Raw genomic sequence first — 568,585 nt, 5'->3', positions numbered from 1 at the left:
GGGCCGGGGGCAGTCAGAGCAGGAGATCTCGGGCTGGGCACCTGCCTTCTCCTTTTGCAGCTGGGCAGCCTGGGACTGGCCAAGAGAACGACCCTGATCCCAGCTCAGCCCGAGCCCGGAGCAGCCCGGTAGCAGCGGGAGGCAGGGCCGTGCCTGGCCTCACCCAGACAGAGGCTGGCTGACGTGCCGGGGGAGGGGGGGAGGTACAGCCAGACCCCCACCCAGGACAGATGCTCCCTGCTCAGGGCTGCTCGTCAGAGAACGCCCTAGTAAGTCGGTGCAGCGCTGTCCTCGTCCGTCACCCCTGCTGCAATCACAGCAGGCTCTACGCTGGGGCAGCTTCCTCTGTCCTGCCTCCTCCAGGACTGCCACTATGCGTGCTCCCAAACACGGACTAGCCCCCTCCCTCCCCACCGTGCGAGATGCGGTGCAAACACCAAGCACAACGGCGGCGATCCCTGCCCCAGGACGGGCAATCTGAGTCTAATCCGAAAAGCAACAACCTGGCCAGGACAGCAGCAGGAGCGAGAGAGACCAAACCAGTCAGACTGTAAAGCCGGTGTGCACGCAAGACCTCTGAAATGCAGCCACTTCTGGGGTGGGGACAACTGGCATAGCCCAGCCATGTGGGGGAAGGGGCCGATGGCCGAGGGCAATGGGGTATTTCAAAGAGCGCAGCAGCAGGGCTCATCGGAAAGACCCACGGTGCGTGGAGCACACAGCTGGGCAAGCCGCCGGTCCGGTTTCAAAGCGGACTGTCCCTGTTGGGTGGGTTGGTCCCCAGCCAGGTATGGAGACCCAGCCGAGCGTGGCTTTGTCTGGTGCGGGACGGGGGATCCCGGCGTGACGCGCAGGCTGCAGTGCCGCCAGGCGTGTCGAGCCGGGGCGCTCATCCACACGGTATCCTCTACCGTGTGGCCTCCCGGGCAAGCAAGGTCCTGCCAGCCGGCGAGGGCCCATGCTCCGGAAGCAGCAGAACGTCGGGGACTCTGGCAAGGGGTGAGGGCCTCCCAGCCCGGCACACCCACTCCTGCAGGGGGAAGGGCTGAGTCAGCCCCGGTGTGATTCAGGGAAGTCTCAGCCACGCCTGAGCTTGGCCTGCCAGGCAGGGGCCAATTAAGGGTGAGCCCCACCATGATCTCATCCATCCGCAGGTGTAGGAGGCGCCTGTCCCATCACTCACAAGGGCGGGGGGTGAAAAGCAGGTGAGCGTGCGGGAAGGGCAGCGGGGAAAGAGACCTACATGGAGACAGCCATAAGCACCTGGGCTTTAGAAATGGGAGAACCCTACAGGCCACATTCACGCCTGAGCCCGTCCGTTACTCCAGGGGGGGACTCCCTCCTGGCGGTGTGGGGCTGCCCCTTACGCTAGGGATGAGCTAGAGCTTTGTACAACCAACCCACGCCCCCGCTTGGAGGGCCTGCTTTCCCCGGCGGCCCAGGGAGACAGCCGAGATTGCGCTTTTACCCGCTGGGTCCTGCGAGAGGCACAGCTCTGCCTGCAGGGAGACGTTGCCAGAGAGCTGGTTCGGCTTGGGGGCGCTCCCGGGGGGCAGGATGTGAATCCCAGGGCGTTGTAGCTTTCCCTTACACACAGGTTTCTGCTCTTCGCCAAGGACGACTCCCTTCTGGAAATGACAGAAACGAGAGTGAGGCTCGGTAGCCTAGCCGGGGTCCCTGACCTTTTGGCGGCCAGAATTGCAGCGGGCGCGCCTCCGGGCCCACGTTTCCCTGCCAGCTCGTGGCAAAGAAGACGGCCTTAAGACGCCACAGGAAAGAGCAGGCCCTCTCCCCCCCACTCTCCCTGGGATTACACCCTGTCCGTCCAACCGCCTCCCCACTGCCTGGCACACGCAGGACCCATCGCTCCCTAGGCCCTCCCGTGGCAAACATGGCGACTAACTTTAAGAGCAAGCTCACACACCGCAAACCCAGCGGAGAACGCTACCTTCTCGGGGGCTTGCCTGGGCTATGCGCGAAGCTGCTCTCCTTGGTGAGCTGCCAGGTGGAGGCAGGGTCTGGGATGCGGTCGATAGTTATAACAGGCACCTAGGAAGAAAGGAGAGCGGCTCGTCCCCAGTCACTGCGGCGCCGGCGACCCAAACCGCCGGCCCCTCCGGCGCTGCGCCCCGGCGCCCGCTGTCTGTACGCCACTCGCAGCCGCGGCCACTGACGCCTCGCAAGCCCCCCCGCGGGGCCTACGAATGGCTCGGGCGCGCGGGGGCTGGCCAGCGAGCAGGCTGTTTGGGGTACGGCAGGTTCTGCCCCCGGCTTGCATCAGGCAGCACTGGGCTGCCCGGCGGTTCTCCCAGGCCTGCCGAATCGGGGAACGCAGCTCCCCCAGCCCAGGGCTGCTGAGACGGAAGGGACCGGGCTGGGGGGGGGCTGGGCTGCAAGGGGCTGGGGGGGCTCCAAGGGGGTGGGGGGGCTCCAAGGAGGTGGGGGGGGCTGGGCTGCAAGGGGCTGGGGGAGGCTGGGGGGCCTCGCGGGAACCAACTGCCCAGCGGCCCAGGGGCTCTGCCAGCTGCTGGGGGCACGTGGGCCCAGGCCCCGCCCCTCGCCCCGCCCACTCCCCAAGCCCCGCCCCGGCTCTGACGTGCCCGACCCCGCCCCCGGCCCGAGCAGCGCGCGGCGGCCGCCGCCAGGGGGAGCCCGGAGCCGCCGGCGCGGGGGCCGCGAGACGCTGCAGCCGCCTGGCCGGGCCCAGGTACCGGGGGGAGGGGGGGCTGGAACCCAGATCTCCCCCCCCCCCGGCCTGCCCCCCCCCCGAACCGGCCGCGATCCGTGCACCCCCCCGGGCTCCGGCCAGAGCCCCCGCCTCGCCCGCGGGTCACGGGGCGGAGAAGGAAATGGGGGGGCGGGGCTCGAACCCCCCCGGGGTCCCATCGGCCCGGTGCAGGCGCAGCAGGACCCGCCGCCCCCTCGCCCCGGGGGGGGGGGGCTCGGCTCCTCGGGCCCCGCTGCCCCCTCTCCCCGGGGGGGGGGGGCTCGGCTCCTCGGGCCCCGCTGCCCCCTCTCCCCGGGGGGGGGGGGCTCGGCTCCTCGGGCCCCGCTGCCCCCTCTTCCCGGGGGGGGGGGGCTCGGCTCCTCGGGCCCCGCTGCCCCCTCGCCCCGGGGGGGGGGGGGCTCGGCTCCTCGGGCCCCGCTGCCCCCTCGCCCCGGGGGGGGGGGGCTCGGCTCCTCGGGCCCCGCTGCCCCCTCGCCCCGGGGGGGGGGGGGCTCGGCTCCTCGGGCCCCGCTGCCCCCTCGCCCCGGGGGGGGGGGCTAGGCTCCTCGGGCCCCGCTGCCCCCTCGCCCCGGGGGGGGGGGGCTCTGCTCCTCGGGCCCCGCTGCCCCCTCTCCCCGGGCAGTGCGGCAGAGTCCCCGAGCCCAGCCCCGGTGCTCTGCCCGCGCTGAGGGGGCTGCGCTGTGCTTGCTTTCCAGGAGCCGGCGGGGCTGTGCCCGAGCGAAGCGGCGCCCTGGTGCCCCCCTCGGCCCAGGGGACCCCCGGCAGCCTGCGGCTTCGCGCTCCTGGAGGACAAGCTGTGCCCATTCCGGCTCCGCGGCCAGCAGCATGGTCTGTGCGCAGGTAGAAGCCAGCCCGGGGCGGTGCTGGCAGAAGGTGCTGTACGAGAGGCAGCCCTTCCCCGATAACTACGTGGACCACCGCTTCCTGGAGGAGCTGCGGAAGAACATCCACGCCCGCCGCTACCAGTACGGGGCGGTGGTGTTTGAGACGGGGGGCGTGATCCAGCAGCTGTGCAGCGTCTGCGTCTTCGTCGTCATCTGGTGGTACATGGACGACGGGCTGCTGCCCCCACAGTGGCTGTTCAGGGCGGGGCTGGCCTCTTCCCTCGTTGGCTACGTCCTGTTTGATGTCATAGACTTGGGGGCAGGCAGGCGGGCGAGTGGACGGACCCGCTGGGCGGACCTGAGGAGCACCCTGGTGTTCATAGCTTTCACCTACGGCTTCTCCCCGCTGCTGAAGACCCTGACGGAGTCGGTCAGCACGGACACCATTTACGCCATGTCGGTCTTCATGCTCCTGGGGCACCTCATCTTCTTCGACTACGGGGCCAACGCCGCTATCGTCTCCAGCACGCTGTCCCTCAACATGGCCATCTTCGCCTCCGTGTGCCTGGCCTCCCGGCTGCCCCGTGCCCTGCACACCTTCGCCACGGTCACCTTCGCCATCCAGATCTTCGCCCTGTGGCCCATGCTGCAGAAGAAACTCAAAGCGCGGACGCCCTGCTGCTACGTGGGGGTGACCCTGCTCTTCGCCCTGGCCGCGCTGGCCGGGCTGCTGACCCTTTCTGGCGTCGCTGCCCTTCTCTTCTCCCTGCTGCTGGTCTCCATTTCCTTCCTGTGCCCTTACTGCCTCCTTCGGCTGCAGCTGCACAAAGACAACATCCACGGGCCGTGGGACGAAGCCGAAATCAAGGATGACCTCTCCAAGTTCCTCATGTAGATGCGTCCAGGCCACCCAGCGGGCAAGCAGGCCACCACCATCGCTGTTACCGGTGTAAAAGGCTTTGCCATGTGGCCAACACGCCACGGACGGAATCACAGAGACGGTTCCAGGGGTGTAACTAAACCTCTGCTCCCAGGCTGACACCAAGGGCTTGGTTCTTACTAGGAGCTTTGCTCCCTCAGGTACGTGTGTGTCGCTCGGTGCCAGGCGTGGAGGTCACCATTCAGTCAGATGTCACCATTTTATCCACCGCCTCCCCTGTTCAGGACTCCATGGCTGTTGATACCAGCTGTAGGCCACGAGCATCTTCTCCCCACTGGTGCTGCTGCTGGGGGAGCTGAAATACTGGTAGTAACCGTAGGGAGTGGTGTAGCCAACGTCCGCTGGTGGCGGTGAGGCCCACCGGAGTTGCTGGGTATGTGGAAAGCAGCCTTGGAAATCTCCTTGGCCAGCTGGACGTCCTGGAGATTAAAAACACCCAATCCCTCACCCCGCCTGCCTTTGTCTGTCTGTCTTCTGTGGAGCGGGTGGGGGTGGCTCATGGAGCAAGGGGTCTGGGGCAGAGCTGTTGTTTCCTAGTGCTCCCAGGTGCTAGCGCAGAAGTGGGTGTGGGGGGAGGGAATGCAGGATACCCGATGGCGCACTGTGTGCGCTCCCATTCCAGTGCTGCGTGGGATTTCTGTGTGTCACTGTATCAACCAGTGAGACACTCAAGTAGAGCGCCCTGGCTCTGCCTCCCTGCAGCCTCAAAGCCGGGGGGTCCAACGTCTGTCCAGAAACACCCCCAGGTTTCTATGGCAACAGCATCGTCCCATCTCAGGCTGATGTGGTGCTGAAAATTTCCCCCCACAGGCAGAGGAAGGGGGTCGTTTGCCGAAGGAACACGGGATAACGGACGTGCACTCCCCTTTGAGTCAGTCCATCAGCGGCTGACTCAGCTCCTTCCCCCAAGAGCAAGGCCTCTCCCATAGCGCCTCCATGCTGCCTCCGCTCTGCAGGCCTGTCTGTTCCCAACACGCGCCAGCAGGGACCGCTCGCGCCCCGGGTCAGACCCAGGGCTGGGGTCTGGGCCCGCGCGAACGGGCTTCCGTGGCTCCATGCAGGGACGGGCTTAGTTTCACTGGTGGTGGTGAGCGCAACCCCTGGCACCGCAGCTGGGCTTGCTTTGTGCTCTTTGGGGCCCGGGCCGTGCACTGACGTGGGAGGTGCCTCGCCCGGATCCCTGGCAGGGCGCACAGTGCTGCTCCTCCCAGGCTGCTGGTGACTTGAGAGACTAGGACGGCAGGGTGGGCGCGCAGAGCAGCTGGAGAGGATCAGCCGCACAGGTAACCTCCAGCCTCGACATGCAAGGTCTCCTCCTGGACCCTCGCAGCACTACGGGAACAGCTGCTACAAAGAGCCCATTGTGCCGTTGTACGTGCACAGCCCGACAGGCGCTGCCCGAAGAGCGCCCGACCCAAGGGGGGTAATACGTCCAGAACGGAGCCACGCGGGTCTTGCCCAACGGTCACGGAGGGAGGGAGTGAATCCAACACTCTTGTCTCAGCCTGGGGCCAGCCATCCTCTCTCAGAACAGCCGGCTAGTTCTGGGCCAGCGGCTGCCCGGTGCACATTGGGGCTGTCTGCTCTGTAACCCGGGGTCCCCCTGCGCTGCGATGTGTGATCTCCACTGACTCACCCACATGTGGATTGGCCCAGACACCTAGGCCCAGCCTGAGCAGAGAACAAGGCTCTTCCCAGGGGACAGACAAAGGGAGGGAGGGGGAGACGCCACCTGGCTGGGGGCAGGGCTGGGAGCTGGGCAGTCTTGTCTGGAAAGACATGGAGAGAAAAAGCTGAGTACTGGAGGTTGGGGGGGGGCTGGACCCTACCCCAAGGGGTCTGAGGCTGCCTGGCCCTGACTCCGGTAACCACATCCCCTCTGTGCTGTGCTGTCCTGGAGCAGCACTAACCCCTCTCAGTTCTACTGGCTGGCGGAGTCTCATCTTGCTGCTACGAGGGTGCAGGGTGTGGGGGGGGGTCCCCGACACGCTGTCTCACACATGCAGACCCCGTGGCGGCAGCTAACTTAGAGCCCAGCTCCACGGGCTGTTGAATGGGCAGGAGGCAGGGCCCGTGGAAGGCAGGGAAGTGCATGGGCCGGGGGCAGCGCGGGTGAAGGGCAAGGCCGGGCGCTGCCCACGACGCTCCCAGGTGATCTTGCTGAGCTCTGGCTGCAATAGGAGCAATGCAGAGAGGAGGGGTGGGAGGGGGGCATGCAAAGGAAACCAGCTCATCTGCCACGTGACCATTGCTGGAGCGCCGGCTGCAGAGAGCCAAGGCAACCGACGGGCGGCCAGCAGATGGTGCTCCGAGTCCTTGCCCATGGCTCCTGCCCCCGGCCGCGCTGAGGGACTGCGCTGCTGCTCCCCGCTGCTAGTTGCTGCCGTGCGGCCGCTCAGCACCAGCTGCAAGAGCTCAGCTTTCGGGGCAAGGGGCCGTCTGGCTCAGCCCTCAGGAGCAAACGCCTCGTTTTCAGGGGTCGTCCCTGGCAAGGTAGGTGCCTAAGCCATGGATGTGCGACGGCCCAGCTGCCTGGAACCACAGCGGCTAATCCCAGCAGGGCGACTGCAACGTGGGCCCTGGGCCACGCGCTGGTGTGAACAAGGGGAGATGGTGGCGTCGCTAATGTGGACTTTGCTGACTCAGCCAGAGGTTACGGGCCTGGGACAGGAGTGGGGGAGGTTCTGGGGACACGCTGATTGGAGCAGGAGCCCATGCTGGTCCCAGCTGGCCCTACAGTATGTGGGTCTGGCCCCACTGCAGGCCCGAGTCCCACTCCCCACAGCCCAGGCTTCCACACACCTTCCCAAAACGCGGCCCCCACCCGCTGGTGGTGCAGTGCGGAGTGTCCACCCAGCTACGGGGCCAGAGGACAGTCAGCTCATGGGATACTTCGAGCAGGCTCCCAGCACACGCCCGGAGGCTGCGTCCACACAGCAGAGCAATTGGGCTTGAGCCCTGGGTCCCACCCTCCCCCGGACAGAACGAACTGCATGGGGACAGGCTAGGCTTGAGCCCTGGCTTACTCTGCGGTGTAGACAATCTTGGAGCCAAGGGCTCCCAACTTTCAAAGACACCCCTCCCCCCGCAGACCCACCCATGCCCCTCTCTTTTCCCTGGCCACGCCCACCCTTTGCTCCCCCCTCTGCCGCTCACATGGCCGTTCAGCGGGTGGGTGCAGACTCTGGAGTGGGACTGGGTGTGAGAGTGCAGGAGACGGCTCCGGGGTGGGGCACGGGCTCCGGGAGGAAGGGGACTCTGGGCTGGGATCAGGAGTAGGTGCTGGCTCCCAGGAAATGGGTGCAAGGTCCCGGCCGCCCTAGGGAGGGCTTACAAGGGAGGCTCCGTGCCCTGCTCTCGTGCCTGCAGTTCCCATTGGTCGTGGCTGCAGAGCAGAGCCGATACTCGGGTGGGGACAGCGCATGGAGCCGCCCTGAGCCTAGGGACCTAGTGGCCACGTCTGGGAGCCGCGCAGAGCCAAGGCAGGGAACCTGCTCAGGCCCAGGCCCCCGCTGCGGTGCCAAGTGGACTTTTAACGGCCCTGTGGGTGGTGCCGGCCGGCGCTGCTGGGTGCGTTTTCGACTGGGCGTTCCAGTCAGCCCCCAGCCCCCATCACCTTTGCGTCTGCCAGCTACACAACTGTTTGCACAACAGTGCCCAGGTGCTACAGGGAGAAGCGCATCATACATGGTTAGACAGGCTGGATGGTTCTCCCAGGCACTTTACTGGGGCATGCAGGGCCTGGGCCGACGTCTTTACTTCGCATAAATCGATTCAACTAGTGCCATCAGTTATAGCTTGTGCTGAGTACAGCAGACAAGCTGGGAGCAGTACGCCAGGTTGGCCAATCCCTCTAACTCAATTGCAATACATGTCGGGAATTTTCCCCCGCAAACTTGGGGTTGGGACCCGTCCAGTTAGAAAAATCTTGAGTCTCAAATGCACTGGCGTGATCACAGGTGGGAAGTATCTATGGATGGCTGTGCCAGAACAGTGCTCTCAAAACCAACGTGCATACAGGCAACCATTGTGCTGTTGGCAGGACAAGCAACGCAAGACGGCAGCGCACAGCAGCCAACTCACTTCCCCGCCGTGTGTATGCACAGCCAAGGGCGTGGGGAAGGGACGGCCGAAGATATGGGGCAATGAGTGGCAGAAAGGTTTCTTACCTTCATTGGTGTTTTCCGCATCGCGTGGGTCGATAGTTCACGCTGTTCAGACTGTCCGGTGCACAGTCCTACCTCCGGAGAGTCTAGGTGCTTTCTACAATGGGGTTTCCACTCACCGGATTAATGGCATCTCAAACAGTTGGGTTTTTCCACTCAGCCGTGTGCTCTTTTGGGACACTTTGTTACGTGCCAGAATAAAATCATGGCTCACGAGTGGCTGAAAATAGTCAGGTGATGCGTCAGTAAGTTTCAATTGTTGACCTCCTTAGACAACAATCTGAGCTCCAGAACACTGTTAACCAATTGGATTTCATATGCAAATATCTGCCTACTGATTGGCTCAGCTGTCAATAAGTTTTCCTTTAGCTCCTCTTATAGCTACAATTGTGGTTCATAACCGGAATGCCAGATTGGTGCTTTCACTACGGATTCCCCTTCCCGCTGAATGACCCATTATAGAACCCGTTCCACTTAAACACGTGTTCCAAATGGAAAGCTTTCCAAATGTGTCCGAGAGGCGATGCCAAACACGGTATGCAACGTAGTGTCGACTTAGTGAACATGCTAACTGGGTGGAGTTCTCTGGCCTCTGATGCAGGAGGAGGTAATCAAAACTCTGTGGGAGAACTGATGCAGGGGCAGGTTAAGTGACTGGCTAGAGGCCATACCAGGAGCTGGGCTAGCCAGGCATCCTGTCACCGGCTCCCGTGCCCTGGCGTATCAATACCAGTTCATGGGCATGGTGAGTGCATCAGAACAAAGACCGTGGTGGATCGAACCGGAAGCCCATTGTGCCCTCCCCAGTAGTAGCTAGTACCAGATTCCCCGGAAGCAGGTGTCACGTACACCAGAGCCCGGCTCACGGTCCGCAGAATTCGTGCGTTTTGTTCCCAGCGAGCTCCACAGCCAGGCAGCCCCCTGTCAAGGACCTGCAGCATCTGTGGGGAGTGGTGGTGGGGAGGAACAGCAGGGAGAGGGGCCCAAAGGAAGCCCCCAGCTGTGGGTGGGGAAAACAGAAACCGTCTTGCTCATTGCTGTGTCTTGTCTTGCTCATCCCAGATGGCTCTGGCTGGCGGGGGGAGAGGTTCTCTCAGGGCAGAGCCTGGAGGACAAGCAGCCTTCATGAGGCTCTGCCGGCTCGTATTTGTACTTTATACAGGGTGTGGAGGATACAGAGCAAGCAGCAGCAGAACCTTTTGCCACGTGGTGAGAAGCCCAAGACGAGGCTGCTAGAGCCAGGCCTTTAACTGCCTGCACCTTTCTTGAATCCCACTAAGCTCCCCGCCTTAATATCCTGTGGCGGTGAGTTCCACAGCTGAGAGTTTTGACAAGGTGGCCGATGTAGAATTCCCCTTCCTCTTCCTACCCTATTGTCTGTGCCTACTCTCCAGATAATAGAGCTGCCTGGTCGGGAAGGGAGTTTGTGCCACTCTCCGCTGGGGACTGAAGAAGGGAGAGCACCCTCATCCTGGACGCTGGAGGGACAGTCGTCTTTCACTACACTTTTCAGCCCTCACTATCTCCTGGTCAGTCTGAGTGGGATACAGGGCAAGCAGGAGTGACAGCGGGGTGTGTGTGTTTTCTCTCTCCTACGCATTGCTGCCTTTGTTTTCTTCGCTCTTACTTAGGACACAAGACTTTCCTCTTGGCCCTGACTTGCTCCCTTGCCCACTACCACCAGGGCCAGTTTGTTTAAGGAGAAGCAAGAACCTGCACCCGTTCTGCAGGGACTGTCCCAACCCCACACGGCTGGCCAGCGAGAGCCGGCTGGAGCTAAGTGAGGACCAGGAGGACAGTGAGCGGTTCTGAGGAAGAAAGAGGCCTGCAGAGCTGAGGCAGGCCTGGCCCAGGCCCGGCAGAGCCTGCACGGGGTAAGGCCCCATCTAGACTAGACCGTGGAACCCAACAAGTTATGAGCTCCAGTCCCCTCACAGCGGTTCTTCAGACAGCTAGCGCAGGCAGGACGGAGCCGTGTTCGGCGCTTTCTTCGGGCACACTTTACACGCTTGTTCACGCAAGCCGTTACCGCTGGCTCCTGCCCTAGTGCAGAGGTGAGAACCCGGCTGGGACCGCAGCAGTAGCTCCGTGCAGAGGGTTCAGCCGACATTACCCGGCGGTACTGAGACTGGCACAGCCCCGCTGGAGGCAGCCGTGGTGGGAGGCCTGGATGAGGCTCCCTCAGCAACCAGGGTCTAACCTGCTCTCAGGTAGGGATGCCCAGAGCAGGCCTGAATGTCAGACACAGGGCTGGATCAGGGCTTTTGCTTAGAAAAATGACTGGGAAAGCCCATTGCCCTGATCACTGTGGGAGCGATTACAGTATTAGTCACGCTCTCCGACGGGCCTCTTTTATAATGGCTACAACAGGACATTCATCTTCTCTCTGCGTTCCTGTGCCACCAGGAACTCTTCCGCGCCACGATCTCGTGGCCTGGGAGATTTCCTGGCAGCCAGGGTGGAATCCTAGCAGCCCATCCCACATCCACCGTCTCCCATTTCTGATCAGAAAGGACGCCAAGTGCTTCCGTAGACTTAATGGAGGTATTTAAGAGCCACTGGCTCAGTCTCTTCACGAGAAAAACTGCACCCCCTGACATAGCCAGCAGGTTGGTTTATTCTTGACGTCTGAAAATAAAATCTCTCATGGAAAACCTACCGCAAATGAAAAGGCATTTGGTCAAAGCGCTCGCAGATCGTGTTTACTAGAAAGGAGATGAAATGTTTGTGTTAAGGGGATCTTCCAGGGACCGCTGCAGGAAGCCGCCTAAATTAAAGACAAAGAAAAGAACCCCAAATTCATTCGATGGGGGCAAAGGGAGAAGGATTTATAAAAAGGTTAAGATACGAGAAATGGCACATGCACAAACCTGCCCGCAGAAAGCTGGTTAAGAAAAAAAAGCTCCCAAGATGCACTGTGAGGGGGAAAGCCAGACTAAGAACCATGATGTTAGCATTAGCTTACTTGCCTGTCCAGCCTGTCAACAAAACGATACCTGCGTCTACACTACCGCCACGTTCTGTCGACATAACGTTGACAGAACTCGGCAGTTTTGTCGATGGCGGCAAACCTCATTCTACGAGGAATAACGCCTTTTATTGACAGAGTTCTGGATGTAGTCTAGACGCTCTTTGTCGACAAAAGCCTGTAGTCTAGACGTACCCTAACTTAGAACATGAGAACATAAGAACGGCCGTACTGGGTCAGACCAAAGGTCCATCTAGCCCAGTATCCTGTCTACCGACAGTGGGCAATGCCAGGTGCCCCAGAGGGAGTGAACACAACAGGGAATCACAGTGATCCCTTTCCTGTTGCCCATTCCCAGCCTCTGGCAAACAGAGGCTAGGGACACTATCCCTGCCCATCCTGGCTAATAGCCATTGATGGATCTAACCTCCATGAATTTATCTAGCTCTTTTTTGAACCCCATGGTAGTCTTGGCCTCCACCATATCCTCCGGCAAGGAGTTCCACAGGTTGACATTGTTTTGTGTGACAAAATACTTCCTTTTGTTAATTTTAAACTTACTATCTATTAATTTCATTTGGTGGCCCCTAGTTCTTGTGTTATGGGAGCAAGTAAATAACTTTTCCATATTTACTTTCTCCACACCAGTCATGATTTTATAGACCTCAATCATATCCCCCTTTCGTCGTCTCTTTTTCTCGCTGAAAAGTCCCAGTTTTGTTCATTTCTCTTCATACAGAAGTTGTTCCGCACCTGAATCATTTTTGTTGCCCTTTTCTGAAACTTTCCCAATTCCAGTATATCTTTTTTGAGGTGGGGTAACTGATCCCTGATCTAAGGCGCTGTCATGCTTTTACTATTTGTTTTGTTGTAAAGACCATTTCTCCTCCGAGCACGAGTAGCTGGACATTACTAAACTGGAGGGGGAACCTAGATGTTCTGACGTATCTGAAACCACAGACTCGCTCCTTTTGGGTGACATTTCCCCCTGTCGCACACCATTCCAGTCCCACGCAAGCCCATGAGCGGTCCTGCAGCTTGGCGATGAATTTCACTCAATGTGTAATTTCAGTTTTTATTAAACAAATGGGCCAATGCTGCTTGAAAGGCGCTTGCCGGGTTTCTAGCAGCACAACCCTGCAGTGCTCTCATCACCCCACAACTATGGCAGACTCGGTTAATATTGGAATCTCCCTTTCTCCCTTCCCCCTTTTCAGGAAGCAGCATGTCCAGAGCTACCACTCCGGATCAAAACTCCCACACTGGCTCCTTGGTAAATCCCTGGAAGGAACGCCAATGGGTGAGCCGTTCGACAGACGAGGAGAGGGTAAATGTGGACAGACAGGCGAGGCTCTGGAGCGCATCCGGAAAGTAACGACAAACAGCTAGTCAGCATTTACCTTTATTTCAGGTTCAGAAATGCGCAACGTTTTTACAGCAGGCGTCTGAAACGTTTCAGTAACGACCGAGGATTCAGAGATCTGGTGACAGTGCAAACACCTGTGCCAGTAATCATTGACATAACGCAAAGCCAACGGCCAGTGTTCTGGATCATATGAGCTAGGCCATTAACATACAAAGCAAAATTCAGAGAGAACCCGAGCACTCACTCCTCACAAAACGACCACGCTGGGTACATCATTCTGGAAAAGTAGAGGGGGTAACACACAAACTGGGAACAAACCAAACAGCTGACAACATGGAACAAGTCACATATCAAGCAAGTGCGTTGGACTGTCTGGACGGGAGAAGCCATCTGCATCCACTCGCCTGGAGACAAAGCAAGAGGAGAGAGAGCCAGAGTGATATTCATTTACAGAACGAAGCTGTTCGACAGTTCTTACATGCAGAGCACAGCAGAGGGTTCAAAGACAAAAGCAGGATGTGGGCCTTGCGTAAGACCAACGCCAAGGGTGAAACACCTCTCCAATGCCATCAGTGCAAAACAGGTCTGCTTTCAGTTGCGCGGTTTTCTGTTAGGACAACTAGACAGACCTATCCGATAATCTCTCTGTTGCGTGCACATCCTTTTAAGCGGAGGCTTGCAATATAGACTATCATATTTTCTATGTTCTATTATAACACAAGACGGCATCATGCACAAAACCCACACATCCCCCTTAATAGAATGAAAGTCCCTTTTATGAGAAGCTTATTCAGAAAGTGCAGCAAGGCAGGCAATGAACTAAATAGCTATTTACTATAGCTAAGCCTTCCTTGTCATTTAACAGACTCTCCTTGTCTTTGGAAGGTGGAGCAGGGTTACAGACCGCCAGCTACTTCTGACACAAGCAGGCACATTGCACCTCCACAGCCGAGAGGCCAACCTTGCAATCTCATTACTGAGAGCTAGGCTTCGCAAACCAATGGAGGCCCATCAGCCTGGAGCCAAACTAGAAGCGGTCATCCAACCGCGCGGCCACTGTTCGGAACGGAGATCCCTGAAATAAGTCGGCCCTGGCCTCTCTCTCTCCACACACAGCCGGACCAACTTCCCCAGCCCCCGTTCCTTCTGAGTTAACTGCGGGAAGAGACGCAGCCTCTCTGGTCATGCTGCTGAGCTTTTCTAGAGCCAGACTCATGACGCAAGAGCAGTCTCTATGCTGCGTCTGGACACAGGCTCTAGGGCTTAAGCACCTTTGTAGAGGTGCCTTCAGTTTGCGGAGAGGGAAAGGCTACCTGTCTTAGGCAGCCACTCCCTCACCAGCAGATCCAGGCAGAAATACTTGCGAGCAGCCCAGGGACCCTTCCAGCTGCATCTTGGAATGTTTTGGGTGAACACATCAGTGGGGCGGAGCGAGGAGGAATGAAGAGTCCAGTTGCACACACAGCCACGCTTACAAACATGGACTAGAAGATGAATTTGTATCAGCTGCCATTAGACTTTTTTGATCAAGTATTTAGAATTGCTGTGTCATGAGAAATGGAGAATATTCTGATAAATGCATCACTGTCAACGTCAGGGTAAAATTATCCGAGACTGTGGATTAGCACTGATCAAGGCACATGGATGTAAATGCCACACTTCCTTCCAGAAGAGTTTTTGTATTGTTTATATTTTGAGATTACACGTGAAAGAATGCGCTTTGTTTCGGGGCAGAGTTAAGGCTGCTGCACTACCATCCAATCCACATTTCTTGGTGACTGATAAAAAGGAGCCCAATTCTCTTCAACTTTTGTAGCCATTCACTTCAGTACAAAGTGAGGACAAACTGTATGTCAGATGCCATCCCATTCTGATTCCTTTGTACATACTTTGCATTGAAGTAGATAGTTACAAAGTGTAGGGTAGTTGAGAATTAGGCCCATGATGTTATGGACTTGATTTCTGATCTTCGTTATGCAGAATTTACTCTGCCAGTAGCGTCAGTAGAGTTATTCTAGATTCACAGCAGCATACATGAACTTGGAATCAGGCAATGTGTGAGCATAGCCACAACAAAAACTATTAAGAACTTAGCTTAAACTTTAGTCTATTGTCTTCAAAATGCAGCTGTCCCAAGCAGATTTAACTAGACACCTCTTCCTGCGCTTTTTGAAAAACTATTGCAATTTTTTTTTTTTTTGCTAAATCAGTTTCCAATATCAAAGTTAAGAGTGCTAAAATAGGGCTTTATAATAGAAGCTGGCTGTAAATTAAAATTTGGAAGGGTTATTGATCATAAATACAGAAGTTTTGCTTGTAAAGCATACACCTATGAGTACCGGACCATCTAAATATATATAATAAATAACACGTTGCATATTAAAGTACAGAATGTGGTGCAGTGGAGGAAATAGAAACATCACAAATGAAATCTTTTACTTTCCTATAGTTCAAAACAGCACAAACGAATTTAGAAGGTGCCATTTCTTTTTAAAGAGGATTTGATAGGTTCATTGTTCAGTATTTTAGCATGTGCTCCAAATTGCCATTGGCCATTTCAGCAATTCACTCTGATCACCAGGGTGCCAAAGTCCATCTTGGCAGTGCTTAAAACACTGACCTCTAGACTCTCTACAGGTGCGTGGTCTGAGGATACGGTTGACAGGAAATTAAAGTGAAGCCAATATACAAATCATGCAGCTTTCCCAAGTTCAACCCTCTTATGTTGCGGAAACACAATTTGCTTCAGTCGTGGATGCAGTTATTAATCAGTCAGCAGTCTGGGGATATTTAACAGGTGAAACTGACACTGTGGTTCTGACAGGACCCCTGCCAACCACTGAAACACTGTGTATCAGCACTCTCTACAGTCTCAATACAGCAATGTATTAAACGGATTAGTTACAGTGATGCCCTTCATAATCACCAACTGCCTTCCCTTCAGAACTGTAACTAGAAGAAAACTACTACTACTTTCGGAAGACATCAGGCCAAATTCATCTCTAGCTTACCACTTCATTGGTCTCACACGTGGGAGGGAAACGTCCTGATCTATTTAAAAGGGCACGTGAACTCACTAAGATAAAGCTTTGTAAACAACAACAAAGAATAAGGCCCTTGAAAAAGAGCAGCTGTTATAATACACCACCTCTGGGAAACACAGTGGAGCGCTTCTCACTTATTTTCGTTGGAGAAAGGGGCTCTTGCACCAAGGAACGGGATTTCAATGAATGAAAATGCAAAATCTTTACACAGTGTAACTTTGTCTCAGGGTTCCAATAACGGTCGAAAAGAGAGATCAGCTTTCACCAAAATCCGGGATCCACAATGCACTCCCTGCCTAGAAAGCTCAGATCCAAACTCAGATCTCAGCTCTGTGACTGGGGTCCAAATTGCATCCAAATAGCGGGTCAGCAATGGGCGGCTTGGTTACAGATATTCTATCCCATCTGTTCCAGTATCTCACACTGAAATGCCAGATAAATCACCCACTTAATCCAGACTTGGACACCCTTACTCGTGGCATGTTCCATGAACACACGCGCTCCCATTGAGTTCAGTGGGAATGCTAATGTGAGGAGTACGACTCACTGTGAGCAAGAAGCTCAGAATCTGGCCCTTGCCAATTACTAAAAAAACCCTCCAACTCCGTCTCCCTTGGTCTGTGAAGAGGGACACGATGAGAGCAGCTGATCACACTATAAGTGGCCTTGTTTTCCTTAGCAATGTTCTTCTGTGACTAACGGCTTCTGATGTTGAGAAATTCTAGTGACAGTGACCATCCAGCAGGCTTGTGACACGAGGACACATGTAATTATGGGGCGTGCAGGAGGTTTGAATTACAGACAACACTGTTTCTCCCAGCCCAGTTGGCATTTAAGGAAGGAAACGTGTACAAGTATAATCCCAACTTATAGAAAGCCTTTCTTTAAGCAATTTGATGGAAAAACCTGGAAGCTACTTATAAAACCAAGATGTCCCTTTGAAATGGGAAAGAGGTGAAATCTAAGCACTTAGTCAACACACACACAGTACAGGCAGCCCTCGTCTGATTGTACAGAACTGGGAACACGCAAGGGCCTGAGTTAATACACGTCAGTACGCTAGCTGTTTGCAAGAAGGAAAGTCAAGGCGTCATAGACCTTCCTATGACATTTCAGATCTCATAAGCAATGCGAATGGACAGAGTATATTAGTAAAGTCAGTTACTTGCCTACAGATGTCCAGACATGCGACTATGCATTGGTTATTGCAACAGTTATCAAGCAAGTTGCTTCCGTACATTTTGGTTAGCAATTAACGGCATGCCAGAAACGTCGCTTAATCTAACAGGGATGAGTCTAATGGCCGAATTACAGTGGGCCGAGTGGGCGAAGGGGGTGGTCTTCGGCTAGAGAGAGAGAGAGAGAGAAAACAAGTAGAAACACTGAGTATGAATCTGTGACCGTCTCACTGTTGCATTTTTTATGGTTACCACATCATCATGCACATGCAGCTCAATGGAACATTTCTACTGCCCATCACAGTGAAGCAGGACAGCCCATAAGCATCCGCAATAGGTCAGAAAGTAAAAGGTTCCCTGAACAGCTCCTCTGTCATTGTACGTGCAGTACGGATCCCCGCTCTGGAATGGCCAACCAAGGGTCAGAGGTCGATCGGTCAGATGGTCCCGCCCAGCTTAGAAAGGCCCAGGATGGAACCAGGGTCAAGTTTCCATAATGGGCTGTGGATTGCGATGCCCAATTTGTGGCATCTTGCGCCCAAAATGCCCATTGGCCTGAGCGAGCGCTTCCATGCACGTTTTGCAGAGAGGCCTTTGCAAGGAGGGTTGGTAGCGTGTTGGCTCCCAGTGCTGCGGCTGCAGCAAGGCCAGGATGGCGAGCTGGTTGACGACTGGGCTCAATTCCACAGGGCCCAGCAAGGCCAAGACCTGTTCTTAAGAAGTCGAGGTGAGACGTGCAAGTCTGAGACACTGTGAACACTGATCTCTCGCCGGCCGAAGCCTCATGAGGAGAGCCTGGGCCTTCACTCCAGGGGACGACGACTTCTTTTCCTGCCGTGGCGCTATGGGCATGTCTCTGAGCGGCTCGCTCGGAGGGCTAGTTCTGACACAGGATCATGTCTCTCTGACTTCAACTTGATGGGGGCACTCGTGTGAAGGCTTGGGGCCAATCTAGGAGACATTTGGGGCTGGCTAGCTGGCTGCAGAGTTCAGAGGTTTCCTCTGCCCTTCTCACAGGGGTTTTGGAAGATTTTGTTCCTTCTTGTGGAGGCAAGTGAATGTAGTGCAAGGACAAACCCAGAGGCATCATCTCCAGGCCAGGTATAACCATGCCAGAGCTCTGTTCCTGGCACTGGTTAGTGGTGTCCGTGTGTGTGGATGGAACAACATGGCTCTAGAGCAGCCACGGGGATCACAGGACAAAAATACAGCTGTCACGTGATCCCCACAATGGGCCTATTTGCATTGTTCCATCAGCACCAGAAACAGAAAACAGCTGGCAAATGCACACCCCCAACTCCCCCCCCCCCCCCCGGCTACCCCTCTGATACTGTGGACAGAGGAGCAGATGTTCATTGGGTGTAAGCTGCCATGGCTCCATTGACTGAGGCGCAGCTACAAAGATTTGCCTCAGTTGCAGAGGAGAAAGTGAAAAGGGCGGGCCAGGAAACTGCCAATCAGGCCTGGAAGGGTCCGATTTTTAACCAGGAAATGCTGGGAAACATCGATATCCCCAGACACACAAAAAGCAAAGCAAAATTTTTCCCCCAATCATACTGGACATTTCCCGATGGGCAAAGTAAGGAAAATGCTGCTTGAGAACGTCCGAGCTTGAGTTCAGGATGTTCCCTTTCTACATGGTAACATCCCACGCTGCCATTTCTGTTGAACCGCACCTTGACCATCTTTGAATAATCACCCTCCCATCGTTTCCCACAGCTGTAGCCATTTACATATGTACAAAAGCTTTAAAATAGAGATATATATAATCCATCAACATTATAAAAACCACCACCAAACACAGATGCCCTTGGCTGGGCCATACGGGCGTAGGCCCACTTTCTAGCGTTCAGTAGCTTTCACCATCTTAGTTTGAAGGCTCTGGATGGCGAGCATGCGCCTGCAACGCAGCCCTTCTTTCCACTTCCCACCCTTTAGGCCTGGAGCTGCCAATAGAAGGAACTTCCACAGGGGCTGCGGATGTGATCCTAGTCCAATCGGTTACAGAAACATAGAATCATAGGACTGGAAGGGACCTCGAGAGGTCATCGAGTCCAGCCCTCCGCCCTCAAGGCAGGACCAAGCTCTGTCTACACCATCCCTGACAGATGTCTATCTAACCTGTTCTTAAATATCTCCAGAGAGGGAGATTCCACCACCTCCCTCGGCAATTTATTCCAGTATTTGACCACCCTGACAGTTAGGAATTTTTTCCTCATGTCCAATCTAAACCTCCCCTGCTGCACTTTAAGCCCATTACTCCTTGTCCTGTCCTCAGAAACCAAGAGGAACAAATTTTCTCCTTCCTCCTTGTGACACCCTTTTAGATATTTAAAACCGCTATCATGTCCCCCCTTAATCTTCTTTTTTCCAAACTAAACAAGCCCAGTTCATGAAGCCTGGCTCCATAGGTCATGTTCTCTAGACCTTTAATCATTCTTGTCGCTCTTCTCTGTACCCTTCCCAATTTCTCCACATCTTTCTTGAAATGTGGTGCCCAGAAATGAATCTAAATATCGTACTTCCAATTCAAAACCAAGGGAAGAGAGCCAGGTCCTGGACTTTTCCCGGTAAATGCAGCGGGCCGAGCCTGAAGGATCTCCTCTTTGTTTTGGTCAGACTAAAGCGGCTGAGAACCAGAGGCGTGAGGAAACAATGGGGTTGAGCCTGTAAAAGTGCCAGGAGTGAGTAAACCTTCCACAAACCTTCCCCGCACCAGGTCCTTACAACGACCTTGCTCTAGAGGCTGCAACTGGCAGCAGGGGGAGCTGTTACCGCTCATCCTGATCAAAAGAAAAACAAAACCCAAAGGCTCGAGTGCTGTGCTCGCTGCCATATCAATGAGTAAATAGGTGACTAAGCTCAATTCAATGTTTAGTCTGAAGCCAAGAGTTGAGATGGGTAGAGAATGCAGAACCTACAGTTTTTCTGCTTCCATCAGACTCTCATATTCTGGGACTGGCTCCACCGCGTTAGCTGCTCACAGGGTGCAAACGGCGGATGTCTGGGCAGGTTCTGAATCAGACAGTCCTTTTCCATACAAATGCCATTTCCTCAGTGGTTCCTAGCTGGCTCTGGCCTCATATCTTTTCAGTGAATTTTTAGCTGTCAGGGCAGAGCCCCCGGAATCCGGCCCCCTTTCGCGAGTGGCTTGCTGGGTCCGTTTTTTGACAGGGCAATGCGTTGTTTGTAAACGGGTGTGCTAACGGAGAGGAAGGGGATCATAGATTCTGAGGGCTGAGTAAACGAGTCCACAGAAAGAAACAGAGCTTCTAACTAGCATACGTTAAGCAAAGCAGAAAGAATTCACCAATTAAATGCTATTTAATAACTGCCTTGTGTGGCTGGAGTGACTCCTCCTTTGAAGAGTTCAGTGAGATTTTGGAGGAGGTTTTATATAACTTCTGCTTCCACCCAAACATTAAAAAGGGTTATTTTATTTTTAACTGAAAAGCGCACACTCCATTTTTTCCAGTTTTCAGAGAGCTACAAATAGCTCGAGCTAGACAAATGCAGAGCAAAAGTCACCAAATAACGCAAGTCTAGACTTAAAACTCGATCAGAACCATATGGAAGCTCTCTGAGCATCTGCCTTTTCAGAACTGCTATCCTTCTAGAGACGTAGTCCGCAAAACGTGCTTTCAATGAAGCATAGTTGTAATTACAGTGGGAGGCCCTGCTTTAAGATCAGCGCTGGATAGAGAAGAAAAGCCAATGTAGTTCTAAATACAAGGCTTTCGCTTCCATTTTCATCTGACATCCCGTCTGTCCATGACCATGGCAGAGCACTTACGAAAGTGGGTGCATTTTACAGGCCAGTCCTATTGGTCTGGAGGTGTAAATAACTTTGCATTTACTTGTTTCTACAAAATTGACACGTGATCATTCTATTCCCGGCCTCTTGGATTCAGACTACACTGAGGTTGGAAACTGGGTTTGCACCTCTTTTGGAAAGGAAATATTGAACCAATTCTTCAGCCGGGTTTCACGTCTCTTTGCGGGCCAGGCTCGTTTTAGATTGGAAAGTAGAAAAAGATGAGATGGACGATTGGTTTTCTTGAGGTGGAAACAAGTCACGTCTTCCGTAGGCCACTAACTCCAGGCTGTTAGGGGACCTGAAACCCATTTGCCCAGGCTTGTCCCAACGGAGAGACAGCCCTGGTGCCCCAGCCTGTTTTATTGGAGAGGACTTTCTCAAACCCCAGGATGTCTCCTCAGCCAGAGGCTCCCCGCCTGCCTCCTCTTCCCCAGTTCACACTTCAACATCTCTGCCTCTCAAATTCTCCCTCCGGGCCCCTGCCAAAGCTGCAGAAAGGAGCAGCAACAGTGGTACTTTGGGACCTTCAGTCGGAGCAAAAGGCACTTTGGGGGCAGGGGAGAAAGAAGAGGCAGGCTGTGGGGGAAAGAGTACAAGAGACCAGGAAGGAGGATGCAGATGAACAGAGCAAAGACAGGAGCGGCCGGCAACTGACGCCCTAGGCAAAACACGCGATCGGCGCCCCCGCCTCCAAAGCCCTGAACGGCCATTTATCTCGGTGCCCTAGGCGACTGCCTAGGTCGCCTGTATTGATGGGCTGCCACTGAGCAAAGATGAGGGCAGGAGAAACCCAGGAAGAGGAGAGCAGTGACAACACCGGGAGTGGGGGGGGAAGGAGACTGTAATGGGCAGGGCTCGACGATAGCAGCGAAAACCACTCACTAGCCCTGCACTGCACATGAGCGAACTGCTGGTGAACAGGGCGACAGGCTGAAATCTACTCACCACGGGCGAGTAGATAAGTGGACTTGTCGAGCCCTGGTAACGGGCACATGCTGGATTAGCACAGTTAGGGCTAGACTGTCCCTAATCCCAAGGCCACCACCCCAGGCAGAGGATTCCCCACTGCCTGGCACAGCCATGCGAGGCTGGTCTGGCGAGCGCCGCGCATGCCTGGGCTGAGCCTGCAAGCACGCGAGATCTTTGGAACCTCAGCTGCAAGGAAGGAAATGCAGTTACCCCATCTCTCTGCCGGCTCTCTCCCTACTGCAGCCACTGAGCCAGCCCTCTGAGCCGTAGCTAATGCTGGCAGCGTTTCAAGCCGGAAGGGACCATCCAGTCCTCGCGTCTGAGCCCCCGCATAACACATTTCTCCCAGGCAGCTCTCCGTGGAGCCCAGGAGTTTCCACGAGGCTACTGCCTTTCGGAAGCATCCGCTGTCATGTGCCACAGCAGGAGGCCCAAGTGCCACCTGCACGTGGGCCTCTGCGACGGCAGGGAATTAATTACGTGAGACACTGAGATGAGATTCATTGGGGACAGACCATTTCCTGCCCATTGGGTCCGGCTGTCTGCAGACTCAGGAAGGCAACGCTGCATCGTCTCCCTTCGATTCACCGTCAGCAGGTTTTCCTTGCGCCCATGAATACTAGAACTGTGCTATTGTTACAAAACAAAACCGGATCCTGCACAAGAGAATGTGGCCTGCTGGTCACACCTCCCCGGACAGCGGCCTGGATCTCACATTGGACACCCCAGCTCTAGGCATGGGGGTCTTCATGACACATGCTACGCTATTAGTTGAATACAGAAGACAACACACCCCTTTGGCTTCCCAGGTTCTCCTCGGCCTCTGAGGATAGGACAAGAAGCAATGGGCTTAAATTGCAGCAAGGGAGGTTGAGGTTGGACTTTAGGAAAAACTTCCTGCTTGTCAAGGGGGGTGAAACACTGGAATAAATTGCCCGGGGAGGTTGTGGAATCCCCATCTCTGGAGATGTTTAAGAGTGGGTTAGCCAGATACCTGTCAGGGATGGTGTAGATGGTGCTTGGTCCTGCCGGGAGGGCAGGGGACTGCACTCGATGACTGTCAAGGTCCCTTCCCGTTCTAGGATCCTATGATGTGCGTTCTGGCAAACTATTCGTTATTGTTTGCCTTCACTTTCCTTTTTAAAGTGGAGTGTTGCTAAAAATAAAAACCACTTCCTGCTACTAATCAGTACATTTTAAAAAAAGCTAACGAGGCAAAAAGGCTCTTGCTGAAAATGTGCAACATAAACCAAGTCAGTCCCGTTCCCAGTTGCTGTCGACTTACAGGACCAGCGGAGGTCACCGCAGCGTTTGAGGGCAACTATCCAATTCGTACCTTTAGTCTCTCACTTATCACCAGATCTGCCTCTCCATATGGAGCTCTCCCTGGCTCCTTTCTTCTTTCCTCTCCCTTCACACCCCTTCTCTCTTCCTATGTCCCCCCTCCCGCCCCCATTCCCCCCATAGAGGGATTTTCTAATCCGTTTTGAAACTGGTTCAGCTTCACTGATTTTCAAGTCGCTTAGAGCACTGGGGTAGAGTGGAGGCAGTTTCTGGCAGCCTGCCCTGCTTTTATCAAATCTCAAGAGGGCCTTGCAACTCGTGGGGGGAGAGTAGGAGGGTTCATTCAAACCTCTCTGCACTGTGCCTCTAACTGGTTTCGCAGAACCGTTTTAAAGCCAGCTTGAAAAGTACCCCAGTGTAGACACACCGGTATGCCCTCTCCCCTACCCTTAAACACATCTGGAAAAGGAAGGAAACTTCATGGGGCAGATGAAAGGAGGGGGTGGGAGGCTGTGCGCACACAGAGGGAGCACGTGAAAGAAGGAAGATGGCCGGGCTTGGCAGACTGTTTACGTGGGAGCGGGGATGGAGGCAAGGAACGGCAGTCCCCCTGCCAGGAGCGTTACGGGAAGGTCAGCGGAATTCCTTCCCTGAGCAGCGAGCTCAGAATTCGAACGGGAAATGTTCCTCTTCTGCTGGGAGGAAGTGACTTCCCCCAGAGGCTCAAATAAGAAGCCAGACAAGGAATAAAGCCTGATTTCGGAATACTTGGGACTCGCGGTCCTGGATTTACGCTGGATTCCTTCTTCCCCTTTCAAACCAGGAAATTACCATTTTAAAATCCTTCCACGAATGGAACGTTCACGTTAACGTGCCCCCAGGCACCTCTGGGGTCTATTCTGGATCGTGGATTATGCTTTTAAATAGCACCTTAAAAACTTTCCCCATCTGGGCCGGCGAGAGCCCAGGGCCTTGTGCCTTTGGGCTGGCTCTGATTTAGAACGCCAGCTCTTTTGCAGCAGCGTCTGCACAGAACAGAGCCTTCCCCAACACTGCTCAGCTACCCACCCACCACTATGTGATGATAATTTTATATTTCAGGCAAAGCATCCCAGGATCAGAGCGTTCAAGCGCTGAAAGGGCTCCCCCGTTCGGATATGCCAGAAGGCAGGGAATCTGCCCCCTCACTCCCTTTGTAGGCAGACACTGGGATACAGCTTTTAATCAGATGATCCCACACTGTTTTTTCCGCAGGACCCTGGCCTTTGTCAGTGCACAGGATAAAACTTGCCAAACCCCCTCCGCGTCAGGCAGACACTCCGCATGGAGAATTTCAGCCTCAATCGTCCACGTCTGGCAACGTTAAAAGTGACGATTGACAGAGAGACTTCTAATAGGAAGTGTCAGGCAAGCTTCGCTATCAGTGACGTGACCAGCTCTGCCTATAATGGCAGAAGCACTCAGAGGCCCCGGGCAGAAACAGGGATCCCATATGTAGTGAAGAACTAGGGCCACATAGATAGGCCCAGGCTACACAGGGAAGAAAGTCGACCTAACATAGGCAGCTCCGTGTCGTTTAGGGGGAATTTCCACGGCATTCCCATTGCAGGAGGTCGATAGGAGAAACCCTCCCGTTGGCTTCCCTTACCTCTCCTGGCACAGGAGGGGACTGGAGTTGATGGGGGTGCTATCAGCAGTCAATTTAGCAGGTCCTTACTAGACCCGCTAAATCATAGAATCCCAGGGCTGGAAGAGACCTCAGGAGTCATCGAGTCCAGCCCCCTTGCCAAGGCAGAACCAATCCCAACTCAAACATCCCAGCCAGGGCTTTGTCAAGCCGGGACTTAAACACCTCTAGGGATGGAGATTCCACCCCCTCCCTAGGGAACCCAGCCCAGGGCTTCCCACCCGCCTAGGGAAATAGTTTTTCCTAATCTCCAACCTAGACCACCCCCACCACAACTTGAGCCCATGCAGGTACTCCAGCCTCGTATCCTCCCCATGAAGTTGGCTTCCCACTGTGGAAGGCATGGGGAGGATCCCCAAGCTTCACGGGCTGGATCCAGCATGTGAGGGGGAGGAAACGGCTCTGTGCACTGCTGCTTCCTCACTCACATGGAGGCTCTCCCCACTGCTCCCATTGGCCAGAATCCCGGACAGACCCCCCCCCCGCCCTCAGCCCGCTCCAGACCTCCCCGCCAGACCCCCTGCCCTCAGCCCGCTCCCGACCTCCCCGCCAGACCCCTCCACCCTCAGCCCGCTCCCGACCTCCCCGCCAGACCCCCTGCCCTCAGCCCGCTCCCGACCTCCCCACCAGACCCCTCCACCCTCAGCCCGCTCCCGACCTCCCCGCCAGACCCCTCCACTCTCAGCCTGCTCCCGACCTCCCCGCCAGACCCCCCTGACCTCAGCCCGCTCCCGCTCCCGACCCTCCCCGCCAGACCCCCCAACCTCAGCCCGCTCCCGCTCCCGACCCTCCCCGCCAGACCCCTCCACCCTCAGCCCGCTCCCGCTCCCGACCTCCCCACCAGACCCCCCACCCTCAGCCCGCTCCCGACCTCCCCACCAGACCCCCCACCCTCAGCCCGCTCCCGACCTCCCCACCAGACCCCCCCCGCCCTCAGCCCGCTCCCGACCTCCCCACCAGACCCCCCCCACCCTCAGCCCGCTCCCGACCTCCCCACCAGACCCCCCCCCGCCCTCAGCCCGCTCCCGACCTCCCCGCCAGACCCCTCCACCCTCAGCCTGCTCCCGACCTCCCCGCCAGACGCCCCCCCCCCCGCCCTCAGCCCGCTCCCGACCTCTGCGCCAGACCCCTCCTGACCTCAGCCCGCTCCCGCTCCCACCTCCCCGTCAGACCCCCCCACCCTCAGCCTGCTCCCGACCTCCCCGCCAGACCCCCCTGACCTCAGCCCGCTCCCGCTCCCGACCTCCCCGTCAGACCCCCCACCCTCAGCCCGCTCCCGACCTCCCCGCCAGACTCCCCCCGCCCTCAGCCCGCTCCCGACCTCCCCTTCAGACCCCCCCCCCCCCCCCGCCCTCAGCCCGCTCCCGACCTCCCCGCCAGACCCCCCGCCCTCAGCCCGCTCCCATGCCCAACCTTCCTGCCAGACCCCCCAGCCTCAGCCCGCTCCCATGCCCAACTTCCCCTCCAGATTCCCCACCCTCAGCCCGCTTCCAACCTCCCCGCTAGACCGCCCACCCTCAGCCCCCCTCCTGCACCCATCATGGGTGCTTGGCCGGTGGTCTGTGGAAGGGTTTGCCTTGAGCAGAATGGGCTGTGGGCCACAAAGTTTGAGAAGCTCCGCTCTAGGGCATGTGCAGAGCCAGGAGCTGAGCTTGCACAGTATTGGGGGGTAGTATGGATCCCATGGCAAGTGCATGAAGGCCTTTGAATCTTCCTGGAGTGGAGGCTCCCTGCACCCTCCTGTCAGCTGCAGTCCCGCTGCAGAGCAGGGAAATCGGGAAGGGACAGAGAGCATCCTCGCAGGCCCACCCGCTGATTCCGGAGGATTTAGAGCCAGGAAAAACACATCCCGATTCCTTCGCTTCCTTTGTGGCCGAGCTGCGCACCACTCCGCGAGAGCGACTACCCAAAGAAATGGGGTGAAGTGTTCGTGCGAGAGCGGGCTCGCTGCACCGAGAAACACACACGCAGGCTGGAAATGAGCGTGACGCTAGTGCAAGCGGAAGGCCGTCTCACTGAAGCGCGTGCACAGCTGCCTTTTCTTTTCCAATATTGCTGCAGCCTTTCGAGAGAAGGGAGAGGGGGAAGAATAGGATTTCTGGCAGCTGGGGGTGTTTCGCAAATCAGAGCTACTTTGGCACCACGCCAGTAACAAAGGCCGGGGCCTTTACTCACAAGCTTTGGTGCTGGGAGGGATCCACCCATCTCAAGTGGGATTAATTAAAAGAGGCATGCATCATGCAAAGGGTCTGTTTCCTCGCAGAGAGTCTCAGGACACGTAACCCAAACCAGCTTGACAATCAGGGAGAAATAAGGAAGAAAATTATTTCCCCCTTTTCCCTGCCCCTTTCCTTTCTCCGTATGCTAAATGAGGAGCAATAAAAAACCGCAGAAAGCTCATGGTTTCTGTAAGATTGCAGCTGCTTTGATTAAACACTAATAACAGGGAATAAAATTAGATTTTTTTTAAAAGGCAAGGGTCATATCTTGCTAATGAGGTGTCAAACTCGCCAGTCCAACTGTACGTACAGCCCTACACCGAACAAAATGGCTTGACTCTTGCCCTTCACAACATTTCTGCTGATTGCTTTTTTTATCCGAAAGCTCAGCAGGAAAGAGTAAAATGATTGTGTTGTCTTGTTGTGTTACTCGTTTCTGCTCCTAACTCAAGGGAGTGGGCGAGCAGAGGGAAGGCTTCTCCGGAGAGCCAAGAAGAACTTTAAAAATGTGTCTTTCTTCTCAGGACGCTATGCTACTTTCCTGGCTATGACGGGTCCTGACAATTTCAGGAATGACAGGAGAAAACGGTGGCAAAGCAGGAGAGAGACTAGATATCTAAAGATGGAAAAGCTCAAGCTGCATGAAGAGCTCTTCCTTGAGTCTTTTCCTCCCATTACCTCAGACCCCTTTTCTGAGTCAATTTACTACAACGCTGCTCAGGCTTTTATTAAAAACAGACCATGCATAGCAGAAATTCCAAGTCAAACTGTACTTTTAATAGGCACAGGAGTCAGATGCATTGTCCCTCTCAGGTGACTTCACCCCCTCCAGCCCCGGCTCAGAAATTTCCTCTTGTGGAGTTTAGTCCGGAGGATAAACTTGACGTTTCAGCACAAACGTGACCTCTTCCACTACATTCTTCAGCGGGTGTTTTCTCACCTCCGGGGGCTGGCGGCTGGAGAGACGGGGAACCATGACTCAGTCTAGAAGAAGTGCTGCAGAGTGTGTGTAACACAAATGCTGTGGAGTCTCCCATCCAGGGCTATGCACCGCAAAGGTGCGCAGGGTACACTGGCTCCTTCACCAGTGTTTGTTTCCCAGGCCAGCCAACGCATCCAGGACCGGATGGGCTATTGAAATGAGGCCTCCTCACGCTCTTCTGTGAGGCAAGGGCTCCGCCCAGCCTCCCGTGTCGTGCTCAAACCACGACTGCAGCTGTCTGTGGAAAGCAGCATCCATGCAAAGCACAGCCAGGCAGGAAGGAGGAGGCATGCTCATTCCCAAGGCCAGGCAAGCAACAATTGCCAGGCAGCTCTGGGTCCCCCCGGTAGCACAACTGACAACATACTGGATTGTGACTCTGCGGCTACCCCTCCCTGATGGCTCAGCGGAGACCCAGGCAGAGGAGTCTCCGGCATCGGTTTGACACTCCACGCTGGGGAATTCACAGACGTTCTGGCCTCAAGTTTTAACACCCAAGGAAGCAGTTGTGTGTTTCTCCCCAGTGGTCTAATATTGACCAATAACACAAGTGTTCCAGGACCTACTGAAACGCACAAGTGCATTCCCTGTGTGCCCACTGGCATTTTGCCCTTTTAATGGTAAAACACACACAAATGGGCCTGATTTGTTTGCTTGTTTTTTTGACAGGACAATCCAACTGGAAAGTATCCCATCCACCAGACTTACTGCTCCTGACGCTCATTACAGGGCTGGCGGTTTCAAGTGGGCGCATTTAATTAGCTTGTTCATCTCCAGAAGGGAATTTTTTTTTCTTTAAAAAAAATGGAAAACTTGTGACTGTTCCGTTTACCTTTTTATTTATAATCACCTCACGCAGTCTCGTTTTTAATAAGATTTTAAAATTAGTCAGCCATGTCTTACCAGAGGGTCCAGTCTGCCTCAATGTTAGAGCATAAGACATAATTGGAACCGCTTGACGGAACAACACCATTTATAGTCAAGCATGAGGAGGGATTTTAGGATGGCTTTGTGAAATTGTAACATCTTACTGGGGTACAATTTGGATTAGTAGTAAAAATGTTATACCAGTGGCTTCCAATCAGTTCTCTCCATGTTATACATATCTAAAGCCATTGGAAAGTGTCTAAATGCTACAAAATAAAAGGAAACATGGTCTGAAGGCAAGGCTTTGGTTCCTTAACTTACCACGTTATTGCCATGTGACATTATCTAAGCTACCTGCAGTAATGTCAAATGAACTGTGGTGAGGTGAGGTGAGGAGAGATTTTCAACCACAGTTTTAAGCTCCCTTTGTGGGTTCAAGTCCATCTTTTACCAGAATGGATAATGCAAAGCACTATGCTCAAACCACTTCTCCATGGGCCAAGTTACAATTCTTGCGTCAACATCTCTCTTTCAACAGCCTTCGGCTGCATCCACCATGAGCATGGAGTTCAGTCAGACAAGGGAGCACTTCTTAGGACCAATTCATTGTGCACTGGTCTTTACTCGGAGGTGAAAAGTCTCATTTCTGAGAACTAAGCTTTGGGAGAAGGACGGACACATCTCACCCTGACTTTGCCGGCCTGCACAGAAAGCGCTGTTTTGGTTGGTGAATTTTAGCCATAAGAAATGTATGTTTCAATTCTTTACCCAATATGAAATGTCTGTTGTTCTGTCGGGAGAGAACCACACCCAGCACTGAGGTTAGTTCAACGTCTTACCTTGGAACACTGGGAGGAGCCCGCGTGGGCCGAGATGGAACCTGAGGAGGTGCCCCGAGACCTTCACTGTTGCTAGGAAACGGAGGTAGCATTCCTGGACGGAAAGGGACTGGTGGAGCCCCAGACAGAGGGCCTGGCGATGGGGTTGCTGGAGCAGGTCCTCGGCCAGCTATAGGCCTGGTTGGGGGGTTATTTAACGTAGGCCTTTTCTGAATTGAAGGACTTGGAGGGGGTGATCTAGGGAAAAAATCAGAGATTAATGAAAACCTATATGCAATTTAAAAGTGGAAGTCAGCTAACTTTCTGAAATCCGTAACAATTTGCTGAGCATTTTCTTTGCTCTCGTATTATCTTGGTCCTGAAGAGTATATTTTAGATAATCTGGTATCTCACAGTATCATATATTCCTACAATGAGAAGTCTCATTTTAATTTGTTCAGGATGGTCCCTTTCATTCCAAACAATTGCTCAGAGATGCTTCCAAATCTCCCCCCTCCCCCGCCCCGCACTCAGCCACAAAACAAAGACATGTCCACTCTGCCAGACACAATCACCCCATCCGTAGCAAGTAGGCAGTATGTAAAAATCACAGAGATAAATAGAATGGGTTTAGTATGATCACGATAACCTCACCAATTTGTGAGGTGGATTTATGATGAAATCCACTCTAAGTAAATCCTGAGCAAGGCACAGTGAAATCTGACGGTAGATTGAAAGAATCAACAAGTGGACAAAGTTTGACTTGGTTTCACTGGAAGACAGGCTTCCTGAGGTGGGGAAGGGAAGAGTTAAGAAATTCTAAAGAAATGGATATGTTGTAGGGTGGGAGCAGAAAGGGTTATATTGTTTGCTATTAATTGGGTCACAAATGGCATACTAGACGGCAGAAAAGCACCTTTCTTGCTACATACACTTCTTCCATTTAGCCACGCACTACGAACGTGGGGGGAATTTGTAAAAAGCTTGGATGATATATAGGCTGGATATCTTTTGGGGCAGGAAACAGCTATTACAGTAGTTCCATGGGAGCCAATTCTAGATGCTGTATCCCAAAACTGCTGTAGGAGAAGACGAAATTCTCGACACAGCTGAGAAGGCATTGCCAGGTCCAACAGATCTGTATATGAGAGCCTTCTACCCAAGAGGTTTATAAGCATGCTTTTCTCCATGCCCTGTCTAGAACAAAACAGGACAAGACACGTTTGGAGGGAAGGCCGGTGGCTTGATGCTAGGACCTTTCACCGGGCAGAGATGAATGCCGAGCGTTCGGCTGTTTCTGTTCGGCTCACTTGAGAGCGCTGTGGCAGTACAAGAATTCCACCTACATGCGCCCCCGTCCCTCAACAAGCGTTTTCTGAGTCAAGAATTTCATGGAAGACATGGAGGAAAGCTTGCTAGAGAGGGTGGCGCTGAAGATCTAGCTCTGTCTTAATTTCCAGTGCAAAACTGATCTGAAGAGGCTTACCTGCGGGACTGCTGCAGCCAGGAATCGTCAACTGGAGGCGGGGCCGGAATAGATACCGTGCTAGTGTTAATATCGCCAATGATTGCCAGTGCTTCTTTTAGGGCCTGGTACATTCGCAGCCCCTCATCTCGCCTCTGGGCCTGTTCTGCGGATTCTTCCATCAAGGTGTTTTGGTCCTCAGAGGAATACAAGTGAGCCAGGAGCTCGGCATTGATGAATTCCTTTACCTAGAAAATCAGACACAAGAGGCCCCTGCGGCCAGGCTGCAAATGGCAAGATCTTGCAGAAACTCCGCAGAGACCTTTAAAACAGCAGACAGGCGCTTCAGTAAGAATACACCAGCCCAGTGCTCCCTGCAAGCGGTGCACTTGGGCAGCCACCCACCAGAGATTTGGTTTTGACTGGTGGTGCACATCCGCACATGCCTGGGGGCACATAACATTTATTCTGCACATGGATGGAAAAAATTAGAGGGAACATTGCACCAGTTACACGGAGAAGAAGAGAGATCAAGAGGAACGATGCCAGAAAGCGCACTGGGAACTGGAGTCCACAATTCCACCCGTAAACTTTGGACTCGGGGTGGCATGCTACCCTACCAGATGACTCTTCTCGGCTCTTGGAGATAATTCGGTCCAGTGACCCAGCCACTCTGCACACAATGAGAGTTGTGAACATGGCTTCAGTAGTTCATGCTAGTCTCTCATCACTGGGCCCAAGGAAGAGGGGAGCCCCCAGAAGTGCACCCCTACTGGCTAAACCAATGGTCACATTCTGAGGCCGCAGGGATGGTGGCCAAGAGGACAGGTAGCCGAGCTTGTGAGAAGGGAGGAAACTTGTACAGTTCTGCCCAACAAACCTGAGAAAGTGTCTTGAGGCAGAGAGAAGAAAAGTGTTTGGTAATTATTGTCAGGGTCTCCCCTGGTCTGAGACTATCCCTGGTACACCACAGCAAGAGATCTTCATGGTGGGACACCGCACAGTGCATTGGGGGAGGGGTTCTTTTGTCCTCCTCCGAGGCATATGGGCATTGGACACCGTAGGCTCAAGTGCTGATCTAAGCCTGTGAGGGGTTTCCTATTTCTAGCGGTCGGCTGCTGAACGGCTGTCCAGTGCTGAGAGCATTTCTGGCCCAATTCTGAACAGCTGACTAGAGGCTAAAGAGCAGCCCATCACCAAGCCCGTACGCCATCTAGCTCCCTGGGAATGGGATTTTCCAGGCATTACAAAATGCCCTTCAGAATTATTTTCTTAATACAAATGTCACTGACTGCATATCAAGGCTTCCATCTTGGACAGCTCTGTGGGCCCCCGTGTATATACACATCTTCTACACCGAAGAGAGATTTCCCAATCTAATCTAATTTAATAGTCTGGCCCCCTGCTATGCCTGCTCTGATTATAGAGACCCGGGGCACATTCAGACAGACCCAGATCTCAAGGTATTTAATAATTGTGTGGTAAGGACATTCGGAGGCCAGTTGCTGACCTAGTCAATCCTTGCATTGGAGGATTTTTTTTAAACGCTTCTGATCTGTTTTTCAGATATTTTTCACTCAGTGAAGCTTATTTGGACTTGAGATGCTAACAGCAAACCATTCCTGAACATCTGATTTCATAAGCACACACTCCATGTGCTCTCTGGGGTTTCCATTAATTTAATTACGTCGTTCCAAAAACTAACGATCTTTATACTGGGGCAAGTTGAACCGGGGTTGGGCTCTTCATTCCCTAGGGCACAGTAGGGTGGCCTTCCAGAGAAACAGGCACATGAGTCCCTGGAAGGGACAGTCATTTCCCGTTCATGCCCAAGAAGAGCTGCACGAATTCTTAGCAATGTCTGCAGTTGCTCCCCATGAATCTCGTGCTATCTCTCAGCAGATAGCACTGGTCAAGCGCCAGAATACCCTATTTTCCTTGCGATTGCCAGAAGCGCCTCCTTAAAAACAGATATCATAGTTAAACAGCATCAAATTATACTCGACAAAATGAAAATGTAAATGGCATCCCTCTCAAAAATTCTGAACTCAGATGAAGGGCAGAGCTGACCGTAAAGGAATTCCTCAACCACAAATAGCTGTTTGAACAGCATCAGCCTGCAACTATAAGCACGGCAGATCCCTGTCAACTGCTAGCACGGGCCTCTGAGCATGCTCGCTGAGCCCAGGTGGAAGGCCAGCACTGCCAGCCAATCTCCACACTGGGTGCATCTGACTGCAGACCAGTTCTCTACAGAGCAGATGGGTCCTCCATCTCTGCGGCTTTCTCTGGCGAGGGGGAAGCCAGACCTTAGTCAGCCAGGACACACATGACACGGACAGGTTCAGAAATGCCCCCACCCCAATCTCCAACTTGCAGTGTTCGGAATCACCGCAGGAATTCGAATGCCCGATATCCCAGAGCCTGCCGCGTCAAGGACCTTATGGGAAGGGGCAAGAGTTCGGAGTGGAGTTCTGTCTTGGGGTCTGGGAGGGCCAGCCCCAGGCAGCCTGGAGAGCAGCCCGAAGTGTCGCTCTGCCAGCTGGGGCTATGGAGCATGCATGGATCTCGCCGCTAGCAGCAGGCAGGGCTACGGCTGCCATGCGATCTCGTGTGCAAGCAGGCAGTCATTGCCACAGCATCCCAGTAGAAGGTGGAGTCAATGCAGCCTCTCTCTTCCAGGGTCACTCACACTTTGCATCCTCCTCTCTCAGCACCAAGAGGTGTATTAGCAGGGCCCTGCGAGGACACAACACTTGTATCTGCGCATGGAAAGCAGACATGCAGGGCTCTGAACTCGTAACATTTCCACATTGAGAGTTCTGAACGTGTGTTTCGTTCGGGGCGTCGGACTCTTTCGTGCTAACTCGAGGCCCGTTGTGTGGCAAATTTCCTTTGCTTTTAAAGTACCCCAGAGTCACCCTAATTAGCAGTGGATTTGGAAGGTAACGACATACGCACGCCCCGCAGTAGGATGGCATTCATTCGCTCCCTCCACAATACATCGGACCCCAGTACGTCACTCTGAATTGTGAGCACCATTTCAAAACCCCACCAACTGCAGAGGAAGTTCTACAAGTATTCGGGAGGTTGTGGTTGCCATGGAAACCACTTCCTCGTGCTCAACTGGTTTCTAGAGTTATGGAGGCAGTGCTCTCTAAACATGAATAATTAAGTGGCGTTTCATTTCACTTCTCTCTCAGAGGATGGGCTGGGATTCTAAGGGTCTCCAGGCAACACAATCTGCCAAAAAGGACTCCGTTCCCAAAACAGCTTCCCTACTTCCCATTGCCTTGCATGCCATTTCGGCCTGCTCAGCCAAAGGACTGAAGGACTCTGTTTGTATGGGTTTTTTTGTTTTTTTTTTTTTTAAAGTATCTGCTCCACTAATTTTTCAACAGTTTTCAATTCAAACCTCACGGAATCAACAATGAATTAACATTTCGTTCTTCAGTCTTTTCACTTCCCTTGGAAAAGCTTTGATTCTTTGGCGTAACTTAAGTTGTAAGATCGGATTCTGGTGGGTGCGCACTGTGACCGAGAGGTTAGTTTAGTGCTAGATGGTGTCATATCGGCTGTTTCTTTGTCCATGATCACCTGGCATGTGTTAGGAAGAAGACAGCCGCACAGTCCCAATGTACACAGCCTTCCAGTACTGTACTTCTGAGCGTTTCAGCTTAAACAATTCCATATGGGGACGCGAGTGGCAGAAAACAGAATGTAAACTTTCCAAAGGAACCGCTCCCTACATTCTGCACCTTCTGAAAGGGAGCTTGAGAAACACACCTTTCAAAAGGCAAGTTAGTTCCCCTAAAGTCTTAGCAAAGTCCCAGCTGTGCTGTGGCAGGAGCAGAGCGAGCGTCTGCACTCACACACGTCCTCGAGTCAAGATTCAGTTAATTATGGAACAATGTGGAAATTCCATCTGGTTTCACATGCTTTCGTAAGGGCCTCAGTGGATCTTCCCTTCCAGGATTCTATCCCACTTCCAAGATTGGCTTCGCTAGCCCAAGAGAAGGGAAGGGAAGCTTGGCCTTCCCCTCTGTGCGAAGATCTTGTGGACCTCAGTCAAGCTGCTATGTCTACCTGCCAGGTCATAGGCGCAGTGTAATTCCCACAGACCTCCTGGGATACATCAGCCTTGTGAAATAAAAGACGGGCTTTGCTTTTTAGCATATTCTATTGGTTACAGCTGATTTTTGACGACTTAAAAGCTCCTAAAGGTGCTATCAGTGTCTGAAAGGAAGTGCCATTTCCAATAGTGGGTTAACACAAACACAGCAGTTGTGGTTGTAGTACAAAGGGTAGCACAGATGGGATCCAACCCAGACTATCAGGATGTGAAGGTCTTCTAAGTCCTCAAGCAATGGGCTAGCAACACTAATGAAAGTTACTTTTAAATCCAATGATTTAAACATCTAGGGGGTAGGCAGATATACACATTTCCTGTGAGTCTCAAAGCCAATGGTTCTCAAGCTTATCTAAGCCGGCTGCCCTTTTGTGTGTTTGTAGTCATTTATAGCCCCTCCAAGTATATATACCACCACCCAGCCCTGAAGGCAGAGCGGAGAGCAGCAGTGACCGCCGGCTGGACACCCAGCCCTGAAGGCAGAGCGGAGAGCAGCAGTGACCGCCGGCTGGACACCCAGCCCTGAAGGCAGAGCGGAGAGCAGCAGTGGCTGCCGGCCAGATGCCCAGCCTTGAAAGCAGGGCGGAGAGCAGCAGTGGCCACCGGCCGGGAGCCCAGCTCTGAAGGCAGCTCTGAGCCGGCTGCAGCACAGGAATAAGAGTGGCAATATGGTAAGTGATATTTGTCAATATCACTTCACAGCCAACTTAGCACTCCATTGCTGCTCTTCTCCATTGCTGTTGCCACGTGAGGATTTGTGGGGAGGAGAGCCTGAGCCCAAGTGGCAGGGCTCCAGTTATTCCCTTTCTTCCTGTTTTTTGGACGTGCACAGCCATCCTGCATGAGGCCCAGCCACCATGGGCGGACAGCCAGAGTCAAAGAAAAAAAAAAAAGCGCACACAACTTCTGTGACACATTCCCATGCTTCCCTAGGGAGGTCTGCCCCATCGTTAGAGAACCGCTGCTCTAAGCAAAGTGTCCAGAGAACCCCTGGAATTTATTTTTGAAAGCTGATCTGCAAATGTAAGAAACAGACAAAAAATACTAGCATAATATGAACTGCTACTCCCCGAAAGAAACATGCAACAAGGCCATTCAAGGCCTTTCCTTATTTAAAAACTGCAGGTCCACTCCACTTTCTTAATGGCTGTCTAGGTGGAATTCCCAGCTTGCACTCTGCAGGAGGTGGGACAGCACTGAAGGACAAGTACGAATTGAGCATGCTTTTAAATGATACCGTTAATGCCAACTAGGACTCAGCCTCCCCCTGAAAATACTATAGTATTCTACAGGTAGCACGCGCCGCACTGCAGCTGCATGCTAATTAACTTTTAGCTGCATAAGACTGCAGTGTTTGGTTTTAATCTGGTAAGAACTATTGGCTCGTGTTTGCAATGTGTGATATTCTATACACTTGTCATCGTCTCTTCACCGTACAACAGCGCTGCCCTCTTTTAAACAAAATATGGTTCTGTATGAGCTGAAGACCCAACCAAACATTTGAAAATGATTGAAAAGGAGAGGCTGTTACTCACGTTGTTGATCATAAGGTGCATGATTGTTTTTGGTATCAGATCACGAATACACTTATTGATAATAGACATGTAGGAGTCCACCAGATTCCGAATCGTTTCCACCTGCCTCTCCAGCTGGGGGTCCATGGAGAAATTGTCTGCTTGGCTGGTCTCATCGTTTTCAGTCTACACAGAAGCAGAAGAGAATATAAGCGGGTTTCCTTGCTATTTAGCCATTACAGCTGGAACAGGAGGGCCAATAAAGCCGCGTTTACAGCAACATATTTGTCTGGTACCAGCATGTTTGATGCTCTAACCATTAGGCATCAAGCTCGTTTACGTTAGTGCTTAGCACTAGGAAATCTGAATTTTTGGCAATGGCGTTAACGGAAGATCCAGCAGGAGCCCAATTTTAGAGGACATGTTATGTTTACACACACACACACACACACACACACACACACACACACACACACACTTTTTAGATCAAAGCTAGTTTCAAAACAGTAAAGAACTAAGGAGGTGAACGTAACCCTGAGAAATTCCCTCGACTTGTTGCAACACTTGCTGTCAGAATGGGTAACAATTGTCAGCCTGCCAATTAATTCTTGACTCCCTCATGAAAGCAGCACCACAAACCGATTTTGTAACCTCCGCTGCTGTCAGTAAGCGCTAGCCTTGCTCCTGAGAACTGACTCAGTCATGACAAATTCACCAACTCAGCCACAGATGCATTAGAGGGGCTGTAGCACATTGGTCAACAAATGACTTCAGGATGACACCAGCTCTGGTTTGAGTGCTCCAAAGCTTTGCAGGTGAGGCCTTTCTTCCACTGGACTGGAGTGGCTTCTTTGTAGGTAAACAGTGGACCTGAAATAGCAGATTTTTGTTTACCATTGAAATTAACGGGAAGCTAATAGTATGCACTTCATGTCCGCTTGGACTGCTTCAGAACAGGAAATTACTGTACATTGAGCCTGTAGGCTAAACACAAACTGCTTCCGCTGGCTTAAATAAGCTAAAAATGAACTTCAAGCAGGAAAGTGAGGGAATAATGTCTCCTTTTCCACCCAAACACTCAACAAAAACTAAAATCTGGTCCATCAGCAGCTTACACGAAAGAAAACGGACGTTACACGACCAGGGTGAATTCAGAATAAAAGCTAGTTGAGGTTCTGTAGCTACCTACCAGCCACACTGATCAGCATCAGCCACTACTACGCCATGAATATATTATTATGCTAAAATTTTCACATCACTAGTGACTTCCAGTGCCCGACCTGAGACCCTCTCTAAGGGCCTGATTCTCAGAAGGAGGATGCTCAACAACAACAACAACAACAAAAAATAAATAAATCACAGATCATGTGAGATACCTCCTAACAGATGCTAAAAATCCCTAGCCACTTTGGAGACTCCTGGCCTTCGCTTTGCATTTTCCCACCTCCTTGAGCCAAGCAATATCGAAAAGCAACCAGGAGTGGTTTGAACTTCTGGTAACTGAGCCAAGGAACAAGGTCTAATACATCATTTAAAAGCGAAATGGCAAATGAAATTCAAAATGGCAAATGAAATTTAATGTGGATAAGTGTAAAGTAATGCACGTCGGAAAAAAATAACCCCAACTATACGTACAGTATGATGGGGGCTAATTTGGCTACGACAAATCAGGAAAGAGATCTTGGAGTTATCGTGGACAGTTCTCTGAAAACTTCCACACAGTGTGCAGCGGCGGTCAAAAAGGCAAATAGGATGCTAGGAATTATTAGGAAAGGGATAGAAAATAAGACCCAGAATATCTTACTGCCCCTGTATAAAACTATGGTACGCCCACATCTTGAATACTGTGTACAGATGTGGTCTCCTCACCTCAAAAAAGATATTTTGGCGTTGGAAAGGGTTCAGAAAAGGGCAACTAAAATGATCAGGGGTTTGGAACGGGTCCCATATGAGGAGAGGTTAAAGCGACTGGGACTTTTCAGTTTAGAAAAGAGGAGAGTGAGGGGGGATATGATAGAGGTCTATAAAATCATGAGTGGTGTGGAGAGGGCCGATAAAGAAAAGTTATTTATTAGTTCCCTAAATAGAAGAACTAGAGGACACCAAATGAAATTAATGGGTAGCAGGTTCAAAACTAATAAAAGAAAGTTCTTCTTCACACAGCGTGTAGTCAACCTGTGGAACTCCTTGCCAGAGGAGGCTGTGAATGCTAGGACTATAATAGAGTTTAAAGAGAAGCTAAATAATTTCATGGAGGTTAGGTCCATAAAAGGCTATTAGCCAGGGGATAAAATGGTGTCCTTGGCCTCTGTTTGTCAGAGGCTGGAGAGGGATGGCAGGAGACAAATCGCTTGATCATTGTCTTTGGTCCACCCTCTCCGGGGCACCTGGTGCGGGCTGCTGTCGGTAGACAGGATACCGGGCTAGATGGACCTTTGGTCTGACCCAGTACGGCCGTTCTTATGTTCTTATGAAATACTCAACGAATGTCATTGTCCTTAACCTGGCAGATTACAACAGGTTAGATATTTTTAATTAGAGCAAAACTAATACAAAAAGCAATGAATCTAATGCCTTTAAAAATAATTGGCAAAGTTTCCTAAACATTTGGAGAGGGAGGATAGGACTCAAGTACCATAACTGATGAAACCCAAGCTGAAGTTCTGTTTTGGATTCTGTAACACCAGTAGAGACACTAACTTGCAAACCTTAATCATTCCACTAATAGACTACATATGGTGGAGAGTCACAGATTCAGATAGAATATTTCTTTTTTTCTTTTCCTCCCTGGGTTTGGAAAGAAACAAGCAGTAATTTCCCCTTCTAAAATGCCCAAGATAAATGGAAAAGCATACATCTATGGAATTTTTCTTTGAGCAAAATAATTGCAGACATAAAATGCCCTTTTCCCAGTACCCCCAGATTTAGCTGGAATTTTCTATCACCCCCTCCATGCTGTCTATATAACAGAGTGCATGTCTATGTATTTTTTTCCTGTTTAAATTACAGGATTGCAATAAAGATTCTTTGCTGGCTAAGCAGCAAAGTGACAGATGTTTATCATTATCCTCATCAAGGGAATGTAAAATATAAATAGTAATTTGTCTCTGATCTTTAAGGCGAAGGGTAAAAGTCTGCAAACATTTAACCTTTTATGTGCAGGTTCAGTGGTGATGTTTACAGAATGTGGATAATACCGCAGGAATCAATAGCCTTCCCGAAAAGGTAACCGACTGGATTTCATGCTGCCCGAAGGTTTAGGTCTATTTGTGTACTTTTATTAAAAAACAGTGTCCGTTAATAATATTCTCAACAATCTATTGTCTCCGACTTTAAACCTGCACGATGATTGTAATCTGGTTAGGGGCAGGGACCTTTTTTGGTTCTGTGTTTGTCCAGCACCGAGCACAGTGGGCCTTGGTTTGTAACTCATGCTCCTGGGCACTCACGCAATACAAACAAACAACAATGATTATTCTTGAAAAGCTCTCACAATTATGAGGCTTTCCCTCTGTCGACTGACTAACTGTCTCATGCCCAAATTACCCCGGAAGAACGAGGCTGCTTGGTGAAAGGGGGATTTATAACAAAGCTAGACGTTTGTTATCCTGCTGGTGGGTCACCGTTACATCTCATGGTCTGAAAGCTGCAGGCCATCCCAGCGAGCCTCCACTGCAATCCCAGTATCCCATGAACGCACCGAAGCTCAGCAGTGGCCCAGCACACCTCGTACGTGGGAACAGGCCAACGCTGGGCATTCCAAGCCGTGGTCCGCCTTTCAAACAGGCCGCGGAGTTGTGCTTGCCTTTCACCTGCTACGAATGCTCTCTGCCTTGTCAGGGAAGAGATCACGTGCAACAGGCATCTGGATAGTCCTGGACCAAGAGCTTTGTTATAACTCAAAGGACTAAATCAGCGGCCGAAGAGAACGCAGGAGCGGTTTTGCATGGCGAGTGGGAAAGGTTTGACGGCGTCTCAGAGCCCTACTGCAGAATTCTTTCCAAATGACCTGGAACGCAGGACTGAAAGCAGCCGGTATGCCAGAAATACAGAGCCATGATCATCCACCCTTGCAAATTTCCATTGGCGTATTCACCTGGCGCGTATAAATGGTTCAGCTGGCGGGGCGCCCTGACTCTGGCAGGCATATGGGCGCTGCTCCCTCGTGGAGCTGCCTGGGAGCCGCACCTTGGATCAACTTTCCTCTGACCGTTTTATCCCATCATGCAGAGGAAAGAATGTGAGACGGTGTCAGGCCAACAAAGCTGCTGAAGAATAAAATCTCCCCTGTAGTCCTGGGAAGAGGAAAAATCCTAGAATCCCGGGGCTGGCAGGGACCTCAGGAGTCATTGAGTCCAGCCCCCTGCCAAAGCAGGACCAACCCAACTCAATCAGCCCAGCCAGGGCTTTGTCAAGCCGGGACTTAAATACCTCTGGGGATGGAGACTCCACCCCCTCCCTAGGGAACCCAGCCCAGTGCTTCACCACACTCCTCGGGAAATCATTTCTCCTAATCTCCAACCTAGACCACCCCCACTGCAACTTGAGCCCATTGCTCCTTATTCTGCATCTGTCACCACTGAGAACAGCCTCTCTCCAGCCTCTTTGGAACCCCCTTCAGGAAGTTGCAGGCTGCTCTCAAATTCCCTGGTGCTCTTCTCTTCTGCAGACTAAATAAGCCCAAATCCCTCAGCCTCTCCTCATAGGTCATGTGCCTTAGCCCCCTAATCATTTTGGTCGCCCTCCGCTGGACCCTCTCCAATGCGTCCACATCCTTTGTGTAGTGGGGGGCCCAGAACTGGACACACTACTCCAGATGTGGCCTCACCAGAGCCGAATAAAGGGAAATAACCACTTCTCTAGATCTGCTGGCAATGCTCCTCCTAATGCAACCTAATATGCCATTCGCCTTCTAGGCTACAAGGGCGCAATGTTGACTCATCTCCAGCTTCTCATCCACTGTAACCCCCAGGTCCTTTTCTGCAGAACTGCTACCAAGCCAGTTGGTCCCCAGCCTGTACCAATGCTCGGGATTCTTCCGTCCCAAGGGCAGGACTCTGCACTTGTCCTAGTTGAAACTCATCAGATTTCTTGTGGCCCAATCCTCTAATCTGCTTAGTGATACTGATGCAACCATACTCTCCAATTTGTCCCAGTCACTCTGGACCCTATCCCTGCCCTCCAGCGTATCTACCTCTCCCTCTAGCTCAGTGTCATCCGCAAATGTGTTCTGGGTGCAATGACCTGGACCCTCTTCCAGGTCATTAAGAAAGATGCTGAACAAAACCAGCCCCAGAACTGATCTTTCAGTGCCTCTAACTCCCCTCGCCAGCAACCCCAGCAGCTCATTCCCCCTCCCATCCCAGAGGAACCCTAGATGTTGTACTCTCCCTTCACCTACTACAGGACAGGCCCCACAAAGCAAGCAACAGAACGCCACCGGTCATTACCTATAGCCCCTAGCTAACACCTCTCCAGCACAGCTTCGAGGGGCTAACCCAGACCCTATCCTAGATGACGATCCCTCACTCTCAGGGTGTGTGTATTCAGCATGGCTTACCTCGAAATAAGCTATGCAAATTGAGCTACATCAATTACGTAGCTTATATTGAAATTGGGAGGATCTAGGAGCATTGCCAGCAGATCCAGAGATGTCATTATTCCCCTTTATTCGGCTTTGGTGAGGCCACATCTGGAGTAGTGTGTCCAGTTCTGGGCCCCCCACTACAAAAAGGATGTGGATGCAGTGGAGAGGGTCCAGTAGAGGGCAACCAAAATGATTAGGGGGCTGGAGTATATGACCTATGAGGAGAGGCTGAGGGAGTTGGGTCTGTTTAATCTGCAGAAGAGAAGAGTGAGGGGGGATTTGAGAGCAGCCTTCAACTTCCTGAAGGGAGGTTCCAGAGAGGCTGGAGAGAGGCTGTTCTCAGTAGTGACAGATGGCAGAACAACGAGCAATGGTCTCAAGTTGGTGGGAGAGGTCCAGGTTGGATATTAGGAAAAACTATTTCACTAGGAGGGTGGTGAAGCACTGGAGTGGGTTCCCTAGGGAAGTAGTGGAGTCTCCATCCCTAGAGGTTTTTAAGTCTCGGCTTAACAAAGCTCTGGCCAGGTTGATTTAGTGGGGACTTGTCCTGCCTAGGGCAGGGGGCTGGACTTGATGACCTTCTGAGGTCTCTTCCAGCTCTGCGGTTCTATGATTCTATGATGCACTGCACTTCTTTCGAAATAGAGCACTCTTCCTCTGACTTCCCTTGCTCCTCCTACAATGAGAGTTACAGGAATTGGAGGAACAAGTCCTTCAGCTTGACTGTATTTTGACATTGTGTTGAAATAACTGCCTGCTGTATAGCTGTGGACTAAGGTATTTCAAAATAATGTTGCTGTATAGACATACCCCAAGACTTTGGGAAGCAGAGCAGCCCTTGCATACAGACTGCCCCCCAACCTGAGAGACATACTCACCACCAACCACACACCCCACAACAGAAACATCTAACCCAGGAACCAGACCTGGTGCCAATTCTGTCCACACAGCTACCCTGGTGGCACCATCCTAAGAGCTCACCCCAACAAAGGCTCCTTCGCCTGCTGTACCTTCACTACATGGGTATGTCTAGACTACATGGCTGTCGCCAGAGCCTTGTAGATTAGTTTACTACACATACCCAAATGAAATGGTGATTTAAATAATCGCCGCTTCATTTAAATTAAAATGGCTGCCACGGTGAGCCGATCAGCTGTTTGTCGGCTCAGCTCGCTAGTCTAGATGCTCCGCAGTCGACGTCAAAGGCATTTGTCGACCGCCCCGGTAAACCTCATGCCACAAGGCATAACGGGGCGGTTGACAAGCGTCTTTGATGTCGACCGCGGAGCGTCCAGACTAGCACGCTGAGTCGACAAACAGCTGATCGGCTCAGCGCGGCAGCCATTTTAATTTAAATGAAGCGTTGCTTATTTAAATCGCCGCTTCATTTGGGTATGTCTAGTAAACTAATCTACCAGGCTCTGGCGACAGAGCCATGTAGTCTAGACATACCCCATGTGATAAATGCCATCGTGTGCCGGCAACACTCCTCTGCCATGTGCACAAACTGGCCTGTTTCTACGCAACAGACTAAATGGACACAAATCAGTCATCAAGAAAAAAAACTAGGGGGAGAACATTTTAACCTCTCTGGACACACAATTACACACTTGAAAGTTGCCATCCTCAAGCAAAACCACCCGCCGCCTCCCATCAAAAACAGACTGCAAGCTGTTGAGCTGGAATTCATGTGCAAATCTGACAGCATCAGGCTGGGTCTGCATAGAGGCTGGGAATGGCTCTCTCATTCCAATAAGTAATTTCCACTGTTTAGCTGTTCTCACCTTCTTATCACTGTTGGAAGTGGGCCCAGCCACCAGATTGAATTAGCATTGATGGAACAACTCGCCTCTCCATATCCTTGCCACCTGATTCTTTCCCTTCCTGCATCAGACAGAGCTGCAACTCAGGGAAGCCAATGCCCTAATAAAACAGACACCTTGTTGAAAGTGCTGGAAGATGCCTGGTAGAAAGCTGCTAATGACACTGAACATTTGAATTAGTGATACTGATACAGCCATACTTGAAATAGTGAGTTCAGAATCCTCTGTATCAGAAAGTGCAGGAAGTGCAGAGAAAAGCAGCTAAAAGGATTCAGGCTGATAAAGTGTCAAGCGACAGAAAAATAAAAACTAAAGGTGAAGTCCTGGCCCCCAGGGAATCAGTGCTACTGATTTCAGTGGGGACTCAGACTTCATCCCATAGGTGTCCGTCTAGATGTCAGCTCAGGAGAGGAGACATCTGTCTTCTGGAAGGTTGGAACCACTTTGGGGGAAGAGGAATGACTCCACATGGTACACAATGGAATACAGTTCAGGAAAGGAAGCGTTCAGCTGAACATCCAAACACTCTTCCTGACAGTGTCAGTGAGATTGATAAGGCTGTCAACTAGCTTCCCATTACAAAGTTCTATCACTTCGAATATTTGCAGCAAATCTGGACAAAGTACTGAAAAATACACTGTTGAGAACAACCCTGCATTGACCGCACAGGGTGAACAATATCTCCTCTAATTACCGTGATTTTATTACATGTCAGGCAGCTGGAAACAGGCATAAAAATGTCTCCTGTACCATTTCAGTTCCCAAAAGGGAGAAATTGTCTAGTTATTCAATTAGAAGAGTTTCTCAAACAAAGTCCTTTCTGATACCCAACAGAGCATCCTATTACACAGGATGGCAGGAGGCAAAATGGAAGCACTTGGATTGTGGGGGAAAATAGCCGGATCTAATTAAACGAGAGCAAAGCAATACTTGGCAATATTACAACACACAACCATGGCTGGGGTAGAGCTCACTACTAAGTTACTGGAGGAGAATTACGAAGGCACAGTTTCTATATTTTGGTCAGAAAATAGGCATCTGACTAGACATCTGATTTCTTTTGTTTGCAAATGAAAATCCCCACTGAAAAATGTGGAAGTGAAACATTCCATCAAGCAAGCAGCTCTTTCCATTGTGCAAATACACCAACAGGAGACGTTGGCTAGGACTAACTAACAGTGCTCGCCAATGCTGGATAAGCAGAGAGCATGGATTGGCTGGGGCCACAGCAGTGACCCAGAACAGAAGGATCGTCTTGAGGGACATATTCTAAGATATCAAGCCTGATGTAGCAGGGCTAGCAAGCTCGTGGTGAAATATAGCAGCAGATCCATCCCAAGTAAGAGACTGTGAGTTTTAAGACTCCCATCATGGAGGCTGGGCGACGGACCCGGAATTAAATTCAAACCAGAAATAAAGGATTCGTTTGGATGAGGTATTGTCCCTGCTTCACCATACTTCACCAGACTGCAGGAACAGGAGTCCCTGATGGCGGCTCTGTCACCTCAGGCACGACACTTATTCCTCCGTATATGTTTCTCCCGTGCACTGCATTCCGCACAAGCAGAACGCAATCGAAAAGGTAATCACGGCAATTATTTCCAGTTGCTGCTCTTATGTGCACACCACCGAGAGCCATTCGTCTGCTTCGGTGCAGGTCAGCCATGCAGTCCTGACCTCTTCCCACTGGGCGACACCTAATCCCGCCCTGCGTATGTGCAAATGCGTAACTCTGCTAAAAGCACGCCTCTCTCTATCCCAAGCACGGTGCTGACCTACATTTTGGTCAGATCAATTCATATGTAAGCCAGGAGGGCCGAATGCTTTGCTGGCTCACTCCAGGGTAGTCAAAGAATTTGGCCCACATCGTCAGGAGAAGATTCAAATATAAATTAAGACAATGACTGTTTTGGCAGTGCATGCCAAAGGCAAGTGCGCACAGAAAATAGCCAGTATAAAAAACAGGGAGCGCCTGGCTCGGTAGGAGCATCAGAACTGGAGGGACAAAAGGCCAGCACTTTTTACCAGCCAGAAGGCTGAGGGATGGAGGGAAGCACGGCAGAAGCCCCCCGAAAGCCTCCTCTTTTAGGAGGCTGCTGTTGCTCCTGATACGGGGGGACCCAGTATGAACACCTCCCTAAATCTCGACCGCGGCAGCACGTCGCAGGGCCGGTATGCGGAGCAGTGTTTATACAAAGGCCAGTGACAACACACTGGGTGATGTTTTAATCTAGGGCTGAAATCAGAATCTGTCTGTCTGCTTTGGGTTCAGCCGGAGTTTTCCTTGGACAGGCAGCTGCCGTGTGCTGTGTGGGTGTGAGTCCCCTGCCTCTCGTAAAAGCCTTCACTCTCGCCTCGCTTCTTGGAACCCTTCCTCACGACAGTTGTGGGCTGTAGGCAGAACCGGGCTAATATATTCTTAAAGGGGCAGGGCTGTGTAGTGAGGCGGAGTGGCCGCACACTGACCCGGAGGTGGAGGAACCCTGGTTGGGGAAGCCAAACCGGCTACACCCTGCGACGGAGTCTCACGGCGAGATTGGGTCACTGGACTCAGTGACAACACACGATGGTTCTTGTACAGCCAAGGAGCCAAGCACAAAGGAGCATCTCCGCCCCCACAACTGGCTCACTAGGAAACTCACCCTGTCCTCTTGGGTGAAGGTTCTGCCACTTGGCAATTGATCAGCACTCACTCCATTGACCCATCTGCGCCCTGCACAGCTTCCACTCCCACGCTCTAGTGCAGGCCCCGCAATTCTAGTTGGCCCTTGCCCCGCTTGTCTCCTTTGTGCACTGCCTAGGCGCGCAAGGGCCAGCCATGATCTAACCCCGAGGTTTCACCAGTCGTAGTCTGACTCGACCTGGCTTCGTCTCTCCGCTTACAGACACGACAGTGAGGATCGTTGCCCAAGGTTTGCCCAGCACACGAAACCTGACCCAGGTTCTCTGTGCAGCATTGCAAAGGCCAAACGTTCACAACGAATGCACTAGGCCCCACAAAGTCCTGGGACGGCCTTAATCACGAGACTTTTAATAAAGAGTAAATTTGGTACTCTGGTTCTGGTGTTTGAGCCTTTAAGGGTGAAGTCAGTACATATTTTCAAGCTTTTTTTCCACAGTCGTGAGGGCTATAAATTTAGCTTTCATTAAAGAGAGAGAGAGAGAGAGAGACACTTATGTAATTCCCCTGAATCCAGGAGCAGGGCCTTTGAGTCAAATAACAAACGTGAGATGTGAAAAAGTTGTGAGAGCTACCCACGCCGGGAGTAGAATCCAACTGTGCATATTTTTCAGACTCACAACACCACCACGGTCACATGGTTTTTCTTCTACCAAAAGTCCGGTCGAGAATGAAATTGGGGAAAGGGTAACATCAATAGGACACTCCCGTGAGGAGCAAGCTCCCTTGTCACAAGAAGCTTGTGCAGCCTTTTCCCTGGCCACTACTACTTCTAAAACGTCCGCACAAGAAGGATTGTTACGTACCCTGCAATGTGAATTTTTGAGTCTGGGCCAACAGCTACTTCATGCTTACAAAACAGATTGCTGGACAAGCAAAAGCAAAGAGCCTGGCATGAAGGCAGCAGGACAGTCACTGAGTAAACAAATGTGTTTTGGAATTTCAAAAACTTTTCAGTCACTGCATGGTGTGCCCCTAATGTTTAGGCACAGACAGGAAAGCTTGCTAGGGTGCTGGATGGTATGAGCGCAGCATTTATTAACTTCAGAGAGGAGTGCAGGACAATCTCAGGCTGTTTTCAACAGGGATGTGACATTAACGAATACTCGTGAAGCCCACGAGGATTTGAAGACGAGGCGAGTAGCCTGTAAGGCGTTTAGACAGAATGTCACTATGCAATGGCTGGCTAGCGGATGGAAAAAATTGCCAAAGACAACAGAAGTAAATAGTGGAAATTATTTATAGAGGGAGTAAGAAGTCCAGCTATTTTACGGTTCAATGCTTGATATGTTGTGCATTTCCCTCCAAGAAGAAAAAGAGCAAGTCTCGAGGTTTATGCAGGAAATCGAAGAAAATGGAAGAAAGGGGGAGGCTCAAGCAGTCATCGGTAATGCAGGTTGTGGACCATATGGATTGGATTAACACCTGGCCATTAATCCCTCCTCTCGGTTGTCCAATTTCATTGGTCTCTGAACATCAGAATGGACAGACTGGGTCAGACCAAAGGTCCATACAGCCCAGTGTCCTGTCTGCCGACAGTGGCCAATGCCAGGTGCCCAGAGCGATTGAACATCCATTCCCAGCCTTTGACGGAGGCCAGGGACACCATTCCTACCCATCTAGCTCTTTCTTGAACCCTGTTGAAGTCCTGGCCTTCACCACATCCTCTGGCGAGGAGTTCCACAGGTTGATTATGTGCTGAGTGAAGAAAAACTTCCTTTTGTTTGTTTTAAACCTGCTACCTATTAATTTCATTTGGTGACCCCTAGTCCTTATGGTGTGGGAACAAGCAAATAACTTTTCCTTAGTCACTTTTTCCACACCAGTCTGGCAGCTTGTGGTTCTTAAAAGCGTGTCCTTTCTTAAAAAAACCAAAACACTCCATTGAGTGAATGCAGGGCTGGTGAAAGGTGCCAAATATAAAAGCCCCCCATTCAAGTCCCCCAAGACACAACCCAGGCAGTGGCTGGCAAAAGTTACCTCACACTGCTCAAACTCCTCAGCCCTGCCCTGAAGGGACTGCTCATGGATTCCAAGGCCAGAACGGACCGCTGTGATCCTCTCGTCAGACATCCTGCATAACCCAGGCCAGAGACCGGTCCCAGCTCCCTGCAATAATCCGTAGAGCGGATCTGGTAGCTAAACACACCCGCTCTTGTGTTAAATATTGTCAGCGATGGAGACTCCGCTACGATCCCAGGTAAATGGCTCCAACGGTGAACTGCTCTCTCTCTGAAGGTACGGGGACGGGTCTGCTGACTGGGTCTCTTGGCGGAAACCCCTGGGGAGTGGACAATCATCACTGCTAAGAGTTTCAGAAATGATCTGGGATTGTAACACCTCACAGGAGGCAGACTGCCAGAGAAGGAGCCCTTCCAAAAAATCAGGCCCTTTTAAGGACTCGAGGCATGCGCCCAAGAATTCAGGAACCCGAAGTCGGGATCCGCGCTCCAGCCCTCTAGTTCCCTGCACAGCCTCCGAGGAGGAGATTAGAACTCTCAGCTCCTGCCAGCCGGGGGGAGACCCGAACAGCTGGAGTTCACATTTGGGGTCACATTTGGGGGCCCGCTGTGCCTCAGTGTTGTACAGGAGGAGGCAGGGAAAGAAGACTCAGAGTTGGTCTCCTTGCCTGTGGTGGTTCCCCCAGGTCAATATTGTCTAGCAGCTTTACCAACACTGCCCCTCTTTACTGGGCTCTGAGAAGACATTTAGCAGTAAGTGAGAGCTAAACAACAGCACAGAACACCGAGCCAGGGCTGGTAGCGGTAAACAAACTTTATGGGACTGCAGGAAACGTGGTCGCACCCATGAAAAACGGACATCCAGCTAACTCGCATCATGCTGGACAATGGAAGTTTCTGGACCAGGGTGTTCTGGACTAGAGAGGTTCAACCTGTAGTTGATCTCATGTAACATGCCACTACAAGCGCGTGCTGTGTCTTTAGAATTAATTACATCTCAACAAGCTGCCTCAAGTTTTCCTCTGACAACCACTGAGGCAACCTTGACGTTTCCTCTACAAGAAGCAGAGCAGGAATTCAGCTGCCAGAACAAGGCAGGGGTCTTTCATTTAGCTTCAACTCCCCATGGTGACAAGTACCAGGTCTCCATACTCACTGCCAGGCTGGGCCCAGCAGCGCAAATCATCTCCAGGGTAATCGGTGGAAATACAAGATGTCGGCAGCGCTTCCAATTCCTCACTCAATCTTATTGCCAGTTGTATAGTCTGGATAATCAGTAAATAAACCCGCCGAAGTCCTATGGGGCGGAACATAAAGAAAGCACTTTCTCATTTCTCCTGCTCTAAACAGAGCAATTTCCGATTTCTCAGAGAGTCTGATTTTTCCCCTGGCCTCTGTGCAGCACAGCTCGCTCACTTACGTTTTTGTTTTCAGCTGGCATTGTTCTTCTAGGCACATGTGTTCTTGCTGGAACAGCACAAATCAGCAGGACTGAAAACCTCCCATTCTCAAGTCTAGAGCCCCTAAAGGGAAACTGTGGCGGTGATGCCAAGGAACACAGTCATACGTTATTGTACATTTTACACTGTCAGGCTGACGGCAGATGGGGGAGGGAGCAGGCGAGGGAGATGGCATTTTAATAGCACCCGCCACTCATCCCACACTGGGTGGCTGAGCAGCACGATTTCCTCTGCTCTGCATTTGGCTTTCGACAGCAAGGCAGGGATGTCAGAGTGCAGTGGATTAACCGCGTAACCGACAAGCAAAAGCGTATAGGTTAATGCTATAGACTACACAAGGGCCACTCAGCCCGCAGCCTGTTTGTGGCCCACGGGGCGGATTAGGTTTACGCGAGGCTCAACACGCAGCCCGCAGGTGGGATCTTTTGAATGTGGCCTCCACTGGGAACATGCTCCACAACAGCGAGGCGTCTCCCAGGCGGGGTGAGCACTGACAGACGCAAGCGGATGGGCTGGCTGGAACAGACGGGTACAGGGTGTCGGCAATTCTAGCCCCCAGGCAGGAGGTGCTGGGAGCATCAGGGAATTGTGGGAAATGCTTTGTATTCATGCCCATGAGTGTGAAAGAAGCCATTTGCATATATTTGCACATATATTTGCATGCATATGCAATGACACTTAGGTTGTGGCCCTCGGCATGTGCTGGGAGTACCATTGTGGCCCCCAGGGCTTCCAAAATTGAGTATCCCTGGACTACACGCATTCCCCCCCACCTTTGCCAGTATACTTTTTAGCAGGCTGGCCAGCAGCCTGGCTGTCTTGGCTTGCACCAGGTCTGGGACCAACCTCTGCTGCGGCTCTGCATTTAAAGTGTATCAGGAGCCAGGCAGACAAGCAGCCCAGCTCAGTTTCAGCTTGCACCGGGTCCAGGAGCCCACGCTGCCTCCCCAGACAGGGGCTGCTGCCACCCTGTGCTACCCTCGTGGACTGGCTCCCGCCTGGCACCTCTCGCTGCTGCCTCTAATACAGAGGCAGCAGTGCAGGGTGGCAGGGGACTCCCAGGGAGTGGAGCCAGAGCACACTGGCTGCCACCCCCACCCATGCCCCGCCCCCACCACCACCCCCAGAACTATAGAATAGATAATGGCGTGGCTGATATGGGACTCGATTAATAAAAATTAACACAATTTGTAAATAATGCAAATCATGTTTGTTTATGGAAAACAGATTCTGCCAAGCTAAGGATATCTCTTCTGATGAGATTACAAGTTTGGCTGATCGAAGGTGATTCTTGCGGACGTTATTTACTTGCACTTTGGTAAGGTATTTGAGTTGGTGCCACACAATATTTTGATTAAAAAAATACTAGCCGGATATAAAATGAAGGCGGCACATGTTAAATGTACCACAGAGCTTGGCTGTTGGCTCTATGCTATTTAACATTTTATCAATGGCCTGGAAGAAAACATAAAAATCAGTGAATTTGCAGACACAAAAATGCACAAGGGGTAAATAACGATTCAGAGCCAGCTGGATCGTTTAGGAAACTGGGTGCAAGCAAACTGAGTTTTTTAACGTGGCTAAATGTAAATGTTCACACTGGAAATGAAGACCGAAGACCAGACTTTCAGGATTCTAAGGGGCTCTATTCTGGGAAGCAGTGACTCTGAAGAAGATTTGGGAGGGGGGGCAATGGAAAATCAGCTGAACATGCGCACTCAGTGTGACGCTGTGGCCAAAACAGCCACTGTAACCTGGAATGCACAAACCGGGGAATCCCCATTTAGGGGTAGAGCGACATTAGTTTACCTCTATATTTGGCACTGATGGGACCGCTTCTAGAATACCATGTCCAAGTCTGGTGTCCGCAATTCAAGAAGGAACTTGATGCACTGGAGAGGGTTCAGAGAAAAGCCACGAGAACGATTAAAGGATCAGAAAAAAATGCCTTGTGGTGAAAGAGTTAAAGAGCTCAGTCTATTTAACGTAACAAAAAGCAAGCAAAGGGGTGACTCGATTACAGTCTACACGCATCTACCTGGAGAACAAACATTATGAGCGGGCTCTTCAGCCTAGCAGAGAACTGTGTAACACAATTCAGTGGCTGGAAGTTGAACCTAGACAAATTCAGACAGGAAACCAGGAGTCAATGTTTAACAGGGCGCATAATAAACCATTGAAACACTATCCCCAGGGTCACGGCCGATTCTCCATCACTGACAATTTGAAAGTCAAGGTTGGATGTTGTGTTAAATGAATCAAGTTCTCTCGTCTTTTAGGCAAATGCCCTAACCCCTCGGGGTCTGCTGTCTGTGGTGCCATTTTCCACATCAGCATCCAGATAGAACAGGGTGGGTCATACTGGGAGGCGTTTTCCCGTCCAGTACAAAACAGAAAAAAAGACTGCTGGTTTCAAAGCAAAATGTAAGCAAGTTGTGTTTGAGAGGCAGCAGGAGACTCGTCAGTTCCCAGGCCTGTGCGTGTGCAAAACTCTTACAGGCACCATTTGAAAGAGGCACAAAGTTGACCATGACACTCAAGATCCCGATTTCCACACATCTGGGAGGAGCATAGCGACTCAGCCCCAATCTAGCCCTTTGGGAGCCAGGACTGGTTTCCACAGTAGCTTTGTTAATGGCCTGTGACTTACAATGTCAGTTTCACATGTTGATAACTCTTCCCTTCCATTACCCGGCAGTAGCAAAGCGGCGATAAGAAGAGATTCACTGGACTTTATAGTCTCCTCCTGCAGCACTTGCCCAGCGTTGTACAGACAAGGAGTTCAGGGCTGGCAGCGCAACCACTGCCCAGACAAACTCCCTCTATACACAGAGCAACCGTGGGGATCAGGACGTAAGTCACCAAGAGGGAAAGTCGGCCAGTGCATGAGGGTTATCGCCCACTCTGTTCAGAGTTAATGGTCACATGGGCAAGCATTAGCGATGGGCAGCCCAGCCATGTGTTTCCCGTTTCATCCACACGACTGACTGTCTAAACAGCGCAGCCCTGGGCATGTGGCCACGTCTGGACACAGAACCAGAGCCCCCTGCCTCTTGGCCGAGAGGTGAGAGTATTTCTCGCCGAGCCAGACTGACATGTGCAGAACAAGCTTTCCGGGTTTTCAGAGAGTGAGACCCGTTAGGTCTTTGCGGTAGAACGCTCAGTGGGGAAAGGCGGGGCTTCCTTCTTTATTGCTCATTCTAGCCAATGAATTAGCCCCTACAAAATCCATAAAGCCGGAGTCTGAAGGGACCAGCGTTTCCAAACGGAGCCTGGATTCCGCACTCCCTTGTCAAACGGGACAGGACGAGGCGCGAAGGCCACGCCGCAAGACAGGCTGTGACACAGTGAGGATGGGGTGGCTGTTTTTAAACTCTCAACTACTTAGCAGTCGAAATCTCTGAATTTACTGAGACCTGCCTGCGGGCAGTCACAGATCTGTACCTTGGAGACAGTCTCTGGCGTCAGCGCGCGCTTGCTTAGTGTGTCTGCCAACCAGGGCCCAGTTCTTCAGGGAAGCCTCAAAATTAGTCCGAGGCAGGCTCATTTTTTGAGGAGTAATGTCAGTTCAAATCAAACCCCTTGGTTCGAACTAACACGGCCCGGAGCGCGCTTCCTGGTCCGAATCAGCTGGCGATCGGACTAGCGCGTGGCCGAGATTATGCTAATGAAGCACGGGATATTTAAATCTCCGCTTCATTAGCAATTTCAGTTAGCTACATTTGCATCCCTATGTCGAGATAGGGAGCAAGTGTAGACGTATCCCACGTTCTGCTATCTTAAAAGTCTCTGGTGTACATCCTATGTCAGGGTGGGTCGACAAGCCTTCCCGGCTCGCTGTTCCTCCCAAGGCTGCATCTGGGATCAGGAACAGAATTGAAGATACGATGGAATCTGCCGCATGGTATTTTATATCCATCCCTGGTACCTCCCATGCTGGAGCGGGTCACATGGCCAAGTGACCAATCCCTGTGTCCCATGCCAGCAGCCATTAGATACTGACTGGTTTGCAGGTTTCCAGATGCATTCCTCAGGCGTGTATGGGCCACCTTGAGAGCCATTGTCTTTGGGGCCCTGCTAATTAGCATAGTCACTGACTGGACAATTGTTCTTTACAACAGGCAGTCCAGGCTCTTTGCACCGTCTCAGGCAGAGAACGTTCACAGCACGTGCACAGAGCCCATATTCATAACTCCACATACAGAGATCACACAAGTACCTGAGTAGCATATATAGAACCAGCAGAGCATACGCTTTCATTTGACACCTCACATGGCCCACTTTGTACAGACTTTGGGGCAAACACTCCCCCAGCCGTGGGTGCAGCAGTGAGCTGGCTGCCCCCCTTAAAATCCAATAATGTAACAGTCTACACACACCTTATTTCAAAATAGCTCTTTCAGAAGAGGCATTATTCCTCATAGAATGAGGTTTCGGAATAAGCCCTCCATTTCAAAATCATACCCACACGGAATGGCTGTGTAGACGCTCGCAGTGTCATTTCGGAATAACGGTGCAGTGTAGCCGCACCTTCATTTCCTAACTCACAGAAATGTATTTTCTTCAGGTATGGAAAGCAGTCAGCAGGTACTAACGCTCGGTCTGATGTGGCGACCTGGCTGTGGAATTTACTCCCCCGAGAGATCGGCACAATGAAGTTGTGTGTTTAAAAGTAAATTGAAAACACTCCCGTCCCCCCAGACTTCTGGCTATTAGTTTTCATTTCTGCACGGTGCTATACAATGTCTGGCATCAAAGGCATTTCGTCCATTGGACTCAATTTTTACTGGACACCGGCAGTGGACCATAAATCCTGATGAACAAAGGGATTTTATGCAAGCACTGCAAGAGTTATGGATTTTTCACATTTAACATAGGCAAGGAAAGGTTTAATGGACCCTTTGCTGGGTACTACTCGTGTTCTGATGAGGGAGGGACTGGCAAAGCATCAAATGGGAAGCAGTTTTTCCAATCAGTAATTTAATATTTCACCTCACACAAAAGCCATTGGTGCCTCTACCCAATACACACTGGGATCAGACACACAAATTCCCTCCCATTACACATTCGCTGACAAAGCTGGACTTCCGTTTGCAGACACATGGGCTAAACAGCTGTCAGGGCTAGGGCAGCTAGACCTAGTAGTTAGAGCCAGAGTCTGCAGACATAAGACAGCTGGGGCAGGATACGGTGGGGTGAGGGAGGAGGCCAAGGCAGGAAACCAACAGAACTGCAAGGACACACACACAGTCCAAAGCAAGATGGAGCTTGGTAGTTCCCACAGCTTCCTGTTCCGGCTGCTGGCTGAAGCAGGGTCAATGGGCCGACCAGCCGCTCAAGGACTTCACTGATCGGATCTCAGGGGCGGAGCCTCCCACTGGGGCTGGGTTCCAGGTAAAGGGCTGGAGCGTGATGGCGCTCATGAACCCTGCAGACGTGGGTTTGAGACCCAAGGGTCCTGACAACATCTTCTAGAGGGGCCGAGGCCCCTTTCGTGGCTGGCGCGACGCCTGGTGGGCACTGCCAGGTCTCAGAGCCCGATTAGGGCAGGCTAGACAATCGATGCCTTGGAGCAGGCAAATGTTGTCCCAAACCTCCTTCAGCATCCTCAGTGCACAGAGGGATCAGCTTCCAGACAGGCTTATTGTTCTAGGGGACGGGGGCTCTGGCCGGCCTCCGGGAGATGCAGCCCTGGAGGCAGCGAGCCCCCGAGAGCTGGGACGGTACACACTTACAACATTAGTAGACGGCCCTTTTCTCTGCTCCTGCCCAGGGCTCAGGGCCCTCGTCTGCACCCCAACACACACTCCCTTGCCTCGGGGCCTGAGGCTGTATTGGGGGGGCGAGGGGAAGCTGTTGAGCGGGTGTGCACAGCGAGCCCCCTCCCATGCTGCTGAACTCCCACGCGACTGGTGTCTGTTCAGCCTAGGGGACGAGGAAGGGAGAAGGCAAGGGCCCAGCTTTGGCAGGACAGGGCCCGTTGGCACGGAAACGCCCGCTGCCCAGCTGCCCCAGGGCGAGATGGAGAAACTTGTGCACAGAGGCTCAACTGATGGGCCAGATGAAATCAGGGTAGAGCTGTGGCTTGGCAGGCCACTTACGGGGCTTCCCCTATTTCAGGGCCTCAGCGTCTGCACTTCACTATTGACGCTCCAGAGGCTGGGTGTTACTCCCAGGTCCCCTGTGAAGGCTGATGAGAGAGGGGCAAATGCTGTCGGAATAGCTGGATGCCCACATCTTCTCGCAGCCTATTGCCTCGCGCTTCTCAGGAAAGCAATGGGGGAGGCAGAACCCCATTTTCAGGTTCCTGGAACCCCAAAAGGCAACACTGAAGCCAACAAGCTTCAGAAGCTGAAGGAAACCAAACTTAACCCTAAATACAAAGGTGTACAGCCGAGAAAATCTCTACCTGAGCAACCAATAGGTGTTAAACAGCAGGAGAAATCTGAGTTGCATCTCCTCGACGCTCTTTTACCAGATGACACCCATCAGCATTTCTGGCTAAGCTGCCACATTTGTCTAGTAGGCGGTCTGGGTTCCCTCTTGGAAACACATTCATTTTTTCCTGATTATCTGGCTTTTCCCCCCCGGTTCCAGGCATGCAGACAAGCTCTTTCAAGCCACCCTACCTGTTTTTGATTAATAGCACAATTATTTTAACATGAAAAATGGGAACGGATTCGATTTAAGCTTGCCTGTTGCTAATGATGCAGCAGAATGAACATTTTCAGTCCAACGAAACCTTTCCTGTTCCTGTAAAAATAAAGAAACCCCGTCTAGGATTATGAGAGAGACCCAATGAACTGTGCATGGTTATTGGTTTAAACCAGACTAGGCATTTTAGGAACTATGTACACAGAGCACACTTTCCTTACACAGATGTGCGCACACAGAGCAGAGAGCTCCAAAGCGAACACTAGGCGTGGAAAAGACGGTAGGCCATAACTTAGCAAGTCAACCCCCCCCCGGGAACACACCATCACCCACCACTCCTGTCTTGGGCTAAAACGCATTGTTAAATATAATCAGAAAATCACCAGGCAGAAGTGCAACCCGATCCACAGACTCCACCTGGCAACATGGCTTGCTGTGCGGGGGGCTCGCCTGCAGATCTTACTGTGGTTTCAACCCCTGGCGCCATCAGTCGGGTTTCAAATCAAAAGCAGCGAAAGGAGATAATTAAAAGTGACTCCATGCTACTCAGCTGGCAACGGGAGGACTCAACTGTAGCCACTTCAAGTGGGTGGGAAAGGATTCAGCGATATTTAAGAGAACACATTTGTCTCTTCGGCATTCGTCATTTCCATTACGGAAACACTGCACTTTATCAGGAACCTGTATGCCAGGAGACGATCGTACATGGCTGCAGCTACGTTTTTTAATGTCAAGCTGCTGAAGTGCTGGATGGGGTGATCCTGCTGCCTTCCTAAGTAGACCTCGAGGTAATGGACATTCTGCGTAGCCGACAGGAGGATGCAGAACTGAAAGAGTACTGCGATCCCACAGCTCTGAGCATGGCATTACGCACAAATGCTGTATAATGTGATGGACAACTGCTGGCTACGCTCTTCATTTTCTAAACTTTATAGCCAGAAGTGGGGGGAAACCAGCCTGCTTGGTTGATGGAATAATCGTTTAAAGGAAGAAAGGAAAAACTTAGCCCCTGAAGGAGCCGGCGCTGAGAAGCCGCCGTTCCAATTCTAACCAGCTGAAGAAAAGTTTATATAAAAACAAATCAGTTGGTTACTGACTCACAGGGAAAGAATTCTAAAGCTTTCTTCAGGGAAACCCCAGTAAATAACGTGTATCAAAAACACAGGGATGGTGTTGTTTTGTGTTGTGATACTCGGGCCACATAATAAACCTTTTGGCAACCGAGTGACATGCCGACCACGGTTCTCTTTGGGAAACCCAAGGACAACAGAAACGGCTGTGGCTTCCTGAAAACGCTGCCCAGTGTTTTGTACTACCACTGTGCCAGGGAAATGCAAAGTGGGAAGACATGTGGGGAAAGGGCTGCTTTTTGTTACAGCTTTGGAGACTATTTTTCTGCAAGCTGCATCCGTGATTCACACCGTGCTTTCTGAGAATAGCTGCTCGAACTTCACTGTGTTCTGCGACGTGTTGTCTTTTTAAAGGGCTGACTAATTCAAATAGCCCACAATACCACTTGCAAGAGAGGCCAAATGAACTGCTCTTTGCACACACAGCTTCTCTGGAATATGTTGTGAAGCACATAGTAGACTGTGAAAGAAATCTTGGTTTCCATTCCTAAAAAAGGTTGGATTTATCCAATGTCTGTTTTGGCTCCGATTCTTAGTTAGCGCAACGGTTTGGAAGTGTATTGTACTCATCATTTCAAACACATCTTTGCAGTGCAGAGGCTTTGAACTCAGTAAAATATAAAAACAACAAACCGTCTGGTAGCACTTTAAAGACTAACAAAACATGTAGATGGCATCATGAGGTTTTGTGGGCACAGCCCACTTCTTCAGATGACTGGAGTGTTGGCTGTCCAGAACCAAAAATAAAGAGGGAAGAAGGGAGGTGGAGAAGGGGGAGGGAAAAAAAAGGGGAAAATATGTTCACAAACACCAGAGATTACACCAGTTACAAAACAAACAACCAGATGTGAACACACTGGAGTTTGAAACAGGACCGGAAGACAATGTTACAGCTCGAGACCCTAGACTGGAACGTAAGTGAAGCCGTGTTTTCTGGGTCAAGCCGGACTCGAATTCTGTAGCAACCCCCGGAACCTCCACCCGGAGATTTGTGGAAATCCCATGGGGCAAACTGAAAATGCTGTAGTAGCTTTGAGTAAAGTTAAGTGTCTTCCAAGAGCCCAGTATGCTGGGGAAGTGCTGGCAATGTTGCGATACAATACTGACCTCAAAAGGCTGAGAGCCACTGATCTAGATCAATGGTTCCCAACCTTTCCGGGCATACAGACCCCTTTTCAATCTATTAAAATGTCACTGCCCCCCCCCCCCCACAATCCATTTTTGTGAGTGGTCCAACTAACCCCTTCCCAACGCTCTAATAGCTTTTGAATGGTTGAGCAGGGTGAAGTATTCAAAAGAGAGAAACAAATGGTAAGAAGTGACTGACTTGTTTATAAGCCAACTCCAGAGGGCAGGTGCAGCTCTTTGCACTACTATCCACGGCTATTTTGGCTCTCGGTCTCTAACTGGTTGGCCACCCCTGCCCTATGACCTTAGGCTCACTTGCACTTCCACCCACAGGTACTCCAAAATGCTCAGGGGAATGAGAAAGTGATTCTGATTTGACAAATGTACTTCCATGTCCTTGGAACAGAGAGCAAGCAAGCAAGGGTCTGAAAACCGGCCTGCCATTTCCTTCCCTCCCTGGGCATTGGCCTGCTTTTGACCTAGGTCTCACTTTCCATCCCACTGAGACTCCACTGTAAAAGTCAATTCATCTGTCTGAAAAGACGCCAGAAACGCAGCATATACAATGATGGCGCTTTTCCAGTTTAAAAGCCATTTCAACATTTCTTCATTTAAAAATGAGTTTAATGTCACTAGCATGAAACTATTTATTTTTGAAGGTTCCCCCCCTCCCTAGAATTCAGTGCCTTCTATTTCCAAAATTATACATTTGGAATTAAAAGCTCTTTAAAATACGAAATTCATTCAAACATCTTACATTTTCATCAGGACTATTTTATGCTCTAATAAATCAGCATGGATGGTTCTTCAACTTCTCTGCAAAGAAAAATGATTCTTTGTTTATCACAATTTTATTGATCTAACCAAGATATTGACCAAAAAACACCCTAACAGGAAGGGCAGAGTAATTTGTTTTCTGTTTGCATCTAGCAATCATATTTTCAAAACACACCTGATAAGCAGCTAAGCTAGAGTCTAGTTCTAGCTGCTGGATAAACACTCCTCTTCAGAAATGTGGTTGTGTTTAGAAAAGTTTGCGTGTCACTCAAAGATGTACATAATTTCTGAATGACTCTTCCATTTATATGCTCGACTTCCGGTAAGCACGAGATTCATGGATTGAGCTAGAGTAAGCGTCTTAAAAAGAACATCTCCCATGTACAAAGTCCAAGTTCTCATTTCTGACTGGCTCAGACCAACCAGGACCTCTGGTTCTTTTAATAAAGTAGCTGAACTGGACTCGGAGTTGGTCAAAATATTTTTAGGGATTTTTTTTAGAAGTATTGAATCTAAGCAATGAAGAGCCATGAGCGAAAGAATGCACGTGACGGGCCAGTCTTGGCTTGCAAAGAACAATCCCCAAATATGATCCAAGGGGACTGTGAGCTTGTTATAGGGAACTACATCGTCACATGGCTATGTCCAAGATGAATAAAACTTAGAGAACTCTAAGGATGGCCTAAAGCCCTATTTGCAAGGGGACTGAGGCCATGTCAGACCCGGGTCCTAGGTTATTAGAGGGACATGGTGGGTGAGGCAATATCTTGTATTGGACCAACTCCAGAAGAACTATGTAGCTCCAAAGTGCGTCTCTTTCACTGACAGAAGTCGGTCCAATACAAGAGATTGCCTCGCCCACCTTCTCTCTCCAAGATCTGGTCAGCTGCGCATCAGAGGAAGTGCAGGCCCTTTCTAAGGGGATTTCCTGTGGCACAATGTTCCCCACAGCTCCACTGGAGAGGGTGCAGTTCACCAATGCCCAATAGAGACCTGATCTAGCGGTGCCATCTGGCTCTCTGCACAGAGGCCACAGAGATTATGCTTGCTCACGTTTCTTCCTCTAAAGGAACCTCTTATGTTGGTTACAGCTGTTGGTTATAAGGGAATGGTAATTCCCGTGTAGTCCCATTGCTATTACAGTGCTGGGGCTGTCACCAACAGGGCTTTGGGCGTCGTAGGTGAACAGTGACCTTGGCACCCCCATTTCCCCACATTCAATAGAGCACAAAATAAGTAGTCTAGAATGGCACTCCAAGTGTTAATTATCAAAAACAAATTTAAGCAACTGTTTCAATGACATCATCAACATAGATAACGGTAGGAAAGCAGGATGCTATTTACATTAAACTAAAAGGTAAGTGTATCAAAAGGATTGTCAAGAATGATCAACTGTGGAGTAAATAACACATGGGAAGAGAAGTGATCAATCTGCAAAGCCCCGGGACAGCAAAGCAGGCAGCTCTCTACCTCTAGAAACCTTTGCAGGGGAGTTCCTGTGTAGGCAATGCCATCATAATAACGTCAATCTGGCACATTTTAATTTATTGTGCCACTTCAATGGTCACTGAAAAGTAGTTAAAATATTAAGCAGAAGGCCAGAATTTCTAGTATTATTACTGCAACTAACCCAGGGTATGTCTACACTACCCCGCTAGTTCGAACTAGCGGGGTAATGTATGCATACCGCACTTGCTAATGAAGCCCGGGATTTGAATTTCCCGGGCTTCATTAGCATAAGCGGGGAGCCGCCATTTTTAAATCCCTGCTGCTTCGAACCCCGTGTAGCGCGGCTACACGGGGCTCGAACTAGGTAGTTCGGACTAGGGTCCTATTCCGAACTACCGTTACTCCTCGTGAAACGAGGTGTACCGGTAGTTCGGAGTAGGCACCCTAGTCCGAACTACCTAGTTCGAGCCCCGTGTAGCCGCGCTACACGGGGTTCGAAGCAGCGGGGATTTAAAAATGGCGGCTCCCCGCTTATGCTAATGAAGCCCGGGAAATTCAAATCCCGGGCTTCATTAGCAAGTGCGGTATGCATACATTACCCTCCTAGTTCGAACTAGGAGGGTAGTGTAGACATACCCCCAGAAAGGAATGAGTCGGTTAAGCGGTACATATTAACATTACCTGTCAGGTGTTCCAAAACCAAGGCAGTAACAGTCTATGGTAAAAAACGAGTCTTAATCTTACACATACTTCTTCAGAATTAACCAGGCTCAGCCAGTATAGGGTAATGCATCAGCCTACCACGAGCATCTAGGTCTTGCTTGCAGCTGGCAGGAAAGGTCCCTAGTTAGTAACCCTCTCTAAGCGCCTAAGATTCCCTGCTATATGGCACCTGCCTGCTGTCCTCGCTCGAGATGAGATGCCACCTGCCAAAGTGCCCCTCACTGCAAGATGAGGAGTTGCCATGTGGTCACCACCAGACCACGCTCCTCTTAACCCCCTGGTGCCCTATTCTGCCACATTCCCCCGGTTGGTTAGCCCCAATCTAAACGTGTGTCCCCCAGCCCGGCTCCACCATTGTGGGGGCAGTGAAGTGTCAAGGCAGCGCAAGGTCAATTGAGACAGAGTTGAACCATTACCCCTATCAACTCAAACCCAGGTCTGCATCTCAACCCCCTCCCACACCACCCACCACTGTGTCCCTGAAAACCCTGGGAGATGCTTCAGCAAGGCCAACCAAACAGACCAAGCGGGGGCTTGCTAAGCCCGGCTGCACTGGAGATGTGTGGAATCAGACGGATGGGAAAGGGAAGGATGGGTGCTCTCGCCAGTTGCAGCATTAAACACCCTTTTGCTGGTCTTTCATCCACCTCCCAGAACAGCTCTCCCCCAGCATGAGATGCAGCAGGCAACATGGTAGGTGCTGAACGCTAGTTTCAGCCATCACTACGGTGAAGCCACTGCTGGTCCATAACGGTCCTTCCGAAGCAGCAGAACCTTCTCTCCCCTAAGGAAGCAATCCTGACACACACGCTTCTTTTTGCTTTCGGAGTCCCCACTGCCCTACAGCCCAGGGTGTGAGCGCATAGGAGCAGTCACTGTGGTACAACAAGTCTTAAAAATGTAGGAAGCCCAGGATCTGCTGGACTGTTAGTGCATCAGATCCACATTCGCCAAACTGTATGTGCAGCTTAGTTTCACAAACCCTACCATGCATATTTCAATTCTCTCTCCCACACCCTTCTGCTGCCGGCCAGCTGGAATACATCAGGGGTCTGGAAGCCAAGTCAAATGTTGACCCCACCCTCCTCCCTCCATTTTAAAGGCACCTTCAAAGCCAGTACACGGATCTAGTTCAGCTTAGCCCACAACGCCAGAAAATCTGTTATTGAAGACTTCAGCGCTGGATTTTTATAACTGCCCCATTAATTCAAGCTTTGATGTATGGTCAAAAAAATCCAGCCATAATGAGTTTCATCAGACTGTAGCAACCTCTCCTCAAAAGGGTCTTTATTTCGATACCTACATAATCTTTATGCCTCCACCTTTTTATTTCTCTATATTATCGCTCTGAACTGCCTTATAAACCAGCCCTGCACACCACAAAACACTTCTCCTTCCCAAAAGCTGAAACAGAAGGACCATTATAGCTCTAGCAAATATCACTTTTTGCATCAGAGCTTGCAACATTATTTTGTTCAAAACTGCCTAGGTTTGCAAGGGATAATAATTGCACAAACCAGGACAGGACCAAGTTCTTCTGATATAACACCTGTAGAAGGGAAGAAAGGGAGTTTACGACAGGACCAAGAACTTACTCTGTTGTTCCCCTTTGCAGGAAGCAGCATGGAAAAAAAAGGAATATGTTCCATTAGAGACATGTATTCCAAGTGCATGCAGTGCGCTGGGTGTCATTTGGGAGGTGCACAAACTGAATGAGGAACTGAATGAAAGCGTATTCACTAAGTCCTGCTGCTGAGAAAACTGCCAGGGAAGCATAAGTCCACCAAGGGCCTGAAATGGTCAGTCAAGTTGTAAACTCACAGCAGCAGATGGTAACTGCAACTTTTCAAAGTCTCTTTTGCTTCTTCCAAGCGTAAACCAGGAGCAGAGCCACTGAAGTCAATGGAGTTGCACTGGCGTCAGTGACAGAGAAAAGAGGCCTGAAATGTTCTGGGGATGAGGCTAGCTAGCTGGACTTTCTTGCACTGGGAAATTGAACTTGTAGCATGCACGGCAATCCACCAAGCAGGCCTGCTTGGCATTTCATGGCAGCCCCTCTCCACAACATGCCTGGGAATGGAAAGTTTCACCACCCAATTAAAAAACAAAAAAGCAAATATGGTATTTGTAAGCTGGCAATATGAAAGGGGGGAGGGTGCTGGGGAGGTAGAGTAAGCAGCACAACTTACGGTGAACATCTGTGCTAGGTTTTTTTAAATTATGAGTTTTGCCATGGGCTGGCATGAACCGTATACATTATAGAGTGGGAAACCGGCCAAAGTAAATGCTAGACTACGGTTGAGAAATGCTGTCTGGAAAGGTTAGTCACAAACTCATAGTCTTTTTAAAAGATGGGTGTTTGGATACGCCAAAATAGAAAGCAGCAGCAAAGTCAGCTAGTAAACGGATCTCTCCTTTCAAAGGGAGCTAGCAAAGCTGTGATTTATAGCCAAGGAGCTGACTCACAGATGGGTTGAAAAAATAAAAATCCTGATTCATGGCTATCGGGGTGGCTCTCCGAGCCCCGGTCCGGAGGAAAGCTAATCCTGGGGGAGGGAGGGGTCGTGGCAAGCTGGAAAAGAAGCTGGAGGCCTGCAGAGCATTTGATTGGGGTAAAAGAGAGAGGCCGAGTGGGCATGCCCAGGCACAGCGACCAAGGGAAAGACGGAAGGAAGAGGTGGGACTGGAGGGCCAGGCCGATATTTGGACCCATTTTGAATGCGCTAGGGACATTTGTTCAGACACAGCTTGGCTCCCAGATGCCAGGCTGAGTGTGTAGCGTGGGGCGTTTGGGGACCCAGGCCCGATTCACCACCACACTGCTGCCGCTATTACTCAACTTCCACTGGCCAATTAGCAGCACCAGTGCCAGACGTAGCCATTCGGCAACAGCTGTCACTTGCCCATGCAGAGGACTGAGCAATTGGCCTGCAAAGGGACCGGGCGGCTTGTTTGCATTGCTGCACCTTGGAACTGCTGAAAAGGAAGTGTCGAAACGAGTGCAAATTGTGTCCAGCCAGAGGGGCTCTGCACCTCGAATTGCGTCCAGCCAGAGGGGCCCCTCACGTGTCCAGCCAGGGGGGCTCTGCACCCCGAAAGGAGAATGAGCAGAGATTGGCGGAGCCTCCAAAGCCATTTCCCAGTTCCAGAGGAAGGCTTGAACGTGCTGAGAAAACTCTGCTGATGATACATTTCAACACAACTCAGAACTTAGTGACCTTCCCAGCACGGTCCCTGTAAGGTCCACTTCTCCACGGGCAAGAGCAACCCCAACTATCTCTTTCTGCAGAGCTTGGTAATCCTTTACAAGGGGAGCCTGGGAGCACTGAAGTTCCGTAGCCCTCGAGACAGTATTTGTAAGAGCCCGCACACTGCTCCGGCGGTGCAGAATTCCATCCCCAGCTCACAGCACAAGCAGCGTCCAAGGGATTCAGTTTCCCTCGTTCCTCCTCTCTCTGTACCTCTGTGTGGATTTCAATAGAGTTTCTTCCTCTGTGTCCAGGTGCTCGTTGGCCACAGACATGTTAACAAGAACGCTTCTCAGAATTCATTTTGGCCACAAAGCATTTCCCAAAGAGCAACGAAAAAATGTGACAGCTCCACCACTCTGATTTGTTCAAAGGGAGAAAGATAAAAGATGTGGCGTTTACCACTGGAAACCAGAAATAGTTTTGAGGGCTACACATATACCAGACAGAGGCAAAGAAAAGCAGGCTCTGAAACACCCTTTCCTAAAGGCAGTAACAACACTTGTTCTCTGGATAGTAACATGGATTTGTACGTGTGCGCCACAAAATGTGAAATCACACACAATTTGTCCTTCCCACAAGGGCAGGCCTGGGGCCTGTGATGCTGCAGTATTGTGGGTTTCTCTGCAAAGAGTTGGTTCATAGTGGAAGTGTGCCCTTTGGGATCACACCCCTGACAGTGAAAGACAGGAAAGGGTTTGGTGGCTATTCCTTAAACCTATTGAGTAATCCTTCCAGGGGCTGGTTAGGCTTTTACTGTTGGTTTAGCATAGCAAAGCTGTACTACACATGAAACAGTGCCGCATTTATCTACTTGATACACACAAACGCAGCAGCAGCTACTCAAATCCATGTACTCCAGGAAATCTCTCCAAAGGGCTCCACCTCGGCTTAGCTACACTCCCACTGAAGTCAGCGGTAAAGCTCCCAGTGTTGACAAGAGCAAAGTTAGGCCTTTAGAAAATCCCTCCCCCAAGCCACTCATAGGTGGATACTGTCAGTATGTTAGAAAAGGCCTGGCCAAACCTCCAGATCAGGGTGGAGGGGCCCCGAGAGCAGCGCCCCGGCCTGCGTCCCTGCCCAGCGCAGCTGAAGGGTCTAAGACAACAAGCAAATGAAGGGCAAGGCTGGGGAATGAAGATACAATTTATAAGTAATTGCCCCCTTACCTAGCCCTTACCAGTTGTCCGTTTCCTGTAGCTACCACAGTTGCCTAGATCTTGGAGGAGGATTTGAAGGGGGAGAGTATTATGAACCAAGGGGCATTAAGTTAGTGATCTAAGGACTTCTGTAAGGCAGGCAGCCCATTCCTAAAGGCTGGCCTAGACAGAATGAAGAAGGAAATAGCTAAGTTGTGACTAAGACAGACATGTTTTCAAATAAAGTATGAACAGCAAGACCACAGCTACTGCTTTGATACCATTCTAAGGGATTGTAGCCAATGGACTATCTGGATTCATGAATGAAATCTGAAAACATCTCACAAAATAGTCTTGCAAAGTTCACTTTGATTGGCTGTGACACGAGTCGAGTCGAGTTGAGGACGGACAACTGAAGGACCATGAAAAAGGAAACAATGGATTCGCTGGTTGCCCGGTATCCAGTGAGCTGCCCATGGATTGGTATTCGACCCGTTTTTATTTAGTTACTTATGTCTGAAAGAGTTTGTTTAAAATCTTCCTTAAGAACCTGGCTGGGCGTTGGAGGGGTGTGGGACGACATGAACTCAGGGTAGTTGGGTTGGAGCAGCCTGCAGAGAAAGCTACAAGCTGCCTGCATTTGTAGGTGGGGGCGGGAGGTAGAACTGAAGGTGTGAGATGGAGAGGGTAGCTGGAGAAAGCAGGAGCAGTGCGGGAGGTGCGCGAAGATGATGTTATGAGAAGCCAAAGCAGTGGAGCTGGACAACAGTACTTGTGGAAGAGAAGGAGGGGAAGCTGCGGGGGAGCAAATTATTTCAGACTGGGTGCACTCACAGCCAACCTGATGTGAAAGCCTTGGATGGGAGATGGATGCATTCCAACTACTACAGGCTGAACCTCTCCAGTCCAGAACTCTCTAGTCCAGCAACATCCGTCATCTGGAACTATTCTAGCTAGCTGGGTGTCCTCTTTTCATGGGTGTGGCCAAGTTTCCTGTGGTCCCATAAAGTTTGTTACAGACACCAGTCCTGGCTCTCAGTGTTCTGTGCTGCTATTTAGTAAACATCTACTAAGAACCAGGAAATAGGGGAAGTGTTGATAATGCTTCCAGACAATATTGACCTCCCGTGGTCCGGGAAATTCTCCGGTTCGGAACCGGTCAGGTCCCAAGGGCACCGGACAAGAGAGGTTCAACCTGTACAGTGATGTACCAGCGCAAATGAAGAAGTGGTAAACTACACATTCAGGGATGATCTTCAAAGGCACAAAGGCAGTTGAGCCTCCCAAGTCAAATTCTCCTTTGTGTCTTTAGAAATCTGCCCTATCTACCGACGACACTCCACTGGAGAAGGTGCTGCAAATCCCAGAGAAGACAGAAAAATAACCCCCAAAAGTTTTTCCACATGCTCAAACTGCCCACGTGTCACATAAGAAAATTTGAGCACTGACCCAGTCGCCCGGAGCTCCAGCATGACGAGGGAAATGTAATTACTATAGATCTGTCAAAATGGACTATCCATAGACCTGACCCAGGCCCTTCATCACCACTGGCACCCTGCATTAGGATTCTGCCTGGCCCTGGAATCCATGCTAGCTCGGCCCTTAGCTACACTGAAACCAGAAGCCCAGACAGACTTAAGTAGTGAGGTCACTTTGGAAACGGGACCAAAACCCCTAGCACTGTGTATAAATAACAACATGACACAGACTGACAAAGGCCATACAAATATGAAAGGGCAGTCTGGCAAAGTCATTTCCTGGCTTGCTGCATTGTGTGTCCAACTGTTACAGTTATTTTTTCCTACTCCATTTTCCTCATATTCCACTTAATTGGGTAAATGTGTATTTGGAAAGGCTTAGCATTTGCCTCACAACTGCACCAAGCAGTAGAGGAGTAAAAGAAATTTACATGACAGGCTAGAATACTGCCTTCGGTTCCAAACTACGGGGCTTGCAGGAAGATTGTAGCATTCTGCAACATATCCCTTAAAAAACACAAACAGATCGAGTGAAGATAAAGAAAACCCCTAAAAGGGATCAGTATTTTCATTCTTTGGACTTCAACGATTGAATGAATTACTTGTAAATGTATCTCTGTTCTACCGAAGGGCTTGGTATGTATCACACCAGAATGTAATTTTACTGTTGAATTGTGAACCTTTAAAAACAGCCACAGGTATTAGCTGCAAGTACAACAAAGCAAAATATGTAAGCTCCCCAGACATTTGTAGACAGAGGTGAAAAAAGTATCTTCCCAGCGTTTTTCTGACTCTTAACCAGTGCAGCTACTGAAAAACTAGCGACGTGTTTAACTTACGGAGGACTTATCGGGATAGACACCGGCACGCAGCAGGGATGCCTTCCAGCTATCCACTTCCTCCTGCGCATCACAGGCCAGCTCGAGGAAGCGATAATCCTTGTAAACATTCCTAGAACACAGAACATTACACTGTAAAATTGGATCTTTGCTACTCTATACCATGGACACAAGGTATTTCAAATTAAAAAACCCCTTCAGAAGCGATGATTGTTTGATAGCTCTTTGAAAGGGGAGGCAAGGGATGATCTGATAATCACACAAAGAATCGAAACATGTCAATTTAAAATAACGGTCTGGATGCACTGTTGTGTCAGAAGTTTCAGACCTATTCTAAAAATCAGGCTTTCTGCACTAAGGCAGATTTAGAGGCAAAATGCTGCTAGAAGGCAGTGGACAGAGACAGTAGTGGAAGGATTGCCAACAAAGTTATACGACCTCTGACTGGCAGCTGCAGTAGCGGCACGTCAAATGGGCAGCGCACGCGATTAATAGCGATTCATTTTTTAATCGCTTGACAGCCCTATTAATTACCTAATTCAACATCTACATACAGACTAGATTGCCATAAATTGGTTAACTCATCTTCTCAGGAAAGGCTAGAAGCTTAGTCAGGCGAAATTGTGAGCCCTATGTTGCTAGATCTTCATAGAGATGCCAGAATCCATTTCTAGTTACAAGACCACTTTCCCTAGCAGCAATGGAGCACTACCTGGGGGGGAGAGAGTAGCCAATGCCAGGCACCCCAGAGGGAGTGAACGGGACAGGGACTCCTCAATTGATCCCTCTCTTATCTAGCTATATTATATTAGCACTGTCTCTAGCAACATATCTTAGAGCGGGAGCCGGGTTGGTCTGACAAACCAGCAGCTTAAGAAATCTGGGTTGTCTTAACCATGTGACAGATATAGCTGAACCTCATTTAATCTACAGCCCTTGGGGATTTGGAATCCATATGCATAAAGCAAAGCCAATTAAATGATATGGTGACAAGGGAAAGAGACGCTAAACAAGGCAGCTGAATTGAACTTGCTCTGATTTGCTGTCTGGAAACATTTTGGCTTTAACTATTTTAGGTAACTAAATTAAATTGCTACAGCGATGGAAAAAATATCAGCTAACAAGTGCGGAGGCACAAAATAAAAGCCATAAAACATGGAGTTCAAAGAGTCAGAGCAGAAGGGACCTTCGTGTTCATATAGTCTGACCTCCCATATGACTTCAGTGTACAACTGTCTGCAAAATAATTCCTAGAGCAGATCTTTTAGAAAATAGCCAACTGTCAGTGACCCCTGGTTATTTGTCCCAATGCTTAATTACCCTCACCATTAAAAAGGTACACCCTATTTCCAGTCTGAAATTGTCTGACTTCGACTTCCAGCCATGGGATCACATGAAACACCTCTCTGCTAGACTGACGAGCCCATCATTAAACATTTGCTCTCCAAGTAGATACTTAAAAAGTCACCCCTTTTTGTTAGGCTTAACAGATAGTGCTAGATTCAAACGAACTCCATCAGGCAAGTTTTCTAACGGTTCTGCTCTGAACTTTCTCCAATTTAGCAACACCTATCCTGAACTGTAGGCACCAAAACTGGACAGGAGATAGCAAAGATCAAAATATATTTCATCAGAACAGCAAATAGACAAAACACAAAACGACGCCAGTAGCGAGTGAAAAATCTTTCAGGGCTAGAATGCCAGATAGTTATTTTCCTGTGCTGAAAATTATGAGTTTCAACATCAAATGTCGCTGCATTGTAAGCAGTGAATGAGAAGGGAGGGAGTCCTGAATTGATCCCGGGTATGTACATTACCGAGGGCCTCACAGTCTTCTATTTCTAGGATTCCATTTATGTGCCTCGCCATCCCTGAGCTATGGAAACACTAGTATCCCCATTTTACTGAGACCTTGCCCAAGAGCACACAGAAAGTTTGGGAGGGCAGGGAACAGAGCCCAGGTTTCAAGGTCCATTTTAGCACATTCCCCATTGGACGCTCCTAACCCTGCTCGTCAAACTGGGACACGAGCAGAGTCATCCAACAGCAAGGAAAAAAGAACCTCTAAAGAACTTTGCGTGTTTTTCTATAAGTTACAGACTCTTACAAGTAACATGTTTTACTCATTAAAGATCCACTGCTGTCCCATGGGGGACAAACAGTTTTTTTCCTTCCATTTTTTAGATTTACGAAGAGGATTTGCCCAGAAACAAGATATTCTCTAAGCATCAACTGTTTATTTCACAGGGGATGCAATAATTTGGACATATCACTAGCATCTCAATAGCAACTATAAGTGATGTCATAAACCAAAGTTAATGACATCAGACTAGGGAGGAGGAAGCACAAGGTAGCAAACTTTTAAGCCACACAAGTCTTGTTGATATGAAACATTTATAACTGAAGAATGGGAAAGAAACACAGAGCACATCCATGGAACTGACAATAAGTAATTGTTTCTCCTAAGTTTTTCAAGATCAGTTATTTAAATACTTTTCAAATAGTAACACAGGAAAAGTACGTAAACCCACCCACATACATACCCCATGACCGTTTACACTATTTTCTCTCGTAGAGTATCATTTTAATGTACTAGCCTACATATTTAACAAAGAAATGTTTCCCTAACCACGTTACTGAAAATTAATATAAATATTTCATGTTGAAGACAAAAGATTAATATTGTCTAGTTACAAACTATATGAAACCATGCACATATGATTGTTTTCCTGCAAATGACAACATAATTGGATGTTTTGAGATTAATTATATCTGACAGAGAACTCATTTCTACTTCCAGGAAAAGTTACGAACCATTTTTTTCTTTCTTTTTTTTTTCTTGCCACGCCCCCATCCCTCCAATCACACGTTCCTGGAAAGAGTATGTGCCAAGACTCCTGCTTAATGGACAACAACTTACAACTTGCTTGCTTTTCTGTAACCTCTCAGCTATGAATCGTTCTTGGGAACTCCCAGCCATTGGTTGTTAATTGTAAGTCCCCTGACCCAGCTACCCCCTGGATAATCCCTTCACAGCAGGGTTTGGACCGCTCGAGTTCTCCATTACGTAGGCTGCCTGAAATGCCCCACCAGATACAGCTCTCATATGAACACTTGCTTGCCACTAACCTTGCTACCACTGTAGTAAAATGAGGTATGAATTAATTTTCTTTCTTGCCCTTGTGACAAAATTCCTCCTTCACCTTGGTGGGTCCTGAGCTTTCAGGGGGATTACCTGCCTCAGATGCTCCCAGCAACCCTTAATTTAGACACAGCTGGCTGTTTGTTGAGCTAATCTCCTCCTAAGCCAGTCTGGGGAAAAGAGGGGAAACCAAACTTCATAATCTCAGTGGCTCCTCCAAGTGATGCAGAGCAGGACAAACCCTTTACCAAAACCAAGCTGAAATGGGAAGTTGATTGGGAGAGTGAGAGGGGAGGTTCCAGCCCAGGGACACTGTGATAACAGCTGTCTGAAATGGCTCTGGTAACAGCTGCGTGCCAGCTACAAAACCCTGGGCCACTTCCCCACAGCCTTCCCCAGCATCTTCCTTACCGCAGGTTTTTCCTCCTGGTACCTGCTTGCACCTTCTACTCCCAGACTCTCCACCACACTTTTTCTCATCTGCTCCTTCCTCACACACTGAGCAAACAAAAGAAGGGAAGCCTTTTAAAAATCAGCCTCAACTAGCTCTTAATTGGCCCCCAGGTATTCTGATTAATCCGGCTCCCTTGAGTCTGGAAGCCCTCCTAATTGATTCCAGGTCTCTTAATTGGCCTTACTGCTCTGACTAGTTCTAGCTGGCTCCTGTTGGTTCTGGATCAGCTCCTGTTAGTCTACCCAGGGAATAGAGACCTATTTAATCTGGTGCTAATATATTTCTCCTCCACCACTCTCCTGTAGCCTTCTGGTCTGGCTTTGTCACGCCCTACATAGTAAAACAAAGTGAGTCAAAGCATAGAGGTGTGTAGAGATCAATGGACACACAACAGAACTACCGACTTACGTTCCTTGTGAGACTGCCTTTCCAAAGATGATGTATTGCATGGGCGTCTCGCTCCTGCCCTCTATTCCCCCCCATGAGACAATTAAAACACTCCAAGATTATTCTCTCCCTACCACTAGAGGTCATTTCCCACCCAAAGTGCTGCTCTTTTCACCTTCAAATCAGGCCCCTATTTAGTGGGAAATGATAATAAAGTAAAGTAAAAAAATAAGCCAATCCCAACAAAGAAGTGGTCAAAAAGCCCGTGTCTCGGTAGGCAGAACAATGATGTAAAGAGCAGCACTACCTCAGACAGAATCTTCTCCAGCCTCTGAGGAGGTATGGGAGGTGAGTACTGGAGAATCTTGCAAATCGATCACTTCAGAGAAGCAGAATTACAAGGCAAGTAAAAAAACATCTCTGTGGATTCTATTCACATTCTATTAAATATTACTAGCAAAAAAAGTGTAGATAATGTGTCCAGCTCTGTATGGTAGAAAGCCAACCCTTACTGAACAAGACAGATGAAATTCTTTCACCCCAAGACTTTTTCTTCGTTACGGAGTGTTTCATGGGAGAATGGCCTAATCTATGGAGTCACTGGAAGTTATATAGTAGTTTTCTGAAGTTCTGTGATTGACCTATGGGAAGCCCTGCTGAGCTTAGACTTAGGGTATTTGGCAATAACAATGATTTCTAGATACTCAGTTTCTGAGTCTGAGGAATACTTACTTCATTCACCTCATATGGTTTTTCCTGCTAAAGAAACCGAGTGAACATGCTTAATAAACTCAGCCCAGTTTTACAGCACTTTTAGCAATGTTCTCCCAACACTCCACATATGTGGAATTAGGAATATTGATAGTAGCAGTATAAGAGCAGGTTGGAAAATGAGGGGAGGGTTTTCCTACAGAAAATGTCAACTTTTCATTGAAAAACTGAACATTTCATATATTTATTATTGTTATTTATTCCAAAAGTTTCCGTTTCCAACCAAAAACTGGGTTTTCATTCTTCTATGAATATTCAATTTTCTGACCACCCCCCCACCCTCCACTTATTTCATAAATAAAATTATGTTTAGCTGAAAACCCAACTTTCTATAGAAAACCACGTTCAGTGGCCCAACCACTCCACAACTGGAATGTGAATTTCAAGTCTGTCCACTGTGTGTGTCAATATATTGTGGTAGGTACATTCTGCTCTTGTTATGTGTAATCCGAGAGTGGTTTTAGCCCACATTACTACAAATGGTTTGCTGGCTTGCCAGTTCTCACTATTTTATCATGAGTCTTGTGATATTTGGTGTTTTTCCTTTATGCCTCCGAATTCCTGGAATCCTGTGGTTTTGTAAGAATCTCAGTTTCCATTAAAAAACAAAGAAAAAACAAAAGCTTCTAGCCCTCATGGATGAAGCAATGTGAAGGGCCTAGCTGGTTCCCTTGTTCCTGTCCAAGCTGTAATTTATTATACACCCTATCATTCTGATTCTGTGCACTTGATGGCTATGCAGGTCCACGCTCACACAGTTCATTGGATAGGATGGAGTTCGGATTCCTTTCAAACAGTTCCAGTCCAGATCTGCAACAATTTACTTAGTAATGTAACAGTTCCTTGACCTTATCAACACCGTGAGATGTTCCAGCAGCTTTTTACCTCAGAGTTTGACCAAAACCTCCAAGGGCTCGAGTGAGAGAATTGTATTTAGTATTATTCTGGCAGAGTTCTTAGTCAGATCTGTCACAAAGCCACATTTTGGGTTACTTTAAATACATGTACATCTGCCTATAGAATCCAGGGTTGGATGGGACTTTGAGAGGTCACCTAGTGCAGCCCTTTGCATTCATGGCAGGAGCAAGTGTAGGCTATGTTGAAATTAACCGTGTTTTTCCACCCCTGAACCATTTCAAAAGTCTCTGATGATTTCTATGCAAAGACCTAGCCCTGACACTAGTACAGAGAGGCACACAAAAATCCTTTCAAACAAGGTTTTCCATCCCAGTGGGAAGAAGCTCAGGGAAGCCGGCAGCTTCGCTGGGCCCCCTAGCAAGGTGGGGGGAGGGCCAGCTCTCCACTCCTGGACAGGGTGGGACATCAGGCAGAAAGGGCGGGGTTTGGGGCAGCCAGCCCTCAGCGCTGCCCAGACCGCCGTAACCCCTGAGAGCTGCCAGGAGTGCACTGTGCCGTGCTCCAGTGGCTAGGAGTCCTGGGGCAACTGTCCCTTTTGGCCCCCCATCGGCAAACAGATCTAACCAATGTGAAATGAAGAAGCTGACCCAAGTACCACAGAACCAATCTCGGACGTGTGAATGGAATGTCCTCCCAGCCTGGCAGAGCTGTACTTCGAAATGCCGTCGCTACAGCACTAAGCACATTGCGGCAACGTGACCCCAGTTACCCACAGGTCAGCCACACAGAGACCCTCGGCAAAACGATGGAAGAGACCGCTCCCGTGCGATCGTGCGCCTACCTGTCTGTGAGGGTGGGCACCATGTGTGTGGAGGGACCATCGATGTAGCACAGCAGACGGTACCCCAAGAGAGAACCTGTGTTTAACATAACGTGCCCGTGTCTGCAATTGTAACGGTAAATCCTTCTCTCGCACATGCTCAGTGAGTTAGCCACCGTTCCTGTGCAGCTCGCCCCCACATCCTTACATTCACTTCAGTCATGGTTGGAGATGCCCCTCTCCTGATCAGTCTCCATTCAGGGCAGGAGACGTCCCAAGCCATGGAGTTGCAGGAGTTCACCTTTTGACTTTTTAACAGTTCCCTGTAGACAGAAGCAACATAGCAGCTCGTCTGAATACCTTCTGCCACTACCTTCTCAACGGAAGATTTAAGTACCCATGGGGACTTCAATACGGTGGGAGCAGGATATAAGGTATTTGAAGGCATAGGAGAGGAGACAGGAATTGTGCAAGATCGGGGCTTCTGCATCTGTAGGATCCTGTCACACTCGCTCCAAATGTCAGTGCCACAGAACAGTCCAGCAAGTGACCTTCCATCTAAGAAAGCAGAGTTAATGAGGCCTCAGTCTGTTTAATCATCATCTAAAAAAAAGGGTACTGAAAACTACAAGGAAAAATCTTCCAGTTGCCAGTGAGGTAGATTTCATTGTTCTGTGGTCACCTTTACCAATTGCTGATTATCGTTGTCAACTATATTGCTTGCTGCCAGTATTTGCAGTTTCTCTAGCACTTCCTTCATTCCTACGTAACCATACCTACATATCTAAGGCAAAAGTCGCAAGTATTTAAGGGCAATTACTATATAATTTCCATTTTAAGCCTTCTGTGTGCGTGTCAACATATTCATTTTGTGCACAGACATCTGCTGAGATATAATAATGAGGGGACTGCTATACTTTGATAAGCAGATGCACTGTAAGTGGCATGTAATTATTAGAGACAGAATGCTAGGAAGCAAAAACATTAAGGTAGACTATAAGAATGGATTTATCCACATTCATAATTCTGCACACAGGGTGTGACACATACAACAAGAAATTACAGAGCAGGAATGTCTGTGAAATATGCAGTACTGCGTTCATAAACCACTAAGGCCCTGATTTGGGGGGAAAAAACCCAGCCAAACACAAAAATCCCACTAGTCCTGTATCCTACTAATCTGAACAATCCCACTGAAGTCAAACTACTCTCAGACAACTCCATGTGATCGAGGATTGGGTCCTAAAACAAGAATGTTTGCCCTCTGAAATTATTTTGTGACTTTTTGAGTCTTTTTCTATTAATTGAAACTGAATAGAATTAATCTTAAAAGTTGAATGTGGACGGATCCAAATTTTTGTGAAGTTGAAAAACTAAAACGTTGCATATATTATGTATTTTCAATTTGGTTGAAAATTACCACAAAATGCATACATAACATGAGTTTAATATACTGCCATGTAAAAATAACAGGGGTCTAAACATTCGAAAAATGTACACATTCAGGACTAGTATTTTAGATATTAACTCAACTCTAAGGAAGCTAGATACAATACACTAATTTTGGAGTGTGCTTTGGCATACTGTTATACACACCTGAAATGCCATGACAACCGCTCTTTTAAACAAAGGCAGCCAATTTTTTATTTTAAAGCAAAGAAATAATAAACGTGATGAAGTTAGGGCTCTGCAAATATTTTCTTTATGAAGCCATCCATCTGCTGTGCGTTAGCAGCAATGCGTGACTAACATTTTCAGCCAAGGCGTGCCATTTCAGTTCACTCCCGTGTGTGTGTGTTAATTAAAATTAATGACACATGCCTCTGAAAAGTTTTCCTTTTCCTTTTTTCCAGAAGAACCAAACAGAACATCTCTGAGACAATGCTAGGAAAGAAATGTGATTAAGAGCTTCACTCTACAAATCAAACTCACGTGAGTTGACCCATTGAAGTCTATTAATCTTTTTAATTAATGAATCTATTATCCTAATGGGAAAATGAGCAGAGAGAAAGTATACTATTCAGATTAATATTCTAAAATATTAGTAGAGCATTAGATATAACATCAGCCTTTAAGAGTCTACTGTTTCTGGACAGGAAGTTATAAGCACACGTGTCGGAAGAGTAATACTAATAATTAACAGAAAACAACATGATCCACCTAATAGCACTGTGCTTAGTATAATGGTGGGTACAATCAAACTGGAGTACATTTAGTTATTTCCTAGGTACCATCCCAAGAGAGGGGCGTGGCAGAATTTCGTAAATAATTTAGGTAGATAATACTAATGTTTAGGATTTTTGTCAATGTTTATCAATTGTAAAATGTTCAGTTGTGCAGAATAATGGGGTTTAAGCATTTTTTTTACTTTGATTTACTTAAACTCTCATAGTTGTGGGAAAATGGAGGGGTGGGCGGTGAAGGGAGAAAAATCTTAATGCCAGTAGATGTTGAGATTTAAATTCTTTAAGCTTTCTAACTGGTAAAACAGAAATCTTAACAGCACATGTGGAAATACACAACATAAATAGCTTGAACTCAAAGCTCTTGTATGTTTTCAAGCAGCATTTTTCTTCTCTTGCCTCTCTGTGAATTTTGATTATTGACGGGAGTATTTTTTTCATTGGTTTGGGTGTAAACAGGACAATTGACACTTACCAGTAAAACCCAGCCGGGCCCAGTCTGCCTTTATAGCTCTTTTTAAAGAAATACTGAATAAATCAACAACTGTCAATTGCTGCACCTACCTCCAATAGGTCAGAGAACCTTTTTCCCCAGCACACAGCTTAGTTCACTGACTCAGCAATATTTTGCAAACTAAGCAAAAACACTTGGTTGCTCCATATAAACCACTAAAAGATCTTACTTTTTTGGTAAGAGTCCACAATTTGGGAGGGAACAAACGCTTCCTTGCAGCTACACACAGGAAATATTGATGATGATGAACGAAATGTTGCTGCTTCTTCCTCTGAAAAGCTTTGTTTGCTCTGTGTTGCCAGACCTAAGACCTCTGTGTCCCTTACCTGCAAAAGCTGCGTTCTACTATTTCCCCTGCATGGTGGTATCAATGGAAGGACACATAAGGCAGAGCTCTAAGTTACTCAACGGCAATCGGGGCTTACGCTCAGCAGATCAATTGGATTTCTTCCTCACTGCACTGAACGGACTCTGGAAGTTCGCTGTCGTTTACAGACCTCTAAGAACTGGTTTCTGGATAAAATTCCTCTGGAAGTTTTGAATGCACTCACTCCCTCGTGGGGTGATGGCGGCTCGCCCCTCACGCTGCCCGGGGTTTCGCTTTTTTGGCAAATCAAAAGCAGTACCGTACACCTCAGCTGAGGCTTGTTCCCGGAGCTTGACTTCCACCCAACACCTCCTTTGTCCGAGCTCCCTTTTGGGTGCTCTCTCAATAATCCCCTTTCCGGTTCGGGGGGTGGCAGACAGAAGAAAGGCAAGAACTTGGTTCAAGGTTCCCATCCCTACTAGCGGGGCAGGGCTCACCAGAGACGTGCCACCTGGTATCTTGCTTCCCTCCAGGAACAGCTACTCTAGGCTTCCTTCGCAACCCACAGAGGACCAGGCCCGCCAACAGGGAGCGGGGGGCAAAGGGGCCCGACAACTCAAAGGAGTGTGGGGGCTCCTGATGCAACACTGCCACTGTGCTGTAGTCTGGGCAGCGCTGAGAGCTGGCTGTCCTGGCCACGCCCCTTCTGGGGGGCAGGGAGCTGCCCCCTCACATTGCCCAGGGGCCCAGGGGCCCAAAGGCCACGACTCCCCAAGTCACACGTTGCCTCCAGAAGACCCAGCCTGTGGCACTTTCTGAGCCATGGTCCTGAATGATGTTCATGGCCCCCAGGGTCTGGGAAACGTTCCCTCTGTCTCCTGAAGAGAACTTCCCAGATGACGAGTGAGGACGGCCCCCTCCCCAGAGCCAGTCTACCTGCACCTACGCCGCGGGGAAGGACGGCTGAGGAGGACGCAGAACAAGCTCTGCCATCTGCCCTTGTCCATCTCCGAACAAGCCCCCCCTCCCACCAGTGTGGGGCCATGGCGACACGGCCTCTTCTTGCTCCGCCGTCACGTGGCACGCCCACGGGCCTCTCAGGCCACGTCGCTTCGGCTGGCCCACGTAATGCCCCATGGCCACAATGCACATGGCTCTGCCCATCCCCTGGGCGAAGCATCACTTCGGTTTTCCTTTCGGCGGCGCCAAGACTGTCTCCACGACGGCTCCTCGCCACGCCTCAGACCGAAGTGCCCGCCTCCCCCACAGGCTGGCAGTCGCTCCATCAGACCCTCCTTTACCTGGGCCCTGTGGGTGGGTCTGCCCAGCGGCCCTTGTGCTCCAGACTCTCCTCTCCACCCACACAACCCCACCACAGCCAGCCACGAGGGGGGAGGCAGCTGAAAAATCGTCCCGTTTCTACCGGAGGGTTGGTACGGGAGGGCAGGCAGGAGTCTCCATTTTCCCCTGGAGGGCAGGGAGAGATGGAGGGAGCCTCCTGGGCAGGGAGAGGGACTCAAACAGGAGCACAGAGCTTGCTATGGGAAAGAGGACACAGATAAGGGACTCCCCACCAGACAATTCTTCTCCCCATCCGGTGCTGAGGCTGCTCCCTCTACTGGCAGGGAAAGACAGGAGCCATCAACACCTCTCCAGCCAGCCGGTCACAGAGCCTCCTCCGGCTCCATAGCTCCACGTTCTCCCTTTATCAGCAGGCAAAGCAGAGGCAGCTGATGGCCCCTGAATGCAGGGGAAGGCACGGAGGGGAACGCGCCTGCTTACAGCAGAAGAGAGGTGGCAGCATTCCTTACACTCCTCCGTGTTCAAAGCCCTGCTGAGCTCCTCGGAGGCGTTCGAAAAAACTGCTCCTGCCACAAGGAGTCAGCAGAAATTGCAGCTGCTTAATACAGGGTTGGAATACCTGCCAATAGAGTGAGTCAACCATCACGCTCTGCCTCTCTCTTACAAGGCCCAAAGGGTTACGTTAAGGTGGCACAGACACAAATTAAGTGCCATAGCACCAGCGTGCAATTTGTAATGAGAGAGGTGTAGGGGCTCAAGCAAGTAAGTGCAATTTTTTTTTTTTGCTTTCATAACTGACGTGGCAAACCCAGAGGTACCAAGACTGTGAACCACCAATCCCAGAGGTGCAGAGTCTTAGCCCCGGCACAGAATAAGCACTGAATTGCACCAACTGGAATTCCACAAAAACAACAAGGAGCCCGGTGATACCTTAGAGACTAACATATTCATTAGGGCATAAGCTTCCGTGGCTGAAACCCATTTCATCGGATGAATCGGCATGGGGTTTACCAAGGCGGGGTGTGTGTGTGTACATGTACGTACACACACACACACACACACACACACACACACACACACACAGCAGGGTCGAAGTGCTGCTGTACAGTTCCTAAAAGGAGGCACATTTGCGTCCACAATGCTTATCCCTGGCTAACGTACTTGCCCGCAAGAAAAAAATATCAATCAGCAAATAGCTTTTACGGGAAATAGGTGGGGAGGGGGCAAAGCATTTGTGCTGAAATCCTAGAAGAAAAGTAAACTTTCTGGGAAAGACAGAATTATTATTTTTTGTTTGTTCTTGAACTTTGCCCAGGAGCCTCAGGCTGAGTCATCAGTGCAGCCGTTGGATGTGGACCTCCTGTTTCTGAGCCTACGATTGGACAGAAAATCCTGGCCTTGGCTTTAGTACCTCTGCTGGTGACAGGATGCCAATCGGCCATTGTGGAAATGAGAGAGCGAGTCGAATGGCAGTTTCTCTAATACAATTTGCTCCAGCCCCAAACCCTTCTACTGAGGTAAATCCAAAGAGAGCACCTGCAGGGATATGCCCTGACATGCGGGATTTAGTACCGGTAGCATGTAGGTTTAAAATACACAGTATCTCCCTACAGCTTCTAACAACTATTTGGTTTGCTGGAATACAGCCCCAGTTTCTTTCTCCTTCTGTTTCAGCAACGTTACTCAGATAAGCAAAGCCTGGCGCTCCTATTCCATTTCAGCAGTTTCATTTGAATTTAGAAAGCAATCCAAAAGGAATTGAAATACATGATTTTACAGCACAGGCTCGTCGTGCACACACCATTATGTTTCAATTCATGAGAATGTATCTTCTCCGTGAAATCAATTGCCATAGTCTTCGTTCATTACCCAATCACATCTGATGTCTGTCAGAGAGCTGCTGACCGCTACAGTAAATCAGAGGGGCAGAAATCCTTCGTTTCTTTACTCATCTCTCGACAGCCTCCTCATGCAAGCATGGCTATCCTTTGCAGCAAAACCAGGATTTCCCTCTGTAACTGCATTTCACAACTGGGGAGGTTTTCATAAATGGAAAAAATGCAGTATGCATAATCCAGGAAGCTATTGAAACGCACAGTATCAGAAACATATGGCTACAGGAAATACCTTGGCAGCGAGAGGCTGGGAAGGGGAGAACCCGCTGCAAGAAAACGCTCTTGACTAAAGGGAGGCTTTGCTTAACATTTCAAATAGTTTGAAATGCACACAGAGAAAACGTGCAGAAGCGAGGCACAAAACCGGAACGCTGCTTGAGATTAAGGAGGAAAGCAGGGCCTAGAATGACCCACATGCCATTTTGGGATGTTCCATAGATGACTTTACTCTTCTTCTTCAAGTTACCTGCATCTTAAATGCAGGGATCCTTGGGAGGCACAGAAACCCTCTGCAGGAAAAACATCGGACTTCTCTCTCAGTTGGTAGCATATGAGTGGCGTGATGAGAAATGGAGTTTCTTTTATACTAATAAAAAAGCGAAGCATGCCGACACTCACGGCTAACATTGCTCCCAAACAGAACACACATATGAATGTTTCACAATCGAGGCATTTTAAAATAAAATGAGATCCGTCGCACCTGTGGGTCTACTCTACACCCTTCCATGCAAGACTTCCCACCCGGGACAGGTGTGGACACCGCCCCACTACATGCTCATGACCCCCAAGCTGAAAACTCCTACACTAGATCACTTCATCAAAACCTCAGCCCTCCCCCCCACCTCCCACTGCAGGGTGCAGGTCCTAGGAGGAGGCAGAATTAGGTATTAAACCAACACAACACTTCATTTGATCTTTCTAGAAATCTCCCTTGTTGGCTCAAAGGCAAATCAGCTGCATCGTGGTAGCAAAGAAACTGCCACTTTAAATAGAGTTTGCTAAACGGATTCCCTTTCCTCCCTGTCGGAGAATTCTGTTTACAAACTGCATTTACTTAGACGACATTATTCTAGCATCTTCTTCCTGCATTGTCATGCCCATATATATCCCAGGATGTTTTTAAGCTAATTGTAACAATGCAGGGGGCCCAGCCAAAAGCTCAGGGTGCCGACAGATTTTAGAGACTCAAATCTGAAACCCTCGCTCCACCGTCTGTCTCCACGACGATACAGGAGCAGGCACACACGTGAAAAAGCAATCCGCCCCCGGTCTGTGAACTGGAGATGGGAAATGGATTTGAGTTTTCTGGTTTCTCTCAGCCAATCACCCATGAATATTGAGAAAGCACAAAATATTCATGAGAAAGGCGAATTGTCCCAAGCTACCTGAGTCCTGCCTTCCCAAGGCTGATTGTTATGCCTGCCTGAAAAATATATTCCAATATTCTGCCCAGAATCCGTGCGCTTGACAAGGAGCGGTCACCAAAAAGTTATTGACAAATGACCAAGCTGTGTGTAAACAGTTAAAGTCCATTTCAGCTTCCACACAGCATTTCCCTTGTATTTCAGAACAACCAGCTTTCTCCGGGGCCTAGAAATGCACACGGTCAAGTGTCTGAGCTAACACTCCTAGCGATTATTTGAGACTCATTGTTTGAAAAGACTCCGAACAGGCGAGCCAGCCCAACTGCTTACCAGCTGGAGACAAGACTTTACAGGGCATTCAAGCGTGAGACTCTCCAGCTTAGTTTCTCACTCCTGAGACCAGCAGCTGGGAGTGGTTCAGAGATAGCCAGCACAGCCCTAGAGGGAGAGAATGCCTCATTTTGCTCTCCCATGATCACTTCTAGCCAGCTCAAGAGCAATAACAACTGATTCCACAGAGTGTTCTTAGCTGGAAGGACATTTCAGCACCTCACAAAGCTTTGGAGGATGGGGTGAGGTGAAGACGTTCAGATTCAATATTACAGGTACTACTTAAACGGATTTTTTGAAAATAGGAATCCTGGCAAAAGCAGCTTATCTATAGAATCATAGAATACTAGGACTGGAAGGGACCTCGAGAGGTCATCGAGTCCAGTCCCCTGCCCTCACGGCAGGAACAAATAATGTCTAGACCATCCCTGATGGATATTTATCTAACCTACTCTTAAATATCTCCGGAGATGGAGATTCCACAACCTCCCTGGGCAATTTATTCCAGTGTCTGACCATCCTGACAGTTAGGAACTTTTTTCTAATGTCCAACCTAAACCTCCCTTGCTGCAGTTTAAGCCCATTGCTTCTTGTTCTATCCTCAAAGGCCAAGATGAACAAATTTTCTCCCTCCTCCTTATGACACCCTTTTAGATACCTGAAAACTGCTATCATGTCCCCCCTCAATCTTCTCTTTTCTAAACTCAACAAACCCAATTCTTTCAGCCTCTCCAATTTCTCCACATCTTTCTTGAAATGCGGTGCCCAGAATTGGACACAATACTCCAACTGAGGCCTAACCAGCGCAGAGTAGAGCAGAAGAATGACTTTTCGTGTCTTGCTCACAACACTCCTGGTAATATAGAAAGCTAGAGCTCCACTGAACCCACTGCAAACACAACTCCTCCCTTTAGAAAGGCCACACCGTTTGCTTTTGTGTATGTGTTGTAGTGTTCACCTTACAAATGTCCTAACTGTCAGGATGGTTAAACACTGGAATAAATTGCCCAGGGAGGTTGTGGAATCTCCATCACTGGAGATATTTAAGGGCAGGTTGGACAGACACCTGTCAGGGATGATCTAGACAGTGCTTGGTCCTGCCGTGAGGGCAGGAGACTGGACTTGACCTCTGGAGGTCCCTTCCAGCTCTCGTGTTCTGTGAGTCTATGTTCCTTTCTGTTTGTACGCACTCATCACAATGTCCTGCTTTCCAGAAGCATATCTCCATATACTCTTTACTCAGAAGCTGCAGACTGGCCAGGAAAGTGGCTATCGAATTAAGGTTTGAATGAATCAGGAAGACAGAGCTCTCTCATTCTTTCATTTCTCGCCTGTTTTGCAAAACACGCCTATCGTGACTGAGGATATATTGGTGCTGTAGAACCGAGGGACCAATCCTTAGCTGGTGTAGGTAAGTGTGGCTCCACTAAAGCCTATGGAGCTTGCCAATTTCAGCCAGGATCTGGCCTATAAAGGACAAAAGTCACAGATGTTCGCTGGAGGAATTGTCTCCAGTAAACCTTGGAGAAGGTCCAGAAACACATACCAATAGGATAGGGAGGGAATCAAACACTCATCCTAAGGAACAAAATTACTCAGCACAGGTTTGGTCCACACCACGATCCGTGAGAAGGATGTAAGGGGCCATGACCCAGCATTAAAGCAATCGCACAGAAAGAAATGAGCTGAAAGCATGTAAGATGGTTAAAGTCTCATGTTATGGGAGCCCCAATGTGGCAGCCATTGTCATGAACTTGTACATCTTCTCAGCTCTGTCGGCCATGCACTGGTTGATGCCTTCTCTTACCTTTGCTCCGTGTTAAACAAGGCAAAAATATGCTTGCTAGACATGAAGCTCTTCTCAACATCCCGCACTTTCAGGTTGTCCAGGGGAAGCATGTACTTCTTTTCCTTTTCCTGTCCAAACACATACAAGCACAAACACCGTCATAAGTTTCAGAGAAAGCTGATACCGGCATGCTCTCGCTTCATTAGCAACTATTCTGCTAATTACCTTGACAAGGACTAAAGGAATACTTGCCCGTGGTTGGATGAGCATGTATAAAAAATGGCACAGATCTCTGTACTTTTCTTTTGGTTAGCTGCTAGAGGACAGCATGCTGGGAGACCCGATTCTATACGAATCATCAAACATTATTTCAGTCATTTGTGTTCGGTTTCAGTAAATGTCAATCAGAGCTGATTGACGGCATATGAGTATGTAAGAAAACTAATGCTACTGCAAGAGGAATGGCTCTAAAGCCTGTGTTTCAAGCACGGGACAAGAGTGATGTAAATAAAGAGAATGTTGACTATTGGCGTCTACTCTGCACTTGACATTTCATTGAAAAGCTGGGGGATTTCAAGGAATTGTGCTAGCAACCACTGTGTGCCAAAAGGGTCTACTGTGTATTAGTGCATCCAGACACTACTGCTATTGTAGGCCTGGTCTCCACTGGAGGGGAAGGTTGACCAAAGATACACAACTCCAGCTATGTTAATTGTTTAGCTGGAGTTGAGGCACCTGAAATCCCCGACCATACTCCGAGAGGCCGACGGGAGCGCACACTCGCATTGGCTTCCCTTCCTCCTCGCAGATTGAGGAGTATTGGACACCAGCAGGGGCTGCCCTCAGCATTCGATTTAGGGTGTACACTAGACCCGCTAAATCCAACACTAGAAGATCAACCTCTGGAGCCTCGATCTTCTCTGTAGCGTTCATGTGCCGTCAGAGCACGCAGGTGATCTCTTCTAGCCCAAGTCTATTGACTCAGCTGGGTGGCCTGCTCCAAAACGCTGTGGAGACATACCAGAAGTGCTTTTCCAAAGGCGACTAAATGCCATTATCCTCTTTTACAGATGGGGAAAGACACCAAGAAGTGACGGGATTCACCCAGGAGCTGGGATCAGAATGTTTCCCGACTCTCAGTTTGGTACCCTATTGGCTAGATCCCGACACATTAGATAATTCTGACCAATGAAGAGCAAGATGTAATACAGATTCAGAGCAATCTTGCTAATCAGCTGTCACGTGTGTCAATTTTTCTCTAGCCCTTCCTGTATTCAAACATCTAGCATTTGACAAGGGACCTGCAAAATCCATTTCAAGTTGAAATGTTGAGACAGAGAGAGGTTATGCCCAAATACAAAAAACACAGCTGCCACACAAGGACATTAAAACACAAGCAACAGAATCCTGCAATACGTAGCAACAGAAATTCTGACGCTCCCGTTGTCTAATAAGCCCCAAGCTGCAATCCTTCTGTACATAGTCCCAGCAATGTGAATGGATAACTCATGCAAAGAGGTTGCAGAAACAGCTCCCCTTTCCTTAGGGACCTGAATCTATTCCTCTCGTATGCTTGTTTTCCAGAATTGCTTTTGGATTTCCCTTTTTGAACTTCACATTTTGGAGTCAACAGACACATTAATTACTAAAACAGACGAACACACTTAATTAAGGAAACATTTAGAAGCATTTTTATGTATCACGATGATGAACAGAGTTTTCCCTTCTAGTTAGAGCCTTACCAAGTTCACGGCTGGGAAAAAATGCATCAGGAACCATGAAATCTGGCCTCCCCAGGAAATCTGGCTGTTTGGGAGGGGGGGGGGGGAATTGTGGTACCACCACCCTAACTTCTGTGCTGCCTTCAGAATGGGACCGTGGCCGCTGGGCAGGCACTCACAAGAAGGGCGCACTGCTGCCATGCTTACTTCTGCACTGCTAGGCGCTTTGTCATCCTTATTTTCATGCTGCTGGTGGTGGTGCTTTTACCATCGGGCATCTTGTGTTCTATCTGGGCACATGGCAACAGGAACATCACCTATTGGCACATCCGCTGTGGTATTCTTGTAACCTACCTGGGCACTCAATCATGGATTTAAAACGCAGCCATTCTTATACAAAGGAATTTTACCATCCAATTACAGAGGGAGACTGCAGAAATGGACAAATCTGCCACTGTCAACTTGGGCATGAGTCAAGCCATTAACTGGCTAAAACAGTACAAAGCCAATTTCTCTGCCTTTGACATTCGCATTTTCACATCAAAAGCTAGGAATGGGACACATCCAGCCTACTTAATTAGCTTCACTAACATGGGTCCTACAATTGACTGGTAACCGCTTCTGCTGTTATATACACACACCTTGGATTCTGTTATTTCCACTCCAACTCATCTGAGGAAGTGGGTTTTACCCACAAAAGCTCAAGATCCTATATATTTGTTAGAGACTAAGGTGCTACAGGACTGCTCATTGCTTTTAAAGTTCCGGACTAACACAGCTCTCCTTCTGAGACATTTTACAGACCTACAGTCATTCCTGTGTCACCCATTCATGACACCCCCGGAAGACCAAGACCTCATTTAACTATGCTGAAACCTCACAGGCTTCAGCATGGACCCTTCCATTTAGGCCTTACTTTACTTATGGGCTGAATACACACTTACCGTTGCTAAATATTTATCGTCTGGTACTCCTAGAACCCTATCCTATAGCCATAGAGCTAGTCATCACACCCTGATTACGTACAAAGCTACATGGGAGTTACCAAGACAACAGAGAACACAGTCGTTGGCTACAATGCACAATGCTCCAGGAAGTCCCTACATGGCTAGTGCTGTCCTGTGTTAGCTGAGCGGATAACAAGGGGTAGGTCTACACTGCAATTAAAAACCTGCTCCTGACCTGCGGCTGCTAAGGCAGGCTCGCAGGTCTCAGGCTCAGAGGCTGTTTAGCTGCAGTGCAGGCGTTCCAGCATGGGCTGGTGTCTGAGCTGTGGGACCCTCCCACCTCAGATTCCTCGAGGCCAGATCTCCAGGCCGAGTCTGAACATCAACACAGCAACTAAACAGCCCCATGACCTGAGCCTTGTAGCCCGTATCAGCCGGCATGGGCCAGCCATTGGCTTTGAGCTGCCATGCAGACATATGGCAATTGACCAGCCAGCTGCCAAGAAGCGACAGGAGGATGGAAATACGCTGCACTGCAACATCCAACGGCTCTGGCATGTTTCAGTTCCATACCCTCAAAAGAAACACAGGTGAAGGCCAAGTGTCACGGGGGGCGGGGCAGGAAAGTACAGCGCAAAGCTCCCCCGCAGCACTTTCAAGTCTGTTGAGCTGATGAGTTCGGATGAGTTTTCCCACTAGAGGCAGGAGAGGGATTTTAATCAAGTCTTTTCCCACCTTTTGACAACCTGCAGACAGCCTTAGGCAAGTGGAAAAAAGACCCTTGGTTTGCAGCTGGTGGGGGCTGAAGGAAGAATATTCCCATTCTGCAGCTTTTGGCACAAAGAAAAGGGATTATTAATTGCTTCCTGTATTGTTCCTTTGAGCTGTCTTCAAGAAGGGGTCTCGTTGCTGGCTCGTGAGCTCAGCTCTTCTCTTTCCGGTCCCGCTGCGCCCACTCTTCGGTCTGAGGGCTCTAGCTTACTGGGCATCCTCCAACAAGGAGGCATTAGGGCAGTTCCAGCCAGCTTCTTCGGTGGGAAGTCAGGGTTCCGAAATCAAGACCACTCGCGTATTGTGCGATGACACAGAACGGCTGGGCCACTGGGCGGGGGAGGTGCAGCTCCACGTACTCAGAAGGGGCGGGGCTTGGGCAGAAGGGACGGGCTGGTGCTAACACACCGCCCAGCACTCCGGCCCCAGCCCCTTTGAGTAGCGGGGCCCCAGGGCAGATGCCCCCACCATTGGCAGGCCTGGACACAGGACAATCACTACTCTCTAGTTTATGCCCGGAGGAACATAAGAGACATGACTGGAGTGCAGCAGGGCATGCTCAAGGCATGCTCCTCAGACTCCGAAGGGCTGGATTTAGCAAAGCACTTGCATTGGTCTAACTCTGTTCCTATGGAGACCCCCAGGAAGCCCCAGCTTTTCGAGCTAGAGAGTTTGTGTGAAGCAAATCACAACACAAGGATGTGACAGCACTGGGATCGCCAAATGGGGCACGGAGGCCAACCCCCTCTCTCAGTCAGGCAGCAAACCAGGGGTGGGGGAGGAGATGTTCCTGGGGCTTCTGACCCTTGGGCTCAGATGACATGAAAAGAGGAAGAGAAAACGAGCGGGTAAAACAAGAAACACCTGCTCTGTGGCCGTACTTACACCTGAGAACGCAGAGGGCTTTTTAGATGGACCTGTTCATACCACGGAGCTACTCTCGTTGTCTGTATGGAACAGCCCACACGGTAACAAAGACATTACAGCACTGCACGCCGGTGTCATTCCTCCGGTCACATCTCTCAGAGCCTTTCCACTAACATCCATTATCTGGACTGCAAGCTAACTCTCAAACGTATCCCAGAGAGTTTCCAGATGGCTCGACAGTCGTCTCCAGAGTCTACATTTATTTTTATCTTGCTACACAAAAATCAGCATAGCACCTCCACAGTGGTCTTTGCTTCACCACGCCTGCCGGTACAGCTTTCGCTGCACAGACAGATTTTAAGTTTGTTACATAAGGCACTTTCATTTGTTGTAGAAAAACACAGCAAGCAAGCTGGTGAAGGCCACTCAGCTATAGAGACCCGATGTTGCCCCTGGATACAGCTGGAGAAAATATAACTGAGCTAGCTAGAAAATGATCTAGAGGCCAACATTAAAAAGAAAACATTGCAGACATGACAAATTTAACACTTTTATGAAAAAAATGTGGCAAAACTAGAAAGCTTAATAGGTTGCAGATCCCAGGATCAAATTTCTTCCACCTATGCACCTCGCCTGCCTCCTCCCACCTGAGTTATACAAATGGCATCAACTGTTGAAAGCGTAAAGCCAAGATGCCAAACTTGTTTCTAAAGTTGCTTTGACAACGCAAAACTGATAGATGAGCAGCTCCTTTTACCCAAGACAGAAGCGCGCCGTTGAGAGATTATATCCCAAGGAGAAGGCCCGTGTCTCGTTATTCTAAGATTTAATTTAAGAAACTGCCAGTTGCAATTGCTGGAACAGTCTGTCACCACCACACTGGTTCTCTATCAAACTCAGCCAGGTGGGTGAAATCTTCAGAAGCAAGGCCTATGACCTCCTGGCTGTTCTTGCCAAGTGTTTGGTCCGTAGGAAATCCATTGGTAATGTTCTAGGATCAATTTTAGTGGAACTGGTGGGGCACGGTTAGAAGAAAATTTGTGGTGCAAATGAAAAAAATCTGCTGAAATTTATCTGAGAGAATTTTGAGTTTTCAGCCAAAGTTTTCAGACCAAATCTTTTTGCCTCCGTGCCTAATGAGAACTGCAGTTTGAGTGCTCCATGCCCCATAATGCAGTGACCTCTGCTCTTCCGGACCTGCCAAAATGCACCATAAAATAAATAAAAATACATTAATGGAGATAGGCAATCTCCTAGAACTGGAAGGGACCTTGAAAGGTCATTGAGTCCAGTCCCCTGCCTTCACAGCAGGACCAAGTACCATCCCTGACAAATTTTTGTCCCAAATCCCTAAATGGCCTCCACAAGGATTGAACTCACAACCCTGGGTTTAGCAGGCCAATGCTCAAAACACTGAGCTATCCCTCCCCCATCAACACCCCCTAGCTGAAGTGTGTCAGCACAGATGTAGTCTGGCTGGGCAGCACTATTACTACTTATATTTTGCAATGACAGCCAGGTCTGGTAAATTAGAGAAGAAATGGATTTTTTTCCCCATCCTGTACATCTTTGTGACAGTAGTACTGAACAACAACTGTGCAATATAAGAAGTGAATCTTAAAAAAATTCCCGACAATTAAAATAGTTCCATAAAGAATATAATGAACAAACAATATAAAAATGTGGCTCTGGCTCCAGAGGGACAGCCAGAATGTTAGAAGAAAGCAACAGAGGATGTGGAGTGTTAGCACCAAATCTCTCGTATCCTTAGTGCACAAATCCCTTAACGCCTTCCGCATCTAAGATAATCAGCTCTATGAACCAAGCCCAGAAGACATGCCAAATCCAAAATTTCAGCCAACGGAGGAAGTTTTAAAGGCTAAATCACATTTGATAGGCATGCTCCACGTTGGGGAATCTGCATTCTCATTTTCAAGATCTTCCCAAACTATAGATTATAGCTTCAGATGAAAGGTGACAGCTTTTTGGTTCCTAGATGTAGCCTACACTTTTCTTGCACATTTAATTTCCCCCCCAACGGCTGCTGCTTTTGTTAAACATTTCCTCTCTCTGGTGCTGCTGCAGAATTCAAGGATGTCATTGCATCTGGTCCCATGGTAAATCACTCTTCAATCCAATCTTGTAATTTATTTCACAGTAAGATCCTCATTTCCCAAGGAATTCTTCTCCTTCCCCAGAACTCTTCTCTTTGTTTTCTATCACCTCCCTTGTGCCCCAAACGTCTTCATGAGCACAGAAACAAGAGCCTTTGCATTTTAGCAATGCCCACATCCTTTCAATATATGGACTACTGCCACCTCTTTCAATAGGACCGATTTTTTCCACTTACCACCCTATGACCCCTCAAATATTTGAGCAGATTTATCTTTACCTTCTTGTACAATATTGCTTTTCATCTGGACTTCTGTTTTTATTTTACTCCCCTCTCCCTTTCCTCTCAGCAGTCCTGGGCAGCTTCTTGCATTAAAGTCCGAGGCATCACGTAGGAGCATGCCTAGGGTAGATCTGTTCTGTATTTAACTTGAGAACTTCGGCCCCTATGTAATTCTATCTGGGATCCCTGTGGTCCACTGGGGTCATTAAATCATCTACTCAAAGCAACCTACGTTTGGCTCTTTCCATTTCCCCATCTTGGGTGTGCAGGTTTTGTGATTATTCTCCTGGGAGGCCCATGTCAAGGAGATGAATCTTGCCTACAGTCTTGCAGTCATGACGGGTCACCATTGGCCTGCCTACTTATGGAGAAGAGCTCCAAAGCCAAGAAACAGGCGTTCCGATTCTTCCATCTCCTGTTCAAGTGAGAGTTATGGCTCAGGATGATGTGCAGTTCTCAAGTAAGGCAGTTGGTGCTGGAAGAAGAAATCCCTAATTTGACTAAGGCTTAGATACAGACATTTTTGAAGACAAGGCCCCTGACTGAACCAGTGCTCAATGGGCAGCCAGCCCAGCCTTCCGAACCCCGGACAGTATGTGTGCCCGTGAACCGTTGTTATTCCCAGGTCCAGAGCGCTGGGGCAGCCCAGCTTGTTGGCCACCAGGGTATCGATCCCTGTGGACAAGATGGAATATGGCATGAAGAGGAGTGAGGAGTCCAGGAACAGATGGATGAACACACGTCCAGCAGCTGTAGGCAGCTGGCAGTTCAGCAGTGGTGAAAAGCACTGGACGACCAAATGTGATAGCTTAACCTGCTGAGCTCAGGTCACAGCCCCTTGACTGACGCAGAGGTTAAAATTTTGCCTAATTTTCAAAGCATTTCTCTCTCCCTTCCAACATCACTTCCATCCAGGCCTGCCGATGGGGCATGGAGCAAAGGGATCAGTTGAAAGAGGCCCAGGGTTTCTGGTGCCCTTTAAATCACCCCCAGCACACTGCAGCTCTGAGGGGACACGCCACACTTCTTGTCCTATCCTCAGAGGCTAAGGAAAACCATTTTGTCCCTCTTCCTTGTGACAGCCTTTTAGATACCTGAAAACTGCTCTCATGTCCTCTCTCTGTCTTCTCCTTTCCAAACTAAACAAGCCCAATTCCTTCAGTTTTCTTTCATAGCTCACTCAGGAGCTGCCTGAGGCTGGCTCTGGCAGCTGGTGCCCCAGGCGGAAGGCACGATCGGTGCCCCTGCCTGCATGGCCATCAATGGCCGTGACGTAATCATCGGTCGCCCCAGGGCAGTGGCACCCTAGGCGACCACTGAGTCTGCCTAGGCTCACGGGCTGCCCCTGAACTCACGTTTTCTAAATCTTGAATCACTTTTGTTACTCTTCTCTGGACCTTCTCCAATGATTAAATGCCATCGATACAACTTCACTTGCCTTTCCCACTTCTCTTCTGGAAGGCTATTTTGTCCAAAATTCTTTTAATCTGTGAATGTATTTCACTTTCTGCGAAAGGAAACCTAGAAAAGCTCAGGTTAAAGGAGCCAGCCTGAACTTTCCTTTTGTAGCCATTGATGTATTCCAAGAGAGGTCATGCTTACGGATTTGCTTCTCTGTGTGTGGAAACAAATCCTGGGTATTGAAAACAAACAACATATAAATATGCAATGATGTAATTTTGCATAGTAATGTTTGAGTAGGGTTTTCCCAAGTTAACACTACTGACCACATGAGAGTCCTGAAGGTACAACTTAATGAGTAAAAAAATTCGGTTTATGGCATGAATGGTGCCATACTTGCTTATCATGTAAAGCTTTCAGGCAGCCATCAATTTCACTGTGGTGGAGGTTACTGCAAAATGCATTAAGAAGTTCACGCCTGTGGCAATGGTCACTGAAAATATTTTGGAAAGCATCCCAGAACTATAAGACTTTTTCCAGACATCCAAGAGAAACTCTGGTATGACTGAGCTTCTGGTCTCAGCTTCATTTTTTTTTTTTAATATAGCAGCAAGATATTTTTGAAAGGTATATTTCAGCAGTTTTGTCTTAAACAGCCAAGGTCCCTGGGACGGGGAAAACATTAACTACTGAGAGACAAGTGTGGAAGAGATCTTCCTTCTTGTCCTCATAAAAAACCCAAAACAGGGCCAGTGGTTTAGAATATTCATTTTGGTTTTCAGCTGACAATTTCAGATTACTGCCTATAAATACATCCTGATTTCCACACTTCAAAAGAAAAACGACTGAGTGATATGAGAAGAGACACGACTTGCTTCCATCGCCACTACGGGAATCAATATCCTGCAAAATAAGTAGCCTGAAGGATGTCCCCGTATAAAACTAGAAAGCATTGGAATAGGCCAATGAGTCAATTCTGTTTCTTTTACATGAGGATGAAAAAACACTACCTTTGAACTACAAATGGCACAAGCCATCAAATCTCCAGGGATGAGTCTTCCTGAAAACGTTTCACGAATGGGTCAATTAAGCAAGAGAGACGTCCTGAAAGAAAAACTGGGCAGGAAAGCTGGAGCCCTCTAACTTGAGAGACAGGTTTTGCAGGACAGACAGCCTTCCTTGCAGCTGAATGGTTCTTTTGTCAATACATACAGGATGGACTCATGGGATTGCCTTGCAAACGTCTCAGAATGAAACGCTCCTCAAAGTCAAACACTCAGAAGTGAAGTGACTATGCAGTAGCAACGTGACCTGAACCATAAATGATGCAGTAATTTAAACATGATCTTCTTCATGACAGTGTCAGTCAAGGTATGGATGTCAAGCCTTTCAATCAAGACCTTTAAACCTTACACTTTCACAGACTACCGGCTCTCCAGTGTACAGACTATTTAAATACAGTGCAAGCAAGACATTACAAAACGTGTACTAAAAATGTAAAAATGAAACAAGCCCATAGGAGCAAACAAATTGTAGCAGACACAAACACACTGTGCATAAGGCTGGCAGCACATAAAATTCATTGTAAAAAAGAGGCACATCGGGAAATGTTGCACCCCAGAGAAAAAAAGATTTTCACCAATCCAGGCTCAACATGTGGTAGGATATAAATATTTTGTGCTCCACTTGCAGGAGAGCACTATAATGTATTTGTATAGCACTGCCCAGGGTATGTACACTAATTCAACAATACACTAGTATAGAATGTAAAATTCCCAGACAGTCAGTCAAAGTTCTGGGCAGGATACCAAATTCCATTATTTTTTTAAACTTTGTGTCAAAACTTTCCTATTGCTAACTTCTTGTGCTATAAAAATACCCCATTACACCTTAAAGACTCTAGGTTTTATAGATCTAGCAATGACAAGGAAATTTACCGGGAAATTAAGACTGTAAAACTTCCATAAGAAAGAACAGGATAGTAAGTTTCTTTCATAATAAAAGAGCTGACACACAAACGCAAGTTAGAAAATGGCCACCAATCTATTGGTAATTCTTCAGCTTTGAATTTGATAGGGAATTTGCAATATTTCTTTCAAGCAATGAAACTGATAATTTTGTGGCTTTGTACAAATTTACTAATTTAGGATGGATTTCATAAGCTTTATGAATAATCTGCACTTGTGTAGTTAATCCAATTCACTTCAATAAGATAAATGAACATAATGATTTCTCAAATGAACAGGAAGACCTTGTCTATGCTAGACAGGGCTTGCCAGGAGAGCTTTACCAGCAAAACCTCTCTGTGGAGAGACAGTTTATACCCACAAAAACAATCTTTTGATGGTACAGTTTATATGAGTTCCCAAATAAAATATGCTATCCCCACCAAAAGGGCCTTTTTTTAAAAAATTGCTGGTATAAGTGTCTACAGTAAGGGGTTTTACAACACAGCTACATTGGTCTGAAGTGTGATTTTTTTCCCCCTCACATTCCTAATTGAAAAACCTGTGCCAGAAAAAAAATGTAAGTGCCAATTAGGTCTAAGAGTTGGGGGAACCACTCACTAATGTATGGAAAAAACAGGTTACTATGTGTTATACATTATGAAGCTACTGATAGCAAAAAATAGGAAAATTCTTCCTGCTCATTTCCTCTGACTGCCTCATTTTAACGATATTTTGTAGACAGACAGATATAAGTACAAAACAGGGTCTAGTGCTGATCAGGGAAAAAAATTAAAAGAGAAAAATTTAAAATACAACTTGTCGTTGAAGAAAAGGACATTTTTGGATTTTTGTAGACAAACTAAACAAAATTTCATTTAGGCCAAAATCTGAATATTTTCTTTGAAAATGGATTTTTTTGGTGCAAAAATTTTCATTTTGTCAAAGTACTTTTCAGTGAGTTTTACTAGGCAACAAGATTGTTTCTGTGTGTCCATATTTTAAATTCACTATTCATCATTTGTTTTAATTTTCATAATGCTTTAGCTTTTATTGCATTAAAGGAACCTAGAGGAAACAATCTCAAATTATCTAAAATTTTTACCAAAGGCTATATAGCCTAGTAGCTAAAGTATCTGCTTATCAGTAGTTATATTGAACTACTGTTGAAGTTGTGTTTTTATTTAAATTTCTAATACTAATTGATGTGACTGCAGATTATTCCAAGACCAAATATACATTACAAAGGAGTTAGGGTTGACTAAACACATCAGTTAGAGTATATTCCCTTATAGGGATGTTACGATTAAAAACAAAACAAGCATTATAAATACACAGTTAAAATTAAACTCAAAAGTAATCCAAAATTATTTCGTTATACAGTTTGAACCTCTCTAGTCCGGCACTCTCTGGTCTGGCAACATCCATGATCCGGCACGATTTCAGTTAGCCGGTTGTCCACTTATCACAGGTGTGGCCAAATTTCCCACGGTCCCATAAAGTTTGTTTACAGCCACCAGGCCTGGCTCTCAGTGTTCTGTGCTGTTGTTTAGCTCTAATTTACCCCTAAATGTCTTCTTGGAGCCCAGGAAGCAGCAGAAGAGTTAGCAATGCTGCTAGACAATATTGACCTCCTGTGGTTTGGCAAATACTCTGGTTCGGCACCGGTTAGGTCCCGAGGGTGCTGGACTAGAGAGTTCCGCCTATAGAATTATAATTAGAACCCCGCTTAACTCGGTCTTGTTATGGCACTCTGGGAATGGAGAGTTAAAGAAAAAACATATATTTAAAATCAGTTTAATGTAATCTTGAATCACAAAAAACAAAGTGCCTTAATTGGCATGTGGCTATTGCAGTAATACTCCCCACTTCTTTTACCTCTGTACATGCCCCCGCCCATCGCCTCCCACAAATGCCATCACTCCCAGCCTTGAGTCGATCTGCTGCAATGCATGACTTTGAAAAGGAAATATTTGGAAATAAAGCTCATTTGTCTTTATTCGTCATAGCCAGAAGTTTATCTGTCAGCAGTGGCTGGTGCATGGAAGAACGTTATGCTTTCCTCTCTGCTGAAGGAAAAACTTTTAGTTATGAAAATAGGAAATAACATTAATAATAAATAAGTGTAGCCTCCAGACTAGGTTTCAAGGAGTTTAGAGTATGTGGTCAAGTATCAGAGGGGTAGCCGTGTTAGTCTGAATCTGCAAAAGCGACGAGGAGTCCTGTGGCACCTTATAGACTAACTGAAGTGTAGGAGCATAAGCTTTCGTGGGCAAAGACCCACTTCGTCAGATGCATGTGGGAATTTTGAAATGTCCATTATTCTATCATCATTTAGGAGGGGAGAGAAAAGTCTCATTCCAAGCGGTAAATTTCTTAAAGAGACCTGGTTTATATTAATTTGAATTCAAACTAATTAACAGATGCACCTATAAATTCTCAGAAAACACATTCTGCACTCAAAAAGTATACATTTGGGGAGGATTCATTGTTTTTCATGCACAACAAATAAACCTTTTAAAGGAAAAATCTCAGGTCAGGCTTTGCTATGGGGCTGCAACTCTTGCCTCCACGATGTATCAGTTTTCTCAAGCACAAAATGAGTTTGCTATGGGAATAGAAGTGCTGCTGTTTTAGTACAAAATGTACACACTGCAGATGCAACCTGGTACCCATCACCTGGATGGTTACCGTAAGTTCAACTATGCGGGGCTCAGAGGAAGTGAAAAATTACAACCAATAATGGAAACCACTTTTCAAAGAGACCAGAAAGAGATGTGCTAGCCAGTGTGAAGGGCAGAGAGCCATAGAACTAGCCCGCGGTCACGCTTGCTCCGTGATTTACAGGGCGATCAGTACAGTATCTTTATAGTACACAAAAATAAAGGGTGAGATTGTGGCCCTACAAGAGAATCTCTGAGGTGCTCAGGCAGCAGGAGCTCCAGACAAGCAGGGTAAATCTGTGGCTTTTTCTTTCTTCCGTGCAGTGATGGAATCAGACTGGTTCTATCGCCTGGTACCAAGTGCCATGCCAGCAATTTCAATGACGGTGCTGCGGCATGTACACACACCACCAGAGAGAAAGTCCTTACGCAGATACAGGATTCTAACTCCTCAGGTGACTTGTGCCTCCGAACTGCTAGTTGGACAGTCCCCAGAATTTAAGCAGTTAGTTATAATGACCTTTACGTGAGAAACTAGTCAGCAAGCAGAGAAACACCTGTGCACGCCTCCGCTCCTTACTTATGGACCGCAGATGCCTGCAGTTCCCACATACCGGGACACCCTCTCACCTAGCACTGGCGAGATCATCAGAGGCTATGTTAATGGCCTATTAAAATGTCGTTACTTCCCGTTAGAACCTTAGTTATTAAAACCGCAGGTCACTGGCCATAGTAGCTCTGTTGAGTACCACATTGGCAGTAATATTTTAATGTAGAGGGGATTTATTGTGTGTGGCTACCAATTATCAATTTTACTTTAATTTCTACAGCTGTTAATATGGCTAAGATGCAAATACTCATCCTCTTTATGTTAGGACACAATCTTAAGAGTGGGGAAAAAAAAAGAGAAAACATTATTTCCATTAGGTTTGCTGCTAGATTATGAAAGCAATTAAACTTTCCAGTCAACCTCTGTCTGTATCAACTTATTTCCAGCTGCAAAATCAAACGTAAAGTCATCTTTCTACATTTTAATTTGATTATTTTCACTGGGGGTTGAGTAAATGGAAACAGATAATTTGGCAACTGGCTGCTAACTGACATCTGAGCTGTTCTTATGAAACTTTTCCAATGGTACCTAAGAAAAGGTGAGTAGCTGAAAAGGTTTTAAATGGTCGTGTACAACTGGAGTCGGGAGCACTTAGCATCTTCTGTACAGGTTAGGTTTAAAATAGTCCCTGATACACCACCACTCCTGTGGATTCCCTTCCCGCCTAGCTTCTAACTCAGCCTTTTTCATCCCCAGCACACTGCACAGAATTAGTTAAGTCAGCCTGATCCAAAAAAAAAAAAAAGCTGCACTCCACCCATTAGAGTTTCTACTGTTCCAAAAAAAGTTGATAGTACTTAAACCCGCTGGTAGCACTGACATTTAACCATCACGCCAGGCACCACTTTCAATTCACACATCTATAGCACCTTCCAGCCAAACTGCCCTCTGCAAACGTTACTGAGCGAGACAATACCCGTGTGCGAGAGACATTAACTCGGTGTCACAGCTGAGGGAAACTGAGGCAAAGGCTGATGAAAAGGGGCCCCATTTATCTGATAGTGCGGAGCTTTTACAAGACGAGCTCAAGCTGCAGGTGCTGTTCCCTTCTCTGGAACGCCTCCACGTCCATGGCTTTACGTTCATGTTTGCCTCCTTCGGCGAGTATTTTCTTTCCAGCACAAACACACGGGGAGACTGATTAGGTGACTGGTGATAGGGGGGAAATGCTGAAAGTGACTAGCTAAGCCCAAGAAAAGGAAATACCGTTACACACAATGCATCTTTATGCTGTGGAACGTATTGGCACCAGACATCTTTCAGGCTCTCTTAGTAGGATTCCAGAAAGGATTAGCCATTTGTGTGAGTAAGAAAATCCAGGGTTCTATTAGAAAGGATTGCATGCACGATATACACCCTCATAATCCAGGACACGAACCAAGCACTAGCCAAATGCTCCTATATGGGCAGGTAACTCCAGATTTGTTCTCTATTGGGTTTACACACCTCTCTAAAGCAGCTGGATTAGCACTCTCAGATACTGTTACTCCACTAGACAGAACATAGATCTTATTCACGACGGCAATTCCTATGTTCCAATAACTACATTCAAGCTACTAAGAAATGCACCAGTGAACAAGCTGAACTGAGAAAAGCGTTTTCCTTCAGTTGTTCTGTCAGAATAAAGTTTGGCTTACAGAGAGCAGTGGCAGATCGCAACAAGGCAGATACAAGGCCGAGTTTTAAGTTGTGCCCCGTGAAGCGACTGACTGAGGAGATCAGCAGACCAGTGAAGGAAATGAGAACAGAGTCCCAGGCTCAACTCAAAACTCAACTCTGTCGTAACCGCAAGATCACCCTTCTCCTTGTACAATTTTAAACTCATTGTCCTGCCTTCATTTCCCACTTGCTACTTTCCTGTTCGGTAATAAAATTAGAATGGCAGGGTCTGAACACAAAACCCAAAACCAAACCTCTTACGCGCACGGTTTTAGTGCTTGGGCCATGTCTCATGAGAGGTGAGGGCTCTAGTAAAATTATTCCCATTTGGTAAAAGCAGTTTGGATGGAGAACTGGGGATTTTTTTTAAAGAAATATTAATATTGGGCCCAACCCTGCAAACACTAGCCCGTGTGGTGCTTACGACGATAAACAGTCTCAAACCAACGGGAGTGCCGCCCCATTTGGCACTGCCTTCTCCTCGGAGTCTGCATTGTGGAGCCACGTCATTCCACAGAACAGTGACGTGGACTGGGCCATCTCTCACTATTTAAGATGACCAGAAATTCGGGGTTTTACCTGATCACACACGTGCACCACCTCATACAGCTTGAACCTCTCTAGTCCGGCACTCTTTGGTCTGGCAACATCCCTGGTCCGACATGATCTGAGTTAGCCAGGTGTCCACTTATCATGGGTGTGGCCAAGTTTCCTGCAGTCCCGTTGAATTTATTTACAACCACCATAGGCCTCTGTGTTCTGTGCTGTTATTTAGCTCTACTTTACCCCTCAGTGTCTTCTCAGAGCTCAGTAAGTAGTGGAGGTGCTGGTGATGCTGCTAGTAGCGATCTCCCATAGTGTGGCAAATTCTCGGGTTCAACCCCGGTCAGGTCCCGAGGGTGCCAGACTAGAGACGTTCATCCTGTATTTAAATTGCGTCCCCATCAATGCCAGATTTAAGTGAATGCTGTTCTTCACCACCATGCTATTGCCTGGAGCAATTGATACAGTATGGTTACCCTTTCCAGCTGCCAAACACTGCCTTCAGTGCTGGAGGTACAAGCCTTTAAAAATGTTTTCTTCATCTCTGATCGGATGTGCCCGATCGACACTGCAGCAGGGGTGAGAGCCTCAACTCACCCAGCAATGGTTGGTACGGTGGGCCAGGGTTTCCCTTTCCTGGAGGAAGAACGTCCGGATGGTGAGGCCCGTAGACATGGCTATACAGAGGCTGACAGGGGGGACCCAGAGACAGGAAAGTTGGTCCAGTAGTTAGGGCACTTTCCAAGACCACTGAGGATGGGGGGTGATTAATGCTGAGGGAGGGTCTGAACAGTGGCTCTGCTAGAGGAACCTGCCTCAGACAAGCAAGCAGAAGAGTGTTTTTAGGTCCAGAGGTACGGGCTTTTAGACGGAAGAACATTTGATGCACCTCTTGATCCAGAGGCAGAGGGTCTGTTTGCCAACACCTCCCCCTCTCGACAATGAGGAACCCATTAGATTTTTGGACAGGATCAGTTCGGTCCAGGCTTGCGCAAGGCCCTTTTCACAGCCAACGAACCCAAGCAGGATCGCCCCAGGGGAGCGTGGAGCCTCGGGCTGAAGTCAGGGAGGGAGATGGGCTGCGAGAGAAGAGTGAGACCCCCGGCAGCAGAGAGCAAGGCCGAGTCTCAGAGGCAGCGTGGCATTCCGTACAACCGCGGAGGAGGGCGACTGCTCCCTTCTCCCGGACGGGTGCCCTCGCACAAGCTGCAGGAGGCTCGGCGCCGAAGGAAGCATGGGGCTCCTGACGGCCCGGTGCTGGAGATGAGGCTGGTGCCGGGGATGCTGTCTGCTCTACGCACTCGCCTCTGGTGCTGGCAGGGGCATCAGTGCCGAGATTCTCACTGCTGCAAAGTAGGTGCCACAGGCCCGCCGACAGTGGGAGGGTGGGGTGGCAAAAGGGCCCAGGGCCAGGCAGTTCTAAAGGGCGGGGGGCTCCCAGCTGCTACTGCAGCAGTGGTGGCGGCTGGAGCCCTGGGCCCTTTAGAGTCGCCCCCGGAGCACTGCTCAGCGTGCTCCAGCCAGCTCGAGGGCCGGCGGGGGGTGGTGTGGGGCGCGAAGGCCATCTGGGCAGAGGCTCCTCCCCTTCCAGGAGCAGGGAGCCAGCCCACCCAAGACTGCCCAGGGGCCCAGCGATTCTGTCGCTTCCCCTGGTAGCGACGAGCCAAGCTCCATTCGACAACTCAGTGCAGGGCCATAGTAATAACTGACAGGGCCTTCCAGGATGGTGGCGCTTCGAGGGCCATCATGAGGCTTGCGGCGCAGAGCGTGGCGTGTTCCCAGGCGCACGGCGTGTTCCCAGGAGCACCTGTGCTCTTCCGGGGTGTTCCCGACCAACACGGGTGGCGAATACGGCAGCACAGACGCAGCCGCTGGCCTCGACAGACTCCCAGTCGTGAAGGGAACAGGCGGCGGTGTAGGCTTGCACAGTGGTGAGCTGTCTGCACACAGCACTGGAGCATCACCGGAGGTGGACTGTGTGCCAGGGGCAAGGTCAGACTGGTAAAGAGTCCAGAAAGGTCAGGCATCATGGGATGAGGAGATTTCTCCTTTGCCTTGGACCCCTTATGGAACAGAATGCTTCCCCGTCCCTTCACTCTTCCCCGCATGAATGGGGAGATCCGGAAGGCTGACTCACGCAAAATGTTAGCTGGTGCCAATGCTACAAACACCAAGTAAGCCTCGGGTGCCAAGACAGACCGCAGCGGCGGAGCAGTCTGCTTTGATGGAGCCTGCAGACAGTGGACTCACGGTCGTCTATGGCTGTAAGATGATAAATGACCGGCTTACGGATATGAAGAGAGGTCGCTCCATTCACGGCTCTAGGATGAAGGTGGGGGTAGGGTGGGGGTTCTACTTGCGTATGCAGACAGAGCCGATACGGTCATCTCAGCACAACAACACTACAGTGGACATGGCTCTGGGTCCTCCCATGACAGGTTAAAAGAGAGGAAACAAAGGGTAGAAATAAATGGTCAGTTTTCTCAATGCGGGAACCAAATAGCTGAGTCCAAAGACATGGACTGGAGCCAGTGCTGTTCAACATGCCCATACAGGACATCACAAAGGGATCTCGCTGACTGGGTGACCGGACAAGACACGGGCAGATGAAATTCAGTGTGGAGAAAGGCCAAGTAACACACGCTGGAAAACAACCACAATGATACAGACAAATTGCTGGGGCTAGATTAACGGTTACCTCTCAGGAACACTCGTGGAGTCTTTGTAGACTGTCCATTGAGAAGATCAGCTGATTACGCAATGGCTGTCAAAAATAAGAAAAGCAAACAAAATGGTAGAAACTATTAGGGAAGGAAAAAATATCTTGATGCCTCTATACGAAGCGACAGGAGAGTGTATTTGAACTGGAAAGAGTACAAAGACGAGCAGCAGAAACACCTAAGAGCAAGGAACAGTTGGCATCTGAGGCAAGATTGAAAGGATTGGGACGGTTCTGCTTGGAACAGACACGACAAAGGGGGGATTGGAGAGTAACCACTCACATGGTGAAGGAGGTGGGGAAAGCGAGTAAGGAAGGGTTATTTATCCCATCCCACAACACAAGACCAGTGGTTGTCGGATGAAATGAATAGCCAGCAGGTTTAACACAAACAGAAGGAAGTCTCTTCACACAAGGCACAGCCAACCCATGGAACTCCTTGCCGGGGTGTTGGGAAGGCCAAAAGGATCACCGAGCTCAAAGAAGAATTAGATGGAGGCTCACAAATGGCTATTAGCCAAGATGGTCAGGCATGCAGCCATGTGCTGCGGGGTCCCTATCCATCTGTCTGCAAGAAGTTGGGACTGGACAACGCGCTTCCCTGTTCTGTTCATGCTCCCGGCAGCATCTTGCCCTGGCCACTGTCAGAAGACAGGACACTGGGCCCGACAGTCCATTGGTCTGACCCAGCGCGGCGTTCTTATGCCCGCTGTACAGTCGCACAGCTCGGGATTAGAGGCACCAAGTCCCGTAAGCGGGAATGCAGAAGAACGCAACTGAGACATACCGCAGGGATTATTCAGCAGAGTCCCTCTAGGAGCGTCTTCAGGCAGCTGGCACTAGCAAATGGAGGCCCAAGAAGAGAACCCCTTTGTAAACAGGAAGAGGAGCGCTCGCCCAACCCTCTCTAGCTGCTTCCTGAAGCAACTCACCTGCTGGCAGTAGCGGTTCTCTCACCTTCTGCATCCAGGGATTCGCATACGAGCATTCCCCTGCTGGCTCTTGTTCCCTGCTGCACTGAACTGTGTGGAAGAAAACTGCTTTCACAACTGTAACCTGGGAGAAAATCTTGGCAGGAAAAAGAAGCTGCAAGGTCTGTGCTCAGAAGAGGGGGCGCCTGCCCTCCACATTCCTAAAATCCATTTGAAAGGCAGGAAGCATCACCCTCATGCAATTGAGAACGAAAAGGGCAGTAGAGGTTAAGTGACTTGCCTGAGGCAACACAGAAAGAAGGTAGCAGAGACAGGACCAGCACTCATTAGCTGCTGCCTCCCCCTAGCCTTGTGCTCGGGGTTTTGCACAGCACCAGCCTAAGACAAAATGCATTTTCACTTGGAACAGTGTCATTTCAACTCAAATCTTCAGCCAGTCACCCAACGCCCTCTCCGAACACTGCAACCCTTCCAGCATTTGGAGAGGTGTGTGTGTGTGTATGTGTGCGCGCGCGCCCCCTCTCCAAACACTGCAACCCTTCCAGCATTTGGAGGTGTGTGTGTGTCCTCTCCGAACACTGCAACCATTCCAGCATTTGGAGGGGTGTCTGTGTATAGAGAGAGATTGAGATTTTTGGACATTACAACCAAAATCATTCTTCTGTGGGTTACATGGGACAGACTACTCTAGACACGCAGTTATAGTTTGCAAGACTTCCTTAATACTGTCCCCTCAGCCTCTCTCTGTTTTTTGGTGGGTCTGTTTTTTCTTTTTCATTAATTAGGTTCAGACCCGGTATGTTGTTTCAAGTTTAAAAAAATTAACCAAAACCATGTCCATCCAGGATTCTCTAGTCCTCAGTAGTGCAAAAGGTGCACGAAGAATGGTGGTGCGAGGTGAAAACGGTACACAGCTCACTAATTCACTTTAGCCGCCGCACATGTGCCTAGCAGCTCAGGGCAGCTGGAAAAGACCCTGTTCGTTTTGTAGTGGCTGCTGGACTGTTGAATAATCCGGTGGCTGCTGCTGCGTTAGAGGCCCCTCACCGGACTGTGTACTGTACATGCCGGGACATCCAGCTAGATGGCCCATGCAGAATCCCCCTCCCCCAAACTAGAATTGTGCCTGATTCTGCCAACCTACGAGCTGTGAACAGCACACCGGGTTGAGACCAAGGTACGATCGCTTTTGCTTTTACCTTCCCATTTCCCTGAGCAGGGGCAGTGCCCAAGTGCCACCCCAGACAGAAAACCCGCTCTCTACCCGGCTGGAGGACTTGGCTCAAGTGTGAAGTTTGCAATGAAACCTTCAACCTGGCCCGTTTCAGTTCGTTTGGGCTTTTGTTGGGAAATGCTCACAAGCCTTTCTAAGCCTCCATCACACCCCCTGGACCCACAGAAGGGGGCCATCAAAGAGAGCTAATACTGAGCAGACCCTCTCCTAGACGATCAGATGAAAATGGGAGAGGCGTCTAGTAGTAGAGGTAGGAACTCGACACAGGAGCATGGCAGGAAGCAATAGTGATGTTTACCTCAGGGGATCCTCACCTAACTCTGAAGAGCAGACTAATTTATCTTACATGGCTACGAAAGGCACGGAGTAATACTGAACTAGTGACTCCCGCCTTTCCCAGGCTGGACCCCTTTCAGGAGCCTGACTTCTCTCACGGACCGCATGTTCCACCTCGCTTTAAAACCACTCACTTACAAAATCAGACACAGAGTCCGGCTTGTGGTTTTCTCTGGGCTGCTCCACCCCTGCTCAGTCCCATGCCACCGCTTCCCCCATCACCCCATGCCCACCCCCATGCGGGCTCTGTCCTAGCACCTTCTGCACACCAGTATCCATGGGGGAGGGAGGCCCTGGAAGGGAGGGGAAGATTTGTCTGGGGGGCCATTAGCAGGCAGAAGGTGGTGGTGGGGGAAGCTGGCTGCCAGCGGGTGCTAAGCACCCACTAATTTTTTCCTGTGGGTGCTCCACAGTGAAGTGTCACCGCACCCTAGCACTTCCTTTCTCCTTTTTACCATATCAAGTGTTACATCTCAACTGGAATATAACTAGTGCACAAAGCAGTATCAGCACGTCATTGTCAGTATGAAATCTGAGGCCATGTGACTGTCGATCTTCCGGCATTCAATTTAGCAGGTCTAGTAAAGACCCACTAAATCGAACGCCGAGGGCACCCCGTCCACTGCGATACTGCCCACAACCACAAGCAGTAAGGGAGGTCAACGGGAGCCGCTCTTCTGTCGGCCTCCCACCGTGAGGACGGTGCTGAAACTTGGCTTAAGGCACTCCGGCTATGTTATTTACATAGCTGAAGTTGCATACCTTACGCCGACCTCCCGGCTTTAGCCTCAACAAGTCCTTGTACTGACTTTGCTGGTGCTTTTTGTGCCGCCTGCTATAAAACCAGGCAAGCCTCTAGCTGAGCTGATGCATCCCCAGAGGGAGACGCATCCTTGGGTGAGAACCCCTGCTCCAAGCTATTTTCTGTTCTGAAAAGCTAAGCTGGGCAAAGGGGCAACCACAAGGTTGAAATGTCTGAGGCGTATCAGAAGGAAAATTGAATCAAGCTTTCAAAAGCTGCCTCTCACCTCCTCAGTTTGACAGCGGGGCCATTAGTCAGGATGTGCTGTTGCCGAGGCAACATCGCCTCCCTTCAGCGGCAGCTGTAACCTCAATGTATCAACCTGAGGCGCTGTGGCAACTTTTTCTCAAGTCTTTCCAAGTTCAAAAGATGAACGTCTGGGGCCCTTTTCCCAAAGAATACGGGCACTTGTCTGAAACGGCGCTGCCTATTCTGATGGAAACACTGACTCCGAATTCTGAAAGACAGGCCGCTTCCCTCGGCCACATGGCTGGCAAGGCTATCCGTAGTGTAAACGCAGCCTTGTGCTCACCCAGTTCTCAAACAGCCAGGCTCTGACCATCTCTGTACCCTTGTCCCATTCGCAAGATCTCACTGCTTAGAGACAAGTCCTAACCTGCCCCTTCAACAGAACCCGAAACGGCAGAATTTTTTTGCAACTGAAGTTTAAACAACACTAAGATGAGATGAGAGATGAAATTCAAGCCCCGGGCTCTTAAAACATAAGGTCAGCACAGCAGAGTAGTCGCCAGTAAGCGCCTTTTGGGGAGGGTGGCAGCTCGAATGAGTAATTGCTCTTAGTGCAGGCCAAATCCCGAAGACCGCACTTAGTTATTTTCAGTGAGATTTGCGCCTGGGCAAGGCCTCGGAACAGAGCAAAGACTTTGGGAAATCTCTCTGCAGTGTAGTGATTCCAGTTTCTAAGATGTTTCAGTGCCATTTCTTTTCTGCTTTCATCCCATTTGGGGATAGACCCAAAGTAAACAGGAGCGAGTAGAAAAAGCTTGTGAGGGTGTTTTTGTGAAACTCAGCCAAGGTGCCTGCTATTTTAATTTAGGGAGAAATAAAGTGTTGCAAAATGTCTAGGAAAAGAGTCTGTGCTGAGAAAGCAACTAAGTATTTAAAGATGGGCTAGATGATTTACTAAACACAAGGAATACAAACAGCACGTCAAAAATCACTGGGGAAAAAAGAGAGATTTATTGAAATAAAAACAGGGTGGCTTCTCCCAGTCTAGCCTTCCCCCTCCTGCCCCTTTGCTGCTCATTCCCATCCCCCTTTTAAACACAGATCTCTGTCAGAAGATCTGCAAAGGCAGCTGCTAAGAGAGACCCCCAGCCCTCGCTGCACACACCGCAACTGGCCTGTCATGAACACAGAGTTAAGTAAGGACTTTTTGCGACCTCCATTTTTATCCAGAGAGAGCATAAGGAATGCCCCTTTCCTCTCACTTCAATCAATAAGGTCGATCCATACATTCTCTCCAATTTCCCTTTACCCCTCCCCAGCCTTCGCAACCGGAATATTCTATTTTAACTTAATGGAGCCCGCTGCTACTCACACACGTTACAGCGTCTCTCAGAAAACTTCATACGATCTTCTGCAATTTCCCCCTACCATGTCCTTGAAATATATTGCGCAAAGGTCATGACACCTGGCACAGAAAATGGAAGCAAAGCTGTTAAATTCAACGATATCGAATGAGTTAAAAATAGAGAAGAAAGAAGGCACTTAATTACCACTAACTCTGCCTGGCCTATTAGGTTTCAGTCAGACACCGTATCTTTTTTCAAGTAACCCCAGTTTATTTTTGAAAAAAATTCCTTTCTTCAGACAGGATATGGGGGAGGAGTCAGGGGGTGATGTTTTACACATGCACATCTGGATACAGTCCAGTTAGTCCCCTTATACATTCCTCCAGTTGTTTTCATTTTACTCCATGCTTTGGCATTCATACATTTGTGAGATTAATTGTGTGCGAGCATTTGCAGTCTTGGAACGGGGCACAGGGTTAGCAACAAAGCTAAGAGTCAAGGTTAGAGAAACGACAGTAAAACTTTTAATTTACATGTATACCCAGAGGATGGCAGAGGGAGGGCGGAAGCTAGCATTATTCTTAGGACATGCACCAAACTGGCAAGAAGAATTCAATGCCAACCTAATCAAATTAGTGCAGTGAAAATGAGTCTGACGCACAGTCATATAGTTTGTAGGGAAAGGTGAGTGCACTCTTTTTAGGCCTGCTCTGATTTGCTGGAGGAGTGATAATGAGAAAGAGAAGAGCAATAAAAGACACATAGGGCTAGCTAATATTATGGTCCATTTATCCCCCAGTGCTGGAGAAAAGGGCCATAAAGTTGGGAACACCCTGATGTAGGAATTTCCCAGGCGGCTGATATAACCACCATGGTACAACATCCCTTGAAGCACAGCATCTATGGGGCATTATCAGGGTATGGCTGGACCTCAGCTATTCTCTGCTGTCAGGGCTTTTCTACAGGGAACATTAGCTAGCATGCTGTAGATTCACAGCCTGGCTTGGTGCACTTCCATGTAGACAAGCCGTTAGAGCACCACAACAGGGAAGGTGAAAAGGTATCAAGAAGCTGTTTTTGCTGCTCTCCCATCCTTGGCCCACAGGCGTCCATGAACCGATGTTCCTTATTTTAGAAGAAATTTACTAATCAAAAGCACCCGCTTCCTTAGGCACTTTACAAGTTACAGTATGGCAAAAATCAGCTTTACATTTCAGTTACGGTCAGCGTGCAGTTACACACGATGCCAACAAAGTTTATGTGATGCATTAAGATATATCAGGTCAAAGCCCTTGCCTCTTTAACCACTTCATTGCAAGTCGTCTGTGCCAAACGCCATGCTGCAGTAACGTTCCACTTGCATTCCAACATCACCCTGAGATCTCACATCCGGACCTACCCTTTACAAAAGGGCAGCAGAGGGGGTGAATTGTGCCCAGCCCCCATGGCATGTTAGGCAGCAAAACGGTTTATGACCCAAGAGCTGTAGCTCTGGGCCACATGTGAATTTCTTGATGCGATACGGCTTTTACGAGATTCATTTCATTTTTGAACAACTGCCGGATACATTTCATGGGGTTTTCCTGCACAGATACGGAGTCAAAACCTCTCAACCAGTTGGTGCTTGATAATACCCGTTTCATCCTGTAAACGCAAGGCATAACATTTTAATTATAGGGGGAACTGACAGCAACCCCAAATATTTAGGTTGCCTAACACTTTCTAGGATTCTCGTGACTTTTTCTTTAAGAAATCCTCACACCTCCATTATTTGCAGCAGGCCTCTGCGATTCAGAGCCATGGCTCCTCAGGCAGCCGAGCATTTTCTCGAGCCTAAGAAATTCCATTCAGCTTCTCTCTTTCTCTAGAAAGAGACTCCCTGGGAGCCAGCACCTGGGCCTAGCGATTAATTCCCCCCCTCGGGATAATAGCTTTCTCCTGCTGCCAGCTAACGGAGTTAGTTCTATAGTTCACTTGGCAGCAGACTGAGCTGCAATGCTGAAAGTTCAGGGTTCACAATCTGCTGATGAGCCATGGGAGGAGGGAGTGTTACAATTATACACAGAAGAATTTGTTTTACATTGTTCCTTTAAAACATTAGGAAAATACATATGAATGTCGACACAACTTAATATAAGTTGCAAAGTCAAGCGCTTGAAAGAAAGTACAAGCCAGATTTCCAGTTCATTATGTAACTGTAAAATGAACAGTTTTCCTATGCATTCGGATACAGTCTTTACTCACAGTCACACGCTGTTTTCACACCGAACCCATGTCTCTCTCATTCAGTGCACAAGATGGACACAGTAGGGGACAGAAATAAGGTCACACAAATGACCATAAATCTAGCATTTCCTGACTTTTGACATTGTTTTAATGTAATATTTACATACAGCACATCCTTTAGAAACTGCTATCAATTACATTATAGTATCCCCTTAGAACCTACAACCAGCTGTCAAACTCCCCCCCAACATTTTATGGCTGAAAACATTTCAGAAAGTCTGGTTTGTGGTTGCAATGTCACTGCTCTAAAATCCAGCGTTCCAAACAAATAGCAATATAAAAAAATCAAAACAAGCTGCATGCTGATTGGCCCGATTCTCTCTGATGTTACAGCTCTACCTCCGAACAACGAACAGGCCTCTCCGTTAACAAATACTGACGATTTACTTGTAGCCTATTGCAAACAATAAATTGTTAAACTGTTGCGATGAAATGTAGAAAAAGCCCCCATAAAATGGAGAATCCACTTGAACGTCCCTTCCTGCGTTATGAAATGTTTACATTATACACATGCATTTAAATGTGAAGCAGCATCCTTCACTTGTAACAAAAACTAGATAGGGCACAGATCACACACAGTAGCTTTTAATAGAAAAATGTAAACATGCCTCGCCCCACACACATTTCCACAGCCAGACTCTCACTCATTTGATTGATGGCTTTGTCACCCGAAAGCTACATCACTTTGCTTCTTTAATGCCATCCAATCAGAAATGGCAACTAGCGCTAAAGGCGGTTGCCTTGTCCGTAAACGACGCTCTGCACAAACAGCCATTGCCTCTCTGCTCTGTCATCTGCATTGGCTCCAGGTTGGTTTCCAGGTGAAGCTTACGTTGTTGGTTTTGATCGCTACCGTACAGCTCTGGAAAATGGCTACAAAAGGATATAGTGGGGTTCCCAAAGGATATAGGAGGGTTCCCAAAGAATATAGTGGAATTCCCATGGACATACTCTCATTGATTCCAGAGCAAGTGGGCGCTCAGCCTGCAAGTATTAAAAAAAATTCTACCTTCCTGTGCTGCAGCTCGATCTGGGACTTGACAGGCAAGCTGATTCCACCCCGCCCCCATCTCCTCTGACTACCAGTCATACAGATCTTGAAGGCCAAGACATGCGCTCAATGTCAGTTATGCAACCCTGTTCGCTTTTGATGTGTTTGCACAGGGGTAACCAGCTTCGCAAGCTGTTTTGTTTTAAAAAGAAGGAGTAGGCTCCAGCTTATTCCCTCGGAGATGTGTTGGCTCCGCGAGACAAACGGGAGGAAGCAATAGTAAAGCAACATAAACCTTAACCAAAAAAAAAAAAAAAAAAAAAAAAAATGGGATTCAGAGTCAAGTCAGCACCAAAGCAGAGAAAATGAACCACTATGCTACACACTGTATTCCCCTGCATGGATCTTTTCTCCTCAGTTTGCGTCCTGTGTTACAGACTTTGCAGGATGGTAGGAGATCTTGAATTTTCCTTGAGAGTTTGGAGTAGAGACATGATAGAGCCAAGCGTGAAACGCCCCTTTAAGAATTCAAACTTCATTCAACAGGCTACATTTCAGCTAAGTGAGAGTTGGCCCTCCCAGTGGAAACACGTGCATAGAAGTGTGTTCTGCATATATGATCTTAAGTGGTGTGGTTGACACGGCAATGCAGGCTGGTTTTACACGTTCTAACAGCAGAAATTTACAATGATTTTTCTCAGAGAGGGAACCCAGAGTTGAGCGTTTTCATTGGAGGGGTATGTGCAGCATTAAGCAGCAGTAGGTTTCTGTGTCACACTGCTGCTTCCCTGCAAGGCCCGCCCCGGCTCGCTCTGTGTCTAGCCCTGGTGGGACAGCTTGCTCCTGCAGGTGTGGACACTAGGGGACCGGGGATTGATCCTGGCCAATGCAGAGCAACATTTTTGTATCTGCACAGGGCTCTAGCTAGGCCTAGCCTTCGTGATTTAAAGTGTTGGGGTTTGGACGCCAGAAATAGGGTTAAACCTTGTCACTAGTCAGCGCCATTTTCTGGCTGTGGGCGAGCTCTGCTAGGCCGATCCCCTTCCTGCATTGCACGGTTTGTGCCTTGAACTTCTGGTACTCAACTAACTCCAGCTTCATGGCTTAGCCTTCCAGCCACACCACTGTCATTCCTCCTTCTGGGGTGCTCGGAGCCCACTGCCCCCCGAGTGTCACTAGTGTGCGTCCGTCTACCCATTCCGGGAAGACGTAGCCTGAAAAACAGGTTCACTTTGGCAAGACAGAAAAAAAAATGGTAAGCCGCCTCGAATATTTTAAATAGAAGTGGGGTAAAAATATATTAAAGAAAGGAAGAGGAAGAGGAAAAAAGGAAAAAAGAGAAAGACAGGCCAAGATAGCAGATGGCAGAAATAATCAAAGGTGAGCTTCATCTGCCTACAAAGAGCTGTTAAAGATACAAAAGGCGACAGAAGAGGTGGAGAAAAAATAGAAGATCAAGAGTGGATTCTCTGGGGGAAGCCTACAGAGAAGGGACTAGCAGAAGAGAAAGCACAGTGAGGATCAGGAGGGAAGCAGAGATGCCTTGACAAAGCTATGAAGAGGGTATGGAGAAATAGCATGATCCGATATTCAGTCCTGGCTCCCCTCAAGGCCGGCAGACCGCTGACAGCATCCGCCGTAATTTGACATTGTTTTGCTTCCCAAGACCTTAAGGCGCCAAAAACCAGCCTGAGTTTCTGGTTTCCTGGCTCTGGGGCAGGCAGGTTCATTGTTGAGTAGGAGGTATTTCTTTTCTGACATCATTACATGCAGCAGCTTTATACAAAAGGAATTGAAGCTTTAGTTGCTCGGTTTTATTTATTTTATTTAAAAGATACCAAAGATCTATGAAGGCAGCAAGTATAAATGCAGCCAACACATGGAACGATTCCTCATGAGATTAGACAACAGCTGCATTTGGTGAACAAAAGAGACATGGTTTCCTCAGCTTCTCTCCCTTGCAGGTGTCTTGTCCAAGCAGGGTCCAGGCCCAGCCTTTTTTATAATGGAGATTGTCTATCTCCTAGAACTGGAAGGGACCTTGAAAGGTCATCGAGTCCAGTCCCCTGCCTTCACAGCAGGACCAAGTACCATCCCTAATGAATTTTTGCCGCAAATCCCTAAATGGCCTCCACAAGAATTGAACTCACAATCCCGGGTTTAGCAGGCCAATGCTCAAACCACTGAGCTATCCCTCCCCCTTGTGTGGCTTGGCAAAAGCACAAACCAAGTGAGCTTTCGCTGTTCTAGTCAGTTACGTCCAGAGAAGCAAGAAGCAGAGACAGAATCAAAACCAGGTCTCCAACCTAACCCTGTAGAGCATCACAACTGTACATCAAAACCAAGCACACTTTTCCAAGAAAAAGCCTTGGTTAAAACAACACAATGGCAAAGCTGAAAGTACGGAAACCAATCCTAGAGGTTACCTCTGAAATCCCAGCCACCACAAACTCCAGACCAGGCAGAAGAGGCCACCCAAGAATGCTTAAGACTGTAAGTCTTAAAGGCAACTGAACTGGAATTGTGAACTGGGCCTGCTCTAGGCATGGATTTCAACGGGTATTATATCCGAACCTACAGGCCGACAAGGTAAACCCTGCTCAAACTGACAGATTCGCTTCGAAGTCGAGAGGCTGTGACTCGAGAGGACAGTTATACAAGCACTATCGTCGTTATGTGCACTAAGACTGTGCATAGAGGGAAGGGAGCCCCCAGGAACCGCACCTTATGAGCACTGTTCAAGGACTAGGCACGCAAGTTCCTTGGTTCTCATTCTCAACAGTCTTGCATGTGAACGTGGAGAAGTGGAACAGAAATAGATTAGCCTTAGACATGGAATCAGAGACGCTAGAGATGGAGCCGACCCATTAAACAACTAGCTTACATGCCTGCCACCTCCCCTGACACATGGAAGCACTTTTTCCAGGCTAATTTTAAGCATCTTGTGCTAACTTTCGCTATTATTTGTTTTGCCAAATCATCAAGAGGCCTCAGCCAATATCGAGGTTCCACTGCACTAGGCATTATACAAACACCTTGCAAGGATGAGTCCCAAAGATTAAACAGACAGGACAAAAAGTGGGAAGGGAAACAGAGGCAGGGGGGAAAAAAAAAACTTGCCCAAGGTCATCCAGTAGGTCAGTGGCAGAGCTGAGAATAAAGCCTGTCTCCAATTCCACAGCCAGTGGGCCCTAACAGCCTGTGTCCGCCTAGCAGCTCACACTGTATTTGCGGACTGGTCACACTATTGGATCCACATTGGTGAATTCTGCCACCGCATCTTTACTTGGATTTACAATTTTACAGCCATCTCCTTTCTGGAGCTAGTCACCCCCAATCCCGTACTGCAGTAGATCCAAGCAGCTAATGAGCTATGCAGGCTAGCAGCTTTGTGCAGAAAGCAGCAGGCTTTGGTTGCAGGGAAGCACACCAGATTTCATGAGGCAAGTCATTCTTTTAGAAGAGCTTCCCAGGTTGATGTTTTGCAGATGTTTTGTAACAGGAGAGGAATGAGCTCCGGGCCTCATCCCAGCTATGGAACAAGCTTTCATCAGCACCTTTGTGGTAATGGAGTGTCTTGAGCCACCTGCTTCATGGACCTTCAGCCCTCTGGTGCCTTCTGACATAGATCACAGGGACTCATGGTGGGGTGTGCGGGTAAGATGGGGGAAGGGAGGATTTTGGGACGACGTTACAGGTGAGTAGCTGATGTTAGGATGTTGTAGAGTCTGAGTAAAAAAAATGCTCACAAGCATTTGCAACAACCCTGTATAAAGTAACAAAACTTTAGACACCATTATACAATGGTAGAAAAGCGGAGGGTTAATGTTGCAATGAACAGATAGCAAGCACTAGCAGCTGGAGGAAAATCTCCCAACTCTTCAGAGGTTTATATCCACTTTCTGTGGTGATCTAGGAACTTTCTATCAGTCCTTTACTGAATACAAAGACTTATTCAAAATCCCAGTGATTATTGGAATGCCTGCATAATATTTTAAAAGTAGGGGTAGTCCCTTAAAGAGCCATCAGTAAGAAATTTCAGATAATTATCAGAATGGCACATCATTTTGAAATTAAACAGCTAATGGTGGCTATTTTAAAAAAAGCTTAAGTTTGAGTTTTCTCCTAGCAAAGGCAGTAGTCCTCAGTCGACACCTCACAGCACAAGCCAAGCATGAAGTCTCAAAAGTGTTTTTTGAAATTACAAGCCAGAGCAAATAAATAAAATCCCAGAACTGTTTAAAAAGTGAAAAATCATCATCATTATCTTCTCCCCCACATTTTCAGATCCCTCAAAAAAGTCCAGATAACGCCGAAATTTCCACACTCAAAAACATTTGGCTAAGAGCAACTATGAGCAATTTCAGAGCAGGTGTTCGGGTTGGATAAAATCACAATCCTGTCAACTGGAAAATTCCCCCTTCCCCAAAAAGTGAAGGTACCCAGCGGAAAACTTAAAAAAAAAAAAGTTTTGATAAGACCATAAACACATGCCGTTAGTTGCAGTAAATATTTCTATTGTGGTATCATCCAATAGCTCTCATTGGGGTCAGACTCCATGGAGCTGAGGGCTGTATAGACCCCGATGAAGAAATGCGTACAGTCTTCAAGACACAAAGGCTGTGGGGATAGGGATACAACACAAGCCAGTCACTGTGGTGAAGAACTGTCCCAAACTCTGGTTGTGTGGTTGGTTTGTTTCTTAAAGGGTCTTTGGAAGCACATTTTGTGCCTCAAACATGAAATTAAAATGGCCATATGTGGCTCCAAATAGAAAGCATGGATTCTAGTAAATACATCACCCAGATATGGTCATTACGTCCCAAGCTAATTTATTCATCAAGCCAATCTCCCTTTCTGCACTAGCCCTTACATATCAACACGCTCTTACAAGGCTATTCGCTTTCCCAGCCCCTTCCTATTATGAAGTTTCAAGCACACCAGCTCCAAAAGGATAGCCCATACTCTACGGCTGGCTCTTTACAAGAGAGCTGACCAAACTTGAAGTCAACCGTCCTGTCTCTCAGGATTTTACTTCCACAATTTTAATGCAATAAAATGGAACAAGCGCTCCTTTTTTAAGAAGATGTGTGTAGCTGTTTTGATCTTTAATTTTAAATGCTAGAGAAGGTAGGAACTCCAGATTATGTTCCATCAGCAACATTTCAAGTCTCTCCTTGTTCTGCACTCATCTTCTGTGACTTTGTATTTGGGATCAGTCACACTGGCTAAATTCAATAGTGTCTTCCAGTTTTGAGCTCAAACCGGCTTTCCACTAAAACTGTGACAAGATCAGCAGCAGCATGCAATCTGCCAAGTCCCTCTGAAACCCACTGGAATGCTTTTGCAAGTTTAGTGCCTCTCTGAGAATTCATCTGTGGGGTAAAATATGCACTGTGATTTTGTCAGAAAGTCCTTCTCGGGCTCAGTGCAAATTTCAATATACTGATGATAGTTGCATGCAAAGGTTGAGAAGTTCTCGGAGGGTCCTAGCCACTGCTGCTGAGAATCAACTCATCATGAGGTAGCTGGTGACCGCAGAAGAATTTTTGAATGCCCACAGTGCGCTTTGGATTGCTACACTGTTTCCTCAGTGAGACAGATGAACCTCAGAAATTCAGGAGGATTGAGCCTAAGTTCTCCAGTTTTCACTTAATTTGAATTGTCTGAGCACATTCAAAGAGACGTCCTTGTCACGCTTGTGATGGCGCTTTGGAGAATATCTTCAACAGCCTGACACAAGAGATAAAGTTCAGCTTTTAAGTCTGTCCAGGCACTGCTGAGCACACCCCCAAAAGTGCCCAGTAAAGAGGTCTATTTTATACAGTTTCTGAGAAAGCCTCACAGGAAAAAAAAAAAAAACCTTAAAGAAAACAAAACGAAAAATACAACAAAATGTTTTCATCCCTTCCCTGTAACTTTAAGCAAGCCACGTTTTCATTCAAAGATTGAAATTAGGAGCGCAACGTGTCCTGTATACAAACCTTTCCAAAAATTCCTGCACATTCTTACTTTTATATTATTATCGTTTGTCTCGCAGTAGCGCGAAGGAGCCCAGGTCACAGACCCCGTCTCTGTTGTCTTGGACACTGGACACAAACAGAACAAAGAGGGAGCGTCCGTCCCCAAAAGAGCGTTAGAGCGACATATGAGCTTAGTCACTGGAAAACCCGAGTAAACCTGCTGGACTGTTTTCTGAAGAAAGCAAAGTTTTCCGTCACTCCAGCAGAAAACGTGGGGTAGTATGTATTGTTGGCTTTTTGTTTTATTTGTTTAATTAAAGAGAAGCTTAAATAAATATGTGGGTCCTGCAGAGAAGCATTATCTCAATTTTTACATGAATGTCACTACTAGAATTGACTGATTATATTACACATGACGTCAAGAGAAGTGAAAGCTTACGGTTATCAATCTAGCCAACAAAGATTTTAAACAGTGGCTCTCTCAGGTTACAGAGACATTTTTACAAAATACTGTATAAAAGCATCTTAATACTCGAATACCAGGGCTCTTTTAGCATAAAATACACTGCCTTTTATCTCAAATTCCTAAACCAGCCATTTAACGGTTTGTCTCTTTCCTACTAGTTGAAAATATCATGCAGGAAAAGGCTTAAACGAAAACCAGATTTCTTTGTGTAGTGAAATGCATGTGGTTTCCATTTTCTTTCATGCAATGTTTCATACACAATCCACTGACAAGTCCCTCCCACAAACCTGGATTCTAAATAGGACTGTACTTTGAAGACTCTTCAGCGCAAGAAGGAGAGAACGAGTTGTGAATGGAGACACTACCACTCTTGTGTGCAAGCCTGAAATACATCAAACCTGGGCATATGCAAATGATTTTAAATTCTAACTGTATTTACACACACACACACACACACACACACACACACACCCCCCAAGAAAATACAACCCACAAAATCTCAAACTACCCACCCACATCAAGCACAAAGCTGAGTGACTAAGGAATGTAACCTGAGAATTAACACACAGAGGTTTTTTTTCAAGGCAATAAGAGAAGCCTCTCTCTCTCTCACACACACACACACACACACACACACACACACACACACACACACACACTCCCTCCCCACCCCCACACACACACGAAGAGAGGTGAATTCTTACCTTACATTAGCTAACAGTCATCAAAATGAGAAAATTCCAGTGAAAACGTGGTAGCTGGCTTAACACAAGAGATGTGACTTTTTGCAGGTGATTAGTTTATTCACTGAAAAACGCAGTTTTGGTTGACCCAAAATCATCAGTTTCAGCCATTTCCCCACTTCTCCCCGAACTTAAATGCCATTCACAAAGTAGGTTGGGGGAGGGGAAGGAATGTTGCTCTCCTTACAACTTTTAGCCCAGCGGTTAAGGCATTCACCCGGTTGTGGGGAAACCCAGGTTCAATCCCCCCCCCCCCCAGCAGGAGAAAATGGATTTGCTGTTGGGTCTCTTGCAGTGCAGGAGAGAGCGCTACCCCCTAGTCTGTGGGCAGTGGCAGATTAACAGATGGCCAGGGGGCTGGGCCCAGGGGCTCCAGCCGATTTGGAGGCCTGTGCTAGAATCTGGGTAGAAGTGGAGGGGACACTGGAAATGTGGCTCTACTTCCTGTTCCTTCTTCACCCTGTAGCCCTGCTCCTTGGCCAGGCTGGAAGCTGGAGCCGGGCTGTGACAAGAACTGCCCTGGGAGCCAGTTAGGGTTGCCAGATGGTTGAAAAAAGAATACCAAAACACCACCCCCCAAAAAAACAACCCAGGAAAAAATTCTGTTGAACGGGGAAAAAAAGGGGGGGGGGGGAGGACCAAAGTTGTTGAGCAACTTGTTGACTTAAGCCAAAAAAAAAAAAATTAAAATAAAACAGCATTAAAACAGCATGTCCCCTTTAAGAGTGAGTGCAGGGAACAGGGTAGAAGTTGAGCACTAAGACCCAGGGGAAGCATTGCTTCCCCTAGGTCTTTCGGCCGGCAGCTATTTTGTGCCAGCAGCCCTACGGAACCAGGTAAGCATGGGGGTTGGGGTCGGGGAGCTGGGAGTGTTGGGGCCTGGGAGGGGGAGAGGAGGAGGCCGGGTGCTGAGTGTTTGTAGGGTTGCCAGGTGCCCGGCATTTTCGCCTCCTGGCTGGGGAAAAGTTCAGGAAATACCGGACATCTCAGGCGTCCGGTATTCTCTGAATTGTTTTACTGGACAGGAGACGAAAATACCGGAATGTCCGGTTGGATACCGGACACCTGGCAACTCTAGAGCCAGGCCACTGTGGAGAGCCCCAAGCCCTCCACCTGCCCTGGCCAGAGTGCTGGGGTGCCTAACTCCCCTAGTTTCAGTGTCCCTCAAGTGTAGGGGGCCTACATGTTTTGGGCTCAGGGCCCCCAAAAATCTTACCCCACTTCTGGCTGTGGGGCATTCCACTGTGAGGATGGGAGGACCCGGGGTGTCTCATCTCCCCCACTGAAGCTGCTTCAGTCTGTATAAAAATGCAATAGTTATTGCAGGGGGGACCTGGCCTTAGGGGCGCCCCCTCCCTCCCAGACTGCAGAGTCACTCTCAGTGCCTTCCCCCTGCCCAGTCACTCATGCGGACACTGATATTTCTCACTCGCCGACAGCCACAGCCCAAGCCGGCCCCGGCACAACGCACGAGAACACCCGTGTGGGAAAGCAGGCAAAACGCTGCTAAATACTTACAGGACCGCAGCCCCTCGAGGCCCTCCTCCGGGACGGAGCCTGCCTGGGCCAAGCATGCCCCAAGCGATGGCAGAGCCCGCCACGGGAGAGCGGGAGCAACACACAAAAGCGGGAGGGAAGGAGATTATCAAAAGTTACCTGCAGAATCCCACTGGTTCCCTTTGCGTTTATCACACACGTCCAGGTGCCCTAAGCAGGCATGCCCTGGTTGTGGGTCTTGGGGCATCTGGGGGCAGGGGAGAGTGGCGCGCAGTCAAGCAATGCCATGGGAGCAAGGGGAAGGTGTTTGTGGCAGGGCAGACATGGAAGCAACAGTGGCCGGTATCCATGACAGGGAGGGTCTGGGCATTGCAGGTAAGAGGGAGCAGAGCCAGCTCCTGAGGGTGCTGAGGGACAAGAGAAACCCACTTGAAACAGAGAAGGGCTTCGTGGTTCAGTCCAGAGTGAGAAGCAAGATTTTCTTGGCAAATGCGTTTGCTTTGGCTTGAAGGCTTATGGGGCGGAGGCAAAGGACGGCAGTGCGGGAAGGGAGGTTCCTCTACACACGATGGTTTGGGTCAAGGTCATTTCAACTAGCCTGACAACAGGAAGAAAAGGTCACGGTTTCAAAGGGCTCTAGAGGGAGGGATCAAAGGTCATTGCAGGCTACTGGACCGATTGGTGAAAATGCCACTTGGTCAGTAACAGAGGATGAGGAGACTGGGATGGGATGGAAGATCCGAAATTCAGCAGCTTTTCACACTGCATACAAAGAGGGACAAGAGGCAGACAGCAGCCTTCCTACTGATCGCAGCAGAGGTACCCGCATTACTGGACTAGCCTGGGACACCGCATGGAGTTTCGGCAGGCAGAATGTAAACTGCTCCACCTGTGCAAACATGAGCCCGGCTGTGCAAGGACCTCCTGAGACTCCATCACTAAATATTAAAGCAGGCTCACTCCTGCCCGCTTCAGAGCGCTCAGAGATGATAACCCACGGGGCTGAGGGGCAAGCTGGGGGAGGAGGGCAGCGTCGTACATGGCACTGGAGACCAGGGGAACGCGAGGCGTGTGGCAATGCGGGCAGGAGGAGGGAGGCTGACATGCAGCAAAAGCAGCTTAAAGAAGTGTGCTGCTGGTTTTCTGATTTCCTCTACACGTGCAAGACTGTGCCATAACTAGCTTCGCCAATGCCTGGGCTGTCTTGCACACGATTTCGGTGGAGGGACAGGATTTGTATTCACTTTTTCCAGACAAGATTTCTTTAAGCTTTTGGGGCCTAGAGGTAAGTTCTCTGTGGTCCATTTCAGCAACAATTAAAAAAACCACCCAGCCTTTTAACCTTTGGTGAGACAGGGAAGATGCCAAAGGCACCTGAACTAAGTCAGTCAGAGGTGGAGGGGTCAGCCGCAGTCAGTAAGGAGCATGGGGAAGGGGAAGAACGAGGGAGCTGCAAAAAGCAGGCCATGAAAAGGTTTATTTACGGCCTTTCATAACGTCTCCTCTGATGCAGTTCCATTTCTCAGACTGCCAAAACCGGTAGGGAGCTTTGCTTGAGATTGACAGAATTGATCTGAAAAGGCTTTCTATTGGGATTCAGGCACAAGCTAGAAAGCTCTGCTGACCAATGCAATAGACCTTAACAGAGAGAACACCCAGAGGTGTGTTGATGGAAACGGCCTTCAGCCACCATAAGCATACCACAGACGTGCACTGGGATTGCTCAGTGTTATTAAGACCATCACTAGAAAGCGTGGGTTCGTTGCAGGTTAAGTGAGGTGCATTACTGAACCCATGGAGGGAAATGCATTTTTGTTGGGTTTGTGTTAGCATATGCACGGCATGGCACAACCAAGATTCCAGTGCATGGTCAGATCCCTCAATACAAAATGTGCTTCAAACACCCCAGCTGCTTCACATCTCTAGCAATCACAGCATTTATTTAGGGCTTTATATGATGAACTTCAGACACTCAAGTTTGAAATTTTCATCCTGATTCACCCAAAGTCATACCCGGTGTCAATGGAAGGCCCAACAACAGAATTCAACTCTTCCGATTCCCAGCCCAGTCTGTAAATCACATGACCATGCTAGATACCAAGATTCAAAAATCACAGCTCAAGTGCTAAACTTGTAGGCAGAGCAACACAGTACGGTGGTCATTTCCTCTCCTCAAATACACATCTCTTTGTAGTACAGGCTCAGGTAAGGAAGGGCTGACTGCTCCCACATTTCAGAACCTAATTCACTCACGTTCGTATCGAAAGGTAAGAATGAAAACCGATGGTATGAGCAGCAGTTTTGAGGAGTGCGGGCATTTCAGATACAACAGCACTGCCAAAGGCAACAGACAGAAGAATAAATGGATTTCAGGATTCTGGTGGTTTAAAGCAATATTGCGTAACCTCGACCCGATGGCTCCTAGAGCAGCATTCGCTTGGAAAAAACTTGAAAATACTGAAGAGTGGGGATGGTCGGCGTGAAAAGTCTCCGAGGGGTAGTCCAGTGAACCTGCATCTGCAAAAACAACAAGGAGTCCTGGGGCACCTTTTAGACTAACAGATTTATTAGGGCAAATGATTGCATCAGCTGATTGCCTTCTTGAATGGATATTAGAGTGTTCATATCAGCTTGCTACCAGCCCCTTCCAGTCCTGTCCCCCCCTTTCAGAGATCTTCAGGCAATAGTACTGAAAATGTGCCACTTAACAAACCATGCATTTGCTCTCACGTGACTAGTATTCTCTAGAGCCAAAGATCTCCAAGAACTTCCCCCCAGAGCGTATTATGTTACTGAAACACAGAAATAGCGGCAATGCACAATTTTGCCAGACAAAACCAAAAGCAACAACAACCTCTCTCCAGCTGGGCAGAGGAAAGAATGTTCAAAGAGATGGTTCTGAGGGGTTTGATTTCTAATTAGACAAAGCCAGCAGTGTAAACCCAAATAAAGAATAAATATTTCTCCCCAGATTCTTAACGAGAAACTGCAATGAACTATACTGGGCAGCAAGAACAGTGTAAATTCTACTTTTAACGAGCTTCTAGAAAGGAATGAAAAACACATACTAGGGGTTTCTCCGTTATTTAAGTTTGCTGCGGCTAGCAGACAGACGTCATCCCAGTACATTCACTGAAATGGTCCATTTCCTTTTACTGGTGGCTTGGTTTGCCTTACTGAATACTACACTCACTTGTGAGGCAGGGGTGACATCTTCTATTAGAGAAACAATGATCTTTCCGAGATGTGGTAAGTGGAGTGAATCATCGGAGTCTCAGAAGGGGAGGGGAATGCTCCATTCAGTTGCACAACATCTGGGTTTTATAAAGAACTCTGAAGTTTAACACTAACTCATTTTAGGGCTAAACCAAAGACTGGGGCAGTCCTAAGCACACAAAATGACAAACACTGGGCCAGGTCATGCAATGCTCTACTGCAGTACTCGGAAAATTCACTTCGGTCAGCTACTTTGCATCTCGGCTAATTGGGCACTGGGTCTGAGTAAGCAATGACTAAGGAAATGTCAGAGCTACTCCATATCCTGCTTTTGACTGCAGGGTGATGTGACAGACAACTTGACAGGAAGCCTCCAGCTGATTAGGCCACAACAAAACCAAGTAAACAAGGTCTATCTGAACAGCGACACAGTAAGCCTGACAAACTACACGCTCCATTCAATTATGGCAAGCGTGTTTCCAAAGTGCAATAAACAAGGCGCAGGGAGTGAACTGGGCTAGGCAACTGATAGCTCTGCACAAAGATTTAGAATTGAAAGTCAGCACACCAGGTTTGCAGAGTTAGGTATACGCAGAGTTACGCACAGCAGCTGGCACCAAATTTAGCTTTGCAAATACGCAGTGAGCACAAGGCCAGGTGGCACTCTAACTTTCTATGCATGCATGCAAATTCTTGATGTGTGCGTGCACAGTGGCTATAGGCATACATTGCACAGGTATTCACAAATGTGCCTTTGTACAGCCTAACAAGCTGCTACAAAGAGAACAGAAGATCAAGCAATCCAGGACACACAACGATGCCTGGTCACTCGGGTCAGAAGGCTTAAAGGAACAGGTTTGGCAGCTCCTGGGGATTTCTATAAATAAGGCAGTGAGGATAAATCTCTCCACTGAGCTCTGCAACATCCCCATGCCCCCGGCCCTCCCCCCCCCATGCTCCTTTTGGCACGCTGAAGGGGACCCCAGATCAGCCCACATCCCCACAGTGAGTGGAAGGAAGGAGAGGGATAGGGAGATCGGAGCAAACGCAGGCTCTCCATGATCACTTTTCCTCTCTCCGTGAGTACGCATCTCTCACCTGCACACACGGAAAGGGGGAGGGGAAGAATATGAGGAACAGGGAACAGAAGAGTGGGGTGGGGGAGAGGAAAGGTGGGGAGTGAAGGAATGAGCAGGGCCCTACCCAATTCAGTCCATTTTGGTCAATTTCATGGTCAACCCCATGGGATTTTAAAAATCATAAACGTCAAGATTTCGGCTATTTAAAACTGAAATGTCATGGTGTTGTCATTGTAGGGGTCCTGACCCAAAAACAAGTCTACACTGCTACCCTTACTTCTGTCGTGCGGCAGGCAGGGACACTGCCTTCCGAGCTGGGCAGCTGGACAGCAGCGGCTGCTGGCTGGGATCCCAGCTCTGAAGGCAGAGCCACCACCAGCAGTGGCACAGAAGCAAGAATGGCCTGGTATGGAATTGCCACTCTTACTGCTGCTCTGCAGCTGGCGGGGTGCTGCCTGCAGATCCGGGTGCCTGGCCAGCAGTCGCTGCTCTTCAGCTGCCCAGATCCGAAGGCAGAACAAGGGTAAAGGTAGCAATACCCCCAACCCTCTAGAAAGCTTGGGACCCCCTCCTGCAACTCCTTTTTGGGACAGAATCCCCAGTTTGAGAAACGCTGATCTCCCGCTGTGAAATCTGTTCAGTATAGGGTCAACGCACACAAAAGACCAAATTTCATAGCGGGAAGCCACATTCCACAGTCTGTGATGTGTTTTTTCACAGCTGTGAATTTGGTAGGTACCTAGAATAATGAACGTCAGCTATATCATGAAGGAGAACGGAGAGAGTGTCCGAGGGAACGAGTCAGCAGAGGGGCAGAGGCAGAGGGATGGAGGGAAGGAATGGGAGGAGAAGGTATAGTAGTGAAAGGTTATTAACTGGCCTGCCACCAGTCACATGTGCTGCTCACAGGAATAAAACAATAGAGGGGAAATTATCTGCAAAATAATTCAGAAGGCATGAAGTGGTGTGAAAGGCACCAAGTCTTGTTAACAACTGACACATGCAATACTCTCAGGACTGGATTGTACCAACATGCTAGTGCTTCATTTCTCCACTTTAAGGTTGCATCCCGGTTACATTTTTTTAATTTCCAATTTTGTTTTAAAGAAAACATGTAGGGGTGTTCAGCCACACACCCTCAACACAGAAGTCCTTAATGGAGGTGATTCGTAACTCAACGCTCCGCACGACAAAGGCAAACCGTATTGCCAAGTCTCTCAATGTTTGGTGATGTCAAGGACTAGGTCTAGACTGCATTCCTCTCTCAAAAGGAATCTCGCGCTTCATTTGCATAATCGTGTGAGCGCTTTTTTGAAAAAAAAACGCAGTCTAGACAGGGTTCTTTCAGAAAAAACCCTTTTTCAAAAGAACCCATACGCCTCATTTTTTCAGGAGTACAGGTTCTTTCGAAAAACGGTGTTTTTTTCCCTCCAAAACAACCCTGTCTAGACTGCGGGGGGGGGAGAGGGGGTTCGAAAAAGCACACATGCAATTATGCAAATGAAGTGCAAGATTTGCAAATCCATGCTTCATTTGAATTTTTGATCTGCTTCATCTGCATTCCTCTTTCGAGAGAGGAATGCATTCTAGACAAGCCCATCTAGGTGTCTATTTCCTACGCCTCAAGAGTGGAAACAAATAGAAGCCTTCACAAAGCACTCTCATAATAAAGGACCCAAATGACTCAAAATTTTGGATTTCCCATAAAATGCAGCAGCCAGACAGCAAGAAAGGGGCCAGGGTGTTTGGGCTCATATTTCCACTTTTGGCAGCTCAGAGTGAAGCTAGAATCCTAGGAACACAGGAATTTCCAGACTGGGCCTGGATCATGGTGCAAATAATCCAATATTTGGTCTCTGCCACTGACCGGCCCCAGCTGCTTCTCTGAAAGATGAGAGAAACCCCTCGGGAAGCAGATACAAATAACGCTCCTCTGAAGCATGATGGTGACCACTCCTTCCCACAGCTTTCAGGAGGAAGGTGAACCAATGACTTCGAATGACGCTCGGGTCCTTTTCTGAATTGGCGCTTATTTAGAACTCGATACTTCTGAGTTGTTTCATTTCCCCCTCTAACGTGTAATACTTTCCACATGTATACACAAACACTGCTCATTGCCATCATGTGGCCCATTTACTTAGCTTCAATAGGACCCTCTAAAGTTCTTCACCATCCGGGCATGGCTAACCTAAGCAACTTCGTGTCATCTGTAAATGTTGCTGCCTTGCTACTCCTCTGCTTTTCCAGAGCATGAACATATTAAAATCCGATCTCAGTACAGAACCTCGAGGCATTCTGCTATTTACCTTTTAAGAACATGCACAACAGAAGTTGACCATTTGCTCCTACTCCATTCCTAGTTTCTTCAGCTAGCTTTTGAGCCATTCAAGTATTTTGCCTCTCACCCCATGATTACTCCATGTCATTAGCAGCCACAAGACCTTTTAGAAGGCCTTTGGAAAGTCTAAATACTTGGCCGACAAAATGTATCTCCAAGTATCACTACTCTGATACATTAAGAGAACACTAATAGATTAGTGTGACATGATTTTCCTTTGAAGAAATCTGGTCAGACCTTATCGACATCATGATCTTCCATGCGTTTTATTCATCTATTTTTAACCATCTTCACAACTGGTTTACCAAGTCCATATAGTTGAGACTTATTGATCTGTAATATCTTAGATCATCATCCATAGGGGCTTTTAAAAATAGATTCAATATTTGTTACCCTCCAGCGCTCCAATTCAGAGGCTATTTTTAGGGAGAATGCACTTTATAGCTAGCTGGTGAGTCACGTCATTAAGCCATATTGTTTCTGCGAGGCTGAGTGACCCTAAAGGAGGGACGTGGTACTACTAGAATGTTTGAAAAATGTACTACAAGCGGACTCATTCTACGGGCCACGGAGAAACTGACCTTCCAGCTAAAAACCAAAAGCACATCAAGTAACTCAAAGGGGAGTGAAGAGCTTTATCAGGAACATAGTAAAAAGCCACGGCACAGAAGAGGTTTAAAATGTGGAATTTAAAATGCCTCTAGCACCATGGAAATCTGAGGAGGATGCAAACAGCAGTTCGCCTTTGACTGGCACACGGAAGGCCAAAATAGGCACATGGATGGAATTGGCCTGAAGATCAGACAACCTGAAAGGCCTGCTCAGAGGCCAGGGGCCTGGCGTTCTGCTCTGCTAGAGGGTTCCCGGGCTTGGATGCACAAGATGCTGCGGTTCCATTTATGGCAAGGCTCTGTTGGATGGAACCGGTCCCGTCAGCAAGTGCCTCAGATCCACCCCTGCCCGAGCCAGGATGGGGCCACTGGACTCTTCAAGCTGTTGCCTTTTGTCGTTGTTCACGCCCTTGCTTACCAGAGAGGCAGGAGCCTCTTTTACTCACTGTCTGACTGGCACCGTTTACAGAAGCGTGTCCTGGTGACTTGTGAAACAATCCATCTCCGTTGTTTCCCCACTGGAGACAGATCCGATCCGCCGTGCCCACATCTAGAGCCCCAACTGTGGAATCAGTCACTGGCTCAGCCTATCTGCAATTGTCTTTTTCTGCTCAGAACCGGCAACCAGGAACAACATATCCACTAAGTTTTTCCAGCCACACGTGGAATAAATTTTGTCATGCACACCAAGGCAGGTGTGGATGTGCACCACCAGGAGAAACACCAGCTGCTGGCTGTGGGCGCTCTGCTAATCAGCGGGGCAGCATTTGAATTTTTCCTGCGTGGCTGCCCAAGTGCTGAGCTTACAGGGAACACTGTGTAGCGTCTCCATCTACCTACCTTAGGTATTTATCATGCACAGGATGAATCCATCTGAGGGAAGCAACATTTGCATGCATGAAACCTGGGAGTCCACGCTCACCTGGCAGGAGGGCTGACGGGCTCCTGGGTAAAGTGTGTAGGGGGACAGCTCCCTGCTTCTGGAAGGGGTGGGGCCTAGGGCAGAAGTCATTCGTCACATCTTTCTTTTTTTTGGCCTAGGACTCTGATCCCACGAAAGCCCCCCCCCCCCACTGCCCTGCCTTCCACAGTTACGTGCCACTCTTTGAAACAGGATCTCCGGTACCAGTTCCATCCCACCCTGGGACACCTTTAGCTATCATGCTAGCAATCCACGCCACTTGTACTAAAGAGACAGCGATCATCCGGGAAGCGCTTTGTGATATTTTGCTGTAAAAGTCACTCTAGGAAAGCATACGTCACTGGGCACAGCAGTTATTCAATCCAACAAATGCTCAAATTCACGTGGTATGTATTTAGATTTACCAGCCAATATCTTCCAAACGCTATTTAGGAAGTTAGTGAAAATGTACCTTTCAATATTGACTTAATATTAACCCATCTCAACAAGGTATCTATACAGAAAGAGAGTTAGGGGCATTGATTAGGTAGGTTGCCTTTAAAACCTCCTTTGCAATCTCCCCAATGTTTGACTTAAGAAGAGCTCACAAGCCGAATTTACGGAGAAATTGTAATTTTGTCCGACAATCGCCTTGACCTACAACAAAGGAAGCCCAACGCTTGGAATCAACAGGCAAGAATAACAAAGCGAGCCAGCAGGAGAACAAGGGTAGATCATTGCAGGGGGGCAGGGGGGAGGGAAATCTGAAAATCTACGGTAAAGTCATACTTGGCAAAACTCAATAGATCTGGTAAACATCAAAGATAAATTTTAGCAGGATAATTCCACCAAGTCCCATTAAAAGAAAAAAATGGGACCAGCAGGGTTTCCAGTGAAAAACAATGCCAGGCCAAATAGCACCGATCTACCAGAAGCAATTTATTATGACACCAGAAATAGCTATTTTCACAGCGAATGCTTGAAATGAAAACTTTAAAGCTTCTTTAAGTCTTGAGCTATAGCGAAGTATTTAGCCAGCCAGCCAAAATAGCTGAAGGGAAATAGGAAGGCCACATGTGGAACTAATTACTCATGTAGAGGCTCTGACAAAGAACATTTCTCCAGACTTTTCATGAGGGCTTCGCTTTCAGGAAGTAGCTATAATTACTGTTCAAGTCTAGCGCAGCTTGCATGCCAGTGACAGTTCCAAGAAGGGGGGGGGGGAGGGAGAACGGGACCCTGTTTGCCCTTTTCTTAGTCAAACACCAAAATATAAAGCACAACTGGCAGCATTAAAGGGAACCCAGGCGAGCACCGGCGTGCTGCATTAGTCCTCGAAAAGAATGCATCCCCCCAGTTCGATTTCGCAGCCTCTCCAGAGCAGCAACGTTTGTTTCTCCATGAACTCGCTCTCCGTTGGCTGGAGGGAAACTGTACATCTTGACTTTTTACAGCTTTTCCATAGTGGGGCCCACTTCCTGCCCAGTTGAGGAAAAAAATCTGGCCTGAAGATGAAATGACTGCTTAACATTACACTAAAACATCTGGTACCATTTTATACACAGACCCATGTCTGAGAGCAGGCAATTCTAGCGGTCTCACCAGCGGCACAGTGCATACCCAAACCTCCCTAGGGTGACATCATCCCATATATGGACTCTCAGGCCCAGCCCTCCCCCTTTTCCTGGTCCTAAATTCATTGCCAGATCCCCCGTCTGCTGCAAATGTGCCACGTCAAGACTGGACTCCGAGCACTGCCGTGTGGCTCAGGGCATGCTGCAGAGCTGGAGGGGAAGCTGAGCCGAGCCCCGGTGCAGGAAGGCAGTTTTTCCCAAAGACTAAAAGAGGATTTAAAATAAACAAATAGAAGCGTCCGGAGATCCTGCTCCGTCGCCCCAGTGTTCAGACTACCTGTTCAGGACAATGCTGTTGTACAGTAGTCTGCACATTGGTTAGACTGGGCAAGGGAAAGCAACGCTGTGGACTGTGGGGACGCCAGTGGCTCTGGCCACGGAGAAGACCGTTCTTGCTCCTTTCAGATCTCATATGCAGTATTTTTCTTCGCAGGTTTGACACACTAGGGAATAAGAAACGCTAAGGGACACTGTGAGAAAGGAGGACTGCAGAATAATACGGGGAAGACTTTCTGGTAAGGCCTACTCTGGAAGAACACCTGGCCTATGACCTGGCAAACCTAGGTGATTTCCCCCTCCCCCATTCTTCCAGTCATCACCGCAAGACAGATGGAGCTCGGGTGATTTACTAAAACGTACGCAAGAGAAAGAGAGGTATATCTATATCTATTACATGGAGAGGTGCACAGGACAGAATTTCAGCTCAGGCATTTCCATGGGTTTACTTAAAAATAAAGCTGACTTGTCCCCCAACTAGAAAGGTAAATTGAAGTTTTGCAGATGTTAGCAATTGCTGTGAATATGTATGGTGTAGCGCAATTGAAAATACAAAAAATTGGAGGAAAAAAATAGGAATTCTGAAAAGCCTTTTATGAGCTCTATCATTTGTGACAATTAAAAAAATACTTCTGCATTAAAGGGGTTAAAAAATTGGCAAAGAATGCTTGACCATTAATAGTACATGTTCTTAAATATTTAGTTATAAAAAGGTCCCTCGTGACAAAACAAAGCTGAAGCTTCATTAGATATTTTAAAATATGTGCAATGTATGCTAATGAAAACAAAAGTAACAGCTAAACATAGCAAGAAGCTTTGCCAGGCTTTTGCCAGCTAGAAAACCGAAATGCTGGACTGGCAAGGAAAATCTTTCCCTCGGAGAACAGAGTGCCATAGCAAAGCAATAAATGAAAAAGTAAACCCAATAACGTCTAATGTCCCAATACGTGTCTGCTCATTCCTTACAGGAGCCCGGCACAAAACAATGGCTACAGCTTCCTTGTCTATACTTTGCATTGCTGATCTTTCTTCTTGCATTCAGGATGATTCCTTACTTTGTCTCAATTCCCACTGATAAAAATGGAATTTGTAAACGAATGCAGAAGTTTTCTTTGGTGAGTTTCCAGCTGTTCTGGTAGGGGGGAAAAGCCCTCAGGCTGAATGAAATCCCCATGGAGAGAATAATACAGAAAGTCTGGGCTGCAATTTGATACCAGTTGAATTTCGGAGTCAGCTCTCATATTGCTAAAATACTGATAAACTACTACAAATTTTAAAAAAAAATCCAACAACCCCCAAACCCTAAACTCCCTCCAAAAGTATTCCCTGCTATCTGATGCTCATTATTTATATGAAGATTTTGATAGAGTATGCTACAAACAAAAGTACTATAAATAACTCCATTAAGTTGTAATTACTTTTTGCAGAGTGTATATAAATAGGGATTTTTAAGCAACCTTGCTGTGATTTTTATAAATCTATATATTCTTATTACCTCTCTCAGTGCTCTTTCAAAGCTCAATACAACCCTTCCAAGAGGCTGCCACAACGCAGTATTAACTACACAGCCCCAGCACGGGTTATCATACAGATTATGCAGTGAGAATTCTCACTGTCATTTCCCCTACTAGCCTCATTTAAAAAAAAAAAAAAAAAAAAAAAAAAAAAAAAACACTTTATGCACCTTCTTTGGTTTAATTTCCCCCAAAAAATTTCATCTTTTGAGCAAAAAATATTTGTATTAACAGATTACTGTGTGATAAGAAGGATTTTACTTTTATTTTAGAGTCAGGGTCAGTAAAATAATAACACATTTAAATGCCAAGTTATTAATGGAAAAATCAGAAGAGTCATGAAAGGACAAAGGAGTGAAATTGCATCCATGCAAATGTTAATCTCTTATTCACACTTTTTACATGGGAGTTGTTTTAGGACTGGCAAGTCTGAAAAGCTTTATGATTCATACTGTACGTGGGAGGCACAATTTTAGGTTTTACAATATTTGGTTTACATTACGACAAACTGGCTTAGTTATACCAATGGGAAGAGTTTTCCCTAGACAACCGATTTTTTTTTGTAATAGTTAATTTTACATTTGTCAGGGGTTGTAGACCAGAATCACAAAAGCAAGGGAAAAAATTATATCTAGTCAATGAGAACCATTTAATTAATCTAATAATGTCAAATTAAAAAAGCCTGAGATAACTTCAGTAATTAGGAAAAGATGATGAATGGCATGTGGCAATGGTGTGTTTCTCCTCTCGTCTACTATTTGAATTAATCTTTACGCGTAGTGACCTTTCTGGATTTAGGAAGTGTTTACTCCCACCTCTCATCCTCAAAGTTACATTGTTAGCCTGTACGGCTGAAGGTGGTGGAGGGAATGAGCCTGGCGTGAGTTTTGGGAAAAGGAAGGGAGATTGCAATATGAACAGCAATAGATAGGAAAAGAAAGAGTATATTGTTCAGAATGCGTAAGGAAGTATCTACTTCAGCACAACAAAACAGTGTCATTCGGTGAGCTGAGTAAATATACTCTTCTTGATCTTAACCAGTCAGAAAGAAAAATACTTTTTCCTATTGCCAACCCTTGATTTAAAACATATTATGAAAGACTAATTGAGGAAATGAGTTTCTAAAGTACAGTTTTAAAATACACATGCACACAAACATATCCATATACAGGTTCCTCAAGAACAAGGATGAAACGCTAAGATTTATGATAACTGAGAAATATGAACCGTATTTAGCGGGACATTTACAATGGGGACGTAGTTTTAGTTGATCCAGCACTTTACTCAGCTCTGTTGCATGAAGTGGATAGTCTGAATTGAGGGGGGGTGGGGGGGAGAAAAGGATTTTAACAGAAAAAGTACAACAAAAGAAATGACAAATTCAAGTATGTTCGACCACTTCACCACCAACAGGTCAATATTGCCATATGGTAGATGAGTTTTTTGTTCTTTACTCAGTTACATCAAACTTCACTAACTGGTAGAGATGTAACTATTTTCAAGCTCTCTCATTAGAACTCTGCTCCCTTAATTTTAAAAGGGGAGACCCACACCAGAGTTGAGGGCAGCCATTTCTTATGGGAGTTGAAATAGAAATCCAAGGCAAAACCCAGCAAGTTTCTCACATGGAAAAGAATCACAGAGATTGCTCAATCTTTTGCCAGCATTCTGAATGTTTCTCCCTCGCCCGTAGCCTCAGGCTAATGTGTCTGTATTTTTGGAAGACACAAAGATATTACCTTCTCTCCCTCTCAGCGTGCATACAATTTTCTACAGACCACCCAAGTATCACTGCTCTCTGGGAACTATTATAAGCAACAACAACAAAGTCCAATACCAGCATTTTTCAAATGTCTCTATATTTTAAGCGGTAAAAGGTGATGAGAACAGAGGTGGAGAATCCAATCTAATACTCAGAATGTAGAATAAATACAAGACACACCAAGAGACACAGACTTCCTAGAAAATCCAATTTCTACTCTTTAAACAAATAGATTAAGAAGTTTTCCCTTTTTGGGAAAGCACCTTTTCCTTCTCCAAGAGCACAGCTTCACCATGACTTGTAAAGAGTTTTACTTACTAGAACTGTGCTGCATAGAAAAATCCAAGTTAAAATAATATTAAGGCTTTAATCTGCAAGAGACAGGAAATACCACAGTTAAGGTTGGAACACTTCTTAATTCACTCCAATGTGCCTTAATACTGCATTTTGTGCTACAAGATATAAAGTGTCCAAAACCACCCACTTGGATAAAGGCTAACAGTAAGTAGCTGAAATATGCAGAAGATGAGCTACAAACACATTTCCATCTTAACTCCTAATTTGCTCACTACTGACAGTCGTCAGAGCCCTGAATGGTATTTTAATATCTGTATACAGAAATGTACTTGCTCTTTGTGAATGTTCTTTTCCTTACTCACTATGCCAAATATTTCTGTGCAATCATAATGCCTTAAAAATCTGTATTTACATAATGAATCATGTGTTTTACTTCTGCCCTTATGGCATATTGTACAAAACTTTTTAGCCACATTTTAGAAGTACTAATAGCAGTTCAGCACAAGAGCTTTGTAAACATATCCCGGGTGTCTTTTGATAACATACTAATTAATTGACCAGAACAGCCTCGTCATATGGCGTACTAAATGAATTGCTTAATGCAGAGGCAAAACTCACCTGCAGCAACACCACAGTTATAACCTTCCTTGCTTTTTCGTTGACAAAATTTTCCTTTGTATGGTCAACAATCACTGACTAGAAAACCCAGAGAAACTCATCTCCCACCCGCCTCACTCCGGCACCCCCACTACCTGCTCACAGGCACTAGTTCGTATTCTAGACTAATGTGGCCTACACATTCTTGATGTTGATCCTCTTGTGTTAGAGATTCCCAATGAATATTTTTACTGCACAACTGTTTTGGCATTCCAAAAAAGCACACTACCTAATCAAACACACCTAATTTTTCCCACCGCGTAAAGATTCTGAGCACCACAACGTCTGCATATTAAAACAGCAGACACTTTCAATGACCAAAAGAACACTAAGCATGGAAATGCCCTTAAAAGTGATTTGTCTCTTATTTTTCATGATAGCAACTGATTAGTCCACATTACGATCTTATCTTTCAGTTTCCTTTTAAAATGGTAAAGCTATAGGATGGCAAAAGTACTCAACTTTAATTTCACTTGGAACTGTTTTTTTTTTTTTAAATCTATTGTAGTTACCACAATAAATGTACATTGGCTTAGAATGGGAAAAGGTTTACTGCATAATACCTCATATCTGTCTTGACAATTTACGTATTGTAATTTCTAGTTTAAAAAATAGTTCTTATTCCAAATTGCTAGCTTTAAAGCTGACTGGTGATTCATGAATTTCCAAACTGATTGTCTACAGATATATTCATTTTCTTTACTAGAAATCTAGTAACTAGCACCAGAACACTACAACAGATTTATATAAAATGTATTATATATTTATAATGATTTATACAATCAATTTTAAAATTGTAAAACATTTGCTTTTTAGACCTTTGATAAATTCAGGCCTTGTATGGGCCAATTTTCAGTTCAATACAGCATATGTCTAAGAAACACCTCAATATCCGAGTTTGTCATGCAAGAATTGGCTATTAACCATTAGTAATTAATGTGAGCAACAATGATGATTTAAAAGAACAGTATTTTAAAAGAGTACTTTATTTTGTATAAAAGCTGATGTAACGCTCTTTAAAAAATCTTGCAGTGGAATCCAATGTTTGAGGTTTAAATGTCTTTTAAAACTAAGGCAATGTCAATCATTTACTGAAAGGCTTTTCAAACGTAGGTCGATTTACATGTATTTTTGGGGCTTTACATTTATAACAGTTCAGCAAAGCAATACCTTTTGTAGGAAAGGTGTTTGCACATGTCTGATTTATAGCATAATCTACATTTAGTTGAAAGATCTCTATTTTAAGCCCAAGACGGCTCTTTTATTTGGTTTTCACATCTAGAAAGTATTCATGCTGAGAGGAACGGGAATCAAAATTCTATGCTAAACAAAATGCTAGTGAAGTACGCTCCTTTTTACACACACATACATCCACCACTGTCTTTCCAGAATATTCTTTATTGGAACTGTCTACATATGGTTGCTTGCATCTATATAAAATGAATTTGGTTTTGTTTTTAGCATTTAAGTTTATGGTACTTATCTGTTCCTAGAAAATATGTACTGTATAAACATATCCTTTATCTTGAACTTCAGTATTTCTGTGTTTCTGAGGAGAGTAAAAACATCTGGTTAAAACCACTGCATGCTGTGCAAGTAGCGTATCTGGGGAAACGCTTGTATTAATTGGATTTAAAATAAACCCTGGTTTTAGTCATTATTCTTTTTAAAATGTTTAGTGTGAGCATTCTGTTGAAATCCTATCCCGTGTGCCCGTCAGCACAATTATAACTAATGTACAATGCATATTTTCTGAATAAAGTCAAACAGTGTACTTGTTCCACAGCTCTCTAATGTTTTAAAGTTGAATTGTGTTATGTGTCCCAACCAAGTCCCCAAGCCTGGAATGGCACAGACTGGTTCTTATCAGCCGGTGAGGAAAGGATGGATCCAAGGGACTGGCTGGACGGAGTTGTCATGTGTCTGCCTGTCTACACTTGCTGTGCAGAACATCCTCTCACCTGTACAGCAGGCACAGACAGGCAGTCACATGACAACCCAGCCTGAATGACAACCAGCCAATGAGAGAGCAGCTCTGACATAGCATCTTCGCCAAGAGCTACAGCAAAGACTCACTTTTGGATTTTAGTCTGCTGGTTCAATAATTAACTCCTGTGTACGTTTTATTATCGACTTGGTCAGCATATTGAAAGCCACACAGAGTAAAATGAATGGTGCCTATCAAATACAATAAAACCCACTGCTGAAATTTTTACTGTGCTTTCTATAGTACTCTTTTCCTAATTGTTCCGATTAACTCACTAACCATGATTTTTATTTGTACCCCGCTTTGCGGCACCATTGCAAATGGGAAGACAAAACACATTTCTCACGGATATTTTGATAATAGCACATAAATGACTCAAAATTTATTAGATTATGCAAAATAAATTGCATGCGTATTGATCCTACAAAAAGAGGACGTTATTCCTTGGCTAGTAGATTATTTAAAAAAGGACACTATTAGATTTCTGAATATTTTCCCCCTCTTTACTATGTGGGATTTGATTTCCCTCTGGAACAATGAAAAATCCACTTCCTTACTCATTGTCTCTCCTCTGTCACAAGATGCATGTTATTTTAGTACTGTAGCTAAGCTGTAAATTAAATTAATAATACACGTTTATTCACTAATGTTGACAGCATTTTCGTCTTAAAAGAACAGAAGCATTTGATCTGGAAACAAAAAACCCACAGAAGTTGTAAATAATGGGAAGAAGTGAGTCCAATGTAAAGACTTTCCCTCCACCCCATCACTTGACAGTGACGTTGACAGAAGTTTTAGGTTTACAGAGAATACAGGATTTGACAGGGTCCTATTAAACATGGGACATTTTTTACCAAGTGGAGCTTTCTGTCTGCAGTCAAGAACTTTAGGTTCACAAAGGAGAATGGTTCTTCTCACCCCCTCTCCTTAGTTACCCTGTAGTAGAACCAGGACAAATCTCACAAACCTTAGAAGTTTAACACAAAAACCCATGTTCGCCCCCGCCTGTTGGCAAATTAACAGTAACTGAGAGCCAAGTCTTATTACTAAAACTTCCCTATTTTTACATTACATTACAGCATACCTTCGCTATGACATATTGTACTAATTAAACTAGTCAAATGAATGACTGCATTAACCTTGTGCTGCCTTGTTCAATAAGAGCCCCAAACCTACAAACACATGCTTTGCTTTAAACAAGTCGACCCCCTTGATTTTAATGGATTACTCACATGAGTAACGTTAAGCGTACGTGTCAGGGCCTACTTCACAAAGGGCCTCTTGGTCATAAAACAAGCAAGGTTCCTTTTCTTAGTATATGAAGACTGATCAAACCCACATTTTTGCTTCCACCAGGAGTGCAAAAATAGGAGCATCACAGGAAGCAAGTTTAGCAATCATTAATGTTAAAAAATACATTTGAAGGGCAACACCACCATATCAATAAAGACGTCAAAACAAATTACTTTATGCTTGCCTATGCCAGCTGTTGAAAGCCATGCTTTTGGAAATGTGTTCTTTGCCAAGGTAAGTTACGTCCAAGTAATCCCTACTGTGGAATCTTTAGTACAAGGTTCCAGAGCCAAGGAAGAAAGCATGAAAGGCCGTTTTCTGCACACAGCAGTAGATTATAATACTTTCATCCTAAGCAAGGCCCAACCTACAAAAGCATGGACAGATTTGTTCTTGATGGGCACATGCTCACATCAGAGAAGTTATGCTGCTCAAGCAGGTCTAGTGTTCCAAGGAGGCATAAGATCCCTCCTTACCATGGTGCCATGGCCAGGTAGCTCTGCTGTGCGGGGGGACAAGAGGGAGACCATGGTCCTGCTCTGTCCCCACACCCTCTGGAGAGGTGAACACTGGCCTAGACCTAGGTGGCTGTTGGGCTCAGGCATGCGCAAGGGCTGCGGTAGGGACTGGGCTCTGATCAGCAGGCACCAGGGGAAGCAAAGTCCTCGTGTGCTTTCGGAGTGCTCATCAGTGCAGAGTCTGTTCACAGTTCAAGCCCACAAACACAGAAATTGTATCCTGTACTTCTGAAGGCCATCAGCAGTCAGGTGAAATGCAACAGCAGTCAGGATCCACCGGTTAGGACAGGACGTGACAAATACCATAGCTCTTTGAAAGTAGGGAGAAAGTTTAGGGAAGCAAAACAAAATTTGCCCAGGAAACCGGAGTGAACGTTTCCGCCTCCCGTGAAGAGAGCCACTAGACACGAGTTACCACAAGGGGCATGTTCTCAGTTGTAGCTGTTCTCATGAAAGTTCTCAGGCGCTAGTTGAGGAAGAAGTCTAGATCCATGCAGTACAGGGGCAGACACTTCCAACAGTGTTTGCAGGAACTCTGAAGACTTCCACCGAGCACAGATGGAAGACTCAAGAATTCCCAATCATCTGTAAGGCGCTTCCAAGTACTGGAGACAGAATATATTGAGCATGGTTAATTTCACCACCCTACTTTTCAATACCATGCTGAGGCCTACTCTATAATAAGAATAAAGGCTAAGCCGACATCTAATGCAAGCTATCGAGTTCCACAGGGGAGTTTTGGCATCATCATTAGCTAAACAAGTGACTTGTTACCACAAAACAAAGACAACAGAATTCCCCCATGACATTACACTGAAAGTTCCTACAGACCAACCTTCTGCAACTTCTACATTAGGATTAAAGCATTAACTACCACTCGCTTTTCCTCAGACATTTTTTAAATGCCATACAAGAACATGCCTGTTTTCAAACTTGCCCATTCACAAAATCACCTGTTTGATTTCTTGAATCCTGTTTTTTATTATCTCGTATCAAAGGAACTCAAACAGCCTTCCAGCAATATTTTGAAGACAAAACTGCCTTCCTCTGAGTTTCCACTGTAGTCCTCATTCCTTCCCTCTGATTTATTAACAATAATCCTCTTTTCAAGCATGCATGTAGCAACCGCTGACATTAATGAAAATTACATGTTTACACGGACTAGACTTTCCTATAAGTCTTAATCAAAGGCAAGGAAATTCCAAGGTTAGCCTTGCTCATCTGCACCTCATCTCTCACGCATGGGTCTTCTAGGGATCTCACAAAAGTGTATGATGGCTGTTGTTGCGTATGCCATAACAGCGAAGCCGAGGAGGACAAGTTATAAACCGAGTGGAAATTTTAGCATTTAAATCTCCTGCTTTTGTCTTTTTAAATTAGACCCACCATTTTTTTCAATGATATTTTTGAAAAGTATAATCATTGGTTACCAGTAACTCATAGAAAATAATACATGCCACAACATAAGCACGGCCAGACGGGGTCAGACCAAAGGTCCTTCTAGCCCAGTGTCCTGTCTTCCGACAGCAGCCAATACCCCAGAGGAAATGAACAGACTAGGGAATCATCATGTGATCCCTCCTCTGTCTCCCATTCCCAGTCAAACAGAAGCTAGGAACACCATAGAAATAGGATTTTAACAGCGGCCAGCTAAAAAACACACCCCTTCCTTAGCTGCATGCTTATTTTAAAGAAAGGTTTCAGTCCAGCTGAAGAATGCTCAAGAGCATGCTCGGGGAAGAATTGGCTAACAGCAATGGGTACAGTCAGTGAAATAACAGTCTGGTAAGATCTGGACCGCAGCAAGCCAAACCTTTATCTGTTAACAGAAATAACTTTTGAAAGTGAATTATCAGTCACTGTCCAGGTGAAATAAGATCAGTAAAGGCAAAGTTTTTCCTGCTTCTCTCCTCTGTCATTGTGCTTGGTTCATAAGAACAAACTGCAGAAAACAGTAAATCTGTCTGCAAACCCACTCCCTAGAACTAACAAGCAACATCCTTCCGAAATATTAACCTAGGTCAGTGGAATCTGCTATGAAAAAATCTCTCTACTGACCTCACAACAACCACTTGACTGTGTTTTAAAAGGATCACAAGATTCGCGCCACAAGCAACTGAACTGAATTCACTTCCTAGCCAGCATTATGCAATTGACGATGTGAACGCTACACATGACCGACCACAAGTTAAACGAGACCTTGCCTTTTATTGGACCAACTTGTGTAGCTGGAAGGGACAAGCTTTTGAGCTTTCCAAGTTGTCTGTGGGACTCGAAAGCTTGACCCTTTCACCAACATCAGCCGGTCCAATAAGAGATTTTGCTTCCCCTACCTCCTCTCTCTCACACACCCTGGGACCAAGATGGCTGCAACCGGCTAATACACACTGCCTAAGTCTTCTAAAAGACATGAAACTGGAGATTCGTTTTTATTGACGCTGAAGAGATTGGACAGAAAATGGAATCACATCACAGCCCTCAAAGACAACATTCAGGGTCACACAACTTCTGAACACACATTTTCCTACTTGGCTACAGTCTGCAGTCATGTTCTGTGTATTTCTCCTTGCATAAAGCGCTTACTTGTTAGTTAATAGGCAGTTTTCTTCAAAGACTCGATCCCAAAATAAAGACCAGCTTCTGCAAACACTACTGAAGCCACGGTTTACAGTAGGACGCACTATATTGGGTTGGCGCTAACGTGAGCATTGTTTCGGAGCCAGGCTAAAGGTGGGTGTGGGTGTGTCCCTCCTCTCGAGATGTCTTAGCAGGTTTTATGACCCTGTGGGGTCTAATATTTTACATTTTTTATATATATTTTTATTGTGTTTTAAAATTTTTGTAAGCCACTTTGTATATTTTAAATAGAGAGGCATGGTAAAAATACTTTAAATAAATAATTAAGTAATAAGAACTTCACTCGGTGGGCGCAGGGCCTGACACAATAAAATGTTATATGTGAAGAATCTGCACCTAAGCTCTACCCAGTGTGTCTAGAAGCCAGGCCGCTGACCTACAACACTAATAAAAAGAAAACAAAAACATTACGGGAGGCAACAATAGTGACAACCACAAACAAGCAAGACCAATGTCCACAACTAATTTTTAGGGCTTGCTAGAAAGGTTTTCCCTTGGCTGAAAATTCACTCCCCCCCCCCAAAAAAAAATATTTTCAATTGAAAGCTACTGAACTTAGAACACATTTTGTATTTTGGAGGAAAGTTCCAGTTTTTGGATAAAAATACAGCACGTGAGGAAGGCGCACACTGAACATGTGTGCTCAATTGAAAATCCAGTTTTCCCTTGAAAATAAACGATGGAAATCATAAGAAAAAGTAAACAGCATCCCAGGTAGTCCAACCCAGAGGCTGGCAACCAACTAGATGGCAAGACAGCATGTGCCCGGGTTAGCACCAGGCTGGGCTTGCTGGAAGAACAAGCCCACAGAAGAACGATTGGTACCACTTCATTGCTCTGTGTCTGCAAAGAAGCGCCAGGATGAAATGAAGATGGGAAAAACAATGTGACACCTTATGACTAACTCAGTTGTAATGAAATCTAGTGAACCAGCTACTAGTAACCAGAAAGGTCTAGTATATTCTCTTATCTTGACTATTTTAAAAGAAATTAAGTGTTTAAGATTTAGAGTAAATGAGTGTTCACAAATCTAGAGTAATTAGTGTTCCCAAAGTTGGAGAGAAATTTCACAGTAGGATCGGTAGCCCCTGAAAGCAGAAGAAATATTGAGAACTGCAAAAGCAGGGATCACACTAAGCACTACATCAGATTAATTACATATGAAATACAAGTTCAGAATGCACAAAGTTAAAATTTTAACATTAAAACAGGGGTGGGAAATAATTTTTGTAGGAAGGCCACTTCAAAAATGTCCCAAGTGATTGTGGGCCTCCCCAGAAGGGGTAGGGCCTCAGACGGAAGAGGTGGGGCCTCGGGTGAAAGGGGCAGGGCCTTAAACTAGCAGGAGTTGAAAGGGCTTGCGTCTGCCCCGCAGCTGCCAGGCAACGCAGTAGCGAGCAGGGGTGGGAGCTGCCATGGGCCGGATGGAAAAAGTCGGCGGGGTGGATTCGGCCCACAGACAGACGCCTGCTCAGCCCTGCATTAGAAGCCATGAACGAATACCAGAGGGACTCATGTCTGCAAGGAACAATGTCTTTACCTCATCATCTTTATACCAGGACAAGCTTTCTGCAGTCAGAACAAACCAGTATTCCTTGGACCCTCCTTTCATGATGCCGATATTGTTGATGGTCAGCCAGCCTTTCCGGATCACCTGTACAGGATCAGAAGTCAATAGCCAGGTATTAGTCAACAGTCCCTCACCCACCAAACACAATCTGGTTTCTAAACTCATTCTTTTGACTAAGCAACTGTTTTACCAACCCCCCGCTTTTCAGTCTTTGACAAACGTGAGGTATTTCCACAAGTCCACGAGAAAACCATAACCCAGAATGAATGTTGTTGGGGTGGGGGCTTGTAGGGAGGAGAGAAGGCTAAGTTTATCCTCGTGAATTTATGCTATAAATGCCACGGGTGCACATCACTCAGATGTAGGATCCTGATACTATTTGCTTGCAGTGTAGGAACATGCTGTCAAAAGCCATATGAAAAAGTAAAGGGTAAAAACTGGTTGCTTTCCCTGCTCTGAAACTGCACATTTTTCAGATCTGGGAGAAGAATTGTTGGGTTAGCAATCTGGGCCAGACCATAGTTCCTCTCGAGAGGAACCCAGTCAGCGGCTCCTGGAAACCTCACACATCAGAGAAGGGGACTTTGATGGGTCCAATTTATCACACACACAAGGGCTTGGACAATCAAAATACTTTCAAAGATTCGAGAAAGTAGGGACAGAAGTGGTTATGCCAAGGCAAGGAAACTGAAGAGTGAAACAAGAGACACAGAAGCGGAAAGGAAAAACAAGGCTGGGATGGAAAGAGAAAGAAGAAAAACTGGCCTGATTGGTGGAAACAAAAGGGAAGAATGGCAGAGAGAAGTGGGTACAGAAACCATGCTAAAGTTAAGCGGAAAAACATGCAGGAAAAATGGAGAGCAAGAGAAAACAAGGGAGGGATAACAGGACTCTGGTGGTAAGAGGGAAGGAAGAGAACAGGTCATCAGAGCTGTTTAAAGAAGGGCGAATACAAAGGTCCACTGAGCTTCCAAAACACACATTTCTGTGAAATTCTAGTTCAGGAAAAGCATCAAGTCTGATTTTAAAAGGAAAAGAACACGGATTCACGAATTCCATCCACCCTACGGCGAAGTCTTCAAATCTCTCTGCAAGCACACAGAAATTGTGACTGTTTCTCCCCCAAGAAGGTCTCATGTTCTTGCTTTTGAGAGATTGGGAGTGAGAGAGAAATTCTTCAGGAAGTGTTTGGGCTTTGTGTCTCCACAAGTGTGGAGCAATGCAATCTAACAGAGGTCTCCACTTGTTTTCACAGGGACACACTGGCTGGGGGAAGCCACTCATAAAAAGGTTTCTAACATCATCCAGCTTCAATGGCAGCAGCAGACAAGAGACGATTTGAAGCCCACTTCGTGGTCAACCATCAAACTTTGAAACCTTAAAGCATATGTCCCTCAACGGGCACATAAACGTTCTGTAAAGAGCACTGGTCTGTATGACGGGAGACTCTCTCGCGCTCATTAACAACAATGCCGACTGAAAGAGGGATCGGTACCCAGCACCCACGTCGTATCAGAAATAGCTGAAACGGATCGTTAATTGTGTCCCATTTGACAACACTGTATGGTTGGCCCGCTCTTCCATGCCTTCCCGAGGACCTAGGTCAGTGAGGTCTAGAGGGGAAGTTGCTGGCTCATGAACATGCTGCCACATAACAGAAGCAGGAGGCTCTAGAGCAGGGTTTCCAACCTATGGGTCGGGACCCAAATATGGGTCACCATTACATTTCAAAAGGGTCGCCAAGTGTCTACCCAGGTGGCTCTGCCCTTCCTCCCCCCGTTTTTGAATTGCCTTGGGTCACCAAGTCTCCGTGAATTGTCCACACGAGTCCCCATCTGGAAAAGGGTGGGAACCGCTACTCTAGAGGGAGAGTCTAGGTGTGGGCTAAGCAGTCGGGAGGGAGCCAAAGTTTGTTATCTTGGCGTTAACCTGTATCTTCATCAAACCAAAGCAGGAAAGGGGGCAGGTTTCCCTCTGATCTAGCGTAGTGGGTAGAGAACGGGTTTGAGAGGCAGCTGGAAAAAGGCATCATGGCTTCAGTCCAGGGACCCACCAAATCCTCTGACAACGTGTTTTAGACCATCTAGCCAAGTGCACGGCTACACTTCCTGCACCCAATCTCTGCTCGGACATAGCGACCCACCTTCAACCAACTGACAAACAAGGAACCAAGCAGCAAACAAACAAATGCTGCGGCACGGGGATCTTTCAGACAAACGAGTGGGGATGTGACGATTTTCTCCCGCAGCACATACAATTGAAAATACCCCATGTCCAGGGGGAGCAGCACACCACACGGGGACAGCAGAAAGGCACCAATGGATGCTATATTCAGCGCTGGTTGGGGACAGCAAGCCTGGACAGATTCAGAGAGGAATTGCCACCCTGGGACGGAATGGCTGGGGGGCGGCTCAGCAGGCAGTCTCAGGAGAGCCAGCGCTGGGGAAGGGAAGGAGTATACTGAGCATGTGTCATAGCCAGAGGACTTTCCTTTGGTCTGAGCAGTCTATAAAACCAGGGCTGAAGCAGCCAATGTTGGTCTGCCACTCAGGAAGACAAGCGTTCTCATTAAGGGCTTGACATGGGCCAGTTGCAAAGTGTTGCTGTAAGCCCAAGAAATGCTTCAAGAACCTAAAAGGGTGTCACAAGGAGGACAAAAGCCCTTCCATTGTACCAGTGCAGCCTGCCTCTAGCCATGGGGCAGGCTGCGCTGTGCCCTTCTCCCCTGGGGCAGAGACAGACTGATCCGTCCCTTAGTGCGCAGATGCAGGCGATGGGGCGCTCACCCCACACGGGCCCTAGAGGGGGGACTATAAGCACGAGAGGCCCGAGAACATAGCGCGACTTCCCTGTGGGGGAAGCTCACTTGGGCAGGAGGCGGCAGGGCTGCTATAAAGCCAGGGGGCTGGCAATAGGGGAGGGAGGCTGCCGTCACACCCTAGGACAAGGAGGGAGCAGGAGCCTGGGCTAGGAGTGTGGGAACCAGTCCAGGAAAGGAGAGCAGGCCTGAACAGCTGGTTTGAGGACCCCTGGGTTGGAACCCAAGCAGAGGCCAGGCCTGAGACCCACTACGAGCCATGGCAGGCATGGTGCTGTCAGCCCAGTGGATAACGCGGCTGCCTCCGACTGGGGGGAGAGAGACTCTGGTGGGAGCCCAGATGGGAGGACAACTGTGGCTTGGCGCCACAGAAGAGGCGCTGCGGCCGCAGGGCGAGTGAGCGAGGCAGCCGACCAAGCACCTGCCGGCCGGCACAGATAGCAAAGAGCTATTGCAGATGGGCCCGGAGGAGGTGTGGCCGAGAGGGAAACCCCACAGGCCGGTTACACCGTTGCCCACTGCGCTGGGATTGCAAACGCTGCCAGGAATGTTTGTCCAATGATCTTGCCAAACTCCACTCTGCACGTCCCGGATGCAAGAGGTATGGGTTAGGAACATCAGGAAGGTGAGGAACATAAGCCATGCCAGAAGTGAGTGGAGACGGCTTTCAGATGGGCACCTGAGCTGTGTGGACAGGATGAATGTGGGATGACCCAATTCCTTCCGTCAGGACTCAGAGATAAACTTGGTGTCTAACAAATGAAAAAAAAAAATTGTGTGCGCGGGGAGAGAGAGTGTGAGCACAAGTCAGAAGGAAGTTATTTTGCAGATTGCTCAACTGCACAAAAACAAACCCTATCTCTTCCCTTCCCTCTCTGCCATTTCACAGGGATAAACAGGAAAGCAGGATCTGGACGGACTAAGGACAGAATTTTATGGACTGTTTCACAACTGGACAGTGTCTTGCATCAATTAAGAGATTTCTGAATAACAAAGTAGAATAAAAGATGCTATGACTTGGTATTACACAAGTGTGAACAGCTGTGCTAGCCACCTTGCAGAAAGTAATGTTGAAGAGGTAATCTGAACTGGCTAGGAAAGTCGGGGAAAACAGAAAAACCTTAAAAAATAAAGTCTTGCAGCACCATAGAGACCAACAAAAATGCAGCTGGTGGCATGAGCTCTCGTGCGCACAGCCCACTTCTTCAGTTACAACACGGCTCCCCTTCTGGGGAATAGAGGGTGCAAATCTGATGGTTAGGCACTAACAAGACAGAGGCATAAAAAGGCGTGAGTTGCAGCATTATCAATCATTTAAAACAAGTAACCACACAACAGTTCCATTAATGCACTGTTAGAAATTACAACACAACTAACACTGCTGCTTCATTTCCCGATACTTGTGGCACAAAATTGTTACAACTGCAGAATCGAACTAGGGTCAGAATTATCACAATGGCTTTGATTCTTAAACCAAAGGTGAAAAATTGCACTAATGCAAGGGGACAGTAGGGAATAATATCTTGGAGGAAATCAGATCAGCTTCCAAGGATGCAAAATTGTCTAAAACCAGGTTGGACAGCAAGTTTGGATCCAAATGTAGGTCCTTCTCCAATGGGAATGGTTATTCCATATGGAGCAATCCTGGATTTTGCCACTGAAAGTACAGGTTGAACCTCTCTAATCCAGCACCCTCGGGACCTGACCATGAGAGGTCAATAGGGTCTAGCAGCATTACCAACACTTCCACTTCCACATTGAGGGGGAAATTAGAGCTAAAGAACAGCACAGAACAGAGAGCCAGGACTAGAATCATAGATCCGGAAGAGATCTCAGGAGGTCATCAAGTCCAGCCCCCTGCCCAAGGCAGGACCAATCCCAACTAAATCAACCCAGCCAGAGCTTTGTCAAGCCGAGACTTACACACCTCTAGGGCGGAGACTCCACCACCTCCCTAGGGAACCCAGCCCAGTGCTTCACCACCCTCCTAGGGAAATCGTTTTTCCTAATATCCAACCTGAACACCTCCAACCGCAACTTAAGACCGTTGCTCCTTGTTCTGCCATCTGCCCCCACTGAGAACAGCCTCTCTCCATCCTCTTTGGAACCTCCCTTCAGGAAGTTGAAGGCTGCTCTCAAATCCCCCCTCACTCTTCTCTTCTGCAGACTAAACAAACCCAAATCCCTCAGCCTCTCCTCATAGGTCATGTGCTCCAGCCCCCTAATCATTTGGTGGCTTCCGCTGGACCCTCTCCAATGCGTCCGCATCCTTTCTATTGTGGGGGGCCCAGAACTGGACACAATACTCCAGATGTGGCCTCACCAGAGCCGAATGAAGGGGAATAATCATTTCTCTGGATCTGCTGGCAATGCTCCTCCTAATGCAACCTAATATGCCATTAGCTTTCTTGGCTACAAGGGCCCCCTGTTGACTCATATTCAGCTTCTCATCCACTGTAACCCCCAGGTCCTTTTCTGCAGAACTGCTACTTAGCCAGTGGGTCCCCAGCCTGTAACAATGTTTGGGATTCTTCCATCCCAAGTGCAGGACTCTTCACTTGTCCTTGTTGAATCTCAGCAGATTTCTTTTGGCCCAATCCTCTAATCTGTCCAGATCACTCTGGACCCTGACCCTGCCCTCCAGCGTATCTACCTCTCCCTCTAGCTTGGTGTCATCCGCAAACTTGCTAAGGGTGCAACCCATCCCCTCCTCCAGGTCATTAATAAAGATGTTGAACAAAACCGGTCCTAGAACAGATCCGTGGGGCACTCCACTAGAAACTGACCACCATCCTGACATCGAGCCGTTGATCACTATCCATTGGGCCTGACAGTCTAGTCAGCTTTCTATCCGTCTTACAGTCCATTTATCCAAGCCATACTTTCTTAACTTGCCAGCAAGAATATTGTGGGAGACCGTATCAAAAGCTTTGCTAAAGTCAAGGTAGATCACGTCCACCGACTTTCTCATATCCAGAGAGCCAGTTACCTCATCATAGAAGCTAATCAGATTGGTCAGGCAGGATATGCCCTTCGTGAATCCATGTTGACTATTCCTGATCACTTTCCCCTCTTCCAAGTGCTGCAAAATAGATTCCTTGAGGATCCCCTCCATGATTTTTCCAGGGGCTGAGGTAAGGCTAACTGGTGGCTATTAAAAAACTTTATAGGACTGCGGGAAATTTGGTCACAGTCCACCCATGATAAGTGGACATCCAGCTATCTCAAGTCCTGCCAGACCATGGATATTGCCAGACCAGAGAGTGACGTGTATCTGAAACGGTGTTTTAAATGCTATACTTGGTCTATCACCTGCAAATCCTCCAATCTGTGTTCTTAAATGAGTGACTGTGGATGCACTTACCCCTTTTGAGCTGTAAGCTCTATCAGAAGTGGGAATTTCATATTAAAAAGACATGGTTTAAACAATTGTGGTGACAGGGAAAATCTCCCCCCACAAAATATAGAGTTAAGAATCGGTCAGTCTTCATGTCCCAGTCTTGCTAGGAGCCCCATGTAAAACAAAGCGCCATGCTGGTGATTTAGAGCAGACTAGAAGACAGGCTCACCTGTGGCTTAGAAAGAAACCTTGTTGAGTCAGGTCCAAAGCTCAGGTGGCAGCAGCAGCAGAAATAAAAAAAGAAAGATTAAGAGTGAGGGGATAAATTAGTGGAGAGAAAAATGTGCAAAACTATTCTTAACAGAACTAGCTATTTCACAAAAATTCAAGGCCGCCATATTTCTGATATGGGAAATCATTCTCTGTGCTCTTCCTCTTAAAAGCATATTAAATTCAAGAGGAAACTAGTGTGGGTTAGTTTAACCATTTTTCCAACGGCCATTAGTCGGTTTTGGTCCAGTTGTCGTACCCAAAGCTGATCAAGTTTACTTTTACTCAGTGTATAATGTTTAGTAAAGTAATTCAACAGTATAATGACAAATGGAATTAAATGTATCCATTTTCATTAAGGAACATGCCATATGGCACCAAACAGCACAGTCAATGTTTACTGCTTGTCACTGAACCAGAAGGGTGGTTTGTTATAGAATTAACTCCTAAATGTTTAGAAGATAACTTGTAATTAGTTATACAAAATATATTCACCTAATACTGATGGAGTTGTAAAAGCAAAATCTATCCTGCGATGCACTGACCATCCTGCTGCTATGAAAAGAATAGTCAGAAAGCTCTAAGAATTGACAATTTGTATCCATTTTTCTTGGCACTGTGTTTGCTGGAAAGGACTTTGAATTGTGACAGCAGGTACCTATCAACTTGAGCACGTCCATTTCAACAATATTGATATTTCCCATACTCTAACCCACCTACCTTTCAAGAGACAGAACCTCCATGTATTGTAAATGACAAATAAGAGCAATCCAATTTTTCCAATGATATAGTTTAGAAAGACACTGATCATTAGTACGTTTAGTGCATTTTAACAGAATTTAAGGTAGTCAATGTCAAAACACAGATTTTGATGCGAGATTAACACTACTTGAGGTCGTACTAGTTCAGGCTTGTAAATCACAACAGGTTAGTGGCAATGAAGGGATGAACTCCAATTCCATTCCACTGAGAATGTGTCAGAGGTGAACGTTTCACGGTGAACAAAATGTTGCAGCAAGCACTAGCGAAACTACGTTAGAGACAAACGTTGCTTTTTGAGACGCTAAATAAAATGCAACAATAAAGCTTATAAAACTTAACTCGTACAATGTGCCGTGAAGGCGGTAGATTGGCTCCCTGAAATAGCAAAGAATTGTAAAAATGAAGTTTTATTTCACAAACATTTTCTCTTTCCAGATGTCACTTGTCAAGCTCTTCTCACACCCAAAGAATTAAGATAAATACAAAATAAAAGTCTGTTTTAGCTGATCTCTGAAGAAAAGCTCAGCCTTACTGAAGTCTTTTTACCACGTTACCAATTACGAGCTTTTTCCTTTCAAAGACAAAGGGGTTTTCCTGATTTATGTTATTTTAAACAGACAAAATTCAGACATGGTTACTCCAATTGGCATATTTCTGGGGCGTGACGGAATTGGGTGGTTTTGCCTCTCTAAAGGAACCCCAAAGCAGAAACGACTGTACATGTTTGATGTATTCCTGCAGAGCTATAGGAGATGGAAGTCTCTTTCTTTGGAGCCGATTCAGCCATTAGACCTTTCAGCCTTGTTTCGGTTTCTAATCCCATCAAACCTGCAAGTCCTGAACACAGAGAATATGGTCAAGCTGCAGACATATCACTTCTTCCAAACTTTCCAGAAGCGAATGGACCAGTTAGGTGAAGATTTCAGACGGGAGCAGTGATTTGTGATGCTTTTGATTTTACTTTTACCATCCAAAACAGAAATTATCAAAAAGGAACAGAGACACGTGAGCCTCAATCCTCCGTGCCCCCCTAAATCGGGAACACCTGTGGTTCAGACCCTGGCAGAAAGACGAGGAACCAGCTCTGTGTGCCGCCACTTCCCCTCAGCTGTAGGAAATGGCAGGATAGCAACACACTTCCTTGGAGTCTTTTCCCCCACCACTCCCATACCAATGGGCCATGTGAGCCCCTGGGAACGTGGCTCCAAGTAGGCACCTCCCTCTCAACCCCCTCACAACTAGACCCCACAGCATCATCCCCGACCTGGCAAATTCTTTAATCCAGCATATCCTGATTGCCAGATTAAAGAGGTTCATGTGTACCTTGACTGTTTTGCTTAAAAGAGGACATGGAACCTTGGAACTAGACAAGAATATAATTGAAGGCCGATTATATCAATTGTCCTGAGGGTTTTAACTTAAGAAGAAAACAAACAGATCCTGTACAGCGCACTAAACTCCCTTCACTTGCAATGCAATCAGTTGGCGTGGAGGGTAACAGTACCGATTCGCAGCGCTCGGAGTTTCGCAAGCCTGTACGACACATCGTAAAAAGAAACCACCAACTAATTTAGTTACTGCCATCTCAGCACGAGGGCTATTAGTCTGAGAACAGCAATCAGCTTTGTTTCCTCAAGGCAAGACAATGGCAAGCAATCAACACGTGTCTGAAGTCAACTGATCACTTTCAGCAGAGGTAAAAACAAATCTGCTTTGGCGAACAGACCCGTCCCTTCGCTGTGTTATCAAGCTGTGCACATGTGTGAACCAGCCCACGACTATTATACCTGCTCTCAGTTTTAAACAAGGACTCACCCCGGTATTGGTCTCTAACCTCATTCACAAGTTTGAACTTAATGAAAACTAAATATTTAGGGACAATACAGGAAGAAATGTTGGGCATTTAAGGGCACGAAGGAGGAAGCACTGAAGAGCAATCTAATTAGTGGTAAAATTATTAAAAGTTATCACTGATAACTATCAGCTGATCCTGAAAACATGGGTAAAAAAATGCATTTTATAATATGTATCTAGCAAAAAGGGTAATTTATACATTTACAGCAAATAAAATATTCAACCCATAAAATCAACATATGAAGTACAAGGTGTTGTCCAGTCTCTTATCAGATGCCTACCTGATTTCCCACTGTGCTTTTGCTGACTTGGCTGCTTCGCTGTTGGGCACTAAGAAAAGCAAAGACAAAAGTTACGCTGAAGGACTGTCAATGTTCGACAAGTCCCTGAGCAAATACGGCATCTAAGCGTATGAGCCCAGAATCGGAGGCTAGCTTAGTACCAAAGAAACACAGTTCAGCCTCAAATTCACAAGCCGACTAAGTGCACGTGAACTTCTGTTATCCGAAAACAGATCGGCACAAAGAGATTCTTATTGATTGCCTCCTCGGGAATGTCCGTTGCACTTCCTAGAGAAGGTAAGGAGCCACCCAGGCAAGCAGCCGGTTGATGGTGACATCCCTGTGCAGGAACCTGGGGGAGTGGATGGGCCAGAGGCCCCCTGCCAGCCATGGGGAAGTGACAGTTTGGGCAGTGGACTGGAAGACTGCCAGAGATGGTTCAGTTAGTGCTGTGGTCACCAGCCAGTCGATCGGGATCTACCGGTTGATCTCAGAGCCTCTGACAGGTGATCCTGACTGGTTTGGCCAGGAAGTTATCAAGTGCTGGCACTTCAGTGGCCCCTCCACCCACTGCCATGCTGCTCCTGCCCCAGACCTGAGTCCCCCTGCATCCAAACACCTTCCCAGAGCTTGCACTCAAACTCCTGCTGGACCCCAATCCCCCACCCTGGGCTAAGCCTGGAGCCCCTCCCGCACTCCTTGGCCCAAGACCAGAGCCTGCACCTCCAAACCACTACCCATCCTGGTGAAAGTGAGAGAGGATGGGGGCAAAAGGGGATGGAGTGAGCAGGGGGAGGCCTTGGAGAAGGGGCAGGGCCTCAGAGAAGAGGCGGGAAGAAGTGGGGCCAGGGTGTTTGGGTTGGAGGTAGATCTTACATTGCACTGAAATTGAAAAAGTGACCTTGTGGTTAAAAGGGCTGGAGACCCCTGAGGTAGTGGGACTCTGATACAGCAGAACTCTAGCAAGGGCCACGTCTCAAAGAGGAAATGGATGAGCAGCAGAAGGTGCCAACAGGGGGTCAGACTAGGCCCCAGATGAGCCACAAGGAGGCGCCAGCATTACGCTCTACTTGCAAGTCTCAAGGCCGGCCGTCGGCATCTCCACGGCTCTAAACGATTCGGGCTGGTTTTCCCATACGTCAGTAAGAAGGGGCAATTAACAACGGCGCGCTATAGTAAAGTCTCGGTGTACATACTTTGCAAAGCCAATGAAGTCTTCATGGTTGGTATTGATGTAAGACACCTGGATATCAATCAGCAGCAGCACCTGTCAGGAGGAAAAAAAGGAAAATGAAAAAGCACAATTGAGTTGGCTGCATTATTGAAAATGGTCTTTGATGGTCATTCAGCCACACTATCTTCTGAATCCCAAATCAGATTCTTTGCCTCTCTAGGAAACTAGGCTACAGTGGCGCTATCAGTCAACCACCGCTCTTAGTTTCTTACAGTTGCCTCATTATCCACCTCTGGAAAGTTTTTGTGAAGACCCACTATCTAGCCAAAGGGGAGTTAAAGGGGCCCACAGATCCTAGCACTATATTTTGCAGGTTAGGCAATATTTGGACTCTTAGTGCTACTATTTCTACACCAGGCTCGTCAGGAACCCGTGGGACGAGTTAGGCACTGTAGAAACGTGGAACAAGGCTTTGCCCAGTAAGCTTTCAGTTGGGGTGTTGGACGGGATAAAACAGGTGGATGAAACAGACAATGGGGCGGGCAGGTAAAGTGAACCATTTAGCAAAACTGCTCCCTTTGATCTGTCGATCTCTTGGCCACGCAGATGGGTAGCTGGATTGAAACACCATAATTTAATTAACTTGGAAGTATGTTAATACACACAAAGAAAAGAGCCCCCCTCCTGAAGCCTTCCAAAAGTGTGCACCAGGGCCATGACCCAGCTTTCCTCCTGCCATTGGAAAAAGTTCAGAAAAGGGCAATAAAAATGATTAGGGGCTTGGAACAGGTCTCATATGATGAGAGATTAACAAGACTGGGATTTTTCAGCTTGGAAAAGAAGAGACTAAGGGGGAGGATACGATAGAGGTCTATAAAATCATGAGTGGTGTGGAAAAAGTGAATAAGGAAAAGTTATTTACATATTCCCACAATACAAGACCTAGGGGTCACCAAATGAAATTAATAGGCAGCAGGTTTAAAACAAACAACAGGAAGTATTTATTCACTCGGCACATAGTCAACCTGTGGAACTCTTTGCCAGAGGATGTGGTGAAGGCTAGGACTTTAACAGGGTTCAACAAAGAGCTAGATAGATTCCTGGAGCCAGGGGCAGATGACTGTTTTGCGGGGCCCCGGGCAGCTTAACTCTGCGGGGCCCCCCCTTTGCCACGGTGCATGTGCGGGGCTTTTTTAAGCGCAGGGCCCGGGGTGGCCACCCCGTTCGCCCTGCCCTATATTCGCCCATGCCTGGAGGTTAGGTCCATCAATGGCTATCAGCCAGGATGGGTAGGAATGGTGTCCCTAGCCTCAGTTTCTCTGGAGGCGGCTGACGGGAGGGATCACATGAGGATTACTTGTTCTGTTCCCTCCCTCTGGGGCATCTGGCATTGGCCACTGTCGGCTGACAGGACTCTGAGCTGGATGGATCTTTGGTCTGACCCAGTCTGGTCGTTCTTATGTTCGTGTCAGACCCACGCTCCCCAGCAGGAAGCAGGCGCGAGTCACCTTGTGCTCTGGCGAATGCAGAGACTGCTACAATAAGGCCATTGTTCAACCATGCAAGGAAAGAGGAAGATTTTTTTGCATGGCTCCCCTCCCTTATCAAAAGCCTCATGAGCTGAGGGCATGGGCCTGCCACAGGTGTAGAACTGCAGTGCAGACATCCCCAAAGTGTGATCCCCAATATCATTATCTCATAGACACTAACCTCCCTCTGTTCTAAAATCTGATTTGTCAATTTTATATGTGTGCACTTTTTTTTTTATTGTACCCCTTTGGTATATATGGTTATGCCAATTTTCTTCCACAATTTGATCTGAGGAAGTGGGTCTGGCTCACAAAAGCTCATCACCTAATAAACCATCCTGTTAGTCTTTAAAGTGCTGCATAGTCCTGTCTTTTGTTTCAGCTAGACCAGACTAACAAGGCTGCATCTCTGTTACTATCCCCAAAGCGTGTAAGTGGTATTGCCGGGCCCTGGTGGGGAAGCACACTTTGATGCACAGGTCCTAACAATTAAAAATTTAACGAGGAGTAACGGTAGTTCAAATTAGGCTAATTCGAACTACCTACTCCGTGCTGCCTGTAGCCGTGGGCACGGAGTCCAAACTACCGGGGCTTTAAAAATGGCGGCGCCCGGCAAGATGCAAATGAAGCCCGGGATATTTAAATCCCGGGCTTCATTTGCAACTTCCATTGACTACATTAACCACCCTAGTTCGAACTAGGGTGGTAGTGTAGACGTACCCAAGTTTCTTTGAACCTCACAGTAACCACTGTAGTTACTGCTGAGGACACGCCTTCATGGAGGTCTGCCTTATTGTGCCTTGGCATTGCACCAATCCGCCCTCCTACCCCTTGATCAATTCTCAAGCTGTGGGCTGGGACCAAAGTGGGTCACAACATCCCTGTTTTCATGGGGTCTCCATTCCCAACTCTCCAGATTTCACGGCTATTCCCACCTGTTCCTTGGTCTTTTCCTCCCGGTCTCGAATGTGGCCCGTAACAATCCTTTCCGTTTCCTCACACAGCCTCGGGTAGGTCGCCAGCTGCAAGGCGAAGCGGGGAGGAATTGAAACGTGCTGAGCGATGTTAAAATGGTACAAATGAAGACTCGACACTAGCCCCCAGCGAGAAGTCTGTTTTGTTACCACTAGTATCACGTTACCAAGCCCCTCGGATACCAGTACGGACAGTTTTGGACAATATGCACAGAGCCAAACGCTGGGAACTTGTGTGCAGATTCGCCTCACGGAATCTTTGGTCAAGAAAGTGGTGGCCATTTTGAGTGCATGCTCCTTTGCAGAAGCGAATGTTCAGCAGGAGCGCGTACACCAATCTGCAGCCTAAAACCATTGATTCCTGATCCCTTCATCCAAATCTATGTCGAGGTGCCCCAAAACTCTAAGAAAGGAGCACAAAGAGAGTGGCTCTATACAAGTATTTCAAGAGCAACATACTGCTAAGACAAAACCTTCCTTTCTCTGTGAGTATCGGCTGTATGGCTGCTTTACGCTCTTGGAAGATGGATTAGCCATCAGGGTATCTCTAAGCCTCTGAAATGGAGGAATTTCTCTGGCATGCACCAAACTGCTTTAGAACTAGTAGGCCATATATTACCTCAACCATGTATTGACAAACAGACAAGGTCTCAATGAGCCTTCATTCAGATATCAATTAATATTCACCTAGAGATTGCTTATCGCCTGACTGTAGCAATTCAGATATCTGCTATCTGGGTTTCTATGCTATAGAAGCAGCAACTCCAGGCCATTTTCAAATCTAATTTGTTCAGCCCACCTCCCTTGGAAAGCTGCGAGGTTCACAGAGACACGCCGATAGATTTAAGCGACGCTCCTATTGCCTTGATCAGCAATTTGGGGAGTGGACGTAGGATTCCATTAGCCCTCAGGCCCGGGCTCTCAATGTCTTTTATTGCTAATGTTATAAGCACACGTAGTGCAGTGTCAGAGATTAGGCAGATAGTGGGGAACAGACTGAAACACCAACAATGCCAGCAGTGTTGTATTAGACTTCAGTGCCAGGAAGGGGATGACTCAACTGGGTGGGGAGAGATGAATCAATCCCTTGAAGGATATTTTACCAATAGGGTGTGCAAGACCATTGGTGTGGAGGGCAGTGTGAGCCATCGCCATCTAGCAGCCTGACTACTCTGGGCTAATCCAGAGCATATAAGAGGTAACCAATATTTATCATTCAAGCTTTTATAGCGAGAGCGCAGCCATGATGGGGCAGCCGTGCCATGGCAGAGCTGGACAAAAGGAACTGCAGGAGGAAGAGACACTCGTTAAGATGCCCTGACAGTCCCTCTTCGTCCAAGCGGCATGGCAATTCCGTACATACATTGTTGGTGGCATTTCCAACCCTTCTCTCAACTCCACAGGGACAGCCACTCGCCTACCAAATCCACGAGAACCGCATGCACATTCATGGGAGCAACCGTCGTGATCTGCCAGCAGGTGAGTGAAACAAGATCTCGCCCTTCATTGACATAGAATTCAAACAGCCGACTAAAAAGAAGGCAAGTTATTTGCATGCAAGTCCTACATATGAATATATACGTCGATGCTCCCATTAAGCTATGTGCGTGGGTGCTTGTTCTAAAGAAAGCGAACGCACCAGCTACCTCGTTCATGCACACCTCCCCCCGCCAAAGCGCTCTTTTCAGCAGGTAGGAAACGGAGGCTTAGTTCTCCTTTTAACCCTGTGGCTGAATAATCTCTTGGCTCGTGGTTTATACGTGCTGCAGTACATTATTGCCAAATTCAGATTACTCGAAGGCTCCACCGTGTGGCAACTGCTGCGTGTTTGGAGGTGGTACTCACACTGCAAATCATAGCTTCAAGTAAGTTAGCCAGTGTTCCTGGTTTATTTGAATGAATCTTTTCCCCAGAGAGAATTCCTCTGAGCTTTGAGAGGACTGAAAGCCTGAACAATTGAAGGAAGACTGCGCTTTTCAACGTCAGTCCAAGACATTTTCATCCCACCCCTTTATGAAAATACTTCTTCCAACTCCTTGTAAGCTGAAGGGGTGGGATCTTCTGACATGCTTACATGATTTAGGAGCATGTCCCAAGAACTTCCAATGAGATTTGCACTTTTTAGTCACATGATGTTTGAAAATGCCACCCAGGATATTTGCAGAGCATGTTGCTCCCAAGATATTTGGAAACGAGGCCACCGTTCCATCACCAAGAAGCTGACCCAACAAAAGCTGTTGCAAGAGACAACAAGGGCTTGTTGGTGAAGGCCCTGAAGAGCTCGGTGTCATTCAAATGCGTGCGTCTTTTGCAAAGAAATTGGTCCAATATAGACATTGCTTCACTGACATTATCTCCCTCACCAGGGGAAGGACAGCCACGAGGGTGTGGTTCAGAGAGGTTCTGTGGTTCCAAGTATTCAGCAGCTGCGCCAGCTCTTGGCATTTAGTGGATCAGAAACGCGCCGTTCTACAACGCTGAAGAAACTAAACAAGTTTGGGTGACCAGGGTAAGAGACGCACCCCTGATAATGCAGGTCCACATTGTCCCCAGCTGTGTCTAGGACCTGAATTCAATGAGCACACTGAACTTTGGACATTGGTTTGGTTTGAGTAGTACCACAGAAGAATGACTCTGGGAACTCCAGCAAATTCCATTCCCATTCTTTACTGATAAGGATGAAGGTGATCACAACCAGGGCTATCAACTGAGGTGCGTTAACACCTGCGATGAACGCAGGGCAGGATTAATGCATTATTATTTTGTTTAAACACGTTCATCGCATGCGTTAATGCTGCGCTGCCCCTTTGAAGCACTACACCGGCACTTCAATAGGGCAGTGGTACGCAAGAGCCAGGGATCAGCTGAGCGCTCCAGCTGATCCCAGACTCCTAATGTGCTGCCCCTTTGAGGCGCCCCTCCAGCGTTTCAAAAAGGGCAGCGCAATGTGGAGCCTGGGTCAGCCGGGGACTGATTAATTACTGGCTCATACTAAGTACCCGTTAGCCATATCCGCACCTATGGCTACCGTCAAACATTCCGAGATAAAGCGTGAACAACTGACATAGCACCGAATAGCCTATGATAGGAACAACATTTGTCAGAAGGGGGCCTTGATTTCCCTAGACTAGATGGGTGCACTGCTCTGATCCACTACAGAAATTCCTAACTTCCCAAGATTAAGAAGGGAGGACTGGTGACTGGCAGGACACAGACATACGTGCTGTAACTATAAATGCACTTTGGCCCCATGTGAGGCCTAAGCCATTTTCAGACACAGTTAATGGTGGTCACTGGAGATGCATTTTTGACCACAGGTTGTTTTCAAGTGACAGGAGACTAAGCCACTTTGGAAAAATCAGACATTGCCGGCACACGATGACATATCAGTTGGTAGACTTACAAATGAATGAGACTCTGATAGTATAGCTGATGTGGTTAGGTCCTATGCTGGTGTCACTAGGGTAGATGTGTGGACAGAGTTGGCAACAGTTTGTTGCAAGGACTGATTCCTGAGTTAGTGTTTCTGTTGTGGGGTGTATGGTTGCTGGTGAACAGGTGTTTCATGTCATCAGTCAAAGAGAGCACCTGACTGATCCTATCTTTAGAAAAAAAGAAACCACACTGGTGGTTCTGCAGAATCTCAAAACAAACGGTTCTGAGCATCAGAACCCAAGAGCCGGTTAACAGTACATTTTATTTGTAAACTGCGCAAACCGGATCAGAAAACGACTAAGACAAATGTAGAATCACGTAATCTCATACCATGGCACGTTCTTCTGAGCAGAGCCACATGGCAAAGCATCTCATCTAGAATACAAATAATGACCATAACACTAGACTGACGAGTGTACTTCAACTACGAACGAACCCACTTGGAAGTTACCTTTTTAGTGCATTTCTTGACTGTGTTGATTAACTCTTGCATCACCAGATCCACGCTTTTTAAGCAAGGCCCTTTCAGCTTCACGATCTGTTTTTTAACGATCGCCTCAAAGGCCATGTCTGGAGTAAACAAACCTGTTCTGTGGACATACAATAAAACAGGTAAGATGCTAAAGAAAGACTTTAGGGGAAAAAAAATACAACTTTTTCCATTGACTGTAAAGCAAGAGTTGCAAACATTATGATGACAAACAAAATGATTCTGCAAGTTGCAAGATGAGGGACTAGCTTTAAAAAAGTCTAAAATACAGCGTGTGTGTATTAGTAACAGAGGGTATGTCTACACTACAGTGTTATTTCGAAATATCTAATTTCAAAATATCGCGTCTACACACAAAATGCATTTCGAAATAGCGTTTTACTATTTCGAAATAGCGCATCCACACTGATTGGACTCGGAATCATTTAAGGCCAGCCGGAACTGGTTCCGGCAGGGCATCAGGTCAAAAGTTACCTTGTGGCCAGGGCAGCAAGCAGAGCACCCTGGGAAGGGCTGGAGGCCCCCTATTTCGAAATAAGTATCTACACAGCACTTATTTCTAAATAGCAATTTTGAAATTGGCTCTATTCCTCGTGGAATGAGGTTTACCAATTTCAAAATAAGCCCTCCACTATTTCAAAATTTAATTTCAAAATAGCAGTTGCCTTGTGTAGACGCTAGGAAAGTTATTTCTAAATAACTTTGCTGTGTAGACATACCCAGACATGAGGCACTTGTCTGACAAGCATTGCTCAGCTATAACAACAGCTCATGGCATATGGTCTGTAGTTTAGTTCGTAAAAGCAAGGAAGTCTTAGGAAAACTTGACCCCCAATACAAAATGGACTCTGTTATTAAACCGTTCCTGAGAAAAGGAAGGAGACCACTGGGTTCTGGCAGGTGACTTATGGGGTATGTAGATTACAAAAAGGATGAACTAGAGATTCCAATGAATAGTTTAGCATGGAGAGTGCGCGCACAGTCACTAGCGTGTAGAGGTCAGCCACACATGCAGCTGAATTATGGGTAATTCTTGGCCAGCATTTCCCTCAGACAGCATCTTCATTTCCAGGGACTGATGGCCCAATTATAATCATAGTCAAATGAAAACGACAGGCAGGGCCTAGTTTAGGACCCACTCTGTCGTTACACAGAAGATTTCGCAGAAGAGTAAGGCGATTTATGTTTTAAATTGCGGAGTACACGTGAAAAAAATTCCATTTAACCTGTGACGGTAGATCTTGGAGATGACTGCCAGGATACTGTAAAGCTACTCCTGTCGTATGGACACGTGCCTTCAACAGAGAGTCTAAGCCATGTGAAAACAGTGAGAACCGGCGTGACCACTCGCTCACACAAGACCGACCGTTCGGATAAAGATGGAGAGACCCCCACAATCCAAATGCCTTTCAACTCCAGCCACATCGTAAGTCTCTCCCCCTCCATTCAAACCCCTCTCTGAAGACTCTGAAGCAGCAGTGGTGCTTGTGGACCTATCTAGGTTGACAACTCACAGAACTAGTTACAAAGAGCCACTATTTCTCCCCCAAAACCTTCCTGTCGAGATCCCTGCTTAAGAGATATCAACTAGAAGTCACACGGCCTTTAAGGATCCAGGTGTAACGAAAAGTGAAGATTGCAGGGCTGCTCTCTAGCTGACAAGCTGAGAACAATGCTCTATAAATGAAAGCACAAGCTCAAGGCAACAGCCGCAAGTGTCCACAAGGAGATGTTTTCTTAGCTGTGCTGGGGTAAATGCTTTGGATCAACGGGAGAGTGATGTTAGAGCCCAAAATATTGGGACATACAGCAGCTCTCAGCAGGTCAGCATGCAGGTTCTAATTCACTGAAACAACCTCAGAGCAGAGCTTGTTTGCCCCTAGATTTGACTATAAAAGCTACAAATAATATGGAAGACCAACAGAAGGGATTAGTGCTACCTAAGCCATGGCCAAAAGCTCGTTAGCACCTTATCTAGCATTTCCCTAACTTCTGCAAAGTGACATACATCTCAGTCACCTGCGATCCCTGCCATGTGCTCTGAAGCTCAGTATCTACATGGTTCCTGCTTCTCTCAAGTACACGCAGTCCTTCACACTGCCCCCCCACCCCCGGGAAACACCCCATGTTTTGAGAAACACGGACCTAACCTAAATAACCTTACCTCCCCTGGTCCGTGATATGGTTCAGACAAAAGTCCAGGTAAGTAAATAAGATTGGGATGGAACTCAAATTTAGTCAAGATCAGGGAAAGGATGGGATCACATTCTCCTTATTTTAAAGGACTTTAGCCATCAGATCTTCTCTCACCCATTCTCCTTGACGTTACAGAGCGTAGCAAAGTGGATTTTAAGTACAGTGACGTCAAGAATTTTTTTCAAGTTTGTAGACAGTGACACCAAATCACACAAGCATGAAATTTAATTTCAAGGAGAGTATTTGTTCTCAATGGGCAATGGTGCTTTTCAGAAACCGTTTCACTGTAGAATCTGCAAATATGGATAATCCTTGGTTGGACAATTAGATTTATCATCATTCTTTTCTCAAGTCTCTCTCTGGAATCCAATGTGCTAATACTAATCTGGAAACAGACAGATCGTCCCAATATAAGATAAACAGCCCATCCCCAACCAAGTATCTTGCTTCGTCCGAACAAAGTTACAGATAGTTCCACCAAGTGAACGCCCACTGAATCCCTCAGCAAATCGGCCATTTAGAGACCGTGAACAATGTAAGACACTGAAGGAGTGGAAGATGCACGAATGAAAAAATCTTTCCTACTTCAAGCCCAGGTTTTCCTGCGAGCTGTATGACTTTCCAGAAATAATCGCTTACCAGCTTGAAAGGACTGCAGGTCAGAATTTCATAATGTACCACACTGACATCCAGGGTGTTTAGGAATCTCAGACCTGGACGATGCATTTGACTTGGCTACTGTGAATCCAGATGTGGAAGAACTGAAAGGCAGACGAGATGCTACAGAGCAGGGGCACTAGATCCAAATGGGAATGCTGATATGCCCACAAAGGTGCTACCAATTTCCTTTGATCTTTCACAGTATTCTCACTCTCAGTACCACTGCTGAAGCATAAAGGGGTAAAAGGTACACAGGAGAATATGGTCCCAAGACAGAAGAAAGTTATCCAAGTATTTTGGATCACTGTTTCCCACAGAACAAAAACTGAAGGCACACTGAATTCTCCTTCAAGACAAAGGGAGTTCTTTGCAGGATCCCTGGAGTTTGGAATATCCATATGGCCAAAATCTTGGGGGGAAAACCCCCCTCATGCTGGGGCTGATAAATTCTGAAGGAGGCTGTCTGCCAAGCCCCGAGAGCTAGAGGTGCAATTGACATGGAACGCACCGCTTCCTCAGCTTAGACAGTTGCTTGACAAAAACAGGCACCTCCCCCCCCCACTCATGCACATGCTACATAGCTGTGGCCGCATCTGTCAAAATCGGCACAGATTTGTTACTGATATAAGGAAACAACCTCTCCCAAACCAGCCACATGGCTCAGGAGTCGAGGAAATTTGCAAACCTCAGTCTCCATGGATTTCAAAAGCCCATCTACTACAGACAACGCAAACAGGCATCCCAGCTTGCAGCTGAAGCATCTATCAAAGTCCTGACTATCATGAGAGTCCTGCATGGTTTGGGGCCTTGCCATCAGTGCTCAATCAACTGTCCTCTTCCAGTGCTCCACAGGTCTCATTGTGAGCCTAAATGAAGAGTCCTCTCTTAGACTCAAAGACCTTTAATACCATTTACTTTTGATTAGTTTTTTTTTTAAAGGAATGGAATTCTATTCATCTCCTTGGAGAACCCCTTATAGACATCCCCAATCATGAACAGTGCCCCAGTCATGACACGTGCCCTTGCAGTGTGTCAAAACACCCCAGAAAGCAGATGAGGCAATGCACAGGTGTAGACCAGTGTCTCTCAACCAGTGTCACGAGTATTCGAGAGAAGTCTTGGGGGGTGGGAGGAGAGATACATCAACACAACTGAAATTTGGAGAAAACTAAATTTTTGTTTAAAGTTTTACAGCACTTTATTATTTTTGTACTTTTTACACCCACAAATTTCATTGCCTGCCCGGTTACGATGAAGTTGTTTAAACAAATGTGTTACAGCAGTAGAAAAAAAATTGCGTGTCTGAAAACTGTAGGTACTGGGGATACTTTTTTTTTTTTTTTAAATAAAGGGGTACTTTATAAGAAAAGGTTGAGAAATACTAGTGTAGATTACAAATTTGAGATTGCAAGAAGATCATTTGCATTGTAAAAATGAGCAGTGGGGAAGAAGCCAGCCTGGTTTCTGCACCCAGCAGGGGAAAGTAACTTCAGCTGGAGGTACATTTCAAACGGTTACTGGGCTATCGAGAGGGGGGTAAGCCACCACATCGTCCTCTGCCTGCTAACACAAAGAAAGGATGCACTTTGAGCTCTAGTTGGGTCCTCACTAAGAACTATCGAGGAAGGAGAACTAGAGTGAGAAAAAGAATGCAGAGAAAAGATTCGTTTGCTGAATTTCTGAGGTTCATATTTTCACTTTTGTTTGTGATCATGCCAATGCTTATTCCTTCTACTTGAGATCGCAAAGCCATCTCCTCTTACCAATAAACTGCTTTTACTTTCACTCTAATCTAAACCAGCTCAGAGCTGGGATTGAAGGGGAAGGTTTGTCACCCAGGGTAGCTGGCAGGCTGTTGGGTACGGTCTTTTTAAAGGAGAGGCAACCTGGATGCGATTTTGGGAGTGTTCCAATGGGAGGTTCTGGACACCACAGGGAAAGCTGTGTGCGAAAAATTCTGAACTACAAAGGCAGTTGGTGTTACCCTGCAAAGAGTAACCAGGCTGGTGAAAGCCCGCGTAGATTACAAATTTCACCAGCACACGCATGGTGAAAGAGGCTGTGTGGTGAGCCCATTGCGGGTACCCACAGAGGTACCCATCATTACAGGGCACATGGTGACAACCCTTAGTGGTCTGAGTTGAACCCTGAAATGTCAGTTTCATACAGCGTTTGCATGTGATGTAGAATGTATATGGTAGGGAACTAAAGCCAGGCAACGTTGTTCCTTCCCTCCACCAATCCCATCAGCTATGGTACCGCATTAAAAATCGTGTCTCGTATGTGGGTGCTCCAACAGCAGTGATCAGCACAAACAAAAGCATTGGCTGGACTTGCTCTGCACACGATCTCTCCGTAAGTCCCAAATGAATTTGGTGCACACTTTCACGGCCACGTTAAAAATGAAGGCATGATGAGAATGGAATCGCTTAAAAAACCGTCAGCGGCCAGGTGGATGAGACGGTGAGGAGCGTTTTTATGCACCAGCAAGACCGTGCTTTCTGGAGGCGTGTCTGACCATAGAGATACAGGAAACTCTTGCCTGATGCCATGTATGTTTTTGATTGCATAGCTGATTTCTCGCCGCAGTTCTTTTTCATTGAATTCCATCTGGAAGAATCAGAGGATACAAACCACATTATGCATCAAAACGCAGCGGACGTCCACTCACTGGCTGGCCAAAAGTCAGATGGCCCTGGGGCAGGAGGGATAAGGGGTAGCCTGACTCAGGGGTCATCTGAGCAAACAGGTGTCCTATTTATTTATTTGTGATACACTCACAGGCCAACCAGGAGGGGACAACTGACCTGGGACCCAGCAATTCAAAAGGGCCCAGGGCTTGTAGATGCTGCTATTTCAGCAGCCTAGGCACTGGAGTCCACGCTCTGGATGGCACGGGGGCGGAGGGAGGCGGCACGATGCAATCTGGGCAGAGCTAAAGGCTGGCTGCTTTGCCCAAGGCCCCCCCCTTCTAGGCTTATGGAGCCTGGCCCCCACTTCTTGCCCATGGGCCCAGCGAATCCATCAGCTCGCCGGCACACGCATGGCTTATCTGTAGCACTGGCAGAAAAAGGAGCGAGCTTCTCAAGCAAAACATTTTCCACCCCACAAACAACAGTCCGAGGTTGAACACTTGCATATTTTGCATCCTAAACAGAATTAGCCAAAAAAGCCCAAAACTCACAGCTATTTTCCACAGCTCTAATGAAGAAGTCAGTCCTAGAAGAAATATAGCTCCAAAGATATTTTTGTTACTAAATCGGATTCATTCATTACAAATTTGAAAGAATATTGGAAATGGAATTCAGATATTCGGTAGCAAAGGGGAAATGTTGTTGCTAAAGCAACAGAAGTGAACGCGAGAGCCATTTTTACATCACAGAGGATAACGACTGAATTTTGAATATCGAACACTGCAACAAATCTCATATTGGGACGTAGTGCTTGCAACTAGAAATCAAAATAAACGTCTGTCCTGTGCATTGGTGATACTGCTGCCCTTTTGTGCAGTTCACTCCTTCGGCTTAAGGGTTTCCTGTTCGAACATCTTCAAAGGAAACGCCGCAAGACTTTGCTACTACCCAAATGAACGTACAAATAGCAACACACAACTCAAATCAAGGAGGCAAGAGGGACACGAACCTTGACTAGTTCAAAAGGAAAGCGCTCATGGAAAATGCGATTGATTTTGGCACCACCAGACAGTTCTAATGTGTCCACTTGATCCCCCGAGCCTTCGATTCTTTTTTCAAAATCCACTGAGAACTGCTGAACCATCCTTAAAGTTCAAAACAGAAACTCAACAATGTGCAAACGAAATTTTTCATTTCCTTTTTATTTCAGTTCATTTATTCCCAATGAATGCTATTTCTGCAGTTAACAGCAACATACTAAGGATGTCAAGGACTAGTCGACTATCGGATAAGCAAAAGCTTATTGGATAGTGGAGTCGACTAGTCACTTCCCCCTACCCTCGCTGCCTCTATCAGATAGAAGCAGCAAAGGGGGGAGAAAAGGGGGTAGTTCAAAGGGGCAACCCCGCACAGCTGGGCTCAGGTGTGTGGCGCTGCCCCTTTGAAATGCCAAGGTGGCATTTCAAAGGGGCACTGTGGAGCCCGGGGTCAGCTGGGGACTCCCCAGCTGATCTCCGGCTTAGTGGCATTTCCGCAGAACTGGGGTCAGCTGGGGAGTTCCCAACTGATCCCAGGTTCTGGGAAAATGCCACACAGAACCCGGGGTCAGCTGGGGACTTCCCAGCTGTCCCCAGCTCCACACAGCATTTCAAATTCACAGCACAGCATGGACTCAAAACTGGCACGTTGTATGCAGGCTGGGGCCAGCAGGGCTGCACCCGGAGTTCCACACTCCTCCTTTGAAATGTACAAGAGCGACGCTCGTACATTTCAAAGGAGGAATGAGGAAGTGCCTATCGACTAGTCAATGGAAATTCCATCGACTACTCGACTAGTCAGTTAACCCCAATTTAACATCCTTAGTACATACGCAATCCTCTCCCTTCTCAAAGGACACTGGTGAGTATAGGGTTTCCAAGGCTCTTCAGAAATGTATACTGCTTATTCTCTGAAAAACACCTCTGCCTTTTTCAATTGGATTTTATGTCAGGCCTGATAGAAACGTCCAGACGGGCTGGCACTCGTGCTGAGCATGGTGTCCCGGGAGGGGAGCCGGAGGGTAAGAAATGCAGGGTGTGGCTCCGGGAACCTTTTCTCACTTTTTAATCAAAAATACACATTTTCTTAAGATAGTTGCCTCCGTGCCACAAGATCAAGTGGGGAAAGGTTCCCTGGACCCCACCCTGCATTCCAGGGGGCTCCACTATAGCACAATGTGCACAAACCACAGCCCATAATTATAATGCTCAGTAGAACCCAGCACAAAGATTTCCATCCAGCCCAGCACAGTCTCACATGAAGTCTGGAAACATCTTTTTAAAATGGCAAGTGGCTAGAAAAGTTCTGCTTTCAGCCGCGGTAACCGCTCTGGAGCCTGCGGAGCACACAAGGGTCTTAGATCTGCCTTTCCCAGGGACACGTCAGAATCCTATCCGTTATGCACAACCCAGCGCGAGAGGCTTTTCCATACACAGAAGAGGGAGCAGAGACTCACTGCAGCAAGGCTTTCGTCTTTCTGGTGGGATCTTCGGGTTGATAGTTTCTATACGCCTCTACTTCATGCTCCAGAGACAGCAGCTGGCTCTGCAGTTTGCTCCTGAAGGCCGGCAGCGTATCTCGGATGTGATTGGTGAGTTGCTACAAAAGAAAAGGAAGCAGTTAGACACGGAGAAGGCAACAACACAGCCCACTGCCTTTGATTGCCACACACAAAAGAATATGCCCGGTGCAAGGCGTTCCAGGGAATTCCCTTTGATCTGTGCTGGGACAGGTTACCCACCAGCAAGACAAGAGCCTCCTTCCTTGTGCACATTCTATAGCCAAGGCTTGTTGATTTCCTGACATCTCTCCTCCTCTGACACACAAAGCTGAGCACAAAAATTAGTCTTGGTAAAAAGTACTTGCTCAGCTGCCCCACCAAAAGCCAGGCGTGGTTACCTGGCACTGACCCAGCTCCACATTAAGGAATAACCCTTTCAAAAAGCCACCTAAGCAATCAACCCAGGCTGCCCCTCTCCTCCCTTTGCAGGATTTTGCTCCTGCGGCTGCTTGCTCTCCAGGCACACATTGCTCTTCCAACCCCTCTTTTGACCCAGGCCCTCTGCAACTTGCTCCGCTTCCCCTTTTAAAGGCTCTGAGAGTCCCGGGGCGTGACTGAGCTCCTGGCCAGTTGTGAGGGGAGACTAGTCTAGCAGCTTTAAAAACAACGAGTAGTCCTGTGGCACCTTAGGGTATGTCTAGACTATATCCCTCTTTCAAAAGAGGAGTACGGGATCTTTCAAAAAAGGCTTTTCTTTTCGAAAGAACCACGTCTAGACCACAGTTTCACTTTTGAAATCGCATTTTTTGAAAGAACACTGACGCGATTATGCAAATGAAGCACGGGAAATTCAAATCCCGGCTTCATTTGCAATTTTGATATGTCTAATTTACATCCCTCTTTCGAAAGAGGGATGTAGTGTAGATGTACCCTTACAGACTAGCAAAAATGTATAGAAGCATGAGCTTGTGTAGGTAAAGCCCACTTCCTCAGATGAGTTGGAGTGGAAACAACAGAATCCAAGAGATCTAGAACAGCAAAAGTACCACCTGTCAATTGTAGGACCTGGGTTAATGAGGCTACTTAAGTGGGCTGGATGTGTCTCATTCATAGCTCTTGAGGTGAAAATGCAGGTGTTAAAGGCAAGGGAAATTGGCTTTGTAATGAACCAACGAGTTAATGCTTTTAGTCAAGCCCAGGGTAGCAGTGTCACACTTGTAGCTGAATTCCAGTTCTGCAGAGTTTCTCTGTAACTGGGTGGCGAAATTCCTTTGTAAAAGAATGGCTACTTGTAAATCCATGATTGAGTGCTCAGGCAGGTTAAAATGTTCCCCTCCAGGTTTGTATGTGTGACCTTTCCTGATGTCAGATGTGTGTCCATTTCTCCTCTGTCGCAGAGATGGCCCGGTTTTTGTCAACGTCCATGGCCGAGGGGCATGGCTGGCACTTGATGGCACAGATCACATTAGAGAAGCGCAGCTGTCGGAGCCCGATGGTGTGGCTAGTGTGGGTCCATCCTGGGATGGTGTCACCTGGCTAGATGTGTGGACATCTCACAGCTTTAGTGACTTTACCCGCCCCTTTCCTCCCCCCCGAAAAGAGAAAACTGCTCTGCTGCTCCCTCCTCTTATGGGGCAACAACGTCTGGATCACTCTGTACCTTTCCTTTCTGCGCTCTCAAGCTTCCCCGGCCACACTCAGCCCATCTCTATGCACCCAAGGCTGGCGCTGCGCCTGTTTGGCCAACTGGACTAGAATCAGATGCGCCAAGACAGCCATGGATCCTTCGGAACGGTCAGGGGGCTCCAATCCGTCCATAGCTTGAGGGAGTTCTTTCTAGCCAGCCACAGCTGGGGTTCAGGTGCCACCCAGCTGGCTGGCAGAGCGCCCAAAGCGGGCAGCATGTGTTTCTACTGGCGGCGCACATCTGCACTTGTCTCGGTGTGCACACACAATTTATTCCACACACGGATGGAAAAATTAGAGGGAACACTGTTCCCAGCCCTACCGGAAGGTTCTGGAAACATAAATTGCTCCTAGGACCACGTGGTAAATCCTGGCTGTTCTGCTATCTTCACTTTCATCACTAACCCTGAAAGCACTGGATAGCGGAAAGCAGGAAGCAAAGGGGGGAAACAAATCCACAAACAAAACTCTGACCTCATGAAGGTCTGACCTTGCTCATTCATATGTATGGTGCTAAGACTCGTACTATCAATGTCTAATTAGACTGTAAGCTCACTGGGCCACGGACCACTCCTGGTTTGTACAGCTCCCGGCACATTTTGGATGCTCTGTAAGAATGATTATAAACAATATTTTAATGCATGTTGGGGACAGTGTGAAATAAGTCACTAGAAACTATGAAACAATAAATACAAAGCCACACTCATAAAGCAAAATGTGCTGGTTTTGGGGCACAAAGAGGGATACAAATCCCCAAAGGAAAAAGTGGTTGCTGTCTATAATGCTTAGTTGATATCAGGCAAAGGTCAAGAATTAAACCAGTTGATTTTCATCTTTATGCTAACGAACCTCGCACCATACTCGAAACATCAACAAATCTAACTCTCTGGAAAGGAGTAAGTTTGGTGTTACACCATTCCTGCAGTGCAGTCACTCATCTGATTTTGTACACAAGCATCCTAGTTTTATAAACACCCAGCAAAAAAAGTTCCTAGCAAGAGAAGTTACCGGTGCATTTCCAAGTGATGGTGAAAGGGGGAAGAGGAGTTCTTTTCACGTTTAATGGACAAAGATGTAACAGCTCACACAAAATAACCACCGCTCACTGTTAAAAAAAAGGGGGTTTTAAATCTATGTTGCAAATGAATCCTCTATTTTCTTCTCCTGCTAAACAAACCACAGCATTCAATGAGAATCACACTTAGGAGTTTTGTTTGAGCACCACCTTGTGGATCCAGAGACATTTAAATTTCAAGCCGATAAGCACAGGCACCAACCAGCATAACAACAAGATGCTTCATATAACCGGTATTTCTACAGAGGGCTACAGCATCACCCCTCCCATTCAAATAAAGCCACATAGAAGTCCAAGGGGGCAGAGCAGACTGTGGTTTTGTAAAGCAGCCACCTCAAGCGAATCTGAGTTACCGATAGGGAAAATGAAATCACGTGAAAGCGATAAGAGACTTCCCGACATTAATCAGAAATTTCCCTATTTTACCCTAAACCCCCATCTACTCAAAAAGCGACTGACACGAGGATATTCCAACCAAAAGCAAAACCGGTTCTGTACCACGGCTAAACTGACTCTACAGGTTGCTCTGATCCCAACAGAGCAAGCCTCAAGCTGGCTATTGGACGGCAGGCCTGCCAAGTCAACGTGGTGAGAAATGAAGTCAGCCAGCCCGCTAGTCTTGTTCCAGATTCTAAGGCCCTTATTCTTCTCCCCATCAAGAGCCAAGAGCCTTGTGACACTGACCCAGGGAAAACATCACCACGAGGAGCAAGCAGAGGCGGGAAGACCACTGACAAGAGGATCAGCTCATTAAGCTGGAACTCCAGCACGACTTTCAACGAGATCCTTCAGAAAACCAGCTTATCCATTTCCAGCATGGTCCGAGTCACTCGAGCCGGTAGGTCACTCATCCCACACAAGCCAAGAGACTGAAACGGGCACAGAAATCCATTTCTTCCTGCCTGCATATCTGTGACAGTAGAGCAGTGTTTTCAGAAGCTACCATAGAACTCCCCAAAGGGAGCCATCCAGGGATACGCTGTACACGAGCCACCTACCGCATCACTGGCTCCTTCACCAGTCTTTCCTTGATACAGGCGGCCCCAGACTCGCGACGTGATTGGGTCCTGGGGAAGCATCGCAAGTCAGGGGCGTCGTAAGTTGAACCCTCATTTATGATCGGCGCCATGCGCTGTCATCAGTGCGGGCTGAGGATGCAAGTCGAGGGGTTTTGGTCCCTTCCGCACTTACAAAAATGGTTGTAAGTGCAGGGGGTCGCAACTTGGGCGATCAGAAGTTGGGGGTTTCGTGTAACGGTCTCAAGGTTCGTCCCAGCCCTCTGCCTGGTGTACAGCTCATAACGAACAAGCCAATGTGGGAAACCTGAGCTCGTAGGACACGAGGGCGCCAAAGGAGACCTACCGGTGCCTATCAGCCTCATATGAACATTCAGCACCACACGACAAACTTCACTGCCAGCAGCACCCAGGGGAGAGGGAGAGGGAGGAGGCGCCCTGCTTTGCATGGGATATACCGGGGGAAATACAGTGGTAAAACCAGGAAAGAGTGACTCAGATGCAGAGCAACACTGACTAGAGTACAGCATTTTCATTGGTGCCCTCCACCCCACACATTTGCTTGTACCTGATTTAGAACTTTCTGCAGATACAGGGTTCCCATTCGGTCTGCCATGTGCCGGTAAGCAGGGTGGGAAAGGAAGAATTTCCTTTCGGCCAGCATAGCAGCCTTAATATCCTTCTTCCCATCAATGTCTTTCTGGCTTCTGTTCACAACGCCAACATACCCTGAAACAAGATCCAAACAGCGCTGTAAGTCAATGGAAGGAACAATCAGTTTCACACCTACAGAATGCGAAGCGACTGTCTAGGAAGGAGTACAGCAGAAAGGGATCTAAGGGTTATTGTGGACCACAAGTTGAATAAGAGTCAGCAGTGTGATGCTGTTGCAAAAAAAAAGCAAATATGATTCTAGGATGCATTAACAGGTGTGTTGTGAGCAAGACACGAAAAGTCATTCTTCTGCTCTACTCTGTGCTGGTTAGGCCTCAGTTGGAGTGTTGTGTCCAGTTCTGGGCACCGCATTTCAAGAAAGATGTGGAGAAATTGGAGAGGGTCCAGAGAAGAGCAACAAGAATGATTAAAGGTCTAGAGAACATGACCTGTGAGGGAAGGCTGAAAGAATTGGGCTTGTTTAGTTTGGAAAAGAGAAGAATGAGGGGGGACATGCGAGCCATTTTCAGGTATCTAAAAGGGTGTCACAAGGAGGAGGGAGAAAACTTGTTCTCCTTGGCCTCTGAGGATAGAACAAGAAGCAATGGGCTTAAACTGCAGCAAGGGAGGTTTAGGTTGGACATTAGGGAAAAACGTCCTGCCTGTCAGGGGGGTGAAACACTGGAATAAATTGCCCAGGGAGGTTGTGGAATTTCCATCTTTAAGAGTAGGTTAGATAAATGTCTAGATGGTCTAGACAGTACTTGGTCCTGCCATGAGGGCAGGGGACTGGACTCGATGACCTCTCGAGGTCTCTTGCAGTTCTAGTATTCTAGGATTCATTCTATGAATCACTCGGCGCCACTTTGCCAAGCAGCAACAGGCCCACGCCATCGAATGGTTTTACCTCTCCGAAGGGGCAGCAGCTTGTTCTCCAGAATCTCTCTCGCATCCGTCCCTTCGTCCATCAAGTCCAGTTTCGTGATGACACCAATGGTCCGGAGGCCTGCAGCCCCGCCCCCAGAAAAAGAGAGAGATTACTTAGGCAGAGGCGAGCCAGCCAGTTACGGCCTCCTGCCTAGGGCGGAGCTGACTTGCTGGGAAGAAGCAAGAATTTCCCCACCATTCCCACGGAGCTGCGCTGGGGTGGAATGCAAGAGGGTGGCGCCTTGAACTGCAGTCACTTTCGGTTTTACTTAGTTTCTTTCATTTTTAAAAGACCACCTGTCCCTTCCCAACCCAGGGGCAGCGTGGGAGTAGGAGCTAGATCCGTGCCCATCCACCTTCCGTATGCACGGAGAAAGCAGCTGATAAATGAGACGTGGAGGTCAGTTTGGGCCTAGCTACCATACGCAGAGCCAGGCACAAGATCGCGAGGCAAGGAGCTTGCACGCTAGCACGGTGAGGACAGGGCCTTTCCAGGTTTTCCTTTAGTCCATCAAGCTCCTCTTGGGTGCCATGCTAAAATTCCCTCTATTTTTTTCTGATATTGTGTGTAATAAATGTTGTTCGGTGCAATGAGGCATGTGAACCATCAGTAGGAACACAGGCTGCCAGTTGTGGGCGCTCCGCTAATCAGCTGGGCGGCACTGGAATCTCTCCTGGGCAGCCCCCAAACGCTCAGCTTACAGAGAACACTGCTCCACCCCCATTTTTGAGTCTTTAAACTAGTATCACTCACTCTCAAGGGAACAGACAGCCCTGCCAGGCAGAAAGCTGGACCTGGCTCTGTCAGCCCCTCTTTTGCATTGGCAGGGACTGGGAGCTACTTGCAGGAATTCAAACTGCTCCCAACTCTACAGTCTGACTCTTGAATTCCCATCCACCAGCTGGAAGCAGATTGTGTCAGGACAGTGGCTGTCAGACTAGTGCACCCCTGGGGGTTTCATGCGACTCAGGTACCCCCAGGCTTCACCTCCCTTTAAAACTACTTGCTTATACAGTCGGACATCACTCAGCAAGCAGGCGCTGGTTACACTACACTTCCGCCGACAGGACGATTTGCTGAATTGTGCGGCACGATGCTGAGATCGGTACAGGTCGCACCTCCCTGCTCCGGCACCAGACCAGACCCAAACCAGGGAATTTGCCGGACCCGGAGAGGTCTACAGCGGCCCCCCTGCTGCCAGCACCCATGGTCTCTGCTACGGTGGCAGAGGAGGGGCTAGCACTGACTGAGCAGGGACCGAGGGGGGACTCTCGGGGGAGGAGGAGAAGAGGCAGGGTGGATGCGGAGCACAGCAGTTGGGGGCCGGGCTGAGTTCCTAGCCCCACAGCTACAGGGCTCCGGAGCCACCTGCCTCCTCCCCCGAGCGCGCCCCACTGTCCCCACTTCCCCTTCAGCTGGAGGATCACAGAAGAGCTCTTTGCGACCCTCCGGCAGCTCTGAGAGGGGGGAGGAGCTGCTGAGCGTGGGGCCCTGGCTTTTCCCTGAGAGTGCTCCAGCCCAGGAATACCCCCGAGGAAGTCACATCACAGCTGCTGCCAGACCAGGCAAGTCCACACTAGAGAGGCCCCCAACCTGTGTAAAACGTTTTAATCATTAGCAATGAGTCTCCTTGCGCTGCCGAATGCACGAACCACCCCAGGAAACACACGTTCACTTTCACCAACGGCCTCAGAGAGCAGGCAAGGATCACCCCCCACTCCCACGTACCTTGAGGGTCTACTTCTTTAGCCAACTTCAACGCGTCCGAGTTGGCCAGGTCGGTGTTGGCCGGAGTCACGGCCAGGATCAGACAGTTTTCACGCGAGATGAACTGCATGATCATGTCTCTGATCTGTTGCTCTATGTCGGGAGGTTGATCCCCTACCGGTATTTTGGTGATTCCAGGCAGATCGACCAGGGTCAAGCTTAGCACTGAAGAGAAAGGGCACAAGACCATGAAGCCTGCAGTTCTGGTGGGGACCCAGACCTAGAACAGCTGTGTCCATTGTCAGTTGCTTTAGAACAGGATTTTATAAGCCGCCCTACGAGAGCTGCGGCAAAACGGGCAAGCCCCCGCCACAGCAGAGTTCGATATGATTAAGTTTGGTTCCAATGAGGAGCTGCTTGTCACAACCTACAAATTATATTATTTGGCACAGTCGCCTCCAATTGAGCTGCCATGTATGTATCTGGAAGAGCATCATCAACCCTTGAAGGCAGAATTTTCAGAGTGGTGCCCATGTTGGACATCCTGGATCACAGAACTGGAAGGGACCTCGAGAGGTCAAGTCCAGTCCCCTGCCCTCACGGCAGGACCAAGCACCGTCTAGATCATCCCTAGCAGGTGTCTGTCCAACCTGCTCTTAACTATCTCCAGGGATGGAGACTCCACAACCTCCCTGGGCAATTTATTCCAGTGTTTCACCACCTGACAGGTAGGGAGTTTTTCCTAATGTCCAACCTAAACCTCCCTTGCTGCAGTTTAAGCCCATTGTTTCTTGTCCTGTCCTCAGAGGCCAAGGAGAACAATTTTTCTCCCGTCTCCCTGTAACAACCCTTTATAGATTTGAAAATTGTCATGTCCCCTCTCAGTTTTCTCTTCTCCAGATTAAGCAACCATAATATTTTTCATTCTCCCTTAACAGGACAGGTTTTTAAAGACCTTTGCGTATTTTTTATAGCCTTCCTCTCCACTTTCCAGAATTTGCCTACATCTCTCCTGAAATGTGTTACCCAGAACTACATACAATACTGCAGCTGTGTCCTAACCAGTATGGAGTAGAACAGAAGTACCACTTGTGTCTGGCTTACAACATTCTTGCTAATACATTCCAGAATGACGTTCCCTTTTTGAGGGGGGCGGGAGGCAAGTGTTACCCAGTGCATAGCGTCTTTCTGGAGTTTCCTTTGGTCAAGCAATGAGAACAGACAAAATATATATTAGTTACATGAGCACAGAGTGGAATGACTTTACCTACCATGTGGAGAACACACTCTTAAATTAATAGGAATGGAAGAAATGCCTTTGTTCAGTCCCGTCACTCTGTCGGTTTCTGCTTCAATTTCTTGACGAACCTCATCAAAATCTGTGAACTTCCTCCCTTTGCAGTGTAGAAACTCGGCATATTCTGCAAGAAATATCAGTAGAATCTTCATGCATCAGAAGAGATTTCCAAGGCGACAATACAAACACTTTACGTGCGCTAGACCAGTGTTTCTCAACCTTTTTTTGTTATAAAGTACCCCTTTAAAACAAATTATAAGTACCCTCAGTACCTACAGTTTTCAGACACACAACATTTTTTTCTACCATTGCAACACATTTGTTTAAACAACTTAATTGTAGCCAGGCGGACGATGAAATTTTTGGGTGTAAAAAGCACAAAAATAATAAAGCGATGTAAAACTTACAACAAAAAAAATTGTTTTCTCCACATTTCAGTTGTGTTGACGTACTCCCCAGACTTCTCTCAAGTCCCCCTTAGGGTACTCATACCACTGGTTGAGAAACATTGAAGGCTCACAGGAAGGTAGATGAAAACCGCCCACGATGGACAGGCTTGCTCAAAAAGAGGTTTACTAGATGTAATCATTTTATCTTTGACCCCTGATCTTGTGAGACGACAACAGAACAGAAGAACGATTATTGGGATGCAACACATAGCTGTACTCAAGTCTGCTTTTGCAGGAAAAGGATTGCAAATGTAAAAGAATTAGCACTGAATGTCCATCAGCTTACTCAATGGGGGGACTGAAACAGCTGATGCTAAATTAAACTTCCCTTTGTGCCACGGACTCTCTAGAACACAGCACCACTGTCTGCAGACAGTAAAGCCGCTCCTATGACTATGCTGCAATTGGAGTGAAATGCAGCATGCTTAGCTAGGCTAATAATTGTCGCCACGAGACTTGACCGAGCAGCACGTGCGCTCGGGCCACGTCGAAAGAAACAGGCTCCCGTGAAGTGTGCTGTGTGAAGCGGCACAGACGAAAGGAGGCTACAGAATAAAAACGGCTCTGAGCAAGCGATGCTTTAGTTATGAACTGTCCCACCGGGGGTTTGACAACATCTGGCAGAGAAGCAGGCAGCCTGCTCACGCTGGGTGTCTCCATAAACACCGAGCTGAATGCCATCGTGATAGAGACGGGCAATTGGATGACACAGCAGAACCCATTCAAATCCCTCGCTCTGTGTAACAGCACGATGATAGGAGCCGAAAGCTAACGAGTCCAGTTCCCCTAGCGGAATCAGGGGACAGTCCTCAGAAAGAGGCTATCCCGGGTACGACTGAGAAAACGTACTGGGTGTCTACCTTGTAAAGTCGAGATGTGTCAAGAGGGAGTGAATACATGGTCCAAATTTTGTGCAAAAACTAGAACAACTGATCCACAGCCCGAGGTACCTTCACCCTGGGGGAGTTGGCCTTCCTCATCGTTGTGCTTTTCATCCCCTTCCTCAGCCTGCCCTTCCCCAAGGTCAGTAAACCCACCAAATTCCCTTTTCTTTAAAATCTCTTATTTAACCCCTTTAATTCCTGAGCGGGCAATCTGATCCCGCATCAGCTCTCCTATCTCCTGCTGGTGTTGTCAGACATAATGCCACCTCGCCACACGTGAGGGATCTCTGCCCCCCGCAATCCTATTTTTTCACACAACGCAGTCAATCTGTGGAACTCCTTGCCAGAGGATGTTGTGGAGGCCAAGACTTTAACAGGGCTCAAAAAAGAGCTAGATGGATTCATGGAGGTTAGGTCCATCAATGGCTATTAGCCAGGAAGGGCAGGAATGGTGTCTCTAGCCTCTGTCAGAGGCTGGAAATGAGTGATGGGAGAGGGATTGCGTGAAAATTCCCTGTTCTGTTCACTCCCTCTGGGCACCTGGCATCAGCAGACAGGCTGCTGGGCTAGACGGACATTTGGACTGACCCAATGTGGCTGCTCTTGTGCTCTCTCCCATCTTCTCCTGCATCCTAAGGAGGACAACTGCCGCTGCAGCTAGCTGGTGAGTAAGCCCTTCCCTCAAGGGCTCCACCTGCCTGCCTAAATCCTGGCCGATGGGGAATGCTGGCCAATCCACACCCTCTGCCGCATCCACAATGGGTGCCAAATGCTCCCAGGGAGCAGCTGCCGACCGTCCCATGGCAAGCATCTTCTCCCCGTGCTGCTGGAGCTGCCCCCTTTCCACCCGTCGATGTAGGCGGGAGGTGCTTGTGCTAGAAGCTTCTAGAACGTGGGCTCAGCCTAGCTAGGGGGCTGAGGCGTCCGACAATGCAACCCCGTGTAACCGAAGTCCTAGCTCTACAGCTCTATGCCAGCTGGTCACTGTTATTGTGAACCACACCGGGGGGTATGATGTCCTGTTAGGAGAAGAGATATTTACAGGGGTTTGGAGAAGCAGAAAGGAGGGAAACACAAAGAAGCAGGCTTTGGATGCAAGAGACCACGGCCACCCCCTGAAGCAGGGCCGGCTCTAGGTTTTTTGCAGCCCCCAGCATAGCTATGCAGCATCTAGCATAACAAGGCGGCCTTTTATATATTCATCTTTCACGAAAGATAATTAAGTTGTAGCTTCACTGCTTTGCAAACTGCAGGCCTGATGCACGAGTTGATTAACTAGCAGAAAGCCTTAATTACATCTGAACTCATTAGCATAATATCATTTCCCATTAGCTTAACTCGTAACTTTACATCCCTGTTATGATCAGGAAATGTTACGTAACAAAACACTTCCCTGGCCCGTCTGCATCCCTTTCCTGCAGCCGCAAACCTCAGCTCAAGTTACCCATGAGAAAAACAGCAATGAAATTACAATTCGGTATTAAAAAGTTTGTGTTTGGGCTCATTTAAAGAGCTTTAATCTTCATTTGCTTTAAGATCAAAGGCAAGAAATTCTGACTCAAGAAAATTCATGCTAGAATCTTTTCAGAGTTCATGCTTTTAATAGTTAAATGCCTCTGGAGAGAAACTAAAAGAAAGCTCTGTCTTGTCTGGGTGCACATATAGCAAGTTTTACTTTAAAAAAACCATGAAATTACTTTTCTTTATTGAGCTCCAAAAAATGATCATTGTGATGAGATTCAAAGCTTTTTACTCTGAAGAGGTCCCTTTTCAGTCTTGCACTTTGGAACTATTAGCATACATAACTGTTACTGAAACAGGCAGCAGGTTTAAAACAATTATAAGGAAGTACTTCTTCACACAGCTAACCTGTGGAACTCATTGCTGTGGGATGTGGTAAAGGCCAAAATTCTGACAGAGGTAAAAAAAAATGACATAAAAGTTCATCTAAAGAAGAGGGTTTTGCTCATGAAAGCGCTGATACAACATATATATTTTTGCTAATTTCTAAGGTGCTACAGGACTACTTCCTTTTTTCACGGAAAATATGTCCCTCAATGACAATTAGCAAAGATTAGCTTTAGACAGGCAATCATGTAGGCAATTTTGGGAAGGCTCTGCTAAATGCTAAAGAGTATATTATGTAGAAAATCTTTTATTTCACCTCTTGTCTTTACTGCTTGGAATGTTTCCATTCAAAACCGTCTCCTGGCCAGTAGAAAGTTACATGCACATGACAGGACAAAAATAAAAGAGAAAGCTGCCAAACTCACTCACTTTTCTTTCCGAAACTATCGCTACGAAGAACCACACTTCAAGGGACAGCAGGCTGAAGGACATGGAGTGCAGGGGTTTAAAGAAACCGGCAGAAGGACAAACCACCCCTCTAAATCTATATGTAAGTGACCTGCCTAAAAGGGAATCCAGATACGCAGCTATGGGTGGAAAAACAGCAGCCGATAGCTAGACCAAAAGAGTGTCCCAAGCCTCTCTCGGAAATCATTAATTACATGCTCCAGGAAAGTCCATTTCATGCGGACGTTCTAGATCTGCATCCGAACCTCCTGGAAGATGCCGACCGCGCTCATTATAAATCACTGCATGTCGTCTAAGAGATACTTCTAAAGAAGTATTGGAGCAGAGCACTGGCAAAAGTAACAGGAGACCAGGCCCTGGGCAGAGCACCATTGTTTGGATTAAAACACCAGGACCTCTCCTATGAAAAAGACAAATACCTCCCATCTCTCGTGAGCTGCCCGGGACCACAGAGGAGTAGGCAGAAAGGGACAGAGGAGGGGCTGGAACAGTTAGTAACCAACCCTACCTCTGAGACGGTCCGTATCTCAACAGGTGATGCTGAAGCATCAGGCATAGAAGACTCACACCTGTCACCACAGTACCCACCAAAAAGGTACGTAACAATGAAGGAAATTAACACAACCGACCCGGCTTGGCTCTCGCACACCTGACGATTAAGCTCCGAAGGGTCCCTGGCACAGACAGGAATCCTGCTATTCAGGATTGGCCCAATGCCGGAGCTGTCCTGGCCCTGGCTCAGCCGTAGCATCAGGACTACTCCTGGCTTCATCTGTGTCTCTTCCTTCTAGGCTCTCAAGGGCCGTCACTGCCGCTGGGAGCAGAAGCCTGTAGTTCTCCTCGGCCGCACGCTGAGCCCGGTCCTGAAAGCTCTTAGTCAGCCCTAGCCGTCCCTCCTGGGTAGCAACTGAAGCCACATTTCTGCTTCATGTGAAGGGCCGTTGGAAGCACGCAGGACATACACACGGCCCCCAGGGACACCTCCCCACAAATCTCAGAGCTTGCTCTCCGAAGTGCGCACACCGTCCATCAGAGGGAGCAGCGCAGGCAACGCTCACGAGACGACAGCCGTAACCGTACTGAATACATCCCAAAACCAGCCCGGCTGCAAAATGTCAGTTTCACTCACCATCCTATGAACCCATCGGTATTTCTTTCCGTCTCACTAACAACTTCCAAAGAGCTGGGCCCCGAAGGCATTGGTCAGCATGCGTTAATTACATAGCCCACGGTCTCCCATTTTCATTACGAACAATGGCAACAAAAGGCAAGAACAGATTGCCTTTGTTCTGTGCGCAGCCGAATGGGGCAGCGCGTGTTCGTTTGGGGCAAGTCTTAATCAGCAGTTTTCAAGCATCGCGTATACCACTGCTCTGCTTGAAAAAGGCAGGCGCTTCACTGACAGCATGAGCTGTTGGCGTGGCTTGAAAGCAATACGCTTGGCCTTACCTCTATTCTCTCAACAGCTCAAGCCATGAATATTAAGTCCCTCTTGTGGCCACCACAGAGCAGTTCACGAGTCTCTGGATAGTCACAAGGCTGTGGCATCTTTTGGCAAGGCTCGCGTAGAAGAGGCTCTCTTTACAAATGCAGCCCGCTTTGTTTGCACGTGTCGGTCAGGACTTGCCAGGCTCCCATGTCTCAAACCAGAACAACGCTAGCAGGACCAGCCTTCCCAGGGCAGGGTCCCTGGGGACAGCCAGATTTTTCCTTCTCCTGACAAACCACAGCCAGAGCTTGCAGACATTGTCAGACCCGGTCAAGGGGCAGTGGTGAGCAAGACCTCAACTGACCACTGTTCCCACCAAAAGACCACAACGGATCACTACAACAGAGCCAGGCAATTGCCAAGGCTGCTTTTAAAAGGAGGAAGCACAGGAAAACCCCACTAAAAGTGAATCTTCCAACACCTGCAGCCTTTTATCACTGAAGTGTTTCATTTTCAACACCTGATCCGCTGCCTTTCCAGCCAACGCACAAGGTCCATCCCTTACTACAAAAATGCCAGGCCATCCGCGGCCTCTCGTGACGAGGACCCCTCCCACCAGTCCAACCCTCCCGTACCCGTCCACGACATGCCCCCAGGTGCCAGAGTTTGCCAGCAGCTCGGCACCAACACCTGAGCTGTCAAACTCTCTGTAACCATCTGCTCCAGTCCAATCCCAGCCCTCGCCCGTAGCACCAGCTACCAAACCCTCATATCTGAGGAGCCCCTCGACTCCACAACTCCATATGAGCTGCTAAACCCCTTTCTCAGGGACACAGTCTCCTTCCCCTTGACAATATTAGGAAAGGTTCTCCCCCCTCTGTGACCCAAATGGCAAGGGAATGACGAGAATATCCTGATGCTGATAGGGACCCTTTGGTCTAGAAGAGACTCCCGAGTGATGTCTGAAAGGGCCTGCCCTGGGCTTTCATTTCTAGCAGTGCGAAAATGGATGCCCAGCTGCTGCACAATGAGTTATGGAGGGACAGTGAAAAGACGTTTGATTCCGAGTCACAGCAGAGGGGCAGAAGCACGTTTCCCGCCAGATCGAAGGTGTTCCTTTCTCTCTCCCCGTTGGCCTGTAGATTAAGCATGCTCAGCTAAGACAATGGAAGCAGATCTGCATAGACCCAGAGCTGGGAAGTGAGCTGGGACTAGCACACAATGGTAAAGGGCACCTTATCTTGCAATACACTTGAAATATTGCTAGACTCCACATGGGGACCAAAGGACCCCCCCCCCACACACACACACCATTCTGCACATGGAAAGAAAAGGGGCCGCGTGTTTACATTCCTGACAACAGAATCTCAACCAAGTTGTGTTGAAAACACTGCGAAGGACTCTAGGGGTCAGACTCTTTAGGCAGACGGTGAGCCTGTGAAGTTTAGCTTCTAGAAGACATGTTATGATTTTGCTTTAGATCTAACCTAGTTCCATTATCCTTACTCTTGATCTCTTGTAACTTGGACACTCAACGTACTGTGGCTTTCACTGTAAATACAGCTCAGCGCTGTCGGATCAAGCTAGGTGCTGATCCTGAGCTGAATCAGACAGAAGTGGTGTGTGCTCTGTCTGCAAGAGTCCAGTGGATGAAGGGCTGGTCACTGTAGGGCTATCCTTTGGGGATTGAAGTGCACCTACTGTTAATCTGCAAGGCAAAGGAAGGGTTGGGAGACTGCTTGAACGGCTAACAGACTAGAGGTGTCAGGGAACTAGAAAGCCCAGCGAACACAAGCAAGCTTCCCTTGTGCTGGATGGGTATAGAGTTAACATGGGGACGACAAATGGGGCGCTTGCCCCACTCTGAGCTCTCAGGCGTTACTAGGGCCCGAGAGAGGCTGTGCAGGAGGCAGCCAATCAGAGAAGGGTATCTGATGAAGTAATTCAACACTTGCCATGAATGCAGTCACACAAGAGGGCTAAATGAAGGTTGCACCAACAACCTTAGTTCTGACACATTTTAACTCCCGAGTGCTTGTCCTTGCCCCTGCACACTCTTTCAGGTAGTGTTTGCTTTTCTTTACCACATTTTAGCCATTCCACACTTGTGTTATGCACAAGCTAGTGAAGTGTACTGAGCACACCAGTTAACCGCAGTTAGCAATGTAATTCGTTTAAAAAAATCAATGGGACACTGAGACATTTCAGACGATTTAAACACACGGGGGGATTGGACGGAACAGCGGCAGATGGAATTCCACGGGGGTAAGTAGAATGCTGACAGTCAGGTTCACCCACACAATGCTGTGCCAAAGTAAGAGTGTAATTTTTGGCTGCACAGTTTTTTTGGATTCAGGAACTTATTATAGTCCCCTTTGCCCTTCTCCAGAAATTTCCACAACTCATGTTTGCAAACACCACTGATTGCCTTGAAATGTAACACTGAAGTCTCTACGTGGCCCTTTTGGTTATATTTTATTTTACCAAACCTAAAACCTAGTTTTATGAGTTATGGAGAGCACACACATCTAATCTAACATTTAAACATTACTTTTTCCCCTAAAATAACTAGTAAATATTAGCGCTTTTTTTCCTACTTTTCAGGTTCAGTCATTAAAAAGCAACCAACAGCTATTTAAAAATATAGCAGGCTCTAAAGTTTAGCCAAAATTATTACAAACTACGACCCAGATGACCCTTTCTACCCCACAGTAAACCCTATTTTGAACAGTCAGTTTCGAACGCTCAAGGCTTCTGTACACTCTCACAAAGCCAGTGTATAACACTTTAAAAAAAACCCTGAAGTAAAAATCCTTGGATATTGAACTATGCAAGAGACACACATGAAGTGAGTTACCTGTTTTGGCAGTGACAAGCTGTAAAACCAACGGCCGCCTCGTTACAATTCCAGATCCTCGTGGAAGAAAATCCCTACAAGAAAAATAAGACTGTAAATAAGGGGAGTCGGACCACAACCGAGAAAGCCTGACAATGGAGTTTGACCGACATGCAGCCTTCCTTTCATTTAAAAGCCCAACACTCCACATTGTTACGTTCATGGTGGGCACACAGAGATGTTCGATTACGAAATACAACTCTTTCTGGAAGACTACAGCGTAACACTGACTATTTCTGAGACTCAAAAACCCCAACACACAAGAGCCAAAGCCAGGCACCCACAGAGAGTCGTCTGCTCTACGGCAGAGCAGCAAAATTCACCCCCACCTTGCTGTACGCTGGCTCTCTGCAGATTGACTGCTCCGTGACCAGATCAAACACTTCCCTACAGAGTCCCTAGCCTGCAAGCTGGACCTGGAAGCTGCTCAACAATCTGCAAGTCATATCTTGTCATTTGAACACAGTTACTAAAACTCTGCAGACTTACCTCTCTTCCAGCTAACCTAATGGAAGTTGGGATTTAAAATGCAGAGCCAAGGGAAGAGTTCATAAATTAAGGGGATTTTTATTAGTTTTATTTCTGATTTTTCTTTGGCTACTCACTCTAGTGGAAGTGATTTGGGCTGACAGCCAGGAAAACTCAGATTTATTTCTCAGCCTAAAAAGAATTAAATGGTGTTTGTTTTTCCCTCTAACGCCGCCCTACCCAATCACAAGAGCTTTGTCGTTTGTTGGGAGGGAGATGAAAGGTTTCATTGTAGGACTGCCTGGCCAAATGCGTACCCTGCAGGCATACACACAGTCAATTAGACAGTTAACTTTCCCTTCATTGAGTTAAAAAAGCCATGGTAATTCAATACATTAATACATAGATATCACTGTGTGTCAAAAGCAATTAGTTCTAATACCTTAGACAACACAACAGTTCACAACAAATCAGCGTAGCTCTAACACTTGTCCCAGTGTGACAGACATTGATCGAGGAGAATAAGTACTAATGGCCTCCGAACACCTTGTGCTTTATAATACTCTAATACAGTGTTTCTCAACCTTTTTTTATTAAGTACCCCTTTAAAAAAAAAAAATAACTCCAGTACCGATAGTTTTCAGACACACAATTTTTTCTTCTACCATTGCAACACATTTGTTTAAACAACTTAATCGTAGCCGGGCAGGCAATGAAATTTTGGGGTGTAAAAAGTACAAAAATAAAGCAGCGCTATGAAACTTAAAACAAAAATTCAGTTTTCTCCAAATTTCACTTGTGTTGACGTACCTCCCCAGACTTCTCTCAAGTACCCCTAAGGGTACTTGTACCACTGGTTGAGAAACACTGCTCTAAGACACAGCTCCATATCCATCAGAAAATGGTATCTGTGTGTCCTTATATATGTGCTGTGTGTGTCTAACATACATCTCTCTCTCTCTCATATACTCATATACTTTCAGGTTTGTGCGGGCCAAAAGGAGGGTGCAGTACTGCTCTATCCACAGAGAGGTCTCCCAGTCTGGAAACCCACCTGGTTCAATTGTTACTAAAAATGGTCCCTTCGCAGACAAGAAATACCGCAGAGATGAGGCAAAATTCAATTGGTTCCTCTGGTGGAGCTTAAAGGAGGCTAGTTCTCAGTTTCCGCGCGGCACATTTGTAGATTCGAAGAGAGTTGCTTTCCTGAAACTTGTGCTCGGCTTGTGATGCTCTGCTGCATTTTGGCACAACTAAAACAATAGTATTGAGAGAAGACATCTGACCACGCAAAGTGGAAGAAGCCAGGTCTGGTTATAAGCCATCCTAAAGAAGAGGCGCTATGAGACAGTTACACATGGGCAATTGCTTTATTTGCATATGATGACAGAAAAGGGGACAAGAAACATTTTCAGACAGCACTGCCTCTGTGCCTATCAGAAAACAGGATTTGCCATCATCTTACACAACAAAGAGAAAATACAATCTCCAAGCAACATCTTTTATCTGTAGCCCCTTCAGAACGTGTGTCTGGCATCAATACCGGACATCCAAGGAATCTGGGACTGAAAAATTACACTCCTATGGGTCTACTGCCAGAGAAGTGGTCCAGAGAACAAGTGACATTTGAAACGGGCAATATATTTAGAGCCTCAGATACAAAATGTGTATCCACATATGCACCCACATCAGCAAACATGAACTGCAGATATCTGCATCCCCATCTGTGAATGCGAATAAACATGGATTTGCAGCCTCTAAATCTATTAGCAGCAACCCAGACGTGGAATCTCAGCTCCCTAATAGCACTCAAGATTTTTTCTACAGCTGGTAGTTTGAGCTATCTTACTTTGTAACCCAAAAGCCAATCACCTCATTGTCATTTATATTCTGCTTTTTCACCTCAGCTCCCACATTTTTTTTAGGGGGGGGGGTTGTTTTTTGTGCAGAGTATCACTATTGAAAAAAACAACCTGCTGTAGCTAGAAGCCCATGTCTGACCTGCTGTGATATCACTGTGGGATCCTGTGGCACCTTGAAAACTAACAAATTTACATGAGCACAAACTTTCTTGGGCTGGAACCCACTTCATCAGATGCATCTAGCAAAGTGGGTTCCAGCCCATGAAAGCTTGTGACCAAATAAATGTGTTAGTTTTTAAAGTGCCACAGGACTCCTTGTTGGTTTTGCTGACACAGCCTAACCCGGAGACCCCTCTGAATAGGAGATCACCGACAAGATCCAGGTACACCACTCATGGAAAGTTAACACAAAGAGTTGGTTGCGGAAAGCAAATCTATTAATGAGTGAAGACTGTCCCTCAATAATTGAGAAGTTAGGGCAGATAATTAAGTGCCTTTGAAGAGAGACCAGCAGTTTAATTGCTAACTGAAACTTCCAACCCTTGTGTCCATGATAAAGCAGTGAATTGGAACAGCCTGTTCATCACTAACGCTTGCAAGCAGCCACGTGAAAAGGCAACATGCCACATTTCACAGTTCGTGATGACAAAGCAAATGAAAACAGTTTCCCCTCCCTAAAAATGCCACTACAGAGATAACACTTGTCCAATGTTAAGTTTGTAACAGGTCCGGGAAGCTAGGATACAGAATATTTGCTTTGTTCAGATATATTTTCTAGAATATACTCGCCTTGTCCAGTAACTCTACAAAGGTATATATATTCTCCAGATCAAACGAGTGCTCTGACAAATTTATGCAGGCTCATTAGACCTATCTTTGTCCTTACTGGCTGAGTTCTTGCCTCGTTACTGATTTTTTTACTGTTATTTAATTAGTTACTGATGTTCCATTGCCCTTTTTGCAACATTTTGTCATTCCATTTCAGTGTAACTCTCCCTGTGGACATTTCTGTACCAATTAATTTTCTTGACAGTTTTTAGCAGTATTTCAACCATTCATTTTCCCTGCACAGACATGAGATCATTTTCTTGGAACAGCACCAGTAATCAATAGAACCTCCCAAACTGTCATATTAGTGGCTATAAAATGCTGCATTTCTAGCCCCAATGGGGCTGAAGTGTGGCCGTATACTAGCTACTCTCTAATACTGAAGTCCAGAAACAACCAAATTATCTTGCCGAGAAAATACGAAGCAAGTCAAGTGAAGCAATAGGCTATGGTGCATTACTGGACTTATCTCCCAAATCCTGACGCCGTTTACCCAGGGCCTTGGTGCAGTAACCTGCAGGGAACAGACATGGAGCTCTGGTGTTTTTCCTAGATCACAGTTAGTTTGGTTCTAAGTTGTGCAGAACCAGGGACTTCTGAGGGTTAATCTGCCTTCTACAATCGGGATAATGGCTCAGTGAGTGTTGAATCAATGAAAGGCAAGTCCCAGAAGTCATAAATCAGCTTATATAATTGTGCACTGCTCTGGGGAGGAAAAATTCTGCATCCAGCTAGAACTCATGAATGATTTCCTCACCGCGCGGGTAGACTGAGAAAGGCAGGCCCTGAGCCGTCAAGCCATTCTTCTGGGCTGCGAGTGTCCTTTTCTGCTAACGGAGCCCGTCAAGTCAGGGATTCCAGCTCCGTCCAGCTATATCTGTAGAGCCCATCCCTGTGGTATCCAAACACCTCCCAGTGCTCAGAAGCAAACTGCCTAGGAGTGGCTGCAGGAAGCTTGGCTCTGCAGAAGGTGGTGAGCGAGGCTCTTTCACAGCACCGCCGCTAGCACCTGCAGCCTCACTGTGGAGCTGCTTTCCTCGTGGTGCCAAGGGACCAAGGACCAAGTCCTAAGTAGGGATGTAAAGGACTAGTGACCATCCGATTAGCAAATGCTTATCAGATAGTCGACAGGTTAGTCGACTAGTCGCTCCTCCCCCTTGCAGCCCCTAACAGATACAGGCAGCGGGGGGGGAGGGGGAGAAGAGAAGAAGGGGGGTACTTAAAAGCGGCAGCGCCGCACAGAGCTCGGGCTCAGCTGCTCCGTGCGGTGCTGCCGCTTTGAATGTACTGGGGAGCCCGGCATCAGACTCTTCGCGGCATTTCAATGCGGCAGCACTGCGTGGAGTCCAGGATCAGCTGGGGACTCCACAGTGACCTGGACAGATTAGAGGATTGGGCCAAAAGAAATCTGAGGCGGTTCAACAAGGACAAGTGAAGAGTCCTGCCCTTGGGACGGAAGAATCCCAAGCATTGTTACGGGCTGGGGACGGAACAGCTAAGTAACAGTTCTGCAGAAAAGGACCTGGGGATTATAGTGGATGAGAAGCTGGAGATGAGTCAACAGGGGGCCCTTGTAGCCAAGAAGGTGAATGGCATATTAGGGTGCATTAGGAGGAGCATTGCCAGCAGATCCAGAGAAGTGATTATTCCCCTTTGGTGAGGCCACATCTGGAGTATTGTGTCCAGTTCTGGGTCCCCCACGATAGAAAGGATTGGAGAGGGTCCAGCGGAGGGCAACCAAAATGATGAGGGGGATGGAGCACATGACTTATGAGGAGAGACTGAGGGATTTGGGTTTGTTTAATCTGCAGAAGTGAAGAGTGAGGGGGGATTTGAAAGCAGCCTTCAACTTCCTGAAGGGAGGTTCCAGAGAGGCTAGAGAAATGCTGTTCACAGTAGTGACAGATGGCAGAACAAGGAGCAATGGTCTCAAGTTGCAGTGGAGGTGGTCTAGGTTGGATATTAGGAAAAACTATTTCCCTAGGTGGGTGGGGAAGCACTGGGATGAGTTACCTAGGGAGGGGGTGGAATCTCCATCCCTAGAGGTTTTTAAGTCTTGGCTGGGTTGATTTAGTTGGGATTGGTCCTGCCTTGGGCAGGGGGCTGAACTTGATGACTCCTGAGGTCTCTTCCAGCTCTATGATTCTATGATCAGCTGGGGACTCCCCATCTGACCCCGGGCTCCATGAGGCATGCCAGCTTTGAAATGTAGAGTCCCCCACTGGTGCTCTTGTGCATATCAAAGCGGAAGCGCCCACATGGAGTCTGGGGTCAGCTTGGAAATGTAGAAGAGTCCCCCGCTGGGACTCTTGTACACTTCAAAGGCAGAGCACAGAAGTGAGTATCGACTAGTCAATGGAAATTCTATCAACTACTCGATTAGCAAATAATCGCTACTTTACATCCCTAGTCCTAAGGGGAAGGAAAGAGATGTGACAATGAGACACAACATGCCTGAAGATCTCTCCCAACGCCTACCTAGAATTAAGTCCAAAACCAGCTTGTTAATGAGCTAAAATGGAGAGGATAAAGAATTCTAATCATCCCAGTTCGGTGTCTCCTTCATGCTCCTATCTAATGCAATGGTCATGGAAGGAGGAGCAAAAGTGAATGACCTACACATGTAGGAAAGTAGAGATGCGTTACAGACGCAGGCCTAGAAACCCCTGTGGTCATACTTCTCCCATGATCTCTGGATGGCAGAGGCTGGCTGAAATGTCCCTCAGGAATCAAGTATCTTCGGGAAAATCATTGTTGGTCAGCGTGTGGGACAGGAATGACTACCTCGTCCCTTTTAGGGGCTCATTGGAGTGCTTCTGATAAATTAATGCCAAAAAAGTGAGTCTAGTCTCAGAGGAGGAGTTCTCCATCAGTCAAGGGCAAGGGGAGAGAACAGCTACTCCAGAGGGAGGGAAGACCTGAATAGAACTTGGGGGGGAGGGGGACCAAAAAAAAAAAAATCACACCCCCCACTGGTGATATCACTGTGCTAATTCCATATGTTAATTGTGTCGACACTCCTGTTTCAGTTCTATTTCTACACAAATAAAGAGACATTCAAAATACCCTTCTGTGTGCTGGAAGGGGTTCTATGTTAAAAACGTGCCGCCTTTACCTAAGTGAAAGGTTTCAAAGAGTTTAGATACCGTTTCGAGGCTGCCCACTAGCAGTCCCATGACAGCCAGGACAACATGCCAGCCACGAGCCGAGATAAAGAGGTGAGATGAAACACGTCCCTGTTCATGTTGATTCTGCTTCAGCTGTGCCTTTATGTGCTGCACTAACAAATCGGGATGCAGGCAAGTAAGCAAACTATTCTTCACAGCATACAGCCATTCTATGTGGCAGGCATCCAGAACATGACAGCGTGATATCAGCCCCGCAAAAGTGTTCTTTTTTCTTGTAAAAACAAAGTCAAACTTTCTTTTATCTACCATGCAGGTGGTGTCCTCCCCCAATTCCAAGTAGGGAAAAAAAAAAAAATCAGGAAGTCTTAAAATGGCTGTGTTAAAGAGTAAAATGTGTGTCTTCAACACCAAAATGTTTACTCACCTGAGAAGGCTAATTGGCACCAGGTGAGTGCGCATGGAAGACGGACACAAAATATAAAAATGCACTGAGATTTTGCATCTCAGTAAAATACAAGAGACTAAAAATACCTGTATCACCTAACATCACATCAGAATTCTGTACAGACATTGCCTTCAACATTCAAATAAAGCGTGGTAACCTTTGCAAAGGTCAGAATAGGAAATTATTTCGCTCAAAAGTCAGACAGACGTAATGTACTGAATTTCCTATTTGCCATCATTAGATGAAAAATAACAGGCACTCACAACCTCCCACAGACATGGTAGTGATATCAGTTCCACGGCCTGAACCATTATGTAATGAATGGCATTTATTATGCATTTCAACTCTGATCACTTTATATATACCCTGGAAACAAGCCCTCCTTCAGCCCGACTAATTCTAACATCTCAGAACCACCATCAAAACCTCTGACCAAAAAAAGGTATCTTTTTGATCCACATACGAATTCTCCAAAAAACATAAACGCATGCCCTGATTGGAGACCCTCATCAGCCAACACAGAATTTTAAATTAACAATATGGGGGAAGGTCTGACGTTTCATTTTCTGTCAGGAGCAGAAATGGGACCTTTGTGTTGCTGAAAAATGTCGTGAACGCTTTTGCTTCTGCCGCTGGTAGAATGAGGTGTCAGACCATAATAACAGAGCCACATTTTTTGTATGGAAAAGCGATTTCAGAGGTTAGAGTATTACTGCTTCTAATTTCTCTCTCTTTCCAACACCCATCCAATAGGAATTGCAGTGCTAAGGCAGCCTCGCTTTCAAGAGGTTGGACAGGCAAAAGCAGGGAGTTTTAAAAACCAATTATTTTAGTTTTTCACACTAGATATTCACAGCTCACTCATCCTGCCATTCCAGCCGCTGCAAAGCGCAATGAAATTCAAGACATTACTGACGAAAGCTGGCACTAGTCTTGCATGTTGCAAGCTCAAGAGATGGACAACATTTTAAGTTAAATTTAGGTCTCCCCACAACCCTAAGGCTGAATTGCAAAATATTAATGTAGGGTGGATCTGGCCAAGCTGGACCAAAAGTTGCCTCCGACAAGAAACCATTTCTCTCTCATATTTGACATCCATTATTTAACTATCATTTCCGGGACATCATACACAATTGAGTCAGAATATGAACAATCACACAAGGATAAAATGTTACATCAAACCAGAAATGTCCCTTATTCTCTCTGAAAAATAACTATACCAGCTTAAAGGATGTTCTGTCCCCATGGGCAAACGGTCCTTCAGTCAAAAGAAGGCCAAACATCCCAAAAAGGAAATAATGAAACATGACATACTCTAGGATTATGTTGCATCCAGAGTCCCAAACTCTCTCCTCTCGAGAGAACAAAGGATTTTTGTCTCCTTTTTCTTCACACACACACGAAAAACCACCAATCCCAAAAGTCTTGTCCTCAGAGTTTACATACAACACCCCACACCCCCAAAAAAATATTTAGGAGGATCTCTTCTGCAGACCAACTTCCCTGAGAACAGGTCCATCAATGAGGAGAGGGGGGAAAGGCAGCAACTGTCCCAGGGTCAGACTATAACAGGGTCCAAAGAAGAGCTAGATAAATTCATGGAGGTTAGGTCTGTCAACGGCTATGAGCCAGGATGGGCAGGAATGGTGTTAGTCAGAAGCTGTGAATGGGCGACAGGTGGATTCCCTGTTCTGTTCATTCCCTCTGGTGCATCTGGCCACAGTCAGGACAGGACACTGGGGTAGCTAGACCTTTGGTCCAACCCAGTCTGGCCATTCTTACGTTCTAAAGGATTGCCAGTAATTCTTACAGCACTCACCCGAGTCCTCCTGAACCCTCATGTGTATGGTTGACTGTTGATTATCATTGCGTCATTCAAAGTTCACATCCCTTATAAAGCAATTACTTTGCCGCATGCCAATTGCGTTAAGCAGCGTAGGAAATAAGAGAGCTTCCGGCTTTGAAATCTGATTATTACTACTTCAATATTCACAGAAGTCAGAAAATAAGGTTATTCTATTTCCAGCTGAATAAAGAGCGTCTGGAAGAGCACACAACATGTAAGAGGGCTGCCATCTTAAACATTCGCTCTGCTGAATGGAATCTCCTCTGGACAAGACTCTACTTGGCTTTTCCCCTTGTAAAACCATTCACGCTACGTACAGTTTGCCCTGAATGTCTTTTAAATATTACTCATTAGCTTCCTGGGGATATTTTCCAAAAGCACCATCGGGGTCAGGGTTTTGATCAAGCACCACTGAAGTCAGTGACTCAGAACCAAGCAGTACGCTCAGCTCCTCAAAGGTATTAAGGGTCTTTGTGCCCAAATCTTTCTGGCTTGCAATAGCAGACAGGTACCTCAATACTCTTTGTGTCTTTGATTATCTCGCCCACTAGCTCCCACACATTGGACTCCTTGATTATTAGTCTGTGCACATGTTTATTTCTGCTACAGTCACCCATCAGGATGGGGTATGTGCAGAATAGAAGAATGCTGTTCTTATCTCACTCCTCCAAGTGTGTGGCACAAACGCTCCCCCCTGGGGGCAGGACTCAGAGAGGCACAGACCACCTCTCATTTCTCCTCCAGACTCTTAAGAGAGTATGTTACATTTGCCAAGAAAACCGTCAAAGCCTGCCCCAGGTATAAGCAAAGCAGCAATGTCTGCCTAAGTTTGAGCTGACTAATTTAGGGGAAAATTAGAGCTAAATAACAGCACAGAGCCTTGGCTGGAAATAAAGTTTATGGGACCACGGGAAACTTGGCCACCTCAATAATAAGCGAACACCCAACTAACCCAAATCACACCGGACCAGGGAGGTTGCCAGACCAGAGTGTCCTGGACTAGAGAGGTTCAACCTGTATAAAGATTTACATGCCAATGGTCTCCAGAGGGAGGAGCGCATAGAAGAAACACCATAAATTAAGACACTCCAATATATGGCAAAGTTGAGGGGGGCATCGCATTGGGTGGGCTTTTTCAATCCTTAAGTGAATCTCTAGTTTCCAAAGTTTGGCAAACACTGGTATATTATACCAGTATTTAACACATTTGGCTCTGTACATACACTTACGAATTGTACAAGCGTTTGTACACATGCCAGTAGAACATCTTTGCCAAAAAATGAGGAAAAAAAAGTGAAAAAAAATCTAAAAAAGACTGAATTTGGAATACTGTCGCATAAAGTTCCTCCTGTATTTCCTGCCAAGTAACACCAATACAGTAATCAGACCAAAACACAGCCCCAACTGTTACAACGCCGCATAAAACAATAAAGTGCCACTTGTAAACCAAACGTGATTGATCAGCAAAACTAGAATCTTATGTGGTATTTCTACTTATTTCTTCCACATTTATATTTTCCCAGAAAGATCACTATTAACTAGCCTAGCATCAGATGTTAACTGTTGTTACACAAGTTAAACTGATTTTTTTCTTCTTTACAACAATAAACAAGCTCTTCTTAAATATTGTGAGAACAGTGTTCAGTTAAAGGACAACAAACTTGACTAACAGGGTTCAAGAAAGAACTAGATAAATTCATGGAGGTTAGGCAGCGTCTCTAGCCTCTGTCAGAGGCTGGGAACGGACGACAGGAGAGGAGGGATCATGTGAGGATTCCCTGTTATGTTCACTCCCTCTGGGACATTTGGCATTGGCCACTGTCGGCAGAGAGGAGACTGGCTGGATGGACCTTTGGTCTGACCCAGTGTGGCCGTTCTCATGTTCTCCTTTGAAAAAACTCTGTTCCCCTAATCATTGTCCATTTCCTTGATTAGTTGTGCAGCACTGGAAGTTGTGCAATATGCCAATGGGAAATAGTTCTTTCCTAAACCTTTGCGCGCAAGAGCAATCACATCAGGAAGCTTGTGTACTTCTCACAGGGAAGTCCAGATTGAGCACAACACACTGCCATCCTGTTGGATCTCCAGCACAGACACACTGCACAAGCAGGGTAAATACAGATCCATTCCCAGACGTGATCTGTGAAGTAGTCACTGGTGTGATTTTAACACTGCCAATCTTTGTGCAAATGTTTCTTTTGGCTGAAACAATACACATCCCCCCAAAGGCATGCACAACACGGATTTCTCCTCTATACACACATCGGTGTTTATAAACACACAGCCTTTGTTCTAACGCCTGTGAGGAAATTGGTGGCTCTCTTTGTTGGATGGGAATCACTAGCTAAGTTTCTTCTCTGTGCTTTCCCCACTCCTCAGTTTCGTAAGGGCGGCTTAAGAGAGAATTTAACCTGACATCAAAGATAAGGGGCTGCTGTTTTCCGGTGTGACTTAGCATCTCTGGCTTTGGCTGACAGCATCCTCTGCAGGCTGAGAGCAAACCTTCATCAATGGGAAGATATCAAAATCCGCTGGCCATCCCTCCCTGCGCTGCTCTCTCGTAACCCAGCCTTGCAGAATGCTACCGCCTAGGGCAAGCCCCACGGCGCAGCGCTAGCTGGGTTCTCACGGCAAGAAGGGGGTGGGTGGATTTTCATTGTGTCCCGGCCAGGAGCTATAAAAGCTGCAGCCCACGTTGTCGCACCTGCCCCCTGAGCTGATGTGACTCAAAGGTTGCCCCGGGGTGTGTGTGTGTGTGTGTGTGTGTGTGTGTGTGTATGCGCGCGCTGGGGGGGGGCATATTTCAGGGAGGGAATTTAAGGGGGAAGCTATGGGTTTGGGGTGAGCAGTTTTAGAGAGGGGATGCGGGGGAGGCTAGAGGTCCGAGAGGGGACCCCCAAGAGTGGCTGAGGGAATGGTGGCAGGGAGAGGGGTAGCAGTTTCAAGGAGGGAATGGGGGGAGACTAGAGGTCTGAGGGGGACCCAAGAGGAGCTGAGGGAAGGCTGGCACCGGGGGAAGGAGGTGAGCGGTTTCAGGGAGGGGATAGGGGAAGACGAGGTCTGAGGGGGACCGAAGAGCGGCTGAGGGAAGGCTGGCGGGGGGGGGGGGTATTTCAGGGTGGGAATGTGAGGGGGAAGGTATAGGTTTGGGATAGCGGTTTCAGGGAGCGGATGGGGGAGGCTAGAGGTCTGAGGGGACCCAAGAGGAGCCGAGGGAAGGCTGGCGGGGGGGGGTGTCAGGGAGGGGATGGGGGAGACTAGAGGTCTGAGGGGACCCAAGAGGAGCCGAGGGAAGGCTGGCGGGGGGGGGGTGTCAGGGAAGGGATGGGGGAGACTAGAGGTCTGAGGGGACCCAAGAGGAGCCGAGGGAAGGCTGGCGGGGGGGTGTCAGGGAGGGGATGGGGGAGGCTAGAGGTCTGAGGGGACCCAAGAGGAGCCGAGGGAAGGCTGGCGGGGGGGGGGGGTGTCAGGGAGGGGATGGGGGAGGCTAGAGGTCTGAGGGGACCCAAGAGGAGCCGAGGGAAGGCTGGCGGGGGGGGGGGTGTCAGGGAGGGGATGGGGGAGACTAGAGGTCTGAGGGGACCCAAGAGGAGCCGAGGGAAGGCTGGCGGGGGGGGGGGGTGTCAGGGAGGGGATAGGGGAGGCTAGAGGTCTGAGGGGACCCAAGAGGAGCCGAGGGAAGGCTGGCGAGGGGGGGGGGGTGTCAGGGAGGGGATGGGGGAGACTAGAGGTCTGAGGGGACCCAAGAGGAGCCGAGGGAAGGCTGGCGGGGGGGTGTCAGGGAGGGGATGGGGGAGACTAGAGGTCTGAGGGGACCCAAGAGGAGCCGAGGGAAGGCTGGCGGGGGGGTGTCAGGGAGGGGATGGGGGAGGCTAGAGGTCTGAGGGGACCCAAGAGGAGCCGAGGGAAGGCTGGCGGGGGGGTGTCAGGGAAGGGATGGGGGAGGCTAGAGGTCTGAGGGGACCCAAGAGGAGCCGAGGGAAGGCTGGCGGGGGGGGGGGGTGTCAGGGAAGGGATGGGGGAGACTAGAGGTCTGAGGGGACCCAAGAGGAGCCGAGGGAAGGCTGGCGGGGGTGTCAGGGAGGGGATGGGGGAGGCTAGAGGTCTGAGGGGACCCAAGAGGAGCCGAGGGAAGGCTGGCGGGGGGGGGGGGGTGTCAGGGAGGGGATGGGGGAGACTAGAGGTCTGAGGGGACCCAAGAGGAGCCGAGGGAAGGCTGGCGGGGGGGTGTCAGGGAGGGGATGGGGGAGACTAGAGGTCTGAGGGGACCCAAGAGGAGCCGAGGGAAGGCTGGCAGGGGGGTGTCAGGGAGGGGATGGGGGAGACTAGAGGTCTGAGGGGACCCAAGAGGAGCCGAGGGAAGGCTGGCGGGGGGGTGTCAGGGAGGGGATGGGGGAGGCTAGAGGTCTGAGGGGACCCAAGAGGAGCCGAGGGAAGGCTGGCGGGGGGGTGTCAGGGAGGGGATGGGGGAGACTAGAGGTCTGAGGGGACCCAAGAGGAGCCGAGGGAAGGCTGGCGGGGGGGTGTCAGGGAGGGGATGGGGGAGGCTAGAGGTCTGAGGGGACCCAAGAGGAGCCGAGGGAAGGCTGGCGGGGGGTGTCAGGGAGGGGATGGGGGAGACTAGAGGTCTGAGGGGACCCAAGAGGAGCCGAGGGAAGGCTGGCGGGGGGGTGTCAGGGAGGGGATGGGGGAGACTAGAGGTCTGAGGGGACCCAAGAGGAGCCGAGGGAAGGCTGGCGGGGGGGTGTCAGGGAGGGGATGGGGGAGGCTAGAGGTCTGAGGGGACCCAAGAGGAGCCGAGGGAAGGCTGGCGGGGGGGGGGGGGGTGTCAGGGAAGGGATGGGGGAGACTAGAGGTCTGAGGGGACCCAAGAGGAGCCGAGGGAAGGCTGGCGGGGGGGGGGGGGTGTCAGGGAGGGGATGGGGGAGGCTAGAGGTCTGAGGGGACCCAAGAGGAGCCGAGGGAAGGCTGGCGGGGGGTGTCAGGGAGGGGATGGGGGAGGCTAGAGGTCTGAGGGGACCCAAGAGGAGCCGAGGGAAGGCTGGCGGGGGGGGGGGGGTGTCAGGGAGGGGATGGGGGAGACTAGAGGTCTGAGGGGACCCAAGAGGAGCCGAGGGAAGGCTGGCGGGGGGGTGTCAGGGAGCGGATGGGGGAGGCTAGAGGTCTGAGGGGACCCAAGAGGAGCCGAGGGAAGGCTGGCGGGGGGGGGGGTGTCAGGGAGGGGATGGGGGAGGCTAGAGGTCTGAGGGGACCCAAGAGGAGCCGAGGGAAGGCTGGCGGGGGGGTGTCAGGGAGGGGATGGGGGAGGCTAGAGGTCTGAGGGGACCCAAGAGGAGCCGAGGGAAGGCTGGCGGGGGGGTGTCAGGGAGCGGATGGGGGAGGCTAGAGGTCTGAGGGGACCCAAGAGGAGCCGAGGGAAGGCTGGCGGGGGGGGGGGTGTCAGGGAGGGGATGGGGGAGGCTAGAGGTCTGAGGGGACCCAAGAGGAGCCGAGGGAAGGCTGGCGGGGGGGTGTCAGGGAGGGGATGGGGGAGGCTAGAGGTCTGAGGGGACCCAAGAGGAGCCGAGGGAAGGCTGGCGGGGGGGTGTCAGGGAGCGGATGGGGGAGGCTAGAGGTCTGAGGGGACCCAAGAGGAGCCGAGGGAAGGCTGGCGGGGGGGGGGGTGTCAGGGAGGGGATGGGGGAGACTAGAGGTCTGAGGGGACCCAAGAGGAGCCGAGGGAAGGCTGGCGGGGGGGGTGTCAGGGAGGGGATGGGGGAGACTAGAGGTCTGAGGGGACCCAAGAGGAGCCGAGGGAAGGCTGGCGGGGGGGTGTCAGGGAGGGGATGGGGGAGGCTAGAGGTCTGAGGGGACCCAAGAGGAGCCGAGGGAAGGCTGGCGGGGGGGTGTCAGGGAGCGGATGGGGGAGGCTAGAGGTCTGAGGGGACCCAAGAGGAGCCGAGGGAAGGCTGGCGGGGGGGGGGGTGTCAGGGAGGGGATGGGGGAGGCTAGAGGTCTGAGGGGACCCAAGAGGAGCCGAGGGAAGGCTGGCGGGGGGTGTCAGGGAGGGGATGAGGGAGGCTAGAGGTCTGAGGGGACCCAAGAGGAGCCGAGGGAAGGCTGGCGGGGGGGTGTCAGGGAGGGGATGGGGGAGGCTAGAGGTCTGAGGGGACCCAAGAGGAGCCGAGGGAAGGCTGGCGGGGGTGTCAGGGAGGGGATGGGGGAGACTAGAGGTCTGAGGGGACCCAAGAGGAGCCGAGGGAAGGCTGGCGGGGGGGTGTCAGGGAGGGGATGGGGGAGACTAGAGGTCTGAGGGGACCCAAGAGGAGCCGAGGGAAGGCTGGCGGGGGGGGGGGGTGTCAGGGAGGGGATGGGGGAGGCTAGAGGTCTGAGGGGACCCAAGAGGAGCCGAGGGAAGGCTGGCGGGGGGGGGGGGGTGTCAGGGAGGGAATGGGGGAGGCTAGAGGTCTGAGGGGACCCAAGAGGAGCCGAGGGAAGGCTGGCGGGGGGGGGGGTGTCAGGGAGGGGATGGGGGAGGCTAGAGGTCTGAGGGGACCCAAGAGGAGCCGAGGGAAGGCTGGCGGGGGGGGGTGTCAGGGAGGGGATGGGGGAGGCTAGAGGTCTGAGGGGACCCAAGAGGAGCCGAGGGAAGGCTGGCGGGGGGGTGTCAGGGAGGGGATGGGGGAGACTAGAGGTCTGAGGGGACCCAAGAGGAGCCGAGGGAAGGCTGGCGGGGGGGTGTCAGGGAGGGGATGGGGGAGGCTAGAGGTCTGAGGGGACCCAAGAGGAGCCGAGGGAAGGCTGGCGGGGGGGTGTCAGGGAGGGGATGGGGGAGACTAGAGGTCTGAGGGGACCCAAGAGGAGCCGAGGGAAGGCTGGCGGGGGGGTGTCAGGGAGGGGATGGGGGAGGCTAGAGGTCTGAGGGGACCCAAGAGGAGCCGAGGGAAGGCTGGCGGGGGGGTGTCAGGGAGCGGATGGGGGAGGCTAGAGGTCTGAGGGGACCCAAGAGGAGCCGAGGGAAGGCTGGCGGGGGGGGGGGGGGTGTCAGGGAGGGGATGGGGGAGGCTAGAGGTCTGAGGGGACCCAAGAGGAGCCGAGGGAAGGCTGGCGGGGGGGGGGGGGTGTCAGGGAGGGGGGGGAAGGTTGGGGGGGGGGTGTCAGGGAGGGGGGAGGCTAGAGGCTGGCGGGGGCAGAGGCGCGGTCGGTGGGGGGGCTAGTGGCCGCGGGGGGGCAGATCCTGCGCAGGTTCCGCGGGTGACAGAGGGCACCGCTTGGGGGGCGCTGGGGGGCGGGGCCGTAGGGGTCCCGGGGGCGGGGCTCACCGGGAGACGCAGGTCTCCAGCACGGAGCTCTTGCCGGCGCTCTGCCCGCCCACCACGGCGATCTGCGGCAGCCCCAGCAGGCAGCTCTGGCCCAGCGCGGCGAAGGCGTCCTGCAGCCGGTTCACCAGCCCGATGAGCCCCTCCATCCCGCCGTGACAGGGACCGGCCGGCCGCGCCTGCGCACTGCCGCCGCCGGGCCCCGCCCCCTGTGCCGCCAGGCCCCGCCCCCGCGCGCTGGCTGGGGAGCCAGTGCCCGCGGGGCTCCGCCTGGGGACAGTGGGGTGCTGCGGGGAAGCCCAGCCAGGAGCCCCCCTGGGGCGCAGGGCGCTGGACACCCAGCCTGGGGGTCAGCGGGGGCCCGGGCCGGGAGGGGTGCAGGGGGCTGTACACCCAGCCTGGGGGTCAGCGGGGCCCGGGCCGGGAGGGGCGCAGGGGCTGTACACCCAGCCCGGGGGGATCAGCGGGGGCCCGAGCCGGGAGGGGCGCAGGGCACTGTACACCCAGCCCGGGGGTCAGCGGGGCCCGGGCCGGGAGGGGCGCAGGGCACTGTACACCCAGCCTGGGGGTCAGCGGGGGCCCGGGCAGGGAGGGGCGCAGGGCGCTGTACACCCAGCCTGGGGGTCAGCGGGGGCCCGAGCCGGGAGGGGCGCAGGGGGCTGTACACCCAGCCTGGGGGTCAGCGGGGCCCGGGCCGGGAGGGGTGCAGGGCGCTGCGCACCCAGCCCGGGGGTCAGCGGGGGCCCGAGCCGGGAGGGGCGCAGGGGGCTGTACACCCAGCCTGGGGGTCAGCGGGGGCCCGAGCCGGGAGGGGCACAGGGCGCTGTACACCCAGCCTGGGGGTCAGCGGGGGCCCGGGCCGGGAAGGGCGCAGGGCGCTGCGCACTCAGCCCGGGGGGATCAGCGGGGGCCCGGGCAGGGAGGGGCGCAGGGCACTGTACACCCAGCCTGGGGGTCAGCGGGGGCCCGGGCCGGGAGGGGCGCAGGGCACTGTACACCCAGCCTGGGGGTCAGCGGGGGCCCGGGCAGGGAGGGGCGCAGGGCTCTGTACACCCAGCCTGGGGGTCAGCGGGGGCCCGAGCCGGGAGGGGCGCAGGGGGCTGTACACCCAGCCTGGGGGTCAGCGGGGCCCGGGCCGGGAGGGGTGCAGGGGCTGTACACCCAGCCTGGGGGTCAGCGGGGGCCCGGGCCGGGAGGGGTGCAGGGGCTGTACACCCAGCCTGGGGGTCAGCGGGGGCCCGGGCCGGGAGGGGTGCAGGGGCTGTACACCCAGCCTGGGGGTCAGCGGGGGCCCGAGCCGGGAGGGGCGCAGGGCACTGTACACCCAGCCTGGGGGTCAGCGGGGGCCCGGGCCGGGAGGGGCGCAGGGCACTGTACACCCAGCCTGGGGGTCAGCGGGGGCCCGGGCAGGGAGGGGCGCAGGGCTCTGTACACCCAGCCTGGGGGTCAGCGGGGGCCCGAGCCGGGAGGGGCGCAGGGGGCTGTACACCCAGCCTGGGGGTCAGCGGGGCCCGGGCCGGGAGGGGTGCAGGGCGCTGCGCACCCAGCCCGGGGGTCAGCGGGGGCCCGAGCCGGGAGGGGTGCAGGGCGCTGCGCACCCAGCCCGGGGGTCAGCGGGGGCCCGAGCCGGGAGGGGCGCAGGGGGCTGTACACCCAGCCTGGGGGTCAGCGGGGGCCCGGGCCGGGAAGGGCGCAGGGCGCTGCGCACTCAGCCCGGGGGGATCAGCGGGGGCCCGGGCAGGGAGGGGCGCAGGGCACTGTACACCCAGCCTGGGGGTCAGCGGGGGCCCGGGCAGGGAGGGGCGCAGGGCGCTGTACACCCAGCCTGGGGGTCAGCGGGGGCCCGGGCAGGGAGGGGCACAGGGCGCTGTACACCCAGCCTGGGGGTCAGCGGGGGCCCGGGCAGGGAGGGGCGCAGGACGCTGTACACCCAGCCTGGGGGTCAGCGGGGGCCCGGGCAGGGAGGGGCACAGGGCGCTGTACACCCAGCCCGGGGGTCAGCGGGGGCCCGGGCCGGGAGGGGTGCAGGGCGCTGTACACCCAGCCTGGGGGTCAGCGGGGGCCCGAGCCGGGAGGGGCGCAGGGCGCTGTACACCCAGCCTGGGGGTCAGCGGGGCCCGGGCCGGGAGGGGCACAGGGCGCTGTACACCCAGCCTGGGGGTCAGCGGGGGCCCGGGCAGGGAGGGGCGCAGGGCGCTGTACACCCAGCCTGGGGGTCAGCGGGGCCCGAGCCGGGAGGGGCACAGGGCGCTGCGCACTCAGCCCGGGGGGATCAGCGGGGGCCCGGGCAGGGAGGGGCGCAGGGCGCTGTACACCCAGCCTGGGGGTCAGCGGGGCCCGGGCCGGGAAGGGCGCAGGGCGCTGTACACCCAGCCTGGGGGTCAGCGGGGGCCCGAGCCGGGAGGGGCGCAGGGGGCTGTACACCCAGCCTGGGGGTCAGCGGGGGCCCGGGCCGGGAAGGGCGCAGGGCGCTGCGCACCCAGCCCGGGGGTCAGCGGGGGCCCGGGCAGGGAGGGGCACAGAGCACTGTACACCCAGCCTGGGGGTCAGCGGGGGCCCGGGCCGGGAAGGGCGCAGGGCGCTGCGCACTCAGCCTGGGGGTCAGCGGGGGCCCGAGCCGGGAGGGGCGCAGAGCACTGTACACCCAGCCTGGGGGTCAGCGGGGCCCGGGCCGGGAGGGGTGCAGGGCGCTGCGCACCCAGCCCGGGGGTCAGCGGGGGCCCGAGCCGGGAGGGGCGCAGGGGGCTGTACACCCAGCCTGGGGGTCAGCGGGGGCCCGGGCCGGGAAGGGCGCAGGGCGCTGCGCACTCAGCCCGGGGGGATCAGCGGGGGCCCGGGCAGGGAGGGGCACAGAGCACTGTACACCCAGCCTGGGGGTCAGCGGGGGCCCGAGCCGGGAGGGGCACAGAGCACTGTACACCCAGCCTGGAGGTCAGCGGGGGCCCGAGCCGGGAGGGGCACAGAGCACTGTACACCCAGCCTGGGGGTCAGCGGGGCCCGGGCCGGGAGGGGTGCAGGGCGCTGTACACCCAGTCGGGGGTCAGCGGGGGCCCGGGCCGGGAGGGGTGCAGGGCGCTGTACACCCAGCCTGGGGGTCAGCGGGGCCCGGGCCGGGAAGGGCACAGGGCGCTGTACTCCCAGCCTGGGGGTCAGCGGGGGCCCGAGCCGGGAGGGGCGCAGGGCACTGTACACCCAGCCTGGGGGTCAGCGGGGGCCCGGGCCGGGAGGGGCGCAGGGCACTGTACACCCAGCCTGGGGGTCAGCGGGGGCCCGGGCAGGGAGGGGCGCAGGGCTCTGTACACCCAGCCTGGGGGTCAGCGGGGGCCCGAGCCGGGAGGGGCGCAGGGGGCTGTACACCCAGCCTGGGGGTCAGCGGGGCCCGGGCCGGGAGGGGTGCAGGGCGCTGCGCACCCAGCCCGGGGGTCAGCGGGGGCCCGAGCCGGGAGGGGTGCAGGGCGCTGCGCACCCAGCCCGGGGGTCAGCGGGGGCCCGAGCCGGGAGGGGCGCAGGGGGCTGTACACCCAGCCTGGGGGTCAGCGGGGGCCCGGGCCGGGAAGGGCGCAGGGCGCTGCGCACTCAGCCCGGGGGGATCAGCGGGGGCCCGGGCAGGGAGGGGCGCAGGGCACTGTACACCCAGCCTGGGGGTCAGCGGGGGCCCGGGCAGGGAGGGGCGCAGGGCACTGTACACCCAGCCTGGGGGTCAGCGGGGGCCCGGGCAGGGAGGGGCACAGGGCGCTGTACACCCAGCCTGGGGGTCAGCGGGGGCCCGGGCAGGGAGGGGCGCAGGACGCTGTACACCCAGCCTGGGGGTCAGCGGGGGCCCGGGCAGGGAGGGGCGCAGGGCGCTGTACACCCAGCCCGGGGGTCAGCGGGGGCCCGGGCCGGGAGGGGTGCAGGGCGCTGTACACCCAGCCTGGGGGTCAGCGGGGGCCCGAGCCGGGAGGGGCGCAGGGCGCTGTACACCCAGCCTGGGGGTCAGCGGGGCCCGGGCCGGGAGGGGCACAGGGCGCTGTACACCCAGCCTGGGGGTCAGCGGGGGCCCGGGCAGGGAGGGGCGCAGGGCGCTGTACACCCAGCCTGGGGGTCAGCGGGGCCCGAGCCGGGAGGGGCACAGGGCGCTGCGCACTCAGCCCGGGGGGATCAGCGGGGGCCCGGGCAGGGAGGGGCGCAGGGCGCTGTACACCCAGCCTGGGGGTCAGCGGGGCCCGGGCCGGGAAGGGCGCAGGGCGCTGTACACCCAGCCTGGGGGTCAGCGGGGGCCCGAGCCGGGAGGGGCGCAGGGGGCTGTACACCCAGCCTGGGGGTCAGCGGGGGCCCGGGCCGGGAAGGGCGCAGGGCGCTGCGCACCCAGCCCGGGGGTCAGCGGGGGCCCGGGCAGGGAGGGGCACAGAGCACTGTACACCCAGCCTGGGGGTCAGCGGGGGCCCGGGCCGGGAAGGGCGCAGGGCGCTGCGCACTCAGCCTGGGGGTCAGCGGGGGCCCGAGCCGGGAGGGGCGCAGAGCACTGTACACCCAGCCTGGGGGTCAGCGGGGCCCGGGCCGGGAGGGGTGCAGGGCGCTGCGCACCCAGCCCGGGGGTCAGCGGGGGCCCGAGCCGGGAGGGGCGCAGGGGGCTGTACACCCAGCCTGGGGGTCAGCGGGGGCCCGGGCCGGGAAGGGCGCAGGGCGCTGCGCACTCAGCCCGGGGGGATCAGCGGGGGCCCGGGCAGGGAGGGGCACAGAGCACTGTACACCCAGCCTGGGGGTCAGCGGGGGCCCGAGCCGGGAGGGGCACAGAGCACTGTACACCCAGCCTGGAGGTCAGCGGGGGCCCGAGCCGGGAGGGGCACAGAGCACTGTACACCCAGCCTGGGGGTCAGCGGGGCCCGGGCCGGGAGGGGTGCAGGGCGCTGTACACCCAGTCGGGGGTCAGCGGGGGCCCGGGCCGGGAGGGGTGCAGGGCGCTGTACACCCAGCCTGGGGGTCAGCGGGGCCCGGGCCGGGAAGGGCACAGGGCGCTGTACTCCCAGCCTGGGGGTCAGCGGGGGCCCGAGCCGGGAGGGGTGCAGGGCGCTGTACACCCAGCCTGGGGGTCAGCGGGGGCCCGAGCCGGGAAGGGCGCTGTACACCCAGCCTGGAGGTCAGCGGGGGCCCGAGCCGGGAGGGGTGCAGGGTGCTGTACACCCAGCCCCGGGGTCAGCGGGGCCCGAGCCGGGAGGGGCGCAGGGCGCTGTACACCCAGCCTGGGGGTCAGCGGGGGCCCGGGCCGGGAGGGGTGCAGGGCGCTGTACACCCAGCCGGGGGGGCGCAGCTGGCACAGAGGGGCGCAGGCGTTACGCCCCGTAGCGAGGGGGATCGGGGCCAGCAGCAGCCTCTCCCCTGAGACCATCCCCCTCCCCGGACCTGAACTGGGGGAATGGGGGAGGCGCCCCTAGGACCGTGCTGGGCTCCTGCCGGCCCAGCGCATCGCTTGTGTGAAAGCAGCAGGCTGGGAAAGTGGCAAGTGGCATCCGCAGGGAAACGTGCCAGGCTCTCACTTCCATCCGGCAGCTGCGGTGTGCAGCTGTTGGCATTCAGCTGCCCCCGGCACTTGGCAGGGGCGAGCGCTGGGCAGCCAGTGTGTGAAGGGAGGAAGGTGGGAATCAGACAGGTGGGAAACACTCATCTCATGGGAGAAGTCCTGCAAAACTCCTGCACCCCAAAGCGGGATGGACCCAGGCTGAGCGCCAGGTTTTGCACAGGAGACCAGGCCGAAGGGGCCAGCAGTACCGCCTTACGCTCACAGACCGCTACATACAATTTTGGGAGCTCGGCCCACTCCCAAACATGAGGGGGGAAAGCCTGCAGCACTCGGACCCCCGCCTGCAGGGTCAATTGGACTATCACACCCCTCACCAAGAGCAGCCGCAATCCAATATGAGAGCGTAATGCAGCCCTATGCTAATGTGACCTCATCGTAAGTCCAAGCAAGGGGAGCAACGATAGAATGAGAGCATGACCGAAAAGGACAGTGATGCAGGGACAGGAACCTACAATTCAACTCAGAAAAAGATTCAACTCAACACCAGGCAACAGCTCGGAAAGACCCCCAGGAGAACAAGGCGGCCACAGACATGCCAGCTCCAGTGGATGCAACAGACTTCCGAGGAAGGTGGTTTTCTATCCCCACCTGGCTGGGGTAGCAGGACCGCAGGGCCAACCTCTGCTCCTATTTAATGAGGGATCTTTAAGGAAGCCTGAACTGCTCCATGCCGGAGAGCCCAGAGCCAGCATTCCTCTAGGAGCCGGAAGCGGCCACATGGGAAAGCCCCCGGCGCGTGCCCACCGCCAGCCCAGCTGCGTGGCCGCCCTTGGTGTTCCTCTGAGCGGCAGAGGCTTGTGCACAGTCAATGAGTCGTCGCAGCCCAGGACTGCCTAGAGGAGTCCCTCGGGGGCCGATGTGTACAAAGAACTTCCCTCTGCTGCTGCCCACAGCCCAGCCCCCGAGGCACCAGTCAGGCTCCAGACTGCACCCGCTGCACCCGGGCAGCATGGAGGTGGAAGCCTGGAGTCAACAAGGCAATGGCAGCGTGTAAGCCCACCCTTCCCCCACGTGGGGAGTTCAACCGGGGGGAGGGAGAGGGTGTGTGCACATCCACAAGCCAAGCCGGGAAATGCACTAGAGCCAGGACGTGTCCATGTCTGGGAGCCGGACCAGCCGCCCCCCTTCCTGCGGCACTCAGAGTCAGCGCAGGGGGCTCTGTGTTATACTGGGGCTCATTTTGGCCCCTGGTGGTCTTAGAGTCAGAGGACTGGAACGTGGCTGACAGCTGCCATGCCCCCCCTCCTCAGCTGCCCCAACGACCTGGCTCCACTGGTCACAGGGGCCCAGGCCCCCCGGGGCAGCTCCACCCATGGCGGGGGCAGGACAGATTTACAACAGCTCTGGTGCCGGTCCATATACGTTTCTAAGGCCCAGACCGAACAGCTGGGTTCAGACAATCACCCAGACCAGCACCGTGCTGGGGCACTGGTCTGAACAGGAGACACTACGCCTCCATCCCGGAGTAATAGAGCCCTGAACGGGGCGGATTTCTACAGCTGCTCAGGCCCCGCCAACAAGCCCTCAGGGCGGCTCGTGGGACTTCACGAGGGACCAGCAGTGCAGGACCGGCACGTTTCAGGCGGGGGCAAGGGAGGAGTTGAAAGTCTCTCTTGCAGGCCAGGCAGCTGAGCTTTCTAGCTTGAGAAAGGCGATGGGCCCAGCCCCTAGAGAACACAGCACTACCTCAAGGCTTCCGGAGGGCAGGCCGGTGCTGGCTGGGAGCATTTTTAAAGACCTCATACCTTCCCCAGATGCTTTTGTACAGCGCCAATGAACAGCACCACACAGGACCCAGTTCTACTGCCCTCACAGAGGCGTGCGCGCCAGAGTACCTCAGCTTTTCCTCTGCTCCCACCCACTCATCTAGGGCCCCAAAACAGGGGGAGCTGGGGTGGAGCAGGGGGTGCTGAGTACTAAGGGCAGGCAGGGCGAGTGACAAGGCTGCACACGGTGAGTCGGGTGGACCCAGAGCCTGGATGCAGATGGGGGGTCAGACAGGCCCAGGCAGCCCCCTGTGGTAAGTAGGCCTTCCCGCCTTTTCCCAGCCTAGCAGCTTTGGCCCCCTTGGCCCACCCCTCATGCCGGCCAGGTCCCCTCCCCCTCCTCACGCAGGGCCCGGATTCCTCAATTCCACCTCGGCCGGGGGCAACAGACATTTATTTTAAATGCAGAGAGCGGGGGAAGCTCCCGCAGCAAACACCCAGCGTGGCCCCCGCAGCCGAGCTCAGCCAGGCCCTGCGCCCTGGCAGCCGGCAAAGGCACTAGGAGACAGGGACGTCAAATCCCGGTTAGGCGGCTTACTGGTCAAACAAGGCCAGGTCCGGCCAGGCCGGCTGCGGGCGGGGGGCTGCCCGCTGGTTAACCCTTGACGTCCCAGCCAGGAGACGGAAGAGAAGTTCACATCCCATTCACCGCTACCTTGGAGCCCCTTCTGGAGAGGGCAGAGGTAGCCCCAGGCCTTTCTCCGTGGCTGGCAGCCTCCCTTCAGCCCCTCCAAGGATCCTGCCTCCCGGACAGGCTGCTCGAGAGGCACCATTCTGGCTCCAGCAGCCGGGACGGGTACGTGGGGGGCGTCGCTCTTTACCCGCAGCGTCCCTGCCGCCAGCTCCTCTCCCAGCCCCGTGCGGGTCACACAAGCTCCACTGCCTTCAGCATGTCCGACAGCACATAGGAGCTGTCCCAGGCCCGGCCGGGCTGCCTCAGCGTCCTCTCCAGCACCCGGGCCGCCTCCAGGAGCTCCGGGGCAGCCAGCTGCCCCTCAGGGTGCGGGCGGCAGTACAAGATCTCGTTGACTTCCCCCTCGATCCTCCGGGCGTAGAGCAGAGGGAAGACCTCCTGGAGGGCGGCCAGGACGGAGGCCTTGAGCAGGGAGTCTCGGCACACCAGGTTGAGCACAAAGACACCTGCAGCAAGGGGAAAGCAGGCAGCGTAGGCGCTGGAGTGCTCAGAAGTATCACGCCCCCACAGGCAGAGGCGCTGCTGGGAAACTACAGATCCCAGCAGGCTGTGCTCACGCAGCCAGGCATGCTGGGATGTGAGATGGCCCAGCACATGGCCACGCTCCGGGCTCTAGTCGCATGCCGGTAGCTGCAGCTCGTGAACGAACAGCCCAGCCGCCCCTCCTGGCCCTTCCCCCCCGGATGAACAGCACCTCGCTTCGTGGGCCTGCTCACGGAGGAAGGCCCGGCCACCTGCCCCACACCACCCCGCACATCCATCCAGCGGCTCTGCCTGCCGAGCGTCCCGTCAGACGGGTGGCACTGGCTCGGTTTTCCGAGCAGGGCTCCGAGGCAGAGATGAGCGGCAGAACCAGGCCCAGAGCCCAGGGATCCAACTCCCCGTGCGGGTCACGGTTGCTCGCTTCAGCACAGAGACTCAAGGTGCTGACCCCCGGCTGGCGCGAGATCTGCGCACACGCGAGGCTGTCAAACAGCCGCTCCGTACCGTCTGGGGCCAGGATGGTCCGAACCTTCTCCAGGAAGGACTTTTCCACAAAGGCCGGGGGCGGGCAGCTCATTCCCAGCGTGGGATCCTTGCTGTCTACGTCGAACATGACGGCGCTGTACCGGGCGGGCGCTGCAGAAGGAGAACAGAGCGCAGTCAGTGGCCCCAAAGTACCAGACTCAGCCAGTGCCCACTCGCTGCCCTAGATGTGGGGGCAGCGACAGAGATACGAGGTGGCAGGTTTAGAAAAAGATCCCTCTGCCATTTGCACAGCTCCTCCGAGGCTTAACAAATAACGTGCAGGCGGCTTTTCCCCTGGCACTGAAATGCAGCCACCTCTGGGGCGTGGCAGCTGTTCAACACATAACAGAGGAAGCAAAGACCACTGCGTTGGCACTACAGGTGCCGTACTAACAGCACCGCAGCTCACGGGTGTCGCTAACGCCGGGAGGGGCTGATGGGGCAAGCGGCAGAGCTCAGAACAAAAGAGGGCCCCTCGCACTTTTGGTGGGGGACAGGAGAAACCGACAAGGGCCACGGAGCCAAGGGGGGGCTCCGTTCTGCCACGGATACCGTCCTGGCATTCGAGAAGGGGCGAGTGGGATCGGGGCCTATGAGATGGGCTGTCTGCAGGGCCCCAGGCCAATTACCCTCGGCTGCTGCCCGCTCGGCCACGTAGTCCAAGCCGTCCGCGACGTGCACCTTCAGCCTGTCGCCTTGGGAGAAGCCGAACCACCGGGTGGCCACTTCCAGCATGGCGGGGTCGATTTCAACCGCCTCGACGCAGGCCTGGCAGAAGTAGTCGTGGATGAAGAGCGGCAGGCTGCCCCCGCCCAGCCCGATCACCAGCACCGAGAGCCGGGCTCCTACAAGCGGGAACAAGCCGGGAAATGAACCGCCCGCCGTCTCCTCGACCCACCGCCCCCTGCAGGCTGATGGGAGACGCCCCCACCACTGAATCCAGCTTCCCTAGGTCCTGGGGTAGCTCCAGGGCATGGAAGCACCTTCCCCATCATCCCTCCCATCCCCTCGGCCCCCCACATTGTTAACCCTTTCCCGCCTGCAGCTGGGTTTAGTTCACGCTCTGCTGCTCCAGACACACACCCCGGCCGGTCAGCGGGATCAGCTCTTACGCCTTCGAGGGGCAAGTTTTCATTCTCATCCCGACCACACCTGGACCTCCAGCTGCACCGGGGGTCCCCGTGGAGCCTGGAAATGCAGACATGCAAGTTCGGGGCAGGAGCTGTCTTTGCAGAGGCCGTCTGCGGACGCTGGGGCTGCCCCCGGGCTACCAGGCATTAGCTGCCGAATGGGAGCGCCCAGGACAGTGAGCGCCAGAGCCAGGCAAGCACCAGGCCACCCCGCAGCTCAGCTTGGACAACAAACCCACCCTGCCCTGAATTGCCCTGGCCTTGCAGAGCCAGACGCCTCCCACGCAGCCCCCGCCGGGCCCGGGGTGCTGGGACCACGCAGGAGCTTCTTTCGCTTGTCAGCCCCTTGAACCAGCTCTGCCGTGGCAGGCGCCCTGACCCAGAGCACCGGGAGACCCCCGGGCCCCAGCCCAGCCAGTCCACGGAGCGGCCCCCCAACCAGCAGGGCCTGGCACTCCTCCGAGGCCTGCCATGGGAAGATCGCAACATGCCCGGAGAGCAGCGCTTCCCCTCCGTGCCGCGGGCAAGCCGGGGAGCTGGGCACAGACCGGTGCAGCCCTGCGCCCTCGGTGTCCACGCCACGCACAGAAACCCGCAGTCCTGAGGCCAAGGCTCCTGCTCCGACCACTAGCCTGCACAGCCGCTCCGAACCGCAACAAACTGCGCTGGGGGGTGGAGGGGTTACAGCACTTTCCACACAGTGCCTGGCCGGCCCCTGAGACTCACCCCCTGCCTCTGGGATGGGCAGAGGGGAGAGAACACGGACGGAGCAGCCGGCGCCGTGGTCCCTGGGCCCCTGCTAGTCAGTCTCTGATGGAGACCCCGGCCCCTGCAGACGAGCCCAGTGCAAGTGCAGGGAAGACTCGTCCTGGGGACGATGGACCTTGTCCCTGGGCTTGCGGGGCTCTCACCTGGTAGGAGCTCAGGGCTTCCCAGCAGCGCCAGGCCCGCGACCATGGCCTTGTGGTGCTCGCAGCAGAGGTAGCTCCTGTCCACGGCCTGGCTGGCGGACGTCGGGGGGGCCTCCGTGGCGCCCGCCGCCAGCTTCTTCTTCGCCTTCTTCCGCTTCTTCTGGCCTGCACGACAGAGGTGAGCCAGGTGCCCAGGCAGACGCGCTGAGGGGACACATGGCGCCTCCTTGGGGGAGGGGACGCCAGGCCCGCAGGGGCTCTGCTGGAGCTCGGAGAAGGGCTCCTTTTAGTCTGCTATCTCCACTGAGGGCTCAAAGGGGCTAGACGGTCTCCCCAAGCCCGCAGCCCGGCCCCCTACCTCTGGCTGCAGGGAACTCCTCTCGCTGCTCCCTTCCCGACGTTCCAGACGCCCATCCGCCTTCACGCCCCCCTCCCTGGACTTTGGTACCAGCCTGGACACCCCTCAGCTCCAGCCTCCCTACCTGCTGCCCAGAACCATCCAACCGTGGCTGGCTCTACTGCACCTCTCCCCAGCCCTTCCCCCAGCTGCCCACGCCCCCGAGCCTCTTTCCAGCCCCCAGGCCAAGCGTGCTGACCTTTGGGGGCCGTGCTGGGCAGCAGCCTGGCTTCGGACTGCACCACGTTCCTGTTGCTGAGGAAGATGAGCCGTCGGAAGTAGCAGGCGTCGTCCCCCCTCACGTCCTCGATGACGAAGTCCCCACTCCTGGCGCTGCTGTTCCGGTGCTGAATGGTACGGACCCCGATGTCCCCCCCCACCGAGAGAAACGGCACCTGGGGCAGGAGGAAAGGAGCAGACAGGGCGTCACAGACCACGAGGCCCACAGAGCACAATAGGGTCTCTCCACCACAAACACAATGGGTTGTTCTATGCGGAGTTGTGCCAGCTCCCACCTGCTCCCCGTCTAGGCCAACTGGAGACCAGGGTGTTCGCACCGCGGCCTGGCTCCATGGAGCACCACAGTCAGAGGGCTGCTGTCTGGATACAGGTTCTGATGGGTTCGAGGATCTCGTCTGATTTCAGCGGTGCCCAAATAAATCAGAAAGTCACTTTGCTTTCTTAAGGTTTTTGTCCACCCTGGCAATACTCTGGGGGAACCAGCTGGCCTCCCGAGAATTCTACCACCAGCTGTTTGTCTAACTGGGTCTTAAAAGCCTCCAAGGAAGGGCAAGTCCACCCCCTCGGCAGGCCCTTTGTTCTAGTGCTTCATTACCTTGACAGTTCAGGAGCTTTTCCTGATGTCCAACCTTAACCACCCCGCTGCACTTTTGCCCCGTTGCTTTTAGCTCCGTCCTCGGTGGATAAGAGAACAAGCTGTGTCACTCCACTTTAGAACGGCCGCGTACGTGCTTGAAGACGTAACACCTCCCCCTTCAGTCTTCTCTTCTCCAACCCAACCCATTTTGTTCAATCGCTCCCCACGGGCCCTGGTTTCTAGACCTTTCCTCATTTGTGCTGCTCTTCTTTGGACATCCTCCCATTTGTCCACCTCTTTACTGAAGCATGCTGCTCAGAGATGGACACAACTCTTCTGAGGCCTAATCAGTGCTGAGGAGTAGCAGTATATTAATCTTTCACATTAAGGCAGGTTTGTCTGCCGGATGCGGAGACCTGTTTGACTGACTTCTTGTGCTTTGCTTACGACACTCCTAGTAATCGATCCCAAAGTGACGTTCGCTTTATCTGCAACAGTATTATATTGGCCACTCATACTGTGCTTACGATCCGCTCTGCCTCTCCGATCCCTTTCGGCAGAACTCCCTAGGCGCTCATTTCCCATGCTGCATTAATGCACTTGATTGTTCCTGCCCAAGTGTAGCACTTTGCATTCGTCCTTATTTGCTTTCGTCCTATTTACCTCGGCCCATTTCTCCAGTCTGTCCAGATGAGTTTGAATTCTGATCCTCTCCTCCAGAGCAGGGATGTGACCGGGTAAGCGGCGATGCTTACCGGGTAATGGGTTAACCAGTGCCCGACAGCGGCCCACTGCCACCTAGCACCCCTCCATCCGGGACCCCACTCAATTGCTTAACCGTCCAACCCTAATGTTTAACTGGTGGACTGACTGAACGAGATTTTACATCCCTACTCCAGAGCGCAGTTGGTCTCAACCAAAAACATCCAGTGTATTATCTTGGCCATTATCCAAATCGTTCATGAAGACACTGAAGAGACTGGATCCAGGATATAGCCATGTTGCACCAGATGCATCTTAGGAAGGAACAGGATATTTGCCATAGGAGCCCAAAGAGGCTCTGGAAACAGGGCTAGTGGTCTGGGATGCACGGCGCAAGGTGCCTTCCCTCTAAAAACCAGGCTCTGTGGAAGGGTCTGAAGATGAGGCCTCCAAAGTCACAGCCTAAAGAAAACGTGACTGGAGAGGGGGGCAGGGAGAATAAAACGGCGGCTAGACCTGTGGGGTCCAACCAGTTCTGAAGCAGTAGCCACTTAGTGGCTCGCTCTAGCGAACTAGCCACACTCAGCCGGCCAAACAGCCACGCGTGGCTAGCGCATTGGACACCCCGGGGCTAGACGCTGGGTTGAGTTACGCCCCGGAGCCAAACCCCTCTTGACCGGGACCAGACTTTGCAGAGGGAACCCACCCCCGGCCGGGAAGCGGAACAAGGCTGCACAAAGACCAGCGGAGACCCCGCAGTAGGCGTGGAACGGGGAGAGGAGCAGGCTGGCTTTGCTGGGAACAGCACCTACCTGCTGGTGGGCCGGGAGGCCAGGCGGCGCCAGCTCCATCACTTTCCCCGACAGCTGGGCCTGGATGCCTTCCATCCCTGCGTAGTGCTGATCGCGGTGCAGGGCCACCGTCACCAGCCGCCTGAAGCCTGCGCTGGCAGCCAGCTGCCTCCGACCCGCCTCCGTGCCAAAGAGCCACTCCGTCTCCCTGCCCTGCGGGACTGAGAAAGGGGCTGTGTCAGGAGAGCAGAGTCGGGCGCCACTCACCAGCATCTCGGCCTGCAGGCGGGAGCAGCCAAAGCGGCTGCTCTCAGCTCTAGTAGGGAGAAGCTCCAGACGACAGCACAGCTTGGATCGAGATGGAGCTAGGGTGCTCAGAGCTCCTTAGATGCAGCCCTCTGGCCCTGGCGAGCCACACCCCTCAACTGACTCCGTTGTGGGGGGCCCCTTCCCCAACTCCATTCGGGACACGGAGGCTTGGCTGCACCGGTGGAGTCAGCCCTCCCTGCAAATGGCAGCAAGGCACTTCCAGGCCCCTGCTAGTCCCAAGGAAGCCGGAGTTTGTACACACTGGAGATGTGCCAGACATGCCCCCAACCCGGCAAACTGCCAGGAGTGCATTGAGGATATCCACACAGAGAACTGGTCTATCTCGCTCACCTGGCTAGGAACAACCGGGCCGAGCAGCACGGAGAACGTTAGCTACAAACATGCGTAAAAGCTCCGGGGTCCACATCTGCTCTTAGCAGGGACAGATTCTACCACCCAAATGCGGAGCTGCTGGTCCCGTTCTCCATACGAACCTCAATGAAATGAACAGAGGGGCAGGGTACAGCTCATTGCAAAGGAGACAGGATCGGAGCCTCCTGGTTAACAGCTGTACCGTGCATGGTGTGCTTGCCCAGCTAGCTGAGGTAGGGAGCGATCCAGCTATCACAAGTGCTGATGAGATCAAGGCCCATTGTTCACCACATCTTCAGATTCCACCAAGGTTTCCCAACCTATGGGTCATCATTATATTTCAAAAGGGTCTCCCCAGGTGGCTCTTAATTGCCACATTTTTTTTAATTGCCCTGGGTCACCAAGTCTTCCTGAATTGTCAAAATGGGTCCCCATCTGGAAAAGGTTGGGAGCCCCTGGATTACACCGATGGACACAATTTGGAGAGGCAAAATGGGGCAGTTACATGGGATCTGACCCGCAGCCCGCTCCGTCGCCAGTTCCTTACATCCAATTAAGGCTCCGTATCCGCTCAGGGCGCCACGCTGCTTTTTTGGCCAGTGGCTGGGCTCTGCCTACACACAGATGGCTTGTTTTGTTGCTCCCGAACACCAAGATTTTCAAGCCTGGATATCTAAATGTGGGGGCTCTACCGCCTTTAAAGGCGGCTTTGATAAGGGCCTCGATTTGCAGAGCTGCTGAGCAGCGCTGGCCAAGAAAGGGGACTCTTTCCGAAAAAAGGAATTGATTTTTGTTTGGAAGGGGGGGAATTTCCCCCCACTTTGGAAAAGCCAGTCGAAAACGTGAAAGCTTGTCATGGGAAGGAATTTAAAGAAAAACTCCGTTTCGGGAGAACTGACACAAAATGTGTCCGGCTTCCTGGTGCCCTCACTTGGGACGTCTCATCCTAGCTACTGGAGAATCAGCGGGAGAAATGCTCAGTGCCCGAGAGCTGGACGGGGGAAGGAAAGGCAACCCGCCCTCTGTTTGGGTGACAGTGGCAGATCTGGGGCACTATTTCGTTTCACCAGGTTTGCTAGCCTCTGCCAACAAGCCCACGTTCAGCTGGAAAACCCCTAAGCCTCTCTTCTGAACACCCAGCAACTGCCGTGGAAACAAACAGGAGTGGTTAGGAGCCAGCATAGGTGAAAATCAGAGCCTTTTATACCTAACCAGGGGCTTATGAGCAGAACTGTAGAGTCCTGCGGCGAAATGCTGCCCCCGCTGCCGTCGATGGGAGAGAAACGCCTTTTCGGAGGAGCTCCACTCACCGATGAAGATGGCGAAGTGATGGTCACGGGAGGCGTTCACGGAGGGGCTGTCTACCACGTGCAGCGTGTAGCGAGGCTTCCCGGTGTCCGCGTCGCACAGATCCAGGGAGACATCGCCCGCACCGGGGGCTTTGTCCAGCTGGCTGCGCAGCAGCGCGTACATCTGCCTCTCCTTTACCGCCTCCACCAGCCGCTCCGCGCTCTCCACCCGCACGGGCTTGTCCAGCTCCTCCGTGCAGATCTCCAGGATCGGCTGCACCAAACCAGGGAGCTTCTTGCACTTGGTCATGACGTAGAGGAAAACGGGCAGCACGAACTGCTGCTGGGCCTCTCTGTCCTCGCTGCCCGCCAGCTGGTGAATGCGCACCACCCACCCCTCCTGGGAGAAGTAGCCCACCGCTTTCTTCACCACGTGGGCCTGGGCCAAGGAGACGCACAGGTAGCGGCCCCCAACCTGCAGCACCCGGCTAATCTCAGCGAACATCCTGTCCACCCTTTCGAGAGTGGCCTCCTCTTCGTCGACCAGGATGGCATCCAGGGTGCCCTTGTCCAGCACCACCTGGAAGCGGGCGTCCGGGAAGTCCATCTGCAGCATGTCCATCACCAGGAAGCTCATCTTCGGCCTCCTGTCGGCGTTGCGCTCCCTCATCTGCTTGATCACCACCTCGCTGATGTCCACGTTCACGATGTCCTGGTAGCCGACGTCATACATCTGCTCGCTCAGCTCGGAGTTGCCGCAACCCACCACGAGCACCTGGGACATGCAAAGAGAGGGTAGCTTCCCTGGGGGTCCCAACCCGCCTCACACACCATGGAGACGAGCAAACACCCGTGGGGAACGGATGCCCGGGGGGGGGGGGCCTTGGGGGAGAGGAGGATCGGGGGGGGGGGGACATTGGGGGAGAGAGGGGGAAGGGATCCCGGGGGGGCTGCTGGGAGAAGGGAAGGGATGCTGGGGGGGCATTGGGGGAGGGAGAATCCGGGAGGGCACTGGGGGGAGGGGAAGGGGGATCCCGCTGGAGGGAAGGGAGGGGATCTCAGGGGGAAGGAGCGGTTGCAGGATCCCGGAGGAGGTGCTGGGAGGGGAGGGGAGGGGGATCGGGGGGGCCGGGGGGGATCCCGGGGGGGGACTGGGGGGGGCTGGGAGGGGAGGGGGATCCCGGGGGGGGGCGCTGGGGGAAGGGGAGGGGGGGCGCTGGGGGAGGGGGATGGGAGGGGGGGCGCTGGGGGAGGGGAGGGGGATCCCGGGGGAGGGATCCGGGGGGGCGCTGGGGGAGGGGAGGGGGAACCCGGGGGGGGCTGGGGGAGGGGAGGGGGATCCCGGGGGGGGCGCTGGGGGAGGGATCCGGGGGGGGCGCTGGGGGAGGGGAGGGGGATCCCGGGGGGGGGGGGGGGCGCTGGGGGAGGGGAGGGGGATCCCGGGGGGGGGGGGGGGCGCTGGGGGAGGGGAGGGGGATCCCGGGGGGGGCCCGGGGGGGCGCTGGGGGAGGGGAGGGGGATCCCGGGGGGGCGCAGGGGGGGCCGGGGTCTCACCGTGTCGCGGGGGCGCGCGTAGCGGCGCAGGGCGGGGCGGAGCTGCGCGTACCCGCCGTACCACTCGAAGGCGCGCGCGCCGCGCTGGCGGAAGAAGCGCTCCCAGTAGCCGGCCGAGCCGAACTCGCGCGCGCTGCGGGGCAGCAGCGCCATGGCAGGGGGCGGGGCCTCTCCCCACGTGCGCCCGCGCCGCGCCGCGCCGCGCGACCCTGGGACGTTGCGACGCTACGTCCGCGTCCGGAGCCCGCCCATTGCGGGGCGGGCGGGGCTCGGAGGCGGGGGCGGGGCCCCGGGGCGGGGCTGGGAGGCTGTGACATGAATCCATGGGCTGCAGAACCAAAGCCTCCCCAGGGGGCAGTGGCTACAGCTTCGCGCCTGCCCGAGCCTGCAGGCAGAGGGCCTTGGCCATTCTCAGCTCAGCTGGGTGTTGACTCTGGACCCTAATGACATCGGGACAGGCAGCGACCAGAGGAGGCAGGAACTGCACACAAGTAGCAGCCCAGAAGAGGAAGCTGCATACCAAATGTGGTGGTCCTAGCCCTTACCATTTAGGAAGAGTTCTTGAACAAACAGACTCACAATTGGACAGACAGATGCACATTTTTAAAATACATAAGTACATTTGAACCATCCCTTAGACCACACCAGTGCAACTGCCCAAAATGTCAGTTGGGAAGAGAGAGAGCCAAATCCGAATCAGCATAGCTTCATTGATAAATTCACACCAGGTAAGGATCAGACCCATTCACACATTCAGACTAGCCAAATGTTCAACTGCTGTTTACTGAAAACAGGAGGAAAGGAGGGAAGGTTATAATGATATTGGCATAAACAGACACCCAGCATACACTGATTGGAAAGAAGCTCATATAGTTAACAAAATAACAGATGGAGAATTATTAATGCCATCAAATGCCTTTGCAAGAAAACAAACAAAACAACAACAAAAACTTACGGTAGCTATACGTTAGGCTTGTTTCCTGCTTGTATAAAAACAACCCAGCTAATCAGAATCTCAAAAGAGTATTTTCCAAAAGCAGATTTAAAATAGTGACAGCAGTTAGAGGCAGATCAGTTGTGGAAGGTTGTAAGTATGCGCAAAACATCCTGCTTTTCTGCACGGTTGCAACTGGCTCCACAAACGGCAGCATTTTAAAAGCCACCCTCTGAGTCAGGAAGCCCCAGATTGGATCTTCCTTTTGGCAAGTATCGTTTTGCAGAGTTTGTGGATTTGCCATAGGTGTGTGTGCTTTCGCTCCAAAGAGGGACTGCTTCCATCTCCTTTTTCTAAACACAGGGGCTACGTCTACACTGGCCCCTTTTCCGAAAGGGGCATGCTAATTTTACAGGTCGTAATAGGGAAATCCGCGGGGGATTTAAATATCCCCCGCGGCATTTAAATAAAAATATCCGCCGCTTTTTTCCGGCTTTTAGAAAAGCCGGAAGAGAGCGTCTACACTGGCCCCGATCCTCCGGAAAAAAGCCCTTTTCCGGAGGATCTCTTATTCCTACTTTGAAGGAATGAAGGCTGGAGAAAAGGCCCTGTAGGGGGTCTTAGAGTTCAATATGTTCTGTTCTTCTCCAAAGTAAGATTGAGAAGTGAATTGATCAGGATTTTTACACACAGAAAATGCAGGTGCCCACCGTGGAACAGTTGATCGTGGTGGAGAGATGGGGAGGTGCTGATCGGCAGAGCTACAGGCGGGCGGGAGGCATTTGGGTGCGGAAGAGGTCCGGAGGGTGGCTGGTTCGCGCCCCCCCCCCCCCCCCCCCCGCCTTTCTGGAAGATGTAGGTGAGTCAGACACAAGCTAGTAGGTGCAGGTGGGTGAAAATCTGCGGCCTGCAGTATAGACTAGAATGATCCAACCATCGCTTCTGGCCTTAACATCTTTGGGGTCTAGTCACACGGGTTGGGGGCTCGCTGATACACGTCTGAACGCCAGCGCTTCGAAGGCAAGCGCCTAATTCCCCTTGGCTTCAATGGCAGCAAGCGCCTAATTCCCCTTGGCTTCAATGGCAGCAAGCGCCTAATTCCCCTTGGCTTCAATGGCAGTCACGCACCTAAGTGCCTTGTAGGATCTGGGCCAGGGGGCATTTCCTCCCTCCCGCACTGGGACTGAACAATCGCTGTGCGTGCGGCGGGGAGCAGCCCCCCCCCCCCGTGCTGCACCCCCGCGTGGACACGGGCCGGGACCGCGACAGCCCCGAGCGCCGCGCCGCTGCCCACGTGGGCTCCCAGCTGGCAGCGAGCCTCAGCCCCGCCCCCTCGCGCAAGTGGGCTCGAGACACGCGCGCGCCCCCCAGGGGCCAGCCCGCCGAGCGCCGGGCAGGAATCGATGGCTCGGCGCTCGGCCCGGATCGCCGAGCGCTCGATGGAGCAGCTGACTCGCAGCTGGGCCCCTCCGCGCAGCCCGGCCATTTCCCAGCCGCGGAGCGGTGAGCGGGGCCGGCAGGGGGGTTATCGGGAGGGGGCTCCGGGGGGGCAGGGCCTGGGGGCCCTTGGGGAGGGGGCTCTGTAGGGGGCAGGGTCTGGGGGCCCTTGGGGAGGGGGCTCTGTGGGGGGCAGGGGGCACTGTAGGGGGCAGGGTCTGGGGGCCCTTGGGGAGGGGGCAGGGGGCCCAGGGCCTGGGGGGCAGGGGGCACTGTGGGGAGAGGGTCTGGGGGGGGGAGGGGGCTCTGTAGGGGGCAGGGTCTGGGGGCCCTTGGGGAGGGGGCTCTGTGGGGGGCAGGCTGGGGGTGGGGGCCCTGGGGAGGGGGCTCTGTGGGGGGCAGTGCCCTTGGGGAGGGGGCTCTGTGGGGGGAATGGGGTGGGAATTGGGGGGTCCTTGGAGGCCGTTCTGTGGAGAGGCTTTGGGGGTTCTGTGGGTGAAGGGCTTTGGGGGCTCCCAGCTACGTGTGCTTGCAGAGCTCTTGCCCCCTCTGCTGTTGTCTGGTGGCCCCGCGTAGACTCATGCTGCACGCGAGCTCGTCTCAGGGTCCCCTCTCCTCCCAAGCGCTGGGTTTTAGAGGGGAGTGGGGTTCGGGGGCTTCACGGGGGAGGGGTCCCAGGAGAGACCCATCGGGGAAAGCAGTTCCCTAGCACTGGGGTATCTCTCACTTCCTCCAGCCTGTGCCCATTGCCAGGGCTTCTCCTCTACCGGCCACATGATCCCTCCGATAACCCCCGGCCCAGCCCCTCATATTCGCTGTGGTCCCTGCTTCCGGCCCAGCCAGCTGGGTGACACCCGCCCCCCCCCCACTCCTTGCCCAGGACCATTGTACCCCCCTACCCCCATCAGCTGCCTGGGTGACTTCTCCAGATTCTCTAACTTGTGCCTCTTTTGCTCCTGGCTTCGGTTGTGTCTGGACTGTTGCTCTTAACCTGTAGCGACACTCTCATCCTTCAGCACATGGGGACAGGCCCTGCCCTGCTGCGGGCTGTCTGGCTGTTTAGGGGAGCAGACAGTGCTCGCTGTGCTGGGACATTGGCTAAATTTCCTGCATTTCTGGTATTGTCACAGCCTACGGCTCTCCCTGCAATTTTCCATGTGCCCGCTCCGGGGTGGCAGGTTCCCCGGGATTGCAACGTTTCATCTCCACTGACTCCTGCAGCCGAGGAGAGTGGTGATGTTCAAACCCGCAAAGCCGTATCCAGGGTACTTGGGGTAGAAAGCCGCTTAGGATAGAACTGGGTGGCTCGGGGAGCCAGATTCTTTACCTCCTGGGTCACTGGGACACGGAGCCAGACGAGGTCAGCCCTGTAAGTGATCACTATGAAGTGGGGTGCAGTTCCTTGCTGACAGATATTTACCCAGCCCAGCTCTCCACCACCCTCGGCATCTGTGGGTCACTCCCAAAGACGCCAAGGGCAGGGGCCGTCTGTCTGGCTCAGGTGGAACGGAACACGTTGGCGGAGGAACGCTGGAGAACTTTGCATGCTGCCGTGCCTACATGAGATGGGCCTGTTCTGTAGAGAAGCAGGGTTTAACTCTTCCAACTGGGCCCCTCGTTGGCACTGACCGTAGCAAAGGGGGCAAGGTGGAAGAGAGAGAGCAGACCGCGCTTGGCCAAAATCCTGTGGGGGCTCGTCAGGTTTTATTGCTTTTCTTTCCTGGTTTAGTAACCTGTGGCTTTTTGATAAAATTGGTCGCTTTGGGGTTTTAGACCAAAGGGCTTGATAAGGGTTGTGGATCGGTTCTCCGCTGTGCTCAGAGCTGTACAAAAATGCAGAAAAACACAGTCCCTGCCCCAGTGAACTTAAACGCTTTGGCCTTGGCCCTCCAGAAACTCACATGTGGCCTGCACAGTCACATGCGTAAAGATAAGCAGGTACCGTCACGTCTCTTCAGGGTCAAAGTTTCTGAAACTAGACGGAACGACGTGATCTGTCCCTTGGGGTCCCTGAAAGCCTGGCATTGCTGGGCCGGTGGGTTGATTTTTCATTCTCTTTCCTGTGGCATTTGTCAATGGATTCTGTTTCACTGGGCTGAGTTTTAGGGAGACCGCGGCGATCGGACAGAGAATTGATCTCAGCACAATGGGCTCTGAGATGTTTTCTTCCCTCTCCCTTCTACGCAGCCTCTTCTTCCGCCACCCCCCGGTACAGACAGTCCAGGCCAGTTCTGTGAATAGGAAAGATGCCTCCAAAATTCAAGCGCCACCTAAACGACGACGAGGTGACCGGCTCGGTGAAAAGCGAAAGGGTGAGTGCCTGGCAACTCAGGGTCTCGTTTGCATTCGTTGGCACCCCGCCCCCTTAATTAGCAGGGGTGTGTTTACTCACACTGTGCTCTGAGATCCCTGGCTGGCACACACAGCTCCGTTGCCGGGGGCTTTGGGACCATCGGAACGGGGAGGGATTGCTGAAAGCGGACCTCAGACGAGCGACATCCACCGTGATACAAGCCAAGTGGGGCACTCGGCACGTGAGCGCAGAAAGCCAGATGGGAGGACATGTTGAATCCTTCTGGCTGGCCGCGCTCAGTGCTGACTGCTTAGGATGCCTCGCTTGGTGTCTTCTCAGTTGTTGAACAACTTCTTCAGAGGGTGGAGCCAGCTGGGGGTTGTGCCTGCTAAATAATCCCTGTTTTGTAATTGGGCTGTGTGTCTGGGAGGAGACATCGGCGTTTTGCGTACACTGAGTGCTTGGGCGGCCGCCCAGGAGAGACGCAAATGCTGCCCATTGATCCATAGCTGGGACCAAGTGTTTCTTGGTGGTGCGCACCTGCGCATGCCTTGGCGCACAGAACAAAATTTATTCCACACACAAATAGTCACAAATTAGAGGGAACATTGCGGGAAACCACAAAGGTTTGACAAACAGAAAGGGGTGACTGCGCCGTTTGCAGACAAAGGACTCACCTGGTTTTTCTTCCTCACCCTCCAAGGCTGCTCTGTATCCCACATGGGTTCTCTTGTAGTTGAACACAGTGACATATTATAGGGTACCAAAACTTCATGCATCTGGCTAGTGGTGATATAAATGGACTTAATGAAGTGACGGTATTTTTAGATACGCCGAGTACCTCTTCACCTGGCAGGTGGAGTGTGCTCAGTCTGTTTGGTGAAGTAACTAGATTTATTTTTATTTTCAGGTCTCCTGATAGACACTGCTTATTTTGGAGGAAAGAGTAGATAGAACTAATACGTAACAAAGATGGAAAGTAAGAACCCAGCCTACAGATTAGCTGCCTCTACTCCTTACGTAGTGTTAGATGTGAGTGGCTCTGGACAGCTGGGGAGTGGGAGAAAGAACTTAATATCAGAGTGTGTCAGTTACTGGTGAGTCGATTGTGCAGAATGCTGCTGCAATAAAGCAATTACAGGTTGAACCTCTCTAGTCCAGAACTCTCTGGTCTGGCAACATCCGTGGTTCAACATGATTTGAGTTAGCTGGATGGCCACTTATCATGGGTGTGACCAAGTTTCCCGCGGTCCCATAAAGTTTGTTTACAGGCACCAACCCTGGCTCTCGGTGCTCTGTGCTGCGATGTAGCTCTAATTTACCCTTCAATATCTTTTAAGAGCCCAGTAAGCAGGGGAAGTGTTGGTGATGCTGCTACATGAGTTTTAATGCTGGCCGATGAATTTTAACATTGATAAATGCAAAGTAATGCACATTGGAAAACATCATCCCAACTCTGGGGATAAGACCAAGAATATTTTATTGTCTTGATATAAATCTCTGGTATGCCCACATATTGAATACTACTTGCTGATACGGTTGCCTCATCTCGTGAAAGAGATCTTGGCATTGGGAAAAGTTCAGAAAAGAGCAATGAAAATGAGTAGCGGTTTGGAACTGCTGCCATATGAGGAGAGATTAATAAGACGGGGACTTTCCATCTTAGAAAAGAGGAGACTAAGGGGGACATGATCGAGGTCTATAAAATCATGACTGGTGTAGAGAGAGAAAATAAGGAAAAGTTATTTACTTGTTCCCATAACACACAAGCTCTAGTGGCCACCACATGAAATGAATAGGTAGCAAGTTTAAAACAAACAGAAGGAAGTATTTCTTCACACAACACATGGTCAACCTGTGGAACTCCTTGCCGGAGGATGTTGTGAAGACCAGGACTTTAACAGGATTTTTAAAAGAGCTAAATAAATTCATGGAAGACAGGTCCATTAATGGCTCTTAGTCAGGATGGGGAGGGAAGGTGTCCCTAGCCTCTGTTTGTCAGAGGCTGGAAATGGATGTCGGGAGAGGGGTCACGTGATGATTCCCTGTTGTGTTCACTCCCTCCGGGGCACCTGGCCTTGGCGACTGGACACTGGGCTAGATGGACCTTTGGTCTGACACAGGCTGGAAGTTCTTATATTCTTATGCATGTTTTATGTAGACAATATTGACGTCCAGCGGTTCAGCAAATTCTTTGGTTCGGCACCGGTCAGGTCCCAAGGGTGCCGGACTAGAGAGGTTCCGCCTGTATTTGCACCCGTCACCATGAAGGGTAGCATTAGTCCAGTTAAAGGCAGGGTGTGCAGCAGGGCTTTGTACCACATTTCTCGCTTGTTCGCTGTGGAATCACTATGCTGTCAGATTGTCAGCTTGCATCTCGTGGCCCTGATCTGTGTGTTACGGATCCCAGGGGATTTACTTTCTGTGCTGAAGGCCCCTCGATGCTGGGGCTGGAAATCCGTGTGCTGGTTTAAATCGCAACTGCCCGTTAGGTGGATTTAAACAGGATTTGCCTGGCCAGAGTGTGGGGGGCGTTTAAAGCAAGCCTGGAAGCCAGGCTGGAGCGTCGACTCCTGCTCAGCTGGTCACAGTGCCTAAAGATATGACGGACGGCTTGGCTGCAGGGGGAGGTGTTTTGCTCCGTACTGAGGCTAGAACAAGATCTCTAGCCTCCAGTTTAAACGGGCTCAGCAAATGCAGATCAAGCTGCTGAAGAAATGAGTCTCAGCACTCAGAATATGGGCGTTGAAATCCAAACGCGAGGGCAACGCCATCTCCGAGGATTGTGGGGCTGGATGTAAAACCCCAAATCATCGTCTCGATTTTTTTAACCCTAACCAAGGATGTTGCCCTGAGGAGCTGGCACATCTGTCACGGAGACAAAGCCTCCGACATAACCCTAGGGAGAGAGACATCTGTTTCTTTAAAAGAAGGATCAACCCAAGCCCTTGTTTTTCCAGCAATCTTACAAGATTGTCGTGCAAATTCTCAGCCCGGGCGCTCAGTCTGCTTGGCTCTCCTCACTGTGATGCTGAGAGAATCTAAGGCTACCCCAGTGATGTCTGTCAGATACGTGATCCAGTACAGTCAGCGTTCTCAAGGCTGACTTGAAAGCTCAGGCCAAGAACCATCTGCTGATTGGTGATGGAGGCCAAAATGGGTTACTAACGAGTGTTGCGGGAACTGGGCCCCGTGTAACAAACATAAGGGGCTACGTCTAGACGGGCACGATTTTCCGCAAATGCTTTTAATGGAAAAGTTTTTCCGTTAAAAGCATTTGTGGAAAAGAGCGTCTAGATTGGCACGGACGCTTTTGCGCAAAAGCACTTTTTGGGGAAAAGCATCCGTGCCAATCTAGATGCGGTTTTGTGCAAGAAAGCCCCGATCGCTATTTTCACGATCGGGGCTTTTTGGCGCAAAACAATCCCGCGTTGTCTACACTGGCCCTCTTGCACAAAAGCATTTGCGCAAGGGGGCTTTTGCCCCAACGGGAGCAGCATAGTATTTCCGCAAGAACACTGACGATCTTACATGAGATCGTCTGTTCTTGCGGAAATTCAAGCGGCCAGTGTAGACAGCTGGCAAGTTTTTCCGCAAAATCAGCTGCCTTTGCGGGAAAACTTGCCAGTCTAGACGCAGCCAAGGGCGTATGAAGATAAACCCAGTACCAGAAAGGTGCGTGTCTCAGTGCGAACGGGGTTAGAATGCTCCCACATCTGGAAACCCATTAGCACCCTTAACCCCCGTGTGAAAATTGGAAAGGTTCATCCTCTCTCCTAATGCCCAGACTCGCTCTTGGTAGGACCAAGGAGAGATTGTTAACTTGAACCTCCAGTCCCATCTTTTATATCTTCAGCTGACAATGGCTTTAACACCTCTGGTTTATTGGTAACGGTGTACAGACTCCCAGTTTAACCTCTGGGAGATGGGGAGGAGGCTGAAAAGAAGGATATCCCTTCTGGTCGTTTAATAAGGAGCATTCATGTGTTCCTAAGGGAGTCGTGTACAACCGGTGGTGAGAAGGTTGGTGGATACGACATGGACGCTCAGCTCCAATTAATTAGAAACTGAACTTTTTTTGGTGTTTGCAGAGAAACTTGCTGGAAGAAGATTCTGACGAGGAGGAGGACTTCTTCTTGTGAGTAGCTGTGGAGGAGTGCTGGGGGTGTGGCAGTACGGGGAGGGGCGGGATATACCGTGGGCCAAACCGCTGTGCAAACCAGAGCTGGGGCCATTGCAAGTAGAAGGCAGCTCTCACGTACTCCCTGGAGGAATGATTGGACGGGAGCGTTGCCAGCTGTTTCCACTTCCCGTGGGGCGATAGATTCAGCGCCTGGTTGATCCGGGAGAACACGAGCCATGAACGTCAAGTCAGACTGGGCCAATCAAATTGGGGCCGCCCATCAGTGAGGGGGGGCAAAGACCCCTGGGCTGGTGTGTGGTCCAGCATCTTGTTGATGGAGGATCATTCCCGGGTGGGTGTGTTTTGCCCTGTCTAGTTTGAGCTGTTGCCTCTCTGGGAACCCCGGGAAAGACCGAACCGTTGGGGACAGACCGGCTTGCTTGTGCGTGTTTCCATTCATGATCACTGTCTCTGTTCTGTGCCGGCAGGAGAGGACCCGCAGGACCAAGGTTTGCACCCAGGAATGACAAGATCCGGCAGTAAGTGCCTTTGAGTTTGGATGCATGGTCCAGATTTGATTTATGGATTTTTAAATTCGGCTGCTTTGTTCCAGGGAGGCTAAATTCCCTCTAAGCTGGGCATTCTGAACCCCGCACCTCCAAATCCCTCATCCCCACCCCCTGCACCCTAACCTGCCCCAGCCCGGAGCTCCCTCCTGCATTGCAAACCCCTCCGCCCACACATCACTTCTCTATCGGTGCACATAACAAAATTCATTCCGCACATGCATGGGAACATTTAGAGGGAATATTGCCGGTAGGGTGACCAGATGCCCCAATATTATTGGAACCATCCTCCTTTTGGAGGCTTTGTCTTATATACACAACTATCCCACGGAGCAGGCCCTGTCTGCAAGGGCCTTGAGCATCCTCCTCCCCTCTTCCTTCCCCCCCCCCCGCCTTTGCTGCCTCTGATACAGAAGCATGGGGGTGGGAGGGGCAGGCAGCTCCACGGGATTGGCTGTTCATGGGCAGCTGTTTTCCCATCGTCACAGGCTCCTGCTCCTTTCCCTCCCCGCCCCTTTGCTGCCTCTGATACAGAGGCAGCAAGAGGTGGGAAGTTCACATAGTCGATAGGATTAACCAGTAAGTCCTGGCTTCTCAGTTAATCATTTATTTGACTAGACTCTAACATCCCTATTTTATATCTGAGCCACTGTTGTTCCTGTGCTGCTCTTGCCTTTCTCATCCATTCTCACATCTTTTACCTTGTTATCCACGTTCCATTTGCCCCCTTGCTGTGCCAAGGGAATCCGCCAGCTTAGGAATACAGAGCTGCCCCATTTGTCATGCACTTGGCCATCCTCCGGGCTTCACTTTATCATCCAGGGCACGGATCCGTGGGAGCTTTTGGAGACAGGGAAAGTTTTACCGTGCGTCGTCCTGCCGCTCGCCCGCCTCGGGGGAACCCCACGCTGGGGAGAGCAGGCTAGCAGACTCGGACCCTTCCTTTCTCATTTTCCCGGGGTTGTTTTTCTCCTCTCATCCCCCGTCTTGTGCAGGAGGCAGTAATTGCCTTCCAGGTTTGTCCAGGACTTCTGGTGACACCACACGCCTGGTTGCCTATGCCTTGTGATGACAACTCCCTTTTGTTTAGTCCCTGGTTGTGAGTCACTGGCTTAATGCTGTAGGTATTTGGGTGTGTGCTCTCAGCATGTCAAGATAAAGGATGAAAGAAACGGATTCCCTAGAAGAGGCTCTGTGTTTAGTAGATCCAGGAACGGAAGCTGGTCTGGTTGGAGCGACGGGACCTCTGTTGTGTAGCAACGCGATGTTAAACACAAAATTGATTCTGCTTGCCAGGGAGGGGAGTCAGGTATTGCCTTGCTCTGAGAGAGCATGAAACCCCGGGTGGGAATCCAGGCATCTCTCGTCGACACGGGATGGTTGCAAACAGCAGATTTAGCTGTAGATTTCAGGCAGACGCAGAACAATCCACGCGGAGTGTCTGAGATGCTGCAGGAAAGGGCCACTTCTGTCGTGTTCCCAGGTCGGGGGATGCTTTGCCCCCCATTTTCATCCATGTCCAAACTAGGGATGTAAAATGCCGTTTCCTTGGCTAACCGGTTCAACGTAAGGTTGAACCGATGGAAAGGGGGAGCAGGCGGGGGGTGCTTCAGTCTGGCGGGACCGGGGGACTCCCCTGCCCACCACCACCAACAGGGGTGTCCCACCACTGCCACGCCCCTCTGCACTGCGGGGTGAGACCTGGCCGTTCCCGCAGGAAAACCGGAGCGAGGTGCTAACTCCGCTCTGGCGGTTGAGGTGTCGGCAGCTGGATTAGAAAAGGCAAAACCGCACAGTACGGCAGGACGAGCGCGAGCCAGAGCAAGGAAGCTGCTGGTAAAGCTCCAGTCCTTGCCTTGGAAACATCCCCTGAGCATGGGGCGAGGATGAAAGTGTGGAGCAGAGATGGGGGGGCGGGGGGCAGCCAGGCCAGCCCTGCACGCTGGACTTTGTCAAAGGTCCCGGGGGCCTGTTGGCCGGTCTGTCTCGTCCCTGGGCAGACAGAGGCTCCGTAACGCGGGCGGCTGCTCGGGGTCTAAGGTGCCCCTGGGTTCCCGGCGGGTTTCTCACGGCTCCGCTCTCCCCTAGTGTCCAGAACCAGGTGGACGAGGTGATCGACGTGATGCAGGAGAACATCACCAAGGTGATCGAGAGGGGCGAGAGGCTGGATGACTTGCAGGATAAGTCAGGTGGGAATTCTCATGGTGTGCGACAACCCTGCGTCCCCCCCCGCCTTCCCGGAGAGTCGGGGGTTGCCGGACGGGCCCCTTGAAAGCGCCACGGTGTGTGACCTCCGTGAAGGACTCGGAAGCCTCCTCTGGCGGCGGCCATCTTGCTGCACCCCCAGCTCTCGCCGCTGGACTCGTTCCATTGCCTGGCAGCAGAGCCTAGAAATCGGAGAGACCCGCAAGGAGCCCCGGTTCCCGACAGCCCGGGGCAGGATTGGTTGCTGCAATGTCCCAGCCTGGGCCGGTCTCTCTGAGGTGTAGCCATGGCGACGCCACTTCCCTTGGGAGGCTATTGCACTGTCTGTGGGGAAGCTAAGTTTCATCCCCCTGCTTCCTCCAGCTGCCCTAACCTAACCCTTTCCCTCGGTGCTTCGAGCTTCCCCCTCGTCCCCCCCCGGACGTGGTTTCTGTACAGCCCCAGCGGCTCTGTCTCAGGGCCTCGCCCATCGCGCCTTCCACTCCTGGTGCGGGCTGGCTGCTCTTCGCGTCCCCTCGCGTTAGTCGGTAACTCGAAAAACGACATGTGGTCCTGGGGCAGTTTAGAGACTCGCCAATTATCTATAGCGGCAGGCGCTTCCGTGGGCAAATCCCACTTCCTCCAGCTAGCCGGCGAGGGGTGACCGGAACCCAGAATTCATCCCAGAACAAAAAGCTTTGGGTGTAAAAATGAAGCCAGCCTTCCCTGCATTTAACGCCTTGTTTATATCAGCAGCTAAGTAGCCGACACAACTTGCCTCGTTAGCTCCGGCTCTACAGTTGACGGGGACTTTTTTTTTCTCTCCCTTTTTCTGTGGTAAATTCTGGGTTCCCTGTTTTCCCTCCACCCAGCACATCTGAAGAAGTGGGCTGTGCCCACGAAAGCTCATAATGCCATCGCTATTTTTTTGTCGGTTACTACGCTGCTCCGGACCCCTCGTTGTTTTTAAAGTACTTAGGTGCCTAACGATGCACCACAAAGCTTCTGCGCTGACTTACCTTGTCCGTAAGTTGGAGCGGTACGTTCTCGTTTCCCTGCTCTCTGCTCCTGCCCTTTCTCTGGAGAGGCAGGAGTTTGCAAAGAGACCCTGCCTGGAAGAGCTGCGGTTTTGGACTAGCATTCCCCCAACTGAATCGCCTTTGTGTTTTGCCTGTTTAAACCTCCCTTCATTTCCTGTCCAGATGTTTAACTCAGTAAGTCCCCAGTTGTTATAATTTCCAGCTAGGGTGCGTCTTCATTGTCTCAGGGCTGTTCTCGTCACATAGCTTCCAGAGTTCTCTACGTCTGTTCCTGCCCTGCCACGAACCTTTGCTCAAGACTGTTTTTTGGGTCCTGCTGTTTAGATTTACTTCTCCTTTTTTTCCAGTCTTGTGTGTTTTTAAGAGGAAGAGTCCACTTACCAAAGAGTAAAATACATTCCTGCTTAAGCTAGGTCCCCTACCCGTTAGCTTGTGCTGGCAGAGTTCGACAGGACTGCCGGTCAAATCCAGCCTTTGGCTGAAAGCTGCTTGCTGAATTCGACAGCGTTCTGCAGAAGCGCTTGGTGATTGTGTGTGTTCCCGGGTTGCCTCGTTTGTGGTTTAAAAAGAAGTCGATTTGCAGAACCGGAGGACTTTTTTCGGACGTGTTCACGCAACTGGCCGGGCCCGTGCTGCCGCGCCTTTAATTCTTTTCTCTCTCCATCTGCCACAGAAAGTTTATCGGACAATGCCACTGCATTTAGCAACCGATCCAAGCAGCTTCGGAGACAGATGTGGTGGCGAGGCTGCAAGGTGAGTCCACGGCGGGGGGGAAGGAGCCGGTTTCTTTAGGCGGGTGCTTAGAAACTGGGTCCTACAGAGCCAGCGTAGAACGTGGTCCGGGCAGGTGGCGGGAATCTGAGGTTTGCATCTCATTTGCATGAAAATGGGGCCGCCTCTTACGTTGAATCCAGCATGCACTGCTCTGTCGACTTCCGGCAGCCTTTGCGTGGCTGAGGTGGGCGTATCGTGTGCGGGGGAAGGCAATCCTGGCAGCCTCGGTATTGAGCGCCCGCCGTCCCTGCGTCTAACGGGAAGGGGAGCCAGCCCGACACGTAACCTCGGCCTCTCTTGGCATTCCTCTTGCAGATGAAGGCCCTTGTAGCATTGGTTGCCATCACCCTCCTGCTTGTGATCATCAGTGAGTATTGACAGCCCTTCCCTGCCGGGTTGGGAGCTCGGGGGGGGATACACAGAAATATTTTTTTTGCTGTAAATAACGTTGAGAATCCCTCGCTGGGTCGTGCTCTGTAGGGCTGTCCGGTCCCACGCAGCCAGTATTGCACACGGGCTCCCTGGGTCTCTGCTGCCACGGCGGGTTTCTCCGCACGTGTGTGGGAAACAGCCTCTCGCTTAAAGACTTTCTAACACCGCTACCGAGGAAGGGCAACGGCGGCAGCAGGCAGAGTTGCGCTTTCTCCGGAGGCTCGGCTCGTGGTTCGCGTGCATGGTCTGATGAAGGCAGACGGGCTGACGTCCCCAGCAGGACTGAGGCATCTTCCCCGTTGTGCAGGGCTGTTTGTCCGTGCTCAGGCAGAGATCCTGTTCCCAGCGGTTCGGAACGTGTTTCGCCCTGCAGAAATCCACCGTTTTGACGTTGAGACAGGAGCAGGGTGTCAGCTGGGGCTAGTTACCAGGAGAAGAGGTCTCCACCACGGGCGTTCCCCTCGAAAACTGAATCGTCTCCGCCGGCAGCCCTGTTGCAGGATCCGGTGGATTTTAAAAATCGGGTTTAGCACCAAGGTTCATCTCCCTGCGCTACCGGCTTATTGTTCCCCGCCGGAGCGGTTTCAGGCTTCGCACGCCCGGTGTCCTTGGGATGCTTTGGAGGCCTGGGCGATTTTTGGCTGAGGATCCTACTCTGCCTTGGGATCCCAATCTGGAACTCGGATACGGGACCCCCGTTTGCACTGCAGCCGCCTGCTCCTTGCTGCCCTTCTCTGGGAAAGCGGCCTTCCTAGGAGCGATCGCGTCAGCCAGTCGGGTTGGGGAAATAGGAGCCTTGATGCAGATCCTCCCATTGACGGTGTTTTTCAAGGACCAGGTCCCCCACAGTCCTTCCCCGCGGTGCTGTTGGATTTCCCTCTGCGCCGGTCGGTTCCTCCCACACCAATTCCGGCGGGAGACTTCCCTGCGCGTAGTAGGTGTCGGACGAGTCCTGATCTCTTACATCCAAGCACCTTTGGCAATCCCCTGCACGTGTCTTCCTTGCGGACGGATCGAAGGCGACCCGCATCCCATCCAGAGACTTTGGAGTCGTGCTCTGGGCGTGTTTCCACTTGCGATGGTGCCGCGGGGGCCTTGCCGCCCCCAGGAAAATAGAAACGTTCCTGTGTCTGAGCTGGGCCGAGCTCAGTGCCTGCCTCTTCCAAACACGCGGCCTTAGGCTGGGCCGTCCGATGGGACGCCTGGTTCTCTTGCGCTGCGTCAGGCTGGGATGGGATTCCCCGCTCCCGGTACGGATACTGCTCAGGATTTGCCTACTGGAGCACCCGTAGGGACCCCTTGTTATCCTCAGTGGTTACTTCCCTTGTGCAATCGCGGTGGTTCTTTGGGATGCTTCTGTGTGACTCCGTTCCTGCTGCCTTCCCCCTCGATTTGTCCGGGGGGGGGGGGGGGATGTGCAGAAGGAACTGAGTGTGGCTCGTCTGTGCAACCCTGCAGCGCGGCATGAGGCTGTACGGGGCGTGTGTGGATGCTGAACCCACACCGGGGCCAATCTCCAAGAGCCACGCTTACCGCCCACGCTGTGAAGCCTTTGCTTTCTCTCTCCGGCTGCGCTGACCCTGGCCACCGTTGGGTGTGTGTCTGCGCTGGTTTTACAGACCCTGATGTTTGCTGTTCTCTTTTGCAGTACCCATCATCCTGAAATACCGCACTTGACGGGACGGCTGGAGATCTCCGGGGCAGCCGCTCGGCCGATAAAACCAGCTGTGTAATTTACGTGAAACAGGTGTATATAGCGACGGCGATGTTCCCTCGAGGCGGAGGCAAGTCGCCTGCTCTGAGGGCATTCCGAGAATGGCCCAACGACTCCCTTTTCGTGGACCCTGACTTATAACCAGGTTGAACGCCCAAGTCCTGTCCTTTCGCTATCGCCCAGGAATGCCACTTTGGAGCTAGCTACTTGCTAATGCGTTTTATTTGTATATATCGTTAGGGAGTCAGGAGGTAATTTATAATTTATACACTGGTTCCTGCTACCAGCTGCCACAGGTTGGTGGGGGCTCAGTTGTTTCATGCAAGTGAAGGAGGGTGAAAGGATCGTGGTAAAGGGACCGTAACCATTCTGTGAATAATTCCAAGCAGGTCACTTTCTCATGGTGGTTTTTTTTTTTTTTTTTTTTTTAATGGGGTCTGCCAACTAAGAGACTTTCTTTACCGTCCTGGAGATGCGCAAGCGACGTGTGTTCAGTATTGCTGCTTACAGCTGTGCCTCGAGCCATCCCACTAAACCTATTTTTGACTGTACGCGGGGAACTCCTGGGCATTCTTTTGCGGCGTTTGGGGAAGGAGGGGGGTTGTGGGTTTTGCAGCGGGCCAAAGCGCAGCAGTGTTCCCTGGCTCCAGGGAACCCACAGGAGACCAGCTTTCCGCTGCCTCAACACACCACCACCCGATGGATGCGTTTCTGAGAGGGGCGGCGTGATGCCCTAGAAGTGAGCCGGTGTCTTAGTTCCTTTGGGCCTGTGAAAACCAACATGGCCTCTGCGCGGGAACCCAGGGTGAGGGGGGGCTGCACCAGGTTTTGCTCAGAGACCTCTCCACCAGGGCTCTGACCCCACCCCACTTACCCTGTTCATGTCTCTTCCTCCTGGATCCACGGCCCTGTTCCTGACTCCAGCTCTGGGGGGCACGGCCCTTTCACTCCAGCGCCGCTGCTCAGGAATCTGCAAAGTCCCCGCAACAGCTGAATAGGGGACTGTCCGTGGTCCCCTTTATTCAGTCCTTGTAAGGCCACAGCTGGAGTACTGTGTCCTGTTCTGGGTCCCCTGCTATAGGAAGGACGTGGACGCATTGAAGAGGGGCCAGCGGAGGCGACCAAAATGCTGAGAGGGCTGGAGCACATGACCTATGAGGAGAGGCTGAGGGATTTGGGTTTGTTTAGTCTGCACAAGAGCAGAGTGAGGGGGGATTTGAGAGCAGCCTGCAACTTCCTGAAGGGGGGTTCCCAAGAGACTGAGGAGAGGCTGTTCTCAGTAGTGATGGATGCAGAACAAGGAGCAATGGGCTCAAGTTGCAGTGGGGGAGGTCTAGGTTGGAGATTAGGAAAAACAATTTCCCTAGGCGGGTGGTGAAGCACTGGGCTGGGTTCCCTAGGGAGGGGGTGAAGCACTGGGCTGGGTTCCCTAGGGAGGGGGTGGAGTCTCCATCCCTAGAAGTATTTAAGTCCCGGCTTGACAAATGTAGATGATTTAGTTGGGTTGGTCCTGCCTAGGGCAGGGGGCTGGACTTGCTGACTCCGGAGTCTCTTCCAGCCCTGTGGTTCTAGGATTCTAGGTGCATATTTCCCTTCCCACTGGGGCTACTGTTCAGCAGGGCCCAGCCCCGCTGCTCCCCCTTACCAACTCCCCAGGGAGGGGATGTAGGAACCGGAGTGGGGGAGGGGCTCAGAGGAGACCCGCCTCCTTGTTGCCCCAGAAGAGGAGCCAGGAAGGAACCGATTTCCTGGGCGAGGGATGCCACGTTTTGTCGGGCTCGAACTGCTGCACTTAGCCTGTTCCAGGCCATCCTCGCTGGGACGCGGGGCCGGACCAGCTTCTGGGCCATGGAACCCTCTGAACCCCACACGCGGGGTGAGGGACGTGGGGAAAGGCAGCGGCTCAGGCAGACGCGCTCTCGTACGCAGACCTGGGGTAAGGTTGGGAACCAGCTGCTGGGGGTCCTGCACAGCTGGCTATGACAACAGTTCCGGGAGTCTCCATCAAGACAGCTGTGGCATCAGGCTGGATTTGTCCCAGCAGCGCCTGTAGGCAGGGTTCCCCATTAGCCTGTTTCCTGGAGCGATTCAGGTGCCACCCAGCTGATCAGCAGAGTTCCTGTAGCTGGTAACAACTGTGTTTAGTGGTGGTGCACATCTGTGCTTGCCTTGGTGCATCTCACAAATTTATTCCACACATGAAAAATTAAAGGGAGCATTGTAGGGCTTGTATGACTGCACGCACGTCCCCTCGGGCTCAGTCAAGGGCCTGACCCAGCAAGAGGTTGGGGGCGGAAGGCAGCTCGTGGCCATGGGCCTGTAGCCAGAAGGCTGCCCACACTTGGGGGCTGCCTGCCTCAACGGCCAGGCCTGGGCCTTAGCACCAGCATCCTGCTGCCTCCTGAGCCTGGCGCTGCTCATGTCTCCGGCTCCCCACCCTGGGGGTGCCCTCAAACCCGGCCAATCGCCACCTTTCTATTGCTGACCTCCTGCAGGTCAATAATGGAGCCTGAACAGGTGTGAGCCAATTAGAGCAGGTATGCAAATAGCTGCCTCCTGATTGGCTTAATGGCAACTTTCCACCAGTATTTCTTGGGCCAAGCGGGATTGTTCTGGGCCATGCACGTCCTCCCGAGGTGGCAGCGGGAAAGCTGCTAGTGGCAAGGGGGCGGCCTCACCATGCGGTGACCCATGTAATCCCGCGACCCGGCACCACCCCCTCTACACCAGCCAGGGTACGTGACAGCGGCCTCCCCCACCCGCGTGTGCCCCAGCCGGCGGCTCCTGGCATTAGCCGCTGTGCATGGTGCTGAACGACGCCGCAGGGCTCGGCTGGCGGCCCGGCGCGGTGCAACGCCCCCAACCAGGCAAAGGCTCGCCCACTGGAGCAGCGGCTGAGGACCCAGCCATCCCTGCCCCCCGTTTAACTTGAGTAAGCTGCGCACGGGTGCCGGTGGGGTCGGGGGCCATGGCGCGGGCCTCGTGGGACAAGCTGGCCAATGTCCCGCCCCGGCCGTGAGCCCGCGACGCTGTTCCTCCTGCATGGCACAAATGTTAAAAAACCTGTTAACCCCCCCAGCAGCATGTCACCGTCCTCCCACAAGAACGCCCGACTCGGTTCACCAATGTGAGTCCCCCCCCACCCCCCCACACACACACACGTCAGCAGCTGCTTGGACTGTGGCCTAGGCTCAGCGGGCGCTGCCTGGTTGAAAAGCAACCGGCACGGTCAGCGGTCCATAGATAGCACAGCGCCCACAGCAGGTGGCTCGCCGGGTGGTGCACATCCACACATACAATTTGTTCCGCACATGGCTGGCAGCAAGCCGCCCCCTTGGTAGGGCCACAGTTACAGTGTGTGTGAGCTGACCGGGGGGGGGGGGGGGGGCAGATGGTGGCTGGCGATTGGCAGAACGCGCCTGCTCCATGCAGCAGCTATAGCCCTGCCTGTGCGAAGAGGCCTGGTTTGAGTACGGGGCTGTACAAACACAGGAGCCAATGGCCAATGGCGGCGGAGGAACATCACCAGCAAGGGGCAGGGCTGCACAGAGCGGGGGGGAGGAGGAGGGGAGCCCCCCCCGACCCCCACCAGTGACACCCACCTGTCAGAACGTGTGTGCGGCCTGCGCCGGGTGGGCCGGGGGGAGGGATTTTTATAGACCTGGAATTTGTAAGTGTCAGCACCAGGCACTTTTGAAACAGTGCCCAGTGGTGCTCAAGGGGGGCTCTGTGGGCGCCGGCTCAGCTCCCCCCTCCCAGCCGCCAAGGGTGGCCAGCGCCGGCTTCCCTCTGGCCGGAGGGGGGTGGCCCAAGGAAAAAGCAGAGCCAGAAGCAGCTTCCCTTCCCCCTGGAAGGGCCCTCAAGAGGCATGGAGGCTACGGCAGGACCCAGCGTAACCACCACCAGTTGGATTTGAACCTGGGACCTCTGACGCGTCGCATAGGCGCCTCTACCCCCTGAGCCAAAAGCCAGCTGGCTCCGCCCCTGCTGCAACCGTCTCTTGAGCTTAGCTGTTGCTCTGGTCCAGGTGCCACACGGGCCAGTGACCCGCCAGGCTGTGTCGACACTACGGCTGAATTCCCAAATAACACAGCTGGCCACAAAATGCATTTCGACATAGCGCGTCCGCGCTGACTCGCATTTAAGGCCCGTCAGAACTGGTTCCGGCAGGGCATCAGGTCAGACGTTACCTCGTGGCCAGGGCGGCCAGCAGGGCACCTGGGAAGGGCTGGAGGCCTCCTAAGCGTCCACACAGCACTAGTTTTGAAATGGCAATTTCGAATTTGGCGCTATTCCTCGTGGAAGGAGGTTTCCCAATTTCCAAATAAGGCCCCAGCTATTTCGATTTAATTTTGAAATAGCAGTTGGCTTGTGTAGACCCTGGGACAGTTATTTCGAAATACCGTTGCTGTGTAGACACACCCCTTAATGTGTGGGGGTTACACCCTCACCAGCTACCAGCCCTGCTAGCCGATCCACTGTCTCCCTGGCTGTAGGGTGGGGCTCTTTCAGAACAGGGCTTCTCGGGGGTGCCGGACTAGGGAGGTGCGCCCAGTGCTGCTTAGCAAAGGGCGTGGCTGACGGACAGGCCGTACGGCGCCGGGGGAGGGGGTGCCTGCTGGGAGCTGGCCGGGGTCCTCGCGGGACTGCCTGCGCCGGCGGGAAAAGGGAACGCGTGCGGCGGAACGGCCGGCTGGCCGCGTGTCGTGAAATCCCCCTTGCAAGGTGCCGCGTGACCCATGTCGCTTCCCCCCACAGGCCGGGGAGCGAGGCGCTCAGCCCCACGGAGGAGAGGGCGGGACAGAGATGCCCTGGGCCGCCTGCCATGGTTCTCTCTCACCTGGGGCCCGCCGGGGCACCGGGCGACCAGCCGCCTCTGCCCAGCCGACTCACGCTGCACCCGCTGGGCCAGGGGAGCTGCGCCGCGCCGGAGCCGCTGGCTCAGGTGGACCGGAGCCCGACGGCGCCCATCTCTGCAAGCTGCGCGCACTACAGCCAGCACCCGAACGCAGCCCCGTGGGCCCAGGGCACCGGGCCACCTGCCCCCAGAGGCCGCTTCTCCCCCGCGGCCGCAGTCACCGGGCTACCTGCCCCCGGAAGCCGCTTCTCCCCCGCGGCCCGGCCCTCGGCCCCAGTGGATCACAGCTGCACGCCGCCTCTCTCCGCCTGCTGGGCCACCTTCTCCAGGGACCAGAGCCTGACCCCGCCCTGGGAGGGAGCCAGGCAGAGCCCCGGGCCGCTTGTGCCCAGAAGCTACGCGGTGTACTCCATGGACGGGGGCGCCGGCCGGGATCCGCCCCTGCCCAAGACGTTCGCCGTGTACTCCCTCGAGCGGACCCTGTTCTCTCACCTGGACCCCTCGGTGCAGCCGGGCCGTGGAGTCCCGTCCATCCCCATCAGCTGTGCCGTTTATTCCATGGATAGCGCATCGGCCAGCCCGGCCCCGCCTGCCGCCAGTCCCCCGCCGTTCCCGCCGCTGCTGCTGGCCGTGTACCCCGCCGGTCCGCACGGCCAAGCCCCGCGCCTGGAGCTGCTGGCGCAGATCGACCGCAGCTGCACGCCCCCGCTCTCCGCCAGCTGTGCCGTGTACACGCGGTACTCGCCGCTCGACCCCTCCACCGGGCAGCTTGCACCGAGCCCGTAGCCCGGGCCAGCGACCGGCCAGGCCCTTCGGCTCCTGTGGCCCGGCCATGGGGCACCCCGCAGCGTGCCCGCCTCCCCCCGCAGGCCCTTTCCTCCTGCATCAGCCCCCGAATAAAGCACAGGCTGCTCACACATGTGCTCCGGCCCATTGGTCACCCCCACACACCGGCTGGGCCCCCCGGCTGCCAAGCTCCCAGGGAACCAAAGAAAGGGGCAGCCCACAGAACAGCTGGGCACCCCACACTTCTACTCCCCACCCCCGCTCTCATGGGCCCGTCAGGCTGCCACAGGGGCAGGCCACCAGGTCCTGGGCCCGCCTTGGACATCGAGGCTGGGTGCACCGTGGGGCTAGAGCTACGACCGCCCGCCCCTCAGGGCTACAGGGCCCTGCCTGTGGACCAGCCGGGGAGACCGTGGGCCTGAGCGCCCGGACTGTTTTGTATCCCAGCCCAAGGGGAAAGGCCCCCAAGTGAGCCAGGGCCCCGGGAATCACAGCAGTAATACAGAGCTGGCTCCCAACCCCCCCGCACATCCCAGAGTGCTCTGCGCCAGCACCAGGCAACTCCCGGCTCAGGAGCCAGGGAAGAGGGGCTGGCAAAGCACGGGAGAGAAAGTTCTGGCTGGAGGGGATCATGGGGAAGGGTGAGATCGGAGGGGCCAAGCACCGGGGTCCCTGCGATGTCCCTGCGCGATCGCAAGCAGCCCCATAACCCACGGCGGACGGGAACTCACCCGGGTGGAGGTTTGCCCTGGCAGGGGCCTTCACTTCCCACCATCGCTCAGCAGAGCGACTCCTGGTTAGACTCCGTCTAGTTCTGTAGCTCCTGGGTGTCCTGGGAACAGGCTGGACTAGCAGCAGGCCAGGCTGCCATTTCTAACAGAGGCAACTTGTTCAGGCTGGCCCGGCCGCCACAGGGTAGCACGAGCCACAACCGAGTTACACACGAAGGTCAGAGGCCTTGGTGTGGGGCTGCTCCGTCCCGGTGCCCCTTTCTAGGGCCCTTGTCTGGGAGAGACCCGGGTATGGTGCACTGCTCCTGCCGTAGACGTAGCTCAAGCCACTTCTGCAGGGGAGGCAGGAGAGAAAAATCCTCCCCCCCCACCTCCCCGAGGCACATGAATGGAGAATTTAAGATACAAGTTAAATCCCCCTAAACCTCTTAACGTAGCCAGTATTGGTTGCCCTGTTCATGCAGCGCATCCTTTCCTGGGTGTCTCCCACAGAAAAAGGCAAGGGGGGGAGAGGGAGAAAACTGACTACACATCGCTCGTGGCTCCTTCCACAGGGCACAACAGAACAGGCCACCAGCTTCCGCAAAAGCCGCCGCTGGGACCTTGGCTTGTTTCTTAATTGTGCAGTTGGGTCCCACGTTGGGGGTGATGGGCAGGAAGAGGAACGATGCTTTGCCAGGTAGCGAGCACGAAGCACCGGCCCCTCCAGCGGCCAGTTAAAACTCCCACGGGATGCATTCCCAACCCGTCCTCTCAGTGGCCTTGTGCTTCGGACGCGGTGCTGGGAGGTGGTGCAACGTGCAACGCCCTTCCCAGCACTGCAGCAAATTGGCCCCCGCGCAGGAGCTGGCACTCGACGCACTAAGCCCCGGTTTCTGGTGTAGAAGAGGTTCATATGACAGCAGCCCGGGACTGTGAAATAAGTACTTTAACGTTGGTCCTACTTTTCCTACTCTTGACCGTGCGTTTACATCACGGCCTCTCTTGCTTAGCCTGGCAAACCGTGATTTTGGGTCTAGGGTTTGTCGCTATGCCTAGCTCAGTGGCATCTGGATGCCCACAACTGTCGTCCTGCGCATGCTAGGGCCTGATCTCTAAGGGATCAGAAAGGAATTCTCCTCTCCTACTTTACTCCAGGAGGTGCAGTTGCCGAGTGGAGGGTTTACTTCATGCTCTTACACATCAGATCTCGGCCAAGATACCCGAAATGACGACCACCAAGAGGCAGTAGGGTAAAGCTCACGTCCCGCGAGTGCTTTGCTGGAGGTGAATAGGAGGGAAATGTGCCGTGAGGGAGGCGCACCGAGTAGAAATTCAACTGCTGTACATGTTCTCCCCGAACTGTAACCCACACCATCCATAGGGCAAACGAGATACAACACCCATCCTCTTCCTGTAGCAGGTAACCTAATGGAATATGAAATGACCGGACCCGTTATTTAGAGAATATTTTATTAGTTTCTGTAATCAAACCCATGTAAATAAGACCTTACATATTTAATACAGTGTAACCCCTGTACAAATGGAAAAAAAATTAAGTTGAACATTTCTAGACCAATATGGCTGTTAATTTCTGTACAATGCCAACTCACAGTACAAGTGGGATACTTTTTTCCAAAGTTGACATCACAGCTAAAGTTTCCAAAAATTCAAATCATATATATATTTATATAAAAAGATAACCAATAGCAATTCACTAGGCATCGATAGCAGCAACAGCCTTTCCAGCTTCTGCAGTTGTCTGAACAAAATTATACACATTAGACTTTCAGCATACTTCTTTCCAAAAAGTTAAACAAAAAACAGAAAAAACCAGCAAATTCTGTTATTGATGTGGTACCTGGTGCCTTTTATTAGCTTCTCAATCATTGTCTTGGAAGAAAACATTATTAAAAACAGCTCTGGTATGTCACAGTCACTACTACATATCATAAGCAGGTACAGGATATCTTACATTCACAGAAGTATCATACAGTACTGCCCTACAGCTAGATTACTAGAGGCTACAATTAAAAAGGCATTCTTTGACTTGATTCTACTGTCCAGAACACAGCTGGCAAGGAGGTGCCATGCGGCTCTGGCAGAAGAATGCACCTGTTTGGAGAAGGTTCGCTTTACTCAGTTTCTCTTTAATCTAGCAGCACAGTTCTAAGAGCTCACTGCTCGATACAGACACAAGCTGTTGAAAGACTACTGGCTTCACACAAGGAGAGCCAAACAGAGGTGTGACTATGAATGCAGGCTTTCAAATCCAAGGGCTGAGCAGCTGAGGGGTTGGGGGCATAGTTAGGAGCGGGTGTGCCAAGCAACACTTCATGGCTGTGATCTAAATACATCACCATGGCAAACAAAAGCAAGAGCAGTCAGACTGCCTTTGTAGGGCAACGTGACGCTGTGTGTCTGCTCCGGTTGATGCCGCGTGAAGGATAAGCTACTTTGGGTGACTTGCCAGTTACATTAATTACTGTTCCTTGATTGCAAACCAGCAGCATCTCAAGTCACCAACACCCCGCCCCCCCGGCACACCCCTTCCTCTGCGCAGCACTAGCTGTCTGCAGGCTGCGTGACCGGCAGCTTGTAAAAGATGAACCAGTAGCGGAGGAAGAGCAGAGAACGGATACAAGAGTCTCGTGTCTTTCCAGGCACCTCTCCCCCGCTGTGCTGGCTCCCGTTGTGGGTCTGGAGGGCAAGCAGATGCACGTGCCAAGGGACGCACATACGCTCCACCGAAAGCAGACCTCATGCTGTGGTAGGGAAGCTGCAAGCCCAAAGCGGCTGAGAGCTTTATTGGACCTGCAGCTGTTTTGTCAATGCCAGTGGCATCTGTGTCCCTGCATGCTGTCTGGGGCCAGGAGACCACGGCGCTGCCCTTTGGGTTACACTACAGCCGCATCCCCCCCAGCGTCACAGCAACGCAGCCTTTACGATTTGGTTTCTTCCGTCTTGATTGCCTGAGGTTTGATTGGTCCAGTCCGAACAGGTTTGGGGGCGGCAGCAGGCACAGGGGCGGGCTTGTCCTCCGCTTTGTCCGGGCAGACCCCTGGCGCATCCGGCATGGCCTCAGAGGGTTTGCTTCCGCTGTCGTCCGCCTTGTGCACCTTGCCTCCGATGGCCTTGCTCTGCTGCTGCTGCTGCTCAGAGAAAAACCTGTGTGTGGACTGAAGGACCTCGGCTCTCTGCTTTGCCTTAAAAAGGGGGAAAAGCCATTTACTGCATGTTCAGAGAAGCCACCTCTCGCAAGGGTGACATTTCACAGATTCACGGCCACTCCCCAAGAGAGTCACATCCTGCCCCCAGGCGGCCTCCGAGCTCGGACACTCCTCCGCACGCCACACTGCTGCGCTAGGCCCAGCTCCCGCCCCTACTTCGAAACACCTTCCCCGTCTGGGTACGCATGGAAAGAGTTGGGGGACCTGGAACCCCCTGGCCGGTTGATCCATCCCCAAGTCCAAGAGCTGTTTTTACAAAATGGTTAGGAACCGTGAAAACAGCCAACGACTCCTTCAGTCCCGAGTGTCCAACATCCCACTAACTCGCAGGCCCTAAATGGACAGGCTCCCAGCCCCCCCGCCTTGTCAGACACTGCGATTCCCACCCCACTGCTCCAGCACTCTTGTGACTCCATCCATACGAACAAGGGCTGCCCAGCTGCAGCCCAGCCTTTTTGCCACTCCGCCTGTTCTGAGCAGGGCTAAGGGAGAGAGTGGAAGTGGGCTTACACCTGACAGCCCTCCGTCACCAGAGCAAGAGCGGAGGGTTTCAGAAACAGTGCCCTGTCCGGATGCAAATTCTCCTCACCGCCGAAGCCATCCCTCTGCACCCGCACCAAGCACAGAGTGAAGGCACGTCTACGCTACGGAGATCGCCCCTCCGGAGGTCCATCTTCTAGGGGTGTAGTGTAGACGCCCCAACAGAGCACTGAGGGCAGCCCCCGGCGTCTGGCACTCTCGCAGGTCGAGGAGTAAGGAAAGCCGACAGGAGCACTCCCTGTAGCGTAGACGCTGCGGTGGCCTGGCATAAGGTAAACTGAATCCAGCCATGCCTTCAGCTGACCTGCCTGCACTAGCGCAGACCAGGCCTCACCGTACACAGAAGCTGTTGTCTGGCGTGTCTCAGGCTACACACACACTACAGCTTGAGTCCGGGGAAGTCGTGTTGTTCCAGGGTGAGAGCAAGCTGCCCCTCCTTCCCTGAGTGACATTAAATGACATCAGCCTTTTTGGACAGCAGCTCCTGCTAACAGCTCAATACAAGAGTGCGCTGCTATTGGCTTGCAGAGTCTGCACTAGCAGCATTACAGCTGCAAACACTGTAGGGACAGCTACAGCCTCTATTAGGGATGGAAAATCCCGTTCAATTGGTTAACCGGTAAAACCTGCGTACGGAGGCAGCAGCGGAAGGGAGGACCGCGTGTAACCGTTCACACTCTCATCCCTATTCACTAGTCGATTAAGCCTCATTAGTCAGACATCTGGAACAGCTGTAGCCCTAACAGGTCATCTTACAGACTAAAAATTGCGACAGTTTCAGGGAAGGACAGGGAAAGGACCTTTCTTGGGCATGGTGCGTTCCTTCGACACCCAGACACTGGAAGTGGCAACACAAATAGCAACCGGAGAAGAGATCCTGACCACTAAGCGCTATCCAGCCTGGTAACTCGTTCTGCAGAGCACCGGCAGATGCGGAGAATGGACTGTAACCTTACGGTGTCCCCACACAGACTCCCTGGGCCATGGCATGTGCCTCGTTAGGAAGGGTCCCAAAGTGCGTATAGATATGTACACGATTCACATAATCCACTACTGAAATGCAGCCACCGCTTGGGCGGAAAATGCCATCCGTTTAAAGCGTTCAACAGGAAACGAGGAATAGTACAGCCAGTTAAAATGACAGGGAAAACAATTTGCCCAAAGTACCAGAACTGGAAGCTGGCCGGTACATTCGGGGCTCAGCTGGCCACGCTAAAAAAACCCACAGGACATCTTGAGCGACCACGAATAGTCAGGACTTTGGTTTTACATCTGTCAAACAATGCAGCCTCCTGAAGCCAGGGCCTCAGCTTTCCCTCGAGAAGGGCAATTGTTTCATGGAGCCGTTGGTCACAAAACCTCCTGAGAACGGATGTCTGCGGCCGATCGCTAGCGCTGCAATTGTTTAAGCGGGAGCAGGGGCCAGTTGACGTCTGTGCTAGCACACCGGCAAGCCTGGACACAGCGGTTAAGGGTCCAGAGGCTTGGGAAGGCGCGGCACAGACACATTCCTGCCCTACGAGCTGTCAAGACTGAACTGGTGTTAACAGCACCGCTGTTCCAGATACTGACCTTTACGTCTTGTTCAGCCTTCATCGCAGCCTGGGCCTGAGGGCCTCTGACTCCAGGGAGGGATACACAAGGACCTCTGGCCACATGCGGTAAACGAGGGTGGCTCATAAGGCCTGTGGTCAGCTGAGGTGGCATCTGACTAGCCAGTGCCATTGGCGGCCTCTGAACAGGCGTTGGGAAGGTGTTAGTATGTGGGGCTCTTACCAATGGAGGGATCAGGTTAGGCTGAGAAAGGATCTAAGTGGGGGAAAAACAACAACAACAAAACAACCATTTAGCCATTAGAAAACTGCCAACCAGACATGTTGGCTTCTCCTTGTGGGTGGGGGGGGGGGGAACATGCCTGGTCCTCCATTAAACTAATGCCAAGAAAGGAGCGGGATTTTTCTCCCCCTGTTAAAACAGGTCATGCTTGGACACTAGGAAAAACATAAGCCCTAAAACGATGCTGCTGTGTTTCCAGCTGCACTAACCACTCAAAACGATAAAAAACGGGGAAAATATTGACAGGTTACAAAGCCTGAGGCATCACTCGTGAGCAAGTTTTCCCTGCAGCTGGCAGCATTTAGCGAATCCTTTCATGAAAAAAAAATCAAAGACAGATCCCTAAGTCCAAAGACTCCAACCAAAGAGACAAATCCTCCAAAGTTCCTATCGTTTTCCCTTCTAGCGGCGCAACGACATCCAGTTACAATCTGGCACGGTTACCGTTTTTAGGTGCTCATTGGAATTTGAAAAACAAATCACACTTTGGATTAATTTAGAACTGCATCTCAGACAAACGACTTAGGAATCTGCTTACGTTTTTAGGATCTGAAATATGCACTGGGACCCTTCGGAGATACTGAGTCCCCGCCCCCCCCCCATCCCTAGTCCGGACAGAAATGCGGTTGACTGGAGCTGTGTGGGGAAGCCTGAGGGCACCTTTTTGGACTGGAGTTACTCAACCTAGTGTTATTAAGTTCCTCACTTTTAAATGTGCAGACGTCCCTGAAAATTAACATGCGTGAAACACCAGAAAGCCTGCTTTAACTAGCAAGATTAAAGACAAGTCTGCATTTAACGTGAATCCAGTTGATTGATAAAGCACATTCTTTATTGAATGCAGGGCTCAGACTTTTAACCCGTCAAAATAAAAACTGCCCACCACAGGTGAGCTAGAAAGTCACAGGATTAACGGAGATACAGAAAAGCAAATCTGCATTCAGGAAGCCATCAGTTTCCCACCTGGGGTGCAAATTGTGCAGGAAAAGGCTGTGTCATTCTCAAAGGGGGAGCTGCGGACTGAAACGGCTTCTGGTAGACAATGCTGTTCATTTTATTGGACTGGTTGTTAGGACTTGTAGAAGCGGCCCTTGAAAAGAAACCAACACCAATTAGAGTCAGGACATTGCTATCACCGCAAGGATGCTTTGTAATCTGCACATATTCCCTAACTACGATCAGTGGAAACCTCAAGGCAAATGAAGCCAGAACCGGAGCAAGTTAATATGACAATCCAGAGGGGAACTGGCAGAACCAGAACCACGGACCAGAACAAGCAAGAACCTGGAAGGAAAGGCAATGTTTTGGTCACAGATATTACCAGGTGCCCCCACCCCCCACCCTTTTTCTCCATTCCAGTCCCATTGTATTCACACCCTGTTCTGCAAGGGCCTGTGACAGCACCAAGCACACCCACAGCACAGATGATACTCGGTTTCCATTTTGACCAGCTTTCTCTTGCTCATTCTTTTCTGAGACTTTTGTTTGCAGGCTGAAGTTCTCCAAATATGGGTGGCATTGTTAGCGTGTGAGGGGAACAGACACACCCCCACACCCCACCACTGCATTTTTTCCTGTTAACATTCTGCCCAACAAAGCCACAACAGATGACGTTTGAAAGTTGATTTTCTGACAGTGAAACCGTCTTCACTGAGGAGAACTGGTCTAGACTAGGAAAGGAGGGTTGCTTTGCTTTAAACACAAGCAACATATTTTTTGTTGACTGCCACCTGAGCTCTGATGCGGACTGTACGTGCATGCATGGTTTGATTAGTTTAAGTCAGTTTATTCTTACAATTTTTAACACAATGACTGCCTGGCTCTCGGCAGTCAGTCAGCATTACAATACAACCTCTCTCAGCCCGAGTAACCGGAAACAAACAAAAACTCATTCCAGAACCAGAACCTCTTCCGGAAATGCAACAGAGAGGTACAGTCTGAGGTCATTGCAATTTTCTCCTTGTAAGTGAATGACACCCAAAATCCTACTAGTTCCGAATTTCCAAATTGGCACATACCAGAAATTTAGTATGAAATAAAGGAGGTCCTCTCCTATTGCTACTTCTGATGTAATCCCAAATCTTGTTGGGATTTTTTTTTTTTAATTCAATTTCTCAGATGACCAATAAAAATCCCACAAAGTCTATGCCGTTTTCTAGCTTTTTCTACTCTATTAAATGCGTAGTCCTCAAGTCACACTGCGAAGAGGTGATAAGTTGTGTACCAGCAACAGAAAATCCATTTTAAGTAAATTTCCTTGCAAAACTGGCAACTTTTTCCCCTACATGAGCCAAAGAAACTTGCCAGTCTATGTAGTAATTTCAGAATTTAAGAAGAGTTTGTAAATCCTGCATTGAAGCACAAGATTCCATCAGAGACGCTGTCACTAGGTTTACTTTCTAAGATGTGAAATTTTAAGGGATTTAAGTCATGCCCTAGGTAATAATTTTCAGTCCGGGCAAGAGAGGTCTAGACTTAAGTAGACTAGCTTCTCAAACCTATTCCAGTGCCACCCCAAAGACTTTTCTACCACTAGTCTGTCTTTGGACCATGAATCCTCCGCCATGAATTGCTTCTACAAGAACTGTTCAGTTCCATACACAAAAATCTTCACCATTCCAGGGTAGTACCTTTCTCGCATAACTGTTAGGAGACTGGATGACAACCTGTAGTGTTGCTTCTGCTGTACACAGATTACTGATGGCTATTTTGAAGTATTCATAGCCTTCCACCTCATCCCCATTAACAGGGCTCGCGGAACTGCGGCGTGCCCTGCTCGCCAGCTGCGCTGTCCGGCAATCGGCGCATGCGCCGATCGCCTGAACCCGGCTCTTCCGGGTTGCAATCTACTCGCCCGTGGCGAGTCCTGCCCATTAACATTCATCTCTATCAAAGAATTGACTGGCTGTGCTCGAGAGTGCGGCTAGTTACAGTACTTAATACAAGCGCTTAGGAGGGCCCATTACCGGAAAGGACTGGAGGTTGGAGTGGTGCTTCTACCAGTAACTGGAGGAGTTCCTGGTTTAATGTCAATGCCGCTTCCAAAGGCCTTTAGATCCATTTCTGACATCTGGAGAAAAATTAACAACAGCAGCAGTTTAGCGGCGTTATTTCCAAAAGGGCAAAGTTACAGTGCTTTGTAAATATCCTGTACTTGTGGTTTAAATCAATGCAGCATTGTAAGGACAACCACAAATGGCCCATTCTATCAATGCTGCTAACACAGTGGAAGAAAAGCTAGCTTTTTTGCAACCGAAGAACTTTCAAGCACGTGGCTGTTCTTCCCGGCACGCAACTACTCCTCATACCCGGGAAGGAGGTTACACATCCTGTGAAGCAACTGGAGTCTGAGATGTAGACTCCCCCTCAAAGCTCCAACTTCAGAGGCACGTGTCCCATGTGTGCTCGATTACAGAGTGCCATTTGCAGTGGCCACTCGGCCTGCACACGTGCTACTGATCGCCTGAAGTCCTACACCGAAGTTTTATCAGGCTGCCCGTGTGAAAGCAGAACGGGGAACGGAGCACCCGACACCGCTCAAACAACAACAGTGAGTAACTTCTCAGAGTAGCCTCCCTAGAAGGGCTCCACTGCAGCCCTGTGGGGAGGGGGAACGGTGCTTTGGAGCTGAGTCAATTACAGAGGAAAGACCTGGACTGCCAACGCTACATCAGATCTGCAGACATCACTTCAAGCAGCGTCTGGAGACGGTATATACTGGAAGACCACGTAGCCGCGCAGGTCTCAGCATCTGGGACACTATGTAGTACAACCACTGCTGTCAACTGTGATCTTGTTCAAGCCAGGTCTTCTCACCATGCGAACACATCACGCTCTGTCTCACGCGGAGAGGGCTGAGAAAGAACCGATGATGGTTTACTCGTACAGCCCGAGGTAGCCTCCGTGCAAGTCGATCAATGGCGCATGAGCGGGCTGAGCGGACAGTGCGAGTGAAACTCTGCCACTGAAGGCACGAGGTGTACACGGGCACCTGAAATGGAGCACCCATAGGGACACTAGTCGAAGAACAATCGCTCCCTGGACGTCACTGCACAGGATTTCCGAGTCCGGAGTCTGTGTAGGAAAAAGGGATTCCTGACCTAGCCTGCGTTTTGGCCCTCAATCTGAGAGCATCGCATTCCGCCCACCTCAGCTGAGGTAGTGTGCTGACCGACAGACAGTACCCTAAGCATTAGTACTCTAGTCAGAGCTGTTCATACATGAAGAAAATCCATCAAATAAGCCAGCGATGGAGAGAAACCAGACAAGAATGTCCATGACCACACCTGAAAGTTGAACACACAGAAGTAATGTGTCACCCCAACAGCAGAATCCCCAAGCTTTGAGGGGAACAATGGATACATCCCAATCTTGTGAGATCTCTCCAACACAGCAGAATTACAAACAATTGTCCTTTAGAGATGCCATCAGCACCTTATTCCCATGGCTGGAGATGGAAAAGTCTGAGGCTTGACTAAACCCAGACAATCATTGTAGGCAGTATGCACAGAAAAACACCTGGTCTCCATCTAATAGCAGGGCTAGAAAGTTATTTCTGTAGCACAAACATGAGGGATAACACAGGAAAATAAACCTGTCACAGCTATTTCTAGTACATCTGTTGCCATGGTACCCAACAAGCGGGGACACGGCACCTCTCACCTTGACCATTATTTCTTTGTAAAAGGCATGCTCAGAGCGTACAGTAAGTCCTGGAGTAGAACAAACCCCACCTAGCAGCCAAGCCATCTCTTGCCTCGGACAGACTAGACAACACCCCTTGATAATTCTACCTCGTCAAGACCCCAAAGGCCTGGGGAAGGGCGCGTCGCTTAGGGGTGAGCAAGGCGCGCTGATTCCGAGAGATTCCGCCTCGACTCCACCCGACGTGACCTACCACTGCTGTCGGCGGCGGGGTTGAACACTGCATAATGCTCGGTGCTGAGTACAACGCCTCTGCATCTCCTGCAGGAGACACTTGCTTGCGAGGCCGGGCACAGAACTGTCTGAGCCAAAGATTATTTTTTTAAATGGCTATTTTTCTAGCTTGATAAAAAATAACCTCAGAAACACAAGCCATACTACTGCCTTTGAGCACAGCCTCAACCTGTGACCCCAAAGATGCCAACTGCCCCTTTCGTCACCCCGACGAGCCACGTCAACTACTTCACTGCCCATCACATCAGCAAGATCACCCAACTAACCCCTTATCCATGAACCAACCCACAATCCTCACCAAAAGCCCCAGCTGTCCCCTATACAACTGCCTAAGCCTCCCACCTTCTCCCAGCAGCTTTGAACATGCCATGGTGTATTGTAGTACAAAAATGGGGGGCGCACTGCCTCCATGTGCACAGAATTGGGAGCTCTGCTACTAGAGCGACTGGCAGAGCTGCGTGGGGCCGTCCTTCTCTTCCGAGTCAGTGCTTGAAATACCAAACGCATGGGCTGTGCAGCAGCACTGCCATTCCCATCGTATGTTACCCATCCCCGTGGGGACTGGTCAAACTTACTCTTAGAACCTGACTGAAGTGCTCAGGGTCAGTGCATCCAAGCGCTAGTGAGGGAAAGGCCCATAGCCCTCCGGGATAGACTGGAGGCTCCCTGAATTGGCCGGCTAGCTGAAAACATAAGGCTTTTCAAAAGTCCTCAGGTTCATGGCGGCCGGGAAGAGGGTTGGACACGCTGCATCCTGAGCTCCCAAGAGGCACTGCCAGCACCCTGAACCCTGTCCAAGTGAATGCTGTTCTCCCCTTCCTTCACTAGCATGTGATGAGTGACGTGCCAGGTCTCTCCCACTTGAGAACAGAGCCAGAGCCAACTTTTCTAATCTGGTCTCCATGAGATTTCCAGAGAACTCCCCCAGCACTACCAGTCTCTCTGCCATGCAGGTTCAGAAGCTGCAGGTCAGCACAGAGCTCCCCCTTCCTCTCTCAGAATGTATCCAAACGTGGTCATTTCTTCCACACGCTTGAAAGAGCTGTTCAGTCCTCATGATCCCAACAGTCAAACCATGAGTTAGCGTGCTGATCATCTGCTCTGTTACTAAAACCCCCTCTTCTCGCAGCTCCCATGTCTGGCCCTGTTATACAAAGGGCACCTACAACGTTACTCATCCAATCTGATCCTTTTAACGGCTCCTTCCTCCCAACCTCATCACTTTTGCCATCTCCTTCAAAGCCCTGGAGAACTCAACCTGACAACATATACGCTCAAATCTTGCCCCTGGGCTGTCTGATCTACCAATACCGCACAATGCTCCCTTTGCCCGTTTCTGCCCTGCTCCCTATGCATGGAGATGCTCTCGCCTGCCAAGCCAGCCTCATCTTATTAAAATCCCTTTCAGATGAACTACTCTCAAAATGCCACACGAAGGAAGTGAACGACAGCAGCAGCAACTGCCTCCGGCCCCCGACTGAGCTACCAATATACACACAGGGCGTGAAGTGCGCAACTCTTGTCCTAGTGCCACATTCCTTTCAATGGCTAACTAGCCTCCCTCTGTGTCACCCCACGCCGAAACCCATCAGCAGGACACGCACCTCGGATCTTACAGGAACCCGCCCACGCGGCTCAACCCTGCTGTGCAAACCAGCCTGTGTTAGCCAATGGACCATTTTCACTCTTGCGAGACAGGCCTGGCCCCCGATTTACCTTTCCAGTAGCAGCAATCATGCTGTGCGGAGCTCCAGCGGGGATCAGCCCCCTGAACGGCTGGCTCACTTGTGCAGGCCTGCTCATATTCTGAGCCTGAGCTTGCGGTGGGGCATGCTGCAGTGGAGGCTGCAGAGACTGGGGTAGAGCAATTAGGGGCTGCCCTGTGGATCCAAAATTGGGCAAAGAAAGCTGAGAGCCGGGCAAAGGTACAGTCACCTGGAGAGAATATGGAAATATCAGTAAGAGATACAAGCTGAATCCCTGAACTCCATCAAGATTGCTTTGGCATTACATTATATTGCACTTATTCAATGAAAGCATCACCCAGAGGGATGCAGGCAAAAACCACTCTCAACTTTTTAGGCAGAAATTCTGGAATTAGTTCTTCGTGCATTTGGATAATTTGAAATTTAGGAACAGGTTCCAAAGGCATCAAGTCACAGAGTGGCTCATAACAGTACCATCACGGCAAAAGCACTTCACAGTACAAAGGTAAATGAAACTAACGGATCGTTACAAGGTACTGTAGTTACATAAATGGCAATTTTCTGGCACTCCAAGCTGGCTGCTGGGTATCAGAGTGAGGCTTCACTTGCCAAAGGGGTCACAAAGGGTGAGTTACAGTTAAAACAGAAATGGCAGACTGTACTAGTCAGCCACCTAGGACACCTCTCATTATCAACAGGTCACTGTGACCAAATGTGAGCGCACTGCCTGATGACCGTGATCAGGACCTGAAAATTAGAGGATCAGTAGCTTAGTTTTTACATCTCCTCATCTGTTTGTATGGTGCACAATCATGAGACCCTCCCACGTCACATACCAAAAATGAAGACTGTATTCTCTACAATACAGTAAGTCAAGTCTAAATCAAGATTTACTGTAAGCAGCATAATGTGTTGGTTACCGGTAGCTATTTTGCCAGGGTCTACCCAAACTTTTGACCTCCAAAGTCACTGGATATTACTTTTTATGATACTTTTGAATCTACCAGATGGAGTTTTCACTGTTTCAATAGGACTTAAAAGTATTACTCAAGTCTGTAGAGGTCTTCCCTCATTCACATGGTTAACATTTGACAGACTTGTCATAAACAGACAGTTGTTTGCGTATGTTACAAATGTTAGAAATAGCATATAAAATCTAAACCTTATGTTTTCAAAATGTGAGCCACATCCGGGAAAGAATCGGGGTGCAGAGACTTACTGCAGGTGGATGAAATTCGGCAGTCAGCCCCCACCCCCTGCACTACATGGTACTTGATTTGCAAACATGCCACAGCACTTGCACAAGACAAAAACCCCAACAAATGATTCTTAATAGAATAATCTTAAATTCCTTGGAAGTACTCTGGTATCACTTACGCCTTCAAAACTGGGTAGAGCTACAGGGCCCAAGGATAAGAATACATATACACAGATAGTGTCACAGGCTACTGCTTGCAAACAATCACATTTGCATGTTTGGGGTACACATACTGGTCCCCCTAGAAATGTGACCTCATACATTTCTGCTAATCAGGGAGGAGCCATATGCCACCACGAGCAAACAGGCTATTTTGTGTTTCTGCTTTCAAAGTGCTATAATTATTTGGCTCTCTGAAGGGTATTACCTCTGACTTGTCGCCATGAAGACAGGAGATGCTTGTACCACTTATGTGTTATTATGTAGAGTGCTGCTTCTACTGTCGCAAGTGAGAGTGACATAGGAACATTTCTGCCACACACACAATGCATGTTAATGACTCTGTGTCTATCATTTAATTTTCTCGTAACCTGTGTCACTAGTCTGCAAATTCTCAGCTCTAGGATCGTGACCACAATATCTGCATTTTCCCATTTTTAATTATGCCATGCCAGAAAAATAATAAAAAGAAAGGCAATTTGGGAAATTTACCATGCCATAGTTTACCTGCTGAAGAGCACTGGGAGACTGAGCTGTATTATAGAAATTGCTCTGGCCAGGCTGTTGGACTTGTCCGGAATATAGACTTGAAGCCTGGGTGAGAGTAGCCCTGGCCTAGCAAAGAAAGATTAACAAATTACACTGGGGTACTGTGACATTACTAACAAGAAGAAGGGTTACCAAATGTGACGAGCACAGCAACGTATTCCAAATTAAGTCAAGTCAATTCCAAAACTGCTACAGTGTAAGTCTGAAAATTAGAGAACATTTTAATTTGAGGCGAAGCCTCCGTTTCAGCTTAAAACAATCCCAACTCAGGACAGTTGTGTTGTACATTCTATAGGTATCTTCAAACGACTTGGCTTGTTTCAAGTGATTGGGAACGCTGGGGCACAAGACAGACTGGACAAAGGAACCATTAAGATTTCCCACAATCTTGAATCAATTCTACCTAGATATTCTAGAGATGGCAGATCAGAATACGGACAAAGCCAAATATTACAAAGATCTCCAGATTTCATGAATTTCAGTGTAAATACAATTCTCAGTTACCAGGTTTTTGGCATCTCCCCAACCCTTGCTGGAGAGAAGAAGCCAATACACTGTGTCCAATACAGTCCAATACACTGTGTTTATAGTATTCAGATATCAGAAAATGCTTCCTGTGTTCCTTACATACTAGTCCTATATGCTCCAACAAAGGCTACAGACGTCAATTCGAAAATCATTCTTACCTGGAGAAGATGAGTATCGATGAGCTGCGAGCCTCCTAGCCCTGAAGCTTGCCCAAGCTGATGTTCATACAAAATGGGAATAGGCTGAGTATTAGAAGTCTGCTGAAATGCAAGACTTGATTGTGCCTTTGCAAGTTCTTGGTGCTGCACTGTTGGGAAGTTGTGTAAGGCTGTGCCAGACAGAACGACTGGCGATGGCTGAGACAGACCACTTTGCATAAAAGCTTGCTGCGATCTATAAAGGGTGAAATTGTGCATTAGCCTTCCCTTTTCATTAGATACACAATATGAGAAAGTGCCTTTGGAAATATAAAAGACAAACAATCCTTTCATAACAAACAGACTTAAAATTGAGCACTTGATGTTCAAAATGATTCCACTGAAGACAGTGTGAACTGCTGGGAGATGGTTCTGAATGTATGAGAGTCACTGAATGTCATGGAGTAGAACTTTTTTTTCAAATATTTTAAATTCTTTAGTATTCAAATATACTAAGCTAGATTGACGAAATATTAAAATTAGTTGCACTTCCCCACGTGAAAGCTGTCTGCCTAATGATTCAGGACAAAGACTGAGAAGTAGAAGCAGAGGGAAACACGACAGCCTTTAGTAGCAGCTCCTGGGCTTGAACAAGTGTTTGGCTCTCTTCACCACAGATGACCAAGTACATTCATTTTTGATGCCATACTACTGACCACTTAAGTCACTGGGCACCGATGGGTATTTTTAACAACTTACTTTTGGCACTGTCTGAGACAGACGGATGGGAACACGGCCCTTTATACTGAAATTAGGATTTGTTTCCTCGCCCATTCTCGCCATACTGTTCATTTTGGGTTTTCCACATGAACCCAGCAAAGCACTACCTAAAAGCATCTCTCAGCCAACAAAGACTAGCGGCTGGTTTCTTAACCCCACTGGAAAAATTGGTGTTCGTTTTAGGCAAAGGGGGGAGCCTCACTAGCATGAATTTAGGATCTGCAGAATAGAAGTTCCACTCCTGTGCACATGGGACTCATGAAGTCTCAGTGAAGTGCTTAGGAGAGGCAGGAGAATCAGCTGTGGATTGATGGACACTGAACTTAGGTGTAATCTTTCAAAATATATTCTACTGTGTTTATTCCCAATAGCTGCCATCTCATGTTGACCACAAAAGCATCCAAGCTTTTGATGTAAGCAAGTATGTGATGGCGACTTCTGCCAACTTCCATGGACATTTTCAACTACATTTTGTCTGTCACAGATTTAGTGACATTTTGCATGTGTGATGGAGTAAAAAAAAAAGGGTGAGAAAAATCAAATGTATAACAAACGCTAGCTGGTAGGTTAACTAGGGAGAAACCACAGTATTTCTAACATGTAGCAGGTTTTATTCTACGTCACCTAATGGTCCCTAAGCTTTGTAGCTCATTTCAAATCTCTATTACTTGATCTCACTTCTGTAATGTACAAACTAACAAGCTTTTAAGAGTTGCTGTTAAGCTTCAATACTGGTCTGAAAAAGTGGAAGTGGTGAAAGAAAGGAATACGACAACGGGCTGATCTCGTGTTGCTTTTCCTTACTAACGCAGAACCATTTACCGGTAAGGTTGTAAGGAGGAGTTGAACAATTCTTGAGCTTGGGAAACAGCAGGTGCTGCCCCTAAACTCAGTTGGGCTTGATGTTGTCCTTGTAGAGGTGCATAGATGGGGATGGGAATTTGCTGAACGGAAGCAGGCTGCAACAACAAAAAAAAATTAAATAAATACCCAGGTGTAGAACAGTCACAAAAATCTTGGTAGATGAAAATTGCCTTGGCAAAACCCATAAGGGGAAAAATGCCCTGTACTTAACACGCAATGGGAAATTAAACTCAAAAGTAGTTGCACATCAAATACAAATGCTGTATAAGGAACACATGACAACTTTCTAAACGGAACTAAACTTTACAGAAGCGTTGACAGCTTTGCTCATTTGCATGCTGTCACAGTTCACATTTTGCTGAGGCAATCAACGCAGCTATTTAAAGTTAATTTCCATCTAAATATTTGTTATGATACAAACTTCCGACATCTGATTCTGATGACCACCAATAAAACAGAAAAACCCAACAACTGTGGTCAAAAAATTCAGAACCATCACAGATGTGCAGTTGCTATAATAGAGCAGCAAATAAGACAAATCAGCAAGCATAACCATGACAATGTCAGCTGAACAAACGATGTGCAGTATATTTATTAAATGTAGGTTACTCAGTTACTTCTCACAAGTGTTGCTTTAAAAAAAAATCTAGCAACCCTTGAACTCTATGGAATACACGCGTTCTTAATATCTGATCTTCATCCCTCATTCTGAGCAACTTTAGTCAGATAGTCCATCTGACTTGAGCACTACTGTATTTCTTTATAAACCAACACCGAGAGTCACTTGGACTCTCTCAAGCAGATGACGGAACTTTACAATGATAAGAGGGAAATCAACCATTGGCACAAATTACAAAAGGAGCTGGCTGAAGTCTTGAGGCTGGACCCTTTTCCAAATGGTATGTTAGGATTCACCCCAGGAAGAAACACCAAACTGAGCATTTCTGTGACGAACAAGTACTCTTGCACAAAGCAGTACATGTTGGAGAATATGAGCTTCTACTGGAATACTTCTCTCTCTCTCTTTCCCTCCTACAACTATCAGGTCCGCTCATGTTACAACAGCTTTCCAATGAGGGTTCAGTGGGATGAATCCCCAAATACCTGTGACAGTCCGGGTTGGAAACCTTGCTGCTGAGCCAGGGACGGTGGAGCCAGACGGGCATGCTGAGTGCTGAATAGGTGGCTTGTGTCCATGTAGAAAGCTGGGATCTGAGCTGCAGGACCTCAGGAAAATATGAAAGTTAGTGTCTGAACGCAAAACATTTTCCTTCTGGGCAGATTTCCACGTCGTGCTGGAACTGCAGCCAGAGAAGAAGTTTTCTCTTTCATATATACACACTGGTTAGGTTAACTATTTGCCTGTTAGCACTGGGCGAGGAAAGGAGGGGAGAGAACAGATTTTCAGGGAGCTAGCGAACAGGAGAAGTTTGAGAGGGAATTCTCCAGGTGAAGGAGGAGCAACTGCATGACCCCTGGAGTGAGTTGGCTGTGTTTGCTCGCTTGAAGTTTATCATGGGGTCCATTTAGAAGCTGTGTGCTGAGTCTAATGGCCTTCTAGGCAAGGCTGAAAGCTTCCCAAGAAGGCTCTAGCCATTCTTGGATCTTGAATCCCTTGACGGGGGGCAGAACCAGCTCAGGGAAAACAGGGATTAAAAAGCTCTTAAGAGAGACTGGAGCAGCTAGCGAACCAGAGCAGCAAACAGAAGTTTAGAGGGGGAACATAAGCAGATACCCCTTATAAACAGTCTCTAAACTTGGGCCAAGAAAGCCTGCTCCCCCGCAGTAAAAATCCCAAACCACAAAAAGCCACCCAGCAAGAGCACAAGGAATGCAGGCAGAAGTCCAGCATCAGAGGGGACTATCCAGTATTTTGTCCTGAAAGCAGCAGGTGGCAGTGGCATGCATTTGGTATAGGCAGCTCCCAGGCTCTTGAAACCATTGGCTGAACTGAAGGCGCTTGAGGGAGACAGACGTACATAGATGAGACTTTCTGGGACCACTCCCAGTCTGGTAGTTTCTGGGCTGTTGGAGGGAAAGTCTCAAGGAGGGGAACAGAGAAATAGAGCAGAGGGAAATGATCCCATAGTTGGGATCCTTCCACACTGAGGACACCTCTCTAGAGGAGGGGACACCTTTTAAAGAAGAAAGGTAACAGAAAAGGGGGGCTGGACTGTTAGAAATATCGATAGTTGGGCTTCTGATGGGAGAGCTACGCGGCAAATGGCGTGCTGGGGGCGAATTTGCAGATCTCTACGCACATCTAGGTCCGATGCATGTGCAGTGCGGGGAAGGAGCTAGGACAGGAGGGTGTGCCTCCACGAGAACAGAACCAGACTGCTGTCAGGGAAAAGGAAAGATTGCAGAGGATTTTCTGAACTACGGGCTGAGGGAAAGTTGACAGCTACAAAGGAAAACAGGATTCAGACAGATACATCCCTCAGAGGAGGGTTTATTAAAAGGGAAAGTCATACTACTCGGGCAGTCGTCGTGCCGTGGGGATGTGTTACATAGACACATGCCCCTGAAATACTGCCTGCCTTCCGAATTCACACGGCTGGGACTCACTTGGGCAATGCTGATCGCTAACCAGGCTCCTGAACCACACGGGTGCGAGTATCCCCGAGGTTGGATGTCCCTCTCCGGCATCGCGGCCTGCTTCCGCAACGGAAAGCAGATTGGACCCTGAGCTCTTAGGGGCCATCCTGGTACTTGTCTGTACAGCGTCTAACCCAGGTTCAGGGTCAGAGTGGACTGGAGTTCCCAGGAATCAGACACATAACCCACTAGAACTGGAAGGGACCTCGAGAGGTCATCGAGTCCAGTCCCCTGCCCTCACGGCAGGACCAAGCACCATCTAGACCATCCCTGATAGCGTTCTGTCTAACCTGCTCTTAAATATCTCCAGTGATGGCGATTCCACAACCTCCCCGGGCAATTTATTCCAGTGTTTCACCACCCTGACAGTTAGGAAGTGTTTCCTAATGTCCAACCTAAACCTCCCTTGCTGCAATTTAAGCCCATTGCTTCTTGTCCTATCATCACACATTAAGAAGAAACATTTTTTCCCTCATCCTTGTAACACCCTTTAAGGTACCTGAAAGCTGCTATCACGTCCCCCCTCAGTCTGCTCTTTTCCATACACACTATGTAATAACTTACAAGTTTATCATCAGCTTCAGAGATAACAATCCTAGTACAACTCATATGCAGTTATTTAAAAGTTCTACCAACTCGTCTCAGTGAAAGCACACACAGAATAGGCAGCACATTTCCCTCCCAAGCTCACAAACACTATTACCTGCTGCAGACTGGGACACATAGACCTGCGGACTCTGCTGCTGCTGGGCAATGAGAGACGGCATGCAGCTTAGCTGGGAGAAGTGACTGGCAGAAGCGAGGCTGTTTGTCTGCAACTGCTGTGGTTTCACTTTACAGATATTAGGAGGATCGGAGGTGGTTGTAGACTTTGTACTCAGGGAAGAGGTAGTGTATGTTCCGGCTCCTGGATTGGAAAAAACATACCAGAAATGCTTTCAAATGATCATTCACAAACTTATCTTTTAGTAGGTCTGACAAAATGTTGGAGGCATCGACTACCATGGGCAAGGGCGAATAGCAAATTAAAAACAAATACAATATATACAGAATTCCTTAAAACAGGACTGCACTTTCTCTTCCAGTTGTCTAGAGAATGTCAGGTCCCCAAAGAAAGACATTTTTCTTCAATCCTATCAGCTGGGATTATAGCACAGATTCCTTTAAATGGCCAAATGTGCAACGATTGAATTGGACATAAAGTTGTTTACCACAGTGGGAGTCAAATTTCCCCACTCCTGTTTGTGCATAGCAGTAGTGAAAGTCTTGTGGGACACACTATTATGTATGTTTGTACAGCGCCTACCACAAAGAGGCCTCAGTCAGCCCTACTGAGGTAATATGAAACAAAAACTGGAAATCTTCAGACAACTGTGGGAACTGAGTAGTTGCCGGTTCCCCATGGCCAGCCGCATGAAGACAAGGTGGAAAAGAGCAGCTCTATTCTACACAAAGATTTCTGTGCAGCCAGCTGAAGGTGGTGGGTAGAAGAAGCTTCCTAAACTGTATCTTCCAGATCCACCCTACTGAAAAAGGGAGAGAAGCAAAACTCCTCTCCCCAGCTGGCTATGCAGTAAAATCATAGGGGAAATTTCAGCTCTTCCAACTGCAGTAAGATGAGTTACTGAAGCGTATGCCCACATATCACAGGCCTGGGCACAGTGGTCATGACTTTGCTAATATAAAGCAGAGTGAAACCGTGAGCAAGAGGCAGGCCCTGCTCACAGAATCTGGCACGAACTGGGTTAATGGTGTAAAACACTAACTTGTCCTAGGCTCAAGCTGGAAACAATTCAGAAGGGTCACAATAGAACACCTCGTGAAGAAACATTGTGTGAAGAAATACTGTGGTACCAACACACTCCTCACAAGAACAGACATACCAACCCAGGTGCAGGACAGGGCCTAAAATGACAACACGACAGATAGCCAAACCCCTATGTGCGGTATCTAAGTAACACCAGAGGGTGTGCAGAGCCAGTACAACATACAGAGAGGACATGCAGGCAACTGAGCGGTTGTCACTGGACAGAAGAGGATACCTGTCATGACATCACAGCGGTGACATCTGACCCACGCAAATAAGAGGGTTTTGGTAAACTGGGGCTCGCACCCAACTTTTACACCCTTAAATAAGAACTCCATGCATTCCCAAATCCCAAAGAGTGAAGAGCTGACACGATTAAAAGGCAAAACCAGCTGGAGAATGGGGAGGGGAGTGCAGTACACAACACGCAATGCAAAGGCGGATACCTGACAACGAGGTTGTAGGTGTAACCGAGGCCACAGGAATAGGAGGCATTGATGCACTTGAGAAAGAGCTGTAAGTGGCACTGCTTGGTCCGCTGCTGCTGCTGCTGCTTCCACTGGTGCCTCCGGCTATGGGAGATGCTGTTGAGGTTATCGGTGAGCCCTTCTCCCCCATGCCTGGAGAATTCTCCCAGGCTTTGCGGGCAGACTCCATCTGTTCAGGAACAAGAGAAAGGGTTTTCTTTTTGAGACACACAGGCAGGTATTGAGCACATTTTAGTGTTGTGGTTAGTCCTTCAGTTAACAATTCATTGTAGTTAAAAGGGAGTGCAGGCTACCTGGGAGCCTCCTGGCTTCATGTTGGCTCGCCATGATTGCACAATACTAAGTGGTCATGCAAAAAGCTTATGGCCCTAAGTGGGAGCTTCCAATTAGCTTGAATTGTCTAATCAACCATTTTTACTGCCAGAACCCAAGATCAAGTTTGCTCACACTGACTTCGGCTTTTTCCTCCCATGTGGGGAGTGGAATGTTTCACGCTTGCTTAAGTTAGCACAAAATTGGTTCTAAAATAAAGCCATTCACTCTAAAATTAAATGGTCTAATGCCACTGGTGCAAAAAGGGAGGGAAGTTTTTCTGAGATAAAAATGTCACAACCACAGAAGCATGAATTTCTATCTTCAGTATGATCTGTGACCATTTAAGGGAGTACAGCAATTAATCTGTCAGAGGTAAATCTGAACACAATGTCCATTTTATTTTGTAGTTTTAACACACCACAATGAACACCACCACACAATTAGTGTGCTTATTTAGCTACGTATTTTAAAACTTTCAATAAAATAAAATAATTTGGGGCTAAAACTGTGCCAAACCTATGCACAGGTTTTTCCTCATGTTAAAGAAAAAAATAAATACCAAAGGAGGGAAAAAGTCAAACCTTACGTTCTGTAATCACAGATGTAACAGTGCCTAGCACAAATATAGTCTGGGTCAAGCAGGAGTTGGAAGAGTTTAAAAAAAATGTGTGGTTTTAAACTGTTCAACAAACTTATCTAAACCACCTAGTGGTTGACTGGAACCGAGTCAACCCTGCCTCCCCCAAGATTTTAACAGAAAACCTTTGAACGCCAGGCAAGAATTCGAGGGAAAGCATCAAGGGACTATGCTTAAGAGACAAAGGGAAGGACACTTGCTATAAATGTTCAAATTAGACAAGCCACAAACACATTTTAATGATGGTCCATGGAGTTCTATGACACACAGTGGCCCATGTATTTAATGTGAGGTTTAGCCACTGGAGACTAAGGGTTCCATACTGCAATTCATCTAACAAATTACACATTCTTGAGGGCAGGAGCTATTTTCGTTTGGTGCCTTGTCCAGAGCCAAGCACATTTTCAGCATTACAGAAGGAAGTCTGATCAGAACGGCCTAGTCACTTGAACGGACATGGAGCACTTCGGATTGGACAAAACAGTCCGCTGACCGCCTTGCCCATTAAAATGAAGCATGGCGGGCGGCAATGTCGTCATCTTATGTAAATGGGCAAACTGCTCCGCATCTCTCTAAATTGAGCTATTTGATTTGCCCACGCATCATGATACAAATCATATTGGCTTTTCTATTTAATTGCCATTGTCGCAGTATAAAAGGGTAACTGACAGGAGGAACTGCTTCAGGAGTCCTCCCCCCAAGATTTTTTTCTATGAAACACTTGATAGGAAATTTGTGACTTGACTGTTTCCCTTTTTGGAACCCCTCCCACCAACACATACACTTAGGCTGAGCCCTTTCTAATAACTAGACCAGACGTGGGACAGGTTTGTTCACACACCTTCCACCCACATAACAGGTGAGCGGGGGCAGCCCTAGACTAGCTGCCAGCAACTGGCGCCCTAGGCGAACCATGCAATCGGCGCCCCCACCTCCAAACCCCTTAATGCTATTGCGCCACCATTTGGCATCCCATTTAACTTGGCACCCTGGGCGGCCGCCTATATGGATGGGCCACCCCTACAGGTGAGTATTTCCCAAAGGTGTAGGGAAATTGTATTGTTTATAGTAGATTGAACTCCTTGAGGCATCTGCTCAATAGCAGAAGCTGAAGTCTCCATCCTGCATTTTGTCTCATTCACTTATTTGCTGTCTGGGTCCAGATTTGCCCAGACTCCTCCTGACCCTTCCTCTAACTATGAAGAACGTGCAGAGTCCCGAGCACCGTCCTCCTTTAGTCTGCGTCTCCCCAGCTACAGGATTAGGGCTCTTTCAGAATACAGAACTTCTTATTCGCAACTCACAGATGAAGAAGGGGAGTGAAAGAGCCTCTAATTCTAGGGAGTAGCCAGGCTGCACGTCTCCCACATACAAAATGTTTCAAACACGTTTGGGAGAAATGGAGAAGGAGAAAGAGCACCCGAAATGATTTTACCTTCCGTGGTTTGGGTTGTTGAGGTTCTCTTTCATTCTGGGGAGAGGGGCAGTGCCGGATGGGAGAAGACAATGGCTAACCCCAGATGCCTCTCACCCAATTTCATGTGGGCCTTAGCTTACTTAAGTGGTCTAGGGCTCCAGCGTTCATAAGTCAATAAAAGATTGCAGAGGAAACAAAAGAAAACTTCCTTAAGATACATTTTTTTTCCTGTGAGGAAGGCCAGAATACCCAGAGACAGATTCCTTGCCAAATGTTTTTCTTAGCTGCTTAGAATCTTTAGATGAGACCCTGGAATTTAGACATATGATGGGCAGAGACATTTAAAAGGATTGTGGACTTCCCCTGCCAAAGAGCCCTTGATCAGCAAAGGCCTGGCTAAGACCCAATAGGTCTGATCTGTCCAAGCAAAGTTGACTCCAGGGAAGTCTTGGTTGATGTGATGGAAGCCAAGATCCCAATAAGCCTTCCACTTCCATTTTCTTTCCCTGGCAGAAAGAGGCCCAGAGAAAGGAGCAATTATGGCAGAATTCCCCCTCTTTGTCTTTTAAGAGGATATCCTTGCAGATGGAATGGTATGATGGGGGATGGAGGAACAAGAAAGGAGATTGGAAGGTTATTCCATTCCAGAAGAAAGCCTGGAAACTCTTGTTCCTCCTCCAAGGAGGAGAGTTGAAAGATAACGCTTGTCAAAGCAGCATTTAAAAGCAACGTTTACCTTCCATTGGTTGGGAGATCAGCAGTAATGTTCTGTTTGGGCTACCAGAGACTCTGGCATGGTTAAGCCCTGCAGTGCCTTGAAAAGGTGTGATCTGCATGTGTTATGTGCAGGAAGAGATGCGAAGTCTGAAAGCTTAAGGGCAGGTTAGCGAAAAAATGCTTCTCAACATCCTGCAGTCTCAGAGCACTGCAGCACAGATTATAGACGAATTCCTCCTCATACCTACTACGGAGACAGCCATCATCTCATGAGCTTATTAGGACACTCGTATCATCCCGGTCTAGAGGTACCGACACCAAGTTACAAGACTAGATAGTATACTTATAAGGAACTCAACACTCAGCAGGCTAATGCTTAGAAGGTGTGAAACGGTCAAGCCATAGTGATTTTCCTCTCTGTATCAAGTGTTCAGTGAATGGACTACTTATTTCTAGACATTGTTGTATTGAGTTTGACATGTAAATAAAACAATTTTAAAAGCGCCTCCAGATACCAGAAAGTTAATACATCAGTATTAATTCATTATTTTTCAAATGTTAGCAGGTTAGCAGAGTTTCCCTTGCTAAATTACTCTTCCCTTTTCATCCCCTCCCAACCTCACTCATCTTTTTCTTCTTTCCATTAACTTTTTTTCTGGCTAAGATGCTTTAAACATATGCAAACAAAAAGGAGGAGGAAATGTTAATGAAGAATAATTATCAGTAACTACGTCTGCATCACTGGGTTGTTATATTGTAATTATATAAATTATGAAAACTAGTAAGAATCTTTCTTCTATCACAAACCATTTCAGAGAGAAATTCTCACTGGGAGTTGCATTTAATTTCTTGAAAGCCAGTAACTATGCATCCAACCACGTTTCCAAAGACTTCTAGTTTGGACAATACTTTGCTCACTAACTCAGGATATAAAAGCACCATCACATGGCTCATCAAGGGCACTGAAAGGACAGAGACTCTCTTAAAAAGGCTATAGCCAAAGGACAGAGACCAGCTTAATAATGTTAGTGAGTTACAGAGCGCACAATCCAAACCCTCCCAACATCAAGACTGCATACATGCCATAGACAAAATGCTCCCAACATACCCTTGCTCCACAATGCACAACATAAAGGAGCATGAAATGCCTGCTCCCATAAGTATAACAAAAAGTTTTTGTACTAGTTTATAGGAGACAATAGCTGCTGATATAAATTAACTTACTGCCAACCTACATGATTTACTACTCCAATCATCCAATTGTAGAAGTCACACTTTACTAATCAAAAGGAAAGAGCTGAGAAATTCAAGTACTATTTGCTGAAGCCAATGCACTACTCTCTTTTTAACAACCTGTGCAACCATGAAGCTGTAGCCAAACTTGTTTTAAACAGACCTATCCACTGATGTATCAAAATACAATGGGTTTCTGTCAGGAGAAGCATGCCATGATATTTATCCACCTACATGTGCCTCCCTAGCATTTACACTCTGGGTAGTGGAAGCCAAGATCGATGCCAAGTGTTAAAGCAAAAGGGGTTAAAGAGATTTATAACTGAATGCACTCACTTTCATACACCCTTTTGTTTCAGCCATCTGTTGATATGCAAAAGCAGTTCAGAGAGGAAACAAAGGAAGGCTCTAAAAAAGGTTCACCAGCAAGTTCTCCATTATCTTTTTCCCTTGCATGCAAGAAAACGACCCTTAGAGGGACGTGGTACATACCTTGAGGGTGAGGTCCACGGTAGCGGGAGAAACTGGAGTTAGGCTGGAGCTCTGTTGTAGAGTCTCCCTCCTAGGGAGGGGAAGGGTGTGGGGCAAGGGCACCTGAAAGGCAGGCAACACACATCACATTCTAACTAAGTCTACCACGAGAGCCCCTTACGAGCAAATGCTCAAGCGGTGCTAATATATTAAATGTTCCTTGAGGCTTGAGCTTTCAGGAGGGATGGTTTGGCAAAGCAGGATGAAAATTTGGTGGGGGGAAAGGTCGTTTAGTATGGTTCATACAATACTGGTCATCGCAGTGACTGCAGACTTGCTTGTCTGTGCACCAGTGTCTTCTACAGAGTCGAGTGTCCTTTTAGCATTTTTGGGATTTAGCCCAAAATGTATTTAATTCAACAGGGTACAAAATTCTTCCCAATTCAAGTTGGCCCTCTAGTAGGATTCAAGCTTTGAGATGAAATTTCTACAAAAAAAATGGAAACTGTTTTCTTCAAAGTCACAGGACCAAAGAAATAAGCAAAATTATACCTGGTAACTAACACTTGCGTATGGCTATTTCTAAATTCCTAGCTATCTTTCAATGGGACTCTCAAACAAAGGCGAAGTTTAGGAGAAAACACAAATTTGACAAAATTGTTGCAAAAGAAAAAGCTAATGATGGATTTGCTCAAGATCCTAAATACAAGATCTGAGGAAGTGTTGCTATAATCTTTGGTACAGCAATAGTCCTTATTCCTTCTTTCTATCATTAACGCTATAGTTTAGGCACAGAGCACATGCAACTGCCATAGAATGAGATTAATCTCAAAATACATGTACTTGACACTTTGAAACTAGACAAAAGCACAAATCTGCTATTGCTGGTTCTTATGTGGGAATCCAAATCTACCAGACAAGGGAATACACCGAAATCAGCAGGACCAAGGAATTACAAGTCTCATACTTTGCCTCTTATTCAAGTCTGACACTAACAAAAAGCACAAAAAAGTCACAGCACTATGAAGGGAAGAGGTGTGCAGGAATAGCTACAAACAACATTGCCACAAAAATGCATTACGGATGTTGCTATTGCTACGTCAATTTAAAAGGCTTTTATTTTAAATGGCAAGTTCTCTTGAGGGGTGAAGGAAGAGGATCCATCATGATTCCCCATAAATCCGGTCAACTCTGAATTAATTATGTTTACATTGCTCAAAATAGCAACATCACAAGATCCAGGTTCCTACCCTGACAGACCCACCAAGTTCAAGACACGTTTGAAGTCCCAATGAGTCACATACCAGTTGGTACTCGTTCTCGCGACATAAGAAAAACTAATACAGACAAGCAAGCCCACCAAGCCAGGACGGCTAGCTCTGTGGAGAGCGCAAGCACATGTTCTTCAACAAGCATGACGACTGAATTCTGCTCTCCACCAGAACACTCCACTCAACTGTCTCCCTTGCGTACCACAGCCGCAGTTAATTTCAGGACAGATCAGAACAACCCTGGTTTTTCAAGTCTTTCTGGGGACTTTCCTAAGCCTCTCAGACTTTTCTCTTCACTACTAGTACAGGCTTCTTCTTTCCCTTAGTCTCACAAATGTCACGGAGGAGAACTCTGTAATGCCTGCTATCTGGAAGAGTCTTCCTGAATTTTGACCCCATCTCTTTTCAAGCAATCTCTAAACATCATTCCCCTATGTAGGCTTTCAAAGTTTTCTTTGTTTAAAAGCAAGAGACACCATGTAACATGCACAGAACTCAGACAGATACTAATCAAACTGAAGCTGTTTTTGTTTCTTACAGTGGAATTACACAATAGCCATCTGGTTAACATAATGGAAACCTTACTAATCGCTAACTGAAAGGAACATGGCGTGCTTTTGAAAAGGAAGACAAAAGTATAAATACATTGTCCCTGTCCTCAGTCAGAGATTCACTACAATAGACTTACATTAGTCACCAAAGTCTCCTCCATTTTTGTACTGCTAGCAGCCACAGTGTTAGGATGAGAAGAAGGTGTAGTGTAGTCTGTCACAGACTCCTGTGAAGAAAAATAAGTCCATTAAAATGAACCCCCTATCTAAACTAGGTTTTCTATTCTCAGGCTTAGTCTTTGCAGACAGAGGGCTGGCTATCTTTTACATAGAAGCAGTTCACCAAGCAGTACGATGACAATTTCACCACACTTATTAATTATTGCCTCTGAAGGCATGTCCAGCAATTCTCAGTGCTGGTTGCTTTGCACTAGAAGAATTTGTGGAAGATTTCAGTTTTGTCAGAGGCAACATAACCCAGGAAATCCTTGCCTTTAAACAACGTAAGTGGTCCAGATGATAACTTCCAAAGCCAGAACTTCTAGAAGTTAAATACAACGTAATGTTTTTTAATATTAGGCACATGGCTATAAAAACACAGATGAAAATTTAAAGGGCCAAGACGTTTCTTGCTCTGAAAAGATGAACAGGTGGAGAAATCCAGGCGCAAATCTCTCTGGTGGCAAGTGAAGGAAATTGATCTGGAAAGGGCAAGATCTTAGCAAGTTTTAAAAAGGTAATGAAGTTAACTCAAAGCAAAACAAAGAATTTTTACCAGCTCATCACAGGATGGAAGCTTTTCACACTAGTTCTTGAAGACATTTAGGTTTCCCTGCACTAAGATCCAAGGTTTACTTTTCACTGAACCAGCTGCTGAGAGCAATTACCAGGATACTGCACACCTGTTCCCCTTTGTTCAAGAGAGTGATTGTCCTCAATCCTCATTAGGCGATGATTTCCCACAGGGACATTTTCAGGAAACAAGGTAGATGTATTGCTTGATACCGAGCTGAAATTCCTGCTCTGTGTTCTGTACAGCTATTGGCTTCCAATGAGATCTCTCCATTGAGTCAGTATCCTGTCACCACTCCCTGCTAGGGCTGGTGAAGAGAAAGAACTTGAACAAGATCGTTAAGTTCTTGTCCTCCTCTGGTTGTCAAAGTACATGGACTACATACTTCTGACCACACTCTGCCAAACATTCTCTCAAGACTCAGTCACTGGAGTGGAACCTGATCCAAGATCTCGTCTCCCCTACCCTTGCATACCGATGCCAGTCTGAACAAAGTGATGCTCTAGTAGGCACTGTGAAGTTAGATGCTTTAGATGGCTACACCTTTTAGCAGCTTTTTTGGTGTAAGAGCCTGCAACAGGCTTCTCATCTTCACTCTCACGAAGCTGACTATCGTTTAGGACAAGACTGAAAAGAGTTCTCTCATAGAATTTCACTCGCAGATTCGCTGTATTTGCCACTTACTAAGTTACAGGTCTTTATGAAGATATGAGGTCTGATTCTTCAAATTATGCCTACCTATGAAAACTGGTGTATACCTGCAGCATGTCTCAAGGCTGTGACAGTCACTACCAAGATACGGATTAAATCCCCAAGAAGCCATCAGCACATCCAAAGGAAGTGTGTCTTGATAGGATGCTCTTAATTCAGGCAAAGACCTAAGGAAGAATTGGGTTGTGCCCACGAAAGCTCATGACACTACAGAAATATTGTTGATAGTCTCTAAGGTGCCACAGGACCACTCATTTTCATCAGGAATGGCATGACTCAGAACGTGAAGGAACCAACGAATGTCAATCTGCCAGGGAGAGGGCAGACAGAACTGACAGCAGAAGCGTCACACGTAAACTTCTTTTTTGTGAAACTGTGGAGACCTTTAAAATCTAGGATTTCTAACCAACCATTCTCTAGAACGATAAATAAAATGGTACCTGTGCTTGAATCTGACAATCAACTAGATTTAAATAAGCCAATGAAAGATAAGTGGTGGATAGCCTGCAGGATGTTAATTTGAAAATCCTTCAACAGGGAAGAAAGGAAGGACTAGGATTCATTATTTCTTAATGAACCGTACTAAATCTCTTGAAGAGGAAATGTTTAACATCCACCTGTCTGTGGCAGTCTCCTAGCAAAACAGGAACGCTATCAGCTCTACATTAAAGTGTATCTGTAGTGATGAGTGAACATCAGAAGCTGTTACACGGTAGATTTGACTGTAGTGCAGTCTGGGGTGGCAGGTCCTGAGTTTCTCTTAGTTTTATGTAGTGCAGCATGGAAATGTCCCCGCATTAGGCAAGACTGGCAACTACATTAAAGAACAAGGATTTAGCACCCCCCCCCCAAAAGTAGTTTATTGCCTATGTGACATCTTTGTGGCTAGTAAAATGAGCTGTCCTAAGATTTCTCAGTACAGCTCATTAGTAAGCTATATTGTGTACGGAACACTCACACACAGGATATATAGGCCTGCAACAAAGTTATGGAGATTTCCAAGCTCCTCTTCACTAACATCTTACTATAGTTAGCTCCCTGAAGGGAAACATCGTATAACAAGAGTGACTCTCTGAATAACTATAGAACTGCCTCCTCCGCCCACCACAATGAAGGCATCTAATATAAGGCGCCTTTCTGGATTTTGTAGATCTATCCATATATATCTATTGCCCCATTACTGTAATATCCAAGTGTCTTACAAATTAGTTCATCCTCAGCCCTCCTGTCAAGTACCATCCTCAATGTACAGATGGGAAACTAAGCCCCAGAGATTAGGTGACTTACTCAAGATCACAGAAAGTACATGACTGAGCTGGGAACTGAACCCCAATATTTGCTTTAATCTCCAGACGCATTCCACAAATTGACTGTGTAGCAACACCCCTCTTCTTGTTGGGAGGAATTTTTTTAAACTGAACTAGAAATTTAAGGTTGTAAAGTATGAGAGGCAAAGTATTTTATTAGACCAATTTGTGGTGGTGAAAAAGACAAGCTTTCAAGACGCACAGCACTCTTCAGGTCTGTGGAAGGTACCCAGAGTCACAGCTAAACCAAGTGGAACAGATTGTTTAGCATAAGTAACTAACATATTGAGAGAATTTATGGTGAAATGGTCAGCAGACACCTCTGCAGTCATAAAACAAAAAGTGAAGATTACGGGCTACGGATTACTGTAATGAGCCATAAATCCAGTATCCTTTATTAAAAGTATGTTCTTGAGTGTCTAGTGAAGTTATGAATTTAAGTTCCAGGCTTGTCTTTTGAAGGTGGCATACAGGTCCCTTTTGGGGAGAACAGATGGAGTGAGAGCTGGAGCCAGAATGTGAAATAACAGCTGTGAAACGGACATGAATGTCAATTTCACTCCTGCTAACTCCCTGTCCTGGAGAAGGGAGCCTAGTTACAAGTAGAATCCTGCATGAAGATGTGGCTCCCAGAACTGCTGCTGTGGTGCCCTGGCTCAACCTGGAGCACAAGCTGTAAGCCCTGTGCTGGGCTGACGGCTTGGATTGTCAACCTAACTGGCAGAGGGGATCCCAGAGTCCTGTTCAGGGTTGTCAGCCCCAGGGCGGTGGAGCTCCACGTGTCAGTGCCCTACAATTCCCCACTTCAGTCAGTCCCGGGAAGCACTCTTGGTGAGGATACACATGATTCTAATTACTGCAGCTGGCTGTATGTCAACTTGTTAATTTGTAGTGTACCCAAGCCCTAACTCAATTTTCCTTTTTGTCTTGTGACTGCAGAGGTACTAGCCGCACACTTCACCTTCAACAGTCTCTTACTATGCGTTTGCTATTTATGCTAAATCATATATGCCAGTGTTTCTCAACCAGTGGTATGAGTACCCTTAGGACAATGTAGCACTTTAAAGACTAACAAGATGGTTTATTAGATGATGAGCTTTCGTGGGGGAGTGGGTCTGGCCCACGAAAGCTCACATCTAATAAACCATCTTGTTAGTCTTTAAAGTGCTACATTGTCCTGCATTTTGCTTCAACTACCCCAGACTAACACGGCTACATTTCTATCAGTACCCTTGGGGTACTCGAGAGAAGTTGGGGGAGCGGGTACATCGAAAACTGAAATTTGGAGAAAACTGAATTTTTGTTTTAAGTTTTAGTGTTTTGGGGGTTTTTTTTGTACTTTTTACACCCAAAAATGTCATTGCCCGCCTGGCTACGATCAAGTTGTTTAAACACATTTGTTGCAACAGTAGAAAAAAATGTTGTGTGTCTGAAAATTGTAGGTACTGGGGATATTTATAATTTTTTTTTAAAAAGGGGTACTTTATATAAAAAAAGGTTGAGAAACACTGATCTGTGCTACCTTGTATTTAGCTATGACGACAGAGAACCAATGACCAGACCCAAAGAAGCCATGTAGCTCAAAAGCTTGTCTCACCAACAGAAGTTGGTCCAATAAAAGTTATTTCCCTTACCTTCTCTCTCTAATAACCTGAGACCAACACAGTTACAACAATAAAAGCATAGTTTAAAAAGGTTACCTTGAGACTAAAAAACACATCCTCTTGACTCTTCATGATAATTCAAGGATGTTACCCATCTTTATTGTTATACTGAAGAAACCAATAATTATCCCTCATGTAAAAAGCATTCCAAAGCAGTATGACAAGGGAAAGATGTGTGCAAGACTTATTTTAGCTTGAATGGGCAACCAAACATTGAATAGAAGGGCCAACTTCCCCAGCTACCCTCAGTTACCTAGAAGGAGAATGTTGTACAAAGCTGAGAATCTAGAAGCTGAGAGAGAAAGAGAGAAGAGATACATTGAGAAAGAACTTGATGGGAAGGAAAAGGCTGGTTTAAAGCTAAATTATGTATTATCTGAAAATAAGTTTGATTTGTTCCTGGCATGAGGCAAGTGTCCAAGCCAACGTGGTTGCTGAATGCTGATCCATTTCACACTGCAAATGTAGACAATTCCCAGGCCCACTGGGAGTGGCCCCCCTAACTGGTTAACCGTCACACGTAACCGATTAACCAATTACGTGGGATTTTACATCCCTAATTTGAAGTGGGTATAACCACTACCTCAAAGGTGGCTTGCAGAAATCTGACTTTTTAAAACATTACCAAAGCAAACAACTTCATTTTTTCCCTCTTCTAAACAGCATTTTCCTGCTTGGTTTTACACTAGAAATTTAAGTTCTGTCCACCCATTTTTCAGAGAAAACTTTATGGGTGCTTAGTGAACAAATAGGATTACGACATCACAATGAATAACATTTCAGCAAAAGAGGGGGCAAGGCAAACTGTTTTATTAACATCCATTTAACTCAAACAGCGGGGGAAAAGGTCTATGGTAATGTTTCAGCTAAGGGCTGGGATAGCTCCCAATTTTAATGCTCTGGGCCTTTAAGCCTTCCTGCAGAGACCACACTTGATACATGCTGCTTGTGCTACTACCCAGAGCTTTGCTTTTGGGTCATCGGCTTAGGCACCTTTCCCATTCTGACTGCTTCCAGGGAAGAATTAGGCAAACGGTTATTTTCTCCTTCCCCTGGCAGGCCTCAGCGGGATGGTCTGGTCTTTCAACAGATTACAAAAAACCAACTGAGCTCTAATAACAGAGCAAGGCCCAAGCTGGATGGAAAGTCACCGTCTCCCTGGCAGTCACCAAAAATACCACATCAGGACCTCAGAGATTACACTTCTCATCTCACACTTTATGACCCTCTTTTTGGTGGGCTTAAGCCACTGAAGTCTGCTGGTTCATAGAATCATAGAATAATAGGACTGGAAGGGACCTCAAGAGGTCGAGTCCAGCCCCCCGCCCTCAAGGCAGGACCAAGCTCCGTCTACGCCATCCCTGAGTAGCCAATACACAGACAAGACTAAAAACTGCAGCACTGACAATTTACAAACTTGCCAACACACCCTAAAACAAAAACTTTCCACTACTGGCAACAGGAGAAATAGAACATTCAAAATGTATTAGGCTAGAACCGATTTCCATTTCAGAGACCACCTCGTCTGCACTGCAGAAGTGATGCACCATCCCTCATGTTTCCCAAGGTGACCCTTTCCAAGGATGTGCAGCCTCCAATAAATGCTCGGAGGATTACAGTTTGCTGGGGAGCATGTGACAACTCAGCAAGGATCACGGATATGCTCTCTCTTTTTGAAGTTTTGGTTAACTTAGAACTATTTAAACAACATTCTTGGACTGACTAGTATCTCAGAGTCCTCAACAAACAGTTGTCAGTGCTAGCAAAAGAGCAGTACTACCTGATGACTATCTGCAAGCAACTGGGACAGAGCATTACAAATGTGAAGACCCGAGTCACTCAATTGTCTTGCCAGTGGATGGTATGTGCCCACCTGCTCCTGAAACACTCACTAGCTCCTATTTAAAACATCCACTTTTCCATCTCCAGTTGATGGGCAAGGAGCTCAATTTCTCCAGCTGTATTCTCCTTTGTCACTGCCCCACCCTGGCACTGGGCTAGTCCTTCCAGGGGTAAATTCAGGTGATCTGTAGGCCATTTTAAAGTTGTACTGGATTCAACAGGCCCCAGAGGAGCTATCGCGGCAGGAGAGGATCATTGGGAAGCCTTTGTTAATTCTTCCACAGCCCATTTTGTGCAAGGATCAGGGCTGAAAGCAAACGAAGTAGAAGTCTTCCTGTTCAATGTTATTACAAAATCAGAGAGCACTGCAGAGATTGCACAGTGAAGCATAAGCGTCGTCTTCACCACATTCCACAGGGGGGAGTGGGAGGGTTAGGTAAAATTTCCAAAAGCGCTGAAATCTCACAGATTTGGACATCTACATTCTTTATGATTTTGTAAATTTCCTCCATACTAAAGCTTGTCACATGCTCTTTCCCCTTGCTGTGTTACTTGCACTTGCAGGCCGCGTCTCCCTCCAATGTTTTGCTACAGCTGCTGCAGCTGACCACACCTCTGTGTGCAACTTGGATACACCCAGGAGCTGATTTTAAGTGAAAGCTTGTGACTAGTCCAACCTCTTTGGTGCTATTCCTCACACACTTTTCTACAGCTTAGCGAGCATGTGTCATCACTGGTGAGGCCGTGTAACAGTTTAGAACACTTCAACCCCAATCCCACACAGAGTGCAAGACCCACAGCAGCGCCCTAATTTAAATATTACTTCCTGAGAACAAACAACAGGCAAGCAGACTAAGTTTTCTACTCCAATGTTCTGCAAGATCGTCTATGCAACACTTGGATGATTTTATCATCAAGCAACCAAATGTTACAGCTGAATTCAGACAGTAAGTGCCCAATGTAATGAGTTACAGTGAAGGACGTGATCTCAACACACACTGTTCAGTGAGGTCCAAGAAATGGGCCACTTTTTGTCTTACCTTTGTATTAGTTCCAAACTCTGGAGCAGACACCGAGATCATCGTTCCTATTTCAGTGCTCAGTTCATTTGCAGCTTTAGTTTCTTTTGTCGAAACAGGGTCTGGACTCCTGACAGCAGTGGTACTGGGCTTCTCCTGCACCTCGGGCTCTCCCTGCTGGGCATCCTTCACCTTTCTGTTCTTTAGCGAGCGCTCTTTCCCAATAGGACCAGGCTTATATTCTTTGTTTTCTACTGGATTCAAGTCTGGAAGCTAAATTAGTGTTTTAACTTGTCAGAGCTGGCTTTTTTAGAGAATGTTAAACCCCTTACATGCCCAGGAGAGTAAGAGTCAAAACATTTTGTTGACATCTACCAAGACTCAAAAAGCGGTGGGCCTGTTCCTTGAGGGAGCAAACAGTAAGGGTTCTTTAAAGTCTAGTTAGCCATGTTAACCAAGCACCAGATAGTTAAAGCAGTACAACCTTCTAGTGCAGAGAAGTGCAAACAATTGTGCCTTAATTAAAAACTGTGTGTTTAACTGAAAAAAAAAATGGCATTTTTTTTACCTTTGCAGATCACCTTTACACAACTCATGTGACACTTGCACAATACACACTAAATGCAAGACTGAGTTCAGTTCTTTTTCAGAAGAGTGTTTATTACTAAAGCATTTACATCAAGTCAATTATAGGAACCTTTAGTCTGAGTAGTCCTCTGCTGCTATTAACATTAATTATGCAAGTGCATCTAGAAGACAGGCTACCTGGTCAGTGTGACAATTATGAAAACTATGCTGGCTCTTTAACAAGTACAGGATGAACCTCTCTAGACCAGCATCATTGAGATCTGACCGGTACCAAACCAGAGAATTTGCCAAACCATAGGAGATCAGTATTGTCTAGCAGCATTACCAACACTTCCACTGCTTACTGGGCTCTTAGAAGACAGCTGGGGTAAAGAACACACAGCCTGGAGTGGTAGCCATAAGCAAACTTTGAGACTGGGGGAATTTGGCCATCCCCATGATAAGTGGACATCCAGGTAACTAAAATCATGCTGGACCACAGATACTGCCAGATAAGAGTGTCCTGGATTAGAGAGGTTCAACCTGAAGGAGGCACTCTAATGACCTTCAGTTCTGTAAGTAACAATGGAGTTAAGTAACTAAGTGGTTTTCAGGAAAAAAAAACCCTAAGCAGTACGCAAGTGTGCTGGAACCACTGTTGGAAATCAAGCAACAATACACCTGGGATCTCAGGGATAGGCTCAGTTCTTACCCACCAAGTTACTCTAGAAAAATGCAGAGGACCACTGCAGGACGAGCAGCTCTTGTTCTTTCCCTACCCCCCAACTTCTCATGTCCCCCCCGTTTCGTAAAAGGCTGCATGTTCGAGACTGAAAAAGAGGTCAGGGCCAGTTTGGTTAGGAAACAATCCAGTCTGTCCTAAACCACAAGAGTGCTATCCTCCATCCCCTCCAGAGTGCTCAGTATTCCTGTGTGAATAGGCACTTTGGCATGCAATAAGCAAAGGATCAGTTAGGAACCCTAAATATCACAGTACAAATCATTATAATATGTACACAGTTTTAAAAGGAAAACCAAGACTGGTAGCGGATAGTCACTGTTATGAAAAAACAACTTTAGCTACTATAGCAGACACACTTTAACACAGTGGGAAATGAGGTCTGTCTTGTTTGGATCACACCTGTAATAATTCCTTTAATTTTTTTTCAAGCCCAGTTTGGGTATTTTTCCTTTTGACTGGACTTCTCTGCCACCCAGAAGCCCACTCTACAGCTTGTACACTGTAAACTAAAGGCAACGGCTCTTCGTCCTTACCTTTTGTGCTTTGATGGGTCCTGCCCGAGGCTGCTTTTGTCTTTGCTCTTTTGGTTCAGGTATTTTGTCAGTTGGCTTCTCCGAAAGCACAGGGCCAACTTCACTGTCGCTACCACTGGAAGCGGGAGCTCCAAACTGAATAGTTTCTATTCCGAGCTCAACTCCACTTTCTTGTCCAGGCTTTGTTCCCTAGGGAAAGTACCAAGAACATGCATTTAAACTTCCAACAAATTCTCAACCAGAAGGTTGTCTCGGAATAGCTTTTTATGTTGGCTTTAATGTAGTTATATAACGAAACATACAAGAGTCAGGGAATGGAAGTTGGGCAAATTGTAATCACAGAGAAACTATGCAATTTGACAAGTGAAGGGACAGATTTGCATTTGAAAGCATCTTGTGTATTTTTCTTCTTTTGTCTGAGCTTCTCAGTCAAGAGAAAAAAATTGGAAAACAGTTGAAAACCCATTACAACTGGATGGAGAATACAGGGCAGGTATGTAACTACTTTCAATTGTTTTGAAGTTGACTAAGTTAATAATTAAAAAGAAGTCAGAAAAAAGATTGAGAGAAGATTTCTCTAATCTGCTGATGATGGTAAGGTCAGTCTATTTACAAATTTACTGTTTTATATTGGGATAGATATCTTGTACAAGCATCTAGAAGTGTATAGGAAAGGTAGATTTGTAATTCTGAGGAAGCATCTCTATTGTCCCACTTTTGGGACTATGAAAATATGGCTTACAGGTAAAAGACACCTTACAAGTATGATGATTTCAAGGGGATGCATATATCTTGTTGACTGTGAGCTATAGTCAAGTATGCATAGAGCAGCTAAACATATTTGCAAGTGTTTTAACAGAAATTAAGTTTATATTTAAGATTTTTTCTTTAAAAAAAATCAGCTATATTTATACAACTGCTGAATTATTACCAGTAAATCTGAGGCTGTGTAACAAATTCCAGTCAAGTTAATTACAATAGTTTCTTCTGAGTTGAATCTTGAAGCATTTGCTAAACCAGTACTCCATAATCAAGCTAACAAGTTAACAGCTGCAAGTTTATTCTAAACGATGCAGTTTAAATTTTTCTAATGAGGAACACTGTTCTAATAAGAACTTTTGCTGCAACTACTCAGTAAGAAATTAGATCATGTCAGTAGCTAGCACTATCCATATGATTTAGTAAGGACATCTAGCTGAAGAAAAATAATGCAATGAAAGAACTAGATAACTGTGACAAACCCCTTGTTCTTTGAAAAAGAACACTCATCTTAGACCTGATAACATTGCTTACAAGGTATATGTCCATAAAGGGTAACGTACAAGGCCTCTATTGAAAGCTTGCAATTTACCGATGTTTATAATCATGGCATGGTACGTGTACAGGTAATAGCTGAGTAATAATGTAACTATATTCACGTTTATGGCCTTATGGTCTTAAGGTTAAAAGAAGTAACCTTGGGATACTACTACTACTTGGTGATGGCCTACTCTTGCAGCAGGTTTGGGTTACCGCTGCTCCAAATTTAGCCAGTGATGTAATGCAAAGCTCCATAGTCTAATATTGCCCCATCACTGAACACTTAATAAAAAACCATCAAAGGCAACTGCAAACCATCAAACCACTTGGAGGCAAATAAGCAACATAATAAGAGATCATGGACTGCCCTGCCTATGAATAAAGCCTAGAGACTCTCTCAGTATAAGAGTGGAGAGAGGCGCTCTAGATCCATTCACTGAGGAGACATCTTGCAGAACGAGTATATTTTTCATGGAAGATGGACTCCTGGAAACCAGCCAGCTCTACAACAGATGGAATTTTGAGGGAGAAACCTAATTTATTAAATAGGAAAGTGTACATCCCAGTCCAAGTTTTCTGACTTTGTTTTGTATTTCAATCGTTTCTTTTCACCACCGTCTTTCTTCTATTCTTAATTTTCTGTTTCAGTATTAGTACTCTGTAGAGTGTTCTCCACAGTGGCTTAAGGTAAAATTAGTAACTAAGAAACAGTGCTCCTTTGGGAGCTGAGGATCTGGGATTTCTGTGGCTAACTGGCTTCAGAGTATGTCTCACATGGAAGCATTTCGAGGGACCTTGAGAGGCTAGTGTGCACTTGCCGTTAATATGCAAGGGAAGGAGAGGACTGGCAGAGTCTAGAGAAGAGAAGGCTGCTGGTGGAGGGAGCTAAAAACCCAGTTAGTAAACATAACGGCTCCCTCTCTTTGGACGCAGGGGCTACCCAGGTGATTCAGTCCTGGGTGCTGTGAGAACCATCACAATAATCTCATTTAATCTGTCCCACAACCCGTAAGATACAAACTGAACAACTTTCAAATGTTCTTGATTTTTTTTTAAAGTTTTCCTCTTACCTCTGGAGATGTAGCTGACCCAAATGATGTCAGAGGCTTATTCCATGCACTGACTGAAGGGGGCTGCGGTGGACTAATGGGTCCCACTAAAAAACCAGAGAATACAATAGAGTTAAAAAAAAAAAAACCCACACACAGTTAACCCATTGTTATTTAGATTAAGTACACAACAGAATGGACAATGACACTACAGTGACTGGACTTCATAGCACGTTTGAGTCCAGATCTCCATTTCGGCTTTTAACAGGAAATTCCTTAAAGTCAACTTCAATTGGCCTAATTAGCATATTTGAAAACACACACAAATTTGACAAAGAAACCCAGCTTGGAAACCAATGGTAGCTGGGAACGGTGAATGTGATGGAGGCAGCAAAGAGGCTACTCAATTAACAGGAAAGCTCCCATTTCCAGGGAATCTGGAAGACTACAGCTCAGCAGTCTTGCGGAACATTTCATAACTGCGTATTTGTGTGCAATATGAGAACTCTCTTTGCATTCCAGGATGTTTGAGATCTCCAGAAACATCTGTCCCCAGCTAAAACTCTCCAATCAGAATGTCTCTCTCCTATCCCTTCCAGGCAAAAAATCCAAAGATACCACTTACATTTCTTGGAGATGTCGTTAACAACAGCTGTGGATGCCACCTTATTTTCCCACAGTTCACTCCCGAGGGCAGGATGGGCCTGGGCATTTTGCAGAGCTTTGCCTGTTGCTGCATATTCTGTGCTGCTCGGTCCTCCTGTTGTCTGGCTCTGAGGCTGAACTGACACCTGTGGCTGGCTTGTCGGCTGGGATGCACTCTGAGGCTGTTGCACCTGCGCTTGTGCCTGCGCTTGGGCCTGCTGTGCTGCTGCCGCCGCTGCCGCTGCCTGCTGCTGCTGCTTTTTTGCAAATCTGGGAGGAAGCTTGGAATTCTGACCTCTGCCTTTTTCACCCAAACTCTTTTTGGTCCAAACCTGAGGATGAAATTACAAAAGGCTGAGCCATTTAAGGTAGCCTGCCTTTTTTCTGTCAAGTATGGAACACCGGAGAAGCAAAAAGCAGGACTTTAAGTGCTTCTTTGGTAACATTTATAATGTATGGAACCATTTGCATCATGACACCGTTAAGAACATCTCCCTAGTTCGTGGCCAAGAAATTTTCATTAAAATGGACACAGAAAGGCAGTAGCACAAAGCATTTTACTGAGAGTCCACAAACAAAACTTTTTGGTTACAGCAGCCAACAATTTAACGATGCATTACTCAAATTAGAGTGGAAACGGCTATCGAAGGAGTCAGAGGTATGAAAGGAGAAACATACCTTATACAACTTCAGCTAAACAATCTCAATTAACCAGAATCCTGCAATTTGAATGGTGAAAAATGCCTGTGTGGAAACAGGTTTTGCACTGTTGACAATTCCTGTAACAGGTACAAAATAAGACATTCCTGATTAACAAACCTGCACGGTTTGTTCTTCCTTCTTTCTGCGCTCCTCATCTTGCAAACGTTTTTGTTGTTTCTTTGACACCACTTCCGTAAAGCCATCATCATTCAAATTAGATGGAAAGTCTTCAATTACTGTCACTTCTGGGTGGTCATCAATGATCACAACACCTGCAGATAAAACAAGGTGTACATTTTTTCCTTCCATTTCAACAATTCCAAACTTATTATGTAGTAGAGCAGTGTTTCCCAATTTTATTTGGCCATAGAACCCTTAAAAAAAAACCTACTGGGGAAAACTGGTTGAGCAAAACAAAGAACCAAAACAAACAAACAAAACCCCCACAACAGGGAAAACAGATCAAGCCAAAAGAAAGGGGGGGCATGGCCCACCCCTAAGATCCTGGCAGCTGGCGGCCCCTTGAAAGTGGCGTCCCCATGCAACTGCCCAGCTCACCTTCCCCTAAGACCTGCTTTTGGGGGAAGGAGGGTGATCGGGTTCTGCGAGAACCCTTACTTTCGCTTCATGGAAGCCCAGGGTTCCACAGAGCACTATTTGGGAAACGCTGCAGTAGAAGAAACATCAAATCAGGATTTTGGAATAAAAAGAAATTCCATTAGCGTTGCATAGCTTCAGGCAACTGCAGCTGAAGATCATCCTGATATCATTCAAGTTCCCACGCTTTTGCTGGTAAATTTCAAGAAAAAGGATGTAGTATAACAGGCTTCTTTTAGTGGCTCCACACACATACCGAAAGCCAGACTAAACTCCATAAAACAAAGAGCTAAAGAAAACCAGTATGAATAGTTTTAATAGGAAAAAATATACACATTCTGGACACTAACTGCAAAGCTATTAGCGCTATTTATTAACTAGTATCTTCTCCCCCACTCTTCTTTCCAGTTTCTAAACATATCTAATTCCAGAAGGAGGGCTACTAATGTATTAACAGGGGTTTTTTGGTTACCACTAAACACGTACTTGCATAGTTGTTGAGGTCAAATTGGGAAAGAGCATCCACCTTCTCCTTGGGTTTCTTCGGACCTAGTTTGGGCTCTTCCCTCTTTTTGCCACTGGCATCCTTGGAGGTCTTTGGCATTGCAGCACTACCAACTTCTTCTTGATGTAAGGAATTACTGATGGTGGGATCTACAGCTGTTATGCTTCCTGCTTGGTCTTCAAATGGCCTTCATTAGACAAGATTACACAGACAGAACTTATCCACCATCCCCAGACCATCCTTAGAAACATCTGCATGCAGATCACGTTGCTAGTGAAACACTAGATGGCTAAGATGCAACTACTAAGTTCATGTCTCCACTTGCTGTGTCAGAGATTGATCTTCTGGTGTTTGATTTAGCAGGTCTTGTGAGGACTCGCTAAATCAAACACTGAGGGTGCACCTGGTCAGTGCCAGTACCCGTACTCCTTGCAAGGAGCACAGGAAGCCAGCGGGCGCATTTGCTCTTGTTGACGTCCTGCTGTGGACATGGCGCCAAGCTCGACTTAAGGTACGTAAACACCTGCTTTGTTATTTATGTAGCCGGAGATGCGTACGTTAAGCTGAACTTCTGGACCTGGCATTAGATTTAGCAGGTCTTAAAAGCCAGTTCCCACCTGCCACCTTTGACACAGAGGCAGCACCACAAGGCAGCAGGCGTCTGTCCCCGGGGAGCCAACACATGATGGTAGCTGGCTTTTAAGCCAGCTTCCCACACATACTTGCTCCCACTGAGACACCTGAAGCCCCGTGTTGCTGTCTCTGTATTAAATCCCTAATATTTAATTGCGTTTGGAATAACTACACCATGGAATTATTGATAGATTAGTAACTAATACTGTAGCAAGATGAGGGCCAGTGGGAAAAAACCTACAGAATTCTGCCTTCTTGTCAAACACTCACAATTCTTTCAGTACTATACAAAAGATTTTTCCAAGTTTTATAACTAAAGGACCAACAGCTTAGACTATTCAGCCAAAGTTTTCAAGATAGGCCACTGTTGAAGTAGTCTTCAAGGTGGAGATCAGCAGCATGACACTCCCTAATAGGGTGCAGAAGATGCTGTCAAACCATCATGTGTTGCTGCAAGGCATGAGAAATCTATCCCTGAGGACAAGTTTCAATCGGATTCTGCATACAGAGATAAGTATAATCATTTCACTTCTAATTTGAGCAACATGCTCAAGTGCAGTTGAGAAAAACTCTCCTGAACTGGAGTACGTGCTTCTTTTAGTTCATGGATTTCCCACTAGAATGTGACATGGGGGGCCTGATGGGCTAAATACAGTAAAAGGATTAAAGCAACAGACTGCAGAGTTGGGATTTAAATCACTTGTTTCCATTAAATGTTAAGTCTCATGGAGAGGAATAGAGTTTATACATCTGCCAACAGAGCTGGCTGTTTTAACACGGTATTGGAAAGCTCTTCTCTTCCCCTCCACTCTCACAAGTTTGAAGTGAGGCAAATGAAAGCGTTCCTTCCATACAAAAGGCCCATGACAAAAGCCCCGCAAGGTGGTACTGACTGACTGTCACTGTCCTCCAGTGCCCCCTAGTTATGAACCGTATGGATCATAAAGGGCTATTTAAGCTACAACAGGGAATTAGCGAGTGCTAGAGCCTTCTGTATTTGTATCATGTCCATATAGCATGGGAGTTACTGGAAAAAGATATACCTACCCTCTTTTTCCACTTCTTAATGGAGGACCACTTCGCCTTTCACCTCTAGGCCCCGAGAAATTCCTTCCAGCCTTGGGTGGCCCATTGTTGCAACGGCGATTCTGGCGATCTACTCCAGGCCGCTGACTGGAGAAACTTCGCTTAGATATTTCTCTTTTTGGGGCTAACACATTTTCTCCTGCTTTGGCCACTACTTGCGTGGTCAGATCTGCCATTTTTTTCTCATCCCTCTCTCGCCTCTCATTGAAGTCACTACTTTCTGAGGCAGTTTCCCATTCCTCATTGGCCTGGTCTGAAGAATTTTGATTGGACAAGTCTGGTGTCTTACTCCCTGAAATTTCCAAAGCAGCGCTGGACGCTTCATTAGCTGCATTAACAACTGTAGCGTTTGCCGGTAAGCTAGTTGCTGCTTCGTTGATTTTTGATGCAGCCTCCCTTTCTTTTAGGCGTCTAAAGCGTGGTGGCTTGTCTTGCCTCGGTGGACGCGCAGGCCTTTGCCGTCGAGGCCTCTCTCTAGTAGGGTCAAACTTCCTCTCAAACTTTGGGGGTCTCTTATCCATGGGCACAGGACCATAGTGTTCATGCCTTCTTGGTGGCTCCTCCTCTTCTGGTTTAATGGTCTCCATCTGCCTTGGATTCCACTGGTTCTCTCTATAGCCTGGCCTCCTTAGCGTCGATGGTCGTGGTGGGCGCCCGCCTGGATCCCTACCACCACGTCTGTACATTCCTCCTCTGCCGCGTCTTGAAGGCTCTCCTTTAGGAAGGAACCCTGGTTTTGGTTTATTCTCCTCGTCCCCCCGGAGGTACGTTTTCTCTAGGGATCTGTTGTCTACTCGGACGTTGTTTTCAGGTTTGAAGGACAGCAGAGGCTTTGGCGGTTTCTTGCTATCAGCTCTCTCTTCTCTCTTGGGGTGTTTACCTTTGCTCAAACTGTCTTTGTCGGAAAGAAGAGTATCACTAGCGCTTTCGTGAACTTCGGAGTCAGAATCCGTTTCTGAACCTCGCTGTCTTCGCCGTTTAGGGACTATTTCAAAATCGGAACTCTCACTGCGAGTTTCACTTTCTTCTCTCTGCCTAAGAGGTCCTGAAGGCACGTGGTCTGCCCTAGGCTTAGTCTCTCTATAATGTGGATAGTCTCTATTATGGCCTCTACCACCTCGTCCTCGTCCTCCGTAAGAACCTCTGTAGCTGCGACCCCTAGAATAATACTCTCCGCGGCCTCTACCCCTATATCCCTGATCTGGGAACCAGTCTCTATCCCGAGCCTCTTTCCAATATGTTCTGGGTGGCAAACCAGCCTCTCGCCTCACTGGCCTGGTCTCTAGGCGAGGCTTCTCTACAACGTGCTCTTTGCCAGCAACTTTCTCGGGTTGTTTTTCTTCCTTAACGGAGTTCACAGGTTGCTGCACAGGTGGAGGCTGGACGGCAGGTGATGGCTGCTGAACAGCAGGCGGCTGACCTGGTGCAGGCTGCTGGGGCACAGGTTTAAGTGTCGACTCAGCTTGGTTGCTATCTGTACTTTCAGAAATTAGAGCCGTCTCTTGAACAATCTTTTTAGGTGGAGCAACACTGTCCGCAGGGGGCTTTTCTGGCTCTGACTGGGGAGGAGACGGTTGTACCTGCTCCTTCTTTTCTGTCTTTTCAGACTTCCCAGCTTTTTCATTAGGCGTTTTTTCTCCTTCCTTGTCCTTCCTCTGCTCACGTTCTTCCCTCTGCTCACGCTCTTCTTTCATATCTCGAAGAACAGGTTTTTTAATAGGGCCAGATCTTCTTATCGGTCTATCGCTACCTTCTTCTCTTCTACCATAGCCTGGCCTGGGACCCCACCTGGTTTCAGATTTAGGCTTGAAAGGCTTTTCAGATTTTGGTCCTTCTGATATTCTATTACTCATGAAACCTTCTTTTTTTGGTTTAATCTCTGACCTTTCTACTGGCTCCTTTGTCTCGGCATATCTACTACTTATTTTAGGGACATTTGGTATTGTCTCATTCTTCTGCTCTTCTGATTTTAGAGAATGACTTGAACCATGGGAAACGCTTCTCTTCAAAGCAGAATGACTCTCTCCTACAGGTACCAGCTCTTCCTGAGCGCTATGTATAATGTTCTCATCAGCCACTTCAAAGCTAACTGCTGGGGTAGGTGTGTCAGTTTGGAGGGGTTGCACCTCTTCCAAAGACCTGATTGGGAATTTTTGTACATCCACATCATCTGGTTCTCTAAAAAAGTCTGTCTTTTGATGAGAATCCAACTGGCTGTGTTCCACAGGGTAAGCAGCAGTAACAGCAATTGGTTCTTCTTCCAAATGTGCTTCAGGCCTAAGTGAAGAAGCAATTAAATGTGTGTTTAATGGAACAAAGTTTAATTTAAACATATTTACAACTGAATTCTCTAGCATCCCCATAACATGTTAAAGGACTTTTGACTCATGCAAGGTCCCCACTAATAACTAAACCCATCTCCATCTATGAAGGTTTAGCACAAGACCTTCACAGGGCCAGATAATTTCACTTCTGCCTACTATGGGGTTCTTAGGATACCATCAGACATAGGACATTAGATTAGAAGGCTCACGTGGTCCAACGTAGCAGCTCCTATGCAGCACCCCTGTAGTTCTATCACAGAACATTTGAGTTCAGTATGAACTTTTCCTTGTATGCATATCTGCCAGCCACGGGCCACAAAGCACAGCTGGTTAAGTTCAGTAACTCGTGTCCTGAATTCATCCATACCTACCCCTTAGGTAGCAACAACTGAGCATGAACAGTTGCAAATATGGACTGCAGGTCTAAACAAATACAAGTCTGGTTGACATGAGTGGCACATGGAAATACACAAATCAGGCAGGGCTCACCTCAAATCCTCAGGCTCTTCTAGCACTTTAGGAGGAGTACTAGCCTGTTGAGGTTCTGCATGGGGATATGGATCTGAACCCCACCTCATGCGGGGCTCGGACAGTGGTACAGTATGTTCTCTTGCTGATCGAGCAATATGTTCAAATGAATCTGACCCAGTTGCTGACCCTTCCAGCTGGTCCCTTCTCATTAATGGTTTGGGAGGCATAATTCCTGTGATTAAGAGAGTCGCATTAAATCGTTGACCTTAATGGCTCAAAATACATTGATTGAGTTAGAAAAGATTACACAACTAGCAAGCTAATTGAACCAGATTCAAGCCTACATAAAGTTTATATTTCACATGTTTACATAGATAGTTAGAGACTGACAATGTGACCAAACTGCTCCTGTCTATCCCTGTATTCTGTTAAAGATCAAAAGGTGATATTAACATTTAAATCAACTGTGAATGTAGTGTCTTAATTTCCCTTTGAAGAATATAGCAAACTACCTGTAAATGGCAGGACACAGGCAATTGCCTTATATTAATCTATGTAGCTAACTAACCATGATGTTTAGGAAACAGGAGATTACTTCAAAGAGACACTATTATTCAACCACGAAACACCTGCCTTCAAGAGGCTGATAGTAGCCTGCCAGGGGCCTAGAAAAATTCTTGGGCTCTAATCCTTTTCATCTCAGATCTCCCTCAGCATCATCAGGGGAAGTTTGAGTCACAAGACTGATTTCGACGAGGAGTCCTGTGGCACCTTATAGACTAACTGAAGTGTAGGAGCATAAGCTTTCGTGGGCAAAGACCCACTTCGTCACATGCATCTGACGAAGTGGGTCTTTGCCAACGAAAGCTTATGCTCCTACACTTCAGTTAGTCTATAAGACTGATTTCCAGTCCCATCTGGACCATCCTGATACTGGATATTTGGAAAGTGGTCTATAACTTGTTGAACTGACTCTGGCAAGAACTCTTTGCAACTTGAAAACGCATCATCTCTACTGGGACCCAAGACCTCTTGTTCATGTGTATCTGTATACTGATCTGTTAGCTCTTTTCTTTTTAAATAAATCTCAGTTATAATAAGAACTGGCTTTAAGCATGCATTTGGGCAAGAGCTAAAGAATAATACATTCACCTGATGGATAAAGTGTGCAATCCTTTGCGTTTGGTAGAACTTTTATATGAAGAAGATTTTCAGTAATCATCATCATCATCATATGAGACCTGGCTGGGTGGGAGCCAAGGTTGGATTGCTTTAAGGGAATTGTATTTTGGCTTCGGGGTAACAAGGTATTGCAGAAGCTATTCTGTTTCTGGCTTGGTGACTAAGCATTAGAACCACCACCAGTTCTAGAGATTGTTCAGTTAGGGCCAACTGCAAGGAATGGAGACCACAATCTCAGCACGTCCCCCCAACCCCTTCTCTAAGGACCTTGATCACAATTATATAGAAGACAAGTTTTGAAGAACTGAAACTCTGGCTCGGAGGAAATAAACCAGCGGCATGACGAGCAAAGAGCTCGTACACAGAGATCCCCTTCTGACACTTCCTTATCAAGTACAGGGCCTGCAGGGATTGCTCCCAACACAGAGCTGCTCTTGCGGCCATGACTGGCTCTCCCGCCCTACGCATCCTCCACAGCAGCATCGGCCAGACTTCCCACTTGAGCAAGCTGGGATTTAGTTTGGGTTACATTCGGTTTAGGTTTGGAAAGTGAGAGCGCTTGAATTTCAATTCAAGCTTTGGTTCTACAGTTGCCCAGGCGAGACTCCTAATGCCCTTGGGCAAAAGGATTTTTTAAACCCTGAATATTAAGGAAGAGGGAAAGAATATTCTTGTTACAGGACTACTCAGAAGACACAAGTCTACTTTTATGTTGCTTCCCCAAAGTCTCAGCCACCCTGTGGATGTCACCCCACCTCCCCCCTCAGACATTTGTTAGCTTTCAACGATGACATCAACAGGGATGTAAATGGTAATGCTGAAGATTAAAAGTGTGATCGGTGCACAGAGGACAGGCCGAAAACTATTGCTACACTGTTTCCTGAGGGCTAATATTTGATTATCAGCATGAGAGCCAGCACTGTATGCTACTCTGAAAAGTCTTAACCTGCATTGCTCATCATTCCACAAACTTGGGTCAAACACAAGAGGGGTGGCCCAATGGTGTGAAGCTGTTAACACAAACCTAGCTAGAGTCACCACATCCTGGTGATGCAGCACCAAAATGAGGTTTCATTTGATAAGCACGTACGGGAATGCAGTAAGACACAAGCAGAGTGCACCATTTTTCTACTGAGATTGCCTGATCTGATATTTACACAAAAAGATAGCACTTATGTGCTATTTGATCCTTCCAGTCAGCGGACAAACAGTGGGTTAGGGAATGCATCGTCTACTGTTTGAAAATGCTGTGAGGATGTTCACTGAGAATGCATGCTGGCTTTTACCTGGATGTATAGGAGGCATATCCATAGCAGGCCTTCCTGACATCATTCGTGGGTCCATGTAAGGCTGCATCATAAGCCAGCGTGGATCAAAGCCCATAGAAGCTAAATGCTGAGGATGCGGTTGCATTGGCTGGTAAAGGGGTCTATGCTGGGGAGGAGGGACAGGGCCACTGGAAGGTTGCGATGGGGCAGACGGTGGCAGTACCCCCTGCTGCTGCTGCCACTGCTGCTGTTTCATCTGCTCCTACAAAGTTAGACACACAACATTAAAAGAAGGCTTTTTCATAAGCTTAGGTGACTTGCATGCTACTCAAATAACCAGGGCTCGACAAATCCGCATATCGACTCGCCCATGGCGAGTAGATTTCAGCCGGTCACCCCGGTTACCAGTGGTGCACGCATGCGCGGCTGGTGAGTGGGTTTTCGCCGCGGTCGTCGAGCCCTGCAAATAACCCTTGACAACTAGGAGTAGAGCCACTTCTCTCCAGAAAAGCATCTATCAGACTGCAGAATTACTTACCTTATGGATCAGGCACAAGGATTCAGAAAATGCATGAGGATAAACTGGGAGTAAAAAGATTAAGGGGAAAAATAGGAAATAAATGGTCTACACACAGCAGACACAATTGTGTAAAGACACAATCTGCTAATTTTAAACAATGCTTTTATTTTTGGCTCAATTGGACACCCTGCCTTCATAGAAAAAGGCGGATAAACGGCCCCATCTAAGAGTTGTCTGCAATAAAGTCAGGGACACAAGACTGGAAGCATTTTAGTATCTTTATGAAACATCAGCCAGTAATGAGTTTCATCTCCAATGCGAGGATTAGGAATCCCAAGATCAGTCTCTGTTGCACAGCAATAAATAAGCTCTTCAGTTTCTGATGCTAATGAATTGGTTGCTTACTTGTTGCCTCTGGAATCTTGGTGGCAGCGACTTCTGAAACTGCTTAGAGTAGCCCGAGGAAACAGCAGGTCGAGGCTGAGAGCCTGAATCCAGTTCGCTTTCATGATCCACCTGCGATCTCTCTTTTTCATTCCGAACACTGTCTTGTTGGGTAAAAATTGGCTGACCTTCTGCTATAAAAATAATGCCCGTTAGTTTGCACCTACTACATTTAGTATAAGTCACAAGCTAATCTTCACTTTCACATTAATCTGCCTATCAGACCGAAAATGAAATGAAACCACACTGGACAGTATCAATTCATTCTTATAATGGCCTGCTAGGCTAACTGCATACATGGTAAGCTGAAAAAAGTTACAGGAGTGGAATAAAAATGAGTCGCTGGAGAGCAGTGTCAAGAGCCACTAGTACATCTCACATATGGAGTATATCCTACTGTTTACCAAAGTAAATTGTAAGGATATTAAATTGCGGTTATCTGGCTAATTGTGTAGTCAATACAATTTGCATTGACTACATGATTAGTGATAAAGGCCACTCTGCAGAGCTACAATGGGGTAGATCCAGTAGTCGACTCCAGCTCTTCATTTTAAAATGTAGAGGCAGCGGGGAGAGGGCACCAAGGAGATCATGCAGTACTGGGTCTTATAGAGGCAACAAGAGCCGGGGGGGAGGAAGGGGAAGAAAAGCAAGTAGTCGATTAGTTGCTAACATCCCTAGTAAATTGTGTAGCTAACTGCATTGCTGTTTATGTTGTAAAATGAACATATATAGAGCATGCAATGCAGCCAAATTTATGCTGATGAATGGTTCAAATTTTGAATTGCCTGACTTATTTTGATTGTGAAACAAGTATGCCGATTTACAATAATTTACCCTTAAAAAAGAAGAAATTGGTCCGTGCTTAGTGAGAGCCAGTATATGTAAATAGTCTCAATGACGTGTTGAAGACAGAAATAAATGGCAGAAACCAGTGGATACCCTCAGCACTTGAGGGTGTGGGAGGATCAAGACAGAGAGGAGAAATAAGTGCTTCAGCTCATGATTTTAACTAATGGATGAAGTTTAAATGTTTGCTTACAGTAGCACGTGCGGGGGGAGGGGAGAAGAGCGGCGGCTTTATGGCTCTGCAAGACTGCATTAACAGAAGAGCATCGTCACCAAAACACCTGTTCACTCACCCTAAGGTGGCTGTATCTCGGTGAGATCGAGGACTTGCACCTCATTAGAAAGAAAGCTTCGATTTTGCAGAATGCAGCAAAAATTGCAACATATGTAGGATTTGCAATTTTTATGACTCTTTCCTAATGAAGCAGAGTATTCTCACAGGCCTGGGGCCTGAATCAAACAGTGAACTGGGAGTAGCAATGTGTCCATGGCAACGTGTGCTGCACATGAGCTACAGTGGCTGTACAAATTAAAAACCCTACAGTGTATTAATCCCAGAGGCTCCCTGTGTTTAAAAAGGACAGCATGCAAATCCATACAAACCTTTCTCTTCCTTAGTACTGCTGCTTTCACTTTCTTGTTTTTCTATTACCGGTGCTAGCACTGGTTCTTGAGGCTCCGGAGGTACAGGATCTGGTTTCTCTTCTGTTTCCTCTTTCTCCTCCTTTTCCGCCTCTCTTTGAATCTCCTGTTCCTGTGCTTTCTCCTCCTTTTCTATTTCCTTCTCCTGCTCCTTCTCCTTTTCTTTTTCCCTTTCCTGCTCCTTCTCTCTTTCCTGCTCCCTTTCCCTCTCTTCCCTTTCTCTTTCGCGCTCCTTCTCCTTTTCTCTCTCTCTCTCTCGCTCCTTCTCTTTTTCCCTTTCCCTCTCCTTTTCTCTCTCTCTTTCCCTCTCCTTCTCTCTCTCCCTCTCCCTGTCTCTCTCCTTCAGCGGGTCTTCCCGGGACGGTTTGGTCACGCAGCCAAATTTCTCATTTAACCGTTTTAGCTTCTCAGCACAAGCTGCTTTTCTTTGTTCTTCCATTCTGCGCTCCTCCTCCTCTCGCCGCTTACGGGCTCGCTCCACGGCTGCTGAAACTTCTGCTTGTTGTCTTCGCCTCTGCTTCCAAATTTCATCTTCATCTGGGACCAGTTTAGGGGGTAAGGGGCCTTGTCTTCCAGGTCCTGCCTGGCGATCTGGAGGCGGGTGCTGTAACATTAAGATAAATCATGTAGCAAAGTACATATCAAGCTAATCTTTAGTATTCAAATTACCTGGCTATATACAAAGATGTGCGGCAATCTGTATTTGGCTGGCACCTTCAGAACAGTAGAACCCAACCTGTGAGTTGCTAGCAGGATTGTGGGGCATTAAGCAGGTCCTAGTTTCCTGCTGAAATTCAGGACCACTAATTGGTGATCTCGTTTTTTCTGCTTTTTGGGCATTTTGAATGGGGCACTGATCACATGACAGATGTGACTCCTATTTGTGAAATTAAAATGACTGGGAAGTCATGTTTGAGAATCCCTGAATTCCCACTTCTGTAGCAAGAACGAGAGAGGGGGAGCTATTCTACCAGCTACCTTAGCAGCTGGCCATAGAGGGTACACAGATGCAAAACAGGAAAAATTTCTACCAGTCAGAAATTCTCTCCAGAACCTCAGAAGTTATTAGATTCTGGGATCCACAACTGAAGAAACGTTAATTGCCTTAAATGTTTATTTATGCTGGCCCAGTTCATTTATTCTGATCCCCACTCTTGAAGTCTGACTCGTGTCTTTATTTCAAACAAGAAATGTAAGTTTGGATGCCAAGATTGGGGGCAAGGGAACTGCATTTCAGGTCACCTAACAAGCACTGCACCGCAACTTGCTGTCTATCTCCAGTGAAAAATGTATTTCAGAATAAATGAAGGTGTACACATATGAATGGCAAGAAGGGGAGATAAAAATGGGGGATGGTCTTGGACACCCCTTCTCTCCCAGCGAAAGCCAGATGCAAAACCTCTGCTCCCCTTTGGGATTCACACAGCACCACTGGGGAAAAAATTCTAGGCAGAAGCCAGAGAAACTCAAGCCAAGAGGAAGAGACACTGAAGCAACCCCAGCAGACATTTTTAGACATGGAGGCTGCCAGACTGCATTCTACAGTTTACACTCTGGACAGTCTCCTCCCCATGCTGATGGTTTGCTCCACTCCCCTAGTGCTTTCTCTCTTAGTATCTTCACCTCAGCGGTGCTCCACTCCCATATTTAATCTCTTCTCCTTTCCCTTCTTACTCCATTGAGATGTCTCCACATCAAGCTTTCCCCACTGAATTAATCCCTCGTCACCCATCTTTAAAATGAAACATACCATATTTGCAAGCCACCACTCTGTTCTCTCTACTTTTATGTTATCTTCCTTTCCTTGAGCTTTTCTCTTGTCTATTTCAAGTATGATCTTTGGGGGGCAGGGACAGTCTACTACTACTTTACTTCAGACTGTCTAGCAACAAATTTTAATTGCAGATAACTATGTTAATTTCCCCCCTCACGTTCTCTGACAGTGAAGCACTTGACTCTGGGAATCAAGATTCTGTAACTCAGAACTTCTATCTTCTCATACCTGTTGAACAGATTTTGGATGAAGTGCAGAGCCGCCCCTCTCATGTACAGAAGACTGTGTGGACGGCAGTCCCCGCTCCTATTAGACATAGAAAAGAGCGTTGGAATGTATGGTCAGTATTGCAGAGCCTCTAAATTGAAAATGGTTTCCTGCTACATTTAACCTCATCAAAGTGGACCCACTTACATTCTATGAAGAAGTTTAGATAAAAAGATAATAGGGCAAAAACGTCCATTTATCTTTTATAGTCAAGAGCTAAGCAACAGTCATATATCCAAGAAGAAAAACGTGGATTTATCGGTGACAAAATCCCAAATGCTTTCTGTAATACAGGTAAGTGACAATCCCTGAAAAATGTTAGGGATTTTTAAATTAAATATATTAAATAAAACTTGGATTATGTCAGGTTAATTTAATGCACATTTCAGGCTGCCCTGTCTTCACTGTAACTTGTGAAAGGAGAAGGGGTGAAATATTACTTTTTCAGGGATATTTTGAGCCAGAACTTACTTCCCTGGAAAACAAGACCAAAGAGTACCTCTCCACTTGGCACCTGAGCAAAATTTACATTATGCACCTGTGGATCTCTGTGCCATGGAGTCACTAAAAACAACCCAGAAGCCCTGAAGTGTTCAATTTCTACAGCAAGCTTGTGGCCCCAAAGCAGGCTGCTTGCAAGGGCTCTATTTAGAAGCAAGCTCAGCAAAAATTTCTTTTCTCCCACTGGCTCAATTTACCAGCAAGCTGTAAGAGGCTCAAGGATAGTTAAAGTCTTGGTAAATAAGAGTGTAGTAAGAAGAACTAAAATAAAGTTTTTAAGATCCCTTAAAGAAGCTTGATTTGGATATTCAGGGAAAAACAAAATTTGCTCCTGAAGTACTGGAAAAAGAAAGTATGTGATAGACTGTTGTTGCTGTTTTAGTTGAGTTGACAATTTTTAGAGGACTCTTAAAGCGGACCTACTCAGGTGGAAAGACGTTCTATCACATCACAGTGGCTGCTATTGAACAGCTATAATAAAAATAAGCATAGGAAATAAAAGTGACTTCATAGCATGCCCTAGTAACTTTGGTAAAGTCATGTTTTAATGGCAATCACTTGAGACTTTCTAAGTGTCTAAGAAGGACAACTTGGGACGAATCTTTAGAAGGATTCTCAAAGCTCAGAAGACACCTTTGGAGTTAAGGGAAGAGAAAATAAAAAGAAACCTGGTCAAATGGTGTGCTTTTGCCATAGGGACCTCTGGCTCCTGGCGACTGTGGAGCGGCCTGGGTAGAGGGTTTATTGCTAGATCGTTCTTCTGCTTCTTTCTGTCCGTCAGCACACTCAGAGTCCTTGGAAGGCATTTGCTCGCCACTGCACATAAAGGAAGAAATGAAACTGAGGGTCTGTTTTTGAAAACACATCCAGTGACAGAAATAATTCCCTCTCTCCTAGCTCCCACCATGGCATTTTAGACTGCAAGCTCTCCAGGGCCAGGAGTATACTTTTACTGTATGTGCACACAGCACCTTGCACAACGGGGCCTCGATACTGACCGAGGTCTCTTGGCATCATTTCAGAAGCCAAGCTGTCAGCACTGAGGGTCTTCAAAACTTTACCAACTAAAGTTGTGCTGCAGTTCACAGGACTTGCAACATCAAATTACCTGCTTTCCCTTTTCTCTTTCTGAATACCTCCTTGCTCATCATCATCGCTGAAGTTCAACTGCTCAGTGTAATCGACCTCACTCTGAGCACCTATCATATGAGCAAAAATATCGATTAATATATTACAAGTATTCAGTGTGCAAAAAGCAAGAGTCTTTGTTGGTTCACTATTCTCACCAGCCCAGCCTTCATCAGCCTCGGCATCCAGATTATCAAATTTGTCAAGTTCCTTGAGTTCACTAGCACTAAGGATGGACGGACGCTCAACTGGTTCTGAGCACCAAGAGGGCCCTCTTCCCCGTGGGCCTCTGAAACAAAGGAAGAATGCAAACAGAAAATCAGCTTATCCCGCAATATCTGCTGCCCCAAGATAGTAGTGAAGATTTTTAGAGTCGCTACATAGAAGGTTACTTTGTAGTTGAAATAGACTATTTCAAGCATACTGGTTACTGATTAGAAGAACACAGTTTATAGTACTAAACCATGTTTAGCACATTCAATACTATTTTATGTACAATTACTGATTATTCACTCAGTGTTATTATTTGTGAATGTCTAAAGAAAAGGGAAAGAGGAATACTTCTGAATCAACTAGTTTTATAATGGGGAAAATGGAGTGAAAGGGTCGTAGTCTGCCTTCTTGTGTGTGCATCTCACTCAAAGCACCATTACACCAGCCAGACACACTGTTTTGGTGTCTTACCTCTCACGCTTTAAAAATATTTTTACTGTGGGACGACAGTGATATCAGCACGTCACTCATGTTGCTCTGCCCCCAGTTCCAGGCCATGATCCCAGCCCCCTCCTGGGGCTCAGATGCTCTGGGCCCCACTCTGGAAGCAGCATTAGTTGTGGCTGGGATCCCTGCCCCGGCAACAGGCCAGGGGCTGTCCATGGGCCAACAAAGCAGGCCTGGGCTGGGGGTTGGGAAAAAACCGGGGCTGGCGCGGCCTCGGCCTGGCCCACCCCAATGGCTGGGGAGAGACCTAGAGTTGCCTACCCCCAGAGAGAAGGGGGTTGCTGAGTGTAGCAGCAGGGGGCATAACCCCCTACTGAAAAAATTTCTAAATTGTAATGGTCATTCAGTGACTTTATAATCTCTTGGAAAGGGAGAATGGAGGTTGCATGGAGAGTTTTTATAGGTTACAAATTACATATATAGTCCTAGTTTTATCTCACAAAACGAAGGCCTGCCCTACTGGGTCAGATCAATGGTCCCTCTTGCCCCGTATAAGGTGTCCAGAAGTGGCCAGTATCCGAGATTCAGGGGGTTATACACTTTTGGCAATCAGAGGTTTAGGGCTTCATCCCTGGCCATCTTGGTTAATAGATGTATTATGGAAAAGGGTAAATTATACTTCTCTATTCCCTATTCCGACACCATTGATGATTTCACAGACCTCTGCCCCCAATTGTCTCTTTTCTAACCTGAACAACCCTGATCTACAACGCTCTTCTCTGAACCTCTCTCAGCTCCACTCTCTCCTTTCTGCGACAGGATGACCAGGAGTGGACACAGTATTCAAATGTGTGGCATACAACGGTTTTACGTGTGCAGTTCTAGTATTTATAAAAATTACCTGCCGGACTCCGATGAACCAGGGAACCTGCTGGGACCCTGCATTGCAGGATATGCCATTCTAGGATACTGATTACACAGCTAGAAAAGGAAGCCAAAAATTATCAAACTGACTTTTAGATACAGGAAGAATCAATTTAAAATATAGTTTCATTAGAGCTGCCAATGTCACTACTATAGAAGTCATTATGAAATGAAAAGAAAGATTCTGTTTTATAACTGGACTGTTCTTAAATAGCGGGTTGAGCTCACAAATTGCAAGCCCTCATGTATAAGTGGGTACTTGTCCTGCATGACAAGTTGAAACTGAAGATAGATGAAGTTGTGACAGGGCTCCCTACCATGCATTAAAGTACACCAGCCGAGGCTGCACACCAGATTCTCTTTCCACCAGCAAGATGGACTCAGAGAGGAAGATCAGGCTGTAAGGACTAAATTACAAGCCAAGTACAATCCTGCCAGAAGGCTGGGGCTGGCTTAAATATGGCAATAGAACTTGCACTTGGAAAAGGCAGACTACAACCTTTCCCTTAGGAATAACACCTATAAAATACCTCACAGTTCCCAACTCCTCGGTACAAAGAAGAACTGAAACCAAGCTGTGTGCTCCGGAGGATTAAGATGTTTCAAGTTAACTCTCTAATGCTGCTATCCTACCGATTCAGCCATTCACACTGATAATTATATAAGATACACTATTTACTTACATAGGGTGGCATCATTGCTTTGTACTGGGAGGAGACAGCAGGTTGTTGCTGACCATTCAGCTTGGGCTGAGGTGGCTGTGGTACCCGTATTTCCTTCTTCTCTGCTGCCTTGGGGACATCATTTTGTTCTACTGGTCCCGCTGTATTACCATCTTCCTGGGCAACAGGCTTAACTTCTTGATCAGTTGGAGAATTTGGGGTGTTCAGATTCTTACCTCCACCTTCTCGCCAACTAGCAACATCTGCTTGGAAGGAACCAGTAGGCGAGAAAGACAAGCAAAACTTCAAATAAGCCTCTGATTTGTAATAAAGTATGAACAGGGCTTCTTATCCAATTGCTCTCTGTGATGTAGCAACACCAGTGCACATGAACCTGTCTTGTAGACTGTCATTCAAGTAGGTGGTAGCCACGGAAGATAAAGAGTTTGTTGGTTCCCATTCCTCCTCAGCCCATCTCTAGGTTGCTCTCCTCTGAGAATTTCCAAAAATGAAATTTCAACTGGTTAGCCTGCTCTATGCTCCACAGCTTATGGGATGACTTAGGAGAGGCGTCTGTGCTGGTACAGATATCAAATAATTTTTCCCAAGATCTCAGTATATTGGTTAAGTGCACTTGAGGTCTAAGAGGTCCCTGAAGACAGAACACCCAGACAGATGCCACTATCTGTGAAAAATGAGTGGACAAGAAGCTCTAGCTATGAGGGCTGTCCTCAAAGAAACATGAAGATCTAATAAAAAAATCCATGACGATCATGCAGAACTAATTGAGACTGGAACTTTACACATAGGTAGGACAAATTCTCCTATTTTCTCCCATTCCTTGCTGTTCTATTCTTCACCAACAAACCAGATTAGATGGACCAAATATATTGCTTTGGCCAGAGGTACCAGTGACTGGTGTATAGAAGAAAGGCGGGAGGGAGGGGGAAGGGAAGTGAATGCTAAGGGAAGCTGGAGAATCTTTGGAAGCCAAAATACCTTTTTCTGGAATGACTATCATCTTGAGCTTCCTTATGTAGACCTAATTATGTCAGTGTAAAACAAGGCGTGACCAACCCGCGGCTTGCAAGTCACATGCAGCTCTTCCCCTCTCCGTCAGTGCAGCTCACGAAGCTGCCCCTGCACCTCCTGAACACAGCCCGCACCTCCTGGCTCCCCTGTGCTCACCGGGGCCTGGGAGCCATCCAGATCAAAATGGTGGATGTAATATGATGGCTGCTGATGGGAGCCTGCTGAGGCCAAAAAGGCTTCTTAAAGGGCCGGTCCCCCCCAACTTTTTGCCCTAGCTCTTCGCACTGGATCTTGGCTCTTCGTCCAGAATGGGTTGGCCACCCCTGGTGTAAACACTACAGCCTCATCCCACTACATACGGCCTTGACCCCATGGGGGTCAATTTAGCCGGTCTATTAAAGACCCGCTAAATCAATGGCTGATCGCACTCTGGTTGACGCCAGTACTCTTCCGATCAAGAAGGGTAAGGAGAGTTGACAGAGTTTCCCCCATAGACCCTCCGCAGTGTAGACCTGGCCTAAGTGTGCTACTACATCGACAAAACTCCACTTCCATGAAAGGTGCTGGGCGTACGTTGGTGTAGTTAAGACCCTGTGTTCCTTACACTAGCTGCTGGCTGTCCTGTATATTCCATGACTAAGATGAAGCTATGAAATGGACAAAGCGTGGCTCCTAGCTCTCTAGCCAGACTGCTGCTGGGTCTTTGCTCCTAATTGGCCTGCCGCCACTCCAGCTCCTGGTTTGGACTGTGAACTTGCACCTCCCACTAGGAGCCTTACTGCTCCTGGGGTTCCTGACTCCCCACTAGGGAGTCCAGCTGCATCAAGGCTTCCTGCTTCCCATGGCAATCCAGCTGCACTGAGGCTCTCGGCTAAGATACAGACTCCAAATATGCAGGGCTCAACAAATCAGTGAATCTACTTGCCCATGGCGAGTCACTCCGTTCACCAGCGGCGCGCACATGCGCAATGCGGATCTGGCGCATGCGCAGTGCAAGTGAGTAGATTTCGCTGCTATTTGTCAAGCCTTGCAAATATGGATCTCCGTGCTGGGGGAAAGACTTTGTGAAACTGCTGGCCCTGGCTCTCAGCTCCTCATGCTGCCATACTAGTGAGGATGCGCACCACTGACAGGAGGACATACCCTTAGCGACAGAAAAGGCGGCACTGTCATCATCTGCACAAACAGCAGCTACATGCAGAAAGTGCTTCCCACATTTGATTGGGAAAAGGATGATGAATTTTAGGTGAAGAAAAAAAAGTAACTGTTTTTCTGTAAGGAACAATATTGCTACAATCAAAAGCGTGGGTCCTGTTTACTTGCAGACACCAGAGGCAACAAGGAGCTAGAAGCACAAGGGAAGCAGCTCACTCATCTCAGAAGTAACGCGTGGAAGCAAACCTCTTGTAGGTGCAGTATGACCCTGATTTGTTCTAGCCACATCTAGCTCTCTGCAGCTAAGAAAGATCCAGCCTGTTAAAGTTTTAGACAGACTCAAAATTTGAAAGCAAGGATCACATCTTAACAGAGACTCTCTTACAGATGAATGCTTCTCCCATTCACATTTCTGAAGACTATTCTTCCACACATTTGTGATTATGTAACCAGCCATCCTTTGGCCAACTCCATGAACAGCTCACATGGGGAATAATATTAGTGAAGTATTTTTATTTGTCATGACATTTAGCAATTAGAAACAAGGCGGTGCCAGCATCATTTGAACATGACTAGCAAATACTCTTTGGACCGTAAGTGCATAACTGACTACAGTTTGGGAACCTGTGAAGTGAATCATAGCCTAGGAAGAAGGAAAATATTGATGTTTTTTTTGTATATGTAGACATTGTGCTGGAACAGACAAGGAAGTATGAAAAATTCTCCAGAGAAACCTTAGTAAAAGGTAAACACTGACATGGAAATATAATTACCACAAGGCTATAGATCAAAGAAAAGTAAAAGGAATAAGTAAAAAAGATGACTATATACACAGAGGCAGACATGAAAAGGAGATTTGTAAGAAAATGTTTTAACAAATGTATATAATGCAAAATTCTGCAAGTGTATATGGCAAAATTCAGGCCAATTCACTTTTATTGTGTCAAGTATCAGAGGGGTAGCCATGTTAGTCTGAATATGCAAACGCAGCGAGGAGTCCTGTGGCACCTTATAGACTAACACTTCGGTTAATCTATAAGGTGACACAGGACTCCTCGTCACTTTTATTAATTTTCTGTTGAGTGAACTCCTAAATGACAATATTCCATCTACTTCATAGTGCACATCAGAAATCCCTAGTAAAACTCTATATTATAAATGACAATTTGGCATCCATCTTCACAAGGCTTTTAAGATATACCTACTTTGTGGCCGTAAACTGGGTCCAGGTCCATACGGCTCTTCAGGTGTGTCTTTATCTTTGCCTGACTTTTCCTGATCCCCGGCTGCCTGCAGACTGGGAAACTCTTGCTGGAAATAACTATTTACGGGGACACTTGGACCTAGACAATTAGAACAAAACAGTGCTACACATTTCAATAATTATTACATTTTGGAAAACAGGACCCTTTACCTTGGCCAAACCATAACATTTTACTTTAAAAAGCTATACTATTTTTCAAATAAAAGAGCTGGGTATTTAATCCAAGTTTAAAATAATCCTTTGTGAAATTCCATATTCATTAAATTCATTGAGCTAATTTACTTTTTTGCTGCACGTGTTAGAAGGATCAAGATAAGAGGACACAATATTACCAGAAAAGCAATCATGGATAGCTAGAGCTACCTAAAATGTTAACTGATGTGATGTCACACAAGGACAACTCGGAAAAGCAATGTCTCAACGCCATGAATGCCAGCTTCTTGAAATAGCTATTTCTGGAGTATACAAACACTACTCTTGGCTTAGTTTCAAGTAACAGAGTAGCACGTGCAAGAAACAACCCATGATAGAGTTAACAACAAAAGTGGTCAGAATAACATTTAAGCTTCAGATTGGATGAACTGTACCAAAAAATTAGGATATGTAAAGAAGCCATAGATAATTTTAGGTAAAAACTAATTTAAAATAGGAAATTAAGGTAATCTTTGTTATTTGTAAGATTCTATGGAAAACTACAGCTGTAGCAGACTAATAGTCCAAATGCCAAGAAAGTGAAGGCTGACTGAGAAAGTGACTTAGTCAAACTACATAAACTTTTTCTTTTTGTTGAAGCTGCCAACTCAGACTATTCTACAACTGCTTAAAAGGATAGATCTTTGAATGGTTCCAAAGCCCCCACCCTTCAGCTTGCAATCATTATCTGGTCCTGATGTTGAAAGAATCAAGCACGAACCAAAGTTCTGAAAAGAACCTTTCATACCTACTTTATGCAAAGAAGGCAAGAGGGCAAATACCAAACATTTTCCCCATGACGAACCATCTGGGGGTTCTGGAAAGCCCTGGTATAACTAATCCTCACTTTACCAATTTTTTTAAGCTTTATTAGGAAGTGGGGGAAAGCAGACTGGGATCTCTGGAAGCCTTGCTATGACTGAGATGACGTGTCCTACTGTCAACAGAAAGTGGCAGGCAGAAATCACTTCATACAGCTCAAAAGCATCCTTTTCCAGGATGTCCTACATTAAAGCAGGATTGTGGGGGGGATGTTCAAGCATCTGCAAAATTCTGCCTGACACGTGACCATAAAGCTTGGATCAAATGATTGTTTGAAAAGTAAGAGTTGCCTTAGTGATAAACTTGACAATCTAACACAAGCACTCAACCTGAAATAACCAGTCAGCTAGCGAACAGTTCAGCTGTTAGAGACTTTAAAGATGGCGTTGAGACAACTACCTATTTCTTTATCCCTTACACAAGATGTAAAGCTTCAGGGGGTAGTCGAGTTAGTCTGTAACAAGATCTAAACATATGCTGCAACTGGTCAGGCACTGCACAAAGCTTCTGAGCATTAAGAATCTTTCCTTCTTAATTAGTCACATTACATGCAAGCCATAGCATGAGAGAAGAATGAAGCGGCGGCGAAGGAATTTAAGGAACACTATCAACAGACAAAAAAATGTTTCTCTTCAACACACATCTAAGAACTTCACGCGTTTCATCAACCAAGAGCAGGCCAGAAATATAAGTTCGTATCTTGTCGGACAGGTACATCTGCAATCCCAACTGAACAATACTGGAATCAGTCCAAGATAAAAGTAAAATTTCCCTATTCCCCCAAAATTCAACTTCCTGCCCAAGCACCAGATTGTGACAAATAGTTACACGAGATGAATCAACCATCTGGTTTAGTTCTCAAGGCAGCTATAAAATCACTAACTAAATTGCAACAGACGTCATCTGCCTGCACCTTGAAGTCACCAAGCAGTCTACTTCCTGTGCATGTAAGAGAAGGTTTTACAACAGAAGGATGAGACTAATACTGCGGCTACAGATCATCCTATCCCACTCATAGGACACATGCAAAACAAGCTATCAGAGTTAGTTCTGGATGGCGATAGTATTAAACTTTAGGAAGGGCAGTGGGATGCCAAGACTATCTAGAATTGCCAACTTGATCCTAATATTTGCTCCATAATTCAGTATACAAAGACCTTAGGAATAAGAATATGCCAACATATACAAAACAGAGGTCTGTGCCTACAATGGCAGAGGCTCAGAAATAATTTTCATTCAGCTTTCACAGTAAGTTCACACTATAAGGATGGTTTGGACAAAGACAGATCACCACAACACTGCAACAGACAGTCTTTTATTCAGTCAGAAGTCACACACACCTCTGCCATAGGCTGAGGATTTATTTATTTTCCTTCCCGATCCAAGAACCCCAGCAAAGAAGAACTGTACAATTCCCTATGCAGCTGCTCAGCTGGCTGCAGGGATTCACTTGAGTGACAAGGCATCCCATCACTTTAGAGGCAAGGAAGTTGTCTCCACAACGCTCCCAGCCCCTGCTGACCCAGGGAACAAGCAAAACTACTAGACCACTGGGCCAGCCTGGGTTTCCTCCACTTTCAACTTCACTTACCATCGCCTTGCCCACCTGGCTTGGTACTGGCCCATGATTTGGCAACAGGAGCTACTTCTGGAGGAGCGGGAGCTACAGGTTTTGGCTGCACTTGCGGCACTTCTGGCGGTCTGAAATTAAAAGAAATACACTCATTCATGGATACAGGAGAAATTTGTTCTCAAAAAATTTATTCTGTCCTGAGAAGTATTAATTTATTCTACTCGTTTGGGCCTGTGATAACTATGGCATTGGAAGAACTAAGGACTGATGTCCTAATTACAAACACAACTGTGCACAAGTTTACTTATTGTCATTTTATGTCTTCAAACCCTGATACGGAAGCAGCATTCGGGAGATGAACAATAATTCACTCTACAAGCCTTCTTGCCTGAAGAAATAGTAATACATAAAATTGAATTATGTCTACCCAATATCTGCTACTGTTTAGCCATGCATAAAAATACTCCATGATACCACTCAAAGGTAAAAACAAATACTTTATTAACCATTCCCTCCCATCCCTTTAAGCTCTGTGGTCAGTAAATTATGTGGAGATTTGATGTTATGTAAGAAGATGCTCCCAAAAGAAGTCTTCAATACTGTACTTAATTTCGGTGCATAGGAAGGTAGTAATTAAACTAGATAGAATAAAGCTAATTTTTGCTCAATTTCTTTTTTTTTTTTTTTTAAAGATGACTGAAAATGTGTTTGTTTTAATCCTTGAACCCCTAAATTATTTGAAGCCTAATTAACATTTACTGCCTCTCATCCAGTAGTATTTCGTGATAAAGATAAACACACAGCGTAAAAATTAAATTTGTCAACAGCACTGAAGGGCAAGTTATAGCCCTTCATTTGGAATAAATGTGGGCATACTGTCTCCAGTCTAAGAATAATGAAATCATTTCAATTAGTCTCAGGTGATGAAAGTGTCTCTGCCAATAATTAACATGGCATTTCCTCTATGACAATATCCTAATGTGTTAGGCATATTGTCACACATCCAATTTCCCCTGGGCCTTTAGTAAGGTGCCTGCAGTATGATGGGACGTTCACAAGTCACATTGAACAAAGTCAGTCGGCTTCTCTATTGTAACTTACTTTTCCTCCTCGTGCTGTTCTTGTTTAGAAGCCCATCCTGTGCCATCTTTAGGCACAATGTTTACATTAGGATCATTGCCTTTGTTCTCTGCTTTGAGACTAGGGAGGTTAGCGGGGGGAGGCATCCTTCGTGAAATGGCAACTTTCCCAAGACTCTGTAATCCATGGCGTGCAGTAACTGTATGCCAAAAAGAAAAAAAATGTTCATTTTCACTCTTCCCTTAAAATGGACAATGTTCATGGAAAGCTACAGATTTAATAGAAAAAAATGTTTTTTTCCCTTAAAAGGGGAGGGGGGGGGCATTAAAGATTAAACAGTAAGTCCCTTGAAATCTACATCTCATGGTCAAGCCGGAGTTATAAATTCCTTGAGCAGAAAGTTTTGAAAACAGTTCTCAGGATTGAACTGAAAATGGATGAGCCCCAAATTTACAGTAATTTTTTCAATACTAAAACCAAACCCTTTTGTAGGGCCTTAGAAAAACATGCAGCTGGATTTCCCACCACAGCATGGAATGAAAGCAACACTACTTTGAGAAATTCTAACTAAGACAATGAAAGTGACCATATATTACCGTATACAAAGACCGAAAAAATAAAAAAAACCACCTCTAACATCTTCCAAATTATAGTAATCTCATGGGCTATTTGGAACAGATTAATTGCAACCTTATTAGGTAATATTTTCAAAGTTAATTATGTCCCTTCAAACACACTTAAAACGAATCTTCCAAAATAGAGTACTACTTGTAAAAATCACTAACAAGCAACATTCCTTCTAACATTTGCCTTGTTTAATTCAGATGTATGATTTAATGCTGTCAGGGAATTTGAGAGCCCGAGGGAAACAATGTGACGCTAATGAAAGAGTAACTACATTGGCTTAATCAGGCATTTTGCAGGCAGAGGTGCCACAGGCTCTGTACACAGGCTCTGCTAGAGCATCTGAAAGGGCAGGTACTCATTCCTTGTCTCACTAGTTAAATAGCAAGACAGACTGGTTAAGAACCTATTAATAAAAATCCAGCAAAACACGAGATCAAAGATCTCTGCTTTATGGACTAGATCAACTGAATCCAATTCAACAAAAAAGTTTGGTTGCTGTCCTAAGGGGAGATAAACAATATCCTGAAGCAGAAGAATCACAACACAGTCACAAAGGTAAATGAACTATTATCATGCATTTCCCCCCGAGCTGCCTCTCTTACTACAGTGCTATGAAGACAGCAAGCAGATAACTGTATAATGCAGCCATATTTTTTACGGACTATTTTTATACCATAAGGTACAACTCCGCTTACTATGGGAATGGAAGGAGTGATCCGACCCCAAAACTGAAGAGCTATATTACAAGTAACTTGGGATGTGAATGGTTAACAGGCTAGCATTACGCTTGCTAGGTGATGCCTACTGGTTACAGTTAACTGCAGGAGCTGGAGTACCCCCCCAGCCTCTGTGGGCAGAGGTGCTGCTTCAGCCCCATGGGGCACACCCACCGCTTCAGCCAGCCTGCCCCTATTGAATTGGTTATCCAGTTAAGTGCAACTAAAATGGGACTTTACATACCTATAAATAACCAGAAGTTATCTTACACCTAAAACCTTTGCCACCATGCTTTCCATCTAGCAGCTTTCTCGAACATACAGCACGATATCTTGTTGCATTTAGATCGCATACTTCACACGACCAATCTCAAATACAACTGTATTAACGGAACTACAGAACCTAAGTCAGGTCAATGTACTCACCTGTAGTTTTCTGTGTTTCCAGTGATTTTCCCTTGTAAGTGTTAAATAGACTGAGCGTTGCATACTTTGTTTTCCCATCCTTTGCTTTTGCGGTCTGGCTTGGCTTTTCCGACATTTCGATGGAAACTCATCGAGTCTGGTGCCTCCTGCTCACCTCTCAAAATCAACCTTAATATAATAAGAAAGGAAAGCCCATTTCAAATCAAACCCTATGCATTTTAAAGGATCTCAGATTTAGCAATTTGAACCTTTTAACTACTTATTTATAAAGGGGCAACTTCTGGTCAACACAGTCCTACAAAAACATAAATCAAAAGCATTGCGATGGTTACTCCTGCTGCTTTGGATTCCTTGTTCAGTACTTTTGCCCAGTCCCAGAGGATGGAAAGAGCACTTTTTTGGGAAAAACCTACTCTCATGGGTATGTTTGTTGAACAAACACATTCTCCTCATTCTGTTTCCGCAGAGAACAGCTTTTTTATTTTTATTTTTTTAAATTTGGGCATGCACACCCGTGGAAAAGATTATTTTCTACTGGAAGAGGAGTTTCCTTTCTCCGGATGTTTTTATAAGCAGTGGAGTCCATTCAAAGGTAGATGCTGCCAAAGTATTTCTACACTGTGCCAGGGATGTTCAGTGACTTCATTCATGTCAGCAGGCAGTCATGTTGTCATCCCCAGTTTTATTATGTAATGCACCAGAAATATTTGGAGATTCAGCCAAACCAAGAGCTTCAGCTCCTGATGCTCAGCTTTCTCCCAGTTAGGACCCAACAGTTTCGGAGGGAATGCTTCCAATCCGTTCTCCATCAAAACCGGGGGCATAACTGATCTTGCTTGCAGGTTTTGTGTTAAGGGAAGGAAAACTTCAGTGGAGCTCCACAAAGAGAACCAGCATAACCATTTCATTTTGTTCCAAAGCTTCAGGTAACACATTAGTGCACCTATACCTTTTTTCCCTGCTCCTGTACCTCCTTCTTCCCAGAGGCCAGTAATTCTTGCCAAAGTATGTTTGTTCTGTTCTGGATGCACACCTCACTAACTAGCTATAATCCAGTCAGCAGAAGGGAGACGCTTACTGCCCAGTGCTGCTGCCTCTGTGGCTCCTGCTTGCTTCCCTCCCCTGCTGCCACTGTGGGAGGCAACAAGGGATGGAGTGCAGGTGGCTCTGGAGGGAGTTGGCTTAAAAGCCTGTGCTGTGCTTCTCCCCCCCCCCCCGCCTCCCCACTGTTGCCTTTGATACAAGGGCAGCAACACTGGGGGTGGGGGTATAAGGAAGGGGTGTGTAACCTTGAGAGTTAACTGACGAGCCCAGGCTCAGCGGTTAACCATGTACCAAAGCTCATCAGTTAACTATGTACTCTGGTACACACTCACATCCCTACTCAGAAGTTCTTCACATCAGGGCCCTCTCTCACTTGCAAATTTTCTCAACCTCTGCCTCCAAGTCACCAGTACCCCTGCCTGACAGAAAATACGGAAGAGACGAGTGTCCCCCTAGCTCAATATGAAATGGTGAACTCAAATGATTTATGCCCCTAACACAAGCTATTATTTCCCTGGGACCTCTCCACAAGCTCCTATGCTGTGCTACTAGTTAGTCTCTCCTTTTTTGCCACGAGGTGTTTGAGCTACAAGTGCTGTGGTCTGGGAGTTCATACCAGTCTCGCTATTCCCTTTTCAGGGTTATCTGGCATAAAGATCAGGACTGACAACTAAAAGTGTTATCTGAAACAACGTATCGGGAAGATCTTGAAACAGGCCACTAGTGTTCAGTGAGTTTTAATACAGAGATGAGTCCCAAAGCAGCAGTACTCCTGTTAGATGTGGTTGCCTGTGTTCCACACCAGTGAGCATGCAATTAAGTGAAGCCCCTTTATGCAGATAATTTCATGTTAATGAAACTGGAAACATAGCACCTACCTGACCAAGCTGAGATGTAAGATTACTGTTAGCCAAAATAACAGTTTTTCAAGATTCAAGGAGAATTTAATTTATATTTGCATGCTAATTAACATGCCCTTGCTCAATGTTCAGTAACCTATGTCCTCCCCTTGCACACAGCTGCCATTTGTGCCATAACTTGTATAAATAGCAAATTTAACTCTTCAAATAGCCTTAGGGTATGTCTACACTTGATTCCTCCTTCGAGGGAGGAATGCAAACGCAGACATCCAAAATTGCAAATGAAACAGGGATTTAAATATCCCGTGCTTCATTTGCATAATCGCAGGCTGCAGCTTTTCTGCAGTAGCGCTATTTCGGGACATCAAACTTGGTCCCTGCAGGGTTATTTTGAGAGAAAACCCTTCCCTCGAAATAACCCTTAAACCTCATTTTTTGAGAAGGAAGGATTATTTCGGGGGAAGGGTTATTTCCTCAAAATAACCCTGCAGGAACTGAGTTTGATGTACCGAAATAGCACCATTGCAGAAAAGCAGAAGTCGGCGATTATGCAAATGAACACGGGATATTTAAATCCCCACTTAATTTACAATTTTGGAGGTCTACATTTGCATTCCTCCCTCGAAGGAGGAATTAAGTGTAGACATACCTCACACCAGAAACGAAAAGCAGGTAAAAGCCTATCAACAGATCATAGGTCCTCAGAGGTGACCCACCCCCTAGCTTGGTATCTCATTCCATCATACCCCAGACAACATTAGCAGTATCCTTCTGGGTTCTTCCTCTATTCATCTGAGGGTTATATGCTGCTCAGAGTGGAAACAGGCAACCGCTGGCAGAGTGCTCAACTCAACCAAGGACAAGCTGAAGGATGATCCTATAGCAAGGGTGGGGAACCTAAGGCCCGCGAGATCAGATGTGGCCCCTGGCTTGCTTGGATCCGGCTCCCAAGACTCGGGGCTTCCCTCAGAATTGAGAAGTCTGTGCTGGTACTCCTTCATCCCCCACACCGGGTTTGGAGCATACAAAAATCTACTAGCTTGGGCCCCCTGAGGCACTTGAGTGCAAGGGGAATGTGGGAAGTCTCTCTCCTCAGTTGGAGGCCAAGTCAGTGAGGATTTTTTTTCTGCTTCTCATTTGTGCATGGCCCAGACTGATTTTTCTGTGGGTCATTAACATGAGCTATTCTTGCAGACAAGGAAGCAACATTTCAATGGCTTAAGAATCGTCTCCACTCTCCAAGTCAATAGAACATTAGCTCTACTGGAAGGCATCTGTAGCAAGCCATCACAGGCTTGTGAGTGGGAAGCTGACACCAGGTTACCAAAGAAAGCTGCATGATAACAGAGCTACATCGGTCATCTCAAGCTGCTCCAAAGGGGCTACCCTGGCACGCAGCCAACTGACTAGGGATGTTAGCGTATGTATTTTGACACAATTGGTGATATTTAATCTCAACTAAAAACTGCATGAAGACGATTAAACTTTTTAATTTCACATTCTGCAGTAAAGTGTGTCGGGGGAAACTTTTTGAATTAGGTCAGTCAAATTTCATATTTAACTTAGTATAGGCATACAAGAGAATGCCAATGAACGCAGTCAACCTGCGGATCTCCTTGCCAGAGAATGTAGTGAAGGCCAGGACTTTAACAGGGTTCAAAAAAGAGCCAGATAAATTCATGGAGGACAGGTTCATCAATACTTATTAGCCAAGGTGGGTGGGAATGGTGTCCCTAGCCTCTGTTCGTCAGAAACTGGGAATGGGTGACAGACCAGGGATCATTTGATGATTACTTGTTCTCCTCATTCTCTCTAGGAACACCTAATACTGGCCACTGTCAGAAGACCAAAGTCTGACCTAGTATGGCTGTTCATATATGGATGTCTAAGATACAAATTTTGACCAGGCGCTAAACCCCCACCACCTTTCATTTATGCGTGCAATCATCTATGCTCCATAGTGCCATGCACTGGATATATTAAGTACTGTATATACAAAGGTGTGCTCAGCTTATGTTTTAGATGCATTCAACACATCAACTTCTTCAAAGTTAGTCCTTGCTAACATATGCACCTTTAATCAATTAAATAGCTAGTCTATTTAGTATCTGATTTCAGCTTATTGGTTAACTTTTCCAGTGTGCCTCCATTAAGAGAAAACTATGCCCATCTGTTTAGGTTTAATTAAAAGTTTATTTGACATTGAATCACAATAGCAAACAAAGCAGTTTATTACAGGATATGAGATGGCTGCATGCCCTTAGGAAGCAGAAGCATGCAACTGAAAGTCTCTAATCACTTCTAAAATTAAATAATTAACATGATAGAAGGAAAGATGTGCTACAGTAAATGAAGCAACAGCAAATGGCAGGGTTCATTGCATCCAAGAGAGAAGTTTAATCTGATCAATGAACCATTTCAGGTCACTATAGTTACACCACTTGCACAATTACATAAAGCATTATGCTCCTTAATTTTTGCAGCAAAGAGTACTTTCAGCCACTTAAACTTAATGTCAACAAATAAGCCATTGCAACATCAAAAAATAACTGTCCCAAATACATTTTCATCAGTTAAAATTGTACAGAGTTACTGTACTCTATACAATATTATTTTTCAAATTACAGAAAGTTCTTTATCACTTATTTAGGCCTGGAGCTAAAGCACAGAGTATGTATTATCTCCTGTATTCAGACTCTCCTAGTATGTAAAAGCACTGGGGATGTAAGCAACTAATCGACTACCCAATAAGCCTAGGTTTATCAGGTAGTCGAGTCACTACTCGACTATTCACTCCCCTCCTCCCCCGTCCTTTGATGCCTCTATCAAATGCACCAAGGGTCGGGAGCAGGAGACAGTGCTGGGGGGAGCCAGCTAAAAGGCCAGTTCCCCCCCAGCAGAGAGAGAGTTTCCCCGCTGTGCCTTTTCCTTTGAAATGTACAAGAGCTACAGGTGGCATTTGTACATTTCAAAGGCAGAGGCACAGCGAGAGAGCAAGTACCCCCTTCTTGACTAATCGAGTAGTCAATGGAAATTCCATCGACTACTCAATTAGCTGATTAATCGAAATTTAACATCCCTAAAAAGCACACCATATCAAGGACCCATTTTATTCCATTATTTTGTAGCCACAGGTTATTGCTGAATTGTCATCCAGAAAATAAACTAATTTCAATGAAATTTCTCACAATTGTGAAGGAAGCCTTCCTAACACGAATACACCAGAGAACAAATTAACAGTTTAGAAAATAGAAAAAAATATTTTAAATTTTATAGTAGGCAGAACTTGCAACACATGCAAAAGGTTACCTTCTATTTATAAAAAACCAAAAAAGTGAATCCCATATAAAGAAACTACTTCAATGATTAGGAGGATGTGAATGCCTCTAGCAAGTTACTGTTCTTGAAAGTGGTTGATGTAAAAGTTGACAGAACGTATTCTCTCTCAAAGACTGTCTACCCTCCTACATTTTGTAGTTTAATTACTTCCTCTATATTTTCTGTAGTATTTCTTCTCCCACAGAATGGAGATTTTACACAAAGGTCACACTGTAAATCAGTGCCAGGACTCGCAAAAGAAGGATGGTCTGTAGTGGTCAGAGACTCAGCACTGGATTCAGTTGCCAGCTTTGCCATAGACTTCCTGTGTAATCTTATGCAACTCTCAGTTCCTCATCTTAAAAAAGGCCTCATGATATTACCACGTTATGAAAATAAATTTATTTATGTCTGAGGAACATATATATACACACCACAGTAACGGAAGCTGTATAAGTAGCTAGGTAAACTGAAGTTAGTATTCCTGATTCCTTTCTATACTTTTTCTAACCACTTCCTCTAGAAAGTATAACCTTTCCTCTCTTAAAAGTAGAGCACTGATAACAGGTTGACAGTCATGTCAAACTACAGTGTCAACTTCCTCAAAACACACCCTGGTTAAAGGATTCCTGAAAAGTCAGTTTCAGGTGAATCTTCAAACTACTGAGTATATGAATGGAGTCTTAAATGGTGAGTTTTTGCTACATGGGTGATTAAATGTAATGGCCGGTATTTTTACAAACCCATTACTGCTGGAGAAAGATCCTGCTGTTTCAGTTTACTGTCTCATTTGCAACACAGTCCAGATGAAGAGTAAGATGTTAAAAACAGCAACAAGAATGGAAAAATTTTACTGTAACTGTAAAGCTAGCATATTTCAAGAGTCTACACCCTTAACAATGGCAAAACATCACCATGACCTATGGTTAGGATGCGGCTCACTATAGCCTGAAAAGTATGAAGTTCTGTTAAAAAATTGTATTTTGGGGGGTACCTGAAGAGCAGGCAGTTTATGCTAAACTCAACAACAGATCAAGATTTATAAAAAAGTGGATTCTGGGCACTTGGAACCAGAAGAAATACAATTTGTACTTTCAAGCATTCCTAGTCCATGGCTCATTTATAAACACACTATCTTTAATAACCAGGGCTCGACAAATAATGCAATCTACTTGCCCCTGGAGAGTAGACAGCAACCCGGAAGAGCCGGGTTCGGGCGATCTGCACATGAGCAGATCATCGGACAGCGCGGCTGGCAAGCGGGGCTCGCCGCAGTTCAGTGAGCTCTGTTAATAACCATATGTTATTAGGATTTTCATATGTTATATCTGTGTTAAAAGCTTTTAGACTTTAACCCCATACTGCATACTTAAATATTTTAAAGTGATATCAGACTCTTCTCCTGTTTTGGTCATAGACCTCACAGCTACTACCGTCCACACATGTATGAAGCTGGACAAAAACCACTAAGAAAAAAAACCCAAACCCTATATCAATCATAATATTAAAGGCACACATGGTTTATTCAAGACCCCAAAAGCAAAACTGTTAAATGTACAACCATAACCCCCATTGACTTGTGCACATCTATTCTAAGACAGTCCAACCATGTAAGATCTTACTTCCAACCATCAGGATACAGTAATTTAAGCTACCAATACTTTCATTTTGTGGACTGAAATTTTCCAAGATGCATTTTGATCAAAAATAGTTCAGCCACTGGGAGCATGAGGCGAGCATGTGTGGAAAAAAAACACAAAACTTTTGCTGTAATACACCTTTTTCTAACAGTTTAGGCATCAAAATGACGGAGCAGAAAGCTGATGTTTGGCATGAAAATAGCCTTCATTAAGTAGTACTTTTCATCAACGAAAGCTGGCTTTGATCAACAGTATGAGCCTCTTAAGCCAGAATTTTGTCAGCACTTTTTAAGCAGAGTGAGGGGTAAGGCAGCCTGCACACGTACATCTAATTAGGTTAACTTAACTGAATACTACCAAAATGGACCCCATGAGCGACTAACCACTTTCCAGAAGCCCTTGGCTCACTCATTCCACATTTGATAAGGCAGAAGCTCCCTGAATTTGAAGGAAAGCAGCCCTTTCTTTCCTTTGGATCTTGTAAGATGCATGGATCTTGTAGTGCTATCTAGACAGAAATCTCACAATATTAAACAATCTTTTCTTTTTCTTCCTATCATTTCTTTAAACATGAAAAATCCCATCAAAAGTACTAAAAAAAGCTTAAGAGAAAAAGCAAAAAAAGGCAATTTTAGGTCATTGATGACACTTAAATGTAGGTATGTGTTTAAATAGATTTAGTTAAATTGATGCAAGTTTGTGCAGACATCCTTATTTTGGTTTACAAAATTTTACTGCTGTTTAGCTTGATCGGTTTTCTTTAAAGTGTCTTCATGCAAAATTTGCACCAGCTTAATTAAAATATGTCTTAATGCTTTAGACAGAATTTTTGAAAACTGAAATTGTACTCTGTAAGATGTAGACAGACGGTCTGGCAAGTTTTCTTCCCTAAAATATCAAATCTCAGATCTGGCCTGAGAGGAGGTACCCTAGCAAAATTATGGACATCTTGGATCATGCTCATTAAGACCTCTTGAGTTTCAAGTGTGGTAGTGATGGCAGCTTAGAGCTTGTTAAACTGCAAAAAACCACACACACTTCCAAGTATCAGAGGGGTAGCCATGTTAGTCTGAATCTGCAAAAGCGGCGAGGAGTCCTGTGGCACCTTATAGACTAACCGAAGTGCTGGAGCATAAGCTTTTGTGGGCAAAGACGCACTTCGTCAGATGCATGTAGTGGAAACCTACTACTTCCAGAATCTTCCAAAAGATTCCACAAAACAAAACAAAATCCAACTCCCTTTATCACCAAAAACCCCCTCTTCCATTCCACTGTACCTACAAAACCTCACACTAGCATGAGACGAGAGAACAAGGAGTTCAAGAATTGGTCGGGGGATGATAAAATGCATGTAAAGAGGCAAGAGATGAGCAAATCTCACTATGCCTCTGACCAGTTTCAAAAATACACACAACTGTGCGCATGTACATAAGTGTAAGCTTCCCAACACAAAAGTTGTGTTTCCACAATATCCGTTGCCAGGGCTCGCCGAACCGCGGCAAGCCCCGCTCACCAGCCGCGCTGTTCGGTGTTCTGTGCATGCGCAGATCACCCAAACCCGGCTCTTCCGGGTTGCAATCTACTTGTATTATTTGTCGAGCCCTGCCCATTGCTATCGATGTCTTTTAGCTTTGTTAAAGTCAACTTTAAAAATGGATTGAGTATTTTAGAGTGCTAAGTGTTCCTCTAGTTCCGCATATACATTTATTGTTCTTACCAAATCATATTGGCTAAAAGTATTAACTATTCAGAAAAGGAGATGAGAAAGGTAAACATCAGAACCTTTTAATAAAGGTACATCTATAAAAACTTGTCTCCATGATGTGTTTTTCATGACAGTGAACAAGCTGAGATAATCAACAACTGTTTCTCGGCTTGTCACCAAAGTTGGCTGCCTCCGTTTTTTCTATTCTCCCTCTAGTGTTGCAGATGCTATCCCTCAAGCGTTTCCAGCACCTTTGCTAGCTCTGAAATAAAGCTTTTTGAGTTGGTGGGCAGTTTATCACTATGCAAACACTTGATCTTTCACAAAGAGCTATTTTGCCATTATCATGTGACTGCCTCTAGGCTCCCACTGCCAAATTAAGCATCCTGTAGCTCCCAAAATGAAACAAAGTGGAGTTCATAGTAGACGAGGAGGCAGGAGAAAGATTAAGCAGCAGTCCCAAAGAGTTTTCCTACTTGGAAGAGTTCAGCCCAGGAGAGCTATCCTAGCTAGCCTCCTGTTTCATTTGCTAGTATCACTTAATCCAAAACTCCACCTCACAGAAAGACCACACTTGAGAGGACAAGATTTTCCCCAGTATCCTCTCTGCTCCAGCCTTCTCAAACCACTTTAACTCTCATTTAGCTGTTGGCTTCTCCCAGCACAACTCCCCTTTCCAGGTTTTAAATAGCATTTAAAGGATACCTGCCTCCAGACACAGAAAAGGTAGAGCTTGTCTTTACTAATGGGTAGATTTTAGGTAGAACCTGGGCATTCAATCTCTCCATTTAGAGATAAGAGTTGTCAGAGAACATTAATCTGGAAGGAAGTAAATACTGTAAGGGACTAAAATCTTTATTTGGAACCCTTAAGCCCCCCCCCCCCCTTTTTTTTACCTTCTCAATAGACTTATATGGGTTTGAATTTTATTTGTGAAGCAGTGGGAAGTCAAACAACTGGGGATGGGGAATTTGAGAGAAGTCTTCTGAAAAACTGATGTTTAATTTATCAAATGAAACTGATTTAATATCAGTAGTGATTTGTATTTTACATTGTAAATTCTGATACAAATATTTCACTTCAACTAAGGCAGTATGAGAAAAATACTCCAAATATATGCACCTATGAAAGCTTAAGCTATCAGTTTTGTAAATATATTTTAAACCTGATCATTTCTAGACATTTGTGCTTTTAGTTAAAAAATACAGACAAAAGGAAAAGTATTAAGTCACATAATTACCAGGGATTTTTTTTATAACTGGGCTTGTGCCTTTTTTGTTACTTCATGACGCATGAGGAAGGCCTGAAAAGGTTTGCTTCCTTTTTTAAAGTTAATTTTTCTAAGCAAGAAAGGAAAAAAGAGTCAGGGACCTCAAATCTAGTTTTACCTGGTTTTACTGTGGGAGCTACTCAGGGTTCTCCTTCTGAAGCATTGGGCACTGGCTGCTGTTGGAAGACAGGATCCTGGTCTAGAGGTACCTTTATTCTGACCTAGTATAGCCATCCTTATATACTAGAGGATGTCTACCTCCATCTTACATCTTAATGAAAGGTTTGAATCTTTAATAAACCCTTCCTCGTATTAAAGGCTCCATTAATATTTTAAGTTGAATAAGAAGTTTAATAATACAGACAGTTTGAACCTCTCTAGTCCAGCACACTCTGGCCTGGTGACATCCATGGTCTGGCATGATTTTAGTTAATCAGATGTCCACTTACCATAGGTGTGGCCAAATTTCCCACAATCCCATGAAGCTTGTTTACAGCCATCAGCTCTGGCTCTGTGTTCTGTGCTGTTATTTAGTGTTTATTTATCCCTAAATGTCTTCTAAGAGCCCAGTAAGCAGTGGAAGAGTTGTAATTCTGCTAGACAATATTGACTTCTCCATGGTCCGGCAAATTCTCTTGTTCAGCACTGGCCAGGGCGTGAGGCTGCCAGGCTAGAGAGGTTCAACCTGTAGTAGTCCAAGTTGAATAGTCCAAGTAAAAATCCTTCCTCTCCTTAATTATCCAACTTTCACATTTTTTGACTTGTGATGTTATGACTTATCAGTTCTCTAGCCAACCTACAGGAGACCTAAATTTCTAATGTAAAAACACAATCAGGAAAACATATACAAAATTCTTCTCAGATCTTTTTCAAGCATAAAATATCAAAAAATGACAAATCAGTTTTTCCCAAGTATCTTTTAAGACTTGTTTTACACTTACCTTGGCCACAAAGGTATAGTGTTTGCTTCTGACCTATATTTTTTTGCCATAAACAAAGTAAAGCCCTGCACAGATACGAAGTTTGAATCAGCAGCCACGGATATCTATATCCACATCCATGGATGCAGATGTCCATGGATATAAAACAGAGATTTGTAAATTGACAGGATTCTAGATACAAAATTTGTATCCGTATTTATATCGGCAAAAATGAGCAGTGAATATCTGCCACCGTATCAGCAGATACGGATATCCGTGGATTTGCAGGGCTCTATCTAGAAGGCACTAGATTAAATTTAAGGAGTATAAATTATGGAAAATCTTACTCAACATGCCTTGGCACAATCCATAACAGTTCACAAAAAATGCTAAAGAATTGACGTTATGCAGTGTCTGAGGTATTCTTAACAACAGGGGTTGGCAACTTGTGGCATGCAAGCCAATTTTCACTGACATATGAGCCTCCCTGCCAGATCCATACGGAACTGTCCCAATTTTAACTGCCATTGCTTCTTGCACAATGCAGCAACCTCCGCTCCCCTACATCCCAGAGAGAGCATAGGCGGCTCCATAGGAGCTTTGCCGACAGGCAGCTGGGCTGGCTTCCAGTGGCGCACGGTTTACTACCACTTCGCCACCCACTGCCCCACCACAGTGCACTGCGTGGCCCCCGGTCCAGCCATGCTGTCTTCTCCTCCTCCAGGCCGCTTGTTGGTACGGGGCCGCCGCTGCCAAGGGTGCCGGGCAAGTTCAAGGTAAAACCGGGTGGAGCTGCTCCCGGTAGGGATGTTAAATTTTGATTAACTAATCGAATAGTCAATAGGATTTCCCTTGACTATTCGATTAGTCGATAAGAACGTCCGCATTCCGACTCTGAAATGTACAGGACTGTTGAACATTTCAAAGTGGAAGCACTCGTATGGAGCCTGTGGTCAGTGGGAGACACTCCATTCGCCCCAGGCTCCATGCCAACTTTGAAATGTACAAGAGTCCCAGCCCCATTTCAAAGTTGGCTTCTGCTGTGCGCCTCTGCCCTCTCCCACAGAGCTGGAGGGAACCAGCTTTAAAACCAGCTCCCTCCAGCACACCCAGCCCCTTCCCTCCTCGTGATAGAGACAGCAAGGGGGAAAAGCAACTAGTAGCTTGCATCCCTACCTCCTGGATTTCCATGCCTTGGAGCTGCTGCCTCAGCCCCTACTGGGGCTGCTGGGAGACTTTCCCTGCTGCAAGAGGGCATGAAGCCAGGTAAGCATCACCCTTCATGCCCAGACCCCCACAGCCCAAACCCCTCACTCACTCCCCTTCCCCTACCAAAACGCCGCACTCCCAGCTTGCTCTGACACTCTACCCCAGCCTGCTACTGCAGCCTCCCTCACTCCTGCCCCCTCTCCCTGGCCAGACACCCTACTCATAGCCTGCTTCTGCATCCCATCTCGACTCCGATCCTGCAGCCCATCCCTATACCACACACTGACAGCCCTGCCCCACCCACTGAACCCCTCATTTTTGTCCCCACCGCAGAGACTAAGGGGGTCCATAAAATCCACTAACTCCAGTACCCAGAATAATAAATCTGGCCTATGGGAACCTCAGTCCTTCCTGTTCTTTCCCCTGGCCCCATGGGGCTGGAGTGCCAGAGGAGTGAAGTGTCTCAGTTGGAGGCCACATCAGTGAGGGTTGGGGTTTTTTGAGGAGTTTTTTTGCTCCTCACTTGTGTAGTCACCCACTTATTTTATTGTGGGTCAGTGGCCCCCACCCATCAAAGAAAGAAAATATTGAAACCTTTTGTGTTGGTCATAAGCAGGGCTCGACAAATCCACTTATTTACTCGCCCATGGTGAGAAGATTTCAGCCGGTTGCCCCATTCACCAGCAGTTCACGCATGCACAGTGAGGGGCTGGCAAGTGGTTTTCACCGCGGTTTGTCGAGCCCTGGACATAAGTTAATATTTTACTTTATTTAAAATGAAGTTTGATAAACACGAGAAAGTTAAAACACTTAATCTGTTTAATAATTTAAATTAAACCATTCTCCCTACTGCAGCTTTTTCAGAAAATATGGTCACTGCACCCAACCTGCCCCTTCCCCTCCCGCAGCACACAGATCTGTAAATAGAAGTGAGTAAGTTAAATCTTGGCATGCCGCTTCTGAAAGGTTGCCGACCCTGATTAATAAAAATAGTAGACTATTTGTTGTTTTGCACACTGTAGATATTGAAACCACCTTCTCCACATTTTAGTACAATTAACTTAATAAAGTCAAGTAATAAAGTAACTGTACAGTATTACAATTCCCATCTCCATATTCTGCTCCATGTTTGTTTTTGATCTCTTGTGCTCCTGTCACTTTAGATTTTTTTTTCTCAGTTTTACAAACCTATCCAATGTTAATCTTTTTTCTTATCTTTCAGCTGTGGTTTTTTGGACCTGTTTCTGTCTGTTGCATATCTAATACATGAGAAATGATGTCAGAGTAAGGTTTGAAAACATACAGGACAAACAGATTGGACTAAACCCACAAAAGCTTTAGATCAATACAAACAAGTAAGCAACATGGCAATGCTATGTCAAGTCCAACATCCATCACACCTTAGCTGATGGAAATTGGGATGGTTTTATCAGGGTACTTTCTCCTGTACCCTGCCGGAAGTAAAGAAGTTAAATTGCGATTATCTAACTAATTGTGTAGTTGATACGTTTTGTATTGACTACACGACTAGTCGATAAGGACTACTATAGAGACGCAGTGGGGTAATTCCAGGAGCCAGCTTGAGCCGGGACCAAGCGGAGCCGGCAGGCTCTTACTACATTTAAAATGCAGAGGTGCGGCATCCCGAGCCAGCGCAAGCCGGGACTTCTCGGTCCCAGCTTAGGCTGAGTCCAGCAGCCCGTTTGCGGCAGCCAGCCCTGTCCACTGTCAACAGAGGCTGCCTTACATCAGCAGCCCTTATCCACAGGGGGCCCAGCTCCTTGCTAACCCTATCTAGGCTTTTGCTTATCAGGTAGTGGACTACTTGCTTACATCCCTAGCTTGAAGACTCCATTTAAAGAAACTTCTGGATTCAGAGTGCCTGAAATTTTAAGTTCCTCTCCTTTTTCTCCAGGTTGCTGCTAGAAGGGAGCAAGAATTCTCTCAATCCATAATTCCATAGCCTCATGCCTAGTGTGATGTCTGGGCTTCTTCTCCCTCAATATTGCCATCATCTTTTTATTTTTTCTTCTTCTTCGTATCACAAACTTGGTCTACACAACAGAGTTAAATTTACATAAGGCAGATTATGTCACTGTCTGCATTATAGTCTTGCCACGCCTACGTAAGTTCTCTACTACAATGTTGTAACAACTTCACCTTCCTGAGAGGCATAGGCTTATGTCTGTGTAGTTAGGGCAACACAGTAATTTATGTAGACACAGTGTTCTTTACATTGGCTGGCGGCTGTCATTCTTGTCAGTTTCATGGTTCTGCCTGGGGCCTACCTGCTAGCACCTGAAGGAAGGGGGGGCACCTGGAGGCTATGTGACCTGCCATCATCCACAAGCACCACCCCCAGCTCCCATTGGTCAATGGGAGTGCAGAGACAGTACCTTGTGGCCCTCGCCTAGGAGCCGGACCTGCTGGCAGCTTTCCCCCTGACCCCAGCACAGAACTGCCCTGGTCGCTGTAGCTCCATGTGGAGGCCAGCAAGGAGGAGCACCTCTCCCAGCCTTTGGCAGCTTCGGGACTTGGGGAGAGGCATCTCTTCCTGCTGTAGCCCTGAGCCCTTGCACAGGACTCAATAGGAAGCTGCACAGCTGCACATAGCTTAGGGCAGTAGTCTCCAACCCTTTTACACCCAAGATCACTTTTTAAATGTCAGAACAAGTCAAGATCTACTGCCCCACCCCTTCCGTGAAGCCCCGCCCTCTCTGTTCTCCGCCTCTCCATCACTTGCTATCCCCAACCCTTACACTGCTGCTTTCCCCCCCCAATTCTTCTGTAGGAAGAAGTTTTTCCAACATTTGGCCTGTCGAGACTTGACCAAATGTCAGAAAAACCCCTTCTTTTGGAAGCCCCCTTATTCCTTGTGGAAAGAGGAATATAGGGATGACCGAAAGATCATGCTTGCTCTTCCACTAAAAGAAGTGGAAGAGCAAATGCATCCCTGGATGCAGAAGAGTTTTTCTGGGGTATCTCCGGAATCCTCAAAAACTCCTGCAGTCTAGATGTACCCTCGCTGGGTTGAGACAGGATGTGTAGGCTCCGGGGTGGGAATGAGGGATTTGAGTGCGGGAAGGGGTGAGAGGTACAAGCTCTGGGAGGAAATCTGAATGCAGGAGGAAGTGGATAAAGGAACGCTGGCTTGGGGAGGGAGTTCCAGGCCGGGCAGTGTTGGGGTCAGATGTAGGGTTAGGGTACTAAGTAAGCCACAGACTTCCGGATGTGAGGGTTCAGGAATTTGGGTTGGGGTATGTGAGGGATTCAGGGCAGGGGGTTCCAGTGTATGATAGACTGAGATCTAGGGTCTGGGAAAAAGGGGAGTGCAGGAGTGTCATGATGCTGTGGCCAGATGGGGGCTTGGCCCCAATTGGGGGTTTGTTGGCCAGACTTCATTTTCAAATAAAATACTATGTCAAACACAAAAAGTTTCTGCATTGTATTTATTTCTGAGAAGGGCAGGAAACCTGTTTGAACAGGGTGCCAGTGGAGACAGGTTTCTGCGGCTGGGGACGGGAGAGGGGACGGGGTGGGAGAGGGGACGGGTTTCTGAGGCTGGGGAGTGGGGAGAGGGAACAGAGGGATGGGGAGAGGAGGGAGTGGGGGCGGAGAGTCCTCTACTATCACCTCCTCCCAGGATTCTCCCCCCCACGACCCCGAGGGAAGTTGGCACATGCCTCCCGCAGTGCAGCCAAAGTCCCATTGGCACCTGCCCTGGGGCCAACTCCACCCCCCCACGGCGCAGCCAAACCGCCCCCCCCCCCCCCGGGCGCCTGCCCCAAGGCCAAACCCCGTCTCCCATAGCGTGGCCAACCCTCCACGGGCGCCCCCCCCCCCGCCTAAACCCCGTGCGCACCTGCCCCAGGGCCAAACCCACTCTCCTGCGGTGCGGCCAAACCCTTGCGGGTGCCTGCCCCAGGCCAAACCCTGGGGCCGACCCCCGCTCCTGCTGCACAGGGAAACCGCTGCACTCCTCCTCCAGGGCCGATGCCCCTTCCCCCAGCAACAGAGTCGTGGGAGGGGAGCAGCACGCGCACTTCCAGAACCCCCAGAAGTGACGCGGGCTTCAGACAGGACTTCTGTCCACCCCGCAGGAAGCCAGCACTACACTAGAGGTAGGTAGTCGGGCTTCTTGGGGGTGGGAATGCCCGAACGCCTCACGATCGACGGGTTGGTGACCACAGGCTTAGAGGGAACGTAGCTCTTCAGTCGGATGTGCACCACTGACAGAAGAGAAGGTAGTGTGAAAGGCTGATGTGTAGCCACAACTAATACAGTAAAACTTCAGTGGTCCGGCACTCCTGATGGTCCGGCACCATCTGGAACCCAGAAGTGCTCCGGGCAGCCGGACAATTGGAGCTGCTCTGCCCCCGGCTTCCCCGATTCAGCCACTGCTGAAACTGACCAGCGGCCTACTTGGGGAAGTCTGGGGCAGAGCAGCTGGGGTGCTTCCAGGTTGGTCCCGCAGCGCCGAGGGGCACATCCCGCCCCACCCCACCCCACCCCAGACCCCTCGTAGCCCCCCCTTCCTATAGTCTGGCATATTTGATAATCCGGCACCCCTTGGGTCCTAAAGGTGCCGGATTATCGGAAGTTTACTATATATGCTGACTTTAGGACTTGCCCCAAATCTTGTGTCCAGGTCCTCACATAAAAGTGCTTCACAATGTTTAATGTATTTATCCTCAACACCTCTGTGAGTAGGGAAATTACTCCCATTTTTACAAATGCAACTGACAGAGACTAGTAAGTGGCTTGCTCAAGGTCACACAGAGCAGGGAACTAAACTTAGTGCCTCCTTGTATATCACACCAGGACTATTACCTGCCCATACAAAAGCCACTGAAATCACCGACCTTGTCTATCAATTTGAGCATGTCATTCCCCATTTAATATGCAATAGACAGGGCTTGAAAAACCGCTGCGCATGCGCAATGCTGGTCTGGCGAGTAGCTTTCGCCGGGGTTTGTCAAGTCCTGGCAATAGAGGTATTTGGGGTGAAGAATTCACAACTCAAGTCCAGTGTAATACTCCACAGTATGCCCAATGCCCCCACTAACATACTTTCTGCGGACAAACAAAAACCCAGACATAGCAACCCTCTAGACAAGCTGTTCTAAGAAGTAAAATGATTGCAGGTGCATTTTAGAACACTCTGCTCCGATTTGCTCACACGCTGAAGATGCATTTTATAAAACCACATTACCAGAAGTACTCCAGTAATATTTCAACTCAGTTGTAACCTCTGCAACTATACCTGAAGAATTTTTCTTCTAAGACTGTTTTCTGCTTATTTAAACCATTGAATTGAAAAGAGAATGTATACTACTGCAGCATCAAGAGAGACTACAAAGCAGGGCTTGTGAACAATGGTGTGCACATATCACATTTTACCTGTCAAACTCAAGGACTTTTGTAAAGTGGAGATTATCACTTTTGTAATTAAGAAAATTAGGCAATGTAGTGATTGGTAAACTCAAAACCACAGCATATCAGTCAGAGCAGAACACAGCTGATAAATCCCACTCTTCATCTCTAGATATTAGACCACGCAGACTCCAATTTTAATTCCAATGAAATCCATTATAAATATACCCTCTTAACAGGTTAGTGTCATCATTTAATATTTATCATTAACTGATCTCATCAGAGAACGTGCTGCACTCCAGGGCACAAGCCATCCTTTTGTCAAAGGCACACTAAGTCCTAAGGCGGGGGCAGGGGACCTTTTTTTGGATCAGAGGCCACTGACCCAGGGAAAAATCAGTCAGGGGTTGCACACAAGTGAGAAGCAAAAAAGAAAAACTAACCCCCCCCACTGACATGGCCCCTGACTGAGGAGAAAGACCCTCCCCACATTCCCTTTCCACACCAGAGCCTAAGGGGGCCCAGGCTAGTAGATTTTGTGCACTCCAGCTCCACAGTAGGACAGTGTAGGAGCTGGAACACCAGCACAGGCCCCTCAATGCTGGGGGTGGGGGGAAGAGGGAGCCCCGAGTCCTGGGGGCCACATCCTGTCCCCAGGCCTTAGGTTCCCCTCCCCTGTCCTAAGGGCTGAAAATGTTCAAATTTCTTAGTTGAAAAAACAACACTGAATGACAAATGTACCATAATGCCCATACATTAAGCTTGATAAACGACACATTTTACTGTGAATTTTGTAATAGAAGAAGAAAGACTGAACAGGCAAACTTCTAACAGCACACACATTAAAGGTGACCTGCCAGGGCAATAATATTATTTTTGTGCTTCTCTACCATGTATCAAGTAGACTGGAAGTTTTATTTAAAAAAAATCCATGAGAAGTTCACATCTTGCCTAACCAGAAACTCTATAGAAGACTGAAGAAAAAGTGAAATTATGTCATACTAGACAAGAGACTGAATACTAAACTGCTGAGAGGAGAATGGACTTTTTGGTTTAACTGGTCAAAACTTTGTAATCAACATCTGTCATCATCTATTTGACTCAATTGCTGAAACAACACTTGGGGAGGAAGAACAGCCTTTGAATTAAGGGGTGAAACTCCCATTACACATTTGAGAACAAAAGATTGTTAGATAATTATCGGACAGATCTTCAAACACACAAACAATACAAAAAACACAAAGAAAACCCATCTCACCACCCAAAAGTTCCCATTTGGCCTTTTGCATACATTCTGCTCTTTCTTCAGAAATCTAGATTTCCCTTTGTATGTTACTTTTAAAAACTCAAGTCTGGACTCCTCTGGGACAGGCTGGGTGGAGGCAATGGAATAATGAGAAACACTCACAGGAATAGTATGAATAGAGGACAGCACTTCTGACTACAGACAGAGATGCTTCCTCTTGATTAGTCAGCAAAGAGCTGCTGTGCTTCCTTGGAAACCTGTTGAGCTGTGTCTACAATTAATCTTTGCCTCCAAAATTTCCAACCATTGCTTCCTGCAGTGGTGGCTCCCCAAATGCTTAATGTAGACAAGCATCGGGTCTAGACAACACCATATTAAAATGCCAGCATCCTCCTTAAATCACAGCCAAGCTAGCTAGCACTCCTACTGATGTTAACAGCGGCATAAAGAAGATTTTAGTGAGCTTGGTTCTGAAACTCAATGTAATAATCCTGCAATGTCTGCTCACGTTTTTCTTATCTCAAGAGTTACAAGTAAATAACAAGGCAATACACAAAATCACAGCCTATGACTTTTACTTAAAACACCCTTAATTAAGCAGGGGGGGAAGGGGAAGGAAGGGAAAGCATGTATCTGTGGCCCCTGCTCCTCCTGGAGGCAGCATCCATAAGCCCTGCTGCTGCTCCCAACCCTGCTGCTCCTAGGATGCTGTCCAACTGCCAGGTAGCCCTGAAGTCAGCTGGACTGGCCACTACAAAAACCAGAGATCCCAGAATCTGTCACTTCCATGAAAGACTTGCAGCTTTAATGACAAGCACAGAAACGTTAGTTTCTCGTAACCTAGACATTATTGGACACAGGACTTTTGGAAACAATAGGAGAGTATCCTGCAATACGAACATAAAATTGAAATAAAAAATACATCTACAAGCTAACATCAACTGCATAGCCCATGCCTTTCCACATCTGCTAGCAAAAGATGAGAAGCTTGAAATATTTTAGGGTGAGAAGAGAGAGATCGTGAAATTGACCTGCATTGAGCAGGAAAGACCATCTGATGCCCCCGGCAGCCAAGAGCCCCGTTTCACCAGGCAACACTCCTGCTCCAAGCGCCTCCCGCCCCCGTGGCTATTCACGCCGCTGGGGGCGAGGGGGAGATGCTGCGGCAGCGCCCGCACGGAGCAGGAACCAATCGATCCCTCTGGACAGGGAGGCACCAAGCGAGGAGGAAAATCCAGGCGCAACCCAAGCCGGCCTCGAGACGGGGAAGGAAAAAAAGGGCCCCGCTGCGCGGCACCCGGGGAGCAGCGCTATGGGGCTGGGGAAGGTTCCCTTCTGCCCCCCCAACTGCCCCCGGCGCGGCGCTATGGGGCTGGGGAAGGTTCCCTTCTGCCCCCCCAACTGCCCCCGGCGCGGCGCTGTGGGGCTGGGGGGAGGATCCCTTCTGCCCCCCCCAAACAGCCCCCGGCGCGGCGCTGTGGGGCTGGGGGAGGATCCCTTCTGCCCCCCCAAACTGCCCCCGGCGCGGCGCTGTGGGGCTGGGGGGAGGATCCCTTCTGCCCCCCCCAAACAGCCCCCGGCGCGGCGCTGTGGGGCTGGGGGGAGGATCCCTTCTGCCCCCCCCAAACTGCCCCCGGCGCGGCGCTGTGGGGCAGGAGGCCGCCCCCGAGAGCGCGCTCAGCCCCACAGGCGGCGGGCAGGGCCGGCTCCCTCCCCCCGCCGAGCGGAAGCGGGGCCCTGGCCGAGCCGCCCCCCGCCCCGGGCCATGCGGCGCAGGCCGCGCGAGCGCCGCTCCCACCGGCTCCGGGGCCCGGCCCCGCCCGGCGCGGGGGGAAGGGGCGGCGGGGCCGGGCCGCGTCGCACCCCCCAGCGGGGCCGCGCGTCCCCCAGCCCCCCACCGCGGCGCCTCACCTGGGCTGCGGGGCCGGCGCTGCGGCCTGGGCCCGGCTGCGAGACTCGGGGAGGCCGCTGCTGCCGCCGCGCGAACCGCCTCCACACAGGGGCCAAGATGGCGGGCGGCCAAGCCGGCGCCAACGGCGTCTGACGTCACCGCGCAGCGCCCACGCAGCGCCGGCCGCGTGAGGCCGGGCGGGTTCCTTCCCCTCCGCCGAGGCGAGCGCGCCACCTGCAGGAGCCTGCGGGAACTGCCTGCCAGGGAGGCGGAGCAGGATCAGCTGTGCCTCTGCTTTGGGGCCATGGCCTTGCTGGTTCCTCTGGCCCCTGCCGGGGGGTAACAAATCTGCCCGGGGGGGTGTTGGATTGGGCTAGCACCCCTTGGCAGGGTAAGGCCAGCCTGCCACCAGCCAGGATCTGGAAATCAGGAGAGTGCCTTAACCATCGTGGCTGCCTCTAGCCTGGCATGATTTCGCGCAAATACTTTTAACGGAAAAGTTTTCCACTTCAAAGTATTTGCGCAAGAGAGCGTTTACACTGGCACGGATGCTTTTGTGCATAAGGCATCTTTTGCGCAAAAGCATCCGTGCCAGCACAGACGCTCTCTTGCGCAAGATATTAACTTGCCTGTCTACACTGGCCCTCTTGCGCAAGAGGGCTAAGCCTGAGTGGGAGCATCAAAGTATTTGAGCAAGAAGCACTGATTTGGTACACTACAAAATCTTGCGCAAATTCTTGCGGCCAGTATAGACAGGCTTTTGCACGAAATCTTGCCAGTCTCGACGCACCCCGTGAGAATTTAAACCATCAGTGGGCCCTCCCCTCCCTTCCGTGTTGTGAGTGTGTCAGATGCACTTCAGGACATTGCCAAGCTTTTCTCTGCAAGGACGAGAGCTGGCAACGAAGCCCTCTGCCATTGAAAACCAACGGCTTACCCGTGCCAGTGGACTCAGGTTCATGAGGCTAGGGCTAAGGGGCTCTTTAACTGCAGTGCAGACATTCAGGCTCGGGCTAAAGCCTGAGTTCTAGGATCCGAGAGGCAGAGTTGTTGACTCGAGTCCCACGACTTGAACTCGAGTCCGACTTCAGTCACCTAGGGGCCTTGAGACTCAACTTGGGTTCATTATTTGTGACTTGAGACTCGACTTGAGACTTTCTCATTTTATTAAATCGACTTGGTGAAAAAATTGTCCGAAAATGCCAATATCGATGGCTTGTACAAAAGTGACTTGACATTTTTTAAATTAAGACTTGAGATTCGACTTGGGACTTGACTCAAAAGTGACTTTCGGGACTGGAGACTCGACTTGAGACTTGAACTGTAGTGACTTGAGACTCGATTTGGACTTGCCAATGACGACTTGAAGACAATACTGCCGAGAGGTGGTAAGTAGGTGGAAAAGTCCAAGTGGTAGGGCAGAAACATGAGTGGATAAGTCTACAGCACGATTAAACATCCCCTTATCCCAAGACCTTCCCGTCTGAGTCAGCTGACATGAATCAGCCATAGATAACTAATTTCAGTGTAGACTTAGCAGCAATATAACAGCTTCCACACTAGTAGCTGTAACTGGTATGAATATACTGTATACTTTTTAAAAAAAATCACATCCCCCATCCAAATTAATACTATAGAAAACTGTGGCTAAGGGGCCTTATAGAAGTATAGTGGATTTTCTTTCCTGCACAGGAATAATCTGTACTGGTATAGCCGAGCCCAAACAAGGAAGTTGTATCGTCTTAATGGCCTAGAGGACACAGCACAGGACTGAACTCAAGATAAAATACATAATTAAACCGCTATAGCTACAGTGCTGCAAGAATTGTGGGCAGGCAAAGCCATACGGAAATTTTCAAATGAAATCTGGAATTCTCACAGTCATTTCCAGGAGTTGTGGCTTTAAGTGAGCCAGCAAATGAAGCAAGATGCTGGCACTGCTGACGAGAGCTTGTACAAATTCTCATCATGTTTGGTGTTTTACTTGAATCACTCGACTGCAGGATTTACATACACACAGAACTGCCAACCAAGAATATTTGAAAATTGTCAGTTGGGCCCTCAAATAAATCAGAAGCCTGGTTTAAAAATAGTGATAGAAATGTAGCCGTGTTAGTCTGGGGTAGTTGAAGCAAAATGCAGGACAATGTAGCACTTTAAAGACTAACAAGATGGTTTATTAGATGAGAGCTTTCGTGGGCCAGACCCACTTCCTCAGATCAAATAGTGGAAGAAAGTAGTCACAACCATATATACCAAAGGATACAATTAAAAAAAATGAACAAATATGAAAAGGACAAATCACATTGCAGAACAGAAGGGGGATGCGGGGGGGGGGGGGAGAGGGAGGAAGGAAGGTAAGTGTCTGTGAATTGCTGATATTAAAGGTAGGGAGAGTGGGATGTTTGTGAGTTAATGGTATTAGAGGTGATAATTGGGGAAACTGTCTTGGTAATGGGTGAGATAGTTCAAATATTTGTTAAGTCCTTGTTGGAAAGTGTCGAATTTTAACATGAATGACAGTTCAGAGGATTCCCTTTCAAGTGCAGATGTAAAAGGTCTTTGTAGCAGAATGCAGGTGGTTAAGTCATTGAGAGAGTGTCCTTTCTGGTTAAAATGGCAAGAAACTGTTTTCTCTTTGTGATCTTGTCTCATATCTGTTTTGTGGGCATTGATCCTTTGGCGAAGTGTCTGAGACGTTTGTCCAATGTACATAGCAGACGGACACTTTCGGCACATGATAGCATAGATTATATTTCTGGATGCGCAGGAATATGTGTTCTTGATCTTATAACTCACTTGGTTAGGTCCAATAATGGTATCAGCAGAATGAATATGTGGACAAAGCTGGCAACGGGGTTTGTTGCAAGGGAAGGTACCAGGGTTGGTATTAGTGTGGTATGTCCTGTGGTGGTTGGTAAGAATCATCTTGAGGTTAGGTGGTTGTCTATAGGAGACTATGGGTCTGTCTCCCAGAGCCTCTTTGAGTATGGTATCCTGTTCCAATATAGGCTGTAGTTTCTTGATAATGTATTGGACAGGTTTAAGTTGGGGGTTGTAGGTGATGACAAGTGGTGTTCTATTGTTGGTTTTCTTGGGTCTGTCTTGAAGTAGATGGTTTCTAGGTATTCGTCTGGCTCTTTCAATTTGCTTTTTTATTTCTCAATGACTTAACCACCTGCATTCTGCTACAAAGACCTTTTACATCTGCACTTGAAAGGGAATCCTCTGAACTGTCATTCATGTTAAAATTCGACACTTTCCAACAAGGACTTAACAAATATTTGAACTATCTCACCCATTACCAAGACAGTTTCCCCAATGATTAGAAACCTACTTACACAACTTCTCTCCGCACCAGACAGAAGCAGCCTTACAATCCAAGATGAACAACATGCAATCAGTAACCAAGCAGGGTCAATGGTGAAATCTGAGCTGTAATGATCTGAGATACTGATTGGGTTAGTAATCCCTGTATCTCCGTTGCTCTCTCTCTGGCTACGCGTTATCAGAGCTTCTTCAGCCAATGGTTGGCCCTAGGACTAACTTCATGTCAGCTGGAGAGCGAGTATGTGTATTCTCAAACTGTCGAGGCCAGTGGTGGTCTCCGGTGTCAATCTGATGGGGAGGAGCCGGGCTGGAAGGGTTTGATTTTTTCCGGGAGCTGGTGAATGGTTCCGGCCATGGAAGTTCTGGTTGTCTAGCGGCAGAGCTTAGAACCTACAAAAGCTGCTTGGAAGCCTCCTTTCATAAAGCCCATTTTCCACCTGGGAATAGCCCCTAAACCTACTTTGTCACATAGAACTAAACCAGCACAAAGGAGTACAGGCAGGCCAAGAACGGTAAGCCAGCGGAAAACGGAAGAGCGGTTGGAAGAATCATCTACGACTCGAGTTCTCAAGGGCTTCAGGGCCCGGTGCCACTGGGTCAGGATGGTGTTTCTGGCTCCAGCCCATTGTCCTCGTCCAGTCAGGCGATACTGGCAGGGGGTACATGGGCCAAAGAAAACTTCCCAGGCCAGCTTGGGATCCGTCAGGAATAGCAGCAGCACATTGGGTTTTACACCGACACACGATGCGATTTCATCCATGTAGCCAAGGTAACTCATCTTGATTTTGCTCTCCTTGTGGGCAAGACCCCTTGATTAGGAAGTAAAATAAAGAGGTTACCCTGTTTCTGCGCAAACCCAACACTAAAACGCTTCCCTTTTCCCTGATTTGTACTAAACTCCCCGCTGAGCAAATGGTTGGAAGTGCAAACCAGGTATTCGACTGCATTAAAGCAATGGCGCTAGAATAACACCCCAAACATAATCCACATAAGATGCATCAATTTTATGCCCTTCACCTTGGTTCGGTGTGGCCACCCTCTCGCGCAATGGGAGCAGTGGAAAGAAGAAAAATCCACAGAAGGGCTACAAACCCAAAGAGGCTTCTTCTGTGAGGCGAGTTAAAAACGTAAGGAACCATCTCTGCCCTCGTCTGCCTGCCTGCTTCTCTTAGGTCACTTGTCACCAGGTCGTTAGGAACTAGCCTGAGATCATCGACTCGTCTCACAAGAGTTCAAAAGCTTCAGGGGGCAGCCGAGCTAGTCCGTACACGATACATTTAAAAAACACAAATAGTCTGGTAGCACTTTAAAGTCTAACAAAACATGTACATGAGCTTTTGTGGGCACAGCCCACTTCTTCAGATGACCACTGTATACAGTAGATTTAGAAATGTGTCTGGGATGGAAGCAGGAGGCATGAAGGTAAGTGTAGTGGTCGGTGGGTTTCCGATAGAAGGTGGTGGAAATTTGTCCATTATTTAATTGTACTGTGGAGTCCAGGAAGTGGATTTCCTGCGTGGACTGGTCCAGGCTGAGGTTGATGATGGGGTAGAAGTTGTTGAAATCCTCGTGAAATTCTTCACAAGTTTCTTTTCCCTGGGTCCATCCGAAGAAGTGGGCTGTGCCATGATACCGTCGACATGGTTTGTTAGTCTTTAAAGTGCTCCCAAGAGTTCTTCAGCGTTAGCCCTTAGCTAGGTGAGTTTTGATCTTGATCACGAACTCGATCGTAATTTGAACCAGCAACCAGGCAGTGAGATAGACACAAGTGATTGCGACTGTCAACAGGATTTGGGACCCCAGCCTCACTCCTTCTGCATTAGTCTCGTTGTCAAGTGATGTGTTTGCTCGCTAGAGTTAACGAAGGGCTTGCAAAGTTCACCGGAAGGTTGCTCCTCACTTGAGTCAAGCGCAGTGATGCTTTCAACGTAGTTGGGTAGGGGCTGCGCCGCCCACCGGTTCCCTGGGGCTCCAGGGCTGGGAGAGGTTGGGGGTGCTACCCTGGGACAGGGAGGGGGGAATTTGCCAGCAGCCTGTGAGGGTGAGCATGGTCTCTGGTGTGTGTGGCTGGTGGGGCTTACCTCCCCTAGCCACGGGATCACCGACTGCCCTTGAGAGTCTACAATGCCCAAGCCAAGGTCATTGGAAGAGTCTCTATTCCCTGGTTCTCTCAGTCCACAGGAAGATGTTGGGCACCCTGTCTTCCGGACGCCTTCCCCCGGGCCGAATTCCAGCAACTGAGAGGGAAGCTGTGAGAATTGCAACACCGCCAGGAAAGCACCAGGGCCCAACGCTGCGCCGGCGGGGTAAGGAAAGGAAATTCCTTTGGGACTGAAACGGGGTCAGCTGAGGGACCCCCAGAAGGCGGGTGTGGTCACTGTGTGAGCCAGGCTGTGATTGCTAGAGGACCCCCGCAATCCTGTCAGCCTTGGCTTGACTCAACACAAGGTAGGATGCGACATGCGCTGTTCTACCCCCGTCTCCTGAACACGGCCTGCAGGCAGAGCTCCGTCCGCCTGGCACCGGCCCTTGGCTCCTCTCCTCCAGAAGACAGGAGGGAGCCAGGCACAGGAAATAGCCGCCAGTTCTTTCTAGCCACAAGATGGTGCCACTGCTTTAGAGGAAACATTAATCTGAGGGTTGCAGCAGATCAAATAGACCCCGAGCACCTGAAAGGGGGCTACAAGGAGGAGGGAGAACAATTATTTCCCTTAATGTCTGAGGACAGGCCAAGAAGCAAGGGGCTTCCACTGCAGCCAGGGAGGTTCAGGTTGGACATTAGGGAAAAACTTCCTGCCTGTCAGGGGGTGAAACACGGGAATCCATTGCCTGGGGGGGTTGTGGAGTCTCCATCTCTGGGGATATTTAAGAGCAGGTTGCACCCCCACATCTCCAGCCCCCTTCCCTGACTCCTGCACTCCCCACCCTCCAGCCCCAAGCCCTGACTCCTGCACCCCCACCCTCCAGCCCCCCTGCCCTGACTCCTGCACCCCCACATCTCCAGCCCCCCTGCCCTGACTCCTGCACCCCCCACATCTCCAGCCCCGAGCCCTGACTCCTGCACCCCCCACCCTCCAGCCCCCCTGCCCTGACTCCTGCACCCCCCACATCTCCAGCCTCCGTGCCCTGACTCCTGCACCCCCCACATCTCCAGCCCCCGTGCCCTGACTCCTGCACCCCCCACATCTCCAGCCCCCCTGCCCTGACTCCTGCACCCCCCACATCTCCAGCCCCGAGCCCTGACTCCTGCACCCCCCACCCTCCAGCCCCCCTCCCCTGACTCCTGCACCCCCCACATCTCCAGCCCCCGTGCCCTGACTCCTGCACCCTCCACATCTCCAGCTCCCCTGCTCTGATTCCTGCACCCCCCACATCTCCAGCTCCCCTGCTCTGACTCCTGCTCCCCCCCCTCCAGCTCCCCTGCCCTGACTCCTGCACCCCCCCCTCCAGCTCCCCTGCCCTGACTCCTGCTCCCCCCACCTCCAGCCCCTTGCCCTGAGGGACCCGAGCGAGCAGGGCAAATCTAGTATGGAATAGAATAATTAGCATTTCGTACTGTTTAATTAGAAGCTGCTGCTTCTTGGCAACTTCAGCCACCAGCTGGCCTGCAGGAGGGAGCGGATTGAGCCCTGGGAACAAGAGAAAGCAGAGAGCGGACTAGCTCTTTGCATAGCTGATCCCTCAGGCCTGTTAAGCCGCTCGCCCACTTCCCGGCAGCCCCTCTTCCCCCCCACAGGCTGAGCTCGTTTTTGGCCCCACCCCCGCGTGTGTGGGGGGGCACCCACTCTACTAGTCTGCGCCTCTGGTGCGTGAGGGGAATGTGGGGCTTTTTGGCTTCTCACTTCTGCGCGGCTCCCGACTGATTTTCCTGTGGGTCGGCAGCCTGCGACCCCCAAACAGGTCCCCCCCCCCGAGCTAGATCCAAGCCAGCCTGTGGGGGTCGGTGTGAGCTAGGAATTACAGCTGCAGCGTGGACAACTCTCCCCCTCCCCCGCCCCCAATCTGCCTACCTTTAAAGACACTTGTGGCCCAGCGAGCCTGGAGTTCCGTCCCGGCCATGATGGAGCCCGTGAGCTCGATGAGGCCAAGGACGGCCAGCGTCGGTTTCTCCAGCGGGGGCGGGAAGACGGCTTTGTAAAGGGTGTACTTGCTCCTGCAAGCGTCGCGGACAGACTCCTCCAGGAAAGGAAAGGAGAAGGTGTACCCGGTGGCAAAGACCACCACGTCGATGTTCTCTTCCATGGTCCCGTCTTCAAAGATGGCGGCGCTCTCCGTGAACGCCTCCACGTCCGGTTTTACCACAACGGTGCCGCAGAGGATGCAGCTGGGCAGCTCGTCGTTCACGATTAAGCTCAGGATCGGGCTGGCGCACGGAAGGGAGAGAGAGCGAGAGCGATTGAGGGCAGGGTTGGCCCAGACGTGCTGTGTGACCGAGAACGGCGCTGGAGCCGGAATTCTGTCTCCACCACAGTGGATCGTGAGGTGTGGCAGAGCTAAGGGGGGCAGACCACACAGGGAGGTGTCTAGATAGGGGACGTGTGTGTGTGTGGGGGGGGATTTGCAGTGTTTGCCCAAGCCGTATCTGGTCTATGGACAAGCAGAAGCAGTTAAAACCCCAGAGCCAGAGCTGTCGTGAACCTAAGTTCCTGTCACTGATCTAGGATGAATGTGACCCAGCGACCTTAATGCTAAAGAGTCTTTGTCAGCTTTCTGAGCAGAGCTGGGTAAATCACTTATTTTTCAGTGTGGAGGTAAATGGGTCAAAAAATGAAGAAAAACTTGTTTCGGGTTGAAGTGCTCACCAAAGTTTTCTCTCAGCAAAAGAACCTTCGTCCCCCAAACCCTCCAAGCACCATTTTGGATTGAACAAATTGTTTTGTTCAACCCCAACCAATTGTTTTCATTCTATTTGTAGTTTGGGGTTTAAAAAAAAATGTTTGCAACGTGTTTCTTTTATTCAATCTACATGCCTTCCAAAGACAACCACTTTCCCAAACCAAAACTGGAAACATGTCAAGTGGGAAATGCCAAAGCAAATACATTTTGATTTTAAAAAAATAGCTTTTTAAAAAATTTTCGGCCAAAACTATTTGTCAAATTCCACCCAAATTAACAACTAGTTTGTTCACCCAAATTTGCATTTTTGCAGTAAAAAAACTATTTGCATAAAAAAAATCACCTAATTCTACCCCTGAGCTAGACTCCTGCCTTCTGTAGGGTAATGTACTAAATCCTTAAATTAAAGAAAGGAAAGGAAAGGAAAGGAAAGGAAAGGAAAGGAAAGGAAAGGAAAGGAAAGGAAAGGAACGTCTAGACTACATGCCTCTGGCGACATGGGATGAGGCATACCTGGGAGGTCGACAAATGCCTTTGATGTTGACTGCAGAGCGTCCAGACTACCGCGCTGAGCCAACAAACAGCTGATCAGCTCAGCACGGCAGCCATGTAAATTTAAATGAAGCGGCGATTATTTAAATCGCCACTTCATTTTCCTATGCCTGGTAGTCTAATCTACATGCCTCTGTCGTCAGAGGCATGTAGTCTAGACGGACGGACGGACGGACGGACGAACGAACGAACGAAAGAAAGAAAGGATCGCACCTTTTCTGAGGAATCAAACCGTAATTCGCATGGTCAAACCATGTGTTGAACTTCTTCAGTTTTAGCCGTCCCATGATGGCTGATGGGAAGAGCCCTTCGAGACAGGCGTGGAAACGAGTGGTGAGCATCATGTCAAGAGGGAAGCCATGGTCTGAGATACGACTAATCACCCAGGTGCCACTTCGGGTGCTGAGGAACACCTGGAAAATAATTAAGGCCGGAGAAATCTAAGGCCTGGGAATCTGGGTTCTTTCTGTGGTTGTTCTCATTGCTCAAACCACACCCTGCACGTTTGCTAGGAGGCCTTCAGCAGGAAAGGGCAGAGACTTTCCCAAGATAAGGAGGGAGGGGCAAGGAACCAAGCGCCGGATGAACCAATATGCAACTAATTTGCTAATGTCGCCTGGCACGTTTCCAGCGGCACTTTCCATGGGCAGTCATTGGACTTTTTTAAGACATCCAGACAGGCTTGCTGAGTTGGGGGGGTGGGTCGGAGAATAGGTCCGGGCCCTGCTCGTGAGTGGAGGACCATCAGTAAAACCATTGCAACACCGCGCCGTCCCCGTCTTTCAAAGAAGACTCCTGGGTAGGATTCTGGGGCACACCTGGGACCTGATGCACCGTGCTGGGCTGCTAAGCTGGAGACAGACAAGCTGGAACGGAGGAGGTGGAGACCAGGTGTGATCGGCCTTTGCTTGCAGCCCGTCCGATTGTTACACCCACCCCAACTGTTACACCGGGTGTGCCTGAGGAACGTGGACACTCGGTAGCACCCCAGGGCTGTACCTGCGCAGCCACCCGGCTGATCTCCACGGCGATATCTCCTCCGGAGTTCCCAACGCCAAGCACAAGGACTCGCTTCCCGCGGAAACGGGCGGGGTCTTTGTACTCCCAGCTGTGCAGGTACTGGCCTTGAAAGCGGGTTTCTATACCTGGGGAGGAAGCCGGGAGCCATTAAAGAAACGTGTCTGCCCCACTGAGACAAGGCCTCATTGAATCAGGTGATTTCTGTGAAAGCACAGAATCCCGGTTCAAATGCTTGTGAACGGTGCCTACATGTGCAAATCCATTGATTGCAATCACAACAGAACCCAAGGGCGACAGTGCTCACTTGCCATTGAGTTTCAGTGACACCTACTGGTGCTGGAAAAAAAAGAGAGGCTGTGTTTTTGAATCCCCCCTTTGCGAGCGCTGCAGGGCAATTGATTTATCCTTGGGGGCTTTCCAAAGGGAGGCAGGGCACTTGGCCTGGTGGGACTCTCATGGGGGAGGCATCTGGCTGATTTTGTCGTTCGTTGCAAAGCCAGACGCTGTCTCCTGGTAGGTCTGGGAAGCTGCGTATTGGCTCTGCTCAGCACTGTCATAGCCGGGACCCCTCTGGTCAGCTTATGCTTTACCCACATCACATTAAACCCCCCGCACAGCACAGGCTCATGAGTGACCTTGTTGGCAACCTCAACAGGGAGGTAGGAGCCGAAAGGCCTGGAGGATAAAATACCCGCTTACTACAGCAACTGCTCCATCCAGATGTGAATTCACCATATTCACTAATGCTGGAACTCGTCCCACCATGGACAGCTTGGCCGGGGGGAGTTTCACCCACGCTCCGTGCGGCTCTCGGCCAGCGGGTCTGCCGGGAACCCAGGACTTACCAGGGAAAGACTCCAGCGGCAAATGGGGCTCTGCATAGTGGCCACTGCACACCAGAACAGCGTCAAAAATGGCCGACTCGGTCCGCCCACCAGTCTCGGTGACGACGGTCCACTGGCCGGTGGTGGAGAAGTCTGGCTGTTTCCTGACACTACGTACTGTGGTCTGCCGGGAAGCCACATGAAAAGCAAAACACCATTAGGTTCTGCGTGGGACGGGTTAGAGCCACATCCTCAACAGTCTCTGGGCTCCTAAATCCCATTGAGAGTTAGACAGTCCTCTGGGAGTTGGGCACTGACACACCTTTGGGGTTCTGGGCCTCTCTGGGTAGGCCTGGAGGTACAGACATTTCTTTCATCCATTAACATGCAAGATCTCTGCTTTGGCCCCATTGCACCAGGACAGTGAGACTAAGGAGTTGAAAAGTGTTAGGTGAGGGATGTGACCATCACCCAGGCCTTGAGCCTCCTTCCACTAGCACTGGGGAACAGTCCGGCCCTGGCTACTTCAAGGATTAGGGGAGTACAAGGGTGACTTAAACCATCTTTGTCCTGTAGGTCCTGCACCCAACATGTCTCAGCCAGTCCTGAAGACCTGGCGCGTCAGCCGCAACGCTCAGTTAGCTTTCCTGGGTTTCTCTTTGCCGCCCGGGCGACTGCACACGCACGAACCCTCGCCTCCCTTCCTACCTGGAAGCGGATGTGCCGGAGAAGGTCAAAGTTGTCGGCATACAGCCTGAAATACTCCAGGAGCCTGGCATGGGTCATGTAGTTGGGGTAATCCTCCGGGAAGGGGAAGTCGCTGAAGCACATCATCTCCTTGGAGGTGTTGGTGATCACAGATCGGTAGACGCTGATCCTCCCGGCTTCCTGTGCCAAAGGTGCAAACAGTGACCGATGGAGAGGGATTTACCCGACTTGGGTCGTCGGAGGGGGTGAAACTGCCGGCTGGCCCATGAGACCTTCCATGCCATGGCCACAGGTCTTGTCTACCCTGGGAAGTTATTTCAGAGTGAGGGATGGGGTGGATTTAAAGGGCTATAGACCTTCTGGCATAGTTCTTTATGGCCTGGTCTGCATCAAAGGGGGCAGTTGACTTAAAATACGCAGCTCCAGCGACATTCATTACGTAGCTGGAGTCGACCTATCTTACATCGTGTTTTTGGGCCATCCACATCACGGGAGGTCAACGGATCAAACGCTCCCATCAACTTCCCTTCCTCCTTGCAACAAGCAGGAGTACCGGTGCCGACGGGTCGCCCTCTGGGCTCCACTTAGCGGGTCTTAACTAGACCCCCTAAATTGAACACTAGAAAAATCAATCAACCTCCAGAGGGTTGGTCTTCTCCATAGCATAAACAAGCCCTACGTGGAGCCTCTTCTTTCCGAAGCAGAGAGCTCGCAAGGCTGGCCCCCACTCTGACACAGCGAGTGCAAAAGGCGGGGGCCCCCAAGCGCCTATCCTGGTTTCACTCAATCCACTTCCAAAGTGGGTTCAGCTAACCCAGGCGGGGGACAGACCCAGAACAGAGCCAAACCAGACATGCTTAATCCAGGATCAGCGTATCCACGTGGGGAGCTATTTTTCTGCAGTAGCGACTCCGGTCAATTTCTCCACAAGCCCAGGCCCCCAGACTCCTTATATCCCCGTCTCAGGAATGATCTTACCGGAGGACTGGACACACCCGAATTCCTGGGGAAGAGTAGCTAGTGGTGTGCCAGAGATGGAGGCTCTGTCGTGCCAAGACGTTCTTGTCGTCCCTAGCCTGAAAACTGTGCCTAGGTTCATGGGTACTCATGGGTGGCGGGTATGCTAGGCAGGAGAAGGCATTGCCTTCCAAAACTGCCAGCCTGGCCCCACCCATACTCCTCCCCTAGAATGCCTAATGGGGGCAGAGAGGCTGGGGGCGGAGCCTGGGCAGAAGGGGTGGGGCTGGGGCAGGGTTGGAGGCTTGCCCCCAGCAGCCCAACCTCCACCCACCGCCCACATGGGTACTGTCTCTTTGGCTGCACATGGGAACGATGGGACTAGTCAAAGCACGGGCAGGCAGGCCGGCTCCAGGGCTAAAGACCGTCAGCAGGAACGGAAACCCCACCCACCGTGAACCTCCAGAGGCCGCCGATGTCGTCACTTTGCTCGAAGCAGGTGGGCTCCAGCCCCTCCTCCAGACAGCACTTGATGGCGCACAGCCCGCTGGAGCCCGCGCCGACGATCGCCACGCTCCGGACCATCCTGCCCTGCAGCGGGGAGAGTCAGCGTCCTTCCCGGGAGCGCCTCGCCTCGTGAGAGTCCAACTGGAGCACGGCAGGGAAACAAAGGGTTAAGTCGGCGGAGTTTCTGCAGCCCAGTGACAGACAAAGGCGACTCTGATGTTAAAGATAGATAAATCCGTGGAGGGTTGGCCCATCAATACTTGTTAGCCAGGCTGGGGAGGAACGGTGTCCCTAGTGTAGGGGTGGGCTGCCCTGGAAGGGTGGAAGGAGACTTTATGCGCTACCCTGCCCCCAAGCCCTGATTGGCCTGGGGGTGAGAGGCGCGCACCAAGTTTCCTCTGCCCCACTCCTACCCTGCTACATGCTCCTGGCAGGGCGGAGGTAATTTTGTGCACTCCCCCTGCCCCCAGATCCTAATTGGCCGGGAGGAGGAGGGGGCGGAGGAGCAACAGGACTGCCGTGGGCCAGATCAACTTGGATGATTCCCTGTTCTGTTCATTCCCTCTGGGGCGCCTGGCATCGGCCGCTGTCGGCAGACAGGACACTGGGCTAGGTGGACTATTGGTCTCCAGGGGTCACCAACTGAAATCAATAGGCAGCAGGTTTAAAACAAACTAAAGGAAGTTTTTCTTCACGGAGGGCACAGTCAACCTGTGGAACTCCTTGCCAGAGGATGTTGAGAAGACCAGGACTTTAACAGGGTGCAAAAAAGAACTAGATACATTCATGGCGGTTAGGTCCAGCAATGGCTGTCAGCCAGGATGGGTAGGAAAGGTGCCTGCAGTCTAGGAATGGGAGACCGGAGAGGGATCAGTTGATGGTTCCCGGTTCTGTTCCCTCCCGCTGGGGCACTGGCATTAGCCACTGTGGGCAGACAGGACCCTGGGCTGGGTGGCCCTTTGGTCTGACCCCGTCTGGCCATTCTTCTGACCCAGCACAGCCCCCCCGGATAAACAACCAAGGAGGAGTCTGCCGTCTGGCAGCCGCTGGGACGTGAGAGGGAGGCTCGCGGGGTCGGACCGAAGGGCACCCGCCCGAGAGCCAGTCACCCGCCGGGGGAAGTGAAGTCCGAGGGGCACTTCCCTGGCTTCGGCACTGCCCTGGTGGCATCAGCTAGCCAACGGCTCGGCTCCAACGCCCTCCCCCGGAGGCTCCCCTGCAGCAGAGTCCTCGTAACGGCGACGAGGCTGGGCCCAGAATTCCTGAGGGGCCGTGTCCCTGCGCTCGCGGTCACTCGGCACAGGGCTGAGGTGTCCCCACGCCGGGGCCTGTCTCCTCCCCGGCCGCTTCCCTGCTCCTTCCACTGAATGCATGAAAGAGCAATGGGAAGGGAGAGGCTCAAGGAAGAAGGGAGCCGCCACTGGGCCTGGGGGACCCTGCAAACAGCTGTTCCTGACACGGCCCGGGCCTCCCTCCCAGCCCCTCGCGGCACCGCGGGTCAGTCTCTGGCGCGAGCCTGTCGCCCACCTCTGACTCCGTCCCTCCAGGCCGTGTGTCTGGCAACGCCTCTCTGCTGGGCCCCCTGTCGCTCTTGCCTCTCTGCTCCAGCGCCGAGGGCCGGCCAGCTCAGCCCTGGCTCCCCCTCCGTGTGCCCCGTCTCCGCTCCGGGCTGCTCCAGCTCCCCCTCCAGCTCCGTCCTGCCTCCGGCCCAGCTCTGGCCCCCCTCACTCCCTGCCGCTGTTCCGTCTCCAGCTATTGCTCCTTGGCTCTGCTCAGGGCCCCCACCTAGCCCTCCTTCCAGACTCCTGACTCACTCTTTGGCCTCCCCACCCTGCAAGCTGGCTGCTTTGGAGAACGGCCCCTCCCCAGCGGCCCTGAGGATTGTCAGTCTCAGGCTCCGGAGTCCTCTCCGGCCTGCCCCCTTTCTCCTCCTGAGGGGAGAGCCGGCCCAAATCTCCCTGCCCCACTTAGGTCCAGCGGGGGGCTGGCAGGCGCGGACACTAGGTTCCCCACCCCGCAGGGCAGGTGCTAGGCAAGACGGACACACGCAGGCGACGGTTTCATCCCTTTTTCTCTCAGGACTTTGCTCCTGCTGCAAAGAGACGAGGCGTCGGGCGCGGCCGCGCGGGGACCGTGCGCACCCAGCTCACAGATTCCCAGCGGGGAGGACGGGGGGCGTCGGGCCTGTCGGGGGTGGTCACCCACCCTGGCGCCCTCACTTCAGCGTGGGGGAAACGGCCGATTCGCCTCAGGAGCGGCGACAGCAGGAAGCCAGCTGCCTGGAGGGTGCGCTGGGAGTGACTGGAGAAGTGAGAGAGCAGCAGCGGGGCCTGTAACGGGGACGTCCTCTCCCCCAAAGCACCGCTCCGCCGGCGTAGGCGGCTATCTGCGACGAGCGGGCCTGGCTTGACAGGCGGGACGGGGAGAGAGGTTGTTAGCCAGCCAGGATGCCTGACTAGACGATCTAGTTACAGACTCTGACTGGAATAGCGGGGCTTCCCTCCCACGTAAAACGAGACCCATTCGCACGGCCAGACACCGGCAAGGACAGGCCGTCCGCTGCGACCAGCGTGGAGCACAGGCGCATCTTTGCTTCCAAGGGCGTTCCCCAGTTCCTGTCCCTGCCCCTGGAAGCAGGCCATCCAGGGGGCTGAGAGACCAGCTGCTGAGTGTTTCCCTCGGCGTTCCGTTTGTCCCCTGCTCTCTTGACAACTTGTTTTTAAGGAAGAACCGCTGGCTCGCCTCGGATAATGTGCTCGGCCTTCTGCCTGAGGAGACAGGACTCCTCGGGGACCCTATGGAAAAGCCTGTGAGCTAACAACATAACCCCCTGCCCTTGTTTCCGGCCAGAACAGCTGGGCGCAGAGCAGGGCTGAGATGCAAAAGGAGCAGAGTGGAGGACCAGCCCCGTGCATAGGGTGCTAGCCGAGCCTCTCTCAGAGCTGGGTTACAGCCTCTATTTCGCTACAGGCTTCCTGTGTGACCTCGGTCAACTCCCTTAGCCACAGCGTGGGTCAGTTTCCCATCAGGACAGTGGGGAGAACAGCGCTGTCCTGCCTCCCAGGGGTTTGGGTGGCTGGAGGGATCAACGATTGTGAGGTGCTCGGATTCTGCATGGAGGGGGCCCGGTGTAAATACAACCAGGCCCGGGGCACATCCAGGAGACACCGGCTGCAAAGATCACATACCACTAAGCCGAGGAGACCTGACAGCCAGCGGGATTCGTGGACCCTCAGCGTTCGTGAAAAACGGGGGCTTTTTTTTCAGCCCCTGGCTTCACACTTGACCCTTTCCTGCCTTTGCTGAGGCAGTTTGGGTGTTGGTTTGTGCGCCCAGAGTCAGAAGAGGAACGTTCTGGCCAGAAGGGCAGCGGAGCTCCCGGGTTTCTCACCCACTGAGCCACCTGCACGTCCTGGGGGGTTCCACGCTGCTTTCCCGCCGCACCGTGCCTGGCCACGCGCCGGGAGACGAGAGTGCCGGGGAACGCAGGCCGTGAAGGGAAGTGGAAAGCCCGGGAAGTTGCATTAACTTGGCTTTTTTATTATGCTTATTTTTATTCAGCCTTTCCCCAGCCTTCAACTGGGTTTTTTAAAGGTCTTTTAAAAAAATCCCATACCCAATAAACCATTCTTTAAATAATGCACCTGACTGCCCTCTAACAGCCCCACGGGGCGGTAGTGACTGGTTGGAGACAGCCATCTCCTCCGCTTGTGGTCCAGGGACTGCTCGAGAGCCACGACCCCCCTGCACTGCCCACCGGGAGCCGTTCCAGGTAAGCCCCTTCTGCCCCAGCCTCAAAGCTGGCACCCCCTCCTACATCCAAAACCCATCCTCAGCCCCACCCCGGAGCCCACACTCTAGTCAAATCACGATGGGTCGCGGCATTGACAATTTTCTTCAACTGGGTCATGCGAAAAGACGTCTGAAAACCGCGGCTTTACAGTATGGACTCACCTCGAGCCAGACTGACCCCGTGGAGGGCTGACCTAGCAGGTCGCTCCATCCTAGAGACTTAAAGGAAGGCCAGGCAGTACAATTGCAAAGCTGTAGCTGAGGATGAACACACGGAGCCGTGATCGAAAGGATAAGGACCCTGGCCAGCGTGGCGGGGTTATTACAAAAGAGCCCTGAAAATTCCAGGGTTCAGATGAAATGAAGGGAGATTCCCATGTTCTCAGTTGTTTGGGTCTCTGCTTCTGCACCTACTCAAGACCTTGTGGGGGGAAAAAAATTAAAACTTGGCTAATTTCTTCTTCCGTAGCGAATGCATCTCTTTAACCCAGCACCTTCCAAAGGCTCAGTGAAAGCCAAAGCCTCAAAACCTACTCTAAACTTCCCAGGGGTCAAACAAATTGGCTAGTCCAACCAGCAGTAGGAGGGAGATATGAAACAGAATGATTTATTTGACCCTAGCTAAGGAAATTCTTCCAGAGGCGCTAGAACAGGAGAAAAAATTCAGTTTGAAGTTTATTAGTTTGCTGTTCAGAATGCTAGAAGGCAGTTAAAAAAACAACACCAGAGCATATGAAGGAAAACTGCCTACAACTTTAGTTACTTCCCGATCCACAGGAGCTATGGACACTTTGAACAGTTTTATTTGAGTCTTTCCAATCAGATTTAGGCTCCTACATTTTGGAAAAATGAATAAAGGTACTGAGGAGTCTAAATAGGATTGGAAGTCAATGGAACTTGGTCTCTTAAGAATCCAAGTCACTTTTGAAAATGGGACGTATTTTGTATGAAACGTCAGTTACACACAGACGTATGATAAGCTACAGCAGCGCATGTCATTTTAAGAACATAAGCCGAACAGTTCTATGCAGCTCGAAAACTTGTCCCTCCAGCCCCCGAAAGTGGCTGCAGTGAAAGATACCAGATGAGTGAAGCGGTTTCTCTTTTATGAACTTGAGTAGTAACGAATAGGTACTTACGTTTATCCAAAGTCATGTCAAAGAATTATTCCACGGAGGAATTAAACACGGAAACGCTGCTCTGTACATATGCAAGAAGCCATTTTCAAACAAAGTCTAGCACTTCCTCACCGGGGCTTTTTAAATCAAACTTGTCAATCAGAATCCACCCGGGGGCTCTGGACACATCCCAAGTTGGCAGCTTGATCTCTGAAAGCCGGACAAACGCAGTCCTGAATAAGGACTGTAGGGAAAGCCACTCACCTTTCTGGTTTGAGGTGGTGTCTTTTTCGTTTTGCATTCGACCGGGTTCCGGGAGAAGTTTGTCTCGTTATAAATTACAGGAGAGAGTGAAGTCCGCAGGGTTGCAGCTGACTCGGATTCCACAGCTCCTGTGACCTTTGCACCCCTGCCCCCCACGTCTGTGTAGCGCTGAAATTCACAGGCGTTCCCATTCACACTGGGGGAAAAAAAAACCACACTCAGACTGAATGGCTGCCCATAGCAACCTAGACAGCTGATCCATGCAGGCCGATTAAGTGGGTCTGCAAAATATTTACGGCCGGGGGAAGGGAAAAAGGCGAAGTCACAAGGTGCATTCCTGCAGTTCTGGCAGCTGATATGGGAGCAGCCCCTCCATTTATATGGTCCTGCATCAGTGTTCTCTCTAATTTTCTCCACCCGTGTGCGGAATAAGTTTTGTTCTGTGCACCGAGGCATGTGCAGATGTGCACCACGAGTAGAAACACGGGCTGCCGGCTGCGAGTGGTCTGCTAATCAGCGGGGCAGCATTCAAATTTATCCTGGTGGCCGCCCAAGTGCTGAGCTTACAGGAAACACTGGTCAGCATTAAGGTGGGGGGAGAGGAAAGGGAGGAAAATGAATAGACTGCATCCCTGAGAAGATGGACTGTGGTCTAGAGTAGCGTTTCTTAAACTTTTTAAGACCGAGGAACACCAAACAATAATGATTTGTTCTTGAGGAACACCAAGGATTTTTTGTTGAGGGAAAAAAAAAACAAAAACCTGGTCGCCTGCCCGTTTAAGGGCAGCTATTTTGAACTCTGTTGACTAGCACTGTGGCCTGTGGTCATCTGTCTGTCTGAGGTGCTAACATGGCCCTTGTTGCTGTAGCATTTTGTGTTTTCCTCCCCACGCCCCAATTAGGCCAGGAAGGGCTGTTCTCCAGCAAACAGAGGCAGGGCTGAGGACAGACTTTGACAGGCCTGGGGAAGGGGGCGGGGCTGGGTGCTTGGAAGGGGCGGGGCTGGAGCCTAGCCTTCCCCAGCCAGCCCTTCAGTGCACACAGCGTCTGGGGCTGTGGTGGCGATTTAAGGCCCCGGAGCTTCTGGCTGTGGCAGAAGCCCGGGGCCCATTTAAAGTGCCGGGCCCTGGGGCAGCTCCCTGTACGGAGGGAAACTGAGGCACAGAGCGGGTTCCCAAGGTCACCCCGGAAGTCTGGGGAGGAGCTGGGCCTTCAATCCAGGCCACACGGTCCGCGGCAAAGGAGGGGATTTTGAGCCTGGGTCTTCCAAAGCCCAGCCTAGCCCTCTAGTCAGAGGGCCACCCGTTCGCCCACGAAGCACACAACCATGGAAGAACTGGCAAGCAACTCGATACATTCAGAGCCGCCCCCGGAGGAGCTGATGGGTTTATTACTTGAAAGAGACGGTAAATGGAGGCACAGAGGTGAGTGAACTGCGCAAGATCTCAAGGAGCTAAGACTTCCAGAGAGGGCAGAGCGTCCACGGACAGGAGCTACTCTCCTCTTGGCCTGATGGAGGAATCCGCCGGGTAACTGGCAAATAAGCAAAGGTTTTCCCCTGGGAAGTGCTGGACCTTGGTGCCAATGAACTCCAGAGAGATTGGAGGGATCTCAGGGCCTTCCGGATTTGGGGCCTTGCGTTTTAATAGCAGACTATCGAAGCCCGGGGACTTTGAACGTCCCATTCTTTTATTTGGCAAACGCCAACGTTAGGGGAGAAGAAACAATGATGGTCTCCTAGCTTGTCCCGCTGCGGAAGTACGGCCCAAAGAATCCCACCTCCCGGTCCCTGAATCATGCCTAAAGATAGCTCAGTGCTTTGAGCATCGGCCTGCCTAAATCCAGGGTTGCGAGTTCAATCCTCAACGGGGACATTTAGGGATCTGGGGCAAACCTGCCGGGGATGGTACTCACTCTGCTATGCGGGCAGGGGACTGGACTTGATGACCTCTCAAGGTCCCTTCCAGCTCTATGAGATGATGTATCTCCATGTATATGAATCTTTTCCAGTAGCCTATTTCCAATAACTCTAAATAAATCACTCTTCAAAGAAAGGCGTCCAGACAGGGCTCATGCAGACAAGGTCTTGGGGTATGTCTAGACTACATGGCTGTCGCCAGAGCCATGTAGATTAGTTTACTAGACATACCCAAATGAAACAGCGATTTAAATAGTCGACGCTTCATTTTCATTAAAATGGCTGCCGCGCTGTGCTGATCAGCTGTTTGGCGGCACAGCGCTGTAGTCTGGATGCGCCGCGGTCGACATCAAAGGCATTTGTTGACCTCCCCGTTATGCCTCGTGGGATGAGGTTTTCCGGAGAGGTCGACAAATGCCTTTGATGTCGATCACGGAGCATCCAGACTTCAGCGCTGTGCCGCCAAACAGCTGATCAGCACAGCGCGGCAGTCATTTAAATTTAAATGAAGCGGCGATTATTTAAATCGCCATTTCATTTGAGTATGTCTAGTAAACTAATCTACATGGCTCTGGCGACAGAGCCATGTAGTCTAGACATACCCTTGGTGTATAGTTTAGTGAGAGGAGAAATTGCTAAGGGACATTGGTTAAAGTCTGATTTTGCTCTCCCTACCTTTAGAAAACTTTCTGTGCATAAGGGAACTTTGTATGAATTTCTTTCCTGACTCCCCATATAGAGATAGTGTCTAGCCAGAAGATGAATACACGCAGGCTTGTATATCACACCTGGACTACTTGAAACCAAGGAAAATGGCAGCAAAGAGAGCAAGAAGGCCCATTAGTTTAAGCAAATTGAGACAGAAGTTTGGCGGCTCTTCTACCACTCGGGTTTTCATGGGCTTTATTGTCCGGTCCCATTGGGTCAGGATGGCGTTCCTGGCTCCGTCCCACTTCCCCGGCCCCGTCAGGCGGTACTGGTAGGCTGTGCATGGGCCAAAGAAAATTTTCATGGCCAGGACTGGATCCTTGAAGAGCAGGGCCAGCACATTAGGTTTGGAGCCGATAAAGGAGGCGAGTTCGTCAATATACACGAGGCAATCGGTTTTCAGGACCTCATCATAGGACAGACCGAACCTTAATGCAGCAGAAAAGAAGTGGGGAGGGATGTGATTCTGATCAATCGGTAAAACAGAAGAGATGCTACTGAAATTCAATCCCGTTTTTCCCCGTTGGATCATCAGGGGGTTTCTTTGACTCGATATCCCAAACGCCCCGGGTAATTACAGAGCTCGCAGCTAAAAGATGGACTTCAAATGCTCTAGACAGAAAGGGGAATGGAATTCACAGTTGGATTTTGGTCACCGCCAAACAGAGATAGGGAACCGCTGCCAAATTTGGAACCTCCCACAGTTCAGGGGAGTTTAAATCCGGCTCAAGGTATTTCACACGAGGGGACCCGGCTTACCAGCGAACTTTATTTTTCTTTGTCTCGTTGATCTCTTCCACCATGGCGCTCACCGGCGGCAGCTGACTCAAGCCTAGCAACCAGAAGAGGGATTGTCGTCAGGAAGTGGTGGGCTTGTTTAACACCAGGTGGGATGTTAAACCAATTCAGTGACCCGGGTGAAAAGGCTAGCGTGGACCCTCTTATTCCAGCTTATACCAGGCTTATTTCAACAGAGCTCACTTCGGTTAGTTGCAGATTGACATGAGGCCGAAACAAGCCCCTGAAAAGGGTGTTTGGGCCGATTGAGCGAAACTGGTGCCACTTTGTGTGTAGACAAGGCCCGAGCTGTTTCGCTTTTGTTCTCAGCAATTGGAAACTCTAGTTCCTGCTCCCTGCAGCAGAGGGAGCTCAGGGCTTGACCACTGACAAGTGGCCTAATTGTTCATCTGAATCATACCTGTTCTTACCCCTTCTCTAGGACTGGGACACAAAGGGGTGTGGCTAAGAGGGGCTCTCTCGCCTTCTGGAGCAAATTCCAATTCGATACGAGGCCACCTTCCCCCACTGCGGGTGAGTTGCCATTAGAACAATCCAACGGGAAGGGGTGGGTTCTCCATTTCTTGATATCTTCCGATCAAGACTGGATGCCCTTCAGGAGGACATGCGTTAGCTAAGCATGAGCTATTGAGCTCAACGCAGGGGGGTGGGCCTGTGTTTTATTGGAGATCGGAAGGGATCCTCTAACATTTCTCCTGGCTTTACACGCTGTGAAGCTATGAACATGTTTGAGAAGGCGCCTGTTCAGATCGACACCGACTTGTCGTCTCAGGAGCATTGCACCCCTAGCGGACAACAATGCCCCCTGAAACACTAGAGCGCCTGCTCCATCTACAAGGACCTGACGTGAGCACCCTCGTCTCTCTCCGCTGAATACAAGTGAACTCCCCTCTTCTTCCAGGGGCGTGCTTTGTATCTTAGGGGGAAAACAATGGGCCCCGATGGGTCATCAGTTGCCCACCACTGCCGTCAGGTGAGGTATCCACTTGCTTACCACCTGTGTCGGAAAGACAGCCTTTTTCCTTGGGGAAGTGCCCGCCTGCGCCACCTACCCTTAAAGACACGCGTGACCCAGCGAGCTTGAATTTCGAAGACCGGCATGACCGCGCCAAAAGGCTTGATGAGGCCAATGACAGCCAGGGTTGGCTTCTCCAGCTGCGGGGGGAAGATGTATTTGTACAGGGACGCCTGCTTCTTTTCGACTTGGAGGACCGACTCCTCCAGGAAAGGGAAGGAGAACTTGTACCCCGTGGCAAAGACGATAAGGTCGATGGGCTCCTCCGTGGGGCTGTTTTGAAACACGACCGACTTTTCCTTGATCTCCTTTACACTTGGTTTTACCGTGATTTTCCCAGTGATGATACAGCCCGGAAGTTCATCATTGAGTACTGGCTCCCGTATCACGACTCTGCATCAGAACACAGAAAGATGCCTTCAGAACGTACTGAAGCAGAGAGATGGAGGACGACCTCCGACCCGGAAGTCAACAATGTCATCTGACTCTGAACCACGTAAGCGAGTCCCCGTTTCCCACCGACTTCAAACAAGGCTCCAGGGTCTTGAAGTCTTCAGCTAAAGTCAGCCCTCCTGCAAAGTCAGCCCTCCACACATACATCACCGCCTCCTCCCCGGGTTCTGGTCTCTTGGCTTACAGGGCTTTTACGGAGTCACTGTTCTGAGCAGAAATGCACTTCAAAAGCTGCCTGACTCTTTACCGGTTGCTACACAATGGATGTTGATGGGGCAGACCTAGCTCCTAGCCAGAGGAGTGGAAGAAGATCCCTAAAAAGTGTGTGCCGGGGACCGCTAGCACCCGAACTGTGGCCCTGTGCCCCTCCCCCTCAGTATCCCACTTCCATGCCATCGCTTGCCCTGCCCTGAGGTCTGGCCCCCACTCGCTCCTTTCTGCCCCTCCCCCACTGCTTGCCCTTATAGCTGGTAAAAAGGGGGAGGGGCATAGCTGTGAGCCCCTCCGTGTGTAGGGGCCCCTCAGGGCAGGGCAGGAGAATCTCGTCTTCACAGTGCTCTGAAAACCTAGCTGATCAACATCTGGGACGCTGCCTTCTGGGGTGGATTTACCAATTCCCGTATCCCACCCTGGGCCCATGGGTTTGCATTGCTCCTGCACTGTACTTCCCTCCAGTCTCTAGTCCCGTCACCAAGTACCACGGCATGCAGCAGAAGCCCAGCAGATACCTGTCCTTAGGTATCAGGCCATAGTTTGCATGGTCAAACCACTGGCTTGTCCTGTGAGCAACCAGCCACGTCGTGAGCGGCCCCGGGAGGGAATTGCGGATCACATTCATGAAACGAGTGAGGAAGATCATGTCCCAGGGGTAACCGTTGTCAAACACCCGACTGATCACCCAGGCACCTCGGCCCGTGCTGATCATCACCTAGAAGACAAGAGAGCGGCAAAGCGTTGGAGGGCAAGTGGCTTCCCTTGCATTTATGAAACTAATCCCGTACAAGGACTGTCTCTGATCTGACCCAGCTAGCCAACGGGCAAAGTCTTCAAGGTCTCTCGGAACGGAGTGAGAGAGGGGCGGAGGCAGGAGAAAGACACTTTTGACTCCTCAACCCATCTGCCACTACCTTAGAGACCACAGTGCCATAAAGTCACAGCTGGGGCAGGTTAAAATACTGGAGGCTCTAGGATCTGATGGTATGTTTCATTGCGCGTGCGTCTCTGAAAAAGCAATTGAGCCTGTGGATATCACCTCTAGCATCTGGTTTTTAGGGCCTTTCTCCTGACAGGTCACTCTGCCCGGTTTCTAAATGGCTTCCTTGCTACCGGCCGAGGCCTACAGCAAAAAACAAATGTTACCCTCCCTCCCGATTTGGAAGTAGCTGGAAGAACGGCACCTTTTTGGCCACACGACTGGCCTCGACGGCGATATCCACTCCCGAGTTCCCCATGCCAATCACAAGGACTCTCTTCCCCTCAAACACATCCGGGTGCTTGTAATGGCGGCTGTGAAAGTATTCGCCTTGAAACACCTTGATGCCTGGGAGGAATTAGGGGCAGGAGTTCACGGACCGCGAGGGATGAAATTCAAGCATTTTCCAATCAATGGCGCATGCAGAAAAATATTACTTAAATAATAGCAAATTATCATTCAGAACCATATCCGCTGGTGTTAATGCAGGTGGGTTTTGTTAGTGAGGATAGAAACCAAATGACTCCAGGGTGCAGCCTGGTGCCATGATACTCTTGGTGCTCATTTTTGGAGAAATGGAGTAACTTATGTAGGTGCCTTTCCAAGAGGGAGGCTCTAACTCAGATACAAGTGGTGGGCTGGATGCAGACACTGTAAGGGAGAAGCGACGAGGAGTCCTGTGGCACCTTATAGACTAACTGAAGTGTAGGAGCATAAGCTTTCGTGGGCAAAGACCCACTTCGTCAGATGCAAGGGAGAGGTGCTCTGGTCGTATGCAGAAGATCAGACCAGAGGACGACTTTTTTGGCCTTGAAATCCATGAGAAGCGATAGACGAGCTCTCCTCCTCCTTCCTGCCCAGCAGACACAGTCCTCCGCAGAGCCAGGGAGTACAAAGGGTCGTCTCCTTTCCCCCGTCTCCGCCCATGGAAACCAGAACTAAGAGAGTCCCCGAGGGCCATGGTGGGGATTCGATCACTGGCAGTTTTTACGTCAGGATCGGATATTTCCCTGGGAATTACGTGGGGGAAGTTCTGGCCGGTGTGAGCCAGGAGGTCCATCTAGGTCAGTGGTTCCCAAACTTTTCAGCATCACGCCTCCTTTTTGATTTTTGAGAAACCCTCTCGCCCCCTCTCCCAAAAAATAGCAGCAAAGCTTGAGGTGGGATTGACGGGGGTGTGTGTGGCTGGATCGCCTCATGCCCCCCCGGAAGTTTTTCACGCCCCCCAGTTTGGGAACCCATGATCTAGGTGATCACAACGGACCCTTCTGGGCCAGGGATCTATGACTAGACACACAGCGCTGGAGTGACTATGCCTGCTTGAGGATTAAACACGGGATTTCAAGACCAAGACATTTTAATCCATGGTCAGCTGTGATTTCGTGATGGGACCCTCGTCCCACTGCAGCCCCCCTAAGCATGTACCACTGGAATTTTGGTTGTCCATTCCTCCCCCTCCAAAGTGAGGGGGGTGGTTGGAAAATGGGAGGTAACGCAGTCAGGGTGTGCAAACTCTGATGGTGACACACAGCAAGACCCGGTTCCTGTGGGCGGTCCCGAGAGACGGCTGTATTTAAAATGTCAATCCGGGGAGAAGCCAGGTTAGGAAAACAACCGGCACTCCCCCATGAAGGTACCTTTCCTCCTCGTTCCTGGGAAGCTCTTGGCTGAGAAAGAGTAGGAAAGACCTACAACCTCCATCAGGGGATGATGGGCCAAAAGCGAAAGCTTTGTCTGCCTTCCCCACAGGAGAATTTGGCCCCGTGCTTTTTCTACACCAACACCGCATGTTCCAAATGGTTAGCGCGGCCCGCTTCTCTAGCTAGCCTTCTCAAGAGAGAGACTATTATCCCTTGGACGAGTGCCTATCAATTAGCCAGATCCACCCCCCCCCGCCCCAAAAAAGGGCACAGCTGGAAAACAAAAGTTTTTCCCGAATTACACATGTCAACATGATGGCAGTCAACAGATCCAGGAGATTAGAACATGGAAACAAAAATTTCCTCATTTGTAGATTTTTTTTTTGTCTCCTTGCCAAACACACAGAAATGCTTAATCATAAACACAAGACATCCTGTACCAGGAAAGGACTCCAGCGGGAGGGAGGGATCCGAGAGATAGCCAATGCAAACCATAACAGCATCAAAGACAGATGACTCCTGCTTCCCATTAGACTCCGTGACAATAGTCCACTGGCCAGTGGCAGAGAAATCGGGGCTTTTCCTTACGCTGATGACTGTGGTCTGAAATGAGGAACCGAACAATTATTGTCCATCCGCGCGAGCGTGGAGTGCAGCAAAGACAAGTAAACCGTCTACGACCACGTACGCTTGAGGAAATCTGCTGGACCTTTCCCAGACAGGGAGGGAGACAGCCCTGGTCTTGGCCTGGGGGAAAATGTATTTCGATTGTGAGCAGGGCTGGTCAAAATTTTGCCACTTTCGCAAAACCTGAATTTTCCAGGAGAAAGTTTCAAGTATTGCAGAAAAATTTTGATTTGGGGAAAATAGAAATGGTGCGGCTGCCCGTCCGGCTTGCTCTTGTCTCTTTCATTGGCCAAAGGTGAAACTGATGAGCTTTCCTGGAAGGGTGCAGAGGCAGAGAACCCAGGCTCTGAATGGCCCCCCACCCAACACACCCACTTCCCTCAGCTGTGGGAGTCAGAGATGCCAGAGCCTGTTCACATGCCATTCCGGCTCCCGGAGCTATTAGGCAGGGAGGGAGGCTCTATGACCAGACCCTTTCCCTCTGGCTCTCAGAGTGGTGGGAGGAGACCAAGTGGCTGCATTCTCTGCCTCTCTGCCCCCCTCTCCCCCATGGGTCTTGTTAATGTCAAGTGAAACTGACAAGGTCTGAGGAAACAGCAACATTTTCAGTTCCCAAATGGATTTTTTCTTGGAAACCCTTCCCGCAACAGAACACCAACACACATGGCATTTCTGACATTTTCTTCCAGTTTGGGACTATTTCCCTCCCACAAAACATGGCATTTTCCAAGGGAAAGGATTTCGGTTTTTCAGTCAGCTCCGATTGTAAGTTCCTTGGGGCAAGGACCATCTTTTTGGTCTGTGTTTGTCCAGGGCCTCGCCTAGCCAGGCCCTGGAGCCAAATTTTCAAGGGTATTTAGGCACCAGAGGATGTAGATCACCCTCTAGTGGGGTTTTCAGAAGAGGCGAACTCCTGTTAGCACCACGATGCTCTATAAAAACATCCCGTTCGATGTCTTTTGAGTCTACACTGCTTACCTGAAGAAGTCGCTCCTTCGGCAGGCAGCTCTGGTAGGCTGTTATCCTCCCACGTGGGCGAGCGGCTCTATTTTATAACTCACCTTGAACTGGATGTGCTTCAGAAGGCCGAAATGGTTAGCATACATCCGGAGATACTCGAGGACTTGGGAGTTGGACGGAAAGACGGGAAAATCCTCACGGTACGGGAAGTCGGTGAAGGCGGACATCTCCTTGCAGGTGTTGCTGACCACGGATTTGTAGAGGCTGGGTCTTCCCTCTTCCACGTGCTCCTAGCGGCACAGGGGTGCGGGGAAGAGTAGATCTGTCACCCCCTCTTTTCTCCGCAGCGTTCGGTTTCCATTCGTGGGGGACGGGCCACTGATGAGATTAGGCCATGGACTTTGGCCCAGGCTGTTGCGCTCACAACAGAATTAAATAGACCGGGGCCAAATCACAGCTCATCTCTGCCCAAATGTCCGGCAGGGGCAGCAGCAGGACCCTTTCCTCTCCCTTGCGAGCCGGACGGAGGGCAGGCAGGACGTCCACACGGGCATCCCCCAAGGGCCCAGTGGGGTGGGAAGCACTCGACGCCCCAGAGGGATCTCTTTGCCGGCTGGATGACGCTGTCAGAGGCCAGAACCCGCCTCCCTTCCCCGGCTGATAGCACTCAGAAGAGCCGTCCTGCCTTCACCCACTCCCTACCTCCGCCGTCCTACAGCCCTTGCCCCCTGAGCCTTGGCCAGGGATGGAACGTTCCACCAGCATCTGAGAGGGAAGTTTCCCCTTTCTCTGTGGCATGGCGGGTGTGTCTACGCGGCAGTGAGACCCACGGCTGGCCTGCGCCGGCCGACTCGCGCTTGTGGGGCTCTGGCTGAGGGGCCGTGCAGACCTTTAGGCTCCAAACGGAGTCTGGGCTCTGGGTTCCCACCGCCCAGACTCCATCTTGAGCCCAGAGGTTCTACCCAGCCCCACAGCTGCGGGAAAGTCCCAGAAGATGGCGCCAGGGTCAGTTTGGGGGTCTGAACTGCACTCAGCAAACACCCCTTTAGCCTGAGCCTGGGAGCCCACGTCAGGGCCAGCCACCGGGGTGTAACTGCAGCGTAGACACACGCGAGGGGAACATTTGAGCATGTGCCACATGATGGAGTCCCTGAGCCGATAGAGGTGGCCATCTGTGACCCCGTCCTTCCCACCTTCCCTTTCCTGTCCCCATGGATCTTCCAGGGGCTGGCTTCCCCAACAAGGAGGCTGCTAGCCAGAGAGCCGGCATCCTGGGACAGTGCCCGAGGGGAGTCTGGCTGCTACTCAAACCCAGAGGGCTGGGGAGTGCACGGGATCCAAAGGTCACATCCAATACAGAGGCTTGGAGACCCCGTGTCTGAATGGGACGCTGCCATTCTTTGCACAAGCGAGTTCTGTTTCGGGCTGTCGGGATCCGGATTGACTCCATGTCTCGGGTACCGAACTGTCTCTGGTTACTGGCCTGCACAGCTGCAGCTAATCCCATGCAAACGGCTCACTGCCCAGGCAACGACCCCCCCCCCACTCACCGTAAATCTCCAGAGCCCCCCGATATCGTCGCTTCTCTCGAAACAGGTGGGCTGGAGCCCCTCATCCAGGCAGCACTTGATGGAGGCCAGCCCGCTCACCCCGGCTCCGATCACGGCAACGGTCTTCACCATGGTCTCCGTTATCGGGGGCAGATCATGCAGCCTCGGAATTCAGGGAACGGTCGGTACCACGTCAGCCGGGAGGATCAGCAATGTAGAATCTAAACAGCGAGGACAGCATGACGGAGAACGGGTTTGTGCTGGTGCGCAGCCCCGGCAAGAGCTAGCTGAGCTGTGGCAAAAGCCAGCAGGGAGCTAGTTAAAGAGCCGGCAGGGCCCCGAATTGCGATAGGACAGGACCCGTAAGAAATGTTACGTTACTTTCACTCCATTTGGGACCAGACTCTCAGCTGCCAACCTTCCAAGATTATTCTGGATTAATCTTTAGGTCGTGTCATGAAACCTCCTGGGAGACGTCCAACCAAAACAGGCAACCCTAGCCCAGCCACAAACTAAAGCAAGTCCCTAAGTGATCACTGAAAACCGCAGCGATACGAGTTTTCCTCCAGTGGTAGAGACATTGACCTATTGCAACAAGAACGGGCACTTTCAAACCTCGCTGTCTTTATATGCAGGGTAGCGAGCAAACATGTAAAGCCAGACCTGACCACGGTACTGATCTAAGTCTGACCTCCTCCAGAACAGATTTTACCATTTTATCCAGTAACTCCTCTGCGTTGTGTCTGATACCTGGCAGGGCCAGGACCTCTCCTTGGGAAGGACCCAGAGGTGTCGTGTAAAAACTTCAAGTGAGGAAGACTCCCCGGGGGAGTTTGGGAAGATATTCCAGCGTTAATTACCCTCTCTGGTTAAAATGTTGCGACTTATTGCCAGTTCAAATGCAGCTCCCCGCCCCTGGAATGTCTTTCGCCTGTCTCCGGCAAGGAGTTCTCCATGAATAAGGTCAAGTTTTAGAGGGGGAAAAACCCCTTTCATGTTTTCAATTTTGGGGGGAAAACCTGAGTTTTTCATGGAAACATTTTGACATTCACAAGGGGCTTTTTGGGAGGAAAAAAAAAAGCATTTCTCAACCAGCTGGGTTGCTTCGGATCCTATTTCCAAGATCAGAATATGAACCTATGCCTCAGGATCACACCCTGTTTGCCTACCCTGGTTTTACTGAGTTAGCATTTTCTCTGCCCAGTAAGTGCACCTCTTTGCATGCATTCATATTGGGTAAGGACTCTCTAACAACATCTGCTGCAAAACAAACGCTTGCATGTCCAATTGGAACCTCCTAGCTTCTATTGCCGCCAGGGATCTGAGGCATGCACGGTCACAGAAGTTTCGCTGCACACAAATTATATATATTTATTATAAAATCTGTTTCCAGCTGGTCGGTTAGTCAACGCAAAGTGGCAGCGGGTGATTCGAAAGCAACCCAAATTCCCTGCAGGAACCCAGTCCTTAGCCACTTGGATTAGTTAAACAGCTGTGTCCCTGTGGCGTGGTACCCACGTTAGCATCCGCATACAGGGGTTGATTTCGTTCCCTTACCTCGCGCCCGAGTCTTGTTTGTCGAAGCCACGTCCTTCCCCGAGCGGGTCTGGGCAGCTGTGGAAAGAATCACTCCCTGTAATTCAACTTGGCCACAGCGACAGGTGGGGGGGGAGGAGGGGGGAGTTCTCGGAGAGTGGAGCCGCCCCCTTTCCTTGGCTGTTTCGTAACCGACCCTTGCAGGCACTCGCAGGAGCAAAGTTCTCGGCTGTGGGTGGCTGTCTGATTGCTTTCCAAAACGAGCCAGCCCAGGGAGGTGTGCAATCCGAGCCACGACGGAGCTCCGGAGACAACCAGGGCTGCTGGTTGCTGTTCCCTGATCCCAGCCAGCGGGGAGTGAGGCAAGCAAGTGATGCTGACTCGCACGCTGGTCCCATGGCTTGTGTGACCCTGAGGAGGCACAGGGCTGGGGGCGAGCTCCTTGCACAGGGCTCTGCTCCCTAGGGCCTGCAGGGGAGAAGCTGGGTGTTGGGTGTGACAGGAGGAGAGACGCTGTCATCTGGAGTCTCCCGGAGTGCAGGCCAGGCCCTGGAGCACATTACAGCCACTTTGAGGGCTGCTCTCACTTATACAGGGCAGCCTACGGCCCTGTAACCGGGGGGGGACCCTCACCAGCCCCCCTTCCGAGATGCTGGTTGCCCTCCCAAATCAAGAGAGACCTGGGGGTCGTGCAACCCCCTTGTCTTTATTCCCCCAAGCGCGTCCCACCCCCAGTGCCCAGCTACACAGTCTGTGCTGGGTTTTCTCTTCGCACAACGGTCAGTCTTCAGCTAGGAGATAGGCAGCCTGGCTGGCCCCCCCCCCCCCCGGTGCCTGTCCAGCCTAGATAGCCCTTGGCCTCTTGGACCCCCTCTCTGGGACGTGTACAGAGCTTTTCCAAAAGTCCCCCCTCAGGCTTGCGGGGCCTCGACTGACTGAAGTCCGTCCAGACCTTCTCAAGAAGGAGTGGGTGCCCCCGGGACAGAAGGCCCTGTTGGTTTGCTGGCCCAGCACTGCAGTCAGTGGAAACGGGGAAGCCACAGGCTGTCTTCTAACAGTCCTGACTCGGCCTCTTCGTTGCCGGAGAATCCAGTTGAAGCGAAGTAGGTGAGCACCCTCGTGTGGGGACACCTCCCCGGAGCGCTTGTTATGTTCTGGGTTCCTTTCCCCCTTGGAACGGCATACAATCCCTGGCCCACGGGCCATGCACCTAAAGCGGGAACATCTCCCGACACCATAGCAGGAAATTGCCATCTCTGGTCCCCCACGGTTCCTGAGGCTACTACACCGGTGAGCGCCCCCATTCCTGGCCCCTTTGAGGGCACCCGACGCCTGCAGCTGCTCATCTTCACCTTCCTCAGGGCCCTGCAGACCGGTGGTTCACGTTGCGATTTACTGTAATCAAGTCTGAGTCTCTCTACCATCCCATTCTCTCGCAGGGGCAAGGTCCGGGTTCACCAGCGACCAGCCAGCTCGCATGATGTAAGGGGTTATTTCATCAGGACAAAAGCACAATGGAGAGCACACAGACTGCAAACAGCCAACAGCTTCCACACAAACCCGTCTGACCAGGTCTCGCTCATCTGCCACATGGACACCGTGGCAGGTGCCCAAGTCCCTCCCACCCTTGTCCCCCTTGGGCACGGTGGCATCTCAGGTCTAGGACAATCCCACTCCTCTGCCAGGCTGCTCCCTTTGTTCCACTCTCAGTTCTTCGATGCCTTTCTTCAAGCCGTTCCGATCTCGTGTCGTTTCTTCTGAAGGGAATAGCGTTCCTTGCAAGCCATGCACATGTGTGGCCCCGCAGGGGAGATTCAAGAGCTGCCCAGCTGATTAGCCAAGCACCCACAGCTAGGTTTTTGTTTATGCAGGTGGTGCACATTCGCACATGCCTTGGTGAACATAAAATTATTCCACACACGGATGTAAAAAATCTGCACGTGGATGGAAAAGTGTAGAGGAAGCATTACTGAGCAGTGGGATGCCTGGAATTTATTTAAAAAGATGCCACAATTATGGACTACTGATGGCATTATGGGATGGAAAGATTTGTATGCTGCGAACTTGACCCATATACTCAGAGATCCCTGGGCAGTAGTCCCTTCTAGTGATTTCCCAAAAAGCCTTGTGCCAGCGGCGATACGTGGCAAACTCGCACACCTATTTTTGGTGCCCCACACTTCACAGGAGAATCTATAGTGCTCAGCCAAGTAGCCACATGTGCACACTTTTGAGTGATGCAGAAACTGTGGTGACTAGGCACCAGGATAACTGGCACTGACCACAGTTTGTAGTGCAGACGTGTTCCTACAGAGGAAATCGATTCTTTGTCCACAAAGGGTAGTAGAGAGTCGTGCAGATAGTTCATAAAAATATTGCAGACAATTCCACGCATTTGTCACAGATCTATTGATGGCTAATATGCCTTGAAGATTTTGGTAGCGAATTACTAGAGTCCTGATTCTCAGGCTCCTAATTCCCATTGGTTCACTCTCTCGCTGACCCTTCAATCAGGAAGCAATTCCTTTCCTGCCCAGTACTGTAATCCTCCTTGTTAGTATGTTATCTTCGGCTAAAGGAACTAAAGACAATGAAAGAGCAACACCCACTTCCCAAACTACGGGATCTATTGTCCAGAGAACCTCCAAATCCCAAGATAAGAAACAGAGCATATAAACAGGATGGCTCTCTTGTTTTATTGCAAGCCCTCTCGGATGTGAAGTGCTTTATATGTTTATATAAGCAGAGAATGTATGGACTGGGTCCGCTGTCATGGATTTTTGGGGCTTTTCGCTCTCAATGAGTGCCGCTCTCTGGAAGTTATTTGACTTGTAAAGCACAGAGAGAGCTCTCGAAAGACATAAGCAATTAACCAGGGTATAACTTGGAACTAATCAGTGAAGTTGCATGACAAGCTGGGAGGCGACCAATTCCAGCGAATCGCTAATAAGGAAAAATGCCGAGATATGAAAAGTATCGAAGACGTTTGTTACGCACGAGCGTTATTGATCCAAGGTGCTGGGAAACCCGGAGTGCTGCCATGGGCGTGTAACCCACACACCTGCTGGAAGGGATGTACCATCTCATTTAGCGTGTGTCTCGACTACAGGGTTTTTTAGAAAAAAGTGGCCCTGTTTCGAAAAAACTTCCCCTGCATCTAGACAGCTGCTGCATTCTTTCAAAAGTAAATGGAAAGAACGTGGCAGGTTTTTTTGACCATGGAAAACCTCGTTTTATGAGGAAGAATGCCTTTTTTCAAACATGCTCCTTCGAAAAAAGGTGCTATGTACTGCAAACTGTGCTTTTTCGAAAGAGAGCATCTGGGCTGCCCGGGTGCTCTCGTTCGAAAAATCGGCTTGCTTTTTTGAAATTACTGGTTATAGTCTAGACGCTCTTTTTCGAAAGAGGCGTTTTCGAAAGTATCTTTCATAAAAACCTCTTTCGAAAGAGGTTTGCAATCTAGACGTAGCCTTAGTGGCATGGAGACCCCTAAAAGAATAATGGGTTTGCTCTGGCCTTTTGCTCGTGCAGTAGCAACTCCTGCACTAAGAGGTCCCAGGTTCGATTCTACCTGTCGGTGTTACATGCGCAAGTAGGCAATAGAAATAAGAGGATTGTTCTCCTCCACTGGACCCCCCCCCCCCCCACAGGATATATAAACAGCGGTCTCTGTGTAACAATATGGTTTTTCTGTAACCACGATGGAAGGCCTGAAGCCATGTTGACAGCCAAAGCCACCTTCTGCAGCCAGACTGAAGAGCAGCAGCCATTAGCTGTAAGGTCTAGAGCCACATACTCACATTCCATCTAAATTGTATTCAAATAGTGTCACACCAGGTTCTGAGAAGGGGATTGTGTCCGGATAGCTCCCTCACTGCCACCAGATAAAGAAACAGATCTCAAGATGGGTAAAGAAAACTGAAGGAACACCATTCTGTCTGGCCAGAACCTGAGGTCACGAGATTGTGGAATCCTCATTCTATGATCATTGTCATTACGCTTTCCTATTGTTTGACTGTGTGATCTCTGTCTGGTTTGTAACTGTTTCTGTCTGTTGTATAATTAATTTTGCTAGGTGTAAATCAATTAAGGTGGTGGGCTATGATTGGTTAGGTCATTTTGTTATGATTGGTTAGTAAAATTATACTACAATAATTGGTTAAGGCAGTGGTTCTTAACCTTACTGGAGCCTTCACCCCTTTGGTTCTCAATATATGTTCTTGCACCCTGTCAGGGGGTACGCCCCTGACGGGGTGTTGCAGCCCCCTTCTACTGGCCTGGGTCTTGGTCCGGGCCCCTCTCTCTGGGCCTATACAATACCCAAAGTCCCAAAAGTCCAGGCCCCTCTATTAGGGTATATACGGTACCCAAAGTCCCAACACAAAAGTCCAGATCCCTCTATCAGGGTATGCACAGTACCCAAAGTCCCAACACAAAAGTCTAGGTCCCTCTATCAGGGTATGCACGGTACCCAACGTCCCAAAAGTCCAGGTCCCTCTATTAGGGTATATATGGCACCCAAAGTCCCAACACAAAAGTCCAGGTCCCTCTATCAGGGTATCTACGGTACTAGAGGCCTAGCTGGGTACCTGGCCTGGGGTTTAATTATCCAGGGCAGGGGGAATGGGTGGTAGAGGACCCGGGCCCCCCCCTCCACCGGGTCCCAGCCCAGGGCCCTTTAGGCGGGGCCTATGGCTCCTGCCGGCTCGGCAGGGGATCCGGCCGATACATGCCGAGCCAAACTTTGTATCCCTTGCCCTGGGCTGCTCCCTCCCGCGCCCCGGTTCCCCCGGGGCCCGTTCCCCTCCAAGGCCGTACCTGCCGGGGTTGCGGGCGCGCTCCTGCCTCCCTGGGTTGGCGGCTGCTTCCTCGGCATCAGGGTCAGGCACCGGCAGCGACTCTGGTCCCAGCTGCTGCAGAATCACCGGCCCGGCCTGGTCTCCTCTCTCACCCTGCGATCTCCTCGACTGCCGGGCTCCCTCTGCTTTTATCCCCGGCCTCTGCTGGGAGCATGCCCAGCAGGGTCGGAGGGGCGGGGCTTTCTCCGCCAGCTGGGCCTGGGCTACCCCCTGTCCGTCAGTGCGCGGCCTGTCTGCCCCGTCACACACCCCTTATTAAAAATCCTTGAAGTAGGTCAGTTCTTTAAACCTAAGATACAGCATAAAAATCTGACATGTCTCGCACCCCCAGAAAGGGCATCTCGCACCCCGAGGGGGGGCGTACACCCCAGGTTAAGAACCACTGGGTGAAGGTCTAGCTAAGCAGGACTCAGCTTTCATTATGTAAACTGGGGTCCAGGAAGGAGACCGGGAAGAAGATCGGAAGTAACAGAAGCAGAAGGAAAGGAGCAAAAGGCGGGAAGAAGAACAAAGGGAGACAAGGAACACCAAGAAGGGGGACAACCTGGAAGAAGAACTCACCTCCGAGCGACAGCCTAAGATAAGAGCGGCCAGGACTCTCCAGCACAACCGTGATGTGCAGCAGCTAAGATCCAGAGAGACTGATATTGTCTGTCCAACAGGGGAAGTCGCCTGTACCAGGATTGGTGAGCATGACGCTGTGTGCTTAGCATGTGCATTCTGCTTGCTCGGGGATTGTCAATCAATAGAGGATCAGGATATTACCGTGTGAGGCTCTTTCAATGGCTAAAGATCCTGCCAACCCGCGGGAAGTTACACCCTGAGCCCTAGGAATTGGGTGAGGGTGTGTGTAAATTTACAGGGTTGCATGTTGAGCCCTAGGAACTGGGTAAAGCCGTGGTCACCAACGAGTAGATCAGGAACTACCGGTAGATCTTGTAGCCTCTGGCAGGTGATCCCGACTGGTTTGGCCAGGAAGCTCTCAAGAACTGGCACTTCAGTTGCTCCTCCACCCACTGTCATGCTGCTGCTGCCCTCTGCCTTGGAGCTGCCGCCCTGGGAGCCTCCTGCTTGCTCTGCAGGGTGTGGGAGGGAGAAGAGGGGGCGCTGATGTTAGGGTGTCCCTCCTCCCCTAAATCTATTCTGAGACTCTACACAGAGAGAAGAGGCTGGAGGGAGCTTGGCAGTGCAAATTTGTCACTTTCACACACTGGGTTGTGAGAGTGACACTGGGTTAGATTAAAAGGGGTGAAAAACAAGGTGATATCATGCTAGGGGTCTACTACAGGCCACCTACACAGGCAGAAAAGGTGGCTGAAGCTTTTTTTAAACAACTCACAAAACCATCCAAAGCATAAGATTTGGTGGTGATGGGGGATTTCAATTATCCAGCCATATGTTGGGAAACTGACACAGCAGGGCACAGACTATCCAATACATTCTTGGACTGCATTGGAGACAATTTTTTATTTCAGAAGGTTGAGAAAGCCACTAGGGGAGAAGCTGTTCTGGATTTGATTTTAACAAATAGGGAGGAACTTGAAAGTGGAAGGCAGCTTGGGTGAAAGTGACCATGAAATCACAGAGTTCATCACTCCAAGGAATGGTAGAAGGGAGAACAGCAAAATAGAGACAATAGATTTCAGGAAGGCAGATTTTAGTAAACTCAGAGAGCTGGTAAGTAAGGTCCCATGGGAAGCAAGGCTAGGAGGCAAAACAATTGAAGTTAGATGGCAGGTTTTTATAGGGACATTATTAAGGGAGCAAGAGCAAACTATCCCGCTGCATAGGAAAGACAGAAAGTAGGGCAAGAGACCACCCTGGCTTTCAAGGAGATCTTGAAATATCTAAAAGTCAAAAAGGAGTCATATAAAAAGTGGGAACAAGGACAAAATACAAAGGAAGAATATGAACAACACAAATATGCAGGGGCAAGATTAAAAAGGTGAAGACACAAAATGAGCTCAATCTGGCTAGAAACATAAAGGGAAACAAGACGACATTCTACAAATACATTAGAAGCAAGAGGAAGGCCAAGGACAGGGTGTGACGGCGCGTTGGGGGTCCCCCGTCTCCTGCACCCCGAAATGGCACAAACAGACTGCACCAGCCGGTGGAATAGAGGAAGTTTATTGCCTCTCCAGGATACAGCACAGCACAGATGGAATCTGGTCACAGAGCTGGGCTAGGATGCCTCAGGCCCCCTTGAGATGGGGGAGACCGGGCCTCTAAACTCCAGCCCCTTTCCCTAGGCTGTCTCCTCCACGCTCCCAGACAGCCAGCCACTAACTAACTCTCTTCCAGCCCTGCCCCCTAGCCAGGGCAGCATTCCACCTTCCTTTGTTCCTCTCCATGGGGGGTGTCTGGCCATACTGGTTTGCATAGTGACTCATCCTGTTTTGCTGGGTCGTGGTACCCACGGCAGCCAGTGGGGGTTACCCCAGAGCCAGCAGCATAGAAACCAGCCAGGTACCCCCACTACGTCACACAGGGTAGGCCCATTGCTCAGTGAAGAGGGAGATACAGTAACAGGAAACTTGGAAATGGCAGAGGTGCGTAACAACTTCTTTGTTTCAGTTTTCATTAAGAAGGTTGGTGGTGATGGGATACCTAACATGGTAAATGTTAGTGGAAATGGGGTAGGTTCAGAAGTTAAAATAGGGAAAGAACAAAGTAATTTTTTTTTAAAAGTGAGATGTCTTCAAGTCACCAGGGCCTGATGAAATGCTTCCTAGAATATTCAGGGAGCTGATGGAGGTATCTGAGCCTTTAGCCATCATCTTTGAAAAATCATGGAAGTCGGGAGAGATTCCAGAAGACTGGAAAAGGGCAAATCTAGTATCCATCTATAAAAAGGGAAATAAGAACAGACCAGTCAGTTTAACGTCTGTGTCAGGAAATATAAGGGAGCAAATAATTAAGCAATCCATCTGCAAACATCTGGAAGATAAGAAGGTGATAGGGAACAGCCAACGTGGATTTGTTAAGAACGAATCACGTCAAACCAACCCAAGAGCTTTCTTTGATAATATAACAAGCCTCGCGGACAAGGGGGAAGCTGTACACATGGTCTACCTAGGCTTCGGCTGGGATGAAGGCACAGATCAGAGGGAGCTAGCCATCTAAATACCCTCGTGAATCTGGGCCTTAAAGCCCTCTGCATTTCACTCTTGGCTAGCAAAGGTGTATGACTAGCTTCTGCACAGCCTTTTTTTGGTGTCTATCTTGCCCTGTGCATCGTGGAGGGAGCCAGGGTGTCTGACTCAGGGTTGGGCATTCCACCATTTGGCAAAGAGGCTAAGGGCTTTTCTCCATCAGCTGGGGTGGAAATTCTAGTGTGCGCCATCGTGGTACGCACTAAAAGTTCCCTAGTACACACTGATTTCATCTCGGTACTATGCTAACATCCACTAAGGAACTATTAGTGAGCACCATCAGGATCCATAGGGGACAGTTAGTGCGCACACGCTGGTGCACCCTGGAATTTACACCCCAGCCAGAGCAAGCTAACACACCCTGCAGACACACCCCGAGTCCCCTCTGTGAATCTACCCCCCAAGTTTGGTTGCTGGCAGCAATAGCAGACTCATTAAAACCACCACTAGGTGGGGACAGAGACCCTTCCATTCTTAGGGCTAAATCCAAAATAAGTGACACAACTTGAGCTACACCAACTTGAGGCAGTGGTGCAGGGTGAGCACTGGCAGCTGGTTACTTCCGGCAGCGGGCAGTGTTCCACCCCTGCTCCTAACCCTCCCACTGTGTTGTTACATAACCGTTACACTTTACTTTCAGCAGGAGAAAAGGAGTCATCCCCCACAGTGGAGGAGACCAGGCCTTGCACCACCAAGGTTGAGCAGTCTCCTGCCACCACTGCGAGGAGGAAACGTAGGGTAGTGGTGGTTGGAGACTCTCTTCTGAGGGGAACGGAGGCACCCATCTGTCGCCCTGACAGTTCATCTCGAGAGGTATGCTGTCTGCCAGGGGCCCGTATCCGAGATGTTACGGAGGCATTGTCGAGGATTATCCGGCCCGCTGACTACTACCCCATGCTACTCATCCACGTGGGCACAAATGATACTGCCAGGTGTGACACTGAGCGGATCAAGTGTGACTACAGGGCTTTGGGAGTACGGGTGAAGGAGTTTGGAGCGCAGGTGGTATTCTCTTCTATCCTTCCTGTCAAAGGTAGGGGCCCGGGCAGAGAGAGGTGCATTCTGGAGGTGAATGCCTGGCTGCGACGATGGTGTCACCAGGAGGGATTCGGCTTCCTTGATCACGGGGTGCTCTTCCAGGAAGGACTGGTTGGCGGAGATGGAGTTCACCTTTCCAGGAGCGGGAAGGCCTTGTTTGGACACAGACTGGCTAACCTTGTGAGGAGGGCTTTAAACTAGGTTTGTCGGGGGCAGGTGAGCAAAGCCCACAGGTAAGTGCTGAATGTGCGGGACTGGGAGATGGGTTGGAAATGGGGGGGACTACGGCCTATAATGGCAAGGAGAAAGGAGGGTCAGGGCACAACAGGGAGGCAAGATCAAATCAGTATCTTAGATGCCTATATACAAATGCGAGAAGTATGGGTAATAAGCAGGAAGAACTGGAATTGCTAACCAATAAATACAACTATGATATCATTGGTATTACAGAAACCTGGTGGGATGGGACGCATGATTGGAATGTTGGTATGGAAGGGTACGGCTTGCTCAGGAAGGACAGACAGGGAAAAAAGGGAGGAGGGGTTGCCTTGTATATTAAAAATGTACACACTTGGACTGAAGTGGAGATGAATGTAGGAGATAGCTGTGTAGAGAGTCTCTGGGTTAAGCTAAAAGGGGTAAAAAACGAGGGTGATATCATGCTAGGAGTCTACTACAGGCCACCTAGCCAGGTGGAAGAGGTGGATGAGGCCTTTTTTAAACAATTAACAAAACTATCCAAAGCCCAAGATTTGGTGGTGATGGGGGACTTCAACTATCCAGACATATGTTGGGAAACTAACACAGCGAGGCACAGGCTATCCAATAAGTTTCTGGACTGCATTGGAGACAACTTTCTGTTTCAGAAGGTTGAAAAAGCTACCAGAGGAGAAGCTGTTCTGGATTTGGTTTTAACAAATAGGGAGGAACTAGTTGAGAACTTGAAAGTGGAAGACAGTATAGGGGACAGTGATCACGAAATAATAGAGTTCATGATCTTAAGGAAAGGTAGAAGGGAGACCAGCACAATTGAGGTAATGGATTTCAGGAAGGCAGATTTTGATAAGCTCAGAGAACTTGTAGGTAAGGTCCCATGGGAAGCAAGACTGAAGGGAAAAACAACTGAGGAGAGTTGGAAGTATTTCAAAGGGACGTTGTTAAGGGCCCAAAAGCAAACAATTCCGCTGTGTAGGAAAGATAGAAAATATGGCAAAAGACCAGCTTGGCTTAACAAGGAGATCTTGCATGATCTCAAAATAAAAAAGGAGTCTCATAAAAAATGGAAATTAGGACAAATAACAAAGGATGAATATAGGCAAGCAACACGGGAATGCAGGGGCAAGATTAGAAAGGCAAAGGCACAAAATGAGATCAAATTAGCTACAGGCATAAAGGGAAACAAGAAGACCTTTTATAAATACATTAAAAGCAAGAAGAAGACCAAGGACAGGGTAGGCCCACTGCTTAGTGAGGAGGGAGAAGCAGTAACAGGAAACTTGGAAATGGCGGAGATGCTCAATGACTTCTTTGTTTCGGTCTTCACCGAGAAGTCTGGAGGTGTGCCTAACGTAGTGAATACAAGCAGAGAGAGGGTAAGTTTAGAAGATAGGATACACAAAGAACAAGTTAAAAATCACTTAGGAAAGTTAGATGTCAGCAAGTCACCAGGTCCTGATGAAATGCATCCCAGGATACTCAAGGAGCTGATAGAGGAGGTATCTGAGCCTTTAGCTATGATCTTTGAAAAATCATGGCAGACAGGGGAGATTCCAGAAGACTGGAAAAGGGCAAATATTGTGCCCATCTATAAAAAGGGGAATAAGAACAACCCAGGAAACTATAGACCGGTCAGTTTAACGTCTGTCCCAGGGAAGATAATGGAGCAGGTAATTAAGGAAATCATATGCAAACACTTGGAAGGTAATAAAGTGATAGGGAATAGCCAGCATGGGTTTGTGAAGAACAAGTCATGCCAAACTAATCTGATAGCTTTCTTTGATAAGATAACGAGCCTTGTGGATAAGGGAGAAGCGGTGGATGTCATATACCTAGACTTTAGTAAGGCATTTGATACGGTCTCGCATGATATTCTTATTGATAAACTAGGCAAATATAACTTAGATAGGGCCACGATAAGGTGGGTGCATAATTGGCTAGATAACCGTAGTCAGAGAGTGGTTGTTAACGGTTCTAAATCCTGCTGGAAAGGGATAACAAGTGGAGTTCCTCAAGGGTCTGTTTTGGGACCCGTACTGTTCAATATCTTCATCAATGATGTAGATATTGGGATAGAGAGTACGCTTATTAAGTTTGCAGATGATACCAAACTGGGTGGGGTTGCGACTTCTTTGGAGGATAGGGACATAATTCAGAATGACCTTAGCAAGTTAGAGAAATGGTCGGAGGTAAACAGGATGAGGTTTAATAGAGAGAAATGCAAAGTGCTCCACTTAGGAAGGAACAATCAGTTCCATACATACAAGATGGGAAGCGACTGTCTAGGAAGGAGCATGGCGGAAAGGGATCTAGGGGTCATAGTGGACCACAAGTTGAATATGAGTCAACAGTGTGATGCTGTTGCAAAAAAAGCAAATATGATTCTAGGTTGTATTAACAGGTGTGTTGTAAGCAAAACTCGTGAAGTCATTCTGCCGCTCTACTCTGCACTAGTTAGGCCTCAGCTGGAGTACTGTGTCCAGTTCTGGGCGCCACATTTCAAGAAAGATGTGGAAAAATTGGAAAGGGTACAGAGAAGAGCGACAAGAATGATTAAAGGTTTAGAGAACATGACCTATGAAGCCAGGCTTCATGAACTGGGCTTGTTTAGTTTGGAAAAAAGAAGATTAAGGGGGGACATGATAGCGGCTTTCAAATATCTAAAAGGGTGTCACAAGGAGGAAGGAGAAAATTTGTTCCTCTTGGTTTCTGAGGACAGGACAAGGAGTAATGGGCTTAAAGTGCAGCAGGGGAGGTTTAGATTGGACATTAGGAAAAAATTCCTAACTGTCAGGGTGGTCAAATATTGGAATAAATTGCCAAGGGAGGTGGTGGAATCTCCCTCTCTGGAGATATTTAAGAACAGGTTAGATAGACATCTGTCAGGGATGGTGTAGATGGAGCTTGATCCTGCCTTGAGGGCGGGGGGCTGGACTCGATGACCTCTCGAGGTCCCTTCCAGTCCTAGGATTCTATGATTCTATGATTCTATGAATTGCGGAGCTGAAGTCGAAATAGCTTATTTCGGCTTTTGGCGCTGACTACACAGCAGGAAGTCCAAGAAAGAGCACTCTTCCTCCGACTTCCCTTAATCCTTGTAAAACGAGGGTTACAGGAGTCAGGATAAGAACTCCTCCAGCTCGACATTATTTCGACATTATATCAAATTAACTGCTTGTGTGTAGATGTGAACTGTGGAAGAAAACATCGTCCTCACTCTGAGTTTGTAAGCAACAAGTAGCCAGAGGCAGTTTTATTACGAGCTGCAGCAAGGGAAAAATTGGTTCGGACGGAGGGGGGGGAATAACGTTAGTTATTCCGAAATAATGCTGCTGTGTAGACGTACCCTTAGAGTGCGTTAGCTCGCACTTCCCTGGTAACAAGTGCTGGCTGAAATTTTTGAGACAAAATATTTTCCCATAAAAAATGGGCTATTTTTAAAATAGAAAATTTTCACCAAAAATATGTCTGTTTTCTGTATGTTTCACAATCTCTTTATATGGACAAACTTTATACTTTATACCATATAAATAAGTGAGGAAACTAATATTTTACTTTAAAATTATATATGTTTGTAGTTTCTCATTTATTTTCTTCTTCTTTTTCTCTTTCTTTGCTTTCCTTTTTTTCCTAGTCTTTTGGAGCTGGGGGAGAGAGGGACGTGAAAGGAGAAAATAAAAGGGGGAAGAGAATTAAGGAAAAGGAAGGGAAAGAGAAAGGAAGGAAAGTTTGAAAAAGAAATGAGTAAAAAGCAGGTTCGTTTAGAACTTTGCAAAATGAAAGCAGCATCAACTTTTTTTTTTTTTTTTTTTTTTTGCAATACCATTTCCTCATTTCTCTACCAGTTTTAGTTAAACAAAAAGTTAAACGGAAGATTTTTTTTCAAGAGCATCCATTTAACTGGAAATAAAAAGTAGGAAGGATTAAGATTTAAACATGGGTGCTTGATCGTAAGTTCTGGCATTCATCATTAGCAACGTAAAGAGAGGGGGTGATTTTCAACGGTATAACGCACAAAAAAGCTCTATAGCTCACTAAAATCAAGTTGAATAGCGATAGAAATGTAGCTGTGTTAGTCTGGTGTAGCTGAAACTAAATCAAGTTCTAACTCAAGCTTATGTTGATCTCAGTATCTATCAACATCTTAGCATCTGTGTAATTTAATATTTTGCCTGAGCCAAATCCTGCTTGTCGTGGAAATCAATGAAGTGATCCTAGATTTACATGGGCCCCTCCCTGCAGTGTCTATACAAAGCTCTAATCTCTGCTCTTTGTCTTGTTTATTTTCTGCTTGTTTATTCTGTGGTCTCAGTATTTACACAATGTGATTTTTGGAGCCTTTGACATTTCTACCCTTTGATCCGGCCGCCAGTTTTCCCCGTTGCTGAAATGGCTTGAATCTGTGTAATCGACACACCAACACGGGTTGACTTTGCAGTCTCTTGCTCCGAGCCTATTTCAGAAGATCCGGTTGCTGGGCCTAGAGTCTCGACAACGCCAGGACTTCGGACTGGAGAGTTACCTGGCCCTGGGAAGTCACGGCAGAACAACATCTTAGCGCCATGAGTGGTCACTGATTGGTGGACAGTGGCCCGGCCCTACAGAACACATTCAAGGCAGAAATCGTTACAGCTTCATCGATTTCAAGGCCAGAAGGGCCCACTGTGATCATCTTGTCTGACCCGTATCACACACCCCCACTTTCCCCCAAAATAGTTCCAGTTGAACAAAACCAGGGCTTGAGAAGTCCCATGTAAGAGGCTGGCATTAGGCACGGCCGGCCCGTCAGAAATGATGCCTGCTATTCAATGAAGGTCTCTTGCAGGATCAGGGCGGCTTGTGAGGGACCGTGGGGGGACTTGCTGCATGGATCTCGCGTGGGGGGCACAAACGGATTAGAGGGGAGGCTCACGCAGATCCCTGTGGAGAAGCATCCCCAGGGCATGTGGATAAACTCGAGTATTTCACGTGCGGCGCCATATCACAGTCAGCGGTGCACTTTGCAGCCCACCTGCAGGGGGCTGAAGGGTTAAAAGAAACATCATTGCGGGCCAAAACCACCATCTGGCAGACTGACTGTGCGGCTCTTCCCCGTGGCCCACAAGCTCCCCACAGGAAGGCAGCCCGCGTGAAAGGCGCCCACACAGAGAAGTGACCCACGAGTCTAAAAAGCGAGGAGAATGCAGAACTAATTGCCCACATACAGGGAAGCAGGTCGCTCCATGCCCATGTTTACAGCCAGGGCTGGGTAAACCCAGTGGCAGGGATTAAAATCAACCCCCCACCCCGGCTACTCTGTGGGCGTGGTTTCCCAACGCCAGAGGGCGTGCTTTGCTCGTCGTTTGCAACCGTTTTCCAGCAAGGTCTCCCATGAGGCTGGAATCCTCAGCTGCCAGCCACTGACATGGGACTTTTCAAGCCTGCATCTTAAAGCAGTTTGCAAAGGAGGGTGAGAACCAGCACGTGGGGAAACTGAGGCACGGCGCAGCGACTTGCCCAAGGTCTCACAACAAGCTCAGCGGCAGAGCCAGAAGCCAGGATTCCTGCATACTGTCGGGTGGGCGCCGCTGACGTGAACAGGCCCAAGCCAACGCGCCCCAGAACACGTCACTTCTTGGGGCTCGCTTAGCAGGCGTTGCTGAAACACCGAACTGAGGAATAGGCTCACCGCGAGCAAGAGGCAGAAACGAACGAAACCAGGGACCCTCAGACCTCAGTGCTTCAGGGCCAAGTGACTGACCAGCACTAGCCAAAAGGGCCACAGCGGTGTGAATTCACGGGCTCATTTACAGTACGGGCTAGTGGGCTTGCCTGGCATCCAGGGCAGGGGGCTAGCGGGGCGAAGGGGGGGAGCAATGCAGGAGGCTGGGAGTAGAGGGGGGCTGAAAGAATGAATGTTGGGGGATGAGGAGGGGCTCAAGGTGGGGGGGACCCATCCAGCACGAGCCCTTTCTTTCCCCCAAGTCCCCCCACCGGCCATCAGGGGCCTTTTTTCTCCCCCCAGCTGCCAGTGGGCTTCCCCCCTGCCCAGAACTGCAGCGAGGGGCCGGGAGAGGGGGAAAGGGTTCGGGATAGGAGGGTTATTTACTGGTGTGCTGGTAGCCAAGATGTACCACTCCCTTGGTGGTACAGCTGCCCCCAGTGGCCACGTCCCTCCAAACAGCAGCCCCTCCCTTTGCATGTGGTGGAAAACAGTCCCTTTCCAGGGCTTCCGGTTGTCCTGGCACCACCAAACCCTGACTTTGCTTTCAGTTAGGAGAAGAAGAAGTCGACAACCAAAATTTTGGTGGCCCTCGCTCTTCCCGTTGAGGAGGAGTTCTTGCAAACGGACTCGCAGACAGACATACGCACTCTAAAATATAGAGAGAGAGAGATTAAGTCTGTTTACATAGTTAAACAACATGACAGGGAAATTAATTATATATAATTATCCGCACAGCAAATAACAGAGCAGCTATGCCGATTTCATCCATTATAACTGTTTCCTAGCATCACAAAAGCATCCCAATCGGCCAATCATTCCGTTGCACAGTAGTTTAATGTCATGTGCTGCGAAGAGTTGCAGGAGACACATTAAACAGCCACTTGCGGCTTGCGAACCTCATTTTGAGAAGCGCTGAACTAAACTAACAATTGTGTGTACGTTTCTTGTAAACACCGTAGGCAGACGTTCCCTCTCTGGATGGACTTGCCTTACGGAGCCTGCAAAGGAATTGGTCCTTACATGCAAGAAATACAGATGGTAGTAACGAGGGGCATGTGTCGACACTAGGAAATTATTCCAGAATAACTTAATTTGAAACAACTCCCCAAATAACTATTTCGAAATAAGCATTATTCCCCATGGAAAGCGGGAGTTGCTATTTCGAAATAACTAGCCTGTTATTTCGAAGTAATGGGCTTGGTAGCGTGGACGCGCCGCTTGCTATTTCGAAAGAAGGAGAGTTGTTTCCAGATAACTCCCTAGTGCAGACCAGAGCTTGGAAAGACGTCTATAAAATGATCGGCGTGTGACGTGGACTGGAATGGTGGTAGCCCCCTCGCCGCATCTGGCACTAAACAGAGTTCGCCACAACACATGGACTGATTCTAGCAATGCAGTCTCGTTAATTCCACTGTTTTCTTGGGTAATTATTATCCATCGTGAATATTAACGTGGCGCCTTTGAGCACCCATTGTGCGAGGTGCTGTGCACACATAGATGATCGTGTGGTTTTGCTCTAACCAGGCCGGTGCTTTGCTTTCCCTTATTTTGTATCAAAGTCTCTCTCAGTTACACAGAGAGAAAACCGGGTGAAGAAGAGCTGGGATTTGGGCGCGGGGAGGGAATCGGCAGGCAGATTAAAGGCCTGGCCATTATCAGAATCTACTTTTAACTCATTAAAAAAACCCAGGTTGGATTTTAAGTTGACTGCTTGCTTTTCATTGCAGGAGCAGGGTAAAAACGGAAATGTTTTATTTCTCTGTGGCACGGCAGAGCTGGTTAGAAGCAGCATTCCTCCCGCTGGCCAGTCTGTTGATCATTAGCGGGCTAAGCACAGGTCACCGGAGTAACTTTTTCCACCTGGAGCACGGCTCCTTTTCAGTAGCAGCGAGAGGGGCGTTTGCTGCTGCGGGGGAGAGCCAGCGCCTAGAAATAACTACGCCGCAGCTTCCAGAGCCCCGTGCAGGGAATGCCGTGTCAGGCAAGGTGGCCTGTCCTGGGAGGATTGAAAACCCTGCAAAATCGGTTAGCGCTTCGCTTGACGGCGTCCCGTCCGGCACTCGGCGGGACCGTTCTCCGTGGTGTTGTGTGGCCGTGGATCCCAGGTCGACGTGCATTCCTGCGGAGAATAGCTGTAACTGGTCGGAGAGGGGGGTACTGTGTGAGGGAGGAAGGCGGTTCTGTGGTCGTGGCTCCGGCTGACTAAAGTGTTTATTTTTGAGCGGGAACAGAGGAAACCTCCGCCCGCGTCTTCCACCAGTCGGCGTCAGCGTCAGGCCGAAGGGCTCTGGCTTCAGGCGGTCTAGCCGCATATTCAGCTTGGGCCAGTCGCCGGCCGCTTTCTCAGACGCACCACGTACCAGAAGGTAGCAACGCGCAGGCTTCGCACTCCTGGCCAGGCCTCACGTTCCTTGTTCCTCAGAGCGCGTTCCCCGTGTCGGGGAACCACCTCGCCTCTCGCCTCCCCTCACTCGGGGCAGGGAGGGGAGGTCGGGGGCACCTCCTTGCTCCTCCCTCGGGAGGGGGAAGGCTCCATTCCAGGCCTAGGTGGAGCTCCTCAGGTTTGCTCCGGCGGCGGGAGGGAAAAGGGGGAGGACTGGGTGGCGAAAAGAGAAGAGGGCAGAGGCGTGAACTAGTGAGGGAGGCCAAGCAACAGCAAGGAGCTATCTCGCTCCAGCCTCTCCTATGGGGGGCAGGGCCTATTGCTTGTCTGGCGCCTCCTCCCAGTCACTTGGGGGGTGCACGGGAGGTGGACGCCCTTTCCTGCAGGCAGCTCCCCCCTCCCCGCTCTTGGGAGCTGCTTCATGGTCCGTAGTGTGGCCCCCGCTCTGGGGACAGCCCTTTGGTTCGCTGTCGGCCATCTTGCCGTTCAGTGCCCTGCCGGTCAATGCCGTGCCCTCGGCGGCTGGCAAGGGCACCGGGCCCGCCCCCACTGCAGGGTCCAGTCCGGGGACTGTCACCCCAGCCGCGCTGGGATTTACTCTCCCACCCTGCAGTACTGGGGGTCCAGCGGTGCCAGCAGGCCGGGCCCACGCTGGGAAGGGCCCGTCCACGTGGCCAGGGCAGCCCAGCTCTCATGGTTTGTGGCACGAGCAGCTCCCAGCCAGCAGGTCGGCTCACCCATCGGGGTCCCGCTGCCTAGAAGTCAGGCTCCCTCGTGTGGGCTGAGCAGGGCTGCTGGGCGTGGCTGGTTGGGCCCTTGGGGGGGTCACATCCCGGGGTCTGCCTTGCTCCCCAGCATAGCTCTGGCTCTGCTTCCCGCCGCCCATGGAGTTCTGCCCGGGCCCAGCCCAGGAGCAGAGGCCGGGCTGGTCTCAGGTCTGTGTGTGGGCAGGTAGCCAGGCCCCTAGGCAAGTGGGTCCTGATGGAGTCCAGCCTGGGCAGGCCCCACTCCTGCTTTGGCCCGGCTGACAGTGCCGCTCCTGAGGGGCCGGGACGGCATTGGTGGGAGCCCAAAATGTCTTTGGCACCAGCCCACAGGTCAGTCCGACCCTGCCTCCCTGGGCTGGCCGCCTCCCATCTTCCTGGCTTCCCTCCTTGCTCTGGGCAGAGCAGCTCCAACCCTGCTCCCCCTTCCCGGAATGGCTGGAATACCCCAGCAGCCAGCTAGACAGGCCTGCCCCTTCCTGCCTGTTCCCCGCTCGCCCTCCAGGAACTACCTGGGCAGTTTCTAGGCCTCCCCGGGTGCCTTCACCCCTTCCCGGCCTGTGAGAGCTGCACTCCCTAAAAGTCCCGTAGAGATAGATGCTTTGCCCCACATCGGATGGCAAATAGTTCATGCAACCCTTGTAATAAAGAGCAACATGCGTGGTGGGCAGAGGAATTCACTTTATTGCTTGTGCATTCAGTACCTCGGGACAGAGCTGGCAGCTTGCAACGGGCCAGGTGCACCATTGACGGCCATCGGTCCCAGCGGGACTAGGAGAAGCAGGTTTGTGTTTGCTAAAGCTCGCGGCGCAGGCCTTCCCTCGTCGGTGCTAGTAATGCAAGTAGTATCCTGTGATCATAGCATGAAACTTTCGACTTTTCTGCATTGCTCGAGGGGGCGGAGCGAAAGGCCTTGTTTACCACAGCCTGGAAAGGGCTTAATTAAACCGGTTTGATGAGCCCACCCCACGCCCCTCGGGCTCGAAAAGGGCTCAGTTTGGCTTTGCTTCCTCACGTTAGCATTTGCCTAATCCATTTCAGCTGAACCAAACGGAGCCACTCCTTCCCGTGTGGCTCGGTCCGTTTAAACGCACGCTGTTCGTTACATTCGGGGTAACCCGCTGCGTGGCTAAGGCCGGCGTTTCTATGGGGACTGTCGTTCTTAACTTGCTGAAATGGAGTTTTAAAATCTCAAATGTAGAGTTTTTAGCCCTCTATTCTTTCAACACAAAGGGGGGAAAAAAAAGCCATGATCAAATGGCTGTTTCATAAGATTCAGGCCCTTTGCACCAGGGTGCAGAAAAGGATACATGAAAGTTATGCAAGCAACCTTCAGTTGTGAAGGTCTCCCATTCTCTCTCCTAATCTAACACCTTTTCAGACAAAAACACCAAATAGCCTAGTAGCACTTTAAAACATGTAGATGGTATCATGAGCTCCCTCTTTTAAAAACAGCGTAAAAAGCTCCCTTCAAAGCCGATAAGCATTATACGCAAGATGGTGGCTCTAAGCATATAATGGCAAAGAGCAGCTGTTTGGAAAGCAGTGTTTTGTTGGCACTCTCAAAGTGTTATTGGCAAGCGGGTGAATATGGCAAAAAATCACACACATCGGTCAGTAGGTGTCAGCAGTCCATTTGAAAATGTGCGTATTTTTTAAGAATCGAAATAATTCCGCCCCTCCCCCCCAGCCACTAAGTACACCTCCCTTTACACTTAAAAACAAAGTGCTCCTCAAATGCCTCTTGAACGCCGATGAACTTGTGTTTAAAAAAAAGTAGGTGGTGGTGCGGGGGCAAACCGACAGTTTCCAAGCTCGCCAAAAGCATGTTTCCAAACTGAGCCGGGAGTTTGCCAGGTTTCAGCCTGTAAACAATTCATTACGAGCCACCAGAGAGAGAAATTTGCACTGAAAAATCCTCCCCCTCCGTCTCGGTTGTAGCGTGCCTAACGCAACACGAACAAAAATATTGCTTTTGTGAAAGCTGTGGGCCAGAGACTCCATTGACTTCAAAGGAGCTACACCAGGCGTTTCTATCACCCGAGAATCTGACCTCCTTTCTGAACGAGCTAGTCGATGACTGACTCAAGCTGTTGTCTCTTTTCTCAGTAAACAAGAAGCAAGTTACCCAGCAGGCCGAGCAGCTGGCAACGTTGCGCATGAGTCATGGAAAGGCGAGAACCGACTGCAAGACTTATCCTACGCCTGTCATTCCCACGAATGTGTCTCTGCAGAGATGGGGGCAGCCCCGTAGGTAGGTCAACGAGGTGTTTCTTGACTGACAAAGCTAATGGGGGTTCAATGGAAGGTGAGCTTCGGCTGGGTCTTAGAACTCCCAGGACGTCCGCCCTGGATTGTGAGGCCTTTGAGCAGTCACCTTGTGCGGGATGGAAGTTTTAGCCTTGACCTCGGCGGGAAGAGTTAGGCCAATGCCAAGGGCTTTCGAAATCTCCTCCCGGCCCCTTCTCTTTCTACCTCTCTCAGTGTTGAGATTTCTGAACTGGGGTTGATTGAGGCTGAGTAGGGTTGACTGAGGCTCCACCTCAGGTCCAACTGTAGGCCCGAGCTAAATGGGCAGCTAGAAACGTTACAGGGTAGGCCTCACTTTCATGTATTCGGCGGAGCAGGACACAGACACATCTTGGGTCTTGACAGGGCCTGGCCTGTAGTTGCTGGCTTATAAAAACGGTCTGGTCTGTCTTTCTGCCTTTCAAACAGGAAATGGGGAGGTTGTGGGAATCAGTCTCCTCACAGCTTTTGTACCCGTAGAACGGCGTTGGTACCGGAGCAATTGCCAATTAAAACAGCGATAACAGCACAACCCCCAGTGTGGAGATAACAATATTGATTATCCCCCTTCCTATATATATGAAGCAGCAATAGAGGCATAGAGGTGCCTTACTCCATTAAAGCGCGTCTGTGCTGAGGGTTGTCCTGAGATTGCGGTGTCTGCACTGCAAAAGGGCACCATTTATGTGCCTAGACAAGCCCTCAGCGCTAGACAGAGCCCATGTCCGCAGCTCAAAGTAAAGCAGACTCAGGCATTTAGCAACACAACTTCCTGTGAGTTGAAACGGGAGCTTCCGGACTGGAGAGAAGGCCCAGAGAAGACCATCTGACTATCCGTCTGACCCTGCTTTGAAAAATCGTAACCCACAGCTTTGCTAACGAGCGCCAATCAAAGGGGCTGATTTTAAAGAGTGATGATGCGCACCCACAGGGTGTGTTAGCGCCAGTCAGGAGCTGCAGGTGCTCAGCCCCTGTCTGGATGGGACCCCCAGTCTGGTGTATGGCCAGGAGGTTGCTATTTAAAGGGAAAGGCTTCTCTAGGGAGCATCACATCACATCTCAGAGGACCTGATACATCGCAGAGCGCGGCCTACTGGAGACAGACAAAGACAGCAGCCAAGAGAGCAAGGAGACCAAGGACGGCCAGCCAATAGGAAACCAGGGCGTGGTCTGAGGAACCGCGCACCTCCCGGGTTCTTGTGGGCTTGATGATCCGCGCCTTCTGGGTCAAGATGGCATTTCGGGCTCCGTCCCACTTCCCCGGGCCGGTCAAGCGGAACTGGAAGGGGCTGCAGGGGCCGAAGTACATGGTCAGGGCCAGTCTGGGATCCTTCAGGAGCAACGGAAGGATTCGGGGTCTCGCCCCCGCGCCCTCGGCGAGCTCATCCAGATATTCAATGTGATCCGTCTGCAACGTCTGGCTGCGGCTGGTGCCGAACCTGAGGAGAAAGAACGAAAAGGGGTCTGTTGTAACGGGTTGGTGAGCCACGTCCATTGTATGCCCCAAAGCCTGCAGACCCAGCTTTGCAGAGAACAAGGCCCATGTACTGAACCATGGCGCCAGCTGGTTACGAACTGTTTCTGCAGCCGCACACATCCTGCCCAAAGCATTTGGCATGCCTGGGGCTAGGTCCACACTTAAGGAGAAAGTCAACTTACGATACACAACTCCAGCTACGAGAATTGCATAGCTGGAGTCAATGTGCCTTAAGCCAGATTTCTGTGGTGTCCTCACAGCAGGAGGTTGATGGAAGAAACTCTCCCTTTGACTTCCCGTATGACCCCGTGCAGAGTGCGAAGAGGAGGAGAAACACCAATTCCTCTCTACGCAGCAGTGGCTCCCAAGTCGAGGGGAGACTCGTAATATTAATCAAGTGATGGTTCATACCACTTGATTCTCTTTTCTCGCCTCTTGACAATGTCGGCCATCATGGTGCTCTCCGAGGGCAGCGTGGTCAGCCCTAGAAAGTGAAAGCGGCTGTTATGACTGAGTATTGAGAATTACAGGGGGACCCAGGCGTCCAAGTTCAGATCTGGGGTTGGGAAGTTTCCTGCCCTGGTCTGTTACATCAAAGTCATTTGCACGTTCTACGACAAACGCGTGGAAGTGTTGCTTTGCCAAGGCCTCAACAGGGAAGAGGACTCAATTCTCCATCATGCTGCTCCAGTTTTTCCACGGGGACCGTGACACGAGCAATTCACTTAATCTGCCCCTGTGGCATCTGGCTTCAATTCAGCTTGGGGTCTCTGAGGCCCTTCCCCCTGGGTATGTAAGCTCCTAACTTCCCTTCACTCCAGGGCAGTACCTTGGTGGATCCAGGCTTCTGTGCATTCAGAAATGTTCATTAAACATGACAACAGAGCCGTCCTGTTCGACCAGAAGCTTGTGTTACATGTAAATAGCAAATCCAAGCTTACAGATGGCTGAAATCCAAGACAATGTGTTTTTTTCAGCTGACCTCCTCCGTGAGGCATTGGGTTTAAATTATTAAACGTTCAGGAGAGGAAGAAAAGCTTTTTCTGCTCCTCTAATTCCACCTTTCCCTTCCAATGTTAGATGAAAAGGATAAGACATGCTCTGTAGTGCGCTGCTGTCAGCTTTTGTTTAGGTAGCACCTTGAAAATGCAGGACACTTTACAGAGAAGTCCTTGTAAGTTTACAGAGACCTTCCCAATAAGGAGGAATTCTACAGGTTGAACCTCTCTAGGCTGGCACCCTGAGGACCTGACTGGTTCAGAACCAGAGAATTTGCTGAACCACGGAAGGTCAATGTAGCTTAGCAGCATTATATATATATATACCTTGGATTGTGCATTTTCCGCTCCAACTCATCTGATGAGGTGGGTTTTACCTATGAAAGCACATGATCTAATACATTTGTTAGTTTCTCAGGGGCCACAGAATGCATCCTTTTTTAAAAATACAGACTAACACGGCTCCCCCGCTGAGACTCTGGGGTAAGATCACCAGCCCTGCTTTCAGATCTCTGGCAGCAAGCTACATTAGAGAGGAAAACATGTTACGGCTGACAGGATCCCCATGATATCTTGTCACGTATCCTTCGTCACCCTGACCGGAGAATGTCGCTTTCTGATTCTGGTCTCCAGCCCATAGCTTGTGGTTGAGCTAGACCAGAGCTATTCGTCACCCTCACTGTTAAACAAAATAAACCCAAAGCGGCAGAGTGAACGTGTAACGAGGGACGTTAAGGCGTCTGGCTCACTGAGCAGTGGAACCTTTGTCTTTTGAACATGCCTGGGGCGCCTTCACCACTCTCTCCCCGTCCTCCATGCCCATGGAGCTTTCCTCTCCAAAATCAAGCACAAAACGCCTTGCCGCAGAAGCCAGATGCTCAGTTGAACCCCGATGCAACGGGCAGTCCTACTGATTGTAGTGGCAGTGGGGCCCACTTAAGGTTAACTCTGGTCACATGACTTTACATGTTCACCCTGCTGGCGATTAGTATGCATGCAGGCCTGTAAATGGGGCAACTGATGATTGAAAGGGGCTTGGTGCTTCCGGTCTACTGTGGTAGTGGCCGGAGCCTTGGGCCGCTTTAAATTGCCATCGGACTTTGCTATGGGAGCTCCAATACCATGGTCCGGGTTGATGTCCTGGCCCTGCCCTTTGGCTCAAGTCTCCGCCCCTTCCGCCCAAGTCCCCGCCCTGTCCACTCAAGTCTCCACCTCTTCTGCTCAAGTCTCCGCCCCCACACCTTGCCCGGGGGCCCATAGAAGCCGTTGGCCCCCATGCATGCAGGTATCATAAGAAGCCTGTCCACTTACCCTTAAAGACTCGTGTAGCCCAGCGAGCCTGCAATTCTGCATTGGGCATGATGGGCCCAAGCGGCTGGATGAGGCCGATGACCGCCAGTGTTGGCTTCTCCAGCTTCGGGGGGAAGACGTGTTTGTAGAGCGGGGCCTCATTATTTTCCACTTTGATGACGGACTCCTCCAGGAAAGGGAACGAGAAGCCGTAGCCGGTGGCAAAGATGACAACGTCCACGTTCTCCTCCACCGTCCCGTCTTCAAAGATGGCGGCGGTCTCGGTGAACTCCTTCACGATGGGCCTCACCGCTACGCTGCCACACAGGATGCGGCTTGGAAGGTCATCGTTGAACACAGGCTCTTTCATCAGGGCTCTGGGAGGAAACAAGATGGTGGAGGCCTCTGGTTGGGGGTTGCCGGGCAACGTCGGTACATCCTCGCTCTCCTAAACAACCAGAGGGGTGCCAGGACCAAGAGCCACAGGTCCTGCAGTGTGCCAGCTGTAGCGAAGCTGTTAGTCCTTTCGCTAGATCTGGCATATTGAATGTTAGGAGTCATTAAAAAAGAGTTAGAGAAGAAGACAGAAAATACCTTATAGCCTCTGTATAAATCCATGATACGCCCACATTTTGAATACCACATGCAGATGTGGTTGCCTCATCTCAAAAAAGATATATTGGCATTGGAAAAGATTCAGAAAAGGGCAAGAAAAAATGATGCAGAGTTTGGAATGGGTGCTCTGTGAAGAGAGATTAAAAAGACTGGGACTTTTCAGCTTAGAAAAGAAACGGCTAAGAGGTGATATGATATAAGTCTATAAAATCATGACAGATATGGATGAAATGAATCAGGAAAAAATATTTACTTGTTCGCATACCATAAGAACTAGGGGTCACCAAATGAAATCAACAGGTAGCAGGTTTAAAACAAACAAAAGGAAATTTTTCTTCACTAAGCCACAGTCAACCTGTGGAACTCCTTGCCAGAGGATGTTGTGAAGACCAGGACTTTACCGGGGCTCAAGAAAGAACTAGATAAATTCATGGAGGTTAGGTCCATCATTGGCGCTTAGCCAAGAAGTGTGGGGTAGAAACAGCACATTAGTAATATGCCTTTCACGCTGTCATCCCTGATGTCATAGGGCAGCTGGGCCCAGGTCTAGAGCGTCACCGAATCATGCTCTCTTCAAAAGTTTCAAGCCACCACAAATGTGACATATTCTGATTTCTGGGGGGGCAGAGCACCCACAGTTCTGAGGGAAATGAGTTTACAGGCCTGAAAGCCAGGACGGAGGCATTGTAGGCCGACCTGCTCCCCAAAACTAAGGCAATCCCAGGGAGACTTTTTTGACCATTTCTGTTTAAATGGCTGCATTTCCTCCGGCGCTCAGAGGAAATGAATGCTACGGATCTAACCCATTGCACTCTTCTCCTGGACGTGCCAAACTCTTACCCACATCGAAACATTTTAATCAACTGTTTTATGAAATCAGAATAAATATTTGCGCTTTCCTGGCAGGACTTGGCTTCCCAAGAGCATTTTCCACATAGTTAAAGACGGCCTTGAAAACCTGCCAAGGAGAGAACTGATTTCATATAAAATAGACCACCCGTCTTTACCACTCCCTCCTCCTCTCTGCTCCCAGTGTTTCTTTGACTGGAGAATGAACATGTTTTGATCTTGGGTCCTTTCCTGGCATTTTAAGCAGAGATGGGCCCGACTTGTCCTCGCTGGAGCCACACTTCAAACCGTCCCACGTTTGTTTGTTTTTTGGGGCGTGGAGGGGTTAAAGATTTGGGGGGTTGATCTTCTGCAGCGTTACAGAAAGAATGATGTGCATGTGGATTAGGAGAAGACCCGGATGTGCGGGATATAATACATTAAGGGTTCTAAACCCGCATGCTTCAGGGCACAATCTAACCACGACGTGCTGGAGGACAGGAAGAAATGCGTCCGTACGCAATGTGTTCTGCAATTGCTCGCTACAGAGTTTCTTGCCACTTCCCCTGGAGCACAAGGTCCTGGCCAGTGTCAGAGAGAGACTGGGGCAGAGGAACCTTGGGTCTGATCTAGTCTGGCCAGGCCTGTCTTCAGTCAGAGTTTAGCCCGAGTAAGGGGTGGGTGAGGACAACCTCTGCCCTCCGTCATAATGGCACGGCTCCGTGTCTGTTCCCTCCCCAGCTACCCACAGACCAGCAGCCCAGGACAAGCGTGTACCTGTTCAGTGGCACCAAGCCATAGTTTTCATGGTTAAACCACGTGTTCATCTTCCGCTCGTACACCCGTTTCAAAAGGGGCCACGGCAGGACGCTTCTGATCAGATTGCTAAAGCGGGTGTGAAATATGGTGTCCCAGGGGTAGCCGTCATCATACACCCGGCTCATAACCCACGAGCCTCCTCGGGTGCTGAGGGTCACCTACAGGGCATCGGAGAATTCCACTTGAAACAGGAACCGTCTGCCACTGCGTGCACAATGTTTGCATTGCAAATCCCAGCCAGTGTCTCAGAACAGAGGCGGGGGTGAGTGGTGGGAAAAGACACCCTCCTGAGACTGCTTTTGGAGGGTGATCCCAGACGTACCGGGCTCAAAGGAAGGGAGATCTTGTATAACTCGGGACAGCTGGGTTTGGCTCCCTTTGTGACTGTGGGCAAATTACTTAACCTGTGTGTGCCTCAGTTTCCCCATCTGTACAATGGGGATAACACAGGGGCTTTCTTCCCATCCACACGATGGGTATTTCTTTTTCCCCACCCTTTGTCCAGCTTGTCTTTTTCAACTGCCGGCTGGTTAGGAATGCACTACTGTTTGGTGTGTACAGTGCCTAGCACAATGGGACCACGACTGCGGTACTGAAATACAGGGAACAAACCACCAATCACAATAATCACAATCAGTCTTTAGAGGCCTTTTTTCCTGCTCCAGAGAAGCAAAGGTTTGGGCGTCAGTACCGGGGATGGGGTGTATTCTGGGCGATGGCTCCATTTAACAAGTCTCTGTACTGCATCCGGGTCCGTTATGGATGCAGTATATGGACTCCTGCTTTCCACAGCCTTCCCCCCGAGGCACAAAGGCAGCCGGAGGAGTCACCCTACCCGTTTGGCTGTCTGACAGAGCTCCACAGCAATATCCGACGCAGAGTTCCCCATGCCTATCACCACCACGGTCTTGCCTTGAAACCCTTCCGGCGTCTTGTACTCCCGGCTGTGGAAATACTGGCCCTTGAACTTTTCGATGCCTAGGAGAGAAGGAAGGATGGGAATCAGCGCAGAGAGACAGCAAGGCTACGTCTAGACTGCAAGCCTCTTTCGAAAAAGCGCGTCGAGACTACAAGCAGTACTTTCGAAAAAGCAAGCCGCTTTTTCGAAAGAGAGCACCCAGGCAGTCCAGATGCTCTCTTTCTAAAAAGCAGTTTGCATTACACAGCGCCTTTTTTCAAAAGAGCACTTTCGAAAACGGCATTCTTCCTCGTAAAACGAGGTTCTCGGCAGTCAAAAAGACTGCTGCGTTCTTTCCATTTACTTTCGAAAGAACGCAGCAGCAGTCTAGATTCAGGGGAAGTTTTTTCGAAAAAACCCTGTAGTCTAGACACACCCTACGTGATTGTACCCAGCAGCCTAAGTGGGGCAGGGCTTACCCCTGGGGTCACCAGGGTGTCACGGTGAGAGTTACTCCATCTAGCTTTGAGCTAACTGGAGTCCGTCTACACATGCTGTGCCCTGGTTGTAGTGTAGACGTACCCTCAGCTCCAGATTGGGAGCATCTTCCAGTTCTGGGGCGTGCGGCTGCACATTTTGTGGGGATGTCAGTTGATTTGGAGGCTTATGCAGAAAAATTCAGCTCCAAGAGTGCATTGCAACTCTCTTGCCCCCTCCCACAGTTTAGAGACATTGAGATGTAGGGTGTTCAGCTTCAGAAGGCATCTAGATAGGTCTAGAAACAACCATCTAGATCTAGAAACATCTAGGTATGTCCAGAAACAACGAGACACAAACATATAGACCTAGAAACAAACTTCTAGATAAGTCTAGAAACAACCATCTAGCTCTAGAAACATCTAGGTATGTCCAGAAACAACGAGACACAAACATATAGACCTAGAAACAAACTTCTAGATAAGTCTAGAAAGAAACGCGAGAAACAACCATCTAGATCTAGAAACACGTAGATTTGTCTAGAAACAAAACTTGAGGTAGGTTTTCAGTGGGGAGCAGGATCTTTCGCTCATGGACACAGTGGGCTGAGTGTAGTTCCTACAGCGAGGAGGATGAATGTTGATCGGAAAGACTGAATATCTCCCTCCCACGCTCCACAGCATTCTTTGGAGGTGGGGGCGGGCCGTCTGGGGCAGGACAGAGCACCGAGTGTGGGTGACATAACACAGCGGCTCTAAGTTACCCCCAGAGCTGTGATGCTCCTCATTTGGTCCAGAACTGGGGGAACAGAAAGGTGCCCCCCAACGCCGTAGCTGCACCAAACATACCCTCATTGCGGTAGATGTCTGAGTCCTTTGTCTGCAGTCATGTCTCACTCTCAGAGAGTTAATTGGGATGCCAGCTGGCCCGTGCCAAGTGTTAAGAATGGAGCAAACATGTGAGCATGCCTGGTATGTTTGACCAAGCCACTCCACGGTCTAGCTGCCTCCCGATGACCAGGCCAAGAATTTTACTTGGGTCCCAGGAGAAAACCATTTAGCTACAGTAGATACAGAACCAGGCCCTGGTCCACAAGAAACACGTCCCACCCTGTGCTTTCCCGGGAAGGTCTGAAAAGATTGGCGAGGATGAGAATGTGTGCGATGTAAACAGTGGGACGGCGATTTGTCAAGGCGAAGAGAAGCGACAGAACAGGAGAGCAAGCAGAGAAAAGAAGAATCGGTTGCAGGAGGGCTGGGGCCATAGGTTCCCTCCCCTGGCTTAAAGCACAAACGTCTCAAGAGAGACAAGCAGGAATAATCCGATCCAGGCACGTCGTTAACGGGTCGTGCAGTGAGGCAAACACTCACACTCCAATGCAGGGATGAAAACCTTTGTTACTCGCTCTTCCTGCTTCTGCAGCTGGTTAGCCTGGACCCCACGTGCCCCCCAGATCTTACCAGGAAAAGACTGCAGCGGGATGTGGGATTCTATGTGGTGACCCATGCAAACCATAATGGCATCAAACGTGGCGGATTCTTGCTTCCCGTCGCTCTCAGTGACAACAGTCCACTGGCCGGTGGTCGGAAAATCGTGGCACTTTCTCACACTGACGACGGTGGTCTGAAAGCAAACCCGAGAAAACACAGCCCCGCACCATATTAGAGGTTAAACAGACCTGCTGGGACTCGGAGGCACTCGGGGACTAGAGGGGAGCCGGACGCCGTATTCTGGTTTGACTTAAAGCAGGAATGCCGACCAAGCAGTCTGCCAGCCAGAAACGGGCTCATTTCTCCAGCCCGCTGGACAGATCTCGCCTTTCCAGAACGCAAGCTTTCATTTGACTTAAAAGCAAGATTGTCGCCTGCAAACAAAACCTTCCAGCTGTGACTGGAATGAAGCCGGAGACAGCTAAGAGACAAGAGAACTAAGCCAGTTCATTTTAACAAGGCGTTCACTCTTATGTCTAATGGTGACATTTTGGCTGTGTCTCCACTAGGCTTTCATGCCAAATGTTTCCTGCTCCGTTGGGGTCAGGGTATCACTGACAGATCCCAGCCATCTGTGGGCAGAATCAAACCCACGACCTCTGGAGCTTAGCTCATGAGTCTCACACAAGCTACCGGCCAGCTGGTTTTTAGCTCCCGTTCTACGCTCCAGAGGTACCAGGTTCGATTCCACCCATTGTCCTTACAAGTGAGACCTCTCGGTTAGTGTCTTTGATCACCAAATCGGCACAATTTGCTGAGTCCGTAGGACAAGCCTGAGTGTGCTTAGTGAAAGGACAGCAGCCCTAGCCCAGGCAGGTTCCTGTTGTGACGGGCGTTTAGTCCCCGTTGCCTAGCTGTGCTAAGCAACTGGGCCCGTAACAGCCAGGCCTGGGTGAGAGGGCGGTAAAAACATCCCCTGCCAGCCATAGCTCATCACGCGGAGTCCGAAAGGGGAAGGTTTTCAGATCACTTAGGTGACAACGATGCTGCTTTTTGTACCCGCAGTTACCGTGCTGGGAGCAGGACACGCCAGGGCGGGAGATACGGAGGAGTAGCGGGGCTCGGGGGGGGGGGGTCAAAGGGGTAACGCAGGGAGAGGATAACAAGAGCGGGAGCACACAAGGGGCTGATGGGTGGGCCGTAGAGGTGGCAGGTAGCTACTTGACGCTCGCCAGCCACTCCAACCGGGCAGCTGGAATTAGGACGGGGCCCTGCTGGCCAAGAACCAGCATGCAACGGGGCTCTGCTGATGGCCCAGCAGGGGGAACGGCCGGCCCCGTGGGCTGTGGCTGGCCCCATCATCGGCTAGTGGACTCACCCGTCGCTGCTGGCGGGCGGGCAGCTGGCGAGCTGGGATCCGGTCAGCAGCAGGACCCGACACTACTGATGGAAGGGGGCCTGAATATACAGGACACCTGTGGACTGGCTTCACCACGGACCTGTCCCCTTAGAAACAAGACACCTTGTACAGGAGACCCAAAGGGGCCGGAGAATCGGCCTGGGACCTACCTTGAACCGGATGTGTCTCCCCAGGTCAAAGCGCTTGGCGTAGAGTCGCAGGTACTCCAGGAAGCGGGTGTTGTGCAGGAAGTTGGGGAAGTGCTCAGGCATGGGGAAGTCACTGAAGCAGGACATCTCCTTAGAGGAGTTGGTGAAGACGGACTGGTAGATGCTGGCTCGGCCGTCCTCGACCTTGTCCTGGAAAGGACCAGGCAAGAAAAGGTTTCTAGGGAGTGCCACCCGGCCAGGTTTTCCGTGGCGCCATGGGCCGCTCGTTGAGGCGGGTTTGCGGTGGCCTGGTGCGCTCGCGTCCCACGTCCGAACCACGCCGGTTCCTTTGCACAGATACTCTCCTTCGGGAAGATGCTCTTGTCATTGAGGGTGTGGGCTGGAACTCAGCACGTGCGCTACAGACAGAGCCCGTCCAGCCATAGGATGGGCCGGGGCGTCCGTCCCCGACCATGCGCTTTCGGGGGATCTGTTGCAGCCACCCCAACCACGCTATGGACGGGCCCCATGGGATTACCTAGGGTGGGGGGCTGGCGCAGCCCACACTCACCACGGTGGCGGGAGCAGGAGCAACCTGGCAGCCTTCTCCGCTCTGCCCTGCCTCACCCTCCCAGCTCGCTGGGCTCCGCGTCTCAGTGGCAGGGGACGCAGAGCGCCCCGGCCCAGGGCGCTCTGGTTCCCGCTACCGAGGAGATGCGGGACGCAGCGGGCTGGGAGGGCACTGTGGCGTGGTGGCATGGAGAAGGCTCCAGCTCCCGCTGCTGTGATAAGAGGGTCAGGGGCCCGAGCACTTCCCCAACTTCCTGCTGCACAAGGCTCCCCATAATTCCCCAGGCCACGTTGCTAGGGGCAGGGGTGGAGTGGGGGCGGAGCAAGGGCAGGGCTTGGGGAAGGGGCGGGGCCTGCAGCCAGGGGTCTGCCCCAGGCCCAGGGCCTAGGCCTTGGGTGGAGGGGTTGCCCCAGGCCTCCCACCTCCTTCAGGAGAGCCCTGGCTACAGACTCACTATCACACCTTGGAGAAGTCACTAAGGCCCAGATCCAATGGAAGTTAGGAGCCTAAAAACCATGAAGGATCTCTATGGGCCTCTGGTTCTTATCTGCTCGTCACGCAGCACACAGGCAACCTGTGGAACTCCTTGCTGGAGGATATTATGACGACCAGGACTTTAACAGGGTTCAAAAAAGAGCTAGATAAACTCATAGAGGTTAGGTCCAGCAATGGCTGCTAGCCAGGATGGGTAGGAATGGCGTCCCTAGACGGACGACAGGGGAGGGATTACGTGAGGATTCCCTGTTCTGTTCACTCCCTCTGGGACATGTGTCATTGGCTGCTGTCAGCAGACAGGCCAGTGGGCGAGATGGACCTTTGGTCTGACCCAATGTGGCCATGCTCATGTTTTAGGAAGTGGCATTATTCCCTTCTCCTGTATTTAAAGATTTTTTTTTAGATGTTCACGTTCTTTGAGGATGTCTGACTTGGGGCGTGTCATGGATGAACCCACTGGGGCCTTGTGGGGTGGCTAGCACGTGCCAGCCGTGGGGGGATGTTGCAATTGTTGCCTTTGGAGCCCTACTGAAATTGCATTATCCACCAAGGTCCGCTGGGACCAACTGCAAGCGGAGCAGCTCTGACGACCTGTGAGCTGACTTTGCACACTTGGGTCACGCTGCTGCAGCCAGGTCACTGTTTCAGGACCATTGTAAATCATTTACCGGCTCTGCCATGTGGCAAGACTCCCTTGTGTCCTTCGGGCTTATTCCTCCTTTGGCAGCCACGCCGGAGACGTGATCATCGCGTCCGCTCATTTGCACAGAATTGCTGCTTTCACTAGTACCATAATCAGCCACATTTCTAACTGGGGCAACCCTGTAATTTACCATTCACGGCTGCTGCCTAATGAAATTATTCTTCTAGGGCAAAAATTCCTCCCTGGCATTACACGGTGGAGAGGGCCTCTCTCACACCCAGCACAGTGTACAGCCAGCTAGCTGGACATCTCTTCGGTTTGGGTCTGTCTGCGAGTCCGTTTGTTCAAGAACTCCTCCTAAACCGGAAGAGCGAGGATCACCAAATTCAGCAGGCGGCTTCCTCTTCTCCTAACTTAAAGCAATGCCAGGGCTTGGTGGTGCCAGGACAACCGGAAGCCCTGGGAAAAGAGCTGTTTTCCGCAACATGCAAAGGGAGAGGCTGCCGTTGGGAGGAATGCAATGGAAAAAGTAATGAGGTGCTGGCCTCGTCTTTCTTTACGATGGGTGAAACCAGCACCCTGAAAGGGTCTGTGTCTATTTTAAGAGCTTTTTATTTGACATTTGGAAACTCATCTTGTCTACAGAATCGGGACAGCTGGAGAACCGGTGGGACTTTGGCATCACAATGAAATAAATGAGCCATCCAGGGGAATGGAAGTTTTCCACGTTGTTGACCATTTATCAAAATTTGGGAGTGTCCCCCCCCCCATCAAAAATAGTTGCCCTTTGAGTGTTTTGGGTCCCACCTATTGAGCGTTTACTGGACGCGGCGGAAGGATGCCTTTGGTAAAGGCTGAAAACCTCTTTCCAGTAGAGCTCGCATTGGCCATCTGCTGCAAACGAACATAATGCAACGTTCCCCACACCCCGTGAGCCCCCCTGCAAAGCCAAGGAAGAGCAGTTGGGTCCTGCCTGATATTTATACAGTAAAACCCAACCAAACCCCCTTTCTCAAACAGCCTGCCACGCCCAGGCTTTGAACCTGCTGCAAGAAGCAGCACAAGAGAGACGTGCTTGTCCCGAAATCCCTCTGCTCGTCCCTTTCGAGGCTCCGGGGCAAGTTCCGGAGCCAGACGGTGATCAGCGGCCCTCGTCACAAGGGAGGAGAACAGGGCGGGTCAGGAGCATCGCAGAGACGGCGTTAAAGAACCTGGACTTCTCTGTGATTTTTCCAGGGGTGTGTCACAGAGCAGGCCACCGAGCTACGGTTGCCAGCCACCCCGGGTCGTCGGCAATCTCCAGGAATGGCAGATGATTCTCTGAAGTTGATGCGATACGAGGACCCCTCCAGGAATACGTCCAACCAAACCCGGCCACCCCACATGACTGGCCCACAACCGCCTCCCATTGCAGCTGTGCAGCCCTGCACCATTAGTGCCCAGGGCCCGGGCAGGCCGGCAGAGCTCTAGGAAAGAGATCTATACTGTGCCGGCCGGGGATATATACGGAGACTCTGGGGGGGCCTGCAAGCAGAGCCCCTGATGTCACGCCGATCTAGGTTCCTCCCGAAACGCGACCCTCTTTCTCCAGTTCCACTGCGCACACGACATGTCCCAGCGCCCTTAGTGTGGAGGGTGCTACCACGTTTCTCCCCCTCCCTTTGGTGTCCCTTCTTGGCGTCCCTCCATGCCTGACCCCGCAGGGGATCAAGGACAGAAGAGGGGAGGGTCTAGTTTTCAGAACCGGCCAGCGTGCCGACTCCGCAGGCAACGCGCCGGCCACTTACTTTGAATCGCCAGAGCCCCCCGATGTCGTCGCTCCTCTCGAAGCAGGTGGGTTCCAGCCCCTCGTCCAGGCAGCCCTTGATGGAGGTCAGGCCGCTCACGCCCGAGCCGATCACCGCGACTCTCTTGGCCATCGCGTCCGGGAGAGCTCACGCCACGCACCACCGGGGAATGAGCGCCTGCTGGCTTCCGCCGAACCTCAGAGGGCTGTGCCGCGGGGGGGGACGGAACGGAGTCTGGCGTGTTCAGGTGAGTGCTGAGGAACACTGGCGTGGCTGGGAGCGTCCGCTGAAGGGGGCGTAAGAGAAGGAGGCGTTGGATGTGCTGGGGAGGCGGCTGTCTAGGGGTACAAGGCCAGGGCGTGGTTAGGCGGGCTGACCGATGACAGCGAGCAATTTGGGAGATGGGAGACAGGAAATAATGTAGAGAGGACGCAGGAAAGGGGAGAGCTATAACAACTATTCTGTGTGCTCCCACAGCGCTCTCCATAAACAGGTGACTGACCCCACCCCTGCAAGAATAGCGTCAGATGAGAGAGGGGGAAACTGAGGCAGGCCAAATGAGTGCCCAGATCTCCTGAGCCCTTCCCCTGGGTGTTGGGGAAGATCAAGGGGGAGTGAGGGGTGAGGCGAAGGCTGGATCTGAGGAGATATTGGGAGGAAGGCTGAAGGAGCCCTGGGGGAGGGCAGGAGGTAAAGGGGACCCCAGGAAAGCGAGGGAAGAGGGTGAGAGGGAAAATGAGAACGTGGCCCATCAGGAAACGGTCTGAAGAGAACCGAGGGCAGCAAAGAGACCAGTGCAAGGGGGAAACCGCAGGATTCTCCAGCGCTCCGATTCAGAGCTACGGAAATGACTCGGGTGCCAGGTTTGGCAGCCAAGGAGAGAAAGAGGCAAAGGGAACGGAAGAGCGGAGCCAAGGAAGAGTGAAACCATATGCCTCCTTTGGTTTCTAGGGGGGGGCAGCACCGGGCAGTCCAACACATGCGGGCGGGGGCATACCACAGCTGCCTGAGGCTTGCAGTTTGGAGGGAGGGCCCCCCCGGCCCCCCCTCTCCTCCCGCCCCCGCCTCTCCGCTGTGAAACCAGCGCGCCGGGGAGTTGGAGAAAGCTTGCAAAAAACAACATGCAAACCCGGTTTGCTCTATATACTCGGGACGTCTCCCCGCCCCCCAGCCCCTCGTCACGATCCCACCCGACTGCTCCCACCCCATCGGCTTGCCCCTCTGCCCCACAGCCCACCCCCTACCTGCCCCACACCCAACCTTGTGCTGTCACCAGCGTCCCGCTCTCCCTCGCGTTAGAGGCAGCAGCTTGGAGGGGGACATCCCCCTCCTCCGCCCGGGTCCTCCCCCTCCTCGCGCCTTCCCAGGGCTTACCTGTGCTTTCCCTTCCCCCGGAGCAGACACGCTGCCTCTTCCCCCGCCAGGAGGAGATGAACACGCCCGACAGCAGCAAGGGGCTTTATACATGGGAGGAGCTAACCTTTCCCTTCCCCAGCCTTTATCTCACTGCTCAGACATGTGCCTGGCCTGCTCCCTGGGGGAGATGCCCCCCCAGTCCCTGGGAGTTTGGGCTTCGGAGGCTGCACAGCCCGACGCGCGAGCCAGCCGGGGCCGGGAGCCGGGGGGATGGGGCCAGGGTGGGCCGCCTGCTCTGCCAGGGGTCATTTTGCCTGGCGGCTACGAACCCTTCAAGCCCGTCAGGCAGAGGCTCCGATTCGGTTAGCGGGTCTCGACGGAACGTCTGGGGCTGAAGCCGACGGGGGGACGTTGGACCCAGGACGGGGCGTGGGGCTTTGCGCCTGGAGTCCTGGGAGGCGGGGGGAGATCCCCTCGCGGGGAAGCTGGGAACCGCGCGCCCCCCGAGGGGGAGAGTCTCTCCGGTTTGGCCGCGGGGGGCTGGCAGGGCTCATCGGGGAGCCAGCCCGGGTGGTTCGGGCTCCAGCAGGCCGGCTGCGGTCAGGCGCCTGGCAGCGATAGCGAGGCAAGTCGAAATACCTGGCTCACCCCAGGGCCCTCCCGAGGGGCGCGAGAGGCCTGGGGCAACACACCCCTGAGCCCCAAGCACTGGGGGCAGCCCCCCTGCACCCCTGTCCCCATCCACCCCTTCCCCAAGCCCCCCCTTGCTCCACCCCCACCCCCATTCCTCCCCCTCCCCTGAGCTATGTGAGCTGGGGCATTACCTGGGATGCCTGGCGTGGGGTGGACGTGTGGCCTCCCCACACTCAGCACAATGGCAGGAACCAGGGCCCCGGCCCCAGCCTGCTCCCCTCAGCCCGGCGTCGGTCGGGTGCAGCGGGCTGGGCCCGGGGCCGGTGGCTCCTCTCGCCGCCGCCTGGAGAAGCGGGGGGCTGGGAGACGGGTGCTGCAGCGGAGCAGGCTGCCGGGGCTCCCCCCGCTGTGGTGAGTGCCGGGGGGCCCGGCCCCTGTTGCTGCCCCGCACCAGGGCCCGAGGTAATCCCTCAGGCCACCCTGGGCCCCGGCGGGTCCCATCCATAGGGCGGCTGAGAGCCCCGCTGCCCTGCGTCCCCCAACAACCAAACTTCAGGGCCACTGGGTAGGCGCTTGAGCCACAAGATTTGGCTCCATCGTCCCCTTTCCCAAGCAGCGTCCGTGACCCGCCCGGCCCCTACCTGGGTCGCACGGCCTGGATCTCCACATTGCACACGGCTCGCACTCCCCTGCATTCCTCTCATACCGGCCTCGCCCGGACGCTGAGGCGAGCGAGCTGCTGCGGCTTGGGCCGGGGGCTAGAGTCCAGGCAGCAGTGTGCGTGGGGGGGGGACAGTGGGGCCAGGGGGATGGGGTGGCCCTGGGGAGCAGCAGAGGCCAGGGGGATGGGTGGGGAGGGGTGGGTGGCCAGGAGATGAAGGGGTGGGTGGAAGCCCAGGGAGGACCAGAGGAGGCAGTGGGGTGGGGAACCTTTTTGGGTCAGGAGCTGCTGACCCACAGAAAAATCAGTTGGCGGGGGGGGGGGGGGGGCAAAAGTAAGAAGCAGAGAGAAGCAAAAAAAAGGGAATCTCCCCACATTCCCCTCACACACTGAGCCTGGGGGGAGGGGCTCTGGCTAGATTTTGTGGGCCCCCCTCGGCCCGGGGGGGGTCAAAAAGGAGGGGTTCAATGTGTGGGAGGGGGCTGCCGGGAAACAGGCTTGGGGTGTGGGGTCTGGGAAGAGCCTCGGGGGCCGGATCCAAGCAAGCCGGGGAAGTTTCCCGGATTTCATTAGCTGTCTAGCGCTGTCTGTGGTCACGTCTCACCTTCTTTTCACTCCCCAGAGTTGTGTGCACACTGAGCAGCGGGGATGGGGAGGACTGGGGAGGACCAATCCTGCATCCTCCTCCCCCGCCATGATGTGCACAGAGCAGTGGCCGTGCCGCCAAGTTCGTTCTATGAATTCCAAGTTTCTGACCCGGCCCCTCACTCACCCCATCCCTACGCCGCCCGCTTTCCTGTCGCTCCCAAGTGCTGCTGGGGGAGCCTGCACTAGTCTCCTGGCTCCAGCTACCATTTCGGCCGGCTGTCTGGACTGTAGTGCTCCCTGGGCCCAGGGCTCCTCTCCATCCCCAGCATCCTGCCCCCACACAGCGTCGGGGATGGACTGAACAGCCGTGATGGGCTGGAGAAGCTGGCCCTGGCTGCAAGAGTATTTGGGGGCAGGACTGAAGGAATCAATCAACTTTTTACAGTGGCCGTGCATCCAAATGGCTTTAAATAAAATCAGCAGGGAAAATTGCCCGTTCAAACAGGGTCAGGGGTTTGGTTCAGGCTTTGCCCACCGTCAGAAGTACCCCAGCAGCGAGGTCCCCATGCTGCTAGATAAACAAGCTGCATAAAGCTGGCATTGGATAAAAGAAAAGCAATCTAAAACGCAAGAGAGTCCTGAGGCCTCTGTACCTCAGCATTCTTGGCTGATAATGGCGTTGTATCCAGTACGTTGTAAATCCCTGCAACTCTGCTAAAAGATGTAACTGAGGCCAAGAGTCGAATGAGAAGCAAAAAGAGGCCTGTCCGTGTCTAGGAAGAAAGAGAACAGCAGCTAGAGCTGACACACTGTCCTTAGCCAGATGCGGAATATGCAGTTGCATGGGGCACCTGAAAATTTGGGGCACTGTTGGGTCTTAGTGTCCACCCACCTGCCTCTTCCTACCCCTGTTCTATGGCTCTGCTTCCTCCAGAGAGGATCTGGTTAATTTCCAAGGGAAAAGGCCTGCCAGAACTTTTAGCAGAACATAGAACTTGTGAAAGAGCCATTGACATGGTAATAAAACCAATTAACGGGTGTTTGCAACGCAGAGGTGCATGCTGTCAGTTTTTGACTGTACTGCGATAATCAACAGGAGCTTCGTTTAAAATGTGCTTGAAAAATAATATATTAATGTGTTGCTGAAGATTATAAAGAAAAATCACCTCTCTGAAAAGTCATCCTCCCCTTGGCTATTGGAAGGCATAGTTTAATAGTACTGAGTAAGGCCCCAGACATTGTGGAGAAACTGGAGACGGTCCAGGGAAGAGCAACAAAAACAATCAAAGGTCTAGAAAAGAGAATAGTGATAGAAATGTAGCCGTGTTAGTCTGGTGTAGCTGAAACAAAATACAGGACTATGTAGCACTTTAAAGACTTTAAAGACTTAATCTTTAAAGTGCTACATAGTCCTGTATTTTGTTTTAGAAAAGAGAAGACCAAGAGGGGGCATGAAAGTGGTTTTCAACTATTTAAACGGGTGTTACAAGGAGGAGGGAGACAAATTTTTCTCCTCGGCCTCTGAGGACTTAACTTGCAGAAAGGGAGGTTTAGGTTGGAAATAGGAAAAAAAATCCTACCTGGAATAAATTGCCCAGGGAAGTTGTGGAATCTCCGTCTCTGGAGATATTGAAGAGCAGGTTGGATAAACACCTATCAGAGATGGTCAGAGACCTATCACGCTTGGTCCTGCCGTGAGGGCAGGGGACCAGACTTGATGACTTCTTAAGATCCCTTCCAGTTCTAGTGGGCTATGAAGCTATGACTCTGATGTTGCTAACAATTTCGCAGACCTTGCAAGACAACCCTAAGCCGAGTAAAGTCAATGGGAAACTTTCCATTGACTTCAACTAGGGTTGCCAGTTTTGGTAGGACGTATTCCTGGAGATTTCATCCTCTGATCTAAGCTTTAATGAAGGATTAATCTGTAATTTCTGGAGCCTCCAGGACAAGGCAGGTGGGTTAGCAACCCTCGCTTCAACAGGTCAGACCCTAACTGCACAGTGGCCTCTCACCACCCTGGGAGGTTTTCCCATCCAACGTGCCTTTAGGATGTTCCATTCTCTTGGTATAAATCAACATCCTCTTGCCCTCGCAAAAATCACTCCAATCAAAATCCTCACCCCTCACTTTACACAATACTCCAGCTGCCAGCTAAATACATCCCCCTCCCCTCCGGAATAAATAATAATAATTGATTTGTTTGTTTCCTACTTGAGAGAGACTCAGGAAGCCGGTGAAGAGAGTCCAATGTATTTATTTGAATATTGTCATTGACTTTAAAAAAACCTTGGTGCATTGTGCAACGGGGCCTGATCCAATTGAAATCAGTGCGGGGTGGGGTGTTTTTCCATTGAGACCTGTGGTCATTAGCTCAGGCTGCAAGGGAAGGGAGAAGAGATGCAGCGGATGGATTCCCACCATAGAACATCTGGGCAGGCACAAACTGCTTTGGTTTAAACACGACTGGGCATGAACCCTCAGTGAGAGAGGGCGGCTGTGCCCACAGTGTGCAGTCAGAAGCAGGGGATGCTGGGTAATCACGTTGTTTTGGGTCGCTATGGTGCTTTTCACCCAGCAGATGCAAAGCAGGAAGGCAGCCTTGCTTGACTGATACAACCCAAGACACACGCAAGTAGCTCTTCAGTTGAAATCAGTTTCTTAAAGAATTTTTTTTTTTTTAAATCGGGGGAGAGGCGGAGCACAAAACGTCCTGTCCCACTCAAGTCTGCAAACTAGGTTCTCACAAAACACAGCTGGGTTTTGAAAAACCAACCTTTGATGGAAAACTCAACATATTTTTTAACTGAAAATGGTTTTGAAGCCTGAGAAATGTTTGGTTTCAGTTTTTCAACGCGAGTCCAAAACATTTCATCAGGGAAACGTAAAACAATAAAACCAACTGAAAAAGAAAAAGAATTTCCCACGAAAAATAATTGCCGTTTTTGACCAATTCTAGTGATCGCACTATTGAATACCGAAGCTATGAGGGCTTGCGGTTTAAAAAGCATGGAAAAAAAACCCAACTTATTTCTCTCAATATTCCCCTTAGAACAGGTCTGTTCTTTCAGTAATTCCTAGGATACAAACAGAGCAGTGAAAATTGAGTAATGCTAATTTACACCCAAAGCAAAACGGGCACTGAGTTTTATGGCCATTTACACAGCTCCGGATCTGGCCCGTTGAGTTGTTACGTACATGTGTGGTGTACCTATCCATCCATCTATTAGGGAGGTAAAATCCCAATTACGCAATTAACCGGTTAAACGTTAGGTTAACTTAACATTTAACCAGCTAAGCGACTAAGCCCGACTGGAGCAACCCACGGGGCTCCCGCTCACAGCCCCATGCAAGGCTGGCTGCCAACTCCACTTGTGGGGCACTGGTTAACCATTACCCGGTAAGCATTACTCGGTAAGGGTGAGGGTTACCGGTTACCCATGCACATCCCTACCATCTATGGATCTGCACACAGGAGAGGTCAGAAATGGCGTGAAGTGGTAGAATTCTCTTTGCTCTTCTCCCTCAGAAAGATTCTATTCGCTAATTTCATTGAGCACCTTAAAATGGTGGGTTAGTTAAAGATCAGGACAACAGCAAGCAGGAGAAGAGGAAGGGCAAGTATACAGAGCAAATTCAGGAGGGGGAATTCAGGAGAGCCGTGCACGACTCGGGTCCTCGTGGCCTTCAGCGTGCGGTCCCACTGGGTCAGGATGGATTTTCTGGCTCCGTCCCACTTCCCCGGGCCCGTCAGACGAAACTGGTATGGAGTGCATGGGCCAAAGTATACTGCCAGGGCCAGCCTTGGATCCGTCAGGAGCAGCCATGGAAAACTGGGCTTCACTCCTATAGCAGAGGCGAGTTCATCCATGTACGAAATATAATCGGTCTGCAGGGTGTTGCTCTGCCCATACCTACAGTGGGAAGGGAGAAGATACAATAGGTTGTTGAGAACAGGGACCAAGAAAGATGCAGAAACAAAGCCTCTGATGAACGGACACATGGTTAACTCTACACTTCCCTAGGGTGGAAGAAGGGACAGATACACCACGGAGCAGCTACTCTTGCCATGACGTGGGACGCTATCGTTGCACAGAAATCCTGTGGCAAACACATTGAACTCACTGCCGTCTTACTTCTCAGGCCTTGTTTCTACTCACCCGGAGATCAACGCTCCAGAGATCGATCTTCCAGGGTTCGATTTAGTGGGCCTAGCAAGGACCTACTAATCAAACGCTGATGGCGCCATAGTGGACTCCAGTACTCCATGGTGTCAGGAGTAGAAAGAGAGGTTGACGGGAGAATTTGTCCCATTGACCTCCTGAGGTGGGGTTGCCGGAGAAAATTTGATTTAAGGTACGTCGACTCCAGCTACACTAGTCTCATTGCTGGAGTTGTGTCTCTTAAATTGAATTTTTCCCTCAGTGTAGACTTAGTAGGGGCACTATCATGTGTTTGATCTCCATTACTGAGCTGTGAATGGCCAGTCTGACACTGCGGGAGAGTGAACCCTTATACTGGTTAGCAGAAGACGTGCAATGCAGACAATTACAGTGCAGGTTTCTCTCACAAAACCCCCCGTTGACGTGCTTCATCTGAGAGCTGGCGGGCCCGTAGTAAGGGTGGGAAGGTGTTTTGTTCTTATCCTCTGCTGCTCTGCAGCGGGGTCCCTAAAGCGGTCAGTGTAACTGGCTTAGTGGAGGGGATTCGGTGTCCGATCAGTGAAGAGGTAGAGCAAAAGAGACAGGACGTGATGTTAGCCTTCCTCGTGTGCTCCTGAGAACTTCATCCTGCACGTACCATTTGAGCTTTTTCCCCATTTTTTCGTCAATATCTTCCATCATGTCAGACACGGGGGGAAGTTTACACAGCCCTAGAAAAGAACAGATCTATAGTTTATTCCTAAGTAAGAAGATACTCTTCCATCCTCTCACCCATCCGCTCAATTAGGTTGTGTTCCCACTGATGTGCAATTTATAGGATGAGGAGGTATAGCGAATCCCAAGAGGCTGGTAGGTACATAAATCTATGGCCTGCTTCTTTTTTCAGACCTAGCTTGAATCTGCAAGGAACTATAGGTTGCACAGCCATGCTAGTTCCCACGGGCAAGCTCTTCTCCAAGAGTTTCCCCCTTGTACCAAATTTCCTTTCACCCACCCTTAAACACTCGCACAGCCCAACGAGACTGGAGATCGGACGTTGGGATAATTGCACCAAGGGACTGGACCAGGCCGATGACAACCAAGGTTGGCTTCTCCAGTCGAGGAGGAAGGATGCCCTTGTACAAGGTGACCTCGTTGTCTCTGCATTTGATGATGGAGTCATCTTTCATGAAGGGGTAGGAGTAGCTATAGCCCGTCGCAAAGATGACAGCATCGATGTTTTCCTGCACAGTCCCGTCCTGAAAGATAGCGGAGGTTTCCGTGAATTCCTTCACGTTGGGTTTCACCACCACCGTTCCACAGGTGATGCGGCTTGGGAGGTCGTCGTTGAAGACCGGCTCCTTACGGCTGGTTCTGTGACGACAGAAAAACACATGAGGCCTGGGGTATAAAGTGCTGCCTGTCTCCAGTCCGTTCAAAATGGACTTCGTTGGGGGGCTGACGTCCCTACCTACCCATGGGGCATCTCTGAGGGACGTTAACCCTTGAACTAGCTACTAACGGGAGCGATGGGTTTTGTTCGTTTCTTTTAGGCCAAGAGGTGGACGTGTCGGTCCCAGGATATTAGAGAGACAAGGTAGGGGAGGTAAAATCCTTTATTGCATCAACTTCGGCTGGTGGCTTTCGAGCTACTCAGGGCTCTTCTGTGTAAATTCAAAAGCTGGTCTCTCTCTCTCTAACGGTCTTTCCAATAAGAGACACTGCCTTCCCTACCTGCTTAAGGAAGGTACTGTTGGGCCAGACTTAGCCCTGCTAGTTTGGGGTCCTGTCTCCAACAGCGATGCAGAAGAGCATAACAAAATAGTATAATCCTGACCACGGATGGGTGAGACGTACAGAGGGTTCCTTTCCTTCTTAAGGATCCTGAACCGGAGATTTCATTCCCTTACCCTGCCTTGGTATTTTTAAGCTAACCTGCGATCGGACCTTTTGATGGGGGAGGGGAAGGGGACAACTGGTCTGGGGCCCATGTGGTGCGCTCAGGGCAGCTCTGAGGGCTGGGAGAGGCAGTATGGTGTCCCCTGGGTGGTGCCGAGGGCTGGCTGTCCTTGGCCCCGCCCCTTCCATCCAAGGCCACACCCCTTCCCGGACCCCTCTGCCTACTAAAACCTGCTACCTGAGGAGAAGAAAGTATATCGATGCCTTTTCAAAGGTGCGCAGGGCACTGGCTTCCTCCTCAAAGTGTCTGCCGGGCGAGTGGCAGGAAATTACCTGTCCAGAGGCACCAGGCCGTAGTTCTCGTGTTTAAACCGGCTGTTCATCCGCCGCACGTACAGCCAGTCGCTGAGGGAGCTGGGAAGGACGTCCCGGAGGAAGGTTTCAAAGCGCGTCACAACCAGCATGTCCCAGGGGTAGCCGTCGTCCCAAACGCGACTCATCACCCAGGAGCCGCTTCTGGAGCTGAGGTAAACCTACCCCACAAAATGGGCAAAGCAGGGAGCGGCCATTACCACTCTAGAGAGGCAGCTGAGGGTAGAGGCCTTTCTAAATAGCAGGCCTGATTCATCGCTACGGTTTTACACCAGCGTCACCTCAGCGACTTCACTGCACTCGCGGAAAGCCGTGGTGAAACAGGCCCACTTTGCGTTCCTCCAGCTCCACCCCAGTAGTGGCAGGAAGACACGTCGCAAAGTAGCATACGTTAGCGGGGGGAGCGTGACACCGACAATGCTACATGCTTGGCCTGCTCTTGGCTTTGCTCTGTGCAGTGTACCGTAGAATCGTAGAACGCTAGAACCGGAAGGGACCTTGAGAGGTCATCGAGTCCAGTCCCCTGCCCTCACCTCAGGACCAACCACCATCTAGACCAGCGGTTCTCAACCATGGGCCGAAAGAACTGGGCTTGTCTCATTTGCGAAAGATAAGACTGAGGCCAGAGGCCACACCCTCTAGGGGGCCACATGGGAAAAAACAGAACATTAGATACATTATTTACCGTTTTTTCCAACTAACAGCGGCTATGAGGGGGGCCACAGAGGTAAACGAGGCTCAGAAGGGGGCCATGAGCAAAAAAAGGTTGAGAAACACTGATCTAGACCAACCCTGACAAATGTTTGTCTAAACTGCTCTTAAATATCTCCAGAGATGGAGATTCCACAACCTCCCTGGGCAATTTATTCCAGGGTTTCACCACCCTGACAGGAAGTTTTTCCTAATGTCCAACCTCAACCTCCCTTGCTGCAGTTGAGGCCCATTGCTTCTTGTCCTATCATCAGAGGTCAAAGAGAACAATTTTTCTCCCACCTCCTTGTAACACCTTTTTAGGTACATGAAAACTGCTATGTCTCCTCTCAGTCTTCTCTTTTGCAAACTACACAAGCCCAGTTCTTTCAGTCTTCCCTTATAGCTCATGTTTTCTAGATTTTTAATCAGTTTTGTAGCTCTTCTCTGGACCTTCTCCCATTTCTCCACATCTTTCCTGAAATGTGGTGCCCAGAATTGGACACAAGACTCCAACTGAGGCCTAATCAGTGCAGGGTACAGTGGAAGAAAGACTTCTCATGTCTTGCTCACAACACTCCTGTTAATGCAGCTCAGAACGATGTTTGCTTTTTTTGCAACAGCGTCACACCTTTGTCTCGTGTTTAGACTGTGGTGCACGGTGACCCCTAGATCCCTTTCTACCATATTTCTCCTCCACGTAACCGTTCCAGGTGTACCTGTGAGGCTATGTGACTCAGCTCCACCGCGATGTCCGAGCCGGAGTTGCCCAAGCCAATCACAAGCACTCTCTTCCCCTTGAATTGTTCCGGCTCCTTGTAGCCCCGGCTGTGGAAGTAGCTACCTTTAAACTTGCTTAGCCCTGAGAGAAAAAAGTGGAAAGTAAAATGAGTTCATCTGGCGATTCAAGAGGGGAGGTTTTGCGCCCTGGTGGCACGTCTCCTTTGTGATACGTTTGTGGAGTTCGGCATTTATTCCCTCTGCTTTCTGCAGCAGATTTGCCCATTTCACAACGCAAGGAAAATTGTTCAAGCTGCTCCTAGAATCTGATCATTCCAGGGGGTTCTTTTTACCTCAGGAAACGCTGAAGGCGCGGAAGCAGGAGATAGTGCGGGGTTGTGCGCCCAGCTCTTCTGCTTTGTCTAGTTTTTCTAGTTTTTTGAAGTCCCGAGGCACCTGCAGAAGGCATGGTGGGCGACCCGCAGCTATGAAAACCCGACTCGTGACTTCTCTGGGATTCAGTCTTCCAGCTGTCAAATTGTGCGTGCAGAGGCCAAATTCACGGACACCAGTAAAGAATTTGGAGATGTTTGGACGTAGATGCAAAATAGCATCCTTTGCACCAGGCCTAATGGTTCTGCCTTGGTATTTGGGAGCCACGTTATGAATCCACAGTACTTTAATGAAACTGCAGATAACACAAGCCCTCTCAGGTCACTGAGAGCAGAAACTCGCCTTGAATATTTTGCTGACCTTTTTGCTAAGACTCCCAACCTCAAGGCGAGAGAACACTTGCTCGCATAAACAAACAAAAAAAAAAAGGCATTTGAAAATTGGCCTCCGTCATTTGAGAGAATTGGGATTGTTAACACAAACAAAGGGCAGAGCAAAATCCCCAGAAACAACCTCTCCTCGTTGTTGTGAGGAGATTGGCGGGCTATTACCACGGCACAGGATCAAATAGTAAAATTGAATGACTACACCATTGCATAACGTTTCTCTTAACAAAAAGCTAGTGTTTATATCGTTGCTAACATTGTATTTGATGGTTATGCGGCCGTGATATTTATTACTGCGTATTGTTCTGAACTAAACAGTGAAGAAAGTTTGGCAAGTTTGTAAAGCTAGAATTAGAACAAGTTGAAAGAACGCTTATTTTTGTGGTAGACAAGGTGGGGGAGGTGATATCTTTTATAGGAACAACTTCTGCTGGTGAGAGAGACAAGCTTTTGGGCCACACAGAGGTGTCAAGTCCGGGTGGCTTGGAAGCGTGTCTTTTACACCAGAAATCGGTCCAATAAAAGATACGCCCCCAGCCCACCATTAGGGTGGGGATACGGTGCAGATACTGCCTCTCATATATCTTGGGACAACAATGCTGCATACAGCATGTGTGTGTGTGACACGTTAAAAGCCTGTCCCACCATTTTCTGCACTCTTGATTTGAAGTGCCTGTGAAAGACGAGAAACTGAAATGATTTCATTTACAAAAAAATCATTTTTAGTACAACGTGTCACATTGGGATGACGTTTTCAAAAATTGATTTTTTTTTGTAGTTTCTGGTTTTTCCCATTTAAAAACTGCCCCAGTGTGCTGATGAAAATGCGCTACACACACACACACACACACACACACACACACACACACACACACACACCCCTCACCTGGGAAGCTATCCACTGGGAAATGTGGATATACATGATGCCCCGAGCAAACCATAACCGCATCAAAGACAGCTGACTCCTCCTTCCCATCCCGTTTGGTAAGAACCTCCCACTGGCCGGTGACAGAGAAATCGGGGCGTTTTTGAATGCTGATGACCATCGTCTGAAAAGAAACAAGCACGCGAGTCTGTTTGCTTTCCTCGGCACACAGTTCTGCAGGCTAAGAGCTTTGGAAGTGTCCTCCGTCTTCGGGTCCAACCCCACCAATTCACAGCACGAACCCTGGGATGTGGGGACACAGGAGTAGAAGCTGGGAAGGGGTTGGCTGGGGGATGCCATGCAGATGCCTGGGGCACCAGAAAATGTGGGGCAATTTGGTACCCGACGTTTCATGGTGCCCTAGGCAACGGCGTAGTCTGCATATTGGTAGGGACGGCCCTATGGGTCCCTCAGAATTCACAGTAGAGAACGGGGTGAAATTTTGGCTCCACTGAAGTCCACAGGAATTTGGCCCTTGACTTTACTGGGGCCACGATTTCATGCTGGGGTACAGGCATCAGAGCTAGCGAGCTGGCTTTGATGCCCAATCACAACGTGCCGAATTATTTTGATTCTTCTTTGCAATGCCTTGCCACAATGGAAGCCGGTTCCAGAGATGTGTTTTCAGGGAGGTACCGTTCTTCGATGGAAGGCGCCTTGGGGCAGGCAGGGACTGTCTCTCTGTTCTGTGTTTCTACAGGGCCTTGCACAGTGGGCTCATGGGTCATGCCAGGTGCTATTGTAGGAAAGATAAATAAAAATCATCCCCTTTGAGCTAGGCGATTCCTTCAATTAACGCTCCTGGCAGATTTCAGCCCGTGGATGGGTTACACCTGACCACTTCTTTGCTGGTTCCTAATTCCCAGTTCTTGTTGTATGATGTCACATGAGCCACATGGGACTGTTCTGATTGGATGATTGAAACGCTTATTTTAGAACCAGGAGGAAGGCTTAACTCATATTTAAATCCCGGTGCATCTCCTGTCAAGTAGGACAAGACCAAAACATGGTGTGAATAGAAGACAGACTCCGGGGGGTTGCTTTGAGCTGTGCGATGTGACCTACTTGCCGTTGTGAATTACCCACAGATTGATGGCGACATTTGTTGGTTTCTCGGAATGAGTCAGTTACAGTCTGATTGAGCCCATTTAATTATAGAATACTAGGACTGGAAGGGACCTCGAGAGTCATCGAGTCCAGTCCCCTGCCCCCATGGCAGGAACAAATACTGTCTAGACCATCCCTGATAGACATTTATCTAACCTGCTCTTAAATATCTCCAGAGATGGGGATTCCACAACCTCCCTGGGCAATTTATTCCAGTGTTTGACCACCCTGACAGTTAGGAACTTTTTCCTAATGTCCAACCTAAACCTCCCTTGCTGCAGTTTAAGCCCATTGCTTCCTGTTCTATCCTCAGAGGCCAAGATGAACAAATTTTCTCCCTCCTCCTTATGACACCCTTTTAGCTACCTGAAAACTGCTATTATGTCCCCCCTCGATCTTCTCTTTTCTAAACTAAACAAACCCAATTCTTTCAGCCTTCCCTCACAGCTCGTGTTCTCTAGACCTTTAATCATTCTTGTTGCTCTTCTCTGGACCCTCTCCAATTTCTCCACATCTTTCTTGAAATGTGGTGCCCGGAACTGGACACAATACTCCAACTAAGGCCTAACCAGTGCAGAGTAGAGCGGAAGAATGACTTCTCATGTCTTGCTCACAACATACCTGTTAATGCAGCCCAAAATCATGTTTGCTTTTTTTGCTCTTTTTTTTAAGATGAGGCTAGCGGGGATAGAACTCCCTTCAACAACCTTCGCTGTCAAAGGAATAAGGGGCTGAGAGTGAGTTACTCCACTAGGAAACAGGAAGTAGATGACAGGAAGTAGGTAGAGCTCCGCCCCTCACCTTTGCAGCTCTAAGTCTTACCTTGAACTTTATGTATTTTAAAAGATCGAAGTGCTTGGCAAACATCCTGATGTACTCTTGGACCTTCGAATTGTGCATGTAATTTGGAAAGCCGTCAGGGAACGGGAAGTCTGGGAAACACATCATTTCTTTGCAGGAGTTGGTGAACACGGAGCGGTAAATGCTGGCTCTGCCTTCTTCTGCGTGTTCCTGCAGAGAGCAACAATGTCAATTCACCAACCAGCACCGACCTCCGCCCAGAAGGGGGCCGCCAGACCGGCTGTGGCATGGTGGAGGTTCCCTCGCTAAAGGAGTAGCCCTAATCCACTCACCTGGGAGGCTCCGTTCAGGATTCACGTGGGTAGAAAGCGAGACGCGGGAGTTGATGCTGAACTACATGGAGATGCCCTTGTAGCCCGTGCTCAGTGGGCATCCGGTCTTCTCTCAGTCGGGGCCAGTCTGATAGGGCTTTTCAGCGCCAGCTATGGACACATAGCGGAGCGCTCCGTGGTTGGAACACCAGCGCGCCAGCAGAGACAGCGACCATCCCACAGTAGCAGAGAAATACGCGGCAAGAAGAAGGTTCCATTCCTGCCTCTGCCGAAGCCCAGGTCTACACTCCCATGGACTTCGATGGGAAGAGGATCAGGTTCCTTAGCCCCCATTCCACCCTTTAGCACATTTGGCTGAAGAGGGATGGACTTGAGTAGGTGCTTCAAATTGAAGCAGCTGCTTAAGTCCCAACTTCAATGGGATTACAGTTAAGTGTGCGTTTCAGAGCTCTCCAGAATCAGGGCCCGGGTTTTTTACCACGTGGCTACTGAGGACAGAACTCGCCAGTTAAATCCAGCTAAAGAGGGACAAACGTTTGGGACAAAAATAAATCCAGCCAAGAACGGGGATTTCATTCAACACGATAGCTGTACAAAAGAACCGCTGCCTTCTCCAACTGTTATCCTTTCCTAGTGCCTACTAGAGCCGGGAAGAAACTTCTAATCAATCCTCTTTAAAATTAAAATTAGGAGCAAGTGTGGTCTTCAGCAGAGTTTCCCGAACTTTTTTGGCTTACGCGGTCCTGAAATTTTGGCGGCACCCTTAAAATATTGTGATTTTTAATTCACTAGGTACCCAAACTAGACAAAGTTTTGGGATTCTATTTTTAATTCTCGCATATTCCTTATAAACTTTTGTTTTCCCTCCGAGAAAAGTTTCAGAAAATGAGTAACAAAGTAACAGGGGCATACAACTGCCATTAATATTTTTGGGGTGCCCCGGACCCATCGCGCGGAGCCCCAGGGTTCCAAGGAGCACATTTTGGGGAAGGCCGTACTAGAGGTTAGAGGAGGTGGCCAAGAACCAGGATTTGAAATAAATTCCTCAGCTCTGCCACAGATCTGCTGTGGGACTTTGGGAAAGTCACTTGTTGCTGAGTGAGATAAGGCCATGATGCCATTTGGCCATGTCTAAAAGGGAGATAATGCGACATTAATTACGATCACCCTGAGATCCTCCGATGAAAGGTGCTAAACAGATCAGCATACTCAACGCCGCCTCCATTTCCCTGCCGAAACCACCATCCAGGACTTCAGGGGTATGTCTACACTGCAACACTATATCGAAATAATTAGCTCTATTCCAAAATAACTTAGCCCGTGTCTACGCAGCAGGCAGTTATTTTGAAATAGTGTCAAAATACTGTCAAGCTGGAGGACTTCTTACTCCAACTCCTGTAACCCTCATTGCACGAGGAGTAAGGGAAGTCAGAGGAAAAGTGTTCTGTTTCGAAATAAGTGCTGTGTAGACACTCCCTGTTTCGAAATACGCTACGCAATTAACGTAGCTCAATTTGCAACACTTATTTCAAGTTAAGCCCTGTTGGGTAGATGCACCCCAGGAGAGCTGTGGTTTCTTTGCTGCAGAGAGCTGCTAACAAAAAAAGCAAAAACGAAACAAAAAACCAATGCTCAGCGCTCCCTTCCACTGCTCCACCAGGGTCCACCTCCGTGTCTACCTGTATGTCAGAGTTTTGCACAATCCCCCTCCTTCTTTGCATCCCCCCCATGCCTCGCTCAATCTCTCTGCGCTCCTCTGAAGGCCCCTCCCTGTCCCTATTTAAAGACCCTACTGTGCTACTACTGATAAGTCTGACCAATGCACATACAGGTCTTGCCATATCGTTCCCCTCTCCAACCTCCCATCCTGCCTCTCATCCTGTCTTAAAAGGTCTGCAAGGCACCTAGAGTATCCCCGGTGCTACCCCAAACAACAGCAGTGTGCAGATTTGCCCTTGCTGGGAGCTCACATGACACAACCACATACGAGTCTTGGTTGTGATCCGAGGCAGGATGTGAGCTCAATGCCTTAATCGCCCTCCCTTTAAGTAAGAATATGAAATTTCTGCATGTGGAAAATGCAGAGAACCGTGTCGTTATCTGGCTGTCTGCTAGTGAAATGCAAAGGGTGAATGGGATCCTATTGAAATCAGTGCCAAAAATCCGATAGTGGGACCAGGATGTGGCTGGACTTAGTTGGGATGGTGCAAGGGGAACTAGCTTGGAGCAATAGTATGGCACTTAGAAAAAAGAGCTGGACAAAACACCCTGACCGACCTATTTTATTGTGGACGAAGCTCCCGGGGGGAAGAGGCACATGTGGATTTGCTGACTGTCTTCACTGGGAAGGCAACGATTAAAGAAAACAGCTACATGTTACAAAAAATAAACAGCCTTCAACACAGCTTGAGTTCCAGTTTTGTCTCTTCCGTTCACCAGGGGAGGGATGGGTTCCAAAGACAGAGCTCCAGCCCAAGCCAGAACATCGATGTGGCTACTTCTAGTACTGTAGTTGAAGCTGTGAAATTCGCTGCAGTGGGTTTATTTTTCATGGTGTAGGCATACCCAGAGACAGCGAATAGCTGAAGATCATACTGAAACATACTGCAGGGCAAGCAGCAATCTCCTGGGACATTGAAAATTTGCGCAAGGCATTGAGAAATAAAATGAGTGGAAAGAATCTGGCATTGGCAAGATGAGGTTCAGTAGATAGCTCTTCCCTTGACATTTCGGAGGTCACATTAATTTGATCGATAGTTGGGAAGTTGCCAGTGACCTATGGGTTAAAGTAGCTGGTTGCCAATTCATGCGGATTATGTAAAGTTACCTGATATGGGTGCATTTGTACTCGTGCTCTGCAAATGGGAATATGAGGTAAGAAGGGTTATGCAATGGAAACAGAACAAAACGCAGCTCCCAATTAAGAGGCAACAATGGGCAAGAGAGGGCCATGTGAACCTTTGTCAAGGGCAGGATTTCGTCTGCAAACACAAGTATCGTTACCAGGTGAGAGAGGAAACTTTAGAAACATCCAGGATTTGTTCTGCTTTTAGCCACCACACTCAGTCTAACCGATTGAAGAAATACAGGAACTCCCTTCTCCCTGCTGTTTTGTCTCAGGTGCAAACACATTCAAGACTTTTTGTACGGCCATTTGGTGAGAGGCAGAGAAACCACAGCCCCGTTGTTTAAACACAAGGTCACTTTCAGCAAGCTGGGACAAGCGATGGCCGGGAGAACTCCATGGGGCATCTCGAGATGTCTGGGCAGACTTCTGTGCAGTGCGGGGAGAGGAGCCAGAGACATAGGGAAAGGGAGGAGAGAGGTCCTGGTGGGCCAATATAGGCAATCGTAATCCAGGAGCTCTGAAATGCTTCCCGTTCCATGCTCCGGGCCAGTTAGGCAGAACAGCAGGGCTCAATGCGAGGATGAGAAGCTCATGTTGGAAGGAAGGATTTAGGCATCTTAGGAACTGGCGAACCTTTCAGGAAAGTAGGTGGCTGTTCAAGGAACCGAATTGCGACATGTAAAATTAAAAGGATCGTAGAGGAGATTTTAAACAAAGGGCTGGGGGGAAAGCCAACAAGTGCGGAGGTGCTTGTGGTTTAGACTGACACATCTCTTACAAGAGGATTTATTAAAAGGGATTCTCTAGATCTTATTGAAGAGGAAGGGATAGAAGTTGATACAGTACAGGCGAGCACTGACGAGAAACAGTCAAATGGAAAAGAGTCCAGATGAATTACCTCCCGTGGAGGCACACAACTAAGTACTGACGGGTTTTAGAAGTACTTGCATACAAAAGTTAGAACTTGAATTCCTGGTCTTCAATGAGGATCTTATATTATTTTAGAAACGTGTGTCTGAGAGTCTGTTTGTTCAAGAACTCCCCCTAGACGCTAAGAGCAAGGGACACCAAACTGGGTAGGCAGTTTCCTTTAATCATAACTTAAAGCAAGGACAGGGGTTTGGTTGTGCCAGGACAAGGGGATGTGCCTGGAATTCGATTGTTTCTCATAAAATGGAAAGGGAGGGGTCTGGTAGGAGGGACTGTTATACTGCAGAATGACCACAGGGGGCAGCCAGGACACCGGGACAGCTCTATTCAGCCAGCAGGGGTGGAGAAAGGGACAGCTATCTAATGTCTTCCCTGCAGGTTTAAAATACTTCTTCCCACAGAAATCAAGGGGCCACGGAAATCCAGGGGGCGCTGTCTGCCACCCCAGATATGGTGTAAGATGGGGAACATTCCCTCCCCTGGCCTCTTCCTCCCACTTTTGGGACCGGCTCTGATCTCTGCTCCTGCCCAAGCAACCTCCCCTTCAGCTCTGTGCTGCCACGCCGCAGGGCTCGTGGAAGCAACGAGAGGCAGGGCTGGAGGAGCAGGAGGCCAGGCCTGCAGGCCACGCGTGGCATCTGGCAGGGGTGTGGGAACAGCGTTCCCTGAGCCCAGGATGGGGAAAGGTTGATTTCCCTCTTCAGCTCTCTCCACTCCGGCTGCCTCAGACTCCTGGTGGAGCCTGCCTTAGCCCCACTGTGCCACTGGCCGGACTTCTCACGGCCCCCTCCATGGTGCTGCCTGGAGCCTCCACGGTCCCTCTTCAACTGGCGGGTCACGCCTGACAACCCTCTCCAAGTGAAACATGAGACACAGGCAGGAGGAAAGGGCTGGGGGGCTGGAGCCATGGAAGAGAGGCTGGGAGATACCAACATGGCACCATTTCCTCCAGTCTGCCCCCAGGTGGGTCCTGGCTGCCCCAGCACATGGAGCAGCCAGAGTAGGTGGCCACACAGCCTTTGCCTGTCCAGCACCAGTTTGGATCAGACAGACACTGGCTGGAGAACATAAAAATGGCCAGTCTGGGTCAGATCAAAGGTCCCTCTAGCCCAGGGTCCAGTCTGCCGACAGTGGCCAATGCCAGGTGCGCCAGAGGGAGAGAACATAACAGGTAATCCTCACGTGATCCCTCCTCTATCTCCCATTTCCAGACAAATGAAGGCTAGGAACACCATCCCTGCCCATCCTGGCTAATAGCCACTGATGGACCTAACCTCCATGCATCTATCTAGCTCTTTTTTGAACCCTGTTTAAGTCTTGGCCTTCACCACATCCTCTGGCGAGGAGTTCCACAGGTTGACTGTGCGCGGAGTGAAGAAAAACGTCCTTTTGTCTGTTTTAGAGACCAAATGTCATCTTATAAGACCATTGGGAAGCTCTGGGTGCCGGATGTGCAGGGCCCTAGGAGGGGGTTAATGATCAAAGGTCCCCTGGCAGTTGTTTGTGAGCACACTGGACAGGGAGGGAACGACTCTCCCTTGGGCAGAGCAGACCTGCCAGTTTGGCGTTTGGCCAGGCCGTTGGGGCTAAGGCCCAGCGTCCCACAAACAAGCCCCTGTCACGGCTCACGAGCGATGCTGTCGGCGACCACCTCCTCCCCAAGCCTGCTCAACGCACACGCAGGAGGGGACGTGGGGGGCTACTGAAAAGTTCTTTCCCTTCGGGGTGGAGGAACCCCGCAAGGAGCGGAGCTTTCGGGGCTAGGGGGAAGCAAACCCAAACTCGTTCCCTGCACGCCGGCCGGACTGAGCACAAAGCCCCAGAAGGACCGGGCGTGGCGGCCCCTTCCCTGCCCAAGGAGACGCGTCCGAGCGGAGTCCGCGGGGCTGCAACACGGCAGGTCCCAGAACGAGCACTCAGCCTCGCTGTTAAGAGCCCCAGACCGGACCGAGCGTTTGCTTTCTTCTTAGGACGGCCTATTAGCTCAAGCGGTGAAATGTCAACACAAGCCCCCAGAGGGGAGGGGTGTGTGTGTCTATTTCTGGCTGTTTAATAGAATTACAGACTCCTAGGACTGGAAGGGACCTCGAGAGGGCATCAAGTCCAGTCCCCTGCACTCATGGCCGGACCGAGCACCGTCTAGACCATCCCTGATAGGCGTCTAGCAGCCTGCTCTTACATATCTCCAGCGATGGAGATTCCACAACCTCCCCAGGCAATTTATTCCAGTGCTTAATAGAATCATAGAACACTAGGACTCAAGAGGCCATCAAGTCACGCTGGAGGGATTTGAACCCGCAACCTTTGAATGACTTCTCCTACCCACCCCCGGGAACAGTTCTCAGAAGTCCAACATGCCCGTCCATTGCGCCACAAAGCCCCCGTTCTAACACCGCGGCCCCTTGGGATGAGCACGGAGGAATTGGTACAGGCACCTACGGCCTGATTTGCCGTGATCTGCGCTAAACAATCATCAGGCGCATGTCCTGACGAGCTCACCCGTCTATCGGCGCTGGGGAAAGGAAGGCGCCAGGCCGGGCGTGTGCGGCCAGACTGTTTCCTCCTCGGCCAACGCGCTGCCCGCTTACCGTGAATTTCCAGAGCCCCCCGATGTCGTCGCTCCTCTCGAAGCAGGTGGGCTCCAGCCCTTCGTCCAGGCAGCCCTTGATGGAGGCCAGGCCGCTCACGCCGGCCCCGATGATCGCCACTTTGTGCACCATGGCCGCCTACGGCAAAAAAGGACCAGAGCTCTTCAGGGCACGGAGCCGCCGGTGAGCAGCGACCTCGGCTTTTCCGCAGGCCGGCTGAGAACCTCGCGAGAGAGGATGAGGCCAAATTATGATGTGAAACCTCACGCCCCAGGCCTGCTCTCCCTCCGGCGTAGCCTGTTCCCACTCGGGGCTGCGAAACAGCCAGCGGCAAGAAGGGAGGGAGGCGAGCGGCTGGATTGCCCAAGACCTGCCGGACTGTGAACCTCAGCACTGTTGGCTGTCGCCTCCACGCTTCGGTTTCACAAGCATGTCGCCAGTTCTCTCTCCTCAGCCTCCCCTAAGCGCCAGCCCGCTTGCCCCGTTACCTTTGCTCCGTCTCTTCTCCCGCCCGGTCCTGGAGGCTGGCGCGTGGGCTTCAGGCAGGCGGGGAAGAAGCAAAATGCTTTGCCGTGCACGTATTTTATTTTGAGGCCAGCAGCTGAAAGGTGGGAGGAGTCTCCCTTAAAGAGGAATCCCCGTTGCCATGCCGTCCCCTGGCAGGCGGGTTGCGCGGCGTCTGTACGAGTGGCGCTGGCGGGTTTGCTCCTCGGCGTGGTGGAGTGGAAGGTGTGGAGGAGCTGGGAGATTTGCCGCTACCGGGAATACGTTGTGTGGGACAAGCACCGAGGGTCATTGGCCAGTCGTGACCAAAACGGGTTCCTGCGCAGAGCTTGCATGACTGAGCCATTCCCCACTTGGCTCGGCTGCCCCTTTCCAGCGCCACCAAGAAGCCACAGATCCTGGCCACAGGCTACGGCCGGGAGGAGAAGGCCAGGGAGCGCGGAGGAACAAGGATGGAGCTATCTGGTCCTTCCCAGACAGCTCTGGGGACCTACCCCCCATTCACCCCAGCACTGGCCTTGAGGTGGTTTTGTACCTGCCGGCAGGCTGGCTGGTCCCCCGTCCCGTCCCAGAAGCTGCCAGGCCTTCCCAGAAGGGTGGGGCCTCCTCAGCTCTTGCCACGCATCGGTACACAGCAGCGCGCTCGCTGTCGGGGTCCGGAGGAGGAGTTCGGGGAGCCGCTCAGGCAGGGCTCGGTCCGACACGAGGAGCGGCGAGAGGGGGCGGTGGGGACACAAGCGGGCGGCGATTCTAGGTCCGGTTTGCACGCCGCACAAAAGCCTTTTCACCCGCCGCAAACGAGGCCCAGAGCCCCCTCGCCGCCCCCTGCCACCGACACTCGTGGCCACAGACTGCAGCTTTCACCACGGCCCGCAGCTAAGTCTCCCTGACATGCACCGCCAGCGGCACACGGCACCGACATGGCCGCCGTTAGGCAGCGTCACGGCTCACCGGTCGTGCCCACACTTGGCCCTCGGCTCCTGGGCGAACCTCCCCCCCCCAGTGTGGCAGCCCCTTCTCGGGGAGCCCCCCCTCCAGCGGCCGTGAGACAGCCTCTCTCAGGGAGTCCACTCCAGTGCGGCGACCCTCTCTCGGGGGGCCCACTCTCATCTGGGGGGTCCGGCCCTCCGCCTCCGGGTGGTGCCTCTCAGGGCCTCCAGCCGCCTGCCTCTGCCATGAGCCCCTTTGGGGGGTCCCCTCCCTCTGGACCCCTGGGGCCTCCACTCCCAGGAGGAACAGCGCCCCCCGTTCTCTAGACCAGAGCGGCTGTCAGCCAGCACCAAACAGAAGGGTGTATTGAGCTCTGAACAGCAACGGGTCTCCTGGGCCCTCAGCCCACACATTAGTCTCCCCTGAGCTAGCCGCTCTGCCTGCTCTGCCCTCAGGCCCCAGCAGAGCCTCCAACACCCCCAGCAACAGCCCCTCCTTGTCCATTGTCTCCTCAGGTAAGAGAGTCGCTGGGGCCCCTCTTCTCCTCTGTCCAATGTTCTCCCTTGGTTGCCCGGGTCCCTCTCTGCAGCCCCTTGTCTGTCATCTGGCCAGAACTAGCTGTGTCCTCCAAGGAGGGTTGGGCTCATCAGGGTACCAGACACCATGGCTCCAACTCTGGGCTGTTCTCTGAAACAACAAACTCCCCGCCTTTGTCATATTAAACCAGTAACTGCTGGGCACTGAGTGCCCCCTTGTATGTAACACCCCCCCCTTTGAGCCCCCCAACCCCCCCACTTCCTCACAGGCAGTCCTTATCCCACAAAACTTACAGCCTGAGAAAAAAAGAGTGGGGGGAAACTGAGGCACAGTGAAGCAAAGTGATTTACCCAAGGTCATACCGCCAGGCAGTGGCAGAGAGCAGAATGTTGTGTAACCCAGCAGTTTGAAATGCCATGATACAACCCCCGCCCTGCTGCGCCTCGGACGAAATGGGCCGTTTCCAAAGGGGTGTGGTCGCGGGGTTACAATTAAAGGGACACATTGCTTTTGGATTCCGGACACAAGATCTTGGCCGGCAGCCTCTGTGCATGCGAGGACACGGCTCGGGCGGGCCCTGCCAGCCCCACTTTCCGGCCCACGGTGAAAATCCCACATGGCACACGGAAGGAAGTCGACTCAAACCTCGCAGCCAAAGGGACTAAGGCGCTGCAGTGGCCGGCCGGCCCCAGGAGAAGCTTGGGGCCGTCCGAACGGGCACCACGTTGGTTTGGCCCCGTTCCATAGAGTCCTGCAAATGCCATCGGCTAAGCAAACAACTCAGCTTATTTGCAGGCTGACTCTTGACCTGAAAAGCTTTAATCCCCCGCGTCCGTTGGCTGATTCAGGCTGAAGTTCAGAAAGGAGACCTTGCAGCCGGTTGTTTCATCACTATGGTCAGCCTGAGTCAGCTGTCTCATTTCTTCTACACTACTAGGTCTGGCAAAGAGGAGCGGCAGCTCCGGACCCTGCTTTCTGGGGGGCTCTGCGGACCCGGGTCATCCGGCCTTTGGAACTAGCTTCGCCGGCCATCTGGAACAACACGACCCTGCTGTGCTATTAGTAGAGGACCCAACCCAGACTGGGCCCCATGTGTGCTAGGTGCTGTACAAACCCAAAGTGAGCGACAGCCCAAGAGTTTACCATCTAGTCCAGCTGGATCCGGCCCCTGGAGGCCCTGCTGTTCCTCTGCCGCCAGGCCAATTAGGGCCTGGGGGTAGGGGAGCGCCCAAAGCCCTTCTCTGCTCTGTCCCCGCCGGGCTACTTGCAGGGCGGGGGGGAGAGTGGAGGAGGCTTCACATGCTTCTCCCCCACCCCAGGCCAATCCGGGCCTGTGGGCGGGGGAGCTGGGTGATGCTTCCTTTGCCCTGCCCCGGCCCTGCAAGGAGCCCGCGGCACTTCAAAGTATCACGTGCTCCTTGCAGGGTGGGAGGAGGTTTCCTGTGTTTGCCCGCCCCCAGGCTCTGATTGGCCTGGGGGTGGGGGAGCATGCCAAGCCTCTTCTAGGGCATGGGTGTCTAGTGGGAAGGGGGGGCAAAGGGGCTCCCCCTCCCCCAGACCAATCGTGGACTGGAGGTGGGGTAGCTCTGCCCCTTCCTGTTTAGGCCCCGCCCCTTCCAGGGTGGCCTGGGGTGACTTCACAAATTTTTGAAGTGGCCCCCGGGCAGAAATGATTGCCCACCCTGATCTAGTCACATCAGGCAATGGGCAGGGAAACACATAGGCTGCTTGGGGAGCTTGGAATGAGACATCCCAGCCTTTTAAAAAAAATGCCCACAAAAAACGGTTTTCGACCAGCCGTGAAAAACAGCGAGGTACCGAGGCGGCGGCGAGCCAGAACCGCGGGGCAGCGGCCCGGCCCCCCTCCCGCGCCGTTCCAGAACACCACGCTGCCGCTCCCACAGCCCGGTGTGTGATCTTAGCGACTCAGCAAAGAGGGCGCCGACCTCCGGGGTCGTGGCCCTCACAGCTCTGGCACCGGGCCCCAAGGGTGCGCGCGACGTTCACGTTTGACATGCAGGAGTCAGAGAACGGTTGCAACAGCGCCAGCACCGCGGCAGCCTCCCCGCCCCCGATTTCATGCCAGTATTTCGGGACCCAGGCCTGCGTTTTAACTCAGCTCGTACTCGACCCTTGGCAAGCGGGTTTCTCCATAACTTTATCTCAGGCTCACTTTGCACAGTGCCCGGCGTGGGGCTGGCTTCTTATAAAACTGTGTGTCCAAAAAAGTTCATCACCAACATTCTAGACAGACAGCCCACGTCTCACCCCAGTGTAAGCAGTCATTAAAACGTAACGTTCCTTCTCGTACCAGCGCCTTATCCACACCTGGACTCTGTCAGGCTTGCCGTGTTAATTTCGATGGTCAATATGGGCCAAAATTCTGAACGTAAGCAACTCACTGCCCAGCATAAATCAGAGTGAAACAAGCCTCAGGTTTTGAAATACAGACATTTCCACCTGTTCCGCATCACGCCAACAATGCCATTAAAAACCCGTTAACCTTTCGTTAGGGATACAGAGGGGAGGCAAAACAGTTGTAAAAGGGTTGGAAATATGGTGCATTAAGCCAGGACGTCTAGTCTTGTTCCCTTCAGAGAGTTTTTAGCAGGAAAAACCCCGTGGCTGTGTCTACACTGGGCTACTTATTCCGGAAAATCAGCCGCTTTTCCAGAATAAGCTGCGAGCTGTCTACACTGGCCCTTGAATTTCCGGAAAAGCAACGACGCTCTACTGTACAAAATCAGCCGCTATTCCGGAAAAACTATTCTGCTCCCGCTCGGGCATAAGTCCTTATTCCGGAATACTGTTCCGGAAAAGGGCCAGTGTAGACAGCCCAGTAGTCTTTTCCGGAAAAAAGCCCCGATCGTGAAAATGGCGATCGGGGCTCTTTTCCGGAAAAGCGCGTCTGCATTGGCCACAGACGCTTTTCCGGAAAAAGGGCTTTTCCGGAAAAGCAGCCTGCCAATGTAGACGCTCCTTTTCCGGAAAAACTGAAAATGGAATAGTATTCCGTTTTAAGCATTTCCGGAAATTCATGCCAGTGTAGACACAGCCCGTGTGTCACAGCATGTGGTGTGATTAGCTACGGGTAGGCCTGGCAAATGTTTATTAGCCTGGATGCCATCCCAAGGGCACATCATGGACAGGATAGATCAAAAGCTGCTCCGGCATTGCCCATCCCCGAGTTTTATTTCCGTTGTCCACGAACACCCCACCCATTGGAGGAGGCAGAAGCCCGTCCAACTAACAGTGGTTTGTAAGGCTTTAAAGGGGAGTCTTGTGAATTTCTCGCCTGTGAAATGGGGATCAGACGCTGATCTGCTTTGTAAAGTGGCTTGAAACCGACGGATGAAAGGTGAGCAATGGTATTATTGGAATGACGCTCCCTGGGGGGAAAAAAATCACGTTTCAAATCTGCATGCGGGGATGGTCTGCTCCTGGCCCTCCTTTGAAAAGAAGCGTAGGAAACGGAGCGTATCAGCAGAAAGGCCCGAGACAGCAAGACGCGGACAGGCCCAGAAGAGCTGGAGTTGCTCCGAGTGGGTTATTCTAACACACATCGGAGAAATGCATCGCAACGAGCAATCCCCGGAGGTCAACCTACCGATGCCCAGCATGAGTTTGCTCCATTGTACCGACGGGCCTTGGCTTTCTGGGAGGGCCTTTCTCCATGTGTGCGTCCGTGCTGCAGGAGATGAACGCTGGAAACTTGAAACGTGTGCCGGGAAGACGGGTGTCTCTTGTTCAGAGCCATCTCCGGCGCCCGAGCCGCCTGCGGTGAAGGTGATCCGGCCCTGCCAAGCACACGGGTGGCGTCAGTGTTTGCTGAGGTCAGAACGACACACCTGCAGGACAAGAGAAAGGATCCGCACAGGAACGAACGCTGGTCCCGACTAGCGAGGCCCAGGAGTGGGGCAGCCTTTCCAACAGAAGACACCGAGGGACTCGGATTTGGGACATCTGGTCCTACGTTCTTTCTCCGGTGGAGGCCAAAAGCTGGTGCGTCCTAGGAAGCCAGCGTCCCGCAGTGGTTCCACGCTACGGACTGCGGAAGGGGGCCATTTCCCTCCTGACTCCTACAGGGGCCACGTGTGTGCTCTCGTCCTCTGTACGGCTTCAGCCGACCCCTCCCGGGGTGACGTGGCTCTGTACCAAGCCTGAAGCCTTGGACAACAGCCCCCTGTCCTCCCCACGTCTGTGGGGGAGCCTGCTGCACAAGGATCAGGCCTGATACAAGGGCCGTCGTTCCATGGGACTACGTGGGACGTGCACTTCCATCCGCCCATGTGCCCCAGCGGAGAGGTGCCCCTCATTCCACCCTCGGTGCTAGGTCGCACCTACGGTCTTTCCCCGGCCCTGCAGGCCTGGCCTGCCTGCCTGTGGCTAGTCCCTCCCATTCCCCCATCGTCCAGGAACCCGCTGAGCACCCCGAGATAGGCCAAGCACTGGGATCCGCCCTTGGCGCCAGATTTTTAAGAATCCCTTATCCCGGGTCCCAATCAGTCCCCCTGCTGGAGGAGGCCGCAGCCGGGAAGCACGGGGGTGTAAAGAATTCGGTTACAAACTCAAGTGGGATCTCCCCCCGCCCCCCCACTCCTGCAATGCAAACCACGTGTGGTATTTACCGTGGCCTGCCCTCTGTCCCACTCCTTACACAGCCTTCCCCGCCCCCCCCCCCCCCAAGATTGACACCAGCAGGATCCATGGCCCGTCACTGGCTCTTAGGCCCCACAGACCTCTAGGGCAGAGGGCTCTGCTACGGCCTGGCAAAAGCAGCGTTGTGGGGTAACATGCAAGGGACTGGGGGGGGGAGGGGCTCCAGTAAAGCCTCGGGCCGTGCAGGCCTGATGCCAATTGGCCTCAGCCGAAGAGCTGGCCTAGAACGCGTTAAACCCACCCCCCACGTGACGCGCCTTATGAGCGAGTGGGCCAGGGGCAGGGCTGGGACTCCAGTAAGCCTGGGTCCTACTCGGCGCTTCCTCTGGCCTGCTGTGTGACCTCAGCTCTGTGCCTCGGTTTCCCTTCCTGCATGCTGCCTGTCACGTCTGTTTGGGCTGTACGCTCGGATGTGCATGGATCAGCTCTGGTCTGGCTCTACCAGGGGAGAGCATAATTTCAGTCCAAAAGGGGCGACATGTTGCAAGGTCGGTCTAGGTCAGTGTTTCTTAAACTGTGTCCTGTGGCATACCAGTGTGCCGCAAGGCAGTTGGAGGTGTGCCACGGAGAACAACAGAATTCAAAATGGCCCCCCTTAAAGGGGCAGGCAACCTTTTTTTTTCTTAACTTTCCCCCCAACCTTTTTTTTCCCCCCTCAACAAAAAACCCTTGGTGTTCCTCATAAAAAAAAATATGATTGTTTGGTGTCCCTCGGTCTTAAAAAGTTTAAGAAACACTGGTCTAAGGCCTGGATCTCACCCGAAATACCACGGTGCTAGCTAGTCCTAGGCTGTCTCAAACCATCAGGTTAGTATAAACAAACAAGCAAGTGAGAGGAGAGCGGCGAAATAGTCACGCTGTCCCGTATATACAGAGACTTCAGCGTCCATCGGGTTCCTAGCCGTGACCCTCGTTTGAAAACCACTGATGTAGCTGATAGTTCATCAAACCAGCTAGGCGGTGCTTTTAAAACTGCCTGTGGGTGTCACTCAGAGGCATAGCCCACGTTTTGTAGCACAGACATATCCAGCACCCAAAATACATAAGAACATAACAACGGCTATACTGGGTCAGACCAAAGGTCCGGCCATCTGAGTGTCCTGTCTGCCAACAGTGGCCCATTCCAGATACCCCAGAGGAAGTGAACACAACAGCTAATCCTCACATTATCCCTCCTCTGTTACCCATTTCCAGACACACAGAGGTTAGGAACACCATCCCTACCCATCCTGGCTAACAGCCATTGATGAACTTAACCTCCATGAATCTATCTGGCTCTTTTTGGAACCCTGTTAAAGTCCTAGCCTTCACCACATCCTCTGGCAAGGAGTTCCACAGGTTGACTGTGCGCAGAGTGAAGACAAACGTCCTTTGGTTTGTTTGAAACCTGCTGCCTATTCCTTGCATTTGCTGACCCCTCGTTCTTATATTGTGGGATTAAGTAAATAACATTTCCAAGGTGATACAAAAATAAACGAGACCACCAGCGTTGGTAGAGGATGACATTCTTGCAGCTCTCTGGCATGGCAAATCAGGCAGAACGCAGTATCGATATTCAGAATATCCTACAATATCCCCCACATTCTGTGCAGCGTCACACCACTACCCCACCCATCGGAGGAGGCGGAAGAAGCCCCTCCAAGTAACAAGCATGCTTCCGGGGATGACTGCTCCATGACACACGCTCCTCATTGTAACACCGTTCTGAACCACTGAGCTGTGCCGGATCCAAGCACCGTGGGGTGAAAGCGTCTGCCCTAGGACTGGGCAAATAGTTTTCCATCGAAACTTTGTTTTCAAGGACAATCGGGTTGTTGACTGAAGGAATTTTTTTCAGGCAAAACCCCAGAAGCGTTTCCATTTGCGGTGCCTCCTGGGAAGTTCATTTAGCACTGCTGGCTTCCAGCGCCTGTCTAGGAATGGCTCTGTTTCGTGGTAAGGGCCGGCAACCTCTCTGTAGGGAGAGACTGGATTTTACATCCACCGACCCCCTCCGGCCTCCCATCCCCTTTTTCTTCTCGGAGGTGGACTTGGATGGACGGCTGCGCTCAAAAGGGAGGTGCTGTCCAGAGTTTGGTCGGGGCCCAAATTGTACGTTTTGGCCAAAAAAATGGAAGTTCTCCGCCCACCCCACCCCTTGCACCCTAGTTTTCCCACTCCTTCCACCCTGTGGTCCATTATCAATTCCCAAAGCCACTGCAAACCTATTGGCCCACCTCCTCCAGGCTGGCGACAGTACACACCCTGCCCCTTTGCTCTTGCGGGCGCGAGCACGTCGGCTCAGGATGGGGATTGCCCTCGGCTGCCGTGCATGGCTGCTCACGGGAACTTTCCTTCTCTGCCACTGGGGAGCCAGGTGGTGTTTCTGGTGCACCTGGGAGAGCCGCTGGAATATTTCTGGTGGTACTTTGTGGCCTAGTTTTGGATTGTGCTGTCCTGATCAAGGCTGTAAAATCCAGCCTCTCGCTACAGAGAGGTTGCCGGCCCAGGAAGCAGAGCCGTTCCTAGACAGGTGCTGGAAACCAGCAGTGCTAAATGAAGCATCCGGCCTTCAGACCCGGGAAGTGACTTGGAGTCTGGAAGAAAACGGAATAAATTCTCCCGTGACTCATCGCTGCCACCTAGTGGATGAAGTTGGTCAGTGGCCTCTTCCCATCCTGGGTGTAGTAAGTTAGGCAAATGTGCCCGAGTCCAAAGCATCCTTCAGCAGGGTATAAAACCCACTCGGCCACGTCGTCTCCTGATTTCGATGTGCTCAGAGCCTGCTAAGAGAAGAGCTCCGCTATGGCCCCATCTCTCTACCCGCTACACACAGCAGAGAGGAATCCAGGGCTTGAATGACAGGGGGTGTTTATGTTGCTGAGGTGGAATATCCAGATTGCAAAATAAAAAAGTAAGTTTCTAGCCCTGGTGGCTGAAGAGATACTTTCCACTCATAACCTGAATATACTCAGGGCAGCAGTAGTTTCCTTAGCCTGCTGCCAGGTGGGCCAATGACTTCCATCGATGTAAGATACGCAACTCCAGCTAGGTGAATAGTGTAACTGGAGTCAATGTACCTTGCACCATTTTTCTGGAGTGGTCCCACAGACGGAGGTTGATGGGAGAAATGCGCCCATTGACTTCCCTTACTCCTCACAACAGCGGGAAGTACCAGTGCCGATGGGGGTGCCATCAGTGTTTGATTTATCGGGTCTTCACTAGACCCACTAAATCGATTCCCGGGGAATCGATTGTCTGGCAAGTGGCGACGTGGCCTTAGAGGAGAGAAGGCCTCTGTTCCTTGTTAATCTCTTAATCAGGTCAGCTCTGAAACCCAACAGCGACCCTGCTCTGTATGTGAGAAGCCAAGCAGGGAGGGAAGGCCATGCTGAGGGCAGAATGGAGAAGAAATGGGGAAAGGAAAGAGCCGGCTAAGGGAGGGTGAGGAGGGAAGAGGAACAACAGCAGTGGTAACGGTGGTCTCGCAGGAAGTAGATTATTCCTGGTGTGGTTCATGTGCAGATAAGGGGCTGGAATTCACTGACCGTTCATGTACTGTAGGGGTCGTATTCTGCCCTAGATGGGCCAGCCCCTCTGTGACGGGTGTGGACGTGCTGCTGCAAATCATGGGTAGAATGCAGCACCGATACGACCGCTCATACACACTGCCTATCAATTCACCTCAGCCCCTCGCTATCCCCCTGGACAAGCACGGCAGGGGTGGGGGTGAAGTGACTTGCCCAGGACCAGCCAGGGAGCAAAGTAGGAACCAAACACAGGCCCCCAGCCCCAGGTCACACCACCTTTCCTGCAGCGCCTCCTCCCCATGAGTCACTGTCGTGCATGGAATCCGGCCCCTTCCTCCCAATGAGCCAGGCAGCCCTTCTCCAGCGCCTGACTCTGCTCTGTTCTACACAGGTTCCTCGGCTGTGCTGCGCACCAGAGTAGCTGATGTGCTCAGAAATTTCTAGATTCCTGCCCATTTCTCTTCCCCTTAGTATGGGTCTACACTGCAGCTGGGAGCAAACCTCCCTGCCTGGGGACAGCCTTGTACTAGTGGAGCCTGAATTAGCAGGCTAAACATGGGGAAGGATGCTCTGGAACCGATTGGTCTGGGCTAAGGTGAGCTTGAGAGCCACAGCACCCGTAGTCTTACAGGTTGAACTTCTGTGGCCCAGTACTCTCCATGGTCCAGCATGGTTTTAGTTAGCTGGAAGTCCACTTACCATGGATAGCAGATTTTAATTGGTAGCAGGTTTACATCAAACAAAAGGAAGTACTTCTTCACGTCAACCTGTGGAACTCCTTGCCGGGGGATGTTGTGAAAACCAGGATTTTAACAGGGTTCAAAAAAGAGCAAGATAAATTCCTGGAGGTTAGGTCCAGCAATGGCTATTAGGATGGGTAGGAATGGTGTCCCTCGCCTCTGTTTGTCTGGAAATGGGTGACAGGGGAGGGATCACATGAGGATTTCCTGTTGTGTTCCCTCCCTCTGGGGCATCTGGAATTGGCCACTGTGATCAGACAGGACACTGGGCTAGATGGACCTTTGATCTGACCCAGTCTGGCCGTTCTTGTGATGTTGGGTGTGGCCGAGATTCCTGCGGTCCCCTAAAAGTTTGTTTACAGACACCAGTCCTGGCGCTCAGTGTTCAGTGCTGGTCTTTAGCTCTAATTTACCCCTCGATGTCGTCCAAGAGCCCAGCAAGCAGGGGAAGTGTTGGCAATGCTGCTAGACAACATTGACCTCCCGTGGTCTGGTAAATTCTCTGGTTCAGCACCGGTCAGGTCCCGAGGGTGCTGACTAGAGGGGTTCAACCTGTATTTTCAAGGTGCTATGTGCAATGCCTGGATTGGAGACTCTCTCCCTACTGCACTGTAGACAGACCCTTAACGAGCCTGGAGGCCCAGCAAGAGGCCAGTCGTAGCCAGCATGGGTCAGCCTGGTGCGGAGGGAGGATGAACGGATACAGGGGCAGCCGGCTGTTGTTGCTCCGCACGGCACGGGACCCAATCTCGGGGCACCTAGGCACTACCGGGATACAAAGTAAGAAGCTGAAACTCAGAGCTGCTTCTTCCTTGAGTCAGGGTTAGCCATCGCCCCTGAGGGTGGGGCCTTTGGGGCAAAGCTGAACCCTCCTCATAAACCATTGTCAGTCATGTGCCGTTTGGAGGACTCCAAAAAGGCATCTGGCTTCAGTGAATTCTCCACTTTTTTCTCTGACGTTGGCGTATACAATAATTGGTCAGAAGGAAGAATTTGGTTTAGGAGATATGTATTTTCAGACACACGAGGCGAGCCTGCCGGCTCAGTGCAGATATTCTATGCAGGTTGGTACCGACAGCATGGGAAGTCAAGAAGGGTAGGCCACACACGCTGCTCACAATAGCCTGCTCATGAAGAAACTATTAAGGGAACTCCACGATTTCTATTATTACCTATTAAAGGCCAATCCCCTGCCCGGGCCATCGTACGTCCAATTTCACTCCGGAATACAAACAGCTGAGTTATACAGAACTGAGCTTTTTACTTATGATTGCAAAAGCACTTAGAGACACTTAGGCAGCAGATAGAAAACGTGGAAATAATCAACAGTTTGACTACAGTTCTGCGCCTGTAAGCAATTGTGTCCTACATTACAAGCATTACATCAAGACTGGATGTTAAAAGTACATGCTAGGAATTATTTTGGGGAGGTTCCCTAGTTTGCTAAGACTAGACGTCACACTAGTTTTCTAAGGCCATGCCTTCCCTCTCTGTGCTGAAGATCAATCTTCCGGCATTCAATTTAGTGGGTCTAGTTAAGACCCGCTAAATCGAACGCCGAGGGTGGCTCCGGTCCACGCCGGTACTGCTGGAAGTCAAGTGGAGTAAGGGAAGCCACGGTGCAGTGGAGAGAAGGTAGAGAACCTCTCCCAAGTCCAGACGCACAGGGAGCAAGGGGAGTGGTGAGCCTGGAGGAGAACGCAGTGACTCTCACAGAGCTCCTAGCAGATGCCACGATGACACCTCCACGCAGAGCGTGGGCAGGAAGGAAGCAGCAAGCCCCGGAGAGCGAGCGACACAAAGCAAAGGCCGGTTTAACATTAGGGCTCTTCTCGCGCTGTCGCGGTATGGTGGCTTGGGAGAGTCACACAGGGATATTTACAAATAAGCAAAAATGGCAGCGAAAAGAACAAAGAAGCCCATTATTTTAACGCCCAGCGAGCAGATCAGGCAGGGGTCATTGCCAGCGCTGGGTTTCAGAACCCGAGTTTTGGTGGCCTGTAAGATGCGCTGTCTCTGGGTCAGGATGCTCTTCCTAGCCCCATCCCACTTCCCTGGCCCAGTCAGACGGAACTGGGCCGGCGTGCAGGGGCCAAACAGCACCTCCAGGGCCAGCTTTGGGTCCGTCAGGAAGAGGAACGGCAGATTGGGCTTCACACCCAAGAGGGAGGCGAGTTCGTCCACATGATCGATGTACTGCACCTGCAGCGTGATGTGCTGGCTTGGGACATACCTTGAGACAAAAGAGAAAAACCACATGGACCCACACTGGTTTGAGGTTGAATGTTGACTCGGACACGGCTGAGCCTAAGAGGGTGAGCTTCCGCTCTCACCTTCCCCAGAAGTAAAGATGTTGAAATCGGCGGCATATTGAAAACTATATTTATCTACCACAGTGTTTCTTAAACTGTGTTCTGTGGCACACCGGTGTGCTGCAAGGCAGTCGGAGGTGTGCTGCGGAGAACAACAAAATTCAAAATGGCAATCCCTAAAGGGGTAGGCGTCCTTTTTTTTTTTTCCCCTCAATAATTTTTCCCCTGAATTTTTTTTTGCTTAACCAAAAATCCTTGGTGTTCCCCATGAAAAAAAAAAAGATTGTTGGCGTTCCTTAGACTTAAAAAGTTTAAGAAACACTGATCTACCCCTTGAAATGTCAGGGCTGTTTCTTGGGATCAACTCGGAGGGACGCATGAGATCAGAGTTAGTCTGCAAAGAACCAGACGACAACCAGGTGGCTGAATTATGCCACTTGGTCTTTGGGAGCAGCCTGCTTTGTGTCTCGTTATGGTTTCTTATAAAAGATGTGGGAAGAGGGAAAAAAATTACCCAACGAGTGGGAGAATAATCCTAGAGTGAAGCTGCCAAAAACCTCAGTCAGTCCCCAAACTGGCTGACACACAGTATCATAGACAAACTGAAGAAGGCAGCAGATCTAAGGATATGGCAACAACAGGCATAGATAGATCCAACAGTAATCCTATGATTCAACCTACAACTGTCAAGTGAATGGCAGTTACTGCTCTATGCGAATTTAATACATTTCCAAAAAGTCTTTGGCACAGTGGATAGACCTGTTTTATAGAAGGCTCTCTGCCTCTATTGTGAATATCAATGCGGCTAGTAAAATAAGACGAGTCAGGTAATTCACAGCAGCAAATTGGCCACAGCATTCAACGTAACTACCAGCATCACCCAAAGATGTCTGGCATCACCCATGACCCTCTTGATAAGAGCTCGGGCAGTAAGAACACCCGTCACCTCCGAGGTGTGCTATGGACTTTCACCCAGAAGCTAGAAGCCTCTTGACTTCTGCAGGCACGATCGACTTGCTATCCTGTGCCCACAGAGATACGCAAGCTTAAATCAACGCTCATCGGTCCTATGCGCAGTGAGGAGGGCTGAAAATCATCACCGAGAAAACAGAAGCCACGAGAATCGACACACAACAGCAATAACTTTCTGGGATTAAAGTGGGGGGGAATGGGATCTGACATGTCACATATCTTGGCAGCATTGTAAGCAAACCAGATGAAACTGAAAAAGACATCAAACTATTCCAGATAAAACCCATGGCCCATCTGGAGAAAGAGAAACCTTGCTCCCTGAGCTCAGCTTTGAATATCTGTAAAGCCCGCCTTCAGAAATCGGGAACTTAGCAAGACCCTACTAGCTAAACTCCAAATGTTTATAAACAGCAGCCGTAGACAAATCCTCAATATCTGACGTCCAGAAAACAACCACAAATGAAGAGCTTTGGAGGAGAAGAAACAGACTGATAGGATAGGAAATTAGGGTATCAAAGCCTCTGACGCATATGGAGGAAAGGACGAAATGAAATAACGAGATAGGCACTGGATTGGGATTCCCTGGCAAAGAGCTATCTAGGGACAACTTGGAAACACATAATAAGAGCAGAGTAGAGAGGCACCAAACGGCACGGGAAGAAGGTAGGAGTGGAGCAGGAGTGCCAAAGACGGAAAGCGGTGGTGAAGGGATTGCGTTCTACGGGAGATAAAGAGGTGACAGTTAGCCACGTTCGACTCCCTGCTTGGGAGCAGATGGAGCAGGTGATTGAACCTGAGTGGCTCACGTCTCCAGTTAGGAGACTACTGGGCAACTGGCCAGTCTGGACCTGAGAAACCTTCCTGCTGACTGTTTGGCTCAAACGGCTACGTTTCGGCAAAGTTTCAGTTTGGGCCAATCTGCGTTTGCGGAGGAAGATCTGCTTTGTCAAAAGATTCCCGACCAGCTCTTGTACCATGGGGGACCACTAGGTGGCACTCAAGAATATGCAGAAGGGCTCCTACGTTTTGTAGGCTCAGTAAAACGCACTGAGCCTGGAAATGGCTTCCAATGGGCAGCTCTTTACATCAGCACATAGAAGCCTCAGGCCCAGTCGGTTCTTATTTTCTCTGGGGTGAATCGGGAGTAACCCCAGCGAGGTCAATGGAATGGCCCTGGAGTAAAAACGGTGTAAGCAAGACAAGCATCAGGCTCCAGACCTTTGTCAACCAGTCACTGGGCCCTGAGTCCCCAGAAGCTAAACACACTCCATAGCATTTCTAAATGTACTTCCTGGAGCACACAGAAAAATAAATCTCAGTATAATCCTCCTCGATTTGCCCTGGCGTATGACCCAGCTGAAGCAAATTTGTCCCTGTTTGGTACTTGATAGCTAATACCAGCCCCAAAGCCAGTCATGGGCAATAAAAACCCAAACTCTGATATCGGGCAGAAGCCGTAGGGATTCTACATAGGTGCTGGAGAAGAGCAACAATAGCGAGATCCACACAGCACCGCTGGGCAGGTTTGTCTGTAGGGATTGTACAAGGGAACCAAAAACAAAAGTGCCTGCTTGGAACAAACTCCAGCCTCCTTAGACAGTCCAGCCACTAGGGGGAGGCAGAGACACACGACTAAGTTACGCAAAAGTAGTAACGGTCGTGTTGGTCACCATTGCTCATCACGATCAACGTTTTATCAACGCTATCGAGTGGTCTCCTACCGTTTCTCATTCTCCTTTATCTTCTTGGCGATGTCGGCCATCATGTCATCTGCGGAAGGTAACTTAAGCAGACCTGAGAAGGCAGAATAGTTTGCGCTTAGATGGGGTGACTCTCGGGGGAAGCCACCAAGCGCTTTACACCCTCCGATAAAGGAACGTTGTTGTGTTTATTTCTACGTGCCCTTTACAGATGGGCAAAACAAAGTGGGGGGCAGTTCAAGGACCATCACAAGGTAACACAGCGAAGCAGCAGCGCAGCTGTCCCTACACTGAGCTTCCTCTAAACCGAACAAGACAATGGACCAGAGATTCCATGGCATTGACTAGGAACCATGCTACGGCCCATCTGTTTTATAGCAGAGTGAGAACTGGCAGCACAAAAGTATCAAGCTAAACAGACGGGTGAAGCTGGGGACTTGAGATTTGCTTCAGGAAAGACCGTGCAGAGGAAAGAACAGAAGAGAGACAGGAAAGGGGAGAGAACAAGAGTATCAGTGGCCTACGAGGAGACAGCTTGCCTGAGTGAAGAACATGGTACTAAAGTCACTGAACATTAAGTTCTGAGTAAAGGCTGCTGGGATGGAACCCAGACCACCAGTCTAGCCACTAGGCCATGCTACCTCTCTTGCGATGATGACCAGGCCCATGGCTCACTATCAAGCAGGGAGGTCAGCCCTCTCTTGCACATCAGCCTCCCACTCTAGCCCCGGTGTTAGGTCTGCCCCGTTCTCTAGAAGTCCTTGAGCTGTGCCTGTCCCCGTAAGCATGTGGAGATGCCGAGTTATGTGGGGACTCCTCCGGGGAAGCAGTAGCAGAGGGGTAAACGTAGACGCTCTGCTGCCCATTCTCCTTACCCTTGAAGACCTGGGTGGCCCAGCGCGTTTGAAGCTCTGCGATGGGCATGATGGCGCCCAGGGGCTGGAGGAGGCCGATGACCGCCAGCGTGGGCTTCTCCAGGTGCGGCGGGAAGACGAACTTATACAGGGGCGCGTGGTTGTTGTTGATTTTGAGGACGTCCTCCTCCAGGAAGGGGAAAGAGAAGTTGTAGCCCGTGGCGAAGAGCAGGACATCGATGTCCTCCACCCGGCTCCCGTCCTCAAAGATCACAGCCGTTTCGGTGAGCTCCTTCATGTTGGGCTTCATCAGCACCCGGCCGGAGACGATGGCATTGGGCAGGTCGTCCCCTACGATCGGGTACTTGCTGAGGAACCTGCCAAGTCAGGGAGGAGGAGAGAACTGAGCGTGCGATGGGCAGTGCTTGGGGAGAAAGGTAAAGACTCAAGTGAAGGTTGGATTGCAGTGTGGGTATCTATACGCATCCTAGTTTTAATCCGCTATAGGAGTGGGCAGTGAGCGGCTGTCGGCCTGGACACGGGTCGCCATGGTTACCCCGGCAGGCCTCCGGCGTTTTGTTTACCTGCGTGTCCACAAGTACAGCTACTCACAGCTCCTGTTGGCCGCCAATCACCATAGTGGTACAGGCAACCCAAGTATGCACCAGGGCTCCTGGGATGGGGGTGGTACTTGGAAGCCTAGCCTAGGCCACAGGGCCCACTGCCATGGCAACACCGCTCTTGCCGCTTGTCTTCTTTCCTCCCATTGCTCGCAGGGTGTGCCTGGCCTGCAGTCACACCTGCACGGGCAGTGTAGACGTTGGCCAACGCTAGAACGGACACAGGGCCCTAGATTTATTGGACACCCTGTCACAGGCGGCAGCTCTCTGGGCACCTGGCTGCTGGTTGAGGGTCCCAGCACATCTTACTCCAACCCCTTTTGAGCACAGAAACACCCACACATGGGTTTATTTACTAGTTTTCCAAATAACTCTCCACAATCATCAAGCAAATCTTAAAGTCCCTCTTCTCTGCACCCAGCTCTTCAGAGACTCAGCTCCCTCTTCCTGCGCCAAGACCCAATGAAACAGTCAACCAAAATGGCCGCCCATAACTGCCCCTCCGTGGCGCTACCACCTTGCCAACAGGGGGCAAGCGGTTTCCTCCTGCTACTTATGGTTCTTTATTTCTGGACACAAGCCCTTGGCCACCTCCTAGGGACCTGGCCTGGCCCCAGGACCTCACCTAGACTCTTTCTGGAGCTGCTCTTTTGGCACATTCTTCCTGCCCAGGCTGCCTCTTTGCAGCTTTTTGACTCCGGTGTCACCTGGCCTGGCATTAAGGCCCAGCCTCAGTCATCCAAGGAGTGGCCCCACTTCACTTACAGGGGCTGGCCACACCCAAATCTCATTGAAAGGGGACACGTGCCTAACCCACTTGGTGGGCTTTGAATTTCTCTGCCCGAGTTCTCGTAGCCATGCTGGTTGCCTAGCGCTTAGTGAGGGGAAATTAGAGAGGGGCCCTCCTGGTTTTTGCTCCTTTCTGTGTGATCTTGGGCAAGTCACCTAGGACAAGAAGCAATGGGCTTAAATTGTAGCGAGGGAGGCGTAGGTTGGACATGAGGTTCCTGCCTCTCAGGGTGATGAAACGCTGGAATAAATTGCCCAGGGAGGTTGTGGAATCTCCCTCACTGGAGATCTCCAAGGGCAGGTTAGACAGACACCTGTCAGGGATGATCTAGATGGCGCTTGGTCCTACTCTTGAGGTCCCTTCCAGTTTTAGCATTCTAGAAGTCCATGGTTCGTTTAAAAGTCCATCAGAGCTAGTGCCGGTGCATCTACTTGCTCTGGGAGCTACCTCCCCAGCATGAAGTGCATCGGTACACGCAGTGTTGTCCCCTCTTGCGATTTTATTGCACATCTCCAACAGTAGAGGCTTTTCTACACTCAGTGGCAGGAGTTAAACGAACAGGCCGGACTCTCAGCTTTCCCGATGAAAACCCCATTTCTAGCCCTCGCGGTTGTGAGCAAAAGCTGGAAAATATGAACCCCAGGCACCCTAGTGCCTGAAACCCATTGGCTTTCCATGAGACTGAAGTGCCTGAGTCAGTTCGGAAATTGGGACACAATTGCCCAAGTCACCTAGGAGTATTTTCGAAATTTTTACCCACAACACGCCCCTGGGCTGTACGAGAGCTGAAAGAGACGGTACCTGAAGTGAGGCTTCAGTCCATAGTTCTCGTGGTTAAACCTCGCGTTCAGTTTGTTCTCACCCCACCGGTTCAGCAGGTACAAAGGGAGGACGTGGCGCAGCAGGTTTCTGAAGCGCGTGAAGTGGGTCACGTCGAGGGGGAAGCCGTTGTCAGAGACGCGATTCACCACCCAAGCGCCGGTCCTGGTGCTGAGAAATACCTGCCGGAAGAGACGCAGACAAGCCAGAAGTTACTAGGACTGGAAGGGACCTTTCTGGGATGATCTAGACGGTGCTTGGTCCTGCTGTGAGGCGCACTGAAGTATGTGGGAGTCCCTTCAGTGACTTGAATGGGATTGAGGCTGCTGTGTTATGCTTTTCGGCCAAGACGCATTTGTAAAGTGAGATGAGTTATCTTGCTGGGCCCTCACCCTACTGTTCTGTCCTTGCCCGGTGACGATTCAGCACGAAGGGAGCATGTGGCATCGAATCAGAGGCCGGAGAGGAAGAAAAGTCTTGAGCAGAGACTCCGCGAAGAACACGTTTTACTTATCCCCGGTAGCTAAACAAGACGACCCAGCGCGAGCCATCCTCTGAGGCTACTATCGCTGGAGGGCGATAGCCCACAGTACCTGTTTGGCTGTGTGACTGAGGTCCAAACTGATGTCGACACCAGAATTCCCCAAGCCAACCACCACCATTCTCTTCTCCCGAAAGTCTTCCGGATACTTGTACTCCCGGCTGTGCATTATGCGTCCTTTAAACTTCTCTATGCCTGCGAGAGGAGAAGGAAGCAGAAGGTGAAACCTCAGCCACAAAGTGGAGCTATAAAAAGGGAGCTTCTTCACCTGACCAAGACGTGTCTCCAGAGTCTGGGGAGGGTGAGAAAAAGTCCACAGAGGGGGAGGACAGAGGCTACAAGGGGGTACGTGTGGCTTTTCGGTCTACACGCAAGCAGGCCTACATGCCCCACAGGCCTGAGAACTCCAGGATTTTGGGGACAAGACCTCAGGAATGGTGACAGACATGAGCCGGGTGAGTTGCTGCCCATCCTGCCTCTCTCTATGGTTTGAGGAGGCTCAGTATGAGGTGAAGGTGTCTGTCCCTCAGAGGAAGGGAGTTCTGGAGCAGCCTTCCCAGGGGAGCAGTGGAGGTAAAAAAACCCCCACAAACCTAATTGGCTTCAAGACTGAGCTGGAGGAGCGCATGGAGGGGATGGTCTGATGGGACGGCCTGCAACGGCTCGTGTCCCATCGGTGACAGACAGCAACAAAAATCCCCAACGACTGGAGACCGGGCGCTGGATGGGGAGGGCTCGGAGTTACTAGAGAGAATTCTATCCCAGTTATCGGCTTGGTGGGTCCTGGCCACATGCTCAGGGTCTAACTAACCGACAGTTTGGGGGTGGGGATTGGCAGAGACCCTGGGGGTTTTCCACCTTCCTCTGCAGCATGGGGCATGGGTCCTTTACAGGCTTGAGCGACCGTAAATGGTGGATTCTCTGTGACCCAAAATCTCCCAGAGGATGTTGCAGTATTCTCTCGCACTGAGGATACCTCTGAGGGGGAGGGAATGCCAGTTAGGAAGAGGCAGGTGTTAGTAGTGGGTGATTCGATTGTTAGAAACATAGATAGTTGGGTTTGTGATGACTGGGAGAACCGTATGGTCACTTGCCTGCCTGCTGTGAAGGTTGTGGTTCTCTCGAGGCATCTAGATAGACTTATGTGTAGTGCTGGGGAGGAGCCGGTGGTCGTGGTACATGTAGGTACCAATGACGTAGGGAAGGGTAGGAGAGATGTCCTGGAGGCCAAATTTAGGCTTCTAGGAAAGAGACTGAAATCCAGGACCTCTATGGTGGCATTCTCGCAAATGCTTCCAGGTCCACGCGCAGGGCCAGGTAGGCAGGCAGAGTTTCAGAGTCTCAATGTGTGGATGAGACGATGGTGTAGGGAAGAGGGGTTTGGATTTATTAGGAACTGGGGACACTTTTGGGAGAGTGGGAGCCTATACAGGAAGGATGGGCTCCACCTAAACCAGGGTGGAACCAGACTGCTGGCACTAAACATTAAAAAGGCCGTAGAGCTGTTTTTAAACTAAGAGATGGGGGAAAGCCAATCGGTGCGGAGATGCATGTAAATCGGAGGGAGACTTCTCTTAGAGGAGAATCCATTGATAGAGATTCTCTAAGCTGTAGTCGGAAAGAGAGGAGGGGAGAGGGCAAACCATGGGCCAGAGCAGACAAACAACCGCATACAAAGGAATCCAATGCATCAGGGAAGGGCAGACAAATAAGCAGTGGCAAATTTTTAAAGTGCTTGTACACAAATGCTAGGAGTCTGACTAATAAGATGGGTGAACTAGAGTACCTCGTATTAAATGAGGAGATTGACATAATAGGCATCACTGAAACCTGGTGGAATGAGGAAAATCTGTGGGACACAATCATACCGGGATATAAAATATATCGAAAGGATAGAGCAGGCCTGGTGGGTGGCGGAGTGGCACTGTATGTGAAAGATAATGTAGAATCAAATGAAATAAAAATATTAAGTGAATCAACATGTTCAATAGAATCGCTATGGATAGTAATTCCATGCTCCGATAATAAGAAATTAGCAGTAGGATATATTACCGACCAACTGACCAGGACAGTGATACTGACATTGAAATGCTGAGGGAGATTAGGGAGGCTACCAAAATAAAGAACTCTATAATAATGGGGGATTTTAATTACCCCCATATTGACTGGATACATGTCACCTCAGAAAGAGAAGCAGAGATAAAATTTCTCAATGGCTTAAATGACTGCTTCTTGGAGCAGCTGGTGCAGGAACCCACAAGGGGAGAAGCAATTCTTGATTTAGTCCTGAGTGGAGAGCAGGATCAGGTCCAGGAAATAACCGTTACAGGACCGCTTGGGAATAGTGACCATAATATAATGACATTCAACATTCCTGTGGTGGGAAGAACACCTCAGCAGTCCAGCACCCTGGCATTTAATTTCAAAAAGGGGAATTACACAAAAATGAGGAGGTTAGTTAAACAAATGAAAAGGCACAGTGACTAGAGCCAAATCCCTGAAAGCTGCATGGAAACTTTTTAAAGACACCGTAATAGAGGCCCAACTTAAATGTATACCCCAAATTAAAAAACATAGCAAGAGACCTAAAAAAGAGTCACCGTGGCTTAACCACCATGTAAAAGAAGCAGTGAGGGACAAAAAGGTATCTTTTAAGAAGTGGAAGTCCAATCCTAGTGAGATAAATAGAAAGGAACATAAACACTGTCAAATCAAGTGTAATAATGTAATAAGAAAAGCAAAAAAAGATTTTGAGGAACAGCTAGCCAAAAACTCAAAAAGAAATAACAAAATGTTTTTTAAGTACATTAGAAGCAGGAAGTCTGCTAAAAAACCTGTGGGTCCCCTAGATGATCGAGCTATAAAAGGAGCAATCAAGGACGATAAAGCCATTGCAGAGAAACAAAATGATTTCTTTGCTTCAGTCTTCACGGCTGAGGACGTTGGGGAGATTCCCGAATCTGCACCATCCCTTGTGGGTGATGAATCTGAGGAACTGTCCCGGATTAAAGTGTCATTAGAGGAGGTTTTGGAACAAATAGAAAAACTTAATGTTAACAAATCTCCGGGGACCGGATGGCATTCATCCAAGGGTTCTAAAAGAACTCAAATGGGAAATTGCTGAGCTATTATCTGTGGTTTGTAACCTATCCTTTAAATCGGCTTCCGTACCAAATGACTGGAAGGTAGCCAACGTGACACCAATATTTAAGAAGGGCTCTAGAGGCGATCCTAGCAATTACAGACCGGTAAGTCTAACTTCAGTATCGGACAAATTAGTTGAAACAATAGTAAAGAATAAAATTGTGAAGCATGTAGAAGAACATAATTTGTTGGACAAAAGTCAACATGGTTTCTGTAAAGGGAAATCCTGTCTTACTAATCTATTAGAGTTCTTTGAAGGGGTTAACAAACATGCGGACAAGGGGGATCCAGTAGATATAGTATACTTGGATTTTCAGAAAGCCTTTGACAAGGTCCCTCACCAAAGGCTCTTGTGTTAATTACATGGCCATGGGATAAGAGGGACGGTCCTTTCTTGGATTGAGAACTGGTTAAAAGACAGGAAACAAAGGGGAGGAATAAATGGTAAATTTTCAAATTGGACAGGGGTAACTAGTGGTGTCTCCCAAGGGTCAGTCCTGGGACCAATCCTTTTCAACTTATTCATAAATGATCTGGAGAAAGGGGTAAGCAGTGAGGTAGTAAAATTTGCAGATGATACCAAACTGTTTAGGATAGTCAAGACAGAAGCAGACTGTGAGGGACTCCAAGAAGATCTCACCAAACTGAGTGATTGGGCAACAAAATGGCAAATGAAATTTAATGTGGATAAGTGTAAAGTAATGCACACCGGGAAAAATAACCCCAACTATCCATATGGTATGATGGGGGCTAATTTGACTACAACAAATCAGGAAAGAGATCTTGGAATTATCGTGGACAGTTCTCTGAAAACTTCCACGCAGTGTGCAGCGGCAGTCAAAAAGGCAAATAGGATGCTAGGAATTATTAAGAAAGGGATAGAAAATAAAACCCAGAATATCTTACTGCCCCTGTATAAAACTATGGTACGCCCACATCTTGAATACTGTGTACAGATGTGGTCTCCTCACCTCAAAAAAGATATTTTGGCCTTGGAAAGGGTTCAGAAAAGAGCAACTAAAATGATTAGGGGTTTGGAACGGGTCCCATATGAGGAGAGGCTAAAGCGACTGAGACTTTTCAGTTTAGAAAAGAGGAGACTGAGGGGGAATATGATAGAGGTCTATAAAATCATGAGTGGTGTGGAGTGGGCTGATAAAGAAAAGTTATTTATTAGTTCCCTAAATAGAAGAACTAGAGGACACCAAATGAAATTAATGGGTAGCAGGTTTAAAACTAATAAAAGAAAGTTCTTCTTCACACAGCGTGTAGTCAACCTGTGGAACTCCTTGCCAGAGGAGGCTGTGAAGGCTAGTACTATAATAGAGTTTAAAGAGAAGCTAGATAATTTCATGGAGGTTAGGTCCATAAAAGGCTATTAGCCAGGGGATAAAATGGTGTCCCTGGCCTCTGTTTGTCAGAGGCTGGAGAGGGATGGCAGGAGACAAATCGCTTGATCATTGTCTTCGGTCCACCCTCTCTGGGCCACTGTCGGCAGACAGGCTACTGGGCTAGATGGACCTTTGGTGTGACCCAGTACGGCCGTTCTTACGTTCTTTACGCCATGGTGTAAGGACTCTTCTAGCTTAACAGAGTTTAGGGTCTATTGGGGCTGGAGGTTCTGGGGCCGGCGAGGGGCAGGAGGTCAGACTAGATGATCACAATGGTCCCTTTTGGCCTTACAGTCAACGAGTTAAATGCCTTAGAAAACATTCACAAGCTCTAGGACTCTGACTACACCCTTCCACCTGTATCTCGACCCACTACCGTCCAGTCGTGCCCAGCTAGAGCGGGTCCCATCCCAGTGGGACTCAAGACTTGGCACCCCACTCACCTGGGAAGCATTCCAGGGGCAGGTATGGGTCTATGTGGTGGCCGGTGCAAACCAAAACGGCATCGAAGACGGCCGAGTTCTGCTTCCCGTCGGTCTCCGTGACAACGTCCCACTGGCCCGTGGTGGAAAAATCGGAGCATTTTCTTACGCTGAGCACGCTTGTCTGGAAGAAAAGTGGAGACGCCACCCCTTACGTGGGCTCGGTTTCCTTTAGCCCCTCCATTCGCGCGGAACGAGAACCCACGTCCCCAGAGCTGGCCACGCGGGGGCGGGGAAATATATAGTGCCCCCCCCCTTCCAGCCACAGTGGCACCACGAGGTTCCTGGCAGGTCATTAATGTCCTCCTCTTAGCTGTGTCACGAGGCACCCCACTTGATGCTGGAGTAGCTGGCGGCATGGAGAAACGCATGGGGGAGACCAGAAAACATACTCGCATACTGGCTACCAGCTGTCCCCGTTTTGGGGGAACGGCACCTTCGACTCCCCCTCCCTGCTTCATGGTCCCTGCTCCAGGGAATGTCCCATTAGCCCCAGTGTCACCTGGCTCTGGGCAGAGCCCTGTGTCCTTCCTTCTGACCATGAATTTTCGGCTACACAGCCCAGCTGCAGTTCCCTGTACTTATTGCACCAGGACTGCCGGCGGTCCAGCCCCACGATTTGCTCTGACTCCAGGGGCCATGACCAGCGCATGCTCACCAGTCCCTTCATACTTATTCCCCTCCCATCCCTCGAGTCTAGTCCCTGGCCAGAGTTCGGTAGCTCTGCCCCATCTGCCAGCAGACCGTCCCTGGCTTAGACACCATGCAGGAAAGTAACACAATAGTTCCCCAAGATACTGCTCCTGGGGGGTTCAGCTGCTGGCCCTGCATACCGGGGTCCTGGTGTGAGCCCCGTAGGACAGGTCCCATATAACACCGCACACGCCAAAAGTGTGACGACAGTTAAGAAGCGAAGCCGCCAATTAAAATGGCAATTACAGAAGGATAAGGAGAATGGGAGCAATTCAGGGTGTCAAAGCTACCGGCTTCCTCTTGGGGGACTGTGCCACGGAACGGCCGACAACTACGGCTGGTCTGGGGCTGTTTTCAACTCTCGTCAGAGAAGTTATTTGTCATTAAACTTTTGCTTGGGGGTGGGATGCTGGCAGGCCAGTGGAAAGCTCATGTCCGTGCCAGAGCAGATATTGTTAAATACTGATAAATGCAGAGGTAAAAATCAGTTGGACTGTCCTGTGTCTTAGCTCGGTTACAAGAGGTATTAGAATTACAGGCATGTGTTTAGATTTTATCGGATGCTTGCAGATTGCTGCCTGCATTCATCTCATTTACAACATCTGTATCCCATGTCATAAGGTAACATTTAAGTGTTTGCTCTGTAACTGTCGATCACCCGACAGGAGAGAACTATTAAAGAGACTGAAATGCATGTTTCCAACAGGAAGTGTTATGTGCTGCCCATCAAACGAAGGCCCATCAGCACCAGACAAATCACTGTGGAACATCAGAGGACAAAAAGATGTTGTTAATTACTTTTCCTAATGAAGAGGAGATGGGCAATCGAGTTTCTTCCAACTGTTGAATTAGCAATTCATTGGAGAAGAGGGAAGGAATCAAATTCCTGCACAAGGAGGAACTGTATCATCTATGATTTTTGGATTCTAAAGGGCAAGGATTACGAAGCATTCTTTAACCTCATACGTAAAACTCTTTCTTTTCCCTAGTTAATAGATCTTTAGGTAGTTTATTTTGGGATTGGCTACAAGCATTGGCATGCCCGTGAGTTTCAAGAGGCAATAACCTGGGGTAAAAGCCTGATCCAGGGAATTACATGACTATTGTTGTGATTTTTGGACTGTATCACAGAGGCAAGCTTGCTGAGGTGAGAAGATGAGTTGGAGTACCCGAGCTGACGGTCTGTAGCCCCATGTTAAGGCTGAGGACATTTGATACATGGTTGGTCAAATCTAAGGCCTTGTCTTTACTTATTGGACAATCGACGCTCTGGAGATCGATCTTCTGGGGTTTGATTTAACGGGTCTAGTAAGGACCCACTAAATCAAATGCTGATGGTGCCAAGACAACCCTGGTATTCCTCAGAGTCACAAGGAGTAAGGGAATTGGATGGAAGAGTTTCTCCCGTCAACCTCCAACTGTGTGGCTGCCCCAGAAAAATCGACGTAAGGCACATCAATTAATGTGGCTGGAGTTGCGTATCTTACACTGAATTTTGTCCCCAGTGTATTCCTGGGCTAAGTATAGAACTCACAGCCAGTTTGGGGTTTGTGCCTGGCTCCTTAACAGTTGCGCTGAGGTTGGTATTCATGCTCATGAACCTCTGCAGGATAGCTTGGAAGAGAAGCAGGGCAAAAGAGTGTTTTTGAGTAGCACGAGGCATGCTATTACTACATGCCAACCTTCCAAGAGAGCTGATGCAATTAAGCTTTGCTGGAATATCTCCGCACAAGACTTCCTTTGGTGATGGTGTCATGTCACGTCACGTGTCAGAATATCACAGCAATGTCACCCAACGGCTGGTATTTTGTTGGATTGTGAGAGCAGAACTGCACTTGACTTCCACACCTGCAAAGAGACGCCATTTCTTACCTGGAAGCGTATGTGTCGCAGAAGGTCAAAACGCCTGGTGTACATCTTGAAGTACTCCATGACTTTGCTGTTGTGCATGTAGTTGGGGTAGTCCTCTGGGATGGGGAAGTCGCTGTAACCCATCATTTCCTTGGAAGTGTTAATGGTCACAGATTTATAGATGCTGGCTTTCCAATCCGTATCGCGCTCCTACAGGAAACCACCAAACCAGGAGAGGAGTTTCAGATCATTTGTCCGAGGACAATGCAAAAAAGGTTCAGCCTTCAAGTTTGTATGATGGAAAGCGTTCAAAAGTTGGGGCGCTTAACTAAACCACCTTCAAAGCTTGCGAGCTTGAAAAATCTAGGCTGTACCTTTTACGAGGACTGACAGACTGACAACATTTCGCCGCTCCCAATTACAGCGCAGCTGGGACCCATGAGGGAAGAAGCAACAGAACCAACATTTCTCTACCTGTCTGGGTGTGATTTGAGTTCTGGGTGAAATCGGAGAGGGAATGGGAGGTTTGTTTCAATGGATGCTGTTCACCTTTCGCTGTGAATATTATCCTCGGAAAGGGAGTGAAATCGGAAGATTTCAATCAAGACTGTGGACATCACATTTTTAAAATAGAGGGGAAGCATTGATGTAAGTTGTGGAATTTGTCAATAGCTCAACGGGAATCTAGGCACGTCTAGTCAACACTCCTTCTAGGTGCGGGGCACCGTGGCACCTAGACCACTTTCAGAGAGAGAGAATGAGTCTGTTCTACAACCTTAGCTGGGAGCCAGCTGGCCTTTAGTTCAAACAGTAGACGCTCATGCGCAAAGTTCTAGAAGTCCCAGGTTCAATTCCACCTGCACCAACCTAATGTCATTCCTGACAAAAATAGTCATTCAAACGCTCCACCTCCAAAGCTAACCTTAGAGCAGAAGTACTCGACAGGCCTCCCCTGCAGGTGAAGTAATATGACAGGCCTGCTCAACTCGGAAAGCGGTGAGGGCCATATTACTCCAAAGAAAACAGCTGCAGGCCGCAAATAGGGCTGCCCGATGCTCTCCCAAAAAATACCGAACACGTGGGCTAAAAAGTTTTGTCGGGCAAAAAAAAACAAAAACCCACACGTGTCGGGCATGCAATTAAATCAGACCTGCACAACATACGGCTCCCAATGCCCTTCCCCTCTCCTCTCCCAGCATCACCCTGTCCCCCCTCCCACTGACATCTCCCCTCCTGCCCTTTTCCTCATTGTCTGCACTTGGCCCCCTGGCATTTGTCTCTCCTCCACCCTGTCCCTTGGTGCCTTCCCCTTTCTCCTGACCTGCCACCCCTCCCCTCAGTACAAGCCCTTTCCCCTCCCCTACCTGGCCTCTGCCTTCAAGTTTGCGGGGCTGCCGGAGCCTTTTTGAATCCGGCGGTCGCCAGCTGTGACGTCACGACGTCATGTCACACCAGCATCCTGGCGTCTGCCGGCGTCCCGCCCTCTGGCTCGTGCCCCACCTCCTCATGCTGGAGCTGCACGCAGGCAGCCCGATGGCGAGAATCGCCGCACTTCCCCCTCCCTGGTGGCGCTCCGCTCCTCCGCCTGGCCGGCGGATCGGATGGGGCCATGCTGCCCTTAGTCATCATGGGCCGCACAGTGAGCCCTATTCGGCTCGTGGGCCGTATGTTGTGCAGGCCTGTCTTATGAGGAATTTTCTGTCGGATTAGAAATTCTCCTCAAGACTTTGCTTTCCAGAAAGCAAAGAGCAATGTTGTTCATTTGGGTTCCCAGTTGATAGATATTAAATGTCCCAAACAATATGGCCGTGCTACATTACTGCTTCGGACACCTTAGTCAGCCCGTTGGCAGTGAGTAGATCTCATGCGGAGTGGACTGAGGGTACATCTAGACTTCACTCTTCAATTGCAAAGAGATACGCAATTTGTGCGAATTGCATATATTTTTTCGATTTAATTTCAAAGGAGGCTTTTTGAAAACGTGGCGTGTTTCCACAGCACCAAATTTCAGAAAAAAGTGCTCTTTCGAGCCGTGGCTTATTCCTCGTAGGACAAGGTTTGCAGGGATGGTGAAAGAGCGTGTCCGTTCTTTCGAAAATTTTTTTGAAAAAGCAGTCGGGGTCCTTGGATGCACCGTTGCTTTTTTGGGATACTTCCGGTATCCCCCAAAAGCAATACAGTCTAGACGTAGCCGTAAAGGGATCCCCTGGAGAAAGAGAGCCAGACCGATGCTGTGTTTTAGCTTGAGTTTTCTAGATTGGCAAAGTCTCCCAAATCGGGGCAAAATGGAGAGAGAGCCTGTTACTTAGCAGGAATCAATATCTCTGGGTACAAAAGACGTGCTTAGATATAACGAGTAGGCTTGTGGCACCTTAGTAGTATTGGACTTAATCTGCTGCAAGAGAAATTTAGGCTAGCTGTTAGGAAAAACTCGCTAACTATGAGGGTCCTTCAGCGCTGGAATAGTCTACCAATGAAGGTTTGGGAATCCCTATAATTGAAGGCTTTTAAGAAAGCATCAGACAAAGCCGGGTCAGGAATGGTCTAGGTTTACGTGGTTCTGCTGGACTTGATGACACGTCATGGGCTCTTCCAGCCTGACATTGCCACGATTCTATCATTGTAATTGGAGGGGAAACTGAGGCATGGCCTAGCCTCACAGGAAATGTGCGGGGGTGCAGGGATCCAAACGTCAACATCTTGACTCCCATGGCTATGCACCAGCCACATGACGCAACTTTCCCTCCTCGGTGAATGCCAACAGAGTAGGCAGAAGGGCTTGCGAGAAAGTGTTTCCCTTCCCTGCCTCCCTTAGCACTTTTCACACACACAAAAAATCGTGGCGTCAACGTGATGATGTGAAGTGCCTAGAGAGCCTGCAGTGAGGGGAAGACCTGATTGGCTGGATGGGCTGTCAATCACCCAGAGAGACAGGGTGAGACTTTCCCAGAACCCTTTGCAGGCCAGCTATAAAATTCCCTGTCTTCCTGCTGGCGGTCAGAATTGCAGGGGGACAGGTCTCTTGGAGGACGCAGGGCCTGCGGAGTTGTTAATCCTGGTTGGTGATCCCTCCCCCTGCCCTTTTTAATTTCAAAACCGCCTTGGTATTTTTTAAACCCCGCCGAACAGCATCTCGCTGCTTTGTCTTCACTGTTGAGCTCCACAACATACAAACTCCCAATTTTCCTTTGAAAATCCATATTGCTAGCAGACGTTTGGCTAGCGCTAGGAGGCAGACCTCACTCATAAGAACAGACGAATGGCCACACGGGGTCAGACCAAAGGTCCATCAAGCCCAGTGTCCTGTCTGCCCACAGTGGCCAATGCCAGATGCCCCAGAGGGAGTGAACAGAACAGGGAATCCTCACACGATCCCTCCCCTGTTACCCATTCCCAGACTCTGACAAACAGAAACTAAGAAAACCATCCCTGCCCCTTCTGGCTAATAGCCATTGCTGGACCTAACCTCCATGAATCTATCTAGTTCTTTTTTGAACCCCGTTAAAGTCCTGGTCTTCACAACATCCTCTGGCAAGGAGTTCCACAGGTTGACTGACTCCCCTGAATGGCACAGTTCTCGGGCATTGGTGGATCTCACTTATCCTCACCATCTTCTCTTCCCTCCCCCATCTCTGACCCTAAAGAGGTATATGCAGAGAAAAGTCAAGCAGCAAAGCAGTGTCCACTCGGATTTGGAGCACGACACTTCTGCGAATATCGCCCTGGGGGAACAGGCGTTTTCTAGAGTAACCTTCAACCTCTGCTCGTTTCTCTTGGAGAAGGGACAGCTCTAGGGGGCAGGAAAAGCTGGAGCATTGGGGACCCTGTGGCTTCTATAATACAAGACCTCGGAGGCAAATAACTCACCTGGAACCGCCACAGCCCTCCGATGTCTTCGCTCCTCTCAAAGCAGGTTGCCTGGAGTCCTTCGTCTAAGCAGCATTTAAGGGCTGTGAGGCCGCTGGCCCCTGCTCCAATGACGGCAACTCTTTTTGCCATGGCCTTCTGCGTGTGGAAGGGTAAAGCAGAGTCAAACCGGTTCTGCCTCCCTTCTCCTCACTCCAACCCGTTCTTCACACTGCCATACCTGAGCTTGCCAACAGGGGGCAGTAGCAACAACAGGCTTTTCACGCCTCCCGGATGTTTTCATTCCTACTTCATTCAAGTGCCTTTAATTAAGGTTGTTTTTTTACCTCAGCGCCACTTGAACAGACAAAAACAATTTGCGTGGGTTGTTTGGTTGGTTTTGTATAATACTCAGATTCGAGACCACAAATAGCTAGAAGGTTAACTCATTTCTTAGGCTTCCTGGACGTATTGCACAGCCTGAAAATCAGACTGACCTGACGCTGTTCGATTCGGCATTTCTCTGAGGTGCACCAAGCCGCTTTCCCCGGCTGGACGAAAAGCTCGGTGTAGCTCGAAAGTTTGGCTCTCTCAGCCAACAGAAGTTGGTCCAATAGAGGATATTACTTCTCCCGGCTTGGCTCTTGAATTGGTACATAAGAACATAAGAACGGCCGTACTGGGTCAGACCAAAGGTCCATCTAGCCCAGTATCCTGTCTGCCGACAGTGGCCAGCGCCAGGTGCCCCGGAGGGGATGGACCGAAGACAATGATCAAGCGATTTGTCTCCTGCCATCCCTCTCCAGCCTCTGACAAACAGAGTTCAGGGACACCATTTCTATCCTCTGGCTAATAGCCTTTTATGGACCTAACCTCCATGAAATTATCTAGCTTCTCTTTAAACTCTATTATAGTCCTAGCCTCCTCTGGCAAGGAGTTCCACAGGTTGACTACGTGCTGTGTGAAGAACTATTTTCTTTTATTAGTTTTATACCTGCTACCCATTAATTCCATTTGGTGTCCTCTAGTTCATCTATTATGAGAATTAATAAATAACTTTTCTTTATTCACCCTCTCCACACCACTCATGATTTTATAGACCTTTATCATATCCCTTCCTCCCCCCAGTCTCCTCTTTTCTAAACTGAAAAGTCCCAGTCTCTTTAGCCTCTCTTCATATGGGACCCGTTCCAAACCCCTAATCATTTTAGTTGCCCTTTTCTGAACCCTTTCCAAGGCCAAAATATCTTTTTTGACATGAGGAGACCACATCTGTACACAGTATTCAAGATGTGGGCGTACCATAGTTTTATACAGGGGCAGTAAGATATTCTGGGTCTTATTTTCTATCCCTTTCCCAATAATTCCTAGCATCCTATTTGCCTTTTTGACGGCCGCTGCACACTGTGTGGAAGTTTTCAGAGAACTGTCCACAATAACTCCAAGATCTCTTTCCTGATTTATCGTAGCCAAATTAGCCCCCATCATACTGTATGTGTAGTTGGGGCTATTTTTCCCCGATGTGCATTACTTTACACTTATCCCCATTAAATTTCATTTGCCATTTTGTTGCCCAATCACTCAGTTTGGTGAGATCTTCTTGGAGTCCCTCACAGTCTGCTTCTGTCTTGACTAAGCACACCCCAAAGGGAATGTACCCCAACGATGGAATGGCTTACCTGGTCTCTCTATTCCGGGCACCTTAATTAGCAGCCTGTACATTCCCTTGGGGGAAAACGTCTGGTAAAGTTTGGATTTTTCCAGGGTGTCTAAGGGTCTGTGGCCAGATTTGCTTGGAACATAAGGGACCTGATATGATGGGCTTAGATCTGGGACTGGCAACCAGGAATGGTGTGTTGCCTTCCTTCACCTCAGTGGGCCACAGCAGCTCACGACCCACTGGGGTTCTACCAGTGGCCCCCATCTGCCCTCCTTCCCCCCCCCCCCCATGTGCCTCTCGCACACCTGGGCCCCGGACCCGCACTTTTACCTGTCCCTTCTCCTCCCTCTCAACACCGTCAGAGCCCGTGAATCACCTGATTTGTGCTCCCCCCTAGAGTTGGACCAGCTGTGAACAGAGCAGGGGCGGAGCCCGAATCAGGTGACTCCTCCAAAAGTGTTAGGAGGGTGGGGGGGAGGAGCAGGAAGTTTGAATGCGAGGCGCATGGGGGAGGCGACAGCCAGGGGGCCTGTGGGCTGCAGTGGAAGCCCCAGAGGGCCGCAGGTTGCCCACCACTGGCGCAGATGCATGTGCTTTTATGGCAAAGAATCGTTGGTCTTGGGCACGTGGAATCGGTGCAGAAAAGAGGGTCACTAAGGTGACTTGCAAGGGGGTGATGTCCCGTTTTGCCCATACAAGGCCTACTCCTGCACCTGATCCACCGCTGGGCTGCTACGGACAGCTGCCCACCTAAGCCATGGGGAACATCTCACACGTTCCTGACCGTACTAGGAACGCCCTAAACGTCACTAGCCCCTGTGCACCTCGGAATGTCTTGCTTCGGGTGCAGTCGCTTTCTCAGAGCGAAAGTCCAGGGCCTGGAAATCTTTCCACGCGGCCATGTCACGAACCAGAAATCTAGCGGGAACGTCACTGCCAGAACTCTTTCGCCACCAGTGCGGTCCTGACGTTTTTGGACGGCGCTGACAGTCGCAAGCCACCCCCAGATCGGATTCTGTCCTGGGGTGCCGGACTGGTTAGTGGGACCCACTGCAAAGGGAAAGGGTTTCCCCTCCGTTGGGATAAGCGAGGCATGGAGCCTGGAGCAATCTTCTCAAGAACTTCACTGTGTCAGATGGTGCACGGTATCTTTCTGCAAGCAGCTGGACAAGTTCCATGTACTCACTAATCTACTGCCTAGGGCAATCACAGATGCCCATGAGACTTCTTGGTTCTATGTAAGGGGCTGGGGATTTTATTTTCTGAGTTGTCTGTGTCCCCATTGACTGGTGGCTAAATACCTTCTGGACTCTACTCCAGGGTATCCCAACCTTTTCCTGCATCCTTGCTCTCTAGGCAACAAAATCTCCTGGCTCTGTTTTTGCCGCTCCCAACCCATTTGCTCGGCCCAGAGTAGAGGTTTTGCCTTGGAGATGAAAGCTTTCCCCATTGGTCCCTGGGCTAATGCTCGTCATGTATTCAGTTGGCTAGAGGCTTCCTTGAGCTGCCAAGTCCCAGTGGGTTTTGCAACAGGCCAGACTAGGCTATTACCTGTAGAACTGCACTCTTCGGGTGTGTCTAGACTACATCCCTCTGTCAAAAGACCATTTTTTGAGGTTTACAGGATCTTTCAAAAAAGCCTTCCCTTTTCGAAAGGGCTGCGTCTAGACTTTGGTTTTACTTTCAAAAGAGCGCCACGATGTGATTATGCAAATGAAGCACGGGAAATTCAAATCCCAGCTTCATTTGCAATTTCAAAGGGTCTCATTTACATCCCTCTGTCGAAAGAGGGATGTAGTCAAGACATACCTTCAGAAAGGAAAATCACATGTGGTGTCTCTAATTCCTATATTTACCTGCTTTTCCCATGGTACGGGCGACTGCAGCTCCCATTGGCCGGGAATTGCTGTTCCTAGCCAATGGGAGCGGTGGGAAGTGGCATGGACCGGGACCATGCAGCAGCTGCCAGTGCAGGGCTAACCCTGGAAAACCGGATCAGATCCATGGGCCAGTATATGCCAACCCCTGCTCTAGAGCCTCTGCCCGTTGTACCTTTCCCCTGACTTATTGCTCAAAGGCCAATGGCGGAGGACTGCCTACATCGCTACTCTATGGTCGGATCTTCCCAAACGGGTCCCAGAAGAATGGGATCAGAAGGGTTGCCAATTAGAGGTCTTTTCTCTGCCTCCCTGAACCATGCCTCTGGTCACCAACACCTCCTGGGCTAGCAGGACAATTTGCCGCATGGTGGTTTTATTAGGCCCTCTCCTTTCTCTGACGTAGGCTGGCGCTGGTTCCAAATGAACCACCCCAAGAGTACTTTTCCAGAGCTATTGTTGTGGTTGAAGTCCCCTTTCAGAAACTTCCCCATCTGATTTACGGAAACTCCTTCAGCGTTTGCTTGGGACGTCTTAACTATGTGTGACCTCAAGCTCCTTTCTTAGGGGATCTAGGATCTCAGTCTGCTTAGGTTCTTTCTAGAATATAGTACTTGCCACTGTATCTTGAGGATTCAGCTAAGGGGCTTTTTCAACATAAGAACGGCTATACTGGGTCAGACCAAAGGTCCGTCCACCCCAATGTTTGGTCTGCCAACAGTGGCCAATACCAGATGCCCCAGAAGGAGGGAACCCAACAGGGAACCATCATGTGATCCCTCTTTTGTCAATTGATTGCAATATTGTCTCTTCCATTGTGGGACGCCAACTTCCCCCTTGTCCCCATCTCCCGAGCTAGATGGCCTAGAATGTAGGACGTTACCTCAGCTTCATGTTCCAAATGAATTGGTGGACTCACCTTGATGGATTGGAATTTGTTTGCGTTATCACAATGCGGTGTTGGATGTAGGAGTGGAAGGAGAACGGAAAGAAACGTCACTCACCGTTTGATTCTGCCAGGTGTGGTGACCACAGCCCTTCTTCCGGTGTGGCTTCAGGTGACAGGGCTTCTTCTGAGGAGAGGGGTAGGCAGCTCAGCTTCTCCGCAACCTGAAACAATAGCTTTCCTATAGAAAAGGCAAAATTTGTGTGTCTAGTTCTGGGCCCCCAATTACAGGAAGGATGTGGACGCATTGGAAAGGGTCCAGCGGAGGACAACCAAAATGATGAGGGGGCTGGAGCACATGACCTACGAGGAGAGGCTGAGGGAGTTGGGTTTGTTTAGTCTGCAGAAGAGAAGAGTGAGGGGAGATTTGAGAGCAGCCTTCAACTTCCTGAAGGGGGGTTCCAGAGAAGCTGGAGAAAGGCTGTTCACAGTAGTGAATGGATGGTAGAACAAGGAGCAATGGTCTCAAGTTGGTGGGAGAGGTCCAGGTTGGATATTAGGAAAAACTATTTCACTAGGAGGGTGGTGAAGCACTGGGCTGGGTTCCCTAGGGAAGTAGTGGAGTCTCCATCCCTAGAGGTGTTTAAGTCTTGGCTTGACACAGACCTGGCTGGGTTGATTTAGTTGGGATTGGTCCTGCCTTGGGCAGGGGGCTGGATTGATGGCCTTCTGAGGTCTCTTCCAGCTCTATGAGTCTATGAAAATACATCAGGAAGCTTTTCATCTCACAACTTTCTCAAAACTCTTATGTTCTTATGTGTCTAGACTGGCCAGTTTTTCCGGAAAATCAGTCGCTTTTGCGGAAAAACTTGCCAGCTGTCTACACTGGCCGCTTGAATTTCTGCAAGAGCACTGACTTCCTACTGTAAGAAATCAGAGCTTTTTGCAGAAATACTATGCTGCTCCCTTTTGGGCAAAAGTCCCTTTTGCACAAAACTTTTGTGCAAAAGGGCCAGTGTAGACAGCTGAGATTTGTTTTCTGTAAAAAAGCCCCGACCGTGAAAATGGCGATCGGGGCTTTTTTGCGGAAAAGCGCGTTTAGATTGGCCACGGACGCTTTTCCGCAAAAAGTGCTTTTGCAGAAAAGCGTCTGTGCCAATCTAGACGCTCTGTTCCGAAAATGCTTTTAACGGAAAACTTTTCTGTTAAAAGCATTTGCGGAAAATCATGCCAGTGTAGACGTAGCCTTAGGGAATCCTCTATTCCCAACCTGCGTCTGGCGGGAGTGAAACATGTACCTCTGCCCTCTCCCGGCACCCTCACCAGGAAGTTTCACTTCCTCGCTGGGTGCGCTTTAGGAACCCAGTCATCAGAAGGCAACTTCTTCTTTTCTCACTCACTGACCAACCTTCCCCTTGGAACTTATTAACTCTTTACCAGACTGCCGAGAGAGGTCACAGATCAGGGCCAGATTATCCATGAGGTACAGTGCCTGGGGCCTACGAAAAATGTTTGGGCCTACGAAAAGTTTAAGGCCTAAAAAAATTTTTGAATGGACTTGAAAATAAGAAAACTACTACATTTGCTATTTTTAGTCAACAAGCAATATACAGTTATAACATACAATAACATATTAGGCGTACAGGCAATAGGGCATTTCTTCCTTATAGATTATATATAATTTCAAGGCCTAGGATTATGAGAGTTCTTAGGGCCTACAAAGACTTTAATCCAGCCCCGTCACAGATAGGCTGATCAAAGGCACTTTGCAAGGATGTGTCTCCTAATGACGGACACGACATCCTATCAACGGTTCCAATGTGTAAAAAGAGCAGTTTCACAACTTTAATCAAATGGTTTATTACTATTGAATATAAAAAGTCTCTAACTCAGGTGATTTTTGCCTGACATCATTATGAGCAGAGAAAACCAAGTTTGCGGTGGTTTTTAGAACTTTGATTTGAGAGCATAAACCATTAGAAGGTTAGCTATTTTCTTGTACTTCCCTGAAGTACTAAAGAATATGCGCATTAGATGGAAGTGACCATGTATATCAAATTAGTCAAATCAAGGAGTTAAGAAGAATACAAATTAGAACAGCTTAGCTCAAGAGAGGACAATGTAACACCAGTAAAGGGTGAAATCACTGCATGAGCTAAGACCGCGAGCTACCGGGGGGTGGAGGAGACGATATATTGTCACCCGTAAATTATCGTCAGAAAGGCTAAAAAATGGGCACAATGTGCATCCTTTATATACATGATAAATCACAGCAAAATACTGACTCTTACAAGCCAAGATCTTCCAGGACATCTAATTAGCCTTTGGGCACCTCGAAAGTTGTTTAATAAATAGCGAAATCCAGAGCACTCCACGTACCCTCTCAGTAATGGGCCCCTAGAGTCCGGCCATGAACACAATCACATCATGAAGCTAACAGGCTCCAATGATACAATGCTAACGAGGCCTCATGGACATTTGCATTGGCATTTGCATGGACACGTACACATGGCTACATGCTGTGGTCAAAGGCTGTGGCAGTAGGACACCTCACTGCTAAAAGTAGCCACGTAGACGTGGTTGGCACTGCTTGGGCATGTAGAAGGATAAGAAGGGTATATACCCCAGGATCCTGGCATCTTTCTACACACTAAAACAGTGCCAGTCTACACGGCTCTATAGGGGACAGGAACATGCATTGCCTCTACTCTATGCGCCACCACAACCATGGACCTACGCTCAGTCTGTCTACTTCTACTTTCCCCCATGATAACTACAGATTAAGGTTTGGTTTACAGTCCCCCCAATCAACTTATCGGTGACAATTTGCATTTAGATTAATTAATACCTTATGGGAATTCATACTATGGGCTTATGTGGATATGCTATCATGCCCCCTCCCATCTTCCCAAAAAGTCTCAGACCTGTCATTCCTGCCAGGAATCTCTACTCTGACAGGAATCTCTACCCTGACCAGTCTTTCTTGTCAGAAATTCAAATAATCTGCTAAAGAAACCAAAAGAAGAAATTTACTTCGAAAGAGAAAACCGATCTGCTTTTCAGCCTGCTTGGCTTGGGCGCCTCAGAGTCGGTCAGGAACCGAGTGATGTCTTCTGCCTGAGGTACCGTCACACACGGTCTTCTGGTCCACTGTCTGGCCTGCGATGCCTTTGGCTTGCCTTTCCCTGGGAGAGAAAGGCAGAGTATCAACCGCCTGGCCGTTGTCGTGGTGACCTCGGGGAGGAGCACACGTTCTTCCTTGTGTATCGGGTCTTTTATGGATGAACCTCAGGCTGGTACCGTCCCACAAGACCCCTCTTGGGTTCTTCTCATCGAATCGGGGGATCACAAGTTTCACACCCGAACTGCGGCGTCCAATCCTGACCAAGTGATGTCAGGATGACTTTTGGTCCACTCTTGAGACCCTCCTTCCTAGCATACTGGCTCTTTGTCACGTGCACGATCCATGTGTTTTTGTCAAGCACGCAATATTAGGGGTATAAGCGGAGGTCATGACTCCAAACTGACCTCATCCCACTCTTACGTTGGTGAATGCTAAAGCTTCCACAGGGCTTCTTGACTGTTAGGGTCTGCTGCTTTTCTGGTTATAAACTTATGACCCATTGTCCTTTCATGAAGAAAGATTGTTCCCTACCCATTCACACTTCTCATGTTCACATTTTTCTCAAGGCCTATGAGACTTCATGACCACAGTCAGAAAATTACGGAACTACCACTCTCTCTGCAAACCTGGGAACTGCATGAAAGGTTGTTTCTCTCTATTGAAGCTCAAAGCCAAGTTGCTTCAAAACTGCTTGTAAAATCTATTAACAGAAATTAAAAACGTGGCAAAATGTATGTTTAATGTCTGTCTTACCATAGGCCTCTCTGGTCCTACATCTTCCCCCACCTTCATTGATGGAATGAGGAGTCTACTTTGACAATCTCTCATTACATCAGAGGATCCTTACACAAGATACACTTCAAAACACAACACACTAGCATTTCAAATTGCATGATTAATTTCCCATTCTTAAACTAGCAACTGGTCCGACACTTCATAATGAAGTTGTTATTCCCAAGTGCATAGCTGAGAAAAACGACCGCAACGTGATCATAGAACGGCAGATGTTCGTTTTCTCTTGTTGGACAGTAGAGAGACTTTTGTCAAGAGTGAAAGCAAAGGAAGAATGGGTTTGACGGTGCAAGGACATCAAGACATTGGGTATGAAAGATGAGGCATTCTGGAGGAAATAGGGTGCCACCAAGAATGGACGGTGCACCTTCTAGTCAACGTTGCTGGGTTTGCATGGGAAGGCGAGTCAAGTAAGATTTGGGTTGGCAGCATCAGCCAGAGTCGGCAGGGTCCGTTGCCTGTGCAATTGGTCAGCTGGATTATTTCCTTGCATATCGGGGTCCTGTGTTTTAGAATGACCTTCCCCAAGACATTGATAGTTTGGCTTCTTGCATAAAAACTTCTCTTAGTTTCCGTTAACTCAACATACATGAGCCTCTCCCATGTTATGATCGAGTTGGGGTTGGTCCTGCTTTGGGCAGGGGGCTGGACTTGATGACCTCCTGAGGTCTCTTTCAGCCCTAGGATTCTATGACCTTTTCCAATCAGCTAATTATGCTTAATATTCCTGGCTGGTGTAGGAGAAATTAGCACAGACAGGTAGGCTGCTAAAGGGGGTGACTTGCAACGAACTACAGTGGAGTTAGAACTCCAACCATCGCTCCATGCTGATTGGCCCCAGCACGTACTGGGAGCCGGGAGGGTGCAACGGGTTCACCACCATGTTGGTGTGAATCATTTTCTACACAAGCCATGGGGAACTTCTCACGCATTCCTTATCATAATGGAAGTGCCTGGTCAGCACTGCAGGCCGGCCAGACCTGAGGGTTACTTCCTCTCCTCAGAAGGTCTCCTCTGCAGCTGTGCAGGCAAGAACCTCAGCTCACCCTGTCCTGTTCGCAATCGTGAACTTCAGCTCACCCCTCTGCTGCTCACTGGTCCTTGCTTCTGGTGCAGTGGATGCAGAAGATTTAATGTCCAGGTTCCAAGGAGACATCTGGGAACCTTTCCATTCTTATCACTTACCAAAAATCCAGTAGGCCGGTGACAGGACCCCACCACAACTTGTTCGCCAACTTCCCCAGAGGCCGCATTTGCTATGGGATGGGCAAGGAAATTAGTTGCCTTCCCCTCAGACCTCGCTTGGCCTCTCCCCGACTTTCAGAGCTCCTTGCCAGTTGGTTCTGAGGGGTCTTCCGAACGGTTGTGTTCTTGGTACTGGGACCCTACCTCCCTGCCAGGAGTCAGCAGCAGTAACTTGAGCAGGAGCCGAGTGTGGCCCTAACCCCTGTGCTTGACCAGCCATTAATGAGACATGTAGATCTGTGGCCTTCTCTTCTTTGGAAAGGATGGTCCTGCCACCTCCCCAGCTCTGTCCTGGGATGGGCTTCTCCCGCCAACTCCCACCAGCAGCTACAGCCTTGCTGAACAGGCAGAAGTGGCAATGCCAATATACCTCTGCCCCCCTCTCCTCTTGGGTTTTTCTGAAATGATGCCCCTGAAAATATTCCTGAAAAAGTTGGAGGGATCTCACAATCCAAATCCTTCCTCTCGATGACTCAGCTGATCCTGCTGGTGTACATCATTGCTCTGTCTTCGATTTCATGCCTTCGGCACACCACCGTACGGACACAGCAGTTAGTGCTATCCAACTTCAGGAAAGGGATTCCCTCCCTTGCCATACACCAGGCAAGCCTGGGATTATGCTTTTCTTTTAAACTCCATTCTTGGGTCTTTCTGTCCTTGTCCCCACCTGCGCGGCGAAACTTCCTATACCAGGCCAAGAAGCAGCGGTACAATTTCCAAGAATTCCCCAAGAGACGCTCAGAAAACTTCGCAGCTCTTTGAACGAGGTTGTGGATTCTGTTTCCTGGACTTCATCATCATTGTGCCCACTCCACATACAGCCTTACGCAAGATCGCCAGTGTGGCTCTGTATAACAGGGCTTTCAGGACCTGCGTCAAATATTTGATTATTTAATGTAAAATTCCCGTTAATTAAGTTAGTTTGTACCTAGTTACCAGAGCAGAGAAAACCAATCTGGGTTATTTTTATAACTTTTATTCACGAGCATAAACAACTAGAATGGTAGCTAATTTCTTACACTTCTCTCAAGTGCTAAACAAAATGAAAATTCAGCTGAAATCACAACATCAATCCAAGGAGATAACAAGACACATGAGAATTATCCAGTGAGGACCATTTGAGACCGACAATGAGTCAAATCATTGTATGAGAATGATCAGTAATCAAATCACAGAAGTGAACATGAGCCAATGATAGACTCTAAGGACGATATCCAATCTCTATGCCCTTAGTTTAGCAGGTTATACGTTCCCTTGTGGAAACAAGATGTAAGGATTGGACCTTTAGTGAGCTATGGCAAGGTTTGTTTGGCACCTAGGTTAAGCAATGCTAAAGGGCAACTCATATATAGGTTTGCGTGTAGATATCACTATTAGTGCCACACACACATGCACAGCTCTTGCCCCCAAAAGGCTCAGACAGGTCTTTTCCGATCAGCGTTCCAGTACAGGTAGGTAAAGGTCCTGTCAAGGAAACAAAAAGAAGTTACTTAGAAAAAGTTTCTACTCTTTAGCTTGCTGGCTCTGTGGCACTTCAGCGTTGGTCACGAACAGCTGTCCAGAGTACCAGATGATGTGTTCTGGTACCATCATGCCAGAGCGGATTGGCCTCCAGTCAACTGGCCGGCCTATGCTGTCTGTGCCTCTACTTTCCATGGGAGGGAAAGTAGGAGCCTGGGCATCTGGCTGTTGTCCAGGTGACCTTGGGAGGAGCAAGCTTGCTGTCTCATTTGCTGGGTCTTTTATGGATGAACCTCAGGCTAGTATCATCCTACAAGACCTCCCTGGCCATCTTCTCACCGAATCAGGGGCTCTCAGGTTTTGCACCCTGACAGCTTCATCCAATCCTGACTTCTGGTCCACCCATGGGGCCCTCCTTCGGAATGTACTGGTTCTTTGTCACGTTCACAAGGCCATCGTTTTTTCCCCAAGCAAGCAATCTTAGGGGAATAACAGGAGGTCATCATGACTTGGCCAAAAATCTCAACCTCCCTTATTTGGGTCAGCAGTCAAGGCTCCTAAATGGCTTCTTGATTAGTAGGGCCTAGTATTTTTCCATATCATAACTCATGACCCATTGCCCCGTGACTTAGAACGATTGCTCTCTCTTTCTCAAGGGCTACGAGACCACAGTAAGCAATTACAGAACTGTCACCGTGCCTGGAAAAACTGGGGAAGTACATGAAAGGTGCTTTCGCTATCAACACGCAGAAGCAAACTGAGTTAAAGCCGTGAACATGCTTATTAAAATATGGCCGCGTGGGTTACTGTTCACTGGAGACCTGCATGCAGGGGTAAATGAATGTTACCCTTGGGGTAAGTATGAGTTAGATCGGATGAGACGCAATCAAATGAAAAAGAGTCTAACATGTCAGGAAGTATACTATCAATTGACTTGGATTCTTATCTGCTTCGTTTTAACTACCCAATCTTCAGATACTTTCTGACTCCCTCTACCTTCCTGATTTTCTATACCCTCTGCTACCTGTCCCCCCCCCCCCCTTCTCTTCTATTTATTTTGGGTTTGCACATCTTAAACTCAAAACTCTGGTCATCTGAAGAAGTGGGCTGTGTTCATGAAAGCTCATGATATCATCTGCATGTTTTGGTAACCTATAAAGTGATACCAGACCATTTGTTGTTTTTTTCTATACAGACTAACTCGGCTACCCCCTGAAGCATCAGGAAATGGCAGACAGATAAATAGTGAGACATTTTTAAAGTGCTTATACACAAACACTAGAAGTCTAAATAATAAGATAGGTGAACTAGAATGCCTCATACTAAAGGAAGATATTGATATAATAGGCATAGTGGAAACTTGGTGGAATGAGGACAATCAATGGGACATAGTCGTAACCGGGGACAAAGTATATCGGAAGGTCAGAACAGGTCGAGTTGGTGAGGGAGTGGCATTATACATGAAAGAAAATGTAGAATCAAATGAAGTAAAAATCCTAAATGAGCCAAAATGCTCTATAGAATCTCTATGGACAGTAATTCCATGCTCCAATAATAAGAATATAGCAGTAGGGATATATCATCAACCACCTGATCAGGACAGTGATAGTGGCTATGAAATGCTAAGTGAGATTAGAGAGGCTATCAAAATAAAAAACCTCAATAATAGTGGGGAATTTCAGCTATCCCCATATTGACTGAATACACATCACCTCAGGATGGGATGCAGAGATAAAATTTTTGGATACCTTAAATGACTGCTTCTTGGAGCAGCTGGTTCTGGAACCCACAAGAGGAGAGGCAATTCTTGATTTAGTTCTAAGTGGAGCACAAAATCTGGTTCAAGAGGTAAATATAACTGGACTTCTTGGAAATAGTGACAATAATGTAATAAAATTTAACATCCCTGTGATGGGAAAAACACCTCAGCAGCCCAACACTGTAGCATTTAGCTTCAGAAAAGGGAACTGCACAAAAATGAGGAAGTTAGTTCAACAGAAATTAAAAGGTACAGTGACAAAAGTAAAACCTCTTCAGGCTGCATGGAAACTTTTCACAGATACCATAATAGAGGCCTAATTGAAATGTATACTGCAAATTAAAAAACACAGAAGGAGAAACAAAGAAGTGCCACTGTGGCTTAATAACCAAGTAAAAGAAGCAGTGACAGATAAACAGACTTCTTTTAAAAAGTGGAAGTCAAATCCTAGTGAGGAAAATAGAAAGGAGCATAACATTTGTCACATTAAGTGTAAAATTATAAGAAGAAAAGCCAAAGAGGAGTTTGAAGAGCAGCTAGCCAAAAACTCAAAAAGTAATGGAAAAATGTTTTTTAAGTACATCAGAAGCAGGAAGCCGGCTAACCAACCAGTGGGGCCCTTGGAGGATCGAAATTCTAAAGGAGCACTCAAAGATGATAAAGTCATTGCGGAGAAGCTAAATGAATTCTTTGCTTCAGTCTTCACAGCTGAGGGTATTGGGGAGATTCCCAAACCTGAGCCATTCTTTTTAGGTGACAAATATGAAGAACTGTCGCAGACTGAGGTGTCATTAGAGGAGGTTTTTGGAACAAATTGATAAACTTAACAGTAACAAGTCACTGGGGACCAGATGGCATTTACCCAAGAGTTCTGAAAGAACTCAAATGGGAAATTGCGGAACTGTTAACTGTGGTTTGTAACCTATCCTTTAAATCAGCTTCCATACCTAATGGCTGGAAGATAGCTAACGTGATGCCAATATTTAAAAAGGGCTCTAGAGTTGATCCTGGCAATTACAGACCGGTAAGTCTAATGTCAGTACTGGGCAAATTAGTTGAAACTATAGGAAAGAATAAAATTGTCAGACACATAGACAAACGTAATTTGGTGAAGGAAAGTCAACATGGTTTCTGTAAATGGAAATCATGCCTTACTAATCTGCTAGAATTCTTTGAGGGATTCAACAAACATGTGGACAAGGGGGATCTGGTAGATATAGTACACTTAGGTTTCCAGAAAGCCTTTGACAAGGTCTCTCACCAAAGGCTCTTAAGTAAAGTAAGTTGTCATGGGATAAGAGAGAAGATCCTTTCGTGGATTGATAACTGGTTAAAAGACAGGAAACAAAGGGTAGGAATAAATGGTCAGTTTTCCCAGTGGAGAGAGGTAACTAGTGGGGTCCTTCAAGGGTCTGTCCTGGGAACAATCCTATTCAATTTATTTATAAGTTATCTAGAGTAAGGGGTAAACAGTGAGCTGGAAAAATCTACAGATGATACCAAACTGCTCAAGATAGTTAAGACCAGAGCAGACTGTGAAGAGCTTCAAAAAGATCTCCCCAAACTAAGTGACCGGGCAACAAAATGGCAAATGAAATTTAATGTTGATAAGTGTAAAGTAATGTACATTGGAAAAAAATAATTCCAACTAGACATAGAATATGATGAGGACTAATTTAGCTACAACTACTCAAAAGAGAGATCTTGGAAAAGGTTCAGAAAACAGCAACAAAAATGATAATCATTAGGGGTTTGGAACAGGTCCCATATGAAGTGAGATTAAAACGCCTTGAACTTTTCATTTCAGAAAATAGGAGATTAAGGGGGGATATGATAGAGGTCTATGAAATCATGACTGTTGAGGAAAAAGTGAAAAAGGAAAAGTTATTTACTTATTCCCACAATATAAGAATGAGGGGTCACCAAATGAAATGAATAGGCAGCAGGTTTAAAACAAACAAAAGGAAGTTTGTCTTCACTCAGTGCACACTCAACCTGTGGAACTCCTTGCCCGAGGATGTGGTGAAGACCAGGACTTTAACAGAGTTCCAAAAAGAGCTAGATAGATTCATGGAGGTTAGGTCCATCAATGGCTATTAGCCAGGATCGGTAGGAATGGTGTCCTTAGCCTCTGTTTCTCTGGAAATGGGTGACAGGAGAGGGTTCACGTGAGGATTACCTGCTCTGTTCCCTCTCTCTGGGGCATCTGGCACTGGCCACTGTTGGTAGACAGGATGCTGGGCTAGATGGACCTTTGGTCTGACCCAGTATAGTCATACAGGCAGTTCCCGGGTTACATGGATCCGACTTACATCGGATCCCTACTTACAAACAGGGTGAGGCAACCCCGCACGAGCTGCTTCCCCCCACCAGACCAGGGAGACGTGGAGCGGCTTTTCTCAGCAGACACCTCAGCTTGAGAATAAAGGACTGAGGGAAGTGAGGTGTGGGAGAATAAAACTGAGCTCTGGAGAAATGTTTGGCTAGAGTTTCCCCTACAATATGTGCCAGTTCCGACTTACATACAAATTCAACTTAAGAACAAACCTACAGTCCCTATCCTGTATGTAACCCAGGGACTGCCTGTACTTATGTTCTTACCATCACACTGCAGGAGATGTACTTACAGAACGGCGTTGTGTATGTACACATGAAGAGTCAGGTTGTCAAGGCCTTGTACTTAAAGACAGGTCACTCAGGGGCAATGCATCCGGGGACCAACTTCTCCAAACTGATGGTGGGAGAGATTTAGCATCCTGGTGGACCATTGTCTATCCTAAGGCTACCGACAATACCGAGTCGAACGCGAGCAAAGAGCTTGCAGCGACCTCAGAAAGAAAGGAACAGGAAGGAGAGGACCTCCTTTGCAGTTGGGCGTTAGCAGGCAAGTCTGGTACCTCTGGGGTGCAGAAGAACCTCTCGAGCATCATTCTCTCAGCGAGGACCAAGTTGGCGTTTATGAAAGCGTGGGCGTGTGGCGGGACGTGGGGGTGCATCTTAGCCAGTGTGGTTGAAAATACTGGAGCAGGGACTTGGGTAAGGTAGCCTGTAGGAGAAAGGGAAGTGCCTTGTGAGGCAAGGCCAGGCTCCAAAAAGCCTAGTATGTTGTTCTGTTTGTGACCATCTATTCCCAATACTCCTCTTTGAAACACTGCTCTTTGATAACACACACTGTTTTGGGGGACTCGAGGGCTGGGGCGTGCCTCTAGCTAGCCTGCATGGAGAGCTGGCAGGCAACGTTCGCGTTGCTGGAGCCGGGCGGTTTCAGGGAGATGGCTCACCCCAGGCACGGACAAAACTCCCGGATGCTCAGCGGTACCTCGTGGTGCTGGAAAGTGTCACCTCAAGTTTAACTTCACTCGCCAGACGGGGTAGCCAGGCTGAGCCCAAGTGACAGTCCACTGAGCGATGACAGACGTTCCTACGTGGTGATGAGGACTTGGGTTTAAAGGCTCTTAGACGCCATCTGCACCTCAGAGATAATTCTGAGGATCACCTGAGATGTTGGGGGTGAATTTCTGCTCCCTGCTGGCCATGGGAGGGAGCCCTGTGTGCCCACCTGGTGAAACTCTCCCCAACCACTTGGCAACACCAGGCCAGGTTCTGAGGCAGCCTAATCTTTAACACTCCCCCCCCGCTTTGGTACACTCCAGCGCCCAGTCCGCACTCTTCTGGGCATCCAGAACGCACCCCGAGCTGCTGCCGCTGTGGTCACCACAATCCACTGGTTGCCTCACAGCAGGCTCTGAGACAGGGTCTGAGGTTTCGTAGGGTGGACCCACTGTTCATGTGACACGCATGCTGACATAATCCCCCCCGTAACAGGTAAGCCACTAGAGCCGACCTTTTGTGTACAATCCTCAGCTACTGTCTCTTCGCCCAAGGCCGCCTTTGTCTAGGAGCGCTCATGGGGTCCTCCAGCCAGCAAACCAAGGCTGTCGTTGTGGGCGCTGGTTGTTCTTAAGGTGACTCAGTCGGCCGCCGGTTCCCCTCCTCACGTGGTATCAGACCTGGAGCATAGAGGCCTACAAGTGGTAAACATCGTGCAAGACCCATGACAATTGGCTAGACCTTTGCTTTTGCACCATCCTCTTCGGTGGAATGTGGAGGACGGGACTGGACACCGATAAAACGTCCCTGCCAAGCTACACCTGTGTGCCCCCCGCCTCTTCACGTTTAAAGGCAGAGGGGTTAGACTCAGCCAAGAGACCTTGTTTCTGCCCAGCGATCACTAGAGCTGAAGTCACTGCTAAGCTGGTCTACAGAGATTTACCTTGGGTCGGGGGAGAGTTACCCAGTGACAGTGCAGAAGAGGTAGCAGCAGTGAGGTTTCCACATTCCCCAGTGAAATCACTAAGGGCTTATCTACACAGCAGGGCTAAAGACGGAATAAGCGACGCAACTTCAGCTACATCAATGGCGTAGCTTAAGCCGAAAGGGTTTATTTCGGCTTCTGGCGCTGTCTACACAGCAAGAAGTCAAAGGAAGAGCACTCTCCCTTACTCCTCATAATGTGTCTACACTGCACCCGAAGCTAGAAATAAGCGACACAAATTGGATCGCTTATTTCGAGTCAATTTCGAAAGAGCTTATTTTGAAATTTGACGCTGCCTACACAGCGCTTATTTAGAAAGAAGTCGCTATTCCGAAACATCCCTTACTCCTTGTGGAACGAGGTTTACAGGGACATTGGAATAGGGAGCTTGTTATAATTCGAAATAACGGACGTGCTCAAAAGACGTGGAATAGCTATTTTGGGATACTTTCGGTATCCCAAAATAGTGCTGCAGTATAAACATAGCCAAAATGAGGGTTCCCATGAGTCTGAGTAAGAAAACCTCCAGCTCAACGTTGTTTAGGAACAAAGATTTGTAGCATAGATGCGCATTTGGTTATTTCAAACTAATGTCATTTACTCCGAACTAACGCTGCTGTGTAGACGTACCCTAAGGGTGGAACCTCGGGACGTGGTATTGCAACTAATGATGGCAGCAGCTACATCACCCTGCCATCCCACCCCAGGGAACGAGAGGATACCCCTGGATCCTGATAACATCTGACCACCCACTAGGTGGGCGAAAGCAGACGAAAAAGGGGAGTGATGTACTAAAGCAGTGTTTCGTAAACGGTGTTCCATGGCAGAACAGAGTTCAAAATGGCCTCCCTTAAAGGGGCAGGTGACTTTTTTTTCCTTTTTGCTCAACAAAAAAATCCTTGGTGTTCTGCATAAAAAATATTATTGTTCGGTGTTCCTCAGTCTTAAAAAGTTGAAGAAACATGCCAAGGTGGGAAACTGAGGCAAAGGGACCATTGCCTTGGATACTGGGAGGACAGGTGTTTTACTGATTGTTGGCAGACCTTTGCATCATGGTTGTGGTGTTTCCCCTAAGAAACACGTGCCCAGGGTGAAGTTTAATAGCCGTAGATTTCCAGGTGATGGCACGAGGCCCTTCTGTTTTGAGTTGGTAGAGGAACCCCTAGCTATGGAACCTCTCCTTAGCCCAGGGTGGGTCATCAGCAGCCGCCGTTCACCAGAGTCAGCCCCTCGTGGGCCATCGGACACTCTCTGGACCCACGTGTCCACATGAACGCCCACCTGCCGCACCCGTTGGCCGCAGTTTGCTGTTCTCGGCCAGTGGTAGCTGCGGGAAGCGGGGGGGCCTGGCAAACTGTGCTCATCCTGTGGGCCGCTTGTTAGCTGTGGACGGCACCTGGCAGAAAAGTGAGGCTGGAGTGGGAGATGGCCGAGCTCCAGGTAGAGAAGGGGGCAGGGGAACAGACTGATGGAGTCGGATCCAGGTGCATGGGGACACAGACACTACCTCACCTGCAGGCCCAGGCTAAGGCAAGGGGCCGGGGGAACAGGCCGTGTCCCTCTGCGGGAGGCGAGATAGAGGTCCTGTTGCACAGGTTCCGCTACACAGACCGGGGAGCGGCCAGAGCAGCCAGTGGCCGCAGAACCCAAGACACAGCGGATGCCGTGAGAAAAGGGATCTTGCTGCAGACCATCTGGCCAGGCAGGAAGGGAGGTTGCCTGATCCTCTGGTCAGCGAATGTGAGGGGGAAGGAGAGATTCTGCCTGCAGAGACCTCCATGCCCTGGAAAGGAGGAAGTGGGGTGGACAGGACACCAGGAAGAATCTGAGTTTGGAAGCAGATGTGGAGGAGAAAGGGGACAGCGCAGGGCAGGAGTCTGTATGTGGGTGCTTCTCTGGGGTTTTGGTTTGGGGGTGAGGTGACAGCGGCCTCCAAAGGGCAGAAAGAGCTGGCCCGGGAAAGAGGCTGGGTTCTCTTTGAAAAGAAGCAGGAGGTGTGCCACAGAGGACAAGAACAGATACTCCTAGGTGGTCCAATTAAGGGGTGGGGGGAGACTGTACATGGGAGTATAAAGCTTTAGTCACCAACCAGTCGATCGGGATCTACCGGTCGATCTTGGAGCCTCTGGCAGGTGATCCTGATGGGTTTGGCCAAGAGGCTGTCAAGTGCCGGCACTTCAGCTGCCCCTCCTCCCATTGCTGCGCATCTCCTGCCCTTCGCCTTGGACTTGCCTCCCCCACCCCAGGGAGCCTCCCGCTTGCTGTGCAGGATAGGGGAGGAAGAGGAGGGGTGCTGATGTCAAGTGCCCCCTCTCCCAGCCTCTATACTATTTCCACAGAGCAGAGTGGGGACCCAACAGGACTTGGGAGGGAATTTGCTGGATGCCTTTGGGAGCGGTGCAGGGCCAGCCTGCCTTAGCCCCACTGCACCGCCACCCAAGAGCCACCTGATGTAAGCAGGGCCCAGTCGGAGCCCACATCCTGAAACCCTACCCCAGTCACGAACTCCCTCTTGCACTCCAAACCCCGGCCCTAGCCCTGAGCCCCCCTGCATCCAAACACCTTTCCAGAGCCTGCACCTAGAACCCTCTCCAGCACCCCAACTGCCTGCTCTAAGCTCAGCTCCGAGCCCCTCTCACACCCCAAATCCCTTAATCCAAGACCAGAGCCTGCAATCCAACCCGCTGCCCCTGCCTGATGAAAGTGAGGGAGTAAGGGGGGGGGGGGGAAGGAGGATGGAGTGAGCAGGGGGCGGAGCCTCAGAGAAGGGGCACAAAGGAGGCGGGGTCAGGGTATTTGGGTTCGCAGTAGATCTCGGAATGTACATGAATTAAAAAAGTGATCTCGCGCTTCAAAAAGTTGGAGACCACTGGTAGAGAGTCTGAGATCCTCCCACTAGGAGAGAGCTGTACAAAGCAGGACTGCCAGAGCCCCCGGAGTAGGGCGGCAGCGAGGCACTAAACTAGGACAGATGAGCAGAAAAGCTTCTGAAGTTTGGACAAGAAGCCTGCTTCATAGAGAGGGTCCGTCTGGTTGATGGCGTTCAACAGCCCAGGGAGAGCCAGCCCTCACCACGCTGCCTTCCTCTGTCCTCTTCTGCTATGCAGGGAGGCCACAAATTGTATCCGGGCTCTTCTGTCACCATCTGCCTTTTTCAGGGAAAGAGCAGAAGGAAACACCACATGGACGAGCCATCGACCATGTCTAGACTAGGCCACGCTTCCCAGAAGCTAACCAACGTTAAGACGGGTTCCACCGAAGGCCTGGAACCATCCGGAACTCTGTGGGAGGCACGACTGTAAGTAACCGAACTGGTTGCTAAATGGCTCGCACAACGGTATCTTCTGCCCTGTGGATATTTCTCCAGAGCGGATGAGGCCCACATATGCTGGGCAGGTGTGAGGGTTGACCCCAAAATGGAAGAAGAGTAGAGTTGGTCAAAAAAAAGCCAGTAAATACACATGAAGCAAAATGTGGGTTTTTTTAAATTTCAAAATGGAAATAGTTCCCCCCCAAATTCAAGACATGCTGTCAGGTTTTGTTGATGTAAATATAAAGCGAGTGGATGGTCTGGGGCACTGGACAGGGAGACTGGGAGACCTGGATGTGATGCCCGGCTCTGCCATGAACTTAGAAAATACAGTTGCTTCCTCTGCCCACTGTCGCTTCTCCACCCGGGCCGGTCTGGACCCAGATGGGCCCTCCCATGGGAAATAAATTTTACAAGGAGATTTCTGCCATGATTCAAGCTAACTGGCCTCGGAAGGGAAAATATTTTCTCTTTTCGGTCTCTGTCTCCCTGGGTACCAGCCTGGTTTTCATCAGGCCGCTCACTGCAACCAGACGGCGCAGGCTCGAACGAAAGACGCATTTCAGGAGTCCTGGTTTCAATTAGGACCATTTCCAGACTACGAAGGGGAAATATTTTAAACAAGACCCCGGCAAAAAATAGATGTTGTTTGTCATCAACTTTGAAATGGCATCGGACGTCAGGGCTGAAATTTCCACCGGCCGGCGGCTTTCACGGCACAGCCCTGATTGGTGGGGAAGACGGTGAGTCAATGCGGCAATGGACTTAAGAGCAGAACTTCCTATATAAGGACTGATTTTCGTGTGGGAAACACCCTACTTCTCTCCCCGGCCAGGTTTCTCAGCGCATCGGCTTGGAACTGAATCAGGAGATTGTATCACAGCCATGAGAAACCCGCTTGTTTTCATAGACATCTGGGCATCTATGTGTGAGCTCCTGCCTGCCTCCCGTACAAGTGGGAACAGACCCGTCCCTCGGGGCTGTGGACATACCCACTGGTGGGCAACAAAGGGGAACAAACCGAAGGGCCCCGATGTGGCAGCACCTGCAGACGTGGTCCATGCCTGGCAAATACTTTAAGCTGTCGGGTGGTCAGAGTGCTGTGAGATCAGGGTGCACGTGGCCATGTAGTGACATCCAGCAGGGGTCACCCCACTTTTCATCTTCCACCCCTCCCTTTCCCCCGTGCTCCCTCCCCTCCCCGAGCCACCAGGCTGTGGGACACGGCGAGAGGGACAGGGAATAGAGCCAGGGGCCACAGCTGGGATGCCGGGCATCAGAGCCGGGTACCAGGTGTGGGCCCACAGCCAGGGCCAGGAGCGGAGGAGGGGGTGGGAAGGCTCACAGTGCCCATATTTGTTGTACACTCGCATGGGAAGGGATGTCGAGTGGCCCTCAAGTCCTCACAGCAGGACCTTCTAGATCATCCCTGACAGACGTCCGTCTATCCCACCTGCTCTTCAAACCTATGGGGGAGTTACTGTCACCTCTGCAGCAGGGGGATAAGGGAGGAAGCGTACACACATCAGTGAGATGTGTGGCCCGGACTCCAATTGCCTGGGAGATGCAGAAGACCCCCAACCCTACACGCTACGGTAAAACGACTGGCCACAAGAGAAGCAGAACAGCTGGAACCAACCAGCTGGCAATTTGAAGCAAAGCAGCTGGGGTGTTGGCGTTCTGATAAGACAGAGGTCACCGGTTCTGATCATCTGTTAATACAACCCGTGTCACCTAGGCTAAATCCAGGCACGCTCACAATCCAAGTCGCCCTTCCCGTGTCAGTAGGAGACATGCAGCATGAAGACGACATTCTGCCTTCATTTAACACCGCCTGTAGTCAGGGGAGTGGTGCAGAGATACCCAAAGGGCCTGGCCTTCCTTACGTCAGTATAAAAATACCCCTCCGGGGGCCAGCGCGGCACGCTCTTCTCCCTCACGATGACCAGGTTCTTTGACCAAGAGACAACCCTCATGGGAGGAGGAATAGGCTAAAGGTCAAGGACCGGCCCCCGGCCTCCTGTCAGGCTCTAGATGTTGTACGTAACTTGGGGCCGGACAGCCGGGGTGGAACGTTTAAGCTCCCCCAAGAGAGTTCCAAGCACGTTGACTTTGTAAGGAACTTGCTCGCCTAAAGGGGTCCCTGCCTGCCTCTCTCATGTACCACTTCCCCAGCGGTAAAGCTGAGCGGAGACCCTTCCCTTTGGCTACCCGGTCTGCGAACACTGTGGGGCCAACGGCGTCAGTCACTGTAGTGTCACGCAGCTGGGCCGCAAAGCGGGGTCAGTCCAGGTCGGAGCAGAAATTGGACTGCGCTCCTTTTGAGAGAGCTCTGGGTAGTTACAAACAAACAGCGCCCAGCCGCCTGTTTTCCTGAGCCCAGGAGCAATAAAACAAGAGACAGAATTTTGGCCCAAGCCCCTTTCTCATCAGTACGTAGCCCAAAAGCTCTCCCTCAGGAGCACATGCCCCATGCTCGCCTTGTCTAGACTCACAGAACAGTAGGGCAGGAAGGGACCTCATCAAGGCCAGTCCCCTGCCGTATCCTTGGTTTTTGTGGCCACTTCTGTCTTTGTCACGTACAGCTGCCCCAATCGCTACGCTTATTATCAGCCTCCATGGAAATCCCTGAGCCAACATGATGTAGCCACTGGTTCTAGTTCTCACTAGCAACGTGTTGTTTAATGGTTCTGTCATTTAGCCTGAAAGGGAGCTTTTTAGTACACCCCTTGATTCCCATAAGTCACCAGCTCTGTTCAGCATAACCACGTGCCGCATCTGGCATAACAGGGCTCGGATTTCACGTGGGGCCTTAAAATCTTTCCCTAAGCTCAGTGACAACCTGGGAAGGAATTTTTCTGCTCTGTAAGTCTGAAGGGTGATTCCCCACAGAAGTCTGGCTTACAAACCCTCCATGTCGCAGTGGTGGATGCCACCAGTTCTAGCCAGAAGGCCATGAGAAAAGATTTCTTTGTGCTATTTACAAAAGCCAAAAGGACATAGTTTCCTTTTGGAAATACCACAAAAAGGATGTTTCTCATGGAGAGCGAGAAGTACGCATCCGTCTTGGGAGTAAAGGACGGGCTGGGGAGCGGAGCTGGGAGCTATAATGCAAGACATCAAGGACCAAGTATGGCCAGATGTTTTTTTTGGCAGCTCCACCTCTCAGCGTGAGGGAGCCATAGCACCAGCTCCGGCATTTGTTTGAGAGAGAAAGTCAAAGGGCTACATTCGTAGACGTTTCTGTGGATTCTAGACCGCTGGAAAGGCATGTTTGTGTAGCCAGTTGGGTCCGAAGACCGAGAGAACTTTTCAGAAAAGGTCTCTAGGAGTATATGGAAGAGCAAGTCCCTTCTTGTAGAGGCACCATGCTAAACATCATCAGGTGCTTGCTGACCTAACATCAGGCTATGTGGAAGAGGTGAAGAACTGCAGTTGATAGAGCAGGAAGAAGTTCTCGCGTGCTGCCTAGAATTAGCCTCCTCGCCCCAAAACACACAACAGTGCCTAGGAGAAGTGGTGAAGAATGCGCCATCCATTGGGAATGACAAAGGAAGTGCGGAGGGGAAAATAATAACCACCGCAGCTAGAATTCAGGGAGAGCTCCCTGGGTCTTGCGAAAGATTCCAAGGAGTCTTCAGCAACGGCAGCCAATCAGGAGCTCAATGGTACTGCTGCCTCCTCCAGCACCATGGATCTGTGGGCTGGGGCCAAGGTTCACCACTGATGGAGAAGGAAGACGGTGACTCGTTGAGTCGACAGCCCATCTTCCGCAGGCCCCCCGAGGTAGAGAAAGGGCAGAAAGGCGACTCCTCGCCCAGAAAGGCAACCTCTCCACTTCAGAGCCTCTCGCCTCTCTGCCCTTGACGCGGCGAGATGGACGGTGGCTCTGAGTTTCAGGTTTGGCACGGGGGGCTCCTAGGAGCTTGGGGTCACAAAGTTTGGGGTGCCCCTTGTTCATGGCCCCAGGAAACAGCCTACAGGAAGCCAGCTTTGGGGGTCTGCTGAGAAACAGAGACAACATGTCTCCAAATTCCTGTTAGGGATGGTCAACATCCTACTTAGACCTACCATGAGCTCTTCCAGTCCTACAATGCTATTCTACGATCACTTCTCCTTTTAGCATTATGCTTTCTTCAGCTCATGTTTCTCTCTTCTGCCATCCTTCCCATTTGTTTCCAGGAGCTTTTTTCTTTAAGCTTTCCCCCTTACAATTTCACTGGACTTCCTTCAATAGCATTTCTTCAATAGTCATTTAATAAATAAATGTCTGGACTAGTTAATCCTAGAGAATAAGTCCAAGACTCTGTCTGGAGCTCAGCTGTTGATTCATTGAGCAAATGACTTTTGTGCCTCAGTTTCCCAATGGGGAAAATAGGCCTTTTTTTCAAATGCTGCGAGATGTTTATATTAAAAAGGCACACAGTTGCATAGGGAGGGGCTGGAGCTTGGGGAAACAGTGGCATGGAAGTGAGGTGGGGGGGTTGCCACAGGTCCCACGCCCCCCTCGAATGGCTCTGCCTCCCACCATAGCTCCATAGCCCGACTCTGTTATTAACCCCCTTTGAGTTGGCTTCCGACGGCAGAAACGGATTGCCAACGGCGAGGCCTGCGCCGTGGGATGGGAAGAAGCCTTGCAGAGAATGTGAACGTGTCAGATCACAGTGGACGCTTTGCGACCGAATCACACACGATGTGGTGGTGACGTTTTTCATAGTGGCTCGTGATTTTGGGGTCCACACGTTCCTAGATCTCCCAGAGCCAGGCACGCCTCCTGATGCGGGTCACGGAACCACGCTGCCTTCTCATGGGGAAGTTGGCAATTGCATTACAGCCGGGTTGGCAGCTGAACATTGGGGGGGGGGTGCAAAATGACACCTCCAAAGTCCCCTCTTCCCTGTCAATACCTGAAACATCTCTGGTCTCCCAAAGCAGAACCAGCACCCTGCTATGCAAACGGCTGCTCCTATTCCATCTCCGAGGGGTGCCATTTGCGTGCTTCATGTCCATATTTTAATGAACAGATGTTTGGGACTAGTTGAAGTATCTGCCTTGACTTGGTTGAATCAACAGCCGCAGACATTTCTCGGCGCGGGCGTGGGTTTTATGCCGCACTAATGCAATAACGCTGGGTGAGCAGCGAGGCTGCACCCAGAGCCATGCCTGCAGTTGCCAGCCATCCAAGACCGAGTTATCCCGCCCATCAGAGGTAGACTTCCAGGAGACGCTGCCGGAGAGACGCATTTGTTATTGCTGGCAGGGGAGGCGGCCCACGGAGCGTTGGAACATTTTCGACTTGCTAACGTATCGCCCTGCTAATGTTTTTCATTAATAAAAATAAACACAAGGATTGAAATAGGGGCTTGGCTTTGCAACGTGTCGCCATCCTTCCCGATTCGCGGAAGCCACTTTGTTAATGAGCAGAAAGAGAAGAAGGAGACAGGGCGGAGAGGACTGGTGCCTGGGAGGGGGCAGAGAGGAGGCACGAGGGGACACCCCATTCAGCAATTAACATTTTGGCAGGGACTTAGGGGGGACAGGGTCCTTGGTTCAAGTCCTGCCTCCCCCAGGTCAAGTCCTGCCTCACCTACATCATGGGGGAGAGAACCCACTGTGGTCCAAACCTACCTCAAGGCACACCGTGGTCTTCTTCAGCCTCTCTCATGGAAAAAAAAACCAGGCATTGTCAGGCAGCTATTTTGTCTGGTGAGTTTGGCACACACTTAAGACAAAAGTGTCTCTTCTTGTGTCACGTCAGGGCTGATTCATGGCAGGGGAAAAACTGTTTCTCCTGAAAGGCAGTGGGTACTCCACGATCCAGAGCACGGCACCCCCAATATTTCACCTTTCACAACAACATGGACTAGGGTTGCCAGGTGTCTGGTTTTCGCCTGGACAGTTCAGTATTTTGGCCTTCCGTCCGGTAAAGAAAAACAACAGAGAATACCGGACATGTAAAATGTCTGGTATTTTTTGTTTTCCTCAGACAGAAGGCCGGCAGCATCTGCAAGGATGGAGGGAGTGAGGAGCAAGGTAATTTAAAGGCGCAGTGACCTCTTTTTTTTTTTTTTTTTTTTTTTTCTGCTCAACCAATTTTTTCCTGCCTGTTCAGGATTTTTTGTAAAGGTATCTGGCAACCCTAACATGGACTTTAAACATGTTTTGTCCAGCCTGATTAAAAGGGGCACTCAGATGCTCCCCTGGCTTCACTAATCCCTTCAGAGCTGACCTGTGCAAGATTATTCAGAGCCGTTTTATAGCATAGACACCTCTGAACCAAGCGAAGCCCAGGAGTTGTCAGACAAGGTCTGTATGGGTAGAAGGAAAAACTCTGTCTGTTGTATGAACACAGGTCAGATTGCCAGCTGGCGTAAGTCATAGGATGCTTAGCAAGGGGGCAAGTTGGAGAACTGCCCTTGGTTCCCAGTCTCAAGAAGCATTTCTCTAAGGACACACCATGCTCGTTCAGGACAGCGTAACTACACATTTGCACAATCTAAAATAAAACTGCCGCTTCGAGCAGGTGGAAAAGACGTGAGTGGATTTAATGAAAAAAGTTGGGGATTTTTCTCCCCCTGGCTTTTCAAGTTTTCACTTTTGCGGTGAATGATTTCAGTTTGCGTGTGTGTGTGTGGGGGGGGGGGGAGGGAAGCATCATTTGCTCTTGCTTTTTCAGATTGTTTTCCTTTGGAAAAAGGGGAGAAGCTGAATTTAAAAAAAGAGGAAGGAAAAAAAATCCACCCCAAATGAACATTGTGATCAAAGAGTGAAAAAGGCCAGTTGAACCGAAACTTTTTGAAGAAAACAGTCATAGGCTCAAAAAGGCCGTGGCCACGAGGAAAAGGAATGGTTGTGTCTTTCCCCTCCTTATTTACAGTATCCTTTACAACAGGGGTAGGGGACCTTTTTTTGGGCTGGGGGCCACTGATCCACAGAAAAAAAAAATCAGTTGAGGGCCACACACACATGATTTGCCTCCTCCCATAAAAACACACCACCCCAACACAGCCTCTTTTATATTGCCTACGGCTAGAGCTGGACAGGACTGGGGAAAAAAATCCAGTGGATTCACACTTGCATTTTCAAAGGCTTCCCTCTCCTTCTGTCTTCCGTTTCTGTGAGTTTGACAGGCTAGTTTGCCAAAGCCAAAACTGTTGAGCAGATTGAGAACTACAAATCGGAGACAGACAATCGATTCTTTCGTGTTTGTGCACCTCCCACTTACCCAGTGTGGTTCTCTGGCTCCACCTAGTGGCTGAGTTAGAGCCTCGCCTGAGGACTTTTTGGTTAGAGGAGGTTTTAGATTTAGAAGTCTGGGATTCAATCCCAATTTCTTGTAAGGAATACATGGGCTGATATGCCTTAACGGATTAATAACCAATGAGACCGTATTGCCCTCAAAGCCATCCCACTTCTCTTGATCCCAAAATAGGCTCCACCTACGAAGACAAGAAGAAAACAATGCACATCATAGACGTTATTTGGCGAAGGACCCATGGCTCAGGGAAGGTCAGGCATTCCCCTTCCCAGCTGCAGAAACTACAACTGTCTAGGCAAGAATCTCGTGGACAAATTGGAGAAGGTCCAGAGACAAATTACAAAAAATGATTAAAGATCTAGAAAGCCTGACCTAGGAGGAAAGACTCAAAGAACTGAGTTTGTTTAGTTTGGAAAAGAAAAAAGTAAGAGGGGCCATGCTAGCAGCTTTTCAAGTACCCAAAAGGTTGTTACGAGGAGGGGGAAAATATTTTCCTTAACTCCTAATGATAGAACAAGAAGCAATGGGCCTAAACTTCAGCCAGGGAGGTTTAGTTGGACGTTAGGAAAAACTTCCTACCTGTCAGGGTGGTAAAATACTGGAATAAATTGCCCAGGGAAGTTGTGGAGATATTGAAGAACAGGTTGGACAGACATCTGTCAGGGATGATCTAATTGGTGCTTGGTCCTGCGATGAGGGCAGGGGACTGGTCTTGATGCCCTCTCGAGGTCCCTTCCAGTTCTAGGATCCTTTGCCTATGTATAAACCACTTTCTCCCTCCCCACCAAAGTTAGCTAAACCATTCCAAGTTACCAAACACGAGTCACAGCCTGCTTTGTTTGCACGGTGGCTCATAACACGCGGAGGGGCGCAAGAGGAGCTGGGTAGGAAGAAGCAAATTAAACAGACTGCAAACATGGCTGCCAGGTGGAAGGTCACTGGTACCGCAAGAAGTCCAATCCCAGTGTTTTCTCCCCCTGTGGTCCATGTTTGCAGATCAAAGGTCCATTGAGCCTGTGTGGGGGAAATCTCGTTCCCCTGGGGTAAAGAGCCCCCAGAAGGGTCCGAGTCCGGAGGTCAAATCAGTGAGGCAGGAGAGAAATCTAGAAGGAAAAACTTTATGATGCATGCATGCAGGCTGTCACTTCCAAGAGTGAAAGCAGCCCTGAGATACAGGTTTAGGGATCCTTTATACAGAATGCTTAGACAGTTCAGTTGTTGATTGTTTTCTTTAACATATCAAAGTCTCAGCAGAAGTACTCTGAGATGTTTCTGTTCACCCCAGGAGTGCTAGAAGTAAGTTTTACAGAACAAAGCCATATGAGAACTTGAGTGGAGAAGTTTACAAGGCAAACTGTGACAAAGATAAGGGTTTACATGACAAATTGTGACAGACTAGGAGTATCTCTGAACTTGAGATAGGAGGCATTGTAAGGGTCTTGATTAGAGTTAATTTGATTTCTCTCTGTTACAGGGAGAGAGGCCTGGAAAACTTTTTAACCCTTACAGCAGTTTTCTTTTAGAGAGTTTTGATTTCCTGCACAGTCCCCCCTTTAGACACAATTGGAGTTATTTGATTTTTCTCCCACACCTGCTAGCCCAGTGCTCTGGAGCCAGGTGCTGCTGGCAAAGAAAGGACGCCCTGAGCATTGCGAGAGCTCAGCTTGGCTAATAGCCACTGATAGACCTGTCCTCAGGAACTTCTCAAATTCTTTTTTGAACTCAGTTATAGTTTGAGCCTTCACAACCTTCCCCCACCAAGTTCCACTGTGAAGATCTGTGAATCCACACAGCTGTTTGCCTTGTGGAAAGCGTCCCTTGCGCCATTGTAAGTCCTAAGTAAAGTGAAGTGCTGCTGTACAAAACATGCAGGAAGTACCAACCTCTCCATGGAGAAGGTTCAGGCTTTTGTTGGCTTTCACTGTAAATACTCATTACACCCTAGAAGGAATAGGACATGTCTGGGAGAAGGAAGGAGAAGTGTTGGCAGAGAGCTAGGTTCCAGCTCAGAGTCCTTGTTTGGAACAGACAGAACCAACCTTTTTCAGTGTCTTCCTGCTCTTTGGGTGATCTCCTCTTATCTCTTCTCCCTCTTTGGAGTGCTGGATTTTCAGGCAGTTTTGATGCTGTCTGCTGCAGGAATCCTATCTCTCTGACAGCTGCTTTCCTCCTCAGGGTTCTCCTACTAACTGAGCTCCTTAGCCTTTGATCATGGTCAGGTTCCTCCCTGCCTCATTAGCTGCATCCCAGTTAACCACTCTCAGGTGAATCCTTGAGAGGCCCAGCTACCCACTATCAACACCTATCCAGGCAAATGATGGATTATTTGGTTTGCTAGCAGTTCCAGGATTGTCTATGGGAGAAGGGGAAAACATTTTGGGTCAAACCATAAAGCAATTTCTTAAATTTTTTTCAGTAACTCAAAATGTTAAAAAAAAAATGTGTCGGATGAATCATTTTGTTTGGACAAAATCTAGATGTTTCATTTTGGTTTTGTCCATTTAAAACCATTTGTGAGTGTTTTCATACACTTCAAACAAAGTTTGAAACAAAAAAATCCAAATCCAAATCTTTTGATTTTCTCTGATTTTCTTAGAGATCTTTTTTTCCCCAGCTGAAACAATTTGGATTCATGAAATGTTTGGTGAGGCCGAGTCTACATTTTTCAGTCCAAAAAAAAAAAAAAATTTTGCCTGATTTTTTTCCAGCTTTACTCCTGAGTACTGAAGCCATTTTTTAAATTGGGCCATATGTGCGTTTGAAAATGTTACCTGCTTTTGTATGGATAGAGATTTACGCAGAACAAAACGGAGTTTTATTTCTTTGTTTTTGATTCTTGCATTTACAAAATAAGGCCATAATGCACAAAAGCGCTTAAGCACATGCTTAAGTGCATCTCTGCTTAGGAAAGAACGTAAATCCATGCTTACCTCTTCGCCCGTGCTCTGGTTTAATGAGTCAAACACAAGTTGAAAGTTAAGCATTTAATCAAATGCTGTCCTTAAACAAAGGCAGGCAGCATCCGGCCCACAGGCTAGATCTCACCCACCAAGCCTTTCAATCCAGCCCGCCCTCTCCTATGGCACAGAACAGCACTTCTCAAAGTGGCTAGTTGCTCCTTGTGGCTCTCTGCATTGTGGGGGGAATGGGGGAGGCTCCTATTGGCCAAAACCTGGAAGCCTCCCCCATCCCTGCAGGGTGGAGAACCACATGGAAAAATCAGCAAGCTCCGTCCCAGACCCCATATCCCCTCCCTAGAAAAGTGCCGCCTTTGACCACTTACCAAAATCTTGGGGCAGTTCCCCATCAAAAATTATTGCCTGCCCCTGTCTTAAACAGTGATGCTTTTCCTCAGTCAGGATGTGTGTTTATGTATATGTGTAAGATTTTGTGTGTGTGTGTGTGTGTGTGTGTGTGTGTGTGTGTGTGTGTGTGTGTGAATGCACATGCATGTGTGGTTGTTTTAGTGGTGGCCTTTGCACATGTGTGACTGTACCAGCATTCCCTGCAAGCTGAGCACTTAGATGGCAACCCAGGAGAGATTTTGGTTCTGACCAGCTTATTAGCAGATGGTGCACAGCCATACATGCCTCGGTGCATGTAACAAAATTTATTCCGCACATGAATGGGAAACAAATTAGAGGAAACACTGTTCTGGGCATGCAGTTGTGTGAGAGTATGGAGTGGGGAGATGCGTGTCCTGGATAAGCACTGGTCTGTTAAAAGAGGAGCTAATTTGTTGGAATGAAGGCAAACAGTGCACGGGTATTACTAATATTCAAATATATTTTCTTTTAATTAAAAAAATAATCACGCTGCTGACTTTTCTCTTCCGTGGTGCATCCTGGCTTCTATTGCAACCCACGGTACATCCTGAGCCACACTTGGATGCTACTGACTCTCGCTGGGAAAAATTTTGTTTCACTACAGTGGCCGAAGCCAGAGTCACACATGAGAGCATATTTTCAGGCACACGCATGCTGCTATTTTAAACTGTTCTCCCGCACGTTGATGGTGTTGGGAGGACCTTGGGGGAATGATGTGGCAGTTTAAACACACTGGCCCGCAGTAGCTTGCAAGGAGGACTTTGCAAAACACCACGTGTTGCTATTTCGGCATTGAAGGAGCTCTTTGCATTCGGATCGCCCAGGCGTAGTGATATTTACGAGGCGCGTCTCCTTGTGTCTATTTCAGTGGTGGGCACCCCGTGGCCCATCAGGGTTCTCTGTGGGAGCCACGAGATGTTGTTAACTGTTGCAGGGTTGCCAAATTCTGCTGGTTTCCATCTGCATCATTTTTTTTCTATTCCAAAAGTGACCTGCACGAAAACCGTCTTGGTGATGGTAATCTCGAGGCCCGCGGAGATGAAGAAGGGCCATTCATGCAGCCCACTCTCTGGCCTAGGTTGCCCAAGGCTGGTCTATCTCCTCCATGCACTTAGCAGGATCAGCCCAGATGAGACTTGTGCAAAGCATGCTGGGAATCACTGGCGGAGCTCCAGGTCTTTGGCCTATGCCAGCCATGGCCAACCCGCAGCTCGTGAGCCGCATGCGGCTCTTCCCCCCCCGAAAGTGTGGCTCTCTGTGCTGTTCGGCACGGCCATTCAAAATGGCATCTTCAAGATAGCGGCGGCTGATGGGAGCCTGATGTGGCCAAAAAGCCTTTAAACCTATTTCTTAAAGGGACAGTCCTTTTTTTTTTTTTTTTTGACAACTTTTCCTCCCTGGCTCTTTGCGCTATATGCGCAACTATTCTGGCTCTTTGCCTGTAACGGGTTGGCCCTTCTTCATCTCCGCGTCCCTCTGCTGTCCCTGCCTTTCACTCCCCGCTGGCGGGCGCAGAACCCTGCACCCGTCTCCATTTCCAAAGAGGAGAACGACACTCACACCATCAACTTCCCCTCCCATTTCCAGAGCACCCTGGGGCCCTTGAGTGACGCCAAAGGGGATTCCAGGCTGTTATGAGAGCGACGCTGGCGAAATTAACACTCCAATCACGTGACCACTGTCAGCGATGCATTTAAAAGTAAATGAGCATGGAGTGGACTGAGCTATTGCTCCTTTGAGTCCAACCAAAATACATTCCTCATAGGCCGTAAGCTGCGTGGCGCCACGGGAAGATTGCCTGTCGGCGGATAGCTCCTCTCTGGGCTGTCTCTTCTGCTTATGCCACGATTAAACCCATAAACCACTGCAGAGCCCCCCCTGCTCCCACTGGCTTCTCCGCCAGGCCTTTGGAAATGGATCTATTTGTCGCGCAAGAAACACCACCCCCCAACGTGGAAAATTAAAGACAGATTCTTTTTCTGTTTGAAGCTGCCAAGTCTGCAGAGCCGAACTCTCCCCGGCAAGACGAGGGAATGACAATCAGCGGTCCCCATAAATGCTGCCCCCCAAAAGCAGCAGGTTTGCCAGCCAGGGATGGCAGGGGGTGAGTGAGTCATAGCGCAGAGCTTCCCGCATTTCACAATCTCTGTACAAGGGCACATGCTAGGAGACGGCTTTATGGTACATAAGAACATAAGAACGGCCGTACTGGGTCAGACCAAAGGTCCTTCTAGCCCAGTATCCTGTCTGCCAACAGTGGCCAGTACCAGGTGCCCCAGAGAGGGTGGACCGAAGACAATGATCAAGCGATTTGTCTCCTGCCATCCCTCTCCAGCCTCTGACAAACAGAGGCCAGGGACACCATTTTATCCCCTGGCTAATAGCCTTTTATGGACCTAACCACTAGGAAATTATCTAGCTTCTCTATAAACTCTGTTCTAGTCCTAGCCTTCACAGCCTCCTCTGGCAAGGAGTTCCACAGGTTGACAATCCTCAGGCATTCAAATATCCTGAGTCAGGGGTCCCTGCCCCCCTCCCAGATCATAACATGTGTTTAAATAGCCTGAGATTTCCATGTCAGTCATTTGTGGGATCCTTTTTTTGCCTTCTTGTGTCTGGTTCTCTAGGGGGGTCCCGTTTTCACACTGTGCCTCACAACCGTTCGTCCTAGAAACTCAATTTCTTCTGACAAGAAAGTGGAGAAGGGAATAATCACCTGAATCCGGGAGCTGGGGCTTCCAGGAGACCCTCCCACAAGAGTCATGATCCACGGAGTCAGTTCTGGGTCTGGTTCTGCTCACTATCTTCATCCACGATGTCGGTCCGTGGCTCTCAGAGTGTGGTCTCTGGAGCTCTAGTGGTCCACGACCATCTTGCAGGTGGGCTCAGGGCTCCCCCTTCCCCCTGCGACACCCCCCCTCCCCCATGAAGTTGGGATTTCCGCTGCTGGGGAGGAAGTTTGAGTCTCGTGGGCCGGGCCCAGCTTGCAGGGAAGGAGGTGGCTCTGTGCACTGCTATTCCCCCTGCCTCCCACTGCGGGAACAGCAGCCCAGGAACCTGTCGACCGGGGCTTTCCCCACTGCTCCTATTGGCCGGAATCATGGCCAATGGGAGCAGCAGGGCAGCGGAGCCTGGGACATGGGAGGCACAGAGCCTGGTAAACACCCCCCATCCTCCTCATATCCAGACTCCTAGTCTTCCCAACTCCCCCCTCCCCGCTTTTGTACCATCCCTTCCTCCCAGCCCCATCACCCCTGTAATCACCTCCTCCCCCCAACCCTCAGCCTTCTCCTGGAGCCAGCCGCCTGGACAGAACCCCCAATCATGGGCGGTTGGCTGGTGGTCTGTGGAAAGGTTTGCCTTGAGCGGGGGGCGGGGGCCATGAGCCAGAAAGTCTGAGCCCCATGGATTTAGATAGTGGCATCGAGTCCATGTCTGCAAGCTTGCAGATACTACCACGCTGGGAGGGGTTGCAAGCGCTTTGGGAGGATGGGTCATAATTCAAACCCAGCCGTGGCCTGAGGTCAGAAGGAGGACGTTCAATAAGGACAAGTGCTAAGTGTTCCGCTTAGGAAGGAACAATCCGTGTCACACACACAGATTGGGAAGCGACCGTCTAGGAAGGGGCCCTGCACAAACAGAGCGAGGGGTCGTAGCAGGCCACAAGCTACAGCTGAATCAACTGTGATACTCTGGGAATGGGGGCGAGACAAGCATCTAAGATTCGGACCAGGCAAAAATGATGCCTCGTAAGAGAAGTGAGCAAGCCCTAAATAGACACAGGGAAAGACGCAGCCCTTGGAAGACGGCGGCTCCTTCAGGGTGCTGAAGATACACGAGGCATTGTGCCAGCGTAGGGGCGACGCTCAAAGCTATGGAAGGTCAGAGCGTGCTCGCTGCGCCGGCGGCTCGCGAATGGGGTCGGGCGCGTGTGGGCGAGAGTTCTCCAGGCAGGCGGGATTTCTGGGCAGCTCTTCCCTGACCGGCGCGGTGTGGGACCACAGTGGGAGAACTCCTTCCTCGGGTCCAGAAAGCACCTCCCGTGCCGCTCTGTTGCTCAAACACTCCCTGGGCAGGAGCTGCCGCGGTACGAAGAGCGAGGGGGACTCGTGATTGAACCGCAGGGTTGCATCCAAGGGGGATGGAGGCATGCGGGGCTGTAGACCGGGCTACCGCTCTGGAGACCAAGCACAGGGAAGCAGACGCAGTATGAAGGAGATCTGACCTGCGGTGTCTGGATGGCAGAAGAGCTCAGCCCTTGGGCTACTTCCGTGGCAAAGCCTAGGACGGGTTTTTCCAGCAGTCTCTGCGCAGCTAAAACTCCCCAAAGCACCTATCTGATTTAGAAGCCTAAATCCTCATGGCACAAGTGGCTTAGACGCACAGGGTGGAGGCTACGCGGCAATAAAAAACCCGGACACCGAGTCTCAGAGCCACAACTGGGATTGGGGGGTTAAAAACTGCAGCATAGATGTTAGGGCTTGGTCGGGACCCTGGGCCCTGAGACCCACCCCATCCCCCTTGACGCAGGCCAGTGGCAGGTCTGGTAGTGCCGTGTGGACGTGCCCTGAGGAGCCAGGAGCCGCGCCGCCGACCTGGTCTGCGTCAGGTTAGGCCTGGCGCCATTTTCCCCTCACGCGAGCTGGCTGCTGGGTAGCGGCCGGATGTGACTCTCTGCCGAAGTGGTTCCAGTCCAACCCTTCCACGTCCAAACCAGACACAGCGGAGTCCAAGGTCGGCCTCACCCCTCCTTTCGGAGAATCTCTCCTCAGCTCCTTCAAAGGGCTCCCCGCAACTCCAGGCGTCCGGCCTGCAGGCTCTCTTAGCTCCTCACAAGCGTCGGCCTAAACTCCACCCGGGAAGGCCTCCCAGTCGTGTGACTTGGCGCGTTTTCTCCACCTGGGGAGGTGAGCTACCGGTGCCACGCCCGGGGCTGGCCCTGGCTCCCCTGAGAGGCCCAGCGACCCTGTGACCGACTTTCAAACCCCCCCACACCCGGAGTTCAAATCCTGTGGCGTCCGCCGAAAATCCCTTCAGAAACCAAGCTGCGGCTGAGGCCTCCTTCATGTCCACAGCAGAGCGCCGCGCAGCTGACGGCAAGCTCAGCCCAACGGCAAGCGACCCTGGGCATGTTTGCTTAGTGTTTTCCTAAGCTAATAGGGCTTTTGAGCTCCTTGATGGCTGTTTTCAGAGGGCTGTGTTTTCCCACCAGCACAGCGTCACTGCAGAGTACGGCCACGCGCCAGCCGCCGGGCTACAAAACCCAACCACCGCGCCGAGCCTCCAAACACGCCGACCCTCCTCTGAGTCTGGAACGGGTCTGTTTCTCCTTTGCTCTCGTTCTTCCCAGGCCTGCCCGCCTTAACAGGAATCCCGAAGCAGCGGCCGCTGTCTTACATCCACGGGGCCAGCGTCTCCGTCACAGACAAGCCCGATGTGCCTGCCAGAATGACCCTGCCAGCTCCTTGCTCGTCGGCTTCTCCAACCCCAGTCAGAGTCCTCCCCAATGGGCCACTGTGTTGCTTGTTCCTCCCGTGGAGAGGGACATCTTGGGTCCCCTTCTGACTTCTTGGGCAGTCAGGATGGGGTTCAGAAAGGAGCCCTTTTGCCACACACCCCGTCTAGGGAGAAACCAGGACAGGTCTGTAACGCTTTCCCCTGCCTCCAAACGCAAAAGTGCCTCCTTTGGCTTGAATCTCCACCTGGAAGGAGAGAAGCCAAGTAGGAGACGCCAGAGGAGACGTCCTCCGCGCCTCCCCCTCTTTCCAAGATAAGTGTGTGCATGGGGGGAATTCTAGCTGCAGCCAAGCGGCGGGTTCTCGTGGGGTATCCAGCGACCGGATGCCAGGCAGCCGTTCCTCTGATGACTAAGGTGTATGGATCCGACTTTTGAAAGTGCCACCCACTGTCTTTTGTGAACCTGGCAGGCGAAGAGTTCTGGGAAACCAAGACCGGCCTCTTCCCAGCCCGCCTGCGTGCACCACGATCAGAGGGAAATACCATCTGTGGGACAGGCCGGGACAGGGCGCCTCCCAGCCAAGAGGAGCTGGCAGAGAACTGCTGAACGCAGCTGCAGCTCTTCAAAGCTTTCCTGGAAGCCAGTGGTAGTGCCAGGAAATTGGAGAAGGTGACATTCTCCCCACCCCCTGCTACACATGGCCCGCCCAGAAACACTGGCGCTCTCACATGCATTCCAGGGGTCTGCCAGAGCAAGCCAGATATGGAGGTGCCTTGGGGCTAAGTTCTCCGTTGGAGTAACGCCACCAACGCCAGAGGAATTATACTAGCTAGCAATGTGGCCTCTTGGCTTTCTAAAACATGACCTGCCCGGGGAGGTCATTGGCCATAACAATATTTCTTCACCCAGCACACAATCAACCTGTGGAACTCCTTGCCAGAGGATGTTGTGAGGCCAAGACTGTATCAGGGTTCAAAAGAGAGCTGGATAAATTCATGGAGGGCAGGTCCATTAATGGCTATGAGACAGGATGGGTAGGGATGGTGTTCCTCGCCTGTTTGCTAGAAGTTGGGAATGGGTGACAGGGGAGGGAACGCTTGATGATTGGCAGACAGGACACTGGGCTGGGTGGACCTTTGGTCTGACCCCGTCTGGCCGTGCTTATGCCCCGTGTCACAAAGTGGCGTCATGTGCCTGAACAGGCAACACACGGATCTGTCTCCGTTTTTTTCCCCCTTTTCCGGGAGAAGCCAAAAGTTCGAGGGGATCAGACGGGAGGAGCAAGTTGTGAAACGCCCCCTCTCGGGACAGATGTGCCGTTCAGCCCTGTTGTGTAGCATCTGCCCTGTGTGTGGGGACTCCCTCGGCCCGTTGCGTAGGTTTTACCTGTGTAATCAGAACGCCTTGTCCGGGAGGGGCTCTGTTTTCACGAGGCGAATTGCACGTTTCTCCGGAGTGTTTCCGGGACTGTCGGATTCTCTTACTGGGCAGAGGCTGCATAAGCAAAAGTCTCATGTTGCTGCCTCCCGGTACATGTGCACATGTGTTTCCGATTAAGCGTTCCCATTGAAACCCCACTGACGCCTGGTAACGCTGAATTAAAGGCCTGGATTTAGCCCTGCAGGAGCCTGAGAAAATGTCACCCCCCCTTCCCCAGATTAACTCTGCCCCATTGAATGTGCCTCAGGCTCTGGACGTGCCTTTCCACACTCGCTTTTCCTGGTCTGAGGCTTTTCAAAGTGGCCTCAGGGAGTTAGAGACGCGCTCCGAGCCAATCAGATTCGAGCACCTAACTCCACTGGGCTGCTGTGGAAAGGCTCAGTGTCGGGGAGCCAATGCTGGCGCTCCAGCCCTGTAGCCCCCCGAATGCTTCCCTCACGGGGCTGGAGTGGGGGGGACCCAAGTCAGGCAAACCTGGGGCTGGATCCGACCCAAGGACTCTCTCGGGGGAGAAGGGCGGAGGAAGTAACTCCATGCGTTGCCACTGCCCCTCCACCTGCCCCCCTACTTTTGGGGAAACAGCAGAGCAGCAAAGTGCTGGCTGGAGGCTTCCCCCCCACTTGCCCCCCACTTTTTAGCCCCCACAGAGCTTCTCTTCTCTTGCTGCTTCCCCTGGGGCTTCCCGTCAGCCAGGCCTCCAGCAGGTTCATTTTGGGGCTCCCCCAGTGCCTGCCACGGGCCCTAGCCTCAGGATCCTCCCACCAGCCAGCTGTGCACCCCGGGGGCCTCTTGCTCCTGCCACAGGCCCTAGCTCCGGGCTCCCCCCACCAGCCAGCTGTGCACCCCGGGGGCCTCTTGCTCCTGCCACGGGCCCTAGCTCCGGGCTCCCCCCACCAGCCAGCTGTGCACCCCGGGGGCCTCTTGCTCCTGCCACGGGCCCTAGCTCCGGGCTCCCCCCACCTGCCGGCTGTGCACCCCGGGGGCCTCTTGCTCCTGCCACAGGCCCTAGCTCTGGGCTCCCCCCCACCAGCCGGCTGTGCACCCCGGGGGCCTCTTGCTCCTGCCACGGGCCCTAGCTCCGGGCTCCCCCCACCAGCCGGCTGTGCACCCCAGGGGCCTCTTGCTCCTGCCACAGGCCCTAGCTCTGGGCTCCCCCCCACCAGCCGGCTGTGCACCCCGGGGGCCTCTTGCTCCTGCCACAGGCCCTAGCTCCGGGCTCCCCCCAGCAGCCGGCTGTGCACCCCGGGGGCCTCTTGCTCCTGCCACGGGCCCTAGCTCTGGGCTCCCCCCCACCAGCCGGCTGTGCACCCCGGGGGCCTCTTGCTCCTGCCATGGGCCCTAGCTCTGGGCTCCCCCCCACCAGCCGGCTGTGCACCCCGGGGGCCTCTTGCTCCTGACTTCCTCGCGCTGCCCCCGGGCTGTGTGTGTCTCCCCTTGTTCCTCCCTCCAGGGCTCCCCCTCTCTGACGTCCTGGCTCTGTTGAAGTAGCTGCTCCCTGCTGCCTCCCACAGCTGGGAGGGGGGTCTCTCTCCCTAGGCCTCATCACCCCCAGCTGGGGTCACTCGTGAGCCAGCTCCTGGCCATGGCTGAGGGCTGCGAGGGCAGGCCGAAGGCTGAGCCCAGCTTGCCTCAGAGGGCTGGCCAGTCTGGGCCAAGAGGACTCCTCCGCCCACAGGAGAAGTTGCTTCTCTTGCTGTAGCTAAGCCACTGCGCCTACAGGAGCGCTTGCTTTGGCCTCGCGCGTCTACACGGGCCCTCAGGCACGGCCTTTTCACTGCCCTGACGGAGGTGCAGGCCCACTGACGGGGGGCGGGGGGCAAAAGGGGCAACAGTCCGAGGCCCGGCCCTACACAGGGGCCCGGCCTTCCTGGACGCCACCACTAGGGGACAGCAGCCTGGAGCTTCAGGCCTTTTAAATCGCAGTGTGGCACCCCGGGCAACACTAAGCCCCGCCCCTTCTGCCCAAGGCCCCGCCCTCTCTGGGGCCACAGAGTAGCCCCCTCCCTCTTGCCCAGGGACCCAGCAAGGCTGTCGGCCCTGCTGCCCATGTCCCTCGGCCAATCCAGTGTGTAAAACTAGAGCAGGCTGCAGACTCCAGCAGGGAAGACAAGCGACACTGGACGCTGGTGTGGCAGCCGCGCCCGCAGCACCCCGGCCCCGCTGCTCTCTCCAGACAAAGATGCCCGACCACCGGCGGGTAGGGCGTGGGGAAATGACCATTTCGAGGCCAGCGCACCGATCGTCTAGGTTACATCACAAAGCAAGACACTCTGTGCAGAACAGATCCCCCCAAGATCTCAGACCCCTGGTTTGTAGCAAATTCATCGGCTTCCCCGCGTGATTTATCCCTTCCCCCTTTAAAATTCTGTATAGTCCACGAGCACCCTGTTTCTGGACAGACCAAAGATGGGGATTTGCACAGCAAGCAGCGGGAGAAGCTGCAGGAACATGTTCTACCTTAAGGGTCCCCAAACTTTGTGACCCCAAAGATTTAACCAGGAAACACCCGACATCTACTCCCGGCACCTGGAACTTCTACGAAAGCTTTGGAGCGTTTCATGGCTTCACAATCAGGCCCTCCATGTGCATATATATTTCGATGTCTCATACAGGTCTCCGGGTTAGTCTGTATCTGCAAAAATAACGAGGAATCCTGTGGCACCTTAGGGACTAACAGATTTGTTTGGGCAGAAGCTTTCGTGGGTAAAAACCACTTTGTCGGATGCATGCGTCTGCCGAAGTGGGTTTTTACCCCTCGTGCATCTGATGAAGTGTTTTTGTTTTCCCCTCACACGTCTGACGAAGTGTTTTTTCCCCCCTCATGCATCGGACAAAGGCTGCGTCTAGACTGGCATGATTTTGCGCAAATACTTTTAACGGAAAAGTTTTTCCGTTAAAAGTATTTGCGCAGGAGAGTGTCTATACGGGTATGAGCCTTTGTGCAAAAGATTTGCTTTTGCGCAAAAACATCCGTGCCAGTGTAGACGCTCTCTTGCGCAAGAAAGCTCCGATGGCCATTTTAGCCATCGGGCTTTCTTGCGCAAGAAATTAACATGGCTGTCTACACTGGCCCTCTTGCGCAAGAATACTTGTGCAAGAGGGCTTATCCCTGAGCGGAAGCGTCAGAGTATTTGTGCAAGAACCACTGATTTTGTACATTACAAAGTCAGTGTTCTTGCACAAATACTCGCGGCCAGTGTAGACAGGCGACAAGATGCGCAAAATCATGCCAATCTAGACGCAGCCAAAGTGTTTTTGTTTTCCTCTCATGCATCTGACGAAGTGTTTTTTACTCCTAAAAGTTTATACCCAAATCAATCTGTTACGCTGGAAGATGCCACAATTGTATGAAATGCAGAATAAACACGTGTGCTCAGACGATTGTGCTTTTGTTGCATGGAGGAATAGAAACTTGCTCGATGGCTGAGGTCGTCAGCAATGCAAACCTGCAGTCGGTAAGCTTTGTCCCTGGGCTCTTATTACGAAAGGTGGAGGGTGCTGGGTGTGTTTTTAGGAGGTGGCGGTTTTGCGTCTGGCCCTTGTTGGGATATTCCCATGCTGAAGCGATGGAAATTTACCAAGCGGTCGCAACCTGAATAAAGACGCCGGCTGTGGAGACGTTTCTGTGGCTCCATTACCTCATATACTAACACACGTGCATAACGTCACTGGCATGTAATGCAATGTCACGAGTGAAGTTAAGCATGTGCATAAGAGTTTGCAGGATCGGGGCCTTCGTTAGGTTCCAGGATTCACAGGCATATTTCAGTTAAAAAGTCACAACAATTCAGGGAGCTCCAAGTGGGAAACTGGTACCAGGAGTCGGCGCGTTCCTCCTTTCTACGCTGTTTTCCTGCCCGCGTGAGAAATGGATCCCTTTGCTGGCATAGCCAACCTGACACTCTGGGTGGGTTCTGCCTGCCAGCACTGCCTCGTGGTGTATCAAAAAGCGGGGAAGAGCAAGGAAGCCCCCAACATGCAGCCTTCATTGGCTGAAAACTTTGGTCCTGATTCTCAGCTAGCATTTGTCCTCTGGTGACTTCCTCCAACTCATGCCAGTGTCCAGCCTCAGAAGCTATGGCTCTTGGTTCTAATTTAGACGGGGAGTCCCTCCTGCTCTGCTTGGAAGCACTCTCTCTGCTGGGAAAGGCAACTCCAAATTCATTGCTTAAAGCACCACCTCCTTTCGTCTGAACAGCTCCATCAATGACGCCTTACATCCCCAGGGAGAGGCGGGTCAGTACAAGTCACCCCATCACTCTGTGGAGGAGAGCCAGGTACGGAGAGGTGAAATAACAGCACCAGGGACACACAGTGAGCCGGTGGCGGAGCAGCAACGCAACCCAGGCGTCGTGACTCGCAGTGCTCTGCTAAAACTCCTGAAAGTGGTCGACAACATGAAATGCTTTCCAGTATTGATGCTTTCTTGTACATTTGCTCCATTCCCCTTTGATGCTGTATCTGCAGACTTGTGCTGGAAAGGGTGGCTAATTAACGTCTTAGTCCCGGCCTGTGTCTATATCCCATTGGTTGTGTCTACACTCACTTTTTTCCCTTTACGTTTAGCACGACCATCCTCCCTCTGGTAACAGCAGAAGCAGCTGAGTGTAGGCCAGTCAAAGTCCTTTGGACCACCGTTGGCTCCGTTTGCCCTGAGGTCTACGCCACGCAGTGAGCCGAACGCTGGAAGTTGTCGATTGCGGTGCCAACCACAGAACTGCACTTTGGATAGCGCAACAAGAGCGTCAGCCCCAGATGATCAAAAATCACAAGTCAGCCCCCTCGCCCCCCCCAATCCTAAAACTGTCTGAAAAATAAGAATTCATGCAAAGACACAACTGGAAGGAAAGTGATAGAAATGCAGCCGTGTTAGTCTGGTGTAGCTGAAACAAAATACAGGACTATGTAGCGCTTTAAAGACTAACAAGATGGTTTATTAGATGAAGAGCTGTCGTGGGTCAGACCCACTTCCTCAGATCAAATAGTGGGTCGTCTGGCCCACGAAAGCCCATCATCTAATAAACCATCTTGTTAGTTTGTCTTTAAAGTGTTACAACTGGAAGGGGCCTCAAGAAGGCGTCTGGTTCATTCCTCCACCATGTATTGCAGGGGGTCGGCACTTCTAATATTGGGCTAGTTTTGTTTCCTAACTTTTGAGCCTTTTGTTCACACTTGGGTCACCCCGTCTAGCTTTTCGCCACAAGGGTTACAATTTGGGGGGAGGGGATGTGACATGAAAAGGGAGGTTTTCTTGCAGTTGCGTGACTCCAGGAATTGTGGCTTGAGGAAACCCACCGAAGATCCCAATGAAGTCACGAGGGCTGGCAGCCGGCGGGGAAGGTGAAGCGGATTGCTGGCTGCCTTCGGACAGCCCCACGCCATGCACAGAACTTTCCGGAACGCCTGCAAAGTTCACGGGACCCTGCCAACCAGAGCCCAGAAGCTCCGCAGAGCTAGATGGGAAACTTGAGGAGTAGGCTGGTCCGCTTAAAATGTGAATCTGTTTCGAAGAGCAAATTCTACTCGCGACAGAAGGAGGGAAGGCTTGTCTCCCGTCCTGCATGGCGTGTGGACTCGTAAATGGACCTTCCGGTAAGGTTGGGCTTCACAGTTGCACCTGGTGTTGGTGGCTTAGTCGCCACCAATTCAGTCCTCAACTAATCCACGACTGCTCTGCCAGAGTGCAAGAAGGCACCACAAAATCCCAGCAGCGTGGAGCACAAGGGGGGAGGCGGAAGGGGATCGGATAGGAACCTGCACCCTGTTTGAGTCCCACAATGGGATTGCCATTCCCCGTGGACTTCCACGGTGCGGGATCTCTCCGTGCTGGAGAACCTTAACTATCAGCCCGTGGACAATCCTATGTCTTCGGCAGACTACTCAAGATCTGTCTAGTTTGGAAGTGCAGGAGGTGCCAAGTCCTCACTTTTCTGGAGGATCAAGCCCTCCTCACTCCACAACGGGAATCTCCCAATGTTTCCTCCCGCTGTGCCTCATTTGCTATATTTTGGAAGAGATGATCTAGCCCCAAATACTGACCAGTAGGGGATTGGGGCAACTCCGATCCTGAGTTTTGCCTGAATCCAGACACAGGTATTTGTCCTGCCGCTTGTAACATGCTTTGGCCTTCTGCGAGACGTAACACTTTCTCTAAGCGGACGCTATTTACGATGACTACGGTCGAGGGCAGCATCTGACCATAAATGGGAAGCTGCTACGCCGAGACGTATCCCTCCCTCTCGGAACACGACGGGAGCACACACTTATCCTGAACGTTTTCAATGTCTTTTTATTTTGTTGAATAAAAAACACCCACCAAGCTTGTGTGTATATCTTATATATATAAATATATACAGTCTATATAAAACAAATGCGTTTGGACAACCCCTTCCCCTGTGGCACAAAACATAAGGCATAGAAAGAAGCGTAAGGCAAAGTCCCAGTCTTCGAGTGCCCTCACGTGGACTCCCACTCTGGCCTGAGAAAGGTCTTCGGTTCTTTGGCTTTTCAAAGAGGCTGGGCCCGAAGTCATCAGAAGGCAGAGAATACGTTCTAAACTCCAGCTGGCTGTGAATGAAATTCTGACCCGGTCCAGGCAACGGGACTAGAGGAACCCACCGGGTTGCTCGAAAAGCCTCCTCAGAGGCCAATGAAAATGATTTTGTAGCTACAGCCTTGGTCTGGAAGGATATTTTGGTCTCCCGACGGAGCAGGCCTTGGCTTCGGAACCCCTTCTTCTAGGACGAGTGGAGCACAGGAGGTGAGGGGCCTGGTGCCGGCCTTCAGGCCAGTTTGGAGGAGAAGTTCAAAGGCTGGGTCGACGTATAGGTTGCAGTCACGTATAAAACAAACAACAAGGATGGACTTGTCCTTAACTGAAGAAGCTCCTAGTATACTGAGCAGAAGCAATAACCGTGACACAAAGTGGTGGCGTTACCCCACAAAGAAAGAGGAACATCGTAACTAATTTGCAGTTCATTTTTCTCCTGCTTTGGTCCCAACAGTTCCGGATTTTGGGGTGGGTTTTTTTCAGCACAAGTGAACTGCTAAGCAGGACGGGTGTCATCGTGTTTTCCCCTTTTGTGTGCGACAGTCTTTAATTGACTGTCGGCACTTGGTTCCTCTGTAAACTGTATTCCTTTGCTTTCAGTCTCAGGTTGGCGATGCTGTTGGCCATGTTCATGCCCTGGGCAGGGCTGGCGTTGGTACACGAAGCAGAATAGGTAGCCATGGCACTGTGGAGAGAAGAGGAGAAAAGGAAAACCAAAATCAGAATCCGGCGGCAAATCAAGGCTGCACTGAACCCGGAAAACAGTCGCTAGGTGAGTGGGTGCTGGCATGGGCCTACATCATGATGTAGAATGTTTCATTTACGGGAGGCAACGCTCCTTACCATGTCTGGACATTTTGATCTCCCTGACTAACGGCACTTTCCAGGGACAGTCAAGGAGGTTTGAACCAGGCCTACAGTGATCAGTTTGTGAGACCGAAGCCCAGGAGAACGTATCACAAACAGTCAACAGACGCACAATTTGCACCCGGAGCCAACCTTTGTCAAAAGTTCAGGGGTGCTCCGGCCTGGGGTACGGGCTCACGAATGTAAGGGACGTTCCTGCGTTACCAGGAAGATAGACTAGACACAGGCCTTTCCCACCCCTGACGTCTGGCGTGGAAAGTCTTTCCAACGGCAGGTCCATCTTGGGGGCAAGGAAACAAAGGGTCTACCAGCGTGCTGCCCACAGTCCGAATTGCTAGTGATGTCGACGGCTGCACAAGTCGGAATTGGACTCTTTGACTATTACGTTCAGGCCCACCAATGGGTGGGTTGGGGGGGGTTACAGTTGCCCCAGGACCTGGGATTCAAAGGGGCCTGAGGTGCCTAGCTGCCACCACAGTGGCAGACGGAGCTCTGGGTCCTTTACATCGCCACCGGAGTGCCGCACCGTGTGCTCCGAGCAGCTCTGAGGGCTGAGGACGGGGAGAACACTGTGGTTCAGGCAGTACTGAAGGCTGCCTGGCCAACCCCGCCCCTTTTGCCTGAGGCCCCACCCAGTTCTCCATGGAAGCTGTCGGCTCCCCCGATTCTACGCAATTCAGCCATGTTTGCTGCTTGAGACAGAAACATTCAGGTAACCCGGCCTCGACCCTCTGCCCGGCCAAGCAACCCCCTGACCCATTTCACAGGAACACAGACACAAGAAAGTTCATCCTTCCACAAAGACCCAGACGGGTCATGCCGCCACTCCCTGACTGGCACGGCAAGTCCCGCCAAGCCTGACTGGCCACGAGCGAACATTGTTCCTTCGCCCGAATGGCTAGGCCGAGGAGAGAAAACTGGGCCTCATCCCAAGCCACCACTGAGGAACAGCAAGAACGGATTGCGACCACTCACGTGTCTTGCCGCCCAGTCTAGAGGCTGGCACAGTAGCAGTGCCAAGCTTTAGCTCTGGGGAACGCTGTCTCCTAGACGACAGGAACGATTTGCCGCCGCTCATCCATGTCTAGGAAAAACCCTTCCTTTGCCTCTTTTGGTGGCATAAGGACTTTTCTCACCAGAGAAAGCCTTATCAGCATTCCTCCTGGGACACTTCATTCCCCCTGGCCCACCTCCATTTTCTCTGCTGTCCCTTTTCCTGCTTGCCCACTCATCGGTAACTACGAACATGGACCTGGAACGTCCTCTTACAGCTACCGTACAGCTGTAACCTACGACGTCTACACAGTGAACCTCTCTAGCCCGGCACCCGGTGCTAAAGCAGAGAATTTGCCGGACCACGAGAGATCACTATTGTCTAGCAGCATCACCAACGCTTCCCCTGCTTACCGGGCTCTGAGAAGACATTTAGGGGTGAATTAGAGCTAAAGAACAGCACAGAACACAGAGCCAGGACTGGCGGTTGTAAGCAAACTTTATGGGACCATGGGAAACTGGGCCACACCCATGTAAAGTGGACACTCGGCTAACTGAAATCATGCCGGACCAGAGAGGTTGCCAGACCAGAGAGTGCCGGATTAGAGAGGTTCAACTTGTAGCACCGTTTGGAGAACAAATGTTACAGGGTGTGAAGACGGCTGCCACTACGCATCATCAGCACCTGGATTACCATGCTCTGGACAGCACCCGTCTGACCCGCCAGTCATCTCTCATAAGGACTGATCCAAAATCTATGTAACAAGGGGAGCCGTTCCACTGACTCCCAGTAGCCTTTGGGGCAGGCCCATACGCCAAGCGGTCTGTCTTTACAAATGCTCAAACTGCTTTTGACACATATTAACTTTGTGGATGGGAAAGATACACAGCCGGGTGCAGGGAACTACTGCAGGAAAGAGGTGGAGCTAGCATTAATGATGGACAGCTTTGGGGGAAATATACATGCACCTGCACCTTTGTCCTGGATTGGAAATGTAACTCTTTGACCCTGATGCTTTCCCCGGGTTCGAAACTGTTTGGTTAAAACTCATGATAGGTACGGTGGTAGTGCCTGAGAGCTGAAGCCACAGACGTCCCCCCCGAGTTGTGCTAGGCGCTGTACAAACACAGAACGAAAGAACGGTTCACACTGCACAAGCACGAGTGCAGCTCAGGCCAACACACCCGAGTTAGCTTCCATTTGGTTAGCTCGGGTCCCAGGACAGGGAAGCCGCAGCAGCACAGGCTAGCCCTGGAGGGCATGACCCCAGACTCCAGGCAGGACCAGCCAGCCTATGCGGCTGCAGCTTCACTGCTCCAGGCCCTGAGCTAGTGAACCCCAGGATTGCAGTCTAGCAGGGGGGTGGATAGCTCTGCCAGGCCCCTTGGCAAGGTGTGGCAGTGGCGCTGTGCTTCCAGAAGGGGCGGAGCCTCGGGCAGAAAGGGCGGGGCTGAGGCGGGCCAGCCCATAGTCCACCTGGCGCATGCTCCCTCCCCCTCAGCCAGCCCTTAGCGCTGCCTGGATCACTCTGTGTGGCACTCCGGCGGCGATTTCAACGGCCCAGACCTCTGTCCTTTGCTGCTGCCGGGAGCCCCAGTTACTTCTGAACCACTGGGCCCCGGGCCCTTTCTCTCCCCCCCGTACCCGTGCTGGTGGGTCTCCAGTGGAGGCATGCCCCGGGCAAACAATGTTTAATTCTAGTGCTAGGTCTGTCTTTCCAGAGCCAGCGCGGAAAGTCCTTGCTCCCGGGAGCTTGCCTGAGCCGTTTTGCAGGCGCAGTGGGTTTGGCTTGTTGAGATAAAAGCCTGGTCAGAACTCGCGGCAATCGCCCAGTGCTGGTTCAAAGGCCCCGGGGAACTCACACGCATTGAACGGGGGATGCACTTTTTAAACGAACCCCAGGGGCTACATTTCTCAAGGGCACCACCAACAACCGAGGAGCATCCGTTCGGGTTGGGGTTTTGTCCTGGCTGACTGCCGCATTCTGTGGTTTTTAGCTGTAATGCAATACATGCTAACGGGGTGGCCTGCACCCCGGGCAAAAGCCGTGCACCTCTTATGTCCTTAAGCCACGTTTTGTATGAGACTTAGGTGGGCTGGGCTGGGTGGCGGGGAGCAGAACCGGGGGGTAGGGAGGACTAGCACCCCTGCAGCAAACATGGTAGGAGCGCTGCTCACATGTGGACTTTTGCAGAGCGGGGGAAGTGGCAGGGAGGACCTGGCCACGCTGGAACGGGAACCGAGATTGGGATGGGAGCAGGTAGACTTGCAGCGGCTGGAATGGCCCCAGAATCTTAATACCGCCTCTCTCAATTTTTCTACTCCTGCCCACCTAGCCTTGTGCTGACTCTGTCACCTGCAGAGGCTGGACACCCCCTCATGGCTGTTTTCATTATAGCGCTCAGGGCAGGACAGGGCCTCCTGGATTGTACTGGTCTCGTCTTACACTTCGATCCGGGTGGGGCCCGGCTTTCATTCAGCGTGTGCACGACCCTTGGCCCAACGGGCACCGGAGCTTTTCCCGAGGCCTGGAGCTGCTCCCGCGATACAGAGAGTAAATGACCATTCCAGCTGCCCAGCGTCCCCCAAAGGAGGAGGCAGCGTGGAAAAGGGGAAAGCCTTGGAGCGTTTCGTAGCACAAGGCTGGGGTCCCAGTTTTCAGGTGGGCAGAGGTCTTGCAACAATAACGTCGCGTGGGAAATAATGAATGGAGATTAGAATGCAGGTGGTTGGAGGGGAGACTCAGTCTCCCCACTCCAGACATGTGCTACCCCAAAGCAGTCATACAAATGAAGCAACATCTGTCAGGGATGGACGAGGTATATTTGGTCTTGCCAAAGCCTAGGGGCTCGAACTAAAGGACCTCTCTTAGTCCCTGCCAACCAAATATTTCTATGAGCCTGTGGAATGCAGCAAAGAGTTGGGTGAACAACAGATTTGTCAGTTCACCAGCAACTTAGATAGCTAGAGTGTATAGACAGACAGACAGACAGACAGACAGACATGACCCCAGGGACAGACAGACAGACAGATAGGCTATGTCTAGACTACATTCCTCTTTCAAAAGAGGAATGTAAATTAGGCCACTCGAAAGTGCAAACGAAGCGCGGATTTAAATATCCCACGCTTGCATATTCGTGTCCGAGTGCTTTTTCGAAAACGTTTTTGGAATGTGGAAGCGCAGTCTAGACGCAGTTCTTTCGAAAAAGTAAACCCTTTTTCAAAAGAACCCGTACTCCTGAAAAAACGTCTAGACTGCGCTTTCACTTTCAAAAAACCCTTTTTCGAAAAAGCGCTCGGACGCGAATATGCAAATAATATTTAAATCTGTGCTTCATTTGCACTTTTGATTTGCCTAATTTACATTCCTCTTTCAAAAGAGGAATGTAGATAGATAGATAGATAATTCCATTTTGAGCCTCTCCAAAAGCAATCACTTTGAATTCTTTAGAAAAAAAAAGTTTCCTTCAACCCGAAATGAAACAATTTGTTTCTGTTTCAAGCATTTTCAACTGTTTCTTCATTCAGTGAAAGGAAATTTTGAAGCAATAAGTTGTTTTAAAGTTAAAAAAAAAAAAGGTTTCAGGGGGAAATTTTGAGGAAGGTCTTTTCCAGCCAAAATGATGTATAGAATTTGCAAGATGTTTTGAGGGTTGCCAAATCTGCATTCCTCGCATTTCACCTAGCTCGCATGGTCCCAAACGTAGCAGCTTGCAACATCCTTGCAGCATTTTGGGCCATAACTGCAGAATACTAGGGTGGCTACGATAAGTTGTTATAAAACTTTGAGACAAGGTCTGGATCTCCCCGTCACTTGCTTACATTGTACTATAGCGACTCAAAGCCCAGTGAACTACTCCATCGTCTGTTTATAGTTTGTGCGACTCTTCCTGTGACTGTCTCAGTCCCCTCCAGAATATGACTAACACCTGACTATGAGGCGGCAGAGAACACAGTGCAAACAGGAAAACAGTTGGCCTATAAAAGTTCAACAAATTAATACCCCCCCCCTTTCTAACTCCTTTAGTTTCTGACATAGGGACGTTACCTTCAACTTGTTGCTTAGGATGGTGCCGAGAAGCCAGGACATAGCATTAGAAGCAAAAACCTCCGTCAGGCTAATCCTGACTCTGCTACTGTGTTCCTCTGAGGCCTTGGCCACGCCACTTGATTACAGTTGCATTTAGGGGCCCATACACATTCTGCTTCACTTGGCATGTCTCCTTCACAGGAAAAATACCTCACGGGGGTGCTGTGAGATGTGGTGAGCTAACGGTTGCTAATGAGAGGCCACAGCAGCCCCTGCTAGCCCGTTCTTCAGAGGGTAGGAACACGGGTGTACGAGACACTCAGATGTTTCCAAGACCCATCGAAGTAAGAGCTGCAGAGACGTGGGGGAAGAGGGGTTGGTGACGAGTCTTTTCCTCTGAGGAGCAAGCTCCTTCTAGGCCTTCCTTGTGACCACCCCACCCTTTGGTCTGCACGGCCGGTGAAGGGCAGGGGCGGGGTGAGAGGCCGCCCTAGGCACAGGAAAGCAGGAGGCAGACCTACCGCAGGGAAAGCGGCTCTTCTTTCCGGTCTCCTTCCTTTGCTCGCCTGTTGCGTCTGCCCATGGCCGCTGGTTTCCCCTGCCCTCTCTCTCCCGCAGGGCCAGCTGCCTGCCTCCAGCCCGTACGCCCGTGTAGAAAGCCCCCTGCCCCCTGGAAGTTACCTTTGCAGGGTCTTCTAGAATCCGTTATGAAGCCCCTCGTGTAAACAACATCTTGGGAGGGACGAGGATCTATTTTTAAAAGCGTGAGAGGTAGAAATGAGCCACACGAGTCCCGCGGGTGCCCGGTACCGTGACCATAACAGCCAGAGCGGGTGGGAAAGGAGCGGCCATCTTGCCCTCTTCTCTCCTGGACCATCTCACCACCCCGCTCCTCCCCAGAGAGCAGCACTGCGGGCAAAGCCCTACACGCCACCATGCATTTCTGGCCACCAGGCCTGGCTCTGATAGGGCAAAAGAGGGGGTTCACTGAGGTAAACTAGCCTCATGGCCACACTCCTTGCTGTATGGACAGGTGGCTTCCTGACGCTTTCCTTTCTTCTAACGGGAGGTCACGGTGTGGGCATGGATGAGGACCACAGAGCAAAGTACCATCATATCAGGGATGCTACGTGGCCAGTGGCTGTTTGTTGCCTGAGTTCCAGGAGGAACAGGCCCGACTGACTTTTAGCAGCAGAGATCTTTGACCAGTCCCGCTCTGAGGCCAGTGGCGTAGCTGGGCTGACATCGGGCCCTGACAGGACGACGCCTGAGGGTCGTGAGCCCTTCATTTAAATCCCAGCTACGGTGCTAAAAACAAACAGTCACCCGCTGCCTGCTGTGTCCCCAAGCCAGTACAAGCTGGGCTCCCTCCTTTCCTGAGAGAAAAGGCCCCAGAGGAGGAAGGCGAGGGCTGAGAATCGTACGAGGTGCCAATGCTAAGGAGATTTTCCCTTTCTGATTGGACGCTGGCAGCATCTCTCATAGCCCATGGAGCATGGACTTAGGTTGGCTCCGGCCATGGAACGCATCCACCCCGGCTCCTTTTAGCAACATATTCATCACTCCCTCCTTCTCCTCTCCAGAAAGCTCCCTCTGCCACATGGTTCAGCTGGGAGAAAAGCTGGGCCCGTCTGGCTACTCTGCATACCTCCAGTACTGGCGGGTCAGCTAGGGCGTGAGTGGAAGCGTCAGTCTGCAAGCAGCCAGGCCTACCAGAGCTACAGTGCCCGGAAAACCACGCTCCATGGCCACAAGGAACCGCGCCCGGTGATGTTTTCCCCTTGACTTACTCTCAACTAAAAGAGATTTTGAGAGCCCACCTACTCCCGAGCAGGTTCCGGCTGATGCTCCGGGCCCCACAGCTGAGTCTGGTCCCCTCACCAGCCCCGTGTCTGGAGCCTAGAGCAGACAAGACCATGCTGGGCCAACCCCTCTGAGCCTGTTGCTAGACAACAGCGCAGGGAGTTCCCAGAACTTTCCCAACCATGATTGGGTTAGGGATGGAGAAGCGACATCAAAAAAGGTGTTACAAGGAGGAAGGAGAAAAACTGTTCTCCTTGGCCTCTGAAGACAGGACAAGAAGCAATGGGCTTAAACTGCACCAAGGGAGGTTTAGGTTGGACATTAGGAAAAACTTCCTGTCAGGGTGGTTAAACACTGGAATAAATTGCCCAGGGAGGTTGTGGAATCTCCGTCTCTGGAGATAGTTAAGAGCGGGTGAGACAGACACCTGTCAGGGATGGTCTAGACGGTGCTTGGTCCTGCCGTGAGGGCAGGGGACAGGACTCGATGACTCTCGAGGTCCCTAGTGCACTATGGCTAGGTCTACACTGGCGCGATCTTGCGCCAGAAGTATGCAAATGAGGCTAAGCGTGGAATATCGCCGAGCCTCATTTGCATATCTAATGAGCCGCCATTTTGCGGAAGAGGCTCTTACGCCAGAAGGAGCGTCTACACTGCCCCTTCTTGCGCAAGAAAACCCCTCTTGCGCCATGCCGTTATTCCTGAAAATAATCAGCGTAGCGGCGTTGCGCAAGAGGGATTTTCTTGCGCAAGAAGGGGCCGTGTAGACAGCTCCTTCTGGCGCAAGAGCCTCTTCTGCAAAAATGGCAGCTCATTAGATATGCAAATGAGGCTCGGCGATATTCCACGCTTAGCCTCGTTTGCATATCTCTGGCACAAGATCGCGCCAGTGTAGACACAGCCTCTGAGTCTATGATCAGTTCTTGGCTTCTCTGCTGGACCGCCAACAAGTTAACGCCTGAGCGCTAGGAACGAGAGAGAGAAACCACTCCCTGGTCGCCCATTCGCCACCAGAAGGCAACTGCTTCTAGAGACAGGTGGCCCCCCCCACGTGTGCTCAAACCAGCCCTCCCAGAGGGGAGCCTCGGAATTGCCTCTCGCTCTGCTAGCACCCCAGGACCCCGTGGTGCTAGTTTAATAACAAGCGGCCAGGTCCTTAACGCGCTGCACAAAGGCTACCGCTGTCTCGGCGTCCCCCTTGCGCTCCGGGGAGACCCCGTGTCATCCAGAGGCCGGATTTCCAACGAAGCACGCCAGAAATCAGTCACGTTCCACTGGATTCGTTGTTGAAGCTAGCTCACACAATGGCATGGCTCCGCCCTTCCCGTCTCCCCTCCGTTCTCCCCTCCAGCTGCCTGAGGCCCTCTTACGCAGTTCCAGGGGAGAAGAAACAGCCCCCGAGAGAATCTCCTATTGCGGGGGGGGCTCCTTATCCGGCACGGGGCTGGCGGAACGGTCCTACGCTGGCCCCACCTGCAGCCCCGGATGTAGGGTGTGGACCAGGGGCAGGCTGGTACAGCCACAGTGCTGTGCACTCCAGCTGTGCAACCGACAGGCCTCTGTTACAGGCCAATGCGATTTAGAGCCGAGCCGCGGCTGCTCTAACTGGTGCCAGCCTCCCAGGCGAGGAGGAGGGAGGCGCCCACACGGCGTGACGCCTGGCCCGAGCTGTGGGATGCGCCCAGTGAGCGTCGCTGTCAGAGGAGGAAGGAGCGTGGAGGGCGGAGGAGGGGCGTTACCTAGCGATGGGCTCTGCATTCACCTGTAAGGCGAGGCCGTCCCCCAGGAGAGATAGTCGGTGGGTCTCGGAGCGGGGCGCGGGACGATGGGCTGCTCCACCGCAGTCACGTCGCCGGAGTAGGACTTGAGAAGGGAGGCGTTCTTGTTGGCCAGCATGGCTCTCTCGTTCCTGCGGAACTTCGCTCTTCGGTTCTGAAACCAGACCTGGGGGGGGGGGGAAGGGCACAGACAGGCCAGAAATCAGAACCCGGCGCTGAGTGGAGGCAACGGCTGCTCCCCTTCCCCACGCCCGCTATCCCAACTAGACTGGAGGATCTCACAGACTCTTGGAGGGGTGTAACAGTCTAGTCGATTAACCAATTAACCGATAACCGAACCGTATCGGTTACTGCTATAGACAACACGCATTTCCCACCAGTACATTTTTTAGCAGGCTGGCCAGCAGCTTGGCTCAGTTCTGGCTTGCGCCAGGTCCAGGACCTATCCCCGCTGTGGCTCTGTATTTAAAGTGTATTAGGAGCCGGTCGGGCAGCTAGCTCGACTCGGTTCCGGCTTGCTGTGTTTGGGCACTCAGACCCGTCCCCCCGACAGGGGCTGCTGCCACCCTGTACTGCTGCCTCGGTATCAGAAGCAGCAGCACAGGGCAACGGGCAATTGATCTGTGAGGGGAGCTAGTTTTTAAACTGGCTCCTCTTGTGGACCAGCTCCTGCCTGGCACCTCACGCTGCTGCCTCTGATACAGTGTGGAGTAACAGGGGGCGCCTTGGGAGTGGGGTCGGAGCTCATTGGCTGCTGGCCCCACCCCCAGGGGCTATAGAATAGTCGAGAAACCGGTAAGAATTCATGACATTAATCGACTATTCAATTAACCGATATTTAACATCCCTAGTCTCATCTGGCTTTCAACTCTCTGAATCTATTGATGAACAAATGTAGACACACACACACACACACAGGTGTGTTCTCACACACGCAAATCCCCCCATCCCAAGCTCTTTCCCTTTTGCCCAACAAATCATCAGGATCCAAAAGGCCAATTTCATTCATTGGATCCTGATGATGGGCCCCGCCCGTCCTACCCTTGTGCTCTCAAACTCAAGCTGCTCACACCTTCATCAGCCACGTGTCTTGGGGAAACCCTGCTCGGTGAAACTCTCACGTGTAAGAACAAGCGAGAGCCTGACTCTGGTGATGACCGAGACGTACAGAGCTCTGGAATGGGACTGCACCCTGCGATGCCAGTCTAGGTGCGGCTCTTCACTGCGCAGTGGGTGGATCTGTCCTGGTTAAATCAGAGCTAACCCATGCCTTCTTCAGAACCTCTGGGGGAACCCAAGTGTCTGCCCCGTGGATAAGGCTGGGAGCAACGGGTTTCACTTTCCCTCAGTTTCGGACAGCTCTGTGTTTCTGGGCTCAGGCAAGAAGGCTAAAGCCAAGATGCACAACCCAGCTTTGGAGTCGGAGCCAAACATCTCGACCTTCTGAGGTTTCCCTCATGACTCCAGAACCTTCTTCTCTACCCCCAAAAGTAGCGTATGGTTGCCACCATGATTCAATATTGGGTGTAATGCCTCCGTAGGAATCTCTGTCTTCCCCAGCGAATAACCCTACGCCACTCACTTTGGAGAAGGGTGTGTGACTTGGCCTTTTTGCCTGTGCCGCCAATCTGATTACAAAAATAGACTCCCCTTCCCAGCTGCTGCTGGGTTGTCTCTGATGGCCAAACCCGATAAGGTCGGCAGCTGTGTTGCTTCCACAGACCTTAACAGCGAATTCGCTCCCTGCGGCAGAATCCCAAGTTGGCTGGGAAGTTCTACAGCCAGGCTCCTATTCGCTAGTCGATTCTTTGGATTTGTCACGTGGACGTGGACGTGGGGTGGTGGATGAATTTTTCAAGAGCGCCTCCGAGACAGAGGAGCTCCCGTTTTCAAAAGTAACGGGCACCCAAGCACCTAAGACTTTCAGCGAGGCTTTAGGAAAACCGGCTTCTAAGTCACGTCTGAAAATTCTGGCCCTTGTTTTCATATGGATTTGTACAACACCTAACGCAATGGGGCTGTGATTTCAGTCCGGGTCCCTGGCCTCACCCCATTTGATTTCTATAAAACCCTAATGTTTCACCCGATTAAAGACGATTGAGCTTTTACGAAGGATCCATCTGGCATGTATATGTTTGAGAGGCCAGGAGACCTCTACCCTTGTTATGATTTTGAGGCCAGTTCTGGATCTCTACAGCCAGCCGGATGACGACTACAGCCATGGCTTGCTTGCAGTACCTGGACGAGACAGGAGGACTCCTGTCTTTTGTCCCTGCTTACCTGCACTCTGGCTTCAGTGAGGTTGACTCTGCGGGCGAGGTCTTCTCGTACGAAGGCGTCGGGGTAATGTGTCCTCTCAAAGACTCTTTCCAGAGCCTGGAGCTGGCTGCTGTTGAAGGTGGTCCTGTTTCTCCTCTGCTTTCTCTTCTTCTTCTCCTCCGAGTTCAGCTGATCATCTAGAAGGGGAGAAGATGGGACGGGTGAAGCACAGGACCTAGACTATTTGTGTTTCTGAAGCATCGGCATTTACCGTTTTTTTCACACAGCAAGTCTAGATCTCGGCATCTTTTGGGGGAGAGAGAGAAACCAAGAGCCCAGTCACATGTCCTCAGCAAGGACCTGCCGCTGTCGCTAGGGGAGAAGCGCCCCTCTCCCAGCACAGAGCATGGAGCTTTGGGCTGGGCGGGGCTCATTAAAGAGCTGCGGGGCTGTCGATCCTGCTGGTGCCACCCAGCCGGTTAGAAGAGCTCTCAAGCCCCCACAGCCGGCAGCATGTATTTCTACTGGTGGTGCACATCTGCACATGCCTTGGTGCACGTCACAAAATTTATTCTGCCCATGAAGGGAAAAAACGAGAGGGACCACTGTCCGGAACCACTAGTTGGCCTGCATGATTAGTCCCCTAACTCACATGGTTTGGTTTCCATTCCCCCAGGTTGGAAGATCTGCACTTTATAACAAGAAGCCTACGTGTCAACCTCTTCCCCCCGCAGCCAGCGGGAGCCTGATGTGGCCAAAAAGCCTCTAAACGTGTTTTCTTAAAAGGGCAGAGCTTTTTTTTTTTTTTGCTTGACCAAACGGGGACTCCGTTTTTTTGCTCGACAACTTTGCCCCGGCTCTTCGCGCTGGATCCACTGATATTTTGGCTCTTTGCCCACAGTGGGTTGGCCACGCATGCATTGAGGGGTTTGCACCTATCAGGTAAGCAATGGAAGAGTGTCTGTGGAGAAAGAAGGAGAGAAGAGCGCTGGTAGGAGCTCTACAAGGTTGGGGAGTTTCTCAATCTTTTTCTCTCCCCTTCTGCACAAGGAAAACTCTCTCTCGCATTTGGCTGTGTGCATGAGCCTGGAGTTTTTAACAGCTAGATTGACAGAGAAGCCCGATTTATTTGCTGGCTAACAGGCCCAGTATTCAGTTCTCTTGCTACAGTCAAGACAAAGCAATGGCATGTACATATATTTGTATAGTCCTAGCTGCAAACGTTACAGAAAATAATCCTTGTCTGGGCGATTTCATTGCCTTTGTGTGGGGGGAAAAGATTCACGGTGCATATCCCCGTTCCTTATAACACTGCACACGCTAGTTCACAAATCTGATGCAAGCAAGCATAACACCAACAGGGGCTCTGAACCTGGGACCATGGGTGGCAGGTATGCTAGGCAGGGGAAGTGCCAGCCTGGCCCCACCCATACTCCGCCCCCAGAATGCTCCAGGGCCGGGGAGACTGGGGCCACATGCTGCCTCTCCCCTCCACCCGTGCTCCGGGACCAGGGAGTCTTGGGCTGCGTGATGCAAGATGCAATGGTAAACAAAGGTAGGAAAATTGTGATGGGTTAATAAGTTGCCCATGAACAGCGGTTTTATCCGTAGACTAAACGGTTAGGCACTGCTGGCTCAGCTCCAGCGAACAGAGAACAAATTCGATTTTTTCCCCCCATCATAATCCCTGCACAGCCTTTGCTGTTGTTTTAGAACAGGATTATATTGGCAACGTGTATTCCTTCAGCCCTCCGATTCCCTGGAAAAGATAATGCAGGAAACACAGCACAGGGGATGAAATAGAAAAGTACCTAGGAGCCATCCGTCAGAACAAGCAGCACCTCACTCAATTTCTCTGCTAACAGACTGGATCTTCCACATAAACAGCTGAGCAAAATCCCCACCCCTTAACAGGTCCAACATGAGAAGAGCTAGGCACATAAAAACCAAAGTCTGCTCTGCCCAGCATCTTGCCCGGTGGGCGCTAAGAACAGACAGACTTCCCTGGAGCAGAAGAGACGGCTTGACTATCGGCCCTTCGGTTTACACGAGATGTCTGCCCTTCCTCACCTGTCATTTGAACCGGCAGCCTTTTGTTTTGCTAGAATCGGAGACCACAAGGCAGCACGGCCCTTAAAGAAGAGCTGGAGGGAATGCAGACGTCACTGGTGACGTTTACAGGTGCCCAGTAGTGAAGGTCTCCAATGAGAAGCTGTTTATATAGCTCTTGGATTCTGTTATTTCCACTCCAACCCATCTGAGGAAGTGGGTTTTACCCACGAAAGCTCACGATTGTAAATATTTTGGTGAGGCTCTATAGGGCCACAGGACGGCGCGTGGACTCCTGCATGACACTCCAGGACTCTGTCCACCACACCACGCCGCCTCTTGTGATCCAATTCAAGAGGATCCATATTAAGGGCTCACCAATCAGAGCCCTAACTGCATAGAGACCCATCCTAAGATGCTAAACATTCTGTTTTCACTTGAAATCCCTAGGCAGGAGTGGACCATTGAATCATGGCTCTCTCATTGCCCAAACATTCCTCAGAACGTAGCCAGCTCCTCGGGGCTCTCTTGGGGTTTCATCTGAAACATCTGGTACTGGCCACGGTCGGAAACAGGATGTTGGAGTAGGTAGACCATGGCTACATTCCTGTGTGAGAGGCACAGGTTTGATGCTATGGGGAGTGGCGGGGAGGGGGGCAAAGGAGAAGGCCTGAAAAAGGCCAGAGAATAAGTGTGCATCCTGGAAACAGCCTTGAAAGCATCCTTGCAATTTGCTTGGTTCTTCCTGGAGCAAAGGGACATAGCAGTGAGTCACAGCTCACTCACACACACAGCATCCAAAAAACAAAAGGTCAAGCAAAGAGGCCTCACCCCAGGCACCGAACGGAAAATTATGAGCAAACGCTGCATTCCAGTGACTCATGTGAAGGTCACCCCTGGCCAGGTCACCTCTGCCATCAGTTGGCATGGAGCGTGGACATGACTCACCCCATTACGGGAAGTATCTGGACTCAGATTGCTAGGCAGCTAAGCAAGGTTTCCTTGGGTTAATTACAGGGACAGAGAGACGATGAGAAGGGGTCACCACACAACTCCCAGAAACGTCAATGAGAGCTGAGGGGCTAACTCCCTTAGGCAACTTGGAAAAAGCTTAATGCATTGTCAACCTGTGGAACTCCTTGCCACAGGATGTTGTGAAGGCCAGGACTATAGCAGGGTTCAAAAAAGACCTAAATACACTCACGGACGACAGGTCTAGCAATGGCTATTAGCCAGGTTAGGTAGAAATGGTGTTTGTAGCCTCTGTCAGAAGCTGGGAATGGGTGATAGGGGAGGGAACACTTGACTACCTCTGGGGCACTGGCCGCTGCTGGAAGACAGGACACTGGGAGAGATGGACCTTTGGCCTGACCCAGTCTGGCTGTTCTTAACCACCCTCAGCACCTTGGTTTCCATTTCTGAACTTTGGTTGTCCAGGTTACTCAGTACATGCGAAGAGAGAGAGGAAGAATCAGCCACTGGTAGGGCACTAGCCTAGGATGTGTTTTGAGCCCCCTGTTGCACCCTACGCTTCCTATATGGTCTGGGGCTGACCATATAGTCTCTGTAGGCATCCCAGTGGAGACAACAGCAGAGCCCTAGAGGTCTGTCTCACAGAGGTGGCGGGAGGCGCGCAGGTCCTGTGGCGAGAGGGGCTGTATATACACCACAGAGAGCCTGCGACGAGGAAGCAGAAAGAGGGTAAACAGGAGAGACGTGCAACCACAGGGCACGATATCTGTGTGCTCGTGTCTGCAAGTGGAAAGGTTGGCAGGACTCGGACGCAAGTCTGGAGACCTGACCCGCCACCAACGTCCCCGCCCTGCCACCGGGCAGCCGCTGCCACCTGGCAGGCCCACGCCACAGAGGCTGCGCGCCACAGGAAGTTCCGCCTCTAGTGACCTGACCAACCGGTGTCTTTGTGACTCCTGATTGGCTCCTGGACCTACATAACCCCAGGATGCGGCCCAGCCACAAGATGGAGCTAGCTCGTTGCCATGACAACCCTGCCTGTGAACGCCCCGTACTGACCTTAGCTCTGACGTGGGCCTGATTCTTGGTCGACCCCCTTCCACTCTAACACCGAGACTGATGCAGAGTGTTGACCCCCGGCCCAATTCCTCACTTGGGCTCTCGACGTGACTCCGACACCCGCTCTGATCCCTGGCATCCATTCCTGCATCCCAAGCTATTGCCGCTAGTCCTGCCTGCCTTTGCCCGTGATCCTTACGGTAAGCTTTTTTAGAGCATCATGCCTCTGACTATATCTTTGTACAGCATCATGCACATTGCCAGACACGGCAGGAAAGATTTTTCACGTTAATTCTGTAAGCTGGGAGCCGAATGAGTAATTCCAGCAAGAAAACAAAAGCATTGTGATATAGCCTCGGGCTTCAAAGTACGGATAAGCACCCAATATTGAGTCTGACTCACTAGAGTTAGTAGAAAAATGGGTGGGGTTTGTTTAATGGAAAATGTTGACATTTTGTAGACAAAACAATCGGAAAGTTTTCTGCCACAAAAGCCAACAGAAAAAAAATCAGGTTTGGTGTATTTCAATGGCAATACTTTTTTGGGAAAAAAAGATACTTTCTCTGCAAATTTTCATTCAGTCAAACTCCATATTTTCCAGATCACCCCTTCCCTACCCCAAAACAAGGTTTGGGTGGAGCAGTCTGCTTGCGGAGTTCCAGGAGATTTTGAACCAAAGTAGCTTTGCGTGTGGTCATAACTCTTTGCCCAACTGGGTCCTTGCTTTGCCTGAGTGACATTTCCTTTTATATTTGAAATACTGATAACAAATAAATCCTCCAACATATTATGCCTATGCTTTACACACTACATAATTGGAACTTAGAAGGAGAAAGGGCTGAGAATTGGAATTCAGAACCATCCTTCAGTTTGTTTATGGAAAGAAATTAACACTGACATAATTAAAGGCACACTTTTCGCACGACAGCAATCTAGGCAACTCCAGATTATCAACAAAAGTTAATTTTCCTGTTACATGGTGCTGAAGGCCAAAACCGTTAACCCTGAAAATTCTGGAAACGCAGTGCCAATTTGGGGAGCAGAGTGCAGATGTATTTGGGTTCCCCTGAGAGTCGCTAAAACTGGGAAGAAATCCTTCTGTGAATTTATATTTTTTATAGCTAGCAGGAATCCTAAAAACTGATACAATGGGAAGAGAGTAGAGTGACCAAAAAAAAAAAAACCCTCTATTTTTCTTCAGTTTGTTTATTTTGGGCCTTGGACAGCATTTGTTGTGGTGGTCAGTTTTGTCACTGCTTTAGTGAGGGTTTAGAGAGAAGTGGGGGAGGAGGGAGGGAAGAGATCCAAACATGAGGATTTGCTCCCAAACCTGTACAAAATATTTCTCTCAACTCCCTTGGAAATTCCCAATCGCAACTTTTCACATGCTCTCTCTGTCTCCTCCCCTCTCCCCCCCATGCCGACCAAACCCAAATGTTAAAATGGAATGAACTTATATCCATAACTCCGGGGTAAAAAATCATGAACAGAATTGTTCCATTGCACCAAACCAAGCACTGCAAACTCGGGATGGTAAGAGTTAAGGTGACACTTACAAATATATATATATATATGAATTTGTTAAGGTCAGAAAACTGCCCAGTTTAGTGAGCCACACAAACTTTGCTCTGCCCTTTCATAACACAATGCCAAGACCACACAATTATACTTTAAAAATCCATGCACTGGAACCTCTCCGGGGTACGATTAAGCAATAACGGCGACACACACAGTGGGAACCCATCTCCACTGCTAGGCTGATCCACACCCCGTACAACACGCTCTTCAAGACCAGGGAGTCCTGCGCATACTTCAAGTATGTGGTGTGCCTCATCCCATGCACTAACAACAAGTGTGTGGGCGCAGCAAGTCCAGGTGAGTACAGTGATATCTTTTATTGGACCAACTTCTGTTAGAGAGACAAGTTTTCACCAACAGAAGATGGTCGAATAAAAGAGGTCACCTCACCCGTCTGGCTTTGATCTAGTTCCGAAGGCATCTCCGACAGCCATGTAGCACTGGTGTTGGGCACAAATGTCACCCTGATCCAACCAGAAAGGCCCAGATCTCCCCTTCTAGGAATTTGGAATAATAAGACCATGGGTGTGAATTGTCAAAACGTGCACCGCATTTCAAGAAAGATGTGGAGAAATTGGAGAGGGTCCAGAGAAGAGCAACAAGAATGATGAAAGGTCTAGAGAACATGAGCTAGGAAGCAAAGCTGAAATAACTGTGTTTGTTTAGTTTGGAAAAGCGGAGATTGAGGGGGGACATGAGAGCCGTTTTTAGGTATCTAAAAGGGTGTCATGAGGAGGAGGGAGAAAACTAGTTCATCTTGGCCTCTGAGGATAGAACAAGAAGCAATGGGCTTAAACTGCAGCAAGGGAGGTTTAGGTTGGACATTAGGAAAAAGTTCCTAACTGTCAGGGTGGTCAAACACTGGAATAAATTACCCAGGGAGGTTGTGGAATCTCTATTGGTGGAGATATTTAAGAGTAGGTTAGATAAATGTCTATCAGAGATGGCATAGACAGTACTAGACTGATCCTGCCATGAGGGCAGGGGACTGGACTCGATGACCTCTCGAGGTCCCTTCCAGTCCTAATAGTCTATGATTCTATGTATTTACTGGGAAGAAAACACACCCTGGGCATCTTCATAAAGCCAATGAACATCTCGCTAGATCCTCCATACAAGGCTAAGTCTGGCTGTATCTGGGTTCCCTTTTACTATGGATATGATTTTAGTTGGGATTTTTTACCCACCCACCCACCCTCACGAACACACACAGCCCTTTGCGTCCTTCCACAATTCTTCAGTGGAATGCCTTAGTTCTCCTTTTGTAGCAGGGTTTTCCAGCAGGTCTCCAGGTCAGACGGTTCCCACAATGTATGCTTGGATCTGATAGGCTCCAAGGCATGTCTTTGGAATTCCTTCGCTGTTTTATACTTGATTTTACATGTTGTAATTGTTATGTGAATTATCACATGGGTCCTTGGGAAACGAATCAAAACCAAACACATTTTAAAGGGCTTGCCAATGACAAGTTATAGAGGTCAGGCTAACGGGTCACTGTGGTCCCCTGGCTCTATAAACTATGAATCTATGGCATGTCTGTGCTGCAAGTAGAGGTGCAGTTGCATCAGGTTTGCATGCAGGAGTACAGCTAGAAATAGCAGCACAGACCTGTCCACCCCTCTGTCCCCTGCGGCCATCGATCTATGTTACGCAACTTCAGCTACATGAATGACGTAGCTGAAGTCAATGTACTTAGGTCTGCTTGCTGTGGTATCTTCATGGTGGTCCAGGCTTTCCTGTCAACTCCCCTTCTACTACTCATTCTGGTGAAGCGCCGTAGTCAATAGGGGAGCGCTCTGTGATTGATTGATTGTGTCTGGACTAGACATGATAAATCAACCCCTGCTGCATCCATTGCTAGCCATCAATCCAGCAGGTAGTGAAGACATGCCCTTTGTGACTTCTACCCAGTCGTGCTTCAGATTGCATGTGTCTGGACTAGACATTATAAATCAACCCCTGCTGCATCGATCGCTAGCCATCAATCCAGCAGGTAGTGAAGACATGTCCTTTGTGACTTCTACCCAGTGGTGCTTCGGATTGCATGTGTCTGGACTAGACATGATAAATCAACCCCTGCTGGATCGATCGCTAGCCATCAATCCAGCAGGTAGTGACGACATGCCCTTTGTGACTTCTACCCAGTGGTGCTTCGGATTGCAATGTAGACATACCCTAGGCTGTGTTTATAACTGGTCAACACTTGCATGCTACAGTCTACTGGTCCATGTTGTCATCGTTCTTAAAAAACACACACAGTGGCACCAAACTATGCACAAGCATTCCAAAGCCAGCACTATCACTACAAAGTTACAAGACACCCTTCCCTCCCTTATATATGGAAACATGGAGGCCCATTGCCCACATCACATTAACAAGACCCTGATTCTGCCAAACCTGACACACACATTTAACAATGCAGTCTATAGCACTACTCAAGAGGGGAAAAACAAACTTGGGAATAAATCTTTGCAGGCTTCAAAACCAGGTTTATCACATCTGCACCTCTAGCCATCTGTTCCTCATCTCCTCAGTCCTGTCTCCTGATGTCTCTTACGACCCAAAAATCCCTTCATGGCATTTAGGCAACTGTTTGAAATCAAATATCATACAACCTGGTTTTAAAAATGCCTTCACTCCATTTTCACCTTCTCCCGCAGCGTATCTGCCTGCCGGCTTTCCTTGACTGTCGTGGCCTCGTTTCCCACCAAAACAACTTTTTTCTTTTCCCCTATCTCTTTTCGTTCATTGCGTAAATTCCTGCCTCACCAATAGGTCAGCATCATATTCCTTCCTGACCCCTGTGAGTGATCATCTTGTCTGGTAAAGGAGCAAAGTACCATGGAAAAGGCCCTTAGAAAACTTTACTAAGCAATTTGTCTCTGTGGTATCCAGAAGCAGCAAGTCCCGAGAGCAAGATAATTGTACCAGGCCTCAAAAAGTATTTCTGAACATCTGAACTGGAAAAATCTCACACACACAACTTGTAGCTGTGTACAGGTTAAAGTCACGCGAGAAGCCCCTAAGTCAGAGTAAAAAGAAATCAGCAGAGAACCACGGAGTATTCTGATGGATCCCTGGAATTTCAGGGACCAAACAGCTAGTGGTATCTTTGTTTGGACCAGCAGAAGAATAAAACCAACTTTGGAGATATCATTTCATATCTATCAGCCCGGCTGAGCGCTTCAAGCCAACCCTAGCTCTCAAACTTTGGTAAAGGGGGCCGGGTGAGGTGGCAACACCTCCCAGAGTTCTTGGAGTCATCGTAAAACATGGTGGAAATATGCAATTGCTCTCTGGCTTGGCGAGTTCTTAGTGATTTCATTCTCCAATGCTTATGGATGTGTATGAGTTTTGAAGGAGGAAAGTACCTGTCACCTGTCTGGTGAGAACTTGTACCCTGGGGAAAACCAGCAAAAAAAAAAAAAAAAAAAGCGCAGACCGTACTCTGCCCTCTTAAATCTTCAGTGACTCATTGAAGTTAATGGATTGCATGTGATGCCTATCAAGGCAGAATTTAACCCACCATCTTTGGACCAGACTCATAAAAAGTAGAGCACTTGGAGGGCATCCCTCCAGTGTTTACATTTTTCCAGCACACCACAAAATAGTGTGTGTGTTTTTACAGATTATTAGTCAAAATCCTTACCGTGGTCTTGGTCCCTGTGCATCACGTAAAAGAGCTAGAGCCCTGTGAGACCTGTGTTAAAGGCCCATATATTCCCTGGGTCTAGGTATTGGCATAGGCTGTGGTCAGAGGACTCTCACGCAGGCCCTGGTGTAGGAGCAAGCTGGGGAAGGTGCAGAGCAGGATGTGTCAGAGACGGGATCAGAACACGCGGCACTGAGAAGATACTAGGCAGCACTGCCATCCATACGGCAGTTCTTTAGGATGAGGGGGTGGCTCTCAAGAGCAGGAGTCAGTGGGCATGAAGGTATCCTAAATCCAGCTCCACCCACATCCCCACAGGCTAGATGTTCTGTGCTGTGCAGAATCTCACCCATTATCCTCAACTGGAGTGACTAACAAATATATATATATATATATATATATAGAGAGAGAGAGAGAGAGAGAGAGAGAGAGAGAGAGATAGAGAATCATGAGCTTTTGTGGGCAAAACCCACTTCTTCAGAGGAGTTAGAGTAGAAATAACAGAATCCAAGATATACAGAACAGCAGAAGAAGTACCTGTCAATTGCAGTCCTGTGTTAATGGGGCTACTGAAGTGGGTTGGATGTGTCCCATTCATAGCTTTTGATGTGAAAATGCGGATGTTAAAGGCAGGAGAAACTGGCTTTGTAATGCGCCAAGCAGTTAATATCTTTAGTCAAGCCCGGGGTAACAGTGCCACACTTGATGAATTCCAGTTCTGCAATCTGTCTCTCTAAGGGTATGTCTACACTACCACCCTAGTTCGAACTAGGGTGGTTAATGTAGTCATATGAACTTGCAAATGAAGCCCGGGATTTGAATTTCCTGGGCTTCATTTGCATGTTGCCGGGCGCCGCCATTTTTAAATGTCCGCTAGTGCGGACTCCGTGCCCGCGGCTACACGCGGCACGAACTAGATAGTTCGGACTAGGCTTAAAAATGGCGGCGCCCGGAAACATGCAAATGAAGCCTGGGAAATTCAAATCCCGGGCTTCATTTGCAAGTTCGTATGACTACATTAACCACCCTAGTTCGAACTAGGGTGGTAGTGTAGATATACCCTAACTGATTAGTGAAATTCCTTTGTAGAAAAAATGGCTACTTTTAAATCCATGATCCGCTCAATCTCTAAGGTGCCACAGGACTACTCATTGTTTTTAAAGTTACATACTAACACAGCTCCCCCTCGTTATTCTTATTTGCTTATACTGTGGTACTGGCTGGAGACCAAATGAGATTGCTGCCTCATTGCACCTTTCAGCCTCTCTCTCACACTGGCTGGGAACACATGTGACTTCATTTGTTCTTACTTTGTACACAAAAATTCATGTGGGTTTCAGTTGGGGAGAATGGAAAATGAAGGACATTTTGCACGGGGCAATTCAAAGTCTTTTTGCAAAGAGAATTTAAAAAAAAACAGATTGCAAAGCATTGCTTGGCATTTTGCACATTCCTAATGGCCTTTTCGAAACTCTGCACCAACCACAACGCTCTCCAAAGCCACCCAGAACTCCCTACGTTTGGCAAAGATTTACTCATTCCTACTTGATTCATGCAAATCTCTGGTGTTTGAGTCCTACAGTGGCCTAGTTTTGCTGCTGGGAAGCGTCATTACTACATAGCCTTGTTCCACCGGTATCTGGAAATTCACTTTGACATGTTATTTTGTACATAGGGCCCATGTGGGCCCCACAGACAATGGCCCATGTGATAAGAATGCCAACTGGCCTCCCTGGTACACAAGTATGGTATTTGCGCTCAATATGTCGTCTGTTTAGAATTTTAACGTGCAGGCCTCAAATAGAACGTCAGCTACAGAGCACCTTCTGCGCCAAATCCTGTTCATTCTCATTACGGAGGACTGGATCAATGGTGCTGGACTTCACAGCATGGACAGAATGTTATGGGAAAATAGGAGATGCAAATGAACGGGAAAAAGAAATTATGGTCAGACCTCCGACCGTGATATCTCCCTTTCATTGATATCCAAATGTGTTTTGACCTCGCTCGGTCCTTTCCCCGAGTAACGCATGCATCTTGGAGCCATTAGCAAATTTTCATTTAGAAATCCAGATCGAAACCACTAATGCATTTTATGGGTCCCTCCTGAACCAGGCTTGGAAAAACGATGGCCTCGAAGATCCAGGAACAACATAACTTGAGCCTGGTTATTGGCTTCCAGACTACATGACCGTCCAAGAACGGGACATCCAAAAAGGCACTGCATTCCACGGATGCTGAACAAAGACCTTTTTATCTAACATTGTTCGCGTGTGGAGTCTGTGGGATTAAAGAGTTTAGAGCTATTTAAAAAACTAACTGTTTCCCATTCTTTTCACTGACGCCAGTAGACGGCTATTAGCAGGTTCTCGACGAAAGATGATAGGCCTAAAGAAAGGAAGAATTGGTAGTTTCTTCGGCACCTCTTGCAATTCATACAAGACAGCAAGATTCTGCAGAATTAGCCAAATGATGGGCCGGATTCAGAGCTGGTCCGTAATGGTGGAAATGCAGAGGGACTCGGTTGCCTTCTCTGGAATTCTCTAGATTTGCAGCGGCGTAAACAGAAATCTGAATCTGACCCAGCTTAGCCTATTATGTACCCTGAATGCATTTCACATTAGCTAATAAATTACTCCATCGGCCGTCTCTTAACCTTTTGGAATGACGACTATTTGGAATGGTTCTCTGCCAAAGTCTAATGGCTACCTAGAGATTTGAAATCAAAAGGATGAGAAATGGAAGCCCAGAAATTCCCAGTAGATGAGGCAGGATAATGATGATCAGAGCTTTAGAGAACCTGGGGGGAAATGAGTGATAGGTTGGACTCCAGACTGTGCAATATGGCATAGTAATCTTGACTTCCTTGTGATGACTATATTATCAAATAATTGTCCTTTGCTGTTCTTAATCAGTCATAACGAACAACCCTCAACTTGGAAATCTGGATAATTCAAGGGACCGGCAACAATGAACTGCAGAAGGCAACTGCTTTAAATTTGGCCCTGCTCCATAATAATGCTTTGCCCTTCTGTTGAACCTTAATCGAAGGCTCTCATAATAATTTAAAGGCCTAAAATGTACCACGCTGCTGCTAGGTGCATATTAACCTCAGCCCCAGTTTGCGGAGGAGTACATTGAGGCAGGGAGCTAATGACTCACTCAAAGTCACAAAGTTAGAAGCATGTGGGATAGCGAGGCTCCAGTTCTCATGCTCTAACCACTAGACAAAGCTGGAAGTTGCCCTCTCAATGTTGGTGAGGGACTGTCTGGAAGTCCTGGAGGACACCTGAGGCTGACGGAGATTTTCTGGCCACATGACCTCTTGGACAATTTTCCTAGAGCTGGCCTTATGGATTTTTTTCCCCCCCACGAAAAAACAAAAACCGTGGACAAAAAAATGATTACTTTTGGTTTGTAAAAATAAACAAACAAACATCAGCGTTTGAACACACAACAATGTGAACCAAAATTGTAATGGAAACCAGAAATATTTTAACAGCCAATAAAATATAACCAAACTTTTTTCTCTCTGGAGCTAAACAGGCCGGTGCTCCCCAGGTCAACCACCGAACATCCTTTTATCAAAGCAGGACCCTTTTAAGCGAGATACAGAAATCAGCAGCGCTGTAAGCGTCTCACATCTGGCCAGGTTGCAAATCACTCCTCGCAGACTTCCAGCGGTACATTTCAATGCCTAGAGCAGGAGCATGCCACAGAAGCTAAAACCAAATGTGTTGAAAGATCAGATCGGCATAACTGTACGAGGCCACGACAGGGAATACACAGAACAAATCTTAGTGCTGTCTAGAAACGGAAAGATGTCACCCAACTGTCCAAACATAATCTAGTGCCTTGCCCAATGTGGTGGGGTAGCCTGCTCCTTGAAGGGAATCACTGGATAATGATAAATCCCATTTTTCTCTAGGCAAGAAGGAACCGCCATGATGCACCCTTTTTCTTTCCCAAATGTTCTTAAGAAAACCCACCTCTCCCAATAATCCGGGCAGCTGGGGGGAGACAGAAGAACCAGAGAGATGCTATAGGACGGACATTCCTTCCTCTCCCGGCAATCTTCACATTTTGGTTCGTAAAAAAAACAAACAAACAAACATCAGCGTTTGAACACACGATAACGTCTCTCCTCTGCCCCAGTCTGAGAAATGGGAAGGGACATAAGCACAGGCACAAACAGGCTTTGCCGGAAGGGATTCTTACAAATCCACATTCCCGTTGTGGAGGACACCAAGAAAGCTCCTCGCTTGAGTGACAGCTCAGAGAACTGCAAATCAGGTCTTCAACCAGCAATGCTTGTCCTGTGTGAGGGGGCTACTACCCCCACACTGGTATATAAGGGGTTACAACAGCCCTGGGAGGGGGCTGATTCTGAGAGCCAATCACAAGAGGGCATGAGGCAGCCAATCAGGGCTGGGTTGGGCCCTATATAAAAAGGGCTATGCAGCAGAGGGAGGTCAGTCTCTCCCCAGCCTGGGAGAGAGAAGAACCCACTGCCTACACAGCTAGGAGTACCCAGAGCAGTACTCCGGAAGAGCTGGAGAACTCCGGCCTGGTAAACTTCCAGTCTGAGATGGTACTCGGGTTGCCCCCACTTGCTGAGGCTGTTTCAGACAGCAGTTTGCCCCTGAGGAACGGGGCTCATGAGGAAAGGTGGGCCTAGAGATAACAGGGTTCCCTGGGAAGGGAACACCGTGGATGTGGGCTCCGTCAGGTGGGGGGTACCCTGAGGGAAGAGCCACCAGGACACAGGCAGGACACAGGGCCTAAAGGGGTGGAGACAAAAGGACAGGTAACAGTGGCGGAGACAACACCAGGAGAGGGCGCGCTGAGGCTGCACTGTCATTCCCAGCATGGCCAGCAGGAGGTGCCCCAGCGTTGAGTCCCAACCTATTACACGCTGACTTCCAGCACCCAACCCTTCTGCTGGGAGGAGCCACCAGCCCCCTTCCCTGAGACAGGCTCTCTGGATATCCGACTCAGCAAGCCACGCCCATTAGGAATCCGAGCCACGCCTGACAACCCCTGGCTACCAAGAGAGGTCAGAGCATGAGGAACCCTTCCTAGCTGGGACCATCCAGCTCCCCTTGGCAGAAGGAAATCTACCTCCCTGAAACATGGCCTGCGCTGAGCCGAGCATAAAAACCATTCCCTACTGGGGTTGGCTCATAAGTTACCGCTCCGCGTCCCTCCCAAGCCAATCAAGAAGCTAGCAGAGAACCATCTCCTAGTCTACGTCTCTGCTGCCGAAAGGCAGAGCCCTGCACAGATACACAATTTGTTCCTGCATCTGATCCGTGGATCTGCACACGGGCGTTCTCTCAAGAGATAGAACTTGGATCCGCCTCTATCAGTGAACCACAGTCATGGTCCATGGATATCTGCAGATTTGCGAGGCTCGACTAAGGGGAACCCACCGAGACAGCTCCAGCCTTTCCCATCTTAACTTTCCCTATCCTTCTTCTCTCGCTTCCTCTGTGAATATGAGTAAAGTTATGTCGCTGCTCCCTGCCTCAGTTTCCCCACCTATAGACTGGATATATAGTACTTGCTTCACAGAGGTATTGTGGGGATTAATTAAACTCTCGATTGGATAGGCCTGAAATCCAGACAGGAGAGGACCCTGACTACAGAATTGGCCGTCTGATCCTGAAATAGGATTTTAAAATGAAGCTCATTAAGCTTTTGTGGAAAAACAGAAAATCATTTTCCACACCGAGGAGGACATCCAAGAAAAGCCCATTCGGACTGAAGCTGGCATTGGGCTGCCGAGCATTATCTTTGGCACAGAACGTGTTCTGTCAGGCGGATTGTGACTAACAATACATTGAAAAACACGCCACAGACTTGCACTGTATTTTACTTGGCACAGAGAGATTATTCCTCCGCACAAAGTACTTGCAATTGGCGTCTATTACACAAGAAAATACAGCCTCTGAAAGATCTATTTATCATCAGCTGCAAAGTACAGAATTTGCCGTGCAGATTACGCACCACAAAAGTGTGTGCTCACATTCCACTACAGAGTGCTTGGCAGCAAATCTAGGAGGAGCAATTAAGACGCTAATGGGTTGTGCCCCTTCTTCAGAGATTTTGCAATAAATTACTGTCCTCATCCCCACTCCTTCGGTTTGCACGGCTGAGGATTTCAGGCGGGTGTGCTTTTTAATTTTTCCTTTTGGAATAGCCCGTCGGAGAGAATCAGTGATGTCATAACCAATTCTTGTCATTGGCTTCAGAGAGGCTGCAACTTTACCCCCTACCCACATTAAGGGGTACGGTATTTAAAATGCTAAATATTTTGGCGTCTGATTGCAGTTCACCAGTGGCGATCCAGAATAACGCCAGTGCAGTCTGTGGGCTGGATTCTGACCGGATAGAAACGAAAGTCGATGGAGCTATGCCAGTTTACACCAGTTGAGAATCTGCCTCTATGTTTTGGTCTGAAGTCAATGGAGTTGCGTGCTCTTGGATTTATATTGGAACGAGGGAGAAAAGTCTTAGCAACCAATTGTCTTCATACTGGCACCAACTAACCTCAACCATCTGAGACTACCCGACTACTCTGGAAGCCTCATGAGAAAGGCCTTTTTCAGGGTATCCCCAGCGCAAGGAGAGGGCAGAAGTCACGAATACGTGAAAACAATAAGCATTAAAAGGGTTATTCAAACTGTCTTGACCTGGAAAAAGATTCCTCTCGGGTTTGGGATAAGTTGGGTTTGGATGAGCTGTTAATTGGCCCCACTGGTCTGCCCACACTGTACGGAGGCACACGGGACCAGAGCTTTGGTGGGTGTCCACTGAAATCGGCACAGAGCTATATCAGTTCAGACCAGCCGGGCATCTGGCCCCTACTTGGCAGGCAATATTTTCCAGACGGAACACTGGTAGGACGATCTGTGGCAAATTCTAGAATCCCAGGGCTGGAAGAGACATCGAGTCCAACCCCCTGCCCAAAGCAGGACCAACCCCAACTCAACCATCCCAGGCAGGACTTTGTCAAGCTGGGACCTAAAAACCTCTAGGGTTGGAGATTCCACCCCCTCCCTAGGGAACCCAGCCCAGTGCTTCCCCACTCTCCTAGTGAAATAGTTTTTCCTAATCTCCAACCTAGACCTCCCCCACTGCAACTTGAGCCCATTGCTCCTTGTTCTGCATCCCTCACTACTATGAACAGCCTCTCTCCAGCCTCTTTGGAACCTCCCTTCTGGAAGTTGAAGGCTGCTCTCAAATCCCCCCTCACTCTTCTCTTCTGCAGACTAAACAAGCCCTAATCCCTCAGCCTCTCCTCATGAGTCCTGTGCTCCAGCCCCCGAATCATTTTCGTTGTTGCCCTCTGCTGGACTCTCTCCAAAGCATCCACATCCTTTCTGTAGCAGGGCCCCTGTAATATGCCCTGGGGACCTCGAACTGTGTGGCACAAACCTAAAGGGAAAGTATCTTTAGCCTCCCGATGAGCGCAAGGGAGTTGCCGTTTTTAAAATGAGAATGATCTTCTCTGTTGGAAAGACTGCCCGGGTCTCTGTTTGTGGAGCCCGGCTCATGCCCCACAGAGCTGCAGCAAATATTTCCAATCCCTCCTCAGCATCCTCCCCCCTCATCCCACTGGGGGGGGGGGCACATGGAGCTCTAGGAGGGGGCGGAAGGTGAGAGGGCAAGGAGCGGAGGGAGGGCTGTGTTCGAGAGTTGCCCCTTGGCAATCTGGGCAGTATGTGAGATTAGCTTCATCTGGAGGACCTACCCACATGCAACATAGGTCCTGGAAGAGCCCAAACAGCCGTGGCGAGGGGGAGAGCTGCCCCTTTTCTCTGGGGCATGGGAAAACTGCGACCTCCTCTCCCTCGCCGCAGCCCTAACCACTCGTGGTTATGCTGCTGAGATCTCCTCACGAAAGTGTATGCCCTAATAAATTCATTCGTCTTCAAGGTGCCACCGGACCTTGAACGTTCAAAAGAAAGTTCTTTTAAAACATTCCTGCTATCTCCAGTTGGAGGGGAAGGATAGGCAGGTGTGAGTCACTTGGTGCAGTCCTTTTCCCAGAATCACTCCACTCTCGGTGGCTGTCTGTCTGTGAAACTAAAAGAAGGGTCCAAGCAGATTCTCGGTCCAAAAATCATCTCTTTCCATTGGCTCTTGGAAGGCCCTCAGGAGACGTGAGCCTGTGCTCAATTAAAGCTTTCAACTAGCACTCACCGAATCTGTCTCTCTCTCGCTGAGAGAACTTTACAGTTTCCTTCCTCTGGTGGAGCGCACGCTCCCATTCAGAGGAAGCAGCTCATAACAACCTGTAAAGACCAGTTTTATTTGACAAAGACCCTTAGTTTAAGCTGCTGGGGTGGGATAGTTAAACGTTTATGGGGTTTCCAAACAGAAGGGAGAGGAAAAAAAAAAGACTTTTAGGGACAGGAGAATTAAAACCACAAAAGGCAACGTTTCTGCTGGAAGCCCTGTGGGAAACGTGTAGGATTGCAAAGGAAATAAAAAGGGAAAAGAACACGTTGTGTTATTTGGTTCTGTTTGAAACAGATTTTTAAAAAACCAGCACATGTCGCCTGGCACCTGAATTAGCCCCTGACCCTGCAGACAAACCCAGGAGCTTAACTTCAAGCAAACGAGTCATCTCGTTGACGTGAGGTTTAAGCACCCATGGACGTTCTTGCAGGATCGGGGCGAGAGACGTTGGCTGTGTTGCATCATGGGTAAAATAATTCATGGCAGTCTGCGTGTTAATTAAGGGCACAGATCCACAGCTGCGATAAATTGCTAATTTACACCAGTTGAGGCTCGGATTTTAGGGCCCTAACCCTGCAAACGAATGGCTCGGATTCCAGACTGACGGACACAAGAATTAAAAACAAATGATCAGTGTAAACATTTCAGCATCTAGGGCTCCTCTTGATGTGGCTGTGGTAATTCTCCCTAGGGCCTATCCCCTTCTTGAGAGGGTGGATCATTCCCATTCTTCTTGTGATTTATTCATGGCAATGTGGCAGAACTATTGCTAACCCCAAGCACTCAAAAATCATGAGTCAAGCCTCCAAAACCACGAGAGACACTTAAAAAAATCGTGAGTTGTTTTTAAAAAAATAATAGAGTGACCATTCTTTGTCTGGATTTTTTTTATTTCCTCTTCGGTGCATTTGGGTCACATTTTCAAGCATTACTCCTCTTCAACTACAAAAGCTAGAGAGTCTGATTTAAAAAAAAAAAAACCACCAAAATTCTCAGCCGGTCACTGGCCTCCAGCAGCCGGGGCTTGGAAAAGATTCCACAAATACAAAAAAAAGGTGTAACCCACACACCTACGGTGGTGGCACCTGGTGGCAGGTACAAAGGCACTATGAAAAATACCTGGAATCAGAAAACAGCATCCCCCAAATTTGAATAAAACCAGCCACGGAGGCGAAGCTCACAGAGTCACTGGCTCCTATGAACACAGCTTCCTTCTCACCTCTCCTGCTGGGGCAACGTGACTGCAGCCTGTGTAGATGTAATCGAATTGGCGTCCATCTAGCTAGATCAGAGCTAATGGAAGTTACAACAACAGTGAAGCCAACACAGCTCAGGGCAGCTGCATGGGCTGACCCTACCCACCCAGGACTCCGGGTACACATAAACAGCAGCAGTTTCCCAGGAGGGTAACTCATGCTAGCAAGGTCAAACCTAGCTGGGGGATGTCTGTAACGACCAACATATTAGTCAGTGTCCACCATATCCATCAGTAGTTCCTGACAAGCTCACATGTGGGGTGGGAGGGTGAAATTACACCCACTTAATCCAGGTCAACATACCTGCCCATCTAGCTAGATACCGAGTGGATCAGAACACCCCATGTCCTGGAACGGCGGGAGGGGTGTTCTGAGTACACAGGACCATGATACACACACTGTCACAATTAAACCACCTCGGTTTCTTAGTTTCCCAAGTAAAACCAACCTGGATTTGCCCATCTCTTCTACAAAATGTTGCCAAAAACCCATGTTTGCCTTTGCCTTTTCCCTTGGAAAACAGTACAGCGGATCATGAGTCATTGGTTAAGTGAGACCTAGTCCAGGTTCGCTTATTCAAAATCCAGCTCTGGGGTCACACGTCATAAGTATCCTGCCGAGTGGCTGGTACAGGGAATTCAGGTGTTCCGGTCCTGCTCTTGCTCTCAGCTGAACGTACAGCGCCAGGCATCGAGGCTGGCTCAGTCCAGCCCTCTAGTTTCCAATGAGAGAGCTTTACGGAGGTCTCTCGTGCATTACATTCCTGCCCCGACTCCCACCTCGAAGAACGAGGAGTCCTGTGGCACCTTAGAGACTAACAAAAATATTTCGGATCATGAGCTTTCGAGGGCAAAACCCATTTCCTCAGATGAGCTGGAGCGGGGAAGGGGAGGGAAAGGGAACCTAGAATTTATAACAGAGAAAGAAAAAAAAATGCCTGTCAATTGTAGAACTGGTGCTAATGAGGCTAATTGAGTGGACTGGAAGTGTCCCATACTTAGCTGCTGAGATACATGAGGTGTTAAATATAAGGAAGGCTGGTTTTATAATGGAACATCCATAATTCCTCCCTTCCCCCTTCTTCTGTTATAAATTCTGGGTTCCTTCCCCCCCCCCCGCACTCCAACTCATCTGAGGAAGTGGGTTTTGCCCACGGAAGCTCATGCTCCTACAGATATTTTTGGTTAGTCTCCAAGGTGCCACTGGACTGTTTGTTGTTTTTAGAGTTACAGACTAACCTGGCTCCCCCTCTGATACTTTCCCACCTTGAAGGAGGGAACAGAACATGGGTCACTCCCGGCATGCCCTCCTCTGCAGAGCTTGTGTGTATTTCAACACATCTCTGTCCCCGTCCTGGGCAGTCTTGTCTGGTCCTTGTGACCTGTGAAAAGATCTGGAGAAGGGTTTAAACCTCCAGGACACTACACGTCCTGTCCCGAGCATCTCCAGTGCAGCTGTCTCACAATCTCCTAATCCATCTGTCGTCAGTTGCCGGGCTAACGAGCATCGCTCTTTAACTGTACATTTCTTCCCACTGAACCGCGGTTGAAATGGGACTCTCCCTTCCACCAGGTTAAACAGCAAGAGGCCACACACAGGTTTGAAGCTGCTGCCTCATTTCTGTTCTCATCCGAAGCGTCCTCTATTAGTGTTATTACAGTGGACAACGCAGGCCGACCGCAGCAACGGTCAAAACCAGCTTTCTGGTTAAAACTTGTCCAAGCGCTTGCCCACACAGCTCCTCAGATTGCTTTAAAATGTGGGGTGCCTCTTGGGAAAGAAGGAGGCATGACCCAAATTGGGGATTGTTCAGCGAGGGAGTTCCCAAGATTTTATAATTCCGTGGCACCTGAAAGACCAACGGAGATGAAGGCCACAAACATCTGGGCTGTGTCTAGACTGGCCAGTTTTTCCAGAAAATCAGCCGCTTTTCCAGAAAAACTTGCCAGCTGTCTACACTGGCCGCTTGAAATTCCGCAAAAGCACTGACGGAAAACTTTTCCGTTAAAAGCATTTCCGGAAAATCGTGCCAATCAGCCTACACCAAAAGAGCCCTTCATAGGCTCATCTTTCCAATGAGAAGTCTTTCAGCAAGAACCGTTCCACCTGGCCTCTTTCTTTAGCAGGTCAGAGGCTGGCACAGCATGGACAGTTGGAGAACCACCCACTGATTTCTTTAGAGGAAGACAGATTTTCAAGTTGCTCCCTTATCTCAGCCTAAATTGTACCCAGCTTAGAGGATTCCCTGAGAGAAGATGGATGGTCCAGTGGTCTTTGGGTCCTGGAAGACTTGCTTCCTTTTTGGCCACAGATTTCCTATGCAACACTTATACTACACTGCAATTAGACCCTCGCTGGTACCAGCTATCTTGGGTTTGTGAGGCACGGGCTAAGGAGCTGTTTAATTGGTGAGTAGACTGTTGGGTTCAGGCAGGGCTCTGGGACTCTCCCACCCTGCAGGTTCCTAGAGTCTGAAGTCCTAGAACTCTAGATCAAATATCTGCCCAGCAATTAGCCCCACAAGCCTGAGTCAGCTGAACTGGACCAGCTATATTGTGGGTCTTTTCTTGTAGTGTTGATGTATCCAATATGTTTAGCATTGTGAGGTGCACAGGTCTGACAGTCAGATAGGCCCAGAAGACAGATCCTTAATATGCGCATCCTGCATATGTCACTTCAAGTTGGTATGGTTACATGAACAATGTACTTTTTTGCTGATAATTCTGGAAAACAAATCATGGTTTGGCTTGAAACTACTAAGAACTTATCGGCTCCACATTCCAGCAAATGAAAAAGTAAAAGCGTCAGGTTTAACAAACAACTTCATTTTAACAAACTCAACAGGTTTGTGTTTCAGTGCTGACTATTTTATTTTTATTTTTTAAATAAACGTAAAAGACATTTTTAAAATAAAAAAGTCACCTTGGGCCCAAAAAAATAAATCAAAAGGCTTAGTTTCGCACAAGGTCAAAATGAAATGTTTTGATTTTTTTCACAACTTGGGTTTTTTCCCTTTTCAACAGAAACAATGTGACGAAACCGACCCAAAATATTTCACAGTTGTTGTGTTTGCGTTTTCACCAAAAAACGGTTTCACACAGAACATTTTGCCCAGCACTAGTAATAACAGAATTCCACCAGTAGATGGCACTAAAGTGATGAAAAAAATGGTCTCCCATTCTCACCCTGGCTTTCCCTGATCAAACATCAGTCCATTCTAGCAACCTTCCCTCTTGCTGTACTATCTAAAGACTCGACATGAGTCCTTCATCTGGATAGTATTGAAAAAGTGGGGGGAGGAGGGGTTCAGAGCCCTACATGCTGTTTGTAATACCATTTACCTTACCTAGGACAGGAGACTGGAGGATCACATGTCGGCTGAAGTATTAATGAATGGGAAGCATGTGGCCCTAAAGACAGTGGTCTTGACTCAGAATGGTACTTGAGCATGTGCGTAACTTCAACCCTTTTGTTGACCGTTCGAGTGCCTTACTGAATAGAGGGCCGGGCTCAATCCCCACTAACAGCTGCAGAGCCCTTAACATTGGCTGTGACCCGGTGTGCTGCAGTCGTAAGGTGTCCGGGGGCACCTGGCAGGTGTTTTTTGTGATGTTTATTTGCACAATTCTCAGATCATCTATACTAATTTCTCTGAGCCAAATTCTTCTCGCAGCTACCCTTGGGCAAGGACGTTGCTGACTGGTCCTTCTGGGAAGTCCATGCCAAGGTCAAGTACCTTCTGATGGGTTGGGGGTTGCTCATGGAGATGTGGATGGGCTGGGTAGCCGTACTTGGAACCCAAAGATGGGACCAACCTGGACCACAGAGCCCGAACCTTTCTGATTGTCAAATCCAGGGCCGCGTCCAAACCTCATTGCTCCAACCTGTCTCCATCCAAAAAGGTGACCCATCTTCACCTGTCACCTTTGCATTTCCCAGCTCTGACCAGACAGTATCTTCAAGTAGGTTCTAGAGTCCACATCCAATCTGGTCCATTCCCTATCTCTGCTTGTGGTTTGGACTTTTGCAATATTGTTCCTACACCATCCTTTCAAACCGATGAAACAGAACCATGCCCACCTGGCAGTCACATCAAGGCAAACTCCTTTTCCCTGAACACACCTGTAACTTCCGTGCATCGCAGGCAGTTTGAACAGTTGTTCTGTTCACGGTACCTGGGAGACACCAACCAGGTAGAGTGGCGCGGAAGAGTTAACACCAACAGAACGCAAGACAAGCCCAAATCAGAATCTAACATCAGCCAACATATCTCCAAGCCTCTCCCTCACCCTCCACTTTGGGAAAGTCCAGCTCGGGATGGTCTCATACCTGTTGGACATTGTCCCATCGCTATTGTTCTCAGCCTCCTCATCCAGGAGCTCTGGACAGGCCTCTGTCTCCCTCAGAGGCTGGGCCCTGACTGAGCTCCCTGGCAGAGTTCTTATAGTCCTAGCCACGCCCCTTGGCTTCCTGTCAGGTGACTGGGAGGGGCTAGGCTGGGCCCAAAATGGCTCCCAGGGGGGTTTCTCCGCCTCCAGCTCCGTGGGCGGCCACTCCGCCCCACTACACCAGCCTGTTGTATCATGGTGAACACAGTTACTTTCTGGAGCCTTACAGCACCCAACTGTTACCCCGGGATAGGAGCTGAGTGCCATTGGTATTATTTATCATTAAACAATAGCCATGATGAAAGCCAAGTTGCGAGGGAGACTCACTGGAAAACCCTTCTTCCACAGAAACGTTGAGTCTTCCCAACAAGTCTCTCCAGAGAAATTCTCTGTCCGCCCTCACCCAAGCCAATGTCACACCCTACAAGAGTTTTTAGCCCAACACTTAATAGATAAAACAATCCCGTTGATGCCTTGACCCAAGTAACTCTTCCCAATGGAGTAACTAGGTTGTTTAGTGCAGAAGGAGCTATAGGGACAGTCAAACCATCCCCCCCCATGTTGCCGAGGGAGAGCTCCCGTTTGCTAACTCCCCTACACCTCCGTGACTCTCAGCATGATTATGCAAGTGCAGCTGTCGCCAGCTTCAGCTCAGCTGGTGGATTATCGTCTCGCTAACAGCTGGGGCCAGGCTGGAACAGCCATTGCAATGAGCACACCTGGCTGCCCGGCTCTCATCGGGGGCCAGGGGCGCAGGAGAGTCTGAGGAGCCCCAGAAAGGTTCAATGAGCAGCATCGGCCAATAAACGCCAGGGTGCTCGTCCTCTGCTCACGTATCTGGGGTTGGCACCATGAGGACCCCACTGACTTCACTGGAATTGCTCCGGATTTACACCGAGGGTCTCCATCCTGCGAGGTGCTGGACCCTCCAGTCCCCATCCCGCCAGGTTTCACTTTGAGCCAAGAACGGGGACAGAGGATGAGTCAATGGAATACAAGGAAGGATTTCAGCCCCCCGGGGCCCGTTCACTAGCAAGCCGACCCTGTTCCTTCCCCTGCTGAGATCCTGGCAGCGGATACCTCGCTAAGCATCTCACTATCGAGAACGTCTCTAGCAAGCGACGGGTCAGGCCCAGAGTCCCTCGCCCTGTGTTCCAACCCTGGAGTGAAAGGCTTCCAATGGCTGGGAGTCAAGGACTCCACATAAGAGGACTTTGGCCAGGAGCAAAGAGAGTCAGAAAATGGAGGGGGAGGGGAATGAGTGGGACTGGAAGAGAGGTAGGAGCTAGGAAGGCGAATCGAGGTGGCTGTGGGCTCTTCCACCCACTGAGGGAAAGACAAACCAGCCTCCGGTGACCTCCTGAAGATGACAGAGGACCGCCACTTCTTGACGATTAGTGATAAATCCAGGGAAGGCTTCTTTTGGCGTAGGCCACAGTCTAGTTCCCATGGAAACCAGTGGAAATATCCTCACAGACACCGGCGGGGCTGGAACAGGCCGCCAAGGCACAATGGAGGAAGAGAACCGCTGGTCGACAGAGCAAGTCTCCATTCACGACGGAGCAAACATCTCATCTCCATCCCGCAGCCTCGACACAAGCCCACCGGCCAGAACAGCCTAGTGATGATCAGAGAATACTAGAATACAGGTTGGAGCTCTCTAGTCCAGCACTCTCAGGGCCCGACCGGTGCCAAACCAGAGAATTTACCGGAACGCAGGAGGTCAATATTGCCTAGCCGCATTACCAACACTTCCTCTGCTTATTGGGCTCTTAGAAGACACTGAGGGGGAAATTAGAGCTAAACAACAACACAGAACCCTGAGAGCCAGGAATGGTGGCTGTAAACAAACTTTATGGGACCACGGGAAACTTGGCCACACCCACAATAAGTGGACACCCGGCTAACTCAAATCATGCCGGACCATGGATGTTGCCAGACTAGAGAGGTTCAACCTGTAGTAGAACTGGAAGGGACCTCAAGAGGTCATAATGTCACACAGGGTCACCTAATCTCAACTTAGTAACTAGGGCCACATTTTCGTTTCAGAGTCAGTCAGTCGCACGCCCCCCAGATTTGCTGCTTGGCTTGGACTGAGCATGCTCAGTAACACTGCTGAAGCCGGCTGCTCTCACTCTGCACCCCAACTATTTGCAGACACAAGTCAATTCTGCCTCCCTGTGTATAGATTGTCCATAAGCTGCTTGCAGTTCTCATTATTGCTGGCAAAATAATTTCTGGGATTCTCCCAAATGCCTGCGGGACCTAAGTGCATTGGAAAATACCCCCCTCTTTTGCATGCAGTGGATCTAGGAAAGGTCTCTGACGACAGTTAGTTGCCCATACTTAATATCCGAAATTCAAAAGTCAACTAACTTCAACTGAACGGATGGAATTGTTTCTATTCCCCAGCGTGATGCAAGGAAATCGTTAGATCGGCTTGCAGTGTGAAACACTCATGATTAGGAACTTGAGGGTTTGCTTCTGGGACCGGTCTGGAAGACTTGTTTACATTTTCCCATTTCCACGGACATTCCTGCTAGCAAACGTATTTGCTAGGATGCTCCGGGAAAGTGAACGCCAAATGGAACATGGATGCAGCCGAAGGAAAGCTGGCTTAAATTTCCAAACAGAAGTTCACTGCAATTGTCCTGCAGTTTTGTTTTCATTCTGGACCAAGACTCGGTTGTATTTAACCAGATTAATACTGAGCAACCAACCCAGAATTTCACCCAAAACCTGCACTCACTCCAAATTGGGAACTTTTTCTGAGGCTAAAAAAAAATAAAAATGTTTAAATGGTCTTTTCCCCTTCATCCCCCACCTGTAGGCCAATAAGGCCAAAAGCACCAGTTACCAGAAAGGCAGATCACATGGAAATACCAGAAATCCCATGTGAAACCTTGTTGTTAGTTCTGTGGACTCAAAGAATCCAGATAGTTTGGAGAAGATGCACAGAGATATCCATTCTTTACACTGTCTCCCAAATCCTACATCTTTTGAAGTGTTCCCTGCATCATCATTAATGGGGTGTGTAGAACGATGGTGTTTTGTTGTTGTTTCTGGGTTTTTTTTTTTGTCCCATAAGTGGGTTTGGAGTTTAGTTCTAATAAGGGAAGAGCTGGGATATCTGTTCCTGCATTATTATCAAGGCCGAATAAATAACACAAAAAAGGGCTGCATTTTTTTCAAACCTATAAAGAAATTTGCACAGAACGGGTTTACTTTTCTGCGGCTATTGCAGTGAACAAGTTTACTGACAGGAGTGTTGACTGAAAGTGAATGTTGCAAAACATTAGTAGATTTTAAGGCCAAAAGAGACCCTTGGATGTTCTAGCTCGGCCTCCTTTATGACACAAGTCACAGAATTTCATCCCGTTACTCCTGTATTAAGCTCGTTAACTTACGTTTAACAAAAGCCGTTCTTCCAAAGAGACAGTCTTGATTTGAAGGTTTGAGACACAAAACTCCACTACTTCCATTATTAATCCTCCTCCCTGTTAACCTTTTGTCCCTTCTTTCTAATTTGATTTTTCTCTGGCTTTAATTTTCCCAGGTTTTAGTTCTTGTTCTTGCGCTTCTCCATTAGATTAAAGCGCCCAGAGATATTCATGGAAAGCAAATTTCAAACTCAAACTGATAAATGTTTGCGAAGGAAACTGGGTTCTAAGAGTAACTCTCTGCCTGTCAGGGAACATAATTGTAGCACCCCATCTATTTACCAAACCATCCTCGGTTGAAAATTTGAGCTACGGAATTCCTGCAACGTTAGACACATGAAACTGTTTGCAAACAAACCATAAGCTCAGTGTTGCACATAAGAAAACCTGCAGCGTCCTCTTCATTTACAGTGAACTTAGGACAGAAAACAGTCATGGCGATCACAACTTGCCACATACCTACACCATTATCCGCTTTCCATCCAAGGTGCCTTGAAAGAGGACACGCGGTTGGCGCTACGGATTTTGACTAGGAGCTTTACATACCAGTGCTAGAGAAAGCCTGAAAGTACTGGGTCAGAGAAGTGGAGTGGTTCAGGCAGGCACCGTCAGTGGAGATAAGTCAAAAGACCCCAAATTACACAAACAATACAAATCAGTGGAGAGAAAGAGGGAATTTGTGGCTAAGATAACGCACGTTGGAGCCGCTCTCCTCTCTGCCACAGCCTCCCTGTTTGACCGTGGGCAAGTCATTTAATCTCTCTGAGCTGCAATTCTCAACTAAGTACAATGGGAGTATAAATGTTCTGTCTCTCTCAGCTTTTTCAATGGTGATCTCTTCCAAGTAAGCAGAGTCTCTTACTGGGTATGTGTACAGCACTCAGCACAACAAGGCCTTGCCTTTGTTAATGTCTGGTCCCAGTTGAGACCATCGCCCATCTATAATACCAGTCCCGGCAGATCTCAAGCTGGTCGTTTTCCTCCTTATAAACTCTGTGTCTAGATCTTGCAAAATCTCTGCTTACACACACACACACACACACACACACACACACACACACACACTTCTGGATCCAACAGTTGCTGTCCAGTTCCTAGTGATGATTCAATCCCAAAGAATTTGTTTTCCATTTCCCCCCCCCACATGCTTTGTCTTGCTCTGTCATGACGTCGTGCCTTCTGGGTGCCTCCTGGGGGCTTGACCTCACCCGACACAGCAGCCTTCTGCGTGCATCCAAAAGGGAAAGAAAAATATCCCATGCTGGGAAAACGGCTCTCCTGTTTTGCCGGAGGCAGCAGCTGGGAACTGATGCACGATCTGTACTCACATCGCAAGCTTCGGGGCACAAACTGATCGCCACGAAGATCAGGAGGAAAATCCAACCCCCGCTCATTCGAATGAAGCATTTCACAATAGCCACAGAAGTCCCACACCTTCTTCTGCCCAAAGATGGAGGAAGCAGGTTTTGCTAAGGAGAGGCGGCCAAAGGGAACATCTATGGATCTCCCGGGTATACTATTCATGGCATCTCATAGCCCCCCTCTACACAGACGTGTTTAGCCAATGGTCCATGTTGTCCAGGGTCTGCTGGTCATTTTTTAACCATGGGAGACCTTGAAAATTGCCACTATGATAGCGCAGCAAGCTTCTTTGCTCCCCTTTTGGAGACTCCGTTGGCTTATGAGCTGGTGGCTTCTTTGTTTGCCTTCCCCGCCTGCCCTCGTTTTCTAGGACTTTCTCCATCGACAGCTCCGAGCCGTTTACCATTTTCTAAAATTCCTACTTCACTTGCGCCACTTCCTGGACGGTGGCGATGATCCAATTACTAAGTGGGAATAAATGATCCTTTTGAACACCTCGCTTTTTTTGTGAATTGCTCATGAGGGGATCCCGATTTCCACCAATCAGCTTGTTCTTCCTAAATCTTCACCAAATAGTCTGGACCAACAACTTTCAGCCGCTTGGGCATCCATGAATTGTTTTCGGCGTCTACTCTTGCGTTACTAGGATTTTTTTTGGTGGTGCATGATTGGTCCTCTAAACCACATGATAGAGTGTCTGTTTCTTGATTGGTTGTTTCAAACCACATGATATAGGGTCTGTTTCCTGACTGGATGTTTTTCATTATACCTTATCCTGCCCTGATTAGCGACCGCTGTTGTTCATGCATGTGACCCATGCATATAGCGGCAGATATAGGGCAGGGTGAGCAGGGTGGCTGCCCCAGGCCCCGAACTTCAATAGGCCCCGTGCACGCGCTACTACCTTCGGCTGTAGCCATGGCGCATTTTGTGAGCAGAGAATGAGAGTATGAGCTACGGTAAATGACTCGCTCAGCTCCAGGAAAGGGAAACAGGCTTATTTCTAGCTAAACCTATAACAAATTGAGACCCTGGAAAGCAATGACTAGCGGAGAATAATTGACGGTCACAGGAGCAACTAGCAGACCTCTCTGTGTCATTAATAACACCTAGCTGTTATAAAGCCCTTTTTATCAGGTTTCAAATCATTTCCCAAAAAGAGATTGGGATCAGTATCCCCACTTTACAGATGGGGAAACTGAGGCACGAGGTGTGATGGGACATGTCAAAGGCTGGCCAGCAGTATGTATAAGATTCTAGATCCTAGTTCAACGCTATGTCCACTAGGTCACACTGAGATAGGCCTTGTCAACTTTTCCTAGTCACAAAGGACAAAACATTTCCCCCTCGATTACCCTTACTAGCGATAAAGAAAACGGAAAAGAAGGAAGGAACACAAGGTCTCCGGGCAGAGAGCGCACAGGGGGCCTTTCGGCCACATTCTGCATTGCCAATAGAAACAAAATGGCGGCTGTGCCAAAACTGGCTCTCTCAGACACAGAGACTCCTTTCCACTTGACGGTGCAGGGCCCAGAAAACAGAAAGGTGGCCTCCCCTTTCAGTTACCCAGCTATAGAAATCGAATGGACCTGAGCCACGCCATTTGTATGCGGATTTTGAAACCCCTTCAAAGGCTTGGGTTTGGCTCCAGGTTTTGAGTCCATTCATGCGCGAAAGGAGCCAAGTATGCTCAGTGTTTGGGTTCTTGGGCTTGGATTCGGCCTGGTCTCAATGTCTCTCTTTCTCCAAGTTCTCACAGGAGAGGTGCCCACCGTCGGCTGTCTCCTTGGCAACCACAACGGAGACGCCAAGCACGGGATGGGAGCCATGGAGACGGCACTGTCCTCCGAACCCCTAGCAACGGGCCCGGGTGAGGGAAGCTACATCCTGGACCTGTTCTGTGGATAAACAGAAGCCTCCACTAGCCAACAATCTCTCCCCCTTCTCTTCTACCCTCCTGCCAGCTAGATTAACGCCACACAAAACGCTCTGGCAGAAGGACACAACGGTTGCCCGGCTGAGCGACTGAGCGTCACAAAAAGGCCACGTCTCTCCGCTCCCTTTGTGCTTCTGCGTTGCAAATGCACCCTTCCCTCACGCGGTCCCATATTATTTCTTACAAGCTACAACACAACGGTTGGCCCTTCGTTCTCCCCCAGCCTGCATTTTAAGGTTGTGGCTATGTATTTTGAAGGAAACAAGGACGAAAACCAAGCAACCCGTGGTCGCACGGTAAGCCTATCATGTCTCCTCACAAAGCTCTCCCGAAGCTCAGCTCCCCGGCACGAAGATTTTGATGCTGCTGTCTTCCCCCAGGCATGTTCATAGGGTTGCCAGTTGGTTTAACAGAAAATACCAAACACCCCCCCCCACACACACACACACCCCAAAAACGGGAAAAAATTCCATTGGGGAAAAAAAAGGGGTGGGGGGGAGACACCAAAGTTGTTAAGCAAAAAACCAAACCAAAAAAAAGGTGCTGAGGCTGACTGGGGCGGGGGGGAGAGGGAAGAGAGCTTGTACTGCATCTTACACCTCTGCTTCCCGCTTGGGGCCTCGCACTAATCCCCAATGCACCCACCCCTCCCCCCTGAGCCAGGCTCCCCCCAGTGCCCCCATCCCAATGCACACACCCCTCCCCAGAGCCAGGCCCCCCCAGCGCCCCCATCCCAGTGCACACACCCCTCCCCAGAGCCAGGCCCCCCCAGCGCCCCCATCCCAGTGCACACACCCCTCCCCAGAGCCAGGCGCCCCAGTGCCCCCATCCCAATGCACACACCCCTCCCCAGAGCCAGGCCCCCCCAGCGCCCCCATCCCAGTGCACACACCCCTCCCCAGAGCCAGGCGCCCCAGTGCCCTCCATCCCAGTGCACACACCCCTCCCCAGAGCCAGGCGCCCCAGTGCCCTCCATCCCAATGCACTCACCCCTCCCCAGAGCCAGGCCCCCCAGTGCCCCCATCCCAATGCACACACCCCTCCCCAGAGCCAGGCCCCCCCAGCGCCCCCATCCCAGTGCACACACCCCTCCCCAGAGCCAGGCCCCCCCAGCGCCCCCATCCCAGTGCACACACCCCTCCCCAGAGCCAGGCGCCCCAGTGCCCCCATCCCAATGCACACACCCCTCCCCAGAGCCAGGCCCCCCTAGCGCCCCCATCCCAGTGCACACACCCCTCCCCAGAGCCAGGCCCCCCCCAGTGTCCCCCATCCCAATGCACACACCCCTCCCCAGAGCCAGGCCCCCCAGTGCCCCCATCCCAATGCACACACCCCTCCCCAGAGCCAGGCCCCCCCAGCGCCCCCATCCCAGTGCACACACCCCTCCCCAGAGCCAGGCCCCCCCCAGTGTTCCCCATCCCAGTGCACACACCCCTCCCCAGAGCCAGGCCCCCCAAGTGCCCCCATCCCAATGCACACACCCCTCCCCAGAGCCAGGCGCCCCAGTGCCCTCCATCCCAATGCACTCACCCCTCCCCAGAGCCAGACCCCCCAGTGTCCCCCATCCCAATGCACACACCCCTCCCCAGAGCCAGGCGCCCCAGTGCCCTCCATCCCAATGCACTCACCCCTCCCCAGAGCCAGGCGCCCCAGTGCCCTCCATCCCAATGCACTCACCCCTCCCCAGAGCCAGACCCCCCAGTGCTCCCATCCCAATGCACTCACCCCTCCCACAGAGTCAAGGCCCCCCCCAGCATCCCCATCCCAGTGCACTCACCCCTACATCAGAGCCAGGCTCCCCACAGCATCCCCCATTCCAGTGCATTCACCCCTCCCCTTGAGATAGGCATTCCCAGGGCTGCGAGCGCCCCGCCCAATCAAATCCCACCCCCAACCCCGCGCAGAGCCGGGCACCGGAGGAACGGGACGGCCGGGTAAGGAAATCTGACTTTTAAAGTTGCCGCTCCTGCCGCCCGGCCCGGCTGCCTCGGCTCACAGTGTGTAGAGGGAGGCAGCATGTGGCCAGCTCCCGGGTCTCTGCTCAAAGGGTCACGTGGGCCAGAGCAGCATGCGCTCCGCTCCCACCCCAGCCTGGCGCCCCCCCTAGCATGGCGCCCGACAACTGCCCCCTCCTGTCTCCCCTTCGCTACGCCTCTGCCGCGCTCCTCACTCCCCTGCCCGCGCCAGACACGGCAGGGAAAATTGTCCCCGCCGCGCTTCCATCCGAGGGAAACAGGAAATACCGGACATTTCACATGTCTGGTATTTTCTGTTTTTTTTTTTTTTTTTTTACCGGACAGGGGACGCGAATAACAGAAAGTCCCGGGCGAAAACGGGACACCCGGCAACCCTACATGTTCATTACCAGCCTCGCGGAGGGCTCAGACCTGCAACTCTTACATTTGCGGGGAAGGGAGAGAGCTCAGATAAGCCACAGCGATCGATGGCCCATGCAAGCAGCCCCATGCACCTTCCCATCTCTCCAGCCCCCAGGCAGGCAAATGCAGTCGGTGGCCCGGTGCCCCAGAGAGGGGCCGTTTCATAGGAAGGAGGCGGAGATGCCATCAAACACCTAACATGACTAGTGAAAGCAGGAGAGCCGACAGGGTTTCTGGGTCCCTGCGCAATGGGGGGGGGGGGACTCTGCGCTCTCAGAAGGGGTGGGACCTTGAGCAGAAGGGGTGGCCAGCCCCCAGCGCCCCCCAGATGGCCTAGTGCCCCTCCCTCCCCAGCCGGCCTTCAGAGCCGGCTGGGACTCCAGCTGCCGTCGGGGAGCTCCGGGCCCTTTCGAATCGCCAGGCCTCGGGGCAGTTTGCCTCTTTGCTCCCCCCTGGCGGCGGGCCTGGATCTACAATGACTTCTGGGCCCGGCTCGGGTCCCACTCAGAGCACAAAGCAGCTCTACAATCGAGGCCCAATACTCCAGCCGCTTCTCCGGGGCCAGCGTCATTGCCTTCTGCACAATCGTGCACAAGAAGCGGGGCGGCAGAATCAAAACTCTGAACACTCATGGGTGAAATACGCAGCCTCCGCTCTTTTTGGCCAGCGTTTATGCACATTCGCCGCCCCATCGAAAGCAACCGGTGCGGGTAAAGCTTGTGCACGTTGGCTCTAAAATAAGATTTCCCCATAGAATGCAGTCAGTCCGTCAGTCTGTGACTAAATGGGACAAAACCACACAGCCTAGTCGGAGATGCCGGGTGCAGAAGACTCGTGCTCATTAAAGACCCTCTGTCATATCCCTTAGATGGAACATTTTGGTTTTAGAATTGATCTCAAAATCTAGAGGGTTAACCGAAATGTGTTCACTGCATTGTTCTCTGATAAAATTCAATTAAAAAAACTTTTTAAATTTAAAAAGTCGGAAACTTTGGGCCAAAATATGGAAAATACCGACCCAGCACAAAAGTGAAACTGGTTACGATGATCTGCTCGGCGCACAAGATACACAAGATGCAGACTCCTTGCTGAACGGCAGACAGCGAACACGCGACTTTATTCAGCTACTCCCTGACTCAATCTTGCCAGACTTCTGCATGCCTTTCCAGCCTCTCATTTGCCTGCAGTACCCCAAAAGTTCACCTCCCTTAAAAAATACTTGCTTACAAAATCAGACACACACGGAAAAACGTCACTGCACGCTATAACTGAAAAATCGCTCACTTTCCCCACTGGTCTCATAGAATAGTACAATAAATCAACTGGAATATATATATTGTACTTAGATTTCAGTGTATAGCACAGTATAAACAAGTCTTTGTATGAAATTTAATTTGTACTGACTTTGCGAGCGCTTTTTACGTGGCCTGTAAAAAACGAAATGAGTACCCTCTGAAAGATCCCTCGGGGAATGCATACCCCTGAATGAGAACCACTGAGCCCCATAATACCCAGGGGGAACAAACCACCCGGTAAGTAAAGAGGAAATAAGGATGGAGTGGCGCATAACTCCAACCTATCATCCTTGAAGTATCTCAGTTAACACTTTGTTTACCACTGTACTGCAAATCAGAAAGTGAAATTGATTATAAACAAAAAAGTCTAGTTTTACTCTCCAAAATAAGAGTGGTGTTCAAAAATAATGAGTCAAATACTAGAAAACCATTAATTTTTTTATTATAATACATTTTGGAGCCTTTTTTTTTTTTGCCTTCTTGTATCTGAGGCTTTGTTGCACTTGTGTCGCTATTTCTAGCTTTTCTCTACAAACATGAGGGCGGGAAAGTTGCTTTCCAAGAAAGGAAAGCTGGGAGTCACATTTACTCCAGGGGTTGGGGCTTTAAGACAAATACTAAATACCTTAAAACTCACAAGACTGGGACTGACACATGCAAAAAATGCACAAGCAACATAAAAGAGAAAAGCAAATCAGACGTCACCAGATTGGGTTCTGTTTTCAGTGTTACTGGTCTTGCCCTACAGTCTTTACCCACACGAGCAATTGTTACTCGTGCAAGAAGTTCCCATTAAATCAACTGGAGTACTCGCCTGAACAACAATTCCTCACGAGTAAAGTTTGTGGGATCTATGCCCTGTCGTTATTGTAACAGAGATAACGAATGTTTTACAAATAATTTTGGCCTAAGCCTAACAAAGTAAAAAGGGGGTTTTTCTCATTAACTTCAAAAGGAGCAAGTTCGGACCCTGAATTTCTATTTTGACAGCATTCCTTTGGGGACGTCCACTTACATACAGGAGTTAAATGCATCAACCAATCTGCTTTGTTTACATGGTCTGTAACCTGATGATGAAAAACAGCCAACTATTTCTGCATGAGATCCCTTTGCCTGCTGATTACTCAGAGTAGGGGGGGGAATACTGACAGCTGCTAGTTCTAATCAACGTGAAGTCCTTTTTCTCCGATTTTTCATCCACCCCGAGTCCATAAACTCCACATTGCTCGGGAAAGAACGGTGAGTTTTGAGACTGGACGATGCTCGCAGCGGGAACGTTAAAATAAACCTTTCCAAAGAAGGAGCTCGGATGGGGTTTCTGGAGGAATCTTTGCCCCTTCGCTTGCATCTGCCATCTGTGGGTCTCACTCAATCCATCAGGCCGGTTTTCGTCCGCACAGCTTTGGAGGGGTTGCACATGTCACATGGGTGGTGGGCGAGAACATTTGCACAGAGCGTAATGTTCTGCCTCCTTTCCAAAGGGATGTAACAGTGTAGTCGATTAACCGATAAATCGATAAGCAAAAGCTTATGGGTTAATACAATAGACTACACACATTCATCCCTTCCGCCAACCCTGAAAGTAAATTTTTTAGCAGGCTGACCAGCACCCTGGCTCAGTCCTGGCTTGCACCGGGTCTGGGACCTATTCCCGCTGCGGCTCTGCATTTAAAGTGTATTAGGAGCCAGGCAGGCAGCCTGTCTCAGTTCCACCTCGTGCTGGGTCCGGTGTGGGGAGCTGGTTTTTAAACTGGCTCCCCTCGCGAACCAGCTCCCACCTGGCACCCCACGCTGCTGCCTCTGATACACGCTCCCCCTAGAATGGGGCCAGAGCGTGCTGGATGCTGGCCCCAGCCTTGGGAGTATAGAATAGTCGATAAGAATTTGTGAGGTTACTCGACTATTCGATTAATCGACGTTTAACATCCCTGCTCCAAACACAGGTCGTTTGGAGGGTGCGTCTACGCAAATAAGAGCCCTGAGGGGTGTCCGGGGGAGTCAGGCGCCTGTCACTTGGGAATCCCACCCTCGCATTTCTAGCATGACGCCATCGAGCCGAGACTCTCAAACAATTTGACCACCACCCCTCCCTACGGAAGCATTAGCCTCATTTCCAGACGGCTGGTAAGTGATCAGAACAGGAGGGAAGGCTCTAGTTGAGCCAACAGAAGGGGAAGAGGAGATCTCTAGGACCCCACGAGCCCAGGAGCGAGATGGGGAGCAGGGAGCCATGTTCCTGCCTGCTCCCCGGAGGTTAGCCCTGAGGAGGGGCGGCCCATGCGTATAGTGCCCAAGGATGACATCACGCCCTTGGGGGCTGTGCAGGCGGGGGCACCGATCGCGCATTCCGCCTGGGGCGCCAGCTGCCAGCAACCCGCCTCGGGCCGCCCCTGGCCCTGGGTTCCACAGATGGGAGCAAAGATACAGAGAGGTTGTGAGACGGGCCGATCTCACATAGGAACCCGCAGGAAAAGCCAGGACTCCTAACTCCCAGCCCTGTGCTTTTACCACTAGCCCCTAGCCAGGGGGTGGGCAATAATTTTTTGCCGGGGCGGGGCCTCAGATGGAAGGGGCGGAGCCAGGATGCTTCCGGGCTTCTCCACCCACAGACCAAGAGTGGTCTGGGGGCAGAGGAATGGCAGGGCCTCTGCGGGATGGATCAACCCGCTTGGCAGGCCGGATGCGGCCCGCGGAGGCCCTTTTGCCCACCCCTGCTGTAGCCACATCCCATCTAATCACTTCGCCTAGGGGAGGACGCCTTCATCCTTAGCCAGTGAAGGACGCTAGTAAATTAAGATACATGGGGTTTGTACATAAATTGAGTAAAACTGGTGAGGAAATTATATTGCCCCACCCAAAAAAATGCAACAAACAGATATTTTCTCATGTCCTTTTTCTTCCAAATTGTATAGATGTCAGTAAGAAGGTTTTTTTTTTAAGTCTCAGCCAAAACACTGGGGCTCGGCTCTCTAGCTGTTATCCCAGTATTTGGGACCTCTACAGACCCCAGCCTGGAAGCCGGCCCACCTCCGTTAGGGTGGTCTCCTAAGGAAACATACTAGTGACATTCAAAGAGAACTGAGGCTGGCTTCTTGCACAAGATGACTTTCCCAATGAAGTACAGAGATGGGAGGGGTGGCTGGTTATCTGTCAGGGAAGGTTTGCCCTCTGGGAAATGAAGGTCAACACCCCGTTGTGAAAAACCGATATACGGGGCCACAGCAGCTTTAGCGGGAGACTAATGAAACAGCAGCATTGAACACGGAGCATTGGTTGTCTTTTGTCTTATGTTGTCAAAGGAAACTTGGCCCTTTAAATCCTTCTAGTCCATTTGCAGATGTGGATTAGTTGGCTATAAATTAAATCCGCTTTTATTCTTTTAGGGTCTGACTTTCAGAGTTGCTGAGTGTTCGCAACTCCATCGCAAGTCACTAAGAAGGACACGACCCTAAAATCAACCCTTTCCTACGCCAAGAACAGGATCCTGAGCCACACAAGGATTAGAGTCACTCTTCTGTCAGTTTCTATACACTGTTAGAATGGGTTAAAAACGGACTGAAACATTGACTCACTGGAAAATAGGCTTCGTTGCAATCAACATTTTCTGTAGGAAAAGATCAATTTCAGGAGAGTTCTCTCATGGGAAAATTTAAACAACGTTTTATTTCAGCTTGTCAACCCCAAATAAAACATTTTGATTTGGGGATGCTGAAATGTTTCATTTTGATCTAAGCAAAAATGCTTTGCCATTTCTGAATCAAAACCTTCTGTGATATTATACCAACCGTTTCAAATCTTTCCTTCACAATTTGGGACTAAAATAAGCATCAAAATATGGATGAAAAATCCATTTTGCGATCCTCTCTACCCACAACAAAAATAATCTGGATGATTTTTACATTTTTTACCCCTACTTAATTTATAATAGTAGGAGTAAAAAATGTAAGACATTTTTACATTACAAACACCGGAGTTACAAATTGACCAGTCAAACATACACCTCATTTGAAACCGGAAGTAGGCAATTAGGCATAAACAGAGACAAAAAAGAAGCAACAAATTCAGCACAGCGTCATGTTAAATGTGTCGAATAGTAATAGAGAGGTCGCCGTGTTAATCTGGTCTAGCTAAAACAAAAGGGAAAACTATGTAGCACTTTAAAGACTCACAAGATGGCCCACAAAAGATCATCACCTTTTAAACCATCTTGTGAGTCTTTAAAGTGCTACGTAGTTTTTCCTTTCACTTTATGTTACATGTGAACGGCTATAAAATAAAAGGAATGTTTAAATCAAAAGATGTGACCGTAAAAAAAACTGTTTCTGTGCTTGTTTCTTTTAAGTGAGGAGGATTAAAAGCAGCATTTTGCTTCTTTGTAGTGAAGTTTCGAAGCTGTTAAGTCAATGTTCAGCTGTAAACTATTGGCAGAACAGCCATAGCATTTTGTTCAGTCATGAACATTTCAGCGATACAAACAACCCCCATTCCCAAGGTGTTCATAACTCTGAGACACCATTGTATAAAACAGTGCAGCCAAAATAAATTAGATTAGATTAATTAGATTTGCCCTCTAAAACAGATCTGACTTTTCAGAGCAGGGAGAAAAAATCATTCCATTATCTCCAGTATATTTTTCTTAACTTAAAATACTTTCACATGCTGTCTTATAGGAATGTCTGGAGCCCCAGGATTATTAAGAACTTTGAAAAAAAAATCCCCTAAGCAAGGAACCATATGATATTTTTGGTCCTTCCACCCCGCAGGAATCAAACCTTTGGGTCTGATGGATGTTCGTTTTCTTGCTATTACTGCAAGTTGATTTGCACAATTAGTGCAGGCTAGTTATTCATTTCTACAGATAAGTGTACAATTAGGCAATAAAAATATTCCCTCGATTTTTTTATCAATGAAAAATGGCTTTTTTGATGGAAAAGGAATGGCTACACAAAATCTCCCATTTTCATCCAAATACTTCAGGTATTTATCATCAAATGGAAACGCAAACATTTTTGTTTCATACCTCCCCTCTCCTCCTTCCCCGTGCAAATCTGGTTTAGTTTAGAAAATTGAAAAGTTCTTTTTTGGGGGGAGATTTGACAACCTCCCCTCCTGTGCCCACCACACACACAACAATCTTAAGAAAAACATATGCTTTTGCTGAAAGATTTCACAAGGGGAAAAAAAATCACCTCCACATTAGGCTAATTGAGAACCAGTAACTTCCATCCCCCCCAGGAAAGTTTTGCTTGCTACTTTCTTATCCATCTCCCTTAAAATAGTCTTATTCCTGAAGGAATGGGATAATTAAGGGGCACAGATAGTATTTCTCACCTTCCCCTCTGCATAGTTCATAGGAATAATTATTTGTGCCATTCGCCAGTGCTAATCGAAGCAACATAGATTCAATCCCAAATTCGTTTCCCTTGAGCGTGACAATATGCAGAGCTATATGCAGGCAGTACACAACGGAACAGCTGTTTAGTACTGTTCATCTGAAACACACTCCAACCAACAAAATAATGGTTCTAATTCAACGGTATGCTAAGGCCTTACTAGAAACATGTCGTAATAGTACCTTGGTAAGATACATCCTGTAGGGGCTTTGGGAGTGGGTAAGAATTAATTTATTATTCACTAACCATTATTCCTAATTGTGTTTGGCTTCACAATCTGCAAGAAGCACATCAAAAGGGACCACCTGATTTTCTGCGTAACACAAACCAGAGACCTGCAAACTTCTCAAACTTCGTTACCCCGCACCCCTCTTCTGGCATCAGATATTACTACCCGGCCCAGAAAGGAGGAACTGAAGCTTCAACGGCTGGAGTCCTGCTGTCCCGGGATTAGGGGGGCAAAGCCAAAAGTTGGGGGCTTTGTTTTCCAAGCAGGGGGCCGGGAATCCTAGTCCCACCACCCAGGGCTGAAGTCCGCTTGGAGACTTTGACTTCAGTACTGAGCCCCCGAAAGTCTAATGGCAGCCCTGGCGACCCCATTAAAACAGGGTCACGATCCCCTTTGGAGACCCATAGCTGGAGAACCGCTGTCCTAAAGCGAAACCTTTAGAAAAAACATTCAGCTCTCCATTAACTCCACTGTGTTCTTGTACATGGTGTTTTATATTATGATGCTTCCAGTCCTGCATCCTTTGCTCATGTGGTAAGAGTTGAAGGACTGGGCCTTTGATTATTACTGCATTATTATTTCAACAGCAATTCCACGTGGACGCTCTACTGAAACTGCTGTGCTTTTATACTGTCCGATTTCAAAGGCCGGGATTCTATTCCGGAAGCGAGCTAGAACGCAGGGAGAACTGTGCAGTTCACCAATGGGGTGGCTGAACTGAAAAAATTAAAATAAATTAACAAAATCATTTGGGGTTGAGCGGAACATTTTTATTTTTGTTTATTTATTTGGTGAAGCAAAAAACATCAGAAACATTTTACTTTGAGATGGCCAAAATATGTGATTTGACCGCTCAACAAAAACATTTGGGGTTTTTTTGTAAGCCTTCTTAAAAATATAATTAAAGTTAAATTTGAAGCACCAGGCTGATTTGAAACACAAAAGGCAAAGCATTTCAATTTAAAAAATGTAGAAACAAAACTTTTTGACTTGCTTAGAATGTATTGGTTTGGTTTTTTTGACTGGGGCAATTTTGCAATTCCAGCTCAGACTTTCGGTCCACCCAGATCTGCATTTTTCTGCTAAAAAGAGTTGCAGCAGAAAACAACATTGCAGGTCATATAACAATGTGTACGGCTTCAGGACGGTGCAAATAATTATGGAGATGCTGGTAGAAATGCTATTGTTAAGGCTAGATTTGTTTTTTCAGTTAAAGCGGAGTTTAAGTAAGTTTGTTAGGAATGTAAACAGAGGTTAATTGTAGGCGTAATTAATCCAAACTCTCCTAGGGATAATATTTCATTTTACAAGTAAATCTTTTTAATTGTTTTAAGTTGGAAGCAATCAAAAATAGGCTCTTTTGAAACATGGAGTTTAACTCTTTTGATCCTTCTAAATTAAGAAACAGCTTCAGTTTTAAACGTTAGACTGTAGACAGATTTCAAACTAAACCTACCTTTTTTTTTAAAAGAAAAATTCTTTGTATTATAGTAATAGAGATGTAGCCATGCATAGTCCTGTCTTTTGTTTCATTATTTGTATTATTCCTCTTAGCCATTTCTAGTTACACTACAAGCCGAGGCGGAATAAAAATGACGCAAGCCAACGGTAATATTTGCGATTTTCTGCATTAAATCACAGGCCTATTGGAATGATCATTGGAGAGGGGAATACAGATGACCCTCATCGACGCGAAACAGGGATGAGTGGTTTGGGCGGGATACGCATTTGCAGATGTTCTGTTTGTCCTCAGTGGGAGGGGAATGTTTCAAGGGGGAGATGTAAAGACCCAGCCAACCCATTACAACTTTTTCTCAAGTTGGGTCTCCCAGGAGAAGAGAAGCCCATTATTCACCCAGCCTACTACTGGCACAGATCTTTGGAGAACGTCTCCTGTGAAGGAGCTGCCCTTCCCACTGCCCCCTTCTCAGTAGGCCTGATCCAACTCTTTCCAGTAACTGAAACGGGAGCTGTGCTGGACCCCCAAAAGTTGTAAGGAGGGACTTGCCTACTCTCTAACGGTCTCTTCCCCAATATTCAGCTTCTAGGATGAATGTGGAAGCCAGAGTTGAGTAAATCCAGGTGCTCCAACCTCAGGGAGGCACACAAACCTGCCCCTGGGGCCATGGCGACACTGTAAACTTGGGTCAACCCAAGTTATGCCAACGTTGAGCGGCCGCAATTGACACATCACTTATGGGCACGCAGACTTGGCTCCTCATGTCGGCCCTGCTTGTACTCACCAGGAAGGCTTGTGTCCCTGCACAACGTGGTGCATCATGGGTAGGAATCCCCGTGTGCAACTCACCACTCGTCCGTGCACGGGCTTTTGGGAGGTTTCAGCCAGGCATGGTGGGGCAGAAAGAAGTCACGTAGGCGCGACTGGAAGCAAGGGGCCAGCCGCCCAGCATGCAGCTAGCACCAGCCCATCACACCAGCGACAGCCCATCATTTTCACATCTGCTTGGCACGACTCAGGCCTGGTGCCTGCACATTGCCAGCACAGGAGGCACAATCCTCTGGCATTTGCAAGAGCCAAGTCTGCAGGGCACACGAGGATTTCCTGGAGGCCAGGTTGCTGAGGGACCTTCTGAGAACCCACGCCAGGTTGGTGGTGGTGATCCCGGAGCAGCTGCAGATGGTAGAATGCCCCTTCTTGGGGGGGGAGGGGCGGGGAGAGGAAGGAGCCATTGTAATGCTGGTCGGAGGTGCCTAGTGGAGGCTGCAGGACTTGTGGATGCACCAGGCGACCTTCCTAGACATGTGTGCCAACTCAGCCCAGCCACAGAGGGCCAGCATGGAGCGTGGATTGCTGCGCGGAGCGTGGAGAAGAGAGGGGTGATCACACTGTGGACACTTGCACGGCCAAATTGCTGTCGGCCGATGGCAAATCATGTTGAACCTGGAAAATCCACGGTGGGGGCAGTTATCACACACTCATATAGGACCAATAATCATCGATGCAGGACTGTGGCTCTCAGCAACAGGCAGGACATAGTGGGTGGATTAGCATCCAGGGGGTTCCCAAACGGTGGGGTAACCATAGATGGTATGTATATCCCCATTTTGGCACCAGTCTAGCTAGTTTTCTATGGCCACATAAGCATTGGTGCATCACAGAGGATGCTCCACCGACATAAGCATTGGCCGGACAGGGAAGGTGCATGGAGCACGCATCTCTAAGCGCACAGGACTGCCGAGAAAGCTAAAAGTAATTGGCTTCTTTTCCAACCGGAGGCTTTCCATGAGTGATGTAGAAATGCCCAAAGTGATCCTGCTCCTTTGCTCCCGACTCACGGATTCGTACACCAACAGCACCAAGGAATGATTCAACGGCTGGCTCAGCAGGGGCAGAAGGACAGTTCAATGCACTTTTGGTCAACTGAAGGCTTGCTGACGAGGTTTGCTCACCAGAACGGACCTCAGTGCAAAACCATATTGCCATCGTTACAGCTGTCTGCTGTGTGTCCTGCATAATATCTTCGAAGCCATGGGAGAGGAGGCAGTTGAGGGCCATGGTGAAATAATCTGTTGAGTTTGAACAGCTGGGCACAAGGACGATTTCAAAAGCTCCGCACAAAGCTATCTTCTCCGGGAAGTTTTGAAAAACCACTTTAACGTTTTATTCAGTAACAAAACCAGCACAAAGAAAAAAAAAAAAGCTTTGCAACTGAAAAGCAAATACACGACAAACTTACTAAATTAATTCAATCGAACAGGAGGGGAAACGTATGTAGACGAAATGTATGTAAACATCTCACTGATCAGTGTACGGGAAGCCACGGGGGCCTTAACAGCCCCAGGGATACACTGGTAAAGGTGGGGAGGCGGTGGGGAGGAACGTGGAGAGGGGTGTCGGGAGGTGCTAAAACAGAATTCTTCTTGGATTACGAAGAGTGGCGAACTGGGGGTTGCTCCCGCGGTAGGTCCACCAGAGTCTGCAGCATCCGGGTTTGCTTGCAGAGAAGCCCCATTATGTCCTGGTGCATCTCCCACTCTTTTTCCTGTTGGGACTCCTGTGCTGTCCACGCTCTTTCCTTCTCCAGCCCATCTGCAATGCTCACCCTCCGGGACCTTCGCTCATGGCCTGATGCAGCACCGGTCTGCAGGACCTCTCTGAACACGCCATCCCGCACCCTGGTCTGCAGGACCTCTCTGAACACGCCAACCCGCACCCTGGCCTGCAGGACCTCTCTGAACACGCCATCCCGCACCCTGGCCTGCAGGACCTCTCTGAACACGCCAACCCGCACCCTGGTCTGCAGGACCTCTCTGAACACGCCATCCCGCACCCTGGTCTGCAGGACCTCTCTGAACACGCCAACCCGCACCCTGGTCTGCAGGACCTCTCTGAACACGCCATCCCGCACCCTGGCCTGCAGGACCTCTCTGAACACGCCAACCCGCACCCTGGTCTGCAGGACCTCTCTGAACACGCCATCCCGCACCCTGGCCTGCAGGACCTCTCTGAACACGCCATCCCGCACCCTGGTCTGCAGGACCTCTCTGAACACGCCATCCCGCACCCTGGCCTGAAGGACCTCTCTGAACACGCCATCCTGCACCCTGGCCTGAAGGACCTCTCTGAACACGCCATCCCGCACCCTGGTCTGCAGGACCTCTCTGAACACGCCATCCCGCACCCTGGTCTGCAGGACCTCTCTGAACACGCCATCCCGCACCCTGGTCTGCAGGACCTCTCTGAACACGCCATCCTGCACCCTGACCTGAAGGACCTCTCTGAACACGCCATCCTGCACCCTGGCCTGCAGGACCTCTCTGAACACGCCATCCCGCACCCTGGCCTGAAGGACCTCTCTGAACACGCCATCCCGCACCCTGGCCTGCAGGACCTCTCTGAACACGCCATCCCGCACCCTGGCCTGCAGGACCTCTCTGAACACGCTATCCCGCCTGCAGGGCCTCTCTGAACACGCCATCCCGCACCCTGGCCTGCAGGACCTCTCTGAACACGCCATCCCGCACCCTGGTCTGCAGGACCTCTCTGAACACGCCATCCCGCACCCTGGCCTGCAGGGCCTCTCTGAACACGCCATCCCGCACCCTGGCCTGCAGGACCTCTCTGAACACGCCATCCCGCACCCTGGCCTGCAGGGCCTCTCTGAACACGCCATCCCGCACCCTGGCCTGCAGGACCTCTCTGAACACGCCATCCCGCACCCTGGCCTGCAGGACCTCTCTGAACACGCCATCCCGCACCCTGGTCTGCAGGACCTCTCTGAACACGCCATCCCGCACCCTGGTCTGCAGGACCTCTCTGAACACGCCATCCCACACCCTCTTCTTCCTCTGACTCAAGCAGAGGAGGAACCCCTCAAGGTCACAACGGCGGCAGCTGCAGATCAAACCAAGTAACGTTGTCAGTGGGGTCCGAATGGGAAGGGAAAGTTGAGAACCGGAACTCCCAAGTTCGGAACCAGATGGGTCCATTAATGGAAAGTCGATAACCGTGTCCTAAGTCAAGTCAGGGGTGGGCAAAAACTGGCCCACGGCTGGATCCGGTGCACCCTGGCGGGCCCCCACTGTTAGATTTACCTGCGACTCCACAGGTAATGGGCAATCACAGCTCTCATTGGCTGCGGATCGCCGTCCCCGGCCAATGGGAGTGGCGGGAGGGGGTGTCTTTGTATGGCTCACCCCTGTGTTAAGTTGCGGGCACCATTCATTGAGGTGGGAAAGAATTGCACTTACCGGAGGTGCCTTCCTCTGGATCGGGCTCCCCCACGGCCGCATCTCAAAGGAGTCTGGGCTGCAGGAACAGCAGGAGCCCCCGGTCACATGCCCTCTGTGCTCCTCCACTTCCTCGTCCAGCTCCTCGTCTTTGCTTTTCAAGCCCTGGCCTGGGACACGGGCGCCTTGGGGATAGCCTGGGGAGGGGGGTCTCCCCCAAGAACGACCGCAGCTCTTTCTAGCTCAACAGGAGAGCGACCGCCTGCCTGGGCCTCTGATCTGCCTGCCCCAAGGCCATGGCTTCTCTGCAGCCCTGCCTAGCCCTGCCGGAGCCCTTCTCCGGTCTCTGCTGCGCCATCTGCTCAGAGATGTCCAGGTCTCTCCGGCGGGTCTGTAGCCTCTTCTCCCCACACGCCCAGGAGAGCCAGTAACTCCTGCCTACTACAGGCCAGAGCGCAGCTGGAACATGCAGCCAACATGATCAGCTGGGCAGTGGCCCCCAGGCCCCCGGAGGGAGGGAAGAGGGAGAGGGGGCAACTGCCTGGCACTCCCAGCCTTTGCTGGTGCCGCGACTGCCCCCAGAGGCCTGGCGAGGCTGCCACACACGATACAGAGCGGGGAGCTGCTCCTCCAATGGGACAACCCGGAACAGGCTTTTCAAAGCTGGGTGGGGCTTTCCAAGGGAGGGCTCCTTCCAGTCCCTGCCACCCTGGGCAGTGGAGCTCCCAACTGTGGCCAGAGCGGTCCGGGTCAGGCACTGTGGGATAGCGGCTGGAGGACTGATTGGAGAGACAGAGGTAACACGGTGGTTACATTCCGGCTGCGCCCACTCCAGGGCATTAACCTGGCTCAGCGCGGTTCAGGGACACGTGAATGCGACCCCAGAATGGGGCCCCGGACGTCACACCCGTGGGAGGCAGAATTCAATGTCGACACAGGCACAACTCAATCAGTGCCCGGCGGCTCCTGTCGCTCTGACTGGCAGCCTACACCAGGCCTCGGTCAGATCTGAAAATCAGCCAGCCGCACCAGCTCAGAGACCCCCGACCAGGAGAAAAGGGCAGCCCGGAAGCTCAGGTCTCTAGAATCAACACGTCACCCTATCAGCTGTGTTAGTTTAACGGCGTTTCCTTTGGATTGAAGGGCAAGAAACCCCAAAGGCGGGGGTGGGGGGTTTCCTCAAGACCCCCTCCCCTCCTGTGTGGTTTGACTCAGCAAAACACTGGTTCAGGGATGGAGACACTGAGATAAGTATCCGCCACTTCCTGTGCTTTGAAATCTGCTGATGAGACGGGCCCAAGCAGAGGGTCCATCCAATTAATCCCAACCCAGCGTTGGTTGCTGGGCGGAAGGATCAGAGCGGCTGGGGGTCCCTGCTGGCTGACTTCTGGCTCTCAGCCGGGACTCGGCACCGCACGATTGCTGGTGGCAGTCGTGGCCCCTCTCCTCAGCGAAACCCAACAGAACACGCGCCGGCGACGCAATCCCTTGGCCCTCCGGGAAGTGCCAGCCCAGGACAACGAGGACCCTGCAAATTCCCCCCGATCCGCTGGGGTCTCACAGCTCATGTCTGCGGCCGGGGCTACGCGTTTTGCGTCTGGACCTCTGCAAATTTGCGGAGAGGCGCTTGGTAGCTGCAGCCCTGGCTGGGCATCTTCGGGGATCATTTTTGGCAGATGCCCATACCAAATTTGTGCCCGTGCTGGAGTCCAGCAGCTGCCTTCCCCCTCTCCAGGGAAAGAAAGACCCGGTTTGGCTTTGCCAGCAGGTTTCAGCCCAGCCTAGCCTAGAGACGCTCCAGGCTTGATCCAAAGGTTGGAAGAGCAACCAGTGACAGAGAAGCCCAATTTTTGGAGGGGGGAGGGCGAATATAGCCACACAGCGCAGCAAGGGCCTGGAAATGTCTTCAAGGCAGGTGCCTTCTCCTGCCAGTGAGTTGAATTTATCCGACGGGGACTTGGGCACAAACCTTTGATTTCTGGCATGGGGGGGAGGAGGCCACCATATTCAACCCCCCCCCCTCCAGTGGTTTTTTACAAGCTGGGGGGAAGGTTTCAGGAAAGCCGAAGGGATTCTGGAGCACTAGCCACGGGCTTGCGCCCCTAAACCCCTCAGAGCATGTGAAGAGCCGCAGTCTCCTTGGACACCCCAAACGGTCTTCAGGGCTCCCCAAAGCGCCTTACTCAGGGCTGCTCACAGTCCTCCCCACGGAGATTTTGGGGTGGGTACGGTCTGCGGGATCGGGCCCCCAGTGGGGAGTTGGTTTCTTTTGGAAGCGGCCCTGTTTCCCCCGAAATCCAGATCGACACACGCACACCGACCCCTGGGGAGCGAACGAGCCAAGTGGAGCGGGGGCGGCTTTCCACACCGCCCGCCAGGCGTCTGCTGGAGACCTGTCTTCGAAACAGCCCCCCCCCCCGTGCCGCGTGGGATAAAACGCGCGCCCCAAATCCGTTTCAGCTGTGGACATGCGCTTTAGGGGGGAATTCGCATTCGGGGGGGGGTGACATCTCAACAAACCCACCCGGGTAGCGCTCTGAGCCACACGCTTTCTAGAGGAGACGCGTCCCAGAAGCAAAGGGGATTCTTGGACCATATCGACATTTACGGGGGTGTGCGCGCAAATCAGTTAACATCCATTTCACACACACACACACACGGAAAGGTGGCAGATCTGGTCATAGAGACACACACACACACACACACACACACACACACACACACAATGGTGGCAGATCTGGTCAGAGATACACACACACACACACACACACACACACACAAAGGTGGCAGATGAGGTCAGGGATACACACACACGTGGCAGATGAGGTCAGAGATACACACACACACACACACACACACACACAACGGTGGCAGATCTGGTCAGAGATACACACACACACACACACACACACACACACACACACACACACACACACAATGGTGGCAGATCTGGTCAGAGACACACACACACACACACACAATGGTGGCAGATCTGGTCAGAGATACACACACACACACACACACAATGGTGGCAGATGAGGTCAGAGATACACACACACACAATGGTGGCAGATCTGGTCAGAGATACGCACACACACACACACACTGGTGGCAGATCTGGTCAGAGATACACACACACACACACACACTGGTGGGAGATCTGGTCAGAGATACACACACACACAATGGTGGCAGATCTGGTCAGAGATACGCACACACACACACACACACACAATGGTGGCAGATCTGGTCAGAGATACACACACGCACACACACACACACACACACACAATGGTGGCAGATCTGGTCAGACACACACACACACACACACACACACACACACACTGGTGGCAGATCTGGTCAGAGATACACACACTCACACACACACACACATACACAAAGATGGCAGAGGAGGACAGATAGGTCAGTGTTAACTCTGGAACTGACTGGCACCGTTGGAAGGAGGGAAAGAGAAAAGCGGATTCTGAAAAGCTTTAGTCCGCTGTTAAATCAGCGCGAGTTTCTCGCGTCTACACGGGGAGAGGGCTCCCTCCGGCGCAGCGGCGGTTGGGTTTTGTTTTGCTTTTTGCCCTCCTGCTGAATCGCGCCCGATTGCAATGTCTCCCTTTCGATCTTTTTTTACAGCACCCGAGAGAGAAAGGGCGAAGCCCAGGCCGCCAGTCGGGTGTGGAGTTCTCCAGCGACAGGGGTGGGAGAGAGGGTCAGTCTGTCCGGAAACGCGACCGGATCGGGGTACCCCGACATCAGCCCGGCACCGGCACCGCGCCTGGCATCGTCAGCACTAAGAAGCCGGCTGGGGGGAATGGTTGGAACCGTCCCCTGAAACAGACACATTCCGCCCTGCTCCGCTACCTCGCCCGCCCGTCCCCTCCGACCAATCCCCAGGCTCAGCTCCCCAGGGCTGGACTGGAGTTGGGGCGCGCAGCGAGGCGCGCAGCCGGAGCTGAAAATTCCGCGCCACCCGCGCGTTCTCTCCCTTCAAAAGGCGAGTCCCTCCCCTCCACGAGCTGTAACTTTTTCCAGACTCGGGGGTTTCCCCCTCTCCCCTTGAAAAAACCCCCAAACCATCGCAAACGGCAAAGGAACCTCCCCGAGAGAGAACAGGTCTCCAGAACGCAACCTCCCCGCCAAGAGGTGCCCCATTGGGGGTTCAGGGCCTCCCTGGGTCGCTAAGCAACTACGGGGGGACGCGCCCCATTGGGGCAGGAGACTGGCAAGCAGGCAAGGCGGCCGGCCTCAGTTTCACTCCCCCGAAGGGTGTTTGCAGAGCGGCGCTGAGCCCTTCCGACGCGCCCCGAAATAAAGTCTCCCCCTTAGAAATATCCCCCCTCCCCGGGCCTCTTGCTTCCCCCTGAAATCCGTGGGAACGCGAGGCCTTAATCACAGCGGCTAATGGGAATGTCCGGGGGGGGGGGGTCAAGGATGAACCTCGAATTACAAACCTCAGTGCGGGTGTAAAATCCGGAGCGGGGTTGACAGCCGCAGCCTGGCTCCCCGCGTACCCGAGAACCTGCGCGCAAGGGGCAGATTCTTGGGTTGGTGTTTTAACCTGCTGGGTGGATCAGAAATTAAGGGGGGGGGATCTTGAACTAGTGCAGAGGCTCCACTGCCAGATCTGAGTCTTGGGACGGCCTCGCGCGCTCCCAGACAAGCCGGCCTAGTGGGGAGATCGCAGGGGGACGCGCATTGACCCCGGAGGGAATTTGGTTTCCCACCCTCTTGCTTTGCGAGAATTCCCTCGCCACCCCCAAGTCCAGCTCGGGGGGGGGGGGGGGGTTGATTCTGCACCCCGCTTCATGGAAACAGCTCCCTTTCGGCCTGCTTGGGGAGAGGTCACTGCACTCCGGGGGTGCGTCTACACGAGGCTCCCCGAATCCCTTTCTTCGTGACTCAGCCATTTCCGAGAGGTTTCCGGGTCTCGCAGGGAGAAGACCCGGCCGCCCCCTCTCCCCCGTCCAGCCTGGCGTCTCCAGGCGACCTTTTTATGGCGACGCGTGGTTCTGACAAAGCTCGTATTCGGACATCGGGGAGCGAGGGAATGCGGCTGGGTTCAGAGCCCCCAGGCAAACCGGCCCCTCCTCGGAAGGGGATCCCGCTTCCACCCCGACCCCGCACCGGATCGAGCGCCCGCGGTTTCCGCACGGGGAGCCAAGCGGAGCGAAGGGGTCTGCGGGGTCAGCCAGGCACAAGCAAGTGCCAACGTGGGGGGCTGAGCTGTGCCCCGCGACCTGCCCCGCCTGGAGCAAAAAGCGGCGCAGGACCAACGTGCGCAAAGCCCCCGGTAGATCCGAATTCGCGCCAGGCCTGCACACGGAGGACGGCTTTGAAAACAGGCCGGGGGAGGCGATGCCTGTGCAGAGATCCGGGAGGGGGGGGGGGGCGGGTATTTTTCACGCCACGCAGCTTCTCGCCTGGATTTAATTCTCAGACTTTCGGGGGTCTGGAGGGACCCGCCTCCCGCCCCGGAGCGGACTCCGAAATCGCTTGGAATTTCCAGGCTTAGCCCCCTGCGTCGGGCGGAGGGGTTGGGGTTGGCTCCGAAATACCCCGGCTGGAAGCGCCGTAGGGAGGTGGGCTAGTGTGGGCCCGGCCCCCAGCCCAGCCTGTCTCAGCCCTGGAGCGGGATCGGCGGGTCCGCTGGATGATCTCGCCGCTGTCTCCCCTCTGTACAGCGCCGAGCACTCCGGAGTGGCCCCGTTGACAGCCCCCCGGCTCTGGGATGCCCCCACGACTGAACCCAGACAGCCGAGCTCGGTCCCCCCGAGGGCGGCTCAGCCTCGCAGCCAAGCGCCCCGCGGAGACTGGCGCGACTCCCCCTCCCCTTACTACCTGCGCGGGCTTCGAACTCGCGTCTCCCAAATAACCAGGAACTTCGCCCTGCCTGGGGCCTGTCAGAGCGCCTCCCGCAGCGCGCCCGGGCTGCGGCTGAGCCGGGAGATTTTACAGTCACCCCCTGCACGGATTGAAAATGGCCCGGCTGCGGGGCAGGGGGGGGTCCGCTTCTGCCGCTCCGCGGGGGCGCCTGCTTCCTCCGCTGGCTTATTCGGCAGTGTCCTAGCCGGACGGGCTGGCTATCCTAGCTGGGGGGGTGGGGGATGAAGAGGCAGGTTCGCTCCCCGCAGGGGACTTTAAAAACGCCGGTAAAATCCGCGCATCCTACGCGGGCTGCCGCCTTCCCATTTCCGCTCCAGTTGAAATGCGCGCAAGTGTCACTCTGGGACTCGCGTGTTTTCGGGGTGACAGGGGCGTGTGGGGCTGTGCTGGGGGGGGGGGTGCGACCCGTGGCTCCAAGACCCCAGTTCCAAACCCGCCTCCTGGCAAAGCCCGGGGATCTATTAAAACCCCGGCGGGTCCCAGAAGTGTCCGGGAAAGAGCCGTTCGGACCGGACGCGAGTCCTGCGCTGCGCGCTTCCCCGGAGCCGGGGTTAGAAACCCGCAGGGTGTCTGGTTTGGCTGCTCGGCGTGTCCGCGCACCCTACGCGCACCCCAGCACAAGGCTCCCTCTGCTCCGGGGCCCAGCTGGAGCGGAGGGGATGGTGCCATTACGGCTCCCCCTCCCCGCGTTAGTTTGCGCGCAGGCTGCCCCTTCGCGCCCCCTCCTGCTGCCCCTGCGGTCTCACTTACTGTCCGGCTGCGGGGTGTCGCTGCCGCTGGTGAGCCCCGGCGATTCCAGCAAGCTCCTGCCGGCTTCCCCTACGCCCTCGTCCGCCTGCGCCGCCACCATGTCCCCGGCTTCCTCCAGGTCCAACAGGTGGCTGACGGAGAAGTTCTTCTTGGCCTGTAAGTTGTCCAGGGCGCCGGGGCTCTCCAAGCGGGTGCCCAGCCCGGCCTGCTGGCGCTCCAGGATGTGCGCGTAGCCGGCCGCCATGGTGCGCCCCCGGGGGAACGCGAGACGACCCTCCCCAGAAGCAGCTTCCCGGGGGCTGATCCGGCCTCCCTCCGCCACAGCGCCCCGGCGAGAGGAGGGAGGGGACGGGACGCGGACCCCGCGGCTTTCGGCGTAGTCCCGAGCAGGCACCGGCGGCTTCTCCCCGCTTTAAACCATCTCCAAGGGAGCGCGCTGCCCCGTGCGCGCCCGGCCGGTCTCTGGCGCGCCTGAGCTTTCAGGAGGGTGGGTCCTGACGCCTTGCAGATGGACTGGCGAGCAGTCCCTCCCGGGGCAGGCCAGGCGAGGGTTTTCAGGAGCCCGGGAGAGGGTCCCCCCCTTCCTCCCCTCCCCTCCCAGCTGCTCGCCCCCTTCCCCCTCCTCTCGCCGTCGGATCCAGCGGCCTCTCTGGCACTTCAAAAGGCCCCGTCTGGCACACGAGGGGAGACGTCGCGGGGAATCCAGGCGCAGTGGAGACCCAGGGGAGGGCAGAGCGAGGCTTAGAGGGGCCTGCAATTACGTGGCAGAGGCTGCGGGCGGTGTGTGACGGGTTACAGACCCCCCTCCCCCCAAAACACGCGCGGGAAGGACTCGCCTCCCCCCTTCCCAGCCCCTGCCGGAGCGACGGGGCGGGGGAGACCCTGGGCGTCTCTTAAATACAGCTCGCCCCCTCCCGCACTCCCCCTTGCAACAGGATCCGGCAGCAAAGCCAGGGGCACTTCAAACAGGCGGCTTGTTTTCCTTCAGCCCCCCCCCCCCCCCATGCGGGTCGGCGCTCGCCGGAGCCTCTCGTGCGCTTGGTTTGCTCACAGCTGGGGGGGGACCCCCTGGAAACTCTCCCTGCCCCTTCCAATCAAGCTCTCCCGCGCTCCTGCGGCCGCTTTGCTTTCCGCGTTTCCTGCCGTCCCCCCGTTTGGCTGGAGGCGAGGCGGCCAGGCGAGAGGAACCCAAACAAGGCTGCGACCCAGACAGGGGGGTTAATCGCAAGCAGCGCGCAGTGACCCATCCGGCCGGGGAGTCCCAAGAACCCTCATTCTGCCACACCTGGGGGAGCAGACTCCCTGGCGAGAGGGGGAGGGGAGCGCTGATTGAAATAATTACAAGGCCCTAATTAAATCATCCCAGCTCCTCCATGAATGAACTGGAGCTCAGGAACAGAAAGGTGACTCTTTACACCAGGGAGGTTGCCTCGAAGCCCCCCTGATCCTCCACCTCCGCTCCGGCAAGGCTCCCTTTGCACCCGCAGGGCGCCGGATCGGGCCCGGGAGCTGGGGGGAGCAAGGGGTTTTGTGCCAGCGGTTGGGGGTTCTCCAGCCCTGTTCTGCAGGCCCATTTGCTCACAAAAGTCGGCCCGGGCCTGGGACCGTCGAGCCAAGCGAGAGAGGGGCGGGCGCTGCCCCAGCGCAGGCAGCCTCCTGCGGGAGGAATTCGGGCTGCGTCGGGGCGAGGGGTCGCCCGAGGGGAGCGAGAGAGCCCCCCTCTGTTCCGAAGGCCGGGGCTCCGCGCTGCCGTGAGCGCCCAGCCCCCGAGCTGGGGAAGGAGCCTTGGACGCCATCAAAGGGCTGCAGATTGAAACCAGATGCGCTTTCCCCGGCCTGCTCTGGGCGTTTCATTAAGGCGCAGGGTTGGGGGGGGACTTTCCCGGCCTTACGTCTCGGCGCCGAGTTCCCCCGGCCCAGGGCGGGGCACCCACGCGGGGCCCAGCGCTGTGGTTGCTCGCGGCAGGGACCCGTGCGCGTCCAGCAGCACGTGGCAGGCCGGGTCTGGGGGGGAACACGAGAGGGACCTAGATTGGCGCGTGGGGGTGTCTGGGGACTGGGTGGCTTTGTGCATGGGTGGCTGGTTGTGCTGGGGGGGGGTTGCCTGACTTGAGTCTGCCCTGAAGGCCAGGCAACTGGGCGCCTCCCCACCCCACCCCACCCGCTCCCCCATGCTGAGCTCCCTGCCCTGGCTCAGGCCCTGCCTTCCACTTGGAATTTGGCTCCACTTTTCGGTGCACCAGGCAGCAGCTGTCCAGGCAGGCATGGGTGCGGAGGAGAGGAGGTATTGCTGGTCCCAAGGGCAGCAGAGGGGCCATGCATGGGGGCATGACAGTGGGGGCCATGCAGAATGGGGGGCTGCCTAGTCCCTGCCCCCTGCCCCACGAGTCGCTCCTCTCTGTAGCTCCATGGGGCTATAAACCAGAACCAACTCCAGGAACAGCCCTGGCTGCCCTGCTCGCTGCCTGCAAGGTGCTGAAACGGGGGCTCCTGATTCAAGCCGGTGGTAAATAAAAGGCCGGGCCCTGGATCTCCGGCAGGTACCCACCCAGCAGCCAGCTGGGCAGAGGGGATTTCTGCGGGGCCCATGGTCAGAACCTGCGGGCAGGCAAGCCTATTCCATGTACCCGCCTCGCATGTCCCATACACACACGCACATGTCGCTGGGTCATGCGGCGGCACAGGTCTGTGATCGCAGACACACAACGAGGCAGCTTCACGAGGCGAAAGGTGCATGCTGGTCCCACAGAGACACACCTGTGATTGTGTTGGATGGTGTGTGTTAGATCCTGCACAGATTTCACCTAGAAAAGGAATAGTCGGTTTCGAGTAGGTGACCTGTTGTTACCATCACACCCCCCCTTTTAATAATAATAAAACTTATTTTAAACTTCACAGAACTGGAAGGGACATTGAGAAGTCATCAAATCCCTAAATTGGCCCCCCTCAAGGATTGAACTCACAACCCTGGGTTTAAGCAGGCCAATGCTCAAACCACTGAGCGACCCCTCCCCTTTTACCTCATGAAGGCCCGTATCTGGCAGGTCATGTCTTTGACATCTTTCACCAGGAGGCCGACAATACAGGTAACTCTAGCTACGTGGCGCGTGGACTTGGCACAGGTACATACCATCGTTCAACGTACTAGGGATGTCAGAGTGCAGTCGATGAACTGCGTAACCGCTAAGCAAAAGCGTATCGGTTAATGCTATCCGCGACACGCATTCCTCCCTCCCTCCTTTGCCACTACATTTTTTTAGCAGGCTGGCCAGCAGCCTAGCTCATTCCTGGGTCACACCAGGTCCAGGACCTATCCCCGCTGCAGCTCTGCATTTAAATTGTATTAGGAGCCAGGTGGGCAGGCAGCCCGGCTCAGTTCCAGCTTACGCCGGGTCCAGGAGCTCAGATCCCCCATTAGACAGGGGCTGCTGCCACCCAGAGCTGCTGCCTCTGTATCAGAGGCAGCAGCGTGGGACGACAGGCAGCCGGTCCATGGTTTTTAAACTGGCTCCCCTCATGGACCAGCTCCCCTGTGGCACCCTATGCTGCTGCCTCAGTGGACTCCTCAGGAGTGATACCCGGCCCCGCACCCGGGGACTACAGAATAGTCAAGTAATCGATAAGAATTCACGAGGTCGATCGACTATTCAATGAACAGAAATTGAACATCCCTCCAATGTACACAGTTGGTTTTTTAATTATTATTCTGGATTTTTTGCCCATGTTGCAACGAACGACAAAGAACCGTGGCCTGCTTTCTACATCAACCCCATTCAATAGGTGAAACTCCCTGTTTATTATTTCACACCAGTTTAATAGTTGCCCGGCCACAGTGCACACCAAAAATAGTTTTCTTTAGATGGAATAGGCAGGCCTGGCTATTTTTCCTTTGCAGAGACCTGACTCTAGATTGGGCTTTTCATATCTGCCCGAAGAAAAAAAACCAAAACCACACAGCGAAAGGTGGCATTCTGCAGAACCACTGAGCCAGGAATGTTCTTTGGTAAAACTTTCCCATTCTTTTCCGTCTTCTGATCCGTGGCAGGAAAGTGATTCGCCACCCCCTGGCTACAGAGCCCACTTCTTGTGGCTCCGACTTGTTCCTTCGTGTCTGTATCACACCGTGGAAGCCAATTCTCTTGAGCAGCCTACAAATCCAGGTCTGTTCCTTCCCCGCAGTCCCGTGGCACCTTATAGACTAACCGATTTATTGGAGCATAAGCTTTCGTGGGCAAAGACCCACTTTGTCTGATGAAGGGCGTTTTACCCACGAAAGCTCATGCCCAAATAAATGTTCGTCTCTCAGATACCACGGAATTCCCGGTCGTTTTTGCAGACACGGACTAACACGGCTGCTCCTCCGAGATTTGTCATCCCCGGTTGCACACGGCATCAGGACCCCTCCAAAGAATGGGCCGGATTTCTTCTCTCATCCCCAGCTCCAGCCATTTTTCCTGATCTGGGTCAAGGCTAAAGTAAAGCAAACCCTGGACTACCTTGGCAGCCTGGCTGTAACAGCAGTGGACCCAAGATCTTAGAGAGACAAGGCAGGGAACAGCTTTTATCGTATCAACTTCCACTGCTGAAAGCTTTGCACCTTACACGGAGCTCCTCTCCAGGGCTGTGGGAGCCGGCCAGCTTGTCTCTGCCACCCACAGAAGTTGGTCCAATATAGGATATGCTGGCCCCCAACTCGTCTGCCCCGGAACCTTTTGTCTTTGCTCTGGGAATGAATTTTTCTTAGGCGTCAAAAGTGGAATTTCACCCCAAAAATGTAACTTGTGCTCCACAAATTTGATCTCTGTATTTTTACAGCATTTCTCAGCTCTACCTTAGCCCTCGCCCTGGTCAGATGCCTGCAAGAAATGCTCTTTTGCAGGAGGAGGGACAGCTAACTGGTGGGGCAGGGGGCTGCTTCAGCCCTGCAGGACTTGCCGTGAGCAGAGGGAGCAGCCCCCGCCCACCGCGGGGAGGTAATCCAGCCCAATCAATCCCCCTTGCCTGCCCCTGTTTAATTGATTAACCCGTTAAACTTAACATTGAACCGGTTAACTAATTAAAAGGGACTTTACATCCCTAGTCCAGAGGTTGGTTTTATGGCTAAGGCATGGGCCTGGCACTCGGCAAGTCTGCATTCAGTTCCCAGCTCTGTTAAAGACTTGGTTCAATTATTTCCTCAGTGCCTCAATTCCTCATCTGTAAAATGGGCACAATGATACCGTAGTTTGTCTTGTTTGAGAGGGAAAGCTGTTCGGGCAGGGACGCTCTCTGGCGGGTGGCACCGGGGAGCTTTGATTGCGGTTGGGCAGCTAGGCATTATTACAGTATATCCAGAGCAGCGGCACGCCCCTCAATCGCCTTGAACTGTTTATCAGTAAATGTCAATTTCACCCAGACCCAAACCAAGGAAAAACATGATCATGGATTCTAATTGAAATTCACAGACAAGGTAAGAAAAAGGCACCTTGAGAACGTTAGTCGAGTTAAAAGATATTTACTTTGAGTATTTTGATATGCGATGGCGACTCTCTGTACTTGAACAGTTAAAGCTCTGAATCTCAGTGTACATTGTCTGGTTTCTTCCGCTCTCTGACCTCTCTCCTGATTTCCCACAACTGTGAACATTTAAATAGATTAAAGAAAAACCCCCGCAGTCCATGGAGGAGGGAACTCGTGCTTAGCTCCACATTCAAGTGCTTTCCAATAAACATCAATGTGACGGTCAGAATTCTGCAAGTTGAGTTCTGCTTGGGCTATTCACAACCCATCAGAACAAAACTGTTGGCCAGGCCCGATAGCAGCACGTCTGAGAAATATTTATTGACCAGACCACAGTGGGGAAATGGCCTGTGGGCCAAGATTCTGAAATCAACGCACGTTCGTTGCCTATTTACCTAGCTATCCCCATCCTGGTGGGGGAAACTGAGGCAGGGGGCAGTGACTTGCTTTGCCTTCAGTAAACGAATGAGTACATAGCAGGGGTGGGAACAGAGCTCAGCTCTTTCAATTCCTCAGTGCTGGCCGCAAGTCTACCCTTCCCCTCGCGCTCCGGGCAGCACGGATAACGCAACAGGATTGATCTGGTCTCTCTCAGCAATGGCGGCGCACGCAATACCGTGTCATTTCCACGCGGGTCGGGTCACGAACCGGCAATTTCAGCACTTCCCGACTTCTCGCCGGCCTGTGTCAAGCTGAACACACGGCTCCCTGCTCTGGGCATTGCCACCTGGTACAAAAGGTCCCGCGGAGTGGTGACACAAGGGGCCACATTCTAACAGGTCACAGCACTTGGGGTGGGGAGTCAGCCCCGCCCCCATGGAAGCCACGCCCCCCAGTGCAACTCTCCTGGCCTCCAACTTCTCACATGAGCCTCCCTGGGCACAGGGAGGGTGGGCGGCGCATGGTCCCAGCCTCAGCATAATTGAAGGACAGGGGGCAGCCTGGGAGCCACACTGAAGCTGGAGGCGGAGAGTGGGCGGGGCTATGCCTGGCAGCTTGGGAAGGCAACACCTTCCCTTACCTCTTACATCCACCACCCATGTTCATCACCCACTTCCCCGCCATCCCGGGTTGCAATATGTGGTTCTCCCGCTACCTAAAAATGCGTCCTCCTGGCCCTTCCATTCACGCTTCTCTGCAGTTCCACTTCGCTGCTCATGTGTCCCAGGCTGCGTTTCCGCTCCTTTGTCGCATGCCACTAACTCAGCACCCACTGGTCTCGCACACACAGGGGCTGCAAGAGAGGTTGCCACTTGCAGCTACCTGCCCGTCTCCCGCAACCCTTCCCGAGAACGACACTGCTCCTGGACAGAAAATAATCGCTCAGCAAAGACCACGCCTGTTCGCTCCGTTGGGACGACAGTTCAATGTGTGTGTCATTGTCCCAAGTCCAAGAGGCTCTTCCCTCTTCTGAGTTTATTGCCATCAATGTCATACAACGATAGCACCATAGTCACGTTCCTGTCATTACTCCTATTTTGGAACAGGGAAGGAAACATTTTTCCCCTTTCCTCTTCCAGGTAAGATCCCTGCTTTTAAAGCCCAGTTAACGTTGGTGAAAGATGCTGGATTAACATGCCTGAGATTGATGTTTCTTCCGACTCTTCTCCTCTTACCAGATTGTATTTTAAATGCCCCCAAAAAGATGACAGACCAGTGCGGTTTTAGATACATTTCCACCAGCCAGCTTGCTATGACGATGGGGCTGATGTTTCAAAAGGTACCTAACGACTGGGAAGAGACAAAAGACTACAGGTTGATTTGGGCAGACTCATGCATAGAACACCCTTCAACAGTCAACCTCTTCTTGATGTCTCATGAAAACAATGAAGAGGCTGTGGAAGAAAACGACACAGTTTAAGACAGGAGCCAGACAGCCACTGTGCGGGGGCTGGCAGAGAACGGATGTAACTAACTAAAGCTGTAACCCTAATAAATGCAAGGCAAGGATGTAACGACAGACGTGAGGAACACAAAAGAACCTCAGAACACGACTGTGCTGTGAACAATGGCGGCAAGAAATCGAGACTATTGAGCAACGTTACAAAGACAAAAAGGAGGGGTAATAAGTAAACAGGGTAATGCACAAGACAAGTACCTGGTGGGTCAGGGAGTAGAACGAATTAATAGTTTCTCCTCAGAGAATCTAATAACATCAGACAGAAGATGCAGCAAAGGGATGAAGAGAAGGACATGGCTTGGTGAAAAGTGCCTTCAACAACTTTAAAAGACTTCTGAGTTGTCAAAAATGAAAACCATGCCGCTGCCTGGATTGCTGAAGTGGCTAACTCTCCCCTGCAGCTGTGAGAGCGGGATACTTTCAAAGGTGCAGAGAATGCAGAGTGTTCACGTTTTGTGGTACAGAAAGGCCTGTCTTCATTTATCCTAAGACTGATGCGCTGGAGATCGATCTCCCGGAGTTTGATTGAGCAGGTCTAGTAAGGACCCACTAAATCAACTGCTGATGGCGCCTCCGATATTCCACCGGGTCATGAGAAGAAAGGGAAGTTGATGGGAGAGTTGCATTTCTTAGGTCAACTTTCTCCGGTAGTGAGGACCTGACCAAAGAATGTTAACGATGATCTGGTGTTAACCAAAACTACGAACAACGAGGAGGAATTTTAAAAGGGTACAACTCTCTTGGCATTGGAAAAGGTTCAGGAAAGGGCAACAAAAATGATGATGGGTTTGGAACGGGTCCCATATGAAGAAAGATTAAAAAGCCTTGGACTTTTCAGCTTAGAAAAGAGGAAACTAAAGGGGGATAGGATAGAGGTCTATGAAACCATGACTGGTGTGGAAAAAGTGAATAAGGAAAAGTTATTTACTTATTCCCACAATACAAGAATGAGGAGCCACCAAATAAAATGAATAGGCAGCAGGTTTAAAACAAAGAGAAGGAAGTTTTCCTTCACTCAGCACACAGTCAACCTGTGGAACTCCTTGCCAGAGGACGTGGTGAAGGCTAGGACTTAAACAGGGTTCAAAAAAGAGCTAGGTAGATTCATGGACTTCCCTGAGCAAAGAGGCAAACGCTGACCTTACTTTCTATCTCGGATTCAGGTGAGCACTGAACCCCAGGCTCTGCCAGCCTCGCTTGTGTTAAGTCGACTCCGACTTCACAAGGAGTCATCCTGAAATCAAGGGCCCAGCGAGATGCTACTCCTTGTGAGAAAAGGGAGTGAAATTGACCGTGTTCCCATTTCTCTCCTTCTGGCTGAGGCCTGAAACAGCTTGGGAGCTTTCTGCAGCAGAAAGCAGAGTTTGGATAAACCAGCCGTTTCAACAGGTTTTATTACCAGCCAGCGCAGCAAAAGCACTCGGGGTCAGCCAGAAACTTTCATCAAGGCTAGGGGTCACTGGATAGCACTTCCAGACAGGGGCAGCGAAGAGGGAAACCAAATAAATAAATCAGTGCATTTTACCCTTGCTGCGAGCGATCGATACATTTAAAGAAATCAGGGGCCTTTACAATCAGAAACGCTAAGAGAGCTGTAATTGCTCAGCCTAAACGACAGGCCAGCTGCAAATGTAGCCGAGAATTTTATCCACATGGATCCGCCCCCGCCCCCCTTCCCTCTTCGCAGTTGGAGACGAACGTTTGGTCCGGGGGTGGCTTTCAGGCGGGATATCAGATATCGCTAACCCTGAAGGAAGAAACCTTCCCACCAAACCCCTCTTGCCGACAAAAAATGCATCCCATAATCAGAGCCGGGGCAGACAAATTGGCACCATGCTTTTTTTTTTTTTTTCCTTTTTCCAATCGAGGACTAAGCCCTGAGAGTTTAGTCACAACTTACAAATATTTGGGGGTATTATATTGCAAGGAGGGGGGAACAGAGGAAGGTAATTCTGAAAAGCTCAGTTTTCACTCACAGAAAGAGAGTTTATGCGTCTCCATAAATCTCCTGTGTAAGTGGCCATTAAAATAGCATCTAATTTAATTAAAAATCTCTTGCAAATGCTCATTTGGATCTTGCAAACGAATGATGTCATTTGCAGGCTATTAATGAATTGAAAAACTTTTTTTTCAGTGCATTTAGCGCTCTTTTAAAAGCAAATATTTAAATAGCAGGGCCCTAATCCAGGAAAACACATCAGCAGGTGCTTAATGTTAAGCACGTGCTTAAGTGCTTTGTGGGCCCAGAGCCAAATGCACAACCTGCATTTTAGGCCCTGATCCACAAAGACTTATGAATATGTTCAACTTTACACTCACGCGTAATGGGATGACTGATACGGTTCAAGCTAAGAACTTGTAGACCAGAATCTTGGATTGTTCACATTTGGCAGACGTGGAATTGAATTTGTTTTTTAAAAAGCAGCAGCATTTTAATAAAGTACTTGCCACATTGTATTTTGAAGCAGCTTCGAACGAGACGTAAACACAACTACATGCCAGTCTCAGAGTGGGTCGGGTGAAAATCTATCCCACATTTTTCAAACTAATAATTAGGTTATGTTTTTAATTAAGGAAAAATTAACTGCTTCAGACCTGGATGAACGTGCATGGCGTGAATTCATGTTAAAGCGGGACAGACAATGTTAACAACACTCAATGCCGTGGGTTCATCTTTCAAATAATAAAACAGGAAACAAATAATGTATCCCAGGCACTCAGAAATCGAATCCATCTTTCAGGCTATGGCTGCAAAGTTTGTTCAGTAATTTATTAGCGTTTCAAAGTAACCCTTGCTGAACAGCCTTGTCCTGCAATAAATACAGCCTTGTTTGTTTTTGTAGCGGGGCTAAAACCATACCACTCTATTTCTAAAGTGGATAATTTAATTCCGTTTTAATGAACACGCTTTTGGTCCAGACTGGTCAGGGAAAAGCTTCACAAAATTTGCAGAAAGGTCAGAGGGAGAAGGTAGGAATTTGCTCTCCGAGAATAAGGCTTAATGCTAAAAATTACAGCTACATTGTTATTACAGTAGCCTCTAGAGATCTGACCCAAGGGTGTTTTTTTGGGGGGGAGGGTAGGGGCAGAGCATGTTGTGGAAGGTGCAGGACACACAAACACAGTGAAAGATAGTCCTGCCTCAAGGATCTTAGTTTAAATTGGCAAGACAGACAAAGGGCGAGAGGGGAAAGATTTGCCCAAGATCAACCAGCAAGTCAGTGGCAGAGCTGGGAATAAACTCTAGGTCTTTTGCTTCCCACTCCAGTGTCCTACCAACCTCCAACATACATTTGTGATTATGTACTAGCAAGCTGCAAATAGTGATTGCCCCCTCTGTCAAATGAAATGCTGTCATTTCTGTGATGAGTAACTAGGGCTATTAAATTATTGAAAAAAATTAATAAGGATTAATTGTAAAAATAATCCTGATTAATCACAGTTTTAATCACATCGTAAAACAATAACAGACTACCATTCCTTTAATTTTTTTGAAGTTTTCTACATTTTCAAATATATTGAATTTAATTACAATACAGAGTACAAAGTGCACAGTGTTTACTTTATAGTATTCTTTTTAGTAAAAATATTAACATGGTTAAAAAAAGATAAAGAAATAGTATTTTTCAATTCATCCCATGTAAGTACTACAGTGAAACCTCTATAGTGAAAGTGCAACTTACAAATGTAGATTTTTGTTGTTGCATAACTACTCTAGAAAATAATACAATGTAAAACTTCAGAGCCTGTAAGTCCACTCAGTCCTACTTCTTGTTCAGCCAATTGCTCAGACAAACAAGTTTTTTTACATTTACGGGAGATGCTGCTGCTCCTTCTTATTTACTGTGTCCCCTGAAAGACAGAACAGGCATGGAATTTCTGTAGCCGGCATTGCAAGGTATTTACGTGCCAGATGCACTAAACATTTGCATATTTCTGCATGCTTCACCCACTGTTCCAGAGGTTATGCTCCCATCCTGGGAGAGAAACCATGGAGGAAAAAGAAATCCAAAATATAATACATTTTAATTGGAAAGCTATTATTGTTTAACAGAGTAATTAAAACAGTGATTAATCATGATTTTTTAAATGGAGTTAATTTTGTTTTGAATGCATTGCTTGAACACTCAATTGTGATTAATTGACAGCCCTGATATTAACCTTTCTCCTGTGACACAGATTAAAAAAGTCTCTCATAGTTTGTGTTTTGCCAGTAGATTTCCCTTTCATACAAACCCTAGCTAAACCAGCATTCCCTGAACATTAGAGTAATGCTCCTGAAACTTAGATGCAAAAAAGATTAGGTTAAAATGCTGTGGGATTTTTTTCTTCATTTAGGATCCAAGATTCTTTAGTTCTGATGGAATCCATCTGCAACCAAAAAAGAGGAAGGGACAGCAGATATCAATGGGACAGTGTAGGGAATGAAATGACTAGGAAGGTATTTCACTACTTGTGGAGTCGAGCTAGGAGAAATTTTCTGGACAAAGTATTTATTCAACGAAAAACGCAGATTCAGTCTACCTGAGACTATTCACAAATCTGACACAAACGGTTCCCACCAATCACAAAAGCCAGAAAAGGAGGCGGAAATAGAATGTATTCCTTGCCCCACCCCTCTACCATCCTGTAACTTTCAGTCGTGAGGTCTAGGCCTTCACCTGTGATCTAGAACAGACCTCAAATGGGCTTTTCTAAATCACCCCAAATGTTCAGATTCGGTTCCACTCCACCCCAGCACTTCCCCCGCCCCCAAACCTGTCAGCGAACTGAAAAATCAAGGTGTTGATTCTGCTCTATTGCTAAGCCAGCGACCTCCACAGAGCAGGACAGAACGGGGCAGTCCAAAAGAAGGGATTTCTTTCCCTTGCTGAAAATGTCCCTGCTAGATTCCCCCCAGGCCTAGCTGCCTGAGTTGGCCGTGAGCAGCGCATTTGTGCCGAAGGAACTGACGACCTTAGCATGTACTTAGCCGTGAAGTTTCATGAGGAGCATGAGTAAGGGGCGATCGCAACCTCTGATTTAGCACATGTGAATGCTTTGCAGAATGGGCACATGGATTTCTATAAGGGCCTAATCCAAAGGCCACTGACATAACCGGCTCCAAGGATATAGCTGCTGCAAGCAATTTTCTTTCTAACTAGACTTCCATATGTTTTTTTAAAAAAAAATCTGTCGAGTGCTGGAATTTGTTAACGTAAATCTGTGCTTTATTATGCCGCTGCCTCTTTCGGTGCCTTGATCAGACACTCCCTGGGCTCATGTCACTCGCTTTCTCCAAGTGCCTTTCATGCTAAAGCAAATATTCTCGCTGCAACGGATTCCACTGCTCCCCACGCCCCCAAAGAATTCATTGGACTCTGCGGGGAATTTTGATACCTGGGAATTATTGGGAAGAAGAAATGGGGTGGATATCTGCTCTGAAAACTAGAGGCAGCTGAAAAAAAAGTTCAGTACAAGCTGATGAACATTCTACCAGAAGAGACTTTTTGATGATTTGTGGAAGGCAGTTTCCCCATATTTGGGGTTCTGTCAAAAAAAAAAAAACCCAACAACCCAGGCCTGAAAACAATTTGTTCATCCGCTTTTGACACCGGAGGTTTTTTTTAAACTGAAAAGTGGTTGATTTACAACAGAAACTGGAGAAACAAATAAAAATGAATGTTTTTCAGTTTTGTCAAGAAAAGTGGGGAAAATCATCCATTTCCATACCTGTCTGTTGGGGACAGTCCTTTCTAGAGAGAATTTAAGAAGCTGCATAATATTTTCAAAAGGGAATTAGATACCTAGTAGCCTGAATCCCACTGGCTTTCAATGAAATGTAGAAGCAACTTTTTAAAGGTATTTAGATCATAAATACCTTTGAAAAGATGGGTTATGGGAACCAAAGTTCTATCGAAATCCGATGGAATTCAGGCTCCGAGGTGCCTAAAGCCATGTCTTCACTACATGGAAGGTTGACACTGCCATGGTCGATCTTCCGAGTTTCGATTTAGCGGGTCTAATGAAGACCCACTAAATCGAACTGAGAAGGTGCCCCCATTGGCGCCAGTGCTCCACCACCTCATGAGGATTAAAGGAAGCCGATGGGAGCATTTGCTCCCGTTGACCTCCCACTAAGTGTATGGTGCAAAAACGTGATTTAAACTACATCAACTCCAGCTACGTAATTAACGTAGTTGGAATTGCGTATCTTAATTCGACCTTCCGCTGTAGTGTGGATCAGGGCCAAGTTGCTTTTGAAAAATGGAACTGAGGGTTCTATCCCACTTGGCCAGTTTACAAAATTGCCTCAGTTTCCCTTCCTGTTTCCCAGGGTGGTTGCATGGATAAACCCACTAGGGGTTGTTATAAGAGGCTCTGATCCTAAAATGTGATGTAAGAGTTTCCACTGATGTAAATGATGAGTGTAGGGCAATAAAGAATCAGATGCAATTCTTTTCCTGTTATATTACACACACACACACACACACACACACACACACACACACATGCGCCCTTTCCTCACCAACCTGACTGTTTTTGACACAGAAGAGGTAAAGAAAAGAGATTTAGGGCTCATTAGAACAAATATTGCATTGTGCCTTACAAATTTCAACGTCTCATTAAAATCAGTCTTGCAATTTACATATCCTTTAATAAACAAAGCTTAAGGTGCATAAACACTGCAGCGGATATAAATTTTAAACCAAGTATGGATGGGTGTGGGGTGGCCGGGGGGGAATACTAGAATTTCATGACATTTTATAGTAAATTGGCCTTCATCAGTGGTTTTCATTTTTATTTGATTTTGAAGTTCCTCCACTAAAGCTGTAAGTTTTGCAGCGTTTAAATTACAAAGTGTGAAATAAAATATTATATGCCATGAAAATTCCTCTCGGAAAAAAACCCCCAACTAATTAATGTCTTTTGGCTTCACATACATGATATTTTTATGCGTTTTTCACACCAGTTGGATATAAGAGATGGGATTAGGAGTTTAACAGCTCCATAGATGTGGAGAATTGGCAAAGAACTCTGTGAGTGCCGAGTTTTCAGACATTTCCATAACCCCTGGAAAAAAGTCTGAAAAGAAAGTCCTTGACTCCTGCAGGTTTGTTTTCTGGAAGTAGATGAATAAAGTTAAAGACATTTCCTGCGATTCTTTATATTTTTCACTTTGAGGCAGGTTTGTTCATCTATTGCTAATGGCGGCTGGTCTACTTCAAGGGTACAGGCATGTACAAAGAGAGCAGAATTAGGCGCATGATTAGTAAGGGCTGGTAATCTCGCTGGGAGAGAACTGATTGCAGAGTGTGTTGAAAGTCTATTAAAGACCAGAATGATCTGACACGGAGTTGAACATGATTTATTGAGAAAGAGCTAAGATGGCTTTTTGCAACAGGAAATCATGTCTCGCCGCTCTATTAGAATTCTTTGAGGGTGTCGACAAGTACGTGGATAGAGGTGAACCAGCAGATAGAGTGAACTGGGACTTTCAGAATAGGTTTGACAAGGTCCTTTGCCATAGGCTTGTAAACCGTCCTGGGAGAAAAGGGAAGATCTTCTCATGCATCAGTAACTGGTTAAAAGACAGGCAACTAAAGGTAGGAATAAATGGTCGGTTTTAACAATGCAGAGAGGTAAAAAGCAGTGTTCCCCAAGGATCTGCACTAGGGAACACTGCTGTGCCACTCAGGCTACGTCTAGACTACATCCATTTTTCGTAAAAGGGATGTAAATTAGACGTATCGCAATTGCTAATGAAGCGGGGATTTAAATCTCCCCCGCTTCATTAGCATAAAAATGGCTGCTGCTTTATTTCGGCACGGAGCTTTGCCGGAGAAAAGTGCCAGTCTAGATGCTGATCTTGCGGAAAATAAAGCCTTTTCCAAAAGATCCCTTATCCCTTATTTCAACTATGGAATGGTTTCCCTCCATGCCAGCTTGGCATTGGAAAAGGTTCAGAAAAGGGCAACAAAAATGATTAGGGGCTTGGAACGGGTCCAGTATGACGAGAGATTAAAAAGTCTTGGACTTTTCATCTTAGAAAAGAGGAGATTAAGGGGGGATAGCATAGAGGTCTATGAAATCATGACTGGTGTGGAAAAAGTGAATAAGGAAACGTTATTTACTTATTCCCACAATATAAGAACGAGGGTTCACCAAATAAAATGAATAGGCAGCAGGTTTAAAACAAAGAGAAGGAAGTTTTTCTTCACTCAGCACATGGTCAACCTGTGGAACTCCTTGCCAGAAGATGTTGTGAAGACCAGGACTTCAACAGAGTTCAAAAAATAGAGCTAGATAGATTCATGGAGGTTAGGTTCATCAATGGCTATTAGCCAGGATGGGCAGGAATGGTGTCTCTAACCTTTGTTTTTCTGCAGGTGGGTGACAGGAGAGGGATCACATGAGGGTTACCTGTTGTGGTCCCTCCCTCTGGGGCATCTGGCATTGGCCACTGTCGGCAGACAGGATACTGGGCTGGATGGACCTTTGATCTGACTGTTCTTATGTTCGCTTTCCCCGAGACATTCACTCTCCTCAACAGCACAGAGGTATCAGACTGGGGGTGGAGCTGCTCTCCTGGAACCCGGACGGTCTCTTTGTGTGCCTCTCTGTTTCCCTTAGCTCCTCCAGTTCAGCCTCTCTGGTCTCCAAAGCCCACACCGGAGCTCTGAGGTTTGCGAGCTACTTGCATTGAACGCACAAATACGCCACCTGCCCACAGGGCCTCTCTAAACCTTCTCATACCATGACTCCTGGCTCCTTCCTCTGGTGCTGGGCATCTCTGCACTAATTGCAGAGTTGAGGTTTGTTTTGGTGGAGGGGGGACACTTATTGGCCTAAGTTTAGAGAAGGCTTATTGGGCATGTCTGGCTGCCACCCTCCACCTCTGATCTCTCCTCATGGCTGCTCCTATTCGCTAGCTCCTCTGCTCCATCAAGAGCTGGCTTTCTCCATGGCTACTAACCAAAATGCTCAGGGACCCAACCCTATGCCTGAGGTGTCTCTAGCCTTTCTGGATGCCCAAAGCTGGGACTGAAATGTGGGGATGGAGCAGTCAATAGCGGTTCTGTTCATTCCTGTGGATGCATCTGACTGTGGCCACCGTCGGCAGAAAGACACCGGGCGAGGTGGACCTTTGCTCTGTCCCAGTGTGGCTGTTCTTGTGTCCTCCTCGGTCATTCCAATGGAGAGCAGAATTCCCCCTTCTTGTGGAACCTCTCATGGACCAAGCGTGGTGACTCGCTCCCCAAGGACCCCAGCAGATCCACAGATGCTGAGATCGTCCACACAAACGCTTTGTTCCACCATGCCAGCGAGGTCCGAGTCGTGGCTACCTGCCTCCTTTCCTCGTGTCCTTAGACACCCTAGAAGATCAGTCCTAGCCAACAGCGGTGGAGAGGTACCCAGCTTGGGCAGACACATCCCTGAGGGAAAGGTTCATGAAGGGGAACTGCAGCCTTGCTCACGTTGCAGGGAACGGGTACGGTATTATCTGGAGGGGCCTGAACACCATGAAAGACGTGGAAACCATCCCTTAAAAGAGGCGGCAGAATTGTGTCATTTCCAGCAGATCGTGGAATTGTTACTGATGATTCGTACCCATCAGAGATCAGGGCTGCCGCAGAAGATGTTCCTCTGGACCTACAGAGGCGGCAAATTTCTATCTTGAATGCCATCGCTACACTCCGGCTGCCTCCGTCAGCAGCCGAGCCCCATTCAAATCCTCACGCTGGATGTTTTAGTGCCTGGCTCCTTTTAACTGGCACATGTTAAGAGCTTTGAATTAACAGGTGCATAAAAACTGTCAAAAGCCACTTAAATCTCAAGATGGTCTGTCAGGCGGATTAAAAAATATGGTGTTATGTAACCACAGTCTCTCAACGCTCGCCGCGTATTACGGCATGACAAAGCCATGTGCCCCTTCCTCCCACAGAAAGCTGCACTTTTTAATCCTCCTCTGCGGGGAAAAAATAAATAAAAGCGTAGACTTCTGACGGGGATCTGCTTCCTCCTTTCTCCACCGAACATGGATTCTCCCACCAGTGGTACCCTGGCCCATGGGGCAGGGTGAGCACAATCAACCCCATCGCGGGATCTTACGGCACCTCGAGCACGAGTTGGAGGCTCTATGCCATGCAAAAGGGGAGATTTCCCAGAGGAGACACAGTACTTCCTTCGAAGGCTGGACAGTCCGGGGGAATCAACCGTTCCAGTCGGGACATTTTCTTCTCTCTCCTAAAGGGACTTTACGTATTAGAGTTTCTAAGATGCACGAGTTAAACGTTCCCCCCTCTTTGCTGAGAACTGTGCCGCTGGACTTGTGGTAGCAAGGGCTTCTGGCTTCCTAGGAGAAAGGATAGAATCATAAAATCCTAAAACTGGAAGGGACCTCGAGAAGTCATCAGTCCCCTGTCCTCTAGCAGGACCCGCCACCATCTGATCTGAAATATCTCCAGAGATGGAGATTCCACAACCTCCCTAGGCAACTAAATTCCAGTGTTTCACCCCCCTGACAGGAAGTTTTTCCTAATGTCCAACCTCAACCTCCCTTGCTGCAGTTTAAGCCCCTTGCTTCTTCTCCTGTCATCAGAGGCCAAGGAAAATAATTTTTCTCCCTCCTCCTTGTAACACCTCTTTTAGATACTTGAAAACTGCTTCATGTCCCCTTCCAGCAGGGCTGGATTAAGGGGTGGGTGAGCCAGGCAGCTGCCCGGGGCGCCAACCGATGGCGGGCGCCTGATGGCAGCTGTAAGGGGCGCGTGGCGTCCCTTCTAGCTGCCATCAGGCACCGCACGCCCGGCTTCCACAGCGCCGGCCCACTCCCATCCCCATCCCCACAGCGCTGGCCAGCAGCGCCCTCCCCCCCACGGCCGCTGTATCCTCTACGGCGTGGTGCGCGCGCCAGCAGCAACAGCCGGGCCAGACTGGGCCACACATGCACCGTGCGTCCCAGGGGCGGGCCCCGGGCTGTGCGCCAGCGGCTGTAGTCGGGCCGTGCATGCGCCGTGCACCCCGGGGCAGGCCTGCGCACCCTAGGGGGGTGGGCTCACTCCCCACGGGCAGGCCCACACATTCAGTCTTCT

At 50.0% G+C, this 568,585-nt stretch overlaps 13 protein-coding genes and 3 long non-coding RNA genes across 54 annotated transcripts in view; 6 read left to right on the top strand and 10 right to left on the bottom strand.

The window, feature by feature from the left end:
* The window catches only part of LOC149523957 (uncharacterized), a 16,692-nt gene extending 7,840 nt beyond the window's left edge, over positions 1-8,852 (bottom strand). Inside the window, exons 1-3 of one of the 2 annotated variants that reach the window (XM_089780634.1) lie at positions 8,662-8,852; positions 1,949-2,049; positions 1,469-1,628 (exon numbers count right to left, since the gene is read on the bottom strand). In XM_089780634.1, the coding sequence (XP_089636760.1) occupies positions 1,469-1,628; positions 1,949-2,049; positions 8,662-8,682 (282 nt within the window). In that variant the 5' untranslated portion in view covers positions 8,683-8,852. The remainder of the gene's footprint in view (positions 1-1,468; positions 1,629-1,948; positions 2,050-8,661) is intronic. The other variant, XM_089780635.1, reaches the window with a different exon arrangement.
* Positions 2,570-4,939, top strand: PIGC (phosphatidylinositol glycan anchor biosynthesis class C). The gene is made up of 2 exons (XM_075937058.2): positions 2,570-2,707; positions 3,424-4,939. The coding sequence occupies exon 2, from the start codon at positions 3,554-3,556 to the stop codon at positions 4,445-4,447; it is 894 nt and encodes a 297-aa protein (XP_075793173.2). The 5' UTR covers positions 2,570-2,707; positions 3,424-3,553; the 3' UTR covers positions 4,448-4,939.
* Positions 8,853-11,829: 2,977 nt separating the features above from the next.
* Positions 11,830-199,845, bottom strand: DNM3 (dynamin 3). 8 transcript variants are annotated; one of them, XM_089780633.1, is made up of 21 exons: positions 199,645-199,843; positions 183,728-183,801; positions 175,767-175,916; positions 174,517-174,720; positions 172,768-172,866; positions 171,775-171,935; positions 167,385-167,527; positions 165,900-166,035; positions 164,800-164,867; positions 159,363-159,501; positions 155,438-155,524; positions 152,996-153,066; positions 151,800-151,848; positions 150,010-150,039; positions 142,445-142,558; positions 85,176-85,285; positions 69,042-69,153; positions 36,987-37,151; positions 31,344-31,570; positions 29,879-30,115; positions 11,830-13,396 (listed from the first exon to the last, which is right to left on the bottom strand). In XM_089780633.1, exons 1-21 carry the CDS (start codon positions 199,788-199,790, stop codon positions 13,336-13,338), a joined length of 2,583 nt encoding a protein of 860 aa, XP_089636759.1. In that variant the 5' UTR covers positions 199,791-199,843; the 3' UTR covers positions 11,830-13,335. The 8 variants fall into 8 exon arrangements, with proteins under 8 accessions (XP_089636759.1, XP_075793168.1, XP_075793170.1 ...); XM_075937053.2 differs by lacking the exon at positions 11,830-13,396 and adding an exon at positions 13,403-17,382 and having other exon boundaries at positions 199,645-199,844; XM_075937047.2 differs by lacking the exon at positions 11,830-13,396 and adding an exon at positions 26,506-28,186 and having other exon boundaries at positions 199,645-199,845.
* On the top strand, positions 71,388-86,519 carry LOC112546760 (uncharacterized). The gene is made up of 4 exons (XR_003090461.3): positions 71,388-71,490; positions 77,327-77,405; positions 81,095-81,296; positions 86,228-86,519. It is a non-coding gene; the product is annotated as an uncharacterized LOC112546760 (long non-coding RNA).
* A 7,496-nt stretch (positions 199,846-207,341) lies between the features above and the next one.
* METTL13 (methyltransferase 13, eEF1A N-terminus and K55) lies at positions 207,342-217,137 on the bottom strand. Of its 2 annotated transcripts, none has more exons than XM_075937026.2 (8): positions 216,942-217,137; positions 215,409-216,162; positions 213,439-213,638; positions 211,307-211,502; positions 210,711-210,875; positions 209,299-209,514; positions 208,649-208,780; positions 207,342-208,107 (listed from the first exon to the last, which is right to left on the bottom strand). In XM_075937026.2, exons 1-8 carry the CDS (start codon positions 217,092-217,094, stop codon positions 207,833-207,835), a joined length of 2,091 nt encoding a protein of 696 aa, XP_075793141.2. In that variant the 5' UTR covers positions 217,095-217,137; the 3' UTR covers positions 207,342-207,832. The 2 variants fall into 2 exon arrangements, with proteins under 2 accessions (XP_075793141.2, XP_075793142.2); XM_075937027.2 differs by having other exon boundaries at positions 216,994-217,116.
* Positions 217,138-219,225: 2,088 nt separating this feature from the next.
* On the top strand, positions 219,226-232,989 carry VAMP4 (vesicle associated membrane protein 4). Its single transcript, XM_075937045.2, has 8 exons — positions 219,226-219,378; positions 221,500-221,624; positions 225,697-225,743; positions 226,217-226,267; positions 228,383-228,483; positions 230,192-230,271; positions 230,608-230,659; positions 232,373-232,989. The coding sequence occupies exons 2-8, from the start codon at positions 221,559-221,561 to the stop codon at positions 232,399-232,401; spliced, it is 426 nt and encodes a 141-aa protein (XP_075793160.1). The 5' UTR covers positions 219,226-219,378; positions 221,500-221,558; the 3' UTR covers positions 232,402-232,989.
* A 7,259-nt stretch (positions 232,990-240,248) lies between these two features.
* PRRC2C (proline rich coiled-coil 2C) lies at positions 240,249-325,668 on the bottom strand. Of its 19 annotated transcripts, none has more exons than XM_089780629.1 (35): positions 325,516-325,668; positions 305,020-305,187; positions 303,272-303,449; positions 302,189-302,298; positions 299,525-299,662; positions 296,154-296,395; positions 295,448-295,527; positions 294,045-294,175; positions 293,867-293,957; positions 293,427-293,574; positions 292,219-292,296; positions 290,178-290,820; positions 288,687-288,859; positions 287,780-288,023; positions 285,330-285,543; positions 282,478-284,793; positions 280,779-280,984; positions 279,813-279,967; positions 278,974-279,325; positions 278,370-278,455; positions 276,001-276,189; positions 274,180-274,431; positions 266,960-267,049; positions 265,022-265,123; positions 260,169-260,379; positions 258,619-258,822; positions 256,422-256,534; positions 255,276-255,412; positions 253,695-253,929; positions 252,952-253,074; positions 251,053-251,271; positions 247,365-247,468; positions 245,362-245,488; positions 244,135-244,371; positions 240,249-241,998 (listed from the first exon to the last, which is right to left on the bottom strand). In XM_089780629.1, exons 2-35 carry the CDS (start codon positions 305,132-305,134, stop codon positions 241,735-241,737), a joined length of 8,307 nt encoding a protein of 2,768 aa, XP_089636755.1. In that variant the 5' UTR covers positions 305,135-305,187; positions 325,516-325,668; the 3' UTR covers positions 240,249-241,734. The 19 variants fall into 19 exon arrangements, with proteins under 19 accessions (XP_089636755.1, XP_075793124.2, XP_075793127.2 ...); XM_075937009.2 differs by lacking the exon at positions 244,135-244,371 and adding an exon at positions 257,886-257,972 and having other exon boundaries at positions 256,422-256,543; positions 296,154-296,410; positions 325,516-325,667; XM_075937012.2 differs by lacking the exon at positions 244,135-244,371 and adding an exon at positions 257,886-257,972 and having other exon boundaries at positions 252,967-253,074; positions 256,422-256,543; positions 296,154-296,410; positions 325,516-325,667.
* A 975-nt stretch (positions 325,669-326,643) lies between these two features.
* On the bottom strand, positions 326,644-343,662 carry LOC102459727 (flavin-containing monooxygenase 4). Of its 5 annotated transcripts, XM_075937030.2 has the most exons (10): positions 343,404-343,662; positions 343,161-343,221; positions 338,176-338,370; positions 336,766-336,945; positions 336,079-336,241; positions 335,213-335,358; positions 334,427-334,626; positions 332,836-333,188; positions 332,382-332,454; positions 326,644-329,634 (listed from the first exon to the last, which is right to left on the bottom strand). In XM_075937030.2, the coding sequence occupies exons 3-10, from the start codon at positions 338,305-338,307 to the stop codon at positions 329,196-329,198; spliced, it is 1,686 nt and encodes a 561-aa protein (XP_075793145.2). In that variant the 5' UTR covers positions 338,308-338,370; positions 343,161-343,221; positions 343,404-343,662; the 3' UTR covers positions 326,644-329,195. The 5 variants fall into 5 exon arrangements, with proteins under 5 accessions (XP_075793145.2, XP_075793144.2, XP_075793146.2 ...); XM_075937029.2 differs by lacking the exon at positions 343,161-343,221; XM_075937031.2 differs by lacking the exon at positions 343,404-343,662 and having other exon boundaries at positions 343,161-343,397.
* A 2,199-nt stretch (positions 343,663-345,861) lies between these two features.
* On the bottom strand, positions 345,862-357,123 carry LOC102455984 (flavin-containing monooxygenase 1). 2 transcript variants are annotated; one of them, XM_014576383.4, is made up of 10 exons: positions 356,753-357,123; positions 355,822-355,878; positions 354,265-354,485; positions 352,816-353,004; positions 351,568-351,730; positions 349,693-349,835; positions 349,024-349,223; positions 347,880-348,235; positions 346,789-346,861; positions 345,862-346,457 (listed from the first exon to the last, which is right to left on the bottom strand). In XM_014576383.4, the coding sequence occupies exons 3-10, from the start codon at positions 354,394-354,396 to the stop codon at positions 346,115-346,117; spliced, it is 1,599 nt and encodes a 532-aa protein (XP_014431869.3). In that variant the 5' UTR covers positions 354,397-354,485; positions 355,822-355,878; positions 356,753-357,123; the 3' UTR covers positions 345,862-346,114. The 2 variants fall into 2 exon arrangements, with proteins under 2 accessions (XP_014431869.3, XP_075793159.2); XM_075937044.2 differs by lacking the exons at positions 355,822-355,878; positions 356,753-357,123 and adding an exon at positions 354,646-354,801.
* Positions 355,853-409,404, top strand: LOC112546758 (uncharacterized). Its single transcript, XR_016350294.1, has 3 exons — positions 355,853-356,170; positions 357,240-363,151; positions 409,071-409,404. It is a non-coding gene; the product is annotated as an uncharacterized LOC112546758 (long non-coding RNA).
* LOC149523956 (uncharacterized) lies at positions 364,343-369,626 on the top strand. The gene is made up of 3 exons (XM_089780664.1): positions 364,343-364,746; positions 364,848-366,738; positions 369,507-369,626. Exons 2-3 carry the CDS (start codon positions 365,125-365,127, stop codon positions 369,624-369,626), a joined length of 1,734 nt encoding a protein of 577 aa, XP_089636790.1. The 5' UTR covers positions 364,343-364,746; positions 364,848-365,124.
* On the bottom strand, positions 374,584-391,608 carry LOC102455575 (dimethylaniline monooxygenase [N-oxide-forming] 2). 2 transcript variants are annotated; one of them, XM_089780623.1, is made up of 9 exons: positions 391,459-391,608; positions 390,085-390,422; positions 386,610-386,798; positions 385,071-385,233; positions 383,071-383,213; positions 382,194-382,393; positions 379,995-380,350; positions 378,097-378,169; positions 374,584-377,647 (listed from the first exon to the last, which is right to left on the bottom strand). In XM_089780623.1, exons 2-9 carry the CDS (start codon positions 390,214-390,216, stop codon positions 377,299-377,301), a joined length of 1,605 nt encoding a protein of 534 aa, XP_089636749.1. In that variant the 5' UTR covers positions 390,217-390,422; positions 391,459-391,608; the 3' UTR covers positions 374,584-377,298. The 2 variants fall into 2 exon arrangements, with proteins under 2 accessions (XP_089636749.1, XP_006128857.3); XM_006128795.5 differs by having other exon boundaries at positions 390,085-390,370; positions 391,459-391,606.
* On the bottom strand, positions 395,564-412,380 carry LOC142818180 (flavin-containing monooxygenase 3-like). Of its 2 annotated transcripts, XM_075937042.2 has the most exons (9): positions 411,944-412,380; positions 411,456-411,593; positions 404,779-404,967; positions 402,811-402,973; positions 401,145-401,287; positions 399,697-399,896; positions 398,480-398,838; positions 398,123-398,195; positions 395,564-397,236 (listed from the first exon to the last, which is right to left on the bottom strand). In XM_075937042.2, exons 2-9 carry the CDS (start codon positions 411,585-411,587, stop codon positions 396,897-396,899), a joined length of 1,599 nt encoding a protein of 532 aa, XP_075793157.2. In that variant the 5' UTR covers positions 411,588-411,593; positions 411,944-412,380; the 3' UTR covers positions 395,564-396,896. The 2 variants fall into 2 exon arrangements, with proteins under 2 accessions (XP_075793157.2, XP_075793158.2); XM_075937043.2 differs by lacking the exon at positions 411,944-412,380 and having other exon boundaries at positions 411,456-411,707.
* A 4,091-nt stretch (positions 412,381-416,471) lies between these two features.
* On the bottom strand, positions 416,472-472,660 carry LOC102445713 (flavin-containing monooxygenase 5). Of its 4 annotated transcripts, none has more exons than XM_089780624.1 (10): positions 472,076-472,660; positions 446,891-446,996; positions 442,371-442,508; positions 438,525-438,713; positions 435,921-436,083; positions 430,995-431,137; positions 430,384-430,583; positions 428,194-428,549; positions 427,340-427,412; positions 416,472-417,274 (listed from the first exon to the last, which is right to left on the bottom strand). In XM_089780624.1, the coding sequence occupies exons 3-10, from the start codon at positions 442,500-442,502 to the stop codon at positions 417,025-417,027; spliced, it is 1,506 nt and encodes a 501-aa protein (XP_089636750.1). In that variant the 5' UTR covers positions 442,503-442,508; positions 446,891-446,996; positions 472,076-472,660; the 3' UTR covers positions 416,472-417,024. The 4 variants fall into 4 exon arrangements, with proteins under 4 accessions (XP_089636750.1, XP_089636751.1, XP_075793150.2 ...); XM_089780625.1 differs by having other exon boundaries at positions 416,472-417,223; positions 472,076-472,658; XM_075937035.2 differs by lacking the exon at positions 416,472-417,274 and adding an exon at positions 422,726-424,567 and having other exon boundaries at positions 472,076-472,656.
* A 13,871-nt stretch (positions 472,661-486,531) lies between these two features.
* PRRX1 (paired related homeobox 1) lies at positions 486,532-550,975 on the bottom strand. 2 transcript variants are annotated; one of them, XM_075937007.2, is made up of 5 exons: positions 550,112-550,975; positions 498,563-498,738; positions 496,267-496,448; positions 493,383-493,451; positions 487,358-487,495 (listed from the first exon to the last, which is right to left on the bottom strand). In XM_075937007.2, exons 1-4 carry the CDS (start codon positions 550,353-550,355, stop codon positions 493,397-493,399), a joined length of 657 nt encoding a protein of 218 aa, XP_075793122.1. In that variant the 5' UTR covers positions 550,356-550,975; the 3' UTR covers positions 487,358-487,495; positions 493,383-493,396. The 2 variants fall into 2 exon arrangements, with proteins under 2 accessions (XP_075793121.1, XP_075793122.1); XM_075937006.2 differs by lacking the exon at positions 493,383-493,451 and having other exon boundaries at positions 486,532-487,495; positions 550,112-550,972.
* Positions 533,265-536,326, top strand: LOC142830626 (uncharacterized). Its single transcript, XR_012906066.2, has 3 exons — positions 533,265-533,392; positions 534,097-534,277; positions 535,537-536,326. It is a non-coding gene; the product is annotated as an uncharacterized LOC142830626 (long non-coding RNA).
* Positions 550,976-568,585: the final 17,610 nt, after the last annotated feature.

This window comes from Pelodiscus sinensis, chromosome 9 (genome assembly GCF_052426305.1).
Source record: "Pelodiscus sinensis isolate ZL-2025 chromosome 9, ASM5242630v1, whole genome shotgun sequence".
NCBI lineage: Eukaryota > Metazoa > Chordata > Testudines > Trionychidae > Pelodiscus > Pelodiscus sinensis.
Note: the sequence above shows the minus strand (reverse complement) of the source record. Positions and strands in the feature narration are given on the sequence as shown.

Bases quoted from the DNA above. Each gene is read 5' to 3' on its own strand.
- PIGC (XM_075937058.2), top strand. From the start codon at position 3,554: ATGGTCTGTGCGCAGGTAGAAGCCAGCCCGGGGCGGTGCTGGCAGAAG.
- DNM3 (XM_075937047.2), bottom strand. From the start codon at position 199,790: ATGGAGGGGCTCATCGGGCTGGTGAACCGGCTGCAGGACGCCTTCGCC. The intron at 155,525-159,362 runs GTAACTTCCAAG...TTCGCCTTGCAG, and splicing joins TCAAGAAATGCACTAAAAAG to CTGGCGACCTACCCGAGGCT. The intron at 151,849-152,995 runs GTATGTACACCG...TGCTTTTCTTAG, and splicing joins GACTTCATTGGCTTTGCAAA to TGCCCAACAGCGAAGCAGCC.
- METTL13 (XM_075937026.2), bottom strand. From the start codon at position 217,094: ATGGCGCTGCTGCCCCGCAGCGCGCGCGAGTTCGGCTCGGCCGGCTAC. The intron at 213,639-215,408 runs GTGAGTGGAGCT...CCCCTTTCTCAG, and splicing joins TCACTTCGCCATCTTCATCG to TCCCGCAGGGCAGGGAGACG. The intron at 209,515-210,710 runs GTGAGAGCCCCG...TCCCGCTTGTAG, and splicing joins AAGCCCTGAGCTCCTACCAG to GAGCCCGGCTCTCGGTGCTG.
- VAMP4 (XM_075937045.2), top strand. From the start codon at position 221,559: ATGCCTCCAAAATTCAAGCGCCACCTAAACGACGACGAGGTGACCGGC. The intron at 228,484-230,191 runs GTGGGAATTCTC...CATCTGCCACAG, and splicing joins TGACTTGCAGGATAAGTCAG to AAAGTTTATCGGACAATGCC. The intron at 230,272-230,607 runs GTGAGTCCACGG...TTCCTCTTGCAG, and splicing joins TGTGGTGGCGAGGCTGCAAG to ATGAAGGCCCTTGTAGCATT.
- PRRC2C (XM_089780629.1), bottom strand. From the start codon at position 305,134: ATGTCGGAAAAGCCAAGCCAGACCGCAAAAGCAAAGGATGGGAAAACA. The intron at 288,024-288,686 runs GTAAGCAACCAA...CTAACTTTGTAG, and splicing joins CAAGATTCCAGAGGCAACAA to GAGCAGATGAAACAGCAGCA. The intron at 285,544-287,779 runs GTAAAAGCCAGC...TCTTAATCACAG, and splicing joins TATGCCTCCTATACATCCAG to GAATTATGCCTCCCAAACCA.
- LOC102459727 (XM_075937030.2), bottom strand. From the start codon at position 338,307: ATGGTCCGGAGCGTGGCGATCGTCGGCGCGGGCTCCAGCGGGCTGTGC. The intron at 332,455-332,835 runs GTAGGCAGATTG...TCTTGTTCCCAG, and splicing joins GGCCACAAGTGTCTTTAAAG to GGCTCAATCCGCTCCCTCCT. The intron at 329,635-332,381 runs GTACGAAATGCT...TTCCTAATCAAG, and splicing joins CAGCAGCTTCTAATTAAACA to GGGTCTTGCCCACAAGGAGA.
- LOC102455984 (XM_014576383.4), bottom strand. From the start codon at position 354,396: ATGGTGAAGACCGTTGCCGTGATCGGAGCCGGGGTGAGCGGGCTGGCC. The intron at 351,731-352,815 runs GTGAGTTATAAA...TCCTCATTTCAG, and splicing joins TGAAGCACATCCAGTTCAAG to ACCACAGTCATCAGCGTAAG. The intron at 348,236-349,023 runs GTATCTGCTGGG...GTTCTGATGCAG, and splicing joins GGCCTGATACCTAAGGACAG to AGTCGTGATACGGGAGCCAG.
- LOC149523956 (XM_089780664.1), top strand. From the start codon at position 365,125: ATGGGGGGGACTACGGCCTATAATGGCAAGGAGAAAGGAGGGTCAGGG. The intron at 366,739-369,506 runs GTAATTAAGGAA...TTGACTTTGCAG, and splicing joins CAGGGAAGATAATGGAGCAG to TCTCTTGCTCCGAGCCTATT.
- LOC102455575 (XM_089780623.1), bottom strand. From the start codon at position 390,216: ATGGCCAAGAGAGTCGCGGTGATCGGCTCGGGCGTGAGCGGCCTGACC. The intron at 380,351-382,193 runs GTACACGCTTGT...GTTTCCTCCCAG, and splicing joins GGCTTGGTGCCACTGAACAG to AGCCCTGATGAAAGAGCCTG. The intron at 377,648-378,096 runs GTATGAACCATC...CTTTCTCCTCAG, and splicing joins CGAGAAAAGAGAATCAAGTG to GTTCGGCACCAGCCGCAGCC.
- LOC142818180 (XM_075937042.2), bottom strand. From the start codon at position 411,587: ATGGTGCACAAAGTGGCGATCATCGGGGCCGGCGTGAGCGGCCTGGCC. The intron at 402,974-404,778 runs GTAAGACTTAGA...GTTTCTTTTCAG, and splicing joins TAAAATACATAAAGTTCAAG to ACGATGGTCATCAGCATTCA. The intron at 397,237-398,122 runs GTACGTGCAGGA...TTCCCACTGTAG, and splicing joins ATGGGGAAAAAGCTCAAATG to GTATGGGCAGAGCAACACCC.
- LOC102445713 (XM_075937035.2), bottom strand. From the start codon at position 442,502: ATGGCAAAAAGAGTTGCCGTCATTGGAGCAGGGGCCAGCGGCCTCACA. The intron at 436,084-438,524 runs GTAAGAAATGGC...CTTTTCTTCCAG, and splicing joins TGCGACACATACGCTTCCAG to ACAAGCGTGCTCAGCGTAAG. The intron at 431,138-435,920 runs GTGAGTGGGGTG...CTCCTCTCGCAG, and splicing joins GCCCCTGGAATGCTTCCCAG to GCATAGAGAAGTTTAAAGGA.
- PRRX1 (XM_075937006.2), bottom strand. From the start codon at position 550,355: ATGGCGGCCGGCTACGCGCACATCCTGGAGCGCCAGCAGGCCGGGCTG. The intron at 496,449-498,562 runs GTAAGCAGGGAC...CCCCCCCCCCAG, and splicing joins TCACTGAAGCCAGAGTGCAG to GTCTGGTTTCAGAACCGAAG. The intron at 487,496-496,266 runs GTGAATGCAGAG...TTCTCTCCACAG, and splicing joins GGGACGGCCTCGCCTTACAG to TGCCATGGCTACCTATTCTG.